A 463,290-nucleotide genomic window follows, 5' to 3' on the forward strand; every position below is an offset into this window, starting at 1 on the left:
AGCACACAGTTCCTCTTCTGAACCTGCACTGCTAGGTCTGCCTCATCTGCTCTTGCTTCTGGTGGTCTGAGCATATCTATGAGGGGTTCTTCTATGCCTGAGGAAGCCATGATAACAACCAATAATTCATTCCCACATGGAGTAGATGGAGTAGTTGCTCTCATAGGGGGCCCAGCTCCTGGAAGTAGACAGAAAGGAGGAGATGTTGAGAGTTGGCTCCTTCTAAATCAGAATAATATCCCTTTAGAGTGGATACTCTTAGGTTTGATTATATGGGCCTGGGCCAAGTTGAGGTAGGATAAGATTAAGGTATTGTATTAGTTTCCAATTTTTATTGTAACAAATTACTGTAAGTTTACTATGGTAAATTTAAAACAATGTAAATTTATTATCTTAAAGTTCTGGAGTCAGAAGTCCAAAATAAGTCTTACAAGGCTAAAATCAAGGTGTAGACAGAGCTGCATTCCTTTGGGAGGATCTAGGTGAGACTCTATTTTCTTGCCTCTTTAAGCTTGCATTCCTTGGCTCATGGCTCCTTCCTCCATCTTCAAAGGGCATTACTCCAACCTCTGTTTCCATCATCACATCTTTTTCTCTCATGGACCTTCTTATCTCCCTCTTATAAACACCCTGGGATTACATTAGAGCCACACACATATTCCAGGATAATCTCCCCAAGTCAAGATTCTTAATTTAACCAGAAAGTCCCTTTTGTCATGTAAGGTAACATGGTCCCAGGAAGTGAGTGGATATCTTTGTGGTGGGAGGGGGCACTATTCTGTCTGAAATAGGCATATTTGAACACTAGAAAACCTCAGCTGTGACAGTGACCAGTTGAATTCCTTACTGATCTTGAGATGATCAAATACTGAAACATTCAGAGAAGAAAAGCAAAAAAATGTTGCATGAGCAATTAGTTATGCCCAATGAACCCACCAATTCATGAACATCTTTGTTTATTCTGGAAGTCTCCCAGTTGGAAAGGGCTGACTCCTTCAGGGACTTCATGCAAACATTTTAGCTGGACTGAATATGGTCCACCTCCAACCTAACTTATTCCTCTGGACAGGGCAAGAGGTGGTGCTGCCTCAAGTCATAGGAATAATTCAGGGTGGTGATTCTTAAGTCAGTGTGGCAATGCTCATTATTTCTTAAGATGTTAATCATTTTGCTATACTAACATGGCTCATGGCCAAATTCAAATAAATTTGAGAAAAACACAGAAAAATAAATTTGAGAAAAATTCATTATTTCTTGAGAAGTTAATCATTTTGCTATACTAAACATGGCTCATAGTCAAATTCAGATAAATTTCAGAAAAATAACTAAATCAATCTATTTGAGTCAAAGAGATTACTTTTTATTTGAGGACCTGTTCGAACTTTAGTGTGTTAATAAGCAGTTCAAATTGCTGAGAAGGGAAAAATAGAATACAATGAACCCCCAAATGCTTTGACCTGAGAACCCCTTGGTAGCCTGGCATCTATGTCTTCCAGAACTTGGGTTCTGTGGCATAGTGCTTGGGAAACACTGAATCAGGACATGAACGATTTAGATGATGATACTCTGTCCAGGGTTTGATCAGGGCACTGGTAATTCAACATATGAAAGGTTGCTTACCATGTACCAACCTCCTGGATGTGGCTGAAATGCCAGCATCCTGAGGTTTTGCACTATAAAGGTAAATGCTACAGGAGCAGACAAGTGACTCAGCTGATGGGACTCAGGTGGACGCCGTGATCCCTTGGGAGCAGAACACCCATCTTTCCTCCTTTTAGAGAACACACTGGTCTGGACAGGGAGATAAAGGGTCTGAAGAAGCTTTACCACAAAGTTTATGCTTTTCTATTTGGAAAAGGTCTCAATTTCAGGTTTGGTAATGTGGTGTGCCCACTTAGAGGCAATATAAAGCAATTACTTTCTTGGGGATCTAAAAACACTTACTGGTAGACTGCATATTTGTCCAGGAACCCAGATGCAGGCAGCAGTCCCTCTCCGGCGGATCCAGAGCTGAAGCTGAAGAACAGGCATAGTACAGGGGTGAGCAGGGGCTCCAGTCACTCCCCTCTCCATAGGCCAACTGGGCACCCATAGGATGGGTAGGAGGGCCTTCCTGGCCCTCATAGTAGCCACAGTCACCTAATCTGTGCTTCCTTCTCTGCAGACATTAGCATGATAATTCCATCCTGTTTTGTGAAGGAAAGAAGACAGTGCCTATAAAAAACATACAGGTCTTCAAATCTCTTTAACCTCCCTTGAGACCTTCCTGGAACTGAACCAGTACATTCAAGACCATTCCAAATGAGTACTATTTTTCTTGATTCAATGTCGGTTAGGATATGGGGTTCCATGCCTATTCTACAATACTGCTCACTGCTGGAGTAGCCATTACCTCCTGCCAATGATGGCCACTCTGTCCTCCACTCATTTGCCTACTTGTCCCTTGTTCTGTAAACTGTCCAAATCATCTCTCTCCCCAAGTCCTAGATATAGTAGCAGTGGAAGCATCTGTGTTCCCTCCTGCATCCATCAGGAGGGGCTGCTTAGGCTGCAGTAACAAACAACCCCTGCATTACAGTGGTTTAAAAAGGCAAAAGTACATTTTTAGCTCATTTCACATGCTCATTGCTCATCAGCAGGGGACTCTGCATGGGCCTCACTCAGAGGTTCAGGCTAATAGATCCTACACCATCTAGAACATGGCTAGCTACATAGTACAGAGATAGGGGACGTTGCAAATCTTGAATTCACTCTAAGACTTTTACTCACATTATTTCATTATTAGTACTTTTCATAACATCTATAACTTATTGAATATCCACTCTGGGTCAAACACTTTTCAAACATTAGTTCATTTAATCCTCAACCACTACAAATTTATGAGATATTTATTTCCTCCATTTTTCAAGTAAGAGACTTGAATCTTGGAGAGATTAAGCAATTTATTAAAAATCTAGCAAGTGGCAGAAACTGGCTTTGATTCCTCAGCCAGCTCCCAAATCCCTGCCTTTAGTTACCTTGTCTTCCTCACTTGAAAACATTCTCTGATTCCTGAACTTATTTATGTAAAAAATCTTAGAAAAATATGACAATGAAATCATAGTTAAAAATTTAAATAATTATATTATTGAGGCCAGGTGTGGTGGCTCACACCTGTAATCCCAGAACTTTGGGAGGCCAAGGTGGGTGGATCACAAGGTCAACAGATTGAGACCACCCTGGCCAACATCGTGAAACCCTGTCTCTACTAAAAATACAAAAATTAGCTGGGCGTGGTGACACGTGCCTGTAATCCCAGCTACTTGGGAGGCTGAGGCAGGAGAATCACTTGAACCTGGAGGCGGAGGTTGCAGTGAGCCAAGATTGCGCCATTGCACTCCAGCCTGGGTGACAAGAGCGAAACTCTGTCTAAAAAAAAAAAAATTGTCTGTTGAAAGGGGAAAATTTTAATGAAAAATTAAAATACAGCAAAAAGCATATAACAATTAGTACAATACTTGCATTTGTCTTTGTTATTCATCAGTGAGTAAAACTGCTAGTATATCTTCCTACTTATGCTTGTGAGAAGATCTTCATTTGTTCAGTAATTATTTCCAGTAGCCTCCTTTTAGCAGAGATTTTGCTTTCTGAGGTTTCAATTACTGGTGGTCATCCACAGTCCAAAAATATTATATGGACATTTTCAGAAATAAACAATTGATAAGTTTTAAATTTCTCACCAGAGTAGTGTGATGAAATGTCACACTATCCCGCGCCATCCCACCTGAGACCTGAATCCTCCCCTAGTCCAGGTATCCATGGTGTGTATGCTCCCTGCCTGTGTGTCACTCAATAACTGTGGTTGCTGTGTCACAGGGCTTGTGTTCAAGTAACTTTTATTTTACTTAATCACAGCTCCAAAGTGCAAGAGTAGTGGTACTGGCAATTTGTATATGTAAAAGAGAAGTCACAAAATGTTTTCTCTAAGTGAAAAAGTGGATGTTTTCCACTTAATAAGAAAAGAAAAAAAATCATGCTGTACTTGCTAAGATCTGCAGTAAGAACAAATCTTCTACAATTTCTTTATGAAATTGTAAAGAAGGAAAAAGAAATTCATGCATAGCATATATGGTTTGAATATCTCTTATCGGAAATGCCTGGAAACAGAAGTGTTCAAATTTTTTATTTTTTTGGATTTTGGAATATTTGCATATATATAATGAGATATCTTGGGGATAGGACCCAAGTATAAACATGAAATTCATTTGTGTTTCATACATACCTTATACACGTAGCCTGAAAGCAATTTGTTTAATATTTTTAATAATTTTGTGCATGAAACAAAATTTGTGTTAAGTGTTATGTATGGAATTTACCATTTATGGCATCGTGTTGATGCTCAAGAGAGTTTTGCATTATGGAGCTTTTGGATTTTAAATTTGCAGATTAAGGATGCTCAGTCAGTAGAGGGATCAGTACTACTCAAGGTTTAAGCATCCACTGGGTTCTTGGAACTTATCTCCTGCAGATAAAGGGGAACTATTGTATTTTCTGTTGTTTTCCCCAAACATCTCTTGACAAGCCTCTGAATATTGATTTGCATTTTAAAAGAGAATTTTCAGTGCTAGAGCCTATTGATAACTTCCCTGCTGCCCAGAAGTCACTAATCAGTGACATCAACTTTCCATTTGATATCCTTGAATTCATGCTCAGAACCAAGAGAATTAATTCACACACTTGTAATGATTAATGACTTGATTCATTCAGTTACCATGTGTCAAAATATTTACATTTCCAGAATATTTTGATGTTTTATGGGAATAATGAAAGTAAATATTTAAAATGCAAACAGTCCTAGAAAATATGGTAATTGTAGACTGTAGCCTTTCCAAAAAAGGTGAGATTTCTCTAACGATGTCTTTCTGTTTCTGTCTCTCCCTCTCAATCTCTTTCACCCCCACCACCACTTATCTAAACCCAGATTCCCCTACAGCTCACCTCTTTCCCTTGCCTACGGGAAAACAAGAAACAACCGTTTTTATAAACATCCAAAGTCTGGTAGCCTTCTGTCTTCCTAACAACAGAATTTAAAATCTCTTCTACAGGGAATCAGTCTCTACTTGAGATGGCCCCTCATCTATCCACTAACAGAGGTCATACAATTTACTTTTAGCAGGCCTTGATGGGAGCTATCAACTCACTCAGATTCATCCCCACCATAACCTAGCAGAACTTGGCTTCTCAGGAGCATCTGAAGGATACTTTTTCCAGGGACCTGCGTTTGGTTCTTAGACAAGAGTAGCTGGAGAGAAGAGGTCAGGGTTCAGAAACCTTCCCCTAGGGATGCAGGGCGACATAGTGCAATTCCACTGACAATTTCATAAAAGTCATGGGTGAAGAGTCAACTCCCTATCAAAGACTTTGAAGAGGATGTTTGAAAGGAACTGTTAATGTTTTGCCTTTGCAATAGATTTGTTCCTGTTTTCTTAAGTTAATCCACTACTTCTTTAGATTTAGTCTTTCAAACAGCCCTCAAAGTAAAAGCCTTATCATCCATAGGCACAACTGTTCAGTCTTAGTTGCTAAGTCAAATGGCAAAAAGGCATGAATAGAAAGCGATTTCCTTGGAGAAGAATGTTGGTGGGCCTGACTGATGGCTTCTGAGCTCACACCATCTCTGAAAAAAGCCCTCCTAGGTTTTCTAAGGGCCCAGTTCCCCATAACCTTCTGTAGCTCCCTTGGGTATCAGCATCTTTCTTAAAATCAGTCTAAGGAAAAAAAACTAGACTCAGTTATCCAATGAATTAAGGGAATTGACAGGACCACCGCATTGGAGCACAGCTCCACTGGATGCCATTCACATTGTATTCTATGTAATCAGTGAACCCTGGAATTATACAACACAGTGGCCCTAGTAGGTGAGGATTCTTTTATTAGTGATTATGCTTAAATGATCATAATTCATTCAATGGAGAAACAAGTTATTTAAGAAGTTAACAAATGAATAAGGTCCAATTTTAATGAATAAGGTCCAATTATTTGAATTCCTATTCTGTTGTATTAAACACAACAAAAAAATATTTCTTGTTAATGCTTATATATTGACATATATACAAAGAAACTTACCTTAGATCTTTGGAATTCCCTGCAATGTGGGAGTAAACGGAATCATCTCCTGCCCTTTCTCATTTTCATCAGGTCTCCAGTTTTGCTAAGGATAATGCTATATGCTTCTTACAAATAATGATCATATCTTTCTGGTCTCTGGTAGCTTCTTTTACAAGTTAGCTCAGAAAGGGTTAAAAATTGACAATTCATCTAATAGGTTAACAAGCATCACAAACACATGAACAATGTTGTGGTGGATATGGGAGATCAGCAACTAATATCTATTCTACCTGCCTTCTCAGGGGTCTTCCTGCACTGCAGAAGCTAAAAAAAAAAAAAAAAAAAAAAAAAAAAACCTCAAAACTACATTTATTGGACTCCCTTGCAGCTATGGTTTTGGACGTTATTTAATTTGGAAGGCAGAAATGAGACAAGAGCATTTTGTGTGCTGCTTCTGTCATTTCCACCAGCAACTGCTGCAGTGGCCTTTGGTTCTCCTGTAGTGGCTTCTCTATTATGATGGCTTCATGAGGCAGGAGCAGTTCTCTCTGTGACCCAGCACTGTGGTGCTGCTCTTAAAGTCATATCTCAAAGCTCAACCTAGACCTCGTTCTTGTGCAATGCATGTTATAAAATAAATATTTGTAAACTAGATTAGGTGAATTCTATTTCTTGCTACTGAACCTAACGGATTCGAACTTCACCCAAGGCCAGTTATAACAAAAAAAATTAAAATTTTCTCATCAGTTAACAAAATGCTTTAATGATATTATTAATACTTGTGCAGTTGCAGTAGGACAAATATTCTCAACACTGCAAGTTGAAAAACAAATTAAGTATAAGCTTTTTGGTAAGCGATGAGATAATAAGAATCAAGGACTTTGAAAAGTTTATTTTCTTTGACCTAAAAATTCTTCTTCTTAGAATTCTAGCCCTAAAATATATCTAAAAAGTTGTATGGACTATGAGGTTCACTACAGTATTATTTATAATAGTTAAAAATTATACGGCACGCCCAAGATGCCCAAATAGGAACAGCTCCAGCCTCCAGCTCCCAGGGTGAGTGACACAGAAGACGGGTGATTTCTGCATTTTCAACTGAGGTACCGGGTTCATCTCACTGGGGCGTGTCGGACAGTTGGCACTGGTCCGCAGGTGCAGCCTGACCAGCAAGAGCTGAAGCAGGGCAAGGCATCGCCTCACCTGGGAAACACAAGGGGGAAGGGAATTCCTTTTCCTAGCCAAAGGAAATTGACACACACAACACCTGGAAAATCGGGTAACTCCCACCCTGATACTGCGCTTTGCCAAGGGTCTTAGCAAACAGCACACCAGGAGATTATATCCCACACCTGGCCCAGAGGGTCCCATGCCAACGGAGCCTCCCTCATTGCTAGCACAGCAGTCTGAGATCTAACTGCAAGGTGGCAGCATGGCTGGGGGAGGGGCGCCTGCCATTGCTGAGGCTTAAGTAGGTAAAGAAAGCCACTGGGAAGCTCAAATTGGGTGGAGCCCACCACAGCTCAAGGAGACCAGCCTGCCTCTGTAGACTCCTCCTCTGGAGACAGGGCATAGCTAAACAAAAAGCAGCAGAAACCTCGGCAGAGTTAAATGCCCCTGTCTGACAGCTTTGAAGTGAGCAGTGGATCTCCCAGCATGGAGGTTAGGATCTGAGAACGGACAGACTGCCTGCTCAAGTGGGTCCCTGACCCCTGAGTAGCCTAACTGGGAGACATCCCCCACTAGGTGCAGACCAACATCTCACACCTCACACGGTGGGGTACAACCCTGAGACAAAGCTTCCAGAGCAAGAATCAGACAGCAACACTCGCTGTGCAGCAATATTCTATCTTCTGCAGCCTCTGCTGCTGATACCCAGGCAAACAGGGTCTGGACTGGACCTCAAGCAAACTCCAACAGACCTAAAACTGAGCGTCCTGACTGTTAGAAGGAAAACTAACAAACAGAAAGGACACCCACACCAAAACCCCATCAGTACGTCATCATCATCAAAGACCAAAGGCAGATAAAACCACAAAGATGGGGAAAAAACAGTGCAGAAAAGCTGGAAATTCAAAAAATCAGAGTGCATCTCCCCCTCCAAAGGAATGCAGCTCATCGCCAGCAACAGATCAAAGCTGGACGGAGAATGGCTTTGATGAGTTGAGAGAAGGCTTCAGTCAATCAAACTTCTCAGAGCTAAAGGAGGAACTACATAACCAGTGCAAAGAAACTAAAAACTTGGAAAAAAGAATGGATGAATGGATAACTAGAATAATCAATGCAGAGAAGACCTTAAAAGAACTGATAGAGATGAAAACCATAACACGAGAACTACATGACCAATGCACAAGCTTCAGTAACTGACTCGATCAACTGGAAGACAAAGTATCAGCGACTGAAGATCAAATGAATGAAATGAAGCGAGAAGAGAAATGTAGAGAAAAAAGAGTAAACAGAAATGAACAAAGCCTCCAAGAAATATGGGATTATGTGAAAAGACCAAATCTACGTCTGATTGGTGTGCCTGAAAGTGAGGGGGAAAATGGAACCAAGTTGGAAAACACTCTGCAGGATATCATCCAGGAGAACTTCCCCTACCTAGTAAGGCAGACCAACATTCAAATTCAGGAAATAGAGAGAACGCCACAAAGATACTCCTAGAGAAGAGCAACTCCAAGACACATAATTGTCAGATTCACCAAAGTTGAAATGAGGGAAAAAATGTTAAGGGCAGCCAGACAGAAAGGTCAGGTTACCCACAAAGGGAAGCCCATCAGACTAACAGCAGATCTCTCAGCAGAAACTCGCCAAGTCAGAAGAGAGTGGGGGCCAATGTTCAACATTCTTAAAGAAAAGAATTTTCAACCCAGAATTTCATATCCAGCCAAACTCAGTTTGATAAGTGAAGGAGAAATAAAATCCTTTACAGACAAGAAAATGCTTAGGGATTTTGTCACCACCAGGCCTGCCCCACAAGAGATCCTGAAGGAAACACTAAACATGGAAAGGAACAACAGGCACCAGCCATTGCAAAAACATATCAAAATGTAAAGTGCATCGATGATAGGAAGAAACTGCATCAACTAGCGAGCAAAATAACCAGCTAATATCATAATGACAGGATCAAGTTCACACATAACAATATTAACCTTAAACGTAAATGGACTAAATAGTCCAATTAAAAGACACAGACTGGAAAATTGGATAAAGAGTCAAGACCCATCAGCTTGCTGTATTCAGGAGACCCATTTCACATGCAGAGACACACACAGGCTCAAAATAAAGGGATGGAGGAAGATCTACCAAGCAAATGGAAAAAAAAAAGCAGGGGTTGCAATTTTAGTCTCTGATAAAACAGACTTTAAACCATCAAAGATCAAAAGAGACAAAGAAGGCCATTACATAATGGTTAAGGGATCAATTCATCAGGAAGAGCTAACTATCCTAAATATATATGCACCCAATACAGGAGCACCCAGATTCATCAAGCAAGTCCTTAGAGACTTATGAAGAGACTTAGACTCCCATACAATAATAATGGGAGATTTTAACACCCCACTGTCAACATTAGACAGATCAACGAGACAGAAAGTTAACAAGGATATCCAGGAATTGAACTCAACTCTGTACCAAGTGGACCTAATACACATCTACAGAACTCTCCACCTCAAATCAACAGAATATACATTCTTCTCAGCACCACGTTGCACTTTCCAAAATTGACCACATAGTTGGAAGTAAAGCACTCCTCAGCAAATATAAAAGAACAGAAATTAAAACAAACAGTCTCTCAGACCACAGTGCAATCAAACTAGAACTCAGGACAAAGAAACTCAGTCAAAACCGCTCAACTACATGGAAACTGAACAACCTGCTCCTGAATGACTACTGGGTACATAACTAAATGAAGGCAGAAATAAAGATGTTCTTTGAAACCAATAAGAACAAAGATACAACATACCAGAATCTCTGGGACACATTTAAAGCAGTGTGTAGAGGGAAATTTATAGCACTAAATGCCCACAAGAGAAAGCAGGAAAGATCTAAACTTGACATGCTACCATCACAATTAAAAGAACTAGAGAAGCAAGAGCAAACACATTCAAAAACTAGCAGAAGGCAAGAAACAACTAAGATCAGAGCAGAACTGAAGGAGATAGAGACACAAAAAACCCTCCAAAAAATCAATGAAACCAGGAGCTGGTTTTTGGAAAAGATCAACAAAATTGACAGACTGCTAGCAAGACTAATAAAGAAGAAAAGAGAGAAGAATCAAATAGACACAATAAAAAATGATAAAGGGGATATCACCACTGACCCCATAGAAATACAAAGTACCATCTGAGAATACTATAAACACCTCTATGCAAATAAACTAGAAAACCTAGAAGAAATGGATAATTTCGTAGACACTTATACTCTCCCAAGACTAAACCAGGAAAAAGTTGAATCCCTGAATAGACCAATAGCCGGCTCTGAAATTGAGGCAATAATTAATAGCCTACCAACCAAAAAAAAAAGTCCAGGACCAGACGGATTCACAGCTGAATTCTACCAGAAGTACAAGGAGGAGTTGGTACCATTCCTTCTGAAACTATTCCAATCAATAGAAAAAGAGGGAATCCTCCCTAACTCATTTTATGAGGCCAACATCATCCTGATACCAAAGCCTGACAGAGATACAACAAAAAAAGAGAATTTTAGACCAATATCCTTGGTGAACATCGATGTAAAAATCCTCAATAAAATATTGGCAAACGAAATCCAGCAGCACCATGATCAAGTAGGCTTCATCCCTGGGATGCAAGGCTGGTTTAACATATGCAAATCAATAAATGTAATCCAGTATATAAACAGAACCAAAGACAAAAACCACATGATTATTGCAATAGATGCAGAAAAGGCCTTTGACAAAATTCAACAGCCCTTCATGCTAAAAACTCTCAATAAATTCAGTATTGATGGAACGTAACTCAAAATAGTAAGAGCTATTTATGACAAACCCACAGCCAATATCATACTGAATGGGCAAAAACTGGAAAAATTCCCTTTGAAAACTGGCACAAGACAGGGATGCCCTCTCTCACCACCCCTATTCGTCATAGTGTTGGAAGTTCTGGCTAGGGCAATCAGGCAAGAGAAAGAAATCAAGGGTATTCAGTTAGGAAAAGAAGTCAAATTGTCCCTGTTTGCAGATGATATGATTGTATATTTAGAAAACTCCATCGTCTCAGCCCAAAATCTCCTCAAGCTGATAAGCAACTTCAGCAAAGTCTCACGATACAAAATCTATGTGCAAAAATCACAAGCATTCTTATACACCAGTAACAGACAAACAGAGAGCCAAATCATGAATGAACTCCCAATCACAATAGCTTCAAAGAGAATAAAATACCTAGGAATCCAACTTACAAGGGATGTAAAGGACCTCTTCAAGGAGAACTACAAACCACTGCTCAGTGAAATAAAAGAGGACACAAACAAATGGAAGAACATACTATGCTCATGGATAGGAAGAATCAATATTGTGAAAATGGCCATACAGCTCAAGGTAATTTATAGATTCAATGCCATCCCCATTAAGCTACCAATGACTTTCTTCACAGAATTGGAAAAAACTGCTTTAAAGTTCATATGGAACCAAAAAAGACCCCACATTGCCAAGACAATCCTAAGCAAAAAGAACAAAGCTGGAGGCATCACACTACCTGACTTCAAACTATACTACAAGGCTATAGTAACCAAAACAGCATGGTACTGGTACCAAAACAGAGATATAGACCAATGGAACAGAACAGAGCCCTTAGAAATAATACCACACATCTACAGCCATCTGATCTTTGACAAACCTGACAGAAACAGGAAATGGGGAAAGGATTCCCTATTTAATAAATGGTGCTGGGAAAATTGGCTAGCCATAAGTAGAAAGCCGAACTGGATCCTTTCCTTACTCCTTATACGAAAATTAATTCAAGATGGATTAGAGACTTAAATGTTAGACCTAATACCATAAAAACTCTAGAAGAAAACCTAGGTAATACCATTCAGGACATAGGCATGGGCAAGGACTTCATGTCTAAAACACCAAAAGCAATGGCAACAAAAGCCAAAATTGACAAATGGGATCTCATTAAACTAAAGAGCTTCTGCCCAGCAAAAGAAACTACCATCAGAGTGAACAGGCAACCTACAGAATGGGAGAACATTTTTGCAATCTACTCATCTGACAAAGGGCTAATATCCAGAACCTATAAACAACTCAATCAAATTTACAAGAAAAACAAACAACCCCATCAAAAAGTGGGCAAAGGGTATGAACAGACACTTCTCAAAAGAAGACATTCATACAGCCAACAGACACACTCATCATCACTCGCCATCAGAGAAATGCAAATCAAAACCACAATGAGATACCATCTCACACCAGTTAGAATGGCAATCATTAAAAAATCAGGAAACAACAGGTGCTGGAGAGGATGTGAAGAAATAGAAACACTTTTACAGTGTTGGTGGGACTGTAAACTAGTTCAACCATTGTGGAAAACAGTGTGGCGATTCCTCAAAGATCTAGAACTAGAAATACCATCTGACTCAGCCATCCCATTACTGGGGATACACCCAAAGGATTATAAGTCATGCTGCTATAAAGACACATGCACATGTTTGTTTATTGCGGCACTATTCACAATAGCAAAGACTTGGAATCAACCCAAATGTCCATCAGTGACAGACTGGATAAAGAAAATGTGGCCCATATACACCATGGAATACTATGCAGCCATAAAAAAGGATGAGTTTGTGTCCTTTGTAGGGACATGGATGCAGCTGGAAACCATCATTCTCAGCAAACTATTGCAAGAACAAAAAACCAAATACCACATGTTCTCACTCATAGGTGGGAATTGAACAACGAGATCACTTGGACACAGGAAGGGGAACATCACACACCGGGTTCTATTGTGGGGAGTGGGGGGGAGAGGGATAGCATTAGGAGATATATCTAATGTAAATGACAAGTTAATGGGTGCAGCACACCAACATGGCACATGTATACATATGTAACAAACCTGCACGTTGTGCACATGTACCCTAGAACTTAAAGTATAATAAAATAAATAAATAAATAAATAAATAAATAAAAAGTTAAAAATTGGAAATAAGCTAAAACTACAATCATAAGGAATGTAAAATAATTATATGTTGTCTATGTGACTGGCCATAGTAACACTGAGGCATGTTAACATGATTCTACTGAGTTTTTAAATCAAAATGGTAATTTTTTGTGCAGTTTGATAAAAGTAATGACAATACATGTAAACATGCAAAGAAAATAATGTCAATATACCAATAAAAATGGGAAAATAGTATCTTCTGGATGAAAGGTATAGGCCGCATTTTTATTTATTTCACTTTTCTGGTTTCCTCCTTAATTTTTAAAATTAAAAGTGTACAATAGAAAAATTAACTTTAAAAAATAATATAATCTACCCTACCATCAAAAACCTTTTGTGGTTAAGTTTTTACTGCTCAAGTTCATCATTCCCTGCCCCATCATCCAATATTTATTGAGAAGGCCCTTTAACATCACAAGACTCTAATGCCACGCACTGATTTTTATGATCCTACTGGAAAACTGCTGGGTGCATAGAAAAGTATTTGTGCATGGTGTCTGCACGCATATCATATATCATTTTGGATTGCCAGACAGCAAAGGAAGAACACCATAAACACTAATTTTTACTCCTAGATGGCTTAGTAATTTGCTAAATTTCCTTGTAATTGCTTCTAATTATTCATTACATTAGAGTAGATGGTGGCAGCTATAAATTTTCAATGAAAACAAAATTTAAATACAATGCATCCAAATGTCTCTGCAGACCCAAGTGGCAACCTGTTTTTTGTATTAGGGAAATCCAACAGACGCCAGCAACACATGCTGCTTCTTAATGTAATGAAGGAGAGTGAGCCAAGAAGTAACACTACTCTGGCTTTGTGAAGAGACTGCAGAAGTGGCTCACCGACCTCATCCATGTACCCAAAGCATTTCGGGAGTTGACATCTTTTCAGGTGGGGAGTTTTCACTAATCCCCTGCACTCTCCCCTGTGAGTTGTCAGCAGCTCTGGCCATTGCTTGATTCATGCATTTATTCTTTTTCATTCATTCACTAAATACATATTGGGCACCTGCCTCTGAGCGAAGCTATGTGGGAAAGCAAGAAGACTCTCCTAAAAGAGGCTGAGGGAAGGCAATCTGCAAGTAAACCACCACGACCCTTCCAGATAGAAGTCTCTTCTATCTAGAAGGGGATCTGAAAAACATCATGGAGGAGGTAGTAATGGAACTGGACCTTGACGCTTAACATTTAACAGGATACACTGCCGCTGTGGAAAACAGTATGGCAGTTCCTCAAAAGCTAAACACAGAACTACCATATGATCCAGCATTTCCACTTCTGGGTATATACCCCAAAGAAGTGAAAGCAGGGACACAAATGTGTACATTCGTGTTTACAGCAGCACTATTCACAATAGCCAAAGGTGAAAGCAACTTAAATGTCCATCAGCAAATGAATGGATGAAGAAAATGTGTTATGTACATACAATGGGATATTATTCAGCCTTAAAAATAAATGAAATTTGGATACACGCTACAACACAAATGAACCTTGAAAACATTACACTAAGTGAAATAAGCCAGACATAAAAGAATAAACACTGTATGATTCAACTTCTTTGGAGTACTTAGAATGGTAAAATTGATAGACAGTAGAATGGTGGTTGCAAGAGATGAGAAGAGGGAGGAGTTACTGTTTAGTAGGTACAGAGTTTCAGTTGGGAAGATGGAAAAGTTTTAGACATGGATAGTGCTTGCCTAACAATATGAATGTTCTCAATGCCAATGAACTTTACACTTAAAATGGTTAAAATGGTCAATTTTGTGTTAAGTATATATTATCACAATTTTTAAAATATTTTAAAAATTTGACAGTGTACAGGGAGAAGGAAGGGCACTTGAGACAGAGAACAGAGGTGGGAAATTACAGCCTGTAGTCAGAAAATACGGAGACCACCTTGGCTGAAAGATATTGGATGCATGACAAGAACAATAACAATAATAACAGTAGTAGACTTCATAAATACATCCCTTAACGAGCATTAATTTTAGTGGTCTGGATAGAAGACTAAACCAGTCACAACATTCTCTTAAGCTAAAGGCTAATCCAAAGCAAGGCACTAACTCACTTCAATTCTATGAAGGCGGAGAAAGGTGAGGAAGTTGTAGAAGAAAGGTTTGAGGCTAGCAAAAGACTGGTTCATGAGGTTTAAGAAGCCATCTCCACAACATAAAAGTGTAAGGTGAAACATCAAATGCCAATGTAGAAGCTGCAGCAAGTTATCCAGAAGATCTAGCTAAAATCACCAATGAACATGGCTATAGCACACAACAGATTTTTAATGCAGATGAAGCAGTCTTACATTGGAAGAGTTCAAGGCTTCAAAGGGCAGGCTGACACTCGTGTTAGCGGCTAATGGAGCTGGTGACTTTAAGTTGAAGCCAATACTCATTTACCATTCTGAAATCCTAGGGCCCTTAAGAATTATGCTAAATCTACTCTGCCTGCGCTCTATAAATGGAACAGCAAAGCCTATTTACAGCATGGTTTACCGAATATTTAAGCCTATTGTTGATAACTACTGCTCAAAAAATGAGATTTCTTTCAAAATATTACTATTTATTGACAATGCACCTAGTCACCCTAGATCTCTGATGGAGATATACAAGAAGATGGATATTGTTATTATGCCTGTAAACACAATGTTCATTCTGCAGCCCATGGATTAGGAGTACTTTTAACTTTCTTATCTTGTTATTTAAGAAATACATTTCATAAGGCTATAGCTGCCATAGATGGTGATTCCTCTGATGGATCTGGGTAAAGTAAATGAAAAACATCCTGGAAAGGATTCACCATTGCAGATGTCATTAAGAACATTAGTAATTCATGGGTGGAGGTCAAAATATCAACATTAACAGGATTTGGAAGAAACTGATTCCAACATTCACGCATGACTTTGAGGGGTTCAAGACTTCAACTGAGGAAGTCACTGCCAAGGTGGTAGAAATAGCAAGAGAACTAAAATTAGAAATGGAACCTGAAGATATGACTGAATTTCTGCAATCTCATGAGAAAACTTGAATGAATAAGGAATTGCTTCTTGTGGATGAGCGAAGAATGGTTTCTTGAAATAGAATCTACTCCTGGTGAAGATGCTGTGAATGTTGCTGAAATGAAAGAAAAGATTTAGAATATTGCATAAACTTAATTTGCTAAAGCAGTGGCAGGGGTTGAGAGGACTGACAAATTTTAAAAGAAGTTCCACTGTGTGTAAAATGCTATCACACAGAATCACATGCTGCAGAGAAACCTTTTGTGAAAGCACAAGTCAACCATTGTGGCAAACCTCGTTGTTGTCTTATTTTCAGAAATAGTCACAGCCACCCCAGCCTTCAGTAATCACCATCATGATTAGTCAGCAGTCATCAACATCAAGACAAGATCTTCCACCAGTGAAAAGATTACAAGCTGAAGGCTCAGACGATTGTTAGTATTTGTTTTACAACGAAATATTTTTAATTAAAGTATCTACATTTTTAAAGACATAATGTCTTAATGGACTACAATATAGTGTACTTACTAGATTACAGTATAGGGTACACATAGCTTTTATATGTACTGGGAAATTAAAAAATACGTGTGACTCATCTTATTGTGGTATTCACTTTAGTCTGGTGGCCCAAAACCGAACCCACAATATCTCTGAGGCATACCTGTGCTCTTTTTATCCTAAAGTTAGAGATGAGAAAGGTAGGTACGGGTCAGAAAGGGCAAATAATTTTCCCCACAGTCACTGGAGCCTGCATCTGGCTCTGCCTGTATGTCCCTGGAGCCCATGCTACCTGCTCCTACCTCCCATAGGAAGGTGGGAAGAGAAGTGGGTTGAACCCTTGAACATCAGATTGTGAAGGTAGGCCTTAGTGAGTAAATAGAAGAGATCCAGGAAAGAATTTTGAGCAGCACAATGATATAAAGAGAACTACACCTGAGTATATTAATCTGACAGCTAACTATAAGAGAGGTGAGAGGCAGAAAGCTAGAGAGAAACTTAGATTTTTTTCCAGGGAATAAATAATGATGACCTGACTGGAGAGGCTGTGATGGAAAGAGAGAGGGTAGACAGAGGCAGGAGGAATCCTCAAGGGCTCAGGAACAGACTAAAGAAGGAGAGAAAGATTCACTCAGATATTATTCTGTGGTTTTTAATAGTGGAAAGACAGTATAGCTATCAGACGCAGGAAGCCAGGGAGGCAAACAGGTTTGTGAAGGAAGAGAGTATATTGCGTTGGGGACATTTTGAGTGGGAAATGCTGGCAGATCTGATGGGTGAAGGTGTTCCCCAGACTGTGTGAAAGTAAAGGTGTCAGACTTCAGCTTGAGAAGTCGAAGGACTCATGCAGGAAAACTGTGGTAGCTGGTGTGATGGTTGGTATCCCAGGGCTGAGACCTACACATTGAAGCATGTGGGAGTTCCCAAGATGCTGGTGGGCTCTCCGCCTGTGAATTCAGCCAGTCCACCCTCTCCATCCATGCACAACAATACTAGCTATCAACCATGAACAAATAACAAAGGAATCCCAGACACCAGGGAATATCTCAAACATGAACAAGAATGACCAAGATGAGCAAACACAAACAGATTACTTCAGAGGAACTGTGATAATTCAGTGAACTAAAATCATTCTCATTTGTATTCTGCAAGAGTCTGATACAAAATTGTATTCATGGAAGGAGAGCATGCTGCCACTATAAAAGAACAACCAGCAATCCATAAGGAATTCTTTGAAAAAAATTATCTGTGTTACAGTAAAAAAAAAAAAAAAATTCAATAGAAAATATGGAGATTAAAGTCAAGTAAATATCCTAGAAAGCTGACCAACTAATTAACAACACTTAAGACACAGTAAGAAAAATGATAAGAGGCCCAGATGATGAATTCAGGAGGGCCAACCTCTGACCAACCAACCAAAGAAATAATAAAAGAATGAAAGCGCATGAGTGTATTTGTTCAATGTGTTCATTAGATGCCCAGCATAAGGAGTAGAAGAACCATGCGCAGATAGATCCCTATATACAACTTCCATACCAAGAACAAGGAGATCCTAATACCTTCCAGAACTAAAAAGACAGGCCACATTCATGGATGCTGTGGCCATGGGAGCAAAGTGGACAGGAGGAGCCACACATGAGACACCCTCCTTCAGTCTTAAAGAATCCTCCTTGGGCAGCACAGAGGAAAGTCCTGGTTAGCCAGAATTTAGTTATCTCCTATGTTCACCCCAACCTTCAGAAGAGAACTTCTGATTTGCAGATCAGTCCACAAGGGGATCTGATGCTATCAGAGAAATGAAGTGATCGAGAAGGAAAGGACAATCTCTTCCCCTCTCATCACTAAAGGGACAGTGGCCCACTGGGGACAAGACTCTGAGTCACCAGCGTGTCCCAGTATCAGTGACAAAGGGCACAACCCTTGAGAAGATAAGGGACCAAGACAACCTTCTGACTGATGAGTGAGAGTGGAAAACCCTCAGAGAAAGGAAACAAATAAGTCTCATTCAAACTTCTCACATTCTATTGTCATTTCCTGTTTATCTGTTTCCTAATTAACTGTAAGCTTTGGGAAAGTAACGCTTATATCTTATTTTGCATTTTTATCCTGCCCTAAACCAGTCCTAGCACAAAACAGGAGCTCAGAAAATGCTGAAGACTGTATGGACAGATGGAGAAATGGATACATCTCCACTATTTTTAACACAGAAAAGGTGACAGTGGCTGTGGACCTGCCACTAAAAAGTATGCACATTCTGCTCCATTATTAAAAGAAGCTGCATAATTGGGCTCTGTTGTCACTCCTAACAACAGAAAATACCATTTTGCCTGTCATTCTTCAAAAAATTTGTGAATAATAAGTTTATGTGGATTATTAAAACTTCATCTCTAAGAGAATTTCACCGCAAAAAAAAGGTAAAATACAGCATTTTTCACACCATTACTATTTTTCAGATTGCATCTTTCATTCCTGCTTGCAGGACTGTCTTCCTGTATTGTTCCAAATGATGGTAGCTTAAATGGGATAGAATAGGTGATTCTCTAAGGAACAAAGGAAGTCCAAGGGTGGTCCATTAAGGGGCCCAGTGTCTGTCTTTCCAACTCAGCATCTTAGCATCCTCAAGGTCACCTCATAGCCACTACATAGTCCAAGATGGCAGCCAACATACACATGGCAGGAGACATCAGAAGGAACGGAAAAGGGGCATGTGTTGCACCTTCTCCATGAGTCATTAAAGAGGCTTCTAGTAAGATCCATACAACCTTTTGCTTTACATACACTCCATTGGCCTCTCAGTTGCAGATGCTAGAGAACAGTGTCTTTTCACTGAATAAATCAGAGTCCTCTTACTAAAGAAAAAGGGAAGATGGATACTCAGGATCGAATCAGGCTCTACCACATGACAGTCAGATATGGGTATTCCTGGGGACCTCATCCTAATGCCCTCTTCTCATTGCATACTCTTTTAGGGCAAACTAACCCATGTCCATGGCTTTCAATGCCATGTTATACCACACGTTATAAACTGGTCTTTTTTCAGCAGTCCATGCTTCAGAGGTTGGCTTTTTTTTCCCCCCCCCCATAAACTGTTGACCTTGGAATACCAAGTAACACTATACTATGATCTTGCACTTGAACCTGGGTGTGCACATCACCAAGGACAGAGCTAGGATTCAGAAAATAAAGTTTGAATTAGAACATTGTCAGTAGTGAGGAAGCTGAGGAAGCATGGAAAGGAAAAGAGCTGAGTGGGCCATTTCTTTAGAAGGAAGTTTCCATGTCAGGGGTCTCTGGAAGCACTGAGGGGGAGTGAGAGGGCCGAGCTGCTCTGCTTCCATCTTCCTCACTGATTCTAGAGAGACACATATGGCGCCTCCATAAGGCCCTTGCTGCCTGCTTGTTCATTCCTTAGGCATTCCCTAGTGACACATCTGCACGTATATCCCTGCAAAATCCTGGCTAGCCTGGAGTATCTTGCAAGCAATCTGGATATTAAAAATATTCAGTCCAAGAAGTTTTTATTTTATTGAACATTATAGAATTATAATATAAAGTTTGGGTAATGAGAACCATTCACAAAAAAATCAACAAGAAGAAAGTGAGTCTATTCTGTGGAGGAGCTGGGCTAGGTACCACAGAGAGGCAAAACCTCCCCTTCACAAAGCACACACACACATTCAGACTCGAGAACTTCCAATTTCTACTCTACTTCATTCAACAATTTCTTGTTTAAGTTTCTACTCTATCTCGGGTACTCTGTTGAGGCACTTGGGATGTAAGGATATAAATTACTCAGACTATGAAATGGTTCTATGTTTTCTGAATTTTAATAATGAAGACTTGAGAAGGATCGATTCTTGTTTTGGAATAAAAAGAACATTATTTATTTTTAACAGAGTTGCCAGCATTCAATTCGCCTGTAATGCATTTTTTAGATCTCAGAGATTATTACCATTAGCTGTCTACTTTTGAGATTTATTTTTTCCTCAAATTTATTTTATAGCAGCTCAAATAAAATATGTTTTGTTAAAAATTAGTTCCATTTCCCTTCCAAATAATATTGGACTAAATAACTGAGAAGTTTATCTAGATTTTAAAAAAACTGAATGAATATCACTTATATTCACATCATTCTTGTTAAAGGCATTTGGGTGTTTTCAATTTTCTACCAATTTGACTATTGATGTATGTGGTTCTTTCTGCTTTGGTAGGACATTATTAGAACTACTAAGTGATAATTCTCATTCACTTACCAGAAAGAATCGTAAGGGAAATGATCAAAAAGCTTAAAGATAATGGGTCCAAGATAACAACATATTTTCTTGTAGTTGAAATGAGAAATAAGACATAACTCTCCTTTTTTGTTAGGAAAATAATTATTTAAGTAAGAATATTTCTAATTAGAGAACTAACAACGAGCTAAGGAAAAACAACTGTGGTATACTAGGTTTAATAACAGGGTTCCTGGAGACTGTACCCCAGTATTTGATGTCCACTTTGATATCTGGAATGCGGATGGAAGGATGAGTATCTGTTATTTCAAAGTGGACAGAAGTTTCCTTTTTAGCTAGACATAGACACTGACACTCCTTCTAAGGTCAGACCACTCTAGTTTAAAAGGACATTTTTGTGAGCTTCTTAGTTATACAAAGTAAAACCAAGACCATTTTCTGGAGCAGAGAGAGATAAAGAGGACCTAAATTGCTCTCCAAAATAATATAGAAAGCATCCTTGCTATAAGCAGAGTTACATCTTTGCAAGATTATAATAGTACAATTTTAGAGAAAGTGTATTATTGGGGAAGAAAAGGTTTTCTTCTCCATCAGGCAAAAGAAGTGTTGGGGGCTTGGACTGGCCAAGAGCCTGCTTATATGAAAAAAGGTCTGTTGACACTGGAATTCACGTCATGGCCAGAGGACCAGGGCAAGAGATAGCCAGGCGATGTTTTACAGATGGGCATGGCGAGTGGAACCCAGGGCAGTGATACTTAATAGCCAACCATGTGTTATGGCCTCCTATAAGGCAATTCCATTCTGCTTACCTCATGCCTTCAATAAACGGTGTTAGATGTTACTGTATAGTCTTAGCTGTGCTCTGAGAGTTAGAAGTGAGGCTTGTGGCCAGACATGGGGCCCAGTAATGCAAGGAGAGGGGCAGCAGTCAGAAGGAATTACAAAATGGCAAGAACCAGGGGCCAGAACGAGGGCTGCATTTAGGACAAGCAACCACTAGCATGGATCCATGAGATGCCTAAGCGTTTCCGGGGACTCTTAGAAAGACCTGGGAAACACTTGGAAAAAAACATTTCTGGATGCATGAAAGGTGAGAACTCTGACTATATTAGATGAGATTAAAGGGAGGGATAACCTCTATGGGGACACGTATGTCAGACTTAGATGAGATCCTAAGAAGAAACCTAGCATGGTGCCACAACCCATTCAATGGGGGAAAAAAGAGTCTTTTTAACAAACAATGCAGGGATACCTGGATAACCACATGCAAAAGATTGAAATGGAACTCTTAACCACACATCTTTTAAAAAAATTAACTCAGAATAGATGAAAGTCCTAAATGTAAGAGCTGAAACTCTAAAACTCTTGGAAGAAAACAGGGATAAATTTTTGTGTACTCTGACTTGGCAATGGAGTATTAAATATGACACCAAAAGTATTAAATATGAACAAAAAATAAACTAGATGTCACTAAAGTTTAAAACTTTTGTGCTTCAAAGGACACTATAAAGAAGTAAAAAAACAATCCACAGAATGGAAAAGGTATTTACAAATCATATATATAAGGGTCTTGTATCCAGAATATATAAAGAACTCTTACAGCTCAATAACACAAAGGCAAATAACCCAATTGAAAATGGGCAAAGAATCTGCATAGTTATTTCTTCAAAGATATACAAATAGCTAATAAACACATGAAAACATGCTCAACGTCATTAATTATCAGGGAAATGCAAATCAAAACCAAAAGATACACTTCACACGCACTAGGATGAGTATAATCAAAAATTATTGTCAGACAATAACAAGTGTTAGGATGTGGGGAAACCGGAACCCTTATATATTGCTAGTAGGAATGTAAAATGGTGCAGTTACTTTTGAAAACAGTCTAGAACCTTCTTGGCTGGGCACAGTGGCTCACTCCCATAATCCCAGAACTCTGGAGGGCCAAGGTGGGCAGATCACCTGAGGCCAGGAGTTCGAGACCAGCCTGGTCAAAATGGTGAAACCCCATCTCTAAAAAGTAGCCTGTAGTTCCAGTTACTCAGGAGGCTGAGGCTGGAGAACCACTTGAACCCAGGAGGCGAGACTCCATCTCAAAAAAAAGAAAAAAAAAGAAAAGAAAACAATCTAGCACTTTCTCAAATGGTTAAACATAAAGTTACCATGTGACTTTCTTAAGTGTATACCGTCATCCCTTGATATCCATGGGGAATTAGTTCCAGTCCACCCTCATCCCCTGCCCAGGATACCAAAATCCATGGATGCTCAAAGCCCTTATAAAAAATGTAGTATTTGCATTTAACCTACTACACACATCCTCCTGTATATTTTAAATCATCTCTAGATTACTTATACCTAATTCAATGTAATGCTAAGTTGATAGTTGTTATACTGTATTATTGCTTTTAAAATTTGTATTTTTATTGTTATGTTGTTTATTTTAATTTTTTGAATATCTTCAATCTGTAATCCATGGTTACATGAATCCACAGACGTAGACCCTGCAGATACAAAGGGTCAACTATACTCAAAAGAAATGAAAACATATGTTCACACAAAAACTTGCACAGAATGTTTATAGTAGCACTAATCACAATGACCAAAAGGTGGGAGCAACCCAAATGTCCATCAACTGATGAATGGATGAACATGATGTGGTAATATTCATACAGTGGAATATTATTTGGTCATAAAAAGGAAGAAATAGTGACTCATGTTACAACATGGAAGAACATTGAAAACATTATGCTATGTGAAAGAAGTCACTCACAAAACACCACATATTATGTGATTATATGAAATGTCTAGAATAGTTAAATCTATACAGATAGATTAATGGTTGCCTAGGGCGGGTGGGGTGGACTACTAATACAGGATTTCTTTTTGGGTTGATAAGAAAGTTCTAAAATTGACTTTGGTGAAAGTTGCACATATTTGTGAAAATACTCTATCACTGAATTGTACACTTTAATGGGTGAATTATAAATTACATGATTAATATTTCAATAAAGCTGGTATATATTAGCAATATATATGTTATTTATATGGTATATATGTGATATATAATATATATAGTAACCTAGTTTACCTTCCATTTTAGATGCAATTGGACAACTCATCCTTCCAAGGCCAGACTCTTCCATAATGTTAAGGGCCTCCAGGGAAATGAGATCTACCACTTCCTGCAACTCTTAACTTCAAACAACCCTCAAGGGCAGACCGCTGTCCTTCAGGCTTAGAAATATCAATTCTCTAGTACTTAGACGCTTTGCTAACTTTACTAAGAAATCTTAGTATTCTACATAGAGATCTCAAATTTAGACACCTGGGGGGATAAGCCAGTTAGGAGAAATGTATGGCAGTGGCTCCGTAAGGCAGTGATGGGGCATTCGGTGAACTGCAGTTGCAAATGGACATCTAGAGTCATACAATGTGCGGGCCATGAAAATTCACCACAGACATTCACAATTAAAACAAAAGAGAACCAAGCAGCATAAAACCAATGCAGGTCAAGGAAGGAAAGCAGATCGCTGGACAAGATTTCCCCGCTGGGCCACCAGCTTGTGATCTTTGTTCTGGAAGAGACGGGCAATAGCTGTAAGTTTGTTATTTTTCCTTTTCCAGACTGAATTTTCCAGCTTTCTCAAGAGCATGTAAGTCAAAAAAATCATCTTTCTTTCTGTTATTTTTCACTTCTGGTGCTAGCTGTGCTCTGGGCTGACACACTAGTTAAAATGTCCATTGCATCCAGGAGAGCATCCTATGTCTAAGCCTCTGCTTTGGGCCTTCACTACTGGCTTGTGTTACCCCAAATTTGAATGTGCAGTGTTGACAGGCAAACTGGACAGATATGGTGGCTATTTCTGGTGCTCCCATCATATCTCAGATAGCCTGACTGCATCATCTACAAACTCCCACATGTTCCTCTCTGATCCCAGCTGCAGCCCTCATTAGTGTTGAATTGATTTCTGGGGCTGCATCACCCGGTCAATGCCCATCCCCTACAGTGAGAGGCAAAAGGCTGCAGTCCCCCTGGGGCGCTTGTGCTTACTGTAAACCCATCTAGACTCCCCACCGTGTGTTTGCACACAGCCCTCACCTCTTCAGCTTCCGTCCACAGGACCTGGCTCCACAGCAAACATTTTAGCAAAGTGCATTTTGGGGGTTGAAATATGAGCACCAAAGGGATACTCTGCAGTTAAGGGAAAGTAGGACATCCCAATCCTCATACATACAATACCTCTTAATGATCAAGGGGAAAACTTGGATTTTATCTGAGCCTGTAACTCTATTTCTAAATTCACCTATTATGTTGAGATCAGCAGCGTTAGTTTCACTGTCAAATAATGACACAGAAAAAGCCCAACCTGAGTATTTAGTCCTCATATCCAAGTATTTAAAAGCCTTTTTTCATATTCAGAAAATGTGCCCCTCCATCCCTTACCCCTAACACCTTATCAGGTAGGTAAAAGTTATCAGCTTGAAATCTAAGACATGCAGTTGAGCCCAGGAAGTTGTCCTCCCAGTGGGCTCTTCTCGACACTTTCCCATCTCCTTATTGCTGTTTTTCTAACATCTCCAATCAATTTCAGTGCAAATTTCCATTTGTTGTGTGCCCAGGAAATACAACGGAGCCATTGCGCTGTGGAATAATTTGATTGTTGAAAGAGGAACTCTGATCTTAGTCACAAAATCCTTAGCACTGTAGAACTGGAAGGGACCTTAGAAATCATCTAGTCCCATCACCTTCAATGTGGACATTATTCAAGAGACACCAAGAGGATATATGACTTGCTGAAGGTCACACAGCAAACTAATGACAGAGACAGGACTAGAACTCTGGATGTGGGAAGTTGGGATGCTTTCTTTTTGATTTTTCTTTTTTACAACCACTAACAGAGATGCAGAAATTGTGTAAGGGGTTATCAACATGGTGAGTAAGCAGTGTGAACATTATACAGTCATGCATCACCTAACAAGGGTATGTTCCAAGAAATGCATTGTGAGGCGATGTCATCATTGTGCAAATGTTGTTAAGTGTACAGACACAAACCTAGATGGTATAGCCATCTACATCTAGGCTATGTAGTGTGGCCTACAGCTTCTAGGCTACAAACCTATACAGCACGTTACTATACTGAATACTGTAGACAATTGTAACACAGCAGTATTTCTGTATCTAAACATAGCAAAAGTACAGTACAAACATGGTATAAAAGATAAAAAATGGTACAACTACAGAGGGCACTTACCATGAATGGAGCTTGCAGGACTGGAGGGTGCTCTGTCAGTAAGCGAGTGGTGAGTGAATGTGAAGGCCTAGGCCCTAGGACATTACTGTAAATTACTGTAGACTTTTATAAACACTGTACGCTTAGCTACAATAATTTTTTTTTTTTTTGAGATGGAGTCTCGCTCTGTCACCCAGGCTGGAGTGCAGTGGCCGGATCTCAGCTCACTGCAAGCTCCGCCTCCCGGGTTTACGCCATTCTCCTGCCTCAGCCTCTCGAGTAGCTGGGACTACAGGCGTCCGCCACCTCGCCCAGCTAGTTTTTTGTATTTTTTAGTAGAGACGGGGTTTCACCGGGTTAGCCAGGATGGTCTGGATCTCCTGACCTCGTGATCCGCCCGTCTCGGCCTCCCAAAGTGCTGAGATTACAGGTTTGAGCCACCGCGCCCAGCCCCCAATAAATTTATAAAAATACTTTTCCTTCTTCAATAAATTAACTTTAGCTTACTTTAACTTTTCTACTTTATAAAGTTTTAATCTTTAAAAAAAGTTTTGACTTTTTCATAACAGCATAAAACAAACACAATGTACAGTTGTCCAAAACTATTTTCTTTCCTTATTCTGTAAGCTTTTTTCTATTTTTAAATTTTGAAGTTTTTAAAATTTCTGAACCTTTTTGTTAAAAAACAAAGACACAAACACACACATTAGTCTAGGCTCACACAGGGTGAAGATCATCAGTATCACTGTCTTCCACTTTCACAGGAGGGTCTCCAGGAGCAATAACACACATCGAGCTGTCATCTCCTATGATAACAATGTCTTCTTCTGCAAGACCTCCTGAAGGACCTGCCTGAGGTTGTTTTACAGTTAACTTTTCTTTTTTTGTTTTTTAAGTAAAAGGAGTGCATTCTAAAATAACAGCAAAAAAAGAAATGATAGTAGGCTGGGCGTGGTGGCTCATGCCTGTAATCCCAGCATTTTGGGACGCTGAGGTGGGAGGATAGCTTGAGTCAGAGTTCAAGACCAACCTGGGCAACATAGTGAGACCCTGTCTCTACAAAAAATTAGATGGTCATGGTGGCTTCTGCCTGTAGTCCCAGCTACTCGGAGGCTGAGGTGGGAGGACTGTTTGAGCACAGTAGGTCAAGGCTGCAATGAGCCATGATCGCACCCCCACACTTCAGCCTGGGTGAAAGAGCGAGATGCTGTCTTAAAAAAAAAAAGATAATAAATCCGTAAACCAGTAACATAGTCATTTATTATCAAGTATTATGTAGTACACATAATTTTAGTACCAGACTTTTCTATTACTTGCAGCAAAGGTTTACACCAGCATAACCACAAACATGCAAGTTGTATTGTGCTACTGTGTTATTACAGCTACAATGGCACTAGGCTATAGAAATTTGTCAGCTCCATTGTAATCTTAGGGGACCACCATCGGGACCACCATCATATATGCGGTTCATGGTTGACTGAAATGTTGTTATGCAGTGCATGACTGGAAGAGCAAAATACAAAGTCATCAGCAAACCTTTGAATCTAGGTTACCTAATAAAACACCCCTTATCTCCCTACCCCTCACCCCCACACACACCCTACCATAAATACATATACACATATGTGAGAAAACTGTACACACACACACACACACACACACGAGAAAACCCTCCTTACTTGGGCAAAGCATAGAGGAAATTAAACTGGGCAGCCTGAGTTGAGGGCGCCATATTGTTTTCTTCAAGAGACAGAGAGTCTCTGCATTTAATGAATGCAAATCATTTAGTCACAGATAAATTTTTTCAGAAGGGCATGAAACATCTATCAGCCCTTTGAGAAACTGGGCAACATATTCTACAAGATCTTGCTCTCCTGTCAATTGATTCCTATTTTGATTTTCTAGGCAACTGAATCCTGAAAAGGTGTGGCCCTTCTCTGAGTCACTAGAAAGTTCAGCATGTCATTATAAATCAATGCACTAGCTTTCCAATATATACATACAACCCTCTTGGCAAGTTTGGTTACTGTGAATCAGTCAATCATTTCTGAATGAGCCAGTCATCATCTTCAGACTGTGCAAAACTAAGGACAAAACACTGGACTCTGATGATCCTCCCTTCCCACTCCATTCTATCCTCCTCCCCCATCAAAGGCTGTAACTCTGTGAGATCCAGTTGAAGACAGCCTTCTCGTCTCATTATGGCTAAAATTATACTAAGAATAAGTGGATTTTAGCAGGGAAAAGAAATAGGGGAAGATAACATTTGTTGAGAGAGAGTAGTTGTCGTACACTTCTGCACATAGTAGGTGAAGCAAAAAAAAGTCTCTTCTTATTAACAAGGAGCTCAAATTTCCAGAGTGGTTTGGTAAGTCACAAGGAAATAGGGAGTCAAAAGATATCTACAGACATACCTGGCTGGGCAAGACATGGGACACTCACACTCAAATTCTGTCTCCCCATTCTCTGAGGATGAATATTTCACATCTTTTTCCCTCTCCTCAAGTCTCCACAATCACTTCCCCACCTCAGTCTGCTGATGACCTCACTTCAATATATTAGAAAATGGGAAGTGCTAAAGATGATTAAAATTTTTTTCTACCTAGAAACTTTTAAAGTGTTAAAGACTTTTCACCCACACTTCCTTGCCACAGAGACCCAACTCATTTGGGCAATTCAAGAGACACACATTGCCTCGAGGGGAGAGGTAACAAAAAAACAGCAAGCAAAAAAGTCAATGCCTTGTTTTTGAAACTTATTTTATAGAGAATAATATGGAAAGAAAAGGCTTTGGGTTTGTAGTTTTACAAACTTTTTAAGCTCCATAAATTTTAGCTGGAAGACATATGGAAATGTGTGTGCATGTTTTGGATTTCACAATAAGGACTGGGGGTCGGGGAGCAGGGCATGCAATGTGACTCTCACATGATGAAGGATTATCCTGCCCCCAAAGCCTACAGCGCCCAGTTAAGAAATGCTTCTTTAAAGTCTTGCAGGTCTCAGGGCATTATGCTTTTGCGATAAATACTAAACTTTATCAGAATAGTTGCACCTCTTGGCTACCTTACCCCCAAATTACATAAAAATCTCATAGGATGGCTAGATGGAGAAGAGTGAGAAGGAAGAGAGCTTGGATACCAGTATGCTCCTGAGAAAAGGGCCTGAGGTCTTGTTCCCAAGCTGAGTCATAGGAGCCTGGGGACATGATTTATTTCCCCTCCCCCATCTCCAGATAAGTTGTGGAATCTAAGAGCAGAGACCTGTGTCTCAGTCCGGTACAGTGCCCAGGTGCTGGGTGGGAAGGCCCATAAGAGAGGAGAAGATAGTGTAGAAGCAGTAGAATTGAACAGGCTGCATGAAGTGTCCAGATGGAGGGGCTGGAGGAACCTCATAGAGGCAGTCTTTATAGGACCTGTCTTTGGAGGCAACAGTTGGATGTTTTCTGGTACAGTGATAATAGTACAGATGGGGCACCACTACTGGAAGACCTGGGGATGGCTTGGATGAAGACAAGAACAAGCAGTCTTGGATGGATAGAGAGGTCCAAGCTGCGGGTGCTTCAACCTTGTTCTGATGGCACTATATCAGGCCCTATTGGCAGGTTTTCTTTCTTTCTCCTCTCTCCCTCCCTCTCCCCCTGTTTGCTTTCTTTCCTTCCTTCCTCCCTCCCTGCTTGCTCACCCTTCATTCCCTCCCTCCCTCCCTCTCTCCCTTCCTCCCTTCCTTCTTCCTTTCCTTTTCTTTCTTTTTTCCTTCCTTCCTTCCTTCCTTCCTTCCTTCCTTCCTTCCTTCCTTCCTTTCCTTCCTCTTTCTTCCTTTTTCCTTTTTTTTTTTTAAACAGGGTCTCTCTCTGTCATCCAGGCTGCAGTGCGGTGGTGCAATCATAGCTCACGGCAGCCTCAAACTCCTGGACTCGAGCAATCCTCCCATCTCAGCATCCTGTGTATTTGGGACTACAAGTGCCTGCCACTATGCCCTAGTTAAAAAAACAACAACAAAAAAAATTATGCTGCCCAGGCTGGTCTCTCTGAATGATAGAGGTCATATTTAGCACTCATGTTGAAATAGAGTGTCAAAATAAAATTGATTGTTTTCAGAAAAAGTTGTCTCTTTTGCACACGTAGCTTTGCGGAATGAGAAATACAAGTTGCTACAGTAAAGACCCATCTTTCCTGTTCTGATGGAGGAAGAGTTTTGCTGAGGAGTAGGGGCAAGAACTGTCCCTCTCTTCAAATTTTCAAGGAGGGAAGGGAGTTCTCCTCCACTGCCTTTAAAGTTTCTGCATTTAATGAATACAAGTCATTTAGTCAAGATAATTTTTTTCAGAAGGGCATGAATAAACCTTCCAGGAAGGAACAATCCTGGGTAGCAGGGTGAACTACCACTTGCCAAGCCTGATCTAGTTACTACAGCTTCTGAAGGTCCAACCTATCAGCAACAAAAACTAACAGTGAAAGACCAATTGGCTACTTGATGACAAATCAACTATATTGATTCTCTGCTATCCTGGAAAGACTAATAGTTTAGTCTCAAAGGAACAGACAATCTGGGTATGGACTTGCCTTTCCTCCCCAAAGATTCAGCCATGCATCATTATCTGGGGGCTTATGAAATGCCTGATCCACAGACTTAGAACTACGTAGCATCTGATTAGGAGATCCACTTCCCAGTGAAGGAGAGGTGAGATCCATTGCTCATATGTCATTTTGCACCACCCAGAAGTCAGCCTGACAGAGTGACAGAATGACCTGCTAAAGACTCAGCTGAGAGGAAATACTCTGCAAAGATGAGGCACTGTACTCCAGGATGCAGTATATACTGAATCAGAGAGCTCTGTATGGCACCATTTCACAAAAACGGAGAACACATGGGTCTGGGAACCAAGGGTGAAGCAGGACTGGCTCCATTTGTCATCATTCTGATCTCCCGGGGGACTTTGTGTGTCCCATTCCCACAACTCAGGGCTCTGAAGTCTTAGAGGTATTGGTCCTCAAAGGGGGCACACTCGTACCAACAGATATGATAAGGATCCTATGGAAGTACAAGCTACAGCTACCATGGGAGCACTTTGAATTCCTTGTGTCCAGGCTCCAGCAGGCAAGAAGAGTCACCATCTTGGCAGGGGTAATTGATGCTGATCATCAGAGGGAGGTACAGATTCTGTTCCACAGTGGGGTAAATATGCAAGGGAAGGGTATGTGTTGAACTTGGGTGATCCACTTGGGCACACCCTGGTACTTCCTTGCCCAGTTTTGACAGTGAATAAACAAGGGCCTGAGAAGGGTATGGTCATCAGGGACTCAAATCCCTCAGAAATGAGGATTTGGGTAATGCACCAGGTAATTCCCTGAGACCAGCAGAGGTGATAGCTAAGGGCAAGCGAATTTTAAATGGATAGTGGAGAAGAGTGAGTATCATTTACAGCACTTAGATCAAATGCAGCAACAGGGGCTGTAGTTTGTCTCCCTAAACTCCCTCTGGTAAATTTCCCCTCAGAAAGAAAGGCCCAGTGGAATCCTGGAAGGGCTATTCCCTGAACCTGTATAGAAAAGTGGATCTGGACTCTGGCAGCCAAGCAGGTGGACCACTCTGACCTCCCTTCAAGAAAAAACCTACTGTTCAGCTGCAAGAAGTGCTGTTAACTCACAGCCTGCAGCTGCAGCAACTTTGGGATCTACACAGTGCAGGAGCTGGGGCCGTGCTCCTCTGGGTAGTCCCCAGCCAACTGCTGAGCATGGTAGGGGTACCAGAGTCTGGCCATTTCTGCCCCAGACAAGACTTCTCTAAGAGGCAGTCTCTGCTCTAGAGCTCCATGTTGGTTTGGCTTTATCTTATTTGCACTGTGGTTTGAGTCTTTCTCTCTGTCCACTCCTTTTTGGAATGGACAGGAAGGAAGACTTTTGTAGATGCCAGATCAGCACATGGTCTGAAGGTTTTTCCTTGCTGATCCTCCTTTCTTCCCCTTTATCGTTCACAGGCACTCCTCTTCAATAAACATCTTTTAATCACTCCTAACTCTGTTTTAGTATCTTTCCCAAATGACCCAAACTGACACAAATCATAAAAGAGTATGAGGTCCAGGACACAATGACCAATCCATCCACTCTCTATCAATACAGGACAAAGCCCTGTTGATTATTCTTTCTCAATGCACGATGTATCTGTTCTTATGTGCCATATTCATTACCTGGTTTGAACCTTTACCTCAATTTGTCTTCATATTCATTTAAGTAATATTTTAAATAATTATACTTAGTATAATTAAGTAATATTTAAAATACTTATAAAATAATACACTGTAGAATTCAAACAGTACAGAACTAAAATTATCCTTTTATACTTCGGTACTAATTATCAGAGCTATTAATAATATTACTTGTATATCCTTCCAGATTGACATACATGTCTATAGACAAATGAGATTACGGTAAACGTTGTTATACAACCTTCTGGGTATTTTTAACTTAAAATTATTTCAGTTGAGCATTCGTAATCCAAAATTCAAAAATTTAAAATACTCCAAAATCCAAAACATTTTGAATGCCGACATGATGCCACAAGTCGAAAATTCCACACCTGACCTCATGTGATGGGTTTCAGTCCAAACATAGGTGCACAATACACAGTTTAATCCAATGTCCCCCCACCCCACAAAAAAGACCCTCCTAGCCCCATTCAGCTGCCTTATATATTTTCTGTGCATGCCCAGATTCCCCCATGCAAGCCTGCCCATAAAAAGTAATAAAATGGCACACGTGCCAGCCAGGCGCACTAACAGCAGGTTCCCCATGATGCCCCACATAGGGCCAAGACCTATGTGCATTACTCCCTGTGTTTTCCTGCTTATTCTGCTTATTCTCTGTTCTGTGGTGTAAATAAATTGTATAAAATGTCAAAAAGGCCTGCAGATACCCCTAACAGTAACAGTGATAAGAAAAAGAGAAAAGTAATAAGAAAAAGAGGAATCATATCATTATGTCAGAAAGTCAAGTTGTTGGAGAAACTGGACAGCAGTGTAAGTGTGAAACATCTTACAGAAGAGCATGGTGTTGGAATGACCACTGCATAGGACCTGAAGAAACAGAAGAATAAACTACTGAGGTTTTATGTTGAGAGTGATAAACAGAAGTTAATGAAAAACAGAAAAACACTGCATAAAGCTATACATGAAGATCTGGATTGTGTATTGAAAGAGTGGACCCACCCCATGGCAGTGAACATATGACAACTAATGGTATGTTGATTATGAAACAAGCAAAGATCTATCACAATGAACTGAAAATTGACGGAAATTGAATATTCAACAGACTGGTTGCAGACATTTAAGAAAAGACATAGTGTTAAGTTTTTAAAGATTTGTAGTGATAAAGCATCTGCTGATTATGAAGCAGCAAATAAATTTATTGATGAGTTTGTCAAGGTCATCACTGATTAAAACCTGATACCAGAACAAGTCTATAGTGCCGATGAAACACCACTGTTTAGGTACTATTGCCCCAGAAAAACATTGACGACAGCTGATGAGAGTTCCTACAGAAATTAAGGATTCCAATGGTAGAATAACTGTGCTGGGATGTGCTAATGCAGCAGGCAAACCTAAGTGTAAACTTGCGGTGATAGGCAAAAGCTTGTGTCCTTGCTGTTTTCAAGGAGTGAAGTTCTCACCAGTCCATTATTACACTAACAAAAAGACATGGATCACCAGGGACATCTTTTGAAATTTGTTTCACATTTTGTACCGGTAGCTGGCACTCATTGCAAGGAAGTTGGACTGGAGGAAGATTACAAGACTTTGTTATTCCTTGAAAATTGTTCTGTTCTTGGCCAGCTGAAATTCTCATCAATCCTGTTATGGCAGGTACTTTCCCCCAAATGTGACTTCATTAATTCAACCATGTGACTAGGGTAGCCTTAGACCAATTAAGAGTAAATATAAAAACACTTTCTTGAATAGCACGCTAGCAGCAATGAACAGAGGTGTGGGTGTGGGTTTTCAAAAGGAGTTTAACGTGAAGGATGCCATATATGCTGTTGCCAATGCTTGGAATACAGTGACTAAAAACACAGTTGGGCATGCCTGGCACAACCTGTGGCCTGTAATTATATTCAGTGATTATGATAAACAATGTGGTGACTTTGAAGGAGTCCACTTTGAAGGAGAAAAATTATGTCTGACCTCCTTACCTACGCCAAAAATATTCCATCAGAGTCCATCAGTATGCTGGAAGAAGTAGATATCAAAGAAGTTTTTAACATAGATAATGAGGCTCCAGTTGTTCATTCATTGACTGATGGTGAAATAGCCAAAATAGTTCTGAATCAAGGTGACTGTAAGAATAGTGACGACTGAGATGACATTTGTTAACATTGCAGAAAACGTACCTATAGACAACATGGAGAAAATGTGCAATGGGCTTACTGAAGGACTACAGCAGTGTGCATTCATAACAGAACAATAAATTGTGTCCATTTATAAAATCAAAGAGAAACTTCTAAGACCAAAACTGTTGATAATGAGACAAATGATTCTGGAGGAAACATTTTAAAAAGCCGTCCAGCACAATGTCTAGTCATCCCCTGAGGACTCACTTCCTGTTCCCTTAAAGGCTTCTGATGTTTCTTCTAAACTAAAAAAACAAAATACAAGGTACAGTAGCCTTTTAATCAAAACATAGCATCATAGCTTCATAGGTGGGAACTGAAAGCCTGCTGTTTGTTAGTTGTTGCTGTAGTTCAACAGCTGATACAGTATCCTGATGATGCTACTGCACTGCTTAGTTACCTTGAACACAATTTTTTTCACTGTATTAATGGTATGTTATATTTTTATTGTTAAGTACTGATGTGTGAATAAGTGTAACAAAAGGATTGCTTACTGGTGGCATATAAATTCAGAGTCAGGAATGAAGTTTATACCAAACAACCACAGATTGTCCACATGGGTGGCTGAGATAGTGACACCTTTTTTTTTCTGATGGTTCAATGTGCACAAACTGTTTCATGCACAAAGTTATTATGAATATTGTATACAGTTCCTTTCAGGCTGTGTGTATAAGGTGTATATGAAACATAAATGCATTTTGTGTTTAGACTTGAGTCCCATCCTCAAGATATCTCATGATGTATATATAAATTTTCCAAAATTTGAAAAAAATCCAAAATCTAAAACTCTTCTGGTCCCAAGCACTTTGGATAAGGGATACTCATCCTGTATTTTGGAAATATGAACAACTTTTCATATCAATATATGTAACTCCATCTCACTCCTTTAACAGCGGTTATCACAGTTTAGTTAACAAGTCACGCTACTGAAGAACATTTATCTTCAGGATTTGGCTATGGCCAACAAGGCTGCAGTCAATCTTTTATTCATTTTTCTGGGAACTGATGCTTCAAATCTCTGTCCATTTTTAAATTAAAATGTTTATCTTGTTCATGCTGATTGTTTTTATGTTTGTTACAATATTGTTGCTTTATTTTTCTTTCCAACTTTTATTTTAGGTTCAAGGGGTACACGTGCAGGTTTATTACATGGGTAAGTTGTGTCATGAGGGTTTGGTATACAGATGATTTTGATACTCAGGTAATCAGCATAATACTCAATAGGTAGTTTTTCAATCCTCACCCTCCTCCAATTTTTAGGAGTTCTTTAAATGCTAAAGAAATTAGTTCATTTTCTTATATGTGTGTTACAAATTTTTTCTCTACCTTATTCATTATCTTTTGACATTTGCTAGTGGTGTTTTCTGTATAAAAGTTTGAAATTTGTGTGTAGTAAATTTTTTTCAATATTTTCTGTTACAGATTCTAGGCATTGCCTAGAAATGCCTTTTCTATGCCAATATTATGAAAAAAAAATCACCTATGTATATTTCTAGTACATTCATAGTTCTCATTTTTAAGTACTTAAATCTTTTATTTTCTGGAGTTTATTTCAGCATAAACAATGTAGGTTTTTTTTTTCTGGACAACTGCAAGTAATTCTAATGCCATGTATTAAAGGATACATCTTTTCCCACTAATTTGAAATATTATACCCTAAATTCCCATAATATTTCTGTTACTATATTACTTACCTATGACATTTCTCAGTCCCTTAGGATCCTTATAGAATCTGTGTTAATAGACCATATATGAACAAACAAATGAGATAAACAACAGAATGGAAATATTCATCTAAGAGTAAGTCAGCAGGAAAGTTCTTCAAGGTCCTAGTTACTTTTACAGAGTGCCATGTCTAAAGTTCAGTAAGTTGGTCTGCATCTCCAGCAAGTGCCAGGCAAACAACTGAAAGGGCAAGGATCTAGGGCAATCTGGGGTTTTGTTGCCCTCTTCGTATAAAATCTTTCCCATTAGAGTTCTTGGATTTTTACGAGAGCATGGTAGTTTTTAATGAGCGCATAACTGAAGGAAGGCTTTGCACTTCAAAGCCTGTTGCTGTTACACCCGCTGCATCAGTAAAGTAAGTTCGGGGATCAGTTGGAAAGAGAACTTTGTGTCTTATGGCATCCCTCTGCAGCAAGACAGCCTTTCTGAAGGTGATTGCAGACAGACATGGTCCTGCATCTTTGAAGTATACTCAATAAGAATCAATTCAGGAACTCACAGATACTAGTTATCAGCTTGTGTTTATTCACATCGCAGAGAAGGGTTTAATCAACGTAATACATATTGGTCAATTCTTTGCTTTTAAACTTTACCTTTTGCCTATCAGCAGATCAATATGTATTTTAATCTCCTTCTGTTTTAGAACCGATTTTAAGACTCAACAGCAATGAGGCCCAGATTTCACAATCATTAATTGCTATTATCAACCCCTTTCATTTCCTAAGCATCAGCAGTTTCTTAAAATTCTGCTTTCATTCCTTTACTGAGTTATCCCTACTTGTTCATCACTTGGTTCTGTTGTGCCTCTCAACCAAGTACAGAGTTTATGATCAGCCAATAACGGGAAGAAAAAGAATGTCCTGCAAATTCTCCATTGATTAACCAGTCTATCTGACTTCATCAACAGCTGCACACAAAACTCAAGCGGTCAGACCACTTCTTGATGGATGGTATCAAGTAATTCCAAAGCTCCAGGTGGGTCTGTCAAAGGGACTCATATTCATTTTTTCTCTCTTTTAAGTAAGTACTGAATTATCTTTGCCTCTCATGGGAAGATCAGAAATAAATAAATACTGAATTATCATCTTTGGGCGGTAAGTTATATCACACATAACAGTATAACTTGTTTCTCCCTAAATCGTCAGTATTTTCTAGTATACCAAAAGTTGGAGAGTCAAAGAATCTGCCATTCCTTCGCCGCCTAATTTGGGCAAGTCACTTAATCTCTCTAGGTCTTAATTTCCTTGTCTGTAAGATAGTGTAACAATAGGCCATTTTTAGAAGTTATGAGATAATCTGAATAATGTATTCTGCACAAAGCCTAGCTACCAGGACAAATGAGAAACTCAAAACCCAAATGAAGGACTGACTGTCCCTGTTAACAGCGCTGATATTGCTGCTGACTTACAGATTAACGTATAAGGCAGCAACTGAATGCAAGGGAGTAATCTGACTAAAGGATCAGTGTGTTCATACCTCCAAGTGTATCTTTCACCTGAAACTGAGGAAGAAAAGGAATTTGTATGATTGGTCCAAAAAACAACCATTTCACTTGGTGTACTGCATTATTATTTCAAGTAAGATTATTTCCATCTGCCACATAATTATGGAGCCTCCCTTCCTGTGTGCCTCTTTGTACACAGTGAAATGTTCCTCTACCCTCTTTATAGGGTTTATTTCCTTCTAAACTTAAAATTATAAATGTTCATTGTAGGAAATTTAGAAATTTATAAAAATATGAAGAAAATAAAAACTATCCATAATTCTACCACTGATAGATGTGTTTGATGCCTTTTCTCTCATATATGTACCAACATAGATATTTATATTATGTACAAATATAGAAATACATCAAAATTTTCATCAAAATACATCAAAATTTCTAAGTTGAAGTAGAAATACTTCAACTTATCAATAGACTTGGTTCTGAAATGTAGATCCATTTGTGCAAAAGTCCATAGTGACTTTAAACTTAGCACAATATCTGTTTTTGTTGAGAAGAATTGACCCATTTCTGCTCTGTTGTGAGACTTAGTTTCTATCTGTGAAAATCTGTGAGTAGAAAATTTATAGAGCAGATTTTGTATCCTATCCTTTTCATCAAATATCAAATCATGAGAACTTTGTAATGTCGATAAATATTCTATAAAACCATGATTCTCAGTATTGCCTGATAGTCCATTAAATGAATATAAGATTTACTGGACAATTTATTTACTAATGTATTTAAAATAACCCCATGACTCATATCACACAGAGAAATCTTACTCTAGCTCTCTAGTTATTTCCTCAGAAAAGATTTCTAGAAGTAGGATCAAAGGTAATACACTTATGTAATAATTATGACATATATATGTATATACATACATATATACATATATACACATATATATGTACACGAGCACACACACACACATATATATATACACATGGTCAAATGCTTTCCAGAAAGACTGTGCTTAATTACATACCTAACCACATACTAACCACAGTGACACTATTACCGGCACAAAGTTAACATCATCTTTTAAGTCGTCTCTAATTAGGCATGAAGCTATATGCATCCACTGTGGTACGCTTTCTGAGGCCTGGAAGTCTGTGCTTTCTCATTCACCACAACAGGCCTTAGGGCTCCAGATTATCTGTCAGACCTCACATTTGGTCCAGGGCCCATGGCTTCAGTGGCTTTGCGTTCTTTCTTATCTTCTTGCCGACCTAGGCCCTATATTTCAAAGAAATACTGATCAGTTTTGCTTGATGTGAAACTACACTGTAGTCTATTCTGATACAGAGGACTACAGATGCTCCTGGTCTCTACTCTGCAGAGGAGTGGAAAGGGCTATTTATGCTGCCTCAACGGTTCTGGGTGGGAAGATGGTTTTTTAGCAGAGTTTCTGTTTTATCTACTTAAATTTCTTCCTTATCTAGCAGTTGGAGGTAAAATTGATACAGTAGTGCTGATTTCCAAATGCCAACACACACACACACACACACACACACACACACACACACACACACACACACACACTCTTTAGCTCTTGCCTCCCTACCTTGGGATGAACAAACACAAATAAAAGCATTATTATAGATTTATTCTCATTGCAGGCAATCACATCCATCCCATTGAGCAGATTATTGTAACTCCTTACACAATCATCTGGCAGCAGTGAAAAGAGATTTCTCAAACAGTATGAAACACAACTGTTTATCCAGGAACAACTGCCTGTGAGACTTTGGGAGCAGAACTGAGGATCCCTTAAAAAGGTGCTAAGAACCTACTAGCCACTTGCCTAGATATTCCACAATGCTTCAGAGATATTCTCTCTTTCTCTCTCTCTCTCTCTCTCTCTCTCACATACACACACACATGCACACAACTGATCACAAAATCCACAATATAAACTGTGTAAAATATGGGAAATACTGTATATTGCCAAGTCTGAAAACATTAAGGAGAGAGTCTGAGAAATAAGTTAAAATAGTAAAATATCATGTTTTTTTTAAAAAAGAAAAACAAATATTGCTAGAAAATTAAAGATACAGGAAAAAAGAGAAATGAAGAGCACTCCCATGTACTTGTCCACTATTATATTTCAAGTTCTCTGTGGCTGAATTTCATCAAGGGATAGAGAACTGGGGAAAAGGAGTAAGCAGGAGGGTATAACCTTAAAAATGTTCAGTATTTAAGAGGAAAGGGGTAGGGGGGTCTGGAGAAGAACCTATTGAAAAAGTAGGAGGATAACCAGGATCACGTATTTTTATGAAAGCTAGAATAGGAGCTTCAAGAAGCAAACATAAGTCCATAGTTAAGTGCTGCACAAGAAATTCAGGGTAAGAATGGACATGTTTTGGTGGGATATATTTGTAGGAAGTGACCTTTAAGAGAGAAAGCATGTTAATGTTTGAGTGACTTTTCTGGAGATGCCCATTATTTGGACCTCACCCCTATACCACCTTCTTGCAGAATCTACCCATGTCCCCCTTGGTCTCCTCCCATTGTGTCTGCTGAACAGGTAGCATCCCATAGACCCCTTTCTCTCTGGACACAGAATAGTGCAGGGAAATGAACTGTAAAGACTCTTTTAGGTTTTTAAACTGGAAAATTAAGTGAGTTGGTTTAAGAACCTAAAGCGGCCATGCATGGGTCATGTGGAAATTAGGCTGAGAGCACCGGTCAGTAGAAGGAAGGGAAGGAAGCAGGGGTACAGAAAGGCCCAGAGATGAGAGAGCAGACACCCCCGGGAACAGAGGAGAGGAGGCTGCATTACAAGAAACAGGCCCCTTACTTCCTCTGAAGGCTGGGCTGCACTCCTGCCCTCAGGTTCCATGAATTATCCCTCTTTCCTTCCAATAATTTTGAGTGGGATTTAGTGCCTCCTCATCAAAGTACCTCATCCGAGACAGTAACTACTGTGTGCCATTTGGCTGTGTGCTAAATACTGTATCACATAATGCTTACAAGAGCTCAGCAAAGAAGGTATCATTATCTCCCTTCTCCCTGAGAGGAATCTGAGGTTCACGAGGTTAAATAACTTGCCTAAGGACACACAGCTGGTGAGTGAATATGGTTCTAAATTCTCATATCACTACGCTGGGCCATAAACACTAAACAAGCTCAATTACTGCTAATTGAAATTTTGAAAAGTTCTCAGAAGTGCATGAAGGTATGTCTGTGCTATGATATCTTCTTCTGTATTAAATTATAAACATTACACCTTAATTTGCAGCACTCATACATCAGCCTTCAGTATGCTCCATACAGAGGAAGTATGTCAGAAAGAGCCAGAATCTTCTAAAAAGAAGTTTGCATTCTCCCAGTTCACGGAATAAACTACAACCACAATATGAACTTTATCACAGGTTCTTAGAGACTCTAACAGAAGTATAAGCCTTTTCAGTTATTAAAAGAATTGAAAGCTTTTTACTGTTCATGAAAAAGACAAACTCCTCCCTTTCAAATTATTCTACTTTATAGTACAATTCCTTCTGGCTGGGAGGAGAACTTCAGACGCTTTTTCAAATAACCCCAGCCATTTAATCTGTACCTTTGGGAAGTCATGCTGAGAGTATATGGAAAAGAGACAGACAGCCAGAAAAAGGTGGGGGTGGAAAGCGAAGGGAGAGGGTTACGGAAAAGAAAAGGTAAGACATTGTTTCTGAAGTAGTAAGAATCTCCCAGTTTTTCTGGCCTACTTTAAAATGAGCTGGGTATTTCTATCCACAAAAGAACATCTAACATTGTTTAGGTAGTTACAACTCAAAAACCTTCTACATGTCTACTCCAGACAGATCTTTCTACTTATTTGTCATCCTCATCATACATAAGTCAGCACTGCTTTATTAATTAGACACTTTCACTGGAATTAAGATGTTCAGTCAGCTCAGACTATAACAAAATACTACAGACTGGGTTGCTTAAGCAATGAACATTTATTTCAGGAGGCTGGGAAGTCCAAAATCAAAGTGCTAGCTGATTTGATTTCTGACGAGAGCTCCCTTCCTAGCTTACAGAAAGCCACCTTCTCACTGTGTCCTTAGGTTGTGGAGAAAGAGTGAGTGTTCTCTTTTTCTCTCTTCCCTTGCGTACAAAGCCATTAATCCCATCAAAAGGACCGTCATGGCCTCATCCAATCTGAAGTACCTCCCAAAGAGCCTATATCAAAATATTATCACATTGGAGGTTAGGGTTTGGATATGGTTTAGCTATGTCCCCAGCCAAATCTCATCTTGAATTCCCACATGTTGTGAGAGGTAATTGAATCATGGGGGCACGTCTTTCCTGTGCTGTTCTCGTGATAGTAAGTCTCACAATATCTGATGGTTATTATATGGGGGTTTTCCTGCATAAGCTCTCTCTCTTTGCCTGCTGCCATCCATGTAAGATGTGACTTGCTCTTCCTTGCCTTCTACCATGATTGTGAGGCTTCCCCAACCACGTGGAACTGTAAGTCCAATTAAATCTCTTTATTTTGTAAATTACCTGGTCTCGGGTACGCCTTTATCAGCAGTGTGAAAACAGACTAATAAAGGTTTCAATAGACAAATTGGGGGGCGGGGAGGGGTTGGGGGTACACAATCCAGTACATAGCAGGTGCTTTGAAATAGTTATTTGAAAAAAAAAAAAAAAAAACAACTATATGAGCAACACCCAAGAATATCAACCACGGCATTATAACAGAATATATGCCCAGGTATTATAGAATGGTAAACCTTAGACAAATGCCAAGGACCTTCTTCTATAGCTTGAAAGGGTTGAAGAACAGATCTGTACAGATGGTTTGGGGCCATGAAAGATGGCTTTTAAGAAATAAATTAAAGTAGGTCTCCACTGAGAGAAAACCCTAATTATAAAGCATGAGACTGGGAAGAGCAGAGAGGCCTTACATGTGGGCTATTGTCTCAGAAATAGAACTTGGATGCTGAGGGTGCTGAGAGGGAGGGGAGCTGCTGAACCCCCTTTTTGAACCATTTGCTGGAGAGATCACTGGGGCTGGGGGACCTTAAGAAATCTGACTTGAGTCCAACTTAAGAATTAGTTCTGGGACCTTTGAAATCTTGCAAATAACATGTAATTTCCAAAGTTCAGTTGTTGTTTGAATTTGGGGGCAGATTATTCCTGTTTCTGAAAAACCATTCAATAAGTCTTTTCGTTCTAAAAAAGTAAAGATCCTAATTTGAAATAGAAAATTTCCAGAAAACATTAGATGCTTTGTATAATTATATCTAAAACTCTTTTCTTTCCAGTCTTAATATTTTTACTCTCTATGATACAATTTCCTTCAGTTATTCTCAAGTCCTTATTAAGTTTTGCCAAATACTACAGCCTTGTTTAGGTAAAGAGATTAAATAACCAAAAATTGTTAAAATGGTAAATTTTATGTTATATATATTTTACCACAATTAAAAAGTTTTTTTAATAATCAAAAAAATTTCCCACAAAGAAAAGCCCAGGCCCAGATGAATTCACTAATTCTAAGTATCTTTTTAAAAAATTAACATTAACCATTCCCAAACTCTTTAAAAATTAGAAGAGAAGGGATAATTTCCCAATTCATTTGATGAGCCCAGTACTAGCCTAATACTAGATAAAGATATCACAAGAAAACTTCACACCAATACTCCTTGTTTTCAGAGATACAAAATCTCCAACAAATCCTAGGAAACTGAATCCAGAAACATGAAAAAAAAGATCACATACCACACCATGACCAAGTGAGATTTATCCCAGGAAGGCAAGATTGGTTTAATGTGTGAAAATCAATCAATGTAAGGCATCATATTAATAAAATACAGGACAAAAAACACATGATCATCTCAACAGATATAGAAAAAATCTTTGACAAACGGAAACACCCTTCTGTGTTAAAAACAGCCAACAAAAGTAAAAATTGAAGGGAACATCTTCAACCTGATAAAGGGCATCTATGAAAACCCAATTGCTAATGTCATACTTCATGGTCTAAGACTTAATGCTTTCCCCCTAAGATCAGGAACATAACAAATACATTCACTCTTGCTACTACTACTCAACACTGTACTGAAGATTACAGCCGAGACAATTTGGCAAGAAGAAGAAATAAAAGGTATTTAGATTAGAAAAGAAGTAAAACTATGTCTATTTGCAGATGACATCACGATGTATACAGAAAAATACTAAGACATTCACACCACAAAACTATCTGAATTAAAAAGCTGGAAATAAATCAAAAGTCAATTAACTGGTGAATGAATAAACAAAATGTGGTCTATTCATATAGTGGAATATGATTCCACTTAAAAAGGAATGAAGTAGATACACGGTGCCATATGAACAAACCTGGAAAACATCAGTCTCAGTGAAGGAAGCCAGATAAAAATGGCAATACATATTGTTCTATTTACATGACACATACAAAAATAGGCAAATCCATAGAGATAGAAAGTAGATTATGGTCACCAGGGGATAGAGGATTGGGGGAGGGAAAGTGATTGCCAATGGGTACAGAACTTCTCTTTGGGGTAATACAAATGTTCTGGAATTAGATGGTGATAATTGTTCATCTTTGTGAAATACGTGAAAAACTGTGGATTGTACATTTTAAAAGGATGCATTGTATGTTATGTGAATTATATTTTAATAAAGTGGTACTTTTTTTTTTTTTTTTTTTTTTTTTTTTTGAGACGGAGTCTGGCTCTGTCGCCCAGGCTGGAGTGCAGTGGCCGGATCTCAGCTCACTGCAAGCTCCACCTCCCGGGTTTACGACATTCTCCTGCCTCAGCCTCCCGAGTAGCTGGGACTACAGGCGCCCGCCACGTCACCCGGCTAGTTTTTTGTATTTTTTTTAGTAGAGACGGGGTTTCAATGTGTTAGCCAGGATGGTCTCGATCTCCTGACCTCGTGATTCGCCCATCTCGGCCTCCCAAAGTGCTGGGATTACAGGCTTGAGCCACCGCGCCCGGCCTAAAGTGGTACTTTTTAAAAAATATATACATATGCGCTCTTACCTAGGTGTTTGAATTTTTATCTGAATTGTTGTGAAGTAGATAAATCTAGTCAAAGGGTGATTGCCAATTTTGAAAGCTATTTAGAGATACAGTAATACAGGGTTTCTACTCTGATTAACTTCATATTCAGGAAAATCAATGTTGGACTTCCTCAAAATTGTCTCTTAAGAAGAACAGGGATTCTGCCTCCCCACAGATTAAAGACAACAAAAAGCCCAAGTAGGACGCTGAAGCTGATGATGACCTCCATGTGCCAGGACTGTTCTGTGTAGCCCCACCTCTTGTGCACCAGTCACACACATTATGATGTAGTTTGTGACCTCTTGGACCCATGAACACTTCATTAAGAACCCTGCCACCATTTGTTATTAGAAAGCATTTTAATTGTGACTGTGAATGAGAACTCTGCTTCCTAGGAATCTCTCTAAATAGTCTTCAGAGCACATATTTAGACTAATACTCCTCAGTCCAAGGAAAACTGAAGTGGTGCTTCTGTAACCATAGAACCATTTACAATGAGTTCAATAGTCAGTTGTACATCAAAGTCACCAGAATGAACTGATGTCTTTAAACCTCAGGTCCTAAATGATTTGCAGGGAGTGTCTATTTTCCAAAGCTTTCCATGTGCACTTTTACTGCCTAAGCCTCCTACTTTTAAACCAGAAGTAAACTTAGGGAAAAAAAAAACGTATTTTGCTTACTGTTTGAAGAAAAAGGCAAAAATGAGATGTCCTATTAGATAACCTGTAATTATTAATCTTACTGTTCTTTTTACTAGGTATCCAATACAATTCCATTCATCCTAGATCACATTTAAGATTTTCCTCTTATATAGACACCCAAAACACAGAAGGGATCTACTGAAGACAGCTCACCTTATATTCTTGTCATGGTGAATATTTATGAATATCCGCTAGCTCTTAACCTGTCAGATGAGTCTTCTTCAGATCTAAATAAGCCTTCCTATTTTACGTAGTTTCCTATAGCCGCACAACATTTCTGGAGCTGCTTCACTGGGAGGGCTCTGTCAACAATCAGCATTTCACTGGCATTAACATGCAATAAAAGACAATGAACCATGACTCAATTAAACCACAAAAAAACTGTCTTCAGATAATATTAACCCAGTAGTTTTCAAAGCTTTATATGTTATGGGGCTTCTGCTGCCTAACATTAAGGTCAGTGCTTTAAAAACATATGCCTAAGCATCAAACACACCTACACAGAAGATGATTTAGAGGAAGCAGCAAAACTCTGTTTTGATTTATCTCCTTCCCATACCATATTCAGAGATTTTACAACTTAGAGTATGTGACATCAATTAGGTATCACTACTGCAAAGAGTAAGAACACATTTTCCCATCGCAATGTCCATGGAAATGTAATTTGCCCATAAGATACAGTTAGGGAGACCTTTAGATTCCAATTTGTTTAAAACAACAACTAGAAAAGATTAATGCAGGGGGAGGTTCAGAAAAAATACGTAGGCACCCACAATATGACTAACAGGACATCTGATATCTGGATATGTCAATCGACACATTCTACAGCCAAAAAAGAGTCTTGTAATAAAATTGCTAAGGTAAAAGAAAAAAGATGGAGCTCTTCTAATATGTAAATTTACACATTTATGTCTCACTTAACCAAGAGGACTAGAGGAATGGAGGGGTTCCTTACAGAACCAGAGGCTTTATTTTTCTTTTATTTGCTTGGCTGTACTTGAACTATTTAACACTCTAGGTTTAAATCTTCAATATTTTAGGTTTGATCACATTTAACACTTAGTCATTTCAATTAAAATTGCCTCCTTTCTCCCATTAAACTAAACCATCAGGAAAAACTATATGATTTCACCAAAGTAAAGACAAAATGGATTCAAATATTATATTGTAAAAATTTTAGAAGATTTCTTTGTTGAATAAAATTATTAAAATTCTCTCGCTTCAATTATTACAAAAGGCAGGGAGAAATGACCAGCAACATATTGAACTCACGAGTAAACAGTAAAAGAAAATGCTCTGGCACATTTAAATATATAATTCATAAATTCCCTATTGTTATTTTAAGCTGTGATTAATACAAATTCATTCAAGATTCAATTTCTTTTGTAAGAAAGCTACTAAAATATGCCAACTAAAATGGAATCAAATAAAAACAATCATTTAAAGTAGATCTTTAAGAAAAGTTTAATACATTTAAGGCATCTTTTTAAAACTGTAAGAATTAAAATATATATTGAAATCACAGGTTAATTGAAGAATTATCAAAAATGATGGCAATAGAGTGTGACTCTATGCTGGCCCAATATAATCACTGTTTATTATATTCAGAAGCCATGAATATAAAATGGAAATCGAAAAGAATTTGAAAATTCAAGTTATGAAGGCAACTATTATGGATAATTTAAAAGAAAGAACAGTTTCTCTGTTTGCTAATATTAAAAGATTAATGTATTAATCTTTTCAAAAAATTACTAAAAGTTTACTGGTGTATTAGTTTCCTTTGGTGACTATGACATATTGCCACAAATTACCACAAACTTGTGGCTTAAAGCAGCACAAATGTATTTTCTTACAATCCTGGAGGCTCTGAGAGGAGAATCCATTTCCTTGCCTCTTTCTGCCTCTAGTACCCTCTGAAAGCCTTAGGTCTGGACTCTGCATCCATCTTCAGAGCACATCACTTCAACCTCAGCTTCCATCATCGTATCAACCAACCCCTGCACCTCCCTCTCTTACAAAGATACCTCCTGTTGCATTTAGAGCACACCCAGCTAATCCAGGATAATCTCCCCATCTCAAGATCCTTAACTTAACCACACCTGGAAAATCCCTTTGCCATAGACGGTAACATTCACAGGTTCCAGTGATTAGTATATGGACATCTTGTAGGGCCATTATTCAGCTTACTATGCTAGTCCAGAAAATATATTTTTAAATCTTTATCCTAGGAGTTACACAAGTGAATGCTTTATTGATCAGCTTTATTTGGCATATGGCATTATTTTCCATTGGGAAGTAATAGCATGGCCAGGCTGACTTACCATCAGTACCTCTCAACAGAGACTCTGCTTCTGAGAGTATCTGTGTGATCTTGTGGGCCAAGCTAGAGACAATGGGCAACACAGTCAGCATGGTGTTTCCTTTGAAAGATAGACACAAACTTCACAGTTACTATTTACATACATAGTGCTAGTATGGATGTATTTTGTTTTGTCTAATCAATTCATAAGAAATCTAGATTTCAAATGAAAACATACTTACCAAAATTATTCCTAACTGGTCAGGACAATTAAAAAAAAAATTTTTTTTTCTTTTTAAAAAGTGTTAATTATTTCTGGAAGGCTAGACTGGCAGTGTTTCAAAATAATGTGGGCTTTGGAATTGCAGCTCTAGGCTTACTAATTCCTAGGTTATGTATGATCTTTGGTAGCCAGATGCTTAACATTTTTGATCCTCAATTATTCATGTCTAAAATGGTGATGCAAATACCCATGCTAGAGGTTTGTTGTGAGATCATTAGTTTTGCTATAATAACTGGCATAAAGCAGTTGCTTGGTAAATATTAATTATCTTCCACCTTTTATATTAGAAAACTTTTCTGTAAAAAGTGCACCGTGAGGGCACAGTGGTACGCATCTGCAGTCCCTAGTACTCAGGAGGCTGAGGTGGGAGGATCACTTGAGCCCAGGAGTTCAAGATCGGCCTGGGCAACACTGCGAGAGCCCATCTCTTAAAAAAAGAACAAGTGCACAGTGAAGTAGGATCAACCTACTATTGTTCGGTGTGGTCTACAGAATGAATTTAGACAACTGGTAAATAAAGTAACATGAAACTAGTAATAATCTCATTAAACATTCAATAATAGCATATGTCATAAATGTGAAATAGGAAATAGAGTTGCTAAGTTTAATAAGGGTCAGATATTTGGTAAATTAAAGTGATCATTCTATTTAAAAGGTTATTTATTTATGTCATTAAAGTATCACTGAACTGGCAATTTTTGCAATCCTAAACCTCTTTGTTTTTATATTATGTCATTACAAAATACACGTATTAAAAATGTTGGCAACTTCTCAAAATGTAAGTGTGACTCAGGTATCAGAACAATAACTTTAAGAATTAATAGTGATGGGTATTATAGGTGTTTTTCTAGATCACAGAAGGTCAGTAAGAAAATCCACATTCTGAAGTATAAGGTAAAATTTCCTTTCCTCTACAAAAATATGTGAAGTCATTCTCCTGAGATATGTCTACTCTATACATCATTGTTTAAAAGATAAAGAAGCTGATAGAGCAACTGTCCTTGCCAACACAACAGAGATCTCAAATATGCAGCAATTGGTCACTAAGGTGCTTAGAAGCAGTCTAGAGTTTCTCAGATCTCCATAGGATATGTCATTAAATCTTCTCCTCCTGCTGGGTCTGACTTCTGGGAAAAAAGCATATGGTATAAATATTACTATATTTGGTAGTGAATACTAATGATCGCTCAGGAGGTTCATCCTTCAGTTTCTATGGCCTTTAGCATCTAGTTGCTTATAAATGTGACATGCTTTGATTTGATTTAATCATAATTTATGAATTTTGAATTTATGGTTCAGAATTCAAGGTACAAAATGTACCTGTAAAGTCAGATACCCATATATATGAAGACACATACACATTTATTTTTGGAGTTATCCCATTAACAGATTATAAATTTAAGGCAAGAAGACCAAGGCCTTTCCAAAGCACATTTTACAAAAGTGTTGTTCCTCTAAAATCAGTAGGATCTGAAAACAGATTCAACACAAACATACACACACACACTTAGACATAGAGGTTACACATAGTAACATTGTTTTTCTCTAGTGAGAATTGTAAGCTCAATGATATCACATGAACTAAAAAATTGTCTATCAATTTCTAAATGAACAATATCCTAATCATTGTGTGGAACAGCAGAGAAAGGTGTTCTGAGAAGTGCAGAAATTATATGATCTGTATAAAAACAATAAGTAGCACTTTCCATGTTATAGTAAATTTGCAAGTTGAATTTCATACAGGTCATGTCGCACAGGTCATATTAAAAATAATTCCGAGGAAAGAATTAAGAGAAATTTGGTTAAAGATATAATTTTACTCCACATAATCTTTCTAAAGTTTTATATAAAGCTAATTATAGTGGTTCGGTATTACAAGAATAGGATGTGTTACATAGTACGACACTAATACTGCTGTGTTCCCTCAGATGGCATAAATCACTTGGCTAATTTGGCTACTAACAAATAGTTAGTATAAAATCTTATTTACCAAGGCCAATAAAAAAATTCTCAGCAGTTGGGTATATTTGAATCAAATGTCACTGTAAAGATAAGACAAAAAAACTTCCGTAATACATACTGTTATATTCTAATGTATCTATAATGAAAGATTCCATAATGAAAAATAATATAAAAAATAGATTCTGTATCAAAACTCTTTGTCAAAAGCTACAGTTCATATCAGAAGTTAATAGCACTAGGGAGTTAAATGATTAATACAAAAACAAATTCTTACTACAAATATTCTTTTGTTCTTCACTTACCATGATGCAAACTGCAAGGGTTTAACCTTTAAGGGTTAAAGAGTTTAATCAATGTCAATGTCTGATCTTCTGAAGGCGATAAAGAACAGTCTGTCTAGCGATACCCAACAGAACATCACTTTGTCAAGCCACAAAGCACCCAAAAGCTTGTCAAGTAAGTTACCAGAAACCTCTTTGTGGTTAGAACTCAGCTCCTTCCTGCTTGACCTATTATTTGATATTTGACCACTTGGTTGCAAGACACTTGCTCTTTCTAGCTGAAATGTCACTGGGGCATCTTGTCAGCTCCCCGACATCTCGGCCTGACATACAATTTTACTTTTGTGTGCTACAAGGCAGAAAATGCAGGGCAATGGCCTTGTTTTAAATTCTGTCAGCATCAAAGATGGGCGTCACTCTTGGGTCCTACCAACAACAAAAACAAAAAAGGAGCCTATTTTGAAGGTCAAAACAGCCATTACCTTGAAGTTTTTCGCTTATACTAAATGTATTACCTGCTATCCTGGTGTGGGAACCGTCCTTAGGAAGTGCCTAAACATACCACAGAAATCCTCCAGCACAATTGCTCTACTTTCTTATCAAATGCAGACTTGCTAAAAGAATGAGTTTTCAGTGCCTTCAGGGACCAGATTCAGCAGTTAACTTAACTTGTTCAAATGGGCAAGTGGTATCATGTAGCTTTACAAGGAGCAACCTGACCTTCTCACATTGACCAGGAGTGACATTATTGTGCAGGAGGAGAAGCAGTCACATCATTTCTGTTTTGCACAACCTGCTTAAAGTTTGCAACTAAATGCTTGTCTTCAGTTGAGCTGACAAGAGAGAAGAGGGGGCTCAGTGAACCATGGCCGGGCTGCCATGAAATGACAGGAATCATTGGCATACATTTCAAATAGCTCTCTCAATCCTATTAAAGCATTGCAGTCCTGCTTTAAAATAGACAAGTATGAAACAACTTTGATAGATAGAGACTAAAATGGCTTATTGATTTTTTTAAGTCTGAGGGAAATTACCCAAAATGTGTCATTCCTTAACATTTAAAAATATGTTACATAAAAATGAGCAACTGTGATAATAAATAAAACTTGGAGAGAAAAAAGTTGGCTATTTCCTTATTCAAGGAGACAGAGCTACCAGAATACATCAAGATATCGCACAAATTTTTTAAATCCACTGCCACTTCTGCTGAAACAAAAGTCAACTGATAAGAAAATTCCCATTCAAAACAATTTTAATTGTACTGTTAACTCTTCCTCCATTTTTAAATTTCATGAAGTCATAATCCAATCTGAGTTGGTCTGTTGGCATTAGCAGACATAGTCACTGGAGAGGAGTGAGATGATGTCAGAGCATGGGGAACAGTATTTATAAATGTCTCCTTTAAGAAAGTGTAAGTTGTATCAAGTTCAGCTTTCAATGGTAAGAAATCCCCAATACCAGTTGTGTCAGCAGGAAGAGGAGCTCTTGAAGGAATGGAGAGATTTGAATGGTCTCGTGATCCTATCTGTGACATACAAAAGAAAAAAATAATAAGCATAGAGTTGAAAACTCTCAAACAGAGCCTAAAACCATAAACAGGCAAGTAGACTAATAATGATTAAAATACAAAATGAGATGGAAATTACTATTTCAATAATCTATATGAGAATATATAGATAGTAAATTATTTTCCAAGTGTGACTGAATCCCTTATTTGCTCTTTTATGACTTTTCTAGACAACAGGAATTTATCTAAACACTAAATCTTTGTGTAAAACTCTTTATAAAGTTATCATGTCAAAGAGTCAATACAATCAGGGATTTTTACCTTGACTTCATTGGCAATTTACAGAAACCGATGCTAATAGCATTTATTTCATTATGCTTTATAATAAGTGCCATATAATATGGAAGATTAGATTGCTTAGAAAATAAACTATGAGTATTTATGTTTTTTAAACCTATCTGTTTTACTTACTTGACAAAAGTAGCACAAAGAAAAATAAGCCAATCCCAGTGACCTCTAGAAAATGGCATATTGAGATACAAAATTCTAATGAGAACTCTTTGGGTTTACTTTAATAATAATGCCACCACCCTGTTTTTTCTTTCAACTTTATTACTTTAGGTTCTGGGGTACATGTGCAGATATGTTACATGGGTAATTACTGATTTAAGTCACTGAGGTATGGTGTACAAATGATCCCATCAGCCAGGTGGTGAGCACAGTCCCCGAGAGGTAGTTCTTCAACCCTCTCCCACTCTCGTAGTCCCTGGTGCTCAGTGTCTATTGTTTCCATCTTTATGTCCATGATACCACCCTGTTTTGATAAAGACTATTATAAGTATTTAGAAATCATGTGTCAAAATAAGGGAATGAATAATTTGTCATATATTTGAGAACACTGATGGTATCCAGAAACTGTTGGAAATTAAACTTAAAAATGCCACACAGTCATGAAATACTGGACAACAGAATTAACATTTTGATAAAGCTACTCATTTAAGCCTTAAGTGATATCAGTATCTGGTAGTTAATATTTAACATGAAGAAGTCTTAGCAGTAAAGCAGGTAAGCATTATTTTATGACATTTAAAGATGGCAGGAAAATAGTGATCAATTGTATGGCATAATTTTCCAGATTCCCACAAAATAAATGCTGCTGAAATAACAAGTCTGGTTATAAGTATCTCCACTAAAAATCATACTCTATATTGCAGGGTTTTTTTAAACTTTCTAGTGGATCCCCTTACAGTTTTGATAACAAAATAATGTAAACTATAAGGTATACTTTATTATGTCATGTTATACAAAACTGTTTCTACATGTAAAAACAAGAGGGAAGCTATCACTGGCTTTAGGAAAGTATCAGAAATTCAACTGTTGTATGTGTTACCATTTTTGTGGATTTTTTTAAAACTACAACTGGAGAAAAAATCAATATCTGCATCTAACACCTAGGTCAGCAATTTTCTTTGATCTTTGTTCTTTTGATTTCTTGATACTCTACTGCAGGCCTATAGCTGACGGAAATCATGTCTTTTAATACTGGAAGTTAGGAAACACCTAAAATGGTCACTTGAAATAGCTCTACGAAGGACAAGGTTTCCCAATGGAAGGAAAACAACTTCCAAAATCATGTGTTGACCCTGATTCGTAGTATTAATGAGGTTTTGCTTGCAGAACCAATGCTGGGCCTGATCATCTCAGTTCAGAACCTGAACAGAGGCATCTCATTACATCAGAGGCTAGAGGTGCACACAGCTGCATTTTTACTGCTGCTACAATCATTTTTTAGCAGTGTCATTACTGGATTGACTTTGCAGCTATAAACATTACAGTGCCATCTACTAAGTTCTCATTCTGCCAGGCCTGGGGGTTAGGGGAATGCTGGAAGAGCAGGAAATGGTGGGGCCTGATTTTCTTCTTAATAAACATAGTTATAGCCATAGTATTCTCTATTATAATAGATATTGTCAGAAAAGACTTCAAAAGTTTGTTTTGATACATTTTTGTACTTCAAGTTCTGGTCTAAGAAAACTATGTATGGAAAATAGAGGGGTGTGCAGAATCAGTCTAAGGAAGGTCAGATATCTGCTGGGGGTATTTTCTTCTTGATGTTTAGATAAAGGTGACTATGCCAAATTGACCAACCATTCCTGTTTTGTCAATATTAGTGATATGCATAATTTACTCAAACCTATATGCTGTACTTAAAGTTTACCTTTTTGTTCTTGTGAATCCATCAACCTAACACATTACAAAGCTAGGAAGGCAGTGTTTAGGGAAAGTCTCTACTAACTGCTCATTTCTCTTTAATATTCTACAGATCTTGGTACCCTACAAAGAGGTCCCTCTTTTGCCTTTTCTCATCCTACTTTTTCTAATATGTCTACTTTCCACTACATTGCCTGAAAGCACCCTTTCATCTAATATAACATTTTTGACTAAATAACCTTGAAATGGGGTGTTATTTCCCTAGTATTTCAAATTAGTCTCACTTTTTGCACACCATTTTCTGACCTTATGTCCTAAACATGGAAAATAATCTAAAAATCTCCAGAGATGAAAAAAAAGAGACAGAGAGAGGGAGATATCCTTTAAGTCTTGTATTCCCCAAAAGTATAGTCTCTAGAAAGTAAACAGAGTTACTTTTATATAAAGGAAAACAAATGACTGCTTTTGCTACTGGGATCATCTGCTGTACTGCTAGGAAAAAACTTTTTTCATGAAATGAGGTAAAGTCTGATTTTAAGTCACTTAAGAGCTTAAAAAAAAGCCACCGGCTGGAGGCGGTGGCTCATGCCTGTAATCCCAGCACTTTGGGAGGCTGAGGCAGGTGGATCACCTGAGGTCAGGAGTTGGAGACCAGCCTGGCCAACATGCTGAAACCTCGCCTCTGCTAAAAATACAAAAATTAGCTGGGCGTGCGCCTGTAATCCCAGCTATTTGGGAGGCTGAGGCAGGGGAATCACTTGAACCCGGAGGCGGAGGTTGCAGTGAGCCAAGATCGTGCCACTGCACACTGCACTCCAGCCTGGGCAACAGAGCGAGACTCTGTCTCAAACAACAACAACAACAACAAAAAAGCTAGCAACAATTCTGGTGAAACTTTGATTTGAGAATGTGATGTTAAAATAACAAGTAAATATGAACTGTTTTTCTTGTCATAAATATCCAGAATAATATCCAGAAATACATAATACTTTTGTACTATTTTAATGTAACAGAGAGAGTAAAGGACAGTTAAATAACTTTTTGTCAGAGAACATTAAAAGTTAGTGTGCACCACCTCATCTTGTATTTTAAATCTGTAAAGCTTGTGGTCATATAAACTACTTTTAAAACCACTGAGGTGTTCTGCCTCTTACGTAAATCTAAATTTAGGCAGTTTTTCAAAAGGAAATTAGGTGCCTGAAATAAAAGCTAGGTGTCATGTGAATCTTTATGGAAGCACTTTTATTTACTCAATAAGCTATAAATGATTCTATTTGAACTGCTATAGTCCATCAGCTAAATACATATTCACAATACAAAATGTGTCTACTAAATTTCTACATTTTAAAATCTTATGAAATACAGTAATTGGACACATCCAATAGCCATTTTCCAAGGCTTTAATATCTTAATTTTCCACAAATGTTTTTCAAACAAAAATAAACAAATAAAGCATTAGTCTAATAATAAAATAACCACCCAATAAATTGTCTGTAAGTCAAAGTCTTTTTGCCGACCAAGGCTTCTGAAACTAAGCCATTTGTCTCCTGTGTAACATTTATGATCAAGTTAAGTCTTCTAGAATTTAGTATTATAAAAAGTGAGGAAAAATGTTATTTAGTAAGCCTTAGTAGTATTGCATGGAGATTATGCTAAGCACATAGTGTGGTGAAAAGAATACCAGACTGAAGATCAGCGGACTCTAGCTTCTCCTCACAGCTCTTTTACAATCCGACTGGGTCATTTGAGGCAGGTAAATTAGTCCATCCAAATGAGGGGCTGGACTCTTTCCAGCTTTGAAATTCTACAGGTCTGCCATAATTCCACATGTGAGAGCATATACTATATAAACCCTAACTTTTTTGAGGGACATCAACCCAGAAATCAGTTTCCCGAATATAATACTTGAGAGGATGTAGATTTACCATTCTTAAGGGGAAAGAATACATATTGCACATTGCACATTGTTCTAAAATAAAGCCAAATAGATAACAAGATTAGCCACAATTTCGATGACGTGGCTTCATTCAATTAGATTCTATAGTACTCTTTCATTACTTCAAACTCCATGATGATGTTTTAAACCCTGTAAATTATTGACTGCTTTTAAGTAGTCTGCACAGCTCCACATAAATAGATGAAGAAATCAAAGCACCCACCAGAGGGTGTTACAGTGAGGCCCCCTTGCCACTTCTACTTTGGTTCCTAACGTGAGAGTCTTACCAACAGAGCCTCAATACTCAGTGTCACAAAGTTTTCTTTCTTCTAAATACTTCAGGTTAGTTAGCCAAATTCTACCTGTCAATTTTCCAGTTGTCATGCTGGCCTCATAGGACACTGTAGTTTACACAGTCAGAGTTGGCAAAAATCACATAGTTTTCTCTTGTGGAATACTCAATTTTATATCTGAGATATATACACATAAAAACATGCATTCACCTTATAAATATATACACACATATACTTGATATATTATTATATAAATATATATATATACACACACTCAGACACACACATCTGCTATCATGCCATCCAATATTTATTTCTCATACAGTAGTTACCAATTCTAACTTTTAGCTACCAATAACAAGCTTGTAGGAATATTTTATGCATTCTTCTCCCTGTAAGTCATTAAACCTTAGTACAGACTAGTTTTACTATCTTACTGACATCAAGGCATAGGAAGAAATGTGAGTTAATGGAAAAATGCAAAGAAGTTGCATTAGGAAACACCCTAAGAGCCCAGCGTGCCTAGAGATCTAAAAAGGACAATCACAGAGGTAGAAACAAATCAGAAAAAAGGGGTAGAATGTATTAACAGGAACTTGATTCACATCACAACAGCTCTGTCCTCAGGCAGACACTCAGTATTCTATCTGGTTCTAATTCAGCCTTGGCTACTTTTTTGATGCAGAATATTGATTGAATCAATGGTTTTGATTCTTCATGCTTCCCTATAACCATGCCCTTGCTCTTGGCTTCCCTGTCCAGCCTCATCTACCATTTCCTCACTTGTACTGTGCAAGCCAGGTACATGGAACTTGTGAGTCCCTAATTAGGATATTCCATAGTTCACATCGCCCTCCAGTCTGTCCACTTCTGCTCTTTGTTGGGTGAGTCCTCCACGTTTCAAACTCTGGCCAAGGTCTGCCTCTTTCATGAGGCTTTTCTGGATCCTCTTCCCATCCTTCCCCAACTACAGCTAACTGTAACATCCAATCTCATTTTTACATTCCTTCATGAGCATTTATTTTACTATTTTTTCACTTATTTGTATATCCTTATATTTCCCCTATAAAACTACGAGCACTTAGTGTAATGGAATCATGATTTTGTACCCCTAGCACTTAGCAGAATATCTGGGACTAAATAAGATTCCTAAATGATGAATGAGTGAATGAACAAATGACTTATATTATTACTTCATGGTCTTGGTGTTTTATTGTTATTTCACACATATACAGCTTATGTCACAATTAGATTTAGCAAAGAATAATGGAAAGAATATGGGCTTTGAAAGTGGAAAGAATTAAGGTTCTAAACTTCATTCTGCCATTTACTAATTATGTGATCCTTGACAAGTTACTTAACCTGTGTGAACTTGTATCCTTATCTGTAAAGGAGGAAGACTAATTCCTCACAGGGCTGTTATGAGGATTAAATGGAATAATATACACAAAAATGTGTAGCATAGAGTAGCTCCTCTTCTTCACTTCTCTTTTTTACTCTTCTCAAATGATATAAATTCTAACTTTACAATTATAGTCAACATGTATTGAGCATGTCAGGCACTGTGCTAGATTTCCTTTTACAGGCATTATCTGAATTCTCACAGTGACTCAATCAGAAAGCACTACAATTATCTTCATTCTACAGTTGAAGAGACTAGGGCTCAGAAGAGCAGAATAAATTGCCACTGGTTGCACAGCTTGCTAATGGTAGAAAGGGATGTGAATCTTGATTCCTCTGACTCTCCTATTCATATGCTTGACCACTACCTTACCATGTCACCCAAGGAAGATATAGCCTAGCCTCAGGCTTATTTTATATCTAGAGGCATTTCATCAACAAAATAAGGGCTCAACAAACCTCTCTGAAAATGGAAAATAAAAGTACATAGATTGTGTTAGAGGCTAAAATAAATGTTTATATTTATTTTATTGTGGTCCAACATTTGAATGCCTGTGGTACTTACTGGAGTAAATACATACATCTCATGGAACTTACACAAAAATGAAAGTTATAGCCCTTTCATCAAAGGGGCTTACGTGTTGTTATATTCAGAGACAAAATGAGGCACTGAGGTTTTAAATTACACTAGAATATTTAAGGCCAAGCGTGGTGGCTCATGCCTGTAATCCCAGCAATTTGGGAGGCTGAGGCTGGCAGATTATCTGAAGTCAGGAGTTTGAGACAAGCCTGACCAACATGGTGAAAACCTATCTCTGCTTAAAAATACAAAAAATTAGTCAGGCATGCTGGTGGGTGCCTGTAATCCCAGCTACCCGGGAGGCTGAGGCAGGAGAATCGCTTGAACCTGGGAGGCAGAGGTTGCAGTGAGCTGAGATCGTGCCATTGCTCTCCAGCCTGGGTGACAAGAGTGAGACTCTGTCTCAAAAAATAATTAATTAATTAAATTACACTAGAACATTTAAACTTTAATTTTAAATTACTTCAAGATATCTTGTGCCTGACAAAACAGTAAGTCCCATTTTCTTCTCCAGGATGTTTAGATTTCCTGATGTGGTTGAGGTTATAAAAAGAGTTGAAGAATTCTCCCAAGTGGCTGTTGTTCTTTCTTTTCTTAGTATTCTTCATACCCTTGTGCTTGCAGTCTGTTGCAAACCTGACAATCCTGACACAACTGATGGTAGAGAGTGCCAGAAATGGCCAGAAAATGCAAAGGAAGCATTTTCCCCTCTGTCTTAGAAACATACACTCCCAAACAATTCAGAGAGAATTGAAAATGTAAATAAGTTTATGCACTCAAATATAGGAAAAGATACAAAAACCAAATAAATAAATAAAAGCATACCATATAGAAAAATGCTACTGAAAGTCTGAAATGACAAACTGGTGAAAATATGTGGAACACATAGAAACCCCATACAAGTAACTTTCTTAATTTACAAAAGGTTCATGCAGATCAATTGAAATAATGTAATTAGAAAATAGGCTGAGGGTAGCATATTTATTAAGACTGAGTTCAGTTGTAAGAGAAAACTCTAAATGCTATTGGCTTAAATAAAAGTCTATTTCCCTCTGACAGGGCTATATAAAGTTATCAAGAATCCAGGCTGCTTCTATCTTGGACTCCATAGTTCAGTACATGGCTTTTAACTCATGATCAAAAATGGCTGCTCAAGTTCCAGTTAGTATGTGTGCATTCTAGCCAGAAGAAAGGAAGATGGAACAAAGAAGGAGGCACCGCTTCCGTTTACAGACACTTACTAAAATTGCACAATTTTACTTACATTCCATTGACTAGAACTTAGATCACATAAGTAATTTAGCTTTCAGAGAGTCTGAGAAATGTAGTTTGTTAGTCTGTTTGTTTGTTTCCTGAGCAGCCCAGGTAACATTCAGAGGCTCTATTACTAAGAAAGAGAGAGAAAACAGATATCAGGAAAGCACTGCCAGGCTCTGCCTCATGTACAAACTGGATGTCTGATGGGGGAGAGAGTAGTATAATAACCAAAAAACATATGAAAAGGTGCTAAACTTCATTCATAAGTAAAGAACTATAATACAACACATCCCAATTAAAGATTACTTTTCATATATCAAATGGGCAAAAACTTAGATGTCTGATGATCTCCACTGTTGAGAAGAGGGAATCCGGCAAACATTTGCCATGTAGTTAGGGATACAAGCTCGTGCAATGTTTCTGGAAGACAAAAATTTAAAGGTCCTTTGACCTAGCAATTCCACTGCTAGGCATTTCTTCTATGGCTACACTCAAAAGAGTTCACCAAGGTGAGCATATGTTCACTGAAGCATTTTTAGATAGATATATAAAACATTTTAAAAATAAAGCCAGAGGTCCATCAACAGAAGGTTATTTAAGTGAAGTATGACACAACCATATAATACAACTATTTTAAAAATGAGGTAAATATGTAAAGGCTGATAGAGAAATATATCCAAGTGAAAAAAAAGTTCAAAATGTATACATGTGTTTATGTGTATATACATATATAAAAATAGTAATATATATTTAAAAATAAGCATAAACACACACACATGCATATCTATCCCTATTTTTTCTGGAAAAAAGAATCACAAGAAATCAAAAGAAACTTAATAATCTTTGGAAAAAAGAACTAAATTGGAGTTTGGGTAGAAAAAAAAGATTTGAAAGGTTAAATTTTTCTTTCCATGATTTTTTAGCTTTAAAATTATTTGAATCATGAGAGAAGGTTAGGAATTGGCAGTTCACACAGCAAAAATACATCTGGGTAACAAATAAATGGGGAAAAATGGTAACCCCCACAAGTAATCAAAAATGGAAAATAAGACATTTATTGCCGATAAAAATTAAAACTTAAAAATTACACTAAATGTTAGTGAAAGCATTGTGAAGCAAGCATTCATAAATTGCTAGTAACTGTATAAATTGTTAGAACCACTGGATCTATAATTGGGCAACTGTCTTAAATGGTTAATGACATTTGATCTAACAATTCCATTTATGATTAGGTTCTTTATATTAATAATAACAGATAAAAATTAGAAATACTCTCATATTGAACCAGAAGCATAGTTAAGTAGGCTATAGCTACATGGTGGAAAATTACGTAGCTATAAAATTTACAGTTATAAACTTTTGGATAATGGGACAAATGTTCGGGTCTAACCAAAGGTCAGACCTTTGTAAAGAGCTAGACAGTAAGAATTTCATGCTTTGTAGGCTATATGTTTTCTGTTATAAGCATTAGATACTGCTGTTGTAACACACAAGCAGCCATCGAGGATATGTAAATGAATTAGCATGGCTGTGTTTCAATATAACTTTATTTATGGCCAGTGAAATCTGAATTTCACATAAATTTTATATGTCATGATACGTTATTATTCTTTTGCTTTTTTCCCATAACTATTTAAAATATTAAAACCATTCTTAGCTCACAGGCCATACAAAAACAGGTGGCATGTAGATTTGCTGACCCTAGGGCTAGACTACATCGTGAAAAAGCGGTACACAAAATTACATATGGTGCTTGTTTTGTGGTATTGGAATTGTTGGGATTTTTTTCTCTATTCTGAGTTAGGATTAGGATTTGTATTTTCCAAATTACCTAGAGTAAGTATGTTTTACTTTTATAGCTAAAAATCCTTTATTAAAAAATGAAACTGTATATATTTATATATACTGAAATACATCTATATATTTTAGTAGAGTTGTGGCTCTGAAATGTGTGGTCAAAATGAAAATGTAACTGGATAGTTAAAGGTCTCAGAGGATAGGTCTTTAAGTGTTTTGCATGTTTTGAAAAGATTGTAATCTAGCAAAGAACACTCTCATTTCAATGTTTTCAGTTATCTAAGTCATATTTACAGTTTTACATTGAGTAAACACCTACACAAATAATGACACTGAGTAACTTGTTCCTCTACTCTGCACAAATGCAACTCCTTATGCAGAGTGGCTACTTATAACTTGTGTGCCTTCATTTTACTCCAAATAGCACTTCCAGCTGCCAAATTACGACTTCTGTGGTCATAATGTACACATGTCACACTCTCTCTGGGAACTATTAGGCAAAAGTTTTCTGACCACTATTTCATTACTGAAGAATTTCCTCTTAAAGTTATAAATGTTTTTTATTCAATGTCAAAAATTTAGTAGTAATCTGGAAGCTATAAACTTAGACCTCGTAGCAATACGTTTTTCAAGGAGTGGAATTACGGAGCAGGCACTCAGGTAAGGAATAGCAGAGGAAGGAAAGAATCATTTAGAATTCAAAGTAGTTTGAAAGAAATGACTTTCCTAAACTTTTCTAACAATATAAGTATCTGTCAATCACACATCTCAACAAATTTGGCATTAAATTCTCATTTTGCAATTTGAAACCCATTTTTTCTTTGCATGCCCCTCCCTTCCACTGCTGTTTTAGGCAATTTCCTTCATTGTTCCATTATATCACACCTAAAATCCTTAGCAGTTCTTCATGGAATGCTGCAAAGTGTCTTTATTTCCCCACTGACCATGGTATAACCTCTATATTCCCCAGGGCTGTGGACCCTGTGAACAGTTCCATAGCTGGGCGTTTCTGGAGGGACTGGCTATCTTCAGTTAAAAGAATGTGGTCTATTTCTTAGGAAGAGAAAGGCACTTCAGATGTAAGACAAATCATGTGATCTGGGTGTCATATCTGCGGAATGCCTTCAAATCACAACAAGCACTGAGGCATATGTTCTAAAACAAATCACTTAGCTGGCAATGACATTTCCTTTACATGATAGTCAGGAATGTTATTTCTGATATAACCACATCATTTCCAGCAGTCTCAACCCAAATCTATCCCTAGGGAGAACATCTTACGTAACAGTAAAATATAGCAAACACAAAAATCCAAAATAATATGACTCCAGGCTACATTTCAGGAATCGACTCCCTATATTATGAATTCTATATGATAAATTTTCCCTATGCTTGCATAATGCGTAAAGATATCTAAATCCATACCCCTCTTAGTATCCTAAATTAGCTCTATTCATTTATTTTTTCAGTAAATATCTATTGAGTGCCTATGATGTGCCAAATGCTGTTCCAAGTACTGGGATACAACAGTTAATTAAACAAATAAAAATTCCTTGTTTTGGGGATTATTTATTAGACCTTAACTAATCTTCATTCTGATCCAGTTTTCCTTAAATTAGAATCTGTTGAAATACTATGAAACCACATAATTGCTATTTTTATAGGATAAGCTTTGATGCGCAATAGCACTGGAAGTTTCCCATCCTCATCATTCTGCGGATACAAAGTCCCAAGTGAGTCAAGTTACCCTGGTCCTTCCCTGTCCTGCTCATACAAGCCTCAAACATCCCTGTGGATTCCCCATCAAGAGCTGCTTGGTGTCTGTAATCCCTCCATCAGGATCTGCCTTCAATGTGTTAGAGGGCTCAGTAGGCCATATGGGTGATAGCTCTAACAAAAATTTGGGGTGTCCATCCTTCCCTTTCTGTCATCTGAAAACTGTGACAACTCTGACTGAAACCCAGTGTCTTGTGGTGTCTATCACAAAACATTTCTTTCAGCTTCTACCTGTAAGTCCTTTTTCTAAGAGTCCAGATGCCAGTCCCTAGTCCTGCATGGAGGAAAGGCACTAGGTCGTTCTCTCCACTTCGCATCTCCTCCTCTGGGTGTCTGACCATAAAATCTCCACTAGTCCTTCTCCAACTGCCAGAGCCCTCACTCAGATTAACGCTCTAGAGTCTGCACACTGTTTCTTCAAAAAGGCTTAGACTTGTTTGAAATGCAGTTTACGCTTGGGGTAGGTTGTCTACTGGACAATAATTTTAAAATAGGTTTCAAAGCTGTTTGCTAAATATTTTTCATCAGTTATTTGTCTCTTCACTTTGTCTGACCTAAACGTACTTTTAATTTTTGTAAACAAAGTCATCTCTTCAGACTTTGCTATTTCCTACTTCATCTATTCTTTATTGTATGTTTGCTTATTATTTGAAAATATTCAAATATAAGATTAAAGACTAGAATAATAGGATAGATGAAACTCATAAGAAATATTAATAAGCACAGATAATGAATCAGCAAGTAGTTTGTGGGACATAGGCAGAATTCATACGGTAAGACATGTTACTTTATAGATAGAAATGGATGGAAAGGCCACACCATAAGGTAGAGATAAGCCACCTCTAGTTAATGTCATCCTTAAATTGACCCTAGAACTGCAGATAAAACACAAAGCTATTCAGCAGCCTCAGTGGCAAATTATAGCCATTGGCCAGGCATGTTTGTCCCTGTATCTCTCCTAGATAGCAAGTGTGTGTAAGTAGCCTCAGGCACCTTCAGTCTTCCAAGCCCCCTGTTTCAAATCTCAACCCTGATCCTCATAACCTCACAGAGAGTGAAGAAGGCTGATGCAGTGGAGAGAGACAGGGCACATGAACACTGCATAACTAAGAAGTCAGGTTATGATCCTTCCCCCTGCTTGCTCCCTGCTGTATCTCTTCTTGCTTTTTGCTGTATGTTTAGTACCACAAACCATGTGATTTCAGCATATTAACTTGGTCTGTGATACCTTCTGTTATGACCTCTTGGATAACTTGACTGGTAGTCTTCTTGGACACTACCATCACATTAAGGTAATTTCTCATAAAACAGCTTTGCTCTCCCGCACTAATCAAAATGCTGATCCTGAAGCATGCCCTGCTTTCTCCTGTCTTGGAGCCACGTTTGCATGCTGCCCTTTTTATTTAGAAGGAGGCTCCTTCATCAGGTTAACTCCTACTGTTTGTCAAAGCTTACCTCAGGTATCACCTTTACCCCAAACTTTCCCTGGCCTCTGTCACCTTGTATAATATAATATAATTAATATAATATAATATAATATAATATGATACGATATAATACCTCACCTCTGTGTTATTATAACACCCCATACACACTTTTATAATAGCACAGTATCACAGTCTTATGTTTGCTTAAACCTGCACTATTCAATATGGTAGCCACATGTAGCTATTTAATTTACATTAATTAAAATTTAATATAAAATTAAATTAAAGATTAAAGTTCAGTTCCTCAGTCACACTAACCACATTCCAAGTGCCCCAAAGCCATATTTCTATCATCACAGTAAGTTCTAATGAATAGTGCTGGCTTAGAGTGTTCATTCCTTGAAGCCACAGGCTATTTTGCTTGCTTGTTTCTATGCTACCAGTGGCCTGCACAGTGACAAGTACAGAGCAGGTACTCTATATACCTGCCTGTTGAATGAATGAACGAATGGATAAGTGAGTTAATGGACTTATTCTAGTCCATATTCTAAAGAAAATGAATAGGGTATCTTTTAATATTAAACTCCTCTTTCTGCAAATATTTTTATTTCACAGAGTTTAACTTCATTTTCTTTAATTTCAACTTTCTTCAATTCCTCCTTTGGAAGTGTCTCAAGCTACAGAAGGGAACTTACTGTTCTTTTCAATGCTAATCTATACTGACCTTCTGGTGGCTATAATTATTGCATTATACCTTAGGCCACTGAGAAAAAGAAAGAAAGAAGCCTGTGACAACAGATAAGAGGAAAGTTATCTTGGCCAGTGTCCATTCTCAAGACATTCAGACAGGAATCCTAGCTCCCTAAAGTTTGATTTTCTGTATTAGGGGAAAATGCATTGCTTATTCCACTGCTTTAATTGTCAATTTTCACGCTCTCTTGAGAAAAAGATTCTATTATAAGCTAAATTTTTAGGAAATCTAATTGTTTGATGTAAACCTTCAAAGTTTCCTTTGAGTTGAATGTCTATCTGCTTGGGCAGAAAAGGGGAAAAGAGGGAATTTACATTCACTTTGCTAAACATTAGCATCTTTTGTTCAATCATTTGAATGCAGGACAGTTAGGGGGAAACAGCTTAGAGAACAAGAGTTGACACATACAGTGTAAAATCTTTTAAGGTGCTTGGATTCAATGAGGGAGAAAGTGAGACGGAACCATATTTCAGCTTCCTAACTGTGTTCCAGTCTGCGGGAACTTTGTGACAGGTCTCTGTCTCTCAGCCACACTTGACTGGCTTTTGCTGACATTCAGCTGTCAGACAGCAACCCTTTACCAGGCCCCTAACATGCTCCACAGCTTCACCCAATTAACTCGCTTTCACTTGACACGGCAGCAAAAAGCTTCATAATAGGTGGTCAAGGTGCATGGTGTCTGCCTGCCCTCGAACTGCTCACACACAGCAAGATGTTTAACGACTTTTCTTCTTGCCTGTATGCTCAGAACTAGTATGACTACAGTTTAGTCATTCCATATATTGAATTGGACAGGAATCTAGGCAATATTATAGTGATACATTAAGCTGCTCAAAAAAAAAAAAAAACAAAAACTTCTAGATGACTAAAGTTAAATTTCAAGTCAGTTCTTTCGGCCCTACTGACAGAAAGATTTGATTTTTAGATTACCAAAATTTAATATTAACTATAAATTTATAGTTAATTTTTCCATTATATCATTAATAACAATATTGTATGAAGGCTACCTGGCATTAAAAAAGAACATCTGAGAAGTAAAAGTGCAAAGGTCTAGGCACATTCAAAAGTATGGAATTTAGCCTCTACTCATAAACATGCACTTATGGACAAACTCAACAATAATTATTCTGTAAATTTTTGTCATGTTGCTGAGGCTTTCAGACGAAATACATTGTACTTGAATACATGTTCAGCTAAGAAATAAAATTTTAATACTTTTTTGGAAAATTAAGTATTTTGCACATTTTTTTCTCACCTCCCAATATGTTCAGAGCTAAGCATATAATCAGTTTTCATTTATTTGCACTCTGAAAATTTGAGTTATTTTAAAAATCAATGTTATATAAAGAAAAGGAAAAGTAATATAAACTATGCTTCCTTTAGAAACCTACATTTTTAAAGCTGTGTGATAAAGAGGCCACAAAACGTTAAAGATAGGTCTCTTTGTTACTGACATCCAAATGCAGATCCTTATAGTTACTAAGGCAGAATTATGATTTCAATTCCAAGTATCCTATCAGTACTCAAAGCTGAAACACTAATTACAAGATGGGGAATCCTAGCCTCCATCATTATAAACTAATCCCAGCAGATATTTACCACTATTTCACACTAGGCAAAGCACAGTTTGACCATAACTTACCATTCTATGAATCTGAGAAGACGCTTCAAGCTTTCGAAGTCAGGTCTCCAAGTAGAAGTGCTTTTGTGACATGCCTTCAAATTTCAGAAAACCTTTCTTTACGTAAATGCACATTTGTTATATTGAACACTGCTCACTTCTTACCAGAAGTTCAAGGAAGGGAGAGATCTTGAATGAATTACTAAGTAATTAGGAAATTGCACTGCATCAATTTTATTCGTTAAGTCCAGCCACATTTTTCATCTAAATCTATCTAAAATCTAATCCTTTTCTATCTCCACTGTTACTGTCCTCACACAGATAATTCTCACTTCTCACTTGCACTACTTTAATGTTGCTTATTATAATTTGCTATAAGTATACACACACACACACACACACATACATATATGTCTATTTCCTCACTAAAGCTATAGGTCCCTGATAGAAAGCACCTTATCACATCTTATTAAAAATGTAATATAATATAGTGCTTAAGAGCAAGGATTTGAGAGGATTCTGGAAAGATGGCTGAGTAGTAGGCACCAGGAACCACCTAGACAACAATTGCACTGGCAGAATCTGTCTGATGAAAGTATTTTGGAATTCTGGAGTCTATTGAAGGCCTGCAGCTTCCAGGGGAAGGCTTGGACAGTAAATTGTGATTAATTTCAGTCAATTTTAGCTCTTAGCACAGAGGCAGCTATCCATCCATCTCCCACTTCTAGCCCCATGACAGACACATGTGCAAATGTTCTTGGAACAGCTTGCACATAACTTGCCGGAGCCAGGGTAGGCAAAAAGAACCTTGTTCTCCAAATATCACGATCTGTGCTCTGATTATTGCTTCTGATCACAGAGGTACCAAAAGGCAGGTGACCATTATTGTTGCACCTCCCCACATTGCACCTCCCCCTCAGCTGAAGTGACATCCAGGGAATTTAAAAGACCAACATCCTTTCTTCCCTCCTCTTCATCTTTCTCTTTTCCCCCATTTGGGTCCAGACATTAACGACTAAGATTTAAAAGCAACTACATATATGAGGAAAATTAGAAAGTGACCACACAAGCCCAGGGAAAGGTGCAGATCCAGAAAAGACCTGAGAAGATCGTAAGTTTACATCTCAGGCCGATCCTTGACACATAGATAGCTACAGCAATTTAAAAAAAATCAGAAAACCCTAGGGAAGGGAGAAAATCTGATTTCCAGAGTTTCTATATTATTATATTCAAATGTTCAGTTTTCAACAACAGCAAAAAATCACAAAGCATACTAATAAACCGGAAAATATGGCTCATTCAAAGGAAAATAATAAATCAATAGAAACTATCCTTGAAGAAGATTTGATGGCAGGTGTCTGAGACAAAGACATTACAACAACTGTCTTACAGATGCTCAGAGAACTAAAGAAAGATGTGAAGAAAATCAAGAAAACATTATCTGAACAAAATGGAAATATCAATAAAGAGACAGAAAGCCTAGAAAGACACAAACAACAACAAAAGCAGAAATTCTGGAGCTGAAAATTAAAATAACTGAAATGAAAAATTCAATACAGTGATTCAAAAGCAAATCTGAGCAGGAAAAAAAATCAACAAGCATGAAGACAGGACCACAGAAACGACTGAGGCTGAGAAACAGAAAGAAAAAGGATTGAAGGAAAGTGAACAGAGTCTAAGGGACCTGTGGGATAACAACAAGCAGAGCAACGTATGAATTGTGGAGATCTAGAATGAAAAGAATGTACTTAAACATCAATAACAGAAGCAAAACTGGAAAGTTCACAAAATTGTGGAATTTAAACAACACACTCTTAAATAACCAATGGTCCAAAGAAGAAATCATGAGGAAAACTGGAAAATACTTAGAAATGAATGAAAATGAAAACACAACATATCAAAACTTATGAGATGCAGTGGAAGCAGTGCTGGGGGGAAATTTACAGCTACAAATGCTTACATTAAGAAACAAGAAAGATCTCAAATCAATAACCTAACTTTACTACTTAAAAAACTAGAAAATAAAAAACTAAACTGAAACCTAGCAGAGGAAGGGGGAAAAAGATTACAGGAGAGATAAACAAAATCAAGACTCTAAAAACAGAAAGAAAGATTGGGAGGCCACGGTGGGTGGATCACGGGGTCAGGAGATCGAGAGCATCCTGGCTAACACAGTGAAACCCCGTCTCTACTAAAAATGGAAAAAATCAGCCGGGCATGGTGGCGGGGCCTGTAGTCCCAGCTACTCAGGAGGCTGAGGCAGGAGAATGGCGTGAACCCGGGAGGCGGAGCTTGCAGTGAGCTGAGATCACGCCACTGCACTCCAGCCTGGGCAACAGAGCAGACTCCGTCTCAAAAAAAAAAAAAAAAAAAAAAAGAAAGAAAGAGAGGAAATCAATGAAATCAAAAGTTGGTTCTTTGAAAAGATCAACAAAACTGACAAACTTTTCGCTAGATAGGCAAGAAAAAAAGAAACTCAAATTACTAACATCAAAAGACAAAGTGAGGATATTAGTACCAGTTCCACAGGGGGAAAAGGGGGATTGTAAGACAGTACTATGAACAACTGTACTGACAAATTGAACACCCTCAATGAAATAAACAATTTCCTAGAAACATAAAACCTACCAGGACTAACAAATTAGAAAAAATAAAAATAAAAGGAAAAGATCTATAACTAGTAAACAGACTGACTCAGTAATCAAAAACCTTTCAACAAGAAAAGCCTAGGACCAAATGGCTTCACTGATTAATTCTACCAAACATTTAAAGAAGAATTAACATTAGTCCTCCTCAAACTCTTCCAAATAATTGAAGAGAAGGGAACACTTCCAAATAAATTTTATGAGGCCAGCATTATCCTGTTACTAAAGCCAGACAAATATATCACAAGAAAAGAAAACTATAGGTCAATATCCCCAATGAATATAGATCCAAAAATCCTCAACAAAATACGATCAACTGAATTCAACAGCACAATAAAATGACCAAACACCAAAACTAAGTGGGTTTACCCTGGGATGCAAGGAGAGCTCAACATACAAAAACCAATTTATGTGATATACCACATTAACAGAATGAAGGCTAAAAATCACATGATCATAGATGCATAAAAGCATTTGATTAAGTTTAATACCATTTCCTGATTTAAAACTCTCAACAAACTAGGAATAGAAGGAAATTACCCTAACACAATAAAGGTCATATATATGAAAGGCCCAAAGCAAATATCTTACTCAATGGTGAAAGAATGAAAGCTTTCTCTTTAAGATCAGGAACAAGGCAAACCTAACTCCTTTCACCACTTGTATTCAACATAGTACTGGAAGTGCTAGCAAGAGAAATTATGCAAGAACAAGAAAAGGCACTCAAATTGGAAAATAAGTGAAATTATCTTTCTTTGCAGATGATATGCTCTTACATGTAGAAAACCCTAAAGATTCCACACCAAATACTATAAGAATGAATAAATGAATTCAGCAAAGTAGGAGGCCAGAAAGTCAACACACAAAAATCAGTTACACTTCCATACCCTAACAATAAACGATACAAAAAGAAAATTACAAAAACAGTTCCATTTAAATAGCATCAAAAAGAATAAAATACCTAGGCATTAAATTAACGAAGGAGGTGAAAACATTTGTATAATGGATACTACAAAACATTGCTGAAAGACATTAAAAACATGAAGAAAGGGAAACATATCCCATGTTAATGGATTAGGAGTCTCAATATTTTTTAAGATGTCAATACCACCCAAGGCAATCTACAGAGTAGATGCAATCTCTATCAAAATCCCAATGAAATTCTTTGCAGAAACAGCAAAACCTGGCCAGGCGCGGTGGCTCATGCCTATAATCTCAGCACTTTGGGAGGCCAAGGCAGGTGGATTACCTAGGTCAGGAGCTCAAGATCAGCCTGATCAACATGGAGAAACCCCGCCCCTACTAAGTACAAAATTAGCCAGGCTTGGTGGCACATGCCTGTAATCCTAGCTACTTGGGAGGCTGAGGCAGGAGAATAGCTTGAACCCAGTAGATGGAGATTGTGGTGAGCTGAGATTGCACCATTGCACTCCAGCCTGGGCAACAGAGCAAGACTCTGTCTCTAAAAAAAAAAAAAAAAAAAAAAAAAAAAAAAAAAAAAAAAAAAATCCATCCTAAAACTCATATATAATCTCCAGGGGCTGGAAACACCCAAAACAATATTGAAAAAAGAAGAACAAAGTTGGAGGACTCACTCGTCGTGATTTCAAAACTTACTACTAAGCTACAGTATTCAAAACAGCGTGTACTGGCATAAAGACAGATATAGAGACCAATAGAACAGAATAGAGAGCTGAGAAGTAAAGCATCAGATAATGGTCAAATGAGTTTTGACAGGATGTCAACACCATTTAATGGGGAAAAAAAAGTCTTTTCAACAAACAGTGCTAGGAGAACTGGATGTCCACATGCAAAAGAATGAAGTTGAAGAACTTCATTAAAGAAAGAATGAAGAACACTATGTACACAAATTAAACCAAAATGGATCAAGGACCTAATGTAAGACCAAAAATTATAAAACTTTTAGAACAAAACACAGGGTGAAAGCTTTACAACCCTGGATTTGGCAAAGATTTTTGGAATTTGACACCATAGGCACAGGCAACAAAAGAAAAAAAATAGACAAATTGAACTTCCTGATAATTTTAAAACTGTGTGCATCAAAGGACACTATGAACAGAGTAAAAAGGCAACCTACAGAACAGGAGAAAATATTTACAAATCATATATCTGTTAAGGGATTGATATCCAGAATATATAGAAAACTCCTAAAACTCAATGACAACAAAATACCTGATTTAAAAAATGGGCAAAGGACTTGAATCAACATTCTACAAAAAATATACAAACCAATAACCACATATAAAGATGCTCAACATCACTAATCATTAGGGAAATGCAAATCAAACCTACAATGAGATACTACCTCATACCCATTAGAACAGCAAAAACAAACAAACAAACAAAAAAAACCAGATAATCACAAGTGTTGGCAGGGAGACGGAGAAATTAGGATCTTTGTTCTGTTAGTGGAAATGTAAAATAGCACAACACTGTAGAAAACAGTATGGCAGCTCCTCAAGAAATTAAAAATAGAATCACCAAATGATACAACTATTCTACTTCTGGGTATAACCCTGAAAGGACTGAAAGTAGGGTCTTGAAGAGATATTTGTATACCCACATTTGTAGCAACGTTATTCACAATTGCTAAAAGAAGGAAGCAACCCAAGTCCATCGATGGATGAGTAAATAAGCAAAATATGGTGTATACATACAATGGAATATTATTCAGCCTTACAAAAGAAATTCTGCATAGCAAAAGAAACTACCATCAGAGTGAACAGGCAACCTAGAGAATGGGAGAAACTTTTTGCAATCTACCCATCTGACAAAGGGCTAATATACAGAATCTACAAAGAACTTAAACAAATTTACAAGAAAAAATCAAACAACCCCATCAAAAAGTGGGTGAAGGATATGAACAGACACTTCTCAAAAGAAGACATTTATGCAGCCAACAGACACATGAAAAGATGCTCATCATCACTGGCCATTAGAGAAATGCAAAACAAAACCACAATGAGATACCATCTCACACCAGTTAGAATGGCAATCATTAAAAAGTCAGGAAACAACAGGTGCTGGAGAGGATGTGGAGAAATAGCAACACTTTTACACTGTCGGTGGGACTGTAAACTAGTTCAACCATTGTGGAAGACAGTGTGGCGATTCCTCAAGGATCTAGAACTAGAAATACCATTTGACCCAGCCATTCCATTACTGGGTATATACCCAAAGGATTATAAATCATGCTGCTACAAAGACACATGTACACATATCTTTATTGCAGCACTATTCACAATAGCAAAGACCTGGAACCAATCCAAATGTACATCAATCAAAGACTGGATTAAGAAAATATGGCACATATACACCATGGAATACTATGCAGCCATAAAAAAGGATGAGTTTCTGTCCTTTGTAGGGGCATGGATGAAGCTGGGAACTATCATTCTGAGCAAACTATCTCAAGGAACAGAAAACCAAACACCACATGTTCTCACTAATAGGTGGGAATTGAACAATGAGAACACTTGGACACAGGAAGGGAAACATCACACACCAGGGCCTGTCGTGGGGTGGGGGGAGGGGGGAGGGATAGCATTACGAGATATACCTAATGTAAATGACGAGTTAATGGGTGCAAGACACCAACATGGCACATGTATACCCATGTAACAAACCTGCGCATTGTGCACATGTACCCTAGAACTTAAAGTATAATAATAAAAAAAAGAAAAAAAAAAAAAAGAAATGCTGACATATGCTAGCTACTATGCTACAACATGTATGAACCTTGAGGACACTATGCTAAGTGAAATAGGCCAGTCACAAAAAGACAAATACTGTAGAATTCTACTTACATGAAATACTTAGAGTAGTCAAAATAATAGAGAAAAAATAGAATGGTGATTGCCAGGATCTAGGGAGATGGGGGAAATGGGAAATTACTGTTTAATGGGTATACAAGTAGGGTGCTTTTAAAGTGTATTAAGTGATGTCATAACATAAGCTTTTATCCATAAATTCCACAAACACCCATAAGTTTTTAATGTCTATGAATGTTAAGGTCTCAGAATTTCTAATGCAACTATAATTTTCTAATAAATATATACAGAAAGGGTTTATAACAATGGTGACACACATCACTTGTTCTTCCATTATCCAAATTCATATGATAGGTATTTGTTATCTTTCTAAAATCCCACCACAGTTTAACTTGTTAGAATTATGTTTTTTAGTTTCTAAACGAATGTAATTTTATTATAACAGATTTTTATTGATACAATAAAACTGAGGCAGATTAAACTGCTAATTGTATAACCTAAACAACAAAACTCGGTAATTCTGAAAAAAAAAAAGTGTTTATATATAAAAGTGCTCTCTCTCCGTGTCATCAATAAGTCAAGCATTTAACAACATATCTTGAAACCTAACTAAATAACATTTACTTAGGCAGAGGTACAAAAATGCCCATCAAAAGGCACTCTAATTCAAAGCTATAAGAGTTCTAACCCAACTACAATGCTCTGCCTAGAATAAAGGAGTTACTTTGTGGCCTTGGTAGTTCCCTCCTACTTTGAAAACAAGTAAAAATTATATCTATCCTCAATTGATTACAACATAAAGGAAATGGCATTAACAATAATAACAGGAACCTTACAGGCATCCTTTCATTTAAACCTGCATGCCTAGCTACTATGAATGGGCTCTTGAGCTGGACTGCCTGTGTTCAAATATTTGCTTCAATACCTAATAAGCAATATGGTATAATAAGAGTTCATAAAAATAATATATCCCCATAAGGGTGTTGTAAGTATTTAATACATTAACACATTTAAGGCCCTGACAATGTCTCACACATGGAAAGTATTGGATAAATGTTAACTAATCCTTCTCCTCCTCCCCATCCTTTCTTTTTACAGCACTTTAGCAACCCTCTGGCTCAAAACTTATATATCCACAAGTCCTCTTCTGTTTCATGTTCATAGATTATGCCTTTACCTGAAAGATACTTTCCAGTGGTCACAAGAGGGTTTCAATAATTAGGTGTAGATGACTTACGCCAAAAAGAAAAACAAGAGCCACAGTGGTTTACAAAAAGCCAGCAGTTGGCCGGGCACGGTGGCTCACGCCTGTAATACCAACACTTTGGGAGGCCGAGGCGGGCGGATCACAAGGTCAGGAGATCGAGACCATCCTGAGTAACTCGGTGAAACCCCATCTCTACTAAAAATACAAAAAAAAAATTAGCCAGGCGTGGTGGCAGGTGCCTGTAGTCCCAGCTACTCAGGAGGCTGAGGCAGGAGAATGGCGTGAACCCGGGAGGCGGAGCTTGCAGTGAGCTGAGATCGCGCCACTGCACTCCAGCCTAGGTAACAGAGCGAGACTCCATCTCAAAAAAAAAAAAAAAAAAAAAAAGGCCAGCAGTCTCAGCTCTTTGGTTTAATAACTAGATGACGCAGAGAAAATCCCCTAACTTTTCTGAATCTTACAAATATCACATTTATCACAAAAAAAACTGTAAGGGTATGTACATGGGTATATTTTTAAAATTGTAAAGAACTGCAGAAAGAAATAAAAACGTCAACATTACTGCAAAAGAAAAAACAACACGTAGTTTAACCTTACTCTCTTATAGGCTAGTGGCATCCTGTTTCTGTTCACATAGTTCTCCCTGCCTAGAATTCCTTGTTCAAACCCTATCATTCCTTCAAAATCAAGCACAAATACAACTTCTTAAAAATATTCCCTAACCATTTCATTTCAAATAAATTTATCTTTTCAAACCCCATGAGCATTTATCACTTTGTTGCACTATAACAGTCTGTCCTGACTCACCAACTGATTATAAGTTCCATCAAATCAGCAACTCTGCATTATGCCTTTTTGTATTCAATCCGTGTGCAGACACAACTATCTTGCCTGCATAAAAGATGGGAAGAGAAAGAGCTCTAAAAGATTTTAGAATTCTTCAAAAGGGAAGATAATTTATTGACTGATTCAACAAACCTTCGCTGGGCACTTAACAATGAGTCAGGTACAGTGTGGGTGCTGCTAAGCCTATAAGGTTGAATAATACACGATATCTGACTTCCAGACCCCAAGCTTTGCAAAATCAAAAATATACTTAGACCTGCATCTGGTTCTAAATATACAAGTATTAATTACTCACTATTATATATTATATGTTTAATTGTTAAATTATTTCATATCAATAACCCGGTCTTTTTAAACACGTAATATTCCCACCATTTGCAGAAATAAAAGCAAGCACAATTTCTTATCATTCTCTGTCTGATGTACCCTATATGTATCTCATAAGTTCTAAATCATAAATAGGTGTTTTTTTCTGGCACTGATCTAAGAAAAAGTCTTTTGACATTTCCTTTTAAATATCTCTGCTCTTCTCATCCTTAAACTGATGAAAATACCAAACTGCCACCATGCCAACTAGGATCACTGAATTAAATATATCAGTGACAATAAAGACAAAGCTGCTAGAGAAACACACATGTAATATAGAACCATTCTTATGTTGCCATGAACTTGGTATGAAACACAAAATCTTCAGAGGGAAAAGTAACATCAAATAAAGCTGACAAGACAGCCAGCAGTTTAACTCAGGACCCATCTCCTTAAACAGCTTGGTTTGGGTTCAGCAGTTAAAGCTCAGAGTTCACAGCTATTCTCAGGTGGGATGACATTCTTACCACCTGCCTCCTGAATTGCTTTGTTTCTTTTTCTTTTTCTTTTTTTTTTAACTTACCATTCTACATTGCTATTAATGTTGTAGGAGAGTTTGATCATAGTTTAAAATTTCTACAATACCCTGTATCTTTCTCTATATTTCTTCTGGGAAAGCACAATAATTCAGTATTTTCTTCTTAAGGATATGGAATGTCAACACAGAAGGACGATTTGTTGCAGAAATTATGATTCCTACTGAACTCAAAAACATATCCCAAAGCACTCTCTTACCTGAACTTAGAACTTAAAAGAATATTTCTTCCATTCTTTGCATTACTTTTAAGGGCTACAGATTGTTTACTAGTATATTCCTCACCATTATTACTTATTTATTGTACTCCAATAGTATGCTAGGCACTGAATAAGGTAAAAGCAAAGACACAATTCCTGATCTCAGGTGAACAATTCAAATACAACCACACAACAGCAATTTGTCTCTTTTCCTTTCTCCTTCCCTTAAGAAAGGGGTGGGGAGACCACAGAAACATGACATTTTCGATAACAATCTGACATACCAGATGACCTTATTAATAAAGAAATTCTGGATCCATAGAGACAGAAGACCAACTACAGCCATTGCTTTTTGGTATCTGAACTTCCAAATAGGCTTATGAACTTTAACTTGAGCCACATAATTTGGAATTTATAATGGAATTTTCAGCAAACTATTCCTTATGTTAGGTATTGCGGTGACATCTAGGAATAGGGCAATCTCCTACTCACATAGCACTTCTAGAATAGGATTAGTCAACTAAAAATCAATTGTAATATGATACAATTAATGTCATAATTATACAACAGGATGTTTGGGGGAGAGACTTGGGATTAAAAACGGGAAAAAATCGGCTGGGCGCGGTGGCTCAAGCCTGTAATCCCAGCACTTTGGGAGGCCGAGACGGGTGGATCATGAGGTCAGGAGATCAAGACCATCCTGGCTAACACGGTGAAACCCCGTCTCTACTAAAAAACACAAAAAACTAGCCGGGCGAGGTGGCGGGCGCCTGTACTCCCAGCTACACAGGAGGCTGAGGCAGGAGAATGGCGTAAACCCGAGAGGCGGAGCTTGCAGTGAGCCAAGATCCGGCCACTGCACTCCAGCCCAGGCGACAGAGCGAGACTCCGTCTCAAAAAAAAACAAAACAAACAAACAAACAAACAAAACAAAACAAAAAAACTTGGGAAAAAATCAAGTAGGTGAGAAGTTGAAAATACTATTCCAAGCAAGAAATCAGCATATATTTAAAGGCTCATGGAGAAGAGCGTGGTATATTTAAAAAGAAAAAGAATTCAAATGTGGCTGAACATGTTAAAAAGCAATGTGGTCAATGTGTGCTTTTTTAAATAATAAAACGTGAATTTAAGTAAAAACAAACTAATTTTAAAAACAAATTAATAGCTCAGTAACCCTTTTAACTGGTAACCTTATATTAGTTCTTTGCATTTTATGCTTAAAAATGAATTGTCTTCTTTTATATTGTGTATGTTGTTTCTAAATGGCTAGTTAAAAGGGTTTCAGACTGCTACTGTCTAGCACTTTTTTCAAATTATATATTGTAGCACTTGATTTTCTTTCTTGTTTTTAATTATATTTTAAGTTCTAGGGTACATGTGCACAATGCACAGGTTTGTTACATATGTATACATGTGCCATGTTGTTGTGCTGCACCCATTAACTCGTCATTTACGTTAGGTATTTCTCCTAATGCTATCCCTCCCCGCTCCCCCAACCCCATGGCAGGCCCTGGTGTGTGATGTTCCTCTTCCTGTGTCCAAGTGATCTTATTGTTCAATTCCCACCTATGAGTGAGAACATGCAGTGTTTGGTTTTCTGTCCTTGCCATAGTTTGCTCAGAATGATGGTTCCCAGCTTCATCCATGTCCCTACAAAGGGCACGAACTCATCCTTTTTTATGGCTGCACAGTATTCCATGGTGTATATGTGCCACATTTTCTTAATCCAGTCTATCACTGATGGACATTTGGGTTGGTTCCAAGTCTTTGCTATTGTGAAGAGTGTAGCACTTGATTTTCAATAAATGTACAGCCAATCTGAATCAAGTTATCACAATTCTCTCTTCTTAACACTGGCTTTAAAACATTAAAAATATCAAGCGTTGGTATAAGAATTTTGATCCGATGAATGGAACTTGTGGATCTGTTGAAGACTGAGGTAAATTACCCTAATTATCTTTTTTGAGGTTCCTTATTATCACTGAATTTCAAACTCAGTGTTTTTTTAAATGTTTCCTATCTATCCAATGGTATATTATGGGTGCAAATTAAATGTGAATAAGAATGAAAACAAGTTTAAACTGTGTAAATGGTTAAAATCACAATGGTGTCCAGAAGTGTTAAACAAAGTAATAAGTTAACCAAGTATTAAATCACTACTGGTGAGCTCCATTAAGCAATACACGAACTTTTCTATGCATTCCGGACTGCTAAATATTCAATTTCAAAGGTGAAAATCTTTAAATATTTAAACACTCATTTTGTTTGTTATTCTAAAAAACAGAGACTCAAACATATGCTATTACTGCTGTTAATGATCTGAATCCTCTGGAATAGCCTGCCGGCTGGAGGAGGTAACACTTAGGTGGCACAAGGCCCTGAGAGGGACATTTTTAAGTGGCATGGAAGGTTATGACAGAAATAATAATGAAGTGAATGGGAAAACACTTGTTTAGTACTAGAAGGCACCTTAGAGATTATCTAGTCCAATCTCCTCCTTTTACAGTCATGGGAACTGCCAGAGAGGTTAATCACCCAAGGTCATATAGCTAATGTTGGCAGTACGAAGATTAACTTCTTAACTCTATGTTTGTTTTGTTTTGTTTTGTTTTGTTGAGATAGGGTCTCACTAGGTTGCCCAGGTTCGTCTTGAACTCCTAGGCTCGAGCAATTCTCCTGATCTTCCTGAGTAGCTGGGACTAGACGCAAGTTCTTAGCTCTTGACTCCACAGTCCAGTTTGCTTTCCACCACACAAAATTGGGAGCATATTCCTTCAATTTCTCTGTACCTCAAAAATAAAGGGTAGAAATACTGAGGAGATAAAGCTATAGTAACAGTGACTATGTATAAGTTGTGGTGAGGGAGATGGAGAGAGAAAATTAGTGAGATGTTTGATAGATTACTACCTTTTTACATCGTTGTTGGTTCCCATATTTGCTCTGCAAGTTTGACTTTGTGCAAAGGGACCGAACCCTTATTCCCATTAAGAAATTACTGTGTATATCCTTCCTTATGAGGGAAGCTGGGAAGTCAAGTCAGTTACCAGTGTCCTTCCTTTCCCTGGTAAATTCCCTCCAATCATTGAAAAAGAGAAATGATCTTAACTGACTTGCAGCTTAAGTAGATAAGATTCTGAGTTCTACAAGTATATCAAATACTATGGGTGGGAAATCCATGCTTCAGTATATTATTAAGAAAAGTCTTTAAGGCCGGGTGTGGTGGCTCACACCTGTAATCCCAGCACTTAGGGAAGCCGAGGCGGGCAGATCATGAGGTCAGGAGTTTGAGACCAGCCTGGCTAACATAGTGAAACCCCATCTCTACTAAAAATACAAAAATTAGCCGGGCATGGTGGCACGTGCCTGTAGTCCCAGCTACTTGGGAGGCTGAGGCAGGAGAATCGCTTGAACCTGGGAGACAGAGGTTGCAGTGAGCCAAGATTGCGCCACTGCACTCCAGCCTGGGCAACAGAGTGAAAATCCCCCAAGGAAAAAAAAAAAAAAAAAAAAAAGGGCTTTACTCATTAAGTTTATAAAGGTAAAATATGAAATACAGACTATAAAACATATACTTACATATATTTTATTATTTCAAAGATAATTTACACTTTTAGCAAAATTATGCATACTGCTTGTCTTCCATAAACAAATGATATAAAGTTGTATGGCATTAATAATCAAGATCTGTACCAAGTAGTGCCAAAAAAAGTGTACGCATTGAATAAAGCAAACATGTTTTTGTTGGAAGAAACAAAAACAAGTATTAGGTTTTCAAACAAAAACAAGGTTTTCAAGCAGTCATGAAACAAATAAAATAGTTTTACAAAGTGTAGAAGTTATCATGAAATTATCCTTCCTTTTTCATTATTTTTTGCCTTGAGTATGTAATTGATACTCTACGACATATTAAACTCCTTTTTTAACAGATCAGTTGTTGCGGGGTGTCTCCAATAACTACTTATTTAACAGAGCAGTTATTCCAGGATGGACTACAGCTTCCAAATTTTTAAGTAGCAGAATGCATTTATTACATGAAATCTTATTCCAAAATTTAATTTCTAAATGACATAAAAGTAAAGTCACTCTGCTTGGGGAAGTGGTGGGAGTAAAAATTCTTTTCTCTAGGCTTCCCCCACTCCCAGCCTGAGGGATCCATATGAGATAGAGATAAACAAGACTGTGAGATTTACTTAATGGCTGCTTCTAATAAATAACTACCCTATACTTTTTCTTGCATTTTTGTTATTGAAATGGTGACCAATTTAAACTCTTTTGAATCACTGCTAAGAAGAATTATATATACCTGATGTCCTTTATTAGCAGTGCCATTAAAAAAAACAAACTATGTGAACTTATAAAAGTTGAATTGTTTCAACAATCTGACTTCAAATATTCTGCAGGATTTTCTTTTCTTTTTTTTCATCTGTGTAGGATAAATACCATATTTCTACAACTGGAGGATTCTGTATGAAAATAATTATGAACCAGAATATATAAGTAAATGAATTAAGATATTAAAAAGTGATTACTCCATAGCCAAAATAGTATAATACCATGAAATAGTGAGAATATTTGTATCTATACGGATATTATCTATTTGGATGCAGTAGAGAGATATAAATAGGTGTAGATATAATTCTTCAAAACTCCTTCTTGGGCCATTTTCTTTTCTCAAAAAAAAGGTTATATTATCAAGAAGAGGCAAAACCAGCTAGGGTGTACATAATTATAATCATAAGAATCTATAATATATTATTTAATAAAAGATCATTAAAAACTAAGTCATAAGCCACCACAGAATGATATATCCAGGCAATCATTTTATCATGAAAAAATTAAATAAAGTCTATTGTGTATACAACCCATATGGCATTTTTTTCAAACAAATTCATATTTTTAGTAGAACTCATCAAAAATAAAGTGGTAGAGACTAGAAAAATAAAGTCCTGTAACCTTAGTTGGCCCTTTACATTCTGGAAGGGTATCTTTCCAATTGGTGTCAGGCAAACATTGAGAACAAAAGAATATCCAAAAGAATAAGCTGAATTCAGATTCTATCAAAGTACGCCCTAAGCCAAAGTTCTGGGAAAGACAGCTATTTCTTCCCAATTTCTCAGCTAACATAGAATCTTAAGAACAAACGCAAAATATCCAAACTTCAAACCAGTCTAACATGGAAGGATGTACACTTTCAATTCTCTGTGCATAAAGTAACTTCAAAACGAAAGAGGAAGATCCTTTTGTTCTAGGTAAAAGGCCTTAACCACAGACCCGTGAATTTGTCAGTCTTTATATACAGTCATTTTTTAAAAGAAAAAAAATTAGGGTTTTTTTCATAGAAAACTGTAAAACTTTTATTTAAGCTTAAATGCACTTCTCTATTAATAGTGTATACACAGAGTAAGGCACACTCCATGTAAACGTGGTCATTCTTAATTTTTCCCCACTATTTCATAATCTGGAATTCATTTTCAAAAAGAAAATCTATTCCTATCTTTAGTTGAGAGCATGGGTTTTGAACACACACATAGGGGCTCCAATCTAGACCCAAACAGCATGATACTGAGCAAATTACATATTCTCTCTGGGACTGAGTTGCCTCATCTGCAATATGAGGAAATAACATTTCCCTCATAAGACTGGTATAAAGATTAAATTAAATAATAGATGAGGTAGATAATGGGTGTAAAGTGTCTCTTCAGTATCTGGCAATTAGGTGTTACTGATATTATTTAGATTATGGGATTACCAATTTGTTCTCTATTTTGAATAAGTTGCTCCTCTTTCTCTTTTAAGACATACACACTGTATTACCAATCCATCTTTTCACCCATCCATTCCTTACAATTAATTATCTATGTATTAACTCTTAACTCAACTTGGACAAAAGTTTCCTTGTCCATACATGATTCAGAGTGAGGGAGTTAAATACTCAATGAGTTTACCCAGTAGAAAAAGATGTGCCTTGACCACCCACGTCACTGTATTTAATGTCTTGGGTATGGGAGATTTCATTTTAAAGAAATCATTTAGCTCTCTCTCTCTTAGGTATTCAGCTTGGCATAAATTCTGCATTTTCAAGCAAAACTTTATTCCAAAATTATAATGAGAATTATGACTCTTTATGTTTGTTGTTCAACTCCCCAATGTGCTTTTTAGTAATGTCTTTTAAAATAATGTCCACTTTAAAACTGCTGACAAAAATTATTCATAGTATATAAGGGGAATTTTAGACATCGAAAATACAATGGAATTGGAACTACTTGCAATACATAGTTATCATATTTATACCAGTGACAATTGTATAGAAAATACTAAAGCATTGGAATCATCTAATTATTACAACTTTTACTTCCCTGGAAGGTGTAAATACATGAGTCTAATAAGCTTTCTCACTATGAAAAAATTTACTTATATTAAAATATTAAAAACTATTTAATGAGGTTCATTTCCTTCCAAAAGTAAACTGAGGTTGTGTCTGGACCAGCTTGAGGCAAAGGCAGTTTCAAACACAACATTTTTTAAACTAACCATTATTTCCCATGTTGAAAAAATTGCAATTTTATTTCCTAACAGCAAATGAAACTGTCAGGAAAATTTAGGTGTAATAAAATTGGGTGGTTAAACCAACATGCTGGATTTGAAATAAAACTGAATTAAAGGAATTAAAATTAATTCTTATGTCAGTCAACTCTTTAAAAATACGATTCAAAACTTACTGTTTTTATAAACAGCACTTCCTTGTTCTTGATAAAGTGCAAAGTTAACTATCTCTTTAATGTCCACTAATGGTGTTGCAGTTGAAATTGTGCACTGAACAATATTTTGCATAAAATGTGTTGCTTCTGGCAATCTTTCCACCTAAATAAAAAGTTGTCAAACGGGGTGACTTTAGTGGTACAGAGTTTTAAAATGATGGATTCAGTCCAAGGTTAGCTAATAACGGTTGACATGCCCTGGAATCTTGAGGCCTAAATCAACATTGTTTTCACAGCTGTAATTAAGCCACCTAATCAGAAGCACATTTTGACGGGACAGTTTCTGGAAGCCAGACATTACAATTTCTTATGCCTGGAGCGCAGTGGCTCATGAGAGGTCCTCGTTTAATTTCAGGTTAAGGGGAGGCGGGGAGGCAGTATAATAAAAAAGACTATTTTTTTAAGCAACATACAACTGTTGAAATGGAGCAGGCCCAAGTGTTCATGCCTTGACCAGCCTTGCATCCCACCCTCCTCTCGCTCTCTGCTGAGTCCCCTCAACTCTCAAGTGGCAGCTGCACACACTGAAATGAAGGGTCTCTGCCAAGATCAACAGATGAGCTGGTCTGAACTGGCTCTCTGTGTGTTCTGATTGTAAATTGTGCTGGTGATGATTAGAGAACTCTAACACAGGATGTCAACTCTTAAAACTGTCCAGAGAAAATAATTTTTTTAAGTTCCAGAAAAAAAAATTAACTTTTTTTTTTGTGGCTTGGTGCATAGTGTTGTGTCTATAACTTTCATATGATTCAAATGAATTCACCCAAATTAAGCAACTCTGTTATTAAGAAAGAAAAAAGAAAAGAAGGCAGTGGCTTGGCTTCTAGCAGGGACCTTCATCTGGGTCTGCTTATACAACAGTGCTGCAGAGCATAGTCCTCCACTGGCACACTAGTCTTGTGCTTCTACCACCTGCCAACAGTACCTATTCATGAAATGATGAGAATCTAGAATGTGAAAGTCACATCTTATCAAGTAACTTTGTTGATGACTTTCAAACAGCTAAATTGCCAGCCTAAGTTGTTTTCTGCAATGTTGTTACATTCTGTAACATTTAAACTTTCAACCCCAGAGGCCATTGTAAAACTATCAATATGAAGGCACTAGTCACTGGAGTCTGATTACATTTAGTTCTGCATTTTAATTACATATGGATTCTATTAACTAAGCCTTTTGCCTTATAGGCAACATTTTAATCAAATTACTATAATTTTCAAATATGTTAGAATAGTCTGATGAGTTAAAAGTTCACATTCCTAACATATTAAGTATCAAAAAATGTTGCATAAAAAAAGGAAATACTCCTTACAAATACGCTATTACATTTTTTTATTACTTTGGGGATTTATTGACTACCTAGTTACAAGTCACATTGTGAGATTTACATAACTGGTATACATTTGTAAATGGGTTACATTTACATTATATGTTGAATATAACCAAATTCAACATATAATTTTATTATAATTTTAGAAACACACTTATTCTATTGTTGTAAACTGACACAGGAACAAGATAAAACATAGTTAGAATCTTGGATTCAAAATCAGTATTTGTAACTTCAATTGAAGAATTTTAAAGCTGACAGGGAATTTAGATTTCATGAAATAGCAACCCTTCATTTTATAGCCAGAAAAACCAAGACCCAGGGAGAGAGCACAATTTATTTCCCAAAGCTTTGAGGTGAGTCAATAGTAAAGTTTGCTCTAGAACCCAAATTTCCTCTCAGTCTCTTCATGTTCTTTCCACTACAACATATTGCCATCCTGTGTAAGCAACAATCTACCTGCCTATCCTACACCACCCAAGAACTAAAAGAAATATTTTAATGAGGTAAAACACACATAAAATTTACTAGTTTTGCAATTTTAAAGTGTACAATTCAATGGAATCAGGAACATTTACAACATTGTGCCATCATCACTATCATGTAGTTCCAGAACCTTTTCATCACCCTAGAATGAAATTCCACACCCATTAAGCAGTCACTCATTATGTGAGTCAACCACTAATGTGCTTTCTTGTCTCCATGGATTTGCCTATTCTGGATATTCCATATAAAATGGAATCATACAAATGTGGCCTTTTGTGTCTGGCTTCTTTCATTTAGCCTAATGATTTCACAGTGCATCTGTGTTGTAACACGTTATCAGTGCTTCATTCCTTCTTATTGCTGAATTATATTATTAGTCCATGGTCTGCATGTATGGACCATGGATGAATGGCCATTTACCCATTCATCAACTGATGCACATTTGAGTTGTTTCTACCTTTTGGCTTTGTAAATAGTGCTGCTATAAACATTTGGATACAAGTATTTGTATGAATACCTGTTTTCAATTATTTGGGGTACATATGTAGGAGTAAATTTGCTGAGTCATACGGTAACTCCAAGTTTAACTTATTGAGGAATCATTTTTCACAGTGGTTTACAACTTTATATTCCCATCAGCAATGTATAGGGGTTCCAATTTCTCTATATCCTTACAATACTTGTTATCTTCCTTTAATTATGACCATCCTAGTAGGTGTAAAGTGGTATCTCGCTGTGGTTTTGATTTGCATTTCTCTTTTTTTTCTTTTCTTTTTTTTTATTCCTTTTTTTTTTTTTTTTTTTTTTTTTTTTGAGACAGGGTCTTACACAGTTGCCCAGGCTGGAGTGCAGTGGCATTATCACAGCTCACTGCAGCCTTGAACTCCTGGGCTCAAGCAATCATCTCACCTTGGCCTCTCGTGTAGCCAGGACTACAAGCACATGCCAACATGCCCAGCTAATCTTTTTTAGTTTTTGTAGAGATAGGGTCTCACTATACTATCCAGGCTGGTCTCCCTGGCCTCAAGCGATCCTCCTGCCTCAGCCTCCCAAAGCATTTGTATATCTTCTATGGAGAATTAGCTGTTCAAGTTCTCTGAGATTTTTAAAAAATTAGATGTATTTTTGTTGTTGAGTTGTAAGAGTTATTTGTATAGTATGGATATTAGGTATTAATCAGATATATAATTGTAAATACTTTTTCCCATTCTATGGGTTTTCTTTTCACTGTCTTGATAGAGTCTTTCCATGCTTTTAATTTTGAAGAAGTCCAATTTATTATTTTTCTTTTGTCACTTATCCTTTTGGTGTCATATCTAAGAATCTGTTGCCAAATCCAAGCTCATGGAGATTTACTGGTATGTGTTTTACTAATAATTTTATAGTTTTAGACCTTATATGTAGGTTTTTAAATCCATTTTGACTTAATTTTTGTATATAGTGTGAGGTAAGGGTTAAAGAAAATTAAGAGGGAAATTTTAAATTTCCTGAGACAAACGAGAATGGAAACACATCAAGACACAGCAAAAGCCATTCTTGCAGGGAAGCTTGTACCAATAAACACCTACCTTAAAAAAGAAGAAAGATTTCTAATAAGCAACCCAATGATGCACCTCCAGGAACTAGAAAAACAAGAACGAACTAAGCCCAGAATTGGTAGAAGGATGGAAATAATTTTTAAAAGTAGAGACTAAGAAAAATAATTTAAAAGATTAATAAACTGATGCATTGGTTTTTTGAAAAAGTAAATTGGCAAACCTTCAGCAAGACTAAGAAAAAGAGAAAAAAAAATAATAGCAGAGATGAAAAAGAAGGCATCACAATTGATACCACAGAAATATAAAGGATCATAAGAGACTACTATGAATAATTATACCAACAAATTTGATCACAGAGAAGAAATGGATAAATGCCTGGACACATACAACCTTCAAAGATTAAATTATGAAGAAATAGAAAATCTGAACAGACCAAAAACAAGTTAGGAAATTGAATCAGTAATAAAACATCTTCCATCAAAGAAAAGTTCAGGACATGATGGCTTTACTGCTGAAATCTATCTAACATTTAAAGAAGAAGAAACAAAAATTCTACTCAAACTAGTCCAGAAAATTGAAGAAGAGAAAATACTTTTAAATTCAGTTTATAAGGTCAGCATTATCTTGATTCCAAAATTGCACAAGGACACACAGACAAAAAAAAAAAACTACAGGCCAATATTCCTGATGAACATAGAGGCAAACTTTCCCAACAAGATACTATCAAACCAAACTCAACAGCATATTAAAGAAATTATTCACTGTGATCAAATGAATGATCATGGAATGGCAGAAAATACAGTAAACTATACATCTCTCAAAGGGATAATATCCAGAATTTATAAGGAACTCAAACAACTCAACGGCAAAAATAAAATAAAATAAAATAAAAATAACCCAATTCAAAAACAGGCAAAAGACCTGAATAGACAATTCTCAAAAGAAGACACACAAGTTGACAACAGGCCTATGAAAAAAAATGCTCAACATCATTAATCATCAGGGAAATGCAAATCAAAACCACAATGAGATATCATCTCATTTCAGTTAGAATCATTATTACCAAAAAGGCAAAAGAAAACAAATGTTGGTAGGTATGTGGAGGAAAAGGGAATGCTTACACACTGTTGTTAGGTTTGTAAAGTAGTACATTATGGAATTCATCATGGGGATGCAAGGATGGTTTAATATACACAAATCCATAACTGATATACCACATTAACATAAGATCATAACACAAAAACTATATGATCATTTCAACAGACACAGAAAAAGGATGACAAAGTCAACATCTGTCATGATAAAAGGCTCTCAACAAGTGAGGAATAGAAGGTATGTACCTCAAAACAATAAACACATTATGGGAAACCCATAGTTAACATAATATTGCATGAGGAAAATGTTTTTCCACTAAAATCAGGAAGAAAACAAGGACACTCACATTCACTACTTCTATTCAACATAGTACTGGAAGTCCTAGCCATAGCAATTATGCAAGAGAAAGAAACAAAAGGCACCTAAATTGAAAAGGAAGACGTCAAGTCGTCCCTGTTTGCAGAAAACATGATCTTATACATAGAAAACCCCAAAAACTCCACCAAAAAAACTATCACAACTAATAAATGAACTCAGTAAAGTTTCAAGATACAAAATCAATATTAAAAATCAGCAGCATTTTTATATCCAAATAGTAAACTATCTGAAAAAGAAATCAAGAAAATAATTCCATTTATAATAGCTACAAAAAAGTAAGATATCTATGAAGCAATGCCACCAAAGATGTGAAAAATCTCTATACTGAACACTACAAAATTTTAACAAAAGAAAGTGAAGAGGATACAAATAAATGAAAAGATATCTCGTATTCATGGATTTGAAGAATTAATATTGTTAAAATGGCCATACTGCCCAAAGCAATCTACAGGTGTAATGCAGTCCCTATCAAAAGAGCAATGACATTCTTCACAGAAATAGAAAAAAAAAATCCTAAAATTCATGTGGAACCACATACATACACAAAAACCCTGAATAGCCAAAACAATCCTGAACAAATAAAACAAATCTGCAGGCATCACCCTACCTGACTTCAAAATATGCTATAAAGCTATAGTAAGCAAAACAGCATGGTACTGGCATAAAAACAGACACATAGACCAATGGAACACAACAGAGAACCCAGAAATAAATTCAGACACCTAAGGTGCTAAGCACACACACTGGGGAAAGGACAATCTCTTCAATAAATGGTACTGGGAAAACTAACTATCCACATGTAAAAGAATGGCATTAGACCCCCTACCTCTTACCGTATCCAAAAATCAACTCCAAATGGATTACAGACTTAAATGTAAAATGCAAAGCTACGACAGCACTAGAAGAAAACATATGAGAAATGCTTTGTGACACTGGGTTGGGCAAGGGTTTTTCAAGTAAGACCTCAAAAGTACAGGCAACAAAAGCAAAAATGGACAAATGTGATTACATCAAACTAAACAGCTTTTGCACAGCAAAGGAAATGACTGACAGAGTAAAGAGACAACTTACAGAATGGCAGAAAATATAGTAAACTATACATCTCTCAAAGGGCTAATATCCAGAATTCATAAGGAACTAAACAACTCAACAGCAAAAAAAATAAAATAAAATAAAAACCCAATTCAAAAGTAGGCAAAAGATCTCAATAGACATTTCTCAAAAGAAGACATACAAGTAGATAACAGGCATATGAAAAAATGCTCAACATCACTAATCATCAGGGAAATACGAATCAAAACCACAATGAGATATCATCTCATTTCAGTTAGAATCATTATTACCAAAAAGGCAAAAGAAAATAAATGTTGGTAGGGATGTAGAGAAAAAGGGAACACTTACACACTGTTGTTAGGGTTGTAAAGCAGTATAGCTATTAATGGAAAACAGTACAGAGTTTCCTCAAAATGTTAAAAATAGAACTACCATATGACCCAGAAATACCATTACTGGGTATATATCCAAAGCAAATAGAATCAGTAGGTCAGAGATATCTACACTCCAATGTTTATTGCGTGGATGTGACTATGGTTAACAGTAAAATGTTGTACATTACAAAATAGCTAGAAGAGAGGCTTCTGAATGTTCTCACCACAAATAAGTGATAAATGCATGAGATTATGGATATACTAACTACCCTGACTGGATCATTATACAATATAAATAAGTATCAAAACATCAAATTATACCCTGGATATATGTACAACTATAATGTGTCAGTTTAAAACATAATTTTAAAAAAGAATTTTAGAGTTTTAGCTCTTATACATAGGCCTTTGATCCATTTTTAGTTAATTTCTGTATATAGTATGAGGGAAGACTTCAAGGAAATACATTTTTGAAAATAAACTTTCTACTGATTATGTAAGTCAGACTCTATTTCTGAAATAACACAAACTCTTAATTTTTGCTGGGCCTAAGTAGAGTTCATTTTAACTTGGTATATCATTGTCACTAACAAACACTTACTGAGTATATACCATGTAAGTAAAAGGTATTAAAATGGTTATTTTATGTCTGCATATATCTACCTCTATGTAAACACACAGAGGTAGGGGTGCCAAAATATCTGACAAAATCATTTAAGTGGTATGTTGAAAAGAATGTTCTTCTTTGTTGCAAATAATTTTGTGCTGTCTTTTCTTTTTTTTTTTAGGAAAAGTAGTGAGAAGAAACATCCAATGTATATTATTTAAAAGTATTTACTTAAAATTTTGCCATATGAAGAATATGTAAATTATTCTATTCATTTTCATTAAGTGCTAATACAGAATAATACAAAACAGTTTGCTGGAAATTAAAGAAAATTTGGTGTGGGAAATATTTGGAGGGAATCATGGTTTGTGCAAAGTGTAGGTCCAATAACAGGTATAGGTTGAAAAAATATTATGAAAGGAGTGCTCTTCTAATTAATTTCAATTCAAATCAACCAGCATTTATTAAAGTCAGATCATAACAATGGATTATAAAAATGACTAAGACATCACCTCAAATACTCACAATATGCTAATACATACACAACTAATTGGTTATACAAGTCAGACTACTATACAGAACTCAGACATGTAGATACAGTTAAATGATCAGAACAAAGGAACTCTTACTTCTTCTGCCAATTGAACAATGGTCTAAAAAAACCAGAAGGAGTCAGAATATGCCAGAATGTCAATGGTAAAAAAACTCATACTTTATTATGGGGAAATTGTAGAGAAAAAATTCTTCAGTTTCTAGAATACGAGAAATCTTTAAAAGTTTGAAAATGTTTTCAGTAATGGTATGACCTGACCATATCTGTGTTTTGGAAGGATAACTCTGGCACTAATGTAGCAGAGTGAACAGAAGAAAAAAGACTAGATATGAGAAAACTTAATGGAAGACCATTGCAATAGCCCAGGGAAATGGTCATGTGACCATGCAGATAGAAATAAGAGGATAGGTCTAAGAGATCTGTGGTCGTAGAAACAGTAAGGCTTAGCCATAGATTAAATATTGGTGGTAGAGGGAAAGTGGAACAAAAGTTAAGGAATCTTCCTTGGGCTGCAAGGTGGACAGTTATTTCTGAGACAAGCAATGTAGGCAAAGAAAAATTAGGAAAACCAGGGCATAGAGATATTGAAAAAAGTATTTAGTTTGGGACCTTAGTGAATTTCAGGTGTTCGCAGAAAATCAAAGTGCAAATGTTTAACAGGTAATTAAAACCCTTAAAGAACTCAATTTAGTAAAAAAGATAAAATAGTAGGGGAGTTACTCAGAAGCATATTTAGTTTTTGCCATTTTTTGAAAACCTAATAGGAATAATCACAGCATTATGTTGCCAGTTACTATCCATATTTCGTGCAACTTAATTATTAATCAATTATACTGATTACTTTGAAACTTTAATTCTGGCACTTCTTGCTCCATCCTTGTAAAACTTCATCACTGTGGAATAGAACTATATATTAATGCTTATACTGATATGCAAAATAATATATCCCTAACATATAATGTTTTATATTATATGAATGTATACTTATAGTTATATAAATATAAAATTTATGTCATGTCCCAAAAGTCACTATCAGGATTTGGGTTAGTCACCATCATGAAAGCGGATCTTCTTAAACTACATTACGTAAAACAAAATTCTAGAAAGAAGGTATGAGGCCATTGGAATATGCATTAATACCTCCAGGCCCCTGTTTCCTACACAAACAACTCTTGAGTTTCTAGAATATGAGAAACCTTTAAAAGTCTGGACATGTATGCCAAGGATCAAAAAAATATCTATGTTTGCATGTTGACTGGGCTGTCCAGTTTTTAATATTTTATGTTTTCCTTATTCAGCTCTATTAGTATCCAAAAGCCAGAGCTGGCAGTCACAACAAAAATATGAGAGAATTTAATGAAAATCTAACTAAGAAGTATTTGGCAAAAGGATAAAATGAACACTGTTATGACATAAAATGCAGGTGAATTGTGAGAATAGGAAAAAAAACGAAATTTGGAGTAAGGAAAATAAAGCAAAAGGAGTAAATATTTTGTAACGTAGTTGTCAGAGATATAACAGTGAGAGTTTCTCAAACAGTGAAACGTATTACAGCTTATATGCCACACAGCTGGCCCCTTCTCCTCCAGTGTCATTTCTCACAATTCTCCACCTAATCCACTCTGCTTTAGTCATGTTAGACATCTTTCAATCCCTTGAGCTTGCCATGCTTTCTCATGTCAACTCCGACTTAATCTTCATTTTTTCAACTGAGATTTCAATTCCTCAAGCAGGCCTTTCCTCACCCAAGCCCAAGTGAAGTCCCTCAGTTATATGCTCTGAAAGCACCCTGGGCTTGTACTTTAACAGCCCTCTTTTAATTACTTGTACAATGGTTGTATTCTCCACTATATCTGAAGTGCCACGACGGTAAAGATTTGTCTTATTCCACATTGCTGTCTCACTGGAAAGCACCTGAAAGGGAATCAGAGGTCTTGGCTTGTAATCTGATTAGTTTCTAACTAAAAGTCAGGGAGTTGAACTCCAGAATCTGTACTTCACACCACTGAAGTGCACTGTATAGCCTCTCAACAAATTGTCAAGGCTAACAGCTGTTTCAGAAAAATATTCTTAAAGACTAAAAACTCAATAATGAATATCAATAATCAACTAAGATAAGGTATATGAATGTTTGTGGAAGCAACTTACCTGGAGAAAAACATGTGAATTCTGTGTCAGTTTCTCTATCTACACAACACTAATATTAACAAATGATCCCTCTGCTATCCATAAAATATAACTAAAATAAATGTGGTGAAATAATATTTTTGAACTTAAGAGAAAAAGGATTCTTTTTTTTTCCATCTTAACTGAACCAAAATATCTAAACAATTCACCTTTATTAACAATATAATACCACCTGACAAGTATCAAATCTGACATAATCTGAACAATCGTGCAAAGATATTTCTCCCACAAAGACACTAATGGAATGGTCCTCCGAGTTGTAATTTATTATTTACTCATAAATAAAGTCCTGTAAAATTAAAAACATACTGCTTAAACATACGGTGGAAATGAAGCAAATCAATACTGTAGTTTGCAGCATCATAACTCACAGCAAAATATTTGGGTTTGGCATTCTATGTTTCAAGACTGAAGTATCATGTTTCTCCATAGCTGTGGGTGTGCTGGTCTCCAAACACCCACAAGTAATTGGTTCTGACTGCTGTACGGTTCTCTACTGGGCTGCATGGGACTCAAAAGCTCTTTACTCAAAGCCCTTTTGTAGTTATTATAACTCAAGATAAAAGCTCTGGAGCAGTCCTAAGTTAATGGGCCAAAGACCAACATACCGGAAAAGTTAAAGTACTGGCAAGTGTACAATTGATGAGAAATCTTACATGAACTCCAGCATTATTATTGTGTGTTGCTAAAAAACCTGAAAATGTTACCTAAAGAGGGATAGTTTTTAAAGATAATTATTCATGTTTACAATATGATCAATCTCTTTATATGCATTACAATGACATGACATATGTTTTTGATTAATAATGAATATTTTTTTATCTGGTGAAAGGGCTGGATAAGATAGTAAAGAGTAATCACCTGCCTTGATTCATTAAATAAGTGATAACAACAAAAAGTAATGGTAATATAGTACTTATATGCTAAAAGCACTGATATAAGGATTATTTTAGTTCTTTTGCCTACAAATAAAAAGATTTCCTCATAGTTAACTTATATTTCTTAAAGTTATATGTATAGCTTAGCTGTAGGAAATATATATAACTTTCAGAAAATCTTTTTACACACAGATAAGAGAACTAACATTTATTGATCACCTACTAATATGCCAGACACTGTATCTTTGTTCCATCCTCATAACAACCCTACAATGTGGGAATTTTCATCTACTTATTACAAATATCAAAATTGATGCTTAGAGTGTTTTAATGGCTAATGAGCAACAGTGTCAGAATGTACATCCAGGCCTGCCTGATGCTAAAGCCTCTGTGAGAAGGGGAAAATGGCAGGTGAAGTGGGTGTTGGAGGAGACAGCAGGTTAATAGAGTTTTGAGAGTGGCCAAAATAACAAATATTAGAGAGACCAAAAAAGACCATCCAGAACAAAATGGTCAGAAGTGGAATCAAATCGGATTATAAAGTAAAAAGCTAGAATTGGATGGTGCAAGAATGGATTGGGAACCAATGAAGGTGAGGTTTAGAATGACTACTACAAGCAGTAGGGCTCACGGGGTACAGGCTGTTTGGATGAGTTGGGTGGCTTTAATTAAGAGGGGGGATGGAACTAAAATAACAATATATTTCCTATTATACGAAAGTGATAACTTCATCCATTAAACACATGCACTATCCATAAGACCCAAATCAACATAAAATATATATTTTCATTGTTCTTCCCACTTTACAAGGTGTCAAATTGCTATATATTCTTCAGAGACTCCTACACATATATTATCTTCTCAGCACTTACTTCTAACAATGTTAGATAGAATGTACTCTTCACTCATTTGTGCAACCACAGATTTTTTATATGTCTATTTTTGTATGTCTCTGTTTCCCCAGCCAGAGGAGGAACTCACAAGCGCAGAGATCATATCTTATTCACCTTTGTCTCCATACCTCAAATAATGTCCACTTAATGATTATTTCTACATTGTTAAATACAGGTAGAAAATAGTCTATGCAATAAGGAACACAGAGATGTGTGAGTTCCAAAGGAAAAGAAATGAGCACACATTCAGTGCTTTTCAGATGCGATGGTACAAAGTACTACCTATATGTCCCTGACGCTCAAACCATCTAGGTCGGTGGATATTAATATTCCAAAACATTAGATTAAGGGACACTCAAACTCAACGTACTCAAAACTAAATTCACAATATTCCCACCATTCCATTGTTTTCTTTGTCAGTAAATGAGACCATTGATCCATTTCCAAAAGCAAAAAACTAGGAATTGTCTCAGGCACACCATTTTCTCTTGTTCTTCATGTCCAGCTGGCTCCTTACACTGTAGCCAAAGTGATCCTTTTTAAAATGCAACTCTGAGCTCATTCCTCATTTTAAAATTTTTGATGAGTTTTCCCTTGCTCTTAGGAAAAAGAACAAAGTCTGACCTCTGCCCTTTTCTCTAGACCATTCTTATATTAGATCTCTCTTGCTTTTGCTTGCTTCCGCCAGCCACAGTGGTCTTTCTCAGTTTCTTCTTTCCATCACAGAAACTTTGTAGGAGTCACCACTCCCCTTTTCCTGATCTAGATCACTGTTCTTTTGCACCATTGGATAATTCCTACCCAATCTTCAGACACTAGCTCAAGTATCACTGACTCTGAAAATGTTGTACTCATACCCTAGTCTAGGGCAGCCCCATTGTTTAAAAAACTCATAATCAGTTAAGTTCTTTCCTTTCGGTGCATTGTTTTGGTTAGTAATTACACATTATTTAGTGTGATTACATGAAAAATAATTCCACGACTAGATTTTAAGTTCATGAGAACAAGGATTGTCTGTTTTGGTTCATGTGATATCCCCAAGAACAGAATTGTGCCCACCAAAAAGCAGATGCTCAATAAATTTTGAATAGATAAAGAAAAGAATAATACAAAGAAGGCAGAGCACAAGTAAGAAGAGGCCTGGGAGTCAACAAAGCAAAAGTGGACGTGTGAAACAAACGAGATGAGTGTTTAAAGAAGAAAGGAGTAGCTAAAGGCCTGATGTTGCATAAAAGTTGAAAGGGATGGGAAGGAACTAATGGATAGAGCAAGCATAAAATTATTGGTGACTTTGGAAAAAACAGTCTCAGCAGAATGACAGACTCAAAAGTCAGATGGCAGCAAAGCTCAAGGATAAATGGAAAGTGAGTATATAGAAGCAACTATAGATGACTTTTTAAGAATGTGTAAATAGTATGGCAATTCCTCAAGGATCTAGAACTAGATGTACCATATGACCCAGCCATCCCATTACTGGGTATATACCCAAAGGATTATAAATCATGCTGCTATAAAGACACATGCACACGTATGTTTATTGCGGCACTATTCACAATAACAAAGACTTGGAATCAACCCAAATGTCCATCAGTGACAGACTGGATTAAGAAAATGTGGCACATATACACCATGGAATACTATGCAGCCATAAAAAATGATGAGTTTGTGTCCTTTGTAGGGACATGGATGCAGCTGGAAACCATCATTCTTAGCAAACTATCACAAGAACAGAAAACCAAACACCGCATGTTCTCACTCATAGGTGGGAACTGAACAATGAGATCACTTGGACTCGGGAAGGGGAACATCACATACCGGGGCCTATCATGGGGAGAGGGGAGGGGGGAGGGATGGCATTGGGAGTTATACATGATGTAAATGATGAGTTGATGGGTGCTGGCGAGTTGATGGGTGCAGCACAGCAACATGGCACAAGTATACATATGTAACAAACCTGCACGTTATGCATATGTACCCTAGAACTTAAAGTATAATAATAATACTAATTTAAAAAAAAAAGAATGTATAAATGAAAGGAGAGGAAAACAGGCTGCAGAAAGGCACAGAGAGCTCAGTCATTGGAATATACTAATGGTGATCAAAGAAGAGGAGTTACATGCTCAAGGCTATAGTAAGAAGCAGGATAAAATGATGAAATCGGTAGTTGAAAGAGTTAGGTTAGTAAATAATCTTTTCCTGTGGTATAATCCAATTGCTTTCTGCCAAGATAATGGTGATCAGAATAATAGCTGACATATTTTGCGGGGGACTAAGTGTGACGCAAGGTCCTAAGTACTTTAACACTTCTCACTAGACTGCCCAACATCTCTATTAGGTAACAATATCATTGTCCCCATTTTACAGATGAAAGCCCTGACATGCAAGCCACATAGTGAGCAACTGATAGAACTAGAACCTGAATCCAAATTTATTTGACTTCTATGGCACACACTATTAACTGGTTAACACAATACCCACTCCTTCCTAACTCCCTTGTCGCTTGACTTATTTCAGCTACGTGTAATCACATGACCCATTTCCAGCTATTGGAACATTAGCAGAAACCTGTTTGGAGCTTCTTTAGAAGATTTTCCCTTCTTTGAAATATACAAATATTAAATATGTTTTTAAAAAGGAAAAGCCTTTTAAGGTGTGTATAGAGATCTATCTATATACCTATATCTATATGTCTACATACATGCCTTTGGAGGCATATATATAACTGAGTTACACATATATATATAAGCTATCCCATCCTTCTGACTTGAATGTTACTACAAATCCTAGATCTAGGCTGCAATCTTATGACAATGACGGAGTGGCAGAGAAATTACAGAAAAGTTGAGCCACTAAACTAGTAACAGTAAACACCTACTTCTAGACTTCCTGTGATGTGAGAAAAAAGTTCTCTATTTTTTAAATGACAGATGAAATTGCATGTATTTATCATGTACAACATGTTTTCAAGTATACATACATTGTAAAATTGTTAAATCTAGCTAATTAACAAATGTAATACCTCACATAGGTATCATTTTCATGGTGGGAACATTTAAAATCCACTCTTTGCATTTTTCAAGAGTATGTATTTACTAACTATAGTCACCATGTTGTACAATAGAGATCTAGAACTTATTTCTCCTATCTAACTGTAATTATATATTCTCTGACCAACATCTCCCCATTGTTCTCTCTCCCATATCCACTCCAGCCTCTGGTAGCCACCAATCTGTTCTCTACTACGAGATGACTTTTTTAGATTCTACATATAAGTGAGATGCAATATTTGTTTTTCTATGCCTGGCTTATTTCATTTAACATAATGTCCTACAGATTCATCCATGTTGTCGTAAATGACAAAATTTTGTTCTTTTTTATGACTGAATAATATTTATTGTGTACATATACCATATTTCCTTCATCTATCCATCCATTGATGGACACTTAGGCTGATTATGTATCTTGGCATATTGTGAACAGTGCTGTGATAAACATAGGAGTGCAGATATCACAACTCTGAAACTACTAGAAGAAAGCATGGGGGGAACTCCATGCCACTGTTCTTGGCAATGATTTTTTGGGAAATGATCTTTAAAATTATATGCAATAAAACCAAAAATAGACAAATGGGATTAAGTCAAACTAAAAAGCTCTGCACAGCAAAGGAAACAATCAACACAGTTAAGTGACAACCTATAGGATGGAAGAAAATATTTGCAAGCTATACATGTAACAGGGATTAATATCCAAAACATGTAAGGACCTCTAACAATAGCAAGAAAACTAATAACCTGATTTTTAACATGGGCAAAAGATCTAAATAGACATTTCTCAAAAGAAGATATGCAAATTGATTTGTATATGAAAAAATGCTCAATATCACTAATCATCAGGGAAATGCAAATGGAAACTACAATGAGATATCACCTCACTCCTGTTACAATGGCTGTTAACAAAAAACAAAAGATAAGTGTTAGTGAAGACATGGAGAAAAAGGAATCTTTGCACAGGCTGGTTGTGGGAATGTAAATTAGTACAGTCATGGAAAACAGTATGAAGGTTCCTCAAAAAATTAAAACTAGAACTATCATGTGATCCAGCAATCCCACAACTGGGTATATATCCAAAGGAAATGAAATCAGTAGGTCAAAGAGATATGTGCACTCCCCTGTTTTTTAAATTGTGCTAGTCAGATTTTCTGTGACTTACACTTGATAGTATTCCTAATGGATATAACTCCAAAGCCCATGGTCTTACCCAGCAAACAATATTGCCTCTCATCTATGAAATACAAAGACAAAGGTTTGTTTTTCTACTTCCTTTAGAGAGTTCTTAAAAAGTTCAAGTTAGTAAATGCATATACAAATATCTTCAAAAAATAAAAACTATTACACAAGTTTATTATTTTTACAACAGTGATTCTGAACTAAGGGAAAAGACAGGAGAGCACACATCCTGTCCAGACATGGAATTGGGCAGCATTTTCCTAAAAGGATACATCAGAATCACCTGGGGGAATTTTTCACATTCTAGAGACGAAAAATCACTACCAGGTAAACCACCTCTTCTAAATGAAACGATGAGTGTATCCTGCAGATATGCTCAAAGGGGAAAAAATGTTGAAAAGTAGGGTTTTGGTATGATTGTGAAGTATATTAAACACACTTTCATTAAGTATCAGTAGCATAACAATTGGTAAAAACTGAACCCACGGAGAAACAATCTCACCTTACCAAGTTCGGTCTTCTTAAAATACAAGTAATTGTTTTCATATTAAATAATAGTAAAAAGTAATAAACAATAGTACATCCCAACAAAGCTGATACAACTTAAACAGTATAATGTAAAATTAATCAATCAAATCAGAGACAGCAAGAAGAAATGTGAAAAAGGCTAGAATAAATTCTAGATATTCCAGAATTTTAAAAAGTTTCCTCTTCATTTTAATTTCTCTTGGTAGAGGTTAAATTTACTAATCTCTCATTAATAAATTAACAAAGTCACTTCAAAAACTGAACTCACAACTCTGGTCCCAAATAATCGCCTTTTTACATCTATTGGATAAATTACTCGCACTTTTCACTCAATAAATATTTATTGAGTACCTACTATGAGCCAGACTGCTCTTGGAACTGGAATGTCTTCACAGAAATGAAGCAAACACTGAAAATTGCTTTTCTTTATGGAACCTACATTCTACTGAGGAAGGAGCAAACAAACAATAAGCAAATAAATAAAATGCACCATATGTCAGTTTGATGATAACTGCTAGAGGGAAAAAAATAAAATAAGAAAGGTGGAAGGTAGACAGGAAATATGGGGCAAAAGAGAAACAGAGAGAGACAGAGAGCTTTTCAGGGGGCAGGGAGGGTTCATGGTTGTGATTTTGAATACCCTAGTTACAAAGGCTTTATTTGAACGCTGGCACTTGAGCTAAGACCAGAAGGCAGAAGGTGAGGAATCAGACCACAGCCATGCATCTATTTGTTTTAACACTGTTTTTCTGTTGAATGTAGCATTTGAAGTGGGTCAACAGCTGAATAGCAAAATGATACTGTTTTTCTTTATAAGTCACTGTAATCAAACCAAAAAAAAATTAAAAAGACATTCCAATTATTTGTAACTTTGTGAATCTACTGTTGACATATCAGCCTTTTGAGGGAAAGTTTAAATGTTTACTTATTCCTTTATGTCACAAAACATTCATTTTTTAAAACTCCCCAAACATATATTTCAAGTGTAGAATTTTTTTTTTTTTTTTTTTTTTTTTTTTAGTGTTACGTGAGCCCAAATTTCATCATGGGCTAAAATTTTAAGACATGAAAATAGCTGCTGAAACTGAATTTTAATCATATAGATGAATCACAACATGCATCTTTAGCTAGGCATGTATTATGGATAAGTCTAGTTTTCTACAGAGAATAATCACATGTTCTAATTACCATTTTGGTTATACGCATAATTAATAATATTCTGTCTTAATGGGACACACTGAATCTTCAGACAGTTGCAAGCTTTAACTATGCATACTGCCAAATCCAACTGTCAGCTGCACTGCCAAACACAAAGGAATCTTGATGTAGTGTTTTAGCATTGATAACAATATGCATATCTTTATACATAATACCATGAAAAAATTAATTGCTTTTCTTCCTTCAAATTTTTCTCCACACAAATAATTTTATGTCACTTGATCATTTACCCTAAATTACATATATTGGCAAATGATCTTATGAACATTAAAAACATAAATGTAAACGTAACCCAAGATTCAAGGAGTTATAAAAATTATAACAAGGACTTACTGATTGTAAACTTGCATTTTCACGTAAACAAGCTGTGTGAAGTTCTGATTTTAAGGCCGCGATGTGACTTCGATGAGATGTCATTTCCTTCTCTAATGTTGTGATTCTAGTGCTTGCAAGCTGGTAGACATCCATGAAACTTTTAATCATAGCCTTAAGAAATAAAAATAATGTCACATATAATTCAAATAAATATGTCCCCAAAGGAGAATTTCCATAATTTGAAAGCAAAACCATTAAAATTTTAAAATAAACAACTTTTCATCTTTCTTTAAAATAATAAAGCTAAACTTCACATTTTATATTGAGAACAGTGACTATTTTAAGAAAATTTTTGAGAAAATAATTGAGACTTCACTCCAGAGTATTTATTTAAATAAGATGTACTTTGATCTATTGTGCTTAAAATTTAGAATGTGGTTTCAAAAGATGGCATGGTTATTTTCTGTAGTAAAGTTAAATTCAAGTTGTAATTTGACCTAAATTTCAATCTTAAGAGAGGTGCAATCTTAATGGGTATACGAACAAGATATTTCAAAATAAGCTGAGTTAGTAAAATTTTTAATCCACCTAAAAAACAAATGTTTTGAAACAAAAGGAGTTAAAATAATCTTGTGATTTTTAAGAGTAAATGTGATTCCTATTTTGTAAGAAAAGTATAATTATGTTGATTCATGTAACACAGAAATGCCGTCACACTGGACTATACATAATAAAACAATTAACATAAGCAAGTTCTGGTAACTTATTATCTCCTCTAAACAGTACCATATTTAGGGAATTGTTGGATCACACTTTAATAATATTTTATAGACTTTTTCTTCTAAAGCAATTTGTAATGAATTTTAAGTACAAGATACTATTATGCCTTTTTTTAAAAGGCTTTCAAAATAACTCAAATATAGCAAAATAAATCCCATATTTCAAAGACATTTTCAAAAATAATATTATATTGTTTATAAGAAAAATGTTCCTACAATAGCCACAACTTAGTATAATGGTAGACAGTGTGAGAATTTGCAAATTACATTCTATCTTAAGGTTATGGATTAGGAAAGCTTTGAGAAATTATATATTTGAATAGTTGTGAATACATGTGAAAAATAATTTAGTGAACAAAGAAAGTGTAAGAAACAATGTAGAGAATGTATGCAAAATAGAGGTAAGTTAGTTACTTGCAGGTAAGTAAGAAAATTCAGATCTTTTGGCCTAATAAATTCTTATTTGCCCTCAAAAATCCAGCTCAGATCTTTTTCAAGAATCCTCTTGTGAGCCCAAAAAAGGCAGTGTTAACTTCTATCCTGTTTTTCTGTGGATCCTTCATGCCTGCTTCCACTGTTGCATTTATTGCTTTAATAGAAATGTATTAGTTTACATGTTTATCTTCTTTACTAGACTGAGGAGCTACTTAAGGCCAGATACTGTGCCTATACCTATCTGGAGCTTCAGAGATAGTGAGTGCTTGTTTGAATGACTGCTTGAATTAACAACTGTTTTGAAGAATGAATGAATGAATTAATTAATTAAAGAAAAATTAGAAAAGATAAAAACCATAAGATGAAACCATATATTGTTACAAAATACCTTCTAGGAAAGGGTGATGATGTTTGGGAAAGTACATAATCTTAACACCTAAACAAATGAATAAATTATTAATGATACTCTGTTCAAGCTGAAAAAAAGCAGAAGCATAACTATAGGCTAGGCATAAAAGGGTGAAGTACACAAATGGGAATTTATTAACCAACACTACATAAGCATTATATGACTTCTTACCTGGGAATATCTGACATATCCTAACCTATCTTCCTGTGAATCATTTCAAGGTAAGTTTACAGCTAATACTAATACAAAACATACCCCTGCATCTCAAAAGTATGTGAAAATCAGAAACTTGAATTACGTCTGTTTTTTCCTATGTCAAGTCTCTCTCAATTCTTTTAAATTCATGTATCTTCTCTATTGAGATAGTGAACCAGAAATCACAAGTCCTGGGGTTTTTTTCTTTTTTCTGATTCTTACTTTGATTCAACTCTATGTTGTTGGGAAATGCCACATAATCCCTCTGAGCCTCCATCTCCTCCCTCTATAAAATGAGAAAAAAGAGTCGTTTTCTTGTCTACTTCCAAAACTGTTGTAAGGCTCAGAAAATTAAAATAGCTAATGTTTATTAGGTATTTACTGAAGTGTAGGGACCATGTAAGCATATTACATGCTTAATTTCATTTATCTTTACAGTAACCAAATGGAGTAGATACTTTTTTAACCTAGCTTTTCAGAGCAAAACACAAGAGCTTGGAGGGATTAAATAACTAGTCCAAGTTTACAATTAGTTGGATAATAGTCAGGATACAAATCCAAGTATTTCTCATGCAAACCCATTCCTTAACCCTTCAACTATATTGCATTTAATATAAGAAAGCACTCTAAAAATGGTAAACTATTGAATTTCATTGTAGTATTATTACTATTATTCTATTTTCAAATTCTCCATTAAAATATAAATGAGACATTCTGAAATACATGGTTCTTATATATATACTTTTATTGTCTAAGGACCTAAAATGTATAAAAGGCTAAAACATGCATAAATGCTTATTGAATGATAAGAAAGTTCCCTTCCATCAGTAATGGGCTCCTGGATTATTATTTCACTGTAAGTCACAAGAGAATTGGCCTTTAATATTTTAGGATTAAAAGTTCCACATTTTAAAAGTTATCCCATTTTCTAAACTTGGAGAAACACATTTTACGAATTTCATCTTTATGACATTCTAAAAGGAATAAATAATACAAATGATATTCCATCAAATCTCCCTTTAAAAATAAATTTTTTGAGAAGTAATGTCAGAAATTTTATGTAGTGGATAACTCTTCCTTGATCTACTTTTAATAACTAAATTCTAATATTCAGTGAAATATTAATATAAACCACATATTACTTCTTTATAACACTAAAAAGAATGTAATAATCCAATTTTTCTTAGGATTTCAAATCTTAAACATTCCAACTCTCTTAAAGTAATATTTTCATTTGAGAGACAAAATAAAATTTGTATAATAGTGCATATGATACTTTTTCAGAGCAGCAAGGTACAATGATCAATACAGAAAGCATGTTTCATGTTACTAATATGTATAAAATATACTATGCTCTTCTAAACAAAAGTCTCCTTCAAAATTTGAAGGTATGAGGAGTATCACTGAAAAGGCAATTATTCAAAGAAGCCACAGATCTTCTGAAGAATAAAGAATGTTAACTTCCAGTATTAAAAAGTGATTCAAACTATATAGCAAAACATACCAATGAAAAATTCAACTCTTTAATACGAAAGAAAGGTGTCAAGTTGGTACAAGAAATGGAAATGACAATCTGAATTAACTGAGGGAGTAGAAGAAAGAGGGAGTAAGCATCTACTGACCCTTGTATCAGTCTCCTAAAGTCTAACCCTCTACGACATATTCTGTTCCTTTATTAAAAGATCACATTATTTTACATTAGGAAACAATGATAGAACAGCATGATATTATATACAGCAAGTCCAGGATTTGAGAATTTATCCTATTGTCATCCTTGACCCAAGGGGGTTATTTTGACTATACTATGCAGTGAGAGCTGTATTTCAGTGGGACTCAGCTAGTATATGAAGAACAAAAGACAGTTTCTGAACAAGAAGAACTTTTGTTTTAGAGATAATCTATAGTATCTATAATTGACAGTAACAAGATGAGGGAATTTCAAACATAAAATTCCACATCTATCCATTTTTTAAAAGTATATGTGCATTAAAATATAAAAAGTTATGAGATACAAACAAGTGCACGTCACTTGAAGACTAGAACATCATTTATATAATTTGTTATGTACATATTATTAAGTAGTTTAGACTGACATCAAATTTGAACACCAGGAACAATGGGATTATTGGGGACCTGATACTAAGAGAAGAAGAAATTAGTGGAAAATATCATAAAGCCTACATGCCAAAATATCAAATCTTTTATCTACATTTTTGAGTAAATGGAAAGCAAAAACCTCTAACATTTTGACTTTAATTCATATAATTACAAACATACTTCATTTCTAAATCTTATGTAAATATATTGTGTAAAACACATATGCCAGATATACTAAATATGTGAAATGTAATATGTTCTCACAAAATTAGGATAAAAATTCATACCTTATAACATTTTATAGAAATTAAATGAGTATTAATATGTGAAATGAGCTTAAACTACCTGGCATATAATAAACCCTCAGGTAAATATTATCTGTAATAATGATATCAAATTACTATTTTAGCTCATAAAAGAAGGTTTCAATATTTCTGAGAGTTGTAAATTATTAGACATAATATGAATATTTTAAATATAAAATATTTAAATATTTAATATATGTCTCTTTGATAATAAAAGTTACTATTATGTCATTCCTAAAGAAGAAGATCTCACAATGATAACATGGTTACGCTCAACAAAATACTAGCAAATAGAATCCAACAGCACATCAAAAAGATAATACACTATAATCAGGTGAGATTTATTGCAGGAATGCAAGGATGGTTCAACGTATGTAAATCAACAAACATGATACATCACATAAACAGAATTAAGGACAAAAACCATATGATCATCTCAATAGATGCAGAGAAGGCATTTGGTAAAATTCAGTATATCATCATGATAAAAATCTTCAAAGAGCTAGGCAGAGAAGGAATAGGACTCAACATAATAAAGGGCCTATATGACAAATCCACAGTCAACATTATACTTAATGAAGCAAAGTTGAAAGCATTCTAAGAATTGGAACAAGAAAAGGATGTCCACTTTTTGCCACTTTTATTCAACACAGTACTGGAAGTCCTTGACAAAATAATCAGGCAAGAGGAAAAAATAACACATATCTTAATTGGAAAAGAGGAAGTTAAATTATCTCTGCTCACTGATGATATATTCTTCTATCTAGAAAATCCTAAAGAATCCAGCAAAAAACACTTAGATTTGATAAATGCAGTAAAGTTTCAGGATGCAAAATTAATGTACAGAAATCAGCAGCATTTCCATACACCCATAATAATCTCCATAATAATCTACTTGAGGACCAAATCAAGAAGGCTATCCAATTTACAATAGCTACAAAAAAAAAAAAAAAAAAAAAAACTAGAAATATATTTAACCAAGGATGGAAAGATCTATAAGTAGAACTACAAAACACTGATGAAATAAATTGTAGATAAGACAAACAATTGGAAAAATCTCCAATGATCATGAATTGGAAGGATTAATATCGTTAAAATTACCATATTGTCCAAAGCAATCTACAGATCCAATGCAATCTCTATCAAATTATCAATGTCATTTTTTGAAGAGTCAGAAAAAACAATGCTAAAATTCATATAAAACAAAAATAAAGGATTCCTGAACAAGATGGCTGAATAGGAACAGCTCTGGTCTGCAGCTCCCACCAAGACCAATGCAGAAGGTGGGTGATTTCTGCATTTCCAACTAAGGTACCTAGTTCATCTCACTGGGGCTGGTTATACAGTGGGTACAGCCCACAGACGGTGAGCAGAAGCAGAGTGGGGCATTGCCTCACCCGGGAAGCACAAGGGGTCGGGGAACTCCCTCTCCAAACCAAGTGAAGCCATGAGGGACTCTGACATGAGGGATGACGCTGTCTGCCACAGATACTATGCTTTTCCCACAGTCTTCAAAACCCACAGACCAGGAGATTCCCTTGGGTGCCTACATCACAAGGGCCCTGGGTTTCAAGCACAAAACTAGGCGGCCATTTGGGCAGACATCAAGCTATCTGCAGGAGGTTTTTTTTTCATACCCCAGTGGCACCTGGAACCAGCAAGACAGAAACGTTTGCTCCCCTGGAAAGGGGCCTGAAGCCAGGGAGCCAAGTGGTCTAGCTCAGCGGATCCCACTCCCATGGAGTCCAGCAAGCTAAGATCCACTGGCTTGAAATTCTTGCGGCCAGCACACCAGTTAGAAGTTGATCTAGGATGCTCAAGCTTGGTAGGGGGAGAGATGTCCACCATTACTGAGGTTTGAGAGGGTGGTTTTCCCTTCACAGTGTAAACAAAGCCACCAGGAAGTTCAGACTGGGCAGAGCCAACTGCAGTTCAGCAAAGCCGCTGTAGCCAGACTACCTCTCTAGATTCCTCCTCTCTGGGCAGGGCATCTCTGAAAGAAAGGCAGCAGCCCCAGTCAGGGGCTTATAGATAAAACTCCCATCTCCCTGGGACAGAGCACCTGGGGGAAGGGGCGGCTGTGGGCACAGTTTCAGCAGACTTAAACGTTCCTGCCTGCCAGCTCTGAAAAGAGCAGCAGATCTCCCAGCACAGTGCTTGAGCTCTGATAAGGGACAGACTGTATCCTCAAGGGGGTCCCTGACCCCCCCATGACTTCTGACCGGGAGACACCTCCTGGCAGGGGTCGACAGACACCTCATACAGAAGAGCTCCAGCTGGCATCTGGCAGGTGCCCCTCTGGGATGAAGCTTCCAGAGGAAGGAGCAGGCAGCAATCTTTGCTGTTCTGCAGCCTCTGCTGGTGATACCCAGGCAAACAGGGTCTGAAGTGGAACCCCAGCAAACTCCAGCAGACCTGCAGAAGAAGGACCTGACTGTTAGAAGGCAAACTAACAAACAGAAAGCAATAGCATCAACATCAACAAAAAGAGCAACCATGCAAAAACTCCATCTGAAGGTGACCAACATCAAAAACCAAAGGTAGATAAATCCATGAAGATGAGGAAAAACCAGTGCAAAAAGCCTGAAAATTCCAAAAATCAGAATCCCTCTTCTACTCCAAAGGATCACAACTCCTTACCAGCAAGGAAACAAAACTGGATGCAGAATGAGTTTGACAAATTGACAGAAGTGGGCTTCAAAAGGGAGGTAATAACAAACTCCTCTGAGCTAAAGGAGCATGTTCTAACCCAACACAAAGAAGCTAAGAACATTGATAAAAGGTTAGAGGAATTGTTAACTAGAATAACCAGTACAGAGAAGAACATAAATGACTTGATGGAGCTGAAAAACACAGCATGAGAACTTCGTGAAGCATACACAAGTATCAGTAGCCGAATCAATCAACCAGAAAAAAGGATATCAGAGATTCAAGATCGATGTAATGAAATGAAGTGTGAATATAAGAATAGAGAAAAAAGAATGAAAAGGAACTAACAAAGCCTCCAAGAAATATAGGACTATGTGAAAAGACCAAACCTATGTTTGATTGCTGTACCTAGAAGTGACAGGGAGAATGGAACCAAGTTGGAAAACACACTTCAGGATATTATCCAGGAGAACTTCCCAGAAGAACTTCTCCTGGCAAGACAGGCCAACATTCAAATTCAAGAAATATAAAGAACACCACAAAGATAATCCTTGAGAGGAACAACTCCAAGACACATAATTCTCAGATTCACCAAGGTTGAAATGAAGGAAAACATGTTAAGTGTAGCTAGAAAGAAAGATCTGGTTACCCACAAAGGGAAGCCCATCAGACTAACAGCAGATCTCTCTGCAGAAACCCTACAAGCCAGAAGAGAGTGAGGGCCAATATTCAACATTATTAAAGAAAAGAATTTTCAACTCAGAATTTCATATCAAGTCAAACTAAGCTTCAAAAGCAAAGAAGAAATAAAATCCTTCACAGACAAGCAAACGCTGAGAGATTTTGTCACCACCAGGCCTGCCTTACAAGAGCTCCTGAAGGAAGCACTAAATATGGAAAGGAAAAACTGGTATCAGCCACTGCAAAAGCAAACCAAAATGTAAAAACCATTGACATTATGAAGAAACTAATAATGCATCAACTAATAGGCAAAATAACCAATTAGCATCATGACAGGACCAAATTCATACATAACAATATTAACTTTAAGTGTAAACAGGCTAAATGCCTCAATTAAAGGCACAGACTGGCAAATTGGATGAAGAGTCAAAAACTATTGGTGTGCTGTATTTAGGAGACCCATCTCACATGAAAAGACACACATAAGCTCAAAATAAAAGATAGAGGAATATTTACAAAGCAAATGGAAAGAAAAAAAAAACAAACCGGGTTGTAATCCTGGTCTCTGATAAAACAGACTTTAAACCAACAAAGATAAAAAAAGACAAAGAATGAAAGTAATCAATGCAGCAAGAAAAGCTAACTATCCTAAATATATACACACCCAAAACAGAAGCACTCAGATTCATAAAGCAAGCTCTTAGAGACATATAAAGAGACTTACGATCCCACACAATAATAGTGGAAAACTTTAACACCGAACTGTCAATATTAGACAGATGAACAAGACAGAGAATTAACAAGGATATTTAGGACTTTAACTCAGCTCTGGACCAAGCAGACCTAACAGACATCTACAGAACTCTCCACCCAAAATCAACAGAATATACATTCTTCTCAGAATCACACCGCACTTATTCTAAAATCAACCACATAATTGGAAGTAAAACACTCCTCAGCAAATGCAAAACAGAAATCATAACAGTCTCTCAGACCACAGTGCAATCAAATTAGAACTCAGGATTAAGAAACTCACTCAAAACCACACAACTACATGGAAACTGAACAACCTGCTACTGAATGATTACTGGGTAAATAACGAAATTAAGGCAGAAATAAATAAGTTCTTTGAAACCAATGAGAACAAAGACACAATGTACCAGAATCTGTGGGACACAGCTAAAGCAGTGGTTGGGGGAAATTTATAGCACTAAATGCCTACAAGAGAAAGCGGGGAAGATCTAAAATCAACACAATGAAAAGAACATCACAAAGAAAACAACTAGAGAAGCAAGTGCAAACAAATTCAAAAGCTAGCAGAAGACAAGAAATAACTAAGATCACAGCAGAACTGAAGGAGATAGAGACACGAAAAACCCTTCAAAAACTCAATGAACCCAAGAGCTGTTTTTTTGTAAAGATTAACAAATATATAGACTGCTAGTCAGACAAATAAAGAAGAAAACAAATAAGAATCAAATAGACACAATAAAAAATCATAAAGGGGAGATCACCAATGATCCCACAGAAATACAAACTACCATCGGAGAATAATATAAACGCCCCTATGCAAATAAACTAGAAGATCTAGAAGAACTAGATAAATTCCTGGACACATACACCCACTCAAGACTAATCCAGGAAGAAGTCAAATCCCTGAATAGACCAATAACAAGTTCTGAAATTGAGGCAGTAATTACTAACCAAAAAAGCCCAGGACCAGACGGATTCACAGTTGAATTCTAGCAGAGGTACAAAAACGAACTGGTACCATTCCTTCTGAAACTATTCCAAACAGCAGAAAAAGAGGAACTCCTCCCTAACTCATTTTATGGGGCCAGCATCATCCTGATACCAAAACCTGGAAGAGACACAACAAAAAAAAGAAAACTTCAGGCCAATATCCCTGATGAATATCAATGTGAAAATCCTCAATAAAATACTGGCAAACAGAATCCAGCAGCATATTAAAAAGCTTATTCACCATGATCCACTCGGCTTCATCCCTGGGATGCAAGGCTAGTTCATTATATGCAAATCAATAAATGTAATCCATCACATAAACAAAACCAATGACAAAAACCACATGATTATCTCAATAGATGCAGAAAAGGCCTTCGATAAAATTAAACACCCCTTCATGCTAAAAACACTCAATAAACTAGGTATTGACGGAACATACCTCAAAATAATAAAAGCTATTTATGACAAACTCACAGCCAATATCTTACCAAATGGGCAAAAGCTGGAAGCATTCCCGTTGAAAACTAGCACAAGACAAGGATGCCCTCTCACCCCTCCTATTCAACATAGAATTGGAAGTTCTGGCCAGGGCAATCAGGCAAGAGAAAGAAATAAAGGGTGTTCAAATAGGAAGAGAGGAAGTCATTTATCTCTGTTTGCAGATGACATGACTGTATATTTAAAAAACCCCATCGTCTCAGTCCCAAAACTCCTTAGGCTGATAAGCAACTTCAGCAAAGTCTCTGGATATAAAATCAATGTGCAAAAATCACAAGCATTCCCATACACCAATAATAGACAAACAGAGAGCCAAATCATGAGCAAACTCCCATACGCAATTGCTACAAAGAGAATAAAATACCTAGGAATATAACTTACAAGGGATGTGAAGGACCTCTTCAAGGAAAACTACAAACCACTGCTCAAGGAAGTAAGAGAGGACATAAACAGATGGAAAAACATTCCATGCTCATGAATAGAAAGAATCAATATCGTGAAAATGGCTATACTGACCAAAGTAATTTATAGATTCAATGCTATTCCCATCAAGCTACCACTGGCTTTCTTCACAGAGTTAGAAAAACACTACTTTAAATTTCATATGGAACCAAAATAGAGCCCATATAGTCAAGACAATCCTAAGCAAAAAGACCAAAGCTGGGCAGGGCGCGGTGGCTCACGCCTGTAATCCCAGCACTTTGGGAGGCTGAGACGGGCGGATCATGAGGTCAGGAGATCGAGACCATCCTGGCAAACACAGTGAAACCCCGTCTCTACTAAAAATACAAAAAATTAGCTGGGCATGGTGGCAGGCGCCTGTAGTCCCAGCTATTCGGGAGGCTAAGGCAAGAGAATGGCATGAACCCAGGAGGCGGAGCTTGCAGTGAGCTGAGATCACGCCACTGCACTCCAGCCTGGGTGACAGAGCAAGACTATGTCTCAAAAAAAAAAAAAAAAAAAATTTAAATTAAAAAAAGAACAAAGCTGGAGGCATCATGCTACCTGACTTCAAACTATACTACAAGGCTACAGTAACCAAAACAGCATGGTACTGCTACCAAAACAGATATGTAGACCAATGGCACAGAACAGAGGCCTCAGAAATAACACCACACAACTACAACCATCTGATCTTTGACAAACCTGACAAAAATAAGCAATGGGGCAAGGATTCCCTGTTTAATAAATGGTGTTGGAAAAACTGGCTAGATATGCAGAAAACTGAAACTGCACCCCCTTCCTTACACCTTATACAAAAATTAACTCAAGATGGATTCAAGATTTAAATATAAGACCTAAAACCATAAAAACCCAAGGAGAGAACCTAGGCAATACCATTCAGGACATAGGCATGGGCAAAGACTTCACGACTAAAACACCAAAAGCAATGGCAACAAAAGCCAAAATTGACAAATGGGGTCTAATTAAACTAAAGAGCTTCTGCGCACCAAAAGAAACTATCACCAGAGTGAACAGGCAACCTACAGAATGGGAGAAAATTTTTGCAATCTATCCAGAATCTACAGGGGCTTAAACAAATTTACAAGAAAGAAACAACCCCATCAAAAAGTGGGCAGAGGATATGAACAGACACTTTTCATAAGAAGGCATGTATGTGGCCCACAAACATATGAAAAAAAGCTCATCATCAATGGTCATTAGAGAAATGCAAGTCAAAACCACAATGAGATACCATCTCCTGCCAGTTAGAATGGCAGTCATTAAAAAGTCAGGAAACAACAGATGCTGGAGAGGATGTGGAGAAATGGGAACACTCTGACACTGTTGGTGGGAGTGTAAATTAGTTCAACCATTGTGGAAGACACTGTGGCGATTCCTCAAGGATCTAGAACTAGAAATATCATTTGACCCAGCAATCCCATTACTGGGTATACACCCAAAGGATTATAAATCATGCTACTATAAAGGTACACGCACACGTTTATGTTTATTGCAGCACTGTTCACAACAGCAAAGACTTGGAACCAACCCAAATGTTCATCAATGACAGACTGGATAAAGAAAATGTGGCACATATACACCATGGAATACTATGCAGCCATTAAAAAAAGAATGAGTTCATGTCCTTTGCAGGGACAAAGATGAAGCTGGAAACCATCATTCTCAGCAAACTATCACAAGGATAGAAAACCAAACAGCTCATGAATAATGAGAACATATGGGCACAGGGAGGGGAACATCACACACCGGGGCCTCTCGGGCTGTCAGGGGCTAGGGGAGGGATAGCATTAGGAGAAATACCTAATGTAGATGACGAGCTGATGGGTGCAGGAAACCACCATGGCACACGTATACCTATGTAACAAACTTGCATGTTCTGCACATGTATCCCAGAACTTAAAGTATATATATGTGTGTGTGTATATATACAGAGAGAGAGAGAGAGAGAGAGAGAGAGAGAGCCCTAATAGCCAAAGCAATCCTAAGCAAAAAGAACAAAGCTAGAGGCACCACATAACCTAACTTCAAATTGTACTACAAGGCTATCGTAACCAAAATAGCATGGTACTAGCACCAAACACACATATAGGTCAATGGAACAGAATGGAGAACTCAAGAATAAAGCCGCATACCTACAGCCAACTGGTCTTTGACAAAGTCAACAAAAACATACACTGGGGAAATTATACCCTATTGTTATACCAAAAAAAACCAGATGCATTCATACGCCTGTTGTAGCACTATCCATAATAACAAAGATATGAAATCAACCTAAGTGTCCATCAATAGATGATTGGATAAAGAAAATGTGGGGTGTGTGTGTGTGTGTGTGTATATATATATGTGTGTGTGTATATATATATATACACACACCATGTAATGTTACTCAGGCATTTAAAAAAGTAAAATCATGTCTTATGCAGCCACATGGATATAATTAAAGGCCATTATCATAAGTGAAACAACTCAAGAGACAGAAAGTCAAATACTGCATGTTCTCACTTATGAGTGGGAGCTAAACAATGGCTACGCATGGATGTACAGAGTGGAATAACAGACACTGGAGACTACAAAAGGTGAGAAGGTGGTGAGGATATGATGTTCACTACTCACATGATGGATATACAAAAAGAGCACCCTTCACAACTATGCAACATATGCATATTGCATATATTGCATGTACACACACACGTGCATGAATGCATAAAAGCTGCTAAAAATGCTATCAGCTGAGAAGAATCCTGATTAATCAATAAGGAACAGAAAGTAGAAAGGATCACAAACAAACTTTTAGAAAAACCCTATTTAAAATAAGAGAGTACTTCTACAATGGTAACACCAACTACAGTTAGGCTTGAAGCTCAGCACAAACAGCTAGGAGACATGGGAGAAGGCCTTAGCCTTGATTTATTAATAACCCTAAAACATTTACTCTCAACAAAAAGTTGTTATTAATAACTTTTAGTGAAAGAAACATGATTGGATAGGCTTTATCATTTTTAAGGACTTGTATAACTCTTTCTGATATACTCAATTGGAGGCATAATTCTGATTCCCCATGCCCATCACCCATGACACATGGTTAAACAGGTAAATGCAAATGGAAGAAGTACACAGTTAGTTGTTGATATAGTTTGGATGTATGTCCCTGCCCAAATATCATGCTGAATTGTAATCCCCAGTGCTGGAAGTGGGGCCTGGTGGGAGGTATTTGGATCATGAGGGTAGATCACTCATGGCTTAGTGCTTTAAAAGAATGTGGCAGCTCCCTCTCCCCAACCCACCACTTGCTCCTACTTCCACCATGTGATGTGCCTGTTCCCCATTCACCTTCTGCCAGGATCTTCAGCTTCCTGAAGCTTCCCTAGAAGCCCACAGAATCATGAGTCAATTAAATTTCTTTTCTTTATAAATTACCCAGTCTCAGGTATTTCTTTATACCAATGCAAGAATGGCCTAATACAGTTGTGCTTACTAAATCAGGGCATTCATGTTTCTATACTACTTATCAATCAAACAAAAGTTTTAATTGAAATTTTGCATAGAAAATTTCCAACCTCCCTGAATTAATCAATTACTCTTTAAAAAAAACATTTTATATTAAATACTTTTTACATTTGTAACAAAGGTTAAAAAGACACTCTGGCTAGAAAATTACATTTCTAGGGCCGGGCGCAGTGGCTCAAGCCTGTAATCCCAGCACTTTGGGAGGCTGAGACGGGAGGATCATGAGGTCAGGAGATCGAGACCATCCTGGCTAACACGGTGAAACTCCATCGCTACTAAAAAAATACAAAAGGCGCGCCCAAGATGGCAGAATAGGAACAGCTCCAGCCTCCAGCTCCCAGCATAAATGACACAGAAGACGAGTGATTTCTGCATTTTCAACTGAGGTACCGGGTTCATCTCACTGGGGAGTGCCGGACAATCGGTGCTGGTCAGCTGGTGCAGCCCAACCAGCGAGAGTTGAAGCAGGGCAAGGCATCGCCTCACTTGGGAAGCACAAGGGGGAAGGGAATTCCTTTTCCTAGCCAAGGGAAACTGAAACACACACCACCTGGAAAATCGGGTAACTCCCACCCTAATACTGCACTTTACCAAGGGTCTTAGCAAACGGCACATCAGGTGATAATATCCCACACCTGGCCCAGAGGGTCCGACGCCCATGGAGCCTCCCTCATTGCTAGCACAGCAGTCTGAGATCTAACTGCAAGGCAGCAACGAGGCTGGGGGAGGGGTGCCCACCATTGCTGAGGCTTAAGTGGGCAAACAAAGGCACTGGGAAGCTTGAATTGGGTGGAACCCATTGCAGCTCAAAGAGGCCAGCCTGCCTCCGTAGACTCCTCCTCTGGGGACAGGGCATAGCTAAACAAAAAGCAGCAGAAACCTTGGCAGAGGTAAATGCCCCTGTCTGATAGCTTTGAAGAGTGCAGTGGATCTCCCAGCACGGAGGCTGAGATCTGAGAATGGACAGACTGCCTGCTCAAGTGGGTCCCTGACCCCTGAGTAGCCTAACTGGGAGACATCCCCCACTAGGTGCAGACCGACACCTCACACCTCACATGGCAGGGTACACCCCTGAGATGAAGCTTCCAGAGCAAGAATCAGACAGCAACATTCACTGTGCAGCAATATTCTATCTTCTGCAGCCTCTGCTGCTGATACCCAGGCAAACAGGGTCTGGAGTGGACCTCAAGCAAACTCCGACAGACCTACAGCTGAGGGTCCTGACTGTTAGAAGGAAAACTAACAAACAGAAAGGACACCCACACCAAAACCCCATCAGTACGTCACCATCATCAAAGACCAAAGGCAGATAAAACCACACAGATGGGGAAAAAGCAGGGCAGAAAAGCTGGAAATTCAAAAAATCAGAGTGCATCTCCCCCTTCAAAAGAACGCAGCTCATCGCCAGCAATGGAACAAAGCTGCACAGAGAATGACTTTGATGATTTGGGAGAAAAAGGCTTCAGTCAATCAAACTTCTCAGAGCTGAAGGAGGAACTACGTACCCAGTGCAAAGAAACTAAAAACCTTGAAAAAAGAATGGATGAATGGATAACTAGAATAATCAATACAGAGAAGACCTTAGAAGAACTGACAGAGATGAAACCCGTAACATGAGAAATACGTGACAAACGCACAAGCTTCAGTAACTGACTTGATATCAACTGGAAGAAAGAGTATCAGCGATTAAAGATCAAATGAATGAAATGAAGCAAGAAGAGAAGTGTGGAGAAAAAAGAGTAAAAAGAAATGAACAAAGCCTCCAAGAAATATGGGATTATGTGAAAAGACCACATCTATGTCTGATTGGTGTACCTGAAAGTGACGGGGCAAATGGAACCAAGTTGGAAAACACTCTGCAGGATATCATTCAGGAGAACTTCCCCAACCTAGTAAGGCAGGCCAACATCCAAATTCAGGAAATACAGAGAACGCCACAAAGATACTCCTCAAGAAGAGCAACTCCAGGACACATAATTGTCAGATTCACCAAAGTTGAAATGAAGGAAAAAATGTTAAGGGCAGCCAGAAAGAAAGGTCGGGTTACACACAAAGGGAAGCCCATCAGACTAACAGCAGACCTCTTGGCAGAAACTCGCCAAGCCAGAAGACAGTGGGGGCCAATATTCAACATTCTTAAAGAAAAGAATTTTCAACCTAAAATTTCATATCCAGCCAAACTAAGTTTCATAAGTGAAGGAGAAAACAAATCCTTTACAGACAGCAAATGCTTAGAGATTTTGTCACCACCAGGCCTGCCCTACAAGAGATCCTGAAGGAAGCACTAAACATGGAAAGGAACAACAGGTACCAGCCATTGCAAAAACATGTCAAAATGTAAAGTCCATCGATGCTAGGAAGAAACAGCATCTACTACAAGCAAAATAACCAGTTAATATCATAATGACAGGATCAAGTTCACACATAACAATATTAACCTTAAATGTAAATGGACTAAATGGTCCAATTAAAAGGCACAGACTGGCAAACTGGATACAGTCAAGACCCATCAGTTTGCTGTACTCAGGAGATCCATCTTCCATGCAGAGACACACATAGGCTCAAAATAAAGGGATGGAGGAAGATCTACCAAGCAAATGGAAAACAAAAAAAAGCAGGCGTTGCAATCCTAGTCTCTGATAAAACAGACTTTAAACCATCAAAGATCAAAAGAGACAAAGAAGGTCATTACATAATGGTAAAGGGATCAATTCAGCAGGAAGAGCTAACTATCCTAAATACATATGCACCCAAATACAGGAGCACCCAGATTCATAAAGCAAGTCCTGAGAGACTTACAAAGAGACTTAGACTCCCATACAATAATAATGGGAGACTTTAACACCTCACTGTCAACATTAGACAGATCAACGAGACAGAAAGTTAACAAGGATATCCAGGAATTGAACTCAACTCTGCACCAAGTGGACCTAATAGACACCTACAGAACTCTCCACCCCAAATCAACAGAATATACATTCTTCTCAGCACCACATCGCACTTATTCCAAAATTGACCACATAGTTGGAAGTAAAGCACTCCTCAGCAAATGTACAAGAACAGAAATTATAACAAACTGTCTCTCAGACCACAGTGCAATCAAACTAGAACTCAGGACTAAGAAACTCAATCAAAACCGCTCAACTACATGGAAACTGAATAACCTGCTCCTGAATGACGACTGGGTACGTAATGAAATGAAGACAGAAATAAAGACGCTCTTTGAAACCAATGAGAACAAAGATACAACATACCAGAATCTCGGGGACACATTTAAAGCAGTATGTAAAGGGAAATTTATAGCACTAAATGCCCACAAGAGAAAGCAGGAAAGATCTAAAATTCACACGCTAACATCACAATTATAAGAAATAGAGAAGCAAGAGCAAACACATTCAAAAGCAAGCAGAAGGCAAGAAATAACTAAGATCAGAGCAGAACTGAAGGAGATAGAGACACAAAACACCCTCCAAAAAAATCAATGAATCCAGGAGCTGGTTTTTGGAAAAGAACAAAATTGATAGATTGCTAGCAAGACTAATAAAGAAGAAAAGAGAGAAGAATCAAATAGACGTAATAAAAAATGATGAAGGGGATATCACCACCGACCCCACAGAAATACAAACTACCATCAGAAAATACTATAAACACCTTTATGCAAATAAACTAGAAAACCTAGAAGAAATGGATAATTTCCTGGACACTTACACTCTCTCAAGACAAAATCAGGAAGAAGTTGAATCCCTGAATAGACCAATAGCAGGCTCTGAAATTGAGGCAATAATTAATAGCCTACCAACCAAAAAAGTCCAGGACCAGACGGATTCACAGCCTAATTCTACCAGGGGTACAAGGAGGAGATGGTACCATTCCTTCTGAAACTATTCCAATCAATAGAAAAAGAGGGAATCCTCCCTAACTCATTTTATGAGGCCAACATCATCCTGATACCAAAGCCTGACACAGATACAACAAAAAAAGAGAACTTTAGACCAATATCCTTGATGAATATCGAGCCAAAATCCTCAATAAAATACTGGCAAACCGAATCCAGCAGCACATCAAAAAGCTTATCTACCATGATCAAGTGGGCTTCATCCCTGGAATGCAAGGCTGGTTCAGCATACACAAATCAATAAATGTAATCCAGCATATAAACAGAACCAAAGACAAAAACACATGATTATCTCAATAGATGTAAAACAAGCCTTTGACAAAATTCAACAGCCCTTCATGCTAAAAACTCTCAATAAATTTGGTATTGATGGAATGTATCTCAAAATAATAAGAGCTATTTATGACAAACCCATAGCCAATATCATACTGAATGGGCAAAAACTGGAAGCATTGCCTTTGAAAACTGGCACAAGACAGGGATGCCCTCTCTCACCACTCCTATTTGTCATAGTGTTGGAAGTTCTGGCTAGGGCAATCAGGCAAGAGAAAGAAATCAAGGGTATTCAGTTAGGAAAAGAAGTCAAATTGTCCCTGTTTGCAGATGATATGATTGTATATTTAGAAAACTCCATCGTCTCAGCCCAAAATCTCCTTAAGCTGATAAGAAACTTCAGCAAAGTCTCAGGATACAAAATCGATGTGCAAAAATCACAAGCATTCTTATACACCAGTAACAGACAAACAGAGAGCCAAATCATGAATGAACTCCCAATCACAATAGCTTCAAAGAGAATAAAATACCTAGGAATCCAACTTACAAGGGATGTAAAGGACCTCTTCAAGGAGAACTACAAACCACTGCTCAGTGAAATAAAAGAGGACACAAACAAATGGAAGAGCATACCATGTTCATGGATAGGAAGAAACAATATTGTGAAAATGGCCATACTGCCCAAGGTAATTTATAGATTCAATGCCATCCCCATTAAGCTACCAATGACTTTCTTCACAGAATTGGAAAAAACTGCTTTAAAGTTCATATGGAACTAAAAAAGAGCCCACATAGTCAAGACAATCCTAAGCCAAAAGAACAAAGCCATCCCATTACTGGGGATATACCCACAGGATTATAAGTCATGCTGCTATAAAGACACATGCATGCGTATGTTTATTGCGGCACTATTCACAATAGCAAAGACTTGGAATCAACCCAAACGTCCATCAGTGACAGACTGGATTAAGAAAATGTGGCACATATACATCATGGAATACTATGCAGCCATAAAAAAGGATGAGTTCGTGTCCATGGATGCAGCTGGAAACCATCATTCTCAGCAAACTATCACAAGAACAGAAAACCAAATACCTCATGTTCTCACTTAGAGGTGGGAATTGAACAATGAGATCACTTGGACACAGGAAGGGGAGCATCACACACCGACTCCTATTGTGGGGAGGGGGTAGGCGGGAGGGATAGCATTAGGAGATATACCTAATGTAAATGATGAGTTAACGGGTGCAGCACACCAACATGGCACATGTATACATATGTAACAAACCTGCACATTGTGCAGATGTACCCTAGAACTTAAAGTATAATAAAAATCACACAAACACACAAAAAAACTTGCTGGGTAAGGTGGCGGGTGCCTGTAGTCCCAGCTACTTGGGAGGCTGAGGCTGGAAAATGGCGTAAACCCAGGAGGTAGAGCTTGCAGTGAGCTGAGATTCAGCCACTGCAGTCCAGCCTGAGCGACAGAGCGAGACTCCGTCACAAAAAAAAAAAAAAGAAAATTAATTTCTGAAATTTTTATGTGTGCGTATATATAAATTTTTATAGCTTTATATCATTTTGAGAAAAAAAGTCCATAATTCTGGAAATATTTCCAAACAACTATTTTACAATGCTTTCCCTGCAAAAATCAGAGAAGTTAGTTTTTATTTTTTACAAATGTCACTTTACCTTGAAGTGACAGGGTAAGCGTGTGTTTAGTATCTTCTAGCTAGAATGTTTCTGTTAGCCACTTGCCATCAAAGAAAAATTCTAAAGATTTGTAACCCTTCTCTTTTTTGAAAGAAAATTGCATAATTCATACACAAGTTCCAGAGTACTTTGAAGCATGTTGCCACAACAGTGAACTTTACAGAGAAGATTTTAAAGTCTATCTTTCATCTCATTATAAACTACCATAAAGACTGAACTATGTAAAATAATTTAACCTATAGATTCACTTAACAGTTACATACATATTTTCATGTTGAAACACAAAGTAAATAAATGAGTAAGGATGCCACTTTCAGCCCCTCTACATTGCAAAAGCCTTCCACCCTTCCTTTAAGATACCTTACAAGACACATTAACGTTTAACAAATAGACCAAGTGAAGACACCAGTGCCAATCTGTAGTAAAGAATATATGTTATTTCTTACTTTATAAATAAGGTAGAATTTATTATCTTGCATACTTATTGACATGTACTTATAGTCACCAAAGTGAGTTAACATAAAAAAATTATAGGATGTCCACAAATAGATTTTATTGTATATTTGCTTTTTAAACAGACTATTTCTAGAGCAATTTTAGGTTCACAGAAAAGTTGAGCAGAAAGTATAGAGAGTTCTCATATACGCTCTGCCCCCACACACATAAAGCCTCCTCCATATCAATACCCTCCTACAAAGTGGTACATTTATTGCAACAGAAATGAACCTTCATGAAGACACATCACTATCACACAAAGTCCACAGTTTACATTAGGGCTCACTATTGGTGTTGGACAGTCTATGGGTTTTACAAATGTATAGTGACATGTATTCACTATTATTAATATCATACAAAATAGACTCTCTACTCTAAAAATCCTGTGTTCTGCAGATTCATCCCTCGCTCCCCTCTAACTCCTGGCAACCACTGATCTTTTTCATTTTCTCAATAGTTTTTATATTTACTTTTTAACCTTTCTTGTAACACCTTTAAAAAATCACACCTTTAAAATTTTCTTTTTCTATGTATATGGAGCATATTTAATAACAACACATATATGTTATTAAGGAATAAATGTATATATGTTGGGGAAGTTGGCTTAAAAATAAAGAGTGTGGGCCGGGCGCAGTGGCTCAAGCCTGTAATCCCAGCACTTTGGGAGGCCGAGACGGGCGGATCACGAGGTCAGGAGATCGAGACCATCCTGGCTAACACGGTGAAACCCCGTCTCTACTAAAAAATATACAAAAAACTAGCCGGGCGAGGTGGCAGGCGCCTGTAGTCCCAGCTACTCGGGAGGCTGAGGCAGGAGAATGGCGTGAACCCGGGTGGCGGAGCTTGCAGTGAGCCCAGATCGCACCACTGCACTCCAGCCTGGGCGACCGAGCGAGACTCCGTCTCAAAAAATAAATAAATAAATAAATAAATAAATAAATAAATAAATAAAGAGTGTGCAATCAAAAAGTTTGGAGACTACTCCTCTGTGGCATCAGGCGACTAACTGTAGAACTACACTGGAAGCAACTGAGCTAGTTGACTCTTCCCGTACTTAGGGCTGTGCAGGGTGGCAGCAGCTGGGTTTGTCCCCAGAAACAAAAACCAATAGTAATGACCCTAGAATCAGAAAAGCAGAGCAGAGCCTAAAGAAGCTTCCAAACCCAGATGACAGTCTATTGATTCACTGTGTCTCAAAGCATGTATGTCCTACTTCTTTCCCTCACACCCAGATGTAAGCTCCAATAATCAAAACCTTCATCTACATAGAAGCATAAAAGCAGCACCTCACTCTAGGGTATTAAAATCTGTATTGCATGCTGCATAACAAATTACCACAAACTTAATGGCTTAAAACAATACAAATTTATTATTTCTTAATTTCCATGGGTCAGGAGTCCAGCATGGGTTAGTGGGGTCCTCTGTTCAGGGTCTCAGCAGGCTGATACCAAAGAATCATCTGGAGCTGTCATCTCATCTGAGAAGCAGGGTCCTCTTCCAAGCTCATTCAAGTTGGCAGAATTCACTTACTTGCCATTGTAAAACAGAAGTCCCCATTCTCTTGCTGGCTGTCACCCAGGATCATTCTCTGCTCCTAAAGGGCATACTCAGCTCCTTGCCAAATGGCCCCCTCCTCTTCCAGCATGGCCGTTTGCTTTCCTCCAGTCCAGCAGAAGAGCATCTCTCAGACACTGTCTTCTTGAAAGGAGTCACCTGATTAGGTCAGACCCATCCAGGACAATCTCTTTTGATGAGTAACCTAATCACAGGAGTGGTATCCATTACATTTACTGGTATCGCCCACCACCGAGGGGAGAAGACTAATTTTATAGCAGATGTACAACATGGGGAAGGACAAAGGGGTCATCTTAGAATTTTGATTATTACAACCTAAAATACTCCTTATACCAAAACTAACTCAAAACTGATCATAGATTTAAATGTAAAACACAAAACTATGAAACTTTTAGAAGAAAATACATGGAAAAAAAAATCTTTGGGATCTCAAGCTTGGTAAAGAGTTCTTAGACACAGAATCAAAAGTGTGATCAATAAAAGAAAAAAACAATAAACTGAACTTCATCAGAAACTATTCATTAAAAATTATCACCCTGTGAAAAAAAATCCTGTTACAAAGAGTAAATGACAGAGAAAAAATATTTGCAAACCACACATCTGATAAAGTTTCTAGAATATATAAACAACTCTCAAAATTCAACAGTAAAAAGACAATTCAATTAGAAAATGAGCAACAGGCACTAAGATATATTTTACCAGAGAATATACAAATAGCAAATTTTATCAAAAGAGAATAGACAAATAGCAAATAAGCATATAAAGATATTTTCAAAAATCACTAGGCATTAGGGAAATACAAATGTAAAACCACAGTAAGATATCACTATACCTACCAGAATGGCTAACAGAAAAAAATGGGATAACACCAAGTGCTGGTGAGGAAGCAGAGACACTGGATCTCTTATAGATTCATGGTGAGAATGAAAAATATGGCAGTCATTCCGGAAAAAAGTTTGACAGTTTTTAAAAAATTAAATGTAACTTACATATAGCTAGGCAATCACATTCTTGAGTACTTATCTTAGAGAAATGAAAACTTGTGCCCAGAAACTTGTATAAAAATGTTCAATGCAACTTTATAAGTAATAGCCGAAATCCAGAAACAACAAAATATCCTTCAATGAATGAATGGCTAAACAAACTGTGATACATCTATACCATGAATACAAGTCACCAATAAACTATTAATCTATATTGATAAAAGAATAAACTATTGATACATACAAAAACTTGGATGGATCTCAAGAACATTAGACTGAGGGAAAAAGCCAACTCAAAAAGTCACATTCTGTATGACTGCATTTATATTACATTACTGAAATGACAAAGTTATAGAAATGGGAACTATTTAGTGGCTGCTACAAGTTAGGGATGATGGCAGGATAGGGGGTGATATGTCCATAAACTGGTTGAGGGAGAATTTTGTTGGTTCCTTTCTGTATCTTGATCGTGGTAGTGTCTATACAAATATACACGTGAACAAATGTCACAGAACTGTATTTACCCATTGTACTAATGCCAGGTTTCTGGTTTTGATATTTTCCTAAAGTGATGTAAGACGTAACAGTGGGGAAAGCTGGATAAAGCATACACAGGGACCTCCCTGTGCTATTTTTGTACTTTTCTGTGAATCTATAATTATTTCAAAATAAAAAGGTAAAAATATATAGTATTCTAGCATTTAACTTACAAAGGGAAGATATACAAGTTTGTAGACATGACTATATTTATTTTAGAAACAAACAAGAAGAGAACAAAACACTAAATTTTTTTAAATGATACTGATTTAGCTGGCAAAGGCATGGACTAGACCAACCAGTCTTCTGCATGTAACTTCTTATGCAGATACTTGAATAAAATGACCTAGCATTTTGCTCATCACACTCAACACGAGAGGTTATCAGATACTCGTCTATATTTGCTCACTGACTGTCATAGCAACACCAGCTATTCTGAGACTCTCTGCAGCCTGTTGCCTCAAAGGAGTCAATGTAATCTGAGGGGTATATGCACTCAGCTCAATTCTCCAGTCAAAGGCAAACCCATGTAAACCCCAAAGGAGGTGAACCCCACACTCTACAATGAGGAATTGCCAAATAAGTTAGAATGTATGGAAGTCAGTAGAGCCTATGCTTTTACCAAATCTTTGCTGAAAGATTTTCTAGCCTCCTCTGTAGTTCCCATGTTCCAGGGTTTGCCTGGACCCTGGTTATAACAATAGTTACTACATGCCAGACACCACATTATAAGCTTTGCATATTTTTTCTAATTCTGACAATAATCCTGTAGGTGTATTGGTGGTACAGTGGTGAGCATAGCTGCCTTCCAATAATCCTGTAAGACTCATATTATCTTTATAGACTAAGAAACTGTGGTTCAGTGACGCTAAGTACCTTGTCCAGTGTCACCTAGTTAATAAAGAGCAGAATTGGGATTGAAATCCACGCCTGTCCAGTTCTAAAGCCCATGTTCACTCAATGTGTTTCAAGTTTCCTGGTTTGATTTGGATTGGATGATGTTTGTTTGTTTGTTTCTCAGTGAAATCAGCAGACTTAATCCAGGCTTTCCAAGTTTCATAAAGTGCACAGCTAACTTATCACAACATTCATATAACATCAATTGAATCCATCTTCTCTCTTTTATTGATCCATGTTCTCTCCTTTATTAACTGAAAAAAATACAAAGCAAACCCCTTTTGGATTTTGCTGTGACGCCAGGATTTTCAAAGATCTCACACTCATTAATAAGTATTACTCTGCATTGACTCTGAGCTACCGATTTTTGTTTATGTAAATAAATATTTCAAATAAAAGAACTTCAAATGATATTTTATTGGGAGCTTCATTCATTCTGTAGGTGTTCAATAAACATTTGTAACAAAACAATGAATCTCTATTCCATCAAGGCATGCCATATAACTTCTACACTTCCATCAAAACATCTTTTGATTCTAAAATCATATATAATTTGAAAAAAGATTTAGATTTTTTTATGGGAAAAAATTTAGCCTAGAAATTATAGCAAATCATCTATTATCCACACAATAGATTACTTTGAAAAAAAAGAAAAATAACTTCTGGTATACTCGATTACCTTATACATGTGAAATGATCATGTGCTACGTATCTCTCAACAGCCTGACTATAAGGACCTGTTATCTCAGTAAAGGACTTAACAAGCAAAATACCAAGAGAGTGATATCCCAAATCCTGCCCACATAGGATTAGCTCATCTGACTCATAAATTCTAATTCTGAATGAGATCTATACATGCTGGATATATGTATAGAAGGAATAGGACTCAGAGACATTATATTCCATTTCCATTTTAACTACTAAGATGGGGAAGGCTTTCATCTTGCACTGCCTGAAAAATTACCTGACAGAAAGAAAATGATCTTTCTTTTAAATAAAAACTAGGATTTTAGTGAACCAAGTTCCTCCCCTTTCGTTACTTATAAGAAGTTTTCTGGACAGCCCATTTTCGGTCCTATATGTATTAGGGTTTGTGTACATATACAAGAATTTTATTCCTTTATAGACAGGTCTGGGCCACCACTGTCCAGTTAAAATTGTATATGACTATTAAATACAGGCTATGGTGAAAACAGTGTGTAACTAGATACTGAATGCAGTGTATATACGGATACTGAAGGGCTTTTTAGTGATGACGGTGACAATGATAGGGATAGCAAATGTATTAGGTCAGCAGAAGAGAAAAAATTTTGTTGCAAATATACAACCTCCTTAGTCAAGCACAACTGAAGGCAAAATTGTAAACTGACTTGACGTGATGCTGCATGTAGTTCAGCTGTTTTGTTGGTGTTACTTTATACAAGAAAAAGAGAATCCAAGTTCATTTGCCTTTTTTGGCATTTGAAATGGCCCTGGAATTGACTTATCCCATCACTCAAAGTTTTTACTGGCACCATCTTTGAAGGATGTAAATACGATAGCTTTTCAGGTATGAGAAGGAGTCTCATGGGAAACCATATTCAGCACAGTTGCAGAACACTTTTGCAGCAGATTTTTTTAAAATGTTTTCTTTGTATCTTGTTTAGACTCTGAACTTTTTCTGGCTTCCACTCAACCATGGCATATACAACTTAAATGTGCCAAAAGCAAGATCAATTCTTTTTCAAATATGTTACTTCCAACTAGAACCAAATCAAGGCCAATTCTAAGGGCAAATGCAGCTTCTAGACTGATAGTGATTACTGCCCTTATGCTAAAGATTACTGTAAAGAAAGAGCAAAGGGACAGTGACATGTAGAAAAAAAAAACCAGCATGGTTTCCTACAAAAAATGGAAAAGAAGTCACCAAAATAATCAGAGAATGAAAAAAGTTCCTATTGAAAACCATTGCATATGGACATGAAAACCATAAAAGGCAACAGTAATCTTAGAAAAAGAGGAATGAGTTTCTCAGAAGATACTACTAGATCAGTGATAACAACAACAACAATACTAATAAATTGCCTTACTTTAGGGACTTAGAAATTTAAGCAGCCTGCAAAATGCTTGTCATATTGGTAAATTACAGAATTGCCACTGGGTTTATTAATGTGTTGCAAAACAAGGTCTGATAAAGTGAAAGTAGCTTGGTTAGTGACTAAAGCAGAATTAATTGTGGGACACTGGAAACCAAGCAGCAGCCTAACTTCATTATTTTAGCTCTCCAACACACACAAAAAATATATTATTATGGTTATCATTTCTTCAGCACCTACTCTATCTTGACATCATTGGGAGTTTTACAATGAAGATTACTAGAGCTGCTTTGGAGTCTTTGGAGTCTATTGACATATAGATAAGACAGAGTACAGTGTGAGGATATAGGTGAATATTTGGATTCTGTTACAATGGTGTCAGCTACAATTCAGGCAGTCTACCTCTGCTCAAATGTCAAAATCAGGACATCTGGCCCTGATAAGTGGAAATGTTCATATGAATTTTTGATGTCTAAGAGTATACTCCTTGGAGATCACAGTTACTTTGACTCTCTGTAACACTCAGCAAGTAATAGATACACCTGTGCAGAGTGGTTAGGTTCCTCACTCAAAAGAAGGCCATTCTCTGATTCTACTAAAGAAAGCATATGTAAATAGGAACATAGTCTGTTTTCTGTGATGGCATGCATAATCTCTTACTTTTTACACAGTTCTTGAAAACCAGGAATTATTTAGCAACATTTTAGATATAAAGGTCCCAAGGCTCAGAGTTCATAAATAACTTTCTTACAGGCACATTGCTAAAAAGTGACATGGCTGGAAACAAGAGGTCCATTTGATTCCAAACCTCCTCCTTTTTTCCTTAATTTGCATGCAGTTCTGCCTCTCAAAAAGGCCACGATGGAGAAAATCTCAGTTCATTCATTAACATATTCAACAAATATTATTGAATACCTATCATGTTCTAGGTGTGAAGATACTGTGGTAAAGTTGGTAAAGCCCTGCCCTCCTGGGTCTTATATTTTGGTGAGAAATAGATAATAGCCAAACATATTATGTCAGGGCTATAAAGTATGAAGGCAGAAGGGAGGTTATTTTAGTGAGGAATGAGAGAAGGCTTCCATGAGGTGATATTTATGCAAAGACATAAATGAAGTGAAGGAGTGAGCCTTGTGGAAATTTGGGAGAAAGGGATACCTGGTAAAGGGACCACGAAGCACAAACCTCTAAAATGGGCCTATGTGCACTGTGTTCAAGTTACAGGAGAAAGGTCAGTGTCATTATAGTTCAGTGAATGAGATGGAGAGTGTTAAGGTGATGGAGTTGGAGAGCAGCAGGGCCCAGATAATGAAGAGCCCAAGGCCAAAATGAGAAGTTTAAAGTTTAAGGGTGATGGGAAGCCATTTAGCTGTATAAGAAGGGAGGAATGGCAAAAAGGACTGGTTTTTTTTTTCATCTTTTAAGTTTAGGAGTACATGTTCAGGACGTGCAGGTTTGTTACATAGGTAAACGTGTGCCATGGTGGTTTGCTGCACAGATCATACCATCACCTAGGTAAAGCCCAGCATTCATTAGCTATTCTTCCTGATGCTCTTCCTCCCTCAACTCACCCCAGACAGGCCCCAGTATGTGTTGTTCTTCTTCATGCGTCCATGTGTTCTCATCATTCAGTTTCCACTTCTAAGTGAGAACATGCAGTATTTGGTTTTCTGTTCCTTTGTTAGTTAAGGATAATGGCTTCCAGCTCCATCCATGTTCCCACAAATAACATGATCTTGTTCTGTTTTATGGCTGCACAGTATTCCATGGTGTGTATGTACCACATTTTCTTTACCTAAACTATCACTGATGGGCATTTGGGTTGATTTCATGTCTTCACTATTGTTAATCGTGCTGCAACGAACATACGTGTGCATGCATCATTATAACAATGATTTATTTATATATCTTTGATATATACCCAGTAATGGTATTTCTGCCTCCAGGTCTCTGAGGAATCGCCATGCTGTCTTCCACAATGGTTGAACTAACTTACACTCCTACCAACAGTGTAAAAGTGTTCCTTTTTCTCCACAACCTCACTAGCATTTGTGTTTTTTGACTTTTTAATAATATCCATTCTAACTGGTGTGAGATGGCATTTCATTGTGGTTTTAGTTTGCCTTTCTCTAATGATCAGTGATGTTGAGATTTTTTCCATGTTTGTTGGCTACATGTATGTCTCCTTTTGAGGTGTCCATGTTCTTTGCCCACTTTTTGATGGGGTTGTTTTTTCTTGTAAATTGGTTTAAGTTGCTTGTAGACTCTGGATATTAGATCTTCACCAGATGAATAACTTGCAAAAATTTTCTCTTATTCTGTAGGTTGTCTGCTCACTCTGATGATAGCTTCTTTTGGTGTGCAGAAGCCCTTTAGTTTAATTAGATACCATTTGTCAATTTCTGCTTCGGTTGCAATTGCTTTTGGCATTTTCATCATGGAATCTGTGCCCGTGCCTGAGTGATACTGCCTAGATTTTCTTCTAAGGTTTTTATAGCTAAGTCTTTAATCCATCTTGAGTTAATTTTTGTATAAGATGTAAGGAAGGGGTCCAGTTTCAATTTTCTGCATATGGCTAGCCAGTTCTTCCAGCACCATTCACTAAATAGGGAATATTTTCCCCATTGCTTGTTTTTGTCAGGTTCGTCAAAGGTCAGAGGTTGTAGGTGTGTGGTCTTACTTCCATATTATCTATTCTGTTCCATTAGTCTATGTATCTGTGTTTGTACAAGTACCATGCTGTTTTGGTTACTGTAGCCTTGTAATATAGTTTGAAGTCAGATAGCATGATGCCTCAAGCTTTGTTCTTTTTGCTTAGGATTGTCTGACTATTCAGGCTCTTTCTTGGTTCCATATTAATTTTAAAATAGTTTTTTCTAATTCTGTGAAGAATGTCAATGATAGTTTAATGGGAAGAGCATTGAATCTATAAATTATTTTGGACAGTAAGGCCATTTTCACAATATTGATTCTTCCTATCTTTCAGCATGGAATATTTTTCCATTTGTTTTTGTCCTTTCTGATTTCTTAGGACAGTGGTTTGTAGTTTTCCTTGAAGAGGTCCTTCACTTCCCTTGTTAGCTGTATTTCTAGGTTTTGTTTTGTTTTGTTTTTTTGCAGCAATTGTGAATGGGAATTCATTCATGATTTGACTCTCGGCTTGCCTGCTGTTGGTGTATAGGAATGCTAGTGATTTTTGCACACTGATTTTGTATTCTGAGACTTTGCTGAAGTTGCTTAAGAAGCTTTGGTCTGAGATTAAGTTGGCTTCATCCCCAGGATGCAAGGTTGCTTCAACATACACAAATCAATAAATGTGATTCATCACATAAACTAAACAACTGAAGACAAAAATCACATGATTATCTCAATAGATGCAGAAAAGGCCTTTGATAAAATTCAACATCTCTGCATATTAAAAACTCACAATAAACTAGGTATTGAAGAAACATACCTCAAAATAATAAGAGCCATATATAACAAACCCACAGCCAATATCATATTGAATGGGCAAAAGCTGGAAGCATTCCCCTTGACAACTGGCACAAGACAAGGCTGCCGTCTCTCACTATGCCTATTTAACATAATATTGGAAGTTCGGGCTAAGGCAATCAGGCAAGAGAAAGAAATAAAGGCTATTCAAATAGAAAGAGAGGAAGTTAAATTATCTTTGTTTGCAGAAGACATGATCCTATATCTGATTCACATTTTTCAAGTTGGGGAAATAAAACATTTTAAAATTTCATATTGAAACACAGTGGATAAAACACTAATAAAGACTATTTCTTTTTAAAAGCCAAATGCCTCTTGTTAATGAGAAAAAGGTGGGGGATGGGGGAAGGTCCAAAACAAGGTTAGTGATCTGTTCAGAACCTTTCCTGTCTCCATGCTTCCCAAAGGCTCACAGCATACATGCTGGTACTCAGTGATTCCCGTATCAGTGCTTGTTTTGTCCCCCTTGTAATTATGAATGGTAACACTGAGGTTCTTTCTTTTTAATTTATCCCCTCTACATGCTCGTTCATTCTCCATCATCTCACCCAGTCACCTATTAAGCACAGGGTTAAATAAAAAACAGGAGTTCCATACATACTTATTCCACTTGATATAATTAAGAACATAAAATATTGGTGGGGTTCTTCATTTTAGTTAGTGAGCCTTTCAATTTCATTAATAATGTGGATTATATTTGAAGTGCCTACTTAACCCCTTCAAAAGATATTTGGGGCTTAATAAATGGCACTTTCTATCTCAATTATCCCTTTTTGATTTACGCTTTTTGCAGACTAAACAAAGTGATAACCAGCACCTCCCATGTGTCTGTTCCATAACCGACCTAACCGACCTACAAAGATCCAACTGCTTTGATCAGCTCTGACAATGGACCAAAGACACATCCTAATTCTGACCTTTTGGGGTTCAATATATAAATTTTCTTAAAGAGTGGTGTTAGTGCAAAAAGAAAAGCTACAGAAATAAATAGCTTGCAGGGTTGAGAGCTAGTTGTTCACTACCAAAGAAAAACTGCTCACTCCATTATGTTGAAACAAACAGCTCCTCAGAAAGTGCATTTAATCTAAGCTACCGACTCAGAGTAAATACACCCACACATCCACACATTGTTGACTGCCTTATCTTTCCTCTTTACACATCAAACTGTTAGTTTTATTTATGAATTTCAGCAAAGTACATCCATAATTGGTTTCTTTACATTAATTTGGACAGAGGTGCTAAAAACACATTTAGCTAGAATTATAAGAATTTCATGTACTTGTTTGTGGTTTACTTAAATCTAATATGAACAATTTTCAATATACCTGAAGAAAAGTAAATTGGCAAAGAGAGAAAGAGAGAAAATATTTTATGCCTTTATTATTAAGAGCCAGTCCTTTTATCACCATGATTCCATTCTGATTCTAATATAATATAGCAAATTGGTTTGGGAATTTGCATGCTTCAGCCAGAGTTATCACCTACTTCAATAATCCCTATAATCTCTATTCTACAACAAAATTCATTGAAGTATGCTAAACTATATCAGTCTGAAAAAAAATTGTTATGATTTCAGCTTTTTAAAACAGGTTTATTGAGGTATAATTAATAAACAAAGAATTGTACATGTTTAACAAATAGCCATTCCGTTTTAAGGACAAATTGATTCCTGGGTGCTTTCTAATTTTCAAGTAAAGCAATTATTTTACTTTTTGTACACTGTGAAGGAATAAATAATAAGAGTGCCATGAAATTCTCCTAAGATCATAGTTTATTTGCCATATCACAGAGTTTTGGTAGCGAAAAACAAAACCTTACCAATCCTCCCATCCAATCCTCATTTTGCAGATTAAAAGTCATCTCATAGACCTCACTGCTACAGAGCTACCTAGTGGCTGAGACTCGAACTCCAGATATTCCCTATTTGTATTTCCTGACAATAACATTTTATAGGAAAAGGGATTTGTAGCCACATAAACTTCAAGGTCCACTCAAATGCCACCTCCTCTATGAAGCCTCTTCTAACCACCCAGCAAGAGCAAATTTCATTCGTCTAAAGGGTAAGCAATGGTACTTTTATTTAAGCCTCTCCTATGGCAGCCATGCCTTTCATTTCATCTCAGTTTCAACTTTCATATTAAATTTCACATTCTCTCTTTCCCCTCAAAAAAAAAAAAAAAAAAAAAACAGTTTGAATTACCTTTGTGTCCCATAATACAGCGCAATGCCTTACATTTGGTAGGTGCTCAGTACATCACTGAATGATGTTAGCCATATCCCAATCTATATCATCAACAGAGCTAGCCATTTTGCTTTTTTTAAAGCCAGTATCTTAGTTCACACTGGTCTCTAAATACTATTAAGTGATACTTCTATATACTCTCTAGAATAAGTAGAGAACTCTGAAACAAAGCCATTTCTAGTCCCTGTTGCTCCTATGGACTACCAGGAGTCCAGGATACGAACCACCAAGCCACTGAACTGACAACAACAGGCCTTCCTCTCTCTATCTAGAGTAATTGTTTGAATACCAGCAGAGCGTAGCTTCTCCAGATCCTTCAAAAAATCTGCATTCCTTTACCAGTGAGAACACATTAGAACGTTGAGTAAGAAAAGGCAACTTATGTGTCAAGGCATGTCATCCATTCTGCTTTCAGGATATAAACTGGGAAGGGCCCAAAAAATAATGCCTCAGAGGATTCCTACTGGCATGGAGTGAAAATGTGCCTTTAGTTTGCAAACAGGTACTATATACAAACAAGATAAAGCCTATTAGAGCCTTATCTGATTTGCATATAACACAACTGTTGAAGTCTTTTTGAGTTTTCAAGTGGCATAAAATACTACACAATTCCTTTCTGACTCAAAACAAGATGGAAGAGAGAGTAGACAGCAAAAATTCACTCAAGCATACCATCCCACAGATTGAATGTGCTGCTCTATAAGAAAAAAACCTTTGTTTGATTGCATTGACACAATGCATTGAAACAATAGTATATGTCCTTTGCATAGAACCTATTTTATAATGCTAGTACAATTCTCACAATCCTTTATCTGAAACCCTTGGAACCGATGTGTTTCTCAGTTCAGGATTTTTCCTATTTTAGAAATATGGGCTGTAATCCTAGTACTTTGGGAGGCCGAGGCAGGTGGATAATTTGAGGTTAGGAGTTCAGGACCACCCTGGCCAACACAGCCAAACTCTGTCTCCATTACAAAAATACAAAAATTAGCCGGGCGTGGTGGCACACACCTGTGGTCCCAGTTACTGCGGAGGCTGAGGCAGGAGAGTCACTTAAACCTGGGAGGCGGAGGTTGCAGTGAGCTGAGATTGTACCACTGCACTCCAGCCTGGGTGACAGAAGTGAGAACTTGTCTCAAAAAAACAAACAACCCACCCCCCCACAAAAAAAAAAGAAAGAAAAAAAAAAAAAAGGGGCATATGCCATATATTAAATAACACTCTCATCAAGATCTGGGACAGCACTCTCTAATCAAAAACATATTTCTCAGGTTTTGCCACAAAATTAGGGCAGGTCAGGTTTTGCCTCCAAGTTACCAGTTTTCAGAGCATTCTGGAGTTTGGAATTTCAGATACGGGATTTGGGGTCTGAATGATGAAAAATAACTCCTGTGTTATAACCAAATTACATCATTTGGAGTTGTTGCAATATATACTTAAGTCTATAGGGTCATATTTTACTAGAGCATATACAAATCCATATAATAAGCAAAACGATTCTACTGAATTGTTTAACAATTCATTGTGTAAATTTCTGGTGTGATATTAGCTAGTTTCAGAGGAGCTACAAATCAACATATACAGTTGGAATTTGAAATCATCCCAAAATTAAATGGTGTAAATAAAGGTGACAAAATGTTTCAAAATATGGAAACAGTAGTTACGTTTGCATTACTTTATATAATTATTTAAATAGTAGTATACAGCATGAATTTACCACCTGGGTCTTGGCCACTGCTGTATACTTAACTGGAAGGAAACACTAAAGTTGTCGAACATTTTATTTTTTTGAAGGCACATGTTGAACAGGTCATCAATCAAAAGATATATGTATGGCTTCCAATTAATTTTCTAATTATTGCAACCAAAAAAATTAAGTCAGGATGTGAAAATCACATCAAGTTTTAAAAGTTAAATAGTATTCCTTTAAAAATGTGTTACTTTCTCTTATTTTTTTAAGTCCATACTAATAATCAGCAAGAAAAGAAACATGTTGTTCAGAGCAAATATCTCCACAGAGATAAGTGTTTCTACCTGGAAAAGAGTCTGGGATAAAACAAGGGGCCAGTAATTCTGCACAGTCTCCTAGGTCACTTTACTGAGACTTCATTTAGGAGCTGAGGGAATATGCTTCCAGTGCCTCTAGAGGGCCCTCTCTCATAGTCAGCTCAGCCTGACCACTGGGGCTGAATGAACTAGGAAAGAAGGAGAACAGAGAAGGGGGATATAGAAAGCAGGTTCTAAGAGTTGGCCCGACTTGTTTACATGCAATTCCTGTTTTTTTAAATTGAGGAAGGATTCGATCGGCTAGTATTGGCAAGTCTTCTGAGATTTTTTTTTTAAAGGGTACTTTGTTAAGAAAATTAAGAATACTATTTCTAAATGAAATTATGAGAATTTAAATTGTTTTTTATTTTTATTTTTCCTTTGAAAATAAATGAATTAAGCAACAATCTTTTATTTCAGATAAAGAGTTGATTTGGATTTTGGCTTAGTGTCTATAAAAGTATAGAAGTTTGAGTGTGTTCTCTCAACATGACCTCCAAACTACTTCTGGCCTGGAGCTGCACAACTCATGAATTGCCCAGTTCACTCAAACAAATACCTTAAAATTTTATATGCCACAGTTTACCTTTTAATGTTTTCTCCAGTGAGTTACTTCTTAAGTTAGTCTTCCCTCAAAAACTTATGCCTCCTTTTAGTCACTAGGAGACTTTTGGTGGGAAAAGGGGGAAAAAAACCTACTACTGTTACTAGAAAGCTCCAAAACTGAAAACTACTTCCTAAACCCTTTCTAAAATTACCCTACATTTCACTGGTTACTTAATATACAGTACTATGCAAACTCAAATAAAATATTTATTTTTTTGACAAATAAAGATTGTATATATTTAAGGGGTATAATGTGATTATTTAATATACATATACTTTGTAAAATTATTACCACAATCAAGCTAATTAACATATCTATCACCTCACAGTTACCCTTTTTGTGTATGTGGTGAGAATACTGACTACATGCATATGGTATTCGCCTCTTCCATAAAAAGGAATCAAAATAGCAAGTAGATAATCACACTTCAAACAGATCATCTAAGAGAGAGCACTGGAATTCCACAGAGGAGTGGGAAACACCAAAAGCAAGGAAGGAGAGGGAAGCAAGACAGTCTGCTCATCCGGGATTGGCTGGGAGCCTGGAGAGGTCCAGTAAAGTGGGGAAAGAGTAAGTGAGAGACCCCCAGCAATCTACATTCCCACCACAGACTCTTAGCTGTAGGAGAGTCCCTCAACCTTCAACCCTCAAGGGCCCTGACTCTAAGCAAATTTCAAGTATACAATGCATTATATAACACTGTACCATGATCTCCAGAGATTATTCATCTTATAACTCAAAGTTTCTACCCTTTGACCAATTATCTCCTCATTCCCCCAACCACCCCCAACCTCAGGTAACTACCTTTTCCTCTGTTTCTATGAGTTAGATTTTTAAAAATTCTGTGTATAAGTGGAATCATGCAGTATTTTCTTTTCTGCGTCTGGCTTATTTCGCTTAGCATAATGTCCTCCATGTTCATATATGTTGTTGCATATTGCAGGATTTCCTTTATTTTTTAAAGCTGAATTTTCCTGTGCGTGTATGTGTGTGTGTGTAAACATTTCCTTTGTCCATTCTTCCATTAGAGGGCACTTAAGTTGTTTCTCTATCTTGGCTATTGTGAATAATACTACAATGAACATGGAAGTGCAGATATGTCTTCAAGACAACGGTTTCATTTCCTTTGGATATATACCCAGAAGTAGGATTGCTGGATCATACAGTAGTTCTATTTTTATTTTTTGAGAAAATTCCATACCGTTTTCCATAATAGCTATACCAATTTACATTTCCACCAATAGTGCACAAGGGTTCCCTTTTCTCTACATCCTTGCCAACACCTGTTGTCTTTTAACTTTCTGGTAATAGCCATCCTAACGGTTGTGATGTGATATCTCACTGTGGTTTTGATTTTCATTTCCCTGATGGTTAGTGATGCTGAACACCTTTTTACTTATTGGCCACTTGCATGTGTTCTTTGGAAAAATGTCTTTTTAGGTCCTTTGCCCATTTTTTAAAAAAGTTATTGTGTTGTATGAGTTTCTTATATATTTTGGATATTAAACTCCTTACTGGATATACAGTTTATAAATACTTTCTCCCATTCCACAGGTTGCCTTTCCATTTTGTTAATTGTTTCCTTTGTTTTATGGTATTAGGTCTTTTTAAACATTGTTTACTCCATTTTGAGTTTATTTTTATGCATGTTGTAAGATAAAAGTCCAATCATTCTTTTGCATGTAGATATCCTATGTAAAATATTTTTAAAACTGTGATTTTGATAATTCCAACTTTAAATAAGAGGGAAAAGAATTAGGATCCCTGTTGGAATAACTTTTAGTTATCTTCTTCAATTCAAATACATGTACCTAATGAAAACATATATTTGAGAGTAACAATAGTCTGTTTAACAAACGTAAGGCATCTGTGGAATTATTACAAGAAATTACCTTTGTACCTGGTTTTAGATTGAATGATTTACTGCATCTTCCTTAATCCTTAAGTTGCATATTCATTGCTGTATTTTCTTCTAACTGCTGTCACTTAAGTTGTCATGCAGAATAGGGCAAATCAGGGTCAGTTTATATAAGCGGCATCAATTTGAAGAACTTCATCAGTCTTTATTTCAAGGCATTATGCAAAGAAAACTGACATTAAGAGAGCCTTAACTGACAGCAAATGAAATCAATCAGCAAATCACTAAGCCATAATAAACTCACTCAATTTGTAGATAACCCTTCCTTTTCCAGGTCTGCACCTAGGCAGTCCATCAAACACTGGTTTTCGTCCAAGTAGCTAAAATGAATAGCAATTCTGGTTGTAGCCCTTGAAAGTTCAACTGCTCACAGGCTTCGGTCTCTCAATAATAAGTATTAAATGATATAATAGTTCGAGTTATATTTTAAAATGGGCCTTAAAATGAACAAAAGGACAAAGCATCAAGTTTAGAATTTCGTTTTTGCCTCTTAACATTAATGACAAAGGAATTATGTTCACATCATTTCAGCAGCTTTTCTACTTAGGGCCACCTAGAACTGAAAGTTGTAACAAAAAAAAACATTCTGTACCGCACTTTGATATGTTTTGTCTTTTTTGTTTTTTACTAATTGCATCTCAAACATCTCACATAAAAGCAAATACTGTTACCACTTCACAGATTTGGAATTTGAAATCACCCCAAAATTAAATGGTGTAAATAAAGGTGACAAAATGTTTCAAAATATGGGAACAGTAGTAATGTTTGCATTACTTTATACGATTATTTAAATAGTAGTATATGGTATGAATTTACCACCTGGGTCTTGGCAATGGCTGTATACTTAACTGGAAGGAAACACTAAAGTTGTTGAACATTTTATTTTTTTGAAGGCACATGATGAACAGGTCATCAATCAAAAACCTCCAAAAGTCAAAACACTAAAACATTTCTCAGTATACTTGGGTCACCGTTCCTGACCTTAGGCCTTTTATAGTTCAGTCCAACTTAGCTTTTATTAATATAGCATTTTTAATGTGAAAATCACCTTCACATGCACATTATCTCATCTGATCTCCCTACAGTCCTGTGAGTAAAAGCAAGACTGGCATCACTGTCACCTTTTACGGATGAGGAAATGGTTGCTCTGTGCTGTTGAGTGACTTACCAAAGTGGTTAAATTACAGGGCCAGAACTTCAATCCAGGCATTCTGACTCTCCACACAGGCTTTTTCTAATACTACCATGCTGATTCCTTCCCCAGAAAATGAAATTATTTTAACTTTTCCAAATACTATGCTAAGAAATTCTCATTCTAATCAACATGATTTTCTAGCAAACTCAATGGCATACAGTAAATTGCACAGACCTATGGTTGCTAATTTCCATATAATCTGATTTACTTGCTTGTCTTTTAAAGGGGTAAAAATATCAACCTGAAATTGAAAACTAAGCAATCTATATATACCTGACCAAGGAATGTTTATATGCCAAATATTTAAAGAAGAATTATTTCAAAAACCTTTATTAGTGCTATTTAATTTTCTAAGTTCTTTCATACATGTTATAGGATCCTCGTAATTACCCAAAGATGCACCAGACCAGGTAATATCATCTCCATTTTACTGATGAGGAAACTGACATACTGGAAGAATTTAGGGTCAAGGGGTCACAGAAAATAGTGATTCTAGGATAGAACTCCAGTAGCACTTTGAGTGCCACAAGAATTATAATACATATTCATCCTTCACAAGAAAGGACAATGCTGTATTCCACACACACACAAAACGAAAACAATTGTATAAAATTATGAGAATCCCTGCTACTGGTGTAATGTGCATCTACAGGGGGAAGGATTTCATCTGCTTTATTGCCAGTCCTACTACTTTCTGGCAAAGTTGCATAACCGCTTCAACCTTCTGTAATACTGATTCTGCTATGATTTTATTTCCTTCCTTTTAAGAAAAGGAATAATAAACAATAAAACTAGAAAAATGAATTTATAAATCTACCTTATTTTTAAAGAAGTCCTACCAGATTTTCCTTAATCTCAGTTCAGATCAGTGAAAACAGATCATTTCTGCAGGGTATATAATTCATACATACATAAAGCTGAATTAAGGATTACAAAGTTATAAGATTCTTTAAAACTGTAGGAGAAGCTTTACACGGATGCAATTACTTGCTCTTAAATGTCATCTTGTCCTTTTTAAAAGGCAAAGAGAAATAAAAATCTCAACAAGAAAAAACAAGAAACAAACCCACTGGTCTGAAATGCAACCCAGGATGCAAGATGTAAGATATCTCATCTGCTAGTATTAGAAAGAAAACTTCATAGAAGTCCTTCTACCTATCAGAAGGAGTTGACAGATAGAAGGCACTTAGTGTGCAAGACTATGTTTTAATAATGGATATACAGAAAATACCTTATTACAATAAATCTTTTAAAATAAAATATATCTTTTAAAATAAAAGAGCTAGCTATGGTGGCTAATGCCTGTAATTCCAACACTTTGGGAGGCTGAGATGGGAGGATAGCTTGAGACCAGGAGCTTCAGACCAGTCTGGGCAGCACAGCAAGACTGTGTTTCTACAAAAAAAAAATTAAAAAATAAAATATTATCTACAAAAAATTTAAAATATTACCTAGGCATGGTGGTGCACACCTGTGGTTCTAGTTATTCAGCAGGCTGAGGCAGGAAGATTGCTTGAGCCCTGGCATTTGAGACTGTAGTGAGCTATGATCATACCACTGCACTCTAGCCTGGGCAACAGAGCAAGATCCTGTCTCAAAAGAAAAAAAAAAGGAAGGAAGGAAGGGAGGGGAAGGGAGGGCAGGGGAGGGGAGGGGAGGGGAGGCAGGCAGGAAGGAAGGCAGGCTGGCTTTTATCAGCTGGCAAAATATCTGAACAAAAAGAGCATAATTTTATATTTTTACCCTCAAGATTCTGTCCTAAAAATCTGATGCATCCCCCATCTCCACCACCATTAAACAAACAAACAAAAAACCTAGAAATCAAACAACAGGCACAGAAGGAGAAGGGGAAATAATGGCAGAAAAGGATGGTGAAAAGACTTATGGGAAAATACCAAAACTGCTCTAATAATTGCTTATATGCAAAGCTAATTATCTAGCAGTTTTCCCAGTCATCAAACACTAAAATCTTAGGAGAAGATATAGATTGAGGATGACAAGGCGTAACTCACAATGACTATAACCAACGTTTAAATGCTATTTATATTGATATTGAATTAAAACTAAGATCATTATTGTTATCTCACTTTGCAACAAGCCCTTAAAATAAGTTTTCCTAAACATTGGGGAAACACTCCAGGACACTGATCTGGGCAAAGATTTTTTTGTGTAAGATTTTAAAAACACAAGCAACCATGCCAAAATGGAAAAATGGGATTACGTCAAGTTAAAAAGCTTCTGCACAGCAAAGGAAGCAATCAACCAAGTGTAGAGACAACACACGAAATGGGAGAATACATTTGCAAGTATCCACCTGACGAGGATTAATAACCAGAATATGCAAGAGCTCAAACAACTCCATAGCAAAATAATCAATAATTTAATGTAAAAGTGGCCAAAAGATCTGAATAGATATTTCTCAAAAGAAAACATACAAATGGTCAACAGGTATATGAAAAAAATACTCAACATCATTAACCATCACAGAAATGCAAATCAAAACTACAATGAGCTATCATCTCACTCCGGTTAAAATTTATATTAAAAAGACAGGCAATAATGGATGTCAATAAAAATATGGAGAAAGGAGAACCCTTGCACACTATTAGGGAGAATGTAAATTAGTAAGGCACTATGGAGAACAGTATGGAGTTTCCTCAAAAAACTAAAAATAGTACTACCATATGATCCAGTAACTCCACCACTGAGTATATACACAAAAGAAATAAATATATCACAAGGCATCTGTATTCCCATTTTTACTGCAGCATTATTCACGACAGCCAAAATGTGGAATCAGCCTAAGTGGCCATTAATAAATGAATAAAGAAAATGTGATACAGATATACACAATGAATTAGGAATGAAATCTTATCATTTGCAGCAACATAGATACAATTGCAGGTCACTAAATGAAATAAGCCAAGCACAGAAAGACAAATATTGCATGTTCTGACTCATATGTGGGAGCTAAAAAGGTGACACTCAAGAAGATATATAGATTAGTAGTTACCAGAGGCCAGGAAGGGTAGTGGTGAGAAGGGAATGAAGAGAAGTTGATTACTGGGTACAAATATATGGTGTGATAGAAATAATAAGACCTAGTGTTAGATCAGTAGGGTAACTACAGTTTACAATAATGTATTTTATATTTTAAAATAGCTAGAAGAATCTGAATGGTTCTAATATAAAGAAAAGACAAATACTTAAGGTGATGGATCTATATCCCAAGCACACTGATTTGAACTTTACAAATTATATGAATGTATTAAATTATCACATGTACCCTAAAACCAAGTATATCTATTATGCATCAAATTTTTTAATGACAAAAATAAACAAAAAGAGAAAAGTAATAAGTTCATATGTGCACCTTGGCATTTCATTTCTTGTAATACTTTTGTTTAGCATTGCTTAGAGCTCTACTAAGGAAATTTTGAAGAAATTTTAGTTCCACTTGTGCACTATGAAATCTTCAGAGCAGAATTCTGAAATGTCAACTATCAAGTAGCAAACTCTTCCTACTGTCAGCAACAACCAAAAAAAGCACCAAATTCACTACCTCTTATATTCACATTCAAGTTAGGCCCCAAATCTAGGACATTTAGATTGCTCATTGGCACAATTTATATTCTGAAAAACTAGAGTCCATACCTGTCAAGTAGCTAGATGAGACAAAGGATGGTATTTTTCCATCAAATTCATTTATTCTCAGATGAACTATATGACTTTGCAAGCTAATTGTATTTCCCTAACAAACAGCTCTTATCTGGGAAATATTTACAAACCTTTGAAGAAGGTAACATTCCAACATTATTTTCGATTCCACAACCCAATTATAAAATTATTTTATATTTTTCAACATAAAAGATATTTTTATTTTGGGCTGGGTACAGTGGCTCATGCCTGTAATCCCAGCACTTTGGAAGGCTGAGGTGGATGAATCATTTGAGGTCAGGAGTTCGAGACCAGCCTGGCCAACATGGTGAAACCCTGTCTCTAGTAAAATTATAAAAAAAAATTAGGTGGGCGTGGTGGCACATGCCTATAGTCCCAGCTACTAAGGAGTCTGAAGCAGGAAATTCGCTTGAACCCAGGAGTGGGAGGCTGGAGTGAACCAAGATCACGCCACTGCACTCCAGCCTGGGCAACAGAGAGACTCCGTTTCAAAAAAACAAAACAAAAAAAAAAAAAAAAAAGAAAAAAAGAGAGAGAGGGAGAGAGAGATAATTGGAAGTGATAGATATGTTCATTAGCATGATTTATTTATTCCACATTGTATTCATAAGCCATAAGATCACTTTGTACCATGTAAATATACACAACTACAATTTATCAATTGGCAAGTAAAAAATTTAAAAAAAGAAAGAGAATTGCACAAATTCTTATATACAACAACTCTGGATAATCCAAAATCTTTTTGGTAAGTTACTATTAAAATGATGTCACTTACCAATTCCAATAATCTCAAATATTCAAAGCACAGTCATGCACTCAGAAAGCAATGAAACAGAAAATCTGTGAGATGAGCAGCTGCCACAAAATATTTCTTCCTTACTTCACCAGAGAGAATCTCTTAGATTAAAACCTAGCAACTCTGTATAACATAAGGACCTAGTGAGAATGGATGTCTGAAAATTCAGGGAAGACCAAAATTATAAAAAGAGAAAAAAACTTTCTTTTATTATCAGAAAATAAAGAACCACACTTTAAAAAGAATATTAAAGGGCTAATAGAAGTCTTGTAGGGGGTAAACTGGAACCATCTTATCTTTTTCAGGGACACTTGCAGAATATGTATTAAAAGCCTTAGAGTATGGGGAAAAAGAGAATAATTAAAATATGTATGCAAGAGGATATTAATTACCATTTTATTCATAATAACCAAAAAATTCAAAATAACTTCAAATATCCATCAACAGAAAACTGATGAAATATACTGTGGTAGAGCCATATAGTAGAATACAACTCAGCCATCAAAAATAATTATATAAATCTGTATTTACTGACAAGAAAGACATCATATTATTAGGTTTAAAAAAATGCATACAGAGAGTATGGCCCAAGAGAGGTTGGTTAAAGAGTACAAAAATAGTTAGCTAGAAGGTATAAAGTTCTAATATTCAATAGTACAGTAGGGAAATTATAATTAACAATAACTTATTGTATATTTCAAAATAGCTAAAAGAGAAGAATTGTAATGTGCCCAACATAAAGAAAAACATTTGAGGGGATGGATAATGAAATTACCCTGATTGATCATTGTACATTGTATATAGGTATCAAAATATCACATGTACCTCCAAAGTATGTGTAACTATTACATACCAATAAAAAGGAAAAAGTGAAAAAAACTATATGGCCCAATTATTGTTTAAATATATATAGGTATATTAAATATAAATAGTATGTGCATATGAGTTTGTATTTATGGCTAAAAAAATGACTAGAAGTATATATACCAAAATGTTAACATTGGTTGTTTCTGAATGGCAGAATTTTAAAGGATTTTTTTTTCACTTTTATTTTAGGTTCAGAGGTAAATGTGCAGGTTTGTTATATAGGTAAACACATGTCACAGTGGTTTGTTGTACAGATTACTTTGTCACCCAGGTACTAAGCCTAGTTCCCAATAGCTATTTTTTCTGATCCTCTCCCTTCTCCCATACCCTCCAGCCTCAAGGCCCCAGTTGCTCCCCTCTTTGTGTCCGTGTGTTCTCATCATTTAGCTCCCACTTACAAGTAAGAACATGTGGTGTTTGGTTTTCTGTTCTTGTGTTAGATTGCTGAGGATGATGGCCTCCAGCTTTATCCATGTTCCCACAAAAAACATGATCTTGTTCTTTTCACGGTTGCATAGTATTCCATGGTGTACATGTACCACATTTTCTTTATCCAGTCTACCATGGATGGACATTTAGGTTGATTCCATGTTTTACTATTGTGAATAGTGCTACAGTGAACATATGCCTGCATGTGTCTTTATGGTAGAACTATTTGTATTCCTTGGGGTACATACTCAGTTAATGGGAGTGCTGGGTCAAATGGTCGTTCTGTTTTCAGCTTTTTGAGGAATTGCCACACTGCTTTCCACTATGGCTGAACTAATTTACACTCCCACCAACAGTGTATAAGCAATCCCTTTTTTCAACAACCTCATCAGTATCTGTTATTTTTTGACTTTTTAGTAGTAGTCATTTTGACTGGTGTGAGATGGTATCCATTGTGGTTTTGATTTGCATTCTCTAAAGATCAGCAATGTCATTGAGCTTTTTCTTTTCATATGCTTGTTAACTTGCATGTATGTATTCTTTTGAAAAGTATGTGTTCATATCCTATACCCACTTTTTAATGTGGTTGGTTTTTTCTTATAAATTTGTTTAAGTTCCTTATAGATGCTGGTTATTAAATCTTCATCAGATGCATAGTTTGCAATATATTTTCCCCATTCTGTAGGTTGTCTGTTTACTCTGTTGATAGTTTCTTTTGCTGTACAGAAGCTCTTAAGTTTAATTAGATCCCATTTGTCATTTTTTGTCTTTGTTGCAATTGCTTTTGGCGTCTTTAGCACGAAATCTTTGCTGGTTCCTATGTCCAGAATGGTTTTGCCTAGGTTGGCTTAAAGGTTTTACATAGTTTTAAAGCTAAATAGTTTTAGATTTTACATTTAAGTCTTTTATCCATCTTGGATTGATTTTTGTGCACTCAACAAATGTTAGCTATTGTTACTGTATAATTATTATTTATTACTACTGAATCAAAATGCAAACACAAACATTTATTGGATGCCTGCTAATATTTGCCAGTTATTAGCAATAGTACATATCATAATTATTGAAAAAATGTAATTCAGAGTATAAGATAATGAATAATAGGTATTATCTTTATAAAGTATAAGTAGAATCTTTTTTATTGCAAAGCTCTCTGCATTCACACTATACTGGACTTTTCATTTAAAGCTAATTGGTCTAATCTGGGTGTTTTTATTCTTCTCAGTATTGTAATGAAAGCCTATTTGCTGTTATTTGGAAGACAAAAGCACTAGTATAGGTTTAAATTTGCTATAGGAACTTAAATGAATAGTTTCACTGGAGATATGGCCTCATTGGAACATCATATGCCATGGAAAAGTAAATATGAAGCTATGGTAGGCTGTGCTTGATCAAAATTTTATTTAAAGTCTTTGAACAAACAGGGAAGGGTGAAGAAAATAAATGGAAAGATATAGAAAAAAAAATCTTAAATAACCATTCCTCAAAATAAAACATACACACACCTTAAAAGTAATGAAAACAAGCTACTGTTACTTACTTCATCTTTACAAGGGCCTTATAATGGCTGCAATAACAACAGCCACCCTGCACTGCCTGCTTTCTCTAGGCTAGGCACTGTACTACACTTTACATCCATCGCTGCATTCAATCCTACTGCAAACCTCAGGGATCAGTAGCATTACTTTTTTTTTGTTTTAAGCTAAGGAAATTGAGGCCAGGGGGGCAGCTTAGCAGATCTCAGAAACAAGTTGAACTGAATTTTTCTCCATAGAAAAGCATCAGTCATGTGTTCTTCCAGGTTCAGAGAACATAGGTAATCCACTCATCCTCTTCACTCAGTAATAATGCTCACTGGTCTCTTTTCATTCAGGATTATACCTACAATAAAGTTTGCCCCCATTGAAGGAGACAGAAAACTTCAGCTCCTACTTCTACAAATGACAGCTGAGTAAGTTGGGCAAACGGTTCATATACTACCACACCCTGCTGAGTTATCCTCTCTTCATAATCAAAGGTTGAGAACCCTGAATAGTCAACTTCATCAGTACAGAGTCAGACTACAAAGTTAAACAACTACTGAATTCCCAAGTAAGCAGCCACACTTAGCATAAATGCACATATTTTTATACTGCAAAAAAAAAAAGGTGAAATTAGAGTTTCACACTATTAGGCTATAATTAGTCTATAATACAGCATAAACTATGATCTATATCATACATAGATGCATAATTTTTTATAAATGGAAGAAAAATTCCATTATAGATACCTAAGTGTTTTACTCTTACCATCTAACATATGTGTCTACATTTTTTAGTATCAGATTTATTAGTTCAGCTTAGCAGTCAAATACTATTAGACTTAAATCCAGGCTCTTGACTCTGCCTTTTCCTTGCTGTTGATCTGAGGAGTTACCTGTTGTGTTTGTTGTGGCAGTGGTGGTTGTTTTAAGTGTAAAATGGAGATAGTGCCATCTATTTGACAGGCTCATTGTGAGAATTAAATAAGATGACATATGCAAAGAGCTAAGCATGGTACCTGGTACACAGTTAAGTGTTCGCTGAAATTGTAGGTACTATTATTACCACTAATGTCTCCTAATTTTCCAACTATGATGTATACTATACTACTAAACTACAATATATATTACAGTATGTCAATGGAACTTATCCAGGTGGGAATGTATGTAACTATTTTTATTAGAATCTAGAAAAGACAGTAGTTTAAACTATGGGTCTCTACATTTCCTTCTTGCTGCTCCCAGATATAATAACCCCCAAAAAGGGCATTTTTGGGAATCAGTCTCTTTCCAAACCACCAAGATCTAGTTTTGAGGAAGTCTTTATTTGTAAATTATGACAAATACTAAGCCTTGTGAGATTCTGAATTGAAATAGCCAAGTAAAGGACAATTTTACAACCACTAGAAAAATCTCAAATCAGATTGTATTCATAGTTATGATGAATTCATAAATACTGATAATCAAATTTAAAATACACATTTTAAATCTCATCTTAAATAACAGTACAGCATTCTACCCATAACAGAAAATAAAAATATTTTATGCTTAGTTTTATAATTATATATATTTTAGATATATTGGACAATCTAATGAAAGAAGCAATGAGTATTTTTTTTTCCTTGTAGAGCATTAATTTGGTACTAATAACAAATTAAATTAGGATATGGAGCATATAAAAAATTAACATTGCTCCACACAAACTGACATTAATTTTCTATAAAATTAAAATTCCACAGGGTCATAAACTAAAGAATGAAAAAGATTATTTTAAATCTCAACATGTGAAAGGCACACTAAGTTTTAAGAGACATTTCTCCTTTTAAATACACTAAAAAATAGAGTGCTATTGGACAAGGACAGTCTCTTTTGAAATATCATGCTTCCTATAATTTACATAATGTTGATAGTTTTCCTTTTTAATGAAGGTTTTGGGCATTAACAGGACACACTGAATTTCATTTTGTCAGATTAAGAAAAACAACCTGAAGGAAAAAATTGATCACAATAACATTAATACAATAGTGACATAAAATAGAACGATACCTACAGCATCTGAAAATGAATGTTTCTAAAAATAAGTTGATTAATGTACTTTAAAGTTATTTGAGGTCTTATGATTTGGTATTTTAAGTTTTATAAATGAAATGACCCAGTTTGCACATCTTACAATGTTCATTAAAACTAAATATTAAAGGGTAAAATACTCTTCAATAGAAAATACAGGTAAGTTTAAGTCTTGCTGAAATTAAATTACTTCGTAAGAAATGTTGGATATATTTTGGAATTAATATTGAGAAATTTCAGGTATCTCTCTTGATGTTTACATCTAAAGTGATTTCTTATTATTTTTTTTTCTAAAGTTACTTATTTTCAAACAATAAGAGCAACAAATTGAGACTTGCTTAAAGAGATAACAGCCTAGTGTCTTATTGTCCTCTGCTGATAGGGAAGTATTTTCTTTTAATACTGTACTTTGCCATAAAACACATTTTTCCTTGGTAAAAACACTTTTCTGGATTATTTTAATAGGCTAGTTCTAGGCTTTAAAGAAAAAAACAGCATTTTGTAAAGTATATTGTTACATGATAGAAGAAAATGAAGAAACATTTATTTGCATCTCCTTTAAATTATTCACAATACTTTGAGGCTTTCTTTCTCTCCAGTTAGTGCAATTTATTTTTCTATATGTCTCAGTAGCAAACAATGTTATTTAGACTCTAACCTGGCATGCTACCACCTCTGGCCCGCCCTTGAGCCCCTCCATTGCAAAGGTCTCCAGGTGCAGTTTGGGTAGCTGCAGGGTGAAGTCATTCCTGCTTGCCGCAGACCATGACAGCGAGATCTGATCTCTGACCTAAAGGGAAAAAAACAGCATCAATGGTAATTCCCCTTCAGACACATTAACTGGGATGAACTGGGTCCCCTTGAGCCCACTGAGTGGACTTGCATTGATCGCTGGACCTGAAATCCATGAATAAATTTAGGACTAATTGATTTTTCGTTGCAAATAAATCTCTAATTCAGAGTGCTGGGGGAGAATGTTAAGAAGAAAAAGCATCCTCCTGCTTGAAATGAGGGAGGGGAAGAAGAGTCACTGGAGCTCTTCTGATCAAGAGGTTTTGAATTATTTTTTCACAGTTCCACCCTAAAAAGAAAAAAGGAAGAAAAGAAAAAACATTCACAAAATCAAAAACAACAGCAATCTCCTAATCATTATCACCTGCTTAGTAACATGTGGTGTTTAACTGACATGAACTGACAAATATTGGACAAGATTGTTATTAGGTACTAGTCTTTGAAAAGAAAACTTCAATAACATGTACTCTAGAATTAAAACAAATATACTCAACACAAAAGGAGACTTAAAAATATACAAGTAAGAGGTTTGTTTGCCCTTTTCACTCTTCTAGAATTGCAGGATTTTATTAAACTTGAGTCTTAATGATTAAATACATATAAACCAACACAGTCACACAATTTCTAAACAATACAACAGATAAAATCAGTAGTATTTGTACTCTATTTTAAGTATTCGGAAAGGCAACAATACAAACACATCACCGATATGGGAAAAACACCAATTCTCCCGTCAGTGTGGAATCACATGCAGTTGATATCACACTGCCACCTTCTGGACAAATGAGAAAATATTCCTTATATAATATAAATGGAAACATTCAAAAACAGATATTTTGGTTTTTAATTTCCAAACTTAGTAAAAGCCTTAAGAATTCCACAGTTTAGTTTGCATTTAAGATCAGTAAGCTCTTGTTTTAATCATATAGTTTAATAATAGGAGTTTTCAATACATAGACATATTTTCTAACTTTCCTTATGCTTGGAATAGGTTTAAAAATTTTATCTATTTGCTACCATATATTTAATAAATATTATACAATTAGCTCAATGCCACAGAACAAAAAGTTTTTTATCAGGTAGCAAAGGTCAAAACTAGGGTTAACTAAAAATTGCATTAATTGCCCAAATAAATATATTTCTATCTCTAGTTTTATCCAAGCAACTTCAAATATAACTTGGCAAAACTATAAGATAGAACATTTCTCCTTCATTTTTCTAGTCTACTCGGGCAGCTTGTAAAACTGTTTGAATTATTTTTATTATATTAATTAGTTCCTTAAGATATATACACATTTCACAAAACTATCAAACTCTGAGTTAAAGAAACTCTGCATTTCTTTAAGCCAGCAAACATACACAAACATATAATGGCATTTTTAACTGTTCATGCTAATCTGTGGGCATAAAAATCCTTATAGGTCCCAAGCTGATCTGAAGACTTTCTGTCAATAAGAGAATGTCAAAGTGTATGCTGTAAAACACACTATGATATAATTTTTATAATAACGTGAGTACCACATGCATGCTGGAATCTCAATTCAGAATGTATATTTATCTGCAACAAACACTCTCCAGAGTCTTCAATCAGGATAAGAATGCTGTTAAACTTACTTAGCATAACAAAATAAATCATATTTTACAAATACATTTGTTTTAGGTTTTATATTTTACATGTATGAATACCTTCTCTTGCTTTTTTTGTCACCAATGTGTACTCGGATAAAAGAAAACATTAATGTGGATTAAGGTTCTGAGAATTTATCAACATCAAACCACTAGTGTTTTGCTTTCTACCCTTCTGAACCACAGTCAATAGATCTAAATATTTTACTGCACCCTGGCCAATTCATTGTTTGATGTTTAAAAACTCACCCAGAATCAAAGAAAATTTATTAAATTTGAGCCCCCAAATGAGATACTATTAGCTTTGAAAGTCAAGTTTAACTGCGATATTGATGATTCTCTTTTTTCTGTGACAAAATTCACTAGGGAAATCCTGGATGTCAAAGTACAAAAGCAGATTGCTAATACGGGCAAAGAGAGGGGAAAAAAAACCATAAGCAATGTAAGTATAATCCACAACACAGCTCAAGCACTGGAGGTCCTTTAACCTGATTAGCATCAGGCACCATACTTCATCCATGAAGCTTGACACACAGTGAACAGTAAGCCACATTTTATATTCTCTAAATAAACTTTATGAGCAATGTTAAGCTGTGGTATCTTGGATCTAAAACTGATTTATTGTCCTTTCAATATTTTTGGTATAATATTACTTAATTTGCCAAATTAAATAATGCTTTATAGTAAATTTAAAAAACTTGCAAAATGCAGCTATTTTTGCTACACCTAATGATGAACATCATAATCATTTGAATAATATGCATGCTTTAATACTTTCATTTAATTACCAATTATCTGTTGAATCAACTTGACAATGCCATCAAGAGTGAGAGACCTGTGATATATAATAGACGCAATATCACAAATACTTCTACTAAAATTTTAAGAGTTTTTTCCACTTTTAAATTAAACCGGAACTTTGAGAGTATCTAAAATGTTCTCAAATATTTCTAGGAAAAGTTTTTAGAAAAGTGTTGTAAAAGAATTATCTATAAATTATTTTATTTTAATGAGTAAAGGGAGTGAAAGCATCATGTTGAAAGAATACAAAACAGTGACACTAAGACAAGCAAAAATACAATCATGCAACAAATGAAAAGAAAAGAAAGATGAAAAGGAACAGGAGAAATAAAGGGTAGAAGGGAGAGACTTTAAAAGAATGCAGAAGGAAAGTCTGAATTTCAAGGTGTGAACAGGGAGATTCAACACAGAATAGTAAGAAAGGACTCTCACCTTGTTGCGTTAAGTTTGTTCATGAAAAGAAATAGAACAGGCAGGCTGAGAACAAAGTAACTAACATATTAAAAGAGAGATAATTTGGAATTTCTTTAGGAAATACAGCTTATTGGATACAAAATTATTATTTTCAAGAACGAGGATCTAAAGCAAATTAGTTACTGTCAAAAAAGTTTTGAAGTAATATTAGAATAGTAAATTTTCTTTTTCTAAAAGGAAAAGTTTATCTTTTAAAGTACCAAGCTTAGTGTGAATTAGGAATAAAACAACCAGCAGTTACCTGTCTGTAGATTAAATTATAATTTCAGAAGTCAATCCTTAATTATGTTTATAATACATTATTCATCCTATAATTAAGATTCTATGCCTTTTTATTCTCATTTATTTATCAATATGACTAATACATGTATACAATGTTTTTCTTGTTCAAAATGCCTAACAGCTCATTTTTAACATATAATTTTTCCACAGACTTTCCCAATATAAATCTCAATTATCAGATGTTACACATTCCATAACGTTCTTTAAAATCATGCAATATCATATTTTAGAATAATTTTTAAAACCTATATTACTCCTACTCTAAAATTTTGATTTTTAGAAAGAACAGTTTACTTTCTCCCTTTCTTATTACATACTTTCAGAAAGGAGATACTTCTAATAGACATATCATTTAAAAAAAACAGGAGAAGAAAAATAAATAAAACTTTCTAAAAAGTCAAAACGGTGCCATGAAATATATTTATTTCAAGATAAATATATAATCCAGTTCTAGATTTAAGTGATCCACAAGATCCATACTGTACTATTCCTATTTCTCTGATTAGTCTTTACTCACAAGTAAACAATCTGTTTTCTAACTTTTATGCTCCTACCAAAACAAAAAAGCTATTTCTGCTAGATATCAACTATGAAATTAAATTAGTCATTTCTAGAAAAATTGCTCAACTCCCTCCATCTTTTATCATGCACAGCTATAAATCCGTCTGGACTCTATGTTCCAATTAAAAAAAAAAAAAAAAAAAAAACCACTCATGAAATGATTTACTAGCTGTATTTTTACCAATCGGATACCAAGCCAGAAGACCTCAAGGTATACATAAAAACTGAGGTTGAGTTAAAAACACATGTAAGAAGATGTATACATTCTCTGAATTCTGAATGCCTGGGAAAGGCAACTGATATCAGGGCTTCATGACATACTTTTAATCTGCTTCAATTTTATTTGCTCCTATCTATTATGGCCTCCAATGCTTCAAAATAAACCTTTTTACCAGATATACTCCAATATGAAAACAGACCTCTACAATATTTCTTATAATCTCTATTTTCATCATCCTGTGTTCACGTTGTACTTTGCCTCCATTTTCTTGTCATCCTTTGTCCTACTCCATCCCTTGTACTTCCTTCCATTCCCACTGATTCCTTACTGCTTCCCCTTCTTCCTTTTATTTTTCATTCTATGTACTAGAACAGCCTACACACTATTTTTCAACCTATGCACCAAAGAGCAGTGTACAGTCAGCACACTACAGCCTGGGAACCAAATCCAGCTCACTGTCTGTTATTATAAATAAAGTTTTATTAGAGCTATACACATTCATCTACCTATTGTCCATGGCTGCTTTCCTGTTACAATGACAGAGTTGAGTTGTTGAGACAAAGACCATATGGTTCACCAAGCCTAAGATATTTACTATTTGACCTTTACAGAAAAAGTTGGTCATCCCCTGCTCTGGAGATATAGAAGAAAGATAATTTTTTTATTATCTGTAAAGTTTTTTTTTAATGACTACTTCTCACCAGAGAATCTACAAACAATTTCTAGTGAGTCAAGTTTATATTGCCAAAACAGAGTGCCATCTCAAGACACTTTCTGGTTCCTTTCCTCAATGTTTCCAGAAATCAGTGTACCGTCTCCTGATACCACAGCTAACTTTCCTGGTCACAACTACTGACCACTTATTCTAATACCTAATTAACAGAAATTCTGGTTAAACAAGTGGAAGAGGCATACTGGAGAGTCTTTTGCAAATACAAAGAAAAGGGAACTAGCCAGAGTTAACCATATACTCTGTAATACACAGTAGCAAAAAAAAAAAAAAAAAGAAAGAAAATACCCACTATGCTTTCAGAGGCTCTTAGTAAGTATGATCAGATAAGAACACCATTCTAAACTCATGAATTCTACAATGTAAAAGAAAGAGAAAATAATTTAAAAAAAAACATAATTAGACAGTTCAAGACTCTGATATGTACACAGTGATAGGAGGAAGGATCAAAGTGTGTCAGTGCAATGAAAATTATATTCAGGGATAGGATGGTTATCCCTAAATGGATACTTTCCCTCTTCTTTAACCTTTTCTTTAACTATTTAATTAATCAAATGGATAGACAGATAACAATACTACTTCTATTAGTAATAATACAAATAATACCTCCAAAAGTACTTCATAATTTTCAAAGTTCAGTTGGCCCTCCATATCTGTGGGTTCCATATCCATGAATTCAACCATGAATTGAAAGTATATATTTTAAGCTGCATCTGTCCTGAATATGTACAAACTTTTTTTCCTTTTCATTATTCCCCAAACAATACAGTATAATTTAGAAAGCACTTACATTGTATTAGGTACTATAAATAAATCTAGAAGTGATTTTAAGTGTATGGAAGGATGTGCACAGATTATATGCAAATACTACACCATTTTATATCAGGAACTTAAATATCATGGATTTTGGTATCCACAGAAGGTTTGGAAACCAATCCCCCAAAGAAACCAAGGGACAACCGTACTCTCCACGCTACATTACTTGATTCTGCTATCCACCTTGTGAAATAGTTATTGCCATCTCTAATATGGAGATACTAAGTCTAGTGCTCTTAGTGCCAAATAGTAATGCATTTTAATATCTATATATGAACAATTAATAGTTGAAGAAATTACTTAAGATGTTGGTACTTCCATTTCCCTATTTTTTTTTCTTTATATCTATTGTTTGGCAATCTTAGCAACAATGTTTGTTTCACAAAAATGGTTTTGTGATAATCAATGAATGTTAAACATCTTTATTTTCCTCAATAGTTTCCTTGCACCTGTGGGCATTCTCATTCATTCATTCATATCCCCTCTCTCTCTGTCTCTCTCTCTCTCTCTCTCTCTCTCTCTCTCTCTCTCTCTCTCTCTGACACACACACACACACACGTACACACGGGCACACAATTATTACACTAAGAAACAAGTTACCTGTGTAGCAATCATCCTTATACAATGATCACAATGTCATAATGGAGGATCCCCAAACCACAATGTCCCAGGATATAAGCCACAGTTCCCGCTGTGCTCCACACCTACTGGAAAGAGACCCTGACACTCTCTCAGCAGAAGCAGGCATTCCATTGGCACTGCAGCAAGCATAGAAACTCATAATTTGAAAAGTGGGAGGTAAGCAACTAGCCCTCTTTTGCTGGCAGGTTATTTAACTTAACCTACAACTCTGGAGCAAAGCCAGAACTCTCCCATGACTGCCAGCTGCTGTCACCAGAAAAGAGGGCAAAATCCACCACTACAACCACACCACACATTATAGTTACATCCCAATTACAGAAATTTAAAAAAAAAAAAAAAAAAAAAAAAAAAACTGATCTCTTGAATCAAATTATCAATCTGGCTGCATCCCAATTAAAGATCTAAAAAACTGACTATTCAAATCAAATTATCAAGCCGGAAAATAGGGTGATTTAATCATGGACATCTTATAAAGTCACTAGATAACATGATAAATCTGTGGCATAGGCTATATACTACAGAATGCACCTCACAGAGTGCTTTGACCTTGAGCTATTTAAACAAACAAACAAACAAACCATACTTGAGAATAGAATTGATAACACTCATCCACACAGATATATTTTCATTCCTAAGATAAATTATTTTAAAGGATAAAGATAGATACAAGCTGAAATTAGTTATTTAGATGTGTTTAAGCTAAAAACTGCTAACCACATGTACATGATATTCTGTAGTGTCTTATCTTTAGTTTGTCAAGGTTTCAAAATCCCTCTTGAGCTGGAGTACCATTTTTAGCTTGGCTAGGTCAGAATGACACTGAACAATATGAATAATGACACACAAGACAGCTATATGGACAGAGTTGTCATCAGCAAGCCAGCTGTGTTAACACCTGTGTGTCCTGCACAGCTGATCTTCAGGAACCAAGATCAAGAAACTGAGAATAGAGTTCAAAGATCATAAGTAACATTTAGAGAGTCATTGACAAGCTACTAAAAATTGGGTTTTTTAGAGGCAGAGGATCATGTTTCAACTTTTAAAACACTGTCAGTTTCATAAATTAAAAATTATTCTTTGTACTCCTTATAAATGCACTGAAAACTAAAAATCAAAAATAACTATATATTATTATTTACTCTGATTTATCATTGTTAATGTAAAATTATAAAATTATATTTAAAGATTTGGTTATACAGTGTCTTCATCTATCATATCCTGTTTGACACTATTCCATTCCACAATCCACTCTAAGAATAGAAGTAATCATCTTTCTATCTCATAGGAATCAAACTAGTCATTACATTACCTGCAAATTCCTTGTTAGCACATCTCTTTCCAAGAGATATTCTGATAATTTGAATTTAGGCTTTGTTCTCTAGGTCTTGACTAGGCAAAGTAAAATACAGATGCTATTTTTAGTAATCAAATAAACAAAGCGGTGACAATATCAGCAAAACCTCCATTAGAATCTAGAGATGGCTTTAGTTATATTTAGAGACTATATGGTGGTAAAGTTTGACTCATTCCACAAACATTCATTAAGTGCCTACTGGGTACCAGGCACAGTGATAGATGCTGAGAATATAAAAATTAAGGAGACAGAATTCCATCCCTCAAGGACTTCAAACTCTAGTAGCATAATTAATCTCTTGAAATGCATTTTCTAGCTTCCCATTTATCTATAATGTCTTGTTTCTCCTGTCAATTGCTATCCTGCCTTCTTTCTTTGCCAGAGTATTATGTTAATCAATCTCAAACCTTTATCTTTAGCCCTGACTTTTCCCTTGAGGTTCAGACTCACACACCCTGCTGATTATTCCACATTACCTTAAATTCAGTATTTCCAAAACAAAACTCATCATTGTCTCCCTTCTCCCTACTTAATAAAAATAAGCAAAAAGGCTGCTTTCTATATACCCAGATTCTTTAATGGCATCCTTGCCCCATCAGGGGAATCATCCTCCCCTGCCTTTCTCATCATCATATGCCACTTTGCTGAATAAGTTTCACATCCTTTCTTCTGCCACCACCTACCATCACTCTTCTGGTTCAACCCTTCTCAGCCCCCATCTAGCCTAACGCTATAGCTTCTTAATAGAACTGTCTATTCAGACTTGTGGCTCTTAAAACCACTTTCACTACTCACTATATCCAGTTTGCAAAATATGCTCTCTAGAGCTCAAATTTTATAAGAAAATCCAACCACATCAACCCCTAGCTTAAACCCTAGTATGCTCCCCGCTCCTTCCATTATATGATCCAAGGTTCTTAGCATGGCAAAAAAGTCCTTCCACGACCTAGCTACTATCTGCCTCATTGAGCTTCATCTCTTTCACTCTTTTTGCATTTAATAATGAACTGAGAATATTTAGTCATTCATGCTTCCATGAACTTGTTGCTCATGCCACTCTCTTTGCTAGCATACTTTTCCCATCTTTCTCACATTTTGAGGCCCCACCCAGGCATTAGTTTTCTTCTTCTAAGAAAACTCCAGTCAATCCCTGAGTCTTCTAAGTATGCCACATATGAGAATAACTATCTATATAGAATGGTGATACACACACACACACACACACACACACACACACACACAGAGTTGAACTTTGAACAACATGTGGGTTAGGGATGCCAACCCCCACAGAGTTGAAAATGTATGTGTAACTTCTGACTCCCCCAAAACTTAACTACAAATAGTCTACTATTGGAAGCCTTAACTGATAACATAAACAGTTGATTAACACATATTTTGTGTTATGTGTATTATATACTGTATTCTTACAATAAAGCTAGAAAAAGGAACCGTTATTAAGAAAATCCTAAGGAAGAGAAAATGTATTTACTATTCATTAAGTGGAAGTGGATCATCAAAAAGTCTTCATCCTCATAATCTTAATGTTGAATAGACTGAGGAGGAGAAGGAAGAGGAGGGGTTGGCCTTGCTGTCTCATGGATGGCAGAGTTGGAAGAAGATCCACGTATAAGTGGACCTGCACAATTCAAAGCCATGGGTTCAAGGGTCAACTTTATATACATACACACACATACACAAAATATGACAAATATACATACATATATATGTGGTATATATGTATGTATGTATATTTGTTTCCCCAGAGGCTATTACATTTTCTGGAACATTATATGCACTAAAAATGTATTTGTAGAATTTAATTATTATAAATGTTGTGTTTCATGATGGATTCTAGGTTTTAAGTAACTTTTCTGAAGAAACAAATCCAAAAAGATGTCAGCAAAAACTCCTGTGACTTCCTAAATATTGCTCCAGTGTCATTTCAGTCCAATAAATTTAAAGGATTTATAGATGCAAGGTCTTATGGAGTTTTTACAATTTCTGGATTGTCATTTCCTGTTCTATCTTTTACATGATTTATGAAAAAAGCACCTAACACTTCTCAATGAATATTCTTTGGTACTTTTAAAGCCTGTATGTTATAGCCGTACATAGGGAACATTTTAGTTAATCTTTCCAAACTTATAGGACTCATGCTATCTCAAAAGCCTCAAGAACGCAACCATTCTATTCAACAACAAACATGACTACACAAATATTATTAGCTTCTTCTTCACATTTCAATTTTATCTAAGTTTCCTTAGTTTTACTCTCAGCTGCAGTAAACTGAGATATCTCTCTATTAGGCACTTGGTTAGTATCTAATAAATACATATTTTTATCGTTATCTAATCCTACACAATCCAGACATTATCCTTCCCATCTAGGCATTATCCTATCCTGAAATTATTTTAATATAATTGTTCTACTTTCCCTTTACCCCACACAATAGAAATATTTTTAATATAATTGTTCTACTTTCCCTTTACCCCACACAATAGAAATATTTAGGCACATTTGGAGAGGCTCTAATTAAAAGAAATAATATTTCCTGTATTATCAGTAAAATTGAAAGCCTACTGGTAGAGCTATTAAAAAACAAAAGTATATGCTTTTAGAGATTGATGTTGGCAAAAATGATGGACTAAGGAACTCCAAAAGCTAGTCCTTCCATAAAAGTAGCAAATAAACTGACAAAAAATGTCAGAATTAGCTTTTTTCAGAACTCAAGAAGCTAACTGAAAGTTTACAGTAACCAGTTAAAAGCTTAACCAAGAAAAAAATCTGAATCTCAGTATTTAAGGAACTCTGTCAAAACAGTGGTTGACTACTAAGCTAACAGAGACTTCACTAGCTACACATGACAAAGGATACGACTTTATGAAATTAGTTCAGAAAGACAGCCTTTACAAAATCAGTTCTGACTTTACACAGTCAGTCACTAAATATAAAACAACAACTAAAGCAAGCAGCAACAACCGTGGAGATGGGGAGAATCTTATTTCCAGAGTTGTCAGATTATAATTTTCAAAATATCTACTTTTCAACAAAAAATTGTATATCCCAGGAAAAAAGAAAGTATGGCTTATTTCCAATAAAAACAGAAATGAACAGAAACTGTCCTTGAGGAAGCCTAACCATTGACCTTACCACATAAGTACTTGAAATCAATTATTTTAAATGTGCATATAAAGTTATAGAAAACCATGTACAAGGAACTAAAAGAAACCATGAGAACAATGTCTTCCAAAATAGAAAATGTAAATGAAAAGAAAAACTAGCAAAACATACATTTTGAAGTTGACACATTCAAAATTTGGTGGTGGGGTGGGGGTAGTTAGAAAAAAAAAACACCTGTCAACCAAGAATTCTATTTGTGACAAAAGTGTCCTTAAAAACGAAGGAGAAAGATAGCAGCCAGACGGTGGAAGAGGAAGCCCTGGACTCTCCTTCCCCCATGGACACACTGATTGAATGGCACATATCAATTCCCTTTATGGAAATTCCAGAAAGTAGCTGAGAGGCTCCTGCAACCCGGGCAACAAGAAATCAGTCACACTGAAACCACTGGGAAAACCGAAGACACTCTCTAATCATAATCCCCATTCCCAGCACAGCATCATATTATCAGGAGGGAACTCTCAGCTCCCAACTCTTTATGAGAAGGGAAGGAATTGGACTGTGCATACGATGTCCCACTCTTCAGAGTTCTATCTACAGCACTGGCTTTTGTTTCACCTGTGTTTGAGTACTGACATGACCCAACATATGCTAGACCCACAGAGAAAAAAAGGTGGTGGTTTAGACTAGAGCACAGATATTCATAACAGCTCTCCCGACTTGGCACAGAAAGGACCAGTGAAAAAAAAATCCCCTGCTCTCAGTCTCTGCCTTGGGAGGAAAAGAATTGGGCCATACATACAACATCTCAAATTTTCCAAGTATTAGCAGAGGGTAATATTCCTATCTTTTGTCTTGCCTGTCTCAAAGCACTGATGAGGCATAGCGTACTCTAGAACCCTGGAGCCTTTAAGAAGATGACGGTTTGGACTAACATAGAAGTTTGAGAGCCCTATAGAAGCTCTGGCCGAGTTTATTGGTGAAGGTCTTCTCTGGTACAAAGCCAATCCTTGAAGACTGACAGAGATGGCAGGTTCTTTTTTTCTTTTTCTTTTTCTTTTTTTCTTAATGCATAGATACCAACACAAAGAGTCAAGGAAAATGAAAAAACAGAGAAACATAATCCAAAAAAGGAACAAGATAAAACTCCAGAAACCAATACTAATGAAATAGAGATATATTAATTACCTGAAAGAGAATTCAAAATACTGTCATAAAAATGATCGATAAGCTCAAAAAAAATAACATATGAACAAAGTGAGAATTTCAGTAAGAAGAAAGTTTAAGAGAAACAAGTATTAGGGCAGAAGAATGTAATAACTGAAAATTCAAGAGAAGTTCAACAGCAGACTAAAACCAGCAGAAAAAAAAATTGGTGAACTTGAAGACAGGCCATGTGAAATCATCCAGTCAGAGGAAGAAAATAATAATAGTAATAAAGAATAAAGACAGCTTAAGGGACTTACAGAAAAACATCAAGCAGACCAATATATGGATGACAGGAGTCAGACAAAAAAAAAAAAAAAAAAGGGAAAGGAAAAAAAGAAAAGAAAGTTTATTCAAAAAAATAATGACTGATAATTCCCCAAATCTGGGGAAGAAAATGAACATCCAAATCCAGGAAGCTTAATGAACCCTTAATAAGATGAAACTACAGAAATCCACACCAAAACACATGATAATCAAATTTTCAAAGACAAAGAGAATTTTGAAAGCAGCAAGAAGAAAATGACTCATTACAAACAAGGGAATTCCCTATTAAACTATCAATTGACTTTTTCAGCTCAAACTTTGCAAGCCAGAAAGGAGTAAGATGATGTATTCAAAGAGGTGAAAGGAAAAAAGAATGCTACCTAAGAACACTATACCTGGCAAAACTGTCCTTCGAAAATGAAGGAAACCTAAAAACTTCCCTGACAAAAGCTGAAGAAGTTCATCACTAACAGACTTGCCTTACAAGGAGCACTAAAGGCAGTTCTTCAAGTAGAAATAATAGAATGCTAAAACAGCAACACGATACCATAAGAAAGTATAAAACTCAAAGGTAACTATATAGATACACAGAATGCTTTATTACTCTAGTGGTGGTGGGTAAATCACTTTTATTTCTAATGTAAAAGTTAAAACACAAAAATATTAAAAACAACTATAAGTAAAAACTATGTGAATGGATACACCATATAGTAAATTGTGACATCAATAACAAAATATGAAGGGAGGAGGAGTAAAACTGTAGAGTTTTTGCACATGATTAAAGTTAAGTTGTTATCAACTTCAACTGTCATAACCATATTTTATATAAGCCCCAGGATAACTGGAAACAAAATACCCATATAAGTTGCACCAAAGTAAAAAATAAATTAATAAAAGCTTATCAACACAAAAAAATCAATAAAACACAAAGGATGAGAGCAAGGGAGAAAAATGAACTGAGAACTGTGCACTAAGGAACTCCAAAAGCTGTGGAACTCCAAAAATGAATGAACTATAAGACGAACAGAAAATGATGAACAGAATGGCAATAATAAATAATTTCCTATCAGTAATTACTTAAAATGTAAATAGACTTAACTTCTGATAAATAAATAGATTTAACTTCCAATAAAGAGACACAGAGTGGCTGAATGGATTAAAAAAAAAAACATGATCCAACTATATACTGTCTATGAGAAACTCATTTTAGATTTAAGGATGTGCATAGACTGAAAGTAAAGTGTTGGAAATAGATATTACATTAGTTACCATTTGGTAACCAAAAAAGAGTAGGAGTGAATATATTTGTATCATACAAAATAGATTAGAAGCCAAAAACTGTCAGGAGGGACAAAGAATAACATTATATAATAATATAAGAATACAGTCTCCAGGAACATATAACAATTTTAACAATTATATACACATATATATACACACATATACGTACACACACACACACCCCCCCTAACAACAGAGCACCTAAATATATAAAACAAACATTGGCAGAACTGAAGGGAATACAGACAGCAACACAGTAACAGTAGGAGACTTCATTACCCCACTTCCAATAATGGGGAGAATAACCAGTCAGAAAAAGAAATAGCAAACACAAACAACACTATAGACCAAATGAACCTAATGAACATATGTAGACCGTTCCAGTATACAGCAGCAGAACACGCATTCTTCTCAAGTGTACACAGATCATTTTCTAGGATATATCATATGTTAGGTGTCAAAACAAGTCTTAATAGATTTAAGAATATTAAAATCATACCAAGGTTTTTTTTCTGACTATAATGAAATGAAACCAGAAACAAAGTACAGAAGAAAAACTGGAAAATTCACAATATATAGAAAAAAAAAAACAAATTTTTGAACAACCAATGGCATAAGAAAGAAATCATTAGGAAAGTTAGAAAATATCTTGAGACAAATGAAAATGAAAATGAAATACAACATATCAAAACTTAAGAGACTCAGTGAAAGCAGCAGTAAGGGGAAACGTACAGCAGTAAACACCTACATTTAAAAAAAAAAAGAAATTTCTCAAATAAACGATTTAATTTTGGCACCTCAAGGAACGAGAAGAGGAACAAACTAAACCCAAAGTTAGCAGAAGGAAGGAAATAATTAAGATTAGAACAGGAAAAAAATAGAGAACAGAAAAACACAATAGAGAAAATCAGTAAAACTAACAGTTTGCATTTTGAAAAGATGAAATTTACAAACCTTTAGTAAGACTAGGAAAAAAAGATAAAACTAAAAAAAAAAAAAAAAAAAAAACACAAAGACGAGAAATTATAACTGATACCACAGAAATAAAAAGAATCATGACAGACTACTACGAACAATTATATGAAATACAGTAGATAATCTAGAAGAAATGGATAAATTCTAAGAAACATGCAACCTAATAAGAACGAATGATTAAAAAAAAAAAAAATAGAAATTCTTAAACAGAGGGTGGGTGTGGTGGCTTATACCTATAATCCCAGCACTTTGGTGGCCAAGGTGGGAGGAGTACTTGAGGCTAGGAGTTCAAGACACCCTGGGCAACACAGTGAGATGCTATCTCTACAAAAAAAATAACAATTTAAAAATTAGCAGGATTTGGTGGCATATGCCTGTAGTCCCAGCTACTTGGAGACTGAGGTAGGAGGATCTCTTGAGCCCAGGGGTTTGAGGCTGCAGTGAGCTATGAGTATGCCACTGCACACTCCAGCCTAGGCAACAAAGCAAGATACTGTCTCAAAACAAACAAACAAACAAACAAAAAAGAAAGAAAGAAAGACACAAAGATGGGGATGGGTTGGGGGGGAGGGAAGGAGGGAAAATCTTGAACTATTTAGTAAGGAGATTGATTCAGTAATCAAAAATCTTCTGACAAAGAAAAGCCCAGGACCAGGTGGCTTTACTGACGAATTCTATAAAACAATTAAATAATTAACATTAATGATTTTCAAACTCCTCCAAAAAACTTGAAAAGGAGGAAAAACTTCCAAATATATTTTATGAGACCAGCATTTTCCTGATACCAAAGCCAGACAAAGATATCACAAGAAAAAAAACTACAGGCCAATATCCCCAATGAATATAGATCCAAAACTCCTCACCAAAATATTAGCAACTGAATTCAAAAGCACAATTAAAGGATTAGGTGCCATTACAAAGTGGGATTTATCCCTGGGATGTAAGAATGGTTCAACATGCAAAAATCAATTGTGATACACAACATTAACAGAATGAAGGACAAAATTCGCACCATTATCTCAATAGATGCATACAAAGCATTTGATAAAATTGATAAAAATTCAATAGCCTTTCATGATAAAAACTCTCAACAAACTAGGAGTGGAAGAAAAGTACCTGAACACACCAAATGCCATATATGTAAAGTCCACAGCTAATATCACACTCAATGATTAAAAACTTAAAGCTTTTCCTCTAAAATCACGAACAAGGTAAGGAGGTCTGCTTTTACCACTTGTATTCAACGTTATCATTGAAATGTCCTAGGAAGCATGATTTGGCAAGAAAAATATGCCACTAAAAGCACAAGAAACAAAAATGAAAACAGACAAGTGAAACTACATCAAATGAAAAAGCTTCTGCATAGCAAAAAATAATAATAATCAATATAATGAAAAGGCAACCTATAGGATAAGAGAAAATACTTGCAAACCATATAAGGGGTTTAATTTCTAAAATAAAAGAGGTTAATTTCTTATAGCAAAAAGCAAAAAGAAACTAATGACCTGATTTTACAATGGGCTAAGAACTTGAATAGACATTTATCCAAAGAAGACATACAAATGGTCAACAGGTATATGAAAACATCCTCAATGTCACTATCATCAAGGAAATAAAAATCAAAACCACAGTGAGGTATCACCACATACCTATTAGGAGGACTATTATAAAAAAAATTTTTTAAAGACAAGTGTTGACAAAGATGTGGAGAAACTGGAACCCATGTACACAACAGCAAAGGAATGTAAAGTGGTGCAGATGCTATGGAAAAAAAGTACGGAGATTCCACAAAAAGTTAAAATTAGAACTACCACATATGATTCAGCAACCACTTATGGGTATTTATCTAAAAGAATTACAATAAGAATCTCTAAGAAATATATACAATCCCAAGTTCACTTCAGTACTATTTATGATAGTCAAGATCTAGAAACAACCTAAATGTCTATTGAGAGATAAATGAATACATAAAATATGGTATATATAGTCAATAAATATTACTCAGCTTTTAAAAGGAAGGAAATAATCAGCCTTTTAGAAGAAGGAAATCCTATGATATACAACAAAATGGATGAACCTTGAGGACATTATGCTAAGTGAAACAAACCATTCACAGAACAAATACTACATAATTCCACTTATATGACGTACCTAAAATAGTCAAACTCATGGAAAAGGAGAGTAGAACGGTGGTTACCAGGGGCTGGGGTCGGGGAGGGCAAAGTGGAGAGTTGTTAATGAATAGGTATAAAGCTTCAGTTATGCAAGATGGGTAAGTTCTGAAAGTCTGCTTTATAACACTGTACCTGTGGTTAACAATATTGTATTGCATAGTAAATATCCATTAAAAGGCTAGATCTTAGACTAACTGTTCTTACCACAATAAAATTAAAATTTTTTCTAATGAAGGAGAAACTAAGACATTTCAAGACAAGCAAAAGCTAAGGGAATTCACCACTAGATCTGCCCAATAAGAAATGCTAAAGGGAGTCCTGAAATGAAAGGATACTAGACAGTAACTCAAATTCACATGAAAAAATAAGGAACGCCAGCAAAGGTAACCATGTAGGGAAATATAAAAGTCAGTATTAATGTATGTTTGGTTTGTAACTCCTCTTTTTCTTCTATAGATTTAAAAGACAGCTATATAAAACAACCATTATAAACTATGTTGATGGGCACACAATATATAAGGATGTAATTTGTAACAATATGAAGAGAAAGGATGAAGCTATATAAAAGCAAAATTTTTAAACATAATTGGTACTACGTTGGCATTAATTCAAACAAGACTGTTTTGAATTAAGATGTTAATTGTAATCACCAAGGGTAACACTAAGAAAACAACTAAACATGTATAGTAAAATAAAAGAGAAGGGAATTAAAAAAATGGTATACTACCAAAGATCTATGTAACGCAGACAAGAAGGACTAGTAGAGGAACTGAGGAACAAAACAGATATAATACATGTAAATAAAATGGCAGAAGTCCTTCCTTATCATGATTATGTTAAATGTAAATTGATTTAAATATCCAATTGAAAGTCAGGAGTTAGCAAAATGAATGTTTTTCAAAACGTGATTCATTTGACACTGTCTATAATAGATTCATCTTAGATACAAAGACACAAATAGGTTAAAAGTGAAAAGACAGAAAAAGCCCACGCCAACAGTAACCAAGCGAGCTGGAGCGCCTCCACTAATATCAGACAAAAGACTTTAAGATCAAAATTATTGCAAGAAACAAAGACATCATATAATGATAAAAGAGTCAATCCATCAAGAAGATACAACAATTTCCACATAATCTCAAAATATATGAAGCAAAACTGACCAAATTGAAGAGGAAAAAGAGTTCAACAATAACATTTGGAGACTTTGACATCACGCTTTCACTAATGAATAGGACACCCAGACAAAAAACAATCAAGGCTTTAGAAGACTTGAACATCATAAACCAACTACACATAACAGACATATGTAGAACACTCTACCTAACAAAAGAATACATATTCTTTTAAAATGCACATTTAACATTCAGCAAGACAGACCATATTCTGGACCATACAACAAACTTTAACAAACTTAAAAAGAATAGAAATAAAACAAAGTATTTAAACCATATAAAATTAAATCATAATTCAATAGCAAAAAAAAGGTGTGGAAAATTTCCAAATATTCAGAAATTTATCAGCTCACTCTTAAATAATAAGTCAATGAAGAAATCATAGAAATTAGAAAATACTTTGAAATAGATGAATATAAAAAAATAATAAAACTTCTGAGATGCAGTGTAAGCTGCATCAGACAGAAATCTATAGCTGTAAATGTCTACATTAAAAAAGAAGAAAGATCTCAAATCAATAACCTAACCTTCCAGCTTGGAGCAAGTAAGAGAGAGACAGAGAGCACAAACTAAACCCAAAGCAAACAGAAGGAAGAAATAATAATGTTCTAGAGTAGAGATAATACAAAATAGAGAACAGAAAAACCATGGAGCAAATCAAGGAAACCAAAAGTTGAACCCTAAGAAGACAAATAATATTGACAAACCTTACCTAGACTAACCAAGGGAAAAGTTACTAAATTACTAAAATCAGAAATAGAATTGGGGACATTACTAATAACCTTACAGAAATAAAAACAATAATAAGATAATGAGCAATTGGGTATCAAGTCAGATAACTTAGATAAAACAAACCAATTCCTAGAAACACACAAACTACCAAAACTGACTGAAAAAGAAATAGAAAATATGAGTAGATCTATAACAAGAAAAGAATGAATCAGTATCAAAAACTTCCAGGTAAGAAAAGTTCAGGCCCAGAAAGTTTCACTGGTGAATTCTGCCAAATGTTTAAAGAATTAACACCAATCTCTCAAATTCTTGAAAAAAAATGAAGAGAAGGGAGCATTTCCTAACCTATTCTGAGGTATTACTTTGTCCTAAAGCCTGACAAAGATATCACAAAAGAAAACTACAGACCAATATGTCCTATGAATTTAGATGCAATAACCCTTAAAAAAAAAAAACTAAAAACCTAGCAAACCAAACCTAGCAGCATATTCAAAATATCATACACCATAACCAAGTGAGATTTATCCCAGGAACACAATGGTGTTCAACATACATAAATCATGCTAGGTAGTACAAAACATCAGTAGGATGAAGGAAGGGAGGCACAACATGATCATCTCAACTGATGCAGAAAAAGAAAAGCATTTGATAAAACTCAACGTCTTTTCATGATAAAAAAAAAAAAAACACTCAAAAAACTAGGAACGGAAGAGCACTTTCTCAAACTGATAAAGGGGATCTATGAAAAAACCCACAGCTAATATCATGCTCAATGGTGTAAGACCAAAAACTTTCCCCTTAAGATTAAGAAGAAAACAAAGGTGTCTGCTCTCAACATGTCTATTCAACACCATACTGGATGTTCCAGTCAGATAATTAGATAAGGAAAAGAAACTAAAGGCATCCAAATTAGAAAGAACTAAGTAAAACTATATTCACAGATAACACAATCTTACATGTAGAAAATCCTACAGAAGCTATACATGCACACAAAAACTACTAGAGTTAATAAATTCAGCAGTTTTTTAGGAGACAAGATGAACACATAAAAGATAAACATACAAAAATCAGTTGTACTTCTGCACACCAGCAATTAAGAATAAAAAATTAGACTTAAGAAAACAGTTCCATTTAAAATAGCATTGCAAATTATAAAATAAAGAATAAACTTAACCAAGAAGATGCATAACTTGTACACTGAAAACCACTAAACACTGTTGAGAGAAATTAAAGAAGATCTAAGTAAGTAGAAAGGCATTCTCTGTTCATGAATTGCAAGACTTAATATTGTTAAGATGACAATACTCCCCAAATTGATTTATAAATTCACCATAGCAGCTTTCAAAATTCCATTGCCGCCTTCTGCAGAAATGGACAAGCTGATCCCAAAATTCACATGGAACTGTATGAGAGAACTTGAATAGTCAAAACTATCTTGAGACCTCAAAATCTCACATTTCTCAATTTCAAAACTTAATAGAAAACACAGTCATCAAAACTCGTGGTACTGATATGAAGAGAGACATACAATTCAATGGAATAGAATTGAGAGTCCAGAAATAAACCTATACATCTATAGTCAACTGATTTTCAAGAGGAATATGAATGATTCAACATGATCATTCAATGGGAAAAGAACAGTCTTTTCAACAAATAGTGCTGGAATAATGGGACTGCCATATAAAAGAATGAAGTTGGGCCTTTACATGATAGAATATATAAAATCAATTTTATATAGACTAAAGACCTAAATGTAAGAGCTAAAACTATACAATTCTTAGAATAAAACACAGGGGAAAGCTTCATGACTTTGCATTTGGACATGGATTCTTAGATATGCCAAACACACAAGCAGCAGCAAGAAAAAAAAATTAGATTTCATCAAATTGTAAAACTTCTGTTCACCAAAGGACACTATCTAAATATAAGGTAAAAAGACAACCTACATGATGGGAGAAAATGTTTTCAAATCATATATATAACAAGATTCTAGTATCCAGAATATGCAAAGAACTCTTAAAACTCAACAACAAAAAGACAATCAACCCGATTTAAAAATGGGCAAAGGATGTGAGGAGACATTACTCCAAAGAAGACAAATAATCAATAATCACATGAAAACATGTTCAACATTGTTAGTCATTAGGAAAATGCAAATCAAAAACCACAGTGAGATACTATATAATAGCCACTAGGATGGCCATTAACAAAAATTGAAACTAACAAGTGTGAGCAAGGATGTGGAAAAATTAGAATGCTTATCCATAATGGTGCAGATTTAAAATGGTGCAGTCACTGTGGAAAACAGTTTTGTGGTTCCTCAAAAAGTTATCAAAGTATTGTTATATGATCCAGCAGTTCCACTGCTAGCTACATACCTAAGAGAAGTGAAAACAGACCTTCAAACAAAAATTTTTACACAAAATTTCACAACAGCATTCACTATTCATAATACCCAAGAAGAGGAAACAATCCAGTGTCCATCAGCTGATGAATGCCTAAACAAAATGTGGTATAACTATACAATGGCATATTATTCAGCCATAAAAGGGAATGATGTATCAATAAATGCCACAACATGAATGACCTTTGAATAAATTATGCTAAATGAAAGAAGCCAGACATCTAAAACCACATATTGTATTATTCCATTTACATGAAATGTCCAGAACAGGAAAATCCATAGAGACAGAAGGCAGGTCAGTGTTTGCCAGGATGTAGGGGAAAGGGATATAAGAAATAATTGCTTCTTGGGTACTGGGTTTCTTTTGGAGCGATGCAAACGTTCCAGAATTAGCTGTGATGGGTGCACATACTGAAAGCCACTGAACTGCGCACTTTAAAATGGTTAAGCTGGAGAGTTTTTTCAAAACAAGTTCAACAGTTTTGGATTTTCCAAAAAAATAAAAAGCAGCCAAAATTTCAACTCAAGAGAGAAGGGTGTGTTTTTAAAAATGCAACTCATGAAAAGTTATGATGATTTTGTTTCTTCTTGTTCTTATGTTTCTTATCTCCAATACCTTCAAATTGGCCCACCCAAAACAGTGTATTATAAAATTAAGTTCTGACCTACATTAAAAATGGGCATAAAAATATATATCTAAATGAAATTAATATAAAACTTACATTTCTTTGGAAAAAAACTATGTTTTTTAACTGAAATGACTGACCTTCCTTATTAAATAGTTACCAGTCCCAAATGGAATTTTGAAAATAATATCTAACCAACTGTTCTGTGTAATACAGTTGTAGTATTTGAAAAGTTGAATGAAATGTGTTGCTTAAAAGCTAACAAGTATAAACCAAATGTAATTGTTTTTCCTAAAAACAAATATGTTCAGGTAAGTTCCTTAACATCCAAGAAAAGAAATGATGTCTGCAGGAAAACAAGTTCTTTCTTCTATTTGATTAGTGTCAGATGTTACTATTAAAGTTCAACTCAGTGGGTAAGACTTAGTTTTATTCTAGAATGAATGGTTCCAATCTTGAAAACACGTATGTTTAAAACAGTAAGAAATATAAATACTCATACTATTTTACTATGCACAGTAAACTTTGCTAAAGAGTTTGGATGTATCCATATTGATTTTTACCATCCTGTGAAAGAGCCTGGACCCTCCTTCCACACTACTCTTTGTTTCATCAAAGACAGCAAAATGCCAATGGAAAGTCCAAGGCAGCCAGAAAAATAAACCTATTGAACTCTGGCATGAAGACAGGTGGGCGTGCATCTTCCTGAGACCTTCAGAGGACTCTCTGGGCCACCTCCTTATCACTCATTCATTCTCACTCATACCTCACAGAAAAGAGAATTATCTCCAATTATCTTTCCTAAGTTTTCACTTCAAGCTTGAAAAGTAATTGATAATTTTAAAACCACTATATTAATAGAATTTTCTAAAGACATAAATCAAAATAATTAACTACTAAATCTGAAGAGAGAAAAAGCCATAAAGCAAAAGTAAATCTACAATGGCTATAGACCAGCTTTACAGACCGCTTTCTTTCCGTATGACACAAAAATCAAAAGATGAACTACAACTGAAGAACTGTATGATTCTAATCATCCTGTTGCAATCAGTCTTTATCATATTTAAATGATATATTTTGCCATTTTCATAAGAAAAGAAGAAGGTACAACATTTACATTTCACGTTGGTGATGGTTTTTCCCTGATGTCAAAGTTCATTCCCCAAGTTAGCTGCTGTCTAACTTTTTTTTCCTCCAACTGGGATGATGAAAAAACCAACTGGATTTCAAAGTCAACATTAACTATATAAAAGGGTGTGCCATGTATATGACGTAATTGACTTTTCTATCTACCAAGTTCAAAAAAAACACCAAAGATGTCTCTTTCACTGCAAATCTAAATTACAGATTTGTGGCACATATAAATTTAATGTGACTATATTTAGACTACGCTGACTAGCTAAACTTTTTTAAATGGGAAGGGGGAGAAATCATAGTTTCAAAGAAGCTTAGGAAATAGCACTCAGATAATTTTTCTTTTCCAAAATACTTTTGTTGACATGAAATAATGCTGGTCACTTTCAAAATAGAAAAGAATACAGGGGCCCGTTGTTTTTAAAATGTTAAAATGCATTAACTATTAGTTTGCTAATTTTTATTTAATATGCCCTTCAAAAAGTTAGTTTTAGGGTATTTTAAGTGACTTATAAAATGATATTATATAAAAAACTGATTTACAAGGTTATTCTAAATATGATTCATTCATAAACTCCATGTATCTTTAAAGTACTTAATGTTTGCATTTCCAATAATTTGCCTATCAGACAGTAGCAGAAACACATAAATAATGTTTCTCTGCTTTTGAATGATGAAATAATGAACATATCTTTCAGTGCAGAGTGGAGTGCTAACAAAACACATGGTCAGTAAATATATTATGTTTTTACAAATATCATAGTACTTTTATTATGCTGTTCATCACTGCAAATTAACACTCAGAGTTTATCATACAGGAGTAATCAAATTTGAAAACAATAGAATATATTAAATAATTAAATTTCTACTTTAAGAATATATTCTTACAAGTAAGAAAGAAAATTTCAATTTGAATAACATTACTACCTAGTTTACATATATGAGTATTACTAAATAAAATACATGTTTCTCTCCATACATATATATATATATATATATAGGACTGTTGGTTTAAGAGTGGTAAGAGGTTAGACAGTGTGGTCAAACATTTTATCATTATGAGACATATAAGAATCTTAATGACCTCTGCTTTGTTCAGCAAAGACCGCAAATAATTCCAAGTACAATTACACCAGTTTGGGGAAACCACTATTTTCATAGTCTTATTAAATATATAAAGTGAATTCTGAAAAAAGCATGCAATATAGCACTATGTAATGGAAATTTCCAGTCATCTGCATAGCATCTTTTTGTTAATTTATTTTTTTAAGTTACAAAATGAATTAAAGAACTTTGTGGCTAATAAAAATAATGACTAGGTGTCATGATACAAATTGAACATTACTAAAGAAAAATTACAGTACCTTGTGAAGCGTATTTTCTATTGCTCTCATGTGATTTGCAACACATTCTTTGTCTCTAGAAAAAATAAAAGAAAGATTAAGTGTTAGTAAAACTCAAACCTTACTACAACTGTTACACATTTTAGTATAAGTCACTAGTATTAAAAAATAAGGGTCTGATATCATTGTTCTCCTTTTTTTTTTTATTTATTTTACCTTTTTAAATTTCGATTTTTAATTCATTGTCCTCCTTTTAAATGTACAAAAACTAACCACATTCACTGATATATTTCCACATTTAACACATATCTTAAATTTTGTTGCCTGTCCTAAATCGGGGTAGGGGAGAATAAAAAGGTAAAAAAGTGAAAAACAAAGAAAAAAAATTACAATTACATTATTGATCATTTAAAAAGTGCTGTAAATGGTAAAACTTCATTCTTCTATTTCTAATGAAAAAGACTTTAAAAATCTTAGTGATGGGGATATATAATAAATGACCATACTATGCAAAATAGTATTTTCCTTTCTACACAGTCTTTTTATGCTATAATAATTACACAGAAAACTCCTCCGTGACTTGTCTAGGAATATGCAAAGTTACTAGTTTCTCCTATCAGCCTAGTATATTGAATTTAGCCTTCATAATGAAATAAAAAGTTTGAATGAAAATACTGAAGATAAAAATCTAATTGTAAATTGAAATTGAAAACTGTAAATAATGTATTAGTTCTCCAGATTTCAAATTAGCTTTCTTTAGTTTTATAAAAACATGTGCCCATGGTCACAGATCATAGACATGTCAAAATACTGAATTAGCAGCCCTGTTTTGAAAATACAATTTGAATCTGGAGGTTTTATTAGCCTATTTTCATTCATCTCAGAATTTTCTCAGTGCTATAAGACTTACTGGAAATTACCTGGGCTAAGCCTCTCATTTGACATGATGAAACTGGGAGTGAACAATAACAAAAAAACTGATTCAGTCAAACTTATATTTTAAAAAATGACAAAAACATACACCTTATATGGTGGTGCATCATTAAATTGCTTAACAATTTCCCAAAAACCTCTCAGTGGTTATTCAAATATGCCAATATTTTGGCCTTGTGTCAATTCATGTTTTCATTATGTTTGAGCAATGTCACAAACCCAGTGGCAAAGCTTATGAATATCTGAAGATTGCGGATTCCTCGTTCAGTGACTTATACACATTCTGTAGTTTACAGACTACATTCATATTTGATGATATTTTATGCTTAAGAGTTTCTCTCAAAAAATATTTAATAAACATATATTTTTGCAAGTAAAGAAATTCAGAATTCTAAAGTTAGAAAACACTGAGTTTATCAAAATTAGATGTTTCTTTATTCCTTGAAAATAGATTTTCTTTAAGCCACGCTGTTGCACAAAGAACTGTCTTAAAGTATTCCATGAAATTTGATATGAGGAACAAATAAAAATGCCCAAGAGAACTGTTCAATGTGAACTTCATAATGTATGTCAACTTGATTACCTGGTTTCAAAAAAAAAGGAAAGACATTTTCATCACATTTACATAGTGGTCTACTCTGAAAACTGTATGTTTTTCTACTTAAAATATTAGAATATACAGCTATAAAAATTAAATGAGTTTTCATGATCAATGTTTTATTGTATTTTTTAAATGCTATGATACATATGCTGATTGTATGCTAACATTTCTTTATGGAAATATTACTTGCAATATTAGTATATAATAATATATGCAGAGCAAACTTTCAGAGAGAGTGAGGCAGAAGAGAATAGGAATGTATAACAGAAGATACTATGAAAAACTTATAAATAGAGTCTTACATTTCACATTAATAAAACATAGTTTCTAACACGTAACACTACAACGGAGCCCAAAATAAGCATAATTAGAGGTTTTATAGAAGCTTATACTTTTCTGAGGTTTCTCAATAAAATATACATTTAGTATGTTAAGAGTTTTTCTTTTTTGAGGATATATCAGAGAATTTCAAAGAAAGACAGCTGTACTTTTGTTTTCTAACACTGTATTATCCAGGGCTAAAACCCGGAGCATGAAAGTAAGAATTGATCTTTTGTCTGTTTTAAGTGATCTCCCCAAGGTCCAAATGCTCACTTGGCTGCCATGCGGAGGGCACTCTCTGCATCATGGATGTTCTCCTCTAGTCGACGCTTGTCCTGCTCCAGCTGGGTAAGATGTCTATTGAGCTGACGCAGAGATTGATCTTTTCTTCTCAGCTCCATCTTTGCCTCGGAGAGACTCTGCAAGCAGACAGAAAACAGAGTTACTTGTCAGCCCTGATAATTAACTTCAATTTATGCCATAGGCTATTAAACAAAGAAGAATACAGACTGACTGAGAAGTAGACTTGGGTCATTACACATCAAAGTTTAACAAATTTTCTGCAAAAATTTTATATACTTACTAATTAGAAATGATAGAACTGATAAGATTTTGGAAAATGTTTGGTTACAAAATACAGTTCCATTTTATTTTTTAAAATACTGCAAGGCAAATAAATTGTATTCTTACTAAAAATAATCTGATTATAAAAATCTCAAGTTGTACTTTCTTTTAATGATGAAAAAATAAAGTTTTCAGGGTAGAAAGCACATGAAATTTAGAGTCAATTTTATTCTAAATAGAACTAGAGTTAAGAACTATCATATGCCCAAACTATGCATGTGATTGAGAAAATGATAGACCAGGATATCTATAAGAAAATGGTAAACCCAAGATGAAACAGTACCACCACTGTCTTTATAAATACATAGTTAGGTGGCTACAGACATTTCAGCAAACAAACAAATTGGACTCCAAAATAAAATTCACTTGCTTCCCAGTAAATAACTCTTACATCAAGGATCGCAACACAAATAGGATCAACATGTTTTAACTAATAAAGTTATAAATAATACTTGCATTCAGAATTATTTGTGTTCTATAAATATTTTCTTAGTCACAGAAGTACAAAATCTGTTGATTTATATTTGCTATCTACTTTAATTTGAAATATTTACTTAGCGCAAAAATTTCAAGATGCAATTGCACAACTTTATATTGCAGGCTTAGAATCAGAAGCTCACAATTGAGTGAAGTATTTTCTAGACCTCACTTAAAATTCTAGGATGCAAAATAGTACCGGGATCAGAGGATCACTTAACTCTAAAAATCTTCTTACTCCTTTGCCTAAAACATTTCTAGAGTAACCTTATCAAACAGTTTTTGATTAAATTTGTTGGATGGTGAGCTAAATAATTGACTGCATACACATAATTTTTTCTTCTTGCTCAGTTTAGCCACACATTAACACCCACACTGTGCTTCAAAAACCTAGTAAAGAATAAACAAAAATATTATAATTTCATGTGTAAAACTCTTCTAACAGTATTCTTTCAGTGCATTCACAATGGGTAGTATTAAAAAAATGAATAGTATAAAAACTTAAGCCGTGTACATGCTAAACCAATCAATTCCCTCTAACTGCTGGTGAATTGAAAGCCATCATCAGTCAAACCAGGTATTTTAAAACATTAAAAGTTTTAAAATTCACTTTTCAAATAGTCAAGTTACTGTCAAACAAATATAAATCAAAAAATTAAACAAACTATGACCACTTATGAGACATTGTATTTTGTTTTAAATCTTCACTATTAACAGATCTTCACACACGTTGCACCACAGAAATAGTCACTGATTCAAACCAACTTTAAAAACATGGCAAAGAATAAATTTTTAAAACCACACTAAACCTACTAATTTTGCGCCAATGCTAAGATAAATGCACTAAAGCATCATGAACTTTCTTTATTTAAAAAAGTAAAATCCTTTTGAGTTCCTTTTAAAGTCAGCATTTCTGACATCTTTCAAGCAACAAAAAAAAACAATTTTTCAAATATGAAGATCAAACTAATGGTCCACCACCAGTTATGGATAAAGCTTGAATTCTTCCAACAAAAACAATACACTTGTGCCAATCCATTCAAATTCTTCTGCTCAGTAACTCTTATGACTAGAGGTGCATATTTGTGAGGGGACTATCCAGCATTCAGTATATTATCTCTAACCTTAACCAGACTGAAGCTTGCTGATCCAATCTGAGGGAATCCATGACTTTGAAACCCACACTTGACTTTTCAACCATCCTATCATATCCTTTCAAAGAACATATAACTCATAACATTAGAATTTCTACTACATAGCTAAATCTTCTCGTTTCCATTCTTTCATTTTCATGTCTCAGGGGCAAATGACAGGAGTCACCAAACTCTTCTAAAGCTTACACTATTTCAAGGGCATAGAAAAGAAACAAAAAGTGGTATAAACAAAGTGATATAATTCACACTTCCTTGAGTACGAAAACAAAAAGATAATATAGTTTTTTGGAAAAAAAGATCATAACTTACAGAATTCTCATTTGAAAAGAGGAGAATGACATCATGAAATACATCAGTGGGCCCTAAGATTGAGGGGGATGGGTATAAAACACCAAGACATAAACCACAATTCAAGAATATGTCTTTTCCCTAATACCTAACCTTTTTTAAATAACAAAAACAGAATATTTAAAAATCCTAACACTGAGCTTTAAAGAAAAATACATTTGAGTACATATATATGTACATATCACATATATATTTACAAATATATATCCATATATCACATATAATTTTAAATTCAGCTTTTCTTTTCTCCTGTTCAGATTGATCTAATTAAAACCCATGATAAACTTTATGGACTCTAATATTTCCAACTGAATGACTGAAACCGAGAGGGTGCGCCTCTAGGCAGCAAGGCAACAATGATAAGCAGCAGGTTAGCCACTAATTTCTCAACCAGGGTAGATTGTGAAAGTGTGATGTTCTGATATCCAAGAAACTGTTCAGGAGAGAATAGGATAAATCAAGTTTAATAACTCTGCTCCTAATTGTTCCCCCAATGCTCAACTCTAATTACTTGGAGAACTCTCCTGACTGTCACCTGATATTAAGTTGTTGGAGGCTGAGCCTGGAACAGCGAGATAATCAATAAACATTTAGTGGGGAGAAGAATGAAGATCCTGTTAAGCAGTGGGAACCTGCAGCACCCAAAGCCCTTCTGCTCATGAGAAAACCTATGGGACAGCCATAGTGATTGCAAAGCAATAATCCAAAGCACTGTTTTTAGGCCTTGAGGCCTTTAAGCAACAGTACATTTGAGGAAAAAAGGTTAACACGGTCACCCTAATTACAGCCCACTTTCACATACTTCATATATAAGTGAAGACAAGCCAATTAGGTAGAAAGGAAGATAAGGGAAGTTTTATTTGTATACTAATTAAACCCCTGATGAAATTAAAGGAAAAACATACAGCTCTGTAATTGTGTCTGAGAAAGGTCACTTCAGGTTCAGTTATCAGAACAGCACAGCCTTGAGATATTTCACTTAATCCACAATACAGCCCTCATTTTGTACTCAGGTCTTAATATTTACCAAGAAAAAAAATTCAAAGCCTGATATGAATTTATCTTTAAACAGTGTTGTGAACAATTTTAGCTGTTAGAAAGTTAAGGCTAGATATGATAACAAGCGTCTTTTAAAGAGCAGAAAAAAATATTCTACCTACACAAGAACCAATGTCAAAATATTATTTATCAAAGATTTCCAGTTTTCATTTTAAATCCAAAATGTTTTAAAGTGAATTTTTACAATGGTATTCCAAAATGACTGTATTTCAAAAGCTATTATATAATATCTTTATTGCATTTCTTTTTAGATAATGATGTCATTGCTTACCTTCATTTTCTCTGTTAAGGAAAAAAAACAATGCTTTCACTTAACTACTCCTATAAGAAAATACTAACATTTTATTGTTTCCCGAAATGATCATGAAAAGTTATTTACTATTAATAAAAGCTGGCAAGAAAAGTATGGATACAAAGGAAGTAGTCAAGTATAGGAAAAGCTTAGGAATAGAATACATGGTAGATGTGAAAATTAAATGACCCACACATTTTTTAAGTGTATTTTTTCTTATCCATAGTTTCTGAAGTTTCTATAATAAGCATGTGTTACTATTGAATAACAGCAAAAATTATTTTAAGTCAAACATAATTTTATATTTCTAAAGCTTCAAATGTTTATTAAGGTAATAATTTTTAATTAATTATAAAATAAATTGAAATTCTATTACTTCACACCTATGAAAACATTTTGTGCAATGAAAATTTTTTAAAATAACAGCTTTATTGAGATATAATCCACATACTAAACAATTCACTCTTTTAAAGTGTACAATTCAGCACGTATTCATAGAGTTGTATAACTATCACCAATGGAGGTCTTTTTTGAAGTAAAATTCTTTAGGAAAAAAAAAACCTTATCAAAACAATGTGGCTATCTAAATACAGTCTCTCTCATTGTTTCAGCAAACTCTAGTTGAAAACTGCATAAGAGATACAAAGTGTATCATTCTGTTTAGAAATGGTTTTTGAAATAAAAAATTTATGAAATGAATTCCCTGAATTGGAATATTTAATTAATAAATGTGGTATAGTACAAACATTAAAGTTATCTTAAAGAGTATGCATATCTCTTCAACTAAGATTTCTGGATGCCAAGCGAATCACCCAACATAGTTCTTTCTCATAAGGGTACAGTATAGCAGTGCTTTAGACCATTAGGCCGCTAGGAAGACCAAGCCCCAGGGGATATTGCTTTTATAGATTTTCTTTTGTCTAATGGGAAATATCTATGGATCTACATTCCTACACACTAAAAGCTAATGGCTTATTCAATTTGGTATAAAAAGTTAGTCATACAAAATGAAAGGAAAGACAACAACACAAGTGTTATAAGAACTAGGCTACATTTCCTGAGTCGGGGGAAAAAATAGAATATTTAAAGAAAAATAAACTTATTGCTGTCTGACTGTTTCTTTAAATAAACATCTCTAGATTACAATACATTTAGTTAAAAAGCTTAGTAAAATTAATGTTTAAAAAGGAAATAAGGCTATTTTCAGCCCTACTGTTACAATAACTAAAAAATTACATTAAAATAATTAATTACATAATTGCTAGGTGGATCAAACTGTACAGGTTGTCACAGAAACTATAAACATAAAATGATATAACACCCAAATTTACAAAAGGGCTGGGTAAGCAAGTTAGGAATGAAACTAAAGAATAATATATTTTATAATAAAGCCCGAAAATCTGTAAGATAAAACAATTAGGGCCGGGCACGGTGGCTCATGCCTGTAATCCCAGCACTTTGGGAGGCTGAGGCAGGCAGATCACGAGGTCGGGAGATCGAGACCATCCTAGCTAACACGGTGAAATCCCGTCTCTACTAAAAATACAAAAAAAAATTAGCCGGGTGTGGTGGCAGGCACCTGTAGTCCCAGCCACTCTGGAGGCTAAGGCAGGAGAATGGTGTGAACCTGGGAGGTAGCGGAGCTTGCAGTGAGCAGAGATTGCGCCACTGCACTCCAGCCTGGGCGACAGAGTGGGACTCCATCTCAAATAAAAAAAGAAAAAAAACAAAAAATTAGATAATTTACAATAAAAATACAATAATAAAAGATGTTGGTATATAGTACAGTTTATATTTGAATAAATTTCGATCTTCGTATCCTATATTTTATATGAGGAATTTAACTACAAAGTTACGTAATTTAAAGTAATCTTCCTTAGGGATACTATCTTTTATTGTTTTCTAGTAATAACTACACATAACGTAGGTGACATATTAATAAACTGAAGCGGAAGCTCAAATAACTTACCCACTTTCAGGGTTAAATAAATGGCAGTCCTAGTTAGAACTCACATGTCTAGTAAGACAACAGATGTTAAGGTATCCTATAAACGGTAAAAGACTACACAAATGTAAAAGGCATGGTTAATATAATAATCACACTTCTACATGTAATGTCATTACAGAGTGTTCTTTAAATCTCCACCTATATATGATAACTTATGAGGGTCTATACTATTTCTACCTCATTTATTTACTTACATATATACACACAAATATGTATAATTTTTTAAATTATTTTATCACACTTGAAAAAGATAAAAGGAAATTTTAACAAAGAAAAGTATAAAACACGTTACTTTTATAAATAGGCCATGTGACAGATGATTAACAACAAATGGGGCGAATGGGCAATGAAAACTCACCTTAAAAATTTCCAAATATCCTATAAGATTTTGTTGTATAATGCCTCATGATTATCTGTACCTTATTCTCACATAGGCCTTTGAAAATGTCTTCCTAAATGGTGTCAATATAAAATAAAAAAGCTAATTCTTCCCAGTAAACTAACTGAAAGTGATCAATAATAAAATATGGAATAAAAAGGAACTTCACAAAAGTATTCAAAATATATTGAATGCTATTTGTTCTAAGCCTCACATATAAAGCACAAAACTCTTTGTGATAGACTAAACATACTAGGTAACAGTGAAGTAAGGTGGGAAAGAAATAGTTAAAACACATTTTAAATGACAAAAAAAAAGGAGGATAGTAAAGAGAACCACAAAAATCCTCTCAACTGGGAAATATACTCAGAAAAGTACAAAACAGACAAGTGGTAGCTAGATTTACTGTGACACACGGCATGTAAGCAGTAATGTGGCAGTAATGTTTTCTCAGAGTGTAAAGCAAACTGCATTTGGCTGCACTGCAGACCTCAAGACACAGAACTACCTGCAAATGACAACCATCACGATGCTGCTATAACAAAATCAGCTCTTATATGACCTCTACATTCTCTTAGCAAATACCTAAGAAACACAAGGGGACAGAATACACATGGGCCCTTCTGTTGGACCATACCAGCTATAGCATACTCAAAAACTTGGCAGAGCTAACAACCCCAGCTATGTGGAGGTCCAAAAAGTTGCTGAATTCCCTGGCAATATTTTAAATGAGTCAAGCTATGACTTAAGTTGTAAAAAACTATCATTTAGAATTTAAATGCTGTTTTAAAATCATTTGAGAATTACCTAAAACAAATGTCTAAGAATTTGAAAAAATGTGAATAATTTATAAAGGGCTTCATATAGTTGGGTTTCTAACATTTAAATAAAAAACGATTGGAAAAATCTTTCAACTTCGAGAATTGTTTTGGTGATATAATTGAATAATAGGGTAAATAAGCCTGTTAATAATTAAAATACTCTTACATTAATATTTTCACTGTACTACAAAATTTAAATGGCTATTATTTAACGTGAATGTTACATATTAACTATTTTTAATAAAAGTAAATCAAATGCCAACTCAATAAAATTCAATTATTTAAGAGAATCTGAAGGTCAAATTTAAAATTGGGGAAATAAATTTAGGTTATTTTAGACTTAAATGTAAATAAAACAAAGTTTTGAGTGTTTTCTTAAAATTTATTCATTGGATGACTTTTTGTGCATTAAGTATTTTACTACTGATTTCTATCTTAATTTTAGAAATACGTCCACGGGGGAAAAAATTCTGGACAGCAAATGTTTGCTATGGGGAGTGTTCCACATATTTTCCTGTACACGTAGGACAGTGCCTCTCACATTGTAACTATTCAACAAATGCTGGCCATTATAACTGCTGTTATTTCTCCTACAATCACTAGCGGGAAAAATTACTTGAGTAACAACTAAGTACCATTATTATCATTATAACTCATGCATTTTATAATTACATCAGTTTATTTGATTCTTTATAATCCAGTGAGGTATATACTATTACCATTCCTGTTTTACATGAGAAAACTAAGAATCAGAGAAGTTATTTCCCCAAAGTCATGGAACTAGTAAATAGGTTTATGCCAAAATGTGAGCCCTTCTTCTGAATCTAAAACCTTCTTCTAAACTCTGTACTACAGTAGTATTAGTAACAATGTCTTCAGATTTTCCATAAAATCTACTAACTGGTAAGTCACCATGGAAATGTAAAACCAACATTTCTCTTATTTTTCAAACTCCATAAAGTCAGTAAGTTACTTTAATATACTTAAATGGTTGTTTTCTACTTATATTGAAGTCCAATAAGAGCTTCAGTATTATTTAAGGATATACTTTCAACATCAAAAATTGAAGAATGCACAACTCAAGATCCCTTGTGTGAAAGTAGGATCACTGTCATCACTTATTAAATGTACTAATAAAAAAATAAATATTTGTAAAGAAATGATGAATTATATAGCACTCCACTGTAGTACAGAATTTTATATAATTCAAGACACATTGGGCTGTTGCTTTTTTTAACCTTTCAAAATGCAATGGACTTAAATATCTTTCCTTTACGAGTTAGCAACAACAGCACTTAACTTTCCCTGTAGATCTTAAAATTTGACTGCCTAGCATAGTATCACCTTTCAAATATTTGTAACAGCAACCCACCCTATCACAACAGTATATCAAGATATCAAGCTCAATAATACAGCACCTGTAGCTACCTCTCCCTAGTTAGGGAGATCTTAGCTGCTATGTAAGAAGACACTTATGTGCCTAATTTAAAAAAAAAAAAAAAAGTCATCTTTAAAAAATTGGTATCCAGCTGGACGTGGTGGTGAATGCCTGTAATCTCAGCACTTTGGGTGGCTGAGGTGGGCAGACTGCCTGAGGCCAGGAGTTCAAGACCAGCCTGGGCAAAATTTGAAGGGGATGCTTGAATTAGTGGACTCCCAACTCCCATGCTTCTTTAAACTGGAATTTGCTTTAATGTTTTCTATGAACTTTTGTATAAGATTTTGTTTAAAGAAAGGGTTCTTTGGCTCAATATATTTGCCAACTATTGCAATAGAAAGCCATGGGAAGCTTCTGAAGGATTCCACGCTGTGAAGCAACCTTCTCTGATCTGTTTGGGAATCACATATATAAACTATAACTGTCTAATTAAAGAAATACAAGAGGTCATTCTGGCTGTATCGTGATAGCTCATTTAAATCTTTAGTGGAATTCTAACCAAGGTTTAATACGATTTCACCTATGAGTAAAAGATACAATGATATACTAAGTTAAAAATGATTTTAAAAGAACTGGTTTATAATAGTTTTCCTTAATATGATAGAGTATTATGTCAAAATTTACTTTTACATTACTCAGAGTGTATATTAAATATTTACTTTCTATAAATGCACATTCTAGCCATATATTTTCTATTTCCATTAATTATTAAATCCTACAAGGTATCTAAATTATATGATAGAGAGCCATAAACCCTAAGTCAGAGCAGAAATATATGATGGAAAGAATACTATTTTAGGAACATCAAAAAGTGGATTAACAATTGAACTCAGTGATTGTTTTCTAAGAAGAACTACACTATTTCGTCTACGGTTTTAAAATGTTTTCAGTTATTATGCTATGTTGTTTTGAAGTAAAAGAGGGTAGAACAAAGTTACCATTGGCAATAACCATTGAGTGAGATTTCTAAAAGGGTTGGTACCGGTTTTCCCTTTGTGCGATAAATCATGAAAATTATTTTTTAACATATCTGAGTGAAATATATAATTTTTAACCACTCTTCACTTGTATTAATTAAATAAAAAGAGAGTGAAGCTGAGTAATACAGAGTTGTTAAAACAAAGATGAAGGCTCACAACTAAAACAACCACACTTTCAGCAACCGATGGAAGCATATTCAAAGTACTGTTGGGACAAGGCAGAGGGATGGACTCAAGTCTCTGGGCAATTTCTTGAGGAATTGCGCTTAGGAAAACCCCTGTATTTGTTCAGGCAGTAACAGTTGAAAAATAAATATATATTCTGGGGAAGTAACATAGCAAAACATAGCATTTTATAGATTTGCTTCAAATGGAATTTTCCTGTATAAGAGTGTATGTGTATATATGTACATGAATATATACATACTCAGTAAATAGTACCATTTTGGTTACAAAGAGCTTGCTATAAAATTAGTATAATTTACACTTCTGATCCCTCTGTAACCAACCCATTCACCTGAGGAAAAACATAGTTGTTCTAACCTTCTAAATGAGCGAGATCGCCATCTGGTGGTGATGCCTTAAAATGTCAGGAATATGGCTTCTAAAGCCTAGAAAATGCTCTGTGGCATGTGGTAGACGTTGAGTACATATTCTAGAACATTCAAATTTTCTTAAACAACAAACAGCATAACACAGGGAATAACCTTTTTCTTTTATACTTAAAAAACCTCTAGAACAAGAAAGTAAAGCATCAACCAGACATACAGCTCCCGGAGATAAAGTATTTTCAACCCTACTGACCAAACTAAGGAAGAGGGCTGCAGATGTTAGAATGTAAAGTTACAGCAAATTTGGCCAATGTGGCTATAACTAGAAAGCAGACTATTTTTATACATTATATGATGAAAAAGATAAGTTACTGCAGTAGATTTTATTATTGGTCAAACTATTTGTTCCACCTCCCAGAGGGGAAAGTATATTCTGTTCCACTGATACCCAATTTGACGATGTAAATTAGTGGTGTCCTTTTTGGAAAGAGGATTGTATATTCCCCGTCCTGTCAAAATCAGGAATGGTCAAGTTACTTGCTTTGGCCAATGAAATGTGACTGGAAGTAAAATGTCGCTTCCTATCGGAGAAAAGAACAGCAATGTCCCATGTAGACACCTTTAAAACAAGACCGGCCAGGCGCGGTGGCTCACGCCTGTAATCCCAGCACTTTGGGAGGCCAAGGCGGGCAGATCACGAGGTCAGGAGATCGAGACCATCCTGGCTAACACAGTGAAACTCCGTCTCTACTAAAAATACAAAAAACTAGCCGGGAGTGGCGGCAGGCACCTGCAGTCTCAGCTACTGGGGAGGCTGAGGCAGGAGAATGGCGTGAACCCAGGAGGCAGAGCTTGCAGTGAGCCGAGATCATGCCACTGCACTCCAGCCTGGGCAACAGAGCAAGACTCTGTCTCAAAAAATTATAAAAATAAAAATAAATAATAAAAAAAATAAAACAAGACCAACAGCGTTCCAAAGAACGCTCTATCAGCCTCAATCATAGGGTATGGACATATGAAGCAGCACACAGCTGACCCATGATGACTATGCATAATGTGTGAGAAATCACTTGCTGTTGTAAGGCCACTGTTTAGAGTTATTTGTCACTGCAACATAGGAGAGGGTATCTTAACCCATTTTTCTACATTTGGCAATTTACTCTAATATTTATATAACCATGAAGTCATCAGGAGATACTTTAGAAAATCAGTGTCTAGGCTCATTTAATATTGGATCATTGGCAGAAGATATGAAGTTTAATTAAATATTAAAATCACAGTAAGTCATTTGAGACTTAGGTCAGTATGTAAATATGAGAACATTACAGAAAAATAATTTAATAATTTAAAAAATTGAAGACAACAAAATAAAGAGGGGTACAATACTGTAAAACATAATACTATTTTTAATACATATATGATAAATTGCTACCATGCATGTATATATATGTAAATAGGTACACTAAAAAATATGAAAGGCATACACCAAAATAGTAATGAAAACACTTTTTTCTTGTATTTTTTATTACTTTCAATATAATATGTAAAAACTTTATGTAATTGAAAATGCAACTGACAGGCGCAGTGCCTCATGCCTATAATGCCAGCACTTTGGGAGGCCGAGGCAGGTGGACACTTGAGGTCAGGAGTTCGAGACCAGCCTGACCAACATGGTGAAACCCTGTCTCTACTAAAAATACAAAACTAGACAGGCATGGTGGCGCACACCTGTAATCCCAGCTACTTGGGAGGCTGGAGCAGGAGAATTGCTTAAACCAGGGGAGGCAGAGGTTGCAGTGAGCCGAGATCACACCATTGTACTCCAGCCTGGTCAACAAAAGCGAAACTCCACCTCAAAAAAAAAAAAAAATGTAATTGATACAATCTTCATAAGCTCAACTTTCATCACAAAATCTTAGTTTAAATTTAGATACAGGATATCATAATAGTAATTTAAACTGATTTTTAATGTGCTCTAGTAAACAAAGATAGGAAATTGCTCAGTTATATAACATTTTATCAAATGGTAAATAAATACAAATACATGAAATATGTAACTAAATTTAATCACTATAATTTTTTCAACTCTTTGCGGGGGGAAATATTTCAATGACCTGTTTCCCTCTAGGGAATAAACAGGGCCTTAGTATTTATTAAGCTAATAGTTACATCATAATACATCTGATTCCCAAGATTTTGTCAAACCCTCTCTCCAATTAAAGTTGCTTATTTTTAAGACTTTTAGCCATGACACAGCTTAGAAACCCCAAATCAAAATTCTTCACAGATAAATGATTTTCTAAATTCCACAAGGACTCTATGTTCCTTGTCACGGGACACAGATCAGAAAAACAGATGAATTCTATTTCCATCACAGAAATGATCTTGATGATTTTGGTTTGCTTTGATACTCTGACTTTACCCCTAAAATAAGATAAAACCACCATAAAGTGCATCCTGTTTCATCTATCACAGTGATTTTCCTTGCTGGTACCCTTAACAATAATCCTTGTAAAGTGCATATACCTCCCTAACCACATTTTGGCAATTGGCCAGGCTTTTGCTAGCAAAAGATAAAACTGACAAATATGCTTTACCCTTTGCAGTTTCAGGCATTCTAATTTTATCAAGGTTAATACTACTTTATACATTTTCTGGACTAAAACATAGAAAATAATACTCGCCAGCACTCCATAAGATCAAAGCATTATAAAGTCATATTCATTGAGTAGCCTCTTAATAGTGAATATACTAAAATAAAATGCAATTTGTTAAGATTAATAAATAATGGTGTTTTCCAAAATAACATCTTAAGTAGTGATGTGATATAACAGTGCAATATTACTAAACTTCCAAATAAAACTTGAGCATGTTAATTAAATGTTTTCTATAAACAGAAAGGTATAATGATTTAGAATACATATCCCCACATGGAGTAAAATTACCTCTAAAATGAATTAAACATTGCCACTTAATCATGCTAGAAATATGAACATATAATTAGATAATTACCTCCAAAGACTGAGACATTTAAATTTATGCTCATTCTACTACAAATGTAATATTCTAAGGTTGGTTACTATGACTGACGACAATTAAATTAAATATTTCTGAAACAAAACCATTGCTGAGTCTCAGATTAATGATAACTAAAAATAATCACGCTCAAAAAGTGAATAAATTTTAATTAGTCCTTTAGGTTATAATGTACTATTTATTAATTTAAAATTGGGCCCACTGAAACAACAAGTATTTTCATAGTTAACCTTGGAATATCTGTAATTAAACTGTACAGTCTGGGTCATTTTTGTAGTGCATTCAAAGAAAATAATTTTTCTAAGACAGAAAGTCTTACTACAGTATTGTCATTCTCAATAAACATCTCTGAGTTCAGGTCCTTGCTTCACTAATTACTAGCTCTGCAACTTGGGCTAAGTTAAACTCTCTGTGCCTTTGTTTCCTCATCTGCAAATGATGGGTAATAATATTTATCTTAAAAATTGTTTTAAAAGTTAGATGAGAAATTATTATCTGCAAATTATTTAGCCAAGTGGCAAGGAAATAAACCCTAGCCATTTTTATCTAATGCAAGGACAAATGCTAACAACATTTACATAGTCCCTTAAGCCTCCACATTGGAGGTTTATAAGTTTACAAAGAATCCTCATTGTAGTTAATAATAAAGCACTAAAGCAAATACAAGTCATAAGACAATAAGATTGCATATTTGTATTAATAAAGCATTTTGGCATATTACCAATTCAACTAATTACAGAGAAAATTATTTAAAGAAATGAAAGACTTACTCAACAATGGCAAAAATCAACTTCAGTCACAGATTTTAAGTGGCATAACATAAATGAATATCATTTACAAAATTCCAAATAGTTTACATATATTTGAATACTTCAGTTTCCAGATGGAAATGTATAAAGTCATGCACCACATAAGGTTTTGGTCAACAATGGACCATGTATACTACGGTACTCATGTCATGAGATTATAATGAGGCCGGGTGTGGTGGTTCATGCCAGCACTTTGGGAGACCAAGGTGGGCAGATCACCTAAGGTCAGGAGTTTGAGACCAACCTGGCCAACATGGCGAAACCCCATCTCTACTAAAAAGTACAAAAGCAATTAGCTAGACATGATGGTGTGTGCCTGTAATCCCAGCTACTCAAGAGGCTGAGGCAGGAGAATCACTTGAACCAGGGAGGTGGAGGTTGCAGTGAGCCGAAATCACACCACTGCACTCCAGCCTGGGCAACAGAGCAGGACTCCATCTCAAAAAAAAAAAAAAAAAAAAGGTTATAATGAAGCTGAAAATTTCCCATCACCTACTAATGTCTTGATGATCCTGACCCTGTGTAGAGCTAGGCTAACGTGTGTACTCATGTCTTAGTTTTTACCAAAAAAGTTTTAAACATTAAAAAAGGATTTCAAAAAGAGAAAAACACTGAATAAGAATATAAAAAAAAATTTTTGTACAGCTTTACAATGTGTTTGTGCTTTAAGCTAAGTGTTGTAAAGGAGTCAAAAAGTACACAGTGCTTATAAAGTCAACAGCAGTATATAGTAATGTCCTACGTCTTCACATTTACTCACCACTCATTCACTGAGGCACTCAGAGCAACTTCCAGTCCCTCAAGTCCCATTCATGGTAAGTGCCCTACACAGGTATATGAATTTTATCTTCTATACCGTATTTCTATTGTATTTTTTCTATGTTCACATAACACAAATCCTTACCACTGTGTTACAATTGCCTACAGCACTCAGTATAGTAACATTCTGTACAGGTTTGTAGCCTAGAAGCAACAGGCTTTACCATACAGCCTATGTGTGTAGAAGGCTATACTATGTAGGTCTGTGTAAGTACATTATATGATGTTTGTACAACAAAATTGTCTGGACACAGTTCTCAGAGCATAGCCCCATCCTTAAAAGACACATGACTGTATTTCAAATGAAAATGCAACCTCATTTAAGGAAGGCACATGAAGAGCTCAAATGCCAACCACAGCTGAATAAGGTCAAATTAAAGGAGAAAGGGATTTTACTTGTATTTCACCACTGGATGTCCACTGTAGATTTATTTAGCATTTCTATGGCATTTCACACCAAAAGTTTAAAAAATAAATTTTCTTATAGAATTAACTTTAACAAAAAGAAAAATAAGATCATGGGAAAAGTTGATTGAGTTGAAAAATAAAGACACCCTAAGGAAAATTCCTTGTAAGTAGTACTTCTTTACAAAAAAAAAAAAAAAAAAAAAAAAAAAGGAAGAGGCTAGTGCAGGGGACAAAAAAGAAATCAAAACCAAAATACTCAAACACTCTCTAACTGTAAGGGACTTTAATATTGCAACAAAACCAAAGAAAGAAAGAAACCAAGAAAGGTCATACACATTGGTATTCAGGCTACCAGGAAAAATATGATTACAAACATTTTTTAAAAGGCAGTTTTGTAAGCCTATTGATTCCTTTTGCACATTTCAAGGTAAAGTAGTTACTTTATAGTTGACTCAATAATATTACAAAGATCTGTCAGGAGTCTGAATTTAATAAGAACCCTCTCTGGTTTTTTTTTTTTTTTTGAGACGGAGTCTTGCTCTGCCACCCAGGCTGGAGTGCAGTGGCCGGATCTCAGCTCACTGCAAGCTCCGCCTCCCGGGTTCACGCCATTCTCCTGCCTCAGCCTCCCGAGTAGCTGGGACTACAGGCGCCCGCCACCGCGCCCGGCTAGTTTTTTTGTATTTTTTTAGTAGAGACGGGGTTTCACCGTGTTAGCCAGGATGGTCTCGATCTCCCGACCTCGTGATCCGCCCGTCTCGGCCTCCCAAAGTGCTGGGATTACAGGCTTGAGCCACCGTGCCCGGCCCTCCCTCTCTGTTTTTTAAAGAAAACCTAAAGACAAGTTAAAGCTCAAAACTAACTGGAACAAATGGTACGCGAGTACATTTGCTTAACATGAAGTTCACTTCCGCAATAATCCCATTTTTCTTCTAAAGCACTGACTTATAATAAATCTCTCCTATTGCACTATAAATTCCAAGGTCACAGTCAAAGATGTTTATTAGTATAATTACAATGTAGAAAAAATACCAGTAAGCTTCCAGTTCCAGGTTTCATACATTAATAGAATAAGAAAATTAAGAAAGTGTCAAGTGTGTTTTAATTCTTCAGCTCTAAAGATTCCTAATGTGGTGCTCTTTCATTACATGATCTAATTTTTAGTGTTGTTTGCATTTTATCTTTGAAGTTGCTAACATTTTTTCAAACACTTACAAAGTACAGTTTTGTTATTATAAAAATTAAGGGCCAGGTGCAGCAGCTCACACCTGTAATCTTAGCACTTTGGGATGCTGAGGCATGCAGATCACAAGGTCAGGAGTTTGAAACCATCCTGGCCAACATGGTGAAACCCCTTCTCTACCAACAATACAAAAAAAAAAAAAAAATTAGCCAGGTGTGGTGGCGGGCACCTGTAGTCCTAGCTACTCAGGAGGCTGAGGCAGGAGAATGGTGTGAACCTGGGAGGCGGAGTTTGCAGTGAGCCGAGATTGCGCCACTGCACTCCATCCAGCCTGGGCGGCAGAGCGACACTCCATCTCAAAAAAAAAAAAAAATTAAGATATGGCCATTAGAAAAGAGGTAGAAAAAGTCAAAATTGCTGAAGAGCCAATAGGAACTCATTTATAATATAATGAATTACTCAACTTTACAGGCATTCTTCAACAGGGTCTCTATGTTCAATTTCTAAATACTTAAGATTCTTACAATTCTTAAGCAATTGAAAGATTCTAACCACTCTTAACCAGTGTTTGAAATCTATCTCTACAGAACTGTAAATATGCATAATACCAATAGATTCTTGATTATCCTTCAATATCCAATGGCTTTACTTTCTACTCTCAAAAATGAGCAATCAGTATTTCCAAGAAAAAGAGTTTTCCTATCTCCTTTTTGACATTATGCTTAAAGACTTTGGGTGCACTGTTCCACATGGTAAAGAGGATTGCATTAAATGAGAATATCTAATTCTCAATGTCTGAACTTCCTATTATTAGGGACTTTACTATCATTAGAATCAACTGAAAAGGCCAGACAGCTGTTTTACGGTTTTGTTTGTTTGAGGGGAAGTCTGTTTCTTAATATGCTTTCCTTCTAATAAGCATCAAATAGTAGTATACAAGTTAAAATATGAATATCCTGCTTTCTTCTGTAACTGGAATAAGATATGAATTATAATACTACAGAGGTTATTTGTGAAACCTCTGCTGGTTATAACATTTAAAACTAAAATAAATCTCAACAGGTCATCTAGATCAGATGAGTCTTTCATGTCTTCCTAAAAGTTTCCACCACCATAAAAACAAACAAAAACACTTTCTCATAAGGATATTTAATTTAAACTAAATATTCCATTGATGCCTTAGTAACTTAGGAAAATACAAAGCTATCTCCAATGGCATTCCAGCAAGGATTTTTCTGGGTACTACCAGTTATTGTCACTGCTTGAGGAACACTGACATGAATCTCAACAAATCACAGGCACACCAACTTTGCTACCGAAGAAGATAGATTATCAGTAGTAATCTCTTTTATTCAGCAGCAAGCTACTATTATGCTATAATTATGGCAAATACCATATTTGCTACCATTATTGCACTTTTTTTTTTTCAGCAGGGTCTCACTCTGTTGTCCAGGCTGGAATGCAGTGGCACAATCATGGTTCACTGCAGCCTCAATCTACTGGACTCAGGTGATCCTCCCGCTTCAGTTTCTTGAGTAGCTGGGACTACAGGCACATGTAACCACACCTGGCTAATTTTTTTATTTTTTATTTTTTAGTAGAGATGGGATTTTGCCATGTTGTCCAGGCTAGTCTTTAACTCCTGGGCTCAAGCAATCCTCCCACCTCGGCCTCCCAAAGTGTTGGGATTACAGGTGTGAGCCACCATGCCCAGACTACAAAGTTCTTTAAGCATATATAATATGAGTATCTTGCATAGCAAGTTTTGCATAGTATTTTCACTAAAGAGGGAAAACACATGGGAAGCAGACTTATATCACCTTAAATTTTAGATGCTTTAGACACTAAAATTACTAATTTTCACATCTCTGTTTATCCAATCCCAAGTCTTTCTATCTTTTTTCACATCTCCCTCTTCTCATCTTTACACATTTTCAGAATCAAGGCTTTCATTTTAGACATATTTAAGTGGTCCTAATTTCTTTAAATTTCACTTGGCCATTATCTTCCCTCAAGTTATCATGTATCGGCTTTTCTTCCTGCCTTTGCTAATCCCTCAAAGGTAAAAATCCATATCTACTACTTTCCCTTCCCATCCACACATTAGATGTAATAAAAGAGCCAATAGATTGAAATACAAATTCCTGCTCTGATATTTACCACCTGAGGAAACTTGGTCAAATTACTAACATCCCTGAGCATTAGTTTTCTAATCCATAAAAGGAAATTTTGGTGTCTATACTACAGGTTGCTGTGAGGACTGAATGCAACAATGTATTTGAAGTATTGATCAGAGAGCCAAACATATAGTAAACACTCAATAAATATGCTTGCCATTCTTTGCTGTGTGAAATCTGGCCTTTGAACTCACCATTCTCCTAGCATAGACAGGACTCAACATGCCAGTGTACAGTTCCCAGTCTTCCAAATGCCAGTCAAGAAGGCGAAAGCTCACTTATGAACTAAAGATACAAAAACCCTGATTATTTTTTCCATCAACATAAGCTATCTTCTGACCTATATTTAGAAAAGAGAAAAATATTACAGAGAAAATCATTTTCATTACAGTTTGAAAAAATAGTTTTCATTGTTTTCTCTGAAAAATATTAGAGAAAAATCATTTTCATTACTGTTTGAAAAAATAGTTCTCATTCTTCGACAACCTACAGCTTTTATACATAATATTCAGGCTTCTGTAGCACCCTATACAGAATGATGGTCCTCTCTATTCTGTATTGCACTTAAATCTATGCATGTCTGTTTCTTCCAGTAAAAGATGAAATGTGTTTGGGCCCAGGAATAGCTATTTGCTAAATAAATCTTTCTTTTGAAAGCTATCTTTTTTTAAGGAGTTCCTACATATAAATCTAAGAATATACAATAAGCAAAATTATTTTAAGCAAGTTTTCAAAATAGATCCAAACTGAACACCTAATATGTATGGGTATTTGATGTTACTGAACACTTTCTCAATAAAATTCTTCACATACGATTTCTCTAAGTCCTGGTTTTTTTTTTCCTGCATCTCCTCTTTTACCTCCTGCCTTGCAAATTTAGGTCTTTCCTACATTTGTTTGCTCTTCCTTTCATGCTTTCAAGGTGTTTCATCTATTTTTTAAATCTTTAACACTTTACTACAACCAACAACTATGCATTTGCTCACTAGAATTTATGATCATCTCAAAATAAAACAAAACAAAAAGCTGAAATCATATTTTTCACATTCCCCAAACTGATTCCCCTGCCCTCTTTGTTGTTAGCAGTATTATTAATCTTACAATGTAACATATTAATTCATCTTTTATTCCTTTCTATTCCTATATCCTCTACATTTACTCTGTCATGAAATCCTACTATTGAAGACTTCTAAGAAAGAAAGGTCCTCACCTCAGATTTTAAAAATGGATTCTAAGAAATAACAAGATTAATCCTTTTCCTTCATTCTGACCCAGAGGAAAGCAGATCAGGTATGGAGAATTCTAACATGAGTTACTGAGACACATAAAAAAATTACTTAGAAGCAGAAAAGCTTATTCAGCTACAACAAACTAAAGGCTCAAAAATCACAAGGTCTTTGAACTCAAGTGGCCTACTCAATCTAAAAGAAACATAACCTAGGGCACCCTCACAAGCTAGCTTAATCAGATTAAAAGGATAAAAACACAAAATTAGGAATAAAAAACAGGTGACAATATCAGATACATGGAAACTTTTAATGATTATAAGGAAAGATACGGCATTCCCCTAGGTGTATATGAAACACTTTCAAACTTGAATAAAATGAAAGATTTCTAGGAAAATAAACAAGCAACTGACTCAAGAAGGTTTAAAGTCTAGTTCAAGATGACTCTTCTTCTCTCTGGAAAAATTCCATTTTAGAAAGCAGTGAAAGCTTCAATCTTCAACCTAGAGTACATGTAGGAGATGTGTACAGAAAAGAGGAGTAATGTTCTACAACCTAGAAGAGGCTCAAGTTGTAAAACCACTACAACACAAGGCGGGAGTAAATCAAGCTGTAGAAGACATAAATTAATTAAAAGACTGTACTTGGAATGACCAACCACACCCATATGTCCCCCCCTCCACACACACATAATCATACAAAACTGTAAGCAGACATTTACCTGCAAGGGAGAAAAAAGAAGGTATTTATTTCATAAAACAAACTAAAACCAAATAAAAATTGAATGAGATCTCTAAGGGAGAAATAGGCAACTAGCTATGAGTGGTGGTGCCAAAAGGTTGCCCAGCCTAACAGCAAGCTCATAGCCCATTCACCCTAAAGGAAAGCCAACCAGTCACCAACTCTTAACTGCATACAAAGAGCTCCTAGTTAGCATTTTTTTCTTCATTCTTTTTTTCTTTTTTTTTTTTTTTTGAGACGGAGTCTCGCTCTGTCGCCCGGGCTGGAGTGCAGTGGCCGGATCTCAGCTCACTGCAAGCTCCGCCTCCCGGGTTTACGCCATTCTCCTGCCTCAGCCTCCCAAGTAGCTGGGACTACAGGCGCCCGCCACCTCGCCCGGCTAGTTTTTTGTATTTTTGAGTAGAGACGGGGTTTCACCGTGTTAGCCAGGATGGTCTCGATCTCCTGACCTCGTGATCCGCCCGTCTCGGCCTCCCAAAGTGCTGGGATTACAGGCTTGAGCCACCACGCCCGGCCTTCTTCATTCTTAAATGTGAATGACCAAACAAAGCTTTTCATAAATTTGATGAAAGCCTTTGTTCCAGTTACAATTTAGAACAATCTGTCATATGTTCCAGGGTTACATATGACAAATTAATCTAAAACATAATGGTGTCAAACTACTGTTATTAGACTCATGGATTCCATGGATCATGAAATAGAATATGGCACAGCAGGGACTGCTAGTCTCTGTTCCCTAATATCTGGAGCCTCAGCTGAAGGCTGGTGTATGAAGTCATCTGAAGGCTCATTCACATAGGTCTGGCATTTGATGCTAGCTTGTTGCATGAGATGCTAGCTTGTTGCATGAGACCCTAGCTGAGCTGTTAGCTGAGCATATTCATCCCTAGTTCACTATATGACCCAGGCTCTCCCAGAGAATGATGGCTGGTTTCCAACAGAGAAAATTGAGAGGGCTAAAGAAAATCTGGTAGAAGCCATGTCCTTATGACATAGTCTCAAAAGCCATGCACTGTCACTTAACAAAGGCCCATTCAATTTCAAAAAGAGGGAAATAGACTCCATATCTTGATATGGGAGTAGCAAGGTTCTAGAAGCACTTGTGGGATCAGAAATATTGCTGTGGCCGTTTTTGGAAAATATAATCTTCCATGGCCTTCAGCATAAAAAAGGGATCAACAAAAATAAATTTTTAAAAATATGAAGATCTCAGAAGAAAGAGAATTCAGAGAACTTAAATAATTGTTTATTATTATTTGCTTGTTAAACACCAGTTTTAAAAACTATAAGAAAATACAGAAACTTCAAAAAGGATGCCATGAAAAGAGAATGAGAAATTAAAAGCAATTCTTAGAAATTAAAATATGACTACAATATAAAGCATTTCAATAGAAAGAGTGAAGAGAAGCTACCAGAATGTAAAATAAGAAGATAGAAATATTTTTAAAATATAAGAGCCATAGAGGATAGAACCAGGATATTCAATTTCTGACAGACGAATAGATGTTCCAGAAAGTGATAAGAGAAAACCAAAATGAAGAAAATGAGATTGAATTTTGAAGAGTCTATGGAGTATTATTTCACAAAGTGAAAATGTTAACCCTCTGGAAGCTTAGTGTCTACCTCATTTTGGTGCCCTCCTACCACCAATACTGAACTGAACTTCAAATAATCTAAATAATACTCACTTGAAATAAATCATTTGACAGCTAAATAGCTATTAGCTGCAGATTAAGACACTTCTAGAATTATTCCAATTTCTATTCCTAAATATTTTAACCAATTTTCTTTTTTTAAAATAATCTCTCCTAGAGAGAAAATGCCCCAAACTTGAAAGAAAATCCTGTATCGGAAATAGGGAGGGTGATGAAGTTGGGCAATCCTGAGTTCAAGTTCTTTTTCTCCGTAGCCACTAAACCACCAGGAACTGACTTCAAGTTCTGACTCCAAAACTTACTAATATGTGACCCTGGACCAATTTATTAAAACTCTAACCTTTAATTAACTTTCTATTAGTAATTTATATTTATTTTTTATTTTCAGGAAATTAGAGGATTGCAGAGAACGTATGTAAAGCATCCACTTTATAGTGGTTACATTATTAGCATGACTCAGGATCCTCATGAGAATCCAAGGATGTGATAGCCCTATTTTCCTTGTACCTACATTATCAAAGAAACATTATCTGAACTAATACTGATCTATGCATTGTCTGATCTCGTCCGCTCCTTATTTATATCTTTAGTTATCAATCATGTGGTTGGTGTCTTTAATGCAGGAGACTATAGCAATCTAAATTCTACAAACACAAGGCAAATTAATAGGTTCTACTTCTAATAGTGTAAACTAGAAAAATATTCTCATCTGAAATTCAGTAATAGGTGGATGAAGAAGAAAATCTGAGGTTGATTCTCTTTTTTTCTATTCTGCTTCCATGCCACAAGAGGAACTTTGGGAGAGTTAGAGCAGGAGAAAAGTAAAAACTCCTTTCATCTCTTCAATAATACTACTTTTCTAAGTAAAATAAATGCATCACCATCATCCAAGTCTGAGAATCCAAGAGGAAAGGAACCATTTTAACAGCAAACTGGGCTGACATCTAAAGCCATGTAGATAATGACCACTTCATAATAGTACCATGAACCACATTGGAATCCAGGCAATGACTTGACCACCAAAGGCTGTCAGAGTAAATTAGAAGGGACCATTCTAATCAAAGTACTATGATAAATCTAGGGATAGACAAGAGTAAAAGATTAATAAGAAAGGTACTACATTGTTCCAAGATATTTGTTTCTTAAAGAGATCGCAGGATAGAAATTAGCCAACTTCCTATATATACGTTGTTCTGTTCATCTATTTTAATAAAAGATGTTTTTTAACTACAAAAGGAATTCTGCGAAAGTCATAATCTAGACCTTAGCTAAAACAGGCTTTGTAAATTCAGACCACGAGATCATGTGAAACAAAGTACTTGCCAACACCTGGGGGCAGCATACCACTAACTGTTGAAAGGGACCTAAGAGCAAAGCGCCAGCAGAAGACTGAACACGCAAATGACAAAAACCACACCCAAAACATGTCACAGAATATATTTCTAACAATAAACATCGTGACAGACATATATATACACGTATATTCACATATAAAATACATAAGTAAATGTATAATTATATATTAAAATGTGTTGTATATAAATTTTATTTTATATTGTATATAGACATGTAAGTGAAATAGTAATTTATTTATAGAAACTGTATAATGTATATACATATACCGAGTATGTGGATGTATATAGAGATAAACATAGATACATGATTTGAGAAGTGAAAAGCCAACATGACATGTTTTTTCATTTAATATAATGAGAATTTTGATAATAAATGGTACAACTTCTTCTTGTAAAGCTCAGAAAAAAATTTTCTCCACTGTGTGGCCTGATTAATTCAGAATATGACTAAGTGGCTTGATAGGGGAAAATCAGATTCAATGCTATTAAGTTTTCTTTAAGTGGGCAACATATGACAAGTAACATGAATGCATATTTTCAAGTCTAGCAAGGTCTGTTCTAAAACTTACCTAAAAATGATTTTGTTAAAAGGCAAATAATTTTCTCTGTCATGAAAATATTCTTATAATACACAAAGAAAACATCACATTATCAATTTTCTCTTTAAATATGTATAAAGTATTTTATTTTTCTTAAATATAAAATACGAAAATCTCCTGCTATGACAAATTAAAATTAGAATTTTCAACAGTAACACTCTTTAAGACTGTGACGGGCCCAAAGGGAATCAAGCCTTTCATGCAACATTACAAATATATTTGGCTTTTATATAAAGTGGTGTCCTCATGTGTATTGTCAAGTTCTTTGCAATTATTTTTCTTTCTTCATTTATGCAATGTAAGCAATATTATGTATCTTAACATGTTGTGACTGTTAAGTAAAATAATATGAAGTGCCTTGCAATGTGCCTAACCAAAGTATATGTGCTCAGTAATGTTAGTTCTCGTTTCTCAAACTACACCACAAATAACAAAATTAACTTTACGTAAAGTATATGAACAGAAAACACCTCTGAAAAAATTTATTATTCCTTTTTATGCTTAATGCAAAGCAAGACAATATACCTTTTCGTATCTGTCACACTGGCAAAGGTCCTTCATTTTGATTTGTTGTTACTGGTGTTTTAACCTAATGATAGCCAATGCCGATGAGAATGGAATTAGACAAGTGTGCTTACACGTCCTCTCAGAAAAATACCAGAACTGAGAAAAACAGCCACAGCCTTAAAGAAACACACACACACACATAACTTTAAAACATCTTTTATCTTTTGACACAATCTGCTTATTGAGCTCTATCCTGAGAATATAATCAGCTATGCAGTCAAAGATCTAATTATAAGATGTTCATCTTAATTTTTAATAGTGAAAAAGGAATATAATCTGAATATCCAACAACAGGAAAATAGTTAAATACATTTTAGCACATTCATGAGACAGAATATTATATGGTTCATTAAAATAAGTTTTTAAATAATCTTAATAACTGCTCAATAAATAGCAATTCCATTAACACAGTGGCTCAGGATTGTCCTTGATTCATCTCTCTGACATTCATATCTGATCCATTAGAAAATTACATAAGTGTTACATTCAAAATGCAAATACACGCAGAATCTAACCTCTCTTTACTCCTATCACCCTGTCCTAAGCCACTGGTCTTAGAACTGAACTAGATTATACTGTTAGCCTCCTAACTTGCCTGTGTTTCCACTTTTGCATACCTATAGTCTATACTTCAATAGATGCCAGAATGATTCTTTGAAAATATAAGTATAAATAATGTCACTGCATGCCCCCAAAACAAGATGCAAAACTATGTATAGCATATTTCCAGTTTTATTTGCCAAAATATTAATAATGTTTATGTGTGAGAGAGAATGAGATTATATACAAGTTATTTTGTTTAGTCCATGTTTTTTATTTTTTTCTTACTTAAGCAGGTTTAATTTAAAAAACCAATAGAATGTTTTTTAAAAAGTTTATACAAAGTTGAACTGTATGATTCAAATATTTTAATTTTAAAATATGATCCAATCAAAGGTTAGTACTCAATTTAAAAAACTCTAATTTCAAATTATGACTCCTTGAGGACAAATTTGAACATGAAAAAACGTTTTTAAAATTATATATGAGAACATGCACTTTGAAAAAAGAAAATTATCATAATCATAATAAGACATCATAATAAACAAAACGTGAATGTTTTACATTATTACATATTTTCTGTTGTTCAGGCTGACAAAAATGAAAATGACAACTTTTTATGAATCTTCTACCTTCTATCTTGAGTCTTCTCTGTTAAAATTATTACTTTTAAAAAGTGTCTGAGAGCTGTTGTTTTCTTAATTCTTTTTCCCTGACCTTGAAATATAATTGACTGTCTTACAGGTCTCAATGGTATAAGTCATTAGTAAGATAAAAATATATGGGATTAAAGTAAAAAGTGATAAGACTTTTAAATTAAGTAATGATGCTAATAATCCTACTTTATGAAAATAGGTTATATGATAGATGTTAATTATTATTATAACCAAGGTTTGGCAACTAAGAGATCTTTACATTTTTTAAGGAAAATGAGTGTTGGAGTTCTTTTGTTTAAAGGTTTACCAGAGAAAATATGGCTATTTATTCAAAATTAAGTGACTATATTACTTTATGCAACATTTTCATTCTGTACCCTCAGAGTAGGGCAAATAATTTTATTAATAATATAAATGTTAGAACCCATTTAAAATAAGGGGGTAAATATCCACAAAATGTTACCCTCTACCACAATTACTGTAATGATTACTCCATTTAAAATTTTAAAAAACATACTCTTTTTACTTCTTCTTCCCCATGCATGGTCTAAATGTAATTAACTTTTGAGAATGGAGAACAATAAAGCACAGAGTTCACATTCTATTAAAAATGAGACATGAGAGAGAAAAACCCAAAGCAGCTACAGGAAGGCAAAGAATGATACAGGGGGCTAGGAAGAGGCTTAAGTCTTGAGACCCCTGTGAGGCTGCTAACAGCTTGGTGGGATGAAAAACAAGATAGCAGAAGTAAGCAGATGACACAAAACAATGATGAAAAGGCGTGTGTGAATAAGAGTTGGATCAAGGTTACACAAAAGAACTATCTGGGATTCTTACTGTGAATAAATCTTTATTTTTTGCCCCTAAGCTAGTCTCACTTGACCAATGTCTAAGATTTTTCATGGACAGACTTACAAAACTGTGACAATTCACAGACTGTAAGATTTTATAATACTCCAGCTTCAGAAGTTCTCATTCATTTTCATATCAAAATCTCACCAACCATTAGGATGTCAATATTCTAATTACATTCAATATATATTATTTGCGGAGCCAAGTACTATACTTCTCACATTGTAGAGGCTCAAATATATGTATTAATTGCATGATGAAGATTTGTTTTTTCAGAAAAATAAATCAGTAGATTTGTAACTTTACAAAAAAGACTCTTTGCTTCATTAGATGATTCTATAAATACAAAAATATTTTTAAATTTTCCATATATAATAAAAATATCTAGTGTGTTTCATATGTAATTGAAAGTTATAACAATGTAAGATATTTAACTTTTCTCAGAAAAAAAAAGAACAACTTTAGCTACAATTGTATTTCAATCCCAAATGATTCAGTCATTCTTAATCTCAAACTTAGTAAGCAGAGAGCAACATTTAAAAAAAATTCATACAAGCAATGCCATTTCAAGGAAGTAACAGTTTCTGTACTATTCCCATTGTTTGCTAAAAATTCACAAATTGCTATCATTTCCTACATTTTCATTTATAAGAGCCTAACTTACTCCTCTTCGCCAACCCCATCAGCATATTATCTATGGGCCAAAATCTTGTTTTTAACAGATGATGCAAACATGAAATACACACCAAGTCAAAGAAGCATGTCATTAAATTATGGTTTGTAGACTAACTTGGAGAAATCAACTCACTTTGGGACAATGGAATGGATTTTCAGAAGATGAGCCCAGCCCGAGGCTGGTACCAGCTACAGATACCAAAAATATTCTGGGAAATCAATGGGCTATTTCAGATGCTTTGTTTTCCAATATTTCTGTATAACTGACAAAATTAATTAAGACTAGAAAAATTATCCCTTTCCAAAGGAACCACACAAGTGTCAAGGGGCCATGGTATTCCTAAGGCCTTCCATTTATTGAAACTGCAAATCACAGGCCCCTATTCTAAAATTTAATTATCCTGACCTCTTATTTCACCTTATATACAAATACAAAGTGATCCTATTACTCAACTAAATTAAATTTTAAAATTATTGTCTATGCACCAGAACTAGATCTACCATGGCTGCATAAGGCATTTGGCCTCCTTATTCAAAACTACAGTATTTTAAAAATTGACAAAAACCTAATGCCAATCAGCAAATGAAAAGCTAAATAAACAATGACTTGTTTACAGTATAGAATTCTGTATACCAATTAAAATAATCAATAGGGAGATCTCTAGCCCATGTTCTGGAACAAAAAGACACAATATACAATATTAACTTATAGTTTAACACACACACACACACACACACACAAATACATGTAAAAGTATACAGAATGTCTAGAAAGAAACACAGACATAATATTACTTCTGGGGAGGAGAAAAGTAACCAAAACTGTTGGTTGTGGTCAAAGGGAACTTTACCCTTAATTAGTTAGATGCTATAGCCAAAAACCAAACAAAAATATATGATGGCTCAAACATGATAATATCCAGAGTTTTGATCACATAAATTCCAAAACAGATGGTCCTGATTGGTGTTTAGTTGTCACCTAAATGGTGATTGCAAGACCCACATGTTCCCTCTTGTAGTTCCACTATCTTTAACACATGGCTTCCAAAGTCACCTTACTTGTCTGGCATTATGCCAGAAAGGTAAAACAATATAGAGTTATTGCACATGGGAAATTTCCATAACCATATAACCAATATGTAAGTAAGAAACATTACTTTGTTCACATTCCATTAGCCAAAACTCAATCAAATGCTAGCAAGCCCCTAAGGAGAAGGAAATGGGCTTGAAGAACGGTTAGCCAGTCTCTGCCCACAGGCTGCGTTTTTGGCTACCAAACACCCATTTCAGTATTCTGTTCACCCTTATTTGTACACTCTCTCCCCAAAGACGACAACCTAAATTCCCATCTAGTCAATGCATCCAGTTCAAAATCTAGGATCATCTGGTAGTGCTCAGTAATTACCATGAGGTCCAGATGTAGGTCCTCATAGTACAGCAGCCTATTAACTGAAAGATAATTTAAACCCATGCTCAACCCAATATACACAGATTTAATGGGGATAGGGAATGCACACCAAATACTCTCATTCAGAGAAAGGAAGAATGGGCAATATGTAGCAGTGATTGGTCCACAGCAATAATGAAATCTTGTTGGACAAAAACTCAAGAGATCTTTCTATCCTGACAGTAGGATAAATTCCTTAATTAGTCCCTAATTCTGGAAGAATCTGTTCTCTACGGCTCTCCACAGTTGCTTGCTCTGCCTTCTGGGAGGTTCTTCTTTACCCTTTATCTTCCATGGCCATATATGAAATGAACATTGAGGACAGTAACTTTTTGTGGCCTATACAATTTTTGCATTCCTTTTCTTACTTTCAAATATTTGAGGGCCCAAATGTTGTTTAAGGCTAAAAAACTATTAGGCAATTTTGGTCCAGACTTGTGGGGTTTTTAGCATATAGTTGCCTCAAAAAGTTGATTTTCAATCTGTTTGCTTCCAATCAATGCATGTGCCAATCAATATACCTAGACTCCTTGAAGATTACCCTCACTACCAGTTTCCCTCTTTCTATATACCTATGTGTATGCATATGAGCATGGAATAGGCATAGCATGTGTACTTGAACTTAATGGTGGTTTCCTTGAAGCCATCTAAGACAACAGGTTTGAATAAGGAAGCTATGCCCTTAGTTTCTTTGCCATGGAGCCGAGTCATAACGGACTCCTTCTAAGCTCCAGATTTCTAGACTCTCTCTCGTCCCTTTTATTTTGGTCACAAACCAACTAATTCTTTCCTGAGCTCACTTCTCCTTTTTTAATACCTTGTTCAAACCAGAGTGCTAAAGCCAACACATAATATTGTTTCCAACCATTTCCCCTAGAACTGTAGGATCATTAGATACATACATAGTCTGCCTCCTAAATTATCCCAAATACAGTTTTATCAAATGTTTTCCCACAACTTAACATAAATCTCCATCTTTCCAGCCCTGGTATCAGTTTCTCCACCATAAACTTCATGATCTCTAAGCCAGTGCCTCATACTTAGGTTCTGGTTATAGCAGCAATATATCTTAAGGTAAAAATTTCTGTATTAGCTCCTGTATTTTGCCTATAGGAGACTCCATCATTGAAGTAACTATGTATTTTAATCATTCTTCCACATCTTCCACTAACATGGGGTGCCTACCACGAAATAGAATCTGAGGTCTCCTAAGGATCGAAATATGTAAGACGGGACTCAAGAAAAAAATTGCTAGTAGAAACAGTAACTAAATTTAAATCCACGCTTACCTAAAGTTAAGGAAAAAAATAAAATACAATGGATATACAGCTTTCATTGTCTTCTAAACTATACCAAATGAAGTAATGATACCTAACATAACAGTCTCAGAGGTCCAGTACCACTAAAGATACTACAGACCAGATCAACAATATGAAACATCTCAAGAATAGAGTAGGGGGGGTGGGAAAAAAAAGAAAAGAAAAACCAAACCTTTAATTTGTTCCACTTTTTTCTATACTATATTTTCCATATTTATTTGTGTAATATTTCCAATAACAGAGAGGTATGCGGTATCTAATTATAGTTTTTGCCTTCAAAGGACTTTTCCTTCACTGACATAAGGGTTGTTAGAGTATTTTATAACTATTCAACAAGTTTCATTAGTTCCATATCAGCAAAAGGAAAAGATCTTGTTTTTCAAGCCCTCTGGTTCTGAAAGGTTTCTGCCTAAATGAGGAACACTGCAGGTAAGTTTCTCTTTCCAAGCCCAAAAGGTCTGCTACAGTCCTAGATACTTCACACAACACCTGTCCTCTCGGCCAGCACTGTACAACAGAATTTTCTGTAGTGATAAACATTTTCTGTATCTATGCTGCTTATATGACAGTTAGTAGCCATATGAAATTAGTGAGCACTTGCAATGTGGCTAGGTGAGACTGAGGAATTGAATTTATTATCTCATTTCATTGTAATTAATTTAAATTTCAATAGCCACACATGGCTAGTGGTTACCATACTGGACAGTGCTGCTCTAGACACTAGACTCCACTATACATACTGATAATACTATTCACTGCAAATACACTCATGCTAATTCTCAGCCACATGTGCCTGGCTCACAATTATTATCTAACTCCAATACCCACTTGCTATGGTTTGAATGTTTCTGTTCCCCCAAAATTTGTATGTTAAAATCCTAACTCCCAAGGTGATGGCAATAAAAGGTGGGGCTTTTGGGAGGTGACTAACCCATCACGGACGAGCCCTCAAAATTGGGATTAGTGTCCTTATATAAATAAGGTCCCAAAGAGCTGCCTTGCCATGTTTCACCATGTGAGAACACAGCAAGAGGGTGCCATCTATGAGGAAGCAGGCTGTCACCAGACACCAATCTACTAGTGCCTTGATCTTAGATTTCCCAATATCCAGCACTGTGAGAAACAAATTTCTGCTGTTTATAAGCTATCCAGTTTATCGTATTTTGGTATAGCAGCCCAAATAGACTAAGGCAACATCTCATCATTCTGGGTAACTTGAAAGACAATACAGATGGCCCATCAAAAATTCTGACCTCTCCATTTCCATGACCTCTTCATCTCACCTGCTCGATTCCATTCCATACTCCAACTTTACACCTGTGATATCCTAACCTTAGTCTGCTTCCAAAATCACTGAGGCACCCTGCTCTCTGAAATCAAGCATCCTCCTCTCTGAAAGCAAGCAATGATTCTTTCAGATTTGTTGTTCAACAATAAATTATATGACCATTCGTTGATCTCCCAGTCTACTAGCCCTCTCTCTTCTTCACTTCTCTTTTAATCCAGCTTACATCCAATGGCTGATTTATTCAATAGTACTCTTGTTTGGAGTTTATCATCCCTTGCCCCTCCGTCTCCTTGTCTAATATATCTAACAAATCCCAATCCTTGAAAAACAATATGAATTCATGTTTGAGGGCATACATCTAAGCATTCAAATGCCTTAGGCAAATCAGTATTACCATAAATTCTCAAAAGATCCCTCCACTTGTATCTCTGTCTAGCACTCCAGTTATATTTCTACTGTTGACTTGCTCCCCACTCTAAAGTGACTATTTTAAATCTTTTCCACTCTCCAACTGCCGTTTCCCTCCAAATGCCCCCTCATTCAGAGTAGATGAGTTTGCCTGCTTCACAAAGGAAGAAGTGGCATCAAAGAGAAATGGATTTCTTTTTAAGTGGAGGAGACTTTAGATTAACCCTTCTAACTTAAACAACGATAAAAATGGAAAAAAATATGTAAAACAACTGTTTTCAGATACTGAACAACCAGTAGCATAGGACAATAAAACCTAATAAGAGAAAGAAATGAGAGGAGCCATAAAATCATCTGGCTTTCTTCCTGGAGTCATATTTTGGACCATGGAGCAAGGAGGCAGATTCCAAGCAGAAATGGCGATTTTGTTCAAGTGAGAAAACAGAGATCAGATACCGAGGTGCCTGAGATGGCTAAAAGGTATAGTACAGAGTTCTGGAGAGGAAGAAATTACCCTAAAAAATAAATCTAGAATTCCAGCTTAAAGTGTCCTGTGTCTTTGCTTAAGATGTGAATGTATACAGTAAAAAAATCCATAAGGTAAGGTAATTGAGCAACTAGAGAGCAAAGCAGTAAGCAATTTCCAGAGAGATCACCAAGGCTGAGAATCATTCAAGTTCCCTCAAGACAAGTGGTGAGTCTACCTTTATCATATGGGTCATTCGGTAGAGATCCCAGAAGAACCATACCTTAGTAGTAAGGCTTAACCATCTCTGAGTAAAGGTTATCCTATACCCATCCTTACAAACCTCAAAAGGATCAAACTAAACAACAAATAACTGCGTATCTCAATAAAGTCCAATACTCCTTAAAAGAAGCAACACAATGCCCAGCGATCGATAAAAACTTACAAGTCATGGCAAGAGCCAGTGCAAGAACTCTGGGAAATCACATGGCCAGAGTGTCTTACATCCTCCAAATGACTACACTAGTTCTACAACAGAACAACTGTAACACTAGTTCCTAAACAGACTGAGTTGGCTGAAATAACAGAAATAGAATTCAGAACATGGATAGGAACAAAGAACATTGAGATTGAGGAAAATGGTATAACCAATCCAAGGAAACTAAGAATCACAATAAAACAGTACAGGAGCTGACAAATGAAATAGCCACAAAGAAGAATCTATGTGATCTGATAGAGGGGAAAAACACACTACAAGAATTTCACAATGCAATGACAATATTAACAGCACAACAGACCAAGCTGAGAAGAAAATCTTGGAACTTGAAGACTGGCTCTCTGAAATAAGACAGTCAGATAAAAACAAAGAAAAATGAACGAAAAGAAACAAATAAAGCCTCTGAGAAACATGGGGTTATGTAAAGAAGCAAAATCTACAAATTACTGGCATCCCTGAAAGGGATGGAGAGAAAGCAAACAAGTCGGGAAATATATTTCAAGATACTGTCAATGAAAATGTCCCCAAACTTGCTATAGAGGCCAAGCGTCAAATTCAAGAAATACAGAGAACCCTGCAAGATTCTACACAAGAGCATCCCAAGACACATAATCATCAGATTTTCCAAGATTGAAACAAAAGAAAGAATGTTTAAGATAGCTAGAGAAAAAGGGCAGGCCACCTATAAAGAAAACCTCATCAGTCTAACAGTGAACCCCTCAACAGAAACTGCATAAGCCAGAACAGATTGGAGGCCTACATTCAACATTCCTGAAGAAAAAAATCTTGAACCAAGAATTTCATATCCAGCCAAACTATGCTTCATAAGCAAAGGAGAAATAAGATTCTTTTCAGACGAGCAAATGCTGAGGGAATTCATTACCAGCAGACCTGTACTACAAGAGCTCCTGAAGGAAGCATTAAATATGGAAAAGAAAAACCATTACCAGCAACTACAAAAACACACTGAAGTACACAGACTAATGCCACTATGAAGCAACCACATAAACAAGTCTGAAAAATAACCATCTAACATCACTATGACAGGACCACACCTACACATAACAATACTAACCTTAAATATAAATGGGCTAAATGCCCCAACTGAGAGACACAGAGTGGCAAGCTAGATAAAAAACCAAGACCCGTCAGCATGCTGTCTTCAAGAGACTCATCTCACATGCAAAGACACACATAGGCTCAAAATAAAGGGATGGAGAAAAATTTACCAAGCAAATGCAAAACAGAACAAAGCAGGGGTTGCAATACTAGCTTCTCACAAAACAGACTTTAGACCAACAAAGATCAAAAAAGACAAAGAAAGACATTCAACAAGAAGAGCTAACTATACTAAATATATACACACACAATAAAGGAACATCTAGATTCATAAAGCTAGTTCTTAGAGACCTTCAAAGAGACTTAGACTCCCACACAATAATACACAATAATACCGGGAGACTTTAATATACCCCACTGACAATATTAGACAGATTATCAGACAGAAAATTAGCAAAGATATTCAGGACCTGAACTTAGCTCAGGATCAAGTGGACATGACAGATGTCTACAGAACTCTTCACCCAAAAACAACAGAATATACAGTCTTCCCATCTCCACACAGCACTTACTTAAAATTGATCACATAATCAAAAGTAAAACACTGCTCAGCAAATACAAAAGAACTGAAATCATAATAAACAGTCTCTCAGACTACAGTGTTATCAAATTAGAACTCAGGACTAAACAAATTCACTGAAAAACACACAACTACATGGAAATTGAACAACCTGCTCCTCAATGATTTTTGGGTAAATAATGAAATTAAGGCAGAAATCAAAAAGTTCTTTGAAACTAATGAGAACAAAGATAAAATGTACCAAAATCTCTAGGATGCAGCTAAAACAGTGTTAAGAGAGAAGTTTACAACACTAAATGCCCACATTAAAAAGCCACAAAGATCTCGAGTCAATAACCTAACATCACAACTAAAAGAACTAGAAAACCAAGGTAAACAAACCCCAAAGCTAGCAAAAGACAAGAAATAACCAAGATCAGAGTTAAACTGAAGAAGATAGAGACAGGAAAAAAACATTCAAAAGATCAACAAATCCAGGAGTTGGCTTTTTGAAAAACTTAATAAAATAGACTACTAGCTAGACTAATAAAGAAGAGAGAAGATTCAAATAAACACAATCAGAAATAAGGAGGATGTTACCACTGACCCCACAGAAGTACAAACAACCATCACAGACTATTGTAAACACCTCTATGTACATAAACTAGAAAATCTAGAAGAAATGGATAAATTTCTTGACACATATACCCTCCCAAGACTGAAACAGGAAGAAATTGAATCCCTGAATAGACCTATAATGAGTTCTGAAATTGAGGCAGTAAGAAATAGCCCAAAAACCAAAAAAAGGCCAAGACCAGACAGATTTACAGCTGAATTCTACCAGGGGTACAAAGAAGAGCTGGTACCATTCCCACTGAAACTATTCCAAAAATTGAGGAGGAGAGATTCCTCCCAGTAATAAACAGCTTACCAACCAAACTCATTTTGTGAGGCCAGCATTATCCTGATACCAATAACTGGCAGAGATACACAGAACAAGAAAACTCCAGGCCAATATTCTTAATGAACTTCAATGCAAAAATCCGCAACATAACACTGGCAAACTGAATCCAGCAGCACATCAAAAAGCTTATCCACCACAAACATGTAGGCTTCATCCCCAGGATGCAAGGTTGGGTCACTGTGCTCAAATCAATAAATCTGATTCATCACATAAGCAGAACCCAAAACAAAAACCACGTGATTTTCTCGATAGATGAAAAAAAAAAACAAAAAAAAAAAACGGCCTTCAATAAAATTCAACATCTCTTCATGTTAAAGACTCTCAATAAACTAGGTATTGAAGGAACATACCTCAAATAATGAGAGCCATATATGACAAAAACACAGCCAATATCACACTATGTGAGCAAAAGCTGGAAGCATTCCCTCCTGAAAACCAACACAAGATAAGGTTGCCTTCTCTCACCACTCCTATTCAACACAGTACTGAAAGTCTGACCAGGGCAATCAGGCAAGAGAAAGAAATAAATAAAGAGTATACAAATAGAAAGAGAGGAAGTCAAACTATCTTTGTTTGCAGATGACATAATTCTATATCTAGAAAACCCCATCATCACAGCTCAAAGGCTTCTCAAGCTGATAAGCAACTTCAGCAAAGTCTCAGGATATGAAATCAATATGCAAAAATCACTAGAACTCCTATACATCAACAACAGGCAAGCCCAGAGCCAAATAATGAATGAATTCCCATCCATAATTGCCACAAAAAGAATAAAATTTCTAGGAATACAGCTAACAAGGGAAGTGAAGGACCACTTCAAGGAGAACTACAAACAAATGGAAAGACATTCCATGCTCAGATAGGAAAAGCTAATATTGTGTAATAGCCACACTGCCCAAAGCAATTTATAGATTTGATGCTATTCCCATTAAACTAACATTGACATTCTTCACAGAATAAGAAAAAAATTTTTGAAATTCATATAGAAGCAAAAAAGAGCCCAAATAGCCTAGGCAATCCTAAACAAACAAAAAAAAAAAAAAGAAAGAAAGAAAGAAAACTGGAGGCATCATGCTACCTGACTTCAAACTATACTACAGGGCTACTGTAATCAAAACAGCATGGTACTGGTACAAGAACAGACACATAGACCAATGGAACAGAATAAAGAAGCCAAAAATAAGATTACACATTTACAACCATCTGATCTTTGACAAACCTGACAAAAACAAGCAATGGGGAAAGGATTCCCTATTTAATAAATGGTGCTGGGAGAACTGGCTAGCCATATGCAGAAAACTGAAACTGGACCTCTTATACCATGTAGAAAAATCAACTCAAGATGGATTAAAGACTTAAATATAAAAACCAAAACTATTAAAAACAAAACAAAACAAAACAAAAACAGAAAAAAGAAAACTAGGCAATACCATTCAGGACATAAGCACAGGCAAAGATTTCATGACAAAAACACCAAAAGCAATTGCAACAAAAGCAAAATTAACAAATGGGATCTAACCAAACTAAAGAGCTTCTGCACAGCAAAAGAAACGATCGATGGAGTAAACAGACAACCTAAGAATGGGAGAAATTTTTGCAATTCTATGCATCTGACAAAGGTCTAATATCCAGCATTTATAAGGAACTTAAATTTACAAAACAAACAAACAAACAACCCTGTTAAAACGTGGGCAAAGGACATGAACAGACACTTCTCAAAAGAAGGCATTCATGAGGCAAACAAACATATGAAAAAAAGCTCAACATCACTGATCGTTAGAGAAACGCAAATCAAAACAACAATGAGATACCATCTCATACCAGTCAGAGTGGCTATTACTAAAAACTCAAAAAACAACCAGTGCTGGTAAGGTTGTTGAGAAAAAGGAACATTTTTATACTGTTGGTGGGAGTGTAAATTAGTTTGACCATGTGGAAGACAGTATGGCGATTCCTCAAAGACCAAGAACAAGAAATACCATTTAACCTAGCAGTCTCATTACTGGGTATATACCCAAAGGAATATAAATTGTTCCATTATAAAGGCACATGCATGCATATGTTCACTGCAGTACTATTTACAATAGCAAAGACATGGAATCAACCCAAATGCCCATCAGTGACAGACTGGATAAAGAAAATGTCAAACATATATACCATGGAATATACCATGCAGCCAAAAAAAGGAATGGGATCACATCCTTTGCAGGGACATGGAAGGAGCTGGAGGCCATTATCCTTAGCAAACTAATACAGGAACAGAAAACCAAATACTACATGTTCTCACTTTTAAGTGGAAGCTAAACAAGAACACATGGTCACTCAGTGGGGAACAATACATACTGTGATCTATCAGAGGGTGCAGGTTGGGAGGAGGGAGAGGATCAGGAAGGACAGCTAATGGAGGCAGGGCTTAATACCTGGGTGATAGGATGATCTGTACAGCAAACCACCATGGCACACATTTACATAGGTAACAAATCTGCACATTGTGTACATGTACCCCTAAACTTAAAAGTTGAAAATACAAAATTAATTAAAATTTAAAAATAAAATAAAACAAATAAATGAAGTTCAATGAACCTCCAGTAGGAAAAACACAAAGAAACCACACCAACATTTGTCATAATCAAACTTCCAGAAACCAGTAATAAAAAGGAAACCTTACCAAAATCAGACAAAGACACATCAAAAAAAAGAAAACTGCAGACCAGTATTTATTATGAATATTGAGGCAAAAATCCTCAACAGAATATTAGCAAACCAAATTCAACATTTAAAAAGATCATTCAACATGACCAAGTGGGATTTATCCCAGGGATACGAGGATGGTTCAACACATGCAAATAAATGTGATACACCATATAAACAGAATTAAGGACAAAAACCATATAATCATTTCAATTGATGCTGAAAGAAGCATTTGATAAAATTCAACATCCCTTCATGATTTTAAAAAACCCTCAAAAAATGGGGATATAAGGAACATACATCAACATAATAAAAGCCATATATGATAGACCCACAGCTAGTATCATACTGAATAAGGAAAAAACTGAAACCCTTTCCTCTAAGATCTGAACATGGCAAGGATGCCTACTTTCACCACTGTTACATGACACAGTACTGGAAGTCCTAGTTCGAGCAATCAAACAAGAGAAAGAAATAACCTCCAAATTAGAAAGGAAAAAGTCAAATTATCTTTGTTTGCAGATTATATTATCTTATATTTGGAAAAACCTAGGAACTCCACGAAAAAACTATTAGAACCGATAAACAAATTCACTAAAGCTGCAGGATACAAAAATCAGCATTCAAAATTCAGTAGCATTTCCATATGCCAAAAGTAAACAATCTGAAAAAAAAATAAAAAAGTAATCCCATTTATCATAGCCACAAATAAAATAAAATAAAATAAAATGCCTAGGAATTAACTTAACCAAGTAAGTTAATGATCTCCACAATGAAAACTATAAAACAATGATGGAAAGAATGGAAAAGGGTGCAAAACAAAAAAGGAAAGATATTCCATGTTCATGGATTGAAAGAATTAATATTGTTAAAATATCCATACTACCCAAAGGAATCTACAAATCCAATGCAATCCCTATAAAAATACCAATAACATTCTTTATGCAAATAGAAAAAATAATCCTAAAATTTACATGGAACCACAAAAGACCCAGAATAGCCAAACCTATCCTGAGCAAAAAGAATAAAACTGGAGGAATCCTATTACCTGTCCTCAAAGTATACTACTGAATTTACAGTAACCAAAACAGCATGGTACTGGCATAAAAACAGACACATAGACCAATGGAATGAATACAGAGCCTGGAAACAAATCCACACACCTACAGTGAATTCACTTTCGACAAAGGTGCTAAGAACATAAACTTGGGAAAAGATAATTTCCTCAATAAATGGTGTTGGGAAAACTGAATATCCATATGCAGAAGACTGAAACTAGAACCTTATCTCTTGTCATATACAAAAATAAAACCACAATGGATTAAAGACTTAAATCTAACACCTCCAACTATAAAACTACTACAAGAAAACACTGGGGAAACTCTCTAGGAAATTGGTTTGGGCAAAAAATTCTTAAGTAATATCCCACAAGCACAGGTAACCAAAGAAAAAATAGACAAATGGGACCACATCAAGTTAAAAAGCTTCCGCACAGCAAAAGAAACAATCAACAAAGTGAAGACACAACCCACTGAAAGGGAGAAAATATTTGTAAACTACCCATCTGACAAGGGATTAATAACCAGAAAATACAAGGAACTCAAACAACTCTACAGGAAAAAAATTTAATAATCTGATTTTAAAATGGGAAAAAGATGTAAATTGTCACTTTTTAAAAGAAGACATACAAATAGCAAACAAATTTGAAAAGGTGCTCAAAATCACTGATCATCAGAGAAATGCAAATCAAAATTGCAATGAGGTATCATCTTACTCCAGTTAAAATGGCTTTTATCCAAAAGACAGGGAGTAACAAATGGATGTACAAGGGAAAAAAAGGAACCCTTGTACGTTGTTGGTGGGAATGTAAATTAGTACAACCACTATGGAGAACAGTTTGGAGGCACCTCAAAAAACTAAAAATAGAGCTACCATATGATCCAGCAATCCCATTGCTGGGTATATGCCCAAAAGAAGGGAAATCGGTGTATTAAAGAGATATCTGCACTCCCACATTTGTCGCAGCTCTGTTCACAATAGCCAAGATTTGGAAGCAACCTAAGTGGCCATCAACAGATAAAGAAAACGTGGTACTTATACACAATAGAGTATTATACAGCCATAAAAAATAATAAGATCTTGTAATTTGCAACAACAAAGATGGAACTGGAGGTCATTATGTTGAGTGAAATAAGCCAGGCACAGAAAGACAAACATTGCATGTTCTCACTTATTTGGAGGAGCTAAAAATCCAAACAATTGAACTCATGGAGATAGATAGTAGAAGGATGGCTACCAGAGGCAGAGAAGAGTAGTGGGGATGTGTGGGAAGGTCGGGATGGTTAATGGGTACAAAAAAACAGACAGAAAGACTGAATAAGACCTAGTATTTGATGGCACAACAGGTGGCTACAGTCAGTAACAATTTAATTATACATTTAAAAATAACTAAAAGAGTATAACTGGATTGTTTGCAACACAAAAAATGGTTGCAGGGATGGATACCCCATTTACCATGATATGATTATTACACATTGAAGGTTTGTATAAAAATATCTCATGTACCCCATAAATATATATATACCCTAGTATGTTCCCACAAACATTAAAAATTAAAATTTGTAAAGAAAACCTTTACAAAACCTGAGGGGAAAAAAAGGCACATTACACACAGACAAACAAAAGTAAAATGAACACATATTTCTTGTCAGAAACAATGCAAACCAGAAGAAAAGGGAACAACATATTTAAAGTGCTAAAAGAAACTGTCAACATAGACATCTATACTGAACACCTTTCAAAAATAAAGACAAGTATCACAAGAAATGTTCAAGGGAGTTCCTCAAGCAGAAGGAAAATCACACTAGATGGAAACAAGGGTCTTTATAAAGGAAATGTGCATCAAAATGGTATATATATGGGCAATGATGAAAGATAATTGTTTTCTTATTTTTCAATTTCTTTAAAATCTAATTTTCTTTTTTTTTCTTTTTTTTTTTAAATTATTTATTTATTATTATTATACTTTAAGTTGTAGGGTACATGTGCACAACGTGCAGGTTTGTTACATATGTATACCTGTGCCATGTTGGTGTGCTGCACCCATCAACTCGTCATTCACATCAGGTATAACTCCCAATGCAATCCCTCCCCCCTCCCCCCTCCCCATGATAGGCCCCAGTGTGTGATGTTCCCCTTCCTGAGTCCAAGTGATCTCATTGTTCAGTTCCCACCTATGAGTGAGAACATGCGGTGTTTGGTTTTCTGTTCTTGTGATAGTTTGCTAAGAATGATGGTTTCCAGCTGCATCCATGTCCCTACAAAGGACACAAACTCATCCCTTTTGATGGCTGCATAGTATTCCATGGTGTATATGTGCCACATTTTCTTAATCCAATCTGTCACTGATGGACATTTGGGTTGATTCCAAGTCTTTGCTATTGTGAATAGTGCCGCAATAAACATACGTGTGCATGTGTCTTTATTATAGCAGCATAATTTATAATCCTTTGGGTATATACCCAGTAATGGGATGGCTGGGTCATATGGTACATCTAGTTCTAGATCCTTGAGGAATTGCCATACTGTTTTCCATAATGGTTGAACTAGTTTACAATCCCACCAACAGTGTAAAAGTGTTCCTATTTCTCCACATCCTCTCCAGCACCTGTTGTTTCCTGACGTTTTAATGATCGCCATTCTAACTGGTGTGAGATGGTATCTCATTGTGGTTTTGATTTGCATTTCTCTGATGGCCAGTGATGATGAGCATTTTTTCATGTGTCTGTTGGCTGTATGAATGTCTTCTTTTGAGAAATGTCTGTTCATATCCTTTGCCCACTTTTTGATGGGGTTGTTTGTTTTTTTCTTGTAAATTTGTTTGAGTTCTTTGTAGCTTCTGGATATTAGCCCTTTGTCAGATGAGTAGATTGCAAAAATTTTCTCCCATTCTGTAGGTTGCCTGTTCACTCTGATGGTAGTTTCTTTTGCTGGGCAGAAGCTCTTTAATTTAATGAGATCCCATTTGTCAATTTTGGCTTTTGCTGCCGTTGCTTTTGGTGTTTTAGACATGAAGTCTTTGCCCATGCCTATGTCCTGAATGGTACTACCTAGGTTTTCCTCTAGGATTTTTATGGTATTAGGTCTAACATTTAAGTCTCTAATCCATCTTGAATTAATTTTCGTATAAGGAGTAAGGAAAGGATCCAGTTTCAGCTTTCTACTTATGGCTAGCCAATTTTCCCAGCACCATTTATTAAATAGGGAATCCTTTCCCCATTTCTTGTTTCTCTCAGGTTTGTCAAAGATCAGATGGCTGTAGATGTGTGGTATTATTTCTGAGGACTCTGTTCTGTTCCATTGGTCTATATCTCTGTTTTGGTACCAGTACCATGCTGTTTTGGTGACTGTAGCCTTGTAGTATAGTTTGAAGTCAGGTAGCGTGATGCCTCCAGCTTTGTTCTTTTGACTTAGGATTGTCTTGGAGATGCGGGCTCTTTTTTGGTTCCATATGAACTTTAAAGCAGTGTTTTCCAATTCTGTGAAGAAACTCATTGGTAGCTTGATGGGGATGGCATTGAATCTATAAATTACCTTGGGCAGTATGGCCATTTTCACGATATTGATTCTTCCTATCCATGAGCATGGTATGTTCTTCCATTTGTTTGTGTCCTCTTTTATTTCACTGAGCAGTGGTTTGTAGTTCTCCTTGAAGAGGTCCTTTACATCCCTTGTAAGTTGGATTCCTAGGTATTTGATTCTCTTTGAAGCAATTGTGAATGGAAGTTCATTCCTGATTTGGCTCTCTGGTGTATAAGAATGCTTGTGATTTTCTATTAAAAGTTGAAATGATAACAATATAGTATGGAGTTTATAATACATGTAAAATTGAAATCTATGACAACAACACAAAGAGAATGAAAGAGAAGAAATGGAAGTACAGTGCTGTAAGATTTTTGTATTATACATAAAGTAGTATATTATTTTTAAATAGACTGTGATACGTGAAAGAGATATAAACACTACAGCAGCCCCTAAAAATAAAAAAGAGAAATACCTAATAAGCCAATAGCAGAGACTTTATAAAGTTCTAAAAAATATTCAATACCTGTAAAAACTACATAGTAAATATTTCAGGCATTGTGAGCCACGTGGTCACTGTTGCAACTACTTAAAACTACCACTGTAGTAGGAAAGCAGCCACAGACAATATTTTAATAAATGGGCATAGTAGCATTTCAATAAAACTTTATATATGGACAGTGGGCTACATTTGACCTGTGGGTCACATTTTGCTGATTCCTGATCTAATAGGCTAATTCCTTAACCAGAAAAAGAAGGGCTAAAGTAACCTAAAATGTGACAGATTGTTAAGTACAGCAAACCACCATGGCAAATGTATACCGATGTAACAAATGTGCATGTTCTGCACACGTATCCCAGAACTTAAAGTAAAATTTTAAAAACTAAAAAAAAAAAAAAAAAAAAAAAAAAGGAAATAATAAAAATAACAGAATATTATAAAAAATAGAATAAGTTAGCAAAGCCAAAGCTTATTTTTTTAAAATGAACAACAAAATTAATAAACTCCTAACTAAAGAGAAAATACGAATTACCAGTATGAGGACTGAAAGAGGAATTATCACAACAGATCCGACAAGAATTAAAAATATAATAATGGAGTATTATAAAGCCTGTATCAATAAACTTAATATCTTACAAGAAAATGACAATCTGATTCTAAAACTTGTACGGCAATTCAATGGATCTAAATAGCAAATACAGTTTCAAAAAAAGAGCAAAGTTAAAGGACTTACAGCACCTTAAAAATATGAATTCCAAGGCATCCTATAAAGATAAAGCAATTAAAACACTGTGGAATTAACATAAAGGAAGACATATAGATCAATGAAACAGAAACAGAGTCCAGTAATAAAGAAACAAACACACACATATACACACACAGAGGATTTAATACAGGGGCCAAGGTAATTCAATAGAAAAAGGATCATATTTTTTAAATAGCACAGGAACAATTTAAGATTTATTTGGAAAAAAATAAACTTTAACCCTTACACCACACCATGTATAAAAATTAACTCATATAATTGTCAAAAAGGTAAAATCTTTTTCACATCATAGTAGCAAACATTTTTTAGATGAAACAGAAAAAGCATCAACTACAACAATAAAAGTTAGAATACGGATATTTCACCAAAATGTAAAACTCTTATTTGAAAGATACGGTTAAGAAAACGAAAAAGCAAACCAAAGAATGAAAGAAAATATTATTAATATATATCTGAAAAAAGAATCTATATATAGAATATAGATAGAATTTTTACAATTGAATAAAACAAACAACGCAAAGTTTAAAATATTAAATGTTGGCCAAGCACAGTGGCTCATGCCTATATTCCCGGCACTTTGGGAGGCTGAGGCAGGTGGATTGCTTGAGCCCAGGAGTTTGAGACCAGCCTGGGCAACATAGAGAAACTCCGTCTCTACAAAAACTACAAACACTAGCTGGCATGGTGGCATGCGCCTGTAGTCCTGGCTACTTGAGAAGCTGAGATGGGAGGATTAGTTGAGCCCAGGAGGCAGAAGTTGCAGCGAGCCATGATAGTGCCACTGCACTCCAGCTTGGGTGACAAAGGGAGACCTTGTCTCAAAAAAATCAATCAACCAATCAAATATCAAATGGTTTGAACAGATATTTTACAAAGAACATATATGAATAAGTACACTAAAAGATAATTAACATAATTAATCATCACGTAAATGCAAATTAAATGCAAAAACCATACCATATACACCCATTACAACAGATAAACAGTGCCAAGTATTCACCAGGATGTGAAGCAAATGGAACTTTCATACACTGCTGATGGAAATGTAAAATCACGCAGCCAATTCTGAAAAAGACTTTGGCAGTTTCTTAAAAACTCACACTTACTATACAACCTCAGCACACCTCTGGATGCTTGCTGGTCACCCACTGGTTTCTCCCTTAGCACTGATGTTTGAGACTGCTATATGGAATCTGTAGGCTCCCCTACAGGCTGTAGGCTGTACTTGCCAGGTCTCCTTTGGCCCATCTTGCACCCTGTCAATGCTCCTCCCCAACTCCAGGGCAGAGGAGGGAACTCAGACCACTGTGCACTCCACAAATGTGCCCATTGCCTGAGGACATACTTGCCAGGTCTGACTTGGCCCACCTTGCACTCCGCCTCCCCAACCCCAGGGCTGAGGAGGGAGCTCAGACTGCTGTAGTGGTAGTTACACAATGTATACATTTGTCAAAAGGCACTGAGCTCTATATATTTAAAGTGTACATATTGTTATAATTATACCTCAATGAAGTTATTTTGAATTAAGTCATTACTCTTAGGATCTAATTGTTATTCTTCTCTAAGTAATCCTTTTACTCCCATAACTTTAAAGACTTTCTCTTGTCTTAGTTATTCTGTCCTCTCATTACTATGTTTATAGGTGCTTATGGTACTCTACTTTCATTCTTTTATTAAATATTTCTTTCTCTTTTTCTTTCCTCTTAATTTCTTATTATCCATCATTTTGTCCCTCTGGAGAACATTATGTATTATTTCCTCAGCTTTCTTCCAATTTGCTAATATATTTCATCAACGTCTACTCAATGTTCACTGAGTTAATAATCTCCATGACTATATTTTCATGTCTTATCTTATAACTTCTATTCATACCTTATCTCTTAGAACGCTCAAAAAAACCCTTAAGGTATCCATTTAGCTGATTTCAATGCTTCTAGTATTTCTACCACCTAAAGTGTAAATATTCTCAATTGATGTGCAATTCATTTTTGCGTGATTAGTAATATTGAATCCTATTATCAAATATTGAATTTTTCATAACAGTCTTGAGTGTATTCTTTGAAATGCAGAAACATCCCTACTGAACATTTTCACGTTCCCTTCTACAAGGTCACACTGGTGACTGGACTGTACTATTTTAAAGATTAAATCTCAACTAAACAGTACTTGGATCACGAAGGTGTAAACTAAGACCCTGTATTTATGTGTAGCACAGGCCTGTGTTCCAGTTTCCTTAGTAACTTTTCCTACCCACAGCCCTGAGTAGATGTCAAATTCTCATGCAGCTGCTAGGCAGAGATTTTCTCATCCACATTTCACAGTAGGGCAGCCCTTCCAGATGCCTAGTTTTACATAGGTGGATCTTTCCTATTCTCTGAGGCTTAAAGCCTAGATTTCCCTAATGTAATTATTATCAACTCTGGCCTCCAGCTAGGTTTGCACACTCCAATGAGCTAATTAGACTTCAGCTCCTTCTCATCATCTGGTGTTGAGTCCTCATCATTTGCTGTTTTGGTCCTCTTTATTTCTAGAACTTGAATATTTTGCTCTCTTTAAGCTTGGATATAACCCAAAATGCATTTGTTATATTTTTTCTAGTTTCCACTTGCTAGGGTTTGAATGTGTTTGCTGAAGTTCATGTGTTAAAATCTTAATCTCCAATGCAACAGCGCTGAGAGGTGAGACCTTTAAGAGGTGATTAGGTCATCAGGGCTCTGCCATCATAAATGAATTAATACAGTTATTGTGGGAGTGAGTTAGTTATAAATTCACCCATGAAATAGGGTTTCTTATAAAATGATGGGTTTGGCCCCCTTCCCTACTTCCTTCCCCTAGTGTGTGCAAACACTCTCTTGCCCTTCTGCCTTCTGCCATAGGATGACAGATAAAGAAGGTCCTCACCAGATGCCAGTACCCTGATATTGGTGCCAGCCTCCAGAACCTTGAGAAATAGATTTCTACTGTTATTTAATTACTCCATCTGTGCTATTCTGTCATAGTAGCACAAAATGCACTAAGACACCACTTCCTGTGTTTGGAGTGGGAAGAGAAGTCCTTTCATGTCAGCAAAATCCTGATTTCAAGAAAGTGATAATGACAATAGGAGAAAGATAAATTACAAGACAATTCCAATTAAGACTATAAATCGAAAAGTCCCAAGTGAAAAATTAAGAAATTGGGTGCAGCAATGTATTTTTAAAAAATCATTACAGCTACATTGGGTTTATTTCAGGAATACAAGGCTGGTTTAACATTAGAATACTAAAATATAAGCCAGGCATAAGCAAACTTCTGATACGAAATATTTTAGGCTTTGTGTACCACATGCCATCTGTATCACATGTTGTTCTGTGGTTTTATTTTTTATACTCCCTTAAAAATGTAAAAACCACTCTTAGCTCACGGGCTGTACAAACACAAATCACAGTTTGCTATTACCTGATATAATACAACATGCCAACAGAATAAGTGAGAAAAGTCATATGATTATCTAAATAGATGCATAAAATGTATTTCATAATATCCAACATCCATTCATGATTTTTTTTTGGGGGGGGGAGTAGGAGTGCAATGGCACCATCTTAGCTCACTGCAACCTCTGCCTCCCGGGTTCAAGTGATTTTCCTGCCTCAGTCTCCCGAGTAGCTGGGATTACAGGTGCCCGCCACCACGCCTAATTTTTGTATTTTAATAGAGATGGGGTTTCACCACGTTGGCCAGGCTGGTTTTGAACTCCTGACCTCAGGTGATCTGCCCACCTCAGCCTCCCAAAGTGCTGGGATTACAGGAGTGAGCCACTGTGCCCGGTCCATGATTTTTAAATTATGCATAATATAGGAAAATAACTTCCCTAACCAAACAAGGATTATCAACTAAAAACCTACATCAAATTTCCTCTTAATGAAGAAATCTTAGAAAGATTGTCTTTAAGACTGGAAACAAGATAAGGATGCCTACCACCTCTACCTCCACCCAACACTTTATCCTAGCCAGTAAAGCAGCAGAAAAAAAAAACCAAAAAACCTAAAAGGATAAGGTTTGTTTGAAAACAAAAAACAAAACTATCACTATTAGATTAATATTACTGTCTATGCCCTAGACAGTATAGATAAAGCACTAGAAATGACAAGAGAGTTTAGCAATGCGGCTGCATGTAAGATTAATATTATCTGTCATGCCTGTAATCTCAGCACTTTGGGAGGCCAAGGCAGGCGGATCACAAGGTCAGGAGATCGAGACTACCCTGGCCAATATGGTGAAACACCGTCTCTACTAAAAATACAAAATTAGCCAGGTGTGGCGCACACCTGTAGTCCAAGCTACTTGGGAGGCTGCAGCAGAAGAATCACTTGAACCTGGAAGGTAGAGCTTGCAGTGAGCTGAGATCCGGCCACTGCACTCCAGCCTAGGAAGAGAGTGAGACTCTGTCTCAAACAAACAAACAAACAAACAAAAGATTAATATATGTCCATCTATTCATGTGTCAGTTACTTGGTTGATCTTACTCTTTGGGGGCTTCTGAAGGAACTAGATTAGGCAAGCGTTTATCCAGATAGACTTTTGCCTTAGCTTTTGCCTAGAACAATGGAATACTACTGATTATCCCTTTCAGGTTATTAAGCAATTTCTTAATGTGAGAGCTTTAGGTTCAAGCTCCTATCTGCAGGTGGAACCCAAAGCTTAGTCTCCTATTTCCAGGATGAATATTGGTATAGGTTGAGCATCCCTTATGTAAAATGCTCAGGACCAGAAGTATTTTAGATTTTGAATATTTTTGCATTTTGGAATGTTTGCATTATTTATATACTTACTGGTTGAACATCCCAAATCTGATAATCTGAAATCCAAAATGCTCCAATGAGCATTTACTTTGAGTGTCATGTCAGTGCTCAAAAAGTTTGATTTTAGAGCATTTTGGATTTTGGATTTTCAAATTAGGGATGCTCAACCTGTATTTGCCTCCAGGACAAACCTAGCATCTACTCAGTGTTAACTTTGATTTCCACTTACTGACGTTTGAAAATACTATTGTTTATTTTTGTCCTTGGAGATTTCCTTTACGTCTTAATGCACTGCATTTATTGCAGGGAATGTCTAATCCAAGCTTTAGCTGTATTAAAACAAAAGGCCATTCTAAGGATCCAGTCTAAAGTATTATTTATAAAAACTATTACATATAAAGGAATGATTTAGGCTGGGCACAGTGGCTCACACCTGTAATCCCAGCATTTTGGGAGGCCAAGACAAGGGGATCGCTTGAACCCAGGAGTTTGAGACCAGGACTGGGCAACACAGGGAGTTTCCATCTCTACAAAAAAAATTTTTTTAATTAGCTGGGTGTGGTGGCATGTGCCTGTAGACCCAGCTTCTTGGTAGGGTGAGGGAGGAGAATTACTTAAGCCTGGGAGGTCGTGGCCTGTGCAACAGAGTGAGGCCCTGTCTTTTAAAAAAAAAAAAAAAAAAAAAAAGATATGATTTAAAACAAAATTCCCAAAATGTTAAGTGATAGATTTCAGATTATAAATCATAGATAATTTGTTTTTTTCTTCTGTATCCACATCTTCTACTTATGATCTTCTTTTGTTTTTAAAAAGAAACAATATACTGTTTTTTAAAAGAAGTTATGCACACAACATATTTAAAAACTATTTTTTAAAGCATTACTGAAAACACAACAGAATATTTAACAAGCATACACTTGCTTTTCAAACAGAATCTTAATTCATTCTCATAAACATCCTATAACTTAAGTATCATTATCCTTATTTCTGCAGAAGAGGAAACTGAGGCTCAGAGGGTTAAGTAATTTGCCCAAGCAACAGAGCTGGGATTTGAATTCAGAAATACTTGTTCCAAGGCCAGTGCTTTTTCCATTGAACCATGTTGCCTCCCACAAGAGAGCATTTTCACATTACCACCTGCTAGTTCTAATTAAGAGATAGTAATTAAACAATTCTCCACTCCTGACAACAATATTTAAGCTACTGGCAATTTAAAAAAATTAACATGAACATCTCTTTATCTGCTGGAAGATATTATAGCTAAACACAAACTGTAACAGAGAAAAAGACTTCAATATGACACAGATGCATTTCCAAAGCATGGTTCATTACATTATCTATTAATAGGACATGAAGCATAAAAATGTTGTGTAATGACCAATATACTTATAAAAGTTTTCAACTCAACTAATAATAAAAGAAATACAAATTAAAGTAACAAGGACATATCTATCAAATTGTCAAAAATGTTTTAAATAGTAACAGCCAGGTAGGGCCAAAGGTGCAATTCTCATATATCTTAGGAGAGAATGTAATCAGTAGAGACTTGCTGTAGGCCAATTGATAATATGTACATTATTTGAATGTATGTGGTTTCTGACCTAGTAATTCCTCATCTAGGAATTCATCCTGATGAAATAATCACAGATATTTGCATAACATTTAGATACCAGGTTGTTCATCTTAATACTTACTTATAATAGCAAAAGGAGGCGGAGAAGCAGAAGAGAAAAAAAAGGAAGAAGAGGAGGGAAAGGAGTGAGAGAAGGAAGAAGAAGAGTTGGAGAAGAAGGAGGAGGAAGAAGCTGGGATAAATCCAAATCTATAATATCAAATTCGGTTAATAAATTACGTACAGTACATTGAAGTGATTACTAGAAGTCAAGAGTGGGGGTGGTCAAATGTTAATCAAAGGGTACAAAGTTTCAGCTAGACAAGAAGAATAAATTTTGGTGATCTATTGTACAGCAAGGTAAGTATAGTTAATAATAATAATGTATACCTCAAAATGGTAAAAAAAAAAAAAAAAAAGTGGATATTAGATGTTCTCACCACAAAGAAATGATAAGTATGTGAAAAGATGAATGTTAGCCTGATTTGAACATTCCACAATGCATACATGTAGCAAAACATCAAAATATACCCTAAATGTATGCAATTTTTTGTCAGTTAAAAACAAAAAGAAAAAATATACATCCAAAAGAATTCAACCAGCCATGAACTGATGATACTGTCACATGTGTCCAAATAGAAGACCACCTAAACAGGCTTTGTGTAAGCAACAAGTCTGTTCACTTGGGTGCAAGTGATTTGAGTCTGAAAAGAAAGTCAGCGAAGGGAGATAGGAGAGCGGCAGCTTTGTAGGACTCAGGTAGGCAGTGGAAAGTTACAGTTAGAAGTGGTTATCTGTTGTCAGCAGGGGAGGGGGTCACAAGGTGCATGGTGGCGAGATCATGAGATCCATTGTCCTGGAGAAGAACGTCATGATTGATCAGTTAGGGTAGGGCAGGAACAAGTCATAATGGTGGAATGTCATAAGGTGGGTTAGCAGTTAAGGCAGGAACTGGCTGTTTCACTTCTTTTGCGGTTTTTCGGCTGCTCCAGAATTCTTGGCTCCTACAGGCCATCTGGACGTATGTGTGCAGGTCACAGGGGTTACAATGGCTGAGCTTCAGCTCAAAGGCCTGACAAATACCACTATACTTATTAGCATAGAAAGAAATCCTTGACATGGTGTTTGAAGAAAGTAAGTCAAAAACAATATGTATAATAGTATGATTGTATTTTTATTAACCTATATTCAGTTGTATTTCTATATTTGTAAAACATAAAGTCTGGAATATATATATCAAAATGTTGATGCTGGATATATCAGGTGATATGATTTGAGATTATTTTAATTTTTCTTCATCTATATTTTCTTATTTTTCCACAATAAATATTTATTACTTGTGTTAAAAAAAGTGAAAAAAAAATTCACAGTCATATCAGTTGGTAAGCAAGAATGCTCACAATCTATTACTAAGTAATACAAGTAAGTTTCAAAACAGTATATAAGTATGTTCTCATTTATGTAAGAAAAATAATCTGTATTAGGTTGAGCCATTTGATATTGCTGGCATTTGTCTAGTTTTCACTTATAAAAACAGCAATTTCAAATAGTTCAATTTAATACATATATTTGGAAAAATATACTCTAAAATACTAATACCATCCTGGTCATTTTTTCCTCTTCTTAAAGGACATCTATCTTTTCCTCTTTAAATTCATGTGCATTTTCTTGCTTTAGATTTCAAATTTTTTCTAATTCTTCTGAAAACTAAATCCCAGTTTCAACATTTACAGGATACCCTGGGCAAGTTTATTGAAGTCTCTAAATTTAAACAAACAAACAAAAATCAAAATCATAACCATAGTACCTACCTCACAGAGGTAGTTTAAAATGAATAACTCATGTAGTGACAGTAACACCAAGCCTGGCAAATGGACGCTGGAACATATGATGTGGTGGTTAGGAAGATGGATGGAAATCTGACTCCCTAGATCCATTACTTACTAAGAAATGTGTAAGTTATGTCACCTCTCTGCATCTGTTTTCTCATCTATAAAACAGGAATAATCCCATACAGTTTGTGTGATGAGTACAGAAGTGTTTTAAAGTAGTTAGCATAGTGCCTGAAAAACAGGAAGTTAACAATAAATTTTGGCTATTTTATCATTGATCATAATAGTATTACTAAGATATCAGAAAAAATAGATATATTTGTATAAGTTAATACCAACACTGAGTTGATTAATTGTATTAAGTATGATATCCTATATAGAGGATATATCGCTGTTGTTTTCCCTGGATTTAGTTCCATTCCAACGTATATAATCTCACTAGTGATAAATCCACAAGTTTTATAATCAAAAACTAGAATTCTATTATACTTTGTAGGCAACATTTCCAGAAAGTACTATAGTCCTAAATCCATTAATGAAATTTTCTCAACTTTTAAATGATAGCTTCTCTTTTTCCTTTGAAATACCTTTACCACAAATATATGACAGACAGAACTCTTTCTAACTAAACCTCCCTCCTCCCCAAATATGTACTTATATAAGAATCAGACCCAGACCAAAACCTTCCAGAATCCAAAAGATGTGTGGAGTTTCCAAAGTCCATTGGGAACAAAACAGAAAAGGAAAACTCTAAAGAGAGGAAGAAATAAGGAAGATAAAAGAAACAAAACATTTACTGTTAATTTTACTGTTAATAATAATTGTTATTATTACTGGAAAAGATCTTCACTTTGTTTTCAACTAGCAAGTAAAGCCTACTTTTACCTTCTCAATACATGTGAATGCAGGCTTGTAACTGAGGTCTTAGAACCATGTTTCATTCTATCCTCATAGAATAAAATTTCACATCTTGGGATCTATTCCTATTCAGGAGATATCATAATTCCCTCTAAGATCCACGCATAGATAAAATATTCCTTTATGCAAATATCCCTTTATTCTCTTACCTTAACAGCTTCTCCAAGAGTTTGGTTTTTGTCAGCTTCCTCACTGGAGTGCAATTCAAGTCTATAATTCAACTCCTGTAGTTGTTGTGCCTGTTCATTCAATAGCATTTGTGCCTGCTGTTCCCGAAGTAATGCATTATTTAGTTCTTCACATGCACTTTCAAACTTCTCATGGGTGATCAATTTCTGTAAAAAGTGGGAGGGCGGAGAATCAGTTATAAAGCTAACTGCATTGTTATTATTTCGTCTTCAAAACTAAAGGAATATAATACAAACATTTCTAGGCATTTGATACATTAAAAAAATACAATTAGCTTTTCTTAATTGCGTAAGTCAAGATAAAAATACTACTGTGATTTTTGAAGCACAATAGCCATACTTAGTTTTCATTTTCAGTCAAATAAAATCTTAGAAAACTCATTTGAAATTCCAAATAAATCCATGATGCTCAGTTTAAGTTTTCATACATGAATACTTTTTATAAAGATTATGATTGTGGGAATTAAAACCTTTAACAACTTCCTTGGCTTTTAACTGATCACCTAAAAGTTTGTGTTCAGTGTATGTTATTATTCAGGTCTCCCCAGTCAAATGTCTTCTCCTAGGCAGGTCTTACATGTCTACACCTCTCCAACTCCCACTCACACTTTTATACCATCTTGTTTTATTTTCTTCACAGCCACTGTCATTATCTAAATTCATCTCACTTTTTTTATTGCCTGTCCACACCCTGCCACCAACCACACATATAAAGGTGTAGCTCCACAAAGCAGGGACTTCATTTAGCTTTTCATCCAACCAAGAAGAGTGCCTGGCACTCAGTGAGTGTTCAATATTTATTGTATGAAAGAATATTCATATATAAACATCTGCCAACAAAATCCACGCCATAATACACAACATGGTTTTTACAATATAGTGCCTGCTTTGGAGGGCACAGTACTCTGCTCTGGAATAACTGACAGTTCTAGATAGGGATGTAGAATCCAGGGCAAGGCAAGTTTATATTATCTCCTGTTCAAAACATTTAAACAAATGAAACTTAGATACGACAAACAACAGAGACATAGTGAAGTGTAAAAAAGAGGAAGGTTTCACAAAAGGTAGATAACTGAGAAATATATATATGGAAAACTCAAGGGAACCATTCAGGCCACTTAAATACACAAGGTATACATGTATCTATTTAAAATTTCTAACTTTCCCATTGTAAAAAAGGATTTGAGGTGCATTAATATCATTCGCCGCAAATATAAAGCAGGTTGATTTGAAATTTCAAAAAATTTGGGAGGAAAAAGCAGGAAAAACATCCTTTTGATTCTAAGCATCTAGTAATTATTGTGACTGAATATAGACTTTGTCTTTTATTTTTCTGACAAATAAGACAAAAATAGAAATGTGCATAGTCACAGTTTCCTCGTGGGCCAACAACAGCAAGCATGCAGTTCATATAAAGAGAAAGACTTTTGCTGAAACTAAGTTTTAGGATAAATCAATTACATAGGTCCTTCTATATTATAATACACAAGCACTCAAAGTTTTATTTTGGCAGCAGGTACCTTGCCTGCCACTTCCATGAAGCAACTGTCTTTTAAAACTCTTATTTCTCTTTTTAAGGGTGCATTTCTCAACAATTTAAGAGTGCATTTCTCAACACTGAAGAAATTTCAAAAGCCAATAGTGTAGCATAAAAACAGATGTCTGATGATTTACCTAAGTTAATATAAACTAATGAGAATGATCACAAGGCACAGAGGAAAGTTGCCTCATTTTCAAAGAGTCACCTAGTAAAAGGTGTATCTAATATGTCACTGATACTTGTATAGTGCTAGGATTGTACAGAACATTCAACTTTTTACTCCCTGTTAAACAGCTGCCGAACTCTCCACATTGTGCTATTACAACCAGACCCTCAGCTTTCAAAACATCAAATCTAACAGTCTCCTCTCAGCACTCCAGTTCTATTTCTAGTTATTAACATCCCTCTATGCGCTGGGTCTTGTGAACATATATTTTTGTACCTCTTCTATCTTTAATGTATTGTGTTGTTTTAAATCACCACTCCTTGCCATGAGACCATTCTGTCCTCTTCAATTCACTTGACCATCAAGTGAATAAGATCTTTCCATCAACATCCCCACCACTTTGCAGGACTTCCCTGTTTAACAGAATGTATGTTCCCTTCACAATCCTCCAAAATTTCCTCTTTACATAAAAACTCAGGTAATTTTAGCCTCTTCCTTGTCCATCCGTCCCTCCCAGAGACTGGCTCAATTCTGTTTATTCCTCTGTAAAGTAAATAAAATCAAGCAAGCATAGCAATGCAGAATAAGAAAGAGATGGCGTTTGAAAGCAAGTGTAAGGAGCTAATAAACAAACAAAGATCATGAGACTGGGGAAGTTAGCTGTTAAAAAACAACTGTCAGTAGATGGACATAGTATTCTAAAACCGTTAAGGTACTAAATAGCTTTTGGTGAGCAGGATGTTTCCCTTTATAATTTTAGACCAACTATAAAGAAGCTATTTTATTCTCTCCAATATACTTTGTCTGAAATCAGTGAGAGACAAATGGTTGCAGGCACTCTCCAATTTTCTTAGAGGAAAATAGGATCTTTTTTTCATTTTTATGTTTTTAATAAAACAACCCTTTATTAACACACCTAGGTATCAACATTAACCACTATCATGAAATGGATAAAAGCATGCGTTTTAATGCCACATGAACTAAGTTCAAATTCTGTCATTTCCATTAATAACTATACGACTTCAGGCAAGTTACTTAGTTTCTACATGCTCCAAAATCCTCATCCGTAAATTAGAAACAATAATATTATATATTATAATAATATAATAGTATGTGAGATAATTATAAGGACCAAATGAGTCAATGCCTGTAACGTGCTTAGGGTCAGTGTCTGATACATGGTCAATATGATCACTAAATGTTAGAAACTGTCACATACTTCATAACATAATTGTAGGACAATATCTAAAAATTAAGTACTGGCCGGGTATGGTTCACGTCTGTAATCCCAGCACTTTAGCAGGCTGAGGCAGGGAGATAACCTGAGGTCAGGAGTATGAGACCAGCCTGGCCAACATGGTGAAACCCCATCTCTACTAAAAATACAAAAAATTAGCTGGGCGTGGTGGTGGGCACCTGTAATGCCAACTCCTGCTGAGGCAGGAGAATTCCTTGAACCTGGGAGGCGGAGGCTGCAGTGAGCTGAGATCGCACCATTGCACTCCGGCCTGGGCGACACAGCGAGACTCCATCTCAAAAAATAAAATAAGGCAAAATAAAGTAAAGATTAAGTACCTCTTCCCTCAATTATTATCCTATTTTTATGCCTACACTTCAAAGGAAGCAATTCACACTAAGCACTTCCTCAAACACACTCCTAATTACTGCAAGCCAGTTATTCAAAAAAAGCCCTTACAAGAGGATTCTGTCACCTTCCACCAACCTTCCCTCAAACTCTAACCTTCTCTCTAGATTCTAGAAATTAAGTCCTGACTACTTCTAAACTAACCAAAGATAAGATGCAAACTCATTTTCTTAATACTTAACTATGGACTAGGAAATCAAATTGTGTAGAATATTTAGAATTCTTCATACATATTCCAGGGAGCAACATATGTAATGAATTTTCCAATTTTTACAAAAGCCATTATATATAATTATATATATTTATATATAAATATAAATACAGTTGACTATATTCTAAATCTCAAATTGCATAAATGACTGTGTCCATTTTGGTAGACTACCTCAATATCCCAAATTTAGCTGTTTATATGATACAGAAGCAAATCAAATGGAAGGAGAGACACGCTTCAAAAGAATTCGTTTTTTAAAAGTATAAACATCTCTTTATTATTTAAGTAAAATGGCAAAAAATGGAAAAAATCACATATCTCTGAAAACGGAAATACTTAAATTTTGATACATCCACACGACACACTAGTATTCACTTAACTGAAATGAAATTAATAATAAATGACAAAGGAAAATGATTACAGTACTTTAAGTGCATACATGTATACATATATTTATATGTCAGGATGCAAACTGTATTACAAAATTATTCCAAACTACAATTGTGCATAAAGGCATGCATAGGCACATATATACATAAGAAATGTGGAGAACAAAATGCATCCACATTTCAACAGTGATTGATTATGGGTGGTAAGATGAAAATGATTTTAACTTTCTTCTTTTTTAAAATAAATATTATATATTTTTTTGTAGAGATGGGGTCTCACTATCTCTTGAATTCCTGGCCTCCAGTAACCTTCCCACCTTGGCCTCCCAAAGCACTGGGATTATAATAGGAATGAGCCATCATACCCAGTCTAAACTTCCTTCTTAATACTTTCTTGTATTTTACTTATGGTTGTCCTCTACAACTTTTATAATTAGAAAAAAAAGTTGAAGCAGCTCAGCTCATAAATTCTCCTTCTTTGAGCAAAAAACTAAGAGAAGGAAAAATTATGGTGTCTTGAGACATTTACTGAAAAGAAACCTATGGCTTAAGAGTATTTCATGATTCCTTGACCTGCCTAATTCATAGGAACTCTTTGCCCTTAGAAGGTGTATCTACTTGAAATAATAATTAACACTAGCACAATTACATTATCACAGGATTGATAACTAAACTACTATACCTGCTGCTGCCTCTATTACTGTAAATGTTAAAACTGTAAATTCCAAATTAACCAAAAGATAAACTTAAAAGCACATTTAAACTGAAGTTACAGTAGCTGTTTTAAGTTGTATACAGTCTTGAAGTTTCAGGGTAATCTTTTAACTCTATGTTCCCATATCCACATTAAAAACAGCAATGTTAGTAAGTATCCCAACTGCAAACAGAATATGTAGATGTCTGCATTATATTGTGCTTCACATACTTAGACATTTTGTTCTTGATCTAATGGTATTTGGCATACGGCCTTGCTTTTTCAGCTATTTTCTGCTTTTTAAAATAATACATATATGTCATTGATGGACGTTAGATAAACTGAACATTTCTTTGGAAAAGCAATTCGCTTTCATACTAGTCTAATTTACTTAAAATATTCAACATAAGAAGGGAAGAGGCCAGGCACGGTGGCTCACACCTGTAATTCCAGCACTTTGCGAGGCCAACGTGGGTGGATCAGCTGAGGTCAGGAGTTCGAGACCTCCCTGGCCAACATGGAGAAACTCCATCTCTACTAAAAATACAAAAATTAGCCAGGCGTGGTGGCAGCCACCTGTAATCCCAGCTGCTTGGGAGGCTGAGGCAGGAGAATCACTTAAACCCAGGAGGCAGAGGTTGCAGTGAGCTGAGATAGCACCACTGCACTCCAGCCTGGGCAACAGAGTGAGACTCCGTCTCAAAAAAAAAAAAGAAGAGAGGAAATCTCTCTCCCCACTCCCCCGCCTGCCACCAACATCAGCAATTAGAGGCATTTTAGAAGGGAAGTTTTCTGAAGAAAAAGAAATGTTATTAATAGGGTTTTGAATTATTTGACAAAACAAACGTAAGTTAAGGAAAAAAGGATATAGAGATAAAGAAATAGATATCACCAAAGCAACAGTTTCCTAAATGATATATACTTACAGATTGCTTAAATTCATTTAATTGCATTTGCAGACCCTGGGCTTTGTCAAGCTCCTTTTTCATTTCATTCACACTTCGTTTGAATTCTGTGACCTCCAAGCGTAGTGAGCGGCGCTCCACTTCTGCAGCATGCAGTCTTTGTGTAAATCCAAATATTTGCTTCTGCAACGACGCTGTGCTTTTCTGTTGTTAAACAAGAGCAATTTCATAAACAGTTTTAACTACAGATTTACTAACAATAGCAATGACCATTTTACTAAATTAAATGTAACTCAGATCATCCAAAAACCAGTGCCAGTTATTATAGAAACATAGAGGTGAAAACTTTATTTTTTATGTGACCAACAATTTGACTTATGAAAAATGAACATCTGAGGAAAAGAAATAATCTAGATAGCTAAAAATGAAATTGACAGCTGTTCAGGTCTCACACAATTCTGTTGCAGTGCATTTATAGAAAACAGTAAATTTATCACTAATGTCATGCCTCTTTTTCTTTTTTTTTTTTTTTGTAAGACAGTCTCACTCTGTAGGCCAGGCTGGAGTGCAGTGGCAGAATCTCATCTCACTACAACCTCCACTTCCCGAGTTCAAGCGATTCTCGTTCCTCAGTCTCCCGAGTAGCTGAGATTAGAGGCACAAGGCACACACCACCACCCCCGGCTCATTTTTGTATTTTTGGTAGAGAAGGGGTTTCACCATGTTGGCCAGGCTGGTCTTGAACTCCTGACCTCAGGTGATCCACCCACCTTGGCCTCCCAAAGTACTGGGATTACAGGCATCAGCCACCGCATCTGGCCCATGATTTTTGTATTTTGATATTTTGGACACTTATTTGGAAGTACTTTTATTTACCGTATTAAAATTTTACATGAACTATAAAGAAAATCCAGATACATTCATGTACAACTAATAATTTAAACTACAAATTAGGCTAATTCAAAATTATACCTACAAGTTCTTAGGTTACTACTAAATGAAAGTGTATACATACCATAATGGGCACATGGCCACGCAAACCATATTTCAGGGCCAGTGTGTTTACTTTATGAAGTCCATGGGCCAGCCTCTGAACCAGGGAATCTTTTTCTACATATGTAATACTCCTGCTACTGTGCAGAGGTATACATTCCATTACCAGACTAATTTTATCCATGAGTTTTGCAAAAGAATTCTTGGCTGCACCTATGAGTAAATGTCCACAAATTCTGGAATTTGGATCTTCGAAGAAAAAGGAAAAAAAAGGCACAAAAATGTGAATTGTCTCTTGTTCGTTTCACAACACTGCTGATCACATAATGAAACTATTTTTTAATTATATAATTCCCATTCACCCGTAGTAATTCATTCAAAAAGTTCCTTCCCACATTATTTTCACTATGAAAAAAAGGAATTCAGAGAATAGCTCACCTACTAAAGAATACATCAAAAAAAAATCTGCATGTATTTACAGTATGCCATTCACATGGAATAGTGATGAATAAAAATTCATCACTCTTTTCTTTGTTTTAAAACCTAACATAAATCCATTTTCTATTTACAACTACCGAAGCTTGTTACCTTCAAGCCATACTATTTATATTCTCAGACAAGAAAATATAATTTGCCTTATTCCAAGGCAATTAAAATTTTACAACTACAATTACTTATTTCTCCACAGGATTTTGGTAATCATCCTTCTCATATAATGGACTTAAGGTTCCAGCATATCCAACATGGCCTGCTCACTGCTAGATTCATCAGGTCTGTAATTAATAATTGTGTTTAATGTTGATAAATAAAATTGTCAGTGCTCTTTCTACTAATTGGTGTTCCAGATAATGGTTAACAGGTTTATTTATGCCTTAATAAAGTCGTGTAATTTAGTTTTCCCTCTGCTAGGTAGGTCTTAATCTGTCATTACTTGTCTTATGATACTATCCATGTAAAATGACAAGCACAGAAAGATTATTTAAATTCATAGTATAACATTCTACATTTTTAACAGCCTCTGCTGTTGGTGTTAATTTAAATCTTGTCTTTACATCATAAGCACAAAAAGCAAATTTAGCTAGTCTTACCAAATTAAAAATGTTTTATCCTTATAAGAATACATGCAATTCAACACTGAAGAGCAACATTGACTGAGAAGGTAATCAACCAATGGTTTTCTACGGCATAAAGAACTGTCTCATGGAGACATTGTTCTAAAATTTGAGCTTCATTCTACTTATTTTATTCCTTAATGTTTAAAGACAAATTTTGAAATCTACGTAGCAGTCAGAATTTGAAAATGATCTTGCCTAGGAGTTATACATAAATTGGAAATAAAGTGAATAAAAGCATAATATCCTCCAGGTAAAATTTATTTCTATCAGTTATTGATGCATCAACTTCTAGGAATATAAATATAAGGCAATATAAGTTTAATTCTATACACCACTCATTATAAACATACTCTGTGACAGTCCCACGGACAAAAGACAAAGTATAATGAAAATACACAGTCCTTTTGTTAACGATCATATTCCTTAAATAAATAATGGATGAAAAAGAATTAAGTAGCTTTATATGGCAATCAACATATAATACAGAACACTGAGTTAAAGGAATTTACTAAAGTACTATATGAATTAAATAGGCCACTGTTGAATGAAAGAACAGTAAAATTTATTTTGTCTATAATATTCAATATAATACATCATTTCAACACCTAATATATATATGTATTCCCTGTTTCTCCAACTATCTTGCAATTATTTATCTGTGCCTTTTTTCATCTTAATGAACTCTTTTTATCTTCACTGTGCTAGCCTAGCATACATGGGTATTTTTTACATGTTTGTTAAATTATATTTCTTTTTATGTCCATAGCTACTGCAACAATGCTAAACACAAGAATACCAAGAGAAACTAATGTTACTTATGATATGTCAAAGGTTCTTGTTTTTAAATAAACAATATAAAAGTTCATTATTTCAGAAAATTTCAGGATACAAAATAATTTTTTTGACAGATAAAGAGCCTTTAAAAGCAAAAATCAATTGTAATTAAATTTTAATAAATAGGCCGGTCACAGTGGCTCACGCCTGTAATCCCAGCACTTTGGGACGCTGAGGCGGGTGGCTCACAAGGTCAGAAGATCGAGATCATCCTGGCTAACACAGTGAAACTCTGTCTCTACTAATAATACAAAAAATTAGCCGGGCATAGTGGCACGTGCCTGTAATCCCTTCTGTACTGTATAATGTGAAGCTACTCAGGAGGCGGGGGCAGGAGAATCGCTTGAACTCGAGAGGGCAACAGAGCAAGACTCTGTCTCAAAAAAGTAATAAATAAATAGATAAACAAACAAACAAGGTTTTTTAGTTTGTCACAGAAATATTTGTGTAGACACTGATCTGAAGGGTGATACTAAATGACAATATAATTCTGCAATGCATTCTTCTAAATTTTTAAGAAGCAAAAGTCATATGGTCTAAGTTCCTAACTGCTGACTCTCAATGAATTACAGTAAGAGCACTAAATAATTTATGCTATAAAAAGAAGTGTTATTACAACATAGTTCACATTATACAGTACAGAAGGCAATTTTTTTTATTTCAATAGGTTTTGGAGGAACAGGTGGTGTTTGGTTATATGAACAAATATTTTAGTGGTGATTTCCGAAATTTTGGTGCACCCATCACCCAAGCAGTGTACACTGTACCCAATGTGTAGTCTTTTATCCCTCATCACCCCTCACTCTTTCCCGAGTCCCCAAAGTACAATGTATCATTCTTACGCCTTTGCATCATCATAGCTTAGTTCCCACATATGAGTGAGAATATACCATGTTTGGTTTTCCATTCCTGAGTTACTTCACATAGAATAATGGTCTCCAATTCCATCCAGGCTGCTACAAATGCCATTATTTTGTTCCTTTTTGTGGCTGAGTAGTATTCCATGGTATTTAGATACCAATTTTCTTTATCCACTTGTTGATTGATAGGCATCTGAGCTGGTTTGCAATTTTTGCAACTGCAAATTGTGCTGCTATAAACATGCATATGCAAGTATCTTTTTTGTCCAATGACTTATTTTCCTCTGAGTAGATACCTAGTAGTGAGATTGCTGGATCAAACCACAGATTTACTTTTAGTTCTTTAATGAATCTCCACACTGTTTTCCATAGTGGTTGTACTAGTTTACATTCCCACAGTGTAAAGTGTTTCCTTTTCACTGCATCCATGTCAACGTCTATTATTTTTTATTTTTTTTATTATGGCCATTCTTGCAGGAATGAGGCGGTATGGCATTGTGATTTTGATTTACATTTCCCCCATCTTAGTGATGTTGAGCATTTTCCATCTGCTTATTGGCTATTTGTATATCTTTTGAGAATTGTCTATTCACATCCTTAGCCTGCTTTCTGATGACTTTTTTCCTTTTTTTTCTTTTTTTTTTTTTTTAGACAGAGTCTCGCTCTGTCACCCAGGCTGGAGTGCAATGATGCGATCTTGGCTCACTGCAATCTATGCCACCTGGGTTCAAGTGATTCTCTCACTTCAGTCTCCCAAGTAACTGGGGTTACAGGTGCCCACCACCACACCCAGCTAATTTTTATATTTTTAGTAGAGACGGGGTTTCACCACATTTACCAGACTGGCCTTGAAATCCTGACCTCAAGTGATCCACCTACCTCAGCCTCTCAAAGTGCTGGGATTACAGGTGTGAGCCACTGCACCTGGCCTAATGAGATTATTTTGTTCTTGCTGATTTGTTTCAGTTCTTTGTAGATTCTGGATATTAGTCCTTTGTCGGATGTACAGACTGAAGATTTTTCTCCCACTCTGTGGGATGTCTGCTAACTCCGCTGCTCATTTCTCTGGCTGTGCAGGAGTTTTTAGTTTAATTATGCCCCCTCTATTTATCTTAGCTTTTGTTGCACTTGCTTTTGGGTCAGAGTGCAATTAATTCTATATTAAATAAATGAAGAAACAAAACAATCCTCTAGTGATACAGTTGTAAAATTATTTGTATAATAATACAGAAATAAGAGGAAAAAAATAAAGTCACTAAAGTTCCTCATGTGTGCTTGTCTAGACTGTTGTAAATGTTTGGCTTGTTACATTTAACAAATTCTTATGTTAAATACTTTTGTTAATCACTTTCTTCTCATTTAATAAAATGTGTCTTTAATGAAAGAAGCGAACCCTATATTCCGAAATTACTTTTTCCAATAGAAGGGGAAAAAACGTACATCTAGGGCTAAAATCTTCAAAACAAATTCATAAAGAATTGTTTCGACCGGTAGTTCTAAATCTGTGGGCTGCAGATCTTGATGAGGTGGGGAAGGAAGGACATTGAAAAGTTATTGCCAGAGTTCCACTGCTTTTAGCTGCAGTAATCATTGTGCATTTTGATCTTTATTTAGCCCTAATAAAATATATGCGTGAATAATATAGATGCATGATATTGTGAGTAATAAAATTAAAAGTCCCTTGAAAACATTACATAAATCAACTACTACTCAAAATACACCTATCATGTGGAAGAGAGCGCAATCTACAACATTTTTTCTTATTAAAATGAAGTCCTCATACTCAAAGATTGAGAAATAATCCTTTAACCAAACAAGGTAATAATTAGTAATGTTTAAAATAATGTTAGTAATGAGTACAATAGTAGCAATAATAATACTGTAATAATGAGTAATGTTAATAATGTTAGTAAAATTAACAATGAGTATTGTTAACTAAATTAAATTCCACCTCAGTTCTACACACTTGGTAACATTTTGTCAACCCTGACATCTCCATTTCCCTTGCCATATTCCCATTTCTTGTTCTTAGTATTTCTCCAATTTGTTCCATTTTCTCTGTAGTCATGGCCATATCTAAGATGCACTCTTCTCCAGTCTTCCCCCTCTTCAATCCATTCTCCCTATAGTAGATAGAAAACTTGTAACACACAACTAGGATCTCATCATACTGCCTGCTTTTACGCCTCAATGACTTTCTTCTAATCTAAGAATGGATTTTAAACTCCTTAAAACATGGCTCAAAAGCCCTGCACATCTGTTCCCTACTTACTTTCACAGGAACACCTTTCACTATTTATATGCAACTTTCTTTACATGCAACTCCTTTTAAGTGACCCCAATATATCACAATCTTAAAGCATTCCCTCTGAGCAAAATTATGCTTGTGTTCCAAACTGTTAATAATATGAGAAATGTGAATGTGGACATCATTTTTCAAACTTGAGAGGCAAACATTATAGTAAGATGTTTGCTTCAAAGCAATGTTTTATCTAAAAATCACTGGGCAAAAACAGCCCAGAAAACTACAAAAAAAAAAAAAAAAAAGTAGTAAGCAAATTTGTCTTACTGTAAAACATACAGATATACACTCATGAAAAAAGCAGTATGATACTGGTACTAGAAGAGAGGCAGAGACTAATGGAGTAAACTGGAAACACAGGAAATAGATCCACGAACTTAAAATAATTTAACATGTTACAAGTGGCATATCTTAATCAGGGAAAAGATGGATTACAGAATTTAAAAATACTGGTGCAAGCCAGGCATGGTGAATTACGCCTGTAATTCCAGCACTTTGGGAGGCCAAGGCTGGCAGATCACTTGAGGCCAGGATTTGGAGACCAGCCTGGCCAACACAGAGAAACCCCGTCTCTACTAAAAATACAAAAACTTAGCTGAGTGTGGTGGTACATGCCTGTAATCCCAACTACTCGGGAGGCTGAGGCATAAGAATCACTTGAACCCAGGAGGCAGAGGTTGCAGTGAGCTGAGACTGGCCACAGCACTCCAGCCTGGGCAACAGAGAGAGACTCTGCTCCCCCGACTCCCCCAAAAAAGCTACCTGGTCATCTGGATGCAAAAATAGTTTAATCATTTATTCACTATTTACAGCAAAAATAATTCCAGATAAACTCAAGATTTAATGTATCAAAAGTATTCTACTAAACTATGAGCAATACAACCTTGAGGTAAGGCTAGCCTTTCTCAGTAAATTACCGTAACAAAAACCAGAAATAAATGATTAATAATTTTTAAACTATATAAAAACATCACAAGCAAAATTAAAACACAAGCTGCAAAATTATTTGCACTATGATAAAGTGTTAATATACATGATACACAAGGAGTTTTTATAATTCCATAAGACACAAACACACACCCCCAAATATGATCATAGTCTGATCATTTGTAGAATATGAATGGGCTTATAACATATTAAAAGATGTGCAACCTAACTACCAAAGAATACAAATAAGTAATAATATAGTGTCTTTTGCCTTTTACATTGATAAAGGTCAAAGAGATTATCAAAATTTTGTGCGCCAAAGCTATTATGAGAAAACCAGAACAGTCAACACTGTTTATGAAAGAACAATGTAAAGCATACTGACAGTACTTTCTAAATGTAAAATATACAATCCCATTTCTTATTAATTTAGCCAAAGAAATAACTGCACAAGTATAAAATGATTTTATACACAAGTATATTAACTATAGTATGGCTGATTACAATATTGCTTAAACTGGTGAAAAAATAAGAAAAAATAAATACCCATCAACAGGAAATTTGCTGAGTAAATTACAGTAGATATATACAGTGCAACTAGCATGTAACTAAATACAATTAATGATACAGATTTATTTTATTGATATGAAAAGATATTCATTATCCATTGAGAGGGGGAAAAAATAATTACAATGAAGCATGATTATATGATTCCCTCATGTAAAACTGTGTGTGTGTGATTATATTTGTACACATGTATGGGATACTTGTAGAGATCATCAAAATGTTAAGAATGGTTGGAAGTGACCCTTTGAGTGATTTTTACTTTCTGTGCAGGTTTCTGTATTGTGTGAAGGTTTTACGCTGGGCATAAGCATTTTCACAGAAATAACAAAACTATTTTAAAAGCACCATGCGCTACCTTACTCATTCATTCATTAAACAGCTAGCTATAGAATAGCTCATATGTATAAGGGAACTGTGTTGGACAATGGAGAGAGGGGACGTGTAACACTAATTAAGAATCAATAACTCCTATTTCTATTGTATTATTTATTATTATACAAATGCCCCCAAATAAGAATATCCAGAAACATACTCTGATTCAGACAAACGATACTTCTGTTATCATTTTAGGCAAATGATACATTTGTGCTGTATACACCTTTGGTAGTCTGGTGGAACCTATGGCTCCCCTTCTCATTTTAAATCCATAAATCAAGAGATGTGGGATTACAAAGGAAACTAATTTTTCTGAAATACAGTTTTCAAAATATTTTAAGTTTGATTATTAATCCATTAAGTACAAGACAGTACATTTAAAATATAGATTAAGGCCGGGCGCGGTGGCTCAAGCCTGTAATCCCAGCACTTTGGGAGGCCGAGACGGGTGGATCACAAGATCAGGAGATCGAGACCATCCTGGATAACACGGTGAAACCCCGTCTCTACTAAGAAATACAAAAAACTAGCCGGGTGAAGTGGCGGGCGCCTGTAGTCCCAGCTACTCGGGAGGCTGAGGCCGGAGAATGGCGTGAACCCGGGAGGCGGAGCTTGCAGTGAGCTGAGATCCGGCCACTGCACTCCAGCCTGGGCTACAGAGCGAGACTCCGTCTCAAAAAAAAAAAAAAAAAAAAAATATATATATATATAGATTAAGTTAGTTTTTTAGAAGACATAACATAGTGAAAGTTTTTGCATAAACCAGATAAGAACATTGAACTTTTTGGGCAGTCTTCAACAAGGCATCACACATGTCATGTTGGACATCAAGTTTTTTTTATATATTTAAAAGTGATAAAAGTCCTGATTCACAAATACAGTATTTACTGCTACAAATGTAATTAAAGCTTCAATAGTTCATTTTACAACATACTGGAGGGCTTCTCACAAAAAAATACCAGAATTCTCCAAGGCTTTTAAATCCAAAACCTAGAGTGGTAAGTTTTTTGTCCTAAAGTCAATGAGTTCACCTTTGGCTAGGTCAACATATTCAACGCAATTTGTATTGGAAAGGAAAAAACTATGAATCCATGGTTCAAATTTTATGCTATTTAGATAGAAGTAACTTCAGTAACTCTTTTGAAGGAGTTCTGAAGTCTTTCCAAGGGCTTAAGGCTGCTATTTCAAAGAAAATAACAGAGAATTTCATATTCAGAGAATACTGAAAAGCAACATAAACAAAGAGTACACAGAACCTCACTTTGATGGATGAACAACTAAGTGTAGAGTTGTCCTTTCACTTGGCCGGCTGTACTGCACCAGCATCCATTGGTATGGGGGAGACTATGATTACTTCCCATGTAAGTGATGACTCTCATGATTACTGATTAGTTAAGATGAGCATAAACTACATGTGAGATAGCTGCAGTAACTGTATTACAATATAAAAATATCTGTGACTTCTATTAGTACCAAAGTCACTATGCTGCTAATAATTATCATAGTCTACTGTTACCATTCATAATTGAAGGAACTGTCAAAATTCTGTTAGCAGATAGTGAAATGAGATGTAATTATTTTCTCATTCAAGTCCACAGACCATTCCCCCGGCTCTCCTGAATTCTACCCATGGACCCTTTTGAGAAGAGGTCTATGAAGCCCTGGTTAAGAGCTCCCTTATCTAAGGAATATACTGCCCAATCATAAATCTATATTCTTGACCCTCTCTCTCTGTCAACTTAAATTAACAAGAAAGCTACATACCTGAACTACTTCAGTCAGAGAATGACAATATAATATTATGCTCTCAGTTTTACTGACAAGAAAAAAACTTCTGCATCTTCTATGAAATTGCCTTTAACTGCAATGTTATTCAGTATTTCTAATGTGCTATCCATGTAATAAATTCCTTTTAAAGTTTAGTGACAGGAAAAGTTCTTTTTCATATGTTCGGAGACATAAGAGAGTATCTCGCTTCTGAAGAACAATAAGTAGTTCTGTTTGCTTAAATTGCAGGTTTATTATGGACAGCATTGGGAGGTGAGATTGTACAAATAGATGAGAATCAGGTCATGAAGGGTGTTGTTTATCTAGCTGAAATGTTAATTCATGCAATAAGAAAAAAGGAACAATATTGCTGCTGATACTGAGGATAAAGATACATGACAGATCAAGCACTGCTTACATACATTAACCAATTTAACCATCATTATAACTCCATGAAATGGTATCATTATTATAACCATTTAAAACCATAAGTGAGGGGGAAAGAATAATTAAAATAATCTATCTATAGAACGACCCAATTATACTGAAATATCCAAAAAACAACTAATAAGATAACCTGAGGTTTAAATTTACTTCCTTATATACTCTTAAATGTTTTATAATATTCTACAATATACTGATGCTACTTCATTATTATTTCAATAACCCTCCTCCAAATGATCACTTTGCTAAATGAAGAAAGGCTGGGAGACAGAGAGAAAGGGTGGGTCAGTCTAAGAGTGGAATCATGGATACCCACTAGCAGGTTAGTAACACATGCAAAAAATGAGCTAAGACAACAGCAATGGAGCTGGGGTAAAAAAATAACCCAATAAGAAATGTAGAATATGGAGAATAAGAGTAAGAATAAAAGTATGTTACAGTGACTGCCAGGTTTCTATTTTAGATACTATTTGGCAGATGGTCATGTCAATTACAAAGATAGTTTTCAGAAGGAAGTTTTGGGCCTAAGAAAATGGGTAAAATTTTGAATATGCTGAATTTTAGGGGTTTTTTTTTAAGGAAACTCATAGGAAGATAAGTATACAAGCTTTCAGTTCAGGAATGAGGTCTAGGTTACAGATAACATTTGGGAGCCATCAGCACATAGATGGTAAATAAAGCCCCGGCTATACATGGGACTGCTCAGAACAACAAGGAATAAAAACATAGCTAAGTGGCTGGGTGCAGTGGCTCACCCCTAGAATGCTAGTACTTTGGGAGACTGAGGTGGGTGCACTGCCTAAGCTCAGGAGTTCAAGACCAGCCAGGGCAACATGGAGAAATCCCTTCTCTAGTAAAAATTTAAAAAAAAAAAAAAATTTAATGGCTAAGACCGATAGTCAAACTCCTATGGAAGGAAGGAAGGAAGGAAGGAAGGAAGGAAGGAAGGAAGGAAGGAAGGAAGGAAGGAAGGAAGGAAGGAAGGAAGGAAGGAAGGAAGGAAGGAAGGAAGGAAGGAAGGAAGGAAGGAAGAAGGAAGAAAGAAAAAAAAAAAAGAAAGAAAAAAAAAAAAGAAAAGAAAAAGGAAGGAAGGAAGGAAGGAAGGAAGGAAGGAAGGAAGGAAGGAAGGAAGGAAAGAAGGAAGGAAGAAAGAAAGAAAGAAAAAGAAAGAAAGAAAGAAAGAAAAAAGAAAGAAAGAAAGAAAAAGAAAGAAAGAAAGAAAGAAAGAAAGAAAGAAAGAAAGAGAGAGAAGAAAGAAAGAAAGAAAAAGGGGAGGGGAGGGGAGTGGGGAGGAGAGAGGAGGGAAGGGGGAGGGGAGGGGAGGGGAGGGGAGGGCAGGAAGAAGGAAGAGAAGGAAGGGAAAGAAGGGAAAAGGAAAGGAAAGGAAAGGAAAAAGGAAAAGCAAAAGGAAAAGGGAAAGGGAAAAGGAAAAGGAACGGAAAGGAAGGAAAAGAGCCCATAGGGCACACACACACTGAACAGAAAGGCCCAACGACATGAAAGGAGGAGAAACAGGAGTGACACCATGTACATCAAAAGAATCTGGAAGAAGGAAGTGATCAGCAGTGTCAAATACCAAAGGCAGGACAGTGGTCTTTAAATGTCTTCACTAATGTACTCTGTAATTTTTTTTAAACTATGTATGCTATGGTAGGAAGAATAGTGACCTCGCTCAAGATGCCCACATCCTAATCCCTGGAACCTGTGACTGTGTTATGTTACACAGCAAGAGGGAATTAAGAGTGTAGATGGAATGAAGTTTGCTAATCAGTGGACTTTAAAATAAAAAGATTATCTTGGATTATTCAAGTAGACCCAACATCATTACAAGAGTCATTTAAAGTGGTACACAGAAAAGGAGGTCAGAGTTAGAGAGATACTTGCAGATGCGATGCTGCTGGCTTTGAAGATGGAATAAAGGGCTATAAACTAAGGAAAGCAGATGGCTTCTAAAAGCTGCAAAAAGAATCAAATTCACCCTTACAGCCTCGAGAAGGAATATAGCCCTGCCAACACCTTGATTTTAGCCCGGTAAGACCTATTTCAGACATCTGATCTCCAAAACTATCTGATAATAAATTCATGTTGTCTTCAGCCAAAGATTATGACAAGTTGTTAGCCCAATAATAGGAACCTGGTATGTATGCCCTCACACATTTTTAAGTTGACATCTAAAAAATTTTCATCATGTATTTGTAACCAGTTGTATGCTGTAAATTTTGGCATTAAAAAAAAAAAAAAACTAACACATTCCTCCTTTAAATATAACCAGTAGAGACCAGGTGCAGTGGCTCACACCTGTAATCCTAGCACTTTGTGAGGTCAAGGCAAAAGGATCGCTTGAGGCCAGGAGTTTGAGACAAGTCTGGACAACATAGTAAGACTCCCATCTCTACAAAAAACAAACCTTAGAAATCAGCTGAGTGTGGTAGCACACATGTGTAGTCCTAGCTACTCAGGAGGCTCAGGCAGGAGGATCCCTTGGGCCCAGGAATTCAAAGCTGCAGTGAGCTATGATTGCACCACTGTACTCCAGCCTGGGTGACAGACAGAGAGAGAGACCCTATCTCAAAAAAAAATTAAATTAAATTAAATGTAACCAAGAGAATCTAAATGCAGGAAGAGTTGGCCCTTACCATAATACATTTTTAAAACACATGAACAAGCTCTTCCCTAATAATCAGAAATTCTGCCTCATTTGTTTTCTCCAATATCTCGTATTTCTATTGCCCTTCTGCTAATTTATTGCAATATGAAACTTACTATCCTATCATCATTTTCTACAATAAAAAAATACATATATAAAGTAAAATTGAAGCCAAGCATGGTGGTATACACTTATAATCCCAGCTACTCTGGAGGCTGAGGCAGGAGGATCCCTTGAGCCCAGGAGTTGGAGGTCACCTTATTTTCAAGCTAAAAAATTTCATGAATGTTGGCAAAAAACACAAGACTTCTGGGTGAGAGACAAGGGGCTTTGACACTCATGGCATAGGAAACAGCAGGAGCTTCATATGCACTACAGTTCCTCTTGCTCCCCAAGTCCCATGGAGGTGACACAGAGTGTCCCAGGCTAATGCTGTGCATGTAGTGGGTTTGTGTCATAGCTGAGGAATCCAAAACTTAAGAAGCCCAAATCTTTTACAATGAGCTAAAAACAAACCTGCCTGATCTTTCCCCCAAGGGAAACATTATTTTCATTATACTGGAAAGTAAACAAAATGTGTCCTCTGCTCTGGAGGGAGGTACTGTCTTTATTTTCCAAAGCTGTTTGCTACATAAACTTCCTTGAAAAGATAGCCAATAAATAAATAAATAGAAAGCTGTCAGTGCCTCTGCTCACAAAATATGCAAAAACACAAGACCTGTGGAGAATTTTCTCCCAACAATTATAACTATTCTCTTGCATATACTTTCGAGTTCCTTGCTGCTCTTTCTTTCCATTGTATTTACCTGGCAAACCCCCACCCTGATTAAATAAAAACCTCCTATGCCCTGACACCCAAGCAGTTGATCATCTGATGAACTTAATCTCCCACTCACCTGAATGATTATTTCTCACTTTCTTCGCTTCTCAAATAACTAATATCTTCTCACCCTCCTCCATCTCAATTGATAGTCTTGCTTATTTCACTAAATAGTAGCAAGCAGAAAATAATTTTCACATATATCTACTACCAAATCTACCAACCTACCTGCATCTGTACCCATATACTCTGCCTTCCCTCCTGTTACAATGCCTGAATTGTTTGTGCCAACCTTCCTCCCCACTTTTGTGCACTGGATCCCATCCCTTTCATCTACTCAGAGACTTTACATCTGCCAATTGTGCCTTCCCTCATGTATTAAGATTTTTTTTCTTTCATTCATTGAATCATTCCCCTTACCACACAAACACATTGAATTACCGCTCATCTTAAAACAAAAACCTCCCTTGACCCCTAAATATTGCTCCTGCTCCAACTCAATGTATCTGCTTGCCTTTCATAAAAACTATCTTTAACACAACTCACTTTCTCTTTAACAGACTGCAGTCGGACTTTGTCTCAACTACTCCATCAAAGCAGTCCCTTCAAGGTCATCAGTTATCTCCATCTTGCCAAATTTGGATTCCTCAATCCTCATCATATTCACCTTAGCAGCAGCATTCCACGTGATTAATTACGCTCCTACTTGTGAAACACTTTATTTGGCTTATAGGTTACCATCAGGGTTCACCAACTAACTCACTGGCTATTCTTCAGAATCCTTTGCTATATCCTCCTCATTTCCAAACCTCTAAATGTTGAAAGGTCCACAAATCCTCAGAGCTCTTCTAGCTATACCCACTCCCCAAGGCAGTTACGTCCCACCCCAGCCAAAATCTGGGTGGAATGCAGGCTTCACTATTTTAAAAAAGCTCCACAGGTAATTCTAATGTACAACCAGGGTTAAAATCACTACCCTACATGACTTCATCCAATAGCACATGTTATTTAAATAACACTTATACTGAGAGCACTTACAATTTTATCTGTCATGACATTTTTCTTAAATTCAGATATCCAGCCACCTACTTGACACTTAGGTGTCTAATATATTTCTCAGACACAACATGTCAAAAAAAACTCTTGATTTTCTCTTCCTACTTGTTCCTTCTCTAATCTCTCCATTTCAGTAACTCTTGCTTCAATTTACCATTTGCCTAAGACGAAAACCTTGAAGCCATTCTTGATTCCTATCTTTCTTTCACACCTCACATTCAACATACATCAGCAAACCCTATCAGCTCTATCTTCAAAATATTTCCAGACTCTAGCCAATAACCAATGCAATGATGTTATACTATTCCGAGCTACCATTGTTCCTCACCTTAGAACACTGTACCCTTACTACCTACACCTTCAATTACTCATAGAAGTTAGAGATAATCCTTTAAAAGGTTAAATCAGATCTTGTCATTCTTCCACTCATCTCATCCTGAATAAAATCTAAAGTTCTTACCATAGTTTACAAGGATCTGCATAATATGGGTGCAGGTGTTCACCCTGCCCTTGCTATCTCTCTGACATCATCTTCCACCTTTCTCCCACTATTGACTCTGGTTCTGCCACTTGGGCCTCCTTGCCATTCCTAAAAATATCAAGCACGTTCCTTTGTTAGGGTTTCCGCACCTCAATTCCCTCTGCTTAGAATGTCCTTTCCCCGACTACCACCCTTTCCCCTCAGATACTTTCATGGCTCATTTCTTCAAGCAAAACACAGGCTTACAGCCCAAGAATTCCAAGCCTTTGAGTACCTACTCAAAGGAAATAAAAACATACGTCCAGCAAAAGACATGTATATGAATATTCACATCAGATTTATTCATAATACTCTAAAGCAGAAACAACTCTACTGCCCATCAATAAGTTAATGAATGAACAAACTTTGGTATAACCATAGAATGAAATATTACTCAGCAACAACAAAGAACAAACTACGGTCACAGGTAATACAGGTGAATCTCAAAAACATGCGAAGTAGATGAATCCAGATATATAAGAATACAAATTGTATGGGTAGTACGAAATTTGGCCTCACCTAAGGAGAAGTCTGGCCATTTTCCCAGCTCCTGGGAGATAACCTCTAAAACTTTGGCATTTCTGGAGTGATTAGTGTTTTTTGTATTCATGGTGGCCCCTAGGACCACATCAAATAGTTTGTAATTATATGACTCATGCTGAGCATCTGAAAGCTTATGCTAACTCTGGATAGGGGCTGGCCATGCCTGAAAGACCAACCATATGATTAGCGGGTTGGGGCTTTGAGTCATATGGTATCACCCCAATCTTCAAGAAGAGGAAGAGAGCTACATATTGAGGTCAACAATGTGGAGCATGATCCATTCAATCATGCTTATATAATGAAGCTTCAATTAAGAACTCTGGACATCAAAGCTCCAGTGGGTTGGTCATACTCCATGCATATTATCATATATCAATATAGGGAAGGTAACACATCCTGAGGACAACAGAAGCTTCGCATTTGGAGCCGTCCCAGACTTCACCCTATGTGTCTCCTCCTTTGGCTGGTTCTAATTTGTTTCCTTTTGTTATAATAAAACTGTAATCCTAAATATAAGTTTCCTGAGTTCTATGAGTTGTTCCAGAAAACTGTCCAACCTGAAGGAATCCATGTGGGACCCCAAATTTGTAGCCAGCTAGCCTGAAGTGAGGGTGGCCCTAGGGACCCCTGAATTTGTGGTGTCAGAAGTGAGGACAGCCTTTGGGAACTGTTCCCTCCACCTGTGCAGTTCAGCCACACTCCTTTGCACTGTATGACTCCATTTTTATAAGATTTATGAAATTCTTGAACAGAAAAAACTAAAGTGACAGAGAAGACACCAGTGGTTGCCTTAGACCAGGTAGGAGCAGGGGTGATTGACTCCAAAATAGGTGAAGACAATGTGCTATACATTTTCTTGTATACATTCTAGTGTATACATTTTTCACAACTAGTCAAATTTTACAGTTAAATGAGCACATGTTATTGCATGTAAATTATATCCCAATACATTTGGTTTAAAAGAAAAAGTTCTATGTCTGATATTACTGAGAATGCTGTTCATTCTATCACTTGATATCTCTTTTTATTAAGAGCTGCAGAACAGTTTCCTATCTACTCTTAGCCCAAGGAACACCTGTATTTTTCCTAAATTTTGATTTTTCTTTAATAACATAATTCACAACTGAATCCTCAGACCAAAATGTGAACACAAGTGTCTAGGCCATCATAGTTGACTTCTTCAATGTCATTTCTGGCTTGAATTTGCTCCTTTTTCTGCTTAGGTTTTAATGAATATTATGTTGTCATATTTTATAAATATCTATAAGCTGCTATATTTTTTCTGGAAAAAGGGGTAAAAAAATTTTCTAAATATATCTGTAATATTTTAGTACAGATTTGAAGGAAAATATTTTCTTTTATTCTTTTACAAAAATCTGAAAAGATAACTATGTTGCTTTGTTAGGTAGTATCTGGATATCCAACTTAGCTTTCTTAAAAAAAAAAAAAAGAAAAAAACCTTCAGGCTCTTAGAAGTTGCCCAGAAATTACCCATAAACTACAAAATGTGTTCAAGCCTCATCTATGCTTCCTAAAATTATTTTGATTTTTTATATTATTTTAGATCTGCATTATAAAATATATTCTATAAAAGACGTGAAAGTAAGATTTTTGCTCAGTCATGAAAACTTCCAAGGATGAATTATCCATTTGAAAATTGCTCTTAAAAACTGATAGGCAAATAAAATTACAATTTAAAATACAAAATATCTGTTCACTGTAAAACTCTTTCAACTTTTCTGCATGCTTATAATTTTTCATAATAAAATGTTTGAAAAAATATGGGAAAATGTGAAAGTAATAATATAAGAAATCACAAAATTTTTTTAAATCTGTAAGTTAAATTATGACTCCCCAAAATAGACACTAGCAGCTGAAGCACCAGAAATGATACTCCGATTGTGCTTGTTTCAGTTCCAGATATGAGTGAAGTTATATAAATAACAAAATCCTATTCACGAAACAATTTTTTAAAATAACGAAATAATAAAACCCTCTAAGTCTCTTCTCAAACTTGACTGTGCATATTAATCACTTGAGGATCTTGTTAAAATGCACATTCTGATTAAGTAGGTCTGGAGTGGAGTCTGAGATTATGCATTTGTATCACATTCCCAGTTGACGCCAATGCTCTTGGTCCATGGACCACAGGGAGTAGCAAGATTCTTTTTATAATTTTTTAAGACTCAATAAACCCTCAGCGCTTTTAAATATATGCCAATAACTGTTTATCAATACCAGTATATTTTCTTACCATTTTGAACTTCCTTAGTATGAAACCTCAACGTTGAGTTGAACACAACCTAGGCTTAATTTGCTTGAAAGGGTCGCTATGACCTCTAGAAAGTTAACTCGAAGTACGCAATAAAAAAAGTTCTGAGTTGTACTAGCAGGGGTATATTTGGGTCATCTATCTTCTAGATAATTAAGATGTAATTATAGAGGAAATGTGTGACAAAATATGTTAACATTCTACTTATATCCATCTATTCCTGTGTTTGTTCAGAGATATTTCAAAGCAAATCAGCACATTTGTTTCTATCTTGAGAATTTTAGTCTGGACCAGTCATATCAAAAAGTCCAGCTATCTAAAGAATTCTTTAGTCCATTCCCGTAATGATTGATATCCTAACCCTTCGGTGGAAGTAACATTCTCCCCTGTTTGAGGTAAATGATCTCTTGCAGGCACACCATTTGGATACCAAGAAGAGGTAATTTATCTCAAGTGGGCAAACACTATAATGAAAGCAAGAAGGTTGCCACCTGTCCAGTATTTACAGAGGCAACATGAAAACTGGGGTCTTTGCCCAATGCCTATAAGTTCATCATCAAAGTTTAGGAAGGTAGCAGGGGCAGCCACCTTTAGCACTTTCTATGCATTGAATTCAAGCTATCATTATTGAACTTCCTATTTCATGAAAAGGTAAGAAGTAATATGCTGGTCCCATTAAGACATCAGTACACAAGAAAGAAATAAAACAATGAACATTTACAGGACATTTACAAACACTAGGCAGGTTATATTTCTTAATGTAAGGAAAAGCTAGGAACTTTTATTAGCCAAATTTTACAGATTAGAATACTGAGGCTGAAACGAGATTAAGTGATTTGCCCAATAACACACAAATAGGAAACAATGGTGCCCAGATTCAAATTTAGAGTTCAAGTTCTTAACCAATACTTTACCGTATATCCAACATGTTTTACAGTACATTTTCTTTCTTAGTTAATACTATGCATACAATTCAGAACTTACTCTGAACAGATAAAAACCTACTCTTTAAAAAGACTGAATGTTTTTTACCTTAGAACAAAGATAACATGAAAAGCCACACAGTTATTATTAAAAGTTTAGTATTGGCATACATGCACCACAGTTTTCCTGGGGCTAAAAAGAAAAAGGGTCAGTGATGCTATTAATTTGTAATCCCAATATTTAAAATGGGTTTAATTTTTAGCAAGTTCTCAAAAACAAAAAACAAGAAGTACAAAAAGATAAAAACATACTTCTGCCTCATAACAAACATCTTCTTTCACTTCAGAATTTTCAGAATATTTACTAAACAGATTTCCCCAAGATTCCGTCATTTCAATTTCCTGCTTGTCTAAAATAATTAAGATACTTCTCATAATTTAACATGATTCAAAGGACAATGAGTCAATTACAAATCAAAGCTGAACTGATATTCCTGCTACCTGTCCTATGATGAAAATATCCTGTTGTGAATTGCTTAAATTATGGAATACACAAATAATTAAATATTACTCAGAACTTAAAAATCATTCTCTAAAAGAATATTAATAGAAATGGAAAAACCCTCAAAAAGTAAAACTTTTTTAAAAATGAAATTATGACACTGTATCATAAGCAAAGTACAGTATCACTTCTGTGAGTTTTCCTGTAAAAGATGTACAAGCTGAACCTAATCATGAGGAAACACCAGACAAATAAAAACTAAGGGATATTCTACAAATAACTGGCCTGCAATCTTCAAGAAAGCCAAGATCGTGGCCAAGAAAAGACTGAGGAACTCTTCCATACAGGAGACTAAAAAAACATGATTAAATGCAACACATAATTCTAAACTACATCCTTTTGCTATATAAAGAACGCCGTTGGGACAACTAGGGAAAGTTTCATGGTATCTGAAAGACAGTAATGTATCCATGTTGATTTCCTAATGTTGACAGTTGCATTCTGGTTATACAGGAGAATAACCAGAATGCAACTTTGAAATGCACACTAAAATATGCAGTCTTTGAAATGCACACTAAAACAAGAGGGAGTGGCACAGCATCATACTATCAACCAGCTCTCAAACTGTTCAGCAAAAAGAAAAGCTCTTTGTTATGTACTTGCCACTTTTCTGCAAGTCCGATGTTATATCAAATTGACTTTTAAATGATGATATAAACTTATGTACTCTATGATATTATCAACATCATTTGTAAGTGTATTAGTGGATGGATAGGAGGAAAGGAGGAAGGCAGGAGGGAGGGAGGGAGGGAGGGAGGGGAAATACATATTCAAATGTTAACAGTAACTACTCCTAATACACAGCAATGAAAAAGAATGAAATCATATCCTTTGCAGCAACATGGACACAGCTAGAGGCCGTTGTTATTAGTCTGTATTCACACTGCTGATAAAGACACACCCGGGACTGGGCAATTTACAAAAGAAACAGGTATATTGGGCTTACAGTTCCACATGGCTTAGGAAGCCTCACAATCATGGTGGAAGACGAAAGTCACGTCTCACATATGGCAGTGGCAGAGAGAAAATAAGACTCAAGCAAAACAGGTTTCCCCTTATCAAACCATCAAATCTTGTGAGACTTATTCACTACCACAGTAAGAGGGAAACCAACCCCATGATTCAATTATCTCCCACTGGGTCCCTCCCACAACACATGGGAATTATGGGAGTACAAATCAGAGATTTCGGTGGGGACACAGCCAAACCATATCATTCCACCCTGACTCCCTCCCAAATCTCATGTCCTCACATTTCAAAACCAATCATGCCTTCCCAACAGTCCCCCAAAGTCTTAACTCATTTCAGCATTAACTCAAAAGTCCATAGTCCAAAGTCTCATCTGAGACAAGGCAAGTCCCTTCACCTATGAGCCTGTAAAATTAAAAGCAAGTTAGTTACTTCCTAGATACAATGTGGGTACAGGCATTGGGTAAATACGGCCATTCCAAATGGGAGGAATTGGCCAAAACAAAGGGGTTACAGGCCCCATGAAAGTCCAAAATCCAGGAGGGCAGTGAAACGTTAAAGCTCCAAAATGATCTCCTTTGACTTCATGTCTCATATCCAGGTCACGCTGATGCAAGAGGTGGGTTCCCATGATCCTGGGCAGCTCCGCCCCTGTGGCTTTGCAGGGTACAGCCTCCCTCTGGCTGTTTTCAAGGGCTGGCACTGAGTGTCAGTGGCTTTTCCAAGTGAACAGTGCAAGCTGTCAGTGGATCTACCATTCTGGGGTCTGGAGGACAGTGGCCCTCTTCTCACAGCTCCACCAGGCAGGTGCCCCAGTAGCAACTCTGTGTGGGGGCTCCTCCCCCACATTTCCCTTTCTCACCACCCTAGCAGAAGTTCTCCATAAGAGCCCCACACCTGGCCGGGCGCGGTGGCTCAAGCCTGGGCGACAGAGCGAGACTCCGTCTCAAAAAAAAAAAAAAAAAAAAAAGAGCCCCACACCTGCAGCAAACTTCTGCCTGGGTATCCTGGCATTTCCATACATCTTCTGAAATCTAGGCAGAGGTTCCCAAACCCTAATTCTTGACTTCTGTGCACTTGCTGGCTCAACACCACGTGGAAGTTGCCAAGGCTTGGGGCTTACACCTCTGAAGCCATGGCCCAAGCTCTACGTTGGCCCCTTTCAGCCCCACGGATGGAGCAGCTGGGACGCAGGGAATCAAGCCCCTAGGCTGGCCACAGCATGGGGGACCCTGGGACTGGTCAACTAAACCATTTTCTCCTAAGCCTCCAGGCCTGTGATGGGAAGGGCTTCCATGAAGACCTCTGACATGACCTGGAGACATTTTCCCCATTGTCTTGGGGATTCAGCTAATCGTTACTTATGCAAATTTCTGCAACCCACTTGAATTTCTCCTCAGAAAATGGGTTTTTCTTTCTATCATATTGTCAGGCTGCACATTCTCTGAACTTTTATGCTCTGCTTCTCTTATAAAACTAAATGCGTTTAACAGTACCCAAGTCACCTCTTGAATGCTTTGCTGCTTGGAAATTTCTTCCACCAGATACCTTAAATCATCTCTCTCAAGTTCAAAGTTCCACAAATCTCTAGGGCAGGGGCAAAACACCGCCACTCTATTTGCTAAAACGTAACAAGTTTACGTTTAAGCAAGTCTTACGAGATCTGATGGCTTGATAAGGGGAAACCCATTCCGCTTCATTCTCCTTCTCTCTCTTGCTGCCACCATGTGAGACGTGCCTTTCACCTTCCACTGTAATTGTGAGGCCTCCTCAGCCATGTGGAACTATAAGTCAAATAAACCTCTTTCTTTTGTAAATTCCTTCCTTGTAAAGACAAGGACATGAGATTTGGGAGGGAGTCAGGGTGGAATGATATGGTTTGGCTGTGTCCCCACCCAAATCTCTGCTCCAATACCCTTCAAGTTCCTCATCTCCATCTGAGACCACCTCAGCCTGGACCTTATTCATATATCTATCAGGCTTTCAGGCAAAGCCATTCAGTAAGACTCTAGGAAGTTCCAAGCTTTCCCACATTTTCCTGTCTTCTTCTGAGCCCTCCAAACTGTTTCAACCTCTGCCTGTTTCCCAGTTCCAAAGTCGCTTCCACATTTTCAGGTATCTTTTCACATTTTCAGGTATATTTTCAGCAACGCCCCACTCTACTGGTACCAATTTACTGTATTAGTCCATTTTCACATTGCTGATAAAGAAATACCTGAGACCGAGCAACTTACAAAAGAAAGAGGTTTATTGGACTTATAGTTCCACATGGCTAAGGAGGCCTCACAATCACAGTGGAAGGTGAAAGGCACATCTCATATGATGGCAGCAAGAGAGAGAAGGAGAATGAAGTGGAATGGGTTTCCCCTTATCAAGCCATCAGATCTTATAAGACTTATTCACTGTCATGAGAACAGTATGTGGGAAACCACCCCCATGATTAAATTAGCTCCCACCAGGTCTCTCCCACAACACGCCAGAATTATGGGAGTACAGTTCGGGATGAGATTTGGGTGGGGACATAGAGTCAAACCATTAATAGCCATTATCATAAGCAAATTAACACAGGAACAGAAAAACAAATACCACGTTTTTACTTGTAAGTGGGAGCTAAGCATTGGGTATACATGGACATAAAGATGGGAACAGACACAGGGGACTACTAGAGCAGGGAGTGAAAGAGGTGGGTAAGGGCTGAAAAACTACCTATTGGGTACTATGCTCATTACCTGGGTGATGGAATCATTCGTATCCCAAACCTCAGCATTACATAATATACCCATGTAACAAATTGGCACATGTACTCCCTGATCTAAAATAAAACTTGAAATCATTAAAAAAGAAAAAGTAACAGTAACCATTCTTGTGTGAGCTGAGTGATAGAAAAATATTTTTTGTTTGTTATTTTTATTCTTTTCTATTTTTTTCAAGTTTTCTGAATTGACCGGTTTTCCTTTGTAATGGTAGGGTGGGGCAGTAGATGTGGAGGTAATAAGTGATATTTGCTTTTTAGAACATGAATCCTCTCTATGTTAGGTTTGTTGATTAGTGGATTCATCTACAAACCATCCCTTCTCTGTTGCCACCTTCTAGCTAGCCAGCCAGGAATAACCATGTGATTCAGGTTCAGGTCAATGAAACAAGAAGAGAAGACTGCTGGGTGAGCTTCTGGGAAAGTTTTTGCCTTCCTGACATAAAGGAATATATTCAGCAGCCATATCACTTCACATCTGTAACAGCTTTCTTGAGATATAATTAAACATCATACAGTTTGCCCATTTCAAGTATACAAATCAATGTTTTTTAGTATATTGACGGAGTTGTGCAACTATAACCACAACCAATTTTAAAACATTTTTATCAACCCCAAAAGAAACTCTATATCCATTAGCAGTCACTTCCCATACTCCCTTAACCCCCACTCCAGCCCTGGGCAACCACTAATCTACTTTCTTTCTCTAGATTTGTCTACTCTAGACATTTCAAATAAATGGAATCATGCAATATGTGATCTTTTGTCACCATCCTCTTTCACTTTGCATAATGTCTTCAGGGATCATTCACGTTATAGCATGTAGCAGTACTTTATTGCTTTTTATTTTCTTTATTCCTTTTTTATTAGTTTATTACTTTATTCCTTTTTTATTCATCATTTAGATATCTATCCATTAATCAGTTGATAGACATCTGGGTTTTCTCTTCACTTTTTGACTCACGCATACTGATGCTATGACCATTTGTAAATGTATCCAATTCACAAACACTTGAATTGGTTTGTGTTTGTATGAATGTATGCTTTCATTTCTCTTTCTCTTGGATACATTCCTAGGAGTGAATTTCTGGCTCATACGATAACTCTATGCTTAACTTTTTAAGGAACTTCCAGACTCTTCTCCAAAGCATCCGTATCCTTTTCATTCCCACCAACAATGTATGAATGCCTTCACATTTTGCCCTTCCCTCTTCCTTCTTGCAAAAATGCAATCCTGATGCCTGAAAGTAGAGTAGCCAGCTTAAAACTAAGAGGCACAAACACGAACACATTAAGGATAGCAGAGAAGAAAGACCCAGTCTAGATTTCTACTTACCTCTAGACTTTCTTTTATTTGGGAGGAAAAATTCCTATTTGATTAAGGTATTTTAAATAGGGTCATCCAATAATTACAAAGAAGGCAAACCTCTTCCAAACATACAATGTCATTCTATTCAGAGAATAAACTTCTCCTTGATCTTTATATGCTAATTTATAACAGAACCATCTTTTTAAAATTTATAGCTACATATAATATTTAAATTACCTTGAAATTATAAGATAAACCAATGTATTTCCATCTGATCTTATTTTTTATAAAATGTATTATTCTGTTAATGCAATAAATATTAATAATGACCAATATATGAACTAAGCAAAGTAAGCAAACCAGTAATCAAAGACTCTTCTAAGTACTTTAAAAATGTATTCATTCGGTCTTGTAAATAACTCTGTGAGATAGGTAAAACTACTTTCCCCCATTTTATATATAAAGAAATTGACGCACACAGGATCTAAATAACTTGCCCAAGGTCACACAGCTAGTGTCAGAACCAGCATTCAAAGTCAGGCAGAATTCCTACTTAACCCTAAAGTATTGCCTCCCCTGTAGAGCAGCTTAGCAATTTTAGGATAGAAGATTAATAAATAGTAGCCTGAAAATGTATAAAGCAGTATGTGTGTGTATGTGCATGTGTGCATGCGTGCTCATTTATGTTATACTCTACTCTCACAGTGAAATGAGTAATAAGGGGACAACTATTTTTTAGCACCCACCAAATGCCAGGTATTATATACAATGCTCAACAAGTATTCTCTCACTAAATCCTCGTAACAGCCAGGAAGAAGACAATATCTTCATTTATAGGCAAAGAATCTGAGACCCAGTAAAGTTAAATAACGTGCCCAGTTTCACACAACTGATAATTAGATAAATGATAACTAGATTTGGATACAAAATCAAATCTGCTCTGTTCAAAGCTAATGCTCTCTCTACCATACAATAAAGTTTACCTGTTTAGGTTATTCATATGCTAAATTGGAAACTCCACATGACTATATAAGCTCTTATGGTTTTATATTTATCACTCTCATTATTATCTCTTTGTAACTACTCATACGCTTTAACTTTCTGAAAATACGTTCCCATCCTTTCTGCCAAAATACCTGAAATTTCTACTACAAAAATATAACTTAAAAGGAAAACACATGATCCTGGAAAAATATTACATAAACAAACCCCTCCAGAGAGGGTCCACACTGATAATTTCATGTTAGTCCAATAATATTCCATTATCTACCTGTCTGGATCATATTCCTTCCAGTATTTCTCATGACTGTGATATATCAGTAATTCTCTCCCTTTATTAACAATCACTTACTCTTCTCAAAGTAGTGTTTCTTAGCCAACAAACATTTAAAACTTCCCCTAAAAAAAAAGTTTTCCTGAACTTGCTATTTCCTCTAGCTGTTAGAGGCACAGCCAGGTCTAATATCAAAGGCACCTCTGCTTCTAGATTTAGGCAAGCATGTAAAGACACCACCTTCTACTTGGTAAATCTTACCTATGCATGTCTTTATCAGGGTCTTAATTACTGCGTCAATATTTTAACACTGAAAGTGTTGTAAGGGGCCACTTTTGGAATGTGCTCAGAGGAAATTACTGCCTGGTTTTATAAAACTTCTGTAATTTGACCCCATGCCAATGATACATCTTTCTTCCAATATGAATAATGGAAAATATCCTTTATTAATCACTATCTATAAGCCAGGTCTGCTAGGCATGGATTTTCATTCTCATCCCTTTAATGTCTGTTCTTTCCATTCTTTGTTTATTCCCACCTCTGTATCTCTGCTTAACCATGCCCTTAGTCTGAATGCCATCTCTCCTCTCTAACCTGCCATCATTCTAAGCCTAGCTAAATCACAAGTTCCTCCCTGAAGCCTTCCCTATACTCATAAGCCCACACTGAGCAGCACCTTCTGTAGATTCTCGTAGCATTAAAAGCTGTACCTCTTCATTTCATCCTTAATTATATTCTGCTTGAAGTCGCTCATGAGTTGTCATTCTTGTTCTCTAACAATTGTGCATATTTTCTATAGTATCAGACCAATTCACACATTTTATCTCCTAGAATATATATACAACACAGTGACAAGAAAAAATACATTAAATAAATTAATAACATAAACAAGATGATAGCTTAAGAAACCAATCTACTTTTAAGCGTCATACTTACAAAGAATATTGGTAACATAAATCTCCTGTTTCTTTTCTTTATATATATATATACTTTTAAGTTCTGGGGTATATGTGCAAAATGTGCAGGTTTGTTATATAGGTATACATGAGCCGTGTTGGTTTGCTGCACCATCAATTCATCATTTACATTACGTATTTCTCCTAATGCGATCCCTCTCCCAGTCCGCACCCCCGACAGGCCCTGGTGTGTGATGTTCCCCTTCCTGTGTCCATGTGTTCTCACTGTTCAACTGCTACTTATTAGTGAGAACATGTGCTGTTTGGTTTTCTGTCCTTGTGATAGTTTGCTCAGAATGATGGTTTCCAGCTTCATCCATGATCCTGCAAAGGACATGAACTCATCCCTTTTTGTGGCTGCATAGTATTTCATGGTGTATATGTACAACATTGTCTTTATCCAGTCTATTATTGATGGACATTAGGGTTGGTTCCAAGTCTTTGCTATTGTGAATAGTGCCACAATAAACATACGTGTGCATGTGCCTTTATAGCAGCATGACTTATGATCCTTTGGGTATATACCCAGTAATAGAATTACTTGGGTCAAATGGTATTTCTAGTTCTAGATCCTTGAGGAATCGCCACACTGTCTTCCACAATGGTTGAACTAATTTACACTCCCACCAACAGTGTCAAAGCATTTCTATTTCTCCGCATCCTGTCCAGCATCTGTTGTTTCCTGACTTTTTAATGATCACCATTCTAACTGCTGTGAGATGGTAACTCATTGTGGTTTTGATTTGCATTTCTCTGATGACCAGTGATGATGAGCATTTTTTCATGATTGTTGGTTGCACAAATGTCTTCTTTTGAGAAGTGTCTGTTCATATCCTTTGCCCACTTTTTGATGGGGTTGTTTTTTTCTTGTAAATTTGTTTAAGTTCTTCATAGATTCTGGATATTAAACCTTTGTCACATGGATAAATTGCAAAAATTTTCTCCCATTCAGTAGGTTGCCTGTTCACTCTCATAATAGTTTCTTCTGCTCTGCAGAAGCTCTTCAGTTTAATTAGATCCCATTTGTCTATTTTAGCTTTTGTTGCCATTGCTTTTGGTGTTTTAGTCATGAAGTCTTTGCCCATGCCAATGTCCTGAATGGTATGGCCTAGGTTTTCTTTTAGGGCTTTTAGGTCTTACATTTGTCTTTAGTCCATCTTGAGTTAATTTTTGTGTAAGGTGTAAGGAAGGGATCCGGTTTCAGCTTTCTGCATATGGCTAGCCAGTTTTCCCAGCACCATTTATTAAATACAGAATCCTTTCCCCATTGCTTGTTTTTGTCAGGCCTGTCAAAGATCAGATGGTTGTAGATGTGTGGTGTTATTTCTGAGGCCGCTGTTCTGTTCCATTGGTCTATGTATCTGTTTTGGTACCAGTACCATGCTGTTTTGATTACTGTAGTCTTGTAGTATGAAGTCAGGTAGCGTGATGCCTCCAGCTTTGTTCTTTTTCCTTAGGATCATCTTGGCTATGCGGGCTCTTGTTGGTTCCATATGAAATTTAAAGTAGTTTTTCCCAATTCAGTGAAGAAAGTCAATGGCAGCTTGATGTGGATAGCACTGAATCTATAAATTACTTTGGGCAGTATGGCCATTTTCACAATATTGATTCTTCCTACCCATGATCATGGAATGTTTTTCCATTTGTTTGTGTCCTCTTTTACTTCCTTAAGCAATGGTTTGTAGTTCTCCTTGAAGAGGTCCTTCACATCCCTTGTAAGTTGGATTCCTAGGTATTTTATTCTCTTTCTAGCAACTGGAAGTGCATGGGAGATCACTCATGATTTGGTTCTCTGTCTGTTATTGGCGTATAGGAATGCTTGTGATTGTTGCACATTGATTTTGTATCCTGAGACTTTGCTGAAGTTGATTCTCAGCTTAAGGAGATTTTGGCTAAGACAATGGGGTTTTCTAAATATACAGTCATGTCGTCTGCAAACAGAGGCAATTTGACTTCCTCTCTTCCTAATGGAATACCCTTTCTTTTTCTTGCCTGATTGCCCTGGCCAGAACTTAAAATGCTATGTTGAATAAGAGTGGTGAGAGAGGGTATCCTTGTCTTGTGCTGCTTTTCAAAGGGAATGCTTCCAGTTTTTGCCCATTCAGTATGATATTGGCTGTGGGTTTGTCATAAATAGCTCTTATTATTATGAGACACATTCCATTGATACCTAGTTTATTAAGAGTTTTTAGCATGAAGGGCTGCTGAATTTTGTCGAAGGCCTTTTCTGCATCTATTGAGATAATCATGTGGTTTTTGTCTTTGGTTCTGTTTATGTGATGGATTTTGTTTATTAATTTGCCTATGTTGAACCAGGTTTGCATCCCAGGGATGAAGCTGACTTGATCTTGGTGGATAAGCTTTTTGATGTGCTGCTGGATTCGGTCTGCCAGTATTTTATTGAGGATTTTCACACTGATGTTCATCAGGGATATTGGTCTAAAATTCTCTGTTTTTGTTGTATCTCTGCCAGGCTTCGGTATCAGGATGATGCTGGCCTTATGAAATGAGTTAGGGAGGATTCCCTCTTTTTCTACTGACTGGAATAGTTTCAGAAGGAATGGTACCAGCTCCTCTTTGTACGTCTAGTAGAATTCAGTTGTGAATCCATCTGGTCCTGGGCTTTTTTCAGTTGGTAGGCTATTAATTATTGCCTCAATTTCAGAACCTGTTATTGATCTATTCAGAGATTCACCTTCTTCCTGGTTTAGTCTTGGGAGGGTGTATGTGTCCAGGAATTTATCCATTTGTTCTAGATTTTCTAATTTATTTTTGTAGAGGTGTTTATAGTATTATCCAATGGTAGTTTGTATTTGTGTGGGAGCAGTGGTGATATTCCCTTTATCATTTTTTTATTGCATCTATTTGATTCTTCTCTCTTTTCTTCCTTATTAGTCTTGCTAGTGGTCTATTTTGTTGATCTTTTCAAAAAACCAGCTCCTGGATTCATTGATTTTTTGAAGGGATTTTTGTGTCTCTATCTCCTTCAGTTCTGCTCTGATCTTAGTTATTTCTTGCCTTCTGCTAGCTTTTGAATTTGTTTGCTCTTGCTTCTCTAGTTCTTTTAATTGTGATGTTAGGGCACTGATTTTGATCTTTCCTGCTTTCTCTTGTGGGTGTTTAGTGCTATAAATTTCCCTCTACTTACTTCCTTAAGTGTGTCCCAGAGATTCTGGTACACTGTGTCTTTGTTCTCATTGGTTTCCAAGAACATCTTTATTTCTGCCTTCATTTTGTTATTTACCCAGTAGTCATTCAGGAGCCGGTTGTTCAGTTTCCATGTAGTTGTGCGATTTTGAGTGAGTTTCTTTTTTTTTTTTTTTTTGAGACGGAGTCTCGTTCTGTCGCCCAGGCTGGAGTGCAGTGGCCGGATCTCAGCTCACTGAAAGCTCCACCTCCGGGGTTTATGCCATTCTCCTGACTCAGCCTCCCGAGTAGCTGGGACTATAGGCGCCCACCACCTCGCCCGGCTAGTTTTTTGTATTTAGTAGAGATGGGGTTTCACCGTGTTAGCCAGGATGGTCTCAATCTCCTGACCTCGTGATCCGCCCGTCTCGGCCTCCCAAAGTGCTGGGATTACAGGCTTGAGCCACCGCACCCGGCTTTGAGTGAGTTTCTTAATCCTGAGTTCTAATTTGATTGCACTGTGGTCTGAGAGACAGTTTGTTGTGATTTCTGTTCTTTTACATTTGCTGAGGAGTGTTTTATTTCCAATTATGTGGTCAATTTTAGAATAAGTGCGATGTGGTGCTGAGAAGAATATATTCTGTTGATTTGAGCTGGAGAGTTCTGTAGATGTCTATTAGGTCTGCTTGGTCCAGAGCTGAGTTCAAGTCCTGGATATCCTTGTAAATTTTCTGTCTCGATCTGTCTAATATTGACAGTGGAGTGTTAAAGTCTCCTATTATTATTGTGTGGGAGTCTAAGTCTCTTTGTAGGTCTCTAAGGACTTGCTTTATGAATCTGGGTGCTCCTGTATTGGGTGCATATATATTTAGGATAGTTAGCTCTTGTTGAATTGATCCCTTTACCATTATGTAATGGCCTTCTTTGTCTCTTTTGATCTTTGTTGGTTTAATGTCTGTTTTATCAGAGACTAGGATAGCAACCCCTGCCTTTTTTGATTGCCATTTGCTTGGTAGATCTTCCTCCATCCCTTTATTTTGAGCCTATCTGCGTCTTTGCATGTGAGATGGTTCTCCTGAATACAGCATACCAATGGGTCTTGACTCTTTATCCAATTTGCCAGTCTGTGTCTTTTACTTGAGGCATTTAACCCATTTACATTTAAGGTTAATACTGTTATGTGTGAATTTGATCCTGTCATTATGACGTTAACTGGTTATTTTGCCCATTAGTTGATGCATTTGCTTCATAGCGTCGATGGTCTTTACAATTTAGCATGTTTTTGCAGTGGCTGGTACCTGTTCTTCCTTTCCATGTTTAGTGCTTCCTTCAGGAGCTCTTGTAAGGTAGACCTGTTGGTGACAAAATCTCTCAGCATTTGCATGTCTGTAAAGGATTTTATTTCTCCTTCATTTAAGAAGCTTAGTTTGGCTGTATATGAAATTCTGAGTTGAAAATTCTTTTCTTTAAGAATGTTGAACATTGGCCTCCCACTCTCTTCTGGCTGTAGGGTTTCTGCCAAGAGATCCACTGTTAGTCTGATGGGCTTCCCTTTGTGGGTAACCCAACCTTTCTCTCTGGCTGCCCTTAACATTTTTTCCTTTACTTCAACATTGGTGAATCTGACGACTATGTGTCTTGGGGTTGCTCTTCTCAAGGAATATCTTTGTGGTGTTCTCTGTACTTCCTGAATTTGAATGTTGGCCTGCCTTGCTAGGTTGGGGAAGTTCTCCTGGATAATATCCTGAAGAGTGTTTTCTAAGTTCGTTCCACTCTCCTCATCACTTTCAGGTACACCAATCAAACGTAGATTTGGTCTTTTCACATAGTCCCATATTTCTTGGAGGCTTTGTTCATTTGTTTTACTCTTTTTTCTCTAATCTTGTCTTCTCATTTTATTTCATTAATTTGATCTTCAATCATGGATATCCTTTCTTCCACTTGATCGAATTGGCTATTGAAGCTTGTGTATGCTTCATGAATTTCTCATGCTGTGTTTTTTAACTGCATCAGGTCATTTATGTTCTTCTCTACACTGGTTATTCTAGTTAGCACTCCTTTAACCTTTTTTCAAGATTTTTAGCTTCCTTGCAATGGGTTAGAACATTCTTTAGCTCGAAGAAGTTTGTTATTACTCATCTTCTGAACCCTACATCTGTCAACTCGTCCAAGTCATTCTCCATCCAATTTTGTTCCCCTGCTGGCAAGGAGTTGTGATCTTTCGGAGGAGAAGAGGTGTTCTGGTTTTGGGAATTTTCAGCCTTTCTGCTCTGGTTTCTCCCCATCTTTGTGGTTTTCTCTACCTTTGGTCTTTGATGTTGGTGACTTATGGATGGGGTTTTGGTGTGGATGTCCTTTTTGTTGATGTTGAAGCTATTCCTTTCTGTTTGTTAATTTTCCTTCTAATGGGCACCTCAATCTCAGATCTGGTGGAGTCTGCCAGACGTCCAGTCCAGACCCTGTCTGCCTGGGTATCAGCAGTGGAGGCTATAAAACAGCAAGTATTGCTGCCTTATCCTTCCTCTGGAAGCATCGTCCCAGAGGGGCACCTGCCAGATGCCAGCCAGAGTTCTCCTGTAAGAGTTGTCCGTCGGCCCCTACTGGGAGGTGTCTCCCAGTCAGGCTACGCGGTGGTCATGGACCCACTTGAGGAGGCAGTCTGCCCATTATTAGAGCTCAAATGTGCTGGGAGAACCACTGCTCTCTTCAGAGCTGTCAGGCAGGGACGTTTAAGTCTGCAGAAGCTGTGCCCACAGCTGCCCCTTCCCCCAGGGGCTTTGTCCCAGGAAAATGACGGTTTTTATCTATAAGTCCCTGACTAGGGCTGCTGCCTTTTGATCAGATATGCCATGTCCTCAGAGCTGGAATCTACAGAGGCAGTCAGTCTTGGCGAGCTGCGGTGGGCTCCGCCCAGTTCACACTTCCCAGCAGCTTTGTTTACACTGTGAGCATAAAACCACCTACTCAAGCCTCAGCAATGGTGGACGCCCCTCCTCCCACCAAGCTCCAGCATCCCAGGTCGTTCACAGACTGCTGCGCTAGCAACAAGGATTTCAAGTCAATGGATCTTAGATTGCTGGGCTCCGTGGGCATGGGACCCGCCAAGCCAGGCACTGGAGAGAATCTCCTGGCCTGCCAGTTGTGAAGATTGTGGGAAAAGCGGAGTATTTGAGCGGAAGTGTACCATTCCTGCCAGTACAGTCTCTCACAGCTTCCCTTGGCTAGGAAAGAGAAATCCCCCGACCCCTTGCACTTCCCGGATGAGGTGACGCCCCGCCCTGCTTCAGCTCACCCTCCGTGGGCTGTACCCACTGTCCAACCAGTTTGAATGAGATGAACAAGGTACCTCAGTTGGAAACGCAGAAATCACCCATCTTCTGCATAGATCTTGCTAGAGTTGCATACTGGAGCTGTTCCTATTTGGCCATCTTGGAAGCACTCAAATCACCTGTTTCTTAAACCAAATCTAAAACTATTTCTGAGCTCTTTCAAGAATGTCCAGTTCTGCTTTAAAGTTATAATACCAAAATTCTTAAAATATATTTAGTTCAGAATTTTATTTCAGACTCCAAACCCAGTATCTTGAGGTTCTGCCAACACATTAAATATGCACATTGCTTACCAACATCAATGGCCACAACTTAAAAATAATCTTTAAGTTTCCTACTACAAAAGTCTAGGTTTAGATATTTGAAATCACAATGTATGATCTATATTTGCACAGTGGAAATGTCTAATTAAATCCCAAATTATCATTATATCCAGGCTTACATTTCATTAAACAGGCAAACCTTAACAAGTCCATTACACAATTTTAACAACTAATGTGTCTGAAATGACCATAATTAGTCCAATTAGTTTTCATTGAACCTGTCAGACAAAATATCATGCAATCTGAATCATTTTTAAAAACTTGCATTTTAAACCTTTGTAAATCGCTGATAATAGGTGGTTCCACACCAGGTGGGAAGGAGCAGACTATCCGAATTAATTGTATCTAAAATACACTAGAAAAAGTAAGAAAAAAATCACAAAAAGAGAGAGAAAAATTTTCTACTGGCTCTCACATTACTCAAGCTTATGAAATTTACAGCCACAAGCAGAAGTGAAACAAGGCCAAAACATATGAAAGAACATTGCCAGTATTACTTAATAAAAAGCTAATGATGAGCTTTCCATAGGAAAAACAGATAGAAAGAAAAAAAAAATAAGGTGGATACATTCACCAAGAAAAGTCATTTCCCCATAAAGACAAAATTTATATTAATTTACATCATTAAGTACAGAATTAATCTCTCCGTGACTGAATAAAATAAAGATAAAAATAAATTTATTTTCTCCCTATACAGTTTATTAGAATTTGTGCCATAAAGAATTTCTGGACATTTGTTCTTAAATGTATTTTGCAAGGACATAAAAGAAGGAACCATACCTGTTTTACCAATGACATCTTGTAATTCAGTCATAGAACTGATTATTGCAGCAAGAAGGTCAGAACTGGTGAGCCAACTGAGCGCTTGTAAACAACGCAACTGCTCCTTTTGATGTTCTATAAAATTGAAAAAATCCATTGTAAAATTCTACAAAACTTTATTAAAATCTATATTTAAAATTCATAGCAGTGTTCAGCTATTTAAGAAACAGATCAAACCCTATTGTGAACATTGCCTACTGTGGAAAAATCTATTAAGAAATGTTAGATTAGCTCGACCTAATTTACAAATAACTGTAAATGACACCAAAAAAACAGAAAAAAGAAATTTTCTTTGGTTGTACTTACACTACTTAATAGTCTGCTTTTTAAAAATAAAAACAAGTCAATTCTTCAAAATAGTTAAGCATTCAAAAACAACTGGAAAATTTACATTTGTCTCATTTTCATACAATTCTTCAATATATTTTTAACCCATTTCATACTTATTCATAGAAACTGAAAATAAATCATACTGATAATTTGAAATAGGGCAGTTTTTGATTGACATAACTGAAAAATCACTGTATAAACTCTTTGCTTTACTGCAGAGGATTCCAATATAAAACAAGACAAAGTTCAAATTATACATATTTGTCACCTTCGCTTAAAAAAAAAAAAACAGCCTAATTTATACAAAATATTCACTTATCCATACACACATATACATACATATGGAGACTATGTTATATTATTTGGCATATTACATGATTTTTTTAAAGTTTTTCCATAATAGCCAGATATAGTCACACTGTATATTTCACTTACATGCAACCTATATTTTTAAAAGCACAAATTATCTTACTTGGAAGTTGATGCTTGTCTTTGGGCTCTCCTGTGCACACTAACATGCCTATGCCTTCTTTGAAACTCTCCATCCAGGTAAAAAGAGAGGCACATGATTGGCCCAAAATCTTGAGTCTGTTTGCTGCCAAAATTGCAATAACAACTTTCCGAAATATACGTATCAATCCTTTGAATATTTTCTTTTTCATCTTGGCTTCCTCTTGCTTCTTTTCCTCTACAGTTGACAAAGCCTGGGCTAGAGTTCTAATTTCCAATTTGAACAACTCAAAGGTGTTGACCTGCTCCTGGAGAAAATCTCTCTGTGTAGACAAGGCGCATGATCGGCTATAGAGGGGATATAAGGCACCAGCCATCAATGCACAGGCTGCCAGCAAGGATGTCTGTTCCCTTTGAGTCTGTGATAACAGTTTTTTGAAGTGCGAATTTTCGAGAACCAACTGTTCATGTGACTTCTCAATATGGTTCAATTTTTCCATATTTTTTTCAGCAATTTCTTGAAATTTCTATGGAAGAGGTCAAACAATATATTTGATCATGAAACATAGAGGCATTATATTAATTTCCCTTTACGCAAAGAAAACAAACTTTTGCTGACAACCACTTCTTCCTCTTCAAAAGATACATGTGCTAAAACAGCCAAAATATAAATAAGATAGATAGGGCAACAGTGAGCCAAACAGCTTAGATCTGAATGTGCACATTGATTTTTAAATCCTCTCACATAGAAGCTTTACGTAAAGTAGAACACATAAATTTCAGAGTATTTCATGAATTTCCTATAGACTTACACATAAATACACAAATTTAGAAAAGAAAAATATGCTTTCTCTGTATAATTTCTCTTCCTCCACTCCTCACTAATTCTTCATTCCTACTTTTAAACAGAAATGACACTGCCAATAGAGGGGTTCTTAGATGTAAAAAAGACTTTACTTTTTACCAAAATAAATAACCGGTTCAATCAATGATATAATGAATAGCACGGTCTACCATTTACTGCATGAGAAGGCACTGTCTCTCATGGATACTCACTTATTTCAGTTTCTGTCTTACCTCCTCATGACAGAAAGCTGTACGCAGCGCATCTCCAGTGGTGACAGGAAATACTAATTGTGACCTGGGCCTCAGCAGCCCTCTGCTCCTTTTTGCCTAATCAAGGTGCTTACAATCCAAAACTTAATTTGAAATAAAAAGAAATTTAACTGTAGGAACCACAATTAATCACTAGAAAATAAACTGGCTCTCTCTATGAAATCTTAACCTAATCAGTAAGGAATCTTGAAAGACAGAGTAAAATCAAGAAGGGCAAGGCACAATGGCTCACGCCTGTAATCCCCGTGTTTGGGAGGCTGAGGTGAGAGGGTTGCTTGAGCTCAGGAGTTTGAGACCATCCTGGGCAACATAGCAAGACCCCATCTCCACAAATAAAAATTTTAAAAAAATTAGACAAGAATGGTGGTGCACACCTATAGTTACAGCTACTCGGGAGGCTGAGGCCAGAGAATCAATTGAATCCAGGAGGTTCAGGCTGCAGTGAGCCATGATCATGCCACTGCACTCCAGCCTAGATAACAGGGCAAGACTCTGTCCAAAAAAAAAAATAATAATAAAATAAAATTAAAAATTAAAAAAGGAAGAAGACAAAAGAAAAGAAGAAAGAAGAAAGAAGAAGAAGAAGATAACAGATCCCAATTTGCTTTACTATTCACTTATTATTCAATAAACATTTATTGGGGCCAGGCATAAGGGCTCACACCTATAATCCCAGCACTTTTGGAGGCCAAAGTGAGAGGATCGCTTGAGAGCAGGAGTTTGGGACCAACCTGGGCAACACAGTAATATCCTGTCTCTACAAAAAAATTAAAAAATAATCAGCCAAGTGCGGTGGTACGTGTATAGTTCTTGCTACTCAAGCGGGTGAAGGTGGGAGGATCTCTTTAGTCCAGGAATTTGAGACCAGCCTAGGTGACAGTGCAAGACCCTGTCTCCACAAAAAAAAAAAAAAAAAAAAAAAAAAAATTGCATTGATTAGTTACTAAATTACACGTACTCGGAAAAGGGACAAGTAAATCAGCTAGTGTGGTATAACGCTATGATAGAGACATTCCAGGTTGCCAGAGGAATACAAAAGGGCACTAAAACAAACTTTGGCAGCCATATTCTATCAATGGGACTATGTCCCAGAACTCCACAGAAAGACCACTAGTAAAGCAAGTGGTGTCCCACAGGGAGTGCTAAAAGGAGCAAGAAACTCTGAGAAGCAGTAGCTATGCAGACTGCTTGCAAGAGGATGTGCGACAACCCTCTTAAAGCAGGCACACTTTAAGGAAAAATAAAACTTGTCACTTGACTTGTAGCTAGATTAAAGCAGGAAGACTCGCATGTGGAAAAGGAAGAGCCAGAAAATAGCACAGTATGCTCTAAGGATGGCAATAATTCAGAATACCTGAAGAACTGAGAGAAATGATGGAAATTTGGAAAGTACACAGGTAACAGAGGACTGAGTACCTAATGTGCTATACTAAGAAAGTTAACTTTATCTGGAGAGGTATGAGAAGCCATAAAATCCTGGAACTGTCCTATTGTTAGTAAAGGGATGTGAGAATTAGAAACATAATAAAGATGGCCAGGGGTAGCAGTAGAGTTGCAGCAGTTGGGAGTAGGATGAGGGGAACAAATGAAAATCACAAAGGTTAATTCCATATTCTCTTCAAAATCAATTTCATCTGTTCAATTAGAGGAAAAAAAGAAAGTTACAGAAAACCTAGAAAATATAAGAGGCAAACTAGCAATACTTGGGTAAATGAAAATAAAAGTGAACCTCAGTGTCTCAGGCAGAAGTGGTTTCAACAAAAATTACACACAAAATTACAAGAAAAATTGTGCGTGTAGATACAGGTAGAGATAGAGACACTGTATCCTAAAGTCAGTATCTTAATAATGGAGAAAAACCTAAAGCATTCTTACCAAGTTCCGGAGCAAGGCAAGAATACCCACTATCTCCAGTAGTATTTAACATTGTATTTGGTGTGTTATTAGCCAGTGCAACTAGGCAACAAAAAGCAAGTAGAGACATAAGAACTGGCAAAGAAGAAGTAAAACTATCTCTACTTGTAGAACATGTGATCATAAATCTAGAAATACCAAAAGATCCAATGACAGAATTCAAACAAGAAAAAAAGCCAGTAAGGTTAAAATATATGAAATTAACATACACAAAAATCAACAGCTTTTTGTTCACAGCAACATTATTCACAATAGCCAAAAAGGTAGGAAAAAACAGAAATGCCTAACAGGGGATGAATGAATCAACAAAATGTGGTATATCCACACAACAGAATATTATTCAGCCTTAAAAAGGAATGGAGAACTAATACATGGTACAACATAAATTGAAAAATTATGCTAAAAGAAAGAAACCAGACACAAAAGGCCACATTTGTATGACTCCATTTATATAAAATACACAGACTAGGAAAATTTGTAGACACAGAAAACACATTTTTGGTCACCAGGGGCTGAGGAGAAGAAGGAACAAGGAGTGACTGCTTAACGGGTTCAGCGTTTCTGTTCGGAGTGATGAAAAGTTCAGGAGCTAAATAGTGGTGATGGTTGTGCAATACTATGAACATACTTAATGCCACTGAACTATATACTTTAAAAGGATCAAAATGGTAAATTATATGTCATGTATATTTTACCACAATTTAAAATATCAATATCCTTAATATATACAGATAAACAAAAAAGAAGATAACGGAAGAGAAAACTCCATTTAGAATTCCATAATAAAAAAGATAGAATAATTTAGGAATCAATTTAGCCTGAAATGTAAAAAATCTATATGAGGAAAAGTTTTAAATACAGCTGAAAGATACAAAATAATACTTCAAACTTCAACAGCCTAACTCATCACAAAGATTCAATTATTCCTAAGTAAATTGATAAACATAGTGCAATTCTACTAAAAAACAAAGCAGTTTTTTCCTGGAGCTAGGCAAGTTGAGTTTAACCCTGAAAAAGAAGAGGAATGAGAGGGGAACAGCCCCACCACATACTGAAACACCAACAAAACCTCTAATTAAGGCTGGGCACGGTGGCTCACCCCTGTAATCCCAACACTTTGGGAGGCCAAGGCAGGTGGATCACCTGAGATCAGGAGTTTGAGACCAACCTGGCCGATATGGTGAAACCCTGTCACTACTAAAAATGCAAAAAAACCATTAGCCAGGCACGGTGGCACAGGCCTGTAATCCTCGCTACTTGGGAGGCTGAGGCAGGAGAACTGCATGAACCTGAAAAGCAGAGGTTGCAACAACCCAAGATCACACCACTGCACTCTAGCTTGGATGACAAAGCAAGACTCTGTCTCAACAAACAAACAAACAAACAAACAAAAAAACCTCTAATTTAAAAATCATGTTATTTGTACATTAAAAAAAAAGACCAATGGAACACAATAAACAGCTAGAAACAGATCTAGGCACAAAAAAAACTTCAGTGATAAAGGTAGCAATTCAAAGCAGTGGGAAAAAGACAGACTAAATGGTGGTGAAATAACTAGATGGCCTTTTGGAAAAAAATATAAAAGTTGATCTACACCTGACATTTTATACAAAAGTAAATTTCAAATAGACCATAAATCTATACGTAAAAAAAAATGAAACCACAGAAATATTAGTAGAAAATGCAGGCAAATTACTTAATCTTGGTATAAAGATAGGATTGCTAAAACTAAAAATCCAGATGCATAAAAAGAAAAGATCAATTAACAGATTAAAAAATACACATTGGAGGGCCAGGCACAGTGGCTCACACCTGTAATCCCAGCACTTTGGGAGGCCGAGGCAGGTGGATCACGAGATCAGGAGATCAAGACCATCCTGGCTAACATGGTGAAACCCTGTCTCTACTAAAAATACAAAAAATTAGCCAGGTGTGGTGGAACGTGCCTGTAATCCCAGTTACTCAGGAGGCTGAGGCAGGAGAATCACTTCAGTCTGGGAGGCGGAGGCTGCAGTGAGCCAAGATCGAGCCACTGCACTCCAGTCTGGGCAACAGAGCAAGACTTGCTATCAAAAAAAAAAAGAATTGGTATTATATAAATAATTTGATTTCAAAGTTTCCAGTTCACTCCTACTAGAACCCAAATCTCAGTGGATACTGTGAGGCCTATTATTTCTCTATTTTAATGGGAATAGTTTGAATATTATAGTGCTTATTCATATTGCAGGCATTGTTCTAAATGCTTTACATATATTCTTTCTAATCCTTATACTAAACTATGAGGTTGGCACAGTTTTACTGATAATAAAATTGAGGTTAAGAGAAGTTACACAATTTGCCCAAACTCCTTCAGCTAGGTTTATCTAATTCTCTTACTAACTTTTTTGTCTTTACTGAACCAAGGTTCTCCCCTCAGGTACCAACATCTCCACATGTCTTCCCCTTCTCCCACTGTCCTCAACCTGATGATCAAGGAGAGGATGATCTGTTCCCTTAGTATACAGGCATTAGCCTCACCACCACTTTTCATAATTTAACATGTTCTGTAGAACCTCCGGGTCCTTTGCCTTCCATCTCCCCTAACACTATTCGAATACTAACAATCTTCAGAGCCCATTTCAGGTTCTGTCTATTCTGTGATTCATTTTACTATCATTTTCCTTCATACTGATCTTGACCTTCTCTGAACTTAAGTTCAGAGAACTTAAGTCACTCAGGCATTTAACTTCTACACTACTTATTTATTTCATGTGTGTATATCTACTCTCCCTCAAATACAAGACTGCTAGTTCCTAGAGGTTAGGAATTATTTACTATAGTGTCTGTCACAGTGCTCTATACCCTATAGATATTTAATAAATATTGAAGGAATTAAATAACCCTTTATAAAATCATCCCTGACTTTGCTTAGCACAGTGTTTTGCCCATAATAGACACGGAATAAATGCCCAATTAATGAAAAAAGCTTTACAATGTAAAGGATTAGAAAAAAGAAAAATATAATTTAAAAAACAAAATTTCCAAATGTAATTTGGAACTTATCTACATGTCAGAATTCTGGTTTAAATTAATTCTGACTTTCCATAGGGAACTACTTTCAGAGGTATTGCATTATTTACTGTGAATTATTCTTGAAGAACAAAGCCTGTTTGATTGTAAGGGTGGAAACAGCTATAGAGCAAATTTGCCTTTAAAAAAAAATCTAATGTTTTCCACCCAAGGAGATTAAAAGCCAGTATTTTTAAAACAAACAGAAGGAACATCGCTTTCACATGGGACAAAAGCATTCCTAGTACTGAAATAACCTGCTCCTCAGTGTGTCTAATTTCAAAAAATAATATTCTCAAATTCCCCCACAAAAACATTCCAATCCTGAAGGAAAAAAACTAAAAATATAGAATGCATATCTTTTACACAAAATTCAATAGCATAACAAAAATACTACATAATTTCACCAGTTTTCCTTTACTCCCTAATAAATTCAAAGTACATCCATAATGGGGAGAAAGGACAGCTTTTTTCCTTAATGAATCAAGGACTTACTTCCTGAAATACATGAGCTTTGAGGGATGCCTTACTGGCTAACAGCACTCTGTGAACTCTGAGACTCTGGGCCAGAAATTAGACACTTCCCTAGGGAGTAAAATTCTTTTGTATCACTCTTGCTCGCTGCGTTCTTGCTCTTTATGTTGGCAAAAGGGCAAATTGCAAACTGGACATTCAATGACATATAGACATCAAAGGACTTCATTTAAAGTGTCTTATTTTTGTAAGTTTCATATCTTGCCTTTTTAAGTTATGGTAATATTTTAAAATATAACAAACATAAATTCACCTGCTTTCTCTATTATGTAAATGTTTCTCTGTTTAAAAATAAGAATACTCTGTAGGAAACTGAAACTCTCAGACATTGCTGATGGGATTGTAAAATAGTGCAGCCATTTTCAAAACCAGTTTGGCAGTTCCTCAAAAAGTTAAACACAGAATTATCATATGATCTAGCAATTCTATTATCTAGTCTTCATATACACACACACATTCTCAAGCCCCATAATGGTTATTTATTTAATTTTAAAACACTATCTTCATTACGTAAATTTAACACAACAAAAATATGTGCCAAAAATGGTATGTGCCTGTGTTTACTGTTTTGTTTCTAAAGCACTGTAAATTATAAAATACCCTTTGGATAAACCACACCCTCAAAAGAACAGAGTTCTTTCTATCGGAAGACTGGGAATAAATGTGTCAATACAGGCAAGATGTATGGATTGCTTATTGTTAAAGAGATATTACCTCTGACTGTCTGGAAAATTAACAATATTATCTCTAAATTCTGATGTGTCCCGTATCTCCCTTCTTTCTGTGCTTTCAGATCCTGGCAACAGGGCCCAGGTTGGCTCCAGTCTCCTCTACTAAGCCTCCTCAAACTTTGACCATCTCCTCTTCTAAATTTATAGCATTCTTTTGGCAACTAATTATGTACAGCCTATGATAAACCTTGTATTATTTACTTTTTCATGTATCTCCCCAATTATACGTTACACTTTTGAGGAAAAAACTATATAGTATACCTCTTTGTTACTACCACAGCATGAAACACAGTGTACTATATATTTGGTATATAACATAGTTTTTTATTAATATTAATTAAATTATGTAAAAATTATCTTGATACTCTTATCTACAGTAGCAATTTTATGATATAGTGTATTAAAACTTCAGTTTCTCAGAAAAAAAACTCTGAGAAATACAAATTAAGAGAACTACCATTTGTGGGTGGCTGACAATGTAGCACTATTTAGACTTTTCTTACATTATCATGTTTAAACATTAGTTAGTCTAGAATCACTTAAAAATGTGAGTTCCAGCCAGGCACAGTAGTTCACGCCTCTAATCCCAGCACTTCCAGAGGCCAAAACAGGCAGATGGCTTGGGAAAACATGGCAAAACCCCATCGCTACAAAAAAAATACAAAAAATTAGCCAGGCGTGGTAGTGCATGCCTATAGTCCCAGCTACTCAGGAGGCTGAAGTGGTAAGATCACCTGAGCCCAGGAGGTCAAGGCTGCAGTGAGTCGAGACTGCAGCACTGCACTCCACCTCGGTGACAGAGTGAGACCCTGTTTCAAAAAAAAAAAAAAAAAAGGAAGAAAGAAAGAAAGAAAAAGAAATATGAGCCGGGCACCGTGGCTCACATCTGTAATCCCAACACTTTGGGAAGTCAAAGCAGGTGTATTGCTTGAGCCCAGGAGTTCAAGGCCAGCCTGGACAACAGGGCAAAACCCCATCTCTACTAAAAAAATACAAAAATTAGCAGAGCATGGAGGCGTGCCCTGTAGTCCCAACTACTCGGGAAGCTGAGGTGGGGGATCTCTTAAGTCTGGGAGGTTAAGGCTGCAGTGAGCTATGATCGCATGACTGCCCTCTAGCCTGGGCAATGTAGTGAGATACTAGCTTTAAAAAAAAAGAAAAAAAAACAAAGGAATATGAGTTCCATAAATATGAAACTGAGATGTCATTACACCTATTTACAGATACTGCTTTATATATAAAAATAGCATTATCTTTCTAAAAGAAGCAGTATTAGAATATAATGTAAAAGGGACTGGAAGATAAGGATGGTAATAAGGTACTAAAACAGTCCATAACATTCACTTTGTAATTTCTAAATGCCAAGCAATGAGCTAGACATTTTACATACAGTTATGTTTATTCTCATCCTGTCCCTAGAACTTCCTTACCACACAAGTAAGTAGTATCAGTTGTCTGAACCTTAGATTCCTCGCTTGTAAAATAGAAATGATACTTAAATGACCTATCTCATATGCCTGTGGTGGGGCTTACATAAGAAAAGACATGCGGCCAGGTGCGGTGGCTCATGCCTGTAATCCCAGCACTTTGGGAGGCCAAAGCGGGAGGATCACAAGGTCAGGAGATCAAGACCATCCTGCCCAACATGGTGAAACCCCGTCTCTACTGAAAATACAAAAATTAGCTGGGCGTGGTGGTGGGCGCCTGTAATCCCAGCTACTCAGGAGGCTGAGGCAGGAGAATCGTCTGAATCCAGGAGGCGGAAGTTGCAGTGAGCCGAGATCAGTGCCATTGCACTCCAGCCTGGGTCACCGGGCAAGACTCCATCTCAAAAAAAAAAAAAAAAGAAAAAGAAAAGACGTGCAAAATATGCAAAAGCATTGAAAATTATATCAAGCACCAAGCAAATTCAACTGCTAATATTGTAATTAACAAAAACAATTTCTAAAGCAATTATTTGAAAAGTAGTCAGAAGTATCTTTCAAAATTTCATTAGAGGTATCCATTCCCGTGGACTCACAGTCTATCAGAACATAGTGTACACGTGATTATATCTAACTCTCTGAATCATTGCAGGCTGGCATGTATACCTTCAGGAATTATCACCTCCAACAATATCAATAAGCTCCACTTTATCTCTGAATTCTTGGAGTTCAATTATGAAGAAAAAGTTTCAACACCTACTAACACTTTATGACTCACCTGGGTTTCTTGCCAAATACACTCTCAATACCATGGTAAAAGAGGAATAAAATGCAACATAGCATGACGAACTTGAATTTCCCTGAGTTTTGTTCTCCATTCTAAACTCACTTGATTTTTACTAAAATGTCAAATAAATCTAAAGTGTTTACAATAAACATTACATCAAGGGTAACTCTTACTTGACAGTAAAAAAACTTTACTTCTAGAAAGGAAGTTCTTGTTCCAATAACTATCTTTTTCAAACAGAAAAGAAACAAGAACATAAATACTAAGATTACAAAAGCAAAGTTAGTAAATGGAATGGTATGTGGCACTGGGCCCAGATACTTTAGTAGGCATAGACACTTGAGATATATTTACATGATGGCTCCAACGTATTTAAATTCAAGAACTACCCAACATGTGGCTAGCAAACTTTACCCAATACTAAAAACATGCTGTGATAGTAAAATCAGGCTGCATTCTCTGCAAATTTCATTTTCCTAGTAGCATTTACACTAATTGTTTTAAAGCTTAGACATTAAAAAAGTCTTAGAAATATTAGATTCTTACAAACATTACTTTTCTAACATCTTTTACATTTTTTCATATAAAATCAATCAAATCCAAATATTGTTTTTTACTTTAATTTAGTGTCTTTTACTAATTACTTCTTTACAATGGCCAAACATTAAACATAAGACTCTAAGAATAAGTTATTTATTTCCCAGCAGATGGAACGTACTGAGGGTTATGCTTATGACACCAAACATCCTCTATAACTCACAATCCTATATAACAACCGGGGATATTTTCCCCCTCGTGTCCTTATCAACGTAATTTTTGAAAATGTATTAAGTAATGTAAAATGAAATTTTTTTATTTGCATTGCACTCTTGGGGGTAAAAAATATAGAATTAATCATAAAATTTCCTAAAATAAAATTTACAGGTCCTATAATATGTATTATAATAACAGCTTATCAAATACAATACCAAAATAAATTGCTGCAGTATATTCAATTATATTTGATAAAAATGCAAATATGTAGGTAAACAATACAGAATTTACGCCAATTTATTTTATTTTATTTTATTTTTGAAAAGAGAAAAAAGTGAATTGCTATGCCTTCTTGTAGATTTCAAACAGTTCAGGACATTGATGAAAAAAGAAGTTGGAAGACTCACACTACCTGATTTTAAGACTTAGTAAAAGGTTAGAGTGATTAAATCAGTATAGTATTGAAAAAAAAAGAATTAGACACATAAATAACTGGAATAGACAAGAAAGTCTAGAGGTAGATTGACACAAACGTGAACTGATTTTTTATAAAAGTGCAACGGCAATTCAGTAAAGGACAGTGATTTCAATAAATGGTACTGGAATGGACATGAATATGAAAAAAAAACTGACCTTAATCCATACCTCAAACCTTTACAGAAACTAACTCAAAATTGATCATAGACCTAGATGTAAAACCTAACACTATAAAACATATAGAAAAAAAAAATGGAGAAAATCTTGGTGCCTATAATCTTAGTCAAAGAGTTCCTACATGTAACATCAAAAGTATAATCCATAAAAAAAACTGATAAGTGGGTCATCAAAATTTGAAACATTTGCTTTGCAAAAGTACTGCTAACAAAACAGTAGAAAATATTTACAAATCACATATCTGACAAATGACTTGAACCTGCGATATGTAAATAACTCTCAAACTTTGATGATAAGAAAACACACAATCCGATTAAAAACTGAGCAAAATATCTGAAAAGATAATTCACCAGAAAAGATATACAAATAGCAAATAAACATATAAATAAATGATTAATTTACTAGGCAGTAGGGAAAATGTAAATAGAAATCACAATGACATGGCACTACACACTTATTATAATGGATACAATTCAAAAGAAAAAAAGGATGAAGCCATACACTGGCACAGGTGCAGAGCAACTGGAAATCTCTTACATTGCTAGTGAGAATACAAAATGATACAGTCACTTTGAAAAACAATTTAATAGTTGCTTAAGTTACACTTACCATATAACCATATAAATATACACTTACCATATAATCTGGAAATCAAACTCGTAAGTATTTACCCAAGATAAATGAAAATTTATGATCACACAAAAACCTTTTCATGGATGTTTAAAGCATCTTTACTTATAATTACCAAAAAAAAAGAAAAAAAAAGGCAATCCAAAGGCCCATCAGCAAGTATTTGGATAAAATTTTACAGCCATACAATGGGACATTATTAAGCAGTAAAAAGGAATGCACTACTGATACATGCAACAATGTGACTGAATCTCAAATATATTTTGCTAAGTAAAAGTAACCAGACCCAAAAGGCTATATACTGTATGATTCCATTTATATGACATTCTGGAGAGGGCAAAACTATATAGATGGACAAGTCTGTGGTTTCTAAGTACGGCCAACTGTTTTTTCACAAAGGTACCAAGGCTATTCAGCTAGGAAAGCGCTGAACAAGTGATGTGGGAACAATAAATGAAGGGGGAAAAATGAAACTCTACCTAACATCACACACAAAAATTAATTTGAAAAGAATCACAAACTTAGACGTAAAAGCTAAAACTATGAAACTTCTAGAAGAAACAAGAGATTATCTTCCCAACCTTGAGGTAAGGAAAAATCATTTCACATATATAAATAAATAGCCAAAAGAGAAACAGATTTATAAGTTGGACTTCATCACAATTTTAAAACTTATATGATCATCAAAAGAAACAACTGAAAAGAGAAGCATGAGATTCAGAGAAAATATTGCGATGCATATACATGACAAAGGATATGCATCCAGGATATATAAAGAATGCTTAGAAATCAATAATAAAAACACAAATATCTCTATTTTTTACATGAGAAAACAGTAGAAGAGACACTTTACAAATGAAGATATGTGAATAGCCAGTAAGTATATGAAAGGTGCTCAGCATCATGAATCACCAAAAAAATGTTACTTTAAACCACAATGAAACACGATTTTAAAACCACTATATTGACTAAAATTTAAAAGACTGACAATACTAAGCGCTGCAGAGGATGTAGAACAATGGAAACTTACATATTTTGCTGGTGGAAATAAAAAATGGCACAAGCTGTTTTTAGAAACTTTTGACAGTTTCTTACGAATACACATATATCCTATGACCTGGCAACTGCACTTCAGTAATTAACCAAGAGAAATAAAACCATATGTTGACAAAAGACTGGTACAATAATGTTTGTGGCAATTTTATCTACAATATCTAAAAAACAGAAACAACTAAATATCCATCAACACACAATCCATCAAATAGGGGTGCTGTGATAAAATGGAATGCTATGTGACCATAAAGAAGAATGAAGTACTGATACGTACAACAACATAAATGACATTATGCTCAGAACATTAATATTGAGTGAAATTAGTCAAACACCAGACTACTGAATGATTCCACTTACATGAAATTCAAGAACAGGTGAAAACTAATCTACGATGACAGGCATCAGAACAATAGTTGCCTATGAGGCATAAAACTGACTGGAAGAGAGAACACGAGAACATTCTAGGGTAATGAAAATGTTTGAAGTCTTAAATGGAGTAATGATCACATGGGTGTTTACATTGATCAAAACATCAAACTGTAGTTACCATAGTCTAGGAAGGGTGTGTTGGGGGAGGAAAGGGATGGAGAGAGGTAGGTTAAAGGGTACAATTATACAGTTAGAAGGAATAAGGTCTAGTGTTCAAAAGCACAGTAAGGTGACTTTATTAACAACAATATATTGTATATTTCACAATAGCAAGAAGAGAAAATTTGAAATGTTCCCAACACAAAAAAATGATAAATGCTCAAGGTGATAGATATCTTACTCTGGCTTGAGCATTACACATTCTATGCATATATTAAAATATCACATGTACCCCATAAATATGTACAAATATTACATATCAAATAAATACTTTTTAAAAACATCAAATTATACACTTAAGATCTGTGCATGTCACTATATATCAGTGCTACCTCTACAAAATTAAAATAAATTGTTTAGGTCTTTTACTTCAATACTAGAAAATGCAGAGCATATAATATAGTAGTCTGCATACAATGAAAAAATTACTACTTTTAGATGGTACATTTGTTGATTCATTCAAATTCATATAGAAAGGCATAAGTTCATACAGAACCTTTAAATCTGGGGATGCAGAATGGCCCGATTTAATATGATAATAACAATAATTGTATTTATATATGTGTATGTATATATATTTATATAGTTTGGTTATTTTTAATTAGACTTGCCAAGCACGAATGGATCAAATAAAGAGGCTAAATACTGAATCAACCATGGGAAGAATATACAACCTTCTGGTTCATAAGTATCCTAACTTAGGAACAAAAGTGACCTATTAATAAATTCAATGCCAAAAAATTATACCCTATCATCATATTATTCCTGATTACGTGAAGATAACAGTTAACAATATAAATAATTTTGATGATAATTTCTGTAGAAAAATACATGGTTATGTTAACAACCCATAACTTCTACTCTCAATCAAGATATACATAATACAACTCATAGTGAATTACTTTTGCTACATGGCCTACAACGATAACACTAGTTCTTATATAATGCCGGTAGGCATAAGAGATTTTAACCCAAATAAATTTAAATGATGGTTCACATAGGAACCTCCACAAATGGAGTAAACTGGATAAAGGAATACCTACACTAAAACTGACAATGTGTTACCAAATACTTTAATCTTTTATTTTAAAAATAAATAAAGGAAATATAATTTTAGCATTTAATTAACTGATCAATGCATTTTGGGATATTTTAATCAGAAACCCATATATTTCCAAACTTACATGAAAGACAATCCTTAATATACACACCCATACATACACACATATGTGTGTGTATCTAAACATATATATGTGCATCTAAACAAGTTCTATGAAGTTCTTAAGAAGTTTAAACCGATTTAGCATTGCTACTAGAAAAAAAAAACGTTCCTAATGGTTACACTGAGTAACCATTTTTAAGCCCTTTGTAAAGGTAGCATACCTGTGCCCTCTTCTGCACCTCCAGGAGGAGTTCAGAATACTGCAGCTCTAGTTCCTTCTTTTGTTTGTGCCAGCAGCTCTCTTGGGCTTTGATCTGTTCTGCCACTTTGGTAAAGGTGTCTTCCTGAGTCTGCTGAAGCTCTCTCATCGTGTCAGACTTGTTTTTACAGATATACTCTAGATGGCTTATCTATATGGGGAGATGCAACAGAGAAGGAAATATGCTCACAAGCTATTTCTTTGTGTCGTCTCCCCTAATAAAACACCCAAAATGTCCTACTATATTTTATTCCTTAAGATCATATAAAAATTTTAACATAGAATGTAAATAAATTTTAAAACAGAAAATAGCAGGGTAAACTGCCATACATTAGCAGAAAATTGTGTTATTTGTATACTTAGATGGCAAATTTTTCATCTTCTCTTTCTAATGAAGTTACTTATTCTATAATTAATTTGATTGACATTGAGAAAGATACTGTTACTTCTGGAACCAAGGCTCAAGCTATTCAAATATCTCAGCGGGAAAGAAAGTAAAGATTTAAAAATCTGCAAGCAGTTTTCATAAAATAAAGCAGAATGTTCTAACCATTTTTTGTTTCATATTCAAACACTGGAAAGAAAATCATCATTTTCTAAAATGTATGACTATTAAGGATGTTTTGAAACACTGAAAACTATTAAAAATATAATACCATCTCATAGGGTTAAAATACATTCATTTTAATTATCTTCAATTTTCAAATCCATTATGTACACATTCACAATCATGAATAGCATCTGTGCCTCTCACAATTTATGCCCTCATTTCTTAGCCCTACATCTCAGTGTCTATGGTTGTGTTTGTCAATAGGACCAAGATAAAATGCTCAATAATAAAAAAAATCACCCTGAAATTAGGTCAATATGCTGTTTTATTACTTCAACAGAATTTTTTTTAACTTACTGGACAGTTTTTCTCTCCTTGTTCCTTAAAAGCAAATGTCATTGCAACTAAGACCTGGAAACTAAACCACATAAACACAGTACTGACCACGTTCAATAGACCCAGGATCAGAACCAATGTCTTCAATGGGGGTATATGTTGATCTGCTAAGCCACTGTAATTTTCTATAACCAAAAGCAGGTTTTTAAATATTTGCTGGAGACTGATTTCCTAGACTTGTGAGATAGTAATGTTACCATAAAGGTCTACTACATTCTCCTATAAAATACACTTTTTGCATTCTAAAGCACGGAACGAGTTTTCTAATACACACTTTGTTGTATTTCGAGAAGCAAATCATAAGCATATAATTTAAAATGTTTAAGTGCTTTTAAAAATAACACCTTATATTTCCTAAGTAAAGAATTTTAAGATCATGTTTTTGAATAACTGTATCCTGTTTCTATTTTATGCTAACATAAAGAGTTGGTTTATTAATGTAAATGACTAAGTTCTTTGAATTGCTTTATCAGTAAGATTAATTTATTTTCTTTTAATTAGGTCCCTGTGGCTAATACTGGCTAGTAGTATTAGCATGTCCTGCACAGAAAGTGGAGCTTAGAGACTTCATACAGACTTCAGTCACATTTACATGCCCACAGCAATGGCATCAAACTGAGTTGTAGACAAGCCATAATTAATGGTATTGAATTATTAACATCCAAATTCTTTTTGAAATAAGATGAATGTCAGCCCCTCTTAATGATACTGTGATGTGGACAAATGTCACTGAATTTAATAGAGGTATCTGGTGCCTGAGGACAGTTACCTTCTCATTAGCCCTGTTGAGGTCTGCAATCAGGGCATCAACATTCTCCTGTAAGACTGCACAAAGCTCAGACCAAGAGAATTTATCCAGCATGCCTTCTGGTTGTTTTATGAGCACACAGCCTGCTACCAAGTGCTGATACAAGGTGTGAAGAAAGGTTAGCTTCTCCTGCAGGAAAAAAAAAAGAAAAATTATTTGCTGTATATAAACATTGTAAGAAGTAAAATACATAATACAAATGGTGAAGAGTTAATTTCAAAAACCTGAAAAGGAAATTATAATACTCAAGTCTCAGAATATTTTAATGACTTTTTTATATTCAAAACTAAGCACCAGATAAAACATTTGGAACTGCTTACACTTGGTATTCAAAATCAAAATCTGAGTCTAGAATCCAGAAGACCAAGATTCATTCCCAGCTCTGCTACTGATGAGGTTGTGATTTGAGTAAACACCTGTTCAGGCCTAAGTTTCCTTAGCTATCACACGAAGTGTCTGGATTGGACTCATTGTTTATCAGCCTATCTAACTGTAACTCAGTATAGTAATTCTATAATTTAATATTTACATTTGCCAAAATAGATACTACTTGTCAAAAAACAATACAGAAAAAAATAGTGTTATTCAACTCTGATGAAAAAAAGTTATACCAATATCTGTACTTTACATGGACACAATTACTCAGCTTTCTTCTTCCTCCAGAGATTCCAGTTTACTTACTACTTATAGGAAATCTATCCCAAGCCCCTTAGGCAAAGCAGATAGTGATATGAAAGATATGGAAGATGGGCTCATTTGTTTTCCCCACTTATAAGTTCATATAGTATTTGGCACACTGGGCATTTGTAGGTGTTTAAATATTATAAAGTAACAGCAAAAAAAATGGATATAGCTGCTTAAGACATACTTTTGAAAATGTCCAATTAGAAATGTTTTTTAAAAGTCCTTTAAAATTATATTACCACTTCAGTAATTAAATTATCCATTGCTGAATGACTTAGAAACACTATGCTGCAGAATTCATATAAAGCAGATCACATTTGAACACATGAGGAGGGTTTATTTACTATAATGTCAAATAGCGCTCTTTATAAGGTGTTTCATCTATAAAGTCCCAAAGCATGGAACTCAAAGACAAGGCAACTGTGAAGCTGCAAAATGAATATTTTTATTTTATGTAGATAAAAAAGTTCCCTCAAGATTTTTTAATAGATCAGCAGGAAGAAACTTTTAAAAGGGATAAATTTAAAAAGAAAATTTAGAAAGTCTATTATACATTTTTTAAAAACTGAATATAGCATATGCAAAAGTTTTATAATTAGAAATTATAGAGAATATTTTCTTACAAATATCAAAATGTAAATCTTTAGTTCACTATGTATGCCACCTTACTTTTTTTCCAAAAGCAATAATTTAAAAAACAAAAAATTTAAAAATGTAGTTACAACAACAAATTAAAGAGATCAGATTTTTTCACAAATATGCTATGCCTTTTCATAAGCAGTTAATGATGACTTTCGCATTTTTTAACTAGGTCAAAATGTTTTAAAGTCTTATTAAATATAACTTAACAAATACATAAAAATCTTCCTCCTGTGTTTTGCCTACTGATCACATTCGTTCTCAAGGAAGTTCATCCTTAAGGATAATTCATTGTGTCGCTATTATGTCCTTTTTGCTTGGGCTGTGATAAACCAAGCATGATAATCATCCATTTGGCATGAAAAGAGACTCCAAAATCCAAAATCAATTCACACATGTTGAACCCAACCACAGTGCTGTAGACATGCTGACTTTACAATACAGTCAGGCTTCTAGTTTCCTTTACTTTAATCATTATCTGATGTGTAGAGCAATTCCAACCCCTTCATGTGGACACAATTTAAATCCCAGACTGTAAAAAGAGTGGAAAGAATGTTTCCTTTTTACACTCTTGGCATTCATGTTCATATTTGTTGGAGTAATGAACTCAATATGCAGGATGAATTAGATAAACCAGTTCCACTAGCTAGACTAGCTCTATAATCCATAGGGTAAAAAGAACTAGAAGATAATTCCATTCACACAGGCTCATACGAAATATGAAATTTGTGTCATAATATTTTTATAAGCCATTAATAAACACAAATGGATAGGCAACTCTCCAGGGGGTCTAAATGAAAAGTTTTAATTTTATGGGACTTTTATTTTTCTAAATTTTATTAACATCCTATAATCATACAGAGTAAGGAGGCTATCTGTTAAAGTAGATATTATTACTGTTTTACAAATAAGGAAACTAGGCCGGGCACAGTGGCTCAGGCCTGTAATCCCAGTACTTTAGGAGGGGAGGCCGAGGTGGGCAGATCACCTGAGGTCAGGAGTTCGAGAACAGCCTGGCCAACATGGTGAAACCCCATCTCTACTAAAAATACAAAAATTAGCCAGGCATGGCGGTGGACACCTGTAATCTCAGCTACTTAGGAGGCTGAGGCAGGAGAATCACTTGAACCTGGGAGGTGGAGGTTGCAATGAGCCCAGATCACGCCACTGCACTCCAGCCTGGGCGACAGAGCAAGACTTTGTCTCAAAAAAGAAAAAAAATAAATAAGAAAACTAAGATGTGGAGAGGCTAAGTTGTATAGCTTGTCCACAGCCAAACCATTTATAAACAGAAGTATCAGGATCCAAGTTCAGGTCTATCTGATTATAAAATACTTATTCTTTCCACCATATCAATCTACCAAGCTACTGAAATAAAAAATAATTTTGTCATTGGCAAACAGGCAAACCTTGAAAGGACTGTTAGGAGCATAGTTACTTGAGTTACAATGTTCTAAAAGTCAAAAAAGATAGTTGTACAAACGATAATCAAGAAAATGTGTTGTGCAAGTTATAGTACTTCTCTCACAAGAGAGAATGACACAAGAGTAATGAAGTGAGCGATTTTGCAGCTGTCACGAACGTTTCAAAATACTCTGCTCAGAACAATTTTCTTAATTAAATATAAGTAAAAATAGTCACTTGATGTATAACACTGAGATTAGTGAAAGGCCTTTCCTGACAGTCATTGAGTCTCAGGTAATACCTCAGCATCCTTATGGAAAGCCTGGGAAAGCTTCTGCAGTTCACTTTCAGACTGGGCTGCTTGAGCCTTTTCTTTCTCCCAACAGTGCAGCACATTTTGTAGTTCCACTTTTAAAGTGCTGATTAAAGCCTCTCGGTCTGCACATTTAGTGCGTAAATGACTTAACTCTTTATTGACATCAGCCAGTTTATCCTGAAGTTCCTGTCATAGATACCAAATAAAGAGATTGTAGAAAGGCCAGCCAACAAGGGGTGAGGGGACACTAGTATAAAATACATATTGAAAATTTTCAAAGCTTTACAATGAAAGAATTGCAAAGGCAGGAAAGCATCTGTTTACATTAAAATATTTTACTGAATGTATTTTCTAAATATAATATCTTAGCTCAAAAATTAGAACATTTGTTATGTTTAAACATTTATATAAAATGTTAATATGATGACTTATTCCAAAAAGTTCTTTCAAGGCAGTTTCCTTTCAACTTATTTTTTTAAAACAATGTTGTAGCTCAAAATTTTTTAAATATTTTAAAATAAATATCTTACATTTAATATAAGCACATTTACTTTCCAATGACATGCCAACCACTTATAGAAATCTCAAATATGTGGCACAAAGTTCTGCTGAACTGTTTATTCCTTAAACCTAACAAATTCTATTGAAGTGTGTCCATGACAAACCCAACATGAAACAACAAAATAAAATTCCAGCAATACTGAGAAACTTCTGAGAGCTGACTCAGTATAATTTTGCAAAGATGTAGTACATAAAACCAGCACAGAAACTAAAATAAACTATAGTCCTGGGCCTTAGCCAGGTGTGGTCTCAGCCCATTAACAGACACGATGTACTGAAAACAATGGCTCCACCCTAAAATGATGAAAACTGACTCCAAATACGGATGTGCTTATGCAAAATATGTTTAATATGTACCTAAGGCTGGACATTTCATCTTAAATAATTATTTGAATCTCATAAGGTATTATTATTGAATCTAGGAAACAAATTTTCCTTTAACCAAAACAATTTCCAATCAAGTTTTAATTTTTTAAATGAAAAAAACATTCTTGTTACTCTTAATCAACAAGAAAAAATTAAAATTCTATCCATACATAGTTTTAAAAATACAAATATATATTTTCAGGTACCTCAATATCTCTACTTTAAAATATTCCCTAGATAACTACATTTGTTTCTTAATACAAAAGGTAAAAGTTATTCTAAATAATACCTTTATATTTTTAGTGTGAGAGTCTATCTTCTGTTTCGTAGAATCAAGTTCATTACATGCCTTTTCCCTAGCATCGTTCATGCTGTTTAGCTGATGAAAGAAAATGTAAGTAACTTTTTTACATTTTTCAAGGAGAGTACCTCAAAAGTTAATCTTTAAGTGCTTTTTATGCAATTACTTAAATATAAATTTTTCAATAGTAATTAAGAGTCTTCAAAAAATTATTTCTTTTGGTTAAATACTATATAGCTTCTGTCACAAGTTCACATAGCTAAAAAGAAAAGAAAGCATTCAAGCTTAAAATATCACTGATGTTACTGTATTTTTACCACACATTCAGATAAAGGATTTCATTCTTGTTGTAAACAAATACAACTTTATTCTTAAAATCCTACTGGACCAAAATGCCAGAAGCAGGGGCATCTACAAGTAAAGAAAAGAGAACAGAGCAGAAGACTGTTCTTTCTATACATCATGAGGGTATTCACTGGTCTCTCACTCCATATGACAACTTCAGGGTCGGTCACATGCAGTCCTACTGGGAAGGCTTGTGGCAGGTCATCAGTTGGTCCTGCACCGCTTGTGATTTATTTTCTTTGACAGTTCATTCTTCTTTCTGTCAGACTGCTCTTTTTGCTTTCTTTGCAGCCACCCCCTTGGTCTCCCCACTGCTGTCTCTGGCACTGGTTCACAACAAAGCGCATTACTAAGCCAAAGCCTGCTGAGTCGACTTTTCAACTGTGCTGAGGATCATGTGACATTCATCCTCCCAAATAACAATTCGCTGTGGGTAATATGTTCCTAGTTACCCTGCAGCTTCCAGACCTAGGCCTCAGAAGAGTTTCATAAACTACTAACAATACAGGTTGTCTTGTCTCACTGGGAAAGACTTCATAATATTTGTTCTTCATAGAAATTTAATTATTTCGATGGTCATTTTCTTTTATGCCTTTTGAACAATTACCGAGGGTATTAAGAAGACTCACTTTTCCTTCTTTGGTCATCTTAGCAAGCTAAAATAAAATAAGCCGCATCTGAAATGTGAAATGTAACCGTTTTGTGGTGTTTATATTATATGAAAGAAAGAGATAAACACAAGGATAAACTCCAAATTCCTTGCTACGTGACTTGTCTTTGACTCTAACAATCTGTTTGTTGCTTTGCTAACTAATTGTATTTAATGTAATTACTTCATATGCTAATTTGACAAGATGTAACTAGACAAACTCTTCAATTTTTAAAGCACAAATTCATAAAACATTTTAATACCCAAGAAAATTATCAACCCACACATTAAACAATACAAATGAGATGATAAATAGAAGCATGAGCTTTTTCAATCAGCAAACTAAAAGCTCCCAGGCTACATCAAACAGATATTTGTTTTTTAAAAACTTCTAACAACACTTTACTCCCTTTAGAGAATGAAAACTAATTTCTCTCTTTTTTATTAAGACTTCCACAGTTTGTAGAAATCTTAACCTAAAACACTGACAAAACCTAAATTTCCAGTAGCTATACCAAACGTTGTAAAAACACATTAACATTTAAATACAGTACATATTAACTTAAACTACTTGCACAGTGTTTTCATTGACAGATAAATTATGAAGATCAAGAAGTGATAGAGTCTTTATAATTTTGAAAACAATAGTGTGACTGAAGAGTTACAAAAACGTAAGTGAGACATGACTTTAGGCCACACTTAAAGAAAGAACAGTGAAAGATAATGTATTATTTTTTGTATCTGTGAAGCTGTCAGTTCAACATTCCCAATCTTTTTGACCTTTGTAACAAGCAAGGAATACGTACTGGTACAGGCCGAAGGCTATATGTGTGCAGCCAAACAGTGCAAGTGTTACCTCATTAGATGCATCTTCCAGCTTGTTCTGGTAATCTGTCAAGGTACGCCTCAACGTCTCAAGGACAACAGAGAAGCTGGGAGGTTTATCTTTGTCCTTGTGGATGCCTAGAGAAAAATATAGGATGAAAATATACCCTTAAAGTCACAAAGGGACAAAAGTTAGGCAAATAGTAACAGAGATACTACAATTAGGTAGAGCCGAAAAGACATTATGAAACCTTGAGTAGAATTTTATTCTCCAAGTATGCTGCTGTATGGCCAAGTATTAATAGCCTTTCTAAACAAGCGGCCATATTAAAGTTCATAATATATCAAATTTAAATTTATGACTACTTTCTACCTTATCAAGACCCACATGGTAGTTAGGGTTTTTTTTGTTGTTGTTGTTGTTGTTTTTTATCATGTCTCCTAAGTAACTGCAGTGTTTGTACATACCTTTAATTAAATGAACAGTCTACACCACCACTGTTTGGGGGAGTTATGTACACTTACTGTGGTCCTTGTGTTTCTGATTAGTCAGGCTTTTTATACTGCACTATTTTGCTTAAATAATAATTTCTGAACCCAAGAGTATATAATTTTCTGTTATACTTGGAAATATTCTTCAATCCTTAAAATTCTCAAGTTACAATTTGAAATAAACAATAAAAATGCTATTATCTACATAGTCTACATCATGTTTCAATTAAAACCCTTAAAACTGATACTCATGGTAAAAGTATGAGTATTTCCATGTTATGCCTTCAAACTACTTTAATTTAGTTGGGCCATAAATTACGTTAGTTGAGCTAATAAAGGTCACATGATAAATGTAGCTCCAAGTATTAATCCAAAAAGTTGAGTTTCAAAAACTACTTTAAATTGATTGCTGATTGGACTATTCTTTTTTTTTTTTTTTTTTTTTTTTTTTTGAGACGGAGTCTCGCTCGCTGTGTCACCCAGGCTGGAGTGCAGTGGCGCGATCTCGGCTCACTGCAAGCTCCGCCTCCCGGGTTTACGCCATTCTCCTGCCTCAGCCTCCGAGTAGCTGGGACTACAGGCGCCCGCCACCACGCCCGGCTAGTTTTTTTTTTGTATTTTTAGTAGAGACGGGGTTTCACCATGTTAGCCAGGATGGTCTCGATCTCCTGACTTCGTGATCCACCCGCCTCGGCCTCCCAAAGTACTGGGATTACAGGCTTGAGCCACCGCGCCCGGCCTTGGACTATTCTTTAAGTGTTAAAAAGCAAGTAGCAAATTCAGTTTTAAAATATTCATATTGGAAATATTCTTTTCTTGTTATTTCTCCTCATTGTATTTAGTAATATAAATATTTCAATATACAAGAAATAGATTTTCAACAAAGCCAATTTCTAAGAGCAGCATTCATATTATACGTCCTACTATTCATTCATTCAACTAAATTACTGAATTCCTACTATATACCAAACTTAGGCATTAAGCATACAAAGATAAACAAGAAAGGTATAGCCTCTGTCTTTATAGAATTTAGGGTTTAATAAGAGAGAGAAAGATACAAGATAAAAAATTATATGACATTTATCCATTCTTCAAATATTCTATTATTAAAACTTATGGAGAAGTAGGGGAAGGCAGTAATAAAGGAAGAAAGGGGAAATTTTCTTAATGATAGAGCAACTTTATTCAGCTCAGAGTACTGGTGATATCTCATGTTTAAATCTTGGAGAAAATGTTATTAATATATTTATGACATTTATCAAGGGGTAATTTAAGTACCAACTTACATATGGGTACAACTTGGTTTTTCTTTAACAGAAGAGGAATATTTAACTTAAAGACCAAAAGCAATGTGGAAACAACACATATGACAGCTAGGAAAAGAAATACAGTGTTCTGAGTCATGATAATAGAGGAGACAGTAGTCTTTGTAATGACTATGAGTTGGAAAGACAACTCATTAAAAATTTTATTAAAGGTCTTACCAAATATATTTTTTTAAATTCCTCTCTTGCACAAGATAAAAAAAAAATGTAATGTATAATTCTTTTCTTTTGCTACTACACAAGTAGACCATGAATAAATCATTCATGGACACTCGGGAAATCTGCGTTTTTACAATAAGGGAGAAAACTTCTTCTTAGAAATTCAGAAGAATAAAATCATCTTAATATGAGTGCTGAAGAGTAATGGGACAAAATGCCCTCTCCGTACTGACCTATGAACATTCTTATATTCTACATAAAATAAAGTTTTCTTTCCTGAAAATGTTTATATAATAAAGTTTAGTTGAAGTACAAAGCAAGCTTTAGGTCTGCTATGGCTAGATTATTAAATGCCTTGAGGTAGTCTTCTTTGGGTTAAATCTGCTTGGTGTTCTATAACCTTCTTATACTTGAATATTGATATACTTCTCTAGCTTTGGAAAGTTATCTGTTATTATCCATTTGAATAAACTCTCTCTCTCTATCTCTCTCTCTCTCTCTCTCTCTCTCTCTCTCTCTCCCCCTCCTCCTCCTCCTTTCTTCCCTTCCTTCCTCCTTCCCTCCCTCCTTCCCTCCCTCCTCTTGAAGGCCAATAACTCTTAGATTTACCCTTTTGAGACTATTTTCTAAATCCTGTAGGGGTGCTTCATTCTTTTTTATTCTGTTTTCTTTTGTCTCCTCTGACTGTATATTTTCAAATACCTATCTTTAAGCTCTTTATTTCTTTCGCTTAATCAATTCTACTATTAAGACACTTTGACATGTTCTTCATCATGTCAACTGCATTTTTCAACTCCACAATTTCTGCTTGATTCTTTTTATTTCAATCTCTTTGTTAAATTTATCTGATAGGATTCTGAATTACTTGTCTGTGTTATATTAAATTTGAGTTTCCTCAAAACCTTTGTTTTGAATTACCTATCTGAAAGGTCATATGTCTCTGTATCTCGAGGGTTGGTCTCTGGTCCCTTATTTAGTTTGTTTGCTGAAGTCATGTTTTCTGGGATGGTTTTGATGCTTGTGGATGTTCTTCAGTGTCTGGGCATTAATGAGTTAGTTATTTACTTTAATCTATGCAGTCTGGACTTACTAGTACCTGTCCTTCTTGAGAGGCTTTCCTCGTATTTAAAGGGCTTTAGGTGTTGTGATCTAAGTTTTTGGTCACTGCAGCTATATGTGCATTAGGGGGCACCCAAGCCCAGTAACACTGTGGCTCTTGCAGACTCAGAGGCACCACCTTTGTGGGCTTGATAAAATCCAGAAGAATTCTCTAGATTACTATGTAGAGACTCTTGTCTTCTCTTACTTTCTCCCAGACAAACAGAGTCTCTCTGTGCTGAACTGTCTAAAACTGGGGGAGAAGTGACACAAGCACCCCTGTGGCCACTACCATTAGAACTGCACTAGGTCAAACCTGAAGCCAGCACAGCATTGAGTATCACCCAAGACCTGCTGTAACCATTACCTGGCGACTGCCTATGTTTGCTCAAGGCCCTAGGGCTCTACAATAAGCAGGTAGTGAAGTCAGCCAGGCTCGTGTTCTTCTCCTCAAGACAGCAAGCTCCCCCAGGTCCTGGGAAGATCCAGAGATGCTGTACAGAAGCCAGGGCCTGGAGTTGGAAACCTTAGGAATCTACCTGGCACTCTATTCTATTGAGGCTGAACTGGCACAAGACAAAGTCCTTCCCACTCTTCCCTCCCATTTCCATAGCAGAAGAGTCTCTCCTCCTGGCCACCACTGCCACAGGCCCATAAGGAGTACTTCCAGGCTACTGCCAACGCCCACTCAAGGTCCAAGAGCTCTTCAATCAGCTTGTGGTGAATGCTGCCAGGTCTGGGAATCATCCTTCAGGGCAACAGACTCTCCTGTGGCCAAGGGCAGGTCCAGAAATGCCATCAAAGAGCCAAGGCCCGGAATCAGGGAGCCCAAGAACCTACTTGGTGCTCTACCACCCTGTGGTCAAGCTAAATTAGCTGCAAAACAAAGACCCCTTTGTTCTTCTCTCTGCTGTTCTCAAGCAGAAAGAATCTCTTGCCATAGCCACCACAGCTGTGAATGTGCTAGGCCACACTTCAAACCAGCAGATCTCAGAGTCTCACCAAAGGTCCACGTGTGTACTACATGGGTACTGCTGCTGATTATTCAGGCCCCAGGGGCTCTTTAGTCAGTAGGTGATGAATCCTGCCAGGACTGGGTCCTTCATTTCAAGGCAGTGGGTTCCCTTCTGGCCCAGGGTGTGTCTAGAAATGTGATCTGGGAGCTAAGGCCTGGAATGAGTCTCAGGACTCTGCCTTGTACCCTATCCTTCTGTGGCTAAGCTGGTATCCAAGCTGCAAGAAAAGTTCTCTTTACTCTTCCCTCACCTGTTAAGCAGAAAGAAGGGGTCTCTTTCAGAGCTGTGAGCTGTGCTGCCTGAAGTTGGAGGTGGGGTACCACAAGCACTCCCTTTGCTGCCCCCGCTGGTGTCTCACTAGGTCACATGCCCTCTAAGTCCACTGGCTCCGAGCCCAGCACAGCACTAGGACTTGCCTAGGAGTTGTAGTCCTTGTGGCCTAGATTGTCTTTCAAGTTTATTTAGGACCCCTGAGCACTTTAGTCCACAGTGGCAAGGCTTGCCAGAGCTCAAATTCCAACTGCTAGGATGGACAATTCCCCTCTGGCTAGGGCTAGCCTACATGCCCCCTCCATGAGCACTGGCTTATTCTCAGTGTTGCTTTCCACTGTGACAGGGCAGCACGGAGCTTCAATGCAAAGTCCCACAATCACTGTGCTCTCCGTCCCCCAAGTGCACAGATTCCCCTCACCACATAGCTGCTGCTGAGGCATGGAAGAGGGGTGGTATCAGCAATTCAAAACTGTCTTTCAACCCTCTTCCATGCCTCTTTCAGTGATATGAAGTTTGAAACAGGTACTGTGACTGCTCATCTGATTTTTGGTTCTTATAAAGGTACTTTTTTTTGCCTAGATAACTGTTAAATTTGGTGTTCCTGTGGGGGTGATGATCACTGGACGCTTCTATTCAGCCATCTTGCTCAGCCTCCAGCTGCTATGGTTTGAACACGTCCTCCAAAGTGTTGGAAACTTAATCCCCAATGCAGTGCTGAGAAGTGGAATCTTTGAGAGGTTACTGGGTTATGAGAGCTTTACCCTCATGAATGAATTAATGTCATCACAGGAATGAGTTTATTATCTTAGAAGTAGGTGTGTTACAAAAGTGAGTTCTCCCCAACTCTTGCTCTCTCTTGCCCTTTCATATTCTACCATGAGATGATGTAGCATAACGGCCCTCACCAGATGTTGGCCCCTCAATCTTGGATTTCCCAGCCTCCAGAACTGTAAGAAATAAATCTCCTTTCTTTATTAATTATCCAGTCTCAGGTATTCGTTATAGCAGCACAAAAGGAACTAAGACAATGTCCCACCCAAATTTATTATAAAAAGAAACACTGGTCCCTTAACCTGACAAAATGCTTACAAAAAAAAAGGGTCACCCTAAACCAAGGACCTTATTGAGTGATTTGACTTAAGCTAATAATATTCTAATAGCTACAGTATGGCCCAAAAAACAATGAACTATAAAAGCTATCCTATCAAAGAAAGGTGTAAAAACTCACAAAGAGTAGCAGAAAAGATTTGAACAGTGATCATAATTAGCTTTTCAAAAGTCAAATTCCAAATGAAGAACAGAATATATCAGGAACACTTTATACTTGAATAACATCAACTCAAAATCCTGAGGTTCCCTCTCCCTCTGTCTGTACTTGTATTTCTCTATACATAGGTGCCAGCCTATACTTTCACTCACCACACCCTATTTCGATCTCTCCCTCTCACTTTTAAGTAGGTTTCAGCTCTGGCTGTACTTTGGCAAGTCTTTTCTTGAATTAGTAGCCCACAGGAGGAGGTGGAGTAGAAAAAAGATTCCAAGCCCTCTATTTACACGTTTCCTTTTAGACAATCTCAAAAACTAAATAATTTTTCATAACTCATATAAATCATTGTTTTTCAAGCTGGCATCATTATTTCAGTAATCTATAGTTCTATAGAAAAAAAAAAAACAGTAACTTTTCATGAATGGAGTCTATCTTCTCCATCTTGTTACCTACTTCATTTTTCTACAAGATCCCAAGAAGGGAGAATTAGTAAGAAATAATAGAGGGAGAATATAGATAAAAGACAGAGGTTTTTTAATACAGTTATCAATATAGATTATGAGTGGTCACGTTCATGTTCCGAACTGAACTCTGTTGTTTAGTGTTGATTTTTGATCTCGTAGTAGAAAACAGAAAATAATGTTCAAATGAGTTTTGTTTTCACCTGATAAAATCCAAACATTTAATATATAATGTATTAATAACTAAGAAAATTCTCTTTTCATTTTAAAAGCACTAATACAAACACTTTATTGGCAGTTAGACTTTTTTCAAACTCAGACCACAACACTGTATATCGTCTTAATCACTGAATTTATAAATAAAAACCTTTCATTATCTTGCAAACAGTAGTGCCCATTCTAGAGTGTTTAGGGAAAATGGTTCATAACTTTTCTAATATATGGAAAGTATTTATTATGTAAGTCCTTCTCACTCTCTAACTGTATCTCTTGGGAGAATTCAAAAAACACTTCCTTTACCAAAGCTTATATATTAGTAATGGAAATATATTAGTAACGGAAGTCCCAGCTTCCTTGATGAGCTCTGTGTAGCTTGATAAGCTCCATGTGGCTAGAAGGCAAAGAATAACAGCAAACACTGGTGCTATCAAAATGGGTTCCCTGAATTTAGTGGGAGTGATTGGATCTTGGGTAACAGAGACCAAATGGTAGCAGTTAACTTCCAGAGACAAAGTGGACATGTTTAGCATAATGGGTAGTGGTTTGACCTACAGAGATCACTGACACTGGCTAAATGATCACAGTGTTCCTAGAACCAAAATCAATGGGCAGCATAGTTAAGTCTTATTTGATTTGTATAAGTAGAAAAGTCCTAGGTCTGATTACCAGAAGTGGGACTTAAGTAAACAAAAAAGGAAGAACTAGTTCTCAAATACTTCTCAGACTTGAGCTAATTCACAGACTTAGGGACCTGTGAATAAAGAGGATGGGTCTCTGTTAGCAATCCTGACACAGTACCAAAAAATACTGTAAATCTTCCTCCTAACCTTCCTCAAAGAAACATGCAACCATCTAACAGGGTAACTGTACTGGGGGAGAGGAATTAACTACATTTATCAGGGACAACTGGACACTGGATCTGAACTGCCATTAATTCAGGGAGACCTAAAATGTGCTACTGTTCAATAGTCAGGGTAGGAGCTTACAGAGGTCAGGTAATTAACTGAATATGAGCTGAAGCCTCTCTCTAGTGGGTCCAGTAGGTACCTGAACCCACCCCATAGTTATTTTCCCAGTTTGGAACACATAGTTAGAAAGGACAAATGCAGCAACTGGCACAATGTCCACAGTGGTTACCTGGACTATAGAGGGATATTACAGAGGAAAACCAAGTGGAAAAGCCAAGAGGAAATCACCGGTACTTTTACCTACCAAAATACAAATTGAAAGTAATGCCACACTCCTGGCAAGACTGTAGAGATTAGTGTCTTTTAAAGGACTGAAAGATGAAGGCATGGTGATTCCTACCACATCAGCATTCAACTCACCTAACTGGGCTGCTACAGAATACAGATGGATCTTATAGAATGACAGTGAATTAATCAGTATGACTCCAATTGCTGCTGCAATTAAATATGCAGTTTCATTGTGAAACAAATCAACACATTTTCTGGCAATTGGAATGAAGACATTCATTCTACCCCTTTAGTAAAGACCACCAAGACCAGTTTTTTTCATCTAGCAGGACCAGCAATGTACCTTTGTTGACACCCTACCACAGAGCTATATCAACTCTGGCTCTCTATCACAATCCAGTATGTAGAAATCTTGATCAACTCTCCATTACCGAAGATCTCACATGCTGTATTTCATTTTCTACTAAATTGATGGCATTGTTCTAAATTGACCTGATGAACAGAAAGTAGCAACTACTCAAATTCAAGATGTATACAGCATTTCACAGGTCCTTATAAGTGGATCATAGTGTAAACTTTTAGGAGTTAGAAGTAAAGCAAGCCATCCACTACAGATAACTATTCTTTTGAAAATGAGCTTTGGACTTGCTACTGGTCCTCAGCAGATTCTGAATACATGGCCAACAATTCACCACATGACTAGAGGTTGCCCATCATAAAATGGTTACTGTGTGGTCTACCAACCCATAAATGTTGGCATAGACAATAGCACTCTATCATCAAATGAAAGTGGTATATAAGTCCTGAAGGCACAAGTAAGCTGTATGAGCAAGTAGCCCAGATTCCCATGGGCCCTATTCCTGTTACATTGCTTCCTCTCTCTTAACCCACACCGTGGATGCATGGAGCGTTTTCTATGACCAGCTGACAAATAGGAGAAAAAATGGGCTCGGTTTATGGATGGTTCTATATGACATGCTGACATGATTCAAAAATAGGCAGCTGCAAGCAGCACTACAGCCCCACTCAAGGGTGGCTCTGGAGAACAGTGGTAAAAAGATTCCTCCCAGTGAGCAGAACTTCGAGTAGCGGATGTGACTATCATTCTTCCTAGAATGAGAGATGACCAAAGATACAAATATACACCAATTCATGTGTGGTGTCTAACCGTTTGGCTGAATGTTTAGGGACTTGGAAAGAATGTGAATAGAAAATTGGTAACAAGGTTGTCTGGGGAAGAATATGTGGACAGACTTCTTCAAATGGGCACTGTGCCCAGATAAACTTCAGTAGACAAGGATCTTAATAATCAGGAGGGCAAGATGAAGTATTTTATGGATATCAATCAATGTTTTTTCCTAGCCATCTTTGTCTCCTCAAAATTGAACAAAAGTGTCATAGCAGCAAGGACAGAGGTAATATACAGGCTCAGCAATATGAACTTCCATTCACCAAGGCTGATTGGGTTACAACTCCTATTGAATGCCAAATTCATGAATAGCAAAAACAAACACTGAGACCATGATATGACATCATTCTCTGGGGGGATCAGATAGTAACTTGGTGGCAGGTTGATCACACTGAGTAACTTTCATCATGGAACGTGCAATGCTTTATTCTTACTAAGATAGACACTTACTCTTGAATACAGATTTTCCTTCCCTAACCATACGTTTCTGACCAAACCCCCATCCATGTATATACAAAATACTTTAATTCACCATCATGTATTCCAAATGGCATTGCTTCTGATCAGAGAATGCATTTTACAACAAATGAAGTGTGGAAATAAGATTGTTTCCATAGGATTCACTGGTCTTACTATGTTTCTCATCATAAAAACACAAACTTTGTATGATTTCACTTAATATAAGGTATCTAAAGCGGTCAAATTCATAGAAAAGAAAGTAGAAGGGAGGTTACCAGGGACAAGGAGGAAGGAGAAAAGGGGATGTGATGGTGAATTTTTTATCAACCTGACTGGGTCACTGGGTGCCCAAATATGTGGTTAAACACTCTTTCTGGGCATATCTGTGAGGGAGATTAACATCTGAATTGGCAGATTGCCCTCCCTAACTTGAGTGGGCTTCATCCAATCTGTTGAAGGTCTGAAGAGAATAAAAACCTGAATAAGAAAGAATGCTTACTCTCTGCCTTGCTGTCTTTGAGCTGCAACATCAATCTTCTCTTGCTTTCAGGCTCAGACTCCTACCAGAGCTTACATCATCAGCTCTCCTAGTTCTCAGGACTTCAAACTCAGACTAGAACCATACTATAGCTCTCCTGGATAATAGACCCTCCTGGAATACAGGTGTGGACCACCTCACCAGGGATGGAACCATATCCAGCTGAGCTGCTTGCTGACAGCAAAGCAATAGGGTATGGGTAGTAAAGGAAGTTAAAAATACCAGTTACATGTGACCAGACAGAAAAAGAAGGACTCCGTACAGAGTACAGACAGCCTCAACTTACAATGATTCAACTTAAGATTTCTCAACTTTACAATAGTGCAAAAGCAATACACATTCAATATGCTCCTCGACTTACAATGGGTTTATCTGACCTTACTTTCCCAGCTCCTCCCACAATTGCATAAGGTCAAATTCTTAATAAGTTCCTTATTCGAAAATACTATAGTGGTTCTGACTACCCAATCAAACTCTAGCTTTACATGTTCCTATCCTATAATACACACTTGATCTTCACAGTTACTTCCTATATTTATAATTCTTAATATTCTATGATTAAAATGGAAAAAACTGTCTACAATTTCTCCTAAAGAGAAATAATAAGAACAAGCCTAGTAAAGGCAAAATGTAATTAAACCTATCATAACAAATATGATAGTGTTAAACAGGATATGAACTGAGAAATAAAAATCGAAAATTCAAACTGATATAGGTCAAAGACTTACAGAACTCAGAAAAGAAGTGTACAAGATGAAGAATTCAAAGTGAATTTTTAAAAACATACAAGTTTAAAGAAAATCAGAGGTCAAGCCTTAATCAAGTCTTCAATTCTGTACTGTCCAATCTGTGGACAGTAAAATTTATTTAACAGTGATTATTCATATTCATATTTAAATTATTTAAAATTAAATTTTCAATTCCTTAGTCATGACAGTCATATTTCAAGCACTTAATAGCCACATGTGGCTAGAGTCTACTATATTAGAACAACAGATATAGAGCATTTCCATTACTGCAGATTCCATTACCAATTGAGAGGAAATCTACAGAACAAAAAAACATGTTAAACTATACAGTGGGATGCAATCCGAAAAATGCAGGCTGTGAAACTCCTAAAACAAATGAAACAGTTTTTTAACAAATAAATTTCAAACAAAAACGATAAACAAAAGGAGACAGAAGGCCAGGTACGGTGGCTCACACCTGTAATCTCGGTGCTTTGGGAGGCCGAGGCAGGTGGATCACCTGAGGTCAGGAGTTCAAGACCAGCCTGGTCAACATGGCAAAACCCCATCTCTACTAAATAATACAAAAATTAGCTGTACGTGTTGGTGCACACCTGTAGTCTCAGGTACTTGGGAGGCTGAGGCAGGAGAATCGCTTGAACCTGGGAGGCGAAGGTTGCAGTGAGCCGAGATTGCACCACCGTACTCCAGCCTGGACAACAGAGTGAGACTCCATCTCAAAAAAAAGAAAAAGGGCCGGGCACGGTGGCTCATGCCTGTAATCCCACCACTTTGGGAGGCCAAGGTAGGTGGATCACGAGGTCAAGAGATGGAGACATCCTGGCTAACACGGTGAAACCCCCTCTACTAAAAATACAAAAAAAATTAGCCAGGCATGGTGGCAGGCACCTTTAGTTCCAGCTACTTGGGAGGCTGAGGCAGCAGAGTGGCATGAACCTGGGAGGCAGAGCTCGCAGTGAGCCGAGATGGCACCACTCCTGCCTGGGCGACAGAGTGAGACTCCATCCCAAAAAAGAAAGAGAGACAGACAGACAGAGGAGGAGAGGAACCTACAGATTTTTTAAAGTCAGCCAACCATAATATCTAGACCTTCTCGGCATACTAATTTAAACAAACTGATATTATATGAGATATACAAGAAAATTTGAAATTTATGATACTAAGAAATTTTTAACTTTTTACATATGATAATGATCTTGTATTTATATTTTTAAAAAGACTTCATTTTTTAGAGAGTCAAACTTAAATATTTATGAATAAAATTAAACATATCTGGGATATGTTTTCAATATAATACAGCAGATATCTGTATTATACAGATATATAATACAGAAATATCTGGGATATGCTTTCAATATAATACAGCAGAGGGGAAGTAGATGAAACAAGATTGGTTCTTAAGTTGATAAATGTTGATCTGAGTGGCGAGGGCAAGAGATTTTGTTATACTATTCTGCCTCCTTTTGTACATATCTGAAATTTTTCTTAAAAAAAGATATGCAATTAATTACTGGATGAATTTGAAGGAAAATAGATCATAGGAGGATCTTATCTTTTTTAAAGCAAACTTTATTGAGGTTTCTCTTGGGAGGAAAAAAATGTTCATTTTACATATTTCTGCTCTTATAAGTAACATGTGTTTTTCCTTTATTCTTATAATTTTAAAAATTTCAAAAATATATTTAAATGCAGGTGTTATTTGATGATTTTTCCCTGTAAAGCAGTGATCTCATCTGGCATGCTACAATCTTTTTTATCTCAAACAAGTGTTTTTGAATTATATCTTCAATTATTACATTTGTTTCATTTACTCTAGTTTTTGCCTTAGAAAGACGTACAATCTTTTCATTGGTACTCCATATTATCATCTTTTCCCTTTTTCTTTCCTTATCTGTTTTAACTCTTTGTTTTTTTCCTCTGCATTTTATCTCTGTGTTCTTTTTTCTACATTTTGTCCTCCAAATCACCAATCTAAAATGTTAATTGTAGATTGTAGATTTTCTAATGTCAATTCTGTCATAGCTACTCACAATTTTTAAATTTACTATCCTATTTTTAGTTTCCTTAGACTCCTTCCTTATGTCATTCTTTTACCTGTTAATCTTATTTGGTTTTTTTCGGAGTAGGAGGAGAATTAATCTCTTTCTATTTCAGCCCATTCTTTCCTTATTAATCCCATTTGAAAAAGGTCATTTCTTTTTGTAGCCTACTGTGGACGCCAAATAGCTTCCAAATTTTATTCCGATTTCCACGGTGAATCATTTCATCACTCTGTTCTAAATGTACCAGGTACTGTTCCTTTCCCCTTGTTTTGTGGTGCTTAGTTTTTCAAAAATTCTATTTAGTTTTCCTTAATTTTTAAATGAAAAAAAGAGTAAAACCTAACCATATTTAGAAAGTTTGAAAAAAGACTGTATGTATAAACTCTCCAAAGCTCTACTCTGAATCAATTACATAGTGATAAAACCCCCTCTAAGATCAATATCTGAAGCTACAGGAATGTACACAGTTCCTATTATATTTTTCGGCAAGCAGCAATCCCTGAATTTAGGTGGTATCATCTCCCAGTCTACTCCCTGGACTTCTGGCACATACAGTTAGATAGACTATAGGGAAAATTTTATCTCTAGTATGAACTGCTACCAATTTTTTTTGTCTTGATTCCTAGAGACAATACAAAGGAGACTTCTCAGAACTTTACCTCCAATCCCTGGGTCATTCCTGGCTGGCTGTATTCTGGGAGTTACAAGTTACAAGGAGATGGTATAGGAGTTGAAAGAAAGACGGGTAAAATACTCTTATTGCCTCAGAAAGCAGCACCTACACAGCAGAAAGATAGCTTCCCAATTTTATAGTTGGTACAGACCCTCCATTTTCAAAAGTGGGAGGATACCGTGGCAGGAGAACAAAATGTCTGTCTACTGTCATAGGATAAGCCAAAGGGAAGTTGATTGTACTTTCATTCCAGTTCTACTGACTATGTATTATATATACTCTCCCCAAGGGAAGGTGAATATTTATTTGATTTCCAGTATTACTGTGTGTTTTCAACATTTCTGTGCATTCATTAGTATGAAAGTGTGGAGCTACTTTATAGGAGGCTACCAGGCTGCTGACACTTTAAACTTGATTGTTTTACAAATCATAAATAACAACGTAGGCATGAAGCAATGCTTAATAATCAGTATTTTGGGGGTGCAGTGGCTCATGCCTATAATCCCAACACTTTGGGAGGCCAAGACGGGGAGATCACCTGGGGTCAGGAGTTCAAGACCAGTCTGGCCAACATGGTGAAACCCCATCTCTACTAAAATTACAAAAATTAGGCAGGTGTAATGCTGGATGCCTGTAATCCCAGCTACTTGGGAGGTTGAGGATGGAGAATTGCTTAAACCCAGGAGGTGGGGGTTGCAGTGAGCCAAGATCATGCCACTGCACTTCAGCCTGGGTGACAGAGCAAGGCTCCATCTCAAAATAATAATAATATTAATAATCAGTATTTTTTAATTATCTGAATGTTTTCTTTATACAATACTATACTCTCTACAAAAATTTAAAACTTAAAGAGAAATAAGGATAACTATAAAAACAAGATGAAACACAATGAACTGTTTCAGTTCAGTCATTTAAAATTCACGTATCCAGAAAAAGTAGGAAAGAGAGGGAGAATAATAGTATGTTTTTAAACTTTGGGATGAATGATAACACCCCATTTCTAGGAAAGCCTATGAAGTTGAGATACAACTGTAAAGTAAGGAAGGGAGAAAGTAGATAAATAATAAGAAGGCAGAAAATCCAAAGAGAAGAGAACAAGAAGACTACAAAAGATGGCTGGAAATGAGTAGCAATTAGCACAAAGTTAAATGGCATAGTCTCATTTTATTCCAACTATCAACTATCTTTAACATATCTGAGTAGATGAAGCAAAATAGAAATGAGTTTCTATTGTTATCAAATTGTAACCAAAGTAGCTATGCCTGATACAAAATATTCTGACATTTACAAGCATTCTTTGCATTAAGAAAAGTCAAAAAATGTACACTGGCATCTATTAATGATCTCATTACAAAATGTTAAGAGTACTCAGTAAAGCTACTCCCTTGGATTTCATAAACTGAAACTATGAGTATAATGAAGTGGGGCAAGTTTGGTTTGTAAACCTCAGTGAATTAGAAGATCAGGGAAGCAAGAGAGAAGAAATCTGCAAATGACAACAGAGGAAACTGTGTGCTGCTCCTATAGCCATCCTCAGCTTCTCAACCACCCATGAGACTCTAGTTAAAAAAGATAACAGCTACAAGGTTCATAAGAAGAATTAAAAATTCTCAGGAGGATACTAGGTGTAGGCAATATTCCTTTATGAAAGAAGTAAAGGAGGAGAGGTGACAGGAAAAATCCAATTTGTTGTCTTGATTTTCCTAAGAGCACTCCCTGAGACTGCCCAATTCCCGGGTGACATATACATGCCCAAAGGAATCAAATGCTACTGCTTTTATTTCCTGGGATCCTTCAGCCTCTCCAGGTAAAAAGAAAAGAACACCTCTACAGTATTACAAATGATTTCCTCAAGGAAAGCTAAAGAAGGTTGGAGTCTCAGTGAACGTGAAAGTCAACCACGCTAAAAAAAATTCAAGACTGAGCCACAAGGAAGACTTTCTTTCATGAATCCTAAGAAGAAAAAGTCACATTCTTGATGTTTGCTGAGACTCTCAGGCATAGGTGAAACTATTAGAAGAAATACTCACAGCAAAAATACTACATGGGGCTGGGCACAGTGGCTTACACCTATAATCGCAGTATTTTGGGAGGCTGGGGTGGGAGGATTGCTTAAACTCAGGAGTTTGAGACCAGCCTGGGCAACATGGTGAAACCCCATCTCTACAAAAAATACAAAATTTAGCCAAGCATGATAGCATGCGCTGTAGTCCCAGCTACTTGGGAGCTGAGGTGGGAGGATCACTTAAGCCCAGAAGGTTGAGACTGCAGTGAACCATGACTGCACCACTGCACTCCAGCCCAACCAACAGAGTGAGATCCTGCCAAGAAAAAAGAGAAGAGAAGAGAAGAGAAGAGAAGAGAAGAGAAGAGAAGAGAAGAGAAGAGAAGAGAAGAGACAGACAGAAAGACAAAGACGAGAGGAGAGGAGAGGAGAGGAGAGGAGAGGAGAGGAGAGGAGAGGAGAGGAGAGGAAAGGAAAGAAAAGACTACATGGGTTCAAAGTAGGAAAGGATTTCCCCCCCACACATCCTACTATAAGAATTTCCACCTGAAAAGACATGAGATAGGAGCAACTGTAGTGCTTCAATTTTAGTTGATAGTAGAAAGTAGAAATAGGAAATAAATGTCCCTAATGATAGAGGCAATCAAGATGACATTTCTACGATCCATGAAAGATTATACATCTGTTCCACTTGAGGTCAATCTTCCTGGTGACTCCTTATGGATGCTATCCAAAGAGCTGCTATAATTTAGAAAGCGATTCCATGATCACCTTTATAACTTCAAAACTTAAAATGTAAAATAGACCTTCAACCTGATATTAATTCATTCATATTTTTATTCATATTCAACAAATATTTTTTGAGTGACTGTTTTGTGCCAAGTACTATTCTAGCTGCTTAAAATACACTAATGATTAAAGGAGACAAATATTCTCATCCTCATGGAACTGAAATATAATAATAAATGTTCCATATACTGTGATAGAAATGTTTGACTGCAATAGGTGCTATGGGGGAAAAAAGTGGAGCATGCAAGGGAGAGACATAGTGAGCCCAAATAACATAGGAATGGGCAATAAGCAAGCTTCATGGAGAAGGTGAGATCTGAGCACAGGCCTAAGGAAGACAAGAAAGAGAGCTACATAGATATACTAGGTAAAAAGCTTTCTGGGTAGAAGGAATGGTCAGTACAAAGGCATCTAAGGTAAGAGCATGCTTGGCGTATTCAAGAAATGGCAAGAAGCTAGAGAGGCTCAAACACAGGGAAGCAGGGGAGAGTAGTGGGAGGTGAGGCCAAAGAAGCAATGAGAAACAAGCAAGCCATTGATACCACTTTGGCTTCTAAGTAAAGCACAGGATCCTACAAGGTTTAGAGCAAAGAAATGACACACTCTAACTTAGGTTTTTTGTTGTTGTTGTTTCCGTCCAGCTTTACGGAAGTGTAACTGCCAAAAAAGATTATATATATTCAAGGTGCAAAACTTGATTGTTTGATATCCATATACACTATGAAATGACTACCACAACCAAGTTAATTAACACACCCATCACCACACTTGGTTATCTACTTATTAAACAAGTATTGTGTTTACTTTCAAGTCTAATGCATAGTCAGTGGGACTATGCATTAAACTATATAGCTTCTGCCCAGCAAAGGAAACAATCAACAGAGTGAAGAGACAACCTATAGAATGGCAGAAAATATTTACAAACTATTCATCAATAAGGGACTAATATCCAGAATACACAAGGAACTCAAACAATTCAACAGCAAATAAAAAAACCCAAATGATCCCAATAAAAAGTAATGTTTACTTTCAAGTCCTATCAAGTATGCTAGGATATCTTCGAGGGAAAAATCTACTTTAAATAGTGACATTTGTGTGTGTGTGTTGGTAGCACATTCTTAGAATTCATAACAAAATTAATTCAATAGTCAAGTGCTAGGTGTGCACATATGGTCCCAGCTACTCCTGAGGCTGAGGGAGGAGGATTACTTGAGCCTAGGAGTTCAAGTCCAGACTGGGCAATATAGTGAGAGCCCATCTTTAACAAATGAATAAAAAAATAATTAATTCTGTTATCTTGGGAAGAATTTTCCAGAGATCTTCTCTTTTGTAGCAATGGCAAGAAGGCAGTGGAGCTTTACCTCCTCTTTTTCTCTCGACATGGTGATTCCTCTGATGGATCTGGGCAAATTATTTTGACAACTTCTGTAAAGCATTCACCATTCCAGGTGCCATTAGAAACATTTGTGATTCATGGGAATAGGTCAGTATGTCACAGGAATTTGGAAGAAGTTGATTCCAATCCTCATGGATGACTTTGATGAGTTCATTATAAAATGACAACAAAGGATTTAGGATATTACATAAATGTAGTTGATAAACCAGCAGCGGAGTCTGAGACAACTGACATCAGTTTTAAAACAAATTGTACTCCGGGGAGGCGGAGGTTGCAGTGAGCCAATATCGCGCCACTGCACTCCAGCCCGGACAACAGTGCAAGACCCTGTCTCAAAAAAAAAAAAAAAAAAAAAAAAAAAAAGAGATTGTACTGTGGGTAAAATGGTATCAAACAGCATGGCCTGGTACAGAGAAATCTTTCATGAAGGTAAGAGTCAACTGATGGAGCAAACTTCATCATTGTCATCTTAAGAAACTATGTCCATATGTAGAAGAATGAAAATAGACTCCTCTTATTGTATTAAAAAATCAACTAAAAATGGATTAAAAACTCAAACATAAGACCTGAAACTACAAAACTACTAGAAAAAACATATGGGAGATCCTTCAGGACAAAGATTTTATGGCTAAAACCTCAAAAGCACAGGCAACAAAAACAAAAATAAATCAATGAGACTATGCATTAAACTATATAGCTTCTGCCCAGCAAAGGAAACAATCAACAGAGTGAAGAGACAACCTGTAGAATGGGAGAAAATATTTACAAACTATTCATCAAACAAGGGACTAATATACAAGGAACTCAAACAATTCAACAGCAAAAAAAAAAAAAAAAAAAAAAACCCAAATGATCCCAATAAAAAGTAGGCAAAGGACATAAGTAGACATTTCTCTAAAAAAGACATACAAATGGCAAACAAGTATATTTTAAAATGCTCAACATCACAAATCAGGGAAATGCAAATCAAAGGGACAAGGAGATATCATCTCACCACAGTTAGAATGGCTAGTAGCAAAAAGACAAAAAAAAAAAATAACAAACGATGGGGAGGATGTGGATAAAAAAGAACTCTTACATACTGTTGGTGGGAATGTTAATTAGTACAGTTATTATGAAAAATAGTATGGCAATTTCTCAAAAAAACTAAAAATAAGCCAGGCACAGTGGCATACACCTGTATGTAGTCCCAGCTACTCAAGAGGATGAAGTGGGAGGACTGCTTGAGACCAAGAGTTCAAAACTAGCCTGGGCAACATCCCAAGAGTCTATATCCTTAAAAAAAAAGTCTGAAAACAAAGCTACCACATGATCCAGCAATCCCACCACAGAGACTTATCCAAAGGAAAGAAAAGCAGTATATCAAAGGGGTACCTGTACTGTCATATGTATTAGAGTACTATTCAACAATAACCAAGATACAGAATCAACCTAAGTGTCCAATAATGGATAAATGGATAAAGAAAATATGGTATAAGCCAGATGCTACCACACCTAAAGTCCTAGCTATTTAGGAGGCTGAGGCAGGAGAATTGTTTGAGCCCAGGAGTTCTAGGCTATCCTGAGCAACACAGCAACACACTGTCTCTAAAAAAATAAAAGAGTATGTGATGTCTGTGTGTATATATATACATATACACCCACATACAGACACATAATGGAATACTATCTAGCGATAAAAAGAATGAAATCCTGTCATTTGTAGCAATGTAAATAAAACTGGAGGTCATTATGTTAAGTTAAATAAGCCAGGCGCTGAAAGACAAATATCCTATGTTCTCACTCACACGTGAGAGCTAAAAAAGCAGATCTCACAGGGGTAGAGAGTAGAATGGTGGTTACTAGTGGTAGTGTGGAGGGTGGTATTGAAGAGAGGTAGATTAATGGGTATAAACATATAGCTAGATAGAAGATATAAGTTCTAGAGTTCAATAGCACAGTAGGGTGACTACAGTTAACAACAATATATTTTATATTTCAAAATAGCCAGAAGATTTGAAATGTTCCCAATAGAAAGAAATGCTAAATATTCAAGGTGACCAGTATCTTCAATACCCTGATTTTATGATTACACATATTTTATGCATGTATCAAAATATCACATGCCTCATAAATGTATATATAAGTATGTAAAATTATTATGTATCCATTTTTTAGGGAACAAAAAAGAAATTGCCATGGCTAACGCAACCTTCAGCCGCCACCACCCTGATCAGTCAGCAGCCATCAACATCAAGGCAAGACTCTCCACTAGCAAAAAGGTTATGACTCACAGAAGGCTCAGATGATTATTAGCATTTTTTGGCAATAAAGCAAATTAAGGTATGTGCATTTTTTGACATAATGCTCCCACAACTTAATGGACTACACTATAGTATAAACATAACATTTAAACATACTGAGAAGCCAAAAAATTCGTGACTCACTTTCTTGCTTATGTAACAAAAACCCAATCTGAGTAGAAACAGAGCCCATTATAAAGGCACGGAGCTGTTTTATACAAGCCAACAGGAGGAATGAAACCAGGTCCCAAGCAGTTATGCAAATCAATCTGGATATAAACTAGATACTCAGAAGGGGTCATCAGCAAGATAATTTAATGAAGAGACTACAGAAATGTGTGCAGGTTAACAGATCCCAAAAGGTATGATGAGGCACCAAGAGCAAGCAAGAGTAGAAAACGAATATTATGTCTTAGCTAAAAGGTCAAGTGGAGAGAATGTCACCATAGTCCAACAAGAGCCACAGCCATGAGAGAGGGCCCACCCAACAGGCACTGCGGCTGCTGAAAAATGAAACCACTGCCAAAAATGCAGTGGAGCAGAGGAAGCAGAGGAAATAAATATCTTGACTGCTTTCTTCTCTCATTCCCTTAATCTCCTGCGGGTGCACCTACTGTCCAAACCCAACCAGAAGCCAGAAGGCAAAGGAGCACAGATCCACAGAAGTCAGCCTCCCAAGGCACACAGCAAAACGGAGAACAGAGGAGAATGGATCAGTGAGGGAAGAAGGGTGCAAAAGAAAGAAAAACCAGCACAAAATGGAAACATGTTACCACTCTGTAATAATCCAAAAATCACTAATTCACGAGCACGGTCTTTCCCAGGAACACATTCCCTGTAATATACAAAGTATGCATCTATACAGAAAATTAGGAAGATAAAAAAAGGATGGTTAATAAAAGAATAAAAATACAAATTTTAATAGAAAACTCTGTACGCTTAGTAATAACTTACGAGTTGCTTTGTTACCAACTATTTTACTTTAAAACTCAAACGAGACATGACCACATTATTCTTAGCTTTTCTAATTCAACTCTGAATACTAAAATAATATTGAGGCATATGATATACTGTGACAATATTTAACAATTTTGAAAGATCCTAACACCATTAAACACCACTGATACATCTCAATAATAAAAACGTATCAGTGCAAAGCAAAATTTTCTCCTCCAAAGCTGTAATAAATATAATTGAAACTGGATACCTATACCTACTTTTATGACACTTTTATATCCTTTGATTTGTCCATGATAACAAATTATGATACATTAATGCTTTTGGGAAAAGTTTACATAAAAACAAAGATAGTTACACATTAATTTCATAAAAGCTAAAAACATAGAGACTTAAAACATAGACAATAGCAAAGCACACTACATTTCCAATAGCTTACCAACCGAGAAATCTACAGATCCAGAAGGTAAAATATGAGCCTTGATGAGGTCCTTCCAAGTTTTCAAGGACAAAAACTTCCTGAACTGAAGAGTTATCTAAAGAACTTATTTGCCAAATTGCTGTTAGATTCCTTTTAAAAATTGTTTTTTTAAAAAACAGTCCTGCAGCTCAATTTTTAAGAGTGAGAAATTTAATTTTATGTGCCTCTTGAAGAACAGAATTGTGTTAGAAGACCACCAAATAATTCAAGGCTGACAGTAGGGCAAAAGAAAACTGAGGTAGAAAAGTATGTCAAAGCTACTATAGCACACATAATAACATAAACACAAAACACTAAGAAAGTGGAAATAGTGAACAGAATTCATTAGGCAACCATTGCTTTTGCTAGTTCTCAAAATATGTCTACCTAATTAATATACAATTTTATAGCTCTTTATCATATGAAGTGGGCTAATAACTACAACTAAAATATTTCACCTAAGCATTCTTATCTGGACAGTATACGTATATGGCAGTAGGAAATAAAAACCAGCTTAGAAAACCGGTTTGGAAAGTATAGAACATGCGCTATGCTACAGCCTGTGTCCTACATAACCTTTTAAATACATGACCTTTAAGTTGCTGAAGGTTGCCTCAGAATTTGGCTCAGTTTGATCGAAACATCTGTTCCCCTTGCAGGTATACTGTAAGGACTTTTTTCTCAGTTGGATTCAGAACACAGCAAGTGAGCCCTTGTCTGTCCAATCACACAGACCCCAACACTTGTAAATCAAGTTCTGGGAGGACAACAGCAGGTCCACATTCCGTCACCCTTTCTCAGCCAGCTAGGCCAACTGACTGCTGTGAGAACTGCTCTTATCATGTCATCAAATCAAAACATGTTGAGATGAGGGACTATAAGAGGCATCTGCAGAATTCCCAAAATGTAGTGACTTTGGAACATTGACAGATGCATCTGTCATTTTATACCTTCAACTAACCTGATGTCCACTGGCCCGACACAGTAAAGCTGTCCAAGATCGATTCCAATTCTTTCACGTTATTTTCACATGTCTCTACTAGGAAGGCCTGGTGCTTCTTAGCCTTTTAATTAAGAAAAAAATTACACATAATAAGGTCACGTATTATAAGAGGGGCAGATTTTTAGTGTGAACATATATAACACAAGTATAAACAAGATAATGATTCCATTCAAATATATTATTAATAAACCATCTTTCTCTCTTAATCCTACTTTTTACTTGGCTTAATGTAACACTGTACAAGGTCTTATTAACAATTTACTGAGGAGTTAGTGCTGGCACTATTCTAAGTGTTTTATATACAGTGATTCATTTTATCCTCACAATAACCCTATCATGGAAAGGCTATTATTATCCCAATTTTAGAGATAAGAAAACTGAGACAGAGGAATTATGGAACACTGAAAAAATCATGACTACAGTCATATGGCAAGTTGCCAGACGGCAGTCAAAAGCGAAGACAGTTAAGACCAATTTGAAGTTACTGCAGCAGTCAAGTGATAGTAGCTTGGTCTAGGGTATTGACAGTGAAAGGAGAGAAGGGGTAGGGAATGGAAGCAGTGGACAGAGACTTAGAAGGTAGAATGGCCAGACTTTAGTAAAATTGCATTGGGTTAGACCACACTGATTGGACTGGACTGAACTGGATTGGATTGGATGAGAATAAGGGAAGTACTGAGAAAAAGAAGAGTTGACACTGATTCCAAGGTTTTAAGTTAGATGAACTGGGTGGACTTCAGTAGTTGAATCAGAATAATGATGGTAGAGGGGGTCTTGTTTTGGCTATTTTTGTTTGTTTACTTGCTTGCTTCTTTTTGGCAGGAGGTATGATTCATTAATTCTGTTTTAACCATATTCCACTAGAGATACCTAAGACACTCTGCACCAGCACAATGCCTGTCAAGTAACAGGTCCCAAATAAATATATTTGAATGAACAAATGACAAATAAAGTAGAAAAATATGGGAGGTGGCTGAATATAATTGGCGTAAATGTTAGAAGTAGGGTCAGGTATAAGTTTGGGAATCATCTATAGACACTGTCTGAAACTTGCCTTAAAGTGTTTGATGGGAAATGAAAAGAGCCTAGGACAAGTCTTACGGAACTCCAGCAATTTAATAGACAGAAAAGAAGTCAGCAAACAACACTAAAAAAAGAAAAAGAAAAACAGAAGGGGATAACGTCATGAAAACCAAGATGTGGAAACATTTCAAGAAGTTCAAGAAGAAAGTTGTCAATCATGCCAATTCAAGCAAAATGGAGACTAAAAACTGGATCTTGGGGTTGGAAGTAATTGGTGACCTTGGTGAAATGTTTCACTGTGTTATAATAATTATAACACAGACTGGAATAAGTTAAAGGAGTAAGCCTGAATTTTTTTCTTGACTGAGAGATGAGTAAATAGAAACAGGAAGTTTAGACAACTCTTTCTTGGTAAGAAGGAATATGAGATAAAGGGCAGTAGTTGGAAAGGAGGGAAGGGTCAGAGATGAGTTTTGTCTTTATTTAATATATGAGAAACTTAAGCACATTTAAAAGTTGATGTGAAAGGTATGTTTATAGATACAGAAAAAATGGAAGAATAGATATTATAAAACAAACTTACATCCTTAAAATATGTAAAATTAATTGATGTTTGTTTAGATGTCAGCTCAATTATCACTTCCTCAGAAAAACTGTCCTTTACCTACCTGACTATATCAATTCTCTCTCTATCACATTCACCTCAGCACTTATCACAATTATGATTCACTTTTATTTGAGTTGGTCTTTTATTAATGTGTCCATCTCATGGAATTTAGGCTCCATGAAGGGAGTAAATGTCTCTTTTTTTTTTTTTTTTTGTCCTCACCAGTACATCCCCAGTGTTTCCCCTAAGCAATACCTAGTTTCTAAAATAAGTGTTAAGTAGTTAAATTAATTATAGCATGTTATCAGCAGAAAAATCAATTAGGATTCATCCACACAGACTTTAAATAGGAGGATGCTCTTCATCAATGAAAAGATATCTAAGTTATCTTGTTCAGCTAAAAATAAAAAGGGAAGTAGGTTGACAATATGCTTAATATGATGCCATATGTGTGAAGTGTGTGTGTGTACCTATTTGTAAATGCAGAGAGAATCTCTACACAGAATCTTTTTTTTTTTTTTTTTTGAGACGGAGTCTCGTCCTGTCACCCAGGCTGGAGTGCGGTGGCATGATCTCAACTCACTGCAACCTCCGCCTCCTGGGTTCAAGTGATTCTCCTGCCTCAGCCTCCCAAGTAGCTGGGAGTACAGGTACCCACCACCACGCCCAATTAATTTTTGTATTTTTAGTAGAGAAGGGGTTTCACCATGTTGACCAGGCTGGTCTTGAACTCGTGACCTCAAGTGATCTACCCGCCTCAGCCTCCAAAAGTGCTGGGATTACAGGGGTGAGCCACCAGGCCCAGCCCAGAATCATTTTTAAAAGTAGTCATTATGGTTGCCCCTGAGAAGAGAATCTGGGTGGTTAAAAGAAAGATTTCATTTTTCACTGTAGAACTTTTTTCTATCTTTGAAATCCTGTATCATATGCATCTATTATCTATTCATCAAAAAGTTAGATTTTTAAAAAAGAGTAAAAAGTAAATAAGCCAACAAACAAAAAATGACTTGTCTTTTTTTTTTCTGAGACAAAGTCTTGCTCTGTCACGCAGGTTATAGTGCAGTGGCACAATATCGGCTCACTGCAACCTCCACCCCCTGGGTTCAAGTGATTCTTGTGCCTCAGCCTCCTGAACAGCTGAGACTACAGGTGTGCGCCACCACACCCAGCTAACTTTTGTGTTTTCAGAAGAGACAGTGTTTCACCATATTGGCCAAGCTGGTCTCAAACTCCTGGCCTCAAGTGATCCACCCACCTTGGTCTCCCAAAGTGTTGAGATTACAGGCGTGAGCCACCACACCTGGCCAAAAACTCACTTTACCATGGCAGATAGACACGTGGGCTGTTATTGTGATATAAAACACTCAAGAAGTCCAGATGGAGACTTCTGGAAATTAGCAAAGCAGAGACTCACAGGTCAATGTAAGGCTGGGTGCAATGGCTCACTCTTGTAATCCCAGCACTTTGGGAGGCCAAGGCAAGAGGATCAAGCCCAGGAGTTCAAGGTGAGCCTGGGCAACATAGTGAGATCCCATCTCTACAAAAAAAACAAAAAATCAGACAGGCATGGTGGCACATGCCCATAGGCCCCAATTACTCAAGAGGTTGAGGTGGGAAGATTGCTTGAGCCCAAAAAGTCAAAGCTGCAATGAGCATGACTGCGCCACTGCACTCCAGCCTGGGCAACAGAGCAAGACCTTGTCTCAAAAATAAAATAAATATAATACAACATAAATAAGTCTAAATAAAATATATTCTTGCTAATGGCAATCAAAGTTTACCTTAAAAAAAATAGTATTTATAAAGCACCAAGTTTATATATACATATAAAACATATATTTATAGGTGTTTTTAACTATTAAATATTTAAATATTCTATTAAATTATTTAAGTATATTATGCTCAGAGTAAAAAAATATCAAATAGAGAAAAATAAAAGGTAACTCGAGTTTTATTCAGTGTGTTTTATAATTATAGGATATATCTATATATAATTTTTTAATTCAAATGGGATCATAATATACACACTATTATATTACTTTCTTTTCCATTCACAGTATGTTTCACATCTCTCCACGTCACAAACTTTTTTAGCTGTATAGTACTCCACTGGTCAGATATACCATAAATTAACTTAACCAGTCCCCTCTACTGCTAACATTTTTTAGGTTTTTGGCAGTTTTTTTGCTATTAGTGACAACACTACAATATACAATCTTATATATGCTCTTTTTATTTTTTGCATGCACATTAAGTATATCTACTCTATAAATTCCTAGAAATAGATTTGATGAGGCAAAGGCAAACATACTGTTTTCAGACAATTGTTAACAAATTACTCTCTAATCAGTTATACCAATGGATACTACCATGAATGGTATGAGTACCTATTTCCCAATATCTATCCAATAGTAGGCATTACCAACTTATTTAATGTACATTTACTTCATTTTAATTAAGATTAGCATCCTGGCTGGGCGCGGTGGCTCAAGCCTGTAATCCCAGCACTTTGGGAGGCCGAGACGGGCGTATCACGAGGTCAGGAAATCGAGACCATCCTGGCTAACATAGTGAAACCCCGTCTCTACTAAAAAATACAAAAAACTAGCCGGGCGAGGTGGCAGGCGCCTGTAGTTCCAGCTACTCGGGAGGCTGAGGCAGGAGAATGGCGTAAACCTGGGAGGCGGAGCTTGCAGTGAGCTGAGATCCGGCCACCACTGCACTCCAGCCTGGGGGACAGAACGAGACTCCGTCTCAAAAAAAAAAAAAGATTAGCATCCTTTCATGTTCACTAGCCATCTATATTTTCTTCTGTGCATTGCCTGTTCATATCATGTGCCCATTTTTATATTATATCATTCATTTCTTCCTTAGTGATTTATAAAAGCACTCTGTAACTTATAAAAGCAATCTTTTTGTTACATATTGCAAATCATTTTTTCTCATTTCTATTTGCCATCTTAAAACAAAATTAAATTTTTCAAGCGATAAATATATTTATATTATATATATTTTATATAAATATATTTATATAATACATATTCTTAAAACAAAATCATATTTTTCAAGTGATCGAGTGTGCAAATCAATAGCATGCTTTAGGACTTCTGAGTTTTGTGTCATATTTTCCTTTTACTCCAAAATGACAGAACAATTCCATTTTTCTTCCAGCGCTTTTTCATTTTCCTCTTTTATGGCTCTTTGATCAATCTAAAATTTGTTTAGTATAAGCAATGCGTCAGGGATTTAGTCATATTATTTATCATTATAATATAACAAGTTGTCTAGAAACTATTTGTGAGATAATCTATCTCTAAACATTGATCTGGCATACCAACATTATCATATATCAAATTCTCATACATACTGATAGTCATTTTTGAACTCTTTACTCTGTTTCATTGCTTTCTCCATTATTTTGTCAGTAACAAACTCTTAATTGTGGTAACTTTAAATATTTTTTTAAACTTGACTGAGACATAATTGACATAACATACAACTCACCCAATTAAAGTGTTTAATTTAATGTGTTTAGTATTTTCACGGGGCTGTACAACCATAACCACAATCTAAATTTAGAATAGTGTTGTCCCTACGAAAAGATGTGCCACACCCACTGACTCTCACTCCCCATTCTCCCACCACTACCCCCAAGGCCTAAAGAATCACCATTCTCATTTTTTTTGTTTTTCTTGTTTTGAGACGGAGTTTCCCTCTGTTGCCCAGGCTGAAGTCAATTCATTCTTCGGTGTTTGAATGTGGATATCCAGTTCCCTCAGCACCATGTGTTGAAAAATACGATTCTTTCTCCCACTGAATTGACCTGACACCCTTTTTGAAAACCAACTAGCCGGGCGTGGTGGCTCACGCCTGTAATCCCAGCACTTTGGGAGGCCGAGGCGGGTGGATCATGAGGTCAGGAGATCGAGACCATCCTTGCTAACACGGTGAAACCCCGTCTCTACTAAAAATACAAAAAAAAATTAGCCGGGCTTGGTGGCGGGGGCCTGTAGTCCCAGCTACTCGGGAGGCTGAGGCAGGAGAATGGCGTGAACCCGGGAGGCGGAGCTTGCAGTGAGCCGAGATCAGGCCACTGCACTCCAGCCTGGGAGACAGAGCAAGACTCTGTCTCAAAAAAAAAAAAAAAGAAAAGAAAACCAATTAAACATAATCGTGAGGGATTTTTTTCTAGATTCTCAATTCTGGTCCATTGATATATATGTAAATCATTATGCTAGTACCATACTATCTTGACTACTGTAGTTTTGTGGTTAGCTTTAAAATTGGAGCATGTTACTACTCTAACTTTATTCTTCTTTTTCAAGATTATTTTGGCTATTCAAAGTCCTTTATACTTCTTCTGAGACTGAGTGTCACTGTCACCCAGGCTAGAGTGCAGTAGTGTGATCTTCACTCACTGCAACCTCCAGCTCCTGGATTCAAGTGATTCTCATGCCTCAGCCTCCTGCGTAGCTGGAACTACAGACACGTGCCATCGCACCTGGCTAATTTTCGTATTTTTAATAGAGACAGGGTTTCACCATGTTGGCCAGGCTGGTCTCAAACTCCAGACCTCAACTGATCCACCTGCCCTCCCAAAGTGCTGGGATTACAGGCATGAGCCACTGTGCTGGGCCCCCTTATATTTCCATTATGTATTTTAGAATCTACTTGTTAATTTCTGCAAAAAGACAACTAAAAGTTCATTGGTGTTACGGGGGTAAACATAGCTCTCTTCCAAAAAGTCAACTGAGATTTTGATGGAGATTGCATTAAACCATCAATTTGGGGAGTACTAACATCTTACCAGTATTAACTATTACATGAACGTGAGAAATTTTTCATTTCAACCTTGTTTAATTTCTTTCCGTGATAAATTGCACTTTTTCAGCAGACAACTTTTATGCGTCTTTTGTCAAATTATTCCTAAGTATTACATTCTTTATTATTTTATTGTCAATAGAATTGTTTCCTTAATTTTATTTTTGGATTGCTCATTGCTAGTTACAGAAATACAACTGCTTTCCTAAATGGATCTTGTATTGTATCCTACAACTCTGCTAAACTAATTTATTAGCTCTAATAATTTTCTGTATGTATGTGGATTCCTTAGGATTTTCTAATATATCCAGGATTACATCATCTGCAAATAGACAATTTACTTCTTCCTTTCCAAAACCGATGCCTTTCATTTCTTTTTCTTGCCTAACATCATTAGCTAGAACCTCCAGTAAAATGTTGAAGAGAGATGGTGAGAGTGTGTATCCTTGTCTTATTCCTAATCTTATGGTGAAAGTATTCAGTCTTTCACCATTAACTGTGATGTCAGATGTAGGTTTTCCATAGATGCTCTTCATGAGGATGAGGAGGAAGTTTCCTTCTGTTCTTAGTTTGTTGAGCATTTTTATCATAAAAGGATGCTGCATTTTATCAAAAGTTTTTCTGTGTCTATTGAGATCATTTGGCTTCAATCATTTTTTTTTATTATATTTTAAGTTCCAGGGTACGTGTGCACAACATACAGGTTTGTTACATATGTATACATGTGCCATGTTGGTGTGCTGCACCAATTAACTCGTCATTTACATTAGGTATATCTCCTAATGCTATCCCTCCCCCTCCACCCCACAACAGGCCCCAGTATGTGATGTTCCCCTTCCTGCGTCCAAGTGTTCTCATTGTTCAGTTCCCACCTGTAAGTGAGAACATGCAGTGTTTGGTTTTCTGTCCTTGAGATAGTTGGCTGAGAACGATGGTTCCCAACTTCATCCGTGTCCCTGCAAAGGACATGAACTCATCCTTTTTTATGGCTGCATAGTATTCCATGGTGTATATATGCCACATTTTCTTAATCCAGTCTATCATTGATGGACATTTGGGTTGGTTCCAAATCTTTGCTATTGTGAATAGTGCCGCAATAAACATACATGTGCATGTGTCTTTACAGCATTTATAATCCTTTGGGTATATACCCAGTAATGGAATGACTGGATCAAATGGTATTTCTAGTTCTAGATCCCTGAGGAATTGCCACACTGTCTTCCACAATGGTTGAACTAGTTCACAGTCCCACCAACAGTGTAAAAGTGTTCCTATTTCTCCACATCCTCTCCAGCACCTGTTGTTTCCTGACTTTTTAATGATCACCATTCTAAATGGTGTGAGATGGTATCTCGTTGTGGTTTTGATTTGCATTTTTCTGATGGCCAGTGATGACAAGCATTTTTTCATGTGTCCACTGGCTGTATAACTGTCTTCTTTTGAGAAGTGTCTTTTCATATCCTTTGCCCACTTGTTGATGGGGTTTTTTTTTTCCTGTAAATTTGTTTGAGTTCTTTGTAGATTCTGTATATTAGCCTTTTGTCAGATGAGTAGATTGCAAACATTTTCTCCCATTCTGTAGGTTGCCTGTTCATTCTGATGGTAGTTTCTTTTGCTGTGCAGAAGCTCTTTAGTTTAATTAGATCCCATTTGTCAATTTTGGCTTTTGTTGCCATTGCTTTTGGTGTTTTAGTCATGAAGCCCTCACTCATGAGTACGTCCTGAATGGTATTGCCTAGGTTTTCTTCTAGGACTTTTATGGTTTTAGGTCTAACATTTAAGTCTTTAATACATCCTGAATTAATTTTTGTACAAGCTGTAAGGAAGGGATCCAGTTTCAGCCTTCTACATATGGCTACCCAGTTTTCCCAGCATGATTTGTTAAACAGGGAATCCTTTCCCCATATGTTGTTTTTGTCAGGTTTGTCAAAGATCAGATAGCTGTAGATGTATGGTATTATTTCTGAGGGCTCTGTTCTGTTCCATTAGTCTGTATCTCTGTTTTGGTACCAGTACCATGCTGTTTTGGTTAATGTAGCCTTGTAGTATAGTTTGAAGTCAGGTAGGGTGATGCCTCCAGCTTTGTTCTTTTGGCTTAGGATTGACTTGGCAATGCGGACTCTTTTTTGTTCCATATGAAATTTAAAGTAGTTTTTTCCAATTCTGTGAAGAAAGTCATTGGTAGCTTGATGGTGATGGCACTGAATCTATAAATTACCTTGGGCAGTATGGCCATTTTCATGATATTGATTCTTCGTATCCATGAGCATGGAATGTTCTTCCATTTGTTTGTGTCCTCTTTTATTTCACTGAGCAGTGGTTTGTAGTTCTCCCTGAAGAGGTCCTTCACATCTCTTGTTAGTTGGATTCCTAAGTATTTTATTCTCTTTGAAGTAATTGTGAATGGGAGTTCACTCATGATTTGGCTCTCTGTTTGTCTGTTACTGGTGTATAAGAATGCTTGTGATTTTTGCACATTGATTTTGTATCCTGATTTTGTATCCTGAAGTTGCTTATCAGCTTAAGGAGATTTTGGGCTGAGACGATGGGGTTTTCTAGATATACAATCATGTCATCTGCAAACAGGGACAATTTGACTTCCTCTTTTCCTAATGGAATACCCTTTACTTCTTTCTCCTACCTGATTGTCCTGGCCTGAACTTCCAACACTATGTTGAATAGGAGTGTGACAGAGGGCATCCCTGTCTTGTACCGGTTTTCAAAGGGAATGCTTCTAGTTTTTGCCCATTCAGTATGATATTGGCTGTGGGTTTGTCATAAATAGCTCTTATTATTTTGAGATACATCCCATCAAGTCCTAATTTATTGAGAGATTTTAGCATGAAGAGCTGTTGAATTTTGTCAAAGGCCTTTTCTGCATCTATTGAGATAATCATGTGGTTTTTGTTGTTGGTTCTGTTTACATGCTGGATTATGTTTATTGATTTGCACATGTTGAACCAGCCTGGCATCCCAGGGATGAAGCCCACTTGATCATGGTGGATAAGCTTTTGATGTGTTGCTGGATTCGGTTTGCCAGTATTTTATTGAGGATTTTTGCATCGATGTTCATCGGGTATATTGGCCTAAAATTCTTTTTTTTTGTTGTGTCTCTGCTAGGCTTTGGTATCAAGATGATGCTGGCCTCATAAAATGAGTTAGGGAGGATTCCCTCTTTTTCTATTGATCGGAATAGTTTCAGAAGGAATGGTACCAGCTCCTCCTTGTACCTCTGGTAGAATTCGGCTGTGAATCTGTCTGGTCCTGGACTTTTTTTGGTTGATAGGCTATTAATTATTGCCTCAATATCAGAGCCTGTTATTGGTCTATTCAGATATTCAACTTCTTCCTGGATTAGTCTTGGGAAGGTGTATGTGTCCAGGAATTTATCCATTTCTTCTAGATTTTCTAGTTTATTTGCGTAGAGGTGTTTATGGTATTCTCTGATGATAGTTTGTATTTCTATGGGATCGGTGATGATATCCCCTCTATCATTTTTTATTGTGTCTATTTGATTCTTCTCTCTTTTCTATTAGTCTTGCTAGCAGTCTACCAATTTTGTTGATCTTTTTGAAAAAACAGCTCCTGGATTCACTGATTTTTAGACTGGCAAATTGGATAAAGAGTCAAGACACATTGTGCTGTATTCAGGAAACCCATCTCACGTGCAGAGACACACATAGGCTCAAAATAAAGGGATGGAGGAAGATCTACCAAGCAAATGGAAAACAAAAAAAGGCAGGGGTTGCTATCCTAGTCTCTGATAAAACAGACTTTAAACGAACAAAGATCAAAAGAGACAAAGAAGGCCATTACATAATGGTAAAGGGATCAATTCAACAGGAAGAGCTAACTATCCTAAATATATATGCACCCAATACAGGAGCACCCAGATTCATAAAGCAAGTTCTTAGATACTTACAAAGAGACTTAGACTCCCATACAGTAATAATGGGAGACTTTAACACCCCACTGTCAACATTAGACAGATCAACGAGACAGAAAGTTAACGCAGATATCCAGGAATTGAACTCAGCTCTGCACCAAGCGGAGCTAATAGACATCTACAGAACTCTCTACCCCAAATCAACAGAATATACATTCTTCTCAGCACCACATCGCACTTATTCCAAAACTGACCACACAGTTGGAAGTAAAGCACTCCTCAGCAAATGTAAAAGAACAGAAATTTTAACTAACTGTCTCTCAGACCACAGTGCAATCAAACTAGAACTCAGGATTAAGAAACTCACTCAAAACTGCTCAACTACATGGAAACTAAACAACCTGCTTCTGAATGCTACTGGGTAAATAATGAAATGAAGGCAGAAATACAGATGTTCTTTGAAACCAATGAGAACAAAGACACAACGTACCAGAATCTCTGGGACACATTTAAAGTAGTGTGTAGAGGGAAATTTATAGCACTAAATGCCCACAAGAGCAAGCAGGAAAGATCTAAAATTGACACCCATCATTTATTACATTAGTTGATTTTCAGGTGTTAAACTAGTATTATATTCCTGAGATAAATCCCACTTGATCATGGTGTAATATCTTTTTTATATCTTGCTGGATTCAGCTTGCTAGTATAGTTTTGAGAATTTTAGCATCTACATTCAAAAGGGATACTAGTCTGCAGTTTTCTTTTGGTATATATGGCTTTTGTATCAAGGTAATAATACTGACTTCACAGAATGATATGGGAAGTGTTCTCTCTGCTTCTATTTTTGAAAAAAATAACGAAGAATTGGTGGTAATTGTTCTTAAACATTTAAATAAATTTACCAGTGAAGCTATCTAGGCCTGGGCTTTTCTTTGTGGGAGTTATTTTGATTACTAATCCAATCTCTTTTGATTTTTTTTACTTTGCATTTTGATATTCTAAGACATCTTGCTATAGCATTGATTTTCTATTTCTTTCTTTCTTTTTTTTTTTTTTTTTTTTTTTTTTTTTTTTTTTTTTGAGATGGAGTCTCGCTCTGTTGCGCAGGCTGGAGTGCAATGGCACCACCTCAGATCACCACAACCTCCGCCTCCCGGGTTCAAGCGATTCTACTGCCTCAGACTCCCAAGTAGTTGGGACTAGAGGCATGCGCCACCATGCCCTGCTAATTTTTGTATTGTCAGTAGAGACGGGGTTTCACTATGTTGACAAGACTGGTCGTGAACTCCTGACCTTGTGCTCTGCCTGCCTTGGCCTCCTAAGTGTTGGGATTACAGGGGTAAGCCACTGTGCCCAGCCAATTTTATATTTCTTCTTAACCAGTTTTGGTAATTTGTGTCTTTCTAGATATTTGTCCATTCTAAATTATCTAATTTGTTGGCATACAGTTTTTCAGAGTATTCTCTTACAATTATTTCTATTTCCGTGTGGTCAGTAGTTATATCCCCTTTTCATTCATGATTTCAATAATTTGAATCTCTTCTCTTTATTTTTATGAGTGTAACTAAGCGTTATCAATTTAGTTATCTTTTCAAAGAATCAACTTTTGGTTTCACTGATTTCCTCTATTTTTAAAAAATTCTCTATTTTATTTCCTTGTTAGTCTTTACTGTTTCTTTTCTTCCACTTGTTTTGGGTTTAGTTTGCTCTTTTCTCTTTTCTTACCATGAAATGTTAGATTACTGATTTGAGAATTTTTTTTTTTTAAGAGACGGGGGTCTCGCTATGTTGCCCAGGCTGACCTCGAACTCTTGGACTCAGGAAACCCACCTCAGCCTTCCTAGTAGCTAGGAACTGCAGGCATGGACCACCATGCCCCACTATTTTTTTTTTAATATAGATTACTATGGCTATAAGTTTCCATCTTAAGCATAGTGTTAGCTGCATCCCACAAAGTTTGGTATGTTGTCTTTTTATTTCACCGATCTCAAAGTGTTTTCTAATTCCTTTGTGATTTCTTTTAGACTTGTTGGTTATTTAGGAGTGCGTTATCTAATTTTCACATACTTGTGAATTTTTCCTCTGTTGCCTTCTGTTATTGATTTCTAATTTGATTTCATTATGGTCAGAGAAGACACTTTGTATGATTTCAATCCTTTTAAATTTATTGAGGCTTGTTTCATGGCCTAGCATATGATCTTTCCACAAGAATATTTCATGTACACTTGAGAAGAATGTGTGTTCTTTTGCTAATGGGTGTGGTGTTCTATACATATCTGTAAGGTCTAATTTGTTTACAGTACTGTTGAGTCTTCTATTTATTTGTTGATATTCTTCCTTGTTGTTCTACCCATTACTGAAAGTGGGGTACTGAAGCCCCGAAATATTATTGTTGTCTATTTCTCCCTTCAATTATGTCAGGTTTTTCTTCAAATAGTTTGGAGCTCTGTTGTTGGGTGTATACATAATTGTTAGATCGTTCTGGTGGATTGACCCTTTTAACAACATGAGGTGTCCCTCTTTATCTCTAGTAACATTTTTATTCTAAAGTCTATTTTTTCTGCCGTCAGTACATCCACTCCAGTTCTTTTTTTTTTAATTGGTGCATGGTATATTTTTTCCATCCTCTGCTATTTTGATACATATATTATCTTTTTTTTTTTTTTTTTTTTTTTGAGACAGAGTCTTGCTCTGTCGCCCAGGCTAGAGCGCAGTGGCGCGATCTCGGCTCACTGCAAGCTCTTCCTCCCGGGTTCACGCCATTCTCCTGATACATATATTATCTTTAATGCTCATCGAAAACCCTGCATGACTGAGATTGTTAGCACCATTTTACAAATGAGCAAATGGATCCAGAGGAAGAATATCACTAAAGTCACACAACTAAAATGAGATAGGCCTGGGATTAAAACTCAGATCAATATGCCTCCAAAATTTATGTTCTTTCTATTATGCCAGCTGACTGAAGTCCCCATTAATACCAAGGTATAAAAATTTACAGGAATATATGTATAGAAAGCCAAATAAACTGCATACTTGGAGTGAGCTTAATATCAAGGTTCAATTAAATTCCTAGTTCAAAAATAATTCTCTTTCAAGTATAGGGCTCAATCTTAACCAAAATATGAGCTAATATTTCCACACTTTAAATATTAAATTTATTACAATTTGAGATCAAAATTAGGGTCAGACTAGGCAGAAAATATTGAATAGTGTAAAATTTTTCAAAGAGCAAAAAAGAGATTTACCCACTCATCAGGCTTAAAAAGAAGCTAATGTTCATCTACCTGAAAATTACTATTACATTTATAATTATTAATATTATAATTTTCACATCATTCTACAGAGATGTCTGGCTAATAGTCTTACAAATAATATAGCCAGTAGGCAGTTAGCTTAAATTTAATAATTACATTATTAACTTGTTTTACAGTTGATAAGTTTTTTTTCCTAACAAATTGTTTCAGTTTTATTAATGAAGCTTCCACTCTTCACACATACAGTAAAAGTGTCAGGATTTTGTTTTGTTTTTTAAGTGCTGGATTGTGGTTATAGTCTTTTTTTTTTTTTTTTTTTTTTTTTTTTTTTTGAGACAGGGTCTCACTTTGTGCCCCAGGCTAGCGTGCACTGGCGTAATCATGGCTCACTGCAGTCTCAACCTCCCAGGCTCAAGTGATCCTCCCATCTCAGCCTCCCAAGTAGCTGAGAACTACAGGCACATGCCACCATGCCAGGTAATTTTTTAATTTTTTTGTAGATATGGGAGTCTCACTATGTTTGTTGCTCAGGCTGGTCTCAAACTCCTGGGCTCAATCTTTCTCCCATTTCAGACTCTCAAAGTGCTGGGATTATACGTGTCAGCCACCACATCTGGTCTATGCTTATATTCAAATTTTGTTCCCAAAGCTGCTAGTTCTCTTAACAACCTTTTAATATACAAGGAATTTGAGAATGAAAACAGAATCCATTAGCTAAATAAACAAAACTGTTGAGCTGAAATCAAAGTACTAATTGAAGATAAAATATAGTTTCTACTTTTTTATTAATATATTTTGTCATGTGACATAAAGAATAAGTTTAGGTTAATGATAAATTGTTGACTCAACAAACGCTATAATTCTAAAGATACTCAGAAATTTAAAAGAACTGTAGGATAAAGGGACTCACTTCTTTGCCTCAGACAAAACTCACACATGGAATGCATTGCCCTAGGATTACAGGTCCCATAATGCTATGCTGGCTAACCAGATAATGTTTAGATGAGCATTTACTCACCACCCAACATGATCCAAGGACTACTTTAGATGCCGTGATGAATCTACAACCAGTGTAAACAGAGGACTAAAAATACCAAAATATTCAAAGAAAGTTCAGAAAATGTTGTGATTGACAAATATTAATGTATTATGAAAGAGGAGTCAATGTTGGTTAAAAAGTATCTTTAATCAGAAAGAAAAATGAAATAACAAACGACCTTTATTTGCACCTTGGGATACTATACCTCTCACACTGCTGAATTGAATGCATTTCTGGCTTAATCTAACATGTCATTCTTTTTTATTTGTTTCATAATCATCCTCTCTTTTTATGATCCTTCAAAACCTCATCCCTCACTTTTTTGCTCACTCAACATGAGTATCACAAATAGAAAGGCATGTAAATAAAAATTTCTATTGCGAGCCTTTGAAGAAACATATAAAAACTATATATAAATATTTATATTTAAAAATTAGTAAATGGGTCTTACTGATCTGCTATGGAAAAAGTTGACTCAAGTCATAAATAACAATAAAAACAATGAAGGACAATTTTAATAAGGTTAAAAATAATAGAAAAAACAAATAGGTTAAAAAAGGCTTTAGTCAATGGGTATTTTTTTTAAATGAAATAAGCATTTTAGATATAGGTTGAACTTTTGCAACTAATATATAGTGCTTATAATTTCCGAACATTTTTGAACTCAAGTAAAACTTTTACGTTTTTTATTTAAATATATGTTAAGCAATTATGAAGAAATTCTAAGTGAAAACAAGGAAGCATCAGAGCCTATAATCTTGATTACATACTTTTACCCTTACAGCTCACCTTTTCATCATATCTTGTACCTAGTTACCATTATATGCACAATGCATTTGTATGGGCTTAAGGAGCTCTGGATAGCTTTTGTTATCATCACCATCAGCAGCTTTTCCCTGATCATATTAATGATAGCTAGTCCCTTAGTTCCCTACCACCTTGTTTACCTATGCCGCTTCCAAGGATGTCAGTATTCCATGATCCCACTTGCTTATCTCACATAATGAAATGTTACCCATCTTTACTTAGCTTTAACAATCAGTTTGTTTTTCAGCAGGTGCTACCTTTCAATCTGAATAGGGGCCTTAACATACAAACATCTCTCTCGCGATCTCTTGCTCTCTCTCTCTCTCTCACACATATGTACACAATACCATTTTATTTTTTCCCAGGTGAAAAATGAGATTTGGATTTTCAAAATTTACTAATTTGCATAGAAATAAATTTCAAAAGGCTTAATGCAAAAGTTTTATGCCTATACCATAAATTTAGGAAGTCAGCCTCCTAAAAGGAATATTTAAATACACAAAGACACATACGCGATGAATATTATTTATTAGAATTAAAACTTAAGGGCCACTAAAAGAAACGGAAAGTGATATTTATATTAGCAAAAACAATGCCCATGTATAAATACTACTCCTATTCTTGGTGCAAAACAAGAATCAATCATTTTTTATTAAAAATTTGGAATAGCATATTTATTAGCCCATTAGTTTTGAAAACCTCCTACAAAATCAGAAACATGTTCTTCTAAAGCAAACCTAATAGTTCATTGGAAGTAAAAATATTATCAAGAAATATTACCTTCACCACAAAGCATAACCATCAAAACACTTTCCAAAATCATATTTAATGCTGGCAATCATTATTATTATATAATCAGTTAAGCCCCCAAAAGTATTGGGAAAAAATATACACTTGACCATTTTCAATCACAAGTTCTTTAGAGAATAAAACATTCTTTGAGCAAAACCTCATGAGAACTAGAATTCCCTTTTCAATATAAAGTCTCTCCTAGAGCTGTAACTAAATATTACTGAGTGGCAGAAAAACAAATCTCAAGAAATGACGGACTCAAGAAAATTTCATTGAAGAAAGCACACAGCAAGTTCTAATAATACCAATTTGAAAATGAAAGCTCCCCTGCTTCAAGAGAAGCAGATATAAAAACTCACAGTAATGTCTAAAAGACCCAGCTGGATCTGTTGAGCCTCAGATGGACTTTAATAAGCATGATCACTAAGCGCCTTAAACTAGAAATTCAGTTTTATTTAGTAGTTGATTAAATCATTATTAAATTCATAGATTTTGAAACTAAAAGCTCAATTTCCAATCAAAAATTTTTATAGTCAAATTCTGTCAAGTTTCATATTCTGTGTTCACATCTTCACGTAAACATGAAAATAAATTTGTTAAGTCCTTGGATGTCCTATGTTGAAATCCTACTAATTCTATGACATTCAAAATAATAATTATATACCATTAATTTATTAGTTGTATCTTTTAAATCTATACATTGAATAAAAGTAATTTCATTAATATAAAAGTATAATTAGAATACAAAGAAATGATAAATGTTTGAGATAATATAGTAATTACCCAGATCTGATCACTTTATGTTATATATATCAAAACATCACAGTGTACCCTACAAATACGTATTAATACAATTATTTTGTGTCATTTAAAAATAAATAAAGTACAATTAAAGTTGGCAGGTTTATATTTATTAAAAACCCACAAAAGACAACATACTCAGTTTAGAGTTTTCCAAAATTATGTTTTATATTTATGTAATATCTCTCTCGAAACAGGGGAGCTATCACTGTCCAAGTAGTTTATTAAGACTTTCTGTATCCTAGGCTAGATGATCTCTAAAGCCCCTAACAGCTCTGCTGCTGTATCTAACCCAGGATACAGCATAAGGCTATGCTGTACTAACACATACAAAGTTATTTGTAAGTCTCAAAATTCCTCAAGTCTTTGTATCTTATTAATAACACCTTGATCTCATGAGTAAACCTACAGAGGATAGTGACTTTAACTTTCTTTTGCAATGTAACAGAGAAAATAAAGACCAAGACTTAAATAATGACCATGAACCTGACCTAAACTAGAAAACAAGCTGGTACCTCAAAGGGGAAGAAAACTTACCTGTCGGTAATTTATGCTTCCCATCTATAGTCTGTAAAATACTAAAACTATTATGCTCAAAAGAAATATAACAGTGGAAAAGACACACTAGGGTATGTAAAATCATGGCATGTCATTAAAACAATTTCATTTCTAAAAGCAAAAGGGAAAATCTTCCTCATAAGTCATTCTCTCTTCAGTCAACAACAATTATGAATTCAAAGCACAAATAACAGCAAGACTGTGAATGCAGAACTAGAAAAACTTCATTTCTTAGGGCTTAAAATTTTAATTTGGCAGAAACACCTTTCAAGAGAAATTTTTCAAGCCTTCTTTCCCCCAAAGGCCACTAATCTACCGAGAAAAGTCAATAAAGGAATATGTACAAGAAAAAATATATTTAGGAAAAGTGATAGAATAGTAATTTATAAAAAGAAAAACATTGTACTTACTATTTAAAGACATTTTCATTAAACAGGTCTTAAATTTCATATTATGGACAGGTAAAGAAATAGAGAACAACAGCTCTAATAAGCATAAAACAGAAAAGTTAAAAGAAAGCTAACAGGGAAGAAGAAAGAAGAGAAAGATGGAAGAAAGTAAGACACAAAGCTATGAGTTTAAGAGAGATGAAAAAATTAAGAGGAACATATTAACGGTCTGAGCCACATAAATTGTACATCACTTAGTCTGGCAACCTGAGTAAGTTTTTCAAACAACCCATTCGGCAAGGAACTATTACATTATTCACAGATCTGCAACTGCTTTTAGCAATCCATCAAGCTTTGAAGAAACAGCCTACAATTTTCACCATCATTATCAAAACAGTAGTGTTTAATGGGTTAATACAATGAATACAATGAGTGCAGAGGGTCCCAACAGGCAAACATAGGTTGCTGGTGAGCTGTCACTAGCATTATTTGAGACCATATATCACTTTGTAAAAGTTTTAGAAAAAAAAATCTGTTGGTATCAAGTAAATTTTCTTAATCACTAAATATGCATATGCTCTGTGGTGAGTTAAACCAGTCTCATTTTATTTTTGTATCTACTCACTAAAGTGCTAGAAAACTAGAATTAGGAAAATTCATGCAACCTATATTGGTGAATATGTCTTAACTCTTGCATTCTTAGTTATAACCCTGGCTTATTTTCCAAACTATTCAGTACAATATCTAATAAGCAAGCAGACCAAATGCAGTACTCAGCTCAATGACCCTGACATATTTTTCTCCACTACTGATTCAACCTCCTGAACTAGGAGGTAAGAGTTAAAACAGCCAACGAAATTTAAGATGACACATTACAGTGAACAGATGCTAAAGTAGACTACACAGAGGGCTCTTAACTTTCTAAAACATCACATTCAAAATACCAAACTGCAAACTGATTTCTAGAACAAGCAATGATATCAATTTCCTGAATAAGAACACAGCAAATATCTTGAGATAAATGGAAAATGTATATAATATTGGATCATCTGACAAAACAATGAAGTTTTAACTATATCCCATTATTAGCTTTTGATCCGGGCAGCACTGATTTGGTGACCAAATCCTAGTATAACCCAGGGTCCACCTTTTTTGAGGAGAATAATAGCCATTGTCCTCAATAACTAAATCACTAAAACTTTTGGAATATAACTGAAAGTGAAGCAGTCAAGCCTCTGAGGAAAGTATATACGCGTAGAACAAAACAAAGAAGTAATACGGTATTACCATAAACTTTACACCCTCCCTGGTGGGGTCCCCAGCAAACTGCAGAGAAGAGGATTCTGCATCAACCAAATAAATCCATCGAACAAATGTTTATTGAGTCAAGTACTATAGTGGAATCTAGGTATGTAAAATGAAGTAAGCTAACCTGAATGCATTCATATCCTCTTGGGAGACATAATACACATCAAATTTCAGTGAGTATTATGATAAAGATGCTGAACTAAGTACTAAAGAAATACTGTTGAGGAGGCACAGAATTTTAACTTAAGGGGGATGACAGTGGGGAAGACAGAATAACAGAAAGCTTCACAGATTGCAAGAAATCAGAGCTGGGCATCACAGGATGTATAGAAATCTGTCAATGGAAACAAAAAGGAGCATTTTAGTCACTGCAGGTCAAAGAAATGAAAAACGTGAATAAAAATAAGAATATATGAAAAGATGTGTTTAGATCAAGTGCAGTGGTTCATACCTTAATCCCAGCATTTTGGGAAGCCAAGACAGGAGGACCACTTGAGGCCACTTGTTTGGTGCCAGCCTAGCCAACGCAGCGAGACCTCATCTCTGTAAAAAAATTTTTAAACCAGCCAGGCACAGAGGCACACATCTGCAGTCTCAGCTACTCAGGGGGCTGAGGCAAGAGGAGCGCTTGAGCCCAGGAGTTGGAGATTACAGTAAGCTAGGGTTGCACCACTGCACTCTAGCCTGGGCAACAGAGTGAATGAAACCCCATCTTTAAAAAAAGAAAAGAAAAAAATGTGTTTAGAAAACAAGGAACACTATAATGAAGCTAAAGCAAGACAGATAGAGGACAAAGGCAAAAGAAGAGGGTAGAAAAGTTAACATGAAGACAAAAGGAAAAGGTCCTGAGATTACACAACAAGAAACTGGCCGTTATTTCAAAAACAACAGGGAGACACTGACATGCTGATGCGTTTTGAATAAAGAGAGGTTGACAAACACAGATCAATATTTTACAAAGATAAATTTGGTTATTGTGTAAAAGCTAGATTACTGGAGAATAGAGAGAGAGTGATCAGGTACAAAACAATTACAAAAGGAAGTCTTTGAAATCATCAGATGTGTTCATTACAAACCCCAATCACCCTTAATCTAAGTAACACTGTTTTATGTACGATAAAAAAATGAAAACATTTGAATACATTTTTGAAAATTCTATAATTCAGAGTTTTTACTAGTTGAGTTAGTTTCCCCCAATTATTCCAAATCAGAGAGATTTCATTATGTATATCTTTGATGTAATCAGCATTTCCAGTTTTGGAAATTTTGTTTGTCACTAAAATAACTTTCATACTATTATCTCATGGAATGTGGTGAGGAAAAACAACCCTGCTATACATCAACTACGACCCAGTAAAGTGATTGCATAGGGTTTTCTTTTTTTTCTTACCATTACTAGTTCTTCCTGTAACTCACTGCAACTTTTTTCATTATACTGGAGTCTCTTTGAGAGGTCTATAATTACTTTCTTCTGTTCCTCGATCTCTTCATTTAGTTTCTTGTTTTTGGAGAAATACTCTCTTTCTAATCTGAAAAGTTAAAGTGTCAGAGCAGGTTTTTCAAACACGCTTATATCAACTGATATTACACACCTTTAAGACATATGGCAGATGTACTACATATCATGTGTTCATGCTAAAAGACTTTTTAAGGCTGCCTTTCCTTTTTCAAACAAAAAGTACTGCATATTCTTAAATGAAAAACTTCAAAGCAATATCACTTCCCCTTTGATAGTAGGTATTTGTAGTATGCCCAAGGCTATAAGCAAAATAGATTTGGTTAGTGTTGATTTGGTTGCACCGTCATTTTTGATGAGCAAAACCCACCTACCATAGTTCAATTAGCTCAGAGACTATCTCAAGAATGAGAAAACAGTACTACCAAACAATTTTAAAATTAAAATACAACATTAAAAATGGAACAAATGTCTCACATCTGAATGTCCATGCAAGTAGAACCAGTGTGGTGGCTTGGAAAATCCAAAACGAAGAATAATCAAAAATAATTCACATTCACTTTGAAGACATATGAATTTCTTTTCAAAGGATTCACCTTCCTATTTAAGTTTTGCTCAGAAAGGCCAGGTGCAGCTGCTCACAACTGTAATCCTAGCACTTTGGCAGTCCATGGCAGGAGAATCATTTGAAGCCAGGAGTTTAAGATCAGCCTGGGCAACAAAAGAAGACTCCATTTCTACAAAATAATTTAAATATCAGCCAGGCACAGTGGTGTGTGTCTGTAGTTCCAGACTCTCAGGAGGCTGAGGCAGGAGGAGTGCCTGAGCCCAGGAGTTCAAGGTTGCAGTGAGCTATGATTGTGCCACTGCACTCAGTCTAGGTAACAGATTGAGATCCCATCTCTTATATATATATAAGACTCACACACACATAATATATACACACACATGGCTGTGTGTGTCTGCATATATATACATATATAGATAGAGAGAGAGAGAGAGAAATGAACAAGGCCTCCAAGAAATACGGGCCTATGTGAAAAAACCAAACGTGCATTTGATTGGTTCACCTGAAAGTGACGGGGAGAACGGAACCAAGTTGGAAAACACTCCTCAGGATATTATCCAGGAGAACTTCCCCAACCTAGAAAGGCAGGCCAACATTCAAATTCAGGAAATACAGAGAACACGACAAAGATACTTCTCGAGAAGAGCAACCCCAAGACACATAATTCTCAGATTCACCAAGGTTGAAATGAAGGAAAAAATGTTAAGGGCAGCCAGAGAGAAAGATCAGGTTACCCACAAAGGGAAGCCCATCAGACTAAGAGCACATCTCTTGGCAGAAACCCTACAAGCCAGAAGATAGTGGGGGGCCAATATTCAACATTCTTAAAGAATTTTCAACCCAGAATTTCATATTCAACCAAACTAAACTTCATAAGTAAAGGAGAAATAAAATATTTTACAGACAAGCAAATGAGAGATTTTGTCACCACCAGGCCTGCCTTACAAGAGCTCCTGAAGGAAACAGTAAACGTCGAAAGGAACAACTGGTACCAGCCACTGAAAAAAACATGCCAAATTGTAAAGACCATCAATGCTATGACGAGCCTGCATCAATTAATGGGCAAAATAACCAGCTAACATCATAATGACAGGATCAAATTCACACATAATAATATTAACCTTAAATGTAAATGGGCTAAATGCCCCAAGTAAAAGACACAGACTGTCAAATTGCATAAAGAGTCAAGACCCATCGGTGTGTTGTACCCAGGAGACCCATCTCACATGCAGAGACACACACAGGCTCAAAATAAAGGGATGGAGGAAGATCTACCAAGCAAATGCAAAAAAAAAAAAAAAAAAAAGCAGGAGTTGCAGTCCTAGTCTCTGATAAAACAGATGTTAAACCAACAAAGATCAGAAGAGACAAAGAAGGCCATTACATAATGGTAAAGGGATCAATTCAACAAGAAGAACTAACTGTCCTACATACATATGCAACCAATACAGGAGCACCCAGATTCATAAATCAAGTTCTCAGAGACTCACAAAGAGACTTAGACTCCCACACAATAATAATGGGATACTTTAAAACCCCACTGTCAACACTAGACAGATCAACGAGACGGAAGGTTAACAAGGATATCCAGGACTTAAGCTCAGCTCTGGACCAAGTGGACTTAATAGACATCTACAGAACTCTCCACCCCAAATCAAAAGAATATACATTCTTCTCAACACCGCATCGCATTTATTCTAAAACTGACCACATAACTGGAAATAAAACACTCCTCAGCAAATGTAAAAGAACAGAAATCACAACAAACTGTCTCAGACCACAGTGCAATCAAATTAGAACTCAGGATTAAGAAACTCACTCAAAACCGCGCAACTACATGGAAAGTGAACAACCTGCTCCTGAATGACTTCTCAGTAAATAACAAAATGAAGTCAGAAATAAAGATATTACTTGAAAGCAATGAGAACGAAGACACAATGTACCAGAATCTCTGGGACACAGTTAAGGAAGTGTGTAGAGGGAGATTTATAGCACTAAATACCCACAAGAGAAAGCAGGAAAGATCTAAAATCGACACCCTAACATCACAATTAAAAGAATTAGAGAAGTAAGAGCAATCAAATTCAAAAGCCAGCAGAAGGCAAGAAACAGCTAAGATTAGAGCAGAACAGAGGGAGATAGAGACACAAAAAAAACCCTTCAAAAAAATCAATGAAACCAGGAGCTGGTTTTTTGAAAAGATCAACAAAATAGATAGACTGCTAGCAATACTAATAAAGAAGAAAAGAGAGAAGAATCAAATAGATGCAATAAAAAATGATAAATGGGATATCACCACCAATCCCACAGAAATACAAACTACCATCAGAGAATACTATAAACACCTCTATGGAAATGAACTAGAAAATCTAGAAGAAATGGATAAATTCCTGGACACATACACCCTCCCCAAGACTAAACCAGAAAGAAGTTGAATCTCTGAATACACCAACAACAGGTTCTGAAATTAAGGCAACAATTAATAGCCTATGAACCAAAAAAAAAAGCCCAGGACTGGACGGTTTCACAGTCGAGTTCTACCAGAAGTACAAACAGGAGTTGGTACCATTCCTTCTGAAACTATTCAAATCAATAGAAAAAGAGGGAATCCTCCTTAACTCATTTTACAAGGCCAGCATCATCCAGATGCCAAAGCCTGGCAGAGACAGAACAAAAAGAGAGAATTTTAGACCAATATCCCTGATGAACATAGATGCAAAAATCCTCAATACAATTCTAGCAAACCAAATCCAGTAGCACATCAAAAAGTTTATCCACAAAGATCAAGTTGGCTTCATCCCTGGGACGCAAGGCTGGTTCAACATACGCAAATTAATAAATGTAATCCATCACATAAACAGAACCAACAACAAAAACCACATGATTATCGCAATAGATGCAGAAAAGGCCTTCTACAGAATTCAACACCCCTTCATGCCAAAAACTCTCAATGAACTAGGTAAGGATGGAACATATCTCAAAATAGTAACAGCTATTTATGACAAACCCACAGCCAATATCATACTGAATGGGCAAAAACTGGAAGCATTCCCTTTGAAAACCAACACAGACAAGGATGCCCTCTCTCACCACTCCTATTCAACAAAGTGTTGGAAGTTCCAGCCAGGGCAATCAGGCAGGAGAAAAAAATAAAGAGTATTCGATTAGGAAAAGAGGAAGTCAAATTGTCCCTGTTTGCAGATGACATGATTGTATATTTAGAAAACCCCATTGTCTCAGCCCAAAATCTCCTTAAGCTGATAAGCAACTTCAGCAAAGTCTCAGGATACAAAACTCAATGTGCAAAAATCACAAGCATTCTTATACACCAATAACAGACAGAGAGCCAAATCATGAGTGAAATCCCATTCACAATTGCTACAAAGAGAATAAAATACCTAGGAATCCAACTTACAAGGAATGTGAAGGACTTCTTCAAGAACTAGAAACCACTGCTCAGGAAATAAAAGAGGACACAAACAAATAGAAGAATATTCCATGCTCATGGGTAGGAATAATCAGTATCATGAAAATGGCCATACTGCCCAAGGTAATTTACAGATTCAATGCCATTGCCATCAAGCTACCAATGACCTTCTTCACAGAATTGGAAAAAACTACTTTAAAGTTCATATGGAATCAAAAAAGAACCTGCATAGCCAAGACAATCTTTAGCAAAAAGAACAAAGCTGGAGGCATCACACTATCTGACTTTAAACTATACTACAAGGCTACATTAACCAAAACAGCATGGTACTGGTACCAAAACAGAGATACAGACCAATGGAAAAGAACAGAGATCTCAGAAATAACACCACACATCTACAACTATCTGATCTTGACAAACCTGACGAAAACAAGATATGGGGAAAGGATTCCCTATTTAATAAATGGTGTTGGGAAAACTGGCTAGCCATATGCAGAAAGCTGAAACTGGATCCCTTCCTTATACCTTATACAAAAATTAATTCAAGATGGATTAAAGACTTACATGTTAGACTTAAAACCATAAAAACCCTAGAAGAAAACCTAGGGAATACCATTCAAGACATAGGCATGGGCAAGGACTTCATGACTAAAACACAAAAAGCAATGGCAACAAAAGCCAAAATTGACAAATGGGATCTAATTAAACTAAAGAGCTTCTGCACAGCAAAAGAAACTACCATCACAGTGAACAGGCAACCTACAGAATGGGAGAAAATTTTTACAATCTATCCATCTGACAAAGGGCTAATATACAGAATCTACAAAGAACTTAAACAAATTTACAAGAAAAAAATCAAACAACCCCATCAAAAAGTGGGTAAAGTATACGAACAGACACTTCTCAAAAGAAGACATTCATGCAGCCAACAGACACATGAAAAAATGCTTATCATCACTGGTCATCAGAGAAATGCAAATCAAAACCACAATGAGATACCATCTCACACCAGGTAGAATGGCGATCATTAAAACGTCAGAAAACAACAGGTGCTGGAGAGGATGTGGAGAAACAGGAACACTTTTACACTGTTGGTGGGACTGTAAACTAGTTCAACCATTGTAGAAGACAGTGTGGCGATTCCTCAAGATCTAGAACTAGAAATACCATTTGACCCAGCCATCCCATTACTGGGTATATACCCAAAGGATTATAAATCATGCTGCTATAAAGACACATGCACACATATGTTTATTGTGGCACTATTCGCAATAGCAAAGACTTGGAACCAACCCAAATGTCCATCAATGATAGACTGGATTAAGAAAATGTGGCACATATACGCTATGGAATACTATGCAGCCATAAAAAAGGATGAGTTCACATTCTTTGCAGGGACATGGATGAAGCTGGAAACCATCATTCTGAGCAAACGATCACAAGGACAGAAAACCAAACACCACATGTTCTCACTCATAGGTGGGAACTGAACAATGAGAACACATGTACTCGGGGCAGGGGAACATCAAACGCCGGGGCCTGGCCAGGAGTGAGGGGCTTGGGGAGGGATAGCATTACGAGAAAGACCTAATGTAAAGACCTAATGTAAACGACTTGATGGATGCAGCAAACCAACATGGCACATGTATACCTATGTAACAAACCTGCACGTTGCACACATGTATCCTAGAACTTAAAGTCTAAAAAAAATTAAAAATAAATTAAAAAAAAAAAAACTTGCCCAGACTGGAAGAAGTAGACAAAAGAGTCCAGGAGGAACATCTCTTAGAAGAAATTTAAAATGATAGCATCTCTGAGGTGTAGGAACATGGGAGACTTTCGGTTCTGTTAATGTTTAGAAATAATTTAATAAGTGATTGGTTAATCACATAAACTAATACAGTTTAAAATGAGGCAATTATTAACTATTCTCATCTGTTGATTCTGCAAATATTTTCTGTTTTGTTTTTTTAGACAGTGTCTCACTTGGTCGCCCATGGTGAAGTACAGTGGCATGATCATAGCTCACTGCAGCCTCGAACTCCTTGGCATAAGCAATCCTTATACCTCAGCCTCCCAAATAGCTGGGACTACAAACATGCGCCACCACAAGCAATCTTCCCCCACCTCGGCCTCAAGCAATCCTCCCACCACAGCCTCCCAAAGTGCTGGGATTACAGGTATGAGCCACCACATCCAGCCCAATTCCCTAAATCTATATTTAGCAGCTCTTATGTACCTTTCTAGGCATTGACAGACAGTAATAAACAAAACAAAGTTTCTTGTTACATAAGACGGACAATAAATAACAAAGAACACAATAAAATGTGCTATAAAAAAAAAGATGGGTTAACAAAAATTAAACTGTAGAAAAAATAAAGTATGCTGAACCCAAAAATATAACTCTATGGAAAGGATGGAAAGGGGGAAGGAGTAAGTGTCTGTGGTGTGGGAGAAGCATGTAATAGAGATATATAAGTAGAAGTCTATAGATATCTAAAGGCAGAAACTGAAAAATGGCATACTATGCTTGTTATTTAGAAATATGAAACCAAATTTCAGAAGAAACAGCACTAAGACTTGAAAGCAGATGCATCAAAGGAGTAGAAACTGATAGTGGAGAGCAATGGGGCATGAAACTGTTGTTTTTCATGAGCCTAACAGTACCATTTTATTCATTAGACTGTGTACATGTATTAATTTGATAAAATCAAGATTTTAGTTAAAAATTACTATTACTCAAAAAATACAAAATTAAGTGCATCTGTCATTACACACACAATACACACACAGCTTTTTTTTTGGGGGGGGGGTACTATTTTATAAATAAAGGCCAAACTGTGTCCATTGAAATGGGGGAACACACCTTGCTATTGAGCATTCTGGTGGACAACCCAAAAAAGCTGACTCCTACCACGCTGCTAAACTCCCAACCAAGAGGGAGTAAGTGGGGCAAGAGTAGGGCAGGTAAAGGAGATGCCTCGTCTCTGAATTCTGATGGGAAAGGGCCAGGACTTAAAAGGTGGAGGATTTAGGCAGGAAAGGGAAGAGAGGAGAAGTAAGTCTGTAGCTAGGATGCCTTCTTTCCTACTGGAGTTCCATTCTTCTTTTTTTTTTTTAAATACTTCAGCTAAGAATTTGACAATAACAGGCTATTTTAACAAATAGCCATCTTTGGACTATGTTTTACATACAATGTAAACAAAAATAGTGCTACTAAGTTACAATACTGTTGTTATGTTTATCCTTTTGGGTGATATATTTAGGAAGCTAAATTCCTAAATATTGAGTCTAAGAAATAAATTTAGATGCAGTCCATTTAGTATGATATATTTGACTAATGATGTTTCAAATTAAATTTAAGTTTCAACTATACCTGAGAATTACTATGATCTCTTTCTCCCTACTATTGCCCAGCAATCAATTATCACAGCTAATGAAGACTTTACTATATTTGAAAATTCAGATGGTTAATGGGTACAAAAATCCAGCTAGATGGAAATCCAGCTAACAGGATCTAGTGTTTGGTGGCACAACAGAGCAACTATAGTTAACAATAATTTATTACATATTTCAAAATAACTAAAAAAGTGGAATTGGAATGTTCCTAACATAAATAAATGATAAATGCCTGAGTTAATGGATAGCCCAGTTACCCTGAGTTGATCATCACACATTGTATGCTTGTATAAAAATATCACATGTACCCTATAAACATGTACAACTATTATTTACCCATAATTAAAAAGAAAAAAAATGTTCAAAAAGAAAACAAAAGATTATTGAAAAGCTTTAGTTTCATACTGTAAGTTTTAGATGGAAAAAATTTTACACTAAGAAATTTTGATTACAGAATGATGGAATATATACATTCCATCTAAAATAATTTCATGCAGGAATGTCTACTGTTATGAAACTATGGACCAAAACTATAACTCTGCAATATAAACACAGCTTTCTTTCTCCTGACTTTTAGTGAGATCCTGCCTAGGTCTACCTGGCAAGAAACAGAAGCTTAAGAACCTTACCCAATGGCAGGTTCAAGCATGATGAACTGCTACATCAGTTCACAACAGGTAAAACAATATTCTACTCCAAAACTCCACATTCTCAAAGTTGTAAGTTAAAAGTATTATTTACCTTAAAGACCTAAAATCTATCAATTCTCTATGTGGAATACATTAACCAAAACTTAGAACTACTTTGAAACAACAGAATTTTTTTCAGAAATTCAGAATCTTCTTTAAAAAAAAATTTAAGAAATTTAAAAAACCTTTTTTAAAGACGATTCTGAAGTATAGTCAGAAGTACAGGCAGAAAATGGAAAATGGAAGTACAGGTAGATCCCTCAAGTCATATCATTCCTTCTTATACTACAGACAGAAGGGATGGAAGTGGCTTTCATTTCACATACACGGAAAAGGAAGACTGGATGGGAAAACGAAAGTCACAGAAATTTTCAATGATTATTGGGCTTTAACGATTACCTGTCATTATTTATTTATAATATTTAACGTGTATTATTATGACAGTCATATACAGATGAAGAAGCGATAAGGGACATTATGTTAAAGCATTAGGAGTGTTAATTAGCTAGTGCCTAGTTGGAATATGTAACCAATGTTTAGAATTGTCAGTTGGTGCTTACTGGAATATTAAACTTGAGTAAAATTTTTCAAGTACCAAAATACAACTAACAGCAAAACAAACTTAAGGAAAAAAACTGCTGTGGGGTCCAATTAGGAAAGTACATAGGTTAGACTCAGAGCTTAATTGTTAGCAAGTAGGTTAAAATTCCTCCGGTCCAATCTTTATGAGACTCTCTTCTTCAATATCCATGACAGAGAATCATCCACTCTGTGTTTTGAATTTCCCAAGGCAGGGAGTCACTAGTTCCCTGAAAGATGTCTATTATTTCATTGCTAGAAAGCTTTAATTATTGGGAGCTCATTCTGACTTCTTAGTTTTATTTGTAGGTCCTAATCATTACCTTAAAGCAAAAGTAAATAAATCTTCACTATGTTCCACATAAAAGCCTTTCAAATAGATATGCAGAATAATATTTGAATACATATTTGAATAAAATTTGAATACATTGAAATATATTAAATGTGCACATTCAAGCAACGGTTCAAAAAAAATAAATGAGAAATAAGTCCTTAGAATAACATTCACAGAATGTCATTTAAGTCATACTAGAGGAAGCAAGGAAATTCAGTTAACAATTATTGGTTTAAAATATTATAAGTATCATTAATTAAAGAAACCAACATTTTAAAAGAGTTTTAAATTTTTTCAGTCTTTCAGGTACAATCTTCATGGTTTTTGTCACACTCACAAAATTTACCACTATTTAAGTAATACTTTCACTTAAATTAACTCACTTCTTATAATAAATAAAGTCTTTTTTTGTTTTTTTGTTTTTTTGAGACACAGTCTCCCTCTGTTGCCCAGGCTGGAGTACAATGGCGCGATCTCAGCTCACTGCAACCTCTGCCTTCCAGGTTCAGGTGATTCTCCTGCCTCAGCCTCCCAGGTAGCTGGGATTACAGGTGCCCACCACCACACCTGGCTAATTTTTGTATTTTTAGTAGAGACGGGGTTTCACTGTGTTAGCCAAGCTGGTTTCAAACTCCTGAACTCAAGTGATCTACCAGAGTCGGCCTCACAAAGAGCTGGGATTACAGGCATGAGCCACCGTGCCCAGCCAATAAAGCATTTTAAAAGAAATCTTTATACTGTGGCTACAAATGGAAAACCATTATCTACTTGCCATAAATAGAAACTAAGATTAAAATATAATTCCTATATGCCAGTGTATTATCATGCCACAAACAAATAGTAGTATGAATTTCACCCTCTGGGGAAAAATGGTTTAAAATGTCTACTATTGACTTATTTTTGGAAACATATGAATGCATTATAAACTTCTTAAAGCATTTCACAGAATTTTGAAGATGAAAGGCTTTTGAACTGAAAAAGGTTAAAATCAGTAGGACTCAGAAAGATTTTAATTCTGCCACTTAGGAGCTATATGTCCTTACTCTGGCTAAGCCTCAATTTCCACATCTGTAAAAGAGATTTTTAAAAGTACCTTCCTCATAGGGTGTTAGACAAATGAAATGATGCAGTGCTATGTATGTAGTGAGTCACAAATGCATGTTAGCCACTAGTAGCAGTATTACTGCTATTATTATTATTTCTGTAGTTTGAGAAAATGTCAAATATTATCCATCTTCATATAGACCATTTTACGTGGCTTAGAAATCTTAGCCCCAGATCTTAGCCTTAGATCATAGCTCACTTCAGCGTTGAACTCCTGGGCTCAGGTGATCCTCCCACCTCAGCCTCTCGAGTAGCTGGGGCTACACGTGCACACCACTATACCCGGCTAATTTTTTTATTTTTTTGTAGAGACGAAGTCTCACTATGTTGCCCAAGCTGGTCTTAATACTTAAAGATATTGCATTACATCAATCATATAATACAAACTACATTAATATATTTACTTCCTAGTATATTACTCAATTTCTTGGGCTACTTGGAATATAATATACTTCAACATCCAAAAGAGCATTTCCATTTTTACCTATACAGGAAAGTATAGTTATGCTTTATGAAGTCACTTACCCCAATCTACCACAGACATTAATGGGAGCTATATCAAAAATACATAGTATACATTCATATTTTACATAGCTTTTATAAAATCTTTATGTTAATTTAGAGAATTTTACAGTAGAATACTTACAAATTTAGCTTTGCAAAGCTCTCTTGTGCATTATGCTTTTCTCGCTCATATGCACTTTCAACTTCTTTGAATTCATTCTTGATCATTTCCAAATCAGCAACAGCTTCTGCTTGACTGGCCTTTTCTACTTGCAAAGCTCCTTCAAGGTCTCGAATCCGTAACTACCAGATGACAGACAAGTAATTAAATCAAGCTAAGAAATGCTAGCATCAATGTTAAATTGAGTAGAATACTTTGACAGTAACAGATTATCATTCATCCAAGCACTTCTTTCTGTTTTGGCTTAAAAAAGAAAAATAAACAAACAAAAGACAGTTTATTCCCTTTCTCAATATGTTTAAATAAAAAGAGAAAGAGTGGAAGAATGAAGACAAGAGTTAACTGTGTTATGAAAGATAGGCTGGTACAATATAACCCATTCTATCAAAGAAAAATAGATATATAGATACAACTCAATCTAAATTTTCAAAGTTTCAAAATTTTACCTACTAATCCATTCAGATACTTCTTTTATAAAATATAATAAATTAAATGTTTGGGTTTTTTAAGAGACAAGGTCTCACTTTGTTACCCAGGCTGAAGTGCAGTAGTGTGATCATAGCTCACTATAGCCTTGAATTCCTGGGCTCAAGTGATCCTCCCACCTCAGCTTCTCAAGTAGCTGGGACTACAGGTACACGCCATCATACCCAGTTTATTTTTTTTACTTTTTGTAGAGATGGGGTCTTGCTATGTTGCCCGGGCTGATCTTGAACTGCTAGCTTCAAGTGATCCTCCCACCTTAGCCTCCCAAAGCACTGAGATGACAGGCATAAGCCACCGCTCCTGGCCTGGTTTTTGAAAACTAAAGGGAAGTATTCTTCCTCTCTTATAAGAAACATTATAACATGAGTATCTCTATAAGCCTAAGAAATTTAATAGATCTTTTTATTCTTATATATAGATTATAACGGATTTCTTACTATAGAAAAGTGATGTTCTTACTGTCAAACAATACTATTTGACTGAAATATTTATGGTTATAGTGATTTGATATCTGGGATTCACTTCAAAATAGTCTGGAGGCAGCCGGCGCCTGTAGTCCCAGCTACTCAGAAGGCTGAGGAGGAAGATCCCTTGAGCCAGGGAGTCCGAAGCTGCAGTGGGCCATGATTGCACCACTGCACTCCAGCCTGGTTAACAGTGAGACCTTCCCTCAAAATAAAAAAAAAAAAAAAATTTTAAAGCTGAAAGTGGAAGAATTCTAGGAGGTAAGAGATAAAAACCATTGACATGAGGTAAGTATTGAAGCTGGGCGATGGGTATGTGGGAAGTTCATTTTACTATTTCACTTTGCATACACTTGAAATTCTACATAAAAAGACATTTTAAAACTATATTTCCAGGCCGAGGTGGGCAAATCACCTGAGGTTGGGAGTTCGAGACTAGACTGACCAACATGGAGAAACTCCGTCTCTACTAAAAAAATACAAAATTAGTCGGGCGTGGTGGTGCATGCCTGTAATCCCAGCCACTAGGGAGGCTGAGGCCGGAGAATCACTTGAATCTGGGAGGCGGAGGTTGCGGTGAGCCGAGATCGCGCCACTGCACTCCAGCCTGAGCAACAAGAGCGACACTTCGTCTCAAAAAAAAAAAAGAAAAGAAAAAACAAACTATATTCCCTGTGTCCACCAACCATAGGATGAATAAACAAGTTCATTCCAACAAAACAATTATATATAGCTGTAAAAAGGCTACAAAACAACTCGTGCGTGTGTGTGTGTGTGTGTGTGTGTGTGTGTAAATTTAAGGGCCTACAGGCCAAGCACAGTGGCTCATGCCTATAACCTCAACCCTCTGGGAGACTGAGGCGAGCGGATCATTTGAGCTCAAGAGATTGAGACCAGCTTGGGAAACATGGTAAAACCCCATGTCTACAAAAATTACAAAAATTAGCTGGGAGTGGTGTCATGCGCTTGTAGTGCCAGCTACTTGGGGGACAGAGGCAGGCAGATCACTTGAGCTGGGGAAGTCAAGGCTGTAGTGAGCCAAGATCGCACCACTGCACCCCAGCCTGGGTGACAGAGCAAGACCCTGTCTCAAAAATAAATAAAGGTGTAAAAGTGCAGTTTTGTTACATGGATATATTGCATAGTGGTGAAGTCTGGATTTTTAGTGTAACCAACACCCAATAGTTTACACTGTACCCATTGAGTATCCCTTAACTCCATTTCCAGCCTCCCACCCTTTTGAGTCTCCAGTGACCATTAATCTACATTCTATGTCCATATGTAAACATTATTTAGCTCCCAATTCTAAGTGAGAACATGTGGTATTTGACTGTGTCTGTGTTGTTTCGCTTAAGATAATGGCCTCCAGTTCCATCCATGTTGCTGTAAAATAGACGAGTTTATTCTTTTTTCAAAACAACTATTAAAAATTATGTAGTTCTCCACATAGTGTTCAAGAACAATGTATTGCTGATATATGTTGAAAATAGCAGGTTCCACATCAGTGTATATAGTATGCTACATTTGGGGTAAATAAGTGAAAAGAATAAAAATAAGCAGGCAGGAAGGTAGAGGAATGGGAAGGACAAGAATGAAAGCAAGAACTCTCAATCCAATATTGTTTTAATTTTTGAACTCTGTGGATAGTTTACCTTTGCAGAAAATAAAGTTTAAAAGAAAAAGAGTTTTTTAGAAAATAGTTTAAAGAAGGGGTGGGGAGAGAAAAAAAACGCTTCACATTAGTCAGAAAATGGGTTTTAGAACCATAAAACTTGGGTTTGACGCTGTCCAAACATGACAGATATTAGAATAAAACAAACCAACAAAACTCGGGCTGAATCCCAGATCTACAAAATTAACTAATGTGACTTTGGGCATATTACTAAAACTCCAAATACTTGAGGCTTCTCATCTATAAATAGTGAATAATAATAATGTCATCTAGACTATCTACTTGGCGGGGTGGCTACAAGGATCTAATGAAGCAATTTGTTGTTGTTGTTGTTGTTGAGATGGAGTCTCGCCGTGTCCCCCAGGCTGGAGTGCAGTGGTGTGATCTCGGCAGTCTGCAACCTCCACCTCCTAGGTTCAAGCGATTCCCCTGACTCAGCCCCCTGAGTAGCTGAGATTATAGGTGCCTGCCACCACGCCCAGCTAATTTTGGTATTTTTTTTAATAGAGACGGGGTTTCATCATGTTGGCCAGCCTGGTCTCGAACTCCTGACCTCCAGTGATCTGCCTGCCTCAGCCTCCCAAAGTGCTGGGATTACAGGTGTGAGCCACCGTGCCTGACTGGCAATGTTTATTTAACCAATATTTATTAAGTACTTAATACATGCCAGTCAATATCCTAATGCTCAAGATATATACAATAATCATGAAACTACACAGTCTTAGCTCTTGAGGAGCTCATAGGCTTTAAGAGAACATAGACTGCAAAATGATATGGTATATCCTTCCTGTGACAGAGGTATGCACAAAGCTCCTGAATTCAGAGAAAAGTTATGGAACTCTGTGTGAGGCAAGCCTCATAGGAATGGCAACACACAACCTGAGTTAGGAAAGATAAACTCACCAGGAAACAAAGCCTAAGACGCCATGAAAATGTTTCAACATTAATCCATAAAAATGATAATAACCAGAATTCTTTCTAATTATCCAAAATTTCTGGAATAATTGAAATGTTTATTCTTTTTTCAGGGGGGAGAGGGAGGTGGGGACAGAGTCTCACTCTGTCACCCAGGCTAGAGTGCAGTGGCACGATCTCAGCTCACTGCAACTTCCACCTCCCAGGCTCAAGCAATTCTCATGCCTCAGCCTCCAGTGTAGCTGGGACTACAGGCATGCGTCACTACACCCAGCTAATTTTTGTATTTTTAGCAGAGACAGGGTTTCGCCACATTGGCCAGACTGGTCTGGAATTCCTGGCCTCAAGTGATCCGCCCGCCTCAGCCTCCCGAAGTGCTGGGATTACAGGTGTGAGCCACTGCACCTGGCATGAAATGTTTATTCTTACACTAAAGTAAGGAAGTAAAATAGATAGGTAGATACAACTCGATTTAAATTTTGTAATTGTACCCCTTAAATTCTATTTTTCTTTGATATTATGTCTAAATCCAATGTTTGTAAGTCAAATAGTAAATCTGGGAAATATTTTCTTCTTGTCTACATTGCTACCTTCTTTTAGAAAATAAGCACCCTCAATCACAAATGGTAAACCAATCAATTGAAAGAAAATCAGACTACAAAATAACAAATTTGAGTCAGCTCTTTTAAGTCTGCTTTCTCATTTTTATGCCAAAGTATACAAACAAACTTAATAACAGATCTCAAATACATATTCAACAGTAGTTTATAAGATGGTGATTAGTTACAGCTACTTAGTACTCTCCATCAAACTACTCTGAAACTGAATGGTTTTAGATGTACCTCATTGAAAATATTTGTAAATATTTATAGATTTATGATTCAAATAAAAACTTTTCATTTTTTCTAAGTCATAGCACTGAGATATCAAATATTAATTTTAAACCATATAAGTAAAAAATAGGTAATAATTTTCATATTTATAGTAATTAACTATATATTCCCAGGGATATATCACAACTACAATGAAAAACCTAACTTTGAAATTATGTTTTTTTCATGAATTTAAAACTTCAGCCTATTAGTAAAAAGTCAAAAAACAGCATGTTAAGATGCTGATGAGGCTGCTGAGAAAAGGAAATGTTTATATATTGTTGGTGGGAATGTAAATTAGTTCCGCCACTGTGGAAAGTGAAATGGAGATTTCTCAAAGAACTTAGAACTACCATTTGACCCAGCAATCCCATTACTGGGTACATATCCAAAAGAAAATAAATCATTCTACCAAAAAAACACATGCACTTTTATGTTCATCACAGCACTATTCACAATACCAAAGACATGGAATCAACGCAGGTGCTCATCAATCAACGATGGATTGGATAAAGAAAATGTGGTACATATACACTATGGATTACTATGCAGCCACAAAAAAGAACAAAATCATGTCCTGTGCTGCAACATGGATGCAGCTGGAAGCCCTTATCCTAAGCAAATTAACACAGGAACAGAAAACCAAATACCGCATATTCTCACTTATAAGTAGAAGCTAAACACTGGATAACTGTGGACATAAAGATGACAGCAATATACACTGGGGACTACTAGAGGGAAGAGGGCAGGAAGGGGGTAAGAGTTGAAACATTAACGATTGGGTACTATACTCAATACCTGGCTGACAAAATCAATCATGCACCAAACCTTAGCATTAGCCAATATATCCAGGTAACAAACCACACATATACCCCCAGAATCTAAAATAAAAGCTGAAATCATAAAAAGAAACAAAAAAAAGAAAAGAAAAGAAAAAGAAAACTTCAGTCTTATTACTTATTGATGCCATTCTGGGGACCTGATCTTAAAGAAAAGTATACAAGTTTGCTTTAGCCGACATGCTCGAATATAAGGATCTGAGAATTTTAGGTAAAAAGAACATTTCATTAAAGACAAAAGTAAAAACATAAATTTTAATCAAAATCTTTACAAATATAGTTGCATCTTGCATTAGGAGTTATTTAAACAAGAAGGTAAAACACTATAAATTGTATTAATTAAAATAAGATAGGAAAAAAGTCTAAGTCTTTTAAAATGTAAATTAAGTAATTTAGACATATTAAAAGCAGTAGCTTTTAATATAAGTAGCTTTTGATGTAGATATCAAATCTAAGTTTTAGAAAAATAACTCTGGTAACTAACACTGGCAAATAAAGTAAGGGAGTGGTGATAGGAGGTTGGGTGAAGAGATAATAAACACCTAAATCAAGGCAATAACTTTTTTAAGTCTAAATTAGTTTTAATCTATCTGCTTAAAGCTACTTTTCATTTACTGATTTTGGCAATCCCACCATCCTCCTTGATATGAAATTCAAGAGCACAAATAAAGTGAGATGATTTTCAAACTTGCTAAAGCCAAATAAGCTTAAAACTACTTTTTCTTCTGGAAATAAGTGTATATATTTTATTTTCATACAGTCTATTACATTTGTTCACAAAGTAGTGCTCAAACGTACTGGCCAGCTAAATAACATGAAATAAGAACATCGTAACAGTTTATACTGAGAATCTAAGTTCATAAAGATACTTTCTACCTTCCTAGATTTAAGCAAACAAAAATACTATTATAGGTATATAATCTTCATTAAAATTAATCTCTTTAACAGAAGCATAAAAAATACCATATTAGATTTTAAAGCATATTATCAAAATGCTGAGAAAACATTTAAGCAAAAAGTCATAATTGTCTATTAAATATTAAAATCAAAAAAGTAGCAGTTCCAACAAATCTCCTCCTACCTAATTTCCTTAACTTTCCTAACACTGGGAAACTGGCTGATCCAAGATAAGCTACCAGCAGGTGCTTCAGAGAATATAAAGAAAGGAACTGTTCACAAAAAAGCAGAATGACAAGAGTAAATGTACATTGTTCAGGTGACTTTGCATGACCATATCCTCAAAGGGCACTATGAACCTCTAAACTACTCCTCAAAGTCAACATGTTCAAAACTTACCATTGTCTCTCTTCAGACTTCAGAGTTTGACAGTCAACTGCATCTGCCTACTTTCACACATATTGCAGACCTTGGTGTTCTCTTCTATTGCTCTTCCCCTCACAATGCAAATTTGTTACCTAAAATCATGCATTCTCAGTTTGTCCCCTGTATCTTTCCAATCACTGCTATTACCAATTACCATAAACTGGCAACTTAAAATGACATAAATGTATTATCTTACAGTCTATCAGAAGTCTGAAATGGGTCTTCTGGTGCTAAAGTCACAGTGTCAGCAAGGCTCCATTCCTTCTGGAGACTCTAGGGAAGAAATCTTATCTTGCCTTTTCCAATTTCTAGAGGCCACCCACATTCCTGGGCTCATCGTGGCCTACTCTGATCTCTGCTTCTGTCATCACATCTCTGTCTCTGACTGTGACCCTCCTGCCAGGACTCTTATGATTACATCAGTCTCAATTAGATAAACTGGGACAAACTCCCATCTCAAGATCCTCAAATAAATCACATCTGCAAAGTCCTATCTGCCATGTAAGGTAACATATTCACAGGTTCTGAGGATAAGTACAGATGTGGACATCTTTGAGGGACTATTATTCTGACACAGGAGCCCTTCTTTCCATTGCTACGGTTATTGCCTTGATTCAGGTGTTCATCATCTCTTCAACCAGTCTCCTATCTCCACTCCCTTCCTTTATCTACCAATATGGTACCAGAGCCATTTTCTTAAACTTAGATTTCATATCTGTGTGTCCCAAAAGCTGCAGTGGCTTTCCACTGCTTTCAAAATAAGTCTAAGTTTCTTAGCATGAAAAAAGACTTTCATAATTAGTCTTCATCATGCCTTTCCACCATTATCTCCAAACTTTTCCCAAAGCTCTACCACTCAACAATGCAAGTATTTCTCAAAAGGAAACAAGTACATTCTTATTTAGTGGCTTTATCCAAGCAGTTGTTTAGAACAGTGGTCAGTAAACATTTTCTGTAAAGGGCCACAGAGTAAATATTTTAGTTTTTGTGGACCATAGGTCTGTCTCGACAAGCAGCCATAAACAATATGTAAACAAATGGGCGTGGCTATCTTCTAATAAAACTTTACAGAAACAGGCTGCAGGTTAGACTTGGCCCATGGGCAGTAGTGTGCCAACCCCTAATAAAATGTTCTGCTCTTACTTCTCTTAGAAATTCCTTCTCATTCTCTAAGGCAGAGCAAAAAGGATAGTTTCCTTAGGAGGCCTCCATTTAATTCCCCTCCCAGATTTAATCCTTTTCTTTATTATATTCCCATTGTATTTCAGTATTTTGTACATCTATCTAAGCATCTATATATCTGGAGATAGATATTTAGTATCTCTGGTAACGAAATGTAAGTTACAAAAGGAGTTCATTCATCTTTACACCTTCAGCTCTTAATACAGTGATATGCATAGGATATGCACTCAATAAATAACATGCATGTTTTTTCAATGTTCTCAAAAAGAAATTCATCCCACAGCTGTTGGGAAAAAGGACACTCTAATCCGCAAATTTCTTTGTAGACTGCCAGATAAGTTCTCTGTCACTACTACTCCACTCTGTCAATGTAGCACAAAAGCAGCTATGGACAAGACAAAACTTCACAAGAACAGACAGTGGGTGAGACCTGGTAGGCTGTAGTGTGCCAACTCCTCCACTAAGGTAGTATATCTCAACTGTATGCTAACCTTATATACAATAATGAGTGTCATCATAATATGTGACCCATTCTCAATGCACACCTTAGTTCTCTGAACATAGTGCTGTTTTTCCCAGCTGTTGTAACACAAATTAAGAAAATGCAGGCCAAAATATTTGTTTACATTTTACCTGAATAATTTCAGAATTAAATTTTGATTCCAAATGCGCTGCTCTTTCTGCTTCAATGTTTTCTTCTAATTTCCTCACTCTAAGAGTAGTTGCCTGAAAACAAAAGTTTAAATTCATGAACATTGGTATTTAAAGAAGATATGGATCACTACAGTCCAGAATGATAATTAACACTTTAGATTAGTGGACCTGCAGCCTCATTTCTTTTTCTTTGCAAGAACGCAATGTAAAATTCACACTCAGGAAGAATGTGCCAGAGCTTGCTTTTTTTTCTTTACACTTTATTGAGGTATAACTTATATATAATAAGCTACACACAGTGAAAATATACTTTTTGATAAATTTTTATACACACACACAAACACGTACACATCCATTAAATCACTGCCACAATCAATATAGGAAACATTTCCATCACTCTTAAAAGATACCTTATGTCTCTTGGTAATGCCTTCCTCCAGCCCTCACCACCCCACCACATATCCAAGTAATCACGAATCTACTTTTTGTCACTATAGAGCAGTTCGTATTTTCTGGAGTTGTATATAAACTGAATCATATATTACGCTTTCTATTGCCGGGCTTCTTTCACCTTACATAATTATTTTGACACCTATCCATGTGGTTGTATGCATCAACAGTTCATTCATTCTCATTGTTAAATATTGTTCCATTTTGTTAACAGACCACAACTGGTTTATCTGCTCACCTACTGATGGACATTTGAGTTGTTTCCAGTTTAGGCAATTACAAATAAAACTACTATGAGCATTTGCGAGCAAGACTTTGTAAAGACACATACTTTCATTTCTCTGGGGTAAACAATGAAGAATGGAATGAATGGGTCAAATGATAGGTGCATATTGAATTTTTTTTTTTTCTTTTCTTTTTTTTGAGACGAGTCTCGCTCTGTCGCCTAGGTTGGAGTGCAGTGGCGCCATCTAGGCTCACTGCAAGCTCTGCCTCCCAGGTTCACACCATTCTCCTGCCTCAGCCTGCTGAGTAGCTGGGACTACAGGCACCCGCCACCACGCCCAGCTAATTTTTTGTATTTTTAGTAGAGATGGGATTTCACTGTGTTAGCCAGGATGGTCTCAATCTCCTGACCTCATGATCCACCCGCCTCGGCCTCCCAAAGTGCTGGGACTACAGGCGTGAGCCACCGGACCCAGCCATATTGAATATTTTAAGAAACTGCCACACTGTTTTCCAAAGTGACGGTGCCAACTTACATTCCTAACAGCAATATATGAAATTTTCCTTTGTTCCACATCCTCACCAACACTTGGCATGATCATTTTTTGTTTTTGGTTTCTTGAGGTTTTACAGACAATCAAATAGGCATGTAGTAGTTACCTCATTTTAGTTTTAATTTGCATTTCCCCAATGACTAATGACACTGAGCATCTTTTCATGTACCTATTTGCCAACTGTGTATCTTCTTTGATGAAGTATATGTTCAAATATTTTCACCATTTTTTAATTGGGCTGTTTATTTTCATATTACTGAGCTTTAAAAAGTTCATTATACAATCTGAAAACGTGTCCTTTGTTAGATATATGATTTTCAAATATTTTCTCCCAGTCTACGTCCTGTCTTTTCATTCTCTTAACAGTATCACTTGCAAAGCAAAGCAAAATTTCCATATGATGAAGTCTAATTTATCAGTTTTTCAGGCAAGAGTCAGTTTCTGGCCAGAGCAGAAGTCAAGATCTTTATTTTTGAATACAATTTCTGTTGAGAAAATGCAACCCTGGGAAGTAGCGGATTACTAGCCCCAAAGAGAGAATTGGTCATGACCAACAATCTATTGGGGGCAGAAAAACAGAACTATGGGAACACCCAGCATGGCTCAAGATAACGGTAGCAAAGAAAAGTCATGCCTAGAGTCCTGTCTGTCAATGGGGCAGTTCAATGGGGACAGAGAAAGGCATTACTAATTTGCTTTCCCTTCCTAGATGAAATGTGGGAAAAAAATAAATTAGTATTTATTATATTAACTAAACCATTTAGCCTAAGCCAAGTTTTTTTAAATGTTCAACTTGATTAATCTGATTTTCCTTCTCTTCCACCATTTCTTTTTGTTTACAGACAAAGATGGTAATGGATCACAATGAAAAGAAGTATAAATAAAAACTGAATAATCCACAAACTAATCAAGCAGTCTATGAATAACTAAGAAATGACTATACTTCTTTCTGGGCAAATCATTCCCATAATGATTATCATAATGCAGAGCATAAACACAAACATCCCTTCTTCTCTAGAGGCCTTTGTAGATGCACCTAGTTCTGACAGCCTTCACAGTCATGGAATAATCCTGCTTTGGGATATAATCACTCTGTGTTTTGCAAACATGAAATGCACAAAATATTCTTTTACAATGAACTATTTGCTTTATTTAGATTCTACAACCTATTAAAAATATTTCTTAATGAGCTATTATACTAGAAAATAGTTTTGTTTTTTTTTACAGGAAGCAGTAATTCCAAATATGATCCTTTTGGGTCTCAAGATAATTTAAATCCAAAGGATAAAATAATACTTTGAGTAAAATCTGACATTTATAACTTACGCTACTCGAGTATTTAAAAATAACAGGCATTCTGCTGAAAGGTGAAACTAGTAAATATTCACAGTTTTATCTGAAGACTCAAAACACCCTGAAAACCAGTAAATGAGGACATTTGGATATTTGATGTAACTAAGGAATTATTATTACTTTTTTAGGTGTGATAATGATTAGTATTTTTTTAAACCCCTATCTTTGGGCCAGGCACAGTGGCCCCCATCACTTTGGGAAGCTGAGGACTGCTTGGGGCCAAGAGTTTGAGACCAGCCTGGGCAACAGAGAAAGATTCCATGTCTACAAAAAAATTAACTAAATAAATTTTTTTAATTAATAAATAAAATAAACCCTTATCTTTTAAAAAATACATACTAAAGTGTTCAGGGATGAAACTATATAATGTCTAGATATGGTTTAAAATAATCAACCCAGGAGTTAGGGGTGAGGGTTGGTGTTCATAAAATAAGATTGGTCATAAGCTGATAACTGTTGAAGCTAAATGATAGGCACATGGGGGTTCACTGCAATATTCTTTCTACTTTCATGTATGTGTGAAATTTTCCATATTGAGAAACATTTTTTAAACAACAAAAGCAAAATTATTAAGGTTAAGGGGGAAGTATGGCAATGGTATCATTATTTACCCAATTAACAAAATTAGGCCAGGCACAGTGGCTCACACTTGTAATCCCTGCACTTCGGAAAGCCAACTCGGGCAGATCACTTGAGCCCAGGAGCCCAAGGCCAGCCTGGGCAACATGATGAAGCCCCAACTCTACAAACAAAAAAAAATACAAAAATTAGTCAGGCATTGTGGTGCGCACCTGTAGTCCCACCTACTTGGGAGGCTGAGGTGGGAGGATCTCTTGAGCCCAGGAAGTCAAGGCTGCAGTGAGCTGTCATCGTGCCACTGCACTCCAACCCAGGCAACAGGAATGAAACCCTGTCTAAAAAATTATAAGTTTAATATTTTGACAATGACAACAACAAAAAAACATTAGAATGAATTATTTCATGACTAAGCAGAAAAAGTAAATGGGAAGGGGGAGTTTAACTCAATCTATTCCTATCTATATTGCTGACGTGATAAGGCAAATAAAATATTCCCCGCATAGTCACTTTTTTCCCACCCTTCTCAAAAAATGTTTCCACAGAATACCAGTTCCACAGGATGTTGTTAGCTATTATATAAAAAAGCAATTTCATCATCAGAAGCATGTGAGAAACACAAGATTAAAACCAAACAATTTTCCTTACTAAAGACTTCTCAAAACGTTAACATGACAATCTTGAAAAAGAAGAATAAAGATGGAAGACATATGTCATAAATGCAAATCTCACTACAAAGCTTCAGTGATCAGTCGAGCATGGTGGCTCATGCCTGTAACTCCAGCATTTTGGGAGGCTGAGGCCAGCAGACAGCTTGAGCCCAGGAGTTCAAGACCAGCCTGGGCAACATGGTGAAACCCTGTCTCTATCAAAACAAAAAGAAAAAACAAAAATTAGCCAAGTGTGGTGTTGGCCACCTACAATCCCAGCTACAAGGGAGGCTTAAGGTGAGAGAATGGCTTGAGCCTGGGAGGCAAAGGTTGCAGTAAGCAAAGACTGAGCCACTGTACTTCAACCTGGATGACAGAGCCAGACTCTGTCTCAAAAAAAAAAAAAAGCTACAATAATCAAAACAATGTGGTACCAGCAAAAGGATAGACATATAGATTCATATAGATCCACTGAAAGGAACTGACAGTCCAGAAATAAACTCATGATTGGGTGGTCAATTTATTTTTGACAATGGTGCCATGACTACTCAATGGAAAAGATTCTTTTCATTAAATAATGTTGAGACAATTGGATATACATAGGCAAAAGAATAAATTTGGATCCCATACCTCATATCATATACAAAAATAAATTCTAAATGGATCAATGACCTAAATATATGAGCTAAAAACCATAAAACTCTTAGAAGAAAACATAGGGGTAAATCTTCATAGTCTAGGCAACACAGTGAAACCTTGCCTCTACAAAAAAATAAACAAAATTAGCCAGGTGTGGTGAGGGACACTTATGGTCCCAGCTACTTGGGAGGCTAAAGTGGAAAGGAAGGCTTGGGTCCAGGAGGTTGAGACTTCAGTGAGCTGAGATCATGCCACTGCACTCCAGCCTGGGCAACAAAGCAAGACCCTGTCTCAAAAAAAACCCAAAAACCTTCATGACCTTAGATTTGGCAATGGATTCTTAGATAGTAAAGCACAAGCATGCATGCATGCATAAATAAATAAATAAATAAATAACATTAAAAACTTATCACAACACTATTCACAATAGCAAAGATACGGAATCAACTTATGTATCCATCAACAAATGAATTAAGAAAGTGGGTTATATATACACACAATGGAATACTAGTTGGCCATAAAAAAAGAATGAAGTCCTGTCGTGTGCAGCAATATGAATGGAACTAGAGGTCATTATGTTAAGTAAAATAAGCCAGGTACAGAAAGACAAATACCACATGTTCTCACTCATATGTGAGAGCTAAAAAAGTTAATCTCAGCTGGGCATGGAGGCTCATGCCTGTAATCCTAGCACTTTGGAAGGTTAAGGTGAGAGGATTGCTTGAGCTTAGGAGTTCAAGACCAGTCTGAGCAAAATCTCTATAAAAAAGTGAGACCCCATCTCTATTAAATAAAAAAAAAAAAGTATAGGCCAGGTGCGGTGGCTCACGCCTGTAATCCCAGCACTTTGGGAGGCCAAGGCGGGTGGATCACCTGAGGTCAGGAGTTCAAGACCAGCCTGGCCAACATGGTGAAACTCCGTCTCTACTAAAAATACAAAAATTAGCTGGGCCCTGTGGCAGGCACCTGTAATCCCAGCTATTCAGGAGGCTGAGGCAGGAGAATCACTTGAACCCGGGAGGCAGAAGGTGCAGTGAGTGGAGATCGTGCCACTACACTCCAGCCTGGGTGACAGACTGAGACTTCATCTCAAAGAAAAAAAAAAAAAAAAACACATATATATATATATATATATAATTTTAAAAGTTAGTCTCAAGGAGGTAGAGAGTAGAATGATAGTTAGGATAGTTATCAGAGGCTGGAAAGGGTGTCGGGGTGTGGGTGGCAGGGCAGAGAGATTGACTAATGGGTACAAACATACAGTTAGATAGAAGGAATAAGTTCTAACGTTCGATAGCAGAGTAGGATGACTATAGTTAACAACAATGTATTGTATATTTCAAAATAGCTGGAAGAGAGATCTTGAAATATTCCCAACACATAGAAATGATCAATGTTCAAGATGATGGACAGCCTAACTACTGACTTGATAATTTCATTCTATGCACATAACAAAATATCACATGAACCCCATAAATATGTATACATTTTATGTAACAATATAAAATTAAAACTAAAAGACAAAAAACTTATGTGTATCAAAGGACTTTATTAGGAAACTGAAAAGATAACCTAAAGAATGGGAAAAAATACTTACAAATCATATATCTGAGCATGGTCTAGTATACAGAATAAAAAAAGAACTCATACGATAAAAAGACAACTCAAAATATGAGTATAGGACTTAGATGTTTGTCTAAAAAAGATATGTAAATGACCAATAACTACATGAAATGATGCTCAACACTATTAGTCATTGGGGAAATGAAAATTAAAAACACGAAGAGATACCTTCACACCCACTAGATGGCTATAATTTAAATAACAGAAAATATTGGAAAAATATTGGAAAACCTGAAAACCTCATATATTACTCATACGAACGTAAAATGGTTTGGCTGCTGTGGAAAACAGCTTGGCAGCTGCTCAAAAAAATTAAACATAGAGTTACCATATGACCCAGCAATTCCAGTCCCATATATTTACCCAAGAGAAATGAAAATAGGTTCAAAAAATTATGCACAAAAGTTTATAGCAGCATTTTTCAGAATAGCCAAAGGTGGAATGCACCCAAATGTCCATCAACCGATGAATGAACCAACAAGATGTTGTGAATCCATACAATGGAATATTATCCAGCAAGAAAACGGAATGAAGTACCAATAAATGTGATACCATGGATTAACCTTGAAGACATATATAAAAGAGTAAAAGAAGTCAAATACAAAAGACCACACCCTGTATGATTTCATTTATAAGAACTGTCCAAAAGATGCAAATCCGGAGACAAAAAGTATATTAAGTGGTTGCAGGAGGATAGGGGAGAAGAAGAGACAGAAAGGGCAGTAACTGCTAATGAATATGAAGTTTCTTAGTGGGGTGATGAAAATGCTCTGGAATTAGATAGTGGTAATAGTTGCACAGTGTAGTGAATATATTAAAAGCATTGAATTGTATACTTTTAAAGGGTGAGTTTTATGATATGTGAACTATATCTTAATTAAAAAATAAAGAATCTCTGACTTGAATGTCCGGAAGGGACAGCTCCCAACTTAAGCTTCTGATTCTCATTGTGGAAAAAAAGTTATTTCTAAATGCTGACTTTGAATCCCTAGAACAAGGGTCCCCCAGAAGTTGTAGGTACAAAGCATGATGCATACTGTAGCAGAGAAATTCTTATGTTTAGCCCACACCAGAATGAGCATTATCCTAAGGGGGCCCAATGCTAATTTTTTCTTTAAAAAAACTTACACTCCACAGGATAAAGTTCTTGCCCTTAAAGAACTGAAGTCAGTTTTCTCAGTACCCAGTATACTCATTTTAGTTTCTGTAAGTCAGAAAAAAGTCCAGCCTATCACAAGGAAATAGCCCATAGGATTGAGAATAAATGATTTTAAAAGCTAGTAAAGGAACAAAACTCACAAACCACCACTAAAGAACTTACTCATGTAACCAAACACCACTTGTTTCCCAAAAACCTATGGAAATAAAAATTTTTTAAAAAGCAAGTAAAGGGCACAGAGAGAAAAGAAACCAGGATAACAATGTTAAAATATTTTCTCAGATTCCAAAAAGCATATATGTTTCTCTATCAAAATGATAGTCACATATTTTGTTAAAATGCAGAATATTCAGTGATTCTGTAATGAATCAACAATTCAAGTTTTCACTTCTTGTATATATATTAATTAGTTAATTAATGATCTGGTTTTCACTCCAAAAATCAAGAAGTTCTGTTTTTCCTGCTTAGAGCAAAACACAGGGGGTCGAAATAATCAACTGGAGATCACGTAGTTATTTTCACAGCTTCTCACTTTAAATGAAATGTCAGAAAATTATAAGATGCTTATTATTACGGAAACTATCAATTACTCAGTGAGGACAGCAAAAAATCTTCAAATCTTTAAACAAACTCTTTCCAAGAGGAGTTTGTTGATAGACGTAATTAAATTTAAACCTCTCAATAATTTTTTTAAATCTTCTAGTCCAATGAATTAATTCTCAAATCCAGCAGAGGGTGCTAGAGGAACATCAACATGCTGCTCAAAATAATTTTTTCCAATACCACCTAAGAGAACTAGTGTAACATTCATAAACTGTGTCACAGGCATTCAATCCTAATGTAATCAACAAAGAAAGGGCAGAAAGCAGAACAAAATTCTGGTTAAAATGCATATATATATGTATACATATTTATATATATACTACAGGCTAATTTAACTATATATATGTTTGCCTATAACACAGGTATTACACTGTACTATGTACTGTACACTATGAACAACAGTCCTTTTTTTTTTTTTTTTTTTTTTGAGACAGAGTCTCACTCTGTCACCCAGGCTGGAGTGCGGTGGTGCAATCTCAGCTCAATGCAACCTCCGCCTCCTGGTTTCAAGAGATTCTCCTGCCTCAGCCTCCTGAGTAGCTGGGACTACAAGCACACACACCACCATGCCCAGCTACTTTTTGTATTTTTGGTAGAGATGGGGTTTCGTCATGTTGGTCAGGCTGATCTTGAACTCTTGACCTCAAGTGATCCGCCCACCTTGGCCTCCCAAAGTGCTGGGATTACAGGCGTGAGCCACCACGCCTAGCCAAACAACAGTTCTGTACGTAACACAAAATTATCACATATTTTGTCATTTATAAGCTGATTGCCATGTCCTTTCCTACAGCTATGTACTGCCAAGAGATTTTTATTTTAGTAAATAGTAGGTGTTAATCGACCTCTTTTTGGTGTAATCTATCTCTCACTAAATCATATTAAGCCCAATTAGATCATCTAGTACACTTAAGAAAAGTGAGTTCTCAGTCTTTGAAGTGGGCAATATAGAGAAGAATGTCTCCTATCCAACTGTTTGATACATGTTACTTTATTATAAACCAGGCATGAGCTGAAGACTCCAATTCAGCAGCAGAACTAACCAAACATATCCAGCTGTTCTCCACATCACATTTGGTTCTATGGCTTCTATGGGCCTCTTCCAAAAGTTTCACAAGTTATGAAAACATATGTGTACAATAAATCTGCTGAAAGACTGAGTAAACAAAACCGTTTCTACTACATTCTTTTATCCCCAAATACATCTAGCTTAGAGGATCTGATGAACTTAAAATAATCAGTCAACCAAGGCCGGGCGAGGTGGCTCAAGCCTGTAATCCCAGCACTTTGGGAGGCCGAGACAGGCGGATCACGAGGTCAGGAGATCGAGACCATCCTGGCTAACACCGTGAAACCCCATCTCTACTAAAAATACAAAAAACTAGCTGGGCGAGGTAGCGGACGCCTGTAGTCCCAGCTACTCGGGAGGCTGAGGCAGGAGAATGGCGTAAACCCGGGAGGCGGAGCTTGCAGTGAGCTGAGATCCGGCCACTGTACTCCAGCCTGGGCAGCAGAGCGAGACTCCGTCTCAAAAAAAAAAAAAAAAATCAGTCAAGCAGAAAAACTTAGATATGAAATTTAGTCCACTAAAACAGACATCAAGAAAAATGGGATGAATTATCAGGAGTACATACTAGTTAATGATTTCCTCAGGAGTGTTATATTACAGTTTCCTAATTAGTTGCACAAAGTTTACCCCAAATATATCAATAACTTGTGTAAATAGAACATGATTGTTCATTTTTCCAGATTTTATCATCTAATAATTCCCATTAATAGATGTTTTCATAAGTAATAAATACAGTAATAACCCATGTACAAAAAGATGATTCCAAGGGACTGAATCATCATAGACTGATTAATTCTATAATGTTTATTTTAATGCTAAGTATATTTTATTTTGTTACATTTTAATAGCTGTTAATATTTTATTACATGCATGTTAATATTTAACTATAACACTTATTCTTTACCTGGGCAGGGAAGGGGGGTATACTTGTAAATACTATCTTTTGAGCCCTTAAACAGAAGGTCTCAAAGGATTTTTATCACCAAAAAAGATGCCTCAAAGGGTCACAGTCTCCAAGTATTTGATAAACATTTGTAAAACAGGCATCACAATATTATATCACTTAATCACTAGAGTCATACATTGAAGGGTCATAATTAAGAACTGTCTATAGGCCCTTTACTATTTATCATCTTTATTGTAATCTAACATCTTAAGAAGCAATAATATTATTCAATTAGTCTGACCTTTAATGTTGGCTTTTATATGTAAATGTAAGCATTTATATTTCTAATGTCACTTCTACATGAGAGAGTGTATTTACATCAATGTCACTGAGGAGATTATGCCTAGAGTTAAATATTAATATGCTACAGTTTTCAAAGAGGTCTCGTGTATTTTCTCATTTGACTTTTACAATAACATGATATATTCTACAAAAGAGGCCTCGTATGATACATAATATTTTAAATCTTAATAAGGCATTCTAATTTGAAGGTGGTGTTTGTTTTTAAGTAGCTCTCCTACTTTCCACGTGGCCAGCACAGTACATTAGAAAAACAACTCAGAGGCAAAATTAATGCTGCTTTGTGACTCAGAACATGGGAACTACCATGTAAAAGAGAACAGGAAGGAAGTCCAATTGGTCTTGGAAGTGAATTGGTCAGGAAGTCCTATCCACTTTATTCTACCCTCACAGAAGTCTAAACACTTTACATTTATATTCAATCCCATTAAACAAATGCGACTGCATAAAAACACTTAAAAGATTATTAAAAACAAATGAATAGGTTTTCATGATGCTCTCATTGATACTTATTTTACTATATAGGTCAACTAAAAAGCAGAATGGAACATTTATAGAGAAACTACTATATGCCAGATGCCATACTAGGTCTTTGGCCCAAAGGCCAAAATGGGTCCTGACACATCTATAAGCATTTCCATTATAAGTAAGCAAAAGACCTGTGTTGTAGACAAAAATTGATTTGTCGCTAACGGATATTCCTTCTACTTACTTCTCTGAACTACAATTCATCTGTAACTGTTTTATTAATGGCTAAAACATACTTGTTTTCCAGAATCCCCTAGATTATTTTACATAAACAGGCTCATATAAAGCACAGAACATAGAAAGATTTAGAGCTCTCTGTGCCAGTCATCTTGATCGTGGTTAACTATGCAGTTCTGACGGTAGAAAATTCAAAGTTAAAGTCACTGAGGATGGTAACAGAGCCTTAACGGTTTCAGAAGGGATATATGAGGGCAATAGGCTGACAACAGAAATAAACTGGAGATCCCCGTAATTTTTTTATTCAGCAAGAAATGAAGTATACCACACATATTATAAAAGGGTTTAATGAAGAAAAACTTTTATTACTTCTAGGTATAATCAAAAAACCCACAGATAACAAAAATAAGAAACATCAGGAACAGAATTTGTGTTTGCAAATTCTAAATAACATGATAATAAACTAATTTGCCTTCTTTAAAAATTATCTCTACCTTTTAGGGCAACAAAAACTTTAGTATTTACCAAATTTTTAACTGAAGTTCCAATCTTAAATTTTATTATGAACATAAAATGCTGCACTTCAATGTGCAATACCTACGACTGCATAACACAGGTGATTTCATCATCTCCCTATTTTACAGTCAGTAATCTACACAAATGGACCTTTGAAAATGATTCCTACAAACACATGATGGCTTTAAAAAGACGAATCATACAAGGTGGTCTTTATCAACAATTATGAAAGGTAAAATACAATTTTCTTTTCCTTTTTCACTTGAAGGTAGTACACATTTAGAGAAAGATGCTACTTCTGCCCTTTTTTATGTTACTGTAATATAGAATATGACTGACAGAAGCAATTCAGAATTTATTTGCAAAGAGTGTTCTCTCTCTACCATAATCTTCAGAAGATTCTTCAGTTCCCTCAGAATTAGGTTTGCATCTTCTCTTTTCTCTTTTCTTATTGAGTTAAGCTTATTTCCCATGATAATAAACTCCTCTAGTTGTAAAGAGGTTTATAAAAGCCATGGATATTTCTTTTTCCAGTTCACTTTTCCCTTGATTCTATGGTATCCAGTACTGCATTTATAAAATTGGATTGGGAGTTTGCTTTTTTTTTAATCTAAGAAAGCATTGATCCATGTTAAGATGATTAAGACACAGTGATATAAACCTTATAAGATTCTGAAATTATTTAATATATATGTTTCATACATATAAAAACTTCTTTGGCTCAGGCACATAAAAAAATCACCTTTCAAGAAATGCAAATGTTAAAAAGCTTCACTAGAATTAAGAACATTCATTAGGCTAAATGTCTATTTTATTAGTTGCTTTAGTTTGATATTGCTGATATTAAATAATGTACTTTATTAAAATTTTAACAACTTTCCTCTTTATTATTATTATCCCATCTTAGCTTAATTCTTGTAAAAATACCACTGACAATTACTTAAGTACTTAGTATTACTGGTAGTGATTGTCTCCGTAATTGAGTGTAAAACTAACATAAAACGCTCTCCAGAAATGTAACTTCTTGTTCATTATGTCACTATGTGGTCAAACAGCCAATACAAAATACACTAACTAATATACAACATATAATATATAACATAAAGCAAAGCTTTTAAAAAGAATCTAAATATGAGAAATCATAGGTAAGTTAGAAGACTAAATCTCTCCACTTGTAAAATTCTTGTAAATAGAAGAAAAATAAAGACTATCTAGACTACCTTCAAAGTTGCAAGTTCTCCAAAAGCAGAGACCTGGTATTATCAAAAGTATTTACACAGCAGGGAATAAAAAAACATAGAGTAAAAACAAAACTAGTCTAAAATAATATTATACCTATAACATCAACCAATAAAAACAGATATTAAGGAAATTAAGTATTTTACAGAAAAAAAGTCAATACTGGGTTGTGCACAACCACACCTTAAAGTTTAGGTATTAGATATTTTCTATTTTGTGTGTGTTTTATTGTTTTTTGTTTTGTTTTGTTTTTGAGATAGAGTCTTGCTCTGTCACCCAGGCTGGAGTACAGAGGCACAATCTCGGCTCAGAGAAGCCTCCACCTCCCAGGTTCAAGCGATTTTCCTGCCTCAGACTCCAGAGCAGCTGGGATTACAGGCGAGTGCCACCACGCCTGGCTAATTTTTGTATTTTTAATAGAGATGGGATTTCACCATGTTGGCCAGGCTGGTCTCAAACTCCTGACCTCAAATGATAAACCCACCTCAGCCTCCCAAAGCGCTGGGATTGCAGGCAGAAGCCACCACGCCCAGCCGATATTTTCTTAAGTGAGTCAAAACTGCCTTACCAAGAACCCTACCAACAAAAAAGTCGTTATTACATAGTACAGCCTCACAACTATAACACAATTAATAAAATGTTTTTAGTGATGATAGAATTTTCTAGCATCCTTAAGTGACTTCTAAGTGACCTTTTAAATTCTAATATTCAGAACATTAACTCTATCCTAATTTTTGTTCGTTTGTTTGTTTTTGAGGCAGGGTCTCACTTTGTTGCCCAGGCTAGAGTACAGTAGCACGATCACAGCTCAGTGCAGCCTCAACTTCCCCAGGTTCAAGTAATCGTCCCACCTCAGCCCCCCAAGGAGCTGGGACTACAGGCACACTCCACCACATTTGGCTAAGTTTCGTATTTTTTGTAGGGATGATGTTTCACCATGTTGCCCAGGCTGGTCTTGAACTCCTGGTCTCAAGTGATCTGCCCACCTTTGTCTCCCAAAGTGCTGGGATTACAGGCATCAGTCACAGCTCCTGCCCCCTCATCCTTTTTTAGTAAGCCATCTGCAAGCCATAGTATTAAAAATGATATAAAATATAATGAAATCCTGAATTTACTGGCCTAAAAAGATGGTCAGCACAAGAAAAAAATAAGTTAAAATATTATTTCAAATATAATTTCATATTTTTATTCCTTCTCTAATCTTGTAAAAAATAAACCATGTGTGGTTAGAGTATGAGGAATTTTATCTTTGCCAGGTTCATATTTGGCATTTCTGTTGTTAAGTCCATCTACATACTCCATACCCAGTTTCCTCCATTGTTAGCATCTTATATATATACAGTACAAATAATCCATTTTTCAAAAGGACAAGGGTCTAACTAGCTATTTCTCCAAAGAAGATACATGAATGGCTAATAAGCACATAAAATGAGATTCAACATCATCAATCATCAGAGAATGCAAATCAAAACCACAATGAGGTACCATTTCACACCTACTACAGTGGTTATAATTTAAAAGAATGACAATAACAGCTGTTGATGAGGATCTAGAGAAACTAGAACCCTTATACCTTGCCGGTGAGAATGTAAAATGGTGCTGCCACTGTACAAAACAACCTGACAGTTCCTCAAAATGTTAACCACATAGTTACCATGTGACCCAGCAATTCCTCTCCTAGATATATAATAAAGACAACTGAAAACATATCCACACAAAAACCTGTACATGAATGTTCATGGTGGCATTATTCATTATGGCTGAAAAAGTGGAAACAACACTGTGATGGTTAATACTGAGTGTCAACTTGACTGGACTGAAGGATGTAATGTTCCTAGGTGTGTCTGTGAAGGTGTTGCCACAGGAAATTAACATTTGAGTCAGTGGAGTGGGAGAGGCAGACCCACCCTCAGTCTGGGTGGACACCATCTAATCAGCTAATATATTATACAACAGCATGGCTAGAATAAAGCAGGCAGAAGAAAGTGGAACAAGGAGACTTGCTGAGTGTTCCAGCCTTCATCTTTCTCCGTGCTGGATGCTTCCAGCCCTGGAACATCAGACTCCAAGTTCTTCAATTTTTAGACTCTTGGACGTACACCGTGATTTATATATATACAGTACAAATAATCCATTTTTAAAAAGGACAAGGGTCTAAATAGCTATTTCTCCAAAGAAGATATACAAATGGCTAATAAGCACATAAAATGATGAAAAGGGGCTCTCAGGCCTTTGACCACAGACTGAAGGCTGCACTGCTGGCTTACCTACTTTTGAGATTTTGAGACTTGGACTGACTTCCTTGCTCCTCAACTTGCAGACGGCCTATTGTGGGACTTCACCTTGCGATCATGTAAGTCGCTTCTCCAAACAAACTCCCCTTCACATATACATATACACATACATATATGCTATTAGTTCTGTCCCTTTAGAGAACCCTGACAAATACAAACACAAATGTCCATCAACTGATGGACAGAGACACAAAATATATATTACATGTTACACAACAGAATATCATTCAGGCATAAAGAAGAATGAAGCACTAATACATGCTGCAAAATGGATAAACCTTGAAAGCATTATGCTAAGTGAAAGAAGTCAGTCACAAAAGACCATATATTGTAGTTCCACTTGTAAGGAATGTCTAGAATAGGCAAATCTATAAAGACAGAAAGTAGTGGTTGCTTAGGGCTGAGAGGAAAGGGGAATAGGAAAGTGATGGCTAATGAGTAGAGTTTCTTATTGGGTGATGAAAATGTTCCAAAATTTATTATGGTGATGGTTGCACAATGCTGTGAATACACTAAAAACCACTGCATTGTACACTTTAAATGGACAAATTTATAATATACAAATTACATCTCAATAAAGTTTTTTTTTTTACTCATCGCTATAAGAAGTTAGACCTCAAGGCATCCACCCTTACCCCAAGTAGCCAAACAAATACCCTACCCTAGTCCTCACACAAAGGTTTATTATCTGAAGAACATAAATCTGAACCAGAAGCTGAACACAGAAATACACATGGAGAGACAGGAAGAGGGGTACGCCAGACCGAAACCAGGGGGATGTCTGCATACTAAACAGCATGATAACCAGATTCTTCCTCCATTTCCTTTTTCCATTTTATAACCATCAAACCTGAAACTAGCAGACATCCCTTTGTAGAAATAAAAGAATTACTATCTCCTCTTTAATGTCTAAAAGGAATGTCAAATTTAACATATCTAAAACCAAACTCCTGACCTCTCCCAAACTTACTCCGCTTCTATTATTTACGAGTTCAGTAAATGGAAATGCCATTCTCTTATCTGCTCAAGCCAAAACCTTTGGCATTATCCTTTACTCCCTCTTTTTCTCTCATAATTCAGGTCCAATTAATCAGCAATTTCTGTGGGTTCTATCTTGCAAAAATATATCCAAATTAGACCATCTCTACTACATCATCTACTACAAGGCAGTAGTAGAGGAGATGTTCAAATTTGGATATATTTTTGCAAGAGAGACCCTCCTCTACTACTACTTTGTCTAAAACACTATAATCTGTCAACTAGATTATTTTAATAGTCTCCAAAACTGTCTTTTATAATCTATTATCCAAAGAGTGTCCAGAATAATGCTTTTAAAACATAAATGAGAAAAGGCATACCACTCCTCTGCTCGAAACTTTCCAAAAGCTTTCTCAGATAAAAACCAGAGTTCTTACAATGAACTACAAAAGACCTTCCAAATTCTGCACGATCTGTCTACCATTCTACACATCCTACTAGTCTCTCTCTTGCTCATTCTATTCCAGTTACAAAGGCCTACTTGCTGTTCCTCACATATTAAAAGTACACTTGCAACCCATGGTCTTGCACTTTCTATTCCTTCTACCTAGAATGCTTTTTCTTGGGATATCCATACGGTTCAATCCCTTCCTCCCTTCAGGTCTCAGCTCAAATGCCACCTTATCAAGTTAGCCTTCCATGACCACCAATACAAACAGGTAACCATCCTACCCTATTACTCATTAACTCCCCTGGAAGGCTTTATTATTCTTTACAGAATTACCACCAACTAACACACTACACATTGTTCTATTTAATACACGATTCCTCCTGACTAGAATGTCAGCTTCGAGAAGGAAGATGCTTTCGGCTGGGTGCAGTGGCTCACGTCTGTTATCCCACCACTTTGGGGACCAAGGCAGGCTGATCACTAGAGGCCAGGAGTTCAAGACCAGCCTGGGCAACATGGCAAAACCCCGTCCCTACTAAAAATACAAAAAATTAGCCAGGCGTGGTGGCGCATGCCTGTAATTCCACCTACTCAGGAGGCTAAAGCAGGAAAATCACTTGAACTAGAGGTCCCAGTGAGCCGAGATCACCACTGCACGCCAGCCTGGGTGACAAAGCGAGACTCTGTCTCAAAAACAAAAAAGGAGGAAAGAGGCTTTTCTTTGTTCTCTGCTATACCTCTATGACCCAGAAATGTGCCTGCCACTCCAATAAATATTTACTGAATAAACGAATACTGCAGTCATAATATAGGAACAGGATAGTACAAAAATGGTAGAGAACAAGCTCTCAGAAATTAAAAAGAAAAAAGGAAATATTCAATTAGAAGATTAGAAAGTGAAGTCAAACAAATCTCCCAAGAAGCATCAACAACAACAAAAAGACAAAGAGAAAGGAAAAAGTTAAGAAAAGAGTAAAATATCAATTCAGTGGTCTAACACTTGAATAATAAAAGTCTCAGAAATAAAGAACAGAAAAAAAGACTGAGGAGGATATGCTGAAGAAATAATACAAGAGAATTCCTGAACATGAAGGACACTGGGTTTCCTGGCTAAAATGGCCAACGCGTGTCCTGCACACTAAGTAAAAAAAGATCTATTCTAAGGAACATTGTTATCTCTGATGTTCTGAAATTTTACAACCAGTGGGAACTCAATAGCACAAATAATTTGGTGTGTTCAAAAACATACTACAAGGAAAAAAGGAAAGATATAGATGGAGAACTTGTAGATTGAAAGAGACTAACAGACATATAGACATGTAGACCTAATTGAGATGCAGAATCAAACTGTAAACATACATAATATTTATGCCATTTATGAGATAATTTAAAATTTGAATAATGTCTGGATATTTGACTATATTCAGTAATTATCATTAAACAATTTATATGTGATATTGATAATGCAACTTTAAATAAAGGAACCTTTATTTTTGGAAATCATAATTGTTCATAAATTGATCATTGTTGAAGCTGGTCATGGATATTAGGTTCATTATATTATTCTGTCTACTTCTACATACATTTAAAGTTTTCCATAATGAAAATATATTCTAAAAACAGAGGATCAAGAGCATTTTTGGAGAGGAAGAGAGTAAGAAAAGGGTCACAAACAAAGAATACAAACCAGAATAGCATAAGGCCTCACAGTAACAACAGAAGAAAATAGAGGCAAGGCCTTCAAATTCCAAGAGAAAATGACTTTCAACTTAAAAATCTATATTCGGTCCAATTACATCTACCCTAATACTGTCAACAAAAACAAAAACAGTCAAACTCTGTAAAATATTTGAAGAGATTTATTCTAAGCCAAATATGAGTGACCAATGGCCTGTGACAGCCCCAGGAGATCCTGAGAACATGTGCCATGTATGTGTCAGGCTACAGCTTGGTTTTATATATTTTAGGGAGACATAAGACATCAATCAATACATGTAAAATGTACACGGGCTCAGTCCAGAAAGGCAGGACAACTGGAGGGGGCAGGCGGCGGGGGCCCTCTAGGTCACTGGAATAGTATTTCCTCTCCTTACTAATTTAAAAAGATACCTTAATATGTTAAATTGTTATATAATATCTACAACCCTACTCCTGGCTTTTCAATTCAGTTTCATTAAAAGTCTGCAGCAACAGTTAATTTTAGGTATCAATCTGACTAGATTACGGAATACCTAAAGAACTGGTAAGGCACTCTTTCCATTACTTGTGGGTGTATCTGTGAGGGGTGTTTCCAGAGAAGATTGGCATCTGCGCCAGTGAACTTAGTAGGGAAGATCTGCCCTCACCATAGGCAAGCACCATCCAACTGACTGGGGGCCTGGATAGAACAAAAAAGGAGAGAAAATAATTTTCTCTCTCTCTCCCCCTCTATCTTCTCACCGCTTCCTCTCTCTCCTCCTCTCTCTCTCTCTCTCTTTCCTCACCTCTCTCTCCCCACTCTCTCCCCTGGAGCACAGACACTTTCCTCCTCCTGCCCTTGGACATCAGAACTCAAGGATCTCTGTCCTTGAGGCTCCAGGTCTTACACCAGTGGCACCCAAGGTTCTCAAGCCTTCTGCCTCAGGCTGAAAATTACACCATTGACTCCCCTGGTTCTGAGTTTTTCAGACTTGAACTCAGCTATGCTACTGGCATCCCAGAGTCTCCAGCTTACAGATGGCCTGTTATGGGTTTTAGCCTCCATAACCAAACAAACTAGTTCCCTTAATAATCTCCTCCCATCTATCTATCTATCTATATATAGATGCAAAAATCCTCAATAAAATACTGGCAAACGAATCCAGCAGCACATCAAAAAGCTTATCCAGCATGATCAAGTTGGCTTCATCCCTGGGATGCAAGGCTGGCTCAACATACACAAATCAATAAACGTAATCCATCATATAAACAGAACCAAAGACAAAACCACATGATTATCTCAAGAGATGCAGAAAAGGCCTTCGACAAAATTCAATAGCGCTTCATGCTAAAAACTCTCAATAAACTAGGTATGGATGGGATATATCAATAAACTAGGTATGTGGGCAGAAAGTGGAAAAATTCACTTTGAGAACTGGCACAAGACAGGGATGCCCTCTCTCACCACTCCTGTTCAACATAGTGTTGGAAGTTCTGGCCAGGGCAATCAGGTAGGAGAAAGAAATAAAGGGTATTCAATTAGGGAAAAGAGGAAGTCAAATTGTCCCTGTTTGCAGATGACATGATTGTATATTTAGAAAACCCCATCGTCTCAGCCCAAAATCGCCTTAAGCTGATAAGCAACTTCAGCAAAGTCTCAGGATACAAAATCAATAACAGACAAACAGAGAGCCAAATCATGAGTGAACTCCTATTCACAATTGCTTCAAAGAGAATAAAATACCTAGGAATCCAACTTACAAGGGATGTGAAGGACTTTTTCAAGGAGAACTACAAACCACTGCTCAAGGAAATAAGAGAGGACATTAACAAATGGAAGAACATTCCATGCTCATGGATAGGAAGAATCAATATCATGAAAATGGTCATACTGCCCAAAGTAATCTATAGATGACATGCTATCCCCATCAAGCTATCACTGGCTTTCTTCATAGGATTGGAAAAAACTACTTTAAATATCATATGGAACCAAAAAGAGCCCACATAGCCAAGACAATCCTAAGCAAAAATAACAAAGCTGGAGGTATCACGCTACCTGACTTCAAACTATACTATAAGGATACAGTAACCAAAACAGCATGGTACTGGTACCAAAACAGAGATATAGACCAATGGAACAGAACAGAGCCCTCAGAAATAATACCACACATCTACAACCATCAGATCTTTGACAAACCTGACAAAAACAAGAAATGGGGAAAGGATTTCCTATTTAATAAATGGTGTTGGGAAAACTGGCTAGCCATATGCATATGCAGAAAGCTGAAACTGGATCCCTTCCTTATACCTTATACAAAAATTAATTCAAGATGGATTAAAGACTTAAATGTTAGACCTAAAACCATAAAAACCCTAGAAGAAAACCTAGGCAATCCCATTCAAGACATAGGCATTGGCAAGGACTCCATGACTAAAACACAAAAAGCAATGGCAACAAAAGCCAAAATTGACAAATGGGATCTAATTAAACTAAAGAGCTTCTGCACAGCAAAAGAACCTACCATCAGAGTGAACAGGCAACCTACAGAATGGGAGAAAATTTTTACAATCTATCCATCTGACAAAGGGCTAATATACAGAATCTACAAAGAACTTAAATTTACAAGAAAAAAATCAAACAACCCCAACAAAAAGTGGGCAAAGGATATGAACAGACACTTCTCAAAAGAAGACATTCATACAGCCAACAGACACATGAAAAAATGCTCATCATCACTGGTCATCAGAGAAATGCAAATCAAAACCACAATGAGATACCATCTCACACCAGTTAGAATGGCGATCATTAAAACGTCAGGAAACAACAGGTGCTGGAGAGGATGTGGAGAAATAGGAACACTTTTACACTGTTGGTGGGACTGTAAACTAGTTCAACCATTGTGGAAGACAGTGTGGCGATTCCTCAAGGATCTAGAACTAGAAATACCATTTGACCCAGCCATCCCGTTACTGGGTATATACCCAAAGGATTATAAATCATGCTAAAGACACATGCACACGTATGTTTATTGTGGCACTATTCACAAGAGCAAAGACTTGGAACCAATCCAAATGTCCATCAATGATAGACTTGATTAAGAAAATGTGGCAGATATATACCATGGAATACTATGAAGCCAGAAAAAAGGATGAGTTCATATCCTTTGTAGGGACATGAATGAAGCTGGAAACCATTACTATGAGCAAACTATCACAAGGACAGAAAACCAAACACCACATATTCTCACTCATACGTGGGAATTGAACAATGAGAACACTTGGACACAGGATGGGGAACATCACACACCGGGACCTGTCGTGGGACTGGTGAAGGATAGCATTAGAAGATATACCTAATGTAAATGACAAGTTAATGGGTGCAGCACACCAACATGGCACGTGTATACATATGTAACAAACCTGAACATTGTGCACATGTACCCTAGAACTTAAAGTGTAATAAAAAAGAATGAATTAATTTTTTAAAAATTGTCATATGTTATTTTCTGCCTAGCCTCCCTATTGAATGTTTTTACTAGCGTTGATAATTTTAAAGCTGATTTTACTATTCATTTTATGTACATATCATCTAAAAATACTAGGAATCACACTTCCTTCCTCCCAAAAGTTATAATCCTTATTGCTGTTCTTAACAATGTTAGGTGACACAGTGAGTTTAGTAAGTGTTAACTCTAGCACTTTACCATTAAATACTCTTCCTAAGTATTCATTTGCCTAATAAAGATTATAAATTATACTTAGGACAAAACTTCTTTATCTGTTTAAATATTTCATTTCCCACAAAGCAAAGAAAAATTTTAAAAGATGAACTAACAAATCAATTAGATTTCTCTTAAGATTAAAGTTCTTTTCAGTATCATTCACTAATAAAAATCCTATTTTTCATCCTTAAATTGATGCTCCTTTCCCAAGTAAAGTCTCATCTGAAAATCATTCCACATAACCATACATGATTCAAACTACAAAATTAAAATGTAATATCACTTTTATCATTTAGAACTTATGTACACCAAAACTTTTCCTGCATTGCTTACTCAACCTAACAATGTAAACAATTACTCTCAAACTTCCCAAATATTTCACGAGAGTCAATTGTTCAAAAGCGAACAGATTTTTTTAAACTAGGGCAAAACACAAAATACTCAGATACAAAAGTTTTCAAAGAAGCCAAATATACATTATAAACAGGTATTCCTAAAATTAGTTTTATATATTATCACAGAGTAAAACTCTCCAACCTTAAATCACGGAATGGGTTTTACATACGTGCGTGCGTGCGTGCGTGTGTGTGTGTGTGTGTGTGTGTGTATGAAAGTTTGTACACATATATATTAAAGAATAAGAAAATGTACCTCAAATTCTTTTCTAAGGCGTTCCTCTCGTTGAGTGCTAAATTCAAGTTCACTTGTTTGTCGCCGTAAAAGGTCAGAGCAGTCCATATGTTCTGTTTCTAATTTTTCTACTTTCTTATGCATATTTTGCACAGCAGTATCTTGCTCCTGGAAAATAATTCATTTTTGCATCAATAAAGTTTATAAGCCATCAATGACTAAGAGTCACTCCAATAGAAGACAGGGAGTAACTAAATCTGTGCTTCAACCATAATAATAGGTTAATTTATATAAGCAAAAGAGGCCTAGATATTTTCCATCAGTGTTTCAGAATGTCCATGTGTTTAAAAGCACTACTGAAGTTTTACAGTTCAAAAACTCTGATTAATATTACAATGGAAACTCTTATAGCATATAACAAAGTTATATTAGTTTAACTGACCTCTGAAGGTATTTATGTAATGCTGTAGTTCAATAATCATATATAATGCTTCCCCTTCCCATTAAAATTTGTAAATGTATATTACCCTTTGTGTAACAAGAAATGATTAACTTGAATGCCTAATAATGTTTATAATGCTTACATGAGCTCACGGTACTTATATTACATGCTTATATTACAAGCTTTTAAAATTGCATCCACTAGATGGCTGTGTTTCATTTCCTCTTAGATTTTCGAAAAGCTTTGAAATCTTTGCTTGGCTATTGAAAAGGAAATAACTTCAGGTAGTCTTATACTAAAATCTCTCAATCCCCTTTCCCAACTAAACACAGAAATGGGAGTTGAATTTTATTGAAAAAGTTCAAACGTAAAGTTCACACATATATCAAAGGCATTCTCCACCTTAACTAATCTAGATTCACTGTTCTCATTTAAGGCCTTTAACAAAGTCCTCTTTCCCGTATTTCCCTCACCAGAGTAATGTTATTCATGGACAAACACATTATGAATATGTACATATGCTTCCAAGAATACCTAGCCACTCAAAAGATACAATTAGAATCTGAGTATGTTGCAAACATCAAATATAATTCCCTATGAAAGATTCTAGTTTGAAAAACACCCAGCATCCTAAGTCCACAGTGAAAAGATGAGGAAACATTTAAAATTCAACTTCTTATTTCATATCTCCAACTTCTTCTTTTTTTTTTAACTTTTGTTTTAGGTTCAGGGCTACATATATAGGTTTGTTATACAGGTAAACTCGTGTCACAGGGATTTGTTGTACAGATTATTTCATCACCCAAGTACTCAGCCTAGTATCCAATAGTTATTTTTTTCTGATCCTCTTCGTTCTTCTACTCTCCACCCTCACATAGGATCCAGTGTGTGTTGTTCCCCTCTTTGTGTCCACGTGTTCTCATTGTTTGGTTCCCACTTAGAAGTGAGAACATGTGGTATTTGGTTTTCTGTTCCTGTGTTAGTTTGCTAAGGATAATGGCCTCCAACTCCATCCATGTTCCTGCAAAGGATATTATCTCATTCTTTTTTATGGCTGCATTGTATTTAATGGTGTATATATACCACATTTTCTTTATCTAGTCTAACACTGATAAGCATTTAGGTTGACTCCATGTCTTTGCTATTGTGAATAGTGCTGCAATGAACATATGCATGCCATGTGTCTTTGTGGTAGAACAATTTCTACTCCTTTGAGGATATAGTCTTTGTGGTAGAACAATTTCTACTCCTTTGAGGACATACCCAGAAATGGGATTGCTGGATCAAATGATAGCTCTGTTTTTAGTTCTTTCAGGCATTGCCACACGGTTTTCCACAATGGTTGAATGCACTTACACTCTCGCCAATAATGCATGAGTGTTCCCTTTTCTCCACAACCTTGCCAGCATCTGTTATTTTTTTGACTTTTTAATAATAGTCATTCTGACTGGTGTGAGATTCCAATTCCTTATTCTTGTTCTTATGAATCCTCTTATGCATAAGATTACTATTCTATAGCAGACTATACATGAACTCTTAATAATTACTTTCTTCAGTTAATAGACTTCTTAATACAGGCATACCTTAGAAATATGGCTGGTTCAGTTCCAGACCACTGTCATAAAGCAAATATTGCAATCAAGTGAGTCACATCAATTTTTGTTTCCAAAAAATTGCAAATAAAAGTAATGCTTGCACTATACTGTAATCTATTAAGTGTGCAATCGCATTATATATAAAAAAATATTTATTTTAATTTAAAAATACTTTATTGAGGCCAGGCGCAGTGGCTCACATCTGTAATCCCAGGACTTTGGGAGGCCAAGGTGGATGGATCACTTGAGCCCAGGAGTCCGAGACAAGCCTGGCCAACATGGCAAAACCCCATCTCTACTAAAAATACAAAACTTAGCCAGGTGTGGGGGCACACATCTGTAATCCCAGCTACTGCGGGAGGCTGAGGCAGGAGAATCGCTTGAACCCGGGAAGCAGAGATTGCAGTGAGTTAATATCATGCCACTGCACTCCAGCCTGGGCAACAGAGCAAGACTCTGTCTCAAAAATAAATAAATAAAATTAAAATACTTTATTGCTTAAAAAAAAAAAAAAAAAAAGATGCTAACCATCATCTGGCCCTTCAGGAAGTCATCATCTTTAATGGTGGAAAGTCCTAACTCAACGTTTGTTGATGACTGTTGACTGATCAGGGTGGTAGTGGCTGAAGGCTGGGCAGTCAGGGGCAGTTTCTTAAAATAAGGCAACAAAGAAGTTTGTTACATTGGTTGACTGTTTCTTCAAAACGTTTTCTCTGTAGCATGCAATGCTGCCTGATAGCATTTTACTAGCAGTAGAACCTCTTTCAAAACTGAAACCCTATGGCTGCTTTAGCAACTAAGTTTATGTAATACTCTAAATCTTTTGCTGTCATTTCAATAATGTTCACAGCATCTCCACCAGGAGGAGTTTCCATCTCAAGAAACTATTTTCTTTGGTCATCTATAAGAAGCAACTCCTCATCCATTCAAGTTTTATGAATGCAAGAGATTGCAGCAATTCAGTCACATCTTCAGGCTCTGCCTCTAATTCTAGTTTTCTCACTATTTCCAACACATCTACAGTAACTTCTTCCACTGAAGTCTAAAACTCCATCGAAGTTATCCATAAGGACTGGAACCAACTTCCTCCAAACTCCTGTTAATGTTGACATTTTGACCTCCTCTCGTGAATCACAAATGGTCTTAAGGGCATCTAGAATGGCAAATCCTTTCCAGAAAATTTTTGATTTAATTTGCCTAGATCCATCAGAAGAATCACTATCTATGTCAGCTATAGCCTTATGAAATGTATGTCTTAAGTAATAAGACTTGAAAGTCAAAATTCTTCACTGATGCATGGGCTGCTAAATGGATGTTGTGTTAGCAAGAATGAAAACATTAACCTCCTTGTACACAACCATCAGAGTTCTTCAGTAACCAAGTACATTGTCAACAAACAATAATATTTTGAGAACAATCTTTTTTTTTTTCTGAGCAGCAGGTTTCAACAGTGGGCTTAAATATTCAGTTAAATATTCTGTAAAGAGATGAGCTGTCATCCGGGCTTTGTTGTCCCATTTATAGAGCACAGGCAGAGTATATGCAGCATAATTCTTAAGGGCCCTAGGATTTGGAGAACGATAAATGAGCATTGACTTCAACTTAAACTCACTAGCAATATTAGCCCCTAACAAGAGAGTCATCCTGACCTTTGAAGCATTAAAGCTGGGCACTGACTTCTCTCTAGCTCTGAAACACCTAGATGACATCTTCCAATAGAAGACTGTTTTGTCTGCAAGTTTAGTGTAGCCACCTTCATCAATTATTTTAGCTAGATCTTTGGGATTACTTGCTGCAGCTTCTATATTAGCAGTTGGTTTCACTTTGCACTTTTATATTATGTAGAAGTCTTCTTTCCCTAAACGTCATGAACCAATCTGTCCCAGCATCCAACTTTTTTTCTCCAAATTCCTCACCTCTCTCAGCCTTCATCAAATTGAAGAGAGTTAGGGTCTTGTTCTAAATTACACTTTGGCTTAAGGGAATGTTGTGGCTGGTTTGATCTATCACTCTACAACTGTCTTCTATCTATCCACTACAACTGTCTTCATGTCAGCAATAAGAATGACTGACTCTCTTATCACTTACGTGTTCACTAAAGTAGCACTTTTAATTTCCTTCAAAAACTTTTCCTTTGCATTCACAACTTGGCTGTTCGGCACAAAAGACAAAGCATTTGGCCTGTCCTGGTTTTGAACATTCCGTCCTCACTAAGCTTAATCATTTCTAGCTTTTGATTTAAAGTGAGACAGGTATGAGCCTTCCTTTCACCTGAACACTTAGAGGACACTGTAGAGTTAACTGGTCTAATTTCAATTTTGCTGTGTCTCAAGGAATAGGGAGGCCAGAGGAGAGGGAGAGAGTTGGAAGAACGGTTGGAGAGGAGTAGGGAGAACACATACATTTATAAATTAAGTTCATCACCTTATGCAGGCATGGTTCATGGTGCCCCAAAACAATTACAATAGCAGTAACATAAAGACCACTGGTCAGGGGAGGGGCCAAGATGGCCAAATAGAAACAGCTGCAGTCTGCAGTGCCTAGCAAGACCAACACAGAAAGTGGGTGATTTCTGCATTTCCAACCGAGGTACCCAGTTCATCTCACTGGGACTGGTTAGGCACTGGGTGCAACCCACGCAGAACAAGCAGAAGCAGGACTGGGCGTCACTTCACCCTGGAAGTGCAAGGATCCAGGGAACTCCCTCCCCCAGCCAGCTAGGGGAAGTGGTGAGGGACTGTGCTACCCGCCCTGAGTACTATGCTTTTCCCATGGATTTTTGCAATCTGCAGATCAGGAGATTCCCTCGTGAGCCTACATCACCAGGGCCCTGGGTTTCAAGCACAAAACTGGGTGGCTGTTTGGGCAGACACCGAGCTGCAGGAGTTTTTTCGTACTCCAGTGGCACCTGGAACTCCAGCAAGAAAGGAGAACCGTCCACTCCTCTGGAAAAGGGGATGAACCCAGGGACCCAAGAAATCTAGCTCAGCAGGTCCCACTCCCATGGAGCCCAGCAAGCTAAGAACCACTGGCTTGAAAGTCTTGCTGCCAGCACAGCAGTCTGGAGTTGACCTGGGATGACAGAGCTTGGTGGGGGAAGGAGCAACCGCCATTACTGAGGCTTTAGTAGGTAGTTTTCCCGTGACAGTGCTAAGGAGACTGGGAGGTTCGGACTGGGCAGAGTCACCACAGCACAGCAAAGTGGCTGTGGCCAGACTGCTTCTCTGGATTCCTCCTCACTGGGCAGGACATCTCTGCAAGATATGCAGCAGTTCAGTCAGGAGCTTACAGAGAAAACTCTCATCCTGGTGGGACAGAGCACCTGGGGGAAGGGATGCAGTCGCAGCTTCAGTGGACTTAAATCTTTCCCGCCTGTCAGCTCTGAAGACAGCGGCTGATCTTGACAAGGGGGAATTCTCCCAGCACAGTGCACCAGCTCTGCTAAAGGACAGACTGTCTCCTCAAGTGGGTCCCTGATCCCCATGCCTCCTGACTGGGAGAGACCTCCCAATAGCGGTTGACAGACACCTCACACAGGAGAGCTCTGGCTGGCATCAGGCGGTGCCCGTCTGGGACAAAGTTTCCAGAGGAAGCAGCAGGCAGCAATCTTTGCTGTTCTCCAGCCTCCACTGGTAATACCCAGGCAAACAGGATCTGCAAACTGCAGCAGACCTGCAGAAGTCCAGCAAACTGCAGCAGACCTGCAGAAGACGGACCTGTTAGAAGAGAAACTAACAGAAAGCAACAACATCAACATCAACATAAAGAACCATCCCCTAGGCCGGGCGTGGTGGCTCAAGCCTGTAATTCCAGCACTTTGGGAGGCCGAGGCGGGCGGATCACAAGGTCAGGAGATCGAGACCATCCTGGCTAACACCGTGAAACCCCGTCTCTACTAAAAAAATACAAAAAACTAGCCAGGCGTGGTGGTGGGCGCCTGTAGTCCCAGCTACTTGGGAGGCTGAGGCAGGAGAATGGCGTGAACCCGGGGGGCGGAGCTTGCAGTGAGCCGAGATCGCGCCACTGCACTCCAGCCTGGGGCACAGAGCAAGACTCCGTCTCAAAAAAAAAAAAAAAAAGAACCATCCCCTAAAAAACCCCATCCAAAGATCATCAGCCTCAAAGATCAAAGGTAGGTAAATCCACAAAGATGAGGAAAAGTCAGCACAAAAATGCGGACAATTCCAAAAGCCAGAATGACTTTTCTCCTCCAAATGATCACAACACCTCTTCAGCAAGGGCGCAAAACTGGACAGAGAATGGGACTGGGGAAGTGACAGAAGTAGGTTTCAGAAGGTGGGTAATAACAAACTCCTCTGAACTAAAGGAGCATGTTCTAACAAAGCAAAAAAGCTAAGAACTTCTGATAAAAGGTTATTACAGGAACTGCAAACTAGAATAACCAGTATAGAGAGGAACATAAATTCCATGTGACACGCCTGCTCCCCCTTTGCCTTCCACCATGACTGTAACCTTCCTGAGGCCTCCCCCGAAGCCGAGCAGATGTTAGCACCATGCTTCCTGTAAAGCATGCAGGATGATGAGCCAGTTAATTAAATCTCTTTTCTTATAAATTACCTAGTCTCAAGTATTTCTTCATAGCAACGTAAGAATGGCCAAATACAAATAGTATTATGAACAACCTTATGTAATATTTTTCCTAAGAGTACTTTTATATATAAAAGCACTTTTAAGAACATTATGCACTATACTACACAAGTATAAAAAAACTATTATTATATATGATAGGTCCTCCTCCTTCAATCACTCAATAGCACCAGTATTAATTCAGTCACTGTTAAATTATATGCCTTCTTAAATTACAAATACATAACCTCCAACTTTCAGTCATTCACTTAGATACTTGTCTACTTTAAAGTAAATAAATAGCAATTTACACGGTTAATCATAAACCAAATAATTTTAAATAATAACAAAATACAGTCTATAACCAAAAGATGCTTATATCCTAGTTGATTGAAAATATTTTATATAGTATTTGTGAAATAAAGTAAAATAAATTGTTTAGGAAGTCTCATGAGATTTATCTATAAAAAAAAATCATAGGCCAGGCACAGTGGCTCACTTCTGTAATCCCAGCACTTTGGGAGGCCAAGGTGGGTAGATCCCTTGAACTCAAGAGTTCAAGACCAGACTGGGCAACATGGCAAAACATCATCCCTAAAAAATAAACAAAAATGGCCAGGCATGGTGGCTCACACCTGTAATCCCAGCATTTGGGAGGCCAAGGCGGGCAGACCACTTGTGGTCAGGAGTTCGAGATCAACCTGGCCAACATGGTGAAAACTTGTCTCTACTAAAAGTACAAAACATGAGCCGGTGTGGTGACACACACCTGTAATCCCAGCTGCTCGGGAGGCTGAGGCAGGAGAATCGCTTGAACCCAGGAGGCAGAGGTTACAGTGAGCCGAGATTGTACAACTGCACTCCAGCTTAGGTGACAGAGTAAGACTCCATCTCGAAATAATAAATAAACAAAAATTAGCCAGCGTTGTGGCACATGCCTGTGGTCCCAGCTACTTGGAGGGCTGAGGTGGGAGGATCACTTGCGCCTAGGAGGCAGAGACCGCAGCGAGCTGAGATCATGCCACTGTACTCCAGTCTGGGCAACAGAGTGAGACCCTGTCTCAGAAAAAAAAAATCACATGTGATTCCCATTTTACTGACAAATCATGTAGAAAGACAACACATAATAATTTAAATTCCTTTACAATAAACAAAGAGTGAGCCCACTATTCCATGTAGTTTGAATTTAATCCTTTGAAGAAAAAAAAGAACCTGGAAAATCAAAGGCCAATCAGTTAGGGCTTATTAAGTTTATTTTGGTGATATATTACTACTGTGACAGTTGACCTATATTTAATATTACTAACCAAATAGCTTTTATTTAAGAGTATTTCAACATTTAGATAAAATTCTGACCTAACAATCACATTTTCAATGCAGCAGTCAGGTAGTCACTTAATATTATATGATAATTTCTATTCTATTCTTGGATACGAATACAAATACACACACAGATATAGACACATACAAACACACAAACATGTTTTCATAGAAAAAGATGTTTTCCTAAAACAGTACAGATGTTTAGGAATTCTACTCAAGAGTAGAGATACTTAGAAATTCCATATGAAGAAAAGTTATATTACATTAATTAACTGATTACATTGAGTTAGAATTACCTTGATTGATTTTCTAATGTTAAACCCACCTGACATCAATTGTATAGTCTTTTATATTTTATCTTCTTAAAATCTTGCTACGTCTGGTTAGCTAATATTTTGTATAGTATTTTTGCATATATATAAATAACTGAGATTAGCTATAATTATCTTTTCTTGTATCCTTGTCAGTTTGGTATCAATATTATGTTATCAAGATGTTTCCATTCTCTAGAGGAGTTTACATAAAACTGGAATTATTAGCTTCTTGAATGTTTCTTTTATTCATTGGTAAAACAATATGGGCCAGCAATTTTGACACCAACTCAATCTATGTAATGATTACCTACTATTCAGCTTTCCTATTTTCTACTTCTTCTTAAGTTAGATGGAGAAGGGGGAAGGATTGTATCTAGCCAAACAATCCTATGGTAAAGATAATGGTTGAAAAGCCTCACCCAGACACTCAAAGTTTCTAGGAAACTTTTTAGTCCTTCACTCTTAAAATGAGGAAACACGGCCGGGCGCGGTGGCTCAAGCCTGTAATCCCAGCACTTTGGGAGGCCGAGACGGGCGGATCACGAGGTCAGGAGATCGAGACCATCCTGGCTAACACGGTGAAACCCCGTCTCTACTAAAATACAAAAAAAATTAGCCGGGCGAGGTGGCGGGCGCCTGTACTCCCAGCTACTCGGGAGGCTGAGGCAGGAGAATGGCGTGAACCCGGGAGGCGGGGCTTGCAGTGAGCTGAGATCCAGCCACTGCACTCCAGCCTGGGCAACAGAGCCAGACTCCGTCTCAAAAAAAAAAAAAAAAAAAAAAAAAAAAAATGAGGAAACATGATATTTTAAAAAGTTCTCCAACATGAAGATAAAATCTAAATCAAATAATGGCAAAGAGGGAGGGGCAACCTAAGATAAACAGATATTTAAAAACAAGAAAACTTCAAAATATCCTCAAAGAACATAAGCAGTTCCAGAACAGCAGATAAAGTACCACCAAAAATCCTTTCCTTCATAAAAGCAACAAGAACACTGGCAAAAATTATCTGAATCTAATTTCTCATTAACTCTTTAAATTAACCAAAAACTTGCAGTAATCCAAAAAGCATTTACTCAAGGAAACCGCTGAATCTCAGTAAGAGCAGTGAGATTTGTGGCATTTTAACTTGTACTATACTCATCCCCTCCCCACCAGCTCCTGAAAGCCTCAAAAATCAATTGCCTCAGAAGAGTAGTAGTTTATGGAATCCAGCAGCCTAGCCAGCACTGTGGGGAAGGAGAGAAGAACAGGGTTGGAGCTCCCCAAAAGCCCCAGCCACAGAGAAACGGGCATATATATAGCCTTTGAAAAGCTCTGACATATTCCTGGCATCCAGAAAACCATTCAAGTGCAAGGCTATACTATGCCTAGTCCCTGAGAAGGCCCCACTCTCTCATCTCTGGCTGACCTTGAGCCTCTGTGCAAGTAGGAAGTGAAGGCTAAGCCAGAGTTTTAATCAGCCCACAAAAGCACTGAATGCATATTCAAACATACAGAAAAAAACCACTCAGCAAAGGCTAGAAGACTTATTTGTTCACAGCATTTAAGAAAATCTTCTGTCCGTTCATTAGCTGACCATCTACAAACAGGTAGAGATCTCATTGGCCACACCTGACAAAGAATACACACTTCATAGATTTTGACCAGAAAAGTCACAGTCAACAACATAAAAAGGTGTTCAACATCATTAGTCATTAGAAAAATGCAAATCAAAACCACTTGTTTTGATTAGGCTTTCTTAAATGTATATATACATAACACTTATTTCAATGTTTAATATGAGTGTTTTGGGTCTTTATTTGGAAGTATAGTGATTTTTTTTTTTTTTTACCAGAAATATGCTCCAAGAACTTAACTCATTTATATCAATTAACCTATGATAAAACTGGTTTCATTCTACGTCATTCACTTAAAGTCACAATTCCAAAGAACCTATGAATGATGTTAAATAAGGACTTCTATTTCATGCCACTAAGACGGTTATCATCAAAAAGACTGATGATAACAGGTGATAGCAAAGATGTAGAGAAACTGGAATTCTCAAACATTACTCATACTGTCATTCAGCAGCATTAGAAAACAGTCCATCAGTTCCTCAAAAAGCTAACCATAAGATTACTATTTGACCCAGAAATTCTAATACTGCGTATATACCCAAGAGAACAGAAAATCTATGTCAACACAAAAATTTGTATATAGAACCCCCAACAAAATAGTCTACGGCATTTAATAAATCTCAAATAGGCAACAGGGCCTAGGGCCGCCCACCACATCAGCTAAGCATCTACCATCCTGTCACCATTATATAAACCTGCAGAAAAGTGTTAAATACAGAAGTTCAGTCCTCAAACAGATGTTCAGAGGGAAAAACAAACTAGTAAGAAAGGTAAGAACTCCAACTCTTTTTATAAATAGAAGATCAAAATAAAGCCACCAAAGTATCAGGAAATTGCAAAGAATGGCATGGAAACTATGCAAATATGCAAACTATTCAAAAGTAAGAAAGAGAAAAAATAACAAAGGCAGAAATGAACAAAACACACAAATGACAACGTGCCCAACCAAGAAAATCATCAAAGCTCAAGAACAGGGGCACATTCAACACAACAGTTAAAATACTTCTAATACTAAAAACATTTGGTAAAACCAGAATTCAAATATGAGATGAAAAGTGAGACTGCAGTTCTATGAGAAGATCATAAGTTAAAAAGAACACCAAGAGGAGACCACTAGTTAAACAGATCTGATTAAACATAGCTAAGCATCTCTCCTAAAATGCCACTTAAATGAAAGTAAAAAATAAAAACAAATGGCAGAAACAATGAATGGTGGAGAAAATGACAGACAACAAAAGATGTCAGAAGCAAATTTGGAAGATAGAAAGCAAACAGACAAGTGATAATGACTTAGGTTTCAGCTTTTTCACCTTTTCTAAATGTGTAAAAAGGGAGAAGCCTAGTAGCAAGCTGATTTACAGCCACAAAAGCTCAGAAATTGGAGGCACAATGTCTTAGTCCATCCAGCCTGCCATAACAAGATACCATAAACTAGGTAGCTTATAAAAAACAGAAATGCATTTCTCACAGTTCTGGAAGATGGAAAATGCAAGATCAAGGTGTTGGCAGATTCAATGTCTGGCAAGAGCCTACTTTCTAGTTTATAGAGGATGCTTTCTAGCTGTGTCCTAACACAGTGGAAGGGAAGAACTCTGGTTCTTCAGTCCCTTATAAAGGCACCAATTCTACTTAAGGTTTCCACCATCATGACCTAATAATCTCCCGAAGACCCCACCTCCTAATACCATTACAACAGTGATTAGGTTTCAACATACAGATTTAGGAGGGACACAAACATTCAGACCCTAGCAAAACAGCTAACTCTGAAGCCAAGCTATATAGTAAAAATGAATACAGGAGCATTGCTGGGAGCCTCTATAACCAGTACTTTATACTCTTGGGTTGCCTCTGCCAGCTCCCTCCCTGAAAAATTCCCCTCCATATCCTGGAAAAAGGGAAGGAGTTTACAAACTAGAGAGATTGATCAAAAGAGGTTCTGAGCATATGAAAAGCAAACACAACTAGAGGTTGGGGTAAGACACCTTATTAAAAATGAGATTAAGCAAAATCTGCAGAGTGGGCAGTTAGACCTCACAGTGCCCTGAACACTGACTCCTACACTCACAGCAATATAAGGAGGAGACTAAAGATTTCTTTCTAGGAAAACAACCAGGCTAAGAAAAAAGACATCGTAAGGTTCCCCAATTCAGTGCAAGGGTTCCATATCCAAAGAGCTTCTTCTCAGCTTTTTAGTGCCTCATTCTTAAATATAAACACACAGTCTAGAATCACTGGACATTTGAGGAAAGGTTCTTGTATTAGGCTGTTCCCGCATGGCTATAAATACCTGAGCCCGGGTAATTTATAAAGAAAAGGGTTTAATTGGCTCACAGTTCTGCAGACTGTACAGGAAGCATGATGCTGGCATCACTTGGCTTCTGGGGAGGCCTCAGGAAACTTATAATCATGGTAGAAGGTGAAGGGGGAGCAGGCACGTCACATGGCCAGATCAGGAGCAAGACAAAGGAGGCACTACACACCTTTAAATGACCAGATCTTGTGAGAGCTCATTCATTATCATGAGGATAGTACCAAGAGGAATGGTGCTAAGCCATTCATGAGAAATGTGCCCCCAAGATCACCTCCCACCAGGCCCTATTTCCAACACTGGTGATTACATTTCAATATGAGATTTGGGCAGAGACACACATCCAAACTATATCACTTCTCATGTGAAACTCAGAGGCTACTACAAAATGAGGCCAGACACTCAGAGAAAATAAAGACCAGGCCAGGCACAGTGGCTCACACCTGTAATCCCAGCACTTTGGGAGGCCAAGGTGGGACAACCACTTGAGTCCAGGAGTTCAAGACCAGACTGGGCAACACAGTGAGACTCTGTCTCTACAAAGAACAGAAAAAAGTAGCCAGGTGTGGTGGTGCACATCTGTAGTCCCAGGTACTCGAGAGGCTGAGGTGGGAAGATGGCTTGAGAACAGGAGGTTTAAGCTGCAGTGAGCCATGAGTGAGCCATGAATTTCCAGCCTTTGCAGCAGAGCAAGACCCAGTCTCGAAAAGAAGACAAGACCATCAAGGGAGGGGTGGGGGGAAAAGCACCTTCAAAATAAGTATGACTTATACACTCAAAGAGTTAAATTAAGACATTACAAACATGAAACAAGGAGAATATACTAAGAAAGGTATCATCAAATAACAACGATGACCTCTTAGAAATTAAAAACCCAAAAGATGAAATAAAATGTAACAGAAAGGCTGCAATACAAAATTGAGAAAATCTCTCAGAAAATAAGAGTAAAAATATTAAAAGATGGACAATAAAAGAGATAAGCATTATAAGGATGTCAACTTTATGTCAAATTGATATATAAATGCAATCTAATTTTAATCAAAATTACAGCAAGGTCTCTTGATGGAATATAATAAGCCATTTCTCAAACTCACATAGAGAAGTAAAAGGCCAAGAATAACCCCTTCCCCACTCCTAAAAGTAATAAGAATAAAGACAGAGGAACTTTCTCTACCAGATATCAAGACTTTTTCTAAAGGTATAGTGAATAAAACAATTTAGTACTGCTGCAGAAACAAACATGCAAGTGAAACAGAACCGAGTACCCAGGAACAAAGTCTTAGATATGAAAAAACTTGATGTATAATGGAAATGACATTATAAATCAATATGTGGTAAAAGAACAGACAATTGAATAGCTAGTACAGGGACACTTGGCTATCTATTTGGAAAAACAAAATTAGATCCCATCTCATGCTACATACACATTCTCTTTATGACTTTGGGTTATGTAAGACAAAACAATCACTACTATAAAGAAATATACTGATAAACTCAACTACATTAAAATTTAAAACTAGGCCAGGTGCGGTGGCTCACGCCTGTAATCCCAGCACTTTGGAAGGCCAAGGCGGGTGGATCACCTGAGGTCAGGAGTTCAAGACCAGCCTGGCCAACATGGTAAAACCCTGTCTCTACTAAAAACACACAAAAAAAATTAGCTGGGCATGGTGATGGGCGCCTGTAATCCCAGCTCCTCAGGAGACTGACACAGGAGAATCGCTTGAACCTGGGAGACGGAGGTTGCAGTGAGCCAAGATCACACCACTGCACTCCAGCCTAGGTGATAGAGTGAGACTCCGTGTCCAAAAAAAAAAAAAAAAAAAATTAACTGTTCATCATATACAATGTAAAGTGCCTCTCTGTCTCTACAAAGAAGAAAAAGATGTTTGCAAAAGGAATATACATAACCAAGGGTTAGTTACCAAATACATTCAAAAAAAAAAAAAACCTTTTTTTTTTTTTTTTTGAGACAGGGTCTCACTCTGTAGCCCAGGCTGTGATCACAGGACAGTACAGCCTTGATCTCCCAGGCTCAAGCAATCCTCTCACCTCAGCCTCCCTAGTAGCTGGGATCACAGGTGTGTGCCACTATGCCTGGTTAATATATACATTTTTTTTTTCATTGAGATAGTGTCTCTGTTGCCCAGGTTGGTCTCGAACTCCTGGGCTCAAGCAATTCTCCCACCTCGGCCTCCTAAAGTGCTGGGATTACAGGCAGGAGCCACCATCCCCAGCCAAAAGCTCCTACTAAACAGTAAAAATATACCCAAAAATCCAAAAGAAAAAAGGCAAAAAATATAAACTGGCACTTACAAAAAAAGAAATATGAATGGCCAATAAACACAACATGGTCAATGTCAAGGAAGTGGAAATTTAAGCAAGAATGAGATACAATTTCACACATACCCTATTTCAAAAGAAATTAAGTCTGAAAAATACCAAGAGGCTGTGAAAGAGAAGAAACCCTTCTTTGAAATTGTTATAACCACTTAAGAGAACAATTTGGCACATGTTTTATACACACTAAACACATACCCACATAAAAAGATTTGATGTTCATGGAATCACTGTCTGTAATAATTTAAACTTGGAAAGAACTAAAATCTCAATGTCAGTGTTATGATTTGAATGTTTGTCCCTTCCAAATCTCACGTTGAAATGTAATCCCCAATGTGACAGTACTGAGAGGTGGGGCCTTTAAGAGAGGACTGGGTCATGACAGCTCTGCCCTTGTGAATGGGTTAATCCATTCATGGATTAATGGATTAATGGGTTATCATGGGAGTGGAACTGGTGGCTTTACAAGAAGAGACCTGAGCTGGCATGCTCAGCCCACCACCATGCGATGCCCGTGCAGCCTTTGACCTCTGCAGAGTTCCCACCAGCAAAAAGGCCTTCGTCAGATGCAGTCCCTTGATATTAGATGTCTCAGTCTCCACAACTGCAAGAATAAATTCCTTTTCTTTATAAATTAACCAGCTTCATGTATTCTGTTATAAGCAACAGAAAATGTACAAGGCAGTCAGGTAATGAGTAAATTATGGCACATGCACAAGATAAAATACTATACAGCAGTCAAATTGAATGAACAGAAGCTATTTTATTAATTTTAACAAATCTCAAAAATACAAGTAGCCCAGGCATGGTGGCTCACACTTTTATCCCACCACTTTGATAGGCCAAGGCTGGCGGATCACTTGAGCTCAGGAGTTTGAGAACAGATTGGCCAACATGGCAAAACCCCATCTCTACTAAAAATGCAAAAATCGGCAAGGTGTAGTGGCATGTGCCTGTGGTCTCAGCTACTCAGGAGGCTGAGGTGGGAGGATTGCTTGAGCCCAGGAGGCAGAGGTTGCAGTGAGCCGAGATCGCACCACTGCGCTCCAGCCTGAGTGACAGAGTGAGACCTTGTCTGGGGAAAAAAAAAAAAAGTGAAAAATATAAGTTGGACAAAGAAGCATCCTGTATGATATTCTAATGTACATCCTAAAACAAAAAATAATACAATGTACTGTCACTGTATACAGACAGAAAATTAAACACCAACTTCAGAATGGTAGTTATTCTTTTGGGGCTGAAGTGGTGGCAGGATGGGGAAGTGATTCAGAATTGTCTTCAATGATACAACAATTTACTGTTTGTTTCCAGTTCAAATAGACGTAACAAACACTAACATGATCTAGGTGGTGAGTATTTGTTACATTAATGGTATTGCTGGTTATACTGGGCATTGATTATATATAAATCCCTGGGGGGGGTTGTATGTTCAAATATTTGCTTTAAGTTTATGGTTTTATCAATATAAATTCTGAGATGCACTGTAACACACAAGAAAATCCCCAAAAAATCTACAAAAATACCTCATGCAATTTACAGAAAAACTTGCCTCCATCCCAAATAAATGTAACTTTAAAATTTCTGTTACAGAACATATTTTCTAATCAAACCAAAAGCTACCTGCATCCTTATTTATGTGTGTGAAATAAAATCATATTAAGGACATTGGAAATTGAGGGAGTTTCTTCTTTTTTCCACTAGAGGGGGTTGTTGAACTTAAAATATTTTAAAATGAGGCTTGCTTTTAAACTGACATTTAACATCAAAGGAAACTACATTTGGCTGTTAGAAAATAAACTTGCTTTCTTTCCATATCTTCCAGAAACACAGCCCAAAAAGTATAATTCTTTTTTTTTTTTTTTTTTTTTTTTTTTTTTTTTTTTTTTGAGACGGAGTCTTGCTCTGTTGCCCAGGCTGGACTGCAGTGGCCGGATCTCAGCTCACTGCAAGCTCCGCCTCCTGGGTTTACGCCATTCTCCAGCCTCAGCCTCCCGAGCAGATGGGACTACAGGCGCCCGCCACCTCGCCCGGCTAGATTTTTGTATTTTTTAGTAGAGATGGGGTTTCACCGTGTTAGCCAGGATAGTCTCGATCTCCTGACCTCGTGATCCGCCCGTCTCGGCCTCCCAAAGTGCTGGGATTACAGGCTTGAGCCACCGCGCCCGGCCAAGTATAATTCTTTATATATACTTATATAAACAACATTTCTCAGAATCCAAAATACGGTTCCGTTCCAATTCTGAAGAATTACACTAGTTAGAAAAATATCAGAGCTAAATATACTCCTCTTTTGTAGCTTATAAAATACATCAATATAGCTAACCACAACCTTAATCTATTACAAGATTATCTCCTGAAAGACCCAGAACATTGGCCGGGCGCGGTGGCTCAAGCCTGTAATCCCAGCACTTTGGGAGGCCGAGATGGGTGGATCACGAGGTCAGGAGATCGAGACCATCCTGGCTAACACGGTGAAACCCCGTCTCTACTAAGAAATACAAAAAATAGCCGGGCGAGGTGGCAGCGCCTGTAGTCCCAGCTACTTGGGAGGCTGAGGCCGGAGAATGGCGTGAACCCAGGAGGCGGAGCTTGCAGTGAGCTGAGATCCGGCCACTGCACTCCAGCCTGGGCTACAGAGCGAGACTCCGTCTCAAAAAAAAAACGAAAGACCCAGAACAAGTTCCTCTTTTCTATGTCCCCAAGGCCAGCAAAGTTATACAAATAAAAAGTGTTTGTTGCTGTAGAGTATAAACTGGTGCTTTGTATAATATGTATCATAATTGTGAATCCATAAGCTTGTAGATGCAACAATTATATTTCTAGGCATTTACACAGAAGAATCATTTGTATGACTGCTCAAAGATATGGACAAGAATCTTAGTGAATCATTAATTGGAGCTAAACATTTTTAAAGAAGTAAAATGTACATCAATAAGAGACTGCTGAAATACAATATTCCCTCTTATCTGCAGTTTCATCTTCCCTTTCAGTTTCCCTGAGTCAACCTAGGTCCAAAAATAAGTGAATACAGTACAATAAGATATTTTGAGTGGGAGAAAGACACATTCACATTACTTTCATTATAGTATCTTGTTATGATTGTTCTATTATTACATTGTTAATCTCTTACTGTGCCTAATTTATAAATTAAAGTTTATCATAGGTATGTGTGTGTATAGAAAAAAACACAGCGTATCTGCAGTTTCAGGCATCCACTGGTGTCATGTAACATATGCCCCACAGGTAAGGGAGAGGCTACAGTATGTTAGGAAAATCCACATGACAGAATGCCACGCAAATACTAAAAGAATAAGGTATGAACATCAAAAGATGGATGCAAAGTATTATTGAGGTATATCATTTTATTTATGTAAAAACATAATGCTTCTATATGCTGACATGAGGAGTGAAATCAGAGGTGAAAGGGGCAAGACCCTTACTTTCTTGCTTTTAAATTTCCTTAAATTAGGGGATTTATTTATTTATTTGTTTTTTGACAAGAGTCTCACTCTGTCACCCAGGCCGGAGTGCAGTGGTGTGACCTCAGCTCACTGCAACCTCCACCTCCTGGGTTCAAGCAATTCTCCTGCCTCAGCCTTCTGAGTAGCTGGGATTACAGGTGCGTGCCACCACGAGCAGCTAATTTTTTTGTTTTTGGTTTTTCAGTAGAGATGGGTTTTCACCGTGTTAGCCAGGATGGTCTCAATCTCCTGACCTCATGATCTGCCTGCCTGAGCCTCCCAAAGCGCTGGGATTACAGGCATGAGCCACTGCGCCCAGACAAATTAGGGGCATTTTTATAACGAAGTTATCAGTGGCAGAGTCCTTTTCTATGCCATTTCTTAATAGGATAGCAGTACATAGTTTTCCAGAAGAAAAGAAATGCTCCTTGCTGCCCTTGATTATTTAAGGTAAACTTTCTTAAGGTGTTTCCCTGTCACACATGTTAACATATGTTAATGTGTTACATAAATAAAATTATAAGCCAGGTGTGGTGGCTCACTCCTATAATCTCAATACTTTGGGAGACTGAGGCAGAAGGATCACTTGAGCCCAGGAATTCAAGACCAGCCTGGACAACACAGGAAGACCCCCATCTCTACAAAAATTTTAAAATAAGCCAGGCTTCGTGGCACATGCTTGTGGTCTCAGATACACAGGAGGCTGAGGTAGGGAAAGGCTGCCGTGAGCTGTGATAGTCCCGCTGCACTCCAACCTGGGCAACAGAGCGAGACCTTGTCTCAAAAATAGAAAGTAATAAAACAAAATAAAATTATATTCCTAATATTTTGCATCCATCTGTTGATGTTCATATCTTATTTCTGTGTATTTGCATAGTATTCTGTTATGTGGATATTCCTAAAAACACTTTCGTTTCACGTAACTTCCTCCAAGTTGTCACTACATCACAATCATACTTACTAGGTCAGCTTTTGATATGTTGCACCCCAATCCCTAGATTGTCTTAAGGCCTCTCAGACCATGCCTACTAAGACTGATCTGATAACTTTCTTCACTGCCTCCCTGCTCTTTCTCCTTTTTCTTTAGTTCATGGAATTATTTTCAAGCTACACTTCCCATACCATCACAAACTCCCCCATACTTCAATCACTAGATACATACACCAAACTTAGTCAATGAATAAGGAAAGGATAACTGTATTCCCCGGTTGAGGTATAGAATTTTGGATATGAAATAAATATGAAAACATACATATTCATCTTCTAAATGTTTTCAATCCCACTGATAAAGTATACAGTGAAATTAAAGGGAAAAATGAAAAAGGAGGAACATGATAGGTTTAGAAACAAAGCTTTACCATTGCCTGTCCCACAACAGAAAAGCTTGTGGCAGGACAAAGATTCCATGACGAAATCGCCATAAGCAATTGCAACAGACGCAAAAATTGACTAATGGGATATAATTAAAAACTCAAGGGCTTCTGCACAGCAAAATAAACTATCATCAGAGCAAACAGGCCACCTACAAAATGGGAGAAAATTTTTGCAATCTATCCGTCTGACAAAGGTCTAACACCCAGAATCTACAAGGAAATTAAATGAATGTACAAGAAAAAAACAAACCACCCCATCAAAAAGTGGGTAAAGGACATGAACAGACACTTCTCAAAAAAAAGATATTCATGCAGCCAACAAACATGAAAAAAAGCTCAACATCACTGATCATCAGAGAAATGCAAGTCAAAAATCACAATAAGATACCATCTCAGGCCAGTCAGAATGGCAATTATTAAAAAGCCAAGAAACAACAGATGCTGGCGAGGTTGCAGTGAAAGAGGAATGCTTTTACAGTGTTGGTGGGAATGTAAATTAATTCAACCATTGTGGAAGACCGTGTGGCAATTCCTCAAAGACCTAGAACCAGAAATACCATTTGACCCAGCAATCACGTTACTAGGTATATACCCAAAGGAATATAAATCATTCTACTGTAAAGACACATGCACATGTATGTTCACTGAAGCACTATTCACAATAGCAAAGAGATAGAATCAACCCAAACGCCCATCGATGATAGGCTGGATAAAGAAAATGTGCTGTATATACACCATAGAATACTATGCAGCCATAAATGAATGAAATCATGTCTTTTGCAGAGACGGATAGAGCTGGAAGCCATTATCCTCAGCAAACTAAGGCAGGCACAGAAAACCAAACACCCCATGTTCTCACTTGTAAGTGGGAACTGAACAATGAGAACACATGGACACAGGGAGGGGAACAACACACACTGGGGCCTGTCAGGGGTAGAGTGAGGGGAAGGAGAGGATTAGGAAAAATAGCTATGCATGCTGAGCTTAATATATAGGTGATGGGTTGACAGGTGCAACAAACTACCATGGTACATGTGTACCTATGTAACTAACCTGCACATCCTGCACATGTACCCCTAAACTTAAAATAAATCCCAGCACTTTGGGAGGCCGAGGCAGGTGGATCACAAGGTCAGGAGATCGAGACCATCCTGGCTAACGCAGTGAAACCCCGTCTCTAATAAAAATACAAAAAAAAATTAGCCGGGCGTGGTGGCGGGCGCCTGTAGTCCCAGCTACTCGGGAGGCTGAGGCAGGAGAATGGCGTGAACCCAGGAGGTGGAGATTGCAGTGAGCCCAGATCATGCCACTGCACTCCAGTCTGGGCGACAGAGCAAGACTCCGTCTCAAAAAATAAATAAATAAAATAAAAATAAATAAATAATTTAAAAATTAAATAAGGCTGGGCAGGATAGCTAACGCCTATAATCCCAGCACTTTGGGAGGCCGAGGCGGGCGGATCACCTGAGGTCAGGAGTTTGAAACCAGCCTTGCCAACATGGCAAAGCCCCTCTCTACTAAAAATACAAAAATTAGCTGGGCGTGGTGGTACATGCCTATAATCCCCGCTACTCAGGAGACTGAGGCAGGAGAATCGCTTGAACCCAGGAGGCAGAGAGTGCAGTGAGCTGAGATCACATCACTGCACTCCAGCCTGGACAACAGAGAGAGAGACTCCGTCTCAAAAAAAAAAAAAGAAATGAGAAACACTATCTTAAAATGACGTAACTTTTTAGATAACACCAATAAGAATTCACTCACGTTAATATTCCAGAGAAGGACACCTCTATTTAGTGCTCCAATCCCCAAGAAAGAAAAAGAACATGGCATAAAATTGAGGTTTTCTTTTTATAGTGGGTCTGAATTCTAAAGCCCAGATGAGAGAAATATTATAACAAGTTTTGTGTATTAAAGATGAGGTTTCACTGAGAAGGTTTAAAAAAAAGGACTTATTTAAAAAACTGAATTCTCTTAGAGAGCTACACAAAGAGAACACTATAAGATACTAACACCTAATTATAGTATGTAAAGCTGAACCCATCAACAGCCAAAAGAGAAGAAACGTTCACTCTATCCCTCAGGTTGTTTTTAAAAAACGTTTTTTTTAACACAAAGTCACACTAGTTTCTTAAGATTGATTTATGGCCGAGCACGGTGGCTCACGCCTGTAATCCCAGCACTTTGGGAGGCCGAGGTGGGCGGATCACAAGGTCAGGAGATCGAGACCATCCTGGCTAACAGAGTGAAACCCCGTCTCTACTAAAAATACAAAAAAATTAGCCGGGTGTGGTAGCAGGCGCTTGTAGTCCCAGCTACTTGGGAGGCTGAGGCAGGAGAACGGCATGAACCCAGGAGGTGGAGCTTGCAGTGAGCTGAGATTCGGCCACTGCACTCCAGCCCGGGCTACAGAGCAAGACTCCGTCTCAAAAAAAAAAAAAAAAAAAAAAAAAATCACATAATGTATGCAATGGAAATCACTGTGGTATCTGTTGGTAATAGTTGCCCTATTGTCATGTAACAGCAAATGAAACATGGCCTTCCAGAATCAAAACTAGAAATTATTTTCCCTTTGAGCAAGTCAATTATCCCACTAATGTAATTTTGAATATCATCAGCATTAAAAATATATATTTAAGGAACTGAATTATTATTTTTAAAATACCTGTACTATAAATTGTAATTCTCTTCTTTCTGCTTCCCATTGTTCTTCTTGTAATCTAAACTCCTCCAACGCTGTCTCCCTGATATGAGACTCCATCTCATTCTTCTCCTGTTGATGTTTTTCCAATGCTTCCTTTATATAAATAAAATTTTGCTTTACTATTAGATCAATAAAAGTTATCTTTCTTCCTTCATCCCCAGTTTAAATGTACAAAGAGGCTCTCCTTACCTATAGATGTTAAAACTCATCATAATTCATGTTAAAATCATTAATAAGGCCGGGCGCGGTGGCTCAAACCTGTAATCCCAGTATTTTGGGAGGCCGAGACGGGCGGATCACGAGGTCAGGAGATCGAGACCATCCTGGCTAACATGGTGAAACTCCGTCTCTACTAAAAAAATACAAAAAAAACTAGCCGGGCGAGGTGGCGGGCGCCTGTAGTCCCAGCTACTCGGGAGGCTGAGGCAGGAGAATGGCGTAAACCCAGGAGGCGGAGGCTGCAGTGAGCTGAGATCCGGCCACTGCACTCCAGCCTGAGCGACAGAGCAAGACTCCGTCTCAAAAAAAAAAAAAAAAAATCATTAATAAAACTATAATTTGATCATCAGAATGTAGATCTGAGTAAGAAGCTATGGTTATTTAAACAACAGGTTATACCTTGTTTATATAGGCATATATTTACCTATTACCTATATATAAGTACATATAAGCAACAGGCTGTATATACCTGTTTTTATAGGCATATATTTTTCTGAAAAATGTAACTTCAGAGGTTTGAACAAAATATCAATATATGATATCATGATATCATATGATAGATATAAACAAAGTAAATTCCATTTAATATGGAAATAGCTACCTGTGATCAAAATGTCTGGATGATCCCTGATAATTTATATATAAATTTGACACAGAACAATGTATTTCCAAAAGGGAAAAAGGGGCGAAGAAAAGAATTTTGTCCAACAAATTAGGATAAGGAAACTCTAGAATGTTAAAAATGTGAAAAGCAAAAAACAAAAAATTTAAGTACAGGCTGTAATTTCTAGTTCTATAGATAAACAATTCTTGAAAAAAAAATTTCCTTTTGGGTTTTCCAAGGTGTACTACATTTGCAAGATCTAATTTGGTTCAATATCCTAAAAACATAAAATGCAATTTGCTGAGAAGCCCAATTTTCTAACTACAGGGTTTAAAATCGAGTTCCCATTAACAGAAAAAAAAGTCTATGGTTTACAAGCATGAGAAAGAAAGTCTCTCATGTCCATATAATGGGAGCAGGGATCTGTCTAACAAATATTACCCTCCTGACTTATAGAAAGCTTTCAAAAAGAGCCTTGAGGCGTTTTTCCCCCCAAGGGCTAAATAGTGACTCAAATTCAACTCCAAACTGTCCCACGGGTCTCTGTGCAGATTAGTTTAAAGCCAATAGCCTAAAATCAAAGCACAGTTCTCCTAAGTAGCTAACTGAGATCAGATCAAAATCTTCTACCTTGAGGTGCAAGCTGATTGGCTGAAGAAATGCTACCACCATCACCCTCCTCTCCACATAACTCCAAAACATGGTATGTGGGGAAGGTTATACAGGCCCATCCAAGGACTTGTAATATCAACTACCACCAAAACCTCCCCCATTCACACACTAATGGAGCCCTTCTGCATGCCAGCCAGTGTTCCAGGGTCTAGCAATACAGTAGTAAACAAAAGAGACAAACTATCACCACTGATGTGGAAGAAATCAAAAGTAAATTTGCTGACAATGACAACATCTGGGAATGACTGTGCAAAAACTTTTACAGTTTGTAAATGCTTTTGTATAATTAACTTTTAGTAAAAACACATTTCCAGAATTCAAAAAAGCCATTTACACCAATGGTAAAGGTAGAACATTTTTATCACAGTTTTTTTTTTCTTTGTTTTGTTTTGTTTTGTTTGTTTTTTGGGGGGAGACAGGGTCTCACTATATTGTTCAGGCTGGAGTACAGTGGCTATTCATAGGCCCAATCATGGTACACTGTGGCCTCAAATTCCTGGCCTCAAGTGCTCTTCCCACCTCCAACCTCCCTACTAGCTGGAACTACAGGCATGTACCACCATACCTGGGTTTGTCATGTAATTTTTTTTTTTTCATTTAAACTGTTACTTCAAAAAAAATGGCAAATATAGACAACTCAAAATCTACCTTTTAAGTCACTGGCAACTTCAACCTTATACCACTTTTACTTTAGGGAGTAAAAAGGGAACAAAAAAATGAGGGAATAAATAGCTCACAATTTTAGTAAAAGTTAAATATGTTACATATCATGTCTATACAGAACATGCTCTATATAGATAATGAAGCTCATATAAACATACAAATATTTTTCTATATTTATTGTATATTCAGACCAAAATCCAGTGCCCATGTTTCTAAAATTTCAAATTTTCATGTCGCTACACAAAACGCTGTAGATTCTTACCTTCTTACAATATGCCCATATTGTTGGTTTGTTGGCTTTTAACGTTTGATTAGTGACCACAAACCATTTTTCACCCCAAAAAGTATACCTATTAATATACTAAGAAAGCGATCAGCAAAAATGCCCCTAAAAAAGAAAAAATGGGAGGGAGGAAGGAAGGAGGAAGGAAAAAGGAAGGAAGGAAATCCAGTATAACTTCAAGTAATGTACAACACATCTCGGTGAATATTACATATAGGAAAATTCCTTTATAAAAACTATTTCACCTGTAGAGTTTTCTCTAGTCTGCTTTTTTCTTTCATAAGTAAATCATATTCTCGATTACAATTTTGGATCATATTGTCTCTTTCCTCCAAATCATGTTCAAACCTTCTGCATTCTTCTTTCCATTTTTGCTGAGAAGTCTGAAATGCTTCCTCAATTTCATTTGTCTTTGCTTGAAGTTCTGAATTTTGTGCTATTAAGAATAGAATAACAGGTACATTTACAACCATGAATTAAATAAGAAGGAGCTCCAAAACCTAGGCATTGGAGTTGACATCATTTACAGCATGATCTTAGGATAAAACAATTAACCTTTCCATTACAGTAAACTCTTGAAAACCTTTCCAGTCCAGTAAACTCTTGAAAAGTTCACAGTCTCTAAACCAATCTATTCTACAATTTTTCAATCTCTTGTTCCCCTTCAGACAATGATGATTTTGCTATGAAACAGTGTGACATATTTCTGATGGCATATCCAAGTTTAGGTGCACTTCTAGCACCAGCTGCAACTCTTGATTTTTGTCCTATTCAAGAAAACAAACCAGCTGAGTGTGGTGGGGCACACCTGTAATCCCAGCTACTCTGAAGGCTGAGGTGGGAGGATCACTTGAGCCTAGGAGTTGGTAGACCTCCTCTCAGATTTTTTTTAAAAAAAGAAAAGAAAAGAAAAAGGAGAAGAAGAAGAAAGAAAAATCCATTTTTAAGACTGCAATATATAGGGCAAGTTTTTAAAAACAGTAGATTACAAATTTTGATATTTGACTATTGACAACAAATTAGTTGTGGCACATCTTACACAAGTGTCACAAAGCTGAGGCTGGAAACCACTGCCCCAGCCCTTAGAACTGTAGCTATTTACTTTGCCAGGTGCAACTCACCTCTTACCCTATTACCTCAACAATAACCAACACCTATCAACACACTACCACTGCTGCTCTGTTTCAGCACCTAGAAAAGAAGGAAATGCTTCCAGGTCTGGCTCTATCACCTGCCACCTGATTAAACCTCTGTGATTCTCTGAGTCTCACTAGGAATAAGAATGTCCCTAGTTAAGTTTTTGTGAAGATAAAATGAGGAAATGTTTATAAAAACGTGTTAAAAAACGTAGCCACAGCTACATTAGCAGCAGTATTTCTAAATTATATTTACTTGCATTATGAATGAATCATATATTCAAAACATTCAAAATACAAAGGTATAAAAGGTGCAAAAGGAAATACATTAAAAGTCCCCCTCCCATTCAGCTGCCATCTCCAGAAGACATTCTTCCATGGTCTCTCATCCAGCATTGCAGGAAAGTAGTTTGAGGCCATTTTGACTTCTGATTCTTTGCATTTGACCTCTTTTTCTTTTCTCTTGAAAGCTTTAGAATCTTCTCTTTGTCTTTATTTTTCTGAAATTTCGTAATGCTATGCCTTCAGTAGGTCTACTTCTTTCCATACGGTAAATATTCGATAGGCTCTTTCAATCTGGCAATTCATATCCTTTAGTTCTGAGATGTTATCTTGAGTAATTTCATTGATGATTTATCATACATTTTTGTTTTCTCTCTTACCTCTTTCACTATCCCCTATTATTCAAATTGGTTCTCAAATTTTTTCATCTCTTCTCTCCTATTTTTCTACCTCTGTCTTTTTAATTTCTGGGAGGTTTCTTCCATCTTCATCTTCCATTGCTTCTAGGGACATTTTTCATTTCTGCCTTCACATTTTTAATTTGTTAATTTTTTTCAAGCCAAACTGTATCCAACTTTATTAATTATATTTTTCACAAACAATAATGGTATTGCAGGCAGGTATTTCAGTTAACAGTATACAACTTTTAAACTCCCTCCCCTTCAAAGGACTACCAAAATCAGAAAGCCACTATAAACCCAATGAAGTCCTCATTTGATGTTCTGAACAGGGAAAGTTTAGAGTGGGGGTTGACATTTCACATTAACATGTTGTTTAACAACTTTTCACCAGCCGACTCTGACTTTTAGGAAGTGAAATGAAAATGGCAGAATTTATCTAAAGATCTACAATCTAAAAACAGAAGCGCTGCTATTTTGAGGCATGCCATCTCAGTGGTGTCACTGGAAAGTCCAGATTGCCTGATACACTGACAACCAATTACCGGGAGTCAATCCCAAGAGATGTCTGGGCTTAAGGGAGTTAAGTCTATGCTGAAGGTGGAAGGGAGAAGAGGACATAAAAACAAATTTGTTTTTCCACACTACGAGGTGTTTGTGCCAAGGTGGCTATGTGTGTCAACATCAGGGAATCTCTCCTCCTGGGAGCCAAGAGGAAGTCTCTCAAAACTAGAAGGGAAAGGTGTTTTCCCCACATCAATCCACTTCGGAGACATTCTATTAGTAACACAAGTCCCTTCCTCAAAAAACGACGTGTTCTGTGGGGCAACAACATAGCTTTAAATTAAAAAATACAACAAAGCCTGCATTTTCATAAAACTTGGTTGAAAAATATTTCAAACTGTATAGTCACCAAAAGTACACAGTTATCAAAAATGCACACATTTCACTTGGTGTCTCCAGCACCCTGAGCTTTCTGTGCCTGGTCTGTTTTGGCATCTCCATTTCCTGCAGGATTCTTCCCCTCCTTGTAAGTGTCAGCTTTTCCCTTTGGGTACCTTTTCTCCCTTCTTTGCAGGGGAAAAGAAGACTTTTTAGGCTTGGGCTCTGGCTTTGAAGGAGCAGGTTTAGCAGACAACCTTGCAGATCTTCTCTGTAGCTTGGCTTTATCTCCCGTAGCATCCTCTTCAGACTTTCTCTTGGGCATGGTGGCGATGCCGGTAAGACGTAGCACCAGATGCAGAGATATAACGGCGTGTGGGCTTTGGTCAGTCCGAGAATCCTTCTTGCCTCTTCTTCACACTGCTTCCATATTTTTAATTTCTTTTCTTTGTTTTTGTTTTTGTTTTTTTTTTTTTGAGACAGAGTCTCACTCTGTCACCCAGGCTGGAGTAGAGTGGCACAATCTTAGCTCACTGCAACCTCTGCCACCCAGATTCAAGCGATTCTCCCGCCTCAGTCTCCCAAGTAGCTGGGATTACAGGCACTTGCCATCGTGCCCAGCTAATTTTTGTATTTTTAGTAGAGATAGGGTTTCACCATGTCGGTCAGGCTGGTCTTGAACTCCTGACCTTGTGATCCACCCGCCTCAGCCTCCCAACTGCTGGGATTACAGGCGTGAGCCACCGCGCCTGGCCTCATATTTTTAATTTCTAAGAGCTTTCATTTTTTAATAACATCTGGTTCTTACTTTATAGATGAAATACCTTCTTTCAGCTCTGAAGAAATTAATGCTACTTGTTTTAAATGTTCTTCCTGCAGAGCCTCTGTTTCTTCTAAGTTGATTTCTTCCCTCCATTTTAGAGGGTTTCCTCATATATCTGATAACTTGGTTGTCTACTCTCATTAAAAGTGAGAAACTAGGCCAGGCACGGTGGTTCACGCCTGTAATCCCAGCACTTTGGGAGGCCGAGGCGGGTGGATCACTTGGGGTCAGGAGTTCAAGACCAGCCTGGCCAACATGGTAAAACCCCATCTCTACTAAAATACAAAAATTAGCTGGGCGTGGTGGTGTATGCCTGTAATCCCAGCTACTCGAGAGGCTTAGGCAGGAGAATTCATTGAACTCGGGAGGCAGAGGTTGCAGTGAGCCAAGATCACGCCACTGTACTCCAGTCTGTGAGTGAGACTCCCTCTCAAAAAAAAAAAGTGAGAAACTATAAATGTAGTACAGTTTATACATTAATATACCCACCACCTAGAATCTGAGCTTCAAGGTAGAAGTTAACAACTTTCGTCTTCACTGGAGAAGGATCTGGATGGCTCATTTATTGGGAAACCTCCAACATCAGTATCATTAGATTTTTCCTCCTGGCTGTGTATTAGTCCGTTTTTTTTTACAAAGACATATCCTACACTAGGCAATTTACAAAAGAAAGAGGTTTATTGGACTTGCAGTTTCATGTGGCTGGGGAGGCCTCACAATCATGGCAGAAGGCAAGGAGAAGCAAGTCCTATCTTATGTGCATGGCAGCAGGCAAAAAGAGAGCTTGTGTAGAGAAACACCCATTTTTAAAACCATCAGATCTCGTGAGACCCACATCACAAGAACAGCATGGGAAAGACCCGCCCCGATGATTAATCATCTCCCACTGGGTCCCTCCCATAACACGTGGGAATTATAAGAGCTACAAGATGATACTTGGGAGGGGACACACAGCCAAACTATATCAGCTTGGTCAGGTGATACACAGAAGAGTCCTCCAACATCTGGCATAGAGTGTAGAAATGCAAGTGTTAGCTTTTGGGGAAGTCAATATACAAAGGAAGTTGGGGGCTGAGCATGGTGGCTCATACGTGTAATCCCAGCACTTTGGGAGGCCAAGGTGGGAGGATTGCTTGTGGCCAAGGGTTTGACACCAGCCTGGTCAACATGGCAAGACCCAGTCTCTACCAAAAAAAAAATTTTTAATTAGTCAAGTGTGGTGGCATACACCTATAGTCCTAGCTACTCAGGAGGCTGAGGTGGGAGGATGGCTTAAGCCCAGGAGTTCAAGGCTGCACTGAGCTATGATCACACCACTGCCCTCCAGCCTGGGTAACAAAGTGAGACTCTATCTCTAAAAAATAATAAAAATTAATTAACTAAAGGGAAGCTGGAAGGAATGGCTCCTCAATATTCAGCATTCAGAATCTTCCTGGTTTTGCCAGTCAAAAGACTCTCTATTTTACCATCTCCAGGGATTAAACCTCTTGATTTCCACTAGTAATTCTTAAGTAATCTCAGAATAGCATGCTCTTGGAAGGAAATCTAAGAACCCATCTGCGTCTCAAACGGCTTTCATCTAAACCTCCTTATTTTACTCACTACTGCTACTCCCATACATAATTCCAATGGTATCTGGTGCTTTCAGTTTATAAGCCTTTTGACTAAGAATTTCTCTTTCAGCTTTCCCCACTCTGGACTTAGGATTTTAATGTCTCTCTGACTCAGCTATTCCTTATCCATTCGTTTTCCAGCTTCCAAAATTTTCTCCCTTGTCACACCCCCTATTCTCTCCATTGCTACGGGATTATCTCATAACTGCATTAGGTTTTTTATACTACCCTCAACACTTCATTACAAAAATTTTAAAAACAGAGAAAGTTGAAAGTATTGTGCAGTGAACATCCATATATCCACAACCTGGACTCTAGGACTGTTAACATTTTGCCTTATTTGCTTTATCAGATATTCATTCATCCATCAATGTTTGCATTCATTTATCCACCCATCAGTCCATCATATATTTTATGCACTTCAAAGCAAGTTGTAAACATCAGTACATTTCACTCCTAAATAGTTCAGCATGTATACCATTAATTAGAATTTAGTATAGTTTAGTATAGAGCCTGGAATACATGTTTAAGACAAACAAACAAAAACCCCTTTATGATTTGTTGATTATTCATGGAAGAAGTGCTTCTAAAAAGTGACTAACAGAATTTTAAACTCCTTTTTCCATATATGCACAGCATAAAAATATTAATGTAAAGTAGATAAATGTTCACAAAATTGCCAGAAGACTTTTTATATGTACCCAGCTAAGTCTGTACAACAAAAGTCAGTCAATGAATCAAAACCTTACCTCTGACCCTATATGGGATATACACACAACAGTGAGGAGTAATATACAACAATCAGGTTACAACCCTAAACATGGGAAGAAATAGAAACAGTCTTACCACAGAGCTTTTCTTGGATCCTATGTGCCTCGGCTAATCTTTCTTCAGCAGCCCGTCTTCCAAGACCAGCTTCCTTTCTAGCAACAGCTAGGTCATATTCCAGACTTTGTCGCAATGCTTCTCCCTTTTCAACCTCGGACCGTAGCTTGGCAATCTGGCTCTCATAGCTTGCCAGCTAAAAACAAATTCCTGACATCAACATGTGTCCAAAGATTATGAGAGCATACACTCAAACATTTAAGTTTCTTAGAGAAACTTGTTTCCATAATATATAGAAGGCAAAAATTCATAAATTTGTATGTTCTGAATCACTAGAAAGGAAGCACTGTCTTACAAAATGACACTCATTATGTTTTTTACTTTAGAGAATCCACTAGAGGAAAAAAAACAAAAAAAGTCTTACAAGAACTTTTTATAAAATTAAAGATAAATTACATGTTTTAATCAGAAATAGTCACACCTTGGCCCGGCATGGTGGCTCACTCCTGTAATCCCAGCACTTTGGGAGGCCAAGGCAAGAGGATCACTTAAGCCCAGAAGTTCAAGACCAGCCAGGGCCACAGGGGGAGACTCTGTCTCTATAAAAATAATAATACAAAAATTAATCAGGCATGGTGGTGTGTGCCTGTAGTCCCAGCTACTCAGGAGGCTGAGATGGAAGGATTGCTTCAGCCTGGGAGGCAGAGGTTGCAGTGAACAGAGACCACGCCACTGCACTCCATCCTGAAGGACAGAGCAAGACTGTTTCAAAAAAAAAAGAAAAGAAAATATTCATACCTAAAAAAAAAAAATGCATGATACATACTAAGCACTTAAAAATTCATTCTTTCCTTTCCTCCTTCTATTCCCTAAATGAAACCAATAAATAAATTGCATCAAAGTAGTTTAATATTGTCTGTATTATTTCTCTTGATTATGGTATCACTGATCATAAAGTAATAAAAGTGCCAATTTTGCAGGGATTTAAATGAACGAATATCGAATCTGTGATCCTTCTGAAGTAGCATGACAGAAGGTCAGAGACAACTGGCTTCTCAATAGGCTTGATCAATGAGAGGCACATGTGCAGTGACTGACAGCAGGGGAAGTGAAAATGTCAAGATACTTCTGCCTTTCTAGATCTACCTCGAGTAGTTATCCCTCTCTTGTCTGTGGCTGCAAATCCTTATGGACAACCCCTCCCTCCATGGGCCTTGCTTTGTCCAGTTCTAGCTCTAATCAACCTTGGGAATAGAAGCAGTTCTTAATGTTGTTGGGTTGTCTTAATCTCCTCTAGTTGTCTTTTCCGCTTTTCTAGTACCTGTGTAACCAATACCCGCTACTAATGTCCCTTTGTTGTAAGACTTAGAATGGTTTCTGTTTTCCTAACTGAATACCCAGTAATATTGCTCTTGGTATCAGAAATTGTCTCAAGATGGGTTTATAATATTGAGTGTCTAACATATTTAAGCGTGAACAGTGAAAGCCTCTTTGCAGGTAGAAATGGGACTCTAGTGATCTAGAGCATACAGTGGGATCACAGTTCTTTAAATTACGGTGTGCAGTTGTTTAGGATGAAGTGCCAGTTGAAAACAAGCCTTTGGAAAATGAAGTAATGAATGCACTTAACTATGATGCCAGTATTGATTTACTATAAGACCCGAGGGGTAGAAAGGCTAAATTTCACTATACTAGAGAATTTACAAAAACAAAATGATAATCTCAGAGCTTTAGAATCTCAGTTCAAGACAGAAAACCAGAGTTTTTATGGTGACTTTAAAATAATTGCTTATTTAGTATAGCCCCAGGGCATATAAGGTTATGAACAAACCTGAAAATCTAATTATGGGAAATGCAAAATTACAAATTCAGTGAAGAGTTTCACCAAGTTTCTACTGTTAAGATGGTATCAGCTGGATATTAAGTAGGAAGAACATAGGATGAGGACTTTCAGAATTGAACAAACCTAAAAACTATGAACTCTCAAATCCCCCCTGAACATTCCTTACCAAAAAAAAAAGGAGCCTCTCCTCTCTGACTGAGGTAACCAGCTTTTCCTTGCTGAAAGATTTAGTAACGACCACACCTGAAGCAGCTGCTTTGCAGGAGTATTTGCAAGAGCCACCTACATTGCTCTGTTCACCACAGATTGACTCAGATCTCAGTATGCTACAGAAGGAAAAATGCAGTCTGCTCCAGGAGGAAATAGCTTATATAGCAGAAGAACTGAAAGCTCTTGCTAATCTAGTTTTCACAGGAACTTGGAGAACATGTACAAGATCGATTTCGTAAGTTAACTCTAACAGTTCTGCTTGGATGGTTGACTGAAAATTGAATTCGACATCGGCCTACAATCATTTCATAAGGTCAAAATACCAGTACTTTCCTGGCATAATACAGACTTAAGAACATGGGAGTGGTTTTGTGCAAACCAAAGCCTCCCCTTTCCTTGACTACATCGTCTTCGAGGGCACAAAGTACATTACTTAAAATTAAAATGCTGGCCAGGTGCGGTAGATCGCTCCTGCAATCCCAGCACTTTGAGAGGCTGATAAGAGAGGGTTGCTTGAGGATAGGAGTTTGAGACCAACCTGAGCAACAGAGCAAGACCCCGTGTCTACAAATAATAATAATAATAATAAATTAGCCAGCCGTGATGGCACACACCTATAGTCCTAGTTACTTGGGAGGCTGTAGCATAAAATCACTTGAGCCCAGGAGTTCCAGGCTGTAAGGAGCTATGATCACATCACTGCATGCAATCCTGGGCAACAAAGCAAGACCCTGTCCCTAAAAGAAAAGATTTAAAACAACAAATATACATACATGTATACATACACATACACACACACACACACAATAACTGAAATATGATACACGATATGCAGCTACAATTTTTTTTTTTTTTTTTTTTTTGAGACAGAGTATTGCTCTGTCACCCAAGCTGGAGTGCAGTGGCATGATCTCGGCTCACTGCAACCTCGGCCTCCCAGGTTCAACTGATTCTCCCACCTCAGCCACCCAAGTAGCTGGGAGTATAGGCGTGCACCACCATGCCCAGCTAATTTTTGTAGTTTTAGTAGAGACAGGATTTCGCCATGTTGACCAGGCTGGTCTCGAACTCCTGACTTCAAGTGATTCGCCCACCTCAGCCTCCTCAAGCGCTGGGATTACAGGCGTGAGCCATGGCACCCATCCTGTAGCTGTAATTTCTAAAATTTGGTATGCATCTGTGATTTCTGTTGATGATACTCAAAAGTATTGCTAACACTACTATGACTTGTTAAAAGGAGGACTGGCTGGGTCAAGCCCTTCAGAACTGAAGGAAATGCTTAATATCAGTTAGAGGTTAATAAAAATAAAATTATAAGCTTTCCCCATCTAAGTTCACAGATTCCCTGATTTCTCTTTTTGAGGACTCCAGCTTAAGAATCCCTGCTCTTAAGAGTACTGGCTGGGTCAGACAGTATCTTCAGGCCATAAAGCCTACCGATTAGTCCTAAGTTTCCAGTATTTTTTGGCTAAAAGAAGTTATGTCAGCCGGGTACAGTGGCTCACACCTGTTGTCCCAGCACTTGGGGAAGCCAAGGCAGGTGGATAACTTGAGCCCAGAAGTTCAAGACCAGCCTGGACAACATGGCAAAACCACGCCTCTATAAAATACAAAAAACTAGTCAAGCATGGTGGCATGTGCGTGCCTGTAGTCCCAGCTCCTCAGGAGGTTGAGGTAGGAGATGACTTGAGTCCAGGAGGTTGATGCTGCAGTGAGCCAAGATGACACCACTGCACTCCAACCTGGGTGACAGAACGAGAACCTGTTTCAAAAAAAAACACACAGACACACACACACACACACACACACACATACACACACAAAAAAGTTATGTCACTCTTTACCCTCTCCCTTTCTTATTTATCTGGATTTTCTTGCACTGTCATCACTATCTGGGCCAATGAGATATCTGAATAGCCTCACAGTCTTCTTGTCCTATTTTCCACAACTTTATTGTTATGCTCAAATGATTCTAAAAACCACTGCAACAATGAAAACTTTATAGTATTTTCTTATCCTAATCATTTACCTCAATGCAACTTCGTCTCATCTGGATCCTACGAGTCTATAAGCAATTCTTCTCCCCATACCCTCTGTCTACTAATAAATCCTTTCAACAGTAATCTAATATTCAAATACCTATCAAAGAAAACTGTAGTTCAGAAAAATGAAGTAACTTGCCTAAAATTCCCCAACAATAAAACTCCTAGAGGAGTCTTTAAATATATTTTGTGCCAATCACCATGCATGATTTGTGTTCACATTAGGAATACATGATAAGGCATATATGGCCTTAGTTTTTAGATCATTGCATTCGTCTCTGCCTTGCTTCCTGATGGGTATACTTGAAGACTGTATGGCTAAAAAATTTAACTACATAATACAAGTATGATCATCTACAGAAATAATTGAAGGCCAGGCACAGTGGCTCACTGGCTCATACCTGTAATCCCAGCACTTTGGGAGGTCAAGGCAGGTGGATCACTTGAGGTCAGGAGTTTGAGACCAGCCTGGCCAACACGGTAAAACCCCATCTCCACTAAAAATACAAAAATTTGTCTGGGCACGGTGGCTCACACCTATAATCCCAGTACTTTGGGAGGTCAAGACAGGTGGTTCACAAGGTCGGGAGTTTGAGACCAGCCTGCTCAAGATGGTAAAACCCCGTCTTTACTAAAAATACAAAAATTAGCCAGGCACAGTGGCAGGCACCTGTAATCCCAGCTACTTGGGAGGCTGAGGCAGAAGAATAGCTTGAATCTGGGAGGCAGAGGTTGCAGTGAGCCAAGATAGCACCATTGTACTCCAGCCTGGACAACAGACTGAGTGAGACTCTGTCTTAAAAAAAAAAGAAAAAGAAAAGAAAAGAAATAATTGAAAATAATAATAATTACTAATATAAATCTGGAGTTGAACCAATTATAATTTCCTGTTTTAAGAAAACTGTCTTCCTTCCCTAAGATAATTTCCTACCTCTTTAATGTGAACATATACTTCAAAACATTTTGATCAAATAAAAGAGAACAGTGTGTTCTGCTGAGAAATCTAATGACAACCATAAACATATTATGAAAGAATATATTTATTTTTATTTTATTTTTTGTAGATACAGGGTCTCACTCTGTTGCCCAGGCTGGTTTCAAACTCCTGGGGGCAAACAATCCTCTTGCCTTGGCCTCCCAAAGTGCTGGGATTACAGGCATGAGCCACCACACCTGGCTGTGAGAGAATTTCTTTAATAGAGGAATGATTATTATCACACTAATACTCTCAAGTAACATGTACATTTGGTTTTAAAAAATAAGTTTTAGCGTTTATGAATAATTAGCATACATTTAACACATATCAATTTATATGGATTATTACAATGTAAATAGAAAAATTACTTCAACTATTAAAATTTTTTTTTTAATTACCTCAGTTGGGCCGGGCACAGTGGCTTACGCCTGTAATCCCAGCACTTTGGGAGGCCAAGGTGAGCAGATCACCTTAGGTTACGAGTTCAAGACCAGCCTGGCCAACATGGTAAAACCCCATCTCTACTAAAAATACAAAAATTAGCTGGGCGTGGTAGCACGTGCCTGTAATCCCAGCTAATGGGGAGGCTGAGACAAGTGATTCTCCAATCACTTGAACCTGGAGGCAGAGGTTGCAGTGAGCCGAGATCGCTCCAGTACACTCCAGCCTGGGTGACAGAGTGAGACTTCGTCTCAAAAAAAAGAAAAATTATAATAATATTACCTTAATTGCTACTAAAAAATACAAAGAGAATGATTACATATTCATCTCGTTTTTTCAATCAGCAATACCACCGCTCCTTAGATACACTGAAAAAAATCATCTTTTCATACTCTCCTCTGTTGCCCAGGCTAGAGTACAGTGGCACAATCTCAGCTCACAGAAACCTCCAGCTCCAGGGTTCAAGTGATCCTCCTGCCTCAGCCTCCCAAGTAGCTGAGATTACAGGTGGTGCCACCACGCCCAGCTAATTTTTGTATTTTTAGTAGAAATGGGGTTTTACCATGTTGGCCGGGCTGATCTTGAACTCCTGACTTCAAGTGATCCACCCACCTTGGCCTCCCAAAGTGCTGGGATTATAAGCATGAGCCACCGCACCTGGCCCTTTTTATACATTTATTCAGTACACAACCACTGACTGATGGCCTACTATGTGCCAGTAAACATGAGCGATATGGAGACAAAGTGGGATCACTGTTTTCAGCTCTCAGGGGGTTTACAAACTAAAGAAGAGCAGATAAGCATGATATAAACGTTTTAGTTCTAAAATATCTGTAACAGCAACATGTTATGGAAGAACAAAGTAGTAGCTGGTTTAACTTAGAGAGACATGACAAGGTTTCCCAACATGAGAACTGCGTAACTTAGCAAAAAGGGAAGAAAAACATACTGCTTACACTTAACTGTCAATAAATTACAGCTACTATTACAGTACTCGAGTACTTTCCAAATTTTATTTCACTTAATTATCACAACAATCCTTTGGGACCAGCAGTTCACAATGAGAAACCAATGGTGTACAGGATAAACAAGTAGCCCAAGATGACGCATCTTAAATGGAAAGGCTAGGAACGAATTGAGCTCTGTGTAATTTGATATTCTTCCCACTACACCAGGTGGCCCAAACTGAGTTTTAAGAATAAATAAGATTTAGCAGAGAAAAAAGGAGAAAGAACACAACAGAGAGAAGAGGCATAAAGATATGACTCATGAGTTATCTTAGAAGGGAAGAAAAACTATCTTGGAATATATACATACACATATGAAATATACATATATACACATACATACTAATAAAAGAAATAATGACTTATAACATAAAGTAAGCAATTTATGAATTAAACTATGATTTAAAATTCCATACTCAAATTTACTTGAGATTGTTCCATAATTGAGACCTTAAAGGAACCTACATTATGATTTCAAAAATGTCTGATTTATAAATCCTTTAATCATCAAACATGTTCATAAATTAATATTTTTAATCAATTGAACCCATTAATTAAAATAAATCTAAGATAACATAGAAATAAACATAATTCATTAAAGTTCTACTTTAACACTTATGCAATTACACTACATTTTAAAATCATGTCTTATTTATTACAATTTCCTTTTTAAACACAAGAATGGTATAGTGATAAAGGGTAAACATGGAGTTTTTCATATGAAATAAATCTAAAAAATCAAACTCAACTTTTAACATTATTTCAGGCCGGGCGCAGTGGCTCAAGCCTGTAATCCCAGCACTTTGGGAGGCCGAGACGGGCGGATCACGAGTTCAGGAGATCGAGACCATCCTGGCTAACACGGTGAAACCCCGTCTCTACTAAAATACAAAAAAAAAAAAAAAATTAGCCGGGCAAGGTGGCGGGCGCCTGTACTCCCAGCTACTCGGGAGGCTGAGGCAGGAGAATGGCGTGAACCCGGGAGGCGGGGCTTGCAGTGAGCTGAGATCCGGCCATTGCACTCCAGCCTGGGCAACAGAGCTAGACTCCGTCTCAAAAAAAAAAAAAAAAAAAAAAAAACATTATTTCAGAGGAAAATAAATCGTACCTCTGCATTGTGTTTGGTTGTTATTTCTAATTTTTCTTTTTTAGCCCGATGGAGTTTCTTCCTGAGATCAGCAGTAATATCCAACTCTGTTTCAGTTTTAAGTATTTGTTTTACATCTGATGAGGCATTCTTCAACCTACAAAATGAGATTATAGTAAAATGTATATGCTTCTCATAAAGCACATTTCAGAGCATTTCTGATATTTCTGATAACTTATTTTTCAAAAAACAAAGAGAACATGACATAGTTCTTGACTTAGAGTTCACAATCTAGTAAAAGATGTCCATTGCGAAAGCTATGTAGAAATACAAAGTATATATAGATAGATAGACATCTAGCAACAAACCACTGTCTAATGGGAAATTACCACATTATTCAAGATTGCTACTTAAACTGTCTGATCATACCACAGGCTGGATCATTTTGAAAGAGACTGGGTTCACCCACTTTTTTTCTTTGTAAATAATACATTTTGTTTACTGCAAATGTAATACATAATACAAAAACAAAAATGTCAGACTAAAGCACACTACTCTCTCCCAAAAATAAAAATGGAACATTAAAATAACCGCAAACAGAATTCAGAGGTATAAACTCACAAGAGAAAGAACACAAAAGATGAGATAATAGCAATAAAATACTGGAAGCTGAAATGCATGTGGACAAGTGGTAATTGATAACCCCCAAAAGCTCAGTAATTGACAACACCTTTGAAAATCGGGGTAAAAGTAGAGCAGAAAACAGGAGAATTAGTTGAAAGTCTGCCAACAAAATAATTACATCCTCAGATCCCCTATCCCCTACACCACACAACTGGGTACCTATCTCTTTCCCAGTCTGGCAGAAAAACACTAGGGGTTTATTCCCTGGAGAGGATAAAACAGAAGGTCTCTGGATCAGAAGACATTAGATACAAATGACGTAAGTTTTTAATACTATATACAATAAGCTTGAGTTAAAAGTTACATAATGAAAGAGCGCTCTAGAGTTTTAATACTACTTGTCTTGCCAGAACAATGGCAGTCAAGCAGTGATTGGAAGTGTCTTCCCTACAGAACCTAAGCAACCAGGTGAAAAATACCTAAAGATACTGATGCCAGTCATTCTCTAGCAAAACAGCTTAACCATATAACCCTACAGAGCACACCACAAACACAAAGCCTCACGCACTGAGCTTCCAGTCATCTTTTTAGGCGAAGCCCCTACTTTTCAACATAAGCAGACAGCCAACAATCACCAAGAGTTTAGGAAGCACCTAACACGATAAACAGAGACCAAAAATATGGTGCATGGAAAGAAGCATGCCTTGAAAGACTATGCAGAAAGATGACAACTTAGAAGAAAAAAAAAAAAAAACCTAACATTGTCTCCTAAAAAAAACAGGAGAGAGTATAACATCCATATATCACATCCATGACTGCAATAAGAAATGAAATATTCAGAGGAAAAAAAGCTCTTAAAAATCAAAAACCCGGCCGGGTGCAGTGGCTCAGGCCCGGCCTCCAAGCACCTTGGGAGGCTGTGGTGGGCAGATCACTTGAGGCCAGGAGTTCAAGACCAGTCTGGCCAACATAGTGAAACCCTGTCTCTACTAAAAATACAAAAATTAGCTGGGTGTGGTGGCTCATGCATGTAATCCCAGCTACTTGGAAGGCTAAGGCAGGAGAATCCCTGAACCCAGGAAGCAGAAGTTGCAGTGAGCAGAGATCACACCATTGCACTCCAGCCTGGGCAACAAGAGCGAAACTCCATCTCAAAAAAAACAAAAAAACAAAGAAAAGAAAAGAAAAAGAAAAGAAATCAACAACACAAACTAAGAAAATGAAAAGCTAAATAAAAATAAAAGAAAAATCTCCCAGAAAATAAAGCAAAAAGATGGAGATGAAAAAATTGAAAATTTTTTAAATTAGAAGACTATCCAAGAAGTTCAAAATCTAAAGAAAGGTGCAGAATGAGAAAATATAAATTTATAACATTAAATAGTCTTATTATTTTGTAAGCATTGTTCTAAGCATTTTACATATATAAACCTATTTATTCTTCACAATAATCTCATGAGATTGGTACTATTATGACCCCTATGACCCAAGTTCACAGGGCTAGTGAGGGGCAGAGCTGAAATTCAACCCTGAAAGCCTGGCTCCATGATATATCCTCTTAACCACTGCACTATAATGTCTCTCTGAAGGGGAGGAAACTATTATAGAAACAAATCCACGGAAATAGGCAGATTCCGAAGGATATAAGTTTCAAACTGAAAGGGCCTACTAAAAGAGCTCAGGTTAAATGCATGGAAATTTCAGAAAACAGGGAACAAAAAAGTAGTTCCTCCAAAGTCCAGAGAGAAATAAATAGGTTTTACACAAAAGACTAAGAAATATGTTTGACTATAAAAATCCCTGAAAGACAGCCAGGGCACGGTGGCTCACGCCTGTAATTCCAGCACTTTCGGAGGCCAAGACGGGCAGATCATGAGGTCAGGAGATTGGAGAACATCCTGGCTAACGCAGTGAAACCCCATCCCTACTAAAAATACAAAAATTAGCTGAGCGTGGTGGTGGGCGCCTGTAGTCCCAGCTACTTGGGAGGCTGAGGCAGGAGAATGGCATGAACCCGCGAGGCAGAGCTTGCAGTAAGCTGAGATAGCACCAATGCACTCCAGCCTGGGAGACAGAGCAAGACTCCGTCACAAAAAAAAAAATTTAAAAATTAAAAATCCCTGAAAGACAACCTAGGCAATACCACCCTGGACATAGGAACACGCAAAGATGTCATGACAAAGATGCCTCAAGCAATCACAACAAAAGCAAAAACTGACAAATGGGATCTAATTAAACTTAAGACCTTCTTCACGGCCAAAAAACTATCAACGGTGTAAACAGACGTCCTAGAGAATGGGAAACAAATATTCGCAAATTATACACCTGACAAAGGTCTAATATCCAGCATCTATAAGCAACTTAAATTTATGAGAAAAAAAAATTCAAAAGTAGGCAAAGGACATAAAAAGACAGTTTTCAAGAGAAGACATACATGCAGCCAACAAGCATATGAAACAAAGTTCAGTATCAGTGATCATTAGAGAAATGCAAATCAAAACCACAATGAGATACCATCCCACACTAGTCAGAATGGCTATTATTAAAAAGTCAAAAAATAAGGCCAGGCGCAGTGGCTCATGCCTGTAATCCCACCACTTCGGGAGGCCGAGGCGGATAGATCACCTGAGGTCAGGAGTTTAAGACCAGCCTGGCCAATATGGCAAAACCCTGTCTCTACTAAAAAATACAAAAATTAGACGGGCGGATCACGAGGTCGGGAGATCGAGACCATCCTGGCTAACACGGTGAAACCCCGTCTCTACTAAAAAAATACAAAAAACTAGCCGGGCGAGGTGGTGGGCGCCTGTAGTCCCAGCTACTCGGGAGGCTGAGGCAGGAGAATGGCGTGAACCCGGGAGGCGGAGCTTGCAGTGAGCTGAGATCCGGCCACTGCACTCCAGCCTGGGCGACAGAGCGAGACTCCGTCTCAAAAAAAAAAAAAAAAAAAAAAAAAATACAAAAATTAGCTGGACGTTGTGGCGGGCGCCTATAATCCCAGCTACTCGGGAGGCTGAGGCAAGAAGAACTGCTTGAACCTGGGAGGAGGAGGTTGCAGTGAGCTGAGATCACACCACTACACTCCAGCCTGGGCGAAAGAGCGAGACTCCATCTCAAAAAAAAAAAAAAAAAAAAGTCAAAAAATAATAGATGGGGGCAAGGTTGCAGGAAAAAAGGGAACACTTATATACTAATGATAGAGAATGTAAATTAGTTCAACCATTCTGGAAAGCAACATGGTGATTCCTCAGAGAGCTTAAAACAGAACTACTATTCAACCCAGCAACCCCATTACTAGGTATACACCCAGAGGAAAATAAATCATTCTACCATAAAGACACATGCATACAAATGTCCACTGCAGCACTATCCACAATAGCAAAGGCATAGAATCAACCTAACTGCCCATCAGTGATAGACTGGATAAAGAAAATGTGGTACATACACACCATAGGATACTATGCAGTCATAAAAAATAATGAGATCATGTCTTTTGTGGGAACATGAATGGAGCTAGAGGCCATTATCCTTAGCAAACTAACCCAGGAAAGGAAAACCAAATATCACATGTTCTCACTTATAAATGGGAACTAAATGATAACTCATGGACACAAAGAAAAAAATAATGGACTACTTAAGAGTAAAGGGTGTGGGAAGGAAGAGGAGCAGAGGGAAAAAAAAAAAAGGAAGAGGAGCAGAAAAATAACTACTGGGTACTAGGCTTAGTACCTGGGTGATGGATGGAATAATCTGTACAACAGATCCCCATAGCACGAGTTTGCCTATATAACAAACCTGCACATGTACCCCTGAACCTAAAATAAAAGTTTTTTTAAAAAGTCTGACATCATTTCTCAACAAAAACACTGGAAATTAGGAAATAATGATGCAATGCCTGACAAAATTCCAAGGGAAAAATCATTTCTAACTTAGAATTTTATACCCAACAAATCACCATCCAAAGACAAGACTATAAGAAAGACAATTTCAGATCTGCCAGGTCTCAAAATATTTATCTCCCATGAACTTTCTCAGGAGGCTAATGGAACATTTACTCCACCAAAATGAGAAAGAGAAAGACACGGGATTCTAGAAGTTGGGTACTCAACACAAGAAAACAGCAGAGGGATTTCCAGGATAGTGATGGGAGGAAATACTAAGATGACACATGTGCAGCAAAGCACTTAAAGGGAAATCTGTTCTAGCAGGACTGGTCAAAGCCTCCAGGAGTGATTTATTTAAGAAGATGAAAACATGCCAGGTGCAGTGGCTCACACCTGTAATCCCAGCACTTTGGGAGGCCAAAGCAGGAGGATTACTTGAGCCCAGGAGGTTAAGATTGCAGTGAGCCATGATTATGCCACTGCATTACAGCCTGGGTGACAGAACAAAATGCTGTCTTTAAAAAAGGAAGAAGAAGGAGGAGAAGGAAAAGGAGCGGAGAAGAAGAACAAGAAGAAGAAGAAGACAAAAAACATATTGAGAGAGATTTATGTAATTTGTTTGGAGCATGAAGTTGATTGAAGTCCTGGTAAGTTCATAGAAACTAAGTAAACAAACCAAATAAGAAAGCAGGTAATTATTAATCCAAGCAAAATAAATTGTAAAAGAAAGTAAAAAATGTCACTGAATACTACTACATGGGCTCAACTTAAAGTTTTCATAACTACAATAATGTAAACATTGAATAACTAATCTAAGATTATAATATCACTAAATGAAGAGAACAGAAAGGGAAGCAGGCAGGAATGAGAACTAAATTATGATCCTCTGTACCAGGACGTCAGTAGATAACACTTAAAACTAAAAAAATCAATTAACAACATGAAAAAAAATTTTTAAGAGATGAAAAATACCACCTCAGAAAGTTGAAAAAATGATTGTTTTTAGGAATCTAGAAAGTGGATTTGCCTCAGAGAAATTAGTACTGCCGTTTTCTGTAATGACACTAAATAAACTTTATAGCACAATGGATTATTTAAATAATGTGCATACATAACTTTAATTTTTAAAATAAGACTAAAATAAAACTGAGATAATCAATGAAACCAAAATTTGGTTCTTTGAAAAGAGCAATAAAGTTAATAAACCTTTGGATAGATTAACAAAGAAAAAAAAGAAAAAACTCATATTATGAAAATAATGAAGAAGGAAACATCATTACCATCTAGAAGGATTATAAGGGAATACTCTGTATAACAGTATACCAACAAATTAAACAATTCAGATCAAATGGATGAATTCCTAGAAAAACACAAATTACTGAAACTAACTCAAAGGAAATAAAAAATCTGGATAGATCTTTAACAGATATGGATATTGTATTATCTAACCACAGAGAAAGCCCAAGCACAGATAGCTTCACTGGCAAATTCTACCAAACATGTAAAGAAAAAATAATACCAATCTTTACATAACAGGAGAAAACACTTCCCAACCCATTCTATGAACCTGGCATTACTCGAATACCAAAACCAGACTAAGTTATCACAAGAGGGGAAAACAGATTAATATCCCTCATGAATACAGATGGAAAAATCCTCAACAAAACATTAGCAAACCAAGTAGCTGGGCATGATGGCATCTGCCTGTAATCCCAGCTACTTGGGAGGCTGAGGTGGGGGGATCACTTGAGCACAGGAGTTCAAGGCTGCAGTGAGCTATGATCACCACTGTACACTGGCCTGGGTGACAGAGTAAGACTTCATCTCAAAAAAAAAAAAAAATCGGGCAAACCAAATCCAGCAACATCTTAAAAAGATTATACAACATGACTAAGCAGGATGTATCTCAAAAATATAAAATTGGTATAACATCTGAAAATTAATTGATGTAATACACAATTTTAACAAAATAAAGAGGCTAGGTATGATGGCTCATGTCTGTAATCCCAGCACTTTGGGAGGTCAAGGCAGGAGGATAGCTTGAGGCCAGGAGTTCAAGGCTAAGTGCCTATAGTTCCAGCTACTCAGAAGGCTGAGGCCAACCACTTAAGCCCAGGAGTTTGAGGTTGCAGTGAGGTATGACCAGACCACTGTAATCAAGTCTGGGTGACAGAGCAAGACCCTGTCTCTAAAATTAGTTAATTAATTAATTAATTAGAAAACAAAAACTACACGATCATCTCAATGGATGCAGAAAAAGCATTTGACAAAATCTGACACCTATTCATGATAAAAACTATTAACAAACTACAAGAAAATTTCCACACTTGAAAAAGGACATCTACAAATAGCCTACAGCTGGCATCATACTTAACAGTGAAACACTAAACGCTTCCTGTAAGATCTGAAATAAGAAAAAGAAATCTGCTATTAAAACTTCTAGTCTAGATGTACTAGAGATGTAGATGGTGCAATCATGCAACACAAAAGAAATAAAAGGCATGCATACTGGAAAAGAAGATGTAAAACTGTCTTTAATTACAAAGGACATGATTCTGAAAGAAAATCCTAGAAATCCACTAAGAAAAAACAGACTAAGGCCGGGCACGGTGGCTCAAGCCTGTAATCCCAGCACTTTAGGAGGCCGAGATGGGCAGATCACGAGGTCAGGAGATCGAGACCATCCTGGCTAATACCGTGAAACCCCGTCTCTACTAAAAATACAAAAAACTAGCCAGGCGAGGTGGCGGGCGCCTGTAGTCCCAGCTACTCGGGAGGCTGAGGCAGGAGAATGGCGTAAACCCGGGAGGTGGAGTTTGCAGTGAGCTGAGATCTGGCCACTGTACTCCAGCCTGGGCGACAGAGCGAGACTTCGTCTCAAAAAAAAAAAAAAAAAAAAGAAAAAACAGACTAGAACTAAAATCAATTTCAGCAAGGTCACAGAATACAAGATCAATACACAAAAATCAATTATACTTCTATATACTAGCAATGAACAATCAAGAAAACAATCCCATTTATAACAGCATCAAAAAGAATAAAATAAATTTAACAAAAGAAATGCAAGGCCAGGGATGGTGGCTCATGCCTGATCCCAGCACTTTGGGAAGCCAAGGTAGGAGGATCATTTGAGGCCAGGAGTTCAAGACCAGCCTGAGAAACATAGCAAGATCTTGTCTCAACAAAAATAAAAAAAATTGGCCAGGCATGGTGGCACATGCCTGTAGTCCTGGCTACTCAGGAGGCTGAGGCAGGAGGATCACTTGAACTCAGGAGTTTGAGGCCACAGTGAGCCAGTATCATGCCACTGCACTCTAGCCTGGGCAACAGAGCAAGATCTTGTCTCAAAAAAAAAAAAAAGTGAAAGATTTTTACACTGAAAAATACAAAATGTTGTTGAAAGAAGTTGAAAAGCTAAACAAATGGAAAGACACTCCATATTCACATTCATGTAAGGAAAACTCAACATTATTAAAATGGCAATTCTCCCCAAATTACTCTACATAGTCAATATAATCCCTATTAAAACCCCAACAGACATTTTTGCAGAAACTGAAAAGCTAATCCTAAAATTTGGAAAGACAAAGAATTCAAAATAGCCAAAACAATCTTGAAGAAGAACAAATGGGAAAACGTTTGCTTCCTAATTTCAAAACTTACTATAAAGCTACAGTAATCAAGACAATGTGGTTTTGGATTAACAACAGATATGTACACCTGTAATCCCAGCACTGTGGAAGGCGAAGGCCAGTGGATCATGAGGTCAGGAGTTCAAGACCAGCCTGCCCAAGATGGTGAAACCCCATCTCTACTAAAAATACAAAAATTAGCTGGGCGCAGTGGCAGGCACCTGTAGTCCCAGCTACACGGGAGACTGAGGCAGGAGAACCACTTGAACCCGGAGGGCAGAGGTTGCAGTGAGATCACGCCACTGCACTCCAGCCTTGACACAAAGTGAGACTCCACCTCAAAAAAAAAAAAAAAAAAAAAAAAAGAACAGACATGTAGATCAATATATCAGAGTTAAGACTTAGAAATAAACCTATATTTACACATGGTTAAGTAATTTTCAACAGAAGTACCAAGGCAATTCAATAGGGAAAGGTGAGTCTTATCAACAACGCTGCTGCTGGAACAACTGTCTATCCACATGCGAAGAGACAAATTTAGACACTGACCTCATACCATACACAAAAAGTAACTTAAAATAGAGCACTAAATATAAGAGCTAAAATTATAAAACTTCTAGAAGAAAACATAGAAGAAAAATCTTCATGACCTTAAGTTAGTCAGAGATTTCTTATATACAAAACCAAAAGCACAACTCCTACAGGAAAAGAACTGATAAACTGAACTTCATCAAAGTTAAAAACTTTGTGCATTTCCATAGACGTTATTAAGAAAATGAAAAGTCAAGCCACTAAACAGGAGAAAAATGTTTGCATATCATATATCTTTTTTGTTGTTGTTGTTGAGACAAAGTCTCGCTCTGTCACCCTGGCTCAAGTACAGTGGCAGGATCTCAGCTCACTGCAATCTCCACCTCCCAGGTTCAAATGATTCTCATGCCTCAGCCTCTGGAGTAGCTGAGACCACACAGGCACACCACCATGCCCAGCTAATTTTCATATTTTTTTGTAGAGATGGGGTTTCGCCATGTTGGCCAGGCTGGTCTCAAACTCCTGGGCTCAAGCAATCCACCCACCTCAGCCTCCCAAAGTGCCAGGATTACAGGCATGAGTTACTGCACCAGGCCAGCAAATAAGATATCTGATAAAGGACTTGCATTCCAAATATACAAAAACTCTTAAAGCTCAATAACATGAAAATAAATAACACAATTTAAAAATAAACAAAAGATCTGAAGAGACATTTCACCAATGAAGATATCTGAATGACCAAAAAGCACATGCAAAGATGTTCAACATCATTAATCATCAGGAAAATTCAAATTATAACCTCAATAACATACAACTTCACAGTCACCAAAATGGCTAAATTGAAAAAGTCAGATAAAAACCAGTATTGGTCAGGATATGGAGAAACTGAAACCCTCAACTATTGCTAGTGATAATATAAAATGATCCAGGCCACTTGAGAACACAATTTGGCAGTTTCTTGAAAATTTTAACATAAATTTACTATATAATACAGCATTGCTGCTCCTAAGAATCTACGCAAGGGAAACAAAAACATATGTCAACACAAAGACATATGCAAATGTGCACAGCAGCATTATTCATAGTACCCAAAAAGTGGAAACAACTCAAATGTCTGTCAACTGGTATATGGGCATAATGTGGCATATCCACACAATGGAATACTATCAGCAACAAAAAGAAACGAAGTGCTGCTACATGCTACAACTTGACAAACCTCAGGAATATGCCCTGTAAAAGAAGCCACAAAAGACCATATATTATGTGATTCCAATTATATGAATTGTTCAGAAAAGGCAAATCTACAGAAACAAAGTAGATTAGTAGATTTTAAATAACTGTATCCAAATTCTAGAATTATAAAAAGTAATTTAGCCATTAAAAATTATGACAAGCTGGGGCAATGGTGCATGCCTACAGTTCCAGTTACTTGGGAGGCTGATGCAGGAGGACTGGCCAGGAGTTTTCAGACAGCCTGAGCAACATAACAAGATCCCACTTCATAAAAATTTTAAAATTATGATATATTGATGTGGCAAGAAGTTTCCCCAAAATTGAAAAAGCAGGATACTAAATAAGGTGAAATATTCTAATTTTTAAATACATATTTAAAATTAGCCAGGCGTGGTGGCAGGCACCTGTAATCCCAGCTACTTAAGAGGCTGAGGCAGGAGAACCACTTGAACTTGGGAGGCGGAGGTTGCAGTGAACCAAGATCACGCCACTGCACTCCAACTTGGGCGATAGAGCAAGACTCTGTCTCAAAAAAAAAAAAAAAAAAAAAAAAAATTAGGGGGTGAGTAGCTTCAAAAGCTAAGTGGAAAACATTTGTGTAGCAAATTTATGGGTAAATTACGTGTTAGTCTTGGTACTTGTCCCACCCACATGTCCTTGCTGAAAAGGCAGTCTAGATCAGTCCTTCTCAAACTAAATATGAGGAGGGACTATCTTCACCCCAACTTTGTAAAATATATTTAATGCATTATTTTTAAAGAAATTTTAAAAACAGAATACAACCCCAAATGTTTTATTCTTAGATTCAGCAAACAGAATATTACTCTGTTACATGACTATAAAAGTTTCTAAACATTTACTTTTAATTTCAGTACTTATTTCTTTGTAAAGCACACTTAGGAGAGAGTGGCACTACCCTACTTGATCCAGTTTTATATTATAGACTCCACCCACCAAAGGTGAATGAACTAAAGGTAGGCGCCACACCCAAAGGCAGAAATCAATGGTACAAAAAAGATGAGCAACAGCAATTAGGTGTTACTTCTCGGAGGGTAAACTGAGAGATACCAAGTAAGGAAGTGAAACAGCCACGGGAGCTAAGACTAAATGAATGCTTAAACAGTAGCCATGAATTAGAGCTGGGCCAATGAAGAAAGAGGAATTAAAGCCACAGAGGTTAAAGAAAACAAAACAGAATTGTAAATAAGAAAAAATACAATGGAAAGATTTAGAGTAGTGGAAAAGAACAAGCAAGTCTCTAGTAACAGGAGGAAGTTCAGACACACGGACTTTTGTGGTCCAAATTAATAAAGGAGCACAAAATCCCCATAAAGTCTCTAGATTCAGTTCCAATTCTTATGAGGCTTCATTCATGCTCCTTCAGTCCCACAGAATTTCTACTCCCCTTACCATCCCATGAGAATTCTAACAATTAGCTCTACCAACCACTGACTTCTCCCTGATCCTTGCAACTAAAAACGTTCTTCAACTAAAAGGAGAGACTAGAGGCTTACCTTTGGGTATCACCAGTGCCATTACTTAAAGTATTCAAATTCATGATGTTTTCCAACTCTTTCAAAATATCCTGCTGTTTCTTAATGACATATTTCTTTCTTGGTGATTAAAATTGTCCAAGTTGTCTGTGGCTTACAGGTTAGATGATCTAAGGTCTGTTAAAACAGTAAATGATACAATAGCAGTTTGAGTCCTGATAGTATTGGAGATTTTTCTTGTTTTTTGGCTTATTTGTATTTTTTAAATTATTGTATAACACACATGAATACTGGTATTCCAAAAAGCTATAATGTTTTACTATATTTCTTTCAAAAAGGATTGGAAGCCGGAATCATGGTATGCCCCTGTGGTCCTAGCTACTTGGGAGGCTGAGGCAAGAGGATTACCTGAGCCCAGGGTTCGAGGCCAGCCTGGGCAACATAGTGAAACCATCTCTAAAAAATATTTTTGTCTAATAACAATTTTAAAATAAAAAGGATTGAAAACAACAATGACAAAATGTTAAAAAGGTGTTCCTTATTATAAGAAAGAAGTAATGATGAAACTATTAGATTATTTTCTCAAATGAAAAACAAATTATCTAAATAGTAAAAACTTATTCTTGAAAACATAAAAAGAATATGCAGTGCCCTATCTCTAGGGCATAAAATTCAGTTTGAAAGAAAATGAAGTCCAGGGACATTTTTGGGTCCCCAAAGCCTTTTTCATAAATGAGACATCAAAGATGCCAAGGTACTCCCAACCAAAAGATCACATGATAACTTTCAAAGTCCTTCTCCCAAGCAATCAAAGAGGAAGAAGGGAAGTGAAGAGTATCTGTCACTTACTCTGGCCTACCTTTTGGAACCTTCTTCTACAGGAGATATTTGAAATTATACAGAGCCAAAGTAAGTTACTTTACCACAGTGTTAGGAGTCTCTGGGTAAACATTTTAAACAGAGAAAAAACAATAATTAAGCCCAAACACACACAAATACAAATATGCCAAAAGGGTCTCCTGGTGTCCCTAGTGGAAGTTCGGAATCCTAAGAAAGACCGTAAGCTTTGGACTCAGAAAGATCTTAATTAAGACTCTAATAAATATCTTACAAGTATGTGGCCTTTGGGCAAGTTACTTAAAACTCTTTGGGCCTGTTTCCTCAACCATATAAAGGGAATAACTGTATCAATCTCATATATTTAAAATCCAGTAATATATTCAGCACATATTCAGTGCCCAGCCACCACCCATTTATATTACTAAACACAGAACTCTCTGAAAAAATACAATGATCCCTGATAAAGGAAGGGAGAGAGTGATACTTGGGGTGATTCAGTCTAGGGGAAAGCTGTAATAAATAATTGATAAGTGAAATTGTAGGTGTATGGAGATATCTAGACCTCAAGGAGATCAACGGAAAAAAAGGAACTATAAAACAAATAAGCAGACCGAGATGGAGACTGTATCTCAGTGCTGAGAACTGACTAACAGCTCCTACATATAGATCCAAAAGATCTTTACAACAGTGATTCACGTGGCTGATTGAACAGTCTGACCTAGGACAGAGGCTGGAATTTTGGCCAAGATGATGTGGAAATGGGGAGATCCCATCTCTCTAGGGACCTGAAAGACTAGGTGGGAAATAGTGGTAGACAAATGAATTCACCATCATTCATCTACTGAGCACCTACTACAGCGTCAAGCACTGTACTTGGTATTTTATATATAGAATTGTGATCCTTACAACACTGCAATGTAAGGATTATCCCATTTTTCTACCAAGAAAACCAAGACTGAGATTAACAGTAATTTGAGCCAGGTGTGGTGGCTCACGCCTGTAATCCCAGCACTTTGGGAGGCTGAGGCGGGCAGATCACCTGAGGCTGGGAGTTCTAAACCAGCCTGACCAACATGGAGAAAACCCGTCTCTACTAAAAATACAAAATCAGCCGGGCATGGTGGCACATGCCTGTGATTCCAGCTACTCAGGAGGCTGAGGCGGGAGAATCACTTGAACCTGGGAGGCGGAGGTTGCAGTCCGCCAAGATCGCACCATTGCACTCCAGCCTGGGCAACAAGAGTGAAACTCCGTCTCAAAAACAAACAAACAAACAAAAAAGTAGTAACCTGAAAAAGTCGCAGACTTACAGAACCAAGATTCCAACTCATAACTCTCTGACACTGAAGTCTAAGTTCTTTCTACAAGGCCACTGATAACACATAAAGCTGAATTGTAAGTTACCTTACCTGAGGGTTATTATCCTCCCTTTTTAAGAAAACTCATCTGATTCAGAGAGGCTCAACTGTCTTGCCCAAAGCCATTCAGCTATTAAGTGGGGGGCACCAAGGAATCTCTATCAAGCTCTTCAAATACTGTCCCAAAATCTTGTCACCTTATCACCATGCTCCTAAAGGTCAGACCCCAGGGAAACTTCCTTCGGAATGAAAGTAAGAGTTAGAACCTAGAAGGAATGGACCCTTCTGTATTTAAGAGTAATGTCCAAAGCACAAAAGCACGTACATGAAATATTCCTGTTTTGTTGAAAAGTTTAAATACACACACACACAGGTGGCACAACAGGCATAAACAGACCTCTATTTATCTCTTAGGAAAATAATTTCAGATAGTTAGGGCCCTAATCATGTTTTTGTATATTGGGCAGAGAAGTGTGGGAAGAAGAAGTTATCAAACTTTTAATAAAGTTGTTTCAATAAAGTTAATCATCATACTTCAGTGCATTATTTTGGCATCTAACATCTTCATATCTGAATGGTCCTCTAGAGAGATAGCATCTTCCATAGCTCAGGAGCAAGTTTCATCTACTTCTAGCTCATTGATATATAACCAGTAGAATACAGCAAAGATGAAGGGATGCCATTCCTATGATTACATTATATAAGACTTTTATCTTAGCAGAGTGAATGACAATCTCCTGCTGGCCTTAAAGAAGCAAAGTGTCAGGCCGGGCACAGTGGCTCACGCCTGTAATCCCAGCACTTAGGGAGGCCGAGGTGGGTGGATCACGAGGTCAGGAGTTCAAGACCAGCCTGGCTCAGATGGTGAAACCCCGTCTCTACTAAAAATAAAGAAAATTAGCCAGGCGTGGTGGCGAGCACCTGTAATCCCAACTACTCGGGAGGCTGAGGTAGGAGAATCGCTTGAACCCAGGAGGCAGAGATTGCAATGAGCCGAGATTGCACCACTGCACTCCAGCCTGGGCTACAGAGTGAGACCCCATCTCAAAAAAAAAAAAAAAAAAAAAAAAAAGCAAAGTGTCATGCTGTGAACTGCCTATGGAAGAGGCCACATGGCAAACAATTGCAGGCAGCATCTTGAACCTAAGGTGAAAAAAAGTTGAGTAACAGACAGGTAAGACAGGAAAATGGGTTTCCACACCAGCTCTGCCTGTGTGTCTTTTATTAAGTCTTCTTTTTTTTTTTTAATTTACTTCATCTTCCTTGCTGACATCAGCTCCTGATAACATAGAGAAAGAGGATTTACCTCTCTCTGTGTTCTAGGAAGACTAAATCAATGAAGGACCAAAGTTGATATGGTCAGTGGCTCAATTTGAACTATGATAGGATTCCCATGCAATTGAGCACGGCAGAGAAGGTGCAGTAAAACCTCCTTCCTCTTCTTCCACCAGGTGAAAAGGCAAGGAATGATGAGGACAGTCAAGTAGGGAGTTACAGTACAGTAATGAAAATGTCAATGGAATATGAAGCTAAGTTAAAGAACTGCAGTGCCCTTAAAGAGTATTTATTTTTGGCTTTACTTGAAACTTCCACAAAGTTAAAATACACAATTTGGCCAAACTATGTGAGTAATTAAAAATTCCTTATGACATGCAATCAAAATCAGCCTTTCTCTTCTTCAATATTTAACTATAAATATTACTTTCCATTTGAAAATATTCAATTGATCATTATTTGTGAACAAACTGTATGACACAAAGTCATTCCCTGCTGTCATCATTCCAACTGTCACAAAAGTCCCTTCTCCAGGCATTATACTGAAAACTTTCTACATATTATTTCATTTCACTTTACACCGACCCCAAGGGGAAGATAATGCTAATATCCATACTTTATACATGAGGAAACCAGGGCTTACAGATATTCAATCACTTGCCCAAAGTCACATCTCTCACATCTCTAGTGAGAGGGTCAGGATTTACACCCAAGTTAACTGACTACAGAGCTCTGCTCTGTGCCTTGCTATTGGCCCTCAAGACACACTTCATCCCATCCAGGGAAGCATGTAAGACCTCACTTGTCAGGGAAGTATTTCTGCTCTTTGCTAGAGATTTCTTAAAAATATCATTTTTCCCCATATCCAAACTGACAAGCCATGGTCTTCTGAACAAAAGATTACTCAGACCTTCAGTCGAGTCTCAATCCAAATAGCACCTTCACAGGTCTGGACCAAAACCAGGCCATCCTGTAGCAGTGATAGATAAAGAAAGGCAAGGTTCAAATTAGCTTTTTATGTTAATGTATTAATAATCTTTTTTTGATAGTGGAATTGAACTAATCTCATCATTCCTACTAAAATAGATGATGGGATATTATGTATATCATTCATCAATGAGAAGCATTTTTTAAAATAGATTAAAGGGTAATTGAGGTCAAGGGATCAGTGATCCGGACATCCTGAGAGGAGGTGCCCGCCAGAAAGGCGAATCTACTTGAGATTTCGGAGCCACTACTGGTAAAAAATTTTTCTACCTCACATCTGAGTCCTTCAGTTGGTCATCCCAAATGTACTCAGCTTTTAGTGTGTCTGCTCAGATCAGAGGAAAAATGACGGATGGATGGATGAAAAGATGGAAACTCCTATTATTGAGCCACTTACTATATGCCAGATACTGAGATCAGCATTCCTTATTTCATTTAATCCCTTCACCTCTGTAAGATTATGCACATTTCACAGATAAGAAAACTGAGGCTTGGAGATGTTGAGTAATTCGTGTAAAAATATTCAGCAGGAGGCCGGGCGCGGTGGCTCACGCCTGTAATCCCAGCACTTCGGGAGGCCGAGACGGGCGGATCACGAGGTCAGGAGATCAAGACCCTCCTGGCTAACACGGTGAAACCCCGCCTCTACTAAAAATACAAAAAATTAGCCGGGCATGGTGGCGGGCGCCTGTAGTCCCAGTTACTCGGGAGGCTGAGGCAGGAGCATGGCGTGAACCTGGGAGGCAGAGCTCGCAGTGAGCCCCGATCCCGCCACTGCACTCCAGCCTGGAGGACAGAGCGAGACTCCATCTCAAAAAAAAAAAAAAAAACAGCCAGAGAATGAGAATTCAAATCCACATCTGGCTAAGTCCATCCTCTTTCACTATGCAATGCTGTCTTCATTAGTAACCACACCTGTGTTGGAAGTGTTTTTCAGTATAGTTACATAATGAACCTTTAAAGGGAAAGTTTGGTTCTTAACATCAAAACAAGACTAAGACCAAGGGACTGAGACAACCAAAACGTTTTAGAATCAAATGAGACTTTAGAGACTAAGTCCATCCTCCTTATCTGACAGATAAGGAACCTAACACCTAGGAAGGTTAGGTGATTTGCCTGCGGGGACGCAGCTCATAAATGGCTGAGCCAAGACTAATATAGAACGCTACAAACTAAGACTATGCCCTTCATCTTTCCTCTTAGCAGCTTGCACAGCCTTTGTTTCCTCTGCATTTTATGAAAAACCATGTTCATCTTCTGCTCTACCATTGTTTTGTTGAGAGTAGGCACTAGCTGTTAAACAAAACAAGTGACAAAAGCGTATGTTCTTTTCTCCAATATTATGAAAACCATAAAACATCGGTATGTCATGTATTCAAAAGAGCTGGACACCAACTCTTTCTAATAAAGACCTATTTATCTTATTTACATAAAATGTATACATGAAATACGTATTTTCCTAGGATCAATATCATAATGGAATAAAAAAATTCAAAAAGCTCCATTTCTGCAGAAAATTTACAGCTTCGGGAAAACGCACAGCCGACTCAGATTCTAAGTCTCTCAGACTCTGAAACTTGGAGGATAGGCAGAAGCTGCAGGTGACAGTCTAGCACAACTCATTCTCGTTTATCAAACATTTGTAGAGTGTCTAGTGTGTGGCCGGCATTTAAAAAGGGGAGAGGGGGCAGAAAGACGTGGTACCTATCCTCGAGGGGATTACTGATTCTACAGAAGGAAAGCGCTCCGCAGCAGTAAACCTAAGCAGCTCCAAGTCTCGGTCCTCTGCCTCCCCTCTGGTCCCTATCCGGCGCTCTGGTACAGCGGCAGCGATCTCCGGCTAGGATGCTCCACGCAGATCTTCCTCCAGGTGGGCGGGGAGACCCAGCCCAAGGAGCTGGAGGCGTGCCCCAAGGCGACGCCAAAAGTCCCAGGGCCGCCCCAAACTCACTCAGGGGCCCCTACAACCCTCTCAACACCTCCCTCCCAGGTCGTCCGCCTCGAAGCCCCCACACCGTGCGGTTACCTCAGGGGTCTCGCGTGATCCATGCTGCACACCCAAGACCCCAAGAGCCGCTCGAAGTCTCAGGGATAGAAGGAGGCTCAGGCAGCCCACGGGGATAAGAGCAAAAACTGTAGGAACACGACGGACTCTAGGACCCGGGAGGAGGGGTACAAAGAGCAAAGGGGTACAAGAGGGGACGAGCCCCCGGGAGGTGAAGTTTACAACTGCCACTTCCGGAGCTGAAAACACTCGGCTTCTCTCGCAGACCTTCCCAGACTTTCACAGGTCAACCCAACTCAACCCCGGCCCCACTTCTTCCTCCCGCCTCCCGCAGCCCTCAGCCTGCAGCTCCGGGATACGTACTCCGAGAACGCTGGCTCGGATTGGAAGAGCCCGCCCGCCAAGCAGCGCGCCTTCGCTGAGGGACGAACGGGCGCATGCGCCGTTGCTGGGGAGCGGCGGGCTCGAGACCGCACGCGCTCCCGCTCCAGGAGCTCCGCGCTCCCGCTCCAGGAACTCCGCGTACCCGCGCGAGGGTGCGCACTGCCCACGCGCTGCTGTGGCTGTTCAGCGTGAGGTGCACGCTTTCCTGTCTCAGTCGCCAGAGCCGAGTGGAAATGCAGATTTCCGGCTTCTAACCCCTTTTCCCTGCCTGCTGAATAAAAACCTAAGAGATCGGATCCCAGATCCTGCTTTTTGAAACTGGTTCTTCTGCCCATCTTTAGAGCCACAGCAACGGTGGGCTGGTCTCGAGGCCTGAGCAGAAATTCTCTGGGCTCGGGTTCTGCCCAGCTGCCTGGTTTACCTCTGTCTGGACAGCTGTCTGCCTGCACAGGGCTTCGTGTCCCCTCCTCCCGTCCCCATTGTATCCCAGCTTGGGGTGGTGTGCAGGGTCGGAAGAATGCATTGATGCTGTTGCAGCGCGTTTCATTATCAACATTACATAACCAGGCACATCGTGGAAAACGCCTCGGAGCCTTAGCATGTGTGTTCCCTATCTCTTTCCTCGCTTCTCTCGCTTTCTCTCTCTCACACACACACACACGTACGTACGCACGCACCGTCCTCTTGATAATTTATACTTGTGTTTCTCCCGGTGGCTGCTTCATAATCTGCTGCCGCCTAAGGGAGACTGGAAAACCAAATCCTCTTTTGTTCCTTAACTTTTGAAAGCCTATTCCCCCAGAGAACAATGCAAATTGGCGGGATTTGATTAAAGATTTTATCTTCACTACCACCACCTCCTCTGCACAAAAATGTGTTTAATGCAAAACGAGCCTTGTATACTAAACTGGTTCCTTGTTTATTGTAATCAACCTGAAACCAGGTGTGGGGGCCATCGTTTCTCCTCTCTCCCTTGGGAGAGCCAACGGTCATAAATGCAAACACAAATTGAGATTAAAACCTCCTTGATTCTTGTAACACTGAAACCTTAATTGGTTTGATTTTAGTCATTTAGATCTAAACCGGAGGCCTGTCCCTGATTCTTTTTACTAGAGTCATAAAGAGGATAATTGCTCCAAAGGAAATAAAGGGAAAAAAATAGCCCGCTGTAACGTTTAGAAATGAAATGGAAAATTACAACAGACTAATGAGATTACAACTTTTATGTTACAAGCTTTAAATAATATTTTTAAATTTTCTTTTTTTTTTCTTTCTCTTTTTTTTTTTTTTTTTTTTTGGAAACAGGGTTGTGCTCTGTTGCCCAGGCTGGAGTACAGGGGCACAATCACGCCTCACTGCAGCCTCGACCTCCAAGGCTCAAGCCGTCCTCCTGCCTCAGCCTCCTGAGTAGTTGGAGCTGCTTAAAATTTTATTTGTGTTGGCCGGGCGCGGTGGCTCACGCCTGTAATCCCAGCACTTTGGGAGGCCGAGGTGGGCGGATCACGAGATCAGGAGACCGAGACCATCCTGGCTAACATGGTGAAACCCCATCTCTAGTAAAAATACAAAAAATTAGACGGGCGTGGTGGCGGGCGCCTGGAGTCCCAGCTACTCCGGAGGCTGAGGCAGGGGAATGGCATGAACCCTGGAGGCGGAGCTTGCAGTGAGCCGAGATCGCGCCACTGCACTCCAGCCTGGGTGACTGGACCAGACTCCATCTCAAAAAAAAAAAAAAAAAAAAAAATAATTTGTGTTTTAACAAAATCACGAAAATGAATATTGTATGGCAAGAATAAATGCTGTGTACTATATTGTATGTTTTTGAAATGAAAAATGGATGTGATGTGAAGACATGCATTTTCATTTATTTGCTCACTCAGCATTTATAGAATACAGACTGTGTACCCAACATGGAGCTAGGTGATAGAAATACAGGGGAATGTTGATGTCAACCCTGAGCACCCAAAAATTACTCATAGAAAAGAACTTTGAGTTTAGTTTGAGAAGACAGTTAAAGATTTAAGAAGCTAACAGGGAACTGGAAGGAAGACCCAGAAGCTGCAAACACGAGCACAAGAACCAGCACGAGACATTTGAAAAGCTGGAAAAAGCTGTGTGTGCAAAGGAGGTGTGAGCGATGAGACTAGAGAAACATGCAGAACCCAGATCACAGAGGAATTTCTATATCATACTTAGGAGTTTATCAAGCAATGAAGCTAATGAGTTTTAAGCAGAAAAAATATAATAATTACACAATAAATCAGACCATTTCAAAATGTGTGGAGATTTTCTGTTTTTCCAGTAGATATAAGGTCAATTCTTTGTTGTCCTTTGTTTGCTTAACATGCTGCTCCTACTTGAGAAAAGCTATATAAAGAGATTGTTCTCCTACCAGTTTATCTTTTGGCCTCAACATCACTTCATTCTACCTTCTTTCTACCAATCCTTTTGAGATACGATTAGATTCATTCATTCCCACCACTCTGCCAAGAACTTCCAAAGTCAGTAGTAACCTCATTGCCAAATCTCAGACCCCTTGACTTTGCTGACATATGTTGATCCTCCGATGCCTCTCCAGCATAGGTGAGACTCTACACTCCGCAGTTTCTCCAACTCTCTAAACTTTCTGCTGCTGCTCAGGAAACCATTCTTTCCTTCCTGCCCCTCAAAGTGATATTTCCTCAGTTTCTGCCCTCAACCGTCCCATCATTTGCACCAGGTAAGCATCCTCAGTGATGTCATCCATTCCTGCAAGTATGAACCCCATATCCCCAATATTCAACTCTTTATATCCATCTCTGACCTCTCCTGAGCTCTAGTTTTGAATTTTTAACTCCTGTTTGAACAGTGCTGCTCTAATTTCTGGCAATACTTAATTTAATATAACTAAATTTTAATTATCTTTCTAACTTCTCCTGGGAATCCTCTAAACTACTCTTCTACCTGTTTATAAAACTTCTAATCTCCTAGACACCCAGGCAAGAAAAACCCTAAAAAAATTTTTTTACGTCTTTCTCTCTCAAGTTCTCACTTCCTGCATGCAGGATTCCTACTTTTTCTCTAAACCTCATGTCTTCTTTCTGTGCCTACTTAGTACTAAGCAACTTCATTTGTCTGTTTCCTTATTGCTTCCTATTGAGACACTTGTAATCAGGACCTTCCTTGTGGCCCAATGCAAGTCGCTCACCTTCCCCTTCCGTGCAAATTCTCGACATTTTTAGAAGTTGACCATTAACATCTACGGCATTTTGAAACCGGCATATATAAGAAGAGAGGATCAAAAAAAAAAACAGAAAAAAATCAAAAGCAGGCCTAAGAACACGTGTATCTTTATGAAACTAGGGAAGTGTAATAAACTGATTGTACGTACGTGAGCCTCAGAGTTTCAAAGCACCAGATAAGCCACATTCTTTTGACCCTTCTGTAACCTCCCCTAGTAGGTTTAAACACCAAGTTTTGATTTTTTTTTTTTTAATTACACTTTAAGTTCTGGGGTACATGTGCAGAACGTGCAGGTTTGTTGCATAGCTATACATGTGCCATGGTAGTTTGCTGCACCCATCAACCCGTCATCTACATAGGTGTTTTCCTAATGCTGTCCCTCTCGCCACCTCCCACCCCCCATCCCCCACCCCCGAGGTTCTTGAACGCGCCTCACTGCAAGCTCCGCCTCCCGGATTCACGCCATTCTCCTGCCTCAGCCTCCCGAATACCTGGGACGACAGGCACCCGCCACCGCGCCTGGCTAATTTTTTGTATTTTTAGTAGAGACGGGGTTTCACCGTGGTCTCTATCTCCTGACCTCGTGATCCGCTCGCCTCCGCCTCCCAAAGTGTTGGGATTACAGGCGTGAGCCGCTGCGCTCGGCCCCTCCAGGTTCCTGATTATCATGCTGCCTTGATATCAATTCGTAGAACTGAAAGGCCTTGCCATAATTGTTGCTCTCAGTGGCTCTGGTCCTATGCTCCCTCTACATGCTAAAACGGAAATAATCCTTCTAAAGCATAACTCTAATTATGTTACTATACTGATTATTTCTTTTGGTGGCTCCTCAATTGCTGCCGGGATAAAACCCAAATTTTCTACTATCAATCAAGGACCCTAACCTCCCTACCAGCCTTTCCAGCCTTGCTTTCTCTGATCTCGCAATTAATCTTCCTTCTCATTCTTACATTAGCAATAGAAAACACAAAATGTTTGAGAATAAATGTAATGAGGTAGGCATGGGCTTGTATTAAAAGTATTAAGATACATAGGTTAATATACAATATTTAAATCCAGATATTTTGTGTTTGTTTTTTAAATTTATATATTTTTTATTTTCAGAGACGGGGTTTCATTATGTTGCCTAGGCTGATCGCAAGTGATCCGCCCACCTTGGCCTCCCAAAGTGCTGGGATTATAGGCGTGAACCACCACTCTTAGCCAAATAACATTATTAAACATATAATATGTGCCAAGCACTATACTAAGCAGCTTCACATTTGCTATGGTTTGAATGTGTCCCCCAAATTACGATGACTTCTAATTCTTAGTGTTAAAGTGAAAGGATGACACACTTCTCCCACTTTAAATCGAAAGCTAGAAATGATTAAGCTTAGTGAGGAAGGCATGTGAAAATCCAAGACAGGCTGAAAGTTAGGCCTCTTGCGCCAAATGGTAGCCAAGGTGTTAAAATGCAAAGGAAAAGTTCTTGAAGGAAATTAGGCCAGGTGTGGTGGCTCAAGCCAGTAATCCCAGCACTTTGGTATGCTGAGGTAGGAGAATGCCAGCACTTTGGGAGGCTAAAATGGAAGGCAAGGAGTTTGAGTCTAGCCTTGGTGACAGGGTGAGACTCCAGTGGACACACAAATTACAAGAACGTGAAAGTCTCATTAGTGATATGAAGAAAGTTCCAGTGTCTAGGTAGAAGATCAAACCAGGAACACTCGCTGAATTAGGCCAAAGCTTAATTCAGAGTAAGACCCAAATTAAATTCTGCGAAGGCTGAGAGAGGTGAAGAAGCTGCAGAAGAAAAGTTGGAAGCCAGCAGAGATTGGTTCATGAGTTGTAAAGAAAGAAGGCTTCTTTGTAACATTCAAGTGCAAAGTAAACCAACGAGTGCTGATATAGAAGCTGCAACAGGTTATCCAGAAGATATAGCTAAGATCACTGAGGAAGATGACTATGCTAAACAACAGATTTCCAATGTACAGAAAACAGCCTTCTATCGGAAGATGATCCCTACAGAGGTGAAGTGAATGCCTGGCTTCAGAGTTTACAAAAACAGGCTGACTCTTGTTAGGGACCAATGCAGCTGGTAATTTAAGTTAAAGCCAATGCTTATTTACCATTCCAAAAATCCTAGCACCCTGAAAAATTAGGCTAATCTGGTCAGGTGCAGTGGCTTATGCCTGTAATCCCAGCACTTTGGGAGGCCGAGGCAGGCGGATCACCTGAGGTCAGGAGTTCGAGACCAGCTTGACCAACATAGAGAAACCCCATCTCTACTAAAAATACAAATTTAGCCGGGCGTGGTGGTGCATGCCTGTAATCTCAGATACTCGGGACGCTGAGGCATGAGAATCACATGAACCTGGGAGACGGAAGTGGCAGTGAGCAAAGATTGCACCATTGCACTCCAGCTGGGCAACAGGAGTGAAACTCCATCTCAAAAAAAAAAAAGACAGAAAAAGTACGCTAATCTATTCTGCTGTATTAATGAAACAACAAAGCCTGGATGACAGTACATCTCTTATGGCGTGTTTACAGAGTATTTTAAGCCTACTGTAGAGACCTACTGCTCAGAAAAAAAGATTACTTTCAAAATATTATTGTTCATTGACAGTTCACTTGGTCAATCAAGAGCTCTGACAGCTATGTACCAGGAGATTGATACTGCTTTCATGCCTGCTAACACAACGTCCATTCTGTAGCCGATAGATCAATGAAGATTTTTGACTTTCTTTTTTTTTTTTTTTTTTTTTGGAGACGGAGTCTTGCTCTTCTGCCCAGGCTGGAGTGGAATGGCGTGATCTCAGCTCACTGCAACCTCCATCCTCGGGTTCAAATGACTCTCCTGCCTCAGCCTCCTGAGTAGCTGGGATTACGGGCCCACGCCACCATGCCTGACTAGTTTTTGTATTTTTTGTAGAGATGGGGTTCTGCTATATTGGCCAGGCTGGTCTCGAACTCCTGACCTCAGGTGATCCACCTGCCTCAGCCTCCCGAAGGAGAATTACAGGCGTGAGCCACTGTGCCCAGCCGAATTTTCACTTTCTTTTTTTTTTTTTTTTGTCTTTTTTTTTTCCTTTTTGTGGAGAACGGGGTCTCGCTATATTACTCAGGCAGGTCTCGAACTCCTGGGCTCAAGCTATCCTCTCGCCTCTGCCTCCCTGAGAGCTGGGATTACAGGCGTGAGCCACCGCGCCCGGCCCGAATTTTCACTTTCAAGTCTTATTATTTAAGAAATATATTTCAGCCAGGAGCGGTGGCTCATGCTTGTAATCTCAACACTTTGGGAGGCCAAGGTGGGTGGATCACTTGAGGTCAGGAGTTTGAGACCATCCTGGCCAACATGGTGAAACCCCATCTCTACCAAAAATACAAAAAGTAGCTGGGCATGGTGGAGCATGCCTATAATGCCAGCTACTCAGGATGCTGAGGCAGGAGAATCACTTGAACCTGGGAGGCGGAGGTGTCACTGAGCCAAGATCGTGCTACTGTACTCCAGCCTGGTAAACAGAATGAGACTCCATCTAAAAAAAAAAGAGAGAGCGAGAGAGAGGCCGGGCGCAGTGGCTCACGCCTGTAATCCCAGCACTTTGGGAGGCCGAGGCAGGCAGATCATGAGGTCTGGAGATCGAGACCATCCTGGCTAACACAGGGAAACCCCATCTCTACTAAAAATACAGAAAATTAGCCGGACATGGTGGTGGGCGCCTGTACTACTCAGGAGGCTGAGGCAAGAGAATGGCATGAACCCAGGAGGCAGAGCTTGCAGTGAGCCAAGATGGCACCACTGCACTCCAGCCTGGGCAACAGAGGGAGACTCCATCTCAAAAATAAAAATAAATTAATCAATTAAGAAAAAGAAAAGAAAGAAATTTCATAAGACTATGCTGCCGTAGATAGTGATTCTTCTGATGGATCGGGGCAAAGTAAATTGAAAACTTTCTGGAAAATTTTACCAATCTAGATGCCAGTGAGAACATTTGTGATTCATGGGAGAAGGTAAAAAGTGTCAGCTTTTTTTTTTTTTTTTTTTTTTTTTGATAGGGTCTTGAGGCAGGGGCAGGTGGATCACTTGAGGTCAGGAGTTTAAGACCAGCCTGGCCAACATGGTAAAACCCTGTCTCTACTAAAAATAGAAAAATTAGCCCGCAGTTGTGGTGCATGCCTGTAGTCCTAGCTACTTGGGAGGCTGAGGCAAGAGAATGGCTTGATCCTGGGAAGTGGAGGTTGCAGTGAGCCAAGATTATGACATTGCACTCCAGCCTGGGCAACAGAGGGAGATCCCGTCTCAAAAAAAAAAAAAGGTGAGAGAGAGAGAGAGAAAATCTTGCTTTGTGGCCCAGGCTGGAGTGCAGTGCTGGCGTGATCATGGCTCACTGCAGCCTAAAACTCCTGCACTCAAGCAATCCTCCTTCCTCAGCCTCCTCAGTTGCTAGGATTACAGGAACAAACCACACTACCACACCTGGCTAATTGTTTTTTAAGTTTTTTTAGAGACAAATGCTCATGTATTGCCCAGGCTGGTCTCAAACTCCTGGGCTCAAATGATCCTCTCACTTCAGTGTACCAAAATGCTGAGATTACAGGCATGAGTCACTGCACCCAGCTAAAATGTCAACAACATTAACAGGAGTTTGAAAAAAGTTGATTCCAACCATCATAGATGACTTTCAGAGGTTTAATTCTTCAGTTGAGGAAATCACTGCAGAGGTGGTAGAAATAGCAAGAGGACTAGAATTAGAAGTGATGCCTGAAAATGTGACTGAATTGTTGCAGTCTCATCATAAAACTTAAACAAATGAGGAGCTGCTTCTTATGAATAAGCAAAGAAGGTGGCTTCCTTTTTTTTTCTTTTTTTTTTAATTTTATTTTACATTAGGTTTCGGGATATATGTACAGAACGTGCAGCTTTGTTACGTAGGTAAACATGTGCCATGGTGGTTTGCTGCATCTATCAACTCATCACCTAGGTATTAAGCCCCACATACATTAGCTATTTGTCCTGATGCTCTCTCTGACCCCTGACCCCTGCTCCCCGACAGGTCCCAGTGTGTGTTTTTCCCCTCCCTGTGTCCATGTGTTATTGTCGTTCAGCTCCCACTTATAAGTGGGAACATATGGTGTTTGCTTTTTGGTCCTTGTGATAGTTTGCTGAGGATGATGGCTTCCAGCTTCATCCATGTTCCTGCAAAGGACATGATCTCATTCCTTTTTATGGCTGTGTAGTATTCTATGGTGTATATGTGCCACATTTTCTTTATTCAGTCCATCATTGATGGGTATTAGGGTTGATTCCCTGTCTTTGCTATTGTGAGTAGTGCTGCAATAAACGTACCTGTGCCTGTATCTTTATAACAGAATGATTAATATTCCTTTGGGTATATACCCAGTAATGGGATTGCTGGGCCAAATGGTATTTCTGGTTCTAGATCCCTGAGGAATCACCACACTGTCTTCCACGGTGGTTGAACTAATTTACATTCCCACCAAGAGTGTAAAAACATTCCTATTTCTCCGCAGCTTCACCAGCATCTGTTGTTTCTTGACTTTTTAATCGCCATTCTGACTGGCATGAGACGGTATCTCATTGTGGTTTTGATTTGTATTTCTCTAACGATTAGTGCTGTTGAGCTTTTTTCATGTTTGTTGGCTGCATAAATATCTTCTTCTGAGAAATGTCTGTTCCTGTTCTTTGCCCACTTTTTGGTGGGGTTATTTGTTTTTTTTCTTGTAAATCTAAGTTCCTTGTAGATTCTGGATATTAGACTTTTGTCACTTGGGTAGATTGGGAAAAGTTTCTCCCATTCTGTAGGTTGCCTGTTTGCCCTGATGATAGTTTCTTTCACTGTGCAGAAGCTCTTTAGTTTAATTAGATCCCATTTGTCAAAAAATGTGGAACACTTCACAAATTTTCATGTCATCCTTGCTCAGGGGCCATGCTAATCTTCTCTATATTGTTCTAATTTGAGTATATATGCTGCTGAAACAAGTACAGAAAGTGGTTTCTTGAGATGGAACCTGCTCCTGGTGAAGATGCTGTGAACATTGTTGAAATGACAAGAATTTATTATTTATTTATTTATTTTATTTTATTTTTGAGATAGGGTCTCACATCACTGCCCAGGCTGGAATGCAGTGGCATGATCACTGCTCACCGCAGCCTTGTCCTACCAGGCTCAAGCAATCCTCCCACTTCAGCCTCCCAAGTAGCTGGTACTACAGGTGTGCACCACCGCACCCGGTTAATTTTTGCATTTTTTGTAGAGACAGAGTCTTGCTTTGTCACCCAGTCTGAAGTGCAATGGCATGCTCACAGCTCACTGCAGCTTCGACCTCTTGAGCTTCAGCAATCCTCCCACCTCAGCCTCCTTGGTAGCTGGTACTGCAGGCTTGTGCCACTACATCCAGGTATATTTTTGTATTTTTTGTAAAGATGGGGTTTTACCATGTTACCCAGGCTTATCTCAAACTCCTGGGCTCAAGCGATCCTCCTGCCTCAGCCTCCCAAAGTGTCGGGATTACAGGCATGAGCCACAGCCAGATCCCTTTTGCATACTTAATAGACTACAGAGTAGTGTGAACATAACTTTTATAGGCATTGGGAAGCCAAAATATTAGTGTGACTCACTGTATTGCAATGTTTGCTTTACTATGGTGGTCTGGAGCTCAACCTGCAAATTCTCCAAGGTATACCTGTGTATGACATTCTGGAAAATCAAACTAGGAAGAAAGTAAGAAGATCAGTAGTTGCCAAGAGTTGGTAGGTGAAGGGATGAATAGGCAGAGCACAAACAATTTTTATGCCAGTGAAGCTGCTCTGTATGCTGCTATAATGGCGGATTATAAATTCGTCTAAACCCATGAATATATAACACCAAGGGTGAACCCTAATGTAAACTACAGACTTTGGGTGATTATGATAATAATGTTTCATGGATTGCAACAAATGTAACACTCTGGTGGAAGATGCTGAAAATGGGGGAAGTTGAGCATGTGTGGGGGAAGGGTGTATATGGGAAATCTCAGTGCTTTCTGTTTAATTCTGCTGTGAACCTAAAACTGCTCCTAAAGTCTCTTAAAAAATAAGTAAAAATACATATACATAAAAATATATAAAGTATCCTCAAAGTCCAACCTTTCTACTCCAGATCTAAACACATTTAAGAATGTGTTATATTTCTTTATAGATATTTTGATGTATAAATAAATACCTAATTTTTGGCCAGGCATGGGGGCTCATGCTTGTAATCCAGCACTTTGGGAGGCCGAGGTGTGTGGATCACTTGAGGCCAGGAGTTCCAGACCAGCCTGGCCAACATGAAGAAACCCTGTCTCTACTAAAAATGCAAAAATTAGCTGGGTGTGGTAGCGCACGCCTGTAATCCCAGCTCCTCGGGAGGCTGAGGCACAACAATGGCTTGAACCTGGGAGGCAGAAGTTGCAGTGAGCCAAGATCACACCACTATACTCCAGCCTGGGTCACAAGAGCAAGACTCTGTCTCAAAACAAAAACAAAAACCTACTTCTGTTTTTTACACATAAGGGGTCTCACTATGTTACCCAAGCTGGCCTCAAACTCCTGGCCTCAAGTGATTCTCCCGCCTCAGCCTACCAAGTGGCTGGGACTACAGGTGTGAACCCCCACACCCAGCTATATTTTTAAAGTAATGAACATTTATTTATTTATTGTTATATTTATTCACATGTACACACATACACATTAGTAGCAGACACTGGTAGTTGCTTATCCATTCCCTACCCCACCCTTGCTGATAAACCCTGATTTGTTTGTAGCAGTTATAGGTACGACTCCAGAAGATGCACGTTCAACTCATGGCCATCCTGTTTCCAGCTGCCAGCTACCGGCCCCCAGGCTCCCTTGTAGCTAGGGTTGGCTATGTGAACAGATCTGAACAATGAAATATAAGCGCACATTTACTGAGATAAGAATAAAAAGAGCCTTGATCCTCGATGACGTAATTAGTTGCTGACCCTTTCCTGAACTGCCTACCACCCCGGTCTCCTTGCAGTAAGCAATAAATGGCTTTAGAGTTTAAGCCTGTGCTAGTCGTGTTTTCTGTTACTTGAAGCCAGTGGCATGCTAGTAAACCAGCTCCGGGGGAGGGAAAAAGTTCCCCTGACTTGTAGTCTTTGCTGACTTCCTTGATGTAAATACTTTAAATACTCTCACTATGGCCAATTTTAAACAACCAACATGAAGCTTGACTGCACCTGTGAAGAAATGTACACATTTGGCTCTCAAGAGCCCTGTGCTCTCTCAAGCAAATATGAACCAGCTCTGGCACACCACTGCTTGAAGCCAAACAAATGCTAACATATGCATTGTAATTCTATACTTTTTCTTTACTTAATAAGCATAGACATTTCTATGTCGATATGAAAAAAAATACCCTTTTATGGCTGCATGATAACCTATTTTATAAATGCCCATAATTTATCCAGTCATTTAGATGTTTATTAACTTATTCCTTTTATTTAAAAAATAAAACACTATCTGTCTATGTATATTTCCACATATTTGTCTTTTTTTTTTTAGATAGGGTCGCACTCTGTCACCAGGCTGGAGTGCAGTGGGGCAATCTCGGCTCACTGCAACTTCCGCCTCCCAGGTTCAAGTGATTCTTCTGCCTCAGCCTCCTGAGTAGCTGGGACTACAGACACATGCCACCATATCCAGCTAATTTTGGGGTTTTTTTGTATTTTTAGTAGAGATGGGGTTTCACCATGTTGGCCAGGATGGTCTCGATCTCCTGACCTTGTGATCTGCCTGCCTTGGCCTCCCAAAGTGCTGAGATTACAGGCGCGAGCCACCATGCCCAGCCATATTTGTCTTTTTAAAATGATAGTTAAAAATAGAAATAAAAATACAGTAAAGAGCTGGGCATGGTGGCTCATGCCTGTAATTCTAACACTTTGGGAAGCTGCGTAGGGGGGATCACTTGAGCCTAGAGGTTCAAGACTAGCCTGGGCAAGATAATGAGATCCCATCTCTACAAAAAATACAAAAATTAACCAGGCATGGTAGCACATGCCTGTAGTCCCAACTATTCAGGAGGGTGAGTTGGGAAGATGGCTTGAACCAGGTTGAGGCTGCAGTGAGCCGTGACAGAGCCACTGAACTTCACTGTGGGTGACAGAGTGACACCCTGTACCAAAAAAAAAAAAAAAAAAAAAGAAGAAGAAGAAAAGAAACACTTTAAAACAATTCCCTTCCTCTGCCCACCAATATCAAGCTACTGTATCATAAACTGTGCCCAATCCTAATCATATTCCTGACATTCCCTGAAAGTATTCAGCCGAAGCTCTAAAACTCTACAAATAATAGGCTCTAATTTTCTATTTTGAGACATTGTTAAGCCTCAGTCAAGGCGGTATACTTTCTTAATGCAGTAAATCTAATACACTTAACTTGGCTTAATCGACAGTTTTTATAATGAGCTTTTGAGAAGTCACTATTTGACAATATATTTTAATTATGTAAACATACTACCAGGTTACCTTCCAGGAAGATTGTATCAACTTAAACAAATAACAACATTGGGTGAAAGTGTCCACTTCCTTCTGTACTAGATATTTTCTCAGTATCAAAACGTTTCCAGTCTGATAGGCAAAAAGTGATATATCGTTATTCTATTGTCCTTTTAATTTACATTTATCTGATTATTAATGAAATTTAGTAACATCTAGAAATGACACTTTTATGTAACTGGAAGCACAAAATCACTACTACACCACCACTGCCATCATAAATTAGAGAGAATGGTACCAAGCCTAAGACGTTGGCTTATAACCTTACAATGACTAATTGAAATGCTCTAGCCGAGATTCACTATGTAAGGTAACATCCTCTACATAAGCCTATTGTTAATAATTGAGCCTATCTATCATTACTCCTCGCGGGTCTAAACAGAGTATAATTTAAAAGCAAAAATTAAGGAGTAGGAGTGAGGGCAATGGTGGAAGAAAGACACTAAAATCAGTATGTATAACAATGTAATGACTCCAATATAAGTAGTGGTGTTCTTGCAAATTACGGGCAATAGGAAAGTGTTTCTCTTCCTACTTAATAAGTTTAGACTAGCATTCTCCAGTATTTATCCTCAAGTGATTTATGTGTATATATTTCTAATCCAATAGTTACCTACCCAATAGACTTCCAAACAAAATTAAAAAGATATGTGTAGTTATCTCTGGTGGGAAGATCTGAAAGATGTCCAAATTTGCTAATGGCCCACATGAGACTGCAAGACAGGACTTCATCTCCTAAAGTTTACCTTAGACTTCCTTGTTGCTGCTCTGAGCCATTGTTCTTGAAGAAATGACTCAAATTTAAAGAACCATACTCCTGGAGAGGAGAATATCTCCTACAGTGAGACCATCCTTGGTGGTTAGAAGGTGGGATTTCCTGTCCAAAAAAGGAAGCACTATTACCGAGACGAGGGTAGACCTAAGGACTGAAGAGAAAAGTTAAGAACCAAGTGAGTCTATAGTGGAGCCCTGGGCAGTGTATAACTTCTTGGGAACCTTTGCTTCCAATCTTGCGAAAAGTCACATCTGGTCTCCAGTTTCACATGTTACTAACTCCTCTTAGAGCAACTAACAGCTTTCTAATTGGAGCTGTAGATGGCAGTGAAGACCAATTTATGAAGCAAGCTAAGCCTGCCTCATGTTACCTTCTTTTAGTCTATAGAAGCTTTTAGGAGTTGTCAGCATTGATGTAAGAGGAAATCACAGTTAATGAGTTTTAGATTGTAACCAGCGCAACCAAAGAAATGCAGAAGGATTGAGGGATCACTGACAGAGAAGCAGTGGTCAAATTGGAAGCAACTATGAGAAAAATTCCTCTCCTTTTAAAATATATACTTGGTCTGGGCACGATGGCTCACACATGAAATCCTAGCACTCTGAGAGGCCAAGGAGGGCAGATTCCTTGAGTTCAAGAGTTCAAGACCAGAATGGCCAACATGGCAAAACCCCATCTCTACTAAAAATACAAATATTAGCTGGGTGTGGTGGTGCATGCCTGTAGTCCCAGCTACTTGGGAGGCTGAGGCAGGAGGATTGCTTTAGCCCTGGAGGCGGAGGTTGCGGTGAGCAATGATCATGCCACTGCATTCCAGTCTGGGTGATGAAGCCAGACCCTCTCTCAAAACAAAGACCCCCAACCAAAAAAACACATATATTTGAGAAGGTTGACCTTTCCTTTAAAGTGGAATGAAAGTTTAATAGATATATGTGTGTGTGTTTCTGGATTTTCTATTCTGTTCAATGGATCTATCTATGTTCCAATACCGCACTGTTTTAACTACAGTACCTTTGTAGTACTTTTTTTTTTTTTTTTTTTTTTTTTTTGAGACAGGGTCTTCCTCTGTCATTCAGGCTGTAGTGCAGCAACACAATCTCAGCTTACTACAGCCTCAACCTTCCTGGCCTAAGCTATCCTCCCACCTCAGCCTCCTGAGTATCTGGGACTTCAGGCACAGGCCCCCAAGCCCAGCTAATTTTTGCATTTTTCAAGAAGAGACAGAGTTTCACCATATTGCCGAGGCTGGTGTCAAACTTCTGGGCTCAAGCAATCTGCCCGCCTCGGCTTCCCAAAGTGCTGACATTTCAAGCATGAAACACTGCACCCAACTGTAGTACCTTTTTTAACTGCTAAATTGTCTGTCTCTACTTTTTAAAAATGTTCTTGGCTATTCTAATGCATCCATTAATTCAGATTCATTCAGCAAATATTTACCCAACACCTACTATTTGCTAGATGTTTTAGGTGCTGGGCGTAGAAAAGTGAAAAATACACACAAAAATATCTGCTCTCACATTGCTTGCATTTTAGTGAGGGGACACAAGTGATAACTGAAACCAACATAATCCTACAACCATGGGGACAAACATGCTTTCATTCCCTGTGTTAAATAATATTGACGCCAAGCAAAAATAACTAGCTTATTTGCTCTGGAAAATACCTATTTCTCGAAGACAAGATTGTGAACCAGCTAAATAACTTATTTATCAAAACTAACAGCTTTCTTATTAAAACTTGCCTTGATATCTTCCTCTTCACTGTGCCCAACAATCCAACTATCCCAACAAGTTTCTTACCAGCAAAATTTACCCGAAAAATCACCTTATTAAAGGCCCTTTCCTAATTTCCTTATTACAAAGAACTATTGAGGTAGGTTTAGGTAATGGCCTTGATACCTAGACAGAAAAAAAGTTAGATTCTTAGAGCTCCTGGCATGATGAGTTCAAGAGTCTTTTTTGAAAATGTTTTATATGTAAATACTGAGGGTTTTTAAAATAACTTTAGAAGTCTATGTAATATTACTGATAAATAGATGATTCTTTGAACATTTTATAGTGATATAATTTTAGCTTAAAACCAACTTTATGCCTTCTCCCTGACTTTTTCAGAAAATAAAAATGTTGACCCAATATTTTATTTAATACAAGACTTGGGTTTTGTTTCTTATTTAAACTTGTAAAATTTCTACATTAATCCTATCAGCCCAGTAAATTATTATTTTTACAGATGGTTTAAGATTACAAACATGAAATTATATTTAGTTGAATGAAATAAGAGATTTATCAAGAAATACAATTCTTGAATTAAGAAACATTAAATGAATTTTAAAAATATTTTAATTTTCTATTTATTTCACTTTTTATTTTTGTGGAGATGGGGGGTCTCAATTTGTTGCCCAGGCTGGTCTCAAACTCCTGAGCTCAAGCCATTCTCAGCTTCCCAAAGTGCTTGAATTGTAGGTATGAGTTACCTAGCACAGGCTCATGGATTCTTATGATACAAATGATAAGGACTCAATGGTCTGACCTAATTTTAATTTCCAGATTTTTAGCCAACTTTAAAACATTAAACTAATATTAAAATAAATTAATTAACAAATATACTGTGATTACCCACATTATTTTATTTTATTTTATTAATTTTTTTTTTTGGAGACTGAGTCTCACTCTGTTGCCCAGGCACTCTGGAGTGCAGTGGCATGATCTCGGCTCACTGCAACCTCTGCCTCCTGAGTTCAAGCGCCAAATCATTTTAAACTAAAAAGAAAACAAAACATTGAACACTGAGCATAACTTTAAATCATTTCTAGGCTGGGCACAGTGACTCAGCCTGTAGTCCCAGCTCTTTGGGAGGCCGAGGCAAGTGGATTGCTTGAGCTCGGGGGTTTGAGACCAGCCTGGGCAATGTGGCAAAATCTCATCTCTACCAAAATTCAAAACAAATTAACCTGGGGTGGTGGCATATGCCTGTGGTCCCAGCTCCTCCAGAGGCTGACATGGGAGGATCACTTGAGCCAGGGAGGCAGAGGTTGCAGTGAGCTGAGATTGTGCCACTGCGCTCCAGCCTGGGTGACAGAGGGAGACTTCCTCTCAAAAAATTAAATAAATAAATAATCTTGCACCTTATTTTAATGTGTGGACTGGCTATAGATCAGCAAGATGTGCAAATCTTTTTTAATGATTACATATATGTATACATATGTGCCTTTATTTATGCCTATATATTATTTAGCCACCTTAAAATGTATTAAAGTAATATATATTTGTTCAAAGCAAAAAACATTAGCAAGATAGTTCTTGGTATTCTACCTTTTAACTTATGTTGTGTCTGAAAAATCCAAAATTGATTACTTTGGTTACAGTTTGTAATAATGAGAACCGTTAAACAGAAATAGGAGTATGCATTCAAAACAATACATAAGGTATGCCTATTTGTTTTTTAAGGGTATCGTTGCAGTTTATAAAGATGTTTACTTAATAACATAATATATACATATTTTTTAATACTCTGATAAAGTTAAATATGTTTTAAAGCTACAATTTAAAGCCTTAATTTAATCACTTGCTGGCATATTTACGTATTTGTGTATGTCTCAATGCATATCTATAGAGTTATATAAAGATAAATTCAAAAGAATTATTTAAAATTTTTAAAATATGATAAAAGACAAATTTGAGGGCTTACATATCCTTTACTGTCAATTTTAATATGGACTGAAAACAAAAAGTAAAATTAAAATCTGCATTTTCTTCCTATAACAACCTAGTTACTCATGCTCAGATAAACAGAAATTCTTTTTTATTCCAAAATATTGTGTTAACTCTCTAGATTTCTTACATACGACGGAATCACTTTGGCAAGAAATTTTTTAAAGTTAAATTACTAGTAATCAAGGGCCAGGAGTGGTGGCTCACACCTGTAAACCCAGCACTTTGGGAGGTCAAGGTGGGCAGATCACAAAGTCAGGAGTTCAAGACCAGCCTGACCAACATGGTGAAACCCCATCTCTACTAAAAAATATGAAAATTAGCTGGGCGTGGTGGCATGCGCCTGTAATCCCAGCTATTCAGGAGGCTGAGGCAGAAGAATCGCTTGAACCCAGGAGGTGGAGGTTGCAGTGAGCCAAGATCACGCCACTGCACTCCAGCCTGGGTGAAAGAGTGAGACTCCATCTCAAAAAAATAAATAAATAAAATAAATAAAATAAAATAAAAATTACTAGTAATCACTATTATTTATCGTTGTGTTTCCTATTTGTTACAACCAAGTATAGCCTTTGAATAAAATGGCTTATGTGTATGCCTTATGTCCTCTGACAACTCTTCTTGATTATGTCTGTTCCAAATTCAGTTCCCTAATTCAGAATAATCAGACTGTAAAGTTTTCTTTTTCTTTTTTTTTTTAAAGATTTTATTATTTTCTTTTCTTTTGAGACAGGGTTTTGTTCTGTCACCCAGGCTGGAGTGCAGTGGTGTGATCTCAGCTCACTGCAACCACTGCCTCCTGGGCTCAAGCAATCCTCCTGCCTCAGCCTCCCGAATAGCTGGGAACACAGGTATGCACCACCATGTCTGCTAATTTTTGTATTTTTAGTACACATGGGGTTTTACTATGTTGCCAAGACTGGTTTCAAACTCCCGAGCTCAAGCAGGTTTCAAACTCCACCCGCCTTGGCCTCCCAAAGTGCTGGGATTACAGACGTAGTTAGCCACCGTGCCTGGCCTGTAAAGTTCTCTTATAAATCAAAACTTTGTTTGAATTTACTGGAATAGCCACTATTCCAGTAAAGAGTCAGTTTCTCAACTTATAAGAGAAAGATAGTAGAAATAATTAGGCATGTGTGACGTTCAGCTAAAGAGTCAGTTTCTCAACTTATAAGAGAAAGATAGTAGAAATAATTAGGCATGTGTGACGTTCAGCTAAAGAGTCAGTTTCTCAACTTATAAGAGAAAGATAGTAGAAATAATCAGGCATGTGTGACGTTCTCTAAATGTTAATTATGTATGGCCGGGCCTGGTGGCTCACGCCTGTAATCCCAGCATTTTGGGAGGCTAAGGCGAGAGGATCACCTATGGTCAGGAGTTTGACACCAGCCTGGCCAACATGGTGAAACCCTGTCTCTATTAAAAATACGAAAATTAGTTGGGTGTGGTGGGGCGAGCCTGTAGTCCCAGCTACTCAGGAGGCTGAGGCAGCAGGATCGCTTGAACTCGGGAGGAGGAGGTTGCAGTGAGCCGAGATCACGCCATTGCGCTCTGGCCTGGGTAACAGAGCAAGACTCCGTCTAAAAGAAAACAACAACAACAAAAAAATGGAATACATTTGGAAATAAAATTTGGAATAAAATAAAATTTGGAATAAAAATAAAATTATTAATATTGTTTCATGATTGTGAATGTTTATATGCAAGTTACCAATTTAATATCATCGCTCCATTGCAAATCTACGCTATTTTGCCCTGATTCATGATCAGTCCTCAACTCTGTAAATCATTTTTTTGCCAACAGATAAAATGTTATGGTTCATCGACAGAGGGCGCCAGAGTGACACTGCATGGCCACAGCTGCGGAAAGACACTTTTCGGCTGGGCTCCAGCCCTCTTACTTTTAGTCTTCAATACACAAGCCTAACAAAGTAGCTCTAGCAGTGTCCTCGGTCTATTAGGCGACTTTATAGTCTGAGGCGACTTTAGACCAGGTCCAGCCACCTATATCCTCTGGCAATAGCTGACCCTTTCTGCAGACTGGCCTAGCCTGCCTATCCCCTCCGGCAATGGTCACTTTCACAGGTCCCTCTGGCAAGTGTCTTCACCATTGCCAGGCTGCGTGGCTATATCTGTAGTAAACACGTCTTCTGCCCGGGCGCGGGGGCTCACGCCTTATAATCCCAGCACTCTGGGAGGCCGAGGCGAGCGGATCCCCTGAGGTCAGCAGTTCGAGACAAGCCTGGCCGACATGGTGAAACCCCGTATCTACTAAAAATACAAAACTTAGCCGGGCGTGGTGGCGGAATTCCAGCTACTCAGGAGGCTGGGGCAGGAGAATCGCTTGAATCTGGGAGGCAGAGGCGGAGGCTGTAGTGAGCCAAGATCGCGCCACTGCACTCCAGCCTGGGCAACAAGAGCGAGACTCCGACTAAAAAAAAAAAACATGTCAAGAGGAGGTCTGAATCTCAGCTCTGGGGTGGTGGTTGCTGAGAGGAGCTCTTTCTCCTCTTTATCGCTCATTCTTCCTCAGCCTAGAGGGATGCGCTGTTTTTCTGCACTTGCTACTTCTGGATTCTTTAGAGTCCTTGTTTACTCCTTTTTGAATTCACTCACCTCCTACTAGTTAACACTTCTTTATATTAAACTTTCCCTGTTCAAAAAACTGATGTGGTTTCTGTTTTCCATCTGGTCCCTGATTGACATATCATAGAAATACACTTTTTTCATGTACAAAGATTGGCACAATAATTGTCTCCAAAAAGATTTTGTATCAGCTTATTAAGTTCCAATGTCTTTGTCAATCAGGGACCACTGTAATATACCTTGTGGCACAAATTAAAAAGCCTTGGAGTCCTGTTCATATGCTCCTATTCCCAGGATAATCATTGACTATATGCTTATATATTAATTTTCTGTTACCCCTCAAGAAATCATTCCACTGTCTTCTATTTTGATAATGTTCTGATATTTTTCATCTTGGGGAAGAGACCTCAGAGAAAAATAGCCCTTGAGCCTTGATGAAAAGAACCCATATAAGTTGCTATAAACATCTGACACTACAACAAAACTCTAGGGTGCTGATGTTTACAACCATTTCTCTCAAGTAAAGAAATTTACTCATCCTTAGGTTACAAGAAAGCCCCATGGGCCAGAAACCACAAGATCATAAGGAGACAGTTCCCGCCCGAGACTTTTAGATCAAGATGACTGCATTAAGTAGACAGCTGCCATCAGAGACCCATGAAACAAGACCTAGATGACTGGAGTCATAGATTGTCATGTTTACATCAGCAGGCTTTTCTGTTCGTTATTTGTCAAGCTATTTTCTTTCTTTCTAGTTGCCTTGAAGTTTTGGGTTGTTAACTTTGATACCTATAAGGCCCTTATCCTTAATAATGTGTTTTGTGTCCTTAATCACTCCTTGGTAAAAGTCTAATGCTTGGCTATAATTTTTCATAATTTGGCTAATACACAAAGTCAAACTACTGGGTTTATATTCTCTTTACAGGTAGGTACCTTCATTTTCCTTTTATATTAGTTCTGTGTAATAAATCAGTAGTCAAGTTCTTCTGCTCTGGCCAAAAAAAAGAAAAATAAATAAATACTTTCCTGGTAATTGGAGTTAACCACTAAGTGACTTTTTTTTTTAGAGTAACACAACAGGTCAGACAGCCAGAAATATAAAATCCCACAGAATGTTCCCCTCCATGGAAACAATACTCAGGGACTATATAATAAATAATTTGGTAATTTGGCAGGTCTTTGTCTCCAGCTCCTAGGGGATAATTTCCTTTTTTTTTTTTTTTTGAGACAGAGTCTTGCTCTGTGGCCCAGTCTGGAGTGCAGTGGCACGATCTCGGCTCATGGCAGCCTTCACCTCCTGGGTTCAAGCGATTCTCCTGTCTCAGCTTCCTGAGTAGCTGGGATTACAGGCACACGTCACTGTGCCTGGCTAATTTTTGTATTTTTAGTAGAGATGGGGTTTCACCATATTGGCCAGGCTGGTTTCGAACTCCTGACCTCAAGTGATCTGCCTGCCTTGGCCTCCCAAAGTGCTGGGGCTGGGATTACAGGCATGAGCCACTGCAGCTAGCCCTCCTTTTATTTTATTTTATTTTTTTGTTATTTGAGACAGGGTCTCACTTTTTTGAGGCGGGGCCCAGGCTAGAATGCAATGGTGCTATCTCAGCTCACTACAACTTTTGCCTCCTGGGCTCAAGTGATCCTCCCACCTCAGCCTCCGAAGTAGCTGGGACTACTGGCACACACCACCACACCTGGCTAATCTTTGTATTTTTTGTAGAGATGAGATATTGCCATGTGGCTCAAGCTGGTCTCAAACACCTGGACTCAAGCAATCTGCCCACCTCAGCCTCCCACAATGCTGGGATTACAGACGTGAGCCACAGTGCCTGGCCCTGGGAGATTAATTTCTAAAACCTTAGAATTGTCCAAGTGATCAGCATATCTTTGTTATTCATTGTGGGCCCCTCAAATCACACCTGATAATTTCTGCTAGTGAAGTGCTTCAGATGTGGGCTAGCCCTGCCAGAAAGACCAACCATGTGATTAGAGGGTTGGAGCTTTGAGCCATGTGATATCAGCTTGACCTTTGAGAAAAAGGGGCTGGAGATTCAGTTCAATGGCATGCACAATGATTCAATCAATCATGGCTGTGTAATGAAACCTCAGTAAAAACTCTGGACACTGAAACTTGGGTGAGTTTCCCCGGCTGGCAACATGCCTTGATTATTTTCACACTTTGATGCTGGACAGATAACACAACCCTGAAGACAATGGAAGCTCTGCATTTGGATCCCTCCCCAATGTCACCTGATACATCTCTTCTTTTGGATGATTCTAATTTGTATCTTTTTGCTGTCATAAAATTATAATAATACATATTAATAACTTAGTGAGTTCAGTGAAACTTTTTAGTGAATCATCAAACCTGAGAGTGGTTGTGGAAATCCCTGGATTTATAGCCAGCTGGTCAGAAGTGAGAGTTGCCCTGGGAACCCCCACACTTGTGGTTGTTTTCTGAAGTAAGGGCAGTCTTGTGGAGAACTGTGCCTACAGACTTTGCAGTTGACAAACTCATTGTAGAAAACTCTTGCAGGAGCCAGTTTTGCAACCAAAAGAAATCAGTCTTGGAAAGGATTTTTAAACAGACGAGGTATATGCAAAGATAATTTCACTTTTACTGATCTTACGAGAAAGGCACACTAGTGGGCCTAACCCCAAGCATTTTTTTTTTTTTTTTTTTTTTTTGAGACGGAGTCTCGCTCTGTTGCCCAGGCTGGAGTGCAGTGGCGCGATCTCGGCTCACTGCAAGCTCTGCCTCCTGGCTTTCATGCCATTCTCCTGCCTCAGCCTTCCGAGTAGCTGGGGCTACAGGCACCCGCCACCATGCCCAGCTAATTTTTTGTATTTTTTTTAGTAGAGTCGGGGTTTCATCGTGTTAGCCAGGATGGTCTCGATCTCCTGACCTCGTGATCCACCCGCCTCGGCCTCCCAAAGTGCTGGGATTACAGGCTTGAGCCACTGTGCCCGGCCTCCCCAAGCCTTTTTGTGTTTCCTTTTTTTTTGTTTTTGTTTTTGAGACAAGGTCTCACTTTGTCACCCAGGCTGGAGTGCAGTGGCATGCAAGGCCTTCTGTCTTGACCTCCTAAAGTGCTGGAATTACACGACCAACTGCATCCAACCTTTTTTTGCTTTAGACCTACCTGGTGATTTCTTTATCACAAATATCGCTTCTTGACACCAAACGACTTATGAAACATTGCAAAATATTACCTTACCATCTGACAACAACTCCACAGGGTTATTATCACCAAAAACAAGGTTGCTCCCTTGAACCTAGTGTTAAATTGATGGGACAAAAACTAACTGCTGCCAGCATATTGGACACAGATAATGTTATCTTGACCAACTGATACCTGTTTTCAGGATAGGCCCTGATATCACCTAAGGTTCATTTTCATGCACGCATTTCCATTCCCCACCTCCCAAACATCTTTAAATAATTTAATTCAATAAGGAGGAAATCTGGGCCTTGATTTGAGTTTAAAAACTAAAAACTGAAGGGGAATTTTTGACTGCTTTCTTCTACACAAAGGGTCTTTATGTTATGCTTTCTAAGAGGCCTGAAAAGTAAGACTAATCCTATATGCTATGGTTCAGAAGATAGTGAAGGAGTTCCCTGTCTAAGGCCAGGGCCTTACCTAGGAATTTTATAAAATGGGACAGACGATGTTTCCGAATAGACAGGAATTAGATACAATATAGGCTTCTCAAAGGAGAACATGTGCTGCCCTGTCTCAAAGACCAAGAAGATTTCAGAGTGGAGTTCAAGATGAAGAAGACGAAGAGTATATAGATCTCAGACAAGTTGCTCTATGCCTTCAACAAAAATGCTGCCTTTTTCTTGTCACTTTTTTTCTTGGTTTTACCTTTCTGACCCTCTTCTCAACTCTAGAGGAAAGCTTTTATCACCCTTAGGAACGACCAAGTGTAGCCTATTTGCAGTGTAGGTTTGGGGCGACAGGGATTTTTTTTTTTTGAGATGGAGTCTCACTCTGTCACCCAGGCTGGAGTGCAATGGCGCTATCTCAGCTCACTGCAAGCTCCACCTCTTGGGTTCAAGCAATTCTCCCGCCTCAGTCTCCTGAGTAGCTGGGATTTGTGGTGGCGCGTGCCACCACACCCAGCTATTTTTTGTGTTTTTAGTAGAGACGGGCTTTCACCATGTTAGCCAGGATGGTCTCAATCTCTTGACTTTGTGACCCACTCGCCTCAGCCTCCCAAAGTGCTGGATTACGTGAGCCACTGTGCCCAGCTGGAGTTTTTAAAATACTACAATATCTATCACATGAGGCTCAACTCAGCACAACAGATTCAAGGATTACACATGGGTATCAAGTCCATGATGCCAAAGAAAGGAACAGCATACATTCTCTGAGCTGTTCTTTAAACATATCTCTTTCCAGGCCTTGGTGGTAGGCTGCTGACCAAGGTCAAGAATTTCCTGCTCACTGTTTATTTTCATCAGGAACCCCAATAACACATGGAATATGCTATTTTTTTCTATTTTCCTCTCTATTCCAATGACCCTACTCTCCTACTAGTAAGTTAGAACAAGAAGTGTTGTTTTTAGGATAATTTTTAAAGTTTTGGAGGTATAGAGTGATGAGGTTGCACAACAATGTGAATGTAATGAATGCCATGGAACTGTAAACTTAACGAATAAAATGGTAAACTTTGTTATGTATATTTTACCACAATAAGAAAATGCTGCTGGGCATGGTGGCTTACACTTGTAATCCCAGCACTTTGGGAGACTGAGGCAGGCAGATCACCTGAGGTCAGGAGTTCGAGACCAGCCTGGCCAACACAGTGAAACCCCGTCTCTACTAAAAATATAAAAATTAGCTGGGCTCTGAGACTCTGTTAAAAAAAAAAAAAATGCTTTTTAATGTGACTACCTTGGCATTTGTAAAGCACCCTGAAATTAAAAAAAAGAAAATCTTTGAAACAAAATTATTATTATTTTGAGATGAGATCTCATTTTGTCACCAGGCTGGAGTGCAGTGGCACAATCTCAGCTCACTGCAACCTCCGCCTCCAAGTTCAAGCAATTCTCCTGCCTTAGCCTCCCGAGTAGCTGTGACTACAGGCATGCACCATGCTGGCTAATTTTTGTATTTTTAGTAGAGATGGGGTTTCACCATATTGGCCAGTCTGGTCTTGAACTCCTGGCTGCAAGTGATCCACCTGCCTCAGCCTCCCAAAGTGTTTGGATGACAGGCGTGATCCATTGCACCTGTCCCAAAAATCTTTAAAAATTTTATGGTGCCATGTTGATAGTTAATTAGAACAGAAGACAAAGGCAAACATTCAACATATCTCTTTTTCTCCTTCTTCTTCTACCCTAACCAGTAGGCAAGAAGTAGGAATGTGTAAAAATATACTAAATTGAACCTGAGGGTTTCAACCATTCTTTTTTTTTTTTTTTTTTTTTTTCCTGGGATGGAGTCTTGCTCTATCGCCCAGGCTGGAGTGCAGTAGCCGGATCTCAGCTCACTGTAAGCTCCGCCTCCCGGGTCTATGCCATTCTCCTGCCTCAGCCTCCCGAGTAGCTGGGACTACAGGCGCCCGCCACCTCGCCCGGCTAGTTTTTTTTTGTATTTTTTTAATAGAGACGGGGCTGGTCTCGATCTCCTGACCTTGTGATCTGCCCCTCTCGGCCTCCCAAAGTGCTGGGACTACAGGCTTGAGCCACCGCGCCCGGCCGGGTTTCAACCATTCTAAGTTGAAATAATGAAATCAGATTGAATTAGAAGCTAGGAATTTTGTACAATCTGAATTGTATCTTCAGAACTAATTCTACATCTTAATTTTCTCCTTACCTAAATTTTCAGCAAGAAAATAAAAACATATGACAGCTTCCCAGCTCTGCTGCTGCAGAACTTTTATGGCCATTTCCTCAGCCCTGCAGCTGTTTGGACGATTGTACTCTATGTATGTGTAAATCCACACTTCAACTTCATAATGAGCATGGTCATATTTCCCCTTCCTATCCATATATACGACAGTGAAATTATACCTGTAATGTAAATAGTTTGTGGCATTTCGTCTCATATGAAGGGGAAATGTATAACTGCACTAAAAAAATTAAATTCTATGATTCTAAATAGTCCTCAAAAAAAATGTTTCTACATTCATTGGTAATGATGTTGACTATGGAGAAAATGCTCTAAACCCACCATCAGTGTACTGCTTATTTATGCTGTTAAATTACAGATTTTATGAGATAAGTAAGCTTCAGTGAACGCTTGCAATACTAAATAATTCTGAATCCCAGAAGTCCATGTCACTGAAACACAACAACAACAAAAAATAATTTCCAAATGGTCTGTAGAGATAAAATTACAGCCTAGTTTTCTTAGTGTTTCTTCTCTTTATGTGGTTTAAATTATTATTTATATATTCCTTTACAAACATATTTATATAGCTTTTTAAATACTGTTTATAAAATATTCCTTAAATCCTATGTAACAAAAAGAATTTTATTGCTTACATCAAATTTGTAATACAAATACTAGGATAATATTATGAAGATTTGAAAATTTTATACGAAGCTCCCTGATTGGAAAAGATAAATAAAGGGCCCATAAGGAGATAGAATTCAATTCCCTTCTTGATCTCCAAGAGCTATTTATTTGTTGCTCTATGTTGATATTTTTTACTCTCTCTCTTGTTTTATTGATATTTTTGTACTTTGAGCTCCTGTGGAGGGTAGGAATAATATTGTTTGTTTGTTTGTTTGTGATGGAGTCTTGCTCTGTCACCCAGGCTGGAGTGCAGTGACACGATCTCGGCTCACTGCAACATCTGCCTCCCCAGTTCAAGTGATTCTCCTGCCTCAGCCTCCCATGTAGCTGGGATTACAGGCTCCTGCAACCACACCCAGCTACTTTTTGTATTTTTAGTAGAGACGGGGTTTCGTCATGTTGGCCAGGCTGGTCTTGAACTCCTGACCTCAGGTGATCCACCTGCCTTGGCCTCCCAAAGTGCTGGGATTATAGGCATGAACCACCGTGCCTGGCTAGGGATGATATTTTAGACGCTCATTAAATATCTGACAATGAAGACATGTTGGTTAGCAAAAATAAAAATGGGAGAACTATATCACCCAAATATATATTACTAGCCAGAAGTAATGGTTCACAAACATGCTTATGCAGGAGAGACCAAGCTCGCTATACCAGAGAACATACAAGAATTGCACCCAGAATAGAGAAACAGGAGAGGGAGGCCAACAGAAATATAAGAAACAGGAACATACACATTCAAAAATGATCAATAAAAGTTAAATGATCCAGCGCTGGCAGCATAGTGAAACCCTGTCTCTCCTAATATTTTAAAAAATAGGCAGGCATGGTGGCACACACCTGTAGTCCCACTACTTGAGAGGCTGAGGTGGGAGGATCACTTGAGCCTGAGAGGTGGAGGCTGCAGTGAGCTGTGGTTGTGCCACTACACTCCAGCCTGGGCAAGAGAGCAAGACCCTGTCTCCAAAAAAAAAAAAAGAAATTAAATAACAAGACTGCCTGGCAGCATCTTATAGCCTAAATTCAAAGAAGAGACTCATTTTTCCCTCTAGGAGACAGGTACCAGGGCAGAGGACAACCAGTTTGCACAGTGATATCAATGAAGAAAGCCTGTGATTCAAGACTCAAAATACTGGCCAGGACAAAAGGGAGAGAAAACAATGGACTAAGACAGTCCCAGCCCTCCAGGCAGTACAACTATTTTAACTCTGTATTAATTAGGGATTCAATTTCCATTTGCAGAGTTTACTTAGTGCAGTGGTTTGTTCTATGTCAACTTGAGTAACCTGGATTACATTTCCAAAATTCCCTTCTCTGGAGAGTTCCAAATTAGAATTGGCTAAAAGATGATTTGACTAAGATTTGGGAGGTAGCAGTGAAGCAGGAACCATAGTGTCCAAAAGTCATTGTGGTTAGACACAGAAAGAGGCAGACATAGATGACCAGCAGCTTCCAGTTTGTCCTTATTCTTTTCCAGTTCATATCTGGGTCTTCTTCCCAATTCCTGATCCTGTGGACCAGCAATGGTCCCAGACCCAACATATACTTGGCAGCTAACTCACTGAGGTGGTAGCTGAACAGCGGCACAGCTTTCCATGAGTCTTCCTAAAAGCCTTCTTATCGTCCTCGTGTGGCAGCTGGATTTGCTTGGCTTCTCAGGTTGAGTTGTTACTTACTACCGCTCTAATCTTCCATTGTACCTGTTGGACCTTCACTTCCACACTTCTTCCCATAATTGTATAAGGTCTACTTCCTACTACAAAAAAAAAAAATAGATGGAAAAGGAAATTCTTGTCCCAAAACTTCTAGTGGTCCTGCTTCCCTAACCAAAAACGTTATTAATGTCAGAAGTAACTAAACTCACAGAATCATTCTAGAATAATTATTTTTGGTTTAAAGTTCCAGTTTAAGAACTCTAGTCAACCAGGCGCAGCGGCTCACACCTGTAATTCCAGCACTTTGGGAGGCTGAGGCGGGTAGATCACAAGGTCAGGAGTTTGAGACCAGCCTGACCAACATAGCGAAACCCCATCTCTACCAAAAATACAAAAATTAGCTGGGCATGGTGGTACGTGCCTGTAATCTCAGCTACTCAGGAGGCTGAGGCAGGAGAACTGCTTGAACACGGAGGTGGTGGTTGCAGTAAGCCGAGATCACACTACTGCACTTCAGCCTGGGCAACAGAGCAATACTCCGTCTCAAAAATAAAAAAAGAAAAAGAAAAAGAACTCTAGTGTTGTTTGTAGATGTGATACTAGGAGAACACTTAAAATTGCCTGGTATAAAGTCTGAAATGACTAACTCTGATTAGATCTCTGATCTCACAGAACTTTGAAACTAATTAGGGAGATATAAGATTTATCCAAATGAATTACACAGATATTTATACTTATGTATGCCAGATATTGTTTTGCTAATTACATTACTGTTCACTACCCCTTTCTCACTTGTACTTTGCAGTTAGGAGTGACTATGTAACAGAATTCTGTCCAATGAAGCATAACACCTGCCTGCTGGGCGAGGCTTTTGGGAGAGCTTCTGTTTTCTAAATAAAAAGAGGTGGAATTGACAAGCCTATTCTTTCATCCTATGCCCTTTCTCCTACCTGAAATCCAGATGTGGTTCCAAGAAGAGCAGTCATCTTCTGTTCATCAGCCAGCCCAGTCAACATGAGAAAAATGCCAAGTAGATTCAAAGATACTGGCCCTTAAATCATCCAGCTACAATGCTAGCATCTGTCTATCTCTTGACATCTTTTGCAAAAGTCAGCTGAAAGCATTGTTAACTGAGAAAATGTTAATCTAAACTGAGTACTACAGAAAGAAATGAATATAGGATTTTAGGATAGGATGATGAGGCTTAGAAGAAGAGACATAAGAGGTATGATTAGGTTTGGATGTTCAAGAGAAGGAAAACATGGATACGAAGAAAGTGATTAAAGGGCATTTCAGATGGAGAGAATGGTGTGCAGAGGGGCACATGGAGAAAAGCATAAAACAAAACCAATATTTTAATTCCTGCATGAGGTAAGGAGTTTCTATAGTAGGGTAGTGCACTGAGAATATAAAGAAAAGAAAGTTACCAGGATAATGTAGTGACAGGAAATATTTACCAGAGGCCTTTTATGTGCTAAGCACTGTATCCTGGGGATACAGTTATAAACAAAACAGAGACTCTCCCATCATGGAGTTCAATTCTCTGGGAGATGAAGGGTAAAATATGCATGATGAAGGGAAAGAACAGAATGTAAACTATTTTTTCCCTCCAGAAGCTTGGTGACAAACAAAAGGCGAAAAATGGGTCCACTGGACATTATAAATAAAACAAACAGGCTGAGCACGGTGGGTCACGCCTGTAATCCCAGTACTTTGGGAGGCTGAAGCGGGCAGATCACGCGGTCAGGAGATCGAGACCATCCTGGCTAACACCGTGAAACCCCGTCTCTATTAAATACAAAAAAACTAGTCGGGCGAGGTGGCGGGCGCCTGTAGTCCCAGCTACTCGGGAGGCTGAGGCAGGAGAATGGCGTGAACCCGGGAGGCAGAGCTTGCAGTGAGCTGAGATCCGGCCACTGCACTCCAGCCTGGGTGACAGAGCGAGACTCCGTCTCAAAAAAAAAAAAAAAAAAAAAAAAAAAATAGCCGGGCGTAGTGGCGGGCACCTGTAGTCCCAGCTGCTGGGGAGGGTGAGGCAGAAGAATGGCATGAACCCGGGAGGCGGAGCTTGTGGTGAGCCAAGATCATGCCACTGCACTCCAGCCTGGGCGACAGAGTGAGACTCCATCTCAATAAATAAATAAATCAATCAAACAAATATAAAATGTCTCTGAAAGATGGAAAGAAGGCAGAGTAGCTAGGCATGTTGGGATCCAAGACATGACAAGGTGGTGAGTTCCCTGCTGGTTTCCTTTTGCTTTATATATTTCGGACTGGGTGCTGGATGAGCTAGCAACTGGAAGTACCCCAAGAAAAACCTGCTCCCTCTAGCCAATGGACCAGGAAAGAGGAAGTCTAACAAGACAAAAACATTTTAGACAATTGTTGCCCGACTCAACCAAATGCCTTGGAAAAAACCGTGGCCCTAACACCATGACGAAAGAAGGAAACTTGAGCATCAGGGAAAAACAAAAAACAATGAAAACAGTGAAAATACGGGTAAATACAACATACCTTACTTCTCCTCTTGAGTTTTCTAAATTATGTGGGGGGTCTTTTTGTGTTTTTTTCTTTTTTAAGAAACAATCTCATTCTGTCACCCAGACTGGAATGCGGTGGTGCAATCATAGCTCACTGCAGCCTTGAATTCCTGGACTCAAGCAGTTGTTTGCCCCAGCATCCTGAGTAGCTAGGGCTACAGGCACATGCCACCACACCCAACTAATGTAAATTTTTTTTTTTTTTTTTGGAGAGGTAGGGTCTTGCTATGTCGCCCAGGCTGGTCTTAAACTACTGGGCTCAAGGGATCCTCCTGCCTCCTAATCCCAACTAGGATTACAGCTGGATGTAGTGATAATCCCTCCTAATCACTACATCCAGCCCCTCTAAATTATGTTTGATGATTGAAGCCCTCACGTGGCTGTAAGAAGGCGCCCTACCCCCCTGTTCTGCCGCAGTGTATCAAAGATGTTCAACTGGGAGCCTGACTTTTATCCCTGTCTAACAGTAATGTCCCCAACCCATAGTTAGTGGGAGCCTGATGGAGAGTAGTAATGAGGCATTCTTTTCCCTCTCAGCCGGGGTGACGTCAGCAGAGGCCTAATGGAGAGCCTGGATCACCGTCTCCACTTAGCAGTAACAAGGCAACAAAGCACCTCCTAGCCCTCCATCCCAAAGAGATGGCCAAGTAGGGAACCTGGGCTTCCACCTCCACCCAGCAGTAATGAGGTAGCACTCTTCTCCTCTCACTGATGCAGTGTCAGACAAGGCCTGCTGACATAAATAAGATCCAGAGTCTCAAAACATAATTCCCCAAATGTTTCAAATATAGTTGAAAATTGCTAGTTGTATGAAAAACTGGGAACATCTCAACCTTACCGAGAAAAGAAAACCAACAGATGCCAACACGGAGATGACACAAACTTTGGAATTCCCTGACAATACTTTAAAGCAGCCATCATAGTCAAACTTCGAAAAACTAAAGATAAGGAAAAAATATTGAAAGCCATGAAAGAAAAATGAAGGAAAAAGACCC

The 463,290-nt window shown here is 36.9% G+C and overlaps 1 protein-coding gene and 1 non-coding gene across 7 annotated transcripts; both read right to left on the reverse strand.

Moving 5' to 3' along the window:
- Positions 1-51,481: 51,481 nt before the first annotated feature.
- CCDC171 (coiled-coil domain containing 171) lies at positions 51,482-431,816 on the reverse strand. Of its 6 annotated transcripts, none has more exons than XM_050761629.1 (26): positions 431,721-431,816; positions 424,914-425,069; positions 413,523-413,658; positions 405,917-406,091; positions 400,182-400,372; positions 397,457-397,588; positions 375,454-375,600; positions 353,056-353,148; positions 344,631-344,791; positions 333,819-333,957; positions 313,099-313,201; positions 291,124-291,230; positions 289,262-289,351; positions 288,031-288,231; positions 284,964-285,131; positions 283,211-283,399; positions 268,618-269,122; positions 267,774-267,890; positions 234,445-234,671; positions 233,451-233,633; positions 227,841-228,026; positions 174,847-174,992; positions 172,740-172,794; positions 148,644-148,775; positions 100,942-101,094; positions 51,482-51,887 (listed from the first exon to the last, which is right to left on the reverse strand). In XM_050761629.1, the coding sequence occupies exons 2-26, from the start codon at positions 424,955-424,957 to the stop codon at positions 51,660-51,662; spliced, it is 4,008 nt and encodes a 1,335-aa protein (XP_050617586.1). In that variant the 5' UTR covers positions 424,958-425,069; positions 431,721-431,816; the 3' UTR covers positions 51,482-51,659. The 6 variants fall into 6 exon arrangements, 5 of the variants coding, with proteins under 5 accessions (XP_050617586.1, XP_050617587.1, XP_050617589.1 ...); XM_050761630.1 differs by lacking the exon at positions 431,721-431,816 and adding an exon at positions 431,379-431,694; XM_050761633.1 differs by lacking the exon at positions 51,482-51,887 and adding an exon at positions 59,060-59,967.
- Positions 431,817-440,840: 9,024 nt separating this feature from the next.
- Positions 440,841-440,943, reverse strand: LOC126938221 (U6 spliceosomal RNA). Its single transcript, XR_007720032.1, has one exon. It is a non-coding gene; the product is annotated as a U6 spliceosomal RNA (small nuclear RNA).
- Positions 440,944-463,290: the final 22,347 nt, after the last annotated feature.

Source organism: Macaca thibetana, chromosome 15 (genome assembly GCF_024542745.1).
Source record: "Macaca thibetana thibetana isolate TM-01 chromosome 15, ASM2454274v1, whole genome shotgun sequence".
NCBI classification, from domain to species: domain Eukaryota; kingdom Metazoa; phylum Chordata; class Mammalia; order Primates; family Cercopithecidae; genus Macaca; species Macaca thibetana.

Excerpts from the sequence above, each read along its gene's own strand:
- CCDC171 (XM_050761629.1), bottom strand. The coding sequence starts at position 424,957 with ATGAATTTGAATACTTTAAGTAATGGCACTGGTGATACCCAAAG. Across the intron at positions 400,373-405,916 it reads GATCCAAGAAAAGCTCTGTG|CACAAAATTCAGAACTTCAA; the intron begins GTAAGACTGTTT and ends TATTCTTAATAG. Across the intron at positions 269,123-283,210 it reads AGGTGCAGAAGAGGGCACAG|AAATTTCAAGAAATTGCTGA; the intron begins GTATGCTACCTT and ends CCTCTTCCATAG.